This window comes from Helicoverpa zea, chromosome 21, assembly GCF_022581195.2.
Source record: "Helicoverpa zea isolate HzStark_Cry1AcR chromosome 21, ilHelZeax1.1, whole genome shotgun sequence".
NCBI lineage: Eukaryota > Metazoa > Arthropoda > Insecta > Lepidoptera > Noctuidae > Helicoverpa > Helicoverpa zea.
In genome coordinates this window covers 423164-952300 of record NC_061472.1, presented here as the reverse complement: position 1 = coordinate 952300, position 529137 = coordinate 423164, and the positions used below count along the sequence as shown (strand labels likewise).

The 529137-nt window shown below is 37.2% G+C and overlaps 16 protein-coding genes and 1 long non-coding RNA gene across 23 annotated transcripts; 9 read left to right on the top strand and 8 right to left on the bottom strand.

Annotated features, from left to right (window-relative positions):
- Positions 1–7193: 7193 nt before the first annotated feature.
- LOC124640939 (transient receptor potential channel pyrexia-like) lies at positions 7194–11022 on the bottom strand. The gene has a single exon (XM_047178906.1). It carries the CDS (start codon positions 10850–10852, stop codon positions 7808–7810), a length of 3045 nt encoding a protein of 1014 aa, XP_047034862.1. The 5' UTR covers positions 10853–11022; the 3' UTR covers positions 7194–7807.
- A 26495-nt stretch (positions 11023–37517) lies between these two features.
- On the bottom strand, positions 37518–38837 carry LOC124640940. Its single transcript, XM_047178907.1, has one exon. The coding sequence runs from the start codon at positions 38828–38830 to the stop codon at positions 37541–37543; it is 1290 nt and encodes a 429-aa protein (XP_047034863.1). The 5' UTR covers positions 38831–38837; the 3' UTR covers positions 37518–37540.
- Positions 38838–54837: 16000 nt separating this feature from the next.
- On the top strand, positions 54838–247897 carry LOC124640938 (LIM domain only protein 7). 4 transcript variants are annotated; one of them, XM_047178902.1, is made up of 16 exons: positions 54838–55086; positions 85369–85411; positions 140796–141025; positions 191164–191364; positions 200130–200281; positions 231435–231567; positions 231664–233268; positions 235793–236077; positions 236568–236900; positions 238037–238189; positions 241451–241902; positions 242742–242850; positions 244069–244182; positions 244531–244739; positions 245162–245268; positions 245917–247897. In XM_047178902.1, exons 3-16 carry the CDS (start codon positions 140921–140923, stop codon positions 246102–246104), a joined length of 4146 nt encoding a protein of 1381 aa, XP_047034858.1. In that variant the 5' UTR covers positions 54838–55086; positions 85369–85411; positions 140796–140920; the 3' UTR covers positions 246105–247897. The 4 variants fall into 4 exon arrangements, with proteins under 4 accessions (XP_047034858.1, XP_047034859.1, XP_047034860.1 ...); XM_047178903.1 differs by lacking the exons at positions 54838–55086; positions 85369–85411 and adding an exon at positions 140465–140616 and having other exon boundaries at positions 200130–200269; XM_047178904.1 differs by lacking the exons at positions 54838–55086; positions 85369–85411 and adding an exon at positions 140465–140616 and having other exon boundaries at positions 231664–233109.
- Positions 247898–254761: 6864 nt separating this feature from the next.
- On the top strand, positions 254762–258265 carry LOC124640971 (transient receptor potential channel pyrexia). The gene has a single exon (XM_047178960.1). It carries the CDS (start codon positions 254791–254793, stop codon positions 257707–257709), a length of 2919 nt encoding a protein of 972 aa, XP_047034916.1. The 5' UTR covers positions 254762–254790; the 3' UTR covers positions 257710–258265.
- Positions 258266–259100: 835 nt separating this feature from the next.
- On the top strand, positions 259101–322457 carry LOC124641015 (protein unc-79 homolog). The gene is made up of 56 exons (XM_047179023.1): positions 259101–259461; positions 263873–263992; positions 264328–264489; positions 264862–265032; positions 265425–265517; positions 266747–266932; positions 267274–267433; positions 267916–267988; positions 268061–268143; positions 268444–268575; positions 268848–268973; positions 269156–269277; positions 269616–269805; positions 271215–271314; positions 271762–271917; positions 272528–272633; positions 272986–273113; positions 274177–274282; positions 274912–275021; positions 275524–275691; positions 276499–276579; positions 277655–277792; positions 278061–278213; positions 278832–278968; positions 280108–280290; positions 281113–281269; positions 283520–283721; positions 284282–284444; positions 285451–285602; positions 286172–286274; positions 286575–286706; positions 287017–287122; positions 287553–287669; positions 293346–293484; positions 293761–293938; positions 308960–309065; positions 309857–309946; positions 310517–310593; positions 311055–311161; positions 311395–311502; positions 311941–312070; positions 312325–312419; positions 312620–312734; positions 312947–313011; positions 313705–313821; positions 314777–314915; positions 315300–315454; positions 315794–315921; positions 316339–316551; positions 316730–316958; positions 317338–317501; positions 317886–318076; positions 318637–318799; positions 319447–319671; positions 320221–320343; positions 322287–322457. Exons 1-56 carry the CDS (start codon positions 259407–259409, stop codon positions 322455–322457), a joined length of 7599 nt encoding a protein of 2532 aa, XP_047034979.1. The 5' UTR covers positions 259101–259406.
- A 17368-nt stretch (positions 322458–339825) lies between these two features.
- Positions 339826–340539, top strand: LOC124641014. The gene has a single exon (XM_047179022.1). It carries the CDS (start codon positions 339826–339828, stop codon positions 340537–340539), a length of 714 nt encoding a protein of 237 aa, XP_047034978.1.
- Positions 340540–340555: 16 nt separating this feature from the next.
- Positions 340556–343165, top strand: LOC124641013. Its single transcript, XM_047179021.1, has 3 exons — positions 340556–341222; positions 341427–342118; positions 343151–343165. The coding sequence occupies exons 1-3, from the start codon at positions 340556–340558 to the stop codon at positions 343163–343165; spliced, it is 1374 nt and encodes a 457-aa protein (XP_047034977.1).
- An 80682-nt stretch (positions 343166–423847) lies between these two features.
- LOC124641001 (mucin-3A) lies at positions 423848–441897 on the top strand. The gene is made up of 5 exons (XM_047179007.1): positions 423848–423919; positions 436251–436291; positions 436658–436817; positions 437078–437193; positions 437289–441897. The coding sequence occupies exons 1-5, from the start codon at positions 423850–423852 to the stop codon at positions 440841–440843; spliced, it is 3942 nt and encodes a 1313-aa protein (XP_047034963.1). The 5' UTR covers positions 423848–423849; the 3' UTR covers positions 440844–441897.
- An 86-nt stretch (positions 441898–441983) lies between these two features.
- Positions 441984–446026, bottom strand: LOC124640933 (ribosome biogenesis protein NOP53). The gene is made up of 8 exons (XM_047178897.1): positions 445817–446026; positions 445317–445482; positions 444770–444983; positions 444230–444411; positions 443743–443862; positions 443189–443409; positions 442626–442822; positions 441984–442245 (listed from the first exon to the last, which is right to left on the bottom strand). Exons 1-8 carry the CDS (start codon positions 445936–445938, stop codon positions 442076–442078), a joined length of 1392 nt encoding a protein of 463 aa, XP_047034853.1. The 5' UTR covers positions 445939–446026; the 3' UTR covers positions 441984–442075.
- A 2241-nt stretch (positions 446027–448267) lies between these two features.
- LOC124640844 (tol-Pal system protein TolA-like) lies at positions 448268–458208 on the bottom strand. Its single transcript, XM_047178780.1, has 5 exons — positions 458146–458208; positions 457888–457937; positions 455702–456204; positions 450084–450287; positions 448268–449373 (listed from the first exon to the last, which is right to left on the bottom strand). Exons 2-5 carry the CDS (start codon positions 457919–457921, stop codon positions 449185–449187), a joined length of 930 nt encoding a protein of 309 aa, XP_047034736.1. The 5' UTR covers positions 457922–457937; positions 458146–458208; the 3' UTR covers positions 448268–449184.
- A 17727-nt stretch (positions 458209–475935) lies between these two features.
- Positions 475936–482735, bottom strand: LOC124640853 (gamma-taxilin). The gene is made up of 8 exons (XM_047178787.1): positions 482555–482735; positions 481396–481731; positions 480342–480539; positions 479782–479959; positions 479266–479372; positions 478633–478806; positions 478237–478371; positions 475936–477942 (listed from the first exon to the last, which is right to left on the bottom strand). Exons 1-8 carry the CDS (start codon positions 482621–482623, stop codon positions 477220–477222), a joined length of 1920 nt encoding a protein of 639 aa, XP_047034743.1. The 5' UTR covers positions 482624–482735; the 3' UTR covers positions 475936–477219.
- Positions 482736–483703: 968 nt separating this feature from the next.
- On the top strand, positions 483704–497434 carry LOC124640701 (jupiter microtubule associated homolog 1-like). Of its 2 annotated transcripts, none has more exons than XM_047178592.1 (4): positions 483704–483804; positions 489399–489501; positions 495553–495725; positions 496076–497434. In XM_047178592.1, the coding sequence occupies exons 1-4, from the start codon at positions 483750–483752 to the stop codon at positions 496273–496275; spliced, it is 531 nt and encodes a 176-aa protein (XP_047034548.1). In that variant the 5' UTR covers positions 483704–483749; the 3' UTR covers positions 496276–497434. The 2 variants fall into 2 exon arrangements, with proteins under 2 accessions (XP_047034548.1, XP_047034549.1); XM_047178593.1 differs by having other exon boundaries at positions 483793–483917.
- On the bottom strand, positions 495530–496081 carry LOC124640702. The gene is made up of 2 exons (XR_006985584.1): positions 495969–496081; positions 495530–495782 (listed from the first exon to the last, which is right to left on the bottom strand). It is a non-coding gene; the product is annotated as an uncharacterized LOC124640702 (long non-coding RNA).
- Positions 497435–499586: 2152 nt separating the features above from the next.
- Positions 499587–503805, top strand: LOC124640892. The gene is made up of 8 exons (XM_047178852.1): positions 499587–499821; positions 500123–500371; positions 500597–500716; positions 501143–501306; positions 501710–501828; positions 502550–502667; positions 503019–503161; positions 503641–503805. The coding sequence occupies exons 1-8, from the start codon at positions 499712–499714 to the stop codon at positions 503773–503775; spliced, it is 1158 nt and encodes a 385-aa protein (XP_047034808.1). The 5' UTR covers positions 499587–499711; the 3' UTR covers positions 503776–503805.
- A 985-nt stretch (positions 503806–504790) lies between these two features.
- Positions 504791–508829, bottom strand: LOC124640887 (outer membrane protein H.8-like). Of its 2 annotated transcripts, none has more exons than XM_047178842.1 (3): positions 508576–508829; positions 505724–505840; positions 504791–505008 (listed from the first exon to the last, which is right to left on the bottom strand). In XM_047178842.1, exons 1-3 carry the CDS (start codon positions 508588–508590, stop codon positions 504889–504891), a joined length of 252 nt encoding a protein of 83 aa, XP_047034798.1. In that variant the 5' UTR covers positions 508591–508829; the 3' UTR covers positions 504791–504888. The 2 variants fall into 2 exon arrangements, with proteins under 2 accessions (XP_047034798.1, XP_047034797.1); XM_047178841.1 differs by lacking the exon at positions 508576–508829 and adding an exon at positions 507117–507262.
- A 1426-nt stretch (positions 508830–510255) lies between these two features.
- LOC124640858 (protein jagunal) lies at positions 510256–515993 on the top strand. Of its 2 annotated transcripts, XM_047178794.1 has the most exons (5): positions 510256–510493; positions 511581–511722; positions 512141–512374; positions 513027–514551; positions 515518–515993. In XM_047178794.1, the coding sequence occupies exons 1-4, from the start codon at positions 510405–510407 to the stop codon at positions 513156–513158; spliced, it is 597 nt and encodes a 198-aa protein (XP_047034750.1). In that variant the 5' UTR covers positions 510256–510404; the 3' UTR covers positions 513159–514551; positions 515518–515993. The 2 variants fall into 2 exon arrangements, with proteins under 2 accessions (XP_047034750.1, XP_047034749.1); XM_047178793.1 differs by lacking the exon at positions 515518–515993 and having other exon boundaries at positions 512141–512380; positions 513027–514316.
- A 3809-nt stretch (positions 515994–519802) lies between these two features.
- LOC124640985 (homeobox protein DBX1-A-like) lies at positions 519803–526156 on the bottom strand. Its single transcript, XM_047178984.1, has 3 exons — positions 525602–526156; positions 520365–520540; positions 519803–519971 (listed from the first exon to the last, which is right to left on the bottom strand). Exons 1-3 carry the CDS (start codon positions 526101–526103, stop codon positions 519843–519845), a joined length of 807 nt encoding a protein of 268 aa, XP_047034940.1. The 5' UTR covers positions 526104–526156; the 3' UTR covers positions 519803–519842.
- Positions 526157–529137: the final 2981 nt, after the last annotated feature.

The following is a 529137-nucleotide window of genomic DNA, read 5'->3' as shown; positions in this document are numbered from 1 at the left end:
ATGTGAAGTCTTTTAAATCTACGAGACAAAATGAACGTCCTTTTTTTTCTTAAAACAATTGTTTACTTTGAAACTTGTACGTACAAATTCAAAATAATTAGTTGTTTTATGAAAATGTTTATGTAATCGTTGAAAATGGACCTTAAAGCATTAAAGCTGACACCTATTCTATCAAGCATGGGAATCAATGGGCTGATGTCAGCTGCACAATTCTGTGATGTCTCGGCGCTTTACATTCTTATACTGCTTAACTTTTTAGAATTAAGCAAAATATTGTAAAAATTATGTACAAAGTGAAGTAATAAACAATTTATTTATTATTTAACTGCGTAACGTCTATCGGCCGCGTGCGATACTCGTGTGTTTCGGAATTGCAGCTTTATAGTTTCGTAATTGATTGATAAAGTAATTCAGATTAATATAGAAGAACTATACGTGTGAATTTTTGGGTGAAACCCAGTTAAATGTTGTAAACATCCGTTGACAAAAATATGAAATGTCATTCAATGAAGCTACTATGTGGATGTTAGACGAAAATACGCAATACATAATTAATTTATTCTTTTATATAACTTATTTATTTTTGAAGCATCCCAAAATAATGTCACTTTTACTTGTCGTTTTGGTGGGAAAAATAAATTAGGTAAGTAGATAATCTATAAGCAAATTTTGTGCTTATGCAGCTTCTTGCGAACAATTAGTGATGATAGATTAGAGATAGAATGTGATAGAAAGTAACCGTTTTTGACAGTTCAATGCAAGTATACTAAATTTGACGATTTGACAACTACCGTATTGGTCGATAGAGGCCAATATGGTTCCGAGACAAGGCCTGTCGGGGCTGCGAGATTGTTCGAAAGAGTAACCGCGGCTCTGGTACATAAAGTGCTTAAGAAGGAACATGGTGGATTACAGTCAGTAAGATTCTGACACTCCCTCAACCCTGCTAACCCACAGCGGGAAAGGTCATTTGATGATTTCCCATAAAAAGGGTGTTACGTACACTTTAGGCTAAACGTTGATGAATCAGTCAAACAGTACTAGGTACTTCGAAATTACGAAATACCTATAGATTAAATGTAATTCCTTACGATAATCGTAATTACCGTAATTCGTGTCATTAAATGTCACCTCAAATCAAACAGATATGGAGTGGAATTCCCTACTTGAGCCTGTTTCCCAGTTTCTTAAACCAGGGTGTTTTCAAGTCAAAAGTGAATAGGTTACTGCTAGGCAACATCTTCGACCCCATCGCTTACCATGAGGTAAAATCGTGTTTCAACACTATGTCAATAATAAAAAAAAAACTTCACATAACTTTGATTGAAACTAAGGAAAGAAAAAATGATTTTCGTTCGATAATGATTTTAGAGTTACTCCAAAATGGGAATTCTTCTAAAATCTGTATATCCGTCTTCATCCTTCATGAAAATTATTTCGTTTTTTCATTGTCCAATTTGGAAAACGTGATTAACCAGATAGACAGACTCATCTTTTCATTTATACTATAAAGTATGTTCTGTTAATCCCTTTTTAGTGAACTTAATAATACTTGTGTCTGGGGTGAAATCACGTCAACAGTTAACGTTAATGGGTATGGATTAAATTCACGCCCTCTTGGTCGCCAGCCCAACTCCTAACCCATTGAACTACCAGAACCTCAATTGTTTTTATTTCTAGATCTGACATTCCGCACCATATTTAACCAAGTGCATTCGATTTATAAACGTATCGTAACGAGTTAGGGACACTAAAATTGGCGCGTGAGTCTGATGCGTACTCGCATCTATTTGTGCTCACTGATTCAGTGTACGCCCCGCTTTATAATTAGACACAACGAGTATGTACCGGCCGATTTATGATCACAACAAATTGCGAAGCACTTTATTAGATCATTTTAATTAATTTTGTGGTTAGGTACATTGTTTTTCCTTGCAAATGTCGTGGCTCATGGTACATTGCGATGGAACATTTAATTAAATACAGCCGATCTATCATATGTCTCGTCCTTTCCCAAGCCTATTTCATGAATTATCTCCTAAAATACTGGTTTAAAATTTACAGCTTTTCTTCTGTTCATCATCATCTTCCTGCCCTATTCCCAAGTTCCTGCCCTGTTCAAAATCTTTTTCTTCCATTCCTCTCTGTCAGACGTCATACTTACATCCACTCCCTTCTGCTTCATGTCCTCTTTCAGGCAATCAATCCATCTTTTCCAATACAGCTTTTCTTCTATTATTGCAGCTAAAATGACTAGTACCATATAACCTGTGAGGAATGCAAGAAATGTCTCATAATATCTTCAAAAACATTCCGTGATGATGCATAGGTATTAGCACGAGCTATGTGTTACCTGTCCCATTAGTTAGCTCAGGAATAGCCCAGGAATGTCTTATTGACGGTCAGACAGAAATATGGCAGTAATTACTTATGAGCTTCTGGTATTTTTGAGGGGAATTGCTAGGAGGAAGCTTTTTGAAGTATGGTTAATTTTTTTTATATAATTGTGACTAAATGAAGTAAAAATATAATAATCTTAAGGTAAAAGAGTTGATTAGATAACAAATGTACATTTTATTATAACAAGGTTTTACCCGCGGTGTCATCCACGTCCCTATGGGACCTTTTCAAGTAGGTATATGGAAACAATAGCCTGTACGTTATTTCGATATTACATATTTAAGCTGCCAAGATTAATTAAAATCCATCGAGTACTTTTAGCGTGAAAGAGTGTCAATCAAACAGTGGCTCTATACACTCTCTTGTGTACTTCCTCAAGTACTCCCTTATATGTATACTCTCTAATGTACTCATGTACTGCTCCAATGACCTAACTTATGTACTCTGCTAGGGTCAGAATCGGTTCAGTTCGTCATTTGTAGTGGTATTCGTAGTTTCATTAAATCGCGCTTAGTACATCTATGATAAAAAAAAAACGATTGTTGGCTGAAAATCAGATCAAATGGACGTACCCACAGCCTATTTTAAAGGCTGGATCCGTCCATGCAATCATATATAGATTCATCTTTACAAACTTCAGTATTTATAAATTAGTATTGTCGAAGAAAAATCCTGTCGGGAAAACCGTCTTTCTGATAAACTGATAATATTTGATAACTCTAATTAGTCGTAATCCCTTTATCACTTGCAGACTTCCGAAGATAGGTATTATTAATATAAATAACTGAATTTATTTTTATCTCGTTTTTCTTTTTTCAGTTAGTCAAAGACAAACACCTGTTTTGGGCGTGATAACAGTCGCATGAATCGATTGATCAAAGGTTAGTAGCTCTGCGCGCTGCAAACTTTTTGTCGGCCGATAGTTTGATCGGGCTCAATCAGTATGGAGATGAAAGATTGTACAGCGCACGGTACAACGATCAGGTACTAAACTTACTGGCTTCCTATTACCCATAATGACTAGCAAAGATGTTTAATTGGCAACCGGGACTCTTCATGTCAAGATGATCACATTTCCATGGACCGATCTCACCACGCGTTACTTAACCAAATATGATCGATCGACCTGTGTGATTGCTACTCAGCCACTATTGCTTGGTTAACAAACCCACAAGTACTCAACTAAAAGGCACAGATTAGAATGTCAATTTTACAAAACTAAAACTAAACAACAAACTAATTAACTAAAATAAACCAGCAGTAATTGAAAGTTCCCATACCGTTCCAGGTCAGTATATACTTTGGAGTCAACGCGGTGATTAAATTGAGCATTCATTTGATTAACACACATGCCACCGCGGCTTCAAATAGATTGGCGCCGACTTAAATACCAGGCATAGTAGGCCGGTAATAATATATCATATTTATCATAGATTTCTGTGGCTCGTGGCTAAGTAACAGCAGTCAGTCTGTAGGTGGGTGACCAAGCATCTAAAAGAGACAGCACGTGAATGTTGGTCTTGCGCCTGATCTCTCTCCGGTCATGTCGGATTGCCGTCCCATCGGGCTATGAGAGTGAAGGAATGGTGAGTGCACCTGTGTCTGCGCAAATGCTTGTGCACTATAATATGTCCTGCGCAGTTGGCTAATCTCCTTACATGACAACAGCCGCTGCAGCTGAAAATCGGCTAGGAGGACATCATCACTCAGGTACAGCAGAATGGAAGCCAATATAGTTTTAGACTTTAACCATTACATATTATTTCAAAATATCACTAAAATACACTTACCTCCTCCTTCTCACAAGTCGGTCAAAATGCGCTAAACCCGACCTTAACCGCTTTTCCAGATCGCTTAGTTAATTACTGACCAGTAGTTTAGCTCAAACAGTTATTATTTAGTTCAAACCGGCAGTGGTACTGGTAGGCATAGGTTATGCGGCGGCGCTTTTGATGTGGTTAATAAAAACATTTAGAATGGAAGCCGACCGTGTTTGTACGAACGATGGTAAACGGTACAGTCGGGGGCTCGAGTGTTCGCTAATCTGTTTTATTAGAATAGATGTAGGTAAGTAAGTAATGCCCATTTTCACCAACAAATACCTAAATTAAGGGATCCCCTAAGAGCATTTACGGAACACTTAATAAGAATTTCGTTTTCACCAAAGTTTAGGTATCCCTTATCCATAGTTATTTATGTCAAAATTGGGAGAGCCCTCATTCTAAGTGGCACTTAGATTAAGAGATTGTTGGTGAAAATGGGCATTAGTATACTAACATTGTTATATGTCTTAGCTTATCATGTTGTACTTCAAACTTTTGATATGTATAGTTTGGTTTAATTTGAGTTATTTTTAATTTGAGCGTTGTGCGCACCTGTAATTAACATATTTACGCAGGACTTATTACAATTGTAAACTTAAATATGCGAAATTATTTGTAAATAAGTTGTTGGTGTGCCTTGTAAATAAATAAATAAATACTTATCGTAGGCTCCATATCCCACAGAAAATACCTATTTAGCATCTTCATAAATATGTTACTGTTACAGCCTCTCAGATTTCAGACTATAGTTCCCGGTTTCCGCAAGATGTTTTCCTTCACCTTTTTATCAGCCATTGGTGTCCAAGATATACTTAGAAAGTAAGTACATACAAACTTAGAAAAGTTGCATTGGTACTTGCCTGACCTGGAATCGAACCCACAACCACATACTCGAGAGAGCAGACTGCTGGTTCTTTACCCACTGGGCCACCACGACTTTTCATAAAATTACTCGCACTGAAATATAACTGAGAATATTGATATAATACAATACATATTTTATGTAAGGCTATGTATTTGTTATTACAGTTTTCGTTTATTTGAACTATGACAACTAATTAAAGCATTGGCACTAACATAAATACCAATACTTACTTATTTTTGACATATCAAATATTGTCTGTAAGATATGAGAATCTGTATTACATATCAGCAATCACTTGCGTGCGCGACAGTACTGCGTACGCGCAAGGTCGGACGGCGCGCCTGCGACTGCATTGCGTTTTAATTGTTATCGACTTAGGCTTAGCACACACGGGCGACTTTTCGTAAGAATGGGAATTGTAGGCAAAAGTGCCTTTACTTGCAATTTTAATGAAGTTTGCAAACATTTTTAATGTTTTTTCTTGTCTTATTCTATTTTGTCATTTACACAAATACACAATCGCTTACAAAATTAAAATTGAATTGATCAATGCCTCAATTAAGTATAAACATTTACAGAAACATAAGTCAAAATAGATTACATACCTCTTTCTTTTTCTGATGTCGGTTAGAGAAGAAAAGCAGTTTTGGAACCCGGGAGGTTTTGGAGAGGCGGTAATGTCAATGTAACACTATAAATCGCACATGTGTACCCAGCCTTAGTAAGGCCCGGTTTACTTATCAAGTTCTCGATATTGCTGAGATTCTTTTGATACTATGTATAACGCTGTATTTAAGTAATAATTAAAACCATCGTAAGTTAGTTCTACATTATTTTCTTACTAACTTATCCTCGCGGTAAAAAGTAATCTAATACTATGGTCCTTTCTTAGACTCTAAACTTAAACTATTCCCGTCTTACCACAAAAACTTTTAAACGTCAGTTTATGCCTTGTCTAAAAAAATGACAAATTATGACGTTGACATATGGTTCATTTTGCAGCCAAAATTTTATTAGACAAGTGTAAAACAGGGTTTAAAGTTTTTGTAGTAAGGCCCTTCGTGTCGCAAATATGTTTCAAATCGATTAGTTTCAGGGTGAAAGCGCGACAGACGAAAAAATCATGCATTTTTCCAAAATAAAATAATATAAATTTAAAAAATATATATTATAATAGTAGGACGCGGAACAAACTTACTTAATTGAAATTAATGAGAATTTCATTCGACATACCTTTTTAATTATATTTATTTATTCGTCATACTACTTATTTAAGTGTAAGGATATTCGAAAGTTAGTTATAAATATTAATTAATTGCTTGCTATGCACTTCAATCAACAGGCATTATTGTCACAAAGCACTCGCGCATAAAAATAGCATTTTAATGCGAGCAATGTTTTAGTACCGGTTTTTTATTTTAATTTGGAGTAGGAAATAGCTATTCCCCGCGTTCTGATATAAATACTTACTTCCAGCACTCGGATAAGAAGTTATTTATGGCCTTTCTTAGGCTATAGCTAGATTTCCAAATAATGCAGTTTCTTTCAGATTTATAATATTAGTAAGGATCGTTTTTACTACCGTCACATCACTGACCTTGTAATTGTTTATTTTCATAGATTTTTTAATAACAGATTACCAAAACTATATTCTTGAGGGTCTCCTACTTTTTGAGAAGTTTGTTAAAAATAGCAGACTTTGGGATCCTGTTTACAAGATAAAGAGAATAGAGTCATAATAGTAGAGCTTATGCCACAATTTCTAAATACCTGTGTGTTTATAACCGTGATAAATCGAGCCCTTTCGATTAACGTCAGCAGAGAAACAAGGTCAAGTATAGGAACGCGGATAAAGTGGTGCTAATTGATCTTTAAAACAATTATTGTGCTAGCCTAGGTAACTGTTCAAATAAGTGCCAATTTTGATCTTCAATCATAGGTACTTCGTCTATAAACTTTCTTCATAAATATTTTAGTCTAGTTTAGTAGTATTTTATTCAAAAATTCATTAACAGAAAATACCGAAGAGAGATAATTACCTAACTACAAAGTACTATGAATATGACACCTTTCTAATTTATAAGGAAAAACAGTTAAACAAAAGGTATAAAAAAATAATTTTTAATGACATACCAACATGACAGCGGTCCTTAGTTTTATCACGAATTGTATGTAAAGTACATAAGGCACTATTTACTTCTTTATCTTAACATTATCATCTCATCAAAATTAACCAAACAAGTTACTTAATTTTAAGAATGTGACAACTGTCGTTTCCGTGATAAGATATAACAGGCACGTTTCGAGAAAATAGAAAAAAATATTTATAAAAGTATATAAGATATTATTTTTGATATAACCAACGGGCTTGGCTACTAATGAATAACAAATATTATTTAAAAAGTACCTAAAGTTTCACATGCTGGCAGTCAATTAAAAATAAATTACATCTACGCTTAATTATGTGAGATTACAGTCTAAAACAATATTAAATCTATCACAAAAAAAATACCCTGGCTTTAAATGACAATTTCTCTTCTTTCAAAAACATTAAAAAAATACAATTTTGATCTACACTTTCTTTCACAACTTACAATGATCAGGATAACTTTTTTAAGCTTTTTCAAAGCATGCACAGATCTGAAATATTTTCTTCCATCCCATCAGACCTGCAAAAAGCTTCCTGCTTCAATGTTCCCTTAGGAAAATACCAACAAACTCATTTTTCATACTTCATATTATCAGAATACTGGCTCTGACTTGTATTACTGGAGAAGAATATCGGCGACTCTGGAGAATAAGCTGGAGTAGACACATGAGGAGCCCGATAAGGTATGATATCAGTGTTCTTGAAGAAATTATGGAGAAGAGTCTGTTGGTCCATCAACAGAGTATTCAAGTGCCTTATTTCCTGGTCTATCTTCTTCATATTAAAAGTAGCCTGGTCTATCTTCTCCTGCATCCCTCTTATCTCCAAACTGAAGTTATGATCCTGAGCAAACTGACCCTCATTCTTCAATTTCGATGTGTACTTATTTTTGTACAAAATCTCCTTTATAGATCTGCCTGACTTCACTTTGTTTAACTGCGCTAGCTCGTAAGCAGCCATCATAATGTCAGTAGGCAGTCGCTTTTCACGAGGATTGAGTGGTTTCACACTCAGAATAACTTTCCCAGCTTCGGGAGATACAAGAGCGGTCCTGTATACATACTTGTGAAGACATTTCGGAAGCCAAGCGCTGAACATGCCCATTTCAACGAATAGAATCAGCTTTGTCTGACGAACTAACTTGGAGAGACCAGCAGTTTTGCGAAGGCCTTGAATGTCGTGGACAGCAATACCAACAAGCAAGTTCATAAGAATAATAGTGACGAACATAAGGAAGAGGATGAATATGATTTGCGACGACAGCTCGAATATCAAAGGCGGGTCATCTTTCGTTGGGTCGTTGATCAGAATATTCAGGTTCAATTCACCGACCATCATGGATAATGTACTAATGAATCCCATCAGAGGATTTGAGAACATCTCCTCGTTAGGAAACACGACGCAGAAGCAAATTGTAAATCCTAAGAGAAGGCAAATATATGCCAGTAGTAGCTTCAAGAATTCTGTCAGTACTTTTTGGTACATGGCCACGTAATCACCGAACATGGGTAGTTGGCCCATCATTAGCATCAAATTGGTCCAGGCTCCTAAGACTGCATACCCCCCAACATGGTTCTGCCAACTGTAGTCATTATGTATTTTGTACAGAGAAAACACAGACAGCAAGACAAACCATTCCATCAAATTCTCGAAAGTTGTGAAGTACTGATAGAAACTCGAATATCCCGTTATGCCAGTTAATTTTCGAAGGATCTCAAATGCTGTGATGGCCATTAAAACCCACCTTTCAAATTCTATGGGATTGTTAGTGAGTATGAGACCTAATAGCGACTGTTTCTGACAAAGCTCATTAAGAACACCATATTTTTCTGCATACTTTCCCTTGCACGTCTTGACGACAGCAGTCAACACATAAATAGACAAAAATGACACAAAAAGAAAACAAAATATGAGTCTCGCCAAATAAAATTTCCTTATCTTCCTCCATTTCATAAACAAAAATGCGGAGCAAAGCGGATGCAGTAATATATCTTTTTGACCTTCATCTATCAAACTGTTCAAATATGTGATCTCACGAGGATATGAAAATTTCAACATTCTACCGAAGTCAAACTCAATTTGCACTTCTTCGTTGGCTTCACTTGGTTGGTTAAGGGATATTCCACAATCTAAATTATGTCTTAGTATCGCTAGGGATTTTGGCGTTTTCCTTGCAATAACACTTAAGGCTGTGTGACCTTTTTTAGATTTTGATGTCACGTCAGCACCAAGAAATATAAGAGTCTCGACACATTGCGTTAAATTATCCATGGCTGCTAGATGTAACGGTGAGTATCCGTATTCATCTTTTTTATTTACCTGTGCTCCCCAACTTACAAGCATGTCGATGATGTCACAGGCTCGCTCGGCACGACCGATGGCTGCATGCAATGGTGTTCTTTTATCGTAATCCTCAACGTTGGGATCAGCATTTCCATCTCTGAGAAGAACTTCAACACATTCAATACTTGAACACCGGGCTGCAAGGTGCAACGCTGTGAATCCTCTGTAATTCTTTGTGTTTGCTTTTGCACCTTCTGCTAACAGAAGCTCTAAACACTCGGCGTAGCCTCTAGCCGCCGCTAAATGAATTGCCGTGCACTCCTTATCTCTTTGTTTAGTTACACCGTTCACACTTATTTTTGTTTCTTTCAGCAAAAATGATAGACATCTTTGAGCACCCAGTTCAGCGGCAAGATGTAAAGCATTTAATCCTCCTGATGTAACATACGCAGGGTCTACACCTCTCTCTATGAAGAGTTCCATACATTCGACAGCATCAGCTCGTACTGCACAATGCACTAGATTATCTTCACAGCCAGCTCTTTGCACGACAGCGTGTAGTGAAGCACCGTTAGCTATCAGTAATTCAGCCACTTCCAGTGAATTACCAAATGCAGCACAATGGAGGGGTGCGAAGTATTTTGGAGCAAAATCAACGTCAGCACCGCGGGTTAGTAAGAAAACTGCGGCTCTTCCTGCACCACTAAACGCTGCTAGATGTAACGCTGTCAATCCAGCGGGTTCCGAATAATGGATATCAGCTCCAGCTTCCAAAATAGCTGGTAATAACTCATCTCGAGCTAATAACGCGGCCCACAACAATGTCAAATTCACTACCACTTCAGGCGCAGAACTTATATGCTCCTCAATATTATCCGTTGTAATCAATCCACATTCGACATCATCAAAAAATCTGGCAGCTCCCAGTGTCAACGCTTTTTCACACAAACTTCTTCGTGCTGCGTCTTCTGTCAGCCTGGCTTCAGGATCTGGCGCGAGGACATCAAAACTGTGGTACATGTTAGGCGCATCTTCAGCTGGTGGTGATGGACCAACAAAGAGATATTCCTTTGCTTTCCCAGGCTCTCGTGCTGACTCCAACAAATCGATGTTGCGGACATGTTTGTAGTTAGTATTTAGTGGGAACTCCTCAGGTTCTCTGGGTGCTCTGGACCTGATGCTGCTGGCTCGGTAGCGGGACCTCGTGGGCGTGGTCGGCGAGGTCGGGGAGGGCGTCTGGAGGGGAGAAGGCCACCCCATCTCGCGGTATCCGAAGTTGTCCATCGCCTGAGCGTGACTGACGACCGACGCGCGCGTTATCTTATCTGCCATGTTTGAGAGCTCAGACACAGTGAGATGTGCCTGACATCATGATTTATGAAGCTATTTTTATTGCGACGCGCAATTATATTAAGATTAGTTTCTTTGCATGTTTTTGTGGCAGCCTATGTTGTATTATTTAACTGTACTGCATGAGCCATATAAGCTCGTATTCAAATGAAGCAAAGTATTTTTCTGTTTGAAGTGATCATGCGACATTTTATTTATAGTGAGTTCTGCCTCCTCTATTGTTATCGGAAGTGTTAGTTTACTTCGCGGTATCTCAACAATAATTAGAACTTAGAAATATCAGAATCTCGATTTGAATGTAACGGCTAGACAAATGTTTATCAAACATTTGTGTCGTAACATTTGGGTCGTGTCTTACTTTGCGATATACATGAGGGTCATGGTAAGCCTCTGTCTTATCAAAACACGATCGTTTAGTGATATCCAAAAAGAAGAACAGAAGCAAGACAATCTATACTTGTATTTAATTTTTTTTTTTTAAATACAAGTATAAATTAGAAACTTTAATTAAACTGTTGATCCAAATACAGAAAAATATCTTACTGCAGCAATAAGCACCAATCGCATTGTGTTTCAAAAGGCTAGTACAGTCTAGCCTTTTGAAATTCCTACAGGACGGTCTGGACCAAATTATAAAAGATGTAACCCAAACTTAACAAGACACAAGCAAACTAAGAAAAAAAAAACTTGTATATAAAAATACTCTAATAATAAGAAAGCAATCTCTGTATAATTATTTTTAAGGATGTTATCTACTGACTACATGTTTTAACAAAGACACGTGAATTTCATCAAGTTATCTTATTTTTTTAGGCTTTTGGGCTTAAAAACATTTGTTCTGCTGGTGTAGATTGCGGATTCGCGTCATTAACTTTATATAATTTAGCTGTAACAGTGAACATGGAAATAATAGTGAAACACATCACGTTTCTTATTCAAAGTATACTTAATGAGTTTGTATTTAGGTTCTTTTACTGTTGGAATATTATGGCGGAATATTTTCGTAGAATTTCCAATAATACACAGGAGTGTGCTTAAGTGTTTTTCTAAAAACTTGGCTGAATTTAAGTAAATACTTTTCTAATGACACTAGAAAGGTAAGTCATGTAATAAAAAAAACAAATGCCCTCGAGTATCCCAAAACAGTTCAACCTTCCAACAACGGATTCACTCACTTACCGACGGAACTCCTTCCCGTACCTGAAGAAAAAGGTGTCTATCATTATAATAATAATAATGACTGTCCACTAGCATCCCATCACAATAGCCCAAATAGTTTTCATCCATAGTTAGCAATAGTTTAGCACAGAACCGGGGATTGTCCTTGGGTACATTTCTATAGTGTATACAGGGATAATCGTCGGTTTTGTGTCACCATTTCATTAAAGTTGTCTCAAAAGGGCTTCAGCGTATTGGCTTCGGCCCCACGTTCGCCTCCCAAAAATCCGGGACTCTATAGTCCCGAGGTCTGGTAGAGACATACAAGATAATAATGACTGTAAAGTTCCGTTAAAAATCTATATAAGTATGACATCGTTCCAAAAAAATATTTTGATACTCGCATCCATACCACGTTTCCTCATTTTTCTTCGAATGAAGGAAAATCACACATTATATTCATAACAATGAATGACAATAGTTCTCATTTGCTACAATACCGAGAACCGTGACGGTTGTCAGTACATCAACCTCGTGTTGCGATACTGCGCGCGCGCAAATATTTGTTACCATGTTACCTTTGTGTTATCTTGCTAGTTAGGGATGTTTTACATTTGTCCAAATGTTTTTACCATTCTGATAGCCTATATTTAAGCCTAGTTAGTTAAGAAGAAGATTTGAGATTGAAATAGGCCAAAACTCTAAAGAAAAAAAGGGACAATCATTACTCCATTGACTTTAGAATGGTCATCCCTTCTTTCGACAGACTGCTTCAATCATCAGCTTCGAGCGGGTCCTGCAATATTACATTTCTAATAGAAACGACCCGGTACCGATTGGTAAGACTGATTGTCTCAGACTTCCTGGCTTCTAACTAACTGCATCAACTGCCGAAGATGTTCAGAAGACAGCCTGGCCGGAGACCCATCAATTTATGGTGCCTTCCGAAACACGCAGGAACTAGTCATGACATGGTCACCAATCCATGGACATACCGCGCTTAGAATTACTTAAACTCGATCGACTCGTGCGGCTGTCACTTACCTTCAAGCTCCACGACTAATTACAATAGTATAGTTTCAAAATAATTAAAAATCTGCGTCAATTAACTAATTAGTCGTGCGTTAACCGACATCGCATACGAGAGTATGCATTGTCTCTTAGTCCACGCGACGGAGGCGTGGCCGTGTGTCAATTATATCACGACTTTGCACTTGTTTGATTAATATCACTTTCTATGCTTATTTACATATATATACTAAACATAATTGCACCACATTAAGTGCAGTAGCAGTTTGTGAATTGCAGAAACAAATATGTAGGGAGTAGCCCCACATCAGGAGTTAGGAACTAGAAATGTGTTACAGTTTCGTCATAGAATCATCATGGTAGGCGTGAGTATATCGGGCGAGGAGAATAAAATTCACTGTTACAATACAATCAGCGCTTTAATCACACTTCGAAGCTTAACATCCAATAATTCTCAATAATCATGTAAAATAGGAAATACAGAACTCCATCGACACGCCACAGATCACGTGACCACCATTCGCAAAGCCCGAACCAATCTAACTGTCATAAGAAACAAAAGGAACGGCTGTCATTACTTTTCTAGGCTGCCAGTGCTCAGTGTTGTGTCAAGAGCAAGAGGTACAATGAACCTACAATAAACCTCCTTGGACTATTCCCATTGCACCTAACACTCTTTGGAGAACCACCACGATTTATCGAAGCGCCGTCAAATATGTAACACAAAGAATACGTCATCAATTCTATCAAACGTCAAAATATTTTTTTACATCGCACTATATAATATTGTAAACGTAAAGCTTCGATACTACTTCATCATATTTAGATTAAACTATTCAGTAATATGTTTACAGAAGGTACTCTTTATCCATGTGTGGGAAGAAATTCCCTTGGGGCACAGTTTCAAGTTAAGTATTCAAAAACCATCCTCCGAGCCTTTTTCCCGACTATGTTGGGGTCGGCTTCCAGTCTAACCGGATGGACCCAGTATTTAAAAAATACCTACTTAAGACAAACAGTTCCCAAAACGTCTACTAGTTTTCTTGAAAACAAGAGCCTACATTATTTTGACAGGACCTGATTAGGAGCACCCACTTTTCTTCACTTAGTGCTCCATAAATGGGCATAATAAGCAGCTTTAAGCTAAACTGACAAGGACTTAGAAAGCTAGAACGTTATACACCATATTCGATTTTAAGTACCTACATAATCGATTCCATCGATATAGCTCGATACGTCTGATTAGGAATCGTCCACTACTTACTTTCGTAAGGCTTATAAAAGGGATTATTTAGGGAACATGTATGTGTTGTTTTTGGTAAAATTATACTTCCCCTCCTCCAGGTTAAACCCACAGAGGGAAGAAGAAGGAAGTCTTTATAGGAAAGAAAGGCACGCAAAAGAAGGAAAAGGTTTAAAAAAATACGAAATCTTACATACTATAGTTCGGCCATTCAGAGAATGCGTTCCTGACACGTCGCGATTGAACTGACGACGTAATAACATTCATTGATTATTGATATAATAATGTTGTTTTAATGCTCCTCAATTGTTAAAACGGTAAACAACCAGCAAAAATATTTTTATCGTAACTGCAACGCCATTGCAAAGTTACGTCGTCAGTTCAATCGCGACGTGTCAGGAACGCATTCTCTGAATGGCCGAACTATAGGTGTTTATATTACAACTGTTTCTTCATACCACATAAATAACAATATGTCGAGAATAATTTTACATATTGTCAGTTATGTAAAAAAATCGGCCAAATGCGAGTCGGACTCACGCACGAAGGGTTACGTACCATTATTTATAAAATGAGCAAAAAAATCACGTTTGTTGGATGGAAGCCCCCCAGAATATTTATTTCATTCTAGTTTTCAGTATTTGTTGTAATAGCGGCAACAGAAATACATCATCTGTGAAAATTTCAACTCTCTAACTATCACTGTTCATGAGATACAGCCTGGTGACAGACGGACGGACGGACTGAGGAGCGAAAACAATCCCGTCCACACTTTAGGTCCCGTTTTACACTTTGGGTACGGAACCCTAAAAAATATCTCAACTGTTATGATAGTAGATAGATACTTATAAATTTACTGTTGTTAAGAACGTCATGTTAAATGGACAACCCCTAACCAAATAGAAGATTTACCGTAAAAGTATTTACAGCATCATTACGTGCACTTAATCGTATTTATTTCACTTTATTAAACCACGTCAATAGTCGTAGACTGTTGCGAACAGACCAGTGAATTTAAACTAGTTTTAGAAGTTATTTAGTACAGGCGATTTGTCGTGATCGTGTCGTTGTCGAATAGATTTTAAAGAAAATTATTTCTTCTCTCAACAAATATAACTTCTTAGAAACTCTTCAAGAAAACTTTTAGCTATTAAAAAATAAATAAGCAATTTTAATTGAACCTATTCATTAAAACCATGTCGTACTTTAGTTTTGTTAACTGCTTTCATATATGAAATAAAAAAATATATTAAATCTCATAATAAACGCGGCTTGAAAATCATATCAATTATTGGCAGAAGTTTCGTTACAACGCATAAGACATCTTAAGATTTATATTATATGTACTTACATATTTTATTTCTATTAATGAAATAGTCGTCGCTTCTAAAAATACCAATGAACTTTCTACATTTCGTAGCTAGCAAAATAATATAGATTAAAATAATGTAGATGGCCAACACAGACAATGGTTATTGCTGTACATTAAATGTTATGTTTTGGTCATACTGTTTAGTGTACTTTGATTAGACTGTGACATTATTCGAAAGCTGGTATTTGTGACTTCTCAATTTGGTTTGTATAATCTCTGATACTTGCTTTGTTTGGATACATTTTGGAAATAAGACCACAGATTACTAAATACTACTTACTATTGTTATGTTTGCAGCTTTGGGATAATAATAGTAAAGTTTGATTTGTCTTGGCATTCTTATTGTTTGAATTTAGGGATTTTCAAAGTTGTAACACTGGTATAGGTGTGGTCCTCGCCTGCAGTTGTTTTTTTTACCTATATTGGGAAAGAAGATAATTCATCAAAGCTTTCGAGCTTTGTATTATCGAATTCTTACCTGTACGTCAAATCTTTTGCCGGAAACAGGACTAGACTAATAGAAATGTAATTTTGTACGGAGATATCATGAACCTTTCAAATTATTCGAGTATGTGTATTTTATGGAATGGTAGTGGAAAATTAGATTTATTTTTCTGCTGAAATTAAGGAGACTTTTTACTTGCCTCTAAGAGGACCACTTCTACCAACAACTTACTCTATGACCTTTCACAAAAATCAAGTTCACAGTACACGCAGTATTTATCAGGTGATCAGCGACAATTAGTCAGACGGCTCACTCGACCGGGAATCGAACCGACGGCCCCGAGGTGACGGCTCCGTTAGTGCCGCTATTTTCTGAGGATATTTGATATTGCTTGCTTTGGTTATTAGACTGTGATAAGAGATTAGTGTATGAGGATAATATTTGTGTCTGAGTTTGAGGAAAATAGTTTTGCGAAGCTTCGTAACTGTTTGTCAGTCTTCAAATAAACTATAGATAGATAACACTTTTATTCAACGTACAGGAGGCACAAGAATATTTGTTAAAAATATTGTCGATGACATAAAAAACACAACAATTTTTTTTTGAATGACTGAGGTAGAAAGTGAACAAAAAGAATTATTAATGTAATGCAATGAATGTCCTATAAAAATAAAAGTATATCGTAAATATTTGAAATTCCAATCAAATATCACCTTTATTTAATACCTATTAAGTTCAAATAAAGCGATTCTAAAACTTAATTCGTACTCATTCTTTTTCATTTATTTATAAATCTATTGCCCTGGCGCCAATGTAAATATTCCCCTACATAGATAAGAAAGAAGTTGACCACATTTAAAATGCTCATTTTATATGTTCTACGCGTAATATTTTACTGATAATCTACTAGCGAAGATTTTGCATACTTTGAAATTGAAATTACTTCAGTATATTTCCATAAACCTAATAGGTATGTACCTATAAACTAACAAACTGCTTGTGTATAATAATAGAAACCGTTCTCCGCAATTTCATCTACGAGAGAAATTCTTTACGCAACTGACTAAAAAGTAGCTTACAACCTTTTTCAGGCTCTTTTTAGGGTTCCGTACCCAAAGGGTAAAACGGGACCCTTTTGTTTTCGCTCCTCTGTCCGTCCGTCCGTCCGTCCGTCCGTCCGTTCGTCTGTCACCAGGCTGTATCTCATAGTTAGAGAGCTGAAATTTTCACAGATGATATATTTTTGTTGCCGCTATAACAACAAATATTGAAACTAGAATTAAATAAATATTTTGGGGGGCTCCCATACAACAAACGTGATTTTTCTGTCCGTTTTATAAATAATGGTACGAAACCCTACCCTTCGTGCGCGAGTTCGACTCGCACTTGGCCGGTTTTTCAGGCTCTATTTTAGACTACCTATGTCCGAGTAACAATTAAATCGTTTTGGCGTGAAAGTGCCACAGACAGACAGCTTTACTCTTACAATTACAGTCAGCATCATCATCATCTCAGCCATAGGACGTCCACTGCTGAACATAGGCCTCCCCCTTTGATCTCCACAGATACCTGTTGGAGGCGACCTGCATCCAGCGTCTTCCGGCGACCTTTATTAGGTCGTCTGTCCACCTTGTTGGTGGACGTTCTACGCTGCGCTTGCTAGTCCGTGGTCTCCATTCCAGCACTTTACTGTACAAGTACCTATTAGTAAGGATATTAATAGCTCGTATAAAAACTTCTTCCAATACACACTCTCTTTAATCAGTATGCTCTATCAGCAAGCCTACCAAACATTTTAACGATGCCTATAACATACAAAATGGCGTCGATAGCATCCATTTTATCTTGTAATGCACATTAGTATTTGCACAAATTTATTTCTGATAACACATTTGCATACTAGCTTACTAGAACGGTGAAGTCTATAGATATTACTATTTTATGAGATAATAAAATGGTTTTAAATTATTTATTGCTTTTTGATTTGTGAAACAAAATACCTGGGACCTTTTATAAATGTGAAAGGTTGTTTGTGTGTAAGAATATTAATGGCACAACAAATTTGGATGAAACGGAACTATTTCCTGCATGCGGATAAAAGTAATGTACTTACCATACCATGTCCTTTTTCAGGCTCTCAGACTATCTGTGAAACTTTTATTTCAATCAGTTTAGTACTTTTGACAATTATTTTTGTCATTTTTAATATTTGTAAGATTGCATCCTGCGCGAGCGAATCAATGAGAACGCGATGCGAAGCGAATCAAAGCGAATTCAAATATGTAGTCTGCGTTACTCCGACAGAAATATTATGTAGATTGTATGTCTAATTGATTATTTTTGCGTCGCGCAGCGCCGCTTCTTATTCGCATCAAGATCGCGCACATAGGACCACCATAAAAGATCAGTTTAAATAAACGAACTGACCTTTATAAGTACAAAATAACACACAAATTAAAAACAAAGATTAACCTTGTTAACCGCCCTCGATACCAAAATTATTAGCTGTCAGAAATTGACAGTACGCACAATGCTCAGTTGTTTTATGTCATTACAACTCTTGCGCATGTTTGCTTATGCTGAATTCAGTGGTTAATGAAATTATTGTTTTGGTTGTAAATCCGTTTGTAAAGAAATGTTTTTTGGTCAGATTTATTAACTGAGTTTTGTTGCTCGAGGGTTTTTCCCAGTTTTGAGGGAGCTTCTTCATGTATCGGGATTAATATTAAGCCTACCTCAAGACTGGAACCAAAATAGATTAGGTACTTAGGCAAGTTATGTGAGACTCTATAAAAGTAAATAATAAGGTATATGAAAGAGAATACTAGTTATCCCTCGCGGTTTCAATTAGTTTGAACACCCGAATAAAAATTTGACTACAGCATTCCTAGATAAAATATACATAACTACTACTATTATTGATAACATGCTTTTTCAGAAGAAAAAAAAAATAACAGTAACTAGTTACTTACTGCTGCTACCGTCGTCAAACAAACTAGTTACTGAGATTGCCATCATCAATCAAACAAACAAACTCTTCAGCTTTATAATACCAATTAACTTAGAGATAAATCTGTGTGCCATGCAGTCAAAGTCATTTATTATTTGAAATATAAATAAATGTTTCATCTAAATCAATAATCCATTACTTAAAATATCAATAGCAAAAATGTCAATGTGTCAGTCACAACAATTAATTAATGCATTGCATTTTATATAAGCTGCGATTGAATTGAATATTAATTAAGGTATTCGATAAACTTGCACTTTGTAGGTACAGATATGCGTAATTTTTTTATATAGAAATTTTATAGTAGGTATTTATTTTTACATTATAAATAATTTATATAGTATAATATTAAAAACTATATTCCAAGAGCGCTTGGGCAAGGCATCACATTACTGAGGGGTTGTTTTTTGAAAAGAACTATGCATTTCACTAATACTCTGGCTATTTTGACTTTCTGGTTAGTTTAAACCAACTTCTATGATATACAAGGAATCTTCTCCCAATCCTGACAAATTAACTCTGTTCTGAAAACCACGTCATGATCGGTTTTGCCAAACGTGAGATAATCATAAACACAGGTCAAACTAAGAACCCACTTTTTTATAAGTCGATTAAAAAATGTACTTATAGATCCCACCAAAAACATTAAATGTAAAAAAAGCCAATCCTCTACGCAATTCCTCCACCGTAAAAAGTTTTGAGATCGCATAGAAGCCAAGTCCTGTTCAACTTTATTTGTAATAATAAATCAATATTTTGTGACTATATCAATAGTTTCGTTCACTTTACAATAATATTGACTTGGCCATGAGCACAATAAACTACAAATATAATACAGCATATCTTGGAGAGGTGAAAGTCAAACATGAAGTTTAATATCACAGAATTAAATACTTTTAGTTTATTCAATTGTTACTAAATTACCGACAGTCAGTATCATCCAACATCAATGAACTGCACATGTACTATGGCGCATGTTTAGTGCATGGTGATCTCAAATTCCAACAAGTCCATAATCAGTCCAATCGTAAAATCATGTCCATATAGAATTTATCAATTCAATGGTATTTACACATTCTTACAAGGAGCGACTTTTAACTTGTGCTCATGGCCAAGACAGTATTATTGTAATGTGAACAAAACTATTGATATAGTCACAAAATATTGATTTATTATTACAAATAAAGTTGAACAGGACTTGGCTTCTATGCGATCTCAAAACTTTTTACGGTGGAGGAATTGCGTAGAGGATTGGCTTTTTTATACATTTAATGTTTTTGGTGGGATCTAATTTATTTTTTGTAGGTCTCTTTCTTCTCTAAGTATAGGTATAACAAATTAAATTAACTGACATGCAACTAACTCAATATATAACAAACTAAATATGTACACCTAAAGTAGCACGTAAACAATATTTTTTTTTACCTAAAAAATTCGAAATTGTCGTATTTTTTAATCGAATATCTTTTAGAATAAAAGAGATTTATTTCAGAGGTAGATGACGCTATCACATGAAATTATTTCGTCTCGGGTTGTCGCTGCGCCCCCGCAAGGGGGCGCGGCTGGCGGGCCGCGGGGCTACGCCCCTTTCCCGCGGGGTCCAATCGCTGCCCGTTACTACGGGCAGGTCTTTGGATTGCCGATGTAGGCGCGGCAGTTTAGGACAGCGTTTGTGCGACGCTGCCCTATGTGTTAATATGTCGTGTGTTTGTTTGCAGGTGCGCTGGCGGCAGCACATTGCCGCTTCTTCACGGCGTCTCGGCGGTCAGTCCTCGCCAGGTGAGACCCCCGGTTACCCGGGGGAGGCCCGGCGGGTGACGACCAGCGACAGAGACGCCGGCTCTGCGCCCCTGCACAACGGGTATGCTAGACCCGCGACTGTAACGCTTCCAGAGCTAGCCGGTCACGCTCCAGCCGACGGGCCGATTATGTATGTATGAGCGGCTTGTATGTGTGTGTACCGCCGCTCAGTGTGTGCGCCACCGTGTGCGCGCTTGCGCGACACGGTATTGCGTGAGTACAATGTTGTGGAGTCGTGATTGTGTGGCGGGTTGCGTCGTGCCTATATTAACCTAGCACACGACGCTCGCCGAGTGTATATCGTGTGTGTGGAGTGTCTGTTGTGTGAGCTGGCTGCGTGTAGATGGGTGCAGCCAGCTCGGGTGTCGTCAGTCCGGTGGTGGCGGCACGTCCGGCAGGAGGTCGCGCGGTAAGGCCTTAGCGTCAGGCGGGCGCGCGTGCAAGGGCGCCAGGTGCTTGACGTGAAGCCAAGCAGATGCGTCTGCACGCGCGAACATGCCCTCGCTGAGCCGGCGCACGAACTCGTCCAGGCTCTCCATCTTAAGGTCCCGCTGGAGGACGTCGTTCCTCACATAGCGAGGAGCTTGCGCGATGAGCCGCAGGCATGCGCTCTGCTGTGAGCGCAGCGTCTTGCGGCTGCTCTCGCTAGTGAGGGCGAACCACGCTGGGGCGGCGTACGTCAGTACCGGCCGGATGTACGTCTTGTACACCGCCAGTTTGGTACGCAGCGGGAGGCGAGATGAGAGCACTGGTTTGAGCAAGGCGCGGGCTACCCTGCCCTTACCGGCGACCTGCCGGACGTGTGCAGCCATGGTGAGGCGCCGGTCGATGGTGACGCCCAGGTACTTGACCCGGGGCGACCACTCGATCTCGGCGCCTTGTAGTGCCAGTTTGGGTGGTCGTGCGGGGCCGCCCCCGATGATGATCGCCTGCGTCTTACCCACGTTCACCGACAGCCGCCATTTGGACAGCCACTCGGGGAGGAGGTCGAGGACACGCTGCATTTTGACGATCGCGTGCTTCGCGCTCATCGACGTTGTGATGTACGCGGCGTCGTCAGCATACAGCGCAAGTGTCGAGTCCTCCGCCGAGGGGATGTCGTCGGTGTACCGTGAGTAGCAGACGGGCGAGAGGCAGCTTCCCTGCGGCACTCCCGCTCTCACCGGGCGCGCGCTTGATAGCGCGCCGTCGACCACCACACGTATTGTGCGTCCTGAAAGAAAACTGGAGATCACCTGTGTTATGCGGCGGGGCGTATCCGACGTGGAGATCTTGTATATGAGACCGGGGTGCCAGACCCGGTCAAAAGCCTTCTCCATGTCGAGGAATACTGCAACCGCGTGTTCACGCCTGTTCACCGTGTTGGCGAAGTGGTGCAGTACCCTCGTCAGCTGGAGCGTCGTGCTGTGTTCCGCCCGAAACCCGTACTGTTCTGGGCGTGGCGTCAGGTGCGGGGTGAGGTGTCGCAGCAGGAGCAGCTCGAACACCTTGGAGATGGTGGGCAGGAGAGTGATGGGCCGATAGCTCTCTGGCTTCAGCACGTTCTTCTGCGCCTTGGGCAGCATGATAACGCGCCCCTCCTTCCATATGCGGGGGAAGGTCCCCGTGCGCAGTATCCCCGTGTACAGGCGCGCCAGGGCCGCAACCATACGGTACGGCAGGTGGCGCAGCGCTGTGTTGGTGATACCGTCAGCACCGGGGGCCTTCTTCAGCTTGGTCCGGAGGATGGCGCGTCTGACTGCGCCAGGCGCGAAGAAAATAGGGTCTTCCTCAGAGGCTATCGGCGATGCGAAGTAGTCCCCAAGGTGTTTCTCGACTGCTGCGACGTGTTCTGCGTCTTGAGTGTCGTTCGGGCGGAATTGACGCTCCAGGTGCTCGGCAAAGATCTCCGCGCGGTCTGGTGCGGTGTATCTAAGTGCCCCGCCGCTGTCCAGCAGCGGCCGCACTGGAGCTGGGGTGTTCGACAGCTGTCGGCACAGTCTGTGTATAGACGGCCAGTCGCCGTCGACAGCGTCGATGCGGGCCTCCCAGCTCTCGCTGCGGTGTGCGTTGAGCTCGGCCTTAATTCTCTCCGCGAGACGGTTTACGACGGCCTTCTCCGTCGGGCATCTGGTAACTTGCCACCGTTTGCGTAGGCGCCTCTTCTGGGCGACCAGTTGCTGCAGGTGGCGCGGCAGGGGGGGGTAGGCGGTTGCCCCCTGCGGAGACACAGTTGTCGCCTCATCTAAGGCGCTCTGGATGCAAACGGTGACCTCTTCAGCCAGACCGTCCACGTCCGCGGGGGAGACGATAGGCCGAGTCGGCGTGGTGATCTCCAGTTTCTTGGTGAAGGCGTCCCAATCGATTTTCCGACGTGGCGCTCCTAGGCGCTGTCTGGTCGGCATTCCTGAAAGGACGACGAGTACAGGATGGTGGTCGGACTGCATCTCGTCGTCCAAGACTTGCTGCGTGATCTGGCACGTGAGCCCACTATGGACCACAATGTCCAGCACGTCCGGGGTGTGTAGGGCATTGTCCGGGTAATGGGTGGGCACTTCTGGGCCGGACACCGTGTACCCGTGGGCTTCTGCGTCCGCGAAGAGCCGTCGTCCCTCTGGGTTCGTCTGAACGCTATTCCACGCTGGGTGTTTGCAGTTCAGGTCGCCGGCAATGAGCGCCGGCCTTGGTGCGTGCGGCGGCAAGAGGGCCCGCAGCTCCGCGTGTTCTAGGCGGGTCGCGGGCGGCTTGTAGCACGCGTAGAGGTCGACGTCCTCGCCGGCCACGTGCACTTGGACTCCCAGCGTGTAGAGGGAAGCAAGCTGTAATGGGGCTATCTGCTGATGGACGACTCTTCTCTTTACCAGTACTGCCAGACCACGGTACCGATGCAGGAATGCCGATTCTTCATCCTGGCGGTAGACGATGTAACCCGGGAACCGCGTCCGATCCGCTGGTCCCAGGTGTGTCTCGCTGATGAGCGCCACGTCGATATCTTGTTGTTGCAGGAGATGGCGAAGTGGTGCGGCCTTGTTCCGGAGGCCGCGGGCGTTCCAATGTAAGATCCTCAACGGCCTAGCCATTGTAAAGGGCGAGCACTGCCGTCAGGCCGTCGAGGACCGCTTCTTCCGGGCTGGCTCCTTCCCGGAGTGCCCTGATCACGCCGAGAAGGATGTGTATGGCCCGGGCCGTCCGGCTTGGGCCGCTGGAGTCGCTGGTGTCGGCCGGCGGTGGCGGCGGCCGCCGGCGGGGGCGCGCGGCGTCGCGCTGCTGCAGCGGTTGTGGGCATGTGGGCGCGAGCGGCGCCGGGGGCAGCTCCTGTGCCTCCACTGCCTCAGCGCGCCGCGTCGCCCGGCGTCCGCGTGGTGCCATCTCCTGCTCTGGGACGGCTTCTGGTGGCTGCGTCGTCTGTGTCCGGGATTGGGGCGCGGCGGTTCCTTGAGGCTTCTTTCCTCTCCTGCCGCCGCGCCTCCTGCGTCGCGGCCCAGTTCGGTTGTTCGCCGCCGCCATCAAGGTGGTGGTGGCGTCCGTCTCTAGCGGCCGCTCCGCGTCTATGTGTCGCGGTGCGTCCGGCCGGCGTAGAGGGGCGGTGATGGCGACGGTACCCGCCCGCCTCACCTTGGTTTCCTCTCTGTAGACGGGGCATCTGATGCTGCACGCTGGGTGCTCCCCGCCACAGTTTGCGCACGTTGCGGGCTCCTCCCTGGGCCGCGGGCAGTCGCGTGCGTGGTGGCCCTCGCCGCAACGTACGCAGGCGAGCGGGCGGTGGCAATTGTGGGAGCTGTGCCGGAATTGCTGGCATCGGTGGCACTGGGCCGGTCCGCGTTTTCCGCGCCACGCCTCTATCTTGACACCGCGCATGTTGAGCAACACGGCGGTGTCATAGATAGCCCTGATGTTCTGCGTCTTTTTAAGTATCGCGTGGAATACGCAGCCGGGTCTTCCGCGTCGCGCCTTGATGTGGCGGACGTACTCCGGCTGGTATCCCAGCTCGCGCAGCTCCTCTTGAATGTCGGCGGGGTCCGTATCGGCAGGCAGCCCCCTTATGGCTACCTTCAGGCTGCGCTCCGCTGGCAGCGAGTAGGCGAACCAGGATAGGCCGCACTCTCCTTCTAGGGTGGTCAGGTACCGCTGGACCACCCTGTACTCCTCTTCCGATTTCGGGCTGAAGCGCACCCCGGCTTGGTAGGGGCGCGCGTGGGGAGGGAAACCCAGCCTGTCCCTGAGCACCCGGAAATGGGCGGCCCAGTCAGGCATCCTCTCAACTACCAGCGGCGGGTAGCGAGGCTTTTTCTTTGGGGGGGCTGCTGCCGTGGCAGTGGTGTCGTTGGCCGTGGCGGTGGCGGCGGCGGTGTCCCTAGGGGGCGTGGTGCGGCGTGCCATCTCCGCGAAGGATGGTTGCGGAACCTCTATGCAATATCGTTTAGGGTACTCACCCTCCGCGGCGGCATCATCGTCGTTGTCCGGGCTGCGCTGGCGGCGCTGTGCTCTCTCAGGCTGGGTCCCCGGCTCGGCGCTCTCTTCCTCCTCCTGGTCCGAGGCGTCCTCCAGGTAGGGCGGCGACTGATCTCTTAGAGGGGAGTACTCCCCCGATGCCACCGACATCTCCGACCCGCTGCGCGAGAAACTTCCCGGCATGGCCGCCGGTGAGTCCTGCGCAGAGGTCCGCGGCGGCGGGGGGGAGAAACTCGATGCAAACCACAGCCGCTGCGGCGTCACCGTCCGCTTGTAACACAGCGTCGGGTGCGCCGGGGTGGCGGCGGCAGGTACAGAGGGGCCCGGCGCAGGCCGGGCAGGTGGTTCGGCAGGGCGCGCGACAGCACGAGCGGGCGGCGCGTCGGAGCGCGGCGGCACTGCGTTCGAAGGCGCGGGGGGCGCGGCGGGGCGCGCGGCGGGCGCGGTCGTGCGCGAGGTGGGCGCGGCAGATCGCGCGGGTGGTACGGCGGAGCGCGCGGGGGGTGCTGCTGAGCACACAGCTTGCCCACCGGCTCGCGCACCAGTGTCACTCGCGGCGGGGCGCGTGGCGGAGCGCGCGGGCGGCGCGTCGGAGCGCGGCGGCACTGCGTCCGAGGGCGCGGGTTGCGCGGCGGGGCGCGCGGGGGGTGCTGCTGAGCACACAGCTTGCCCACCGGCTCGCGCACTAATGTCACTCGCGGCGGGGCGCGTGGCGGAACGCGCGAGCGGCGCGTCGGAACGCGGCGGCACTGCGTCCGAGGGCGCGGGTTGCGCGGCGGGGCGCGCGATGAAATTATTTGATTTTTTTAAGTACTACTTATACTAAGCTATGTAACGAAACCATAGCGCGATTTAGACCAGGACAACGCCATCTATCGAGCGAGCATGCAATGTTTATCGCACTGCATTAATATGAAAGATTTTATCATTATTCATTTCATTTAAACCTAGCTTTTTTATTCATATGTTGTATATTTAATACATAATAACAATATACCACTACGTAACAATAAAACAAATAGTAACATTTTGTACATAAATAAATAACAAAGTTATCAATGCAGTCAAAATTCATACACAATGTTCTTGAAAAACCGCAAATATAAATTTGTTTCCTATTTTTTTATTAAGTTTTAAGGTTTTTATAATTTTCCCTTTATATGTAGCTAATAACCTATCTTGGTGCCAAATTTGAAGGTTCTAAGTTTGCTAGAAGTACCTTAGACTTTTGATGATCGGTCAGTGAGTCAGTGACAAAATGGTGTAACTTTGATCGCTCATAACTCGTAAACTATTTATTCAAATGTCTTGTAATCTTGAGACTGAGCTTGTTCTAATACTTACTCTTGGTCATCGAAAACCTAAACTCCTAGCTTTGTTCACATGGAAGATACAGGGGGCTGAAATAGCCGCGAAACGCTTCGAGAAAAGATGGTACGGCCGTGCCCGCTTTGCTCGAGTCTTGGCTGGGGCACTGCCGTGCCCTCAGATTTTTTTGCCTCACTGTACCTATACAGATTAACACTGACATTTGCAAACCAGTTGTTAGGTCACAATTGAAACACGTCTAAATTCTAGATCCAGATTATAGCATAATGTGGAATTTTAATAGAAATGTCGTTTGGCCTTGCCCGACACTGTAGAGAGGTATTATGACATTTATATACCACGCCCACTGCTGTGCTTATTTTATTAATAGTATTCTTATTGTATTCATGTATACAGTGGATCAAGATTAGTATTTAAAGGCAGAATATATTTAGTTTCTAAATGACCCGAAAACAAATCATCATCATTTGCTTAGCCTTTCCTAAACTATGTAGGGATGCAGCTGAGTACCAGTGTGATAGATGGAGCTACTTTCTGTCTATTTGACCTCCTCAACCCGGGCCAGACGATAACCCTTTGTAAGACTTGTTGTCAGACTTTTTGGCTTCTGACTGCCAATGACATTCAAAGGACTTTTGATACCCACCATGCCTTCCAACGCGTAGAATCCTAAATTCGTACCAACGAATGGACTTGTTCTAACTCTTACTTTTTTTTGTTTTTGTCCAAACGGACCTATACCGATAATACGGCACTGTTCAGTAATGTTTATAAGGTCACAAGCTTATTTGCCAAATAAATCACGTAAAAAACAGTTTACCACCTTCCTTCAGCAAATCTGAAAAACAAAAATACGATCGTAATTCCTGAATTACAGATCCCTGGAACCTTTGTATTTACAAAAGCATAAATTACGTGAATTCCTCAATGGAGCAAACATAACTTCGTTTTGCGCAGTCGGTTCAGTTCAATGCTCTTTGTAAGGTTAAACGGCTGATCGCTCTCGGTCCAAAATAAACATTGTTTGGGTTTAACCGGGATGTATATAGACATAAATAACTTTATATATAGGTACGTTCGTATTTATAGCAAGACGCATATGTATTAATTAGATTGTTCTGCGTAGTGCCGAGGGAACTACTTGCTTCACCCGGATAAAAGATAGCTTTTTTGCTAGACTGTCTACACGTCCAAAAACCTATCTAGATATGTTATTTTTTATAAGGGAGTTTATGGAGTTTCTTGTCGGTTCTTATGCACACTGTAATCTGGTTATTGACGTTTCCAAGTAGGCTGAAAAACAACAATTTTCGAACTTTAGAATTACTTGGGACAGTCCCAAAAACAACCCACCCCTCACCACTGCCCATGTGTTTATTTCTTGTAAGAAGAAGCGTCGAAACAAACGTCCCTCTGTAAGAAATAAAAACCTTGACTTTGACAAATATTTCAGTCAGTTTTGTTTTGCAACCGCGATAGATAGACAGAGGCACCTTCGCATTTTTAATATCACTAAAGATTTACTAGGTTACAAACACCTGTATCTATTAATTTCCCATACAATGTAACGTATATAGTTGTAGAGTACAGCATCAATCTATCTCGATGATGAATAGCCTGTGGACCATCTGCCGTAGATTTTAATTAAACCAGATCGATAAACGTCTGGTTATAGGACTCGATAATACTGGTGGTACACTGAAAGCTAGTAAAAACATTATAACATCTGCCAACATCATACTATTATAATTATAAACATTATAATTATAATAGTATGATCTATGTTGCATATACAGGGTTACTTGTAAGTAGACCGCATCCGCATGGGATACACTGGGCAAAAGTTAACCCGTTTCAAGATAATCGAATTTCAAGATCAGTCGTCTAGGTACACGTATAAATTTTTATTATTAGTCAAAAGTCTCGTTTTTCTGGATTTTTGTATGTTTTTGGATAGAAGATGAATCACTTCATAATAACAAACCATAAAACTGTACAAATCACAGAGGAAGTTATAGCGAACAGCGAGTACTTTTTTAGTAGCCATTTCCTCAAAAATATTACTCTTCATTTTCTTGTTCAGAATACTTAAAAAACAGCTACATTTATTTAGCTATCCAAAAAGGCACAAAACACACACAAATCCGCAAGAACGAGACTTTTAACTAATCATAATTTATACGTGTACCTAGACGACTTGTTAAGAAAAGTTCTTGAAATTCGATTATCTTGAAACGGGTTAACTTTTGGCCAGTGTATCCCATGGTTAAATTTGTCCGTATTGACCTATACTATCACCTCATGAAAGGATGCGGTCTACTTACCAGTAACCCTGTATATAATGTTGCATATGTTGCCATATTGCTCGCAGTGCAGATGGCCGATGGGGCCGAAAAGTGCTGGAGTGGAGACCACGGCACGTAGCAAGCGCAGCGTAGGACGTCCACCAACAAGGTGGACAGACGACCCTATAAAGGTCGCCGGAAGACGCTGGATGCAGGTCGCCTCCAACAGGTATCTGTGGAGATCTAAGGGGGAGGCCTATGTTCAGCAGTGGACGTCCTACGGCTGAGATGATGATGATGATGATGATGACTATGTTGCAACTATCTCCCAACTATGTTGGGGTCGGCTTCCAGTATAACCAGAAGCAGCTGAGTACCAGTGTTTTCCAATCAGCAGTCGCCTATCTGACTGCCTCAACCCAGTAAACCTATCCGAATCGTATCCGATAAGTATAGCGGGCGTACCTATACTAAGCCCAGGGATAGTAAGCTACCCAACTGTGAAATAATTTCTCTATTGGTTCAGTAGTTTCAAAGCTTTTAAGGTATTTTTATTTCTATCCCAGTCGAAACAAATTAATGTGCTACACAAGAGGTATGTAAAGTGTAACGTTTTAAACATTTATGGCCTTACTACAAAAACTTTAACCACTGTTTTACACTTGTCTAAAAAAAATGTGGCTCCAAAATCAACCATATGTCAACGTCATAATTTGTCATTTTTTTAGACAAGTCTTAAACTGACGTTAAAAAGTTTTTGTGGTAAGACGGTTACAACTTTCTTCGCATAACGCCTGAGTTAACACAGATAAGGAAATATTGTTATTAAAATAACTGCAGGCGCTTTGTTTTCTGTAATTACGTTCTTCAGTCTATATGTAACATACTGGTTAATACCTACGTTTTCATCCGCGTCATATTAGCTTGGCTAATCCATTCAGCTAATTATAGCATAGCGTAGCTTTCAGTGGAGCGGCTTAAATTCACACGGGATGTAGTTTTTGCATTTATTACGAACCTAGCATTAAGATGTATGGTATCGTAATTTAAATCTGAATGAATACTATTAATAATATATTTGCTGGTTAGGGACGATTCATACTGAAAGTGGAGTAGCCGACTCTGAGCGCGCTCAGTTTGAGTTATACTGCTTAACTTTATATATACTACTTATTCTAATAGCGTAAGTGTTAATTAATTCTATTACAGACATCATTCAAACAGACAATGTCATCCGCGTCCCTAGGTAACTAATCCCATCACTCGGATAAAAATAGCCTTATTAAGTACGTCTATTGATACCTATGCCTAACCCATCTCAATCGGTTCAGCCGTTTAGAGTGATTGTGACAGTGACACGAAGACCGAGTTACTTTCTCATTTTTTATAAAATTAAGTTTGGATAATTTTACTATAAGTAGTTAGGTACATTTATCATATGAAAATATACCTATCCGGAAAGTCATTACTATAATAGGTAATTGATCGCTCAAAGTCAGTCTTTCTGTAACTTACGTTTGAAGTGCCCTTACCTCGACAGTTAGCGTGGCTGGCAATCTTCAAATGATGTAGGTAACTTACGTTTGAAGTGCCCTTACCTCGACAGTTAGCGTGGCTGGCAATCTTCAAATGAGGTAGGTAACTTCGTCTATCGACTTTTGATCTACTTACATTTTTATCTTTATACTACAAATAGTGTACTAAAAATGTTTCTGGAATTTTCTATAAGGCATGTAGATATTATTAGATTTCTATTGAGTTTTCTAATAGACATTCTTGTTCGTAAATTTTATTCAGACAAGGGGGATGCGTATCGGATCAGATCCAGACGGGCAAGTCAATGTTGAGGGTCATTGGCGTGCTGTTTTAATTTAAAAAATAAAATATAGTGTTTTATTTACTAAAGTTGGTAAGTATGTATTTGATTACTGTCATTCAACATATTTGAAACAACCTAGGTGCTTAAACCTACTACTGCAAATAAATGTTTCTTTCTTACTTACTTGTGGATTAGGGACCTACTTCATAGAACCATCTGTCATATTCACAATGATCTAGCAACCATCTCAAATATATTCACGGTCACGTAAAATCGATTCCAAATCAAAACTCGCTCTAAATCCGAGCCCAAAACAAGCTTATTTATACTTCTAAATAACGACTTAATCAAAAGGTAGAGAGTAAAAACATGAGTTCGAATACTAGCCGACCGAATCGAAGTCGAAAAATAAACAATTGACTGTAAAACCGACTAGCAATCAAAACCTTACATTCCTACGGTTTGCTCGAAATAAAGTTTGTACCTAGTACAGGTATAATGGTAGTGTCGACTCTGTTACGTTTTCGAACTTAATCTTTGCTCTTTTTAGACAATAAAGTATGCCGACTTCGATGTTTGACATCATTCATTTTGTCTATGAGTTTGGAATAATCGGAAAATGGCTTTCGTGGTTTAACAGGGCCAGAAAATGTTTAATTTGTTCAAAAGAAAGATCTTCAGAAAAATTGCTGCAATCGTTCCTACGAATCAATATTAGTCTTTTTGTTAAAACTAACGGGTTAAAACTCTTACATAAAACAAAAAAAAAACTTGGAACATTAAATAGCAAAGATGTATACAATGTAGCAGAGATAACAATGTATGGATCTGACATACAAACATAAAACGTCATTATCAGATTATCCTATTATTTCGTCCTCAACTTCCTGAATGAACCTTCTACCCTAAACCCTACACCTCGCTATTAACCATTTAGTTATTTACGTATAAAGTGCAAGATTGCCGGTCGTAAAGCATTGTTAGTCGCACGTGCCCACAAATACCAGCCGTCTTGTTTACTGCCGGCCTCAACTTACATGCTCACTTCAACACCCTTTGCTTCTACTGGTTAAACTCAATGAAAAAATAAAAAATATTTGACCACGTTTGACAGGAACTACAAAATACCAGCAAGAAAACTGTTGTGTTTTATAGCAATTCTAAAATTCCTTTCGTTGCTTTTTTTTTAATTTCTGCCATGTTTACTGGATGCCAGTAAAAGTTCAAACTCAAAAACGTTGATTCAAATTAGGCTGCTACATCACCTCTTGGCCAACGATATAGCAAGAGACAACCCCCAAATCGCACACGCTTCATCATTTCCTATGTATGTATTTTTGCTGTTTTTTTAATATACTACGTACCTACTTATATATTGTAAAACTCGATGAAATGGCAATATTAAGTAAGTTCTGATTCAAACATGAGATGTGCATGATTCATCAGAGGTCACTGCAGACAAATGTGGGCGTTAGTATCCATAATACCTAAACAGTTTTGTTGTTTGAGTTATATTATTGCAGAGAAAGACATATTTAGTTAAGTTAATAATTTGTTTTAACTTTGTATTATACTTATTTTAAAATAGGTTCGTTTTAAAGTAAAAGCACGTAAAAGTGTTGCAGCATTTTGTCAGCTAGGTTGATATTGCTATCAACCAGAAACAAGTCCTGAATGACAAGTTGGTAACATACTTTCAATGATGCTTTTCTGACTGGAGAATTAAATCTAACCAGGTCCAACGCATATAGGTCAACAATTTTGGTTTCATCAATGAAATTTTCCGATTTTTAACAGAAGCTCGTGGGTAAGTAACAACCGCTGGTATCGAAAGGCACAGTAGTAGTTACGAATAGTCAGAAGCCGAAGTCTGACAATCAGTATTACCAAGACGTATTACGTTGGCGGCTAACTGAGTTGAGGAGGACAAATGTTCAGTCACTCCATGTAAAATATTGGTACTCATCTGCATCCAATTAAGACAGGAAGCTGACCTCTATAAATGGAATTTGGGAAAAAGGCTAGGCAGATCAATGGAAATTTCCGATTTCCCTTTCGAATAAAGTTTTGCATGTACACTTTTGCAAAAAAGTCGTTTGCATTCATTCAAGGTTGGAATGCAAAAAGTATTAAAAATCCAAGTATATGTATGAGTCACGTGCAAAACTTGCCACATGACATTTTGTCTCAACCAGCAACATTCTAAATGTCGCTCTTAATATAAATATAATGATATAATTGTCGTAAATCCGCGAATCGGACTTGATGACACTTTTTTGTGGAAACAAAAGAAGTGCTATAATCACGGTGATAAAATGTATCATGGTTATTATGCCAACCAGTTGACGATCAAATAAGCTTGTTTTTATTATGTTAAAAATCATTATCACTACAATTTTGCTAACTAGATTGAACTAGATTCGTGGTATAGTAACAGCTATCGATAAGATCAGTATTTAGACAATCCATGCTTAGTCCATTGGCACAATAGCATCTTATTTTTAAAAAATGTCTAAAAAAATTCTGACTCGTGAAAGATTTGAACCTCCGCCCTCCGATGGTCAAGAGAATGTGTATATCGGTGCTCTCACCTACTGAGCTAAAGTCTTGCTGCACTGCAGCTCAAATCTAGAATTACTATCACGAATATGACGAGCATCCTGGCTGATTCCCAACAATTACGTAAATGCTAGAGGATTTTTTTAAATTTAATTTGATTGTCATACTGGAAAAACCCCAGAAAAATTGCGTCATTTTTAACCGACTTCCCAAAAAGGAGGAGGTTCTCAATTCGGCCGGTATATATATATATTTTTTTCTATGTATGTACATAGATTACTCCGAGGTTTATAGACCGATTTACGTGATTCTTTTTTTGTTCGACTCGGAATAGCTGCCAGTTGGTCCCATAGTCATCAGGTCAGGATCTGATGATGGAAACCCTGAGAAATCGAGGGCAACCTTCGAAAGTTGTAGGCATACATAGGGTAAAAACTTGACACTCAGGTGTATGCTTGAAAGCACTATTGAACAGTGAAGGTTTGGAGCTGACCTGATGATGGAGACCAGAGAGGGCCGAGGGAACTCGACAACTGAATATGTAAACTACCTCGTGTTTGGGCTTATATTCTTTGTATTGATGAGATCTTTCGACTTATATGGATAGTGACAACTATGCGGATCACTGAAAAGCTGTAAATAAAAAACTTTTTCCGTTGCCGTTTCTTTTCAGTTGCCGAATAGCGCTGCTACGCCGCGCCAGCACCGCCGCGCGCCTCGGCCGCAATACACTCGAGAAACAAACTTCAATGAGGACAGATGTGACACGTGACACCTCGCGATGTTCGACACCGAAAAGTTTATTGCAGAAGTACATTCTAGAGAATGTATTTGGAATGTGAATTTAGTGATAGAAACTTACGAAGATGCGCTTGGGAAGACATAGCATCTGTTATGTATAAAGATTGGGGGGTTCAAATACTGAGCTCTTTTATGTGTAGAATAGTCAGCCGCTCAGCGTACGCATCTAGTGTGAGCCTACTCACTAGTCAGACTTTTTGGACATAGGCTCTGATTATTACTGGTCTTTATTTTTTTCAAAGGTCTCCTGAACCTGATTTCATGTAAAGTGTTTTTTTTTTTTCAAAAGTACTACTACTAAGTTTACAACTATCTCAAAAATTGGTAACAAAAAGAGGGGCCGAACACGGAACTTTCAAAGGACACCCAGGGCTCTAGATATATAAGGAGAATAACAAAAGTCTGACTCGTGAAGGATTTGAACCTCCGCCCTCCGATGGTCAAGAGAATTTGTATATCGGTGCTCTCACCTACTGAGCTAACGAGTCTTGTTACGTTGCACCAAAATTTTGATGCGTTTCCGAAAAATGACGCAATTTTTGGCGATTGTCCAGCAGTACATACTATGGGAATTGATATAAACCTAAAGTTTTTCTAACATCTACGTAATTGCTGGAAAGCGACCAACAATCACGTCATATTCAGGATAGTAATTCTAGATTTGAGCTGCAGTGCAACAAGACTCGTTAGCTCAGTAGGTGAGAGCACCGATATACAAATTCTCTTGACCATCGGGGGGCGGAGGTTCAAATCCTTCACGAGTCAGACTTTTTGGTGATATTTGATGACAAGCAACGGTTGTTACTACACTAAATAAACAGCTCCCTCCACAATAAAGCGAACGTTAATTGAACCTTCTTCCACAAACTGCTCCATCTAAGTTATTATGTTGATAATGATTATCGGTACAAGTCCACGACATCATCATTGATCTCTAACCGTTGATTGCAAAAGATGGGTTCAGAAAAAGTGATTTTATATGTGAGATATTCAAATGTATTTTCCATATGACTTAGACAAAAAATGGGTTTATTTACTTATATGGAATGATAAAATCAACCATAGTAACTAACATTCAAGATTAATGCAACTCTTGTTGGGTCGAGAAAAAAATGAATGTACTAACGGCAATAATGCAGGTTGTTTTTAGACAGGCATAGAATCAAAAAGTCTGACTCATGAAGGATTTGAACCTCCGCCCTCCGATGGTCAAGAGAATTTGTATATCGGTGCTCTCACCTACTGAGCTAACGAGTCTTGTTACGTTGCACCAAAATGTTGATGCGTTTCTGAAAAATGACGCAATTTTCTGGAGTTTTTCCAGTATATCAAACAAACTTAATCGAAAAAAAATATCTGCTGTCTTTGTAATTGCTGGAAAGAAGCCAGGAGGCACGTCATATTCGTGATAGTCAATCTAGATTTGAGCTGCAGTGCAACAAGACTCGTTAGCTCAGTAGGTGAGAGCACCGATATACAAATTCTCTTGACCATCGGAGGGCGGAGGTTCAAATCCTTCACGAGTCAGACTTTTTGATACTGTCCTTATCTGACTACAACCTGCATTAATGCTGTAAGGATAATCTTTTTTCAAACTTCGCTTGAATGTTAGTTATTAAGATCAATTTTATTATTCCGATTTAGAATCTTTAAAAGTCGTGGTGGCCTAGTGGGCAAAGAACCAACCTTCAAGTATGAGGGTGCGGGTTCGATTCCACGTTAAACGGTAGGCCACGGCTGTCATTGAACATCCTTGCGAAGCAAGTACATATATGGAATAATAAAATCAACCAGTAGTAACTAACATTCAAGATCAATGCAACTCTTGTTGAAGGTCGAGAAAAAAAATGATTGTACTAACGGCAATAATGCAGGTTGTTTTTAGATAGGGATAGAATCAAAAAGTCTGACTCGTGAAGGATTTGAACCTCCGCCCTCCGATGGTCAAGAGAATTTGTATATCGGTGCTCTCACCTACTGAGCTAACGAGTCTTGTTGCACTGCACCTCAAATCTAGAATTACTACCATTAATATGACGTGATGTTGGTAACTTTCCAGCAATTACGTAGATGTTAGAAAAACTTTAGGTTTATATCATTTCCCAGAGTATGTACTGATGGACAATCGCCAAAAATTGCGTAATTTTTCGGAAACGCATCAAAATTTTGGTGCAATGCAACAAGACTCGTTAGCTCAGTAGGTGAGAGCACCGATATACAAATTCTCTTGACCATCGGAGGGCGGAGGTTCAAATCCTTCACGAGTCAAACTTTTGTTACTCTCCCTATATACCCAGAGCCTTGATTGTTCCTTATAGATTTAACCTTTCTGGGCCGTCTTAATAATCTGCCAAATGCCTTTTCATATTATTTGAACGCATATCATAATGGTATTGATTAGAGTGTCATTTTTCTTGGTTTTGTTGCTATTTTTGAGATCACACCGATACTTGTGCAGCACATCTGTCGCGCTATACTAAAAAATAAAGTATAGCAATGCTAATAACTGAAGTATCAATAGTCATGCTGATTGTAGAGAGCTCATTATTGTCTAGAAGATAAACCCTCGTCACTTGTATGTGTTAATTGTTGTAAAAGCGAAATTGTTACGTAAGCCCCTGGAGAAACTGATCGGCCTGGGAAAATGACAACTAAAACAATAGTTACTGAATACCAGCTTTTTTGTAGATGATACGATATGTTACATTTACTCCTTCTGTATTATATCTGTGGATTTGTTTACTAGAGATAGATTATTGAAATGAGCCTCATCCTTTTTTTCAACTATGTTGGGGTCGGCTTCCAGTCCAACGGGATGTAGCTAGCACCAGTGCTTTACAAGGAGCGACTGCCCTATCTGACCCACTCAACCCAGTTACCCGGGCAACCCGATACTCCTTGGTTAGACTTACTGGCTTTTGATTACCCGTAACGACTGCCGAGGATGTTCAATGACAGCCGGGACCTACAGTTTAACGTGCCATCTGAAACACAGTCATTGGTGAGATTATAATGTATAAATATTCAATAAAAACATACAAACCAACTCTTCAAATAAAGGAGAAAATAAGGGAGTAAATAGGGGTTTTATATAAGGGAGTTACATGTGAGTGAAGGACTGTACATGGGAAGTATGCAAAAGGGCATACATACAGGTACAGTAGGTGAAATTTATTCATAATAAGTATATAAGGCAGTACATAGGGTTGAATGTAAGGGAGTATGTAAAAGAGTATACAAAAAGCATGGTGTAAGTAAACCTACGTAAGAAAGCCTACTGGGGCTACGGGTTTGCCTCAAAGAAAATTATCTAAGCTTGTTCCACAATTACGTAGAAATAAATAATAGCTTGTGTAGATACTTTATTACGACGAGTTACATCGAAAATGTTATGCATCTAAATTATCTATGAAAGGATGAAAATCTTCACCTTTAACATACTTTGACCCATTCACAAACAAATTCTGAACAAATTTATCGTCTTCATCAATTTTCCCCATGATAGCTTGAATTAATATTTTCATTTCTTTCCGTGCGTTTTTAGTCAAGTTAAATTGCATGATTCTGAAGAGATTTTTCGCGAAGTCTTCGTAAATACCATGTATGTTTTCTCGCACGCCGTCTTCCCAACTTCTTAATGCTGATACAGAATTATCAAAGTCAATTGCTAACAGATCTTCATCACCACTCAGAGCTTTATCCACTATGTCCAGAAGTATTCGCGTAGCTATAGTTCTTGATTTTAAGCTTTTTTCGCTGCTTGAAACGGCTTTAAATCTTTGCGTTATGACTCCTCTGAGTACGGCGAAAAATTCCTTCATTTGAAACAAGTCTGTAGAAAGAGATTCAAGTTTCTTTATTATTAAATATTTTTCTTCCTTTTCCATGACTTTTTCAAAGAAACCTTTATTCTCCATTATAATTATTCTTAATATTTCAATCATTGCAGTAAACTTCTTATCAGTTAGCTTTAATATTTCGGTTATAAGATCTGCGCAGTAATCGGTGAACGCAGGATAATGCCTACAAACCTTATATTTCTCGCAAATGTATTTAACTTTATTCTTTTTCTCTTGAACGCTATGCTTATAAATCTTTTCGTTCATAGCCTCAACGCTGTTATCAAATAAGCCATCAGTTTGATTTGCAATAATATCATTTAGCAGTTTTCTCTCTATGCTGTAAAGCAGTGCGTTTGATGTTTCAACTACGTCTAAATATACAAACTCTCTATCTAATGTTGATTTAATATTTTCTTTACTGACGACATCGTTATAGTTTTGCATCGAAGTATAATAGTCACCAGATGCAGTTTTAAGCATTAAGCCGATGTCCATATTTATAGCAAGATCAGTTATAATTTTCTTGCCGATTGCGTAAAGACTCTCGTTTCCTATTTTCTTAAAGTGGTCTATGCATTCTTCAATTTGAATGTCTGGTGGAGTGTTGCTATCAGTCCTAAATTTTTCCTCATTTTGGTTTGCTGTGATAGCTCTCATAACCGCCGAACCTAAGGCCTTCTTTGGTAATTTACCCTTGGACCTGAAGTTAAAAGGTAAATTCATCTTTTTCACAAAGGCTGATCCATCGTCTAAGGCTTTCAGAAAGTCTTTTCCTACTTTCACAACCCCTTCGAGCTCTACATCATAGCAGTAAATCTTTGATGCCGCTGAAAACATACTTTATAATTAGAAAATAAAAAGTGAAAAAAGCTTATGAATATAATATTTTTTCTTTTCTGATATTGTGTTAATACTTATGTTTCCATGAGTTTATTTTAGTCACTGAAAGATGTCATGATGCTTATGGCTTTTCCCTAATGTTGCGGCGTCGGCTTCCAGTCAGCCGTCCCCACTGCCTACCTGAACTCTTCAACCTAGCTACCCGGGAAACCCGGTACTCCCTTTTAAACTGACAGACTTTCTGTTTTTTTACTTTTGATAAAGACTGCCAAAGATGTTCAAATGATAACCGTGACTTTCAGTAGGCATGGTTGTTTAATTTAACCTATATGTTTCAAGTGACTCACCTTGCAAAATCAAAAAATAGTTAATTAACATTTTTTTATTTGATTCACAGTTTCACCCATGAAACCTTTGCTGGTTTAAACATAAAACATTAAAAATGAATTTAATGGATTCACATCATAAAGAAATTCGATTAGTGGTATTTTAATTTGCACTTTAATTTAATTGTAGCTATAAAAAATAGTGTGAATTTAATGCCTTTCGGAGAATACACATATTAATATAAAAAAATAATTATCTGTCGGCGATTCAGCAAAACCAGCCAAATACGCACACATTTATGAGCTATTAGCTTTCCTGCTTGCTGAAGGAACAACTTCCTGCACCTGAGAAAAAAGAAGCTTATAATATTTATATGTTATTCTGGTGCATAAATTATATTACTGCTTGGTTTCATCACAATCTGCCCGGCCGTTAAGAAGAAGAAATAACAAACACACTATTCAACAAAAGAATTTCATCATCACCACGACAACTGCTGAACAAACTGAGGACGTCCACTACTGAACAAAGGGTTCAACCCATCACCAACACATATGAATATTTAAAAACTATTACTGCACCATTTATAAACGCACTAGCCGCCACCGCTTTCATCAGTATCATAGTCTGGAATTCGGTGATTGATTCACCCGTGCACGTTAATGCGCCTGGGGCCCGATTCTCCTAATTTTACTTAAGCAACATACGATTCACGTTCGACTGCGATCCAATCCCGACTCGATTACGATTGAAACGTATGTGGCATTCCGCTATTTTTTCCTTGAAATAAACGTTTTTATCCTTTTCTGTCATCCAATAATGAATCATTTTGTCTGCAAATGATTAACTATTGCAATATGATTGTAGAGCAAACTACCGTATAAACGAAAATCACCAAAATAGCAGACCAATCGCAAACCAATCAAATGTCATTGGAATACGATTGGTCTTATATTAGTAGCAGAATGCCCAATATGGTTAAAACTGCTATTGCGATCATATTGCGATTCGATTTCTATACGATTTTGACATTATTAACTTAGGAGAATCGGGCCCCTGATCTCTCTCCGGTCGTGTTGGATTTACGCAAATGCTTGTGCACTATCGGCCTTGGAAGTACATATATTATAGCTAGGAAGAAGAAGTGCGCAACAATCTCCCTAGCAGCAACTACTATAAGATATCCGAATTTTAGGATGATATCCAAGCTGTCATTGAACATCCTTGGCAGTCGTTACGGGTAGTCAGAAGCCAGTAAGTCTGACACCAGTCTAACCAAGGGGTATCAGGTTGCCCGGGTCACTGGGTTGAGGAGGTCAGATAGGCAGTCGCTTCTTGTAAAGCACTGGTACTCAGCTGAATCCGGTTAGACTGGAAGCCGACCCCAACATAGTTTGGGAAAAGGCTCGGAGGATGAGGATGATATCCAAGCCAGCACTAGAAGAATTAACGCGTGACTGACCTGAATATTAATAAGAATCAAATAAAAAGTAAACTGTATTAATGTTGCTTTATTCCTATTCGATAAACGTGATTTCTCTCTTGACCAGGTAAATTGTGTCCCACATAATCGGATCCATACTGAAACAAATATGGCAACAGCTTATCGCTTGTCTCAAATCCCCTTAAAAGTGCTCTTATTAATACTTTCATTTCCTTTAAAGCACTTTCTGTTGTATTTAATGTCAACATTTTTACCCAGGTACTTGCAAATTCCTGACAAATATCATCTATTCTAGGCCTTAAGCCAACTGCCCAACCCTGCATTTCTAATATAGTTCGGTAAAAATGAACAGCAACGAATCTAGGATCAGATGTTAATGCTTTATCTATAATATCCATAAGAATCTTTTGTAGTTTCGACTTCATGATAGCGTCATCATTTCCATTAAAAATAATCTTAAATTTTTTACTCAGTGTTAACATCAAAGAATTAAGCTTTTCTCTCATGGTTTTTACGCAAACCGACGCGTTTTGTAGTATTGTCAATATCAACTCACTATCTTCTTCCCCTGTAAGCCTAAGTAAGAATGTATAATATCTTTGTGAAACTTTTGTAACTATTTCTACGAGCTTCTTCAGTTTTGAGTCAGACAGTTTTAATATTACAGCAAGAAGGTCTGCAACGTAATCGGTAAACGCTGGATATGGTCTGCAGATTTTATGCTCTTTACAGAGATACTTCATTTCTTTTCCTTTTTCATTAGCTAGGGCCTTTGTAATGTTATTGTGTACGTCCACAACATTCTCATTATTATTGTACAGATTTGTATTTATAGCGATTTTCTTCAACAGCCACGTCAACTCCGTGGCAAGCAGATGATGGGAGGCGTCAATTAGATCTACATAAGCATAGTGCTCGTCTAAGAGTGAGTCACTTCCAACGTTACTGGCAAACTCATAATAACTTTGTAACATGTTTTGATAATCTTTGACTGCGCTTATAAGCAAGCGAGTAATATGTACGTCAGAATGAAGATCACCTTTTATTTGCTTTCCGATTTTCTTGATATTTTCTTCACCTTTTATTTTAAGTCGGTAAATATGACACGTGATTGTAGTTTTGCACACAATTTTACTAGTTTTTGCTATGTTGGAAAGTGGCCTAGTATAATGGCAGTACGTTCCACAGAAAGCTGGAAAAGAATACATTTAATAAAGGCATCGAATCATGTACCTAATCAATGAAGTCTAAATTATAAGTAACAAACAAAATAAATACCATCCAATATAAAATTAAGCAAATCTTTGTTTATCACATTAGGTGTTTCTTTTAAAAAATATATCATATTATGGGGTCCAAGTGGCAGTTTAATTTCAATACATACATTACAATCATTAAGATATAGCTACAATTGTTAATATATATACCTTGAAAAACAAGCAAATAGAATAATAACATAATGTTCACCTGCCTACGGTTACTTCAACATAAAACAAGGAACTAAAATTGCTAATTGATTGATAAGATTGCTAAGCGAGAAAACAATAAAATTACTATTGAAATGTGTTTTAAAATCACATTAATTTTTGTATCTTAAATTTGCCGTTTTTCAATAATAAAAATAATTATGGAATCGGGCGTTACTTGGAGGAAATCCATGACATTAAATGTTAGGAAAAATAGATATGTAGCGTTAATTCTGCCAGACGAAAAAAAATCGAAGAGATGACCCAAGACTACTTTCATGCATATGCATATGGACATGCAGCAAGGGTATGGTGCACAAAGGATACAGTTAAGCAACCGAACCTAAAGTCGGTACGTGTTTCATTTATCTACATCTAATATCTTCAGGGGATGTTGTTCGAGTGTCAGACAACCATTAACCGTTTATAAAAAAAATACTTTGTCTTGTTTTACGAGTATATTTGGTTTACACAAAAACGCCCATGTCTAGAGGCAACTGTTCGTCTTCTACGTACCTAGATCCTCTCATAAGTACATCTATAACCAAATTATCATCATCAGCAACTTCCCTCGCGATGGCCTTGATTAAAACACTCATTTCCGTCCGAGCGGTTCTACTCAAATTATGATTTAATATTTTTATAATCTTTTTCAAAAAAACTTCCCAAATACGGCTAATTACTTTGTCTTCTTTATCATTCATATCTTTTAGAGCAGATAGTGAAAGTTCGAAATCGATAGTAAGAAGATCTTCTTCACTACTTAAAGCTTTGTTTATTATTTCTAGAAGTATCCGAATAGCTTTAGCCTTAATGTTTAGTTTTTCTTCTTCAGCTTTTAAATCACCATTAAATTTTTGCTCCATAACATCTCTGGCAGAAACGAAATAAACTCTTAGTGCGACTGAATCCGTCAATAATGGTTGAAGTTCATTAATTATGAATTCTCTGTCTTCTTTTTCTATGACACTAGCAAAAAAATCTTCATGATTTTTTAATATACTGACTAATATGTCAACAAATTTGCGAAATTTATCATCGGAAAGTTTAATGATTTCACTCATAAGATTTGCTGCATAATCTGTAAACATAGGACACTCTTTACAAATGTTATATACCTCGCAAACATGTTTCATTCCCTCTTTTTTTCCTTCAACACTCATTTTGAAAATCTTTTCGTTCAATAGTTCGATGCTTTTGTTTTGGCTGGTTAGATTCTGATCCGATATTATTTCTTCTACCATCGCTCTACCTTCACTGTAAAGCAATCGTCCCGATGTGTCAACTAAATCTACGTATATAGAATATTTGTCGTCAATCGAGTTAATTCGGTCTGAGTTTATGACGTCATAATATTTTTGCATCATCATTGCAAAGTCGTCCGTAACAACTTCAAGTATTGACGTTATGTTCTTCTTTATGTTGAGATCAGTTAATATCTGTGTTCCCATGTTTTGCAGTATACGGTTTGCTTTTCTAATAAGGTCTTTAATGACCTGTTGTTCTGAATTTGATGGGTTTTGCCTTGCTAGCTGTGCTTCTTTTAGTACTTGTAACACCTCTGGATCTTCAAGCGCTTTCATCTTTGAATCCTTTTCTTGTGATATAAAGTTAATTGATAAAAGCTTTCTTGAGGGCTGAAATCCTTTCTCGTATGAATTTAATCCGACTTTCATAGCGCCGTCCAAATCTGGATTATAGCAGTCCAGACTTGATAAAGCTGAAATTATAATAAACCTTATTAAGACAGGAATACGTCTCTTTTTTACATGAAACGAATTATGGAGGGCTGAGCTTACAAAACCTTATTGAAGTAATTTTAGCTTTACTTACCTTGCAGTAAAAATAAACTCAATATTAACATGACGGGTTCTCTCTCAATCCTCAAATAATAGTTATGAAACAAATGTTTTAATTACAGCAATATCAATTAAAGCCTTAATTTAAATTCAAATGAGCGTGATGTTGTTAATTTTACTCTGTGTTTAGTAGATACAGAAACATACTTAGAAACATGATATAAATCTTGTGTGCAAGACATGGCTGGAAAGATTTTAACTTATATGAGATGACACTAGTCACTAGATAGAGGGAGATAAGGGCAGCAGAATGACGATGAAGGAAGAAGAAATCCTGACAGTACTGCTTATTTTACTGCAAAAGTTAAACAACACAGAATTACCAAAAAAAATAAAATGCTACTATTATTATAAATGCCACAGTTTGTATGTTCGTATGGATGTTTGTTCCCCTTTCAAACCACTTGATGGATTTTGATGACACTTGGCTAAGGGTAGGTATACATCAGAATAGCATACCTATGGGCTTTTTATCCACGTGCGGAAAGTAGTTCCACCGGAAAGCGGGTACAGAAGCATTATAACACTCCGTTTTCACGGAAACACAGATTTAGACATTATTCAAGTAACTAACTAGCTACAAACATTAGATAGCTGCTAGCAGTCATTAATTCTAGCTAGATATTAGCCTAAGGGGATGTACACACTGTAAATCATTCACAGTTACGTCTAGACAGCTTTGCGGATAGTTAGCTGAGCCTTTAGGCTGTGAAGACAAATGAAATATAGGCTTATAATTTTTATTAGTGTCAAATTGTAAGCTGTTTATTCTTTGAAATATATCTGAACTCAATTATTGCAGACACTGAGCAATTCTCTACTATCATTTGGGACTAGTGACAATCTTTTTTTCAAAGGTCTAAAAAACATTATTTGAACTTCTGAATTTACAAACAAAACTTTTACAAACTTTTAAAATCTACCACAAATTGGTTTAAACGCTTCTTCCTTGATTTAAGAGCCCAGCACTTGTCGGTGCAGCTCCTTCCATTTACGCCTATCGAGTGCCAATTCCTGAACTTCCTTAAACGTCACAACCTTAACTGTCTCTTAAAATGCACCTTTAGATAAACATGGAAACACCTATAAACTTGTTGTCAAAATCAAAACGATATCACAGCTTTACTATCACAAATAAACTAATATTATAAACCTAGCTCTTGCCAGCGGTTTCACCCGCATACCGTGGCAAGTTCTGCGCGAACCCGGAAAAAAGTCCGTAGCCTTCCTCAATAAATGGGCTATCAAACACTGAAAACATGTTTCAAATCGGACCAGTGGTTCCTTATATTAGCGCGTTCCAGCAAAAACAAAAAAACAAACAAACTCTTCAGCTTTATAATATTACTAGCCGTTTTCCCGCGGTTTCACCCGCGTCCCGTGGGAGCTACTGCCCGCACCGGCATAAAATATAGCCTATGTTACTCGCAGATAATATAGCTTTCTAATAGTGAAAGAATATATAAAATCGGTCCAGCAGTTTTTGAGTTTATCCATTACAACCAAACAAACAAAGTTTTCCTCTTTATAATATTAGTATAGAAGTACCGATCTAAACTTGTCAAAACTATACCAAACGCTAATCTCTAACATGAGAGCTTAAGATTCATTTAAAAGATTTACACTATCTTGCAGCAAAACCGACCACAAATCAAATGTTACAACTAGCGCCATCTACCGTTGTCAGATACACATGCTGGCCTTATCAGGTATCAGCTGTGATGGTCTGATCCTGTTCCTGTGCATCTATCTGACGTTCCTGATTTATCTGCAACTTCTTGACATCTGTGCAGGCTTGGATTAGAGGTATATCCTGTGTGGTTCAAAGTGAAGGGGATTGCGGATCGTATTTGTAAAGCTAAAATTGGTAGCATGGTTAGTAAAAAGAGTAATGGTTTTACAAATAATAAGTTGAGATAACAATAATACTTGAAAAAACTAAACAACAACACAAAAATCCACATTACATGCATATTAGACTTCATAGGAAATTACATGGGGGTAGTACATAATAGAGTACTTAAGGGTAGGGTATGCATGGGAGAAATTAAGAAAGTACATAGTTGCACAACATATAGGGGTAAAAAGTCAAAAGAAAAATGCTTTATCAATCGCTCGCTCTTACACTTTGGGCCATATTTATTTTTCTACATAAAATAAATCAGAAGTATACTCTATAAAATTATTTTAATACGACGTGCAGTCAGTCATGCTCATCCGCTAGAAATAATCAGCTGTAACTACATTACGATTATATGGCGCTACGTTTTAATACCTGCTTACATGCATATAATATTTCTATTTTATAGAAAACTTCAGATACAAAATCAAACTATTACCACAGATTACTATAATACTACCTAAAAGATGGTGATCACAAAGGTGAACTGAAAAAAATATTTAGAAACTAATTGAAGCTATTATTGGCTTATTGTTTAGACCAGTGGTTCTTAACCGGTGGTCCGCGGACCACTGGTGGTCCCTGGAGGCATTCCAAGTGGTCCGCGAAGCTTTGCTTCGCGACGTTGCTATCCATCTTACTTGACCAACAGAAAAAAAATTAGGTTTGAAATGTAGCCCTTTTACGTAATTTTGGTTCTGAGTCTTAAAAAAATATTAAAATTTCCTGCTCGCTTCGCTCGCGTATTCAAAAACGATATGCCCTCGTTTTTACATTTGTCAACAAACAAAAAGTTAAAGTACGTTTGGGCTACATTGTACGTAATTTTGGTTCTGAGTCTTAAAAAATAATTAAAATTTCCCGCTCGCTTCGCTCGCGTATTCAGCAACTGTATGCCCTCGTTTTTACATTTGTCAACAAACAAAAAGTTAAGTACGTTTGTGATACATTTCACGTCCGTATCCGTACGAGTCCGAAAAAAATTTCGCGCTCGCTTCGCTCGCGCATTTGTAAGTAGGGCTGAACGAAGAATTCAGAAGTTAATAAAGAGAATGCAGTCACAAAAATCTCATTAAAATAAAATCTGTAGCTTTTAGTTTTTTGCTAAATAATAAAGAAATGAGTGCTAATTATAAAGTGTGCTTGTATTCTTTATCAAAGAACCCTCAATTTAGACAAATCAATGGGGTGGTCCCCGGCAAGCCAAACTTTTGGTAAAGTGGTCCCTCATGACAAAAAGGTTAAGAACCACTGGTTTAGACAAAATTAATGAAAATAACATTGTCATTACATCTTTCATTTTAATATATTCTAATTTGAAAGAAATAAACGTATTTTAGTGTCTGTCGTAAAGTAAAGCTACCCTTTTAATTTGTCAACCAAGTGTAAAAATTAAATCATATTAAAGAAAATCATCGGTCATTGAAATAAGTAGGTCTTTAGGTTCACCTAGATCTAGACTCAGGCAATTTGTCGCCCTAGACTGAACTAATGACTACCAGTAATCAAACTGCAATAAATTACTATATTCCGTTAAAAATAAATTATCTTAATAATGATCTTGAAGCGTAGTAATTCAATTTAAAATTAAAGTATGTAATTTAAGAGATTTTTCAATAAATAAATAATTAGGTGTCGCCTTCTTCAGTCTTCTTATTGTCCCATTAAAATTCTGATACTGGCCGAATATCTGATTATTGTTATGTGTACTACACTACTGTTCTTCTCCATACTGATTTATGAGCCCAATCAAATTATCAGCCGACTAAAAGTTTGCAGAGTACGCGTTCACTTAATACCAACCACTTTTATTCAAGGAACTTATAATACAAAGCTTGATTAATCCCATTTAACTGCGAATTAACTAAACCAGTAATCCACAATAGTCCCCTAACTTGCTAAGCACTAAATAACACAGTAGGCAAACCTAATCACACTATTTCCTATTCCTTGACAGTCCAAAATAGGCTTAATTATACTAATTCCAACATAATGCCCTATAATAATTACAATGTCAATGCGAATATTAAACTAACAACAGCTATATAATACAGTGACATGCTAATCGTTTCTAAGTATTTCGCAATTATACAGCCTGTGGCGAATATCGTTTTAATATCGGCAGTACGGATAATCCTTGGACCATATAGCCAACTAGACATGCCATGGGAAGAAATCTGCCAAATTACCTGTACCTGTCTGTATACGGTTCTTCAAACCATACTTCCGGCAGAATCGTGTTGCTGGGGAGTTCATTCCACCACTTCTTCCCAACAAAAACAAATATGAAGTGGTGAAGGGCGGGCGTTTTGGGGGCTTTTGTTGACCTTCAAAAAGTGGTGAGCCTACTTTGAATACTTAAATGACTTTTGATTATGATTTTACGTAACGCAACGAATAGTCGTCGCTCATTCACGCAATTTCTATCACATCGTTACGCATACACACTACAAAATTGGCAAACACGAGCATAAACTTAACACACTAATTTATTGACAGATGAATGAGTGGAACTTTTCCACTTTTGGCACTTTGAATGGCACGGCAACGGCGTATCCAGTTGGTTAGATGATCTTAGGGCTAACCACTTTTAATATTAGTCAAACTATTGACTCCAATAAGACCGCAAGAGGGCAATTCAATTAGCGAACGTCCAGTAATTGAAAAGCTTATGAGTTGAATTAAGGCGAATCGAATGGAATTATTGCTGGGACGATAAGTACTAGTCTTCCGTATCCTGTGTTCAGCATGTTAGTTTGTAGGTTTGTAATCTGACAAGTTCTTTTCGTGGCTTTACAAAGTTGAAACTATGTATTTGTAGAAAATTGTATGAGTGGTCTATCGTAAAGGCTATCTCGTAGAAAAAAGCATCCTAACCCAATCAAAGTTGAGAATAAGAAGTGTTAAAAAAAAACTTTATGCAAGGTAACATTATGATAAGTAGGTATAATTTACAAAGTTAAGCTGAAAGTCCCAAAATTCAAAAGTCGTTTTAACAGTATTAGAAATTAGTAGGTAGTAAGCTACATAGTCCACAGTTTGAATTTCGAAGCAACATATTTTAGGCAATAATTAATTTTATTATATCAAGTTTAATCGATTTACCCGATTTCCCCTAAAAAGGGCGACAACACCCATTTTTATTTCCTTCATAACTATTCTTCTGCCTACCCCATATCCAGTACAGCATGAAAACCAAGCAATTATCGCCCACACCACCAGTGACGTGAAGGTCATTACCGCTCGTTCACTTTGGTCGTGCGTCTGCGCATACAGGTGCTGCGATCTGTCACTTGTTTGTACCTATTGGTGGCCTTCCTAGTTAGTCTTGTGAGAAAATCTATTGTGTGTTGTGGTCGGTTATGTTATAGACTGTTGAAGTAGAAGACGTAACATTATGCATAAAATTGGGATAAGGGCAGGAGAATGATTTTTAGGTGCCCAGAACTGTAGTAACTAAGCCATACACAGTATACATACATAATAAGTTTACATACTTACAGTATGTATGATAGTGAGAAGGTTCTTGTATCCTACGAATATAAATGTGAAAGTTTGTCGGTATGTTTGTTCGCCTTTCACGCAAAAAGTATTGGATGAGTTTTGCTAAAACTTATCAGCAATTTAGCTCATATATCGAAATGGCATATAGGCTACATTTTATCTATGTGCAGGAAGTAATTCCCTCGAAACGCGAATGAAGCCGTTGGTAGAAGCTTGTTTGAAACTTGTACACAAAAAATCTCTCTAAATTATTTCCCATAACGTAACATCCATAACTTCTTCTCATAGCGTTCCATGACTTGTAGACAACCAGCAATCATCAAAACCAACAAATTAATTAACAGTATTAAAACACATTATCAGATTAACGATCAACAAAATTCCAGTGGCAGCCATCTTTAAATTGCCACAGTATAAAGATAATACCGTGAGAATACTTTGTTCTAACTAATGTAATAAGTGAGCAATGTGCATAAACTGTGATTCTGTAGTAATGCGTTTAATTAGTGCTATGGGATCATTCGATGGCCTTGGTTACTTCATTCTATGTTGATAGAACTGTGCCGTTTTCATCATGTTTTGTACAGTATTCTATTCTTTGTTTGTGATCATCTGCTAAAACTTGGTTTGTTTGTTAATGGTTTGTACATAAATGTAAAACCACAAATTCTCGTTCTCACTCATCGCATTTAGAATTGTTTTTTATTACTTACAGCAGCACATCAACCTACCTCAACCTGTCAAATGTCTTCAATCGATTTTCAACCTTATTACAATAATGGAAGGTTAATTTTTGATTGGCAAAAGACAGACAGCTATATTGCACAGTTGTTTGAACTCATAAATATGAGCTATTTTATCCCATCACTCATGCATCTAAGACTGAATGAGGAAAAATTTACACAATTTGTTTGCAAAAGAGGCTGATTAATACCTACACAACCTTAATATCTACAGGGGCCCTATTCTCCTAAGTTAATAATGTCAAAATTGAATAGAAATCGAATCGCAATAGCAGTTTTAACCATATCGGGCATTCTGCTACTAAAATAAGACCAATCGTATTCCAACGACATTCGATTTGTTTGCGATTGGTCTGCCATTTTAGTGATTTTGGTCTATACCGTAGTTTGCTCTACAAACATATTGCAATCGTAAATCATTCGCAGAAAAAATGATTCATTATTGAATGACAGAAAAGGATTTTTTTTTTAATTAGCCTATGCTGTCCCACTGCTGGGCAAAGGCCTCCCCCAAAGCCTTCCACTTTTCTCTATCCCTCGCTGCTTGAGGCCAGTCCGAGAGGAAGCTGTCCAAGTCTTCCCTCCAGCGTTTCCTTGGTCTCCCTCTCGGTCGCCTTCCATCCTCCGGGATCCACTTTGTGGTGATATTGGCCCACCCCGGACAAGTGGGCTAATATCATCACAAAATGGACAGAAAAGGATAAAAACGTATATTTCAAAGAAAAAATAGCGGAATGCCACATACGCTTCAATCGTAATTGAGTCGTGATTGGATCTCAGTCGAATGTGAATCGTATGTCGCTTAAGTATAATTAGGAGAATCGGGCAACAGGCCTAACATAGTTGTTCAGCTACCGAGCTACTTCATTAACCATTCAAGCGACGATACAGTCGGCAATACAAATTAACTTGTCCAACATTGTGACTGCATAGTTTGAGCAAAATATCCCGTTATCGACCATCGGATGTTATGGTATTACTGACCATTAATATCTATACTCCTGGGTGGCGCCGGCCTATCAGATGGAGACGTGAAAATTCTTGTCGTTTTCCAATGGTAGCGGGTTTGGAATTTCTATGTGATATTTATATGGGGATAGTAACAGCCGGATCGATCGATCATAAGACTGAGCAACCGTGTATCGATGGGTGACCGTCTTGTCATGATGAGTACCATGTTGAGCACTAGTACTCAACTACGTCTGCTTAGACTGGAAGCTGATCGACCCCAGCAATGTTCTGAAAAGGTTAGGCAGATGATGACTTAGTGTGTCATGTAATGTCCTAGTTCGGTGACTGAAGACACTCGCATTGGTAAGAGGTATCTCATACTGAACTAATTTTGCAGTGATGAACTTAGTAAGGTTTTAGTACAAAACTTTGTTAAGACGTCGAAGTACATCAACATCAATGTCGTTTTATTCCAAACAGAATAACGACATTGATGACGATGAACGACAATAAAATTTATCCTGTAGGTACTGCAAAATGCGAACTTACACAAATGTCGTACAAAACGGAAAACACTTTTACAATCCAATCACAGCAATCTGTATCTAGTAACGAATAAAGGAAACGGCGTGTCCACTGGATTACCGCCATATTTAACTCGTCTAGTGTCCTGCTAAGAGAAGCAAACTTCAAACTTTTAGTCGGCCGATAGTTTCGCCACGGAATAAGGAAAGAGCGGAGATGCCATAATGCAGGTAGGTCAAGCGCCTTTTCCTATCAAATACGTAGGTACTGTGGGCGTCACTATAATGATCACTCCGAGTGAACTAACGAGGCCTCAGGGTTCTTTGAAACATCTTTCAACGATTTTTGGTATGCGTAGCGTTCCTCATTGCCACCACATACGCATGTTGGCTCGCCACTTTCTTAGAAGATTTTCTGTTATGGCACCTTTTTTTTTAACGACGTCAAAAATCATCAAATGACCCCTCCCGCTGTGGGTTAGCAGCGGTGAGGGAGTGTCAGACTCTTACTGACTAAAAACCGTCGTGTTCCGTCATAGGCCTTTTATGTACCAGGGCCGCGGTATCTCTTTCGAACAACCCGCAGCCCCGGCAGGCCTTAGCTGGGCCCCGCTGGGGTTGCTGACATCTCTTTGAGGAGCGCGTGGAACAACGCGCGCCGTCGACACGGGTCTGTCGTCTTAGCAGACAGAGGGACGATGAGCCACCCGAACTAATCGCCCACAGACCCACGCCTACGGTGGCCGGGAGTCATCTCGCGACACCCGGCGCCCATGGTGTCTACCTGGTCCAGAGCGGCGGCCGGAATGAGAGGTGCGAACTCTCCTGTTATAGCACCTCCGCTAGTCATTTTGTTCTCCATAGTTTGGGCTCATATATCTGTATGAAGATGAATGGTAACACGCCCATTACAAAGATCAGGTATTTAGCCGGTACAGATCCACTAAAAACTTTGAACAGAATCATTTCCTGAGAAAAAAAAATTGCCAAGCATCGAGACTGTCGGCAAACTATAGGCCTTAGTGTGTGGTTTCTCTAACTGTAATACACGTGGATTTAACTGTACATGTAGTTGCTTATCAGAAGGGTAATATAAGCGGCCCTTTGATCGCTGACTGAGCTTTGACGTTTAATTTTTAATCTGTGAAACTAGATTGGAAGTTTGATGGTTGGGTAAAATTAATCTCACTAGACTGTTTTTTTTAGGCAAGCTGATTCTCAATATGTCCTGCGCAGCTGGCTGATCTCTTTAAATGAGAACAGCCGCCGTGGCCGAAATCGGCCATGGACGCCATTTTTTTTCTTTCACCCATTAGAGTATAGTTGAAGATCTAAGCTTAACAAAACCCATAAAAAAAATCGATTTGAAGATTATCTTTCATTTGGTAGTTCCTTTTCAAAAGCGAGTTAAACCGCGTGTTACAGCTAGCTTCATATAAAATAGACATAATTTCCAGTTACAATAGTTTCGCATGCGGGCGCCGGTGTAAACAGGAGCATAAATCATATTAATGTAGTTTTAATACCGCCTCGTAAATTTTATATCGGAATTTATATTCGTAGCTTCCTTTTGGACGTGGGACGAAGCTATTTTTGAAAAAACGTGTGCTTGAAAGACATTTTTCCTAGCTACTTGCCTGCAGCTGCCGGTCTTAAGTTGCCGAGGTACCTATCGGAAAGCTCAAAATATTGGACCATTACACATTTTCGTTCACGGAGACATGAAGTGTTGACTGTCGCAGAACTCCAGATCTCAATTTCACTCATAAGATTTGTTTTATTTAGTTAGCTGTTAACCAAATAACAATGAATTATCTGTAAAAGACTGAATACCTAACAAAAATAAGTTAAGTAGCAGTAGGTACAGATTGATTTACTTGACCTAAAACTTCATTCAAGTAATCAAGACGCAAATCAAGCGCACCTAAGTTATCAATGCAAATATACCTCAAACTGGCAGACCTTTAAAAGTTAATAACCTTCAAGCCTAAATAATAAAGGGGTAGGCGCTTACAAAACTAAGAAACCATTTAAACTTACTTAACTAAGTAATGTAAGCACCAATTGCATAACTTAATACAATGCACTTCGAATATCTGAATATATTTAAGTATTTATAAAGCGTAGGCATTATATTCCGCTCCCTCCGCAAGGCAATCCAGGCTATTAACATAGTCGATATTATTTAATTTATAATCATGTACGTTACGTGGAAGACCACAGTCGAAGACAGACCGTCTAAACCACAAAAACTTTTTAACGTCAGTTTAAGACTTGTCTAAAAAAATGTCAAATTATGACGTTGACATATATGGTTCATTTTGGAGCCACATTTTTTTAGACAAGTGTAAAACAGTGTTTAAAGTTTTTGTAGTAAGGCCATTAATGTTTTGTAGTTCGCGTTTCTGCCGCTAGAGGCGCTGATGGATAATGCAGGTTGTATATTTTAATTTCCCATATAAAACAATCGGAACATAAATACGACAGGCTTGTTTTAATGAATGATCTAACGAAGTTTCGTCATCTCTTGTTTGTGTCATGTTTCCGATTCCGTTCCTCTCTGGCTCTTGTCATACTAATATTCACTCCCTTCTTATTCAATCGTCTCTCAGACAATCCATCCATTTTTTCATCAGTCTTCCTCTCCCTCTCTATGCAACCACGTTCATGTTCAGCACATTCTTCATTATCGAATTATCTTTATTGATTGGATTATCAACGTAAAAAATAATTTTACTACTTAACTAGTACCTATCCTAGGATTTGCATGAGTTATATAATTTAGTGGCCACCTAGCCACACTCCCAGTTTGTTTTAAGTAGGTCTTTCGTCTTAATTGACCCAGACGTCGACCTACACTATGTACCAACATAACAAGAAAAAGGGGGTACCTACCTACTCAGAAATGTTTCGTCTCGAAAAGAAAAGGACCCTCTAAATATTAGAAAGGTATTTAAACTGACATTTATCACAAAACAAGGGTTAAATCTTATTTGAAAGTCTACCTACAAAAATATATACTTATTAAAATAGGCTGGAAATCCGGAATAAGAACCTTCGCCATCCCTGAAATAGGTAGGTATCTGTTTTGTTTCAACACACAAGTAAACAGCGCATTTTAGTTTTCATGTGAATGGAAGGTATTGAATATTCTCAAAACGCTTTTTCCTGATAAACAAGACTTTTAAACAAAAATATTTTGAAAATAACACAAACCATCTGAGCGTTCGGGCGCTCAGGAGAGTGGGAGATCGCGCGCACAGATGACGTTTGCCTGTGGGCCCGTCAGTTCGCCGCGCCGCGCCGCGTCGTCATCACGCACGTTGGGCGACTGTCGCTCCTCGCCGACCCAAACCGTCAACCGCATATAGAACTAAGCTGTGAATAAACACAAATAACACGTTAAAAAAACAAATGAAAACTTTTAGTGCACCAAAACAGTGAACTGGACAATCTGTGTGTCATCAACCAGTGTCTACAAACGTTTGAAAAAACGTAATATTTCTAAGCAACGCCGCGTGCTGTCCGGAGACTCGTGAGTATTTTAGTTATTTTAACTGTACTTTCCATGCTTTGCTGAGGCACGCTTAGATACAGCCATTCGCGGAAAAAAATATCTCGTGTTGTATCACCGGCTGCTATTGTATAATCTGTATCTAGAACTCGAAGTAGGTCGTATGCCGATCTATTACCTGGCTGAATTTAGACGACGGCTGGTCTAAACATTGGTTCTTAAAAAAAACATTGCGTTCCAAACCGGTTGGCTGTGGAATTTGCATTTTGTGGTCAAAGGCGTGAGTTTTTTCGCTAATTATAGAGTTTTGGGAGGTTTTTGTCCCCTGTTTCTGACTGTTTTGTGAGACTTTGCTGGTAAGCGTCAACGATCTTTGCTACTGTGAGGTAGGCAGGTAAAAAAGTTGCCGGCTACCCTATTACTAGCGAGTTAAAAAAGTAATTTTTTTTATGTTTAATGATAGTGCCTCTGCCGTCAGATATTATTATTTGACGGTAGAATACGCTACATTATCTGTGGTAACAATAGTGTTGTCACGCATACTGGGGTCTGCATCCCTATAATATGCATCCTGAATCGAACAATACTCGACATTCCGAAATCCTCTATTGTGATACACAGACTACGTATAGATACGTCTGTATGTTTGTGTGCGGAATATAATCTCAATTCGCAGTTGAATAACTCTCAGATATGCCGATGTATAGAGGTTCGAGGTGGGGATAATCTCATCTGTTATGTTGCTGGGATTACTTAGATAGACTATGTTACTGTGTCAAACAGCAAAAACGGACAAAAAAAAAACAGTAAAAATGCCTTTACGTCAATAGGTTTTGAAATTACCAAGATGACCTACAATCGTAAAGCAAAGGTTTACCAAAGCAATCTCTTACTTGTTTCAAAAAACTTAAAATTATACCCTGCCTATTCGTGTCTGCATTAATAGGCAATGTAGGCCTACATTGGTTAGTCGATAGCCATTCTAAATTCCAAAACAGAGGCTTAAAGACATCACAATCATGAATGGAAAACTATCACAAAACCAATCCAATAAGCATAATCGCCCATTAAAACATTGTCAACATACCTACCTACTAAAAACTTCTAAAACAAAAACCAGATCATTAGCCAGACTGTTTTATAGCGGTAGCCAGGTTTTTAGGTAAAACTACTAACATGGAATCTGAGATGAGGTTGTTGAACCCTAATCTTACGACTACCACTGACTACCCATTCATTTATAGCTGCTTAAAAACCGCATTAATATTGTAACTTAATAGTGTGTCAATGGCTATTCTTTTCGATATAATAATGGCTTAGTCACATTTCAGCATTACTAGTCTAAACACAGTTATCTCATCTATATTATATCTGATAATCAATAAATATCTTAATACCTTGCTCAGGATTTATATTAAACCATCATTCTAATATTATTTAAAGTAAGGACTGGTGATGATGAATCACTGTAACTGACATGCCTACATACGGCAAGTGCTGGGATACTGACTTTGGGTTGGGGAAATCATCAAATAAGCCCTTCGGCTGTGGGTGCAGCGGGAGCTTCAACTTTTACGGATTAAAACCCATCATTGTTCCTTCTGAAAACCTTTCCGTACCAGGGCCGATGTTACCTTCTTGAAACTATCTCAGATCGCAGTATTCGTAACATTAATTGAGCAACGCAATCAAGGGACTTATCAGTTTGCTCAGCGCTGTTCTTATTAGGAACTACTGCCCCTCTTCCATGTCTTACTCACATAATAGGAACTTCCCACAAACAAGCCTTAATAAATCCTAGTTCCGTTCATCCTTTTCCCCTTCCCTATTAAAACAGCAACAAGACCATAAAAGGAAATCTCAAAAACTATAGTCGTCCAATAAATTAGCAACTGTCAATTAAAGAATGAATTTATTTTTTAAATGCCAGTTTATACCTCGTAATTCCGTTAGAAGAATAGAAAGAAACAACACAGTTTTGTAGCAAATAGAATGTTTTTGCCGACGACATTTACGAAATTCTTGCAATGTGCAAAAAACTATTCTAAAATCGCCTTGACATGGCGCTAACTATCCCGCCTAAATTGGTGGTAGCCATTTTGCAATCGTTTGCAACTTTAATTTGTGCTACCGTTATTTGAATGGACTGTAAATAATTTTATTTCGTCTTTGTGAAATAATCTGTGATGTAAGTGTCATCTGCTATGATTTATCTCTGATCATTAACCATTATAGTAAGTACCTGATTGAGAAGATTCAATTCTTCTCCTATTGCTGTGTATACTCACATTCTTCCATAGTTTATTTTGATCTAAAGTTTGTCTGAAAGAAATTATGTTTTAACGATAAGCCTACTGTTCCTCATTGTGCACAATAAAGAATATTATATTCTTTGCATAGTTTTTTATCTATCTGTAAAGAAAAAATAATATTAAAAATATTATGAATATGTCAAGATTTGCATTCTCAAGAGTTCTACTTACTTAATGCATGCCGTCAATCAGCTATTTGTTTACAAATCTCCGTCTCACTGATGATGATGTTGACGATAACCACGAATACAATCGTCAATGATTTCCTTTCTTTGTTGAAAACAGAGCAACACGCATTCCGAGTAAACGCCTTTCCAAAGGTAAATACATGTGTTGGATGCATCTCCTAAAATAGCCAGGAGTAAACACCAGTGTCAGAGTAGCAGTGAGTACGGAAATAAACGGTGCCACATGGTCGGGGGAACTGGCAGTTTTCATATAGAATAGTCATTATGTTGGTTAGTAGCCATTAGTAAGCCTTATGTGGCATTCGATTCTTCTTTGCTAACACTTTTCGCATTTTTGTATCATCCTTTGACATTTAAATTACCATCTTTATCGCCTTAATATCTTCACGAACAACAAACTAATGTTCAGCTGTCAGAAATACATCGATTTCATGTGATTTAATAACTGCAGCTATATTCAAGGCTTCCTTTCTCTTAAACTTATTTATATTAATATTGTAATATCAAGGACAAGAATGCAGTGCCAGGATTGTGTTTTATTTATTAGTGAAACAAAACTGGTTAAGTATTGCATATGTGACGTGATGTATGGTCGAAGTCTTCCTTATTACAAAATTAAGTTTTAATTTTATTGGACCTGCCACGAGTCTAAATGGCAACGTGTTTGTATGCCTTCTGGCAATCACGAGTCTAGTTCCTTGTATCATGTAAAGGTGAATCTTAAGAAGCCGATCGTACATAAATTCCTTAACATTTCAATAAACGTTGATTTTTCATGTACCAGAGTCACTTTAAATTATACCAAATTGTGAATCCATTTTGAGAATTACCACTCCTCCATTCGGTATGCTTAGTCAGTTTCTAAGATTCCAAGTTGCATAAATGCATTGCGTGTTACGAAATGAGCATAATAATATGCTAAACACGTGGCAAGTTGGCACTATACAGTAATTAAACTTTAATCGAGGGTAAATCGTGACAAACCTAATTGTATGTAACTAAACGAGTCCTTGAGCCAATTGTTTTCGCGTCACTTACTTCAAGCTTAATTATTGAAAACTTTAGGTTCTGTTAGATGAAAAAATGTAATCAATAATGAGCTTCAGACACTGCCCATTATAGATAAAAATGTCTATAAAGCAAAAACGTTTAATGACGTCAACCAAATCAGTGGAGCAGAAATAGGTAATTTGCTATTGCAACGTTAAGTATGACCAAAGCCTAAGATGAGAATATTAAAATACCTGCAGATTTTATAATACAAATTGTTGGTAAAGGTAGCAATATACACCACATTTAAGATGAAACTAAATACAAAGATGTGATGCCTTTAAAAACACACTTACAACGTCAAAGCAATTTATTAGTAGGTACAAGAAACTTGAAAGTGATCAGTGACACTATCATAAAACAATGTCTAGGCAAACGATTTAAATGATTTATTCAAGGTGAATAAGGTAATTTGTATTGTGGCTACTGATATAATTATTAGTGTAAGAGTCAAAGCAGCCGGGAGCAATATGGCTGTTAATATTGATAGCGTAGTTAAATAAGAAACTGATAATACCACGTGCTAGCAAAGTAATGATAAATCCTATAAAGAAATAGGGATTAAAGGAGCCTTGACTGCAGAACAGTTGAGTGCAGGGGTTGATCAAACAAATATTAATACTAACGATTGATCTTTTAATGGATTCCATTATAGCTCTAATGTTAAAGGAACTCCTGCAAGGTTTTTGAAGTTCTAATCAAGAACAAAGTAAGGTTAACAAGAAAAAATTGTTTAATTATTTGTTTAAACTGATTGAATTAAACCAAAGAATGTGATTCTTTCGACTTCGAGGTTTGTGCTAAATATTTTATACGCCCGTTTCGCCAGGTTAAGGTCGATATTTTACTTTTTAAACAACTTGGATGTTGTTTTATTGGAAAAGATATTAAATTGACAATCACTTATTTTATGGCTCGTCCTCCAATCACAGTTTATGATCTCGTTATTTTCGTCTTCTTATCTTTTCTGACCATTAATTTTAGCGTTACAATGCTTTTAGTGCTAGCAATTTTTGTGTCGTTCTCATTTTATATCATGATATGATCATCCGTAAATTCACGAGTAGCAATTTAATTTAAACAATTTTCTAAACCATTTCTTACGCTAAATGTCGTCCAACTTTTTCTCACATTCAGACTTAAATTTGAAAAATAATTCACGTAGCAACATTACATATTCAACGTCGTACATTGTAATATTACCATGTAACCCAATCTCTCAATCTTGTTCAACCTTAGTTTTTGTGCCATATTTTATCCTACTGTTTTGCTTACGACCTTGCTCGTTCTTGACTTTCATTGTAACAGCACTCATCAAACTCGTGTTTGCCTTTGAGATAATCTGAGTAATGTCGTAGATACATAATACCTGTTTTTGACTGTTTTTCTACAAAATTCTGCTTTGCTCTGTTCATATTTTTCTTTATTTAATAAAAGGTTACTTTAATATTATCGTCCGACATGAAATTCATTGCCGAGTCATTCAAGCCCATTACCAAGATTTGCTTGCTTTATTCTAACTTACGAGTATTATGTTTTTATCTCAATAAATCAGCAATTTCTATTAATGCTATGTCCTGCTTGTTTAGCTCTTATATTGCCTCTTAAAGGAAGTAGCGCTTATTCTTATCTTTAGGTCATACGGTATTCTAGATTAATGCGGTAATACAAACCTACTTTTTGTTAATCATAAAATCTGCTACAACTGGACTTGCTTCCTTCATAAGTTTTCTACGCTATGTTTAGCTTGGCATTTCCTTTCATTTTAAATTGATATCGGATATTATTATGATTCCATAATGTTTATGGAATTTGCTACAACACCGTTCAGTGCTGGTGTTGAAAGTGGGCATGAGACAATAATAGCATGAACCTAGCTACAAGTATTTTAATCGATTCTATTATCTAGGTTACATTTCCATTCATTAGGTGTATTGGCTGAGTGATATTTATCGTTTAACATTTTTGTATCAAGACATGAAACAATGCGTGTACCAAAATGAATCGCTCATACTTTTTATGTATCACCATCCATATGAAACGTTTCCTATGAAATTACAATGCTTTCACCAACAAATGCCACGACAACGATTAAATGCAAATGTAAGTCGATGTTTCTTTCCGTAACGACTAGTTGCCCACACCCAGTGTTTAAGGCAAAAATATTGCCCATGCAGGGTGGGGCAATTTTTCCAATGTCAATGGCAAATAAACTTGTCGTTTGTCTTTGTTTTCACTTAATTGTTAGTTGCGTTGATTGCTTAATTGTTTCGCTGTTGGAATTTTGTAGCTGGGTCGTCTGTATTGTGACTGTCGAATACGGTTTCATATTATTTTTATTGGAGACTTGTACCTATAAAGAACATCGAGTAGCATTTGTTATTACGCTAATCCATCTCTAATCGTCAGCGTTAATAATGCTACAAAAAAGTTGCTCTTATTATCCCAATTTTCTAAATTGGCAACAGTGCAAGATCTACAGGCGACTTTAATTCGTCTCGATGCCCACTGAATTTCAATTATCCGCAGATTACAAGCTCACGTGTAGCTGTTACTAAACCTGTCCAAGCATTTGGGTCAATCTTTTCAAATGGACTTACTTTTTCTTTGATGCAATTCCAAGAGAAAGGGGTTGACGGCTCTGATAAGTGCAGAGCACTGGAATGCACGCAAAAATAGACCGTAACACCAAGTGACATTGTTTATAGTAGTATGAACGCATGCAGTATCCATACACGACCATAAGCTATTTAATATACACTAAATTAATCTTTAATCTCCAGTCCTACATATCGTCAACTATTTTTGCATACAATATCTTTCGGCTTTCACTGGCACATAAATCATAAGCTATATTATTTTTAACACTTTCTTTATAAACGGATGCCAGTTCTAGATTAATTATCTTATGGAGCCAGAATGCCTACGGTAGCACGATAAATCACTTATGGATCTGTGCCGATTTCATGCTCCATGGCTTGCAAACGAAAGTATTGCCTATTGTCTTGATCTTGAAGTTTATTCTTTTCTAACGCATCTCCTGCGTTCTGAGAAATTTGAATTAGCAGCCATCGTGCCGTTGCGTCGTGAATTTTCAAAACAACAAAATATCTATCACTATCTATATCTTCGGCCGCTATCGCTGGTGTTTGAACATTTCTAAGTAATTGCTATTCTGTCATCAGTGAGTGCTTTTTATTGACGTCCGTAAAAGGACGGTGTAAGAATATTAATTGTTCATATTGGAAACAATACAAACTACGTGTTTGGATACCGCTTGTATTGAAATTAACATTTACGTTTGTGGAATTTTATGCGCTTTTAATGATAACATGACTTTTTGGAAATTATTGTATTCAAATTCGCTCATGTTGCCATTCAGTATTTCTTTAACAACCATTAGTTCTTCCAACCCATACAAATAGATTAAAAACTGCTGATACATTTAATGTAGTTACCAAAACCCGAGTACAATCATCAGATACATGCTCAATGAGCCCGATACCATTTCGAGCACAACTGTTCTATATGATCAGAAATAAATTTGGTGCGTACCTCCTTTCGTTGACCTCTTTCCAGCTTAACCCGTGTCAAGACAACGCCTACGGATCCCAATCGGTGTAAAATATCGACTTGGACCAATTTCGCGGCATATTGTCTTATACGGTACTCTTAGTCATGATTACAGTGTGATGCATCGAAGGCGAGGCTTTGGAAGTATCTGGACAAGGACTAATGTAAGGTTTGGACTTACTCGTTTATCTTTATCGGGTGTAATTTTTCTTTAACTTCAAAATTGGTAGCGTCATAATCATGTGATTTTGGAGAATCTAGTCGTGCATGCTTGCTTTTATGATTTCCAATTGCTTTTTCTTGAATTACCTTTTTAATGTGTAGCAAATTGTCTTGTTCTCCAACATGGTGTAACAAGACGATTTCCTGGTACAATTACCAATCCGAATATTATGACCATACGAGTACAGATCAGCCAGTGAGAAAGGCAATATTTTACCCATAACTTCAGTTTCTGTGTTAACGATGTTTCCATTAAAAAATAAGGTTTTATTTTAACAAGATTGTATTTATGCTGTCTTGTTTTATAAATAACGGTGTGTCTTCAATTCTTCATTTTATTTCAAGGAAATAACTGCTCAGATTGATATACACATACCCGCAAATTATTTCGTTATGTTTTTGGATAACCAGTTGTTTGGTTACTGATTTCTTTGAATGTTCACTGTCAGAGCCGTTCACAACAGATGTAATAGAATTCCTATCTTCTTAGAACTTTACGTCATAAAACCTTTGCAAGTTAAGCAATTTATCTACAGCCAAACTTGGAGTTATATCGAAACAATCATTATTTGCTGTACCACCATTATCTATCGTATCTTCTTTATTTACAATTGCACTCTCAGTTCCATTAATTCCCGAGCCAGTATCTTCACAGTACATTAGTGTTACTTTATAACCTCAACTGAACAATGACGTAAGTACAGAAGCATTGTTCGTATGTATGTTTGTTACGTTGTGGGAACTTGTCGGTTTCGCCATAGCGAGCCATAATTGTAGGGCATTATGTTAGTTTTGTAAGTCTCGGACTGTGTGGATTGAGCAAATATGTACAGTTTGATTTTTATGGAGCTAATCTAGCACTTGGAACTTGGCTCATGTTAATGACACACACGTTATGTTTTATTTGATAATAATGTTAGTTCACTACAGCTTTACACCACCTTAAAACAAAATATTGCCAAGTCACTAGAATATAATTGTGTAGACCAATTTTATGATATTCCTGTGGCTAAATTCTCCCATAAGTTGAGAATTTCCATTAACTAGTGTTAGGTTCAGTTAAGATGGGGGTCCTTTATAACTATTTTACCGTGTACAGTAAATACAGGTACTAAAATGAAGCAATAGTTACTGCTTAAAACACCATAAAAGTTAACTTTAACTAAATTATTGGAACATTTGATGTCAGAAATTAATATAATTCTTTATTAGTTCAACGTTTACGATCGCTTCATGTCCGGATTAATTTTTAAGGCGATACCATAAAAGTTATGTTCCTTATACTTTATAGCTACCTGTATTTTATCACTTGAGACATTTTTTATTAATTCCTTCATAATTTTGTAATGATAAAATATGCAATTCTTGCGTCGCTTAGTTTTGGATCCTAAAAATAAAACCGGTGGTCTAGAAAATCATATTTTTCTGACGAAATTGGTTTAACAAATTATACCTATGTATAACATAGGTATAATTTGTTTTAGAGTATATTTTTTTCTAGATTATTGCAAAACCCCAGGGGGCTTCCTTTTTGAGTTCTCCATCCCATGTTTTGGGGAAGTTAATAGATATTTTTGAACTATTCCTATATTTCAAACAACAGTAAGTAACTCTCTGTTAGTCAATGATGGTGGTCCTACCAGGATAATGACCCCACAAAATCCAAAGATTCAGTGTCAAAGGACCAATAAATATTAATTTTATGTTTCACTTTAGTACATATTTGCGGTTAATTTGTCACAAACTGAGAGTTATCATACATTTGATAATAAATGGCATCCAAGGGTTTAATGTGGACCAATAAAATCTTTGGTGAAACCGTTGCTTTATTTTAGAGTCTATAAAATAATTTACGTCTGGTCATTATTAGGAAATTATATGAAATATTCTAGGCTTGCTTTTAAGTACCTCTTCAAACGGTGATCAGATCAGTATTTAATTTAACTAAACTCGGATTTAGTTTAACTTTGACAAACAAATCAGTTTTAAAACAAAATCCATCAGTATTAACATCTACATCATCGACTGCTAACAATAATATAATAGCTTGAAAGAATAGAGACAATAGATCATAAATCTTTTCACGACCATTAATTACCTTAAATAATACTAAAATCACATGGTGACATCTATTTTATCGACCGACCATCAAGCAATAACGCGCGGTTGCTATGCGTACGCGCATACGTGAAGCCGGAAGGGGTGGGCGCTTTGTTTGTCCGTCTGTTTGTTTGTTCCTCGCAAACCTTGTAACGTGGGTTAAGCTCTAATTTGTTTGTGTCAGTGATCAGTTCTTTTGAGACAATTTTGAATTGTAGCTCGATATTTATCGTTGCTTAACCCCTTTAAATAATGCCTAGCCATAGACAGATTTGGTTAAAACTTTGAAATAAGAACTCCCTATTAGATTAAATAGCCATTCAAACAAGATGACGTTGTCCAGTAAATGGGCTAACTGTTGAACGGATATTTCTATCAGTTGGCTAAGGATACATACAGAGCTTCGTTAACGTCATTAGTTAACCTTAGAATCCAACGTTAACTACAAGCATGAAGTTATTCTAATGACATACAACAATACCCATATCAATAACTGAACTAGATGGAGTAAAAACCTTTGTATCAATAAATGGAAACTATATTTACGTTCAATAAGTGCGACTTGTTTTGTGCAAACATGATACCTCCGTCCCGGACGTAATGAATATTTGTACAGGGGATCTGGATACCTTGTGAGTATGTTAAATTGGAAGTCAAGGGCTTTGTGAGTCAGCCAGGATGTGAATATCACTGTTTTATTGATTAAGAGGAAATTATGGCCTCTTTGGAAGGTGTCACAAGTAATGATGATATTCGTGTGAAACATGTTTTACCAGAAGGAGACATAAAGAAAGAAAAAATAAACACATGTTGACTCACCACAAGACAAACACAAATGGGAAATAATAAGCCATAAAACAATAGATGATCGTACCAAATAGGTCCAGTTCAGCATTATGATAGACAGTTAGTGTCTGACGCCGGATCAACTGGATCTAAGTTCATGCTGGTCATGTTTTGTATTTCGATAAGAAGCTCAAAGCTGCTAAAACAAAGACATCCCCTTTTATTTTCCTAATAGGACCTGTTTGCTAAGTTCTATTTTTACCAAAACAATTTTGCGTTTAAACACTTAAACCGGATACAAGCCTAATTTACTACTGAACAAGAATCCATCATTCACCAAAATATTTCGACCATTCACCGCCATGTTTACACCCAAACCAGGTGTTGCCAGATTTAGATCGTGCGCGCGCGCATAAACAGAGCTACACTGAACATCCTGCGTGCAAGTTTAGATTTTATTATTTATAGTTAATAGTTAGTTAGTTAGTTTATAGTTTGTGTTTACTTTGGATCGTGTGACGGCCTTTTTATTTTCGGTGTTGAGTTTTAAAATGGTTGATTACGAGGTGTCTTCTTCTTGTCTTTTGTAAAGTTGATTTAATAGAACTCATTGTTCTTAGGCTGTATTTGAGGCTTCTGTTACATCATTTATTATCATTTTTCCTAGTTGTATTATTTGTTCTTCACAGCGAGTCTTCTTTCATACCTTCCTAACTGACATTACAGCCATATCGTCCTTCACACAATCTGTTCACGTTTCTTTGTTCCATCGTAACATTGTCATACATAGAACATTCAATCAAATTCAAGACTTGGTCCATAGATACGTAGAGGTACCTTTATTTATTCACCTTTCAAATATTTATGATGATTATGTTCTTGAGACCTTTCGAATTGGTTCATCAAAGATTGTGGATCGTAAACAAATATCCTTCATACCCCAATCAGTGCTGAACTAGAATGTTAATGTAGTACATGCAGATATAATTTTATGCCTGCAATCAGTTGTTACGAGTATTACACTTGTAAACGACAACCGCATTGCAATAATGAGAACCGTTTTCAAGTGATACCGTTTTTGAGGTACTAAGACCAATAAATTGCTGTATAATGTTTTGATGGCTTCAATCAAGGAATGGTGTACTGTGCAACCTCATTTTGGTCGATGCGAAACTCTGATTACTTTATAGCGAATATTGAGAGAAGTGTTTTTTGAAGCGTGGATACTTAAAATATGTTGTGGCATTAAGAAACTTTTAGCTTAATCATCTGATGCAAGTATATCAACTATCTAAAAAGCTGCTGTGAACTAAATACTGGTTTGCGTATGTCACATTGTGTTCTAATAAGCAGCCAGGCTTTCTCCTAGATACTAGGTATTAGGTATCTTTGGGCGTAGAAAGTGCATATGTAGCCCTGTCATTTGCGAAGTAATGGTGCTCGTATATATGTCTCCAGATCAACCTTCGATAATTATAACTGTGGTATCAGACACTCCCTACTGTGCCATGTTTAGTAGGCCCTTATTTGTGAATAGGTAGACTGTGAAATATTTATTTGTTTGTGCCATAATAACCAAGTAATCTTGTGGTGCTGTAGGTTTCACAGGCGTGGCAAATTTTGGGATAGACGAATAAACTATAGAGAAGGACTGGGTAAAATAAAAGATTGAAGATGTTCCCCAAAATTCTTCTAATTGCCATTTTGAGATTCTTCAAGCAAATGGAAAATATCAACACTTAAATAACTCGATAAGCATAATTACAGCTTACATTAAGAGTTCCTCACTATAATTTGTAGGGCGTTGTCCGAGGGTACTCAAGTAACATTTAGACCTGCAATTTCACGAGTACCTACATTTATATTAACAGTCTGAAGTATTTATCACATACCATACCCATTTAAATGGTATTGGAGTGAGAGGTGACCAGACCACAAGGCCGCCTTGCTACCTCAAGTGTAAAGCTATGAATACATGATTATTAAACTTGTTTCAATTCAAAGGTTCCGGTTTATTTTCGTCATAGCGGATTATCGTTTAATTTAATTCTGTTGGAAGTTCAAGATCATTAGGTTCAGGTGTTTTTGAGATTGGTGGTGATAGATAGGTTGTAGATAGTTTTGGTGTTTGATCGATAGATGGCGTTGTAAAGAACTTTACTGTTTGTTTTTCGATGCTATGAGGGATATTGAATTGGTTGAGTATTCCTTTAAGGTCGTAAGGTAACCTATTGTGAGAACTTACTTTATACATATTTATCCATCTTTTTCTTATCACAAAGGCAATAATTACTCTCATAAACATACCCTATACCAACAAACTAATTATCTTATTCTCGCTATTAAAGTCGCAGACACAATCTTCACTGCAAAATTGACACCTCAATAAATTGCCATAAAGATTTTATCAGGCGTGTAACATTACTTTAGGAGTTAACTTAACGCCTAGATCTGAGCCAGTGGAACTAGTCCTAAGTATATTTAAGTTATTAGGTAAGTTGGTTGCGTCATCGCTAAGTTATCCAACCTGTCGCGCCCCGTACCACAATAGTAATGTGAGCAATTATTTGTAATTGCCTTAATGTGTTATTTGATAGCTTGAAGCAATTGCTTGGTGTGTGAACATTTGTCTTGATATTATTTTGGTATAAGTACCTACGTGACGTGTGTGAACCGTAGAACCTAAAAATTAAAGCAAATTGTGGGCATGGTGCTTAAATCATTGATGTAATATTCAAAAGACCTGAATGACAAAATGGTCCTTCTGAAAAGGGCCAGATTCATCCTGTAGCTAACGAAAATGTTGAAGGTTTGTTTTCCGGTGATAATACTTCAAAATATTGTAGGTAAGCGTAATACATAGTCGAGTTTCAATTGATTTAGGTTTTTTTTGTTCCATTAGAAAGTGTAAATAGATATTTGACACTCTTACTTTCTATGTTCTAAATATTTTCATATTTCCCTTTTTAATGGTTCATCAACAAGTTTTTATCAAAATTCAATTATAGATGCAGAAAAACCTTTTTAAAAGTAAAGTGTAAGGTCGTAAGCAGAAAGGAATTTCATTGAATTTGAATTAATTCTTGATATCAATACCTTCAATTATTTACTACAATGGCAGTTATTTCATTTATTGACAGGCATTCAACATTTTATCGGTAACAGTAAATATTTTTTATGAGCTTTTATTGTAAAATTCCAATTCCGTATTTATGTAAAAAGTGGACACTTATTGTAACCATTGATTTGGTCCTTCTAACACATAGGAATGTATATTATTCACTAAGTATCTACCAGATATAGCACTATATAATGATTGATGCAGTCTATCCAAGAGTCTCGGAGCCAGCTTTCTAAGAAATTTAATTGCAATCATCTCACCTCGATAAAACCATGGAAACAAACAAATATTTTCCATTACAAATTACACCATATCCTATTTATAGTGTTCCCACAGGTTAAAAAGTAATCACGCACGAGAAATGGTCGACTCGCGTGGTATCCATGACCAGAACTTCTAGACCTTCTCCTTCCCCCTTTGATTGAACATCAGGACTTCTCTAAGGGGTATATTGTGAGGTGCCAGGGGTCTTCTTAAGCTGGTTAAGTAAAAACGCTGGTCATTAGACCGATGAGCCGTGCCTTCCTGATTTTACTCGTATTGTCTAAGAGTTCTCACATTAACGATACGAGATTAACCCCCTGATAACTTGTTGCATGTTAACTTGCGTAAGAATGTCGTGTTTCATTTATTTGTGTATGCGTGAAAGCAGCATCTGCTTTATATTCCGAAGTAATCTATCGATCATAATTCAATTCACTACCGTCATATTCATCTCGTTTAAATGGTACATATACTATCCTCATTAGTTGTAATCTGTGCATCACCAGACTTTCCAAGAATCCATCTCTAGGCATATTTGAACCCAGAATACTCTCTTATCTCAACCCTATCGCAGACATCTTTACACCTTCACCCCCATTATCATTACACAGAAACTAACACCGCAATTGTTTTTTTCCCTTGTTTAGAGTACTCCAACTCATCTCATTGTTCACAAAGCCCACAAAAGGTCCTTTGTCCGTCCTTGGCGTCGACGAAAAATTGTAAAACAAAGGGCCTAGTCACACAAAACAGCTGTTAGGCACGTATCACCTCTCATTGAGATAACACGTTCAATTTTCAACCCTTTCTGTACAGCAATACGACTCACTTTACATGGAACTCAGCTGATGAATCAAGCCAATGAATTTTGAACTGTATTGTTAGCAGTCAAGGTTGATATTACTCTGAAACCAGCGTCCGAGGCACCCTTCCGGAAAGGATAGGTGTCTGGTTTTTGCATTAAAGTGACAATTGTGGAGCAGACAGACGGGTTTGTCACTCGGATGATGGTTATTACAAGTACTTTTGACGGCGAAAATAGCACGACAGACAGGCCTAATTGTGAGGGTAAATGTTTACAATATCAAGTCATGAGACTTGAATGGTGATATGAAGGTAAGACTGGATGTGCAAGCGTACCTTTTACACTACCCAACAAGAGGTCACTAGAAGTTACTTTTCTCCGTGACAAAGTCGAGCGATAAATCACAGCTCACATTTGCGTCTATTATATTATCTTGCGGATCAAAACATTCAACCCAGTCCTAACGGCCTCACAATCAAGACAAGAAAGCTTAGACTTTCCAGAACATTTACCAACGACAATCAGTGTTAAATCACTCAGAATTGTCAACTATGTATATGAATACAAGTGCTAAACATTCTGTGATAAAATTACCCCGTTATTATTTTCACCTTGTCATGCAGAACCATGAGAGTCGAGAAAGATTCCGCAAACTTAGAAGGACCAAATGCATCTCTAAATTGGTCCTTATGCTCTCTGACGTAGGTCCTTCGTTACGGTAATTTTAAGTTTGTGTACGCAAGGACATTTTCAAAGCATGCAACGTGAGGAATGCATAATGATGGATCTGCGTGCTGCATCGGTAATGTGGTGCTGAATGCGTCTTATTATATACCTTTTGTGTTTGCCACAGATGACGTTATGAATATTGAACGGCCTGTCTGTGGGTTTTATTTTGTGTTGCGATCTTGCGAAATGGTCGCCTGTCAGCGTGGGACATGGGAATTCAATTGGTTAGGTTTAACACTTAATTTTCTATTTGACTGTTCGCTATTGTCTTCTACTTTTAGTTGTAGTTGTCGCATATGCAATTTTCTTACATATCCTGCTTCTATAATAGTTTTCTGTAAGGTTCCATTCTGTTTAGCTGATATTTTTAGTACAGTAGTTGGGTTTGGAATCCCAAGTATTATCTCTTGAAATGAATAATTTCCACTCATATTTTTAATATCTCAACGATGGCATGTAGAGAATAGCACTCATTTACTACCTACTTAGATTTTTATTGAACAAGACATCGATATTGAAAAGTATTTCAACATAAAAGCCAGGTGCAGGTTCCTTATTATATTCAAAGTATGTACAAGTACATCCCTTTAGAATGAACAACCGGACGGATCCACTTGTCTAGATAATAGCAAGGCTGTGTTGTCCTACTTGTGAAACTACATATTACAAAATTAAATTCCAACATTTTAATCTTTATTTTTATCACGTTGGACCTTTATCGCTTGTATGTAACCGTTTTTTTTATGTTATTTCTGGATAAGGAGCTAAAACTCTTCTAAGGATTGTTTGCATTATGCAAGGTAGTTGCATCTAGTCTTATGAGACGAGTAACCCCATCTGATATTTTATATCTTCGGTTATCGCTTGATCTCAGTAGTTCAACTGCTGTATCGTAAAGTTTTATTCGTCAAATCTAAGTTTATTATTCAGAAGCCATATTGTTTTCACTTAGCTCCTTTGCACAGTAATCTGATACAGATCAAGTATGTAGATGATCATTTTTATTATCTACTGCCGCTGTTTTACATTCGATAGCGTTAATTTATGTTGTGGTATATTTTCCTACATCGTCGTCGTTAATTAGTCTACTCAAGCGTACATGTGCTGCTTATATTAGTGTAACATTAGCATTGAATACTTCATTGACTTTATATTTAGACGTGAATTTTATTTCTCTTTCACCATTTTCTAGCGTATTTGTAACACCTGTTTTTGTTTCGTTTAATTGAGTTTCGATTGCTTTGATATAATCTTTCAGATATGTATGAAGGGGTTTTTGTAAATAAGAAGTGAAAGTTTTCGTAAGATTAATTATGCTGGAGACATTATCTTTGCGTTTATAATCTGTCTTCGCATGTACGTTTTCTAAAGGGAGTACATTCATATTCATTCCTTTAGTCTGCGATAGTTGTTCAGTGACATGCATTCGCTGGGTTTTATGCCACTCCATTACTGCAATGATTATTAACACTTTATTTACTTTTTAATTTTATTCTATTCATGACCCTTCATTACTTCTACTGAACTTACGAACAATTGTCACACGCCTCTTCTAAGGATATGAAACACAACATTACCTTAATTGGCAATGGATTAGAAAGATATTTTAAAAGGCTGAGTTCATCTTTTATTCATCATTTATTTTGGCACATCTCGTAACAAAAAACACAGTTTTTTCACAAATATAGATAAAAGAAAACATAAAGATGCAAATAATCCCACGCAATCTTACATTTGCCAATAAATACATTTAACAAAAAAACCTCGATGAAGTCACACGTTTTATTTGGAACACACGTAAACGCTTTCATTCATCAATCTGGCGAATGTGTTGCAAAACCCGAGCAAGGTCGTCTGTTAAAAACGGTGTTTTCACACAAAATATATCGAACGATTACTTAATAGTTCCCACAACCTTCAACTGTCGTTTTTCGGTCGCACGCACGGCTATTGGCAGATTTTCAAATAAAACCCGTTCCACAATGTACCTCCAACTAACTGCGTTAATTCCTTCAATGTACTGAGAATTCGAATGCCCTGGAATGTTCCAATGCCGGGTTTTCAGCAAGATGTTTCTAAGCTTGCGAAGAAATGGCGCAATGGTTGGGAGATAGTGTTCGAACTGTTTTCGGTATTTGTGGGACGCTGATTCACAGAGATACCTATTGAATGCCAATTGGTTGAAATATGCGAATAGTTCCCTGAAGTCCTATTGCAAGAATACTCTAAGGTCGTTTGTAAGAGATTGCTGTCACCTCAAGGCTTTGCGTTAAGTGTTTATGGAAAGGAGCCATGTCTTCGGCGAAAAGAGCATGTGACAGGATTATTATGTCACTCTGATGTATATCGCGGACACTTAACACACCTAGATTTTCACCATAGGATTGGAATGCATATGGGAAATTGTGACTCAACTGGAGACTATCCAGATGACTCAATAGCAATTCTGACGCCATACTCGCACGTACGTGGTCCTTTTACACAAATTCGTGCAAAGTACAAAAGGACCACAATTTAAATACGCAAACAAGGCGACGCATTCCTGCGTATAGTCGACCCTTTGAGGTAAATGCTAATAGGTGTTTGAGCCAAAAAGATTACGTAAGCCACGAAGCTTCATTCTTAGAAGTGACATTAATATTTCCACAGCACATTACACCTCATTTTGCAGCTGAACGAATTCCTTTATTGAATTAAATGGTTTCGTAAGTGTCCGGCACAGTTGCAAACAATGGGCATTGCCGATTGGGCACGACATGTCAATTGTAACCGAATCGCCGGTCAATAGGTACGATGACCTGTTAATCTCTTAAATGTTTTTCCGGACCAGTTTTTTTTGCAATACTTTTGTAGGGTCCGCTGCCTTTAAGAATTGAGAACATTTGAATTGATTGAATAGGTAAGTAGGGTTCCCAATGGAAATGGTATAGAAAGTTTAACAAATTACATACATAATTCAACCTTTTATATCATGAAGCATGTATGGAAATAAATGCATGTTTGCAACTAGTTTTTGCAATTAATTATGTCTTAAAAATTAACATAGGACATTAAGAATTGCACACAGGAAGCTATAAAGATATCAACAAATTTTATGACACGTAAATTATCATATATGTTTCCGTAGAGATATGGGAATGGGGAAAAAAGTTTTTTAATGTATAGAAAGTTGTAAAATATCCATTATAGCAATAATTAACGATAAAGCTTATTTATGCATTTTTACAACTTAAGAAAGTATCCTTTTAAATATCTTAAAGTAAAGAATCATCGGCAAGTTTCTAACCCCTTCTACGTATAACTAGACACTATGTCGCTAAGTTGCAACAAACTCACAGTTACACAAGTTTTTCAAAGAACTAAATAGTCCAGTTAAGTCGAGTTAACCGTACTGAACATACTATGACCAGTAATACCGGCTTACAATTCGATACGTTTACACAATTCCACTCCATACTCAAGCAATGTCTGGATTGTAGGTAATGTGTGGCTTTTCATTGAAATAAAACTTGTTTTTGAGAAACTGGATAGTATAAAATGTACTAGAAAATCCTTAGCATGGAACTGGCTTTGCGGATACAAGGACCAATTTTAAATTTGGTCTTTGTACACCTACAGTATAAAATTAAACATGACACTGTTTTCAATTAAGAAAACATGAATCCATCTACCGAAAGTAAACACATAAATTGAACCAGTAATCTTCATTAACAACCAAGTAATTGATACAAAATTTATTACCAATACAATCACCATTCTGAACATTGTTTTACTCGACCAAAGATCCGTCCATTACAAGCGAAGCTACTAAGACTCAGTATAAAATGTGTGAGCAGGTAATCAGGTTCAATGCCGACTCAAGGCCGCTGTTTTGGCATGCGCATGCGACGTTAATGCGGGACATTGACATGTTAACATGTTTTTATTTTTGTTTCTCCGGAATGGGAAGCTGAAGGAATTTATCGGAAGTTTTTGCGGAGAAATAATTTTCATTGACAAGTTTTTTCCTTTAAAGCTAGAGCTAGTCAAGGTTTTTTTTTATATACGAATGTTTCTTTTAGTTTGAATTTCGAATTCATATATTTACCACGGAGGAGAAAAAAGACTCTATAGGTTCGATCACATTCCGAACATTTTATGGAAAGAAATACCCAAAACATAAAAATCTTCGCTTAATTAATACCCCAGCCATAATTCACGAACTTAATATGGCATTTTATTATTCATTGCCCACGCAGCATTAAAAATAACCCATGCATGGGCGTGATTTGACAGTTGCTAACAAACGAATTCAAAATGGCGGCCGTCCGTCACGCTCCGTCCAGCACATTGAGATGGTTATCAATGGAGGACACAAAGGGACAGGCTCTGACCGAGTCACATTCAGGTTCTAGTTTGTAAAACTAATTATAAATGGAGTACATATTGGATGGATTAAGTCATAAAGAATTAGTGCGGATTGTTGCAGCGACCTTGCTATGTAGAATGAGTAAGCGATTCAAAGGACCAATAAGTATGATTTGCATAGTAAATGATGGATACTGGTGTTCAGTTGCATCTGGTTAGACTGGAAGCTACGACTGGACGCGAATCTAGCTGGGAGAAGGCTAGGCAGATAATAATAATGTCGGGATACCTTTTTCACACACGGTCGGTTAGCCCCATGGTAAGTTATTAATTAACTTGTGTTATGGGTGCTAACTCAACTGATAAACTACATATAGCTACATATATACATATTTATAAATACATATTGTAACACCCAGACCACGGCTAACAAGCATGCTCATCACACAAATGTTGACCAAGCCGGGAATCGAACCCCGGACCTCAGGTTCAGCAGTCCGGCGTGGTGACCATTGCACCATTGAGGTCGTCACAGATGATGTAAAACAGATTCAAATTAAATATAAAATCCATATCTAGACACACGGCAGTGTGTCCGCCAAGTTCGAGCAAAAAAGCGACACACCGGCCGTGGGTTATATTACACGAACCATTTCGGGCCAAATTCGACCCCCCTATAACTCAAAATCTATTTTATTTACACATTTCAAATTTCTAGTATCTGTTGAGACCCCCTCACTTATCTAAAATACAAAATTTCATTAATATACCTATTGTAGGTCTTGAGATATTGACGTCAGAAAATCGCTATTTTTACTATACACTCACTGACTGACTCACTGATTCACTGACTCACTCATCAAAAACCTAGACCACTTCCAATGGTCGTATTGACTTGAAATTTGGCATGGAGGTAGGTCTCTATGTCAAGGTAAAGGGAAAAACCTGAAAATGGCCAAGTGTGAGTCGGTTTCAAAATAATGAAGGTGTAAAATACCCAGTGTAAAATACCCCTAAGGAACTAAAACGAACTAAATTTATCTATATTTATATAATATACCTTCGAATGGTCGTACCGATCTGAAATTCGTTACAAAGGTTTGTATTTAGTCAAAGTAAAAATCTGAAAACGGCCAAGTGTGAGTCACTTTCGAAAATAACGAATGTGTAACTTTGATCCACGAACATAATATATGATAACATGTCATGTCAGTTAGTTGGTAAATCTAGTCCATTTAGTTAATCTAGTTCATTTCTTTGTACGAAGCATAGTGCATATTCAAAAATCTGAAAGATAGTATAAATGAGACATTTCCTTAACTAACTTAATCATAAGAAAAAAATAAAATAAACAACCTTACAAAAATAAATGAAATCCCACCCAAAACAAAAATGTGAAAGGCTGCCAAGTTCGATAATATGGAAATCCTTCGCCTATAAAAGAAGTGAGATCTGAATAAGTACCAAGTTCCATACACATACCTCAGTTAAAAATTGTTACTTTTTAATAATGTTACTTGGCAAGTTTTAATAGAAAATTAAATACTTGATTCATTGCGTTTAGTAGGTTTATAAGAAGGTGTGTGAAAACTTGCCAAGTAACATCATTAAAAAGTAACTATTTTTAACTGAGGTATGTGTATGGAACTTGGTACTTATTCAGATCTCACTTCTTTTATAGGCGAAGGATTTCCATATTATCGAACTTGGCAGCCTTTCACATTTTTGTTTTGGGTGGGATACCTATTTACTATAGTTCGGCCATTCAGAGAATGCGTTCCTGACACGTCGCGATTGAACTGACGACGTAACTTTGCAATGGCGTTGCAGTTACGATAAAAATATTTTTGCTGGTTGTTTACCGTTTTAACAATTGAGGAGCATTAAAACAACATTATTATATCAATAATCAATGAATGTAGTTACGTCGTCAGTTCAATCGCGACGTGTCAGGAACGCATTCTCTGAATGGCCGAACTATAAAGTACTTAAAGTAATACCTAAGAATTTTAATTGAAAGATTATCCTTACCGTAATCATTATTGCCTCAACGTTAACACTTAACTACTGATTTAACCAACACCTAATTAGCGTCATCCGTACAAATTGCAATAAAATCTAAAATATGCAAAATATCAACATTCATATTGAGACATATTTAAACACCACAGGACACTGTGAAGTATCCAATTTCTAGTTGCTACACAAGATCGTAAAAATTGATCTCCTAACGGTACAGATTTGGAATGGAATTCACGATAATTAACACGCATCCTAGTGTCATTAATTAATAAATTAATTGTATTGTGAACACGTCAAACAGTCCTCATTTCTCGAAATAACATTTAATGGCAAAAACTGATCATATTCTTAATTCTAGTAAAGGTACTAAAATTGACAATGTCGTCAATTGGTCTGATCCTGAAAAAAAAATCGGGCTGCTTCTAACCACTTCTTCTCCATTCTGTTCTAAATATAAAAAAAAAAACATTTGGAAGAAAATAGAACATCTCAAAAAAATTATCCTGATTGACAATGTTAATTGCCAATCACAAGATATTTAACCACAAGATTTTTAGACGATCTGTCCTTAAGAAATATGATCTGTCTTCACGATCCGGGGTGTCCAAAAGTGGTCTGATGTTTTGACTCGATAAGATCTTCAAACGATATCGGTCTTAATAGCATGTCAAAACAATTGGGTTAGCAAAATTTATAGCTAATTTAATTTAATTCGTCTTAGGTGACATCGTTAATTTATTAGTGTAAACAGATTGTGTCGAAAGTCGTTGACATGTGGAACTCTGATCTCAATGTCGCGAAATGTTGAATCGGTTAATTAATATTGTTTGTGGTCTTTAATTAAACTTAACATTGAAAATACATAAATAACTTAAGTAGAATAAAAATACATACAAGACACTTTTTTTACTAAGAAAAATTTTCTTTATTTAACCATTTTTAGTCCGTGAATTTGGGGTGTATTATTATGTAATTTAGGGTGATTAAGGCGACGAATTGGTCAACAATAATTCCATAACCGGCACGCGCATCTAAGGCGCCAAAAGGGGTCGGAGCGTCTGAGCGGGGCGAGGATAACAATACGCGCGCTAGCTTATAACTAAAAGTCGTAAGCGACAAAATGGTTCTGTAATTTTATTATTTAGAAATGATAATTTGATAAAAAATCCTTCTACAATTTTAAAAAAGTTAAGAGGCTTAAATCGGTCCCGTTTGCCCATAATATGTGAATCTCTTTTTAAAAAGAGGTATGTTTGATATATTTTTCTCTGTTATAAAAGTTACCTAATCATGGTTCTACGTCTAACAAAATAAGGTTTATATCATGAACTTTCAGGTAACCAAGTTGTATTTTGATCCGTTTTGTATTTACTGAGAAAAATTGAGATCCTTGGCGCCAAAAATTCCAATTCGTCCTCTTAACGGTCTATCCTTCCCCGTGTGAGAGGAGGCCTGTGCCCAGCAGTAGGACGATAAAAAAGGCTGTAACGAATTAAGGGTATTTATACCTATTTAAGACTAAGACAAGGACCAAATTCGAACACATAATATCCAATGAAGTGTGCCACATTTACATTAAACTTTTTGGTCCTCCAGTCCGGATCACTAAACGTTTCTCACATTGTTAATTCTATTAATTCCATATCACATTACAAACCTCGCGAACTTAGCACACATTTCTCCAGATCTTAATCTCTCGTACGTAATGTCACTTTAATTAGGTCTAAACTTTCTCTGTGGCAAACTGGTTGATCTTCATGCATTAATAATGTGGATACCAATCCGTCAATGTGTCTGTGTGTTTGATATTGGCTGTCAGCGGTTATTGAGAAGTTTGCTAACATTTGGACATGTCTGTCGCGAGATTGAGGATTGAAGGACCAATTATGATGACTGATTTTTGTGTGAGTGATTTTGGACTATAATTTGGAAGTATTATGAGAAGTTATGGAATGGAAAAGGCTGTTTTGTTTGCAATTTTACTATGTATGTAGGAATTTTATTTTATTTATTAGTAACAGATACAGATAACAGGTTAACAATATACAGAAAATATATACTGAAATAGTGACGATTGAAAATTGATATTTTTGTAACTTTAAAATGTCCAGTTCACGTTTTAAATCTATAAAAAAGCTTAACAAAACTACTAAATTAGCAAGAAGTCAAGCCGAGGTTGATCAAACATAATTTTTGGTCTTGTTACCACACTACTTATAAATGGTGTCACATCCTGTAACAAGTAAATAAATTCGTTCACACAATCGATACCCCGTTAGAACTTCAACAGAGCATTATTAATTACTAATTCGGTAGACTAAACAAAAAACATCCAACAAATTAACATAAAATAAATACAATAAAAGTTTCCTATAGTTGGAACTCGTTTCCCATTAATATCTATGGCTAGACTGGACTCAATATGTCTAGATCTTATCTGAATGGGATTAGTTTCGAACTGACGGCTAATATTAGTCAGCGGACATGAATATTAGTTAGAGGACAGAGGAATTAAGGTGAACTTACTGATTGAATGTTATCTTAGTTCGGGTTGTTTACTGTTAGTCTGATTTATTACGTACGTTTTAGTAGTACTTGCTACATTCTTTTTGCGAAGTGTAAGTTATTGAAACAAGGTGGATGGCTTTAGAACCAGAGGGCAGCCAGCAGAACACACTTCTGTTTACATACCTATCCCAAGCCTTACCTGCGGACATGGGAAAAGGAGACACTGTGAGGAGACCTACGATAGCTAAATAGATAATGTTTTGACAATTATCTTACTGAAACTTTCAATCAAACAATAAAATCGTCAAAATGAAGATTGGCGGTAAGATGGCGATCCACATTGTCTGATGTCGCTTATCCTAATTCGGTCAATGGACCAAATTGAAATACCTGAGGATGGATTTCAATAACCCATCTGAATCATCATCTGTAGATTTGCTTATAATGGATACTTGTATGCGGCTACTGTCAAAATCCATCCGCAAAATGTTGCATATCTTTACCAAACAACCCTTCTGTAAGTGTCCCTTCTTGGTCATTTAGTAATTTATTCAATCTTTCCCACATAAGTCTACACATGAGAAGTGAAACTGTGACACATATCACGATTATTCTCGCTCTGATTACACGTGCCCCAGTTAGCACAGATTAACATTATTTAACACGTTAGTTCTAATCTCGCAGTCTGTCGATGGATAGATCCTCCCACGGTCAGGTATTGAGTTTGTCAGATTTGCATGTTGTACTGTGAATGTCGTTTTGTTTTTGAATTAGGAGTGTTTAATTATGTGATGTTTTGGGTTCTTGATGTGTTATTGTGAGCTTCTCTGGTTTTAATGGTGTTAGCCAAAATTAGTGAGCTGCACGGTCTTTGTGTTAGTTTTAGCTATAAGTATGCCTAAATTCGTCTAAAATAGAAAAGTCGTCAGTTTTCCATACGTCGTTAAAAAGTTTGGTAGGTACCTGGTACAGACAGTTTTTTCTTCTTGAATATTTTTTTAATTAAGTAATATGAAACCAATATACATGTATTTTATATTCCTGCAGTAATGGATTAACACTTTTTTTACTTAAATCTTGCCCCATATCTCAAACGGAACTTCAACACCACAAGAAAACTTAACTTGAGCAACAACCATCAAAGTTCGTGATCATCCGTGATACGAAAATGTCAAACGCATTACCTTACTTTCCGCAGTCGGTAAAGACTAACGAGTCACGCGCTGATGTCACGAGAAGCAAAAAACTGTGCTCTTATTAATTAAGAATCGTGACTGGCTCTGATAAGGTGAAGTGGTGTGATGTATAGGATTAGTTTTTGTAGTGTTTTGGTAGGATACTTTCTTCTTGTTTGATTGCTGGTCAAAGGATCTTCGTAATAAATGGGTTAAACTTATTGGTTTTAATAAGTAATATCTCCAAAAAACATTGTCTGTCGGGGGATCATGATGTATATTGAAGCCGAGACGTGATTTAGAGGTTAGATTATACCACTTTTTAAAAACTTCTGTTTAGTAGGCATTTCAATGTTTTAATCTCCATATTTTGAGATTAAGTCTTACAATCTTCGTAAGGCTTACTATCTTTTACTTCCTACTACCACAGATTATATAATAGTAACTACTACTACCATAAGATTGGTATCCATAAGTTATTTTTACGTATGATTGGTTTTGTTTTATTCACCTTACTAGATTATGGGGCAGTAATCTTTCATAACCATATGATAAGCTAACTACGTTAACTAAGCTATCACCAAACGGCTTCCGAAGCCATATATTGCAATTAACTGGAAGATAACCTGCAATTGCATTCATTTCTAAAGATATCTGGCGCATATTAATTATATTTGCTACAGCTTTGACTGGGTGGGAAACCCATCTTTGCTTTATGTGGCTTTCTCTTTCAATATATAGTCAGCAAAATATAAATTGATACTATGGTGCTATGGGTTCTCTAGCTAGGCTACTGAAGGAAAAACAGTTTCATTTTTTAAGGTATTTGAGAACTTTCCATGGCTTAGAAGTGTAAAGTTCTAGGTTTTATATCCAGGTATGAAACGCGACCATTTTATGAAATTCTCGAGCTTTTCAAGAAGTGCGCAAATCTACGATATGGCTACGACATACATACCGATACCTATACCTACTATGTATGTGACACTATCTTTGAACTACACCTTTGGGACCTTTGAAATTCCTTGGTCTCAAGCTCATATGAACACTGAATGCATATGTAAATGAAAATTTGAATTTCAAGAAAAAAACCAAATTCAAGAAAAACACTTTAAATAATTTACTTTACTTCGTCGGAAACCATAGTAAACATGGTCCAAACATTGTTATTACAAGTCTCAATCACAAAACAGTTAGACTACAATCTAATAGTACAGTTTTTGTTGTCGTGACAGACGGACGTAAGGCAGCAATATATATAACTGTTATGCATCAGTCATACGCAGTTATGTCTAATGGAATTTGAATGATTTCTGCGTTGTGGTACAAAGTTTGATGGTCAAGCGGGTACTAAGTGAAAATAGGGAATGAAAATTGCAAAAAAACCTTACAAGAAGACTTTTTATTTTGAGAAATGATAAAAAAATAGTGGCATTATAAGTATAACATGTTTTTGAAAACACATCAAACTATCACACTACTCGTTGTCTGACAATACGGGCTTGTCAAAATTCTATGGTCACATAAGAACCACAGCTGCGAAACACCACAGTTTTGCGAAAGAACATTACAAAAGGTCCTATTTCAATTCATGTTTGACAATATTTAGTCACATATTGGACACTGCAAACTCGAAGAGGAAGATGTCCTGAATAGAGCGAAGTGGAAGCAGAAGATACGTAAAGCGGGCTCCGCCACAAGACGGGATAAACGCTAAGAAGAAAATATTAGTCAATATTTTGTCTTACTCGCTTCTCTCCGTTTTCGTGACCAAACCCCATAGAATTCGGTAACCGGGCCTGTGGGCCGCTCGTGTCACTACATTCGTCACGCGGCTTGACCCACTGCGACGCGTGCGCAGAAACACTTTACTTTTTATATTTATTGTTATATCGAACAATATTCCGCCTCCTTGAGATTTTTTATTGATCTTGTTAAATGGATGATCGAATTGTATTGTATTTTTTTAGGTAAAGTACTAGAAAATATTCGTGTTGTGGTAGTTTGTTGGTCTGTTGCAATAGCGTATTGAATTAAGTGGAATTGTATGGCACATCATATTGGTGCGTTGCTCGAATTATCATCTTGAACTCAATACAAAATTCCCCGCTCCACTGAAATAAGGCTAGTTATTTAAAATATTTTTTCAAACAAACAACGAGTACTCACCAAGATTAACAAGTTCAATCAAACTACCAATCTCTTCAGTTTTATAAATTAGTATATAAACAAACATACCTACACACAAACACACAACTTTACCATACACACATACTCAACACCATACATTTCCAGTCCACACATTGACCCCATGGGGACACCATTAACGCCATTACCGGGAACCCATCACCGCGTCACTCTCACCTTCAGCCCCGTGGCTCATATTGTGCGCCGGCGCACTTTTTGTCGCAATTGTCGCGTAATTGGTTTAATAGTCGCGTCGTATGGAGGTTGGCTCCCGGATCTTGGTTTGTTAAGGTTTTTAAGTTTAAGGGCGGTATAATTTGGTGTTTAAAGATTACATAGACTTTCAGACACTGAAGTGATTGATCAGCATTACTTTATAATAAAAGATAGAAAATGAAAAGAAGGAATTTTAATGAGGTAACTCCTTAAGCTGACTTCATTTTAGAAATGAAACAGAAGAGTATTTCTCCAAGAATGCCTTAGAAGACCATAGATCAGCCACGACCACTTCAAGAGTGTACGATTATGAAAAAGAGATTTATAAATAGCAACATCAGTTAATATATTGCTATCTACCTCTAGATATGAAACAAGTTCCAAAACAATTAAGACAATCATTGCTCTTAACTATGAGTCAATTAGAGTTAGTTTAAATTCAGCAAATTGCATAATACATATCATCAAGCAGTTTCGCTTTTTGTGGCACTAAATTATAGTTCGGCCATTCAGAGAATGCGTTCCTGACACGTCGCGATTGAACTGACGACGTAATAACATTCATTGATTATTGATATAATAATGTTGTTTTAATGCTCCTCAATTGTTAAAACGGTAAACAACCAGCAAAAATATTTTTATCGTAACTGCAACGCCATTGCAAAGTTACGTCGTCAGTTCAATCGCGACGTGTCAGGAACGCATTCTCTGAATGGCCGAACTATAAATGTCATCACTTAGTAGACGACCTCGACGGCGCAATGGTCATCATGCCGGACTGCCGAACCTAAGGTCCCGGGTTCGATTCCCGGTTCGGTCGACATTTGTGTGATGAGCATGCTTGTTGGCCGTGGTCTGGGTGTTATAATTTGTATTTATAAATAAGTATATATGTAGCTATATGTAGTTTATCAGTTGTGTTAGCACCCATAACACAAGTTAATTAATAACTTACCATGGGGCTAGCCGACCGTGTGTGAAAAAAAAAAATGGAAAAAAAAGACAAGAAAAAAAAAAAGTAGAACGGGTAGTCATTTAATATGGCAATGAATTATTAAAGATGGTCGTAAAAGTATTAAAATTAAATACAGTGCTGGCAAATTAGATTGTTTTGTCGGAGTCTTATGTTATGACTTCTAGAGTTCCTTATTTAGAAGTCTTTATTTGAAGATCAGTCATTGACTTAGTCTGACGTCAGAAGTTTAAAAACAAATGCATAAGCATTAATATACTCTTCCTAATACGTATGTATATGACAGAAATTAAGGTGAAGTGTCTTCGGAAGTAATTGAACGTATAACAAGTATCAAAGGAGCCGATAGACCCGTCACTATCAATAATATGCCTTCTGAAATAAACATGCATTCAAACAATAACGATGACAGCAGAACTCAGTTTAACATGACGACACGATTGAGACAGATTTTAATTATGATTGAAAGAGCACGATGCTTTGGTAAACTAACATAAATGACATTAGGACAATTACTAGAGCAACGCCCCTGTTACACAATTGTTTAGATTCTATTGTGTCATAACCAAAGCATTGGCAGAAATTCTTCAACGCTAAAATCATCACTAAACTCAGTTTTTATGTCTCCTAAATTGTATTGTTTATGATTCTTATCGATTCAGTCTGACTCGATTAGTTGAGAGTCTGCTTCTCTATTAGCTTTTGTTAATTTTATGTGTCTATAAACATGTCCATTTACAACTTTAATTTTATTATGATTAATGTTTGGATTTAATGATTCTTTTCAAGCTAGACATACTCGTATCTTGTCAGCTAGATCTTTTTGTAATTATTACCCAGCTTCGAGAAGTTGATTAGAAGGTACAACACAACTCTTACTTTCTACACTATCATCGTAAATCAATGTTTTGCTTGCATCTTTAGCCATCGTTTGAAATTCTTTACCAACATCTTTAAATTCAACTTGAACTTTCTGTTTTCTGAAATTACCGTATAATTATGTGGCTACTATTATTTTCCCATTATTTTCATATTTGCCATGACCCTTGGCTATATTTTCTACGGTAGTGACATGGATAGAGGAATCCGGCTTTTTGTTTATTCGTCAATTTGCATTTTTGTTTGTCTCATCGTTAAGTAATTGGCCTGACGTTTTTTCGAGAAGAACAGTTTGTGACTGACCTCTGACTCTGCGCTTTTGTGTGGATGAGTTAGAATGGTGAATTTGTTATCTTCTATACAGTAAAAAGCCCCTAAACCAACATTGTTAAGACTTAGTGCTTGTTGCATTCTGTTGTAGTGCTACTGTTTTTATGGAATAGGTAATTTCCTCCATAATACTCAATACTCGTTATCCTAATGATCAATCATAATTTTCTTTACTTTCTTCATTATAAAATAAAATCTAACCCTAAATAGAAACTGTCCTAAACCTAACCATCTGAAGTTTAAGATTAAGCTTTCTAATTGGATTTTCTTCAATAAAGCCTGTAGATTATGGATTCATAAATCGTGACTGCCCATAGCCAGAGGTATTTATTAAACGTTCCTCGATTAACAACGTATTTCCGCGAACATTTCTCAAACGGCCTTGCTCTATTTGTATTTTCAATGGCTGTACTATAATTTCTGCTTCTAGAGCTATGATCTAATCTGTTTCCTTTGATGTGTGTTTGTTTGTATTTGTTTTATGAGTTTCTAATGGTCTGTTTGTATCTTTTTCAGATGTGTCAGCCCCTTCATTGAGATTTGAAACCAGATTTTAGCGGTAAGTGTTAAAATATGTTATTATATTGAAGTAGCTTAAAACATTGTATCATTAAAATGTTTGTTTTCGTTTACATATATACACGCGTGGTTATTATAAGCTACTTCAATATTATAACCAAAGCCTCCTGCGTTTTATTTCCTTCAATTAAAAATACCAACTTCAAATAATTCTACATAATTATAAGACATAACGCAAAGACCTTTCTTATAAACAGCCCAGCCAAACGCCCCACCTATATCAAACTAGGTTGTTAGGGGACCCCCACCGTCACTGGCTTTAATAAAAACAGCTATGTTCCGCTAAATTAGTCATAACCCACTTGTTTACTCATTATCTAATGAAGTACATGCTTTATGTAACTGCTTATGTGTGGCCGTGAAATTAAATGGAGTAATTAAAACAATTGACATTGAATTTTATGAGCCAGCCGTGCGAATACAGTAACTTTGCGGGAGAGATTTGAACCCACGTTCATGATAAACTTGATATGCGTGTAATAGTTTAAGTGGGGCCTGTTTAAAGATGTAAATTGCAACTGTTATTGGTTCTGCTACTATTTTTGCCACCAGTGCTGTTTATGTTAATACTCTTGTAATGTTACTCTTTACGTCTGTAGTTAGAATTATCATTACAGTGGGCTAGTAGCCTTTGGTTTGTTTTAGATACTAAGAGGTTTTTGTACTGACCAAAGTCCCAAGTAGCCTGTGGATGCAAACCATTGCCAACTGGTCCTTTTGAAAATCTATTGGGGAGACCTATATTCAGCAGTGAATGTCCTACGGCGACATGATGATGGTAATATTTGTAGCTTATAGGTACTTAACTGACAAATAAAAAGGCTCAGTTACAGAGGTAACTGACAAAAGAACCCTATAATATTACCCTTGACACCTTCTGGGTGGGTCATAAAATTCCTTTCAGATTTTTTTTAAGAAAATTGCAGGCGTCTTCAATGAGTCAGCAGCCAAGGTACATTGACTGGCTGCCCAGCATACCCCACGGCTGGGCAAGTCGTAAAATCGGTAACATTCCGTCACAAACGCTGACATGTCACGTACATAACACATAACATCCTAGATTACTGTTTCTGCGAGTGTGGTGCGTGACATAAGGTTATAGCGGTTTTTTTTTTTTTAATAGTCGCAAAGTACTCGGGTTTTCAAAAGTGGGTGCAAAAATATTGGAAAATTTTGACTAATTAATATTAATTACACAGGCCACTAGAGAAAGTTTAAAAAACTTAGATTAAAGTGAAATTGGTTGTGGATATTGATTCAAACAACTAACTGAATGTTTTCTGTAATCCTGAACACGTAAAATCAGCGTATTTTGACAATGCATTACTTCTTGTTCTTGAGGCTGGCTATTATTACTTATAGTAGAATTCATGGCTCTAATTAAACCACTAAAGGACTTTATATAATCCAGTGAAATTATTCAAAAGTTTTTTTTTTTTCCTTCAATACCAGCTCAAACCCGCTACCTCTCATACCGCAACCCTCAGCCAGCGTGGCATACTGTAGCGGGCGCGTGCGCCGACCTAAATACTCGCCTCTAACGGTGCGTGCGGCCACTGCGCGTCGACCTTTATAGCGCGGATCTACAGCCACTAAGCGAATAGCTGACGTAAGCGTCACGGGCACGATGGTGCCCGAAAAAGGCCGAAGGCATCCGAAACTGAAGGCTGGAAGCATCCGAAGATGGTTAGGATCTCAGCCAAACAGCTAAATGCTAGTGCCCATTTTCACCAACAAATACCTAAATTTAAGGATCCCCTAAGAGCATTTAGGGAACACTTAATACGAATTTCGTTTTCACCAAACTTTAAGTGTTCCTTATAACCTTTATTATTGGGGGAGCCCTTATTCTAAATGACACTTAGTTAGGAAAACGTTAAGAGATTGTTGGTGAAAACGGGCATAGACGTCTAGGGAGGCCCTTAGTCAGCCACTAAGCGAATATCTGACGTAAGCGTCACGTGCACGATGGTACCCGATCTGGTGGCGATTTGAAAAAGTCGTAGGCACCCGAAGTCGGTTGCTACATAAGCCAGCCACAGTTGGAAACGACCCCAAGTAGAATAAGCCAGACGAGTCGCTGTGCTTGACGAAACAGTGAGCAGTATGTGACATAATCATCATGGTCACGTTCTCACACGAAAAACCCACCTCTTCACAGCCAGGGTAAAGACCAGCTACAGTTAAGCTAGCAAAAATTCAACTGTAAAAGAAAATGCTTTTGACTAACCCTCTATGTTTCTATACTAACAAGCACATCTCGTTGTTTTGTAAATCTGCCCCCCATTGGTGGCGACAATGCAAAACATAGCCATCTCGGTCCTACTTTGTCGATTTGACTGAGGCAAATTATAACCAGGGTTCAAAATACCCCCCTTTCGGACAAGTCCTAATATCCAAATTAACGTTCAATAGGGTTTCCTATGCAGAAACTACAAGCCACTGAAACATAGCCCCTAGTTAACAAGCAAACATTGATGAATGGCAACCGTGTCGGATTGTCCATAGTTAATCAAATTAGCCTCAAACATATCACGTGGATTTCAGCCTGACTATCACGCCACTGGCTAGGTATTCACGTGACTTTCATTTGCGACGTTAAAATAGTTCTCATTTGTTTTGAGAAAGTTCTAGAAACAAATGATTTTCGTCTTAAAAGGAGTCTCTTATGGGAGTGTATACTGGGTGTTAGAGATCCCCCGAAGGGTCTTGAACAGATTCAAATTCAGGAATAAAACTTATAGTAGGCCTTTTCATTGTTAAAATAATTATAGTTCGGCCATTCAGAGAATGCGTTCCTGACACGTCGCGATTGAACTGACGACGTAACTTTGCAATGGCGTTGCAGTTACGATAAAAATATTTTTGCTGGTTGTTTACCGTTTTAACAATTGAGGAGCATTAAAACAACATTATTATATCAATAATCAATGAATGTAGTTACGTCGTCAGTTCAATCGCGACGTGTCAGGAACGCATTCTCTGAATGGCCGAACTATAGCAAATATGCATCACTACCTATTGTTTCTACTTTGACTATTACTCGTTCCTAGCTTCCTTGTACGGGGGCATGTTTCGAAATAAAATGTACCAAACTATTTGTCTATTCCAAAACCAAATACCTATGGAGAAAGGAACATTCTAGACCATAAACAAAGTGTATAGACAATACTAAAGCGTGACTAAGGTCGCAGCGATTACCTCGGTGCAAATAATTTAATTGTATGTAAATTATTGGAAAACAACTGAAATGTCTAGAAATAGTATTGTCCTAATGTTAATGTTTTAGACTAGTTTTAAGGTAAGGTAATTTGGTTTAAGGTAATTCAGAAATCAACGACCGTCTCTTTGTGAGAAGACCTATTTATCGTGCAACGCATTTTTAATGATGATAAATGAATTCTTAAACAGGACATAAACATCATACTTCTACAGCGCTATTGTCTGATATCGTCAGAATAAAATCACAACCAATTTATATAGAAACTCAATAAAATCATCCTCAATTACAAAGAGACGATAACACAGAACCTGAAACACTGACATCTTATAATATTTTTACTTATCATGTTGACAATCATAAATAAGTTGTAGTAGCTAATACACCAATAACAAGAGCTACTACAAACAAATAAGTCACTAGTTCAATATCCAATGTAAGAACCACCCAAGCATACATAATTGTTCTAAACTGTGACAATGAACTACCGTCCATAACGGTCAGCATTCGACCAAGTGTAAGCTTGAAACACACAGCAAACTTTTAGTCGGCCGATAGTTTGTTCGAACTCATAAATCAGTATGAAGATGAATGGTTGTGCGCACATTACAATGATCAAGTATCCGGCTAGTAGCAGTAGTAGTAGATTAAAAAGGTTTGTATCAAAAAAGTCAAATCCAATCTACAACAGCAGATGGATCGGTTATTGAAATCCGAAGTTTGATTGGATTCATCTTCCAAATACACAGCTGGGTGCTCACTTAGAAGTGTAGCACGTAACGTATCAGATACGGTAACAACCTGCAAGTGGGTACGGCTCGTCCACGGTCCTCACGAACACACTGCGAGCCGCCTTTGTGTTCGCAGTGAAACCGCCACTCGGCGGGTCACTGCGAGCTTACAGCGCTCCACGCGCGAGCGGCTCGCAGCGAGCTCGTGCCTACGTACTCACTTGATACCGATAAGTTACGTGCTACACTGCTAAGTGAGTACCCAGCTCACCATGGAAATAATCTGTCAACCAACCATCGGGCTACAGTTAAGTCTGCTATGTACGGGGTCTATTACTAATAGTAATAAATTCAATAGTAAATTAGAGCTACTCGATAATTTTGTGAAATTAACTCTATGGTGCTGGTTTTGGCCTGGTTATGGCCTGATATCTGAAGGAATTGGGTTATTGGAAGAAATACAATACCACTAGGATAAGGTACTTGTACATACTGGTAGATAATGGCTTGTGTTCACTAAGGTAGAAAGTCACAATGTATTATTAACTAAGAAACTCAGAATGCAGTTGTCAGTAATTCCGTCAATAACCAAAATTAATATGGACGGGTAGTCAGAAGCCAGTTAGTCTGACACCAGTCTAACCAAGGGGTATTGGGTTGCCCGGGTAACTGGGTTGAGGAGGTCAGATAGGCAGTCGCTTCTTGTAAAGCACTGGTACTCAGCTGAATCCGGTTAGACTGGAAGCCGACCCCAACATAGTTGGGAAAAGGCTCGGAGACCAAAATTAATATGGAAATGTTATAGCAGTTGTTAATCTTAATATGTATTTGATTGATGGCAATATTCTGTCGTAACCAATGAACTCATTTTGCGAAGACGTTTAGACAATAACGAAGATCAAGAATGTTAGAAATGAGATCCTAACAGCACAGTCGAGTCGTTTGAAAAACACAGTGAAAGATGAAATAACAAAACTAGGCATAACAGAACCAGAATAGAAACCTTTGAAGCATTCCTAGAAGCCGTATACAGTGACAACGTTTGCCGTGTAATGTTAAGTAGTTCGCACTCAGTAGTAAGATTTCTCTGTCCACCGAATCATTTACATGATAGAACTCCTCGTAATCCAATTATTATTATTGCCAAAACGTTCAAACTGGATTCGGGTAATCAAATAAGATTTGAGAGTGTTGACACAGTTCATTGGTCTATAGTGTTAGAAATATAAGTACTTACCCTTAGACAATTTATTTTATTGTTCCAAGGGCAATTAAAAGGGTCATACTCATCATCTCAGCCAAAAATCATCCCTTGTCGGCTGCCAAGTCTTAATGGCCTATGTTATCCAATTGATTTCCATAAGAGCCCATTGGAAGCGGCCTACGTAAAATCGTTTGACCATCTCGCTGGTGGCCATCCTACACTATTAAAAGGAAAATATCTATCATATAAAAAACAAGCCTTTATCCATACTAATATTATAAAGCTGAAGAGTTTGTATGTTTGTTTGAACGCTCTAATCTCAGGAACTACTTTTCCGATTTGAAAAATTCTTTCAGTGTTAGATAGCCCATTTATCGAGGAAGGCTATAGGCTATTTATCCGGGTTCGTGCAGAGATTTCCACGGGATGCGGGTGAAACCGCTGGCAGAAGCTAGTCCTAAATATACCTATGCCAAGGTTATCAGAAGCAAATCTAATGAAACTCGTTTATAACGTTGAAAAGTCATAAAAGCGAGATGCCAACCGTATGTAGAGCATTGATTGGTCAAGCATTCACTATATAGTCACAAATACACTAAACGTATTTGCGATTCATTATTCTTTGCTATTTTTCACGGTTATAATGTAGTGGAACAGTTGGCCTAAGTCATTAGCGCAAGCGGAATGTTAATATTCTTCTTTGGTATTAACATTATTTGGTGAGACAAAGCAGCCTGTTCATATTTTTTAACAGTGCATAATCTTCATCTTGAAATGTTAACTCAATTAATGTTGGATATTTCATAATTGAGCATTGTAGTCTAAGATATACATACATAGAGGTATAATGCCCAGGTATTTTGGTCAATTTACGAAATATAAGTCGAATAATATATGTCCCTTAGCAATACCACATACCTAAATAAAAGAAGAAAATAAATAAACTCATTCAACATAAATATACATATGAAGGCATTAAGATATTCAGCATATTAAATGGAAATTTATCAACAAAAAACGCCATTCCTCACAACTTAAACCAAAGCAAAAAGTAAGGAACGCGTGACGGACGCACGGTGCGACCTTGCCGGTGAAATATAACACATATATGTGCAACTTATGTGCACCGTTATACTTAGCCATGGCAGGTCACCGCGATGGCATTCCTAGGCCTCAGGAATTGTAAGTGCATCATTACTTTACAAAATGTGACGACTGCTGGTAATAGACCTTGGAATATGCGAAAGGATTTTCCTTTAGAGAAGAAATTCATCACGTTTCTTATTTTCAGCCGTACTTGAACGGTTCATTATATTAATGAACTATGTGGAACGTCTGATACAATATTTAACTTATGTATAGTTAGAACTTAACTAGACTGTGTAAGGGTATTCCAAGGTCATGCTAATCTTATCGTCATTGCATTTTTCATTTCACATTCATTCAGTTGATTTTCAATCTTTTTCTCCTACTTACTTTAGGTTAAGGTCATTCAAATCAAAATTGCAGATGATTCAGCTACTGACATTTCTAATCCATTCTCGAAATCAAAGTTCATGTCTTATCTGAGCTTGATGTATCAATTTATAGAAGCTACATCTTCAAACAATGTCCCAGATGCGTGACTGTGTCCAGTAGAAGCATTTCCTCAATAACTGTCGCCAGTGGCCCTAATTGAGCCCTGAGTTATAGCCTTATAGCCCAAGGGAATTAATATCTCGTTGGGGATATATTGAAAAACACTTTTGTTGCTACTTCTTCTAATACTGTATTATGAGGACACGTCTTGATTGGAGTTCCTACTTCTGTCTTATTGTCACCTCGTCACTTTTGTGGGCTGACCTAGTAAAGAAATGATTATGTTGGTTTAAGTTGAAATGATCTATTTGTTTTTATTAATGTGAAAAAGCTGTTATCTATCATTCGGGCTATCTATCGTTTCATTTTATTTATCGTCTGCTATGTCTACATTTCTTGTAATCTTACTACTGTGTGTCATATGTATATTTTCCCAATCCCCAATAAGTTTCCTAACCGAATGAGTGCGAGTATGTTACAAGACATTCCAATAGCAGAATGTTTCCACATTATTTACTCTGTAGGTGTTAACCACAGCTGTAACATTTGTATTTCTATGGAAATCTTTACTGCGCAGATTTGCATACACATTGCTCTGATATCATTCGGCGTCTTATCTATATCTTAACGGCTTCGGCTGAAGGTTTACTTGTATCTTGATATCTTTTACATTCATCCTAGTTAGTTATGCTGATATTGATGAACTTAAGCACACGATTTGTGTTATACGATTTATTTCATTTTTATTTTTATCTTCAATATTCCTTTCTGCTATTATTTGTGTACTAACTACGTAACAATACATAGGATATAAACTATCTACTATTGTGACATGTATAGTTGACATGACATCATTATGGTTACTTCTTCAAAGAACTGTTTTCTCTCCGTTAATGATTGTTCTTACACCTGTCATATCTTTATCAGTCCTTTTTATGTCTGTATTCCCTTTGTTAGTCATTCACAGCTATGAAACAAGAGCAGGTACCTTTTTATCAATCCGTCAGTTTTATCTCTGAGACAAAATCGCTTAATAGAAATCTGTTCCATCTACATCTTGTTTGATGTGAATTAAGTTCTCCAAGTTCCGTAAGGCCCATAAAGTTGGCTACTTCCAGAAGTAATCAAATAACGTAGAGCTTAGCACGCGACGTCTATACGTCTTAGGCCTTCGCCCCCCGGCTATCTAATGGCCGTCTCGAAACTGTCCCGTCGGTTTTGTTGCTCATTCATCTGCATAGATCCAATGATTTGTGTAATGCAACCGCGGTTACGCTTGTGGCGATAGAAACAGCGTTGAGAGGAACAGAATGAACAGTTTTTTATTGTTGTACTGAATTCGTGGTTAAGTGTATGCAGATACTGGGTCTTTTTGGGTTGTTTTGATTGATCTTGATACCTCTTCTTTCATTTTGTGTGGTTCAAAAAATATTGGTATTATCTCAGAGAAACAGACCTAGTAAAGAACTGATCCACATTTTAACACAGACCCTATGACAATGCAATGTTATCATTAAAATCTGGAGCATTAGAAATCGTACTCACCCTGATACAATGACCGAGAACAAACACTTAGTAGCTGCCACCAATAAATTGTGTTTGCTTTAACACAATTATTCCTCTCGTTTCTTGGCTCAACGTCATTGATAAACGAGCTAGTACAAGATTACAGTTTCCACAATCTGGGTTAAACTAGTCCTGATTAATGAAGATTTATTGGGCAGTTTTATCATTAGGCCTACGGCATTGATTGTGAATGTTCAAGTTCATTATGCGACGTGATAATACTCTGGGTGTATTCAATTTATTGGATGATTCATTCAATAGTGGTTAGGCGAATTTCAAAAGTGCATTAAGAAATCTCTCTACTTTGAAAGAGTTAATATCCTTCACAGTATAAACATCAAGTAAAATGACTGTGTAGGTATTCCCCTTTAAGAGTCTGGCTATTATGGGTTCAGCACCTATTACTTTTGTATAATTATCGAGTTTCATCATTTTGGTATTAAACGCTTTTATATCATTACCTACCTCATGAACTCATGAGCCACTTTCAAACAAAACCTTCAGAGAATCATCTACAACCTTTTCCTCCCCTCGAGTTACATAGTATTTAACTTCTCTCGGTTTTCCAGAACCATTTTCACATTCTCTAATTACAATCCATCTTTCAAACTCAGTTGTTTATATGATTGATTCAGCAAAAAGACAACCCCTAGTCTTAGCCTTTAGAATAAATACTTTAGTAACATTACCGACTCAATCAATGGTAGTGATTGATTGCACAAATGTTGCGAAAGATTGATTGAGGGACTTACAGTAACTAACAGAATTTAGATTTGAAATTAGTTTGTTTCGTTTAACTATGAGTTCTATTATATCTGTGTGACGATGAGTAATGAAGACGAGAGTTGACAGTTTTAGAGCAAGTTATGTATTTGGGGTTTTTAATTGTTGTAATAGTTTTTTTTAATTCGTATTATTTCCTGTAGTTAATGAATTGGTGAATGAGTCAAGGAATAACCACAATGTAGCTTTATATTGTCTTTTTTGCATGAATTTAATTAGCACACTCTTCTCGTTTTACATCAACAGTTGAGCCAACGTAATCAAATGGTGAACCTACAATTTGAAATACCTTCTCATTAAGATTAAAAGTCGGTCTAACGATCAATACTCTTGTTGCCTCAGTTTCAAGAACATCATTTATAGCATCTCTATTTAATTTATGATTAATATCGAAGTCCATATGTTATTATTAGCTACGATGATTTAGTAATGTTACCACGCTACTTGGAGTCAATTGCAAGAGTTGCTCTTTGTCGGCGCTATGCAATTAATATGCCATTACGTCTGTGTATTGCAATTGTTCAATTAAGCTAATAAAATGTTGCTTTAGTTTAGACAGATATGTTGTTATTTATTTCAAATGGTTGAATTATTTTTTCTCTCTCTTTTTTCTCTTTATAAGCTAATCTCGTTTCGATTACACTTATTATGAAATTGCTAGAAGCTTTTACCCTACTGCCAAAACTGGTTATGTTTTTCTTTCAGTAGAAGATGTTTGTTTGTCATTTAGTTTCTTTTACATGAAAAATATTACCGTTACTTACACATACTGGTAGTAATTTTACTTGAGTATCAAAGTGATTCCTTTCACTTTCCAAAACTGATCGATACAGGACATGTTTAAGTGGTTTCATTACAAAATTCCGAGTATTCATTTCCAGGTAGGAAGGTATATTAAAATGATGTCCTCTTACAATGTAGAGGATATCACGATCATACGTATTAATTTCGAGACATTAAAGGCAAATGGCTATAGCTTTGTGCGTCGCAGATAAGCGCACCCCGATGGAAAGTATATAGGCTTCCTCGATAAATAGGCTATATTGTTAGATAGACTGAAACAAACCAACTTTCGAGCTTTATAGTACAGTATAATTTTAACGAAAACAAAGTTAAAACGTTTCTCACCATCAAAGTTAAGGATCCTCTATCAGAACTCAAGGCGCAAAATCAAGGTTTTGTTACCATTAAATACTAGGCCAAAATGAGTCAATATCGGTACTTTAGCAACTTTACACAAACAGTATTTAGCGCATAAAAAAACCTCTGTGCTCGAAGTGGGCGGTGTTAATGTTTAGCGCTAAAGTTTATTGACCTGTAGGTCTGTTGGTACCATGGAGAACAAAATGACTAGCGGAGGTGCCATAACGGAAAATCTCCTAAGAAAGCAGCGCCAAAATGCGGGAGACGAGGAACGTTACTGTCTTCGCCCTTGTACACCTTCTTTGGACCAGATCATTTTTAGTAATACTAAAAATCTCTGACAGATGTCCAAAGAACTCGAACGCCTTATTTCGGTCGTGCCTACTGTAGGTACGTATTTATGCAAGCAGTAGGCGCCTGACCTACCTGCACTATGGCATCTTCGCTCATCTTTCATTACTCCGTGGCTGGTACACTTTTTGGTTAAAATAAGGTGAATTGGGCAGTTTGTGTTTCCGTAGAATTGGTGGAATGAAGTGATAGTGAATTCATAGCGGTTTTGTTGGTTCAGGTGCTGAACGTTATTGAAATAGTTTTCAGGTTCGTAGGCAATTTATTCTTCATTTGTTTAAATTTATTTCTTCATCTTAATCAACTGATAAAAGGTTGAGAGTTACATAGTTTTAAAATCAGCATGGCAAATAATTTACTGCAATTTTGCAAAGACACGATAGAAAGGCTAATGATGGTATCCAAACAACGTTAGCTGGTGGATCAAAAGCACAATTATCTTGGACTACATTAAAAATGCCCGAATTAAAATTACCGATACCTACTTTTATTTGATAGCAGATAAATCACAAACTACAAGCATCAAAGCAAGAGTATGGGAAATCATTAAAAAACCCCCAGATTAGCACACGCGATGTACTTCTATAAATAGCAATATTTTACTATTATGCGCCCGCGCAGCTGCGTTTAGTTTCTCTGTCATTAACTGATGTACATGACTACCTGTTGTTGATTTATTTGAAGAGTTTATTACGAAAGGTAAATTACCTTCTAATTGCTTTTAAATTAAATTTCTTCACAAAACCCTACCAAAAATCTGTTTGTTCACAGAAAGATGATATGTATAGGGGCGTAAAGTAGCGAGCGTAGGGGTTCAAATAAGCATTCCTTTGGATAAAACACCAAAAGAAACACCACCACAAAACCGTCATACTTCATTTCATCATCTAAACTCTGCCCTTATCCCAATTTGAATTTATTTTTCTTCCTTTCCTTCCAATTTGTAGAGTTCCTTCATACTTCGCTATACGTACAACTATTTATAGTCAAACAACTCTTCTACTCCCACAACAACTATTTATACTCCCACTTTAGAAAATTCGCCAAACAACAGGTAACACAACCACAGTACATATTTCCGTTCTCATATTTCTATAAACGGACCAGCTTCTGTTATGACCAACCAACAACCATTGGTTGTTAAGTGTTCCCCCACACTGGAGACTAAACAGTCGGCCGACATTTTTTAAGAAAATCTTCAATCCAATCAACGTTTTCAGTCGGTCTGATACAGCTGATACATGAACTTTGTAATGTGCGTACTACTATCCATCATCGTCTCCCGAGCCTTTTCCCAACTATGGCGGGGTCGCTGATGATCGGACTGGATGCAGCTGAGTATAATAAGTGTTTTACAAGGAGCGACTGCCTATCTGACCTCCTCAATTCAGTTACCCGAGCAACCCAGTACCCCTTAAGAGTGGTTGTCAAACTTACAGGCTATCTTACGGGTAGCCTGCCAAAGAAGTTTAATGCAAGCCCACCATTCGCTACTCATCATACTGATTTTTGAGCCTTAAAAAGTATCGGCCGACTAAAAGTTTGCAGTCTGCGGGTAGTCTAATTAAATATAGCGGCGGTGCGTTGCCCTTGACTAATTTTGTCTGCTAAATGTAAAGTACCTACTACAGTTCGGTGTACGATAAACTTGATACTTTAACAGCTTTGTTTTGGTCAAGATATTTGTGGAGAACGAATATAGATTAACGGTTCTGGAAATATGGTGGAAGGGCGATAGGTTAATGCAGAAGTTAAAAGTTTATTTGCCTAGTTCCATGTGGAATGGAATAAAGTATATTTAACTAAACAGAAATTGAGTAGGATGATCATGAATTTAGGAACATGAAGAATGAATGAAAGGCAAGAGATGTTATTAAGAGCAAAGAGAATTTACAGCCTTTGGTTTGAGAGTATGGAGTATGGAGGAACTTCAATGAAATTATGCTGTTATTGGGATTACCAATTTTGAAGCAATATTTGAATTTGAGAATTTTGAAACATAGTGTGACGAGTAGAGAGAGTAGAGCGACAAATTTCTTTAAGCTTTTAACCGTCGAAATTAAACACGATGTTTTTAATTCTGCAAACAACCTTAATGTAGCGTAAAATCGAAATTTTACAAAAATCATAAGAAGTGCACCGAATCTGATTGCAATTATGATCACTTTCTCGCAAAAATAAAATTACTTTTTATTGAACTTTCACAAATTAAATGTTGTTAATAAGGAAACTGTTATCAACTTCATCTTTGTAATTAACAGGAGGATGTTTTGTACGTGCTCGTATGTGTGACAGATTTTACAGTTAAAAACATGGTATATTGTAGAATCCATATTTTTACAAAACTGAAAGGTTTGTTGAATCTGCACGAAATTAAAAGCTAAAATGTATGTCACCACATAAGTATCCTATATACCTTTATAGATTTTATTTCAAGAAATTCTGCTGCCTGCGGAAGGTTCAGTAAGAGGTTAAGAGAACAGCACACTTTGATCGTATAATCTAATACAGTGAAAAGGTTTTACCTAACCAAGGAGTTCTGCTGCCATTACATCCATAGGAGTCAAATTCTTTATATTTCAAATAGACCACACCATCTTCAGCTCTTTCGAAACCTCAAGCTGCTTACATTAGTTGAGTTAACCAAATTATCCCTTCTTCATCTGTTCACATAACCCAAGACACAACGTTTACCAGTCTACCTCAATCTAACAGACACTAAGCCACCTTATCCCCGTAAGGAAATGCCATAAGATTCCTACCAAACCACATAATGTGGTTTTCCGCTCCAACCATGGTGTTGATGATTTCCAAACAGTCCTAACAGCCATTGCTACATATTAGTGCACCAACTCGTCCCAGTTTCCACAAGCGTTAATAAGCATTACTTAAGCGGATTTGGCTTACGTAAAAGCATTATATTACGGCCTTGGTTTGTCTGGCTTCTGGCTTCCCTGGTGTAGGGTTGACAGCTACGAGTATTAAAATGACGGTCAGAGCAGGACATGACTAATATCATTCTAACTCTGATGTTACACTTTCAAAATAAAATAGCTGAACCGAATAAACTAGGTGTTGAAGCAGTTACAGGCTACTCTTCAGCTACTTTAATAAATCCTGTCCAAATTGTACCTATGTAAGTCCTAATTTCCTAAATGATGACAAGTCAAACTTTAAGTACACCAAAAAGCCAGCCAGCCAACCCATGTAAGATCCATTATAGCAGGAGGGCCTAATATTTGGTGGTCATAGTCAGGCTTATGAGAAATTGCTGACCACAAACAAATGCACATCGAAACGTTGCCGCGTTGTTCCAAAGAGGTACCATACCCATTTCAATATTGTGCCAACACAACAGTTCTCTCAAACAAGTTTTAATGCGTTTGACACTTCCTTTCTTGTAAATTTGACAGGTAGCTAATTTGCTAGAGGAAATGGCGTATGTTAAGTGGGCTTGCATCCTGTGCATTCTATGTCTAATTCATCTTAAATGTGTATGTCTGTTTGTCTGTTATGGTGCTTTGTGTATTGTTTGCAGCAGTTATGGAAGTAGCTGTCGATGAGTTCAGGTAAACTATGACAGAGATGCATGGAGGTATATAATTATGAGTTTGAAGACTTGTTTAGCTGACGATAAATTCGGGTTAACTGTTAAAGAGGAATAAGGGGGAAAATATTTATGAGTTGGAAGGCTTGTTTATGATACTGTACAGTACTGTATGAATTGCTTTGAAGCTGTTAAGTATAACGGTATTGTATATTATTTTATTTAGGAAGACTTAGTCATGATATTTTCTTATAGATTTAGCTTTGACAGTAGTACTTAGAAATTTTGAAAATGCTCTTACTTTAAAAGGAGTAATAATGTCAAACCCAAGCCGTTAAGTATAACGTACTTAACAGCTATTCAAAAATATTTTTTAAGTAAAGATTGTGGGCCATTGACGCTAAATCTTCAAGAATAAGAATATTAAACGGAGCCTACCCCAACACACTTCAGCTTAGGGGAATGTTATCTCCCATTTAGAGGATTTCAGAGGGAAAGCAACCCTGAATGATTGTAATAAAAAATGTACGGAGGGTAGGCACAGCCACTATCGATCTGAACCACCCCTTGTCTGTCGTCTGTCTGGCTCATTCTACCCCTGTTATGTGTAGGGGTGGTAAATGTACTGAAATCGTTTTTTATGAAGCATGACTTCTGTTGTTCAAGCGTAGCTTGGTCGACGGTACTGCAGTATTGTTTGTTTATGACAAGAGCCTTAGGTATATCTCAGGGCTTTAGTGCCTACTACTAATAAACTTAGGCATGACGAGAAAAAGCTCGGGAGATGATGAGACTATCTATTCGAAGAGTAAGTTGAAACTGTATCTGATATTTGCCTGTTAAGATCATGTTATTAGAACTCCTTATTGAGAACACTTTTGTCATCATTCGCTAACAAATCCCATTGTAGCGGTATCATTGATATAAAAGTATTTAGTTAACACAGCCTGAGACAAGGCTTTACAAACGTTATACATAAAGTCATTGGTAATATTAATATGGATGAATTACCTATCCTCGGTTTACCGCGAATCCGTCTAGCCACTACATAATACTGAGTGAAATTAAAACATTTTCCCTCGCATCATATTTCATGGACAACCCTACCAGCTGGAAAGTTCTAGATAGAAAGTTGACATACGATATCAGATACGATAGAATGATATCTTTAGCGATTATATTGAGCGATATGACCACGTTTGTGTGCATTTTACTTTTCTTCACCTTTTTATGTAGTGACAAATAAATGAAATTCTTTGGTAACACTTGCATAAGTGTGATAATTGTCATGTAAAGTGTGAGCAAAGAAATGTAATGGAGTTCTGGAGTTTCTTGCCGGCTCTTCTCCATGAGACCAACTTTTTGGAACTGCGCAACTAATGTGACGTTTCATAGGTGCCTGCAATGGACTATGTGAAATAAAAAGATTTTGATTTGATTTGAATGTAATAATATTCAGTTAGGTTATCATTTCTTCTTTACATATGTTAGAAAGAGTGTATTTAATTAATGTGGGAACGTGGGAATTTCGGACTAGAATAGTTATTTGACGAGTAATTGCAGATTTCTGTTTACTCAGAAAATCAGTTATGTAGATAAACTTCTAATTTCAAATCCGTTATGGCTCTTAGTAACAACTGTTCAGCCATTAAAAGTCAACCATTACGCTTACTGTTAGATTAAGTGGTAATACCATAACTCGCCTTTTATAACGTCGGTTAACAGTACAGTTGTCGTAATTATGTTATTTATTACGAAGTGCTATTCACACGCTATTTTACCTACTTATTTGTTTAGTGTCTTTGCATATTTTTTTAATTATTTACAAATTATCATAAATCTTAACTGATTTTATCGTATTACATGCAATTGGAATATCATATTTATATAGGGTGGTATGATACCTATATACTTACTTCAGTGATAGACTATTTTCTTTTGCTGCAAATTCAAAATTGTAAAAATAACCTTATTAAGCCATATTAAAATTAGGATTAATTCCACATGATAAAAGAGTAATAAGTAACGTGTTTTTAAACAAATTGTTTACTCAACACAGATTCCGCGTTCCTGTTTGAATATTCCCACGTTTGTATATTGACAGACAGACAAACAAACAAATGCTGATAATACTATTGTTCTTATTATGTTGTTAATAAACACAAGTGTTGACTGTTTATTTGTCTGACTAGCTTGTGTCTGTTAGTTAGCTAAAGGTTGCATAATGATGATGATGAAAGATGAATCAAGAACTTGAATCTGTAGATACATATTCCTTAAGGTCAAGATTCTTTGGGTTTGTTTGCATTGCTGGTTGAATTCGATAATCTCAAGAACTCAAATTCAAAATCTCTCTCTGTCTCTGAATTGTGTGGTCTGATTTAAAAAATGTTTACATTGTTAAATAGCCCATTTCTCAAGGAAAGTTATGGGTTTTTTATCCGGATGTCCAAAGTAGTTTTCACTTGACACGAAAAAGTGAAGTGCAGTGTGCTTGTATGGATATTTTATATAAGTATGAAAAGTTGTACTATACGATACTTACTTATCAGTTAGTTCAGCATCCTAAAACCATCCATACCTTGCTATGAACTTTACATAATAATCTCAAATGTATATTTTCCTTTTGTTGGAGGTACGTTGACCCCGGCAATTGGGTTAAAGATAACACAGTTTAACTAACTCTGTTTGTAGTGCGGTTAAGTTAACTCTGAGTCAGCCTGTCATGATAGTTATTATGAAAGAAAGACCGCCGTGATAAGTGGTGAGAAAATTACCTTATGATGTTTTATTTATAGCAAACTTTAAAAAATTGGATAGTAGATTTTATGTAATTACACAAATATCGTTCAGGAACTACTAAACTGATTCGAAAAGTTTTTTATTGGCAAATATTAAGGAAGGCTACTGCAGAATATTCTTGCTTGAAAGTAAAAAAAAACGTTTAATTAAAAAATGTCTCCATAATGAAAATCAATATGTAGGTATTTACATAAATGATACATCAACTCAGTAGGTCAGTGCTAATAGACTTATACATAGATGCATATCTAAGTAAACCTTAATTTATCCTTGTTCACCGATTAATTATTAAGGAAAACATTGCAAAAAGAAAACTAAAAATGAATGGCTGATAATTACCTATTCATTTTCTAATTAGAAATTTTTCAACATGTTCTGCATATCATAAATATTTATAACAGTGTCTTAGCGCCAAAACCTTATTAATTAAATCTATCAAAATTCCTCCCACCTGTTTCCTAACACTTGTAATAAATATCAAAACAATTATAATGTGATATCTAACAGATTACCGAGTTACATTCGAACTCACGATTTCATTAATTGCGAGACATACATACATACTTAGAGCATTGATCCAACCAGAAGACACACACAAATCTCTATGCGAAAAATACTGTCAATTTTCGCGCTAGGGATGAGGCAACGCAACCAATAGTAATAGCTAACTAAGGGTTTGTTTTACCATGTAACCATAACCAGCCATCAAATGGTTGATTTGACCAATGGCCGCAATTTCACGACTACTTATAGTTTGGTGATCGTTTTAATTAAATGGTGCAATCCAGATAGAAAATTCATGAAGTTTCTATCTCATTATTACTTACACGCACGACAAAATTGCAAACAGACACACATGACATGAACTTACCAATACGACCGCTGGCGGTCTTACACCTTTCGCCGACGAGAAGGCTCAGCAACAGCGTCTCCAGTTAGTTAAATGCTCTAAGCTCACATAAAATTAAACTTAATTTATAGACAACTACGCCCATATACCTGCTTAGATCAGTCGGAATGTTCGCAAGGACGTTTGTTGGAATGTGCATTGGTAATGTCAAATGTTGCTGCGTTGTGTTAAGTTTTATCTTCACGCTTCTATTAATTGAAGGGCTAGGCAGTTATGTAGGTATTAATGAAACATGATATTGTTTAGTTAGTTTATACAAGCTGTTGATTTGCATCCGTGCCATATTCAAGGAGGTAATTATGCTAATGATTCTCGACCCAAATCAATAAAAAAATTGGTACGTAATTTTTTTTCTTTAATTTTTTTTCGTAATTCCGTAAATGTCATCTAGCCGTATTTAAACTTGGCGCGTATGTTACTGGCCTTAAAACCGTGCTGCACCCTCACACAAATGCAAACACAAAGCATACGCAACGATCACTCATAAATTTCATTCATAAAATTGGATTACATCTGAAATACCACGACATTACAATGACAAAAAAAGCAGTGCATATTAGTTATTTCCCATCTACTGTAATTCCAATCGATTATTTACGTATTGTATGTCCTCCTCCTGAACTATGGCACAAATGCAAATCAACACCTTGTATTTTATGAGTATTTGTTACAAATTGATGTCATCCTCCGAGCCTTTTTCCCAATCATGTTGGGGTCGGCTTCCAGTCTAACCGGATTCAGCTGAGTACCAGTGCTTTACAAGAAGCGACTGCCTATCTGACCTCCTCAACCCAGTTACCCGGGCAACCCGATACCCCTTGGTTAGACTGGTGTCAGACTTACTGGCTTCTGACTACCCGTAACGACTGCCAAGGATGTTCAATGACAGCCGGGACCTACAGTTTAACGTGCCATCCGAAACACAGCCAATGGTGTCTAAGATATACTTAGAAAGTACATACAGACTTAGAAAAGTTGCATTGGTACTTGCCTGACCTGGGATCGAACCCGCGCCCTCATACTTGAGAGATTGGTCCTTTACCCACTAGGCCACCACGACTTTTGTTACAAATTGATGTAAGCTGCAGTAAATTGATGTAGAATGACATGGATCTATACTATTGTGGGTGACAGGTCAACTTAATAGTGCCGACATCTTGATATATCATTGAAATTAGAACAACTGATAATACAAGTTGATTCGACTTTGCCTATACATTCAGTATACCTACGATTAAAGACCTTTTGGCAAAAGCCTTCTAATGCCGCATTACTTATCATATTTTTGGATAAAAAACTGACACTAGCCTTGTGCATCCTTGCTGCGGCATATTTGTATCAACAGACTTTTATGGATACCACCAAAGCTAAGAGCCATTAAGAACAGTCTAGAAAGTTTAGTCTACAGATTTTCACTTCGTGGAAAATTATCAATTTACTTAAAATATGATTGTTAGTACAGTCAACTTCAGGTCAGTGGTAACAGTTTTATAAGGAAATCGTACTTATTACTATTGAGTTAAGGTGCATGACAGTTACCACTGATGTGCGGTCTACCGTACTAGAACATATTTTCCGCAATAAATAAAACATTCAAAGCAGTTTATCTTGAACTGAAGATTACACCAATTACAGCGATTAACATAATTAATATTACTCGCATTCATTCTAATGTGCTCTCTACAAACAGACTATTTAACTAGATTTTAATTATACTGATAATTACTAGGGAAATAACTGCAAACCCTTCACTTCTACAGTTATAGGAAATTACTAGTAAATCCTAAGAATGTATGGTAATCGTCACGTGTTAAAAACTAAAAGAATCCAGTGTAACACGGATGCTGATGAATGCCAGTATTTTGCATGGAGCAACTGTCTATCTGACCTCCTCAACCCAGTTACCCGAGCAAGGTAATGCCCCTTGGTAAGACTGTCAGGCTTTCTGGCTTCTGACTATCCGTAACGACTGCCAAAGACGTTCAGATGACACCGAAACACTTTTGATTTTGACAACATAACTTCGTTGAAATGGAAATCGTGCCCTAAGCATTACATAAACTATGTCTATAGACTCAGCAGAAATTCCTAGAAATTCGCACAATTTATGGGGTCGCCCAGATACATCGAATAGCTATTAATTAACACCTTATCTATAACAGTTATCTATAACAGGTTATGTTTCATCACAGCTTATCTACAATAGGCATATGTTTTACATCAGTTTTTGCTTGCAAATTCAATAAAATTTACTAGTAGGTAAATAAATCTACGGTGGTGTTACATCCAGTTTTCCAATATTTTTTGCATAAGATTTTGTCTTGTTCAGTAGTTTCTGGGATAATAAAAAAAATGATTTTATTTTATGAATAAATACGTGTCTTATGTAGGTATCTGTGAATACAATTCACAATTTACACATCCTTTCATAAAAATATACAGTTGAGAAATGTTAGTAAAATTAGCATTTTGCGACACTAATCCTATATGCCAAGGCTTTATATTATTAGTAAGGCTTCCGGTAATATAATAATGTCTGTCACACGATCCCAATAGTTTTTGGTTACGAATCGCATATTATTATTGAAATATTTCCACTACAAATGTTAATTATGTAGACTTAACTTCGTTAAATATGCAAATTGGAACAGAAACTATTAATACGAAGCTGTAAAGATCGTTAATGAGAAGAAATGTATATGTCTAAAGAATACTAATTTGATTAAAGTTTTGCATAATTTATTTTAATATTGAATTAGTTTGTTAGTTAAAGTTAAATTCAACATCATCATCTGCCTAGAATTTTCTCTGCTATGTTGGGGTTTGCTTCTACTCTAACCGGGTGCAACTGAGTACCTACCAGTGTTTTACAAGGAGCGACTGCCTATCTGACCTCCTCAACCCGGGCAACCCAATAACACTAAGTAAGAGTGGTTGTTAGACTTACTTTCTTCTGACTACTCGCAAAGACTGCTTAAGATGTTCAAGTGACAGCCAAACTTTAAATTAAATTCAACATTTATTTCTATAAAACAACTGTTGATGGCACCTGGTTTTGTGACGTCACGCTATCCTCTGATTGGTTGTTACGCGGGCGGTATAGGGAAAGTACAAACGGTCAGAGGTGCCCAACAATTGTCAACTGTCACGGTTGGTGCGTTGCCTAGCAACTGTGACGTGAATTTGATATGCTATTGTTAGAGGGTCCGAGGTCACCATTTTGTCTCGTTTTGTTATAGTGACAAATATTTACTATATTGCATAGTTTGTTTAACTTTTTGTTTTTTTTTTTTAGATGTTTTTTTTGTAAAAGTAATCTTTTGCACTTGCTTATTCACCCGACTGCTGATATTTTTTTACTCCTGAGCAAATAAACCCATTTAAATCTCAGTTATATTTTCATGGTATTTAAGACATTTATTCAGGTAATGTTTATAACACTATTAACCGCGTATTCATCAAGTTTTATGTGTAGGAATTAACCTGTATTACCGAGGGTACTTGAGTTAGTCAATTTGACGTTAATTATTATAACTGTAACTACTTCAGGCATGTTAGTTGTATGTTAATTAACTGTGCCCTCTAGTTTGCTAACAACTTAACAACGCATCTTCTATGATCTCTACAACCACTTAACAAGGTATTTCTCGGTTTTATCTGCATTGCATCCATCCTCATCCTCCGAGCCTTTGTCCCAACTATGTTTTGGTCGGCTTCCAGTCTAACCGGATGTATCTGAGTACCAGTGCTTTACAAGGAGCGACTGCCCTATCTAACCCCCTCAACCCAGTTACGCGGCAACCCAATACCCCTTGATTAGACTGGTGTCAGACTTACTGGCTTCTGACTACCCGTAACGACTGCCTAGGATGTTCAATGACAGCCTACAGTTTAACTTGCCATCCGAAACACAGTCATTGGTGTCTAAGATATACTAAGAAAGTATAGATATACAATCTGATGATACGACGATAAAATGCAAAATATGCAATCATCAAAACCTGATATTTTGACATTACAAACCGACATTTAATGCGAATTAATTATATTACCTCTAGATGTCAGAAACTTTACGATCACGTTGCTTATTCATTAGAATTAGATTGCTATAAACGCCACTAAGACTAAGATTTCTCATTGAGAATGCAGTAATTATGTGTAATAGGCACAATAACAGTTTTAAAGAAAGGAATTTTACGATCAGAAAGTGAAGTGCGGATACAAAGAGCACTACAATTCAATTAATCCACTAGTTCAGTACTAATAGTACTTAATAGATCACTCACCGTAAATGTCAATTAGTTTCTGAATTGAAATATAACAAGGCTTTAATTTACACGGTTGCTTTAGAGTTACTGCCTAACCTTTGACATTTACAGAGTGTCCCTGTGAAGTATGGATCAAATAGAACAGGGGCATGAGGCATCATTTACCAACTTTTTGGTCCTCATCCTGAAGTCAGAAAGCTGGTAAATAACCCTGTCAATAAACTTATTATATTTGATCCATACTTGGAGGGATACCTGTATACCTTGTACTATGAAATCCTAACATTGAATGTTTAGTCAAAAAGTAAATTTATATGTACTTGTAAATAAATAAGTTGGTAAATTATCAATATCCCTGTTCCATTTGATCTATACTTCGAAGGACAATGTAGAATCCGGAACGAAAATACGTAGTTAATTTCTCTCCAAATATGAAACCTACAAAATATCTAAACAGTATAAATCATTTGTAAAGCTTATTACAAATAGTAATACTGCAATCGCTAACATTTCCACGCCCCTCGGTTTTGTCTGTGTTACAAGCAAACGTGGCCTTTGATACCTTCCTTGTAAGGTAGTTAAGGTATCCAGTTGTAGTTAGTATTTAGATTTATATTGATGTTGTTGGGGATTTATATCTGAATGTAAATATAAGAGAAAGAAATGAAATTGTCAAATAACACCTACCTCGTTTTTTGACACGGGAAAGTCCAATGGTATGAAAGACCAATACCGAATAACATCATGATCATAGTACGGTGCAAAGGACCAAGATGTAAAATTTTGTAGCTTGGTACACTAATGTTTTAAAGCTAAAAAGTGTTTGAATGTTCATGCCTCATGTTAGGAACTAGTCTGATTTGTAAAATTGATTCAGATTACAGTTAGATAGAGTATATATCCACGGAGACTATAGACGCGAGTGAAGCTGTCGGAAGCTATTTTATAAATAAACGTTCATTAGTTGTTAATTCTCAGCTCGTTCAAACAATGTTGCACAATTAATTTGTTGTTGACAAAACATATGAACTGGTTAACTATTCATACAGTTGTCAAAACTATATGCTTGAATGTCGATCAGTGGAATCAATTGACTAATTCTACTTACTATTGTAGACGCTTCCTTTTTAACACAAAACTACTACTTATATGAATTTCGATGAGACTTGGCAATCAATATAGCTTATATCAGAACAACATTATAAGCTACCTATTTCTTGTTCTACTGCGGTAAGTAGTTCTCTCAAGAACCGGGTGACACAGCTGCCAAAATCTACCTATCCAATCACAATGGTGATAGATTTACAGAGAATCACTGAAGCCAGCTTCCAAGCCACATTTGCATTTCGCCCATTTTGTATTTTGCATTTTGTCCCAAAATATCAGAAAGACACGCCTTCCAGAACTTTTGGTTCACCATTTTCGTAAAACCATGACTGTAAACTCCCGCATTGGCTAATTTGATTGCCCAAGAAGCTATGTAAACTACTTTCAAGTTAATTGTAGGTAACAGCTGCTGACCGCCCCGGGCTTACAAACGCTAAACATTGCTATCATTAAACTAGTGCTAATATTATAAGGGCCTTACTACAAAAACTTTAAACCCTGTTTTACACTTGTCTAATAAAATTTTGGCTGCAAAATGAACCATATGTCAACGTCATAATTTGACATTTTTTTAGACAAGGCATAAACTGACGTTTAAAAGTTTTTGTGGTAAGACGGTCAATGTGCATAGAACCGTCTATCTGTTTGTCACGCTTTCGCGGGAAAACTGAACTGGATTACGTGGAGTTTTGTCATGAAACGACTTACAAGCTAGTAGATATCACACTAATAAGTTTGTGTGTATGTTTTTTACTTTTCCACGTGCAAACAGCTCAACGGATTTTGAAGAAACTTGGTAATAATATAGCTCAGAATAATCGGCGTCACAATAACATATAGGCTACTTTTTAAACTGGTGCAAGTTGTAGTTGTAACTCCTTTAGAATATGTGAAAAAACGCAGTAACTAATTGCCTATTACGCATATCTAAATAGAGCCATATTTCAAATAATGACATAAGAACAAAGACTTTGTACCTACTAATGAGGTTTCAACCAAAGCATACCAACAATAAGTGTTGAGTACCATAGACTATAGACATCAGTCAAGTTGCGCCACGGTAGCCGGTAACATTTTGGCGGGAATGTCGTAGGTCAGCGGCGCCATCTTGCACAACCATAGAAGTAATGGCCGGCCATTTTTATTTTTTACTTTGTTTTTTGGACTTTTTCCTTGTTTTTCGCGAATTTGTTTGTTGAGATGCCTTTATGTAATTTTCGAATAAGTACAAAAGTGTGTTTGGATAATCTTTGCCGTCAATTGAGATTGCGTTATTTCTTTCTTCTGCTTTAATGGATGAATGACTGAGCGTCACCAATATATTTTTTTATTTTATTTGGCTCACAAACTACTGTTAAATCTATGAGTTTACAGGAAGACTTATGAACTTAATCTAGACTTAAGAATTAAGAATAAGTACTTAATCTAGTGTCACAATTACTTACTAGGGTAAGCACCACATAAGGCTATTAGTAATTTATGACTACTGGGTCTCCTCACCTAAGTAAGTAGTTGATAGGCAACCTTTTTTAAGTTAAAACTATTGTAGCTAAGTACATGATGTACAATGTTTTGGTCCTCATCACAACTTAAAGGACCGATTTCCATTTCAAACCATCTCTAAGGTAATGTCACAATACATTATTTTGACACTACACCCAGTTCAAAACACAAACAAGACAAATGTCTTAGCTAATTACACGGCATTGAATAATTGCGTCATAATTCATTATGTGGGCTCGTGAACTCATATTTAGTACAACAGTACTAATTTATGACGTGAGTATTAATTAGGTATGTATTTAATTAGCAGTATTGTTCTACAACGATTAAGAGGGGATTACATTATGTAAGGGAAGAAAGTTTGACTCAGTCAAGGTTTTAAGTTCAATTTCTGAGTATTATACGTAGTACGTAGTAACTATTATAGTAATCTGTGGTATTATGCCTCTTGTACAAGGCACGCTGTTGCCGTGAAAATCTACGGTAAATTCGCCGTATGTAGGTCAGTTTTGTGTGGGTCCTACGTTCAAAAAAACGTGCCGTGTACATACATAGAAATAGTTATTTTAAACAAGAAATAAAATAATCACGCGAAAAGGTACATGATGACAACGATGTAAGATATTAGTTGTGATATAGTCATCGTTTTTCTGATAAAAAATCTGAGGAGCCAAGTAAATAGAATTGCAGACTAAACATTATGTTTACAGAATCTAGACATTAAACAAAGGAAAATTATCGCAAAAGCTAATTAGGCACATCTCAGGATCTAGATTAACGATATTTAATTAGACCTGTGTTTATTTTGTCTCATTCTAGATAAGATAGTAACACAACTATGTAGGTACATATAATATGTATGTATGAATATACGTTTGTCACGATGTAGGCCGGTCATTAACTTCTAGTTACAAACGTCATGCTGCCAATTTGAATGAAAAGATTGCTTCATAATATTTAATGTTAAAGTCATTAATAACAATTTTTAAATCGTGTTAATTGGTGGTTCGGGACAAAACACTAGAATATTGTAAGAAATAGGTCTATATTTTGTGCGATTCTAGAACATAATTAGCGAGAGGTTATTTTTAGAGATGATTAGTCACGAAACGAGCACCTCTACTAAGTTCGGGCTCCCATTAAAAAAATCCAGATTATTAACCAAATGAGGCTGATTCATCTTGAAACCAAACCTGGGACCTTAGCCTGACTAAATAACCCTTCTAGGTTTACTTAGGAACTTTTGGTCCCCTGTCTATCTTAACAATAAAGACTTATTAAATTGCCTCTTTAGATATTCTGTATAAAAAGATCAAAATCTAGTTGGACGAATATGCAATATTTAATAGATTGGCATCGTCTCTTTCAAAATCAAAATACCAACACTTAGTTACTATTTAGCGACTTATTCAGGTTACGATATGGTCAATTGAGAGAAATAGGTCACATTCACATTGTGAACACTATGTAATGGTAAAATACGCACTCTGTCAGTTCTAATCAACAGCTGTGATATACAAATATTTGGAGAGTACTTGTTAGAATTGTTCATTTAGTTGTTACCATTTTAAATGAAGTTGTCACTATTGAATTGGAAGTTATACACGGTAATTCTTCTGATAATTAATAGAACTTATTAACTCAATCCGTCATACTACAAACCTTTTAAACGTCATCAGGACATTTTCTAGTGCACAAACATTTTGCGCAGCCACAGGAGAAAATTCTCGAGAAATTTTAAACAAATGACAATCATTTGACAGCTGATGTAACGTCACAAAAAACCGATATGATTGTCACAAAGATACCATCATTGTAAGTACCTATAACAAACCGAAATATTTTCATGATCAACAAAATATCAAGTGCCCTACATAATGTTTTGTAATCGAATACGAGTACAGTCTTAATAATGTCAGAAATGCAATCGATGATAAGATTCAGATCGAAAGTAATGCGATTGGCAGCAGTACTTGCTAATTACGTATTAACAGGTTTTAATGAGTTTACCTAATTACACAATGTATAGGCACTAATATGTAATTTTTTTTTGCGAAGGTACATACATATTTAGAAACTTCTGCCAGCGGTTTCATCCGTGTCCCATGAGAATTAGGACGTACCCGGAAAAACGGTAACCTTTACAGCTATGAATGGGCTATCTAATACTGAAACAATTATACAAATCGGGTCATATAGTTCGAGTTATTCCCAATTTGTCATTAGTACCGATTGGTCACCAACTATTTTTTCCATACACCAAATCCCGATTGGTCATTCGAGCAAAATAAATAATTTAATATTTAAATTTTGAGTTCCGATTCGTCACCCGCATAAAATTTCACGTATCAGAGTACCGTCAGAAATAAAAGTGTTAGAAGAAATTTTAAATGATAAACTTCAATGTAGGTAAAGGTTTTAATAGTTATCATATACATATAATAAAGTTTACATTAAAACACGGTGAAGACAACATGGGCATTTTATAAACCCGAAAATGTGACTCGATACTTTTTGTACCGGTAACAAAAGTACCAGGGGCCCATAACTAGCAAAGAGATTGTATACATAAAAGTATTCATAAATATAAAATTTAATTAACAAAAATAATTTGAATGTAGTCAGCAGTTGTGTTGTACATACTGCAGTTTTTCTTTTAAATTGGTCCTTGTTCGGTTAAACAGAACGTTTCAGTTCAATTATCTTCTTAAACTTCTTGTTCTTACTATCCATACACTTCTTCCTCCGAGCCTTTTTCCCAAAATGTGTTGGGGTCGGCTTCCAGTCTAACCGGATGTAGCTGAGTACCAGTGCTTTACTATCCATACACAATTGAGAAAATATATTTATTTTATTTATGTATACCTATGTGCTTAAGTTTTGGTCACAAGTCACATACACTTCCAGGGCACTCAATAACCAACTAATAATGCATTTACACCACATGTTTTTTTGCTAATACCGATAATAGTAAATACTTACTTACACAAAACAATAGAAACCGGACCATACTTTGCCCCTTCTATATATTGTCTCTTTCTAGAAAATAAAAGGCTTCTGTTTTATTACCTGATTTTATATATAAATGAGTTATACCGGGATTTTCAAAAAATTGGTTCACATACATAAAATACAATTCATCGACATGGTGTAAATTGGTATGTTTATCTACAATTAGGAAAAAAACGTAAAATCCTGACACTCTTGACTGCTATACTCCTGTAAGTTATGCGGTCCTAGTACATGGTGGGCAGTTCCATGGACACTCGTTGATTGGTATATTACTCATCTGATTTATGCGATCCTGGTATTTTGGTTTTGGCCATGCGTTGTGTGACGCCGTTGAAATCGCGATTTTATTAATAGCGTCTTGCCATAATCGGAAAAAACATAACCAACATAAATAAAAAAAAAACGTAATACAATATTGTACAACTTATCTTGTTGACAGTACTTTTTACAAAATAAAGTACGGATGACCAATTGGGACTAAGCAAAATAAAATATTTTATTGAATGACAAACTGGGACACGTTTTTTATGGATGCCAAATCACTAAAATGACGAATCGGGCATAACTCTTAGTTCTTGAGAACGCGAACAAACTGATAAATTTTATAGCATTGGTTTCAATCGGTATTGACATGTAACAATTAAACCATTACAGAATCGATTATACAACAATTGACATTTTCAGATCTTCTAAACCGATATCTCAATTGTATCTGTAGCCTTTCATCACGTATTGACACTCACACATTGACATAATTTGTGTACACATAACAATTTTATTGTGTTTTACATGTGTGTGGCATAGGTACATGTACAAAAGTTAACAAGTTTCGGTCTTATAATATAAGCAATGCAATTTGTTTGTGGTACAAGTTATAAAATATTGCGAGGGATTTATCTCTTTACTTTTTGCCTAGAAATAAATTCTTATGAAATTACTGATACATGAAAATAAATGGAAAATATAAAATGGTTCCTAATAATTCTAAAATAAATATAAAAACGCATTTTACATTTTCCGTTATTTAATAACTTTTGAAAATAAAAATCAACATTAGTCAATGCTATAATTTCTCTTTCTAAAATAAATTAGCCACGAACAACTAAAGAAAACTATCCCACGCTTTTCAAAAAAACAAAGCAAGCTTATTACAAAGTTCTCGGAATCCTTCCACATCACTTAATTAATTATCTTCATTTGACTTCACACGTTTGTTTTCAGTGTAACGTATAGACTACAAGACAGATACATATATTATACTGTCATGTAGATAACTTCAAATAATTTGTTAAATACAATTATGCGTTTAATTAATTTTATAGTGTCTAATAAGAGTGTTTACACATTGTTTTCTAGTAGATCATTATTTTTTGCTAAGTCAGATGTAATAAAATATTTTTCAATGTGCTGCAACAAATTTCCTGGGCTACCTTCACCACAATAAGTTTTCATTTACATATTTATGTAGGTAATTTTTTTCATAAACAATAGTTTACATGGCTTATACAGGTGTACAGGCTAGCATAAGCAAAAAAATATGTAAGTATACCACATCAAGGTAAGTATACCATAATCATCCCGTGTGTGAATAATTTTAATTTCTTTGCAACATTTTATTTTACACACGGTACAAGACATCCCGCTACTAACTTACAATACAATCCGAGCATCGAACCCGCATTATGTCACTCGCAATCAGCTGTTACACCGCACGATCCTTACGTCAGACTGTCGAAACTCTTGTATTATACTAAATGAACGAATGAGATGTGAATGTGAGTGCGAATGAGTATTTGTTGATTACTATTGTTTGGTAAAAGGTTGGTCCTTTTCAGTGCAGTCATAGAACATAGAAAGTGTATTTTACTATCTTGCATGTTATTAACTTAGAAGTAGTATCCTGTACAATTGGAAAATGTTCACTGGATTAAGGAGGTCAGATAGGCCGCCGCTCCAAGTAAAAAGTACATCCAGTGAGACTAGAAGCTGGCCCAAACATAGTTGGGAAAACGCTCGGAAGATCATCATCCTCCGAGTCTTTTTCCCAACTACATATGTTGGGGTCGGCTTCCAGTCTAACCGGATGCAGCTGAGTACCAGCGCTTTATAAGAAGCGACTGCCCTGCCTGACCTCCTCAACCCAGTTGTACCCGGGCAACCCAATACCCCTTGGTTAGACTGGTGTCAGACTTACTGAAACGCTCGAAAACGCTCGGAAGATGATGATCCAAAACCTTGCAGAGTTGACTTTATACTGTCCTTATTATTCTTCTCACACAGAGAAGCCATCATATAAAATTATAATACTTATTGTTTGTAATAACATTCTCTATCACATGTAAACATGCGTAACTAAAGTATATACATATTTGTGCGTCGCGAATAGAGGCGATAAAAGGATATTTATAAACGTGTCCCTTTCGATAAAAGTAAAGCTTGGTAAAGTGTTTGTTCGGGAAAGTACTACTATAAATACATTGATATAAAAGAGCAAATACGAGTGGTTATATCCTATATTTCAAGGACTGTTTACCTCTGCTAAGATATAAATATATGATAATTAATAAACATAAAGAGAATTGCAGTGTGGCTACGACTTTAATTGCTTGAACTTCAATATGGCTTAATCAACATTCGCCCGAAAGACCAAGGTAACGATTTTCCTCAAACATTCTAGTTAACCACTCCCATACATGCTCAAATATATTACTTACATAACATCCAAACAAATCATCATAAAAAACATAACTCAAAAACACATAACACATTACATTACAAGCATTAAGTAAATTCGTAACATGTTACAAAAACATAGTAGATATACCATAAACACAAATCAAAGCAAACAAAATCGGAATTATTCACGCGGATATGAACACCCGAACATTGAAAATTAGCAAGGGAAGCCATTAAATGTACATTTACTTGTCATACTGCGAATTGATAATAATACAAAATGTCGGGTTACGACACTACGTCTGATGAGCGTCGTGTGGAGTGTTTGCTTCGAAAGTCAGTAGAACAATTGAAATGTACCCTACTGTTCTTGTCAAGTAAATTTTAGCACTGTGAAGTTGGCTACTGTGCATGCGCAAGGCGTCAAATGGCTGACTTAATAGCGGTAAAGTTACAAGGATAGTTAAAATATAGTGGATGTTTTTGAAAAACATCTGGTTAATTTTCAATCATTGTTAGTAATTACTTCGATGATGAGATAAATCGTGAGATAGCAACCAAAATTCCTTAATTTTCTCTTGAAATCTCCTTCTCTATCGGGTATGCAGATACATAGATTACATAATTATCATGGCATGGCATAGACAGTGTCCTTATTATACCTTCTTTACTACGTGACTTACAAGGAACCTCTAACGCAATAGTAAATACATATTTTTTTGCAACAATTCGAAAAATCTAGAACCTACTTCTCAAATCTTATCTCGGAGCATACCATTTCGAAACCCAGTCTCACTTCATATCTGTACTCTCCATTCGTAAGGAGGAAAAGATAAAAATACACATTGCAGGTCACTGACCTCTTGCGTAAATAAGGACTCGGAAAAAGTAAATTGCAGTACATTAATTTAACACGTATTTTACATGACAACTTGGATGTATGTCCAAGCAACTGTCGGGGAAGCAAAATGTTTTAATTTATTATAAGAAAGCGATTAGAATGCATAAAAATGTCTTTGATATTCTAATATTATAATGCATTTCGTGTCATAAATTGTGTTCGTATTTAATTTTAACAAAAAATAAACACACTGCAGCCTACCCATTTTTTTTAAAGAAAATCTTGATTCCAATCAAAGTTTTCCGTCGGTCTGATACCGGCTAACTACCTGATCTTTGTAATATGGGTACTAACATTCATCTTCACACTGCTTTATGAGCCCAAACAAACTATCAGCCGTGTAAAAGTTTGTATTGAAAAGTAGCAGGGTCTATCAGATACATAGATTTAAAACTGTGTCTTTCTAATCTAATCAAAAGCCTATGATGATGTCATCTTGAACTAGATCGTTGTGAATATCATAAATTAGCCTATCATCGTCATCATAAGCTGGTCATAGAGGTGACAAACAAGTTTTAGCACTGAATAAATATACAGTTAATTTAGTTTCGATTGATTGATTGTATAACCCTATTTGGAAAACATAATCAGGATAGGTTTACACAATACATAGGGCTTAATAACGAAATCCTATGTATCTAGTCCAACAGGGCAATTTCTTTCCCCATCATCAATAAATTACAAAAGCCTAAAGCAATCAAAAATATCTCATTAGCTAAAGTTTTACCAAACAAAGGATATTGCGTTTAAAATGTATGAATAAAGATTATTAATCGCGTAACTATGTCGCAATTCGCAAATTTTTGACGACATTTATGCAATTTTAAATCCGAAGGCTTGAAGATGAAGTTTTGTGAAATTGATTGTGTAAGGATTATAATATTAAACATATTATGTTATTAAGATATTACGTCCTTTTTTATGAGAAATCATCAAATGACCCCTCCCGCTGTGGATGCAACGGGAGTGTCAGACTCTTACTGACTAAAATCCACCATGTTCTTTCTTAAGCCCTTTATGTACCAGGGCCGCGGTAACTCCTTCGAACAATCCCGCAAAATATATTACTTACATACTTAAATTCGCATATTACATTTAAACTTCGTAACTCAGCTGACCTAAACTCTTAAAAGGTACTCTGCCCCTAAATTCCTTGAACGTATTTCTTAGGATTAAATTAAATAAACTCATTCATTAGGATTTAATAACAAATTCCTAAAACCAATTCCAAATAAAATATTCAGAAGTCAATTTCTCGGAATTCATCTGATTCCGTTTAAGCTGTTAATGAACATATAATTATAATAAGAATTCGCTAAAACAAGACATGAGGGCCTAGAAAAATCTCGTAATTTAAGCAAATGTATTCAACCTTTAATCCTGAGCAGAATTTGATAATGTCATAAATGTGTATAGGTTTGTCAATCGCATAATCGTATCATATCATCGTAAGTGCAAAATCTAGCTTTTCGCGAGCTCGGATTTAATGCTGATGCTGTTGATGCTGATGAAACTTTAATTAGAAAAACATTCTTGAGATAATTATGAATAATGAAGTTCACTAATGATCACTAAATGATTTCACGTTTTTATATTAGCCATTGTTGTCATCATTATAGCATCGATATGAAATCCATTGCATTTGACGAAATCACTTTTATTTCTGATCGTAGAAAGGTAGGAATTCTTTTTTTTTTTTTTCGCAATCCACAAGTTTTATTCATTTTATACAATGTACACACTATACATATACAAACTTAATCTACTTATCTTTATACAAAACTAAAAATAAAATACTATATACAAAATATATATAAACATAAAACATAATAAAAGGGCATCGATCAGGCGTCAAACCGCGAACTCGGGCCCCACGGTCCGAGCGTTTCGACCCCAAACGGCTCAAAACTATAATTTCCAATAAGGTTATTGTATTTGCGCCGCTTGGTGGTCTCTGCAGAAGCTGCAGCCGCCCCAGCACAGCCTGCCGTGCTAGGAAGATGTGATGGCGCCAGGAATTCTTATTTGTTGAATTCCTATTATCTATTAGTATGCCGTCCCATCGCATTATGAGAGTGACGGAATAGGGAGTGCACCTGTGTCTGCGCAAATGCTCGTGCACTATAATATGTCCTGTGCAGCTGGCTGATCTCCTTAAATGAGAACAGCCGCCGTGGCCGAAATCGGCCGTACACGCCATTAGTATGTACCTATAACCAAGCCCTTGCCTCATGTCCTTGACTGGACATAGGCATAATAAAAACCATCGCGGGATTTTTTCCCATGACATTTCCATCTTCATTCCATACTTCCTAACAGTGTTTGAATACCATACATTGTAAAACTTTAATTAATGAATCACCGGGAACTACGCCACATTCTTACAACAAAGATATTGTCTTGTTATTTATTATAAGGTCAATTTCAGATTTATTGTACATTGTTATCTGTTTTGTAATAAACACAATTATTGTTGGCCTAATCTTGATTGTTACAAATCTGGCGTATCGGTTATGATAAAATGTTGTCTGATTTCCGACCGTGTTTCTTATGCTGATCTAGAAACATAATAAATCCAAATATAAATCAAGGCCTTGGAACTTTTGTACATTTTGAAGTAGCTATGATTGATCCACATTGAAATTCAACACCAGTCTTATGCAGACAATTAAGAAAGGTTAAGAGATGGCTAGCATCTTTAAATACTTACTCAATTGTTACTTGTGTCTCACTACCGTTCGCTTCATCTAATTCTTCATTAAATGTTTAACTATTGTCAAATACATAAAATTCATGTCATGTGACACATTATCCTGATTTACGCTCAGAATCATGAAAATCTTCATCATCATTAGTTTCTTAAAATCTACAAGCTTATTCAATAATATTGACATTGTCACACAAAGATAAGGATATTTAATCTATTAGAATGTTTATTCTTACGAGGTGAAGGCATATGAACCTGTTTATCCACTGACCTCGTTACGCGCTGTTATTGTTTTACTTAATAGCGGTTTTGCATTAATACTCAATGCTTATATAAATGCGTTTATTGAATTCGCTTTAAGTGTACCGTTTATTTTTGGATTCTTGGTATTGGTGCTGTTATATGTGAGTTAGCAGGATACATTTTAAATTATATACTTGTTTGGTAATTTTCTATCAGCTTTTAAATGATGGCCTGGCCAATACTCTATTTCATATTTCGGTAGCTTCGCATCCCTTGAAATGGAGATAAATTCCAAATCTTGCTTGCCTATATCCCTAAATTGCCTATCCAAAGAAACTTAATTCTAAAACATACACAAGAAATTTCCGTATACTTTTAGCAAACATAAAGGGTTTTACAATTATTTATGTCACACTTATCTCCATATTAGACAAGTTTATCTTCCTACGCCATCGCTTTATCTTTATTTTTGTATCGAAGTAACTGTCCTACAGTTTTGAGACAGTGTGACTCAGTCCAAGATAAAACTAGCATTTTATAGGTTTCTTACTGTATATTATAGGAAAGCTACTTAGATTCCGAATCTGATTACCAGACATTGATTGGAATTTGATATCCAATATTAATGTTATGTAGTTATTTATTGTCATTTGATAGAATCCGTGTGATAGTTCTATCTTCTGCAGCAACTCGCTATGTCATAGATTAATCAGTTTCACCTGCAGGAATTACATGTTTAAGTCATGATATTCATCCGTCTATCCCTTCAGCTTCTCTCAATTTCAAATGTTCTTTATCCGACTGCATTACATCCCTATACCATGGCAAATGATTTCCATCCGACGCCTCGGTCACTGGCGCCACTTCCAGACTTCCTCTTACATACTCATTTCTAATTTTATCCATTCGCGTAACACCGCAGATCCCTCTTAACATTCCCATTTTAGCCACGCGCTATTGCGTTTCATTCATCCCTTTTATACTGGCAATAATTTTATCATCAATACCAAATTATACGATATTAGTCATAAATGAAAATAGTCCTACTAATTAAAATCCCCTAATTACTTAAACATCAAAACGAGCCGAACAAAAACACTTAGTTGCATTGACCTATGGAACACCTCGAGTAATATTTCATGCGAACCCGTGGGTGTTTGTATTAGCTTCGCGTTCGTACAGATAAGCAAATGCAACGCCCACTGCCTTTCATAATCCATCCTCGGTAATAAGCCTTAGTGCATGGCGAGTAATGGAACGCACTTATGATTTCGTTGCCGATTAATTATGACGCGAGTGGTTCTCAATGTGTTTGCCAGATTATATCTTTGTAGCCTTAAGATGTTGGTTTTGATTTGTATCTGTTTGCGCCATAAGGATGATTATGGGTACGCGTTTCGAATGTTTTAATTGTTGTTGCAAAATTTTAATGTTGGTAAAAGGGTTTCGATATCTTTTAGTGGCTTTTAAGACTATCTTTTGAACTGCTAAAAGAGACTTGCAATTCTGGAACTGGAATTGCATTGTTAACTTAGGTACGAGTTACCAACCAATTTTGAATGACAAACTTTCCAAACTTATCTGGTTTATCAGTTGGTAATCATTCTAATCATACTCAACTACTTCAATTGCTGAAAATTTAGGCTGTTTCATAAATTCTTGTTCTCTCTCTTTTTATCCTTCATTGCATGTTGGGAACCAGCGTTCGCTTCCTTTACAATATGTCATACAGCCTTTACTTCATCATACATGCAAGATTATAATATATGAAGCCATTACAGACTGTACGAACGACCTTTGAATTTTGTAGTCTTTGCATGTAAATGATATGTCTGCTTAGCATTTCCAAATAAATACATAACATATTAAATGGAAATCTATTTGCACATATACATTTGAATGCGTAAATCAACGATTTTGGAATTGAATTTCAAAGCTTGCATCATTTTGTCAAATAAATTTATAATATTTATTTGTGTAATAATATTTCAGAGTATTTTAATGGAATTCCAAGCGCATCTCACAATGTTGCTTGCTAGATTGGAAGTTGTGTGGCGATCTTCAATCTATTACGAATATGGTTGCATTTCTACATAATTGCAGTATCTAAGATCTCTACCTGATAGTATGCAAATTGAGGACTAGAAAGGATATGCACAAGCATGTGTTGCGTGACTCAGAGCAAAAAATACCATGAAAGCAAGTTCTTGCAGTATTCTTACTAAATGTATGCTAATTAGAGGCCTTGCTTTAACCGTCGATTCCGATAGCTAAATAACAAAAACTATCATTAAAGTTCCTTTGAGGCATGAAATAGAATTCAATAAGTATATCCAAACAGAAAAGCTACTGGAGGCAATTGAAGTCAAGATTAAAAGCTTGGTCATGGAATGTACTGACCGTGCCATGAACATTTCTATTAATGCTGATATACGGACAAAAGAACCGATAAAGCATTTTCTACTTCACATCTCTATTGGTAAGCTCAAATTAATATTCATGGAAATAACATAGTAATGGCATGAAATATAAGTGGACCGCAGCGCAATGACGTCTTAAATTTGATTTATAACTGCCAGTACCGACGGTGACCTAGTGAAATCATTTGATATGGTAATTGGTAATGCCTCTAATTCCATATAACTTACAGAGGTAAATGAGTCTGTTATTATGGAACTAGCAAATAGATCGAACCCTATACGCTCGATTATCTTGATCTATAAATTTAACAAGATCACATTTACAAGCAATAAGACAAGTATGAGTAATACCATCGGATCTCAAACCCTTAAAATAAATCTGAGTAGGATCGTGGGTTGGTTTCAGAATTAGAAATAGACTGAAGATATCTCGTCTTCAGAATCTATTAACTGTTTGGTTAGTGTGCCTAATCTCGTGATCGTGTTCTTAATCGATGCTAAATATAGCGTGCGGTCATGTTAACGCAATTATTATTGGCACAGCATCCCGCGTCGGAAAGGACAACGAACGAGATTCAGATGAAAACACATTGATCTTAGAAGATTAACCTGACAGTCCCGCATTCCCTGATGAAGACTGTAGTAAATATCAATATGTTGCAGCTTTAGAACATGTTAGTGATATTACTGAAATGAATAACTTTACAATTTCTATTTATGTTGGTTTCAGACAATCAGCCATCAATTTCTTAGACATTATTAGTATTCAAATAGACAAAGCAGTATTTATATGGGTATAGGAAAACGTACTAGTAAAATATAATTATAAGCTACCATTTGCTGAATAGGTCCATTAACTTTCCTAATACTATCAATTCTTTATCGAAGTCTCTGATTGTTCTCATTGTTCCTATTGAAAATATTTAATCATTGTCAGATGTTATTGGTATCGCCAGGTGTGAAGTGTACTTCAATGCCTTTGTTGAGTCATCAACGAAAATACCTACTGAAAGTCCTTCTCTTAAAATGCCATCATCATCTTTGCGTTATAAAGAATTGAAGTATTTTCTTCCAAAAATATGTCATGACTGTTGAGATATACATGTTTGATCCTTCAGAGATTATTTTCTGTCTATTTAAATTGCATAATAGCCGCAAGCATTCTCCAAGATTTCATCTGAGGACCGGTTCTTATCACTCGCTACAGTTACAATTCCAGAGAAATTGCTTTGACATTATCGACCCAGGTTATCTGGAGGTCAAATGTCAGAAATTCTAGTCCAAAATCACCTTGATCGTTCCAATTTAATCTTTGAAACCACTGTTAATTAATATTGATTCAGATTGTTTTACTTTCATAAATTGTTAAATAAATGCCCAAACGAACAGGAAATTAAATCAAAGAACTTTTTAATTGAGAGATAAAATCAACATAATTATTCTATTTCATCAGGAGAATTTTTATTGACGGAGAGATTGAGCTGATTAAGTCTTAACACCTCGATATAATTATATGTATCTGTTTTACAAATTCTCTTGGATACAATATTTCTCAATACTAATATTGATTTTGCTATATCTGGTTGTCGATCAATCAGATCGAATGATTGCAGTTCCCGATACGATCTTATTTCAAAACGTGTTATTTCTTACGAGGTTCTTGTAAATAATGTAAAAAAACTACACGATGTGGTTACCACTCTCGTTTGTTGCTTTACTACAAATATATATTTCATCATAATGTGTGGCTTGAAACGGTTTGTAAGTAACAATGATTACAACTTTATCTTAATCATTTGCAAACTTCAAAATTGTGAGAACTATATTATTGCTAGCCTTGTCCTATCGTGTCTGCGTTTAGTAAACTATGTCAAATCTGCTAGCGTTTTGTTTAAGACTACTAATATAAAATTCGAATTAAATAGCACCTCATTCGTAATGTCTAACTCTTCACATAATATAGACTGGTAGCAAATTGCATAAGGTAAAATTATACAATGTAGATATGAAGACGAATATGTCTGAATAATTTACAGTACCAAAAACAAAATCACTGAATGCAAAATAAAAAGTCGGTGATGCGTCACAAAACTCACTAACAGGCAAATAGGCTTTTGTAATTTATGGTCATGCTCTGTTAACCGACAACACTACTCCGTAGTCTATGGTCAAATATGGCGGACGAAGGGCAACGAACTCAGACAACCGTACACGGCGAAAATTAACATTCACTATAGTTATTTTAACGTCATTAGCGTAGATCAAATATGAGTTTCAAATAACCAAGCTTTTCTTCTTTGGTGCTTTATTGAAATTTACTTTTGAACTTTGAAGCCGCAGTTGTCTGAATATCATTGAGTCAAAGATCGCCTATTATATTCTTTATCTCAGCCACGCTTCTATCTGCAGCCGCATTCATTTGTCTGCCGCGATCACTGATAGATTCGTATTGTCAAATATTCGGTCCATTGAATTAATTTTATTTGATGTATTGTCCAACGATTGCATTTACGTAAGCCAGTTGCATTCTAATACATTATATCATTTGATACGAATGAATTATGACGGCTGTAACTTTTCATCAGCTCCCGTGCAACATTAAGTTGTATTTGGTGGAACCAGTTCTCGGTATCTAGTGTAATTTAGTGGCTGACACGCCATAATCACGATGCATTGTACGTACAATTCAAATCTGACAAAAAACTGGCGGACCGTTACAAAATGCTACCGTAATGGTAGAATTGTGCCAGTTGCTATACCATGGCTGGGTCGACGGTATGATTATTTCACACCATCGCCGATCGTTCCCTTTCGCTGTCCAGCCTTCATCTGTTATTTCAAATTTGTTATTTCATAGCTAATTAACTATTGCAATCTTGTATGATTCTCTTTCTACGATTGCGTTTATTATTGTTGGACGTGAATCTGATTCGAAATATTTATATTAAAATTGTGTCAGTAGATTGAAGATAAAAAAACACTAATTTCACACTGACCGATACACCTAATTTGTATTTTATTGCTCCGATAACCTCATGGTTATCACGGTTTCAATTATGTGGGATTGGTAATTATTCAATCATTTTTGATTGGTGTATTAGCGCAGATAGAGGCAATATTTGTTTTTGCGAATGTAGTTTAATTGCCACTAGAATTTAAACATTAAGTGTATCATAATAATTAGCTATAGTTACAATTATATCGATATGATGTTGCGTACCAATTATTTTGGCTCGAATTATCTCAGCTGTTGCGTAAGCCTCGCATCACTTACAAAAGCTCTGTATGAAATATTCAACAATAGCGGAGGCTTCACTTAGTATTCAGGCTACGTTTGTGTATCAACTGACGCAACACGAGATACCAGGGGACAGGCACTTACAAAATTGTTTCAAACCCTTTGTACAACGATTTTATCTAAGTCATGAAATAGAAACTTGATTTTTTTGAAATGGTCATGTTTTGTCTATTTAAATTGTAACGAGACATGCTTTTGAGGAGTTTGTGTGTCAACTGCAGTCAATTACTTGGCATTCTGTACATGTTTGTGGATTGAAGGAATTGGATTATTCAGATGTCTGTCAGCGATAACCTGGCATGTTATCGTCTTTAGCTTTTGCAATCTTTGGTTTCAACAACACATAAAACATCGATCTTTGGTTTCAACAACACATAAAACATCGATGCGTCGATGTTTTATGTGTTGTTGTGTTTCCTTGTTTTTCGTTGTTACGTTGTTGTTACGTTTCCGATTTGAGAGCAGATTAAATATTTATCTGTTGTGAAGCAGAAAAGAGAACTTCTAGTAACATTCTACCATCAGTGTTTTCTACATTAGCTATGTATTTGTCATTATAAGTTTTATAGGAATGTTGAATAATATTTTGGTGCTCATCGCTTTCAATTTCCTGCTTTAATGTAATTTGCATAAACGCGTGTTTTGCCTTTAATGGTTTATCTTGCTCTAAATGGTCGTGGTGGTATTAATTGACACCCACGTCCAATCATTTTTAAGGAATTTGTTTTTTCAAATTAGTTTCGTGCGTGTATATTGTGGGTTTCTGTGACAAATAACTAGAAAGTTAAAAACCAATTGTGATACACCAGTATTAATTCTAAATACCGATGATTTGTTTTTTAATTTCTCCTGTATTAGCCCCATCCTTTTCCTACAAAGAATTCATCATAAACTACCGTTTAATAAATCTTTTTCGTACCCTCAACAACGTTTTCAGGCTGGACCACTTTCTTAAACGATTTATAGGAACCATAAGGTTTCAGTCAAAGCATCAATACAGCTAATGTGGCATGTTTAAGACATTTCACTTCATTAGAGTGCATTGTTTATTGGTATCTACTGCCTTTATTGTGTGAGATATTGCCACCAGCTGAGGCTAAATTGAAACCTCGGCCATTGAAGATTGAATATCAGAAAATCCAGTATCAATGACGATTGGCTATTTCTCAACTGTCTTATTACCTTCAGCGTAATTTTGATTGCTTTGAAAGCATTATTGTCCTTGATATTGTTTTTTTTTTCTATGATCATGTAATATATAATTTGCATGCATCTCTGCCAGCTTAGGAGATTTTTGAGAAACAATATAGTTTTCTGCCACATTTGTCATCTGTAAGACTTCTGAATTCTCTTCTATGTTAGTCAATAGTGTTAAAGGTCTTTCTTATCATGTCTATCGTTCCTGCGTTTGCAGTAAAAATGATTGTGTGCTGTATCGCGTAGGTTTCTTGGGTTTCTATTAATATTTCAAAAGGGCAACTATCAGGTGTTAGTAGTTTCCAGTCAGGATTGACTTTCTGATTCGGAGTGAGATTGACAACTTTAAGGCTTGTTATACGTTTTGTTTGGTAACTGGTTTGTTTGTTTGTGTTTAGGACGTGTTTGCTTTCTTTTCAGATTTATCATGCTAAGTTTGTCATAGAACTTGTGTGATAATAAATATGGTCTTTCAAAGCTGATCGTTGAGAAATCTAAAGAATTTGATCTTCAATGTCGACAGAAATATTTCGAGTGGACGCAGAATGGGGACACATGGGAACACTTGTAATTTCTGTAACACCGGGGCCAACTTCATAAGGTGTTGAAATTTTGTATTTACTACGAGACAAATGTGAATTATTTTTATGTATCTAAAATTCTAACATAATATAACACTGAGAATACGATGGATAGACTAGGAAATTAATGATAAAACAACTAAAGGAATCATTGATCTACATACTAAAATTGTTGAGTTTCAGTGCAAGATATTATAAAACGAATGCTAATATTATACACTACGAAGTCACTAACCTCGACTAGCTTATCATACGTAGCTGTAATAAGTTTTCCTTCTTCAAAGGTAATGATTATCAAAATTATAATTTAGTTACATGCATACACCGGTAACGTTTACGCTCTAGTTGTGTAATTATACAATTTGGTGAACGTGGCGATTCACGCCTGATGGCTATGGTACTGACCTGACAAGATATAGCTGTACTCTATGGAGGTAGTGATTTTGATCAGACTGAACACGGAATATTTATTAGTGAAGCTAGAAATGATGACGAAATAGATGAAATTCTGGTTGAAATGATATGATTATGATTGAATCTAATAAATATGTAATTGGCGCAGAATATATCTGAATACGATCACAATATCAGCTAAACCTTCGAACTGTTAATAATAAAAATGCACGACGCATCTCATTCGTGGTGAACTTGACACTTGATGCATCTGTTAATCTATTTAATGCACTTTACAGAGTAACCTTTACTGGAACTGATTTATCAAGGTTAACAGCTCAAATTGAATATATTTGTTTCTACCTTTTGTTATGTTTTAAATACAGTCGATAATAGAAATTATCTTACGGATGTTGAATTTTGTGATGACATTATAGATATCGTAAATCGTCTTTCACCACTGGGTGCGTCATCTCAAGGCCGCCCTTTTAATTAATTCAAAGGGCCATATTTACAACCAACACATAATAAAAACTAACTATTAACATTAGATGCTAATCAAAATACAGCCACAAATTTCACCGCCTACCTTCCCAGAACTTTCTATAATCGCATTTGCATCGAAACCAAAGAAAAAAAGAACAAGTAAAAGTGAATAATTGCATAGATGCGCCGAACTGGACAGACAAGGTACAGGGCAGAGAGATAAGTATGCCAACTCCGATACTTGTGAAAATGAAAGTTTTTGCCTAAAAATGTATAATCAAATTAATTTATTCGATAACGTTACGACTTTTGAAGCTAATAAATTTCGCTCCGAAGTTGCTACAAAACTGGTAGTTAAAGCATCCATATGTCTCTGCCTTGAGAAGGTCTTAATAATGTATTCATGTTTAAATGAACTGATATGTTGTGATGGTCACTGAACTATCACTTATAGAGAAGTCAAAAATAATCGAGACAGCTTATTATAAAGTAATCAATGTTTAAGCAGCAGATATTTCAGGCTCATAAGACATAATTTGAATGAAAGTAGATGCATGTAGCTTAATGCTTCATCCGTAAGGGGGTAAGTAGACCTCAAAACGGTACCACCATGAGTAGTACTAACGTAAATTGTACAACGGTTTGAATATAACCGTAAGTTAAATCGAGCTTCGAAGCAATATGAATATGGTTTTACAATTACTTGAGCAATTCATTAAAGTACAGTTGTTTGGATTTTTGGAAGAAGTATAGAAAGTTGATAAGATAATTGAAGACAGATTATTAAGGTTAGGATAGACACTGGAGAACTTCTGAGATAAGGGTAAAAAGCGCAGTAAATAAAGATAATAAAATATAAAAACTTGACAAAAAATGCAAAAAAAAACACAACATTCGCTAAAGACAAGCCCATATCCCTAACACAAACTGAATACCACTTCAAACCGAGTACCCCAAAAACCCATCGATCAAACTCGACCCAAAAGTGGTTCTACAAAAACGCAACCGGCTCCGAACCCGGCGGAGCAACAGCCGATATGCGGCCTACAGTAATCCAAGGTCGTTGGGGTACCGCTTCACAATTATCTTCCTCTTTTTGTACTACCTTTCTTCCCTACTAAACCAAAACATCATAAAACAAATCATCTCCCATTGCAACATCAACTTCAACTTCATTAACTTAAAGTGCATTTTCGTTTGTATCCATCCCTTTAATGGAATTTCAAAGGTCGTCCAGGCCATGTGTTGTGTTCGTTTTTGCAAAAGTTTTTAACCGACTTCAAAAAAGGAGGTTCTCAATTCGACCGTATTTTTTTTTTTTTTTTTTTTGTATGTTTGTTACGCGATTACTCCGCCAGTTATTAATCGATTTTGATGATTCTTTTTTTGTTTGATAGGATATACTCCCGAGGTGGTCCCATAGACATCAGGTCAGGATCTGATGATGGGAACCCTGAGAAATCGAGGGCAACTTTCGAAAGTTGTAGGCATAATAGGGTAAAAACTTGACACTCAGGTGTACGCCTAAAAGCACTATTCAACTGTGAAGATTTGGAGCTGATCTGATGATGGAAACCAGAGAGGGTCGAGGGAACTCGACAACTGAATATATAAACTACCTCGTGTTTGGGCTTAAATTATTTGTATTGACAAGACCTTTGCAACAGTGAAGGTTTGGAGCTGACCTGATGATGGAGACCAGAGAAAGTAAGTCGAGGGAACTCGACAACTGAATATGTAAAATACCTCGTATTTGGACTTATATTCTTTGTATTGATGAGAACTTCTCACTTGTATGGATAGTGACAACTATTCGTATCACTGAAAAGCTTTAAATAAAAAACTTTTTTACAAAAAAATTAAACCGACTTCCCAAAACACTAAAAAGCAAAAAAAAAAACTATTTTTAGGTGCATCGGCCTAGAAGTCGGTGGCAAAATTAACTTAGTAACATCCATTAGACACCGACTTCTAGGCCGATGCACCTAAAAATAGTTTTTTTTTTTGCTTTTTAGTGTTTTGGGAAGTCGGTTTAATTTTTTTGTAAAAAAGTTTTTTTTCGTTTGGACTTCTAAATGATAGGTTGTGATGTCTGTACCAAACAGCTTGGCTGTATTTGAATTTGTTTCGATCGCTATCTCTCTGATTGTATCTGTATTAGTTTTTAATACAGCGAGCTGTTCTTTTAAGTCTTGACTGGTTGTAATGCTTTCATAATGATTAGAAATGTCTTTGTTAAGTCTGCAAACTTTGGCTTTTATGTCCGTTAGTTTCATTATTGAGACGAATCGTGTAATTTCTTCCGTTCAATCATTCTCAATTTCTAGACTGGAACGAGAAATGCTTTAGAAGAATACATGCAAATTACAGAATTTTAAAAGGGATCGATTTCTTTAACAGATTGGTGAAATGATTGCTCAGGAAATATCGTTACAACTTTCCTATTGTTTGAAGTTTCCCTATGTGGTGGTTAAAGCTCATTCTTAGCGGTCTACCTAAATCATAAAATTGAATACATTTCCGTAATCTTCGATTTGTTTGCTTTTGCGATTGATTATTGCACATTCATCTACATAGATCGGAAATAATTTCGCTTGGAGAAGTTATTATCTTACGCCTACAGCATATGCATACCGACATACTTCAGTTATTATTGTTCGGGAATCCCACCCTGGAAGTAAACAAGCAACTATCACAAAGGAAACCCAACACTGAAGAGTCACAATCTTTCCTCATTCCTCCACGCTTGGCTAGTTCGCATAAAGTTACAGTTTTACAATCTCACTGGCTTGTTATACAACCGGCCATCTGTCGAGGCTCTAGTTTCGACAGACATGTGTCTTATGGCGATTACAGATTTGCTCCATTTTGTAAACAATGTGTAAGACGAAGTTATTAAAGGTAATGACGGAAAATCCCAAGACTCCTTTCTTAAAGTTCAGGATTCTAGAACTGATTACTTAATGGAAATGACATTGAAAAACCTAACTCAATAGATATAGGTAAACAAAGCTAACAATATACCTGCATTGTTGAAGATAGATTCAGGAATAACTCTTTTAAGTTGAATCTTCTAAACGAAAATGATAAAACCCAAATGGAGCTTATGTTAGAACACAGTAAAATCTACGGCAATCCAATACTGCAAACTTGTCAAGAACGTGATAAATTACAATCCCTTTAACTGAAGACACAGGTGCAACTACACAAATAAACAAACATCCTCAGACTAATAATCAGCAATAATCAAGCGACAATATCCAAAATAGTTGGACTAAATCGAGCAGTTCTGCAAGCCCCGCTAGCCGGACGGTAAGACATGTGCTAACACCATTTAAGGCACATAAATGCAACTTGTTTGTTTTGCAAGTCCCCCGGAATGTGGGCACGGCTGGTGTTTTTAGATGCGATGGTAATGGGATGGATGCTTGCATGTTGCTGGCTTTCTGTGTAATTAAAGCTGGTTAATTTTACTGATGTTTTGAAGGTGAACAATTTACTGTCAACTGCTATGATTCAGCTTTGGCACCCTTACAAACCCTGATTTTGAAATTATAAGCTTAGAGTCATCGATTAAATTGATACGGCCATTAACCTATTGTATGCCGGTGCGCAGATATATGCGAGACACAATTGATTTTCTATTGTTCTTTAATTAGCGGGATACAAGCGGTTAATGAAGATTATACATAAGCCTACTTTACTTACCTTTAAACAAATGGTATTTTAAATTCAAAATACCATTCATTCGACATTGCGTTTTCTGTTTAGTTGAGATCCAAAAGACCAAATTATGTTTAGATTGAATCTCGTAGACCGTTTTTGCGTCAGCGGATTTCTTAATTGCTTGCATTTTGCTTTTATTTCAAAAACGAGATTCAATTTTACTTGAAATGTTACTTGTTGAACTAGTGTGTTTTTTTTTATTTCAAAAACTTTAAGAAATACCAGTTGACCATCTGAGGCATGCTACCAAAAGATTTCAAAAGATGTGCTTTAGTTTCTTTCTAGGCGATCTGTCTTCATATTATGGTGAGGTAACAAGTCATCAGCAACCCGTATTGTAAGAGTGTGTTCAAATAAAAACTTGCTATGTATAACCGTGACCAATTTTGGTCAAGTAACATTGGACAGTTTTTTCAGTGAACTGATTTCAGTTACTGCATCTTTATTGTTAGTTGATGGCTTGGCTTCTATTGCAGTTAGTTCAACTGTTACTTCTGTAACTGCGTAATATGTAGTTTGTTCTATAAATAGTGCGTTCAAAGTTATATGTTCGTCATCTTTTTGACAAGCATGTCTATTAGTATGCCTAACTATATTGAGATCTTGTGACATAGAGACGGTCAATCATTTGGTGACAGATATTTGACATCTAACTACTGTCTTAACATTACAATAACTAACAATTTGTTAAGGCTAGATTTCACAATCGACGTATATCACATGGTAACAAGGATTCTCAACATAAAGTCTGGTCCATCTTCATCTTCTTTCTTCCATCTTTATTCACAAAGTAGACATCAGTGCGATCATGGCTACTCTACCCACAACTTCCACCTAGTACAAATCAATACATGAACGCTATTTAATCGTCTAACGCAAGATAAATTCTTTAGGAAATGACTTTCAATATTGCTCAGCAATGTATAAGCAATTTTATATTATGACACGTTTACGTGATTGCTGTTTATTTGTGGTATGTCAGTTTATTGACATTCTTTTGTTTGTAAGCATTTACTTTAATAAAATTGTTCTTGTTAACGATGCTTCCAAGTTTTATGGTACCGGTTGGCAGGAATGTACTCATTAATGTCTTCTTCCGTGTCCACTACTGCTATTTCTTCATTTCAGTAGAAAGACGTCGACTGTTAGACAAAGGCCTGCCCAAGGTTGCCATCCTTCGCGGTTCTTAGCAACCCACAGCCGACTGCTTCCCGGCGATGTTGGCCAGATCATCCATCCATTTAGTGGGGGGTCTGCCCACGCTGCGTCTTCCGCATTCATTGTGCGTCTTACTGTCGTTGCGTAAAATTGCAAAATAGTGTACTTATAATTAAATCAACAGTAAAAACAAAGGTTCAAAAACTGTAAAATAAACGTAAAAGACTAAAGTTACACAACAAGGTAGCGAATTTACCATGCGTATCACTCTCACCATTATTTAACAATTAATTCGTAAAATTACCCACTTACCCACATGTTACGTGCACGAATTTGCAAATTAACTTGCATACCCAGAATAAGTAAGTCGTAACTGAAATATGTACTAACTTAACTATACCAGTTATATTTTCATTCTTACTCACAGCTTTCAATCCACCTTGATTTTTCTCTCTATCAAGATCAATGAACATCATTCAGTTACAAAGTCCTAGATCTCTTGTAGGTGATAAGTCGTGACGGTCTTATGATAGAAGCACCTGCCTCTCAGATGCGAATATATGCGGGTTCAATTCCAGGTCAGAAAAATGTACAACTTTTCAAAGTTATACAAATGTACTTCCTAAATATATTTTCGACACCAATGATTAAAGGTGAAGGTTAAAAACATATTTATGAATCCGCCACTAAACACTAGTCTATCTTCTATTATTACTAAACAATGATGGTTTTACAAAACAAGCTGTAAAACTGCACCCAGATATAACACGGACTGGAATTTAATATCTCAAGCAAACTTTAAATTGTATTTTACGACCAACATGACCTATGTATATGCTAAATAACTTGTAAGTCTTAAATTATCCTTGCACAATATAACGTCTTCTGCATGTTAAACGGGAAAGTGTAAGCCACGCATTTTAATATCGCCCTGAAAACCTTTGGGATATTATCATAATGTGGTATGTACGTGTAAATTGGGATGCGTTTCCGTGTATTATTTATACTGTAGTATGCAGTTTTGTAAACATCCTAGTATATTTTATAGCCTGTATGTTTGGTGTAGACCTGACATATTTTAGATCGCTACTCGTTAATATTCATGCCCAGCTTTGTCACTTTGAGATAAGTTATTTTTTTGTTCTTATTTCTGATAAGGTCGAGTATATAGGTAGGTACCTCATGACAAAGGTGTAGCTCAAAGATAGGCAAAGAAATCGGCCTCTTGGCATAAGATAGGCTACGGTGACACAGTAACCGGTGATTGTAACTGATTAATGAACCTTAACATAAGTAATTAACAAAGACTATTATTATTTAACGCGAAACGTCCCCTTGCTTCATAGGTACTAATATTATGGAGCTAAACAGTTTATTTACGTACATTATACATCTTTGGTAAATCATGGAACTTTTTTCTTCCACAAAGTTGATTTGGCTACTTCACCAATCGAATAAAGTCGTTCGATCGCCGAACATTATGTAAAGTTAGAGTGAGACAGCATAGCTGCTCGTGTAATGGCAAAAACGTCGGTAACGGTGCGCTTGCGCATCCGACCGGCTGATTGTAAATGTTCTCTGTGGTCAGTGTCACTATGTAGGCCTTCGGGTATTTTGTTGCCAGTCGTTGGAATATCAAAACTTTCCGTGAAGGAAAGGTATTTAATTTTTAATGATATCGATTCAAAAGAATCGCAGAAATTGTGTTTTTAACCAAAATAAAGCTTGGAATTCAGATTTTCTGAGAATTTTGGCCTTTACAATAAAAAAATACCTACATTTCGAAACACATTCCACAAACGAAACAGATGGAAGGATGAGTGCAATTTTGGTGTTTGTTACTCATTCACACCAAAATACTGAATTCGATTCTTTACACAATTACATTTCTCAAGTTCCTACATAAAAATAGCACATAGGCTGTACTTGTATTTGCCCAAAGTCAGTTACTACGTGAGTAAAACCGCAGCTGGTAAATAATAATCTTTCAATACCCTAATTGGTGGGAACAATCAAAGGATCACCAGTTTCAGTTACTTACCATATCAATCAAAAACAATATCTTATACAATTTATATCCTTCACGTAACTTTACCAACAAACAAATAAATATATCGCTCACCTAGCAGTATAATGACACATCTACTTTTTTCTTATTTTACAGAAATGAGGGTCAAAGATTTTGCAAACGTTTGAAACGAGGTTATGATTTCATTTTATATTTTATCTTAGATTTTATAGTTTTAACAACTAATGCCGTACCGTTTTACCACTTTATAAATTATACACTTTTAAACACTTAGGCCGTAAAAACCCAGTTTCGCTTTTTTTGTAAATGTGCCATTATACTGCTAGGTGAGCGATATCAACAATTACTTTCACAATCCTTCACTTAGGGAAACGAGCCTCCCTTTTAGGGGACAAGAATTAAATTTCCGTATCCTTGTACGAAGGGATAGTTCGTTTATATGTCACTGGTCGACCTTCAGTCTTCAGTCTTCCTGTTCAGCTGAGATTCTTTTAAATGCCAGCTGTTATTAATTGATCTGATATGCTGTATAATAAGTGTTCAAAGGGCTAGAGGTTCTCAATTTGAGAGTTTGTATTGTTTTTGTCGATATTTTGCATTACCTGTTATGCACTAACTACCTGTTATACTTTACAGGTATATTATGTATTTTATTTTCTTATTATACTACTAGATTACTACTACTAGGCTGCCTCGTTGGTCTAGTGGTTGCAAGCGCGGCTACTGTGCTCGAGGTCTCGGGTTCGATTCCCGGGTCGGGCCGAAATCGCTTTGTGGGTTTTCTTAAGCTTTCACAAAGCAGCCCGTAGTCTAGAAGTTGGTGATTGATTCACTCGTGCATCGGAGAGCACGTAAATGTCGGTCCTGCGCCTGATCTCTTTCCGGTCGTGTCGGATTGCCGTCCCATCGGGCTATGAGAGTGAAGGAATAATGAGTGCACCTGTGTCTACGCAAATGCTCGTGCACTATAATATGTCCCGCGCAGCTGGCTGATCTCCTTAAATGAGAACAGCCGCCGTGGCCGAAATCGGCCGTGGACGCCATTATACTACTAGATTCCGCCAGCAATTTTATCCGTGTCCTATAAAAGAAGTCGATGATCCTTTCTCTATAAATGTGCTATCAAATGCCAAAATAATTTTGGATTAGCGCAATCCAAATATACTCTAGCTTTGTAATATTAGTATATGTATATGTACAATTCTTCATTACCACCATCGATCGGCGTAGAAATAGTCATAGGGAAAAGTTCAGATTATTGAACAAAACTTTTGCAATACTACATGATATTTAACTGGCCACCTTAACACAAACAATAAAACACAATAAACAGATGTTCTGCCGTGTTAATGTCTTATTGTATAATTAAATGAGTGTTTCATTAATTAATGATTCCACTAGAATTATGGCACTGTTGAGATATTTATATGCAACTAGCTTTTGCCCGCGGCTTCGCTCCCGTCAACTGACTTCTCTACTTTACCCTATTTTTTTTTTCATAATAGCCGTGTCCTGACAATAACAAACACAACAAAAAAAAGAATTAGCCAAATTGGTCCAGGCGTTGTTGAGTTATGCGCTTACCAACACATTTTGCGATTCATTTTTATATTATAGATACAAGATACTGCATGTTAACGTGATGTTAAATCGTTTAATATGAGACAGTTTGACTTATGGACAGTTATGGAATTGATAAAGTATTCTTTGAAAACTGTATATTAATCCTTACTACATAATATTATGAATACAAAAGTAATTGTGAAATCTGTCGCGCTTTCCTTTAAAAAACTGCTGAACCGATTTCGTAGACAGAAGTACACAGATAGTCTACTAGAGAAATGACCACTGTATTTCACAAAATGCTGTAATAAACATTATCTTCGATATCAATGAAGTGTTCACAGAATAAAATAACAAAGACTAAGTATCAGCTACTTATCGTCTTTTATTATTATCAGCCGAGATTAGATCATATTCTGTCATCTCGCTTATTGATAAGACAACGATAACACATCTTTAGTACCTATGCAACTGAAAAAGCTATAAATTCATTAAAAGGCATAATTATGTGTATAAGAAGAATATGAAAATTCATCTCTATGCAAGAGAAATAATAACTTAACAGTCGTTTCCATCACCATTTTGTTTAGGTACCGCTAATTTTACAACATAAGTATTGCTTTTTGTTTCAATACGTTGCACATAATATAACACATAAACAGTACATATCATTATAATCATTTTAGAATGTTGTCTATCTATGTCCTGAAATTGTCTCATCGCATTCAAGATAAAAACCTCCCTTCAGGAAAGGACAGTAAAACCAAACAACTCATCATGTAATTTATAAGGTATAGCTTTTGCCCGCAACTTCGTTCGCGTGGAATAGTGACTACCAGCAGATTTTTGATTTGACCAATAGATGGCGCTATATGTCCGGAATAATTTTATTTTTATTTTTTTTTTTGTAATAAAAACTATCCTATGTCCTTTCTCAAGTTTCAAACTATGTCTGTACCAAATTTCACACAAATCGGTTCAGTAGTTTAGGCGTGAAGAAAAGACAGACAGACAGACAGACAGACAGAGTTACTTTCGCATTTATAATATTAGTTTGGATATACTCGCAAATAATCAAGTATTAACGACAGCCAAAATATAGCCATAGACCTCCAGGAAGGGACCTTAAAACAGGCTGACCAAGAAACTGCAACAAAATATTTCATAAGACAACAGAACCCCATAAGTCCTGCTAATATACGCTATTACATAAATCTATGAATAAGGCCAGGCCAGGCGATTTCTCTTGTTAGCCCTTTGTCTGTACTTACAATGACCCAAAGTGCCCTTTACTTGCGAACTGGAACCTTATGGTCCAAGGAATAAGACTGTGTCCGTACATTGTGTTCTGCGAGACAATTTCGCCGTTATCTTAGCACGGTGTGTAAGCGAGAAAGTGTCCCATTGTAGGGTGACCATGAGTTATGCATGTTTTAGGAATAAGAAATAAAGAAAATACTAGAAATTGTATTATCAAAGTATTGGTCAAAGTATCTCTAATAGGTGACGTTTGTGAAAATAATTGATAAAAGTTTCTCTGTAATGTCTTTCATTTCTTGTGTTTCATTTAATTTGATTTCCAATTAAATGACAATCAGTATACAATTAACTCTCTAAACAAATACACTAGCGGAAACATTGTCATAACTTTTACTGCTTTTCACCACTAATATTATTAATGAAAGGCTTGCAATAAACAATTGCGAAATTCGCAGAAAAGCGATTTCATTGCACTTGACACTATTTTAGTGAAAAGTTACTTTCTTTTAAACAATACAGTTTTTCCTAAGTACTAAAAACGTTCGTACATTAGCAACACATAGCGCAAATATTTATAGCTCCGTCAGAATATAACTCCAGCGCCATCTCGAAAGTTCAAGGTCAAAACTATCCATCTAATACCTACAATGAATCACTCCACCAGAAATGCCACTAAAATGACGCAATTAGCAGGATCGTCCCTCTTGACACATCATGACCGGTTCGCCGGGTAACACCATTTTAGGTGCCTGGTGATAATTTGCTTAATCAAAGTTTGGTGTAGACAAAAAAAAATGTGTTTTGGTGAAAATATTTGCATATTCGGCATAAAAGTGTCTTGTTTTGTTATTTAGGAGTTCTGTTTGTTATTTTGACTCGAAGAATTAATAAGAAATTCTTAGTTTTAACTATGTCTTACGATGATATAAAAAAGAGGTTTTTTTCTCGTATAAACAACTACAAAGCTATTTAAAATGACCTCTGGCCGTAACGGTATTTTAATGATGGCTCGCATTTTTTGTGTGTTCTTTTTAATCTGGTGATTATATAATAAATAAAAACTACCATAAGAAACATTACCTACAATAAATTCCTAACTTTATGACTAACTGAATATTAACAATAATGCAGTTCTCAGAAGAAATATTAATAAAAAATGTAAGACACGACAATAATGCAAGGAACAATTAAATTAACCCATTACGTATAATTATCATTATTTACCAGCGTTAAATAATTAACCAGAGACCTTAACCATTATTCATAATTATATAAAAATGCATACATTTAGGTATTTGAGCATTGTTCAATAATTCAATTTATTTCATGATTCTTTAAATTAAATAAGTACTAGTTTTTGTAGACAAGAGGAAGCATACTAAATACCAATTCACTTATCTGTAAGTTTATAAAAAAAACAATAGCGTCTGGAGTAGCATAACCTCGTAAACTCCTGAACCAATTTTGTTGCGGTTTTCCCCATTCGATAATATAATTAACGGCGATAGAGGCCTCTGATTTAGCACGCCTGTGTATTATTAAATGCATCGTTTAGTTTTTTTTTCGTTTTTAAATCGATAAACTTATTTTTTTGGGAAGATGAAGTTTTTGCATTAAATGCCTTGGCCTTTGAACACTAAAATATATCCTTAACATTTAAAAATGTCGATTGATAAATATGTAACTTGCAACACAAAAATGCTCGTCTGAATTATTTTCATTTGGCGTATCATCACTATTAATTATTCAAATGCCATTAAATCTGCATCGTATTAAAATATTTCCACACTAAGGATAAATTCTAGAAGTCTAGTAGAACTAGATAAAGACATTTTGACATTATTAATATTTAAAGACAGTTTTGCATAGATATGCAGCATTCAACCATGACATACTGTGAGCTTCATTGAATAAACATTACATAATCAACAATATATCATGAGCGTTCATTAAAATGTAAATTATGATTTCCAGATCACAGCCAATAAAAAACACGATTTTATTCTTAATTTTTTACACTTTTTTTAGCAGGAATGTCTCTCTAATCCCCGTAAGATGGTACCCCTACAAGTACAATGCCTCCCATTTCGCTGCGCCCGCGCCGATCCGATAGATCGTCATGTGTGCACCGTGTCATTTGAATGGGTAATTGATCGCATGTCAACAAATGCGAACCGATCAGATATATGAAGTATTCAGGCCATATTGTACGCCATATTTAAATGTAGTTCAAGTTTCATCGGTATTTCGTGTCGAGTTTTTTTACGAAGAAAGTATCGTGTGACGGCCGTTTGTAAATTGCTCGAAACGGCATTGTTAACATCGTCATTCATAGCTACAGAAATTCTATTAAGAACTTTGAAATAAGACGTGGGTTTTAGCGTGCATTGAAATAAAAATGTTCATAAAAGTTCTTAGCGTAGCATCAAAACCTGAATTTGGCAATACAAATATTGGTCATTGCATTTGCGATTTAGTAATACAAGCATTGTTATATAAAGAATACAATGTAATAACATTAATAGCACGTTTCTTTAATTGCCCTTAATGCATTCACGCATCAGAACTAATAATCCAACAAAAACATTAAATAACGTTGTGCAAAATAAAATAGTTTTATTACAATAACTGGTTATAGGTTAAGAAATAATATAATTTATCTGTGTTGTCGCGCAAGCGCGCTCGCGTCGCCAGTGCTCCGCCGCGCGCGCGACCGAACGGACGTCAGTTTCCAATAACGGTTATTTCCGAAATAACCGAGCGATTGTAAACTTACTACTGTTAACGTTATACGAACATTCGTGTATACTTCCAGTTATTGTGTAAGTTTTTCTTATGCCGAGATATTCGTGATTATTTTCAAGTGCTTTATCTCCGGGGATCTAACACATGTTTTTGTTATCGCCCGTCCGATTTTATGTTTTATCTAGTATATTCTACAACAGATAGTGAATAGACATTGTATCTTAAAAAATCTAAAAGAATATTTTTTCTTCCGCAGGTAAACGGGACAAGTAAAATGGACCGCGGAACACCGATAGTGATGTGCTAGTGTTGTGAATAACGGTTAATAACGAGTTAATAGTGGTTGATAGCTATGATGTGAGACAGTTTGTGCTTGTCAAGATGCCGTCAGACAGTGGATCGGCGTGGTCGCCGCCAGCGTCCAACAGTGAGAGAAGGTTGAGCAACTCGTCAGATGGGAGCGCCGGGAGCGGATATTCTAAAGCTGTAAGTTTATGTTTATTTTATACAACACTACTACAGAACTCAGCCTCACGTGCTCTGAGCTTTCAAAAGCGTTGTTTGTGCAATACTGTATTACATGCGAGATTTTAATAGTCTGTGCTCGTGCTTGTAATCTCGTGTTATAAAACGCGAGGTCAATGTGCGTCTGGTCAAATGGTAATGCATGACCACACTTACATATGAGAAAATATGCTTGCTTTCTTTTTTAGAAATAATGATTTCCCTACACTATTATTGTTTAAGTTTTTATGAACTAAGAAAACAATAGGTAGGTTGGAAACATGCTCATAAGATATACCCAATCATGAAACTTCTTTCATTCGCCTTCAGTGAGACATAAAGTACCTATGTCAGACTAATCATAATTGTATGTATTTAGAGCTACCTATGTTACTCAAAACTTGCTTTGTCTGATAACACTGCAAGCTAACTGATTAAAGTCGTAAACACCAAAATAATGAAACATCGATCAACATACTGAATACCAACCTATATTTTGTGCTACTATGTAGATATAATGTAGGTACATGTAACGTTTTTCTTTGCTCACGTAAGTCGCATTACGCAGATTCACTAGTTTTTCCTTCATAGGTAAGTAGGTACTTATTGTGTAAAATTATGATCTTAGTAAAATCCTTTGTAAAACCCACTTAGTAAACTCCTTTGACACAATCTTTCAAATAGTTAAAATCTGGCCTAGTGTCCTCAGGTCTGCCTGGGTAGGTACAAGGTAAAAGGTACAAGGTAATTAAAAAGAAAGTGCTATGTTTATTTAAGCAGTAAAATCATAAATCACTATCAACAACCAATGAGCACTATTGCCTAAGAAACCAGTTTCACTCAATTAATTTATTCCGCAAACTATTTGCACACACTTTATTATAAACGTGTAAAAAATTGTGACAAAAAAAAACGTAATTTTTCACATTTAATATCACATTCGCGCCTTACGCCAGAGTTTTTTTGTCAGCTGTCAATTGATTAGTAATGGCGGACTAAGCTAATATTTAATTTTAAAAAATAACTTTTAGCTAAAGTAAATAGCGAGCGGTGATGCGTTACGATAACTTTCACTGTCGTTATTCGCCGTGAATAACTTGTTATTTTTTACGTTTTTTATTTATTTTTATTATTTATAAAATAATCCGTTATCCGCTCTCTTGTTACGCACTATTCGGTGGAATAATACAATAGCAGTTTGCTTTGATTTGTGTTTTATTTTAATCTTTTTGTAAGCTAAATAACAGTTATGACAGTTATCAATTACACTGTAAAACTACACGCTTTGTTCGAGATTAATTTAGACAGTTAGTAAGCGAATACCCTTCACAAAATTTAGAATAAAACAGTGACAGGTTAGGTCCATTGAAAAATACCTAAAATCCGAAATGACACATGTAGAAACAGCCTTGAAAATGAATGAGCAAGTGAAATTCCGATTACGAAACCGAACAGGCGTCATGTTTCAAACAAATGTTTTGCAATAATTTCTGCAAAATACAAGAAAAAAATACATCATTTATTATGAGAAAAGTTGCCATTTTTATTAGGTGTGGTTTTCGCATGGATTTGTTTAAAAAATCTATCTGTAACTACCTATGCAATAATTTTGCATGAAGTTCTATTAATGGAGTGTCATGTCAATTCGACACCTTTTTGGCAGACTTGACTAAATATTGTCTGACCACTATTTCATGTTTACAAACATTTTCAATACAAAACACGGAAATATAGAAAGAATGTACGAATGCTACTTTAGTTAATAATAATGAAATAACGTTATTTATGTGTGTGTAAATCTATTGTTTTCATAATATTGCTGTTACTGCTTGTGTAGCAAATAGTTTAGATTACGTGTTTATTTCGTTCTAAACCTGATGGGTAGATTGTTCTGGTAATTTGCTGTGTGGAACTTTCTAGAATTGCCAGACATGAGTTTAAAGTTAGGTGGTATACTGTAGAATTAATTATTTACATATAGGTACGTTAAACATATTATATACTTAGTCGCTTTTTTAAGATTCCCAAGATACTAGGTACTCCAGACTTCAGTCCATATGAATGTTATTCTGATGTATAAACTATCTATGTAGCTAACCGCCAAGACTCATGAAAATCCTTTCAGTAGTTGCGCGAGAAAGAATAACAGTACCTAACAATCAAACAAACATGCAAGTTTATAACATCACTTAATGTACCTCTTATAATTAATAAAAAACGGTTTGTAATAGAAGTATTGCTAATTAGGGGCATTATTAACAACCAGATTTTACGCAAATGTTATAAGGTTTCTAATGATACTGACTCGAACAAGTGCTTATCAAGTTTAACACTCGTTTGTTGTCTAATTGCATGCTTAAGCCAGCGGTTCCCGAATTCTTTTGGCTTCGGAACCCTTTTCGTTTCACCATTTTTCGGCGGAACCTTAGCTTAAGTAAGAAGTAAACTAAAGACGTAAATACACTTAGGTACGGCTCGTGGCGTGTGGTAGCGCACCAAATGGTTATATGGTTAGAGACATATTCATTATACTCAGACGTAGCATGGCTATCTGCCACACGGGCCAGAAAACAATTTAGCTGCCCTTGACTTTGTGTGTATTATGTGAATAGTTTTCAGTTTGAAGACTGACAAAGTAAACGCAAAAAGAAATAGATTGGGTTTGTACAGGTGCGAGGCGAACGAGCGCGATTTTTTTTAACTATAAGAAGAAGTTCTCAGCACCCGCTAGCATTGAAAGACATTCAGTGGTAGCCGGTATCGCGAGCGAAGCGAGCGCGATTTTTTTTTTAGTTTAAGTACCTACATACACAAAATAAACAAAACCACTGTAAATTAATAAGGTCTCAAAAAGTATAATATCCACACAAAAAAGCAAATTATGCAAATGAATAAGAAGCAGCTAGAGTAGAAAGCGCTATTGCTTTTTCTGAACCAGAGGAATAAAAAATAAACATCAAAGGAAACCTCGACGGAAGAGCGTGAATTTTTTTCGGTGTTGGATACTTGAGCAATTAAACGAACATAAAAGCATCACACGCAACATGGAGTCGCGAGCGAAGCGAGCGCGAAATTTTCGGATTCGCGGAGGTGCAAAAATTGGAAATAATTTCACACTTTGATTCATGGTAAAAATAGCCACTGGCAATACTGTATGCCGTGTCAATTCACGTCCTGTCAAATGTAGGAAAACGTATAATCCTGGCGATGAAATAAGCCCAAAAAATGCGGTGATTTTTGGCCGACTCGCTACTTACTTTTGCCGATTGCCGAAGATCTGGAGGTATTAAGTTAATCTACAAATTGTAAAAAACGGAATTAAATTATCTGCTGCCGTGGCCTTCCCCCGCCACTTGTCGCGAAAGTATGAGAGTTACACTCCCGAGTACAGTACCCACCTACAGGCTACATGGTGCCTAAATGGAATTTTGGAATGCAATATTTAAAACAATTTAATTGAAAATGAATAATAATTTAATATTGTCAACAGTGAAACGATTTACCATATAGAAATCTTGAATTTTCCGCGGAACACCTGAGGGCCTGTCACGGAACCGCAGGGTTCCGCGGAACCCCATTTGGGAACCGCTGCTTAAGCAATGTGTTATGTGGACTTGTAGGCATTCTTTAATTTTAATGAAGCACAGACTACTTACGGGTCTTCTTAAATTAGTTACGTCTGAAAAGATTCTCAGTTGTATTTATATACGTACCTGCATTCATCTCTTTCAAGGTCTTAGTAGAAGGTTAACTTTCATATCCTTTAAACAAAAACCCATTTTTTATTGAGCCGGATAAAGCTTCCAATTCAGTATCATATGAATACAGTTTCCTTCGACACACCTTCATAGAACCACCGTTGTTTTGCTATAACAAGATATTCAACTAAATAGCATCAATTATGCATAGACTGGCCACTGGTTTCCCCATAGCATTATGCACGAGACAGACCCGGCTTATCGCGCCACTGTGTCGCCCTCTGCAAAAATAACCCGCCGGTTCTCGATACGAGAATCGAGAGACATCGATAATCGTTCATAATCGTAGTATCATCGCATCGAATTATATCGAGAATCGAGGATGTTCGCGATCAATCACAATTAGACCACCACTCTCCCTTGCATTTCCCACGGTTTGTGAAGTTGAGTGATAATTACTCTTAACACTTTATAAATTAGGTTGGTTTTTCAGTGGCAGTGTCTTATGAAGAAGTAGTGAGTAACTTATTTACTTATATGTGAATTATAGGATAAAGAATAATTTATTTTCAATAACTAATAATGTATTGTCGTCTGTCATCGATTTACCTATAATGATGTTCAAGTAATTGTATTCAAATTAGTTACTTATAAAGTTATAATAACGAAAAGGAAATGAGCTTCTGATTATGCGAAAACTATTAATACGTCGACATAAAAATAATTTATGAGTAGAGTGATTTTATGAATTGATTGATGAGTTACACAAAAACTATTAAACGTAGACGTTAACGACAAAATCATTAGAAATAATTATTGTCGATTAAATATTGGAAATACTAAAAACAGTCCATCAAGCATAGCCTTGTTAATCCCTAAAAAATACGGAACAACATATAGAACTAGTTCTTAAAAACCAAGTCATATACCAAAAACTAAATTAAAAACGTGACCTAAGAATAATCTGACATACAAACAAACATCGCCTATTTAGGACAAGATCTTTAGAAGAGGTCATCGAGTTTGAATGCGCGGGCGCAGGTCCTTTCTACACGCAAGGGCAAAATACCGGTCCTATTATCACTGATTACTGATACTGAATCAAGGTTGTGTGTTATATAAACAAGTGTGTGTGTAAGTGCATTAGTATCACATGCCTTTGGTAGTGAAAAAATATTAGTCTTTTGTTTTAGAGCTCATAGATTTGAAATACGGATCTGAGAACAGAATCTATCTTCTGTATTTTATTACTATCGCACAGTATGAAAGTAGCCCATATGTTATTCTGATGTAGCTTTATTGCTACCAAGTTTCATCAAATCGGTTGAGGCTTTTGCGCGTGAAGAACACCCATAACTTTCGCTTTTATAATAGGGTATCTGAAAGTGGAATTCTGAAATTACGCGCGGTTCTCGGCATACTGTCATGGCTACCCATTATCTTGTTAGACCTTTCAAAGAAATCAATTTTGAAACTCATGACCAAGAAAACAGACCGCTTATAAACTAAGTTACTATAAACGAAATGTATTTGGTGACATCTAGTAATAGGAGATTTAGTTAATAACCATCGCGCCCAGTCGTAAAGTCGTGACAGATTTCTATTCGGTCTACGACTGAACAACATTTAAGCCACACCTGTTCATACCAGCTTCGTGGGAAAATAATAGTCCAATCTGCATTCAAAACTAAAATTCGATTATAATTCTAGATCTGGTCGTAAGTTCTAGGTCTGAAGCTAAGTTCCGCGTTGCTGGTGAAAAATTGGTTCCTTTTATCGTAAACGTTAAGACGGTGATACATTTTTATTTTTAGAATTGATTGCTTCGATAAAAAGGTCAGGATTTTAATTGAGACAATATTTAACGAACTTACGCCTAGAATGTTTTAAACTAAATTCCGCCAGCAGTTACACCCAGGTCCTATGGGAAACGCTTCGTGTCCCCATTTAAAAAGTAACCTACCTCCATAAATGTGTTTTTCTAACACCGAAATAAATTTTCAAATCGCTTTCAAGCAAATTGACTCTTCAGTCAACTGTAATATATACGATTTGCTATATTATCAATATATGTAGATTTAATCTCTTTTACCCAGAATCTGCTTACCAATCCAAGACACTATTTTACATCAAAGAACCAAAAATATCCTTACTGCAAAACCGAAGCAAACAGGTTGCATTTTTCCTTATACCAAACCAAACCCATTCATGGAGCAATCAGGTACATCTCTGGACATAGTAAGCAAGCTCCACGGCCAATCTCGGCCCGTAGCAATGTCCGGGCATCTGTTATTTTTGTGCACCTGTCGCCCGGACTGGGGTAGGGCTGTCAGAGAAATTTTGGAAAAAAAGTTGTACTTTTTTGGGTGTTGTTGGAGACTGTTTTTGGAAATTGCTCGGTAATATGTTTTATAATGTTTATGGCTTTAGATTTATGTCGGTAATATGTTTTAGCTTGTTAAATTCCTGAAATGATTTAAACTATTATAACAGCAATAGAATAACCCTCTCTCCTAACGAGCTCAATATTGACAGACATCGAAAGTATGAATACCAGTATGATTATTTTCTTTATCAAAGTAAACTTTGTATCATTCTGCAAGTGCTATAAATATTTACTCAGCTGCTATTTAAGTAATTAAATTGGCATTTCCATGCAATGACGCGATAGATTTATGCAAATTAATTGAAATAATCTCTGACCTGAGAGAGAATATCCATGATAAGGATATAAAGGTGCTTAACTAGTCGTAAAGTCGCACTTAATTGGTAATTAAATTATAATAATCGGATGCAATGGAAAGTTATGATACGCTTTTTCCATAATTAAACTGCAGGTGTCAGATATTTATTTTTATATGCGCATCACCGATATTTTTTAAAGGATTAGGATAAAATTTTTGCATTCAACCAGGATTTATCTTTCGGATCCAAATGAAAAAACACTTACTCGCTATTCAAAAGCTATTAAATAACAATCGTAGTCCCAATCTTCATAACTCCACGTTTCACGATGGGTCAGCCCTATCGCATCTGACATTTTGCTGCGCCCGCGCCGGTCGGCCTTCGAACGTATAGTTCGATTCGATTCGTTCCGAAATGCTAAGGGTCATGACTTGGGAACCATCTGGTGTACCTTCAGGCCACATTCGAAGACTGATATGCCTTCAATACTAAGTACTACGATAATATCACGATTTTGATCTTATGGGATAGGCAGATTACAAACGGCCTTCCGTCCTACATTCTTTCGTAGATAAGTTAAGAATTAATTTATGGAATTATATTTTAATCTGTTTTAAGATCTCAAGACATTGTATTTTTAAACTGAATGGCATGGTATTATTTCTTTATTCTTCTGAGAAAAATGACTGATACAATCAGAGGTCGGACACAAATTATAAAGTTCATACAGTATTGTGGTACTAGCATTTAATAATAATAATAATAAGCCCCGCAGGGCATCTGAGGCGGATGACGGGGAGTAGCGACCCCGCGGGGCTATATATCCGAGTGCTCCAGGGAGAGTATACTGTCCCCCATCTCCGGCTTGCCGGAGTGAAGCATGACGGGGGATAGGTCTCCCGCCTCTTGGCTTGCCTTCACCGGCCGGTCAGAGTGGAGTCGCTAGAGCAATGCTCGGAGGGTAGGTGCCTCGTGGTAAGTGGCGAGTGGGCCGGTGATGCTGGACCCACAGGGAGCGCGTGATCTGCGTTTAAAGTCCGCCGAGGTATCCTCACCCTTCTCAGCCGCTCATGTACCTGTTGCCCTCTTGTTGCTTTTCAGTGACTGATTCCCGGGGGCCCAGTAAGTGAGTTGGCGAGTCTCCACCTGCCATTTTTACGTGTATTTATTACATTGTTATCGGCAGGTGCCATAGTTCCCGTAGTTTCCCCATTCCTAGTCCATTAGCATCCCATCACAATAGCCCAAGTAGTTTTCATCCATAGTTAGCAATAGTTTAGCACAGAACCGGGGATTGTCCTTGGGTACATTTCTATAGTGTATACAGGGATAATCGTCGGTTTTGTGTCACCATTTCATTAAAGTTGTCTCAAAAGGGCTTCAGCGTGTTGGCTTCGGCCCCACGTTCGCCTCCCAAAAATCCGGGACTCTATAGTCCCGAGGTCTGGTAGAGACATACAAGAGATAATAATAATAAGCCCCGCAGGGCATCTGAGGCGGATGACGGGTAGTAGCGACCCCGCGGGGCTATATATCCGAGTGCTCCAGGGAGAGTATACTGTCCCCCACCTCCGGCTTGCCGGAGTGAAGCATGACGGGGGATAGGTCTCCCGCCTCTTGGCTTGCCTTCATCGGCCGGTCAGACTGGAGTCGCTAGAGCAAGGTTAGTCCTGCTCGGAGGGTAGGTGCCTCGTGGTAAGTGGCGAGTGGGCCGGTGATGCTGGACCCACAGGGAGCGCGTGATCTGCGTTTAAAGTCCGCCGAGGTATCCTCACCCTTCTCAGCCGCTCATGTCCCTGTTGCCCTCTTGTTGCTTTTCAGTGACTGATTCCCGGGGGCCCAGTAAGTGAGTTGGCGAGTCTCCACCTGCCATTTTAACATGTATTTAATACATTGTTATCGGGAGGTGCCATAGTTCCCGTAGTTTCCCCATTCCTAGTCCACTAGCATCCCATCACAATAGCCCAAGTAGTTTTCATCCATAGTTAGCAATAGTTTAGCACAGAACCGGGGATTGTCCTTGGGTACATTTCTATAGTGTATACAGGGATAATCGTCGGTTTTGTGTCACCATTTCATTAAAGTTGTCTCAAAAGGGCTTCAGCGTGTTGGCTTCGGCCCCACGTTCGCCTCCCAAAAATCCGGGTCTCTATAGTCCCGAGGTCTGGTAGAGACATACAAGATAATAATAATAATATAATCTTTATTTCAGACCAATGTCCATACATAAAAACATAAAGAAACCAGTTTACAAAATTTGAGCACGTATAAATGCTTTCAGGACGTTTGAGTCTTGCTTTTCCGCAATAACCTGTAGGATGCTGTTGGTGCTGCTCCTGACTCTGTTCAGCAATGATGCGAGCCGCTTGCGTATTATAGCATGGAAGCCGTCTACCCTGGCTTCCGCAAACATACCGGAGGCACTGCAGAAACGGGGCAACCCCAACAACATCCTAAATCCGTTATTATATTGGACACGTAGGGCATTGAGCGTTCTCTGTGTATATCTGAACCACAGGCTGCACGTGTAGAAAGTCTGGCAGTAGGCTTTAAAAAGTGTGACTTTAACTTGTTCACTACAACGCACAAACCTGCGGGCCAGCATGTTACTTCGAACTGCCAATGCCCTACGTTCCCTTTCCATGTCAACTTTGTCCTCAAGGTCCTCAGTAACGTAATGTCCGAGATATTTGAACTTGTCAACCCGCTTTAGTTCAATGCCATTTAGCTTTATTGCGGGCACATTTAGTGTACATTTACCGGGGGCCTTGAAGACCATGTACTCGCTCTTCTTAGCATTGTACATCAAACCATGTTGAATGCTATATGCTTCACATATTGCGAGCAACTGCCTCATTGCACTTACAGTTGGGGTCAGCAGCACCATGTCATCCGCGTAACTAAAGTTGTTCATACAAATGTTGTCAATCCAGCATCCCACTCGATTGCTGCTGAGCCCAACTATAAGCTCATTAACGTACAGGTTGAAGAGCTTAGGAGAACTTAAACCACCTTGCCTCACCCCACACTCCAACCTGTACGTGTCTGAGAAGGTGTTTGCCCATCTTACAAAATTATTCTGGTTTTGGTACCAGAAGTGAAAAATTCTTTGCACCTGTGTAGGCACGCCAGTTTTCTTGAGTTTCTCCCACAACACGTCATACGACACAAGGTCGAATGCCTTGGAGAGGTCAAGAAAGCATGCATACACAGGTGTACTTCTTTCCGTATAGTATTGAACAGTGTGCTTCAGACTCAGAATTGCGCTTTCAGTGGAAAGTCCCGCGCGAAAACCAAACTGAGCGTCATGGATATTGAGATGTTTATCAAGTTCTGAGTCGAGCACACTGTCCAACACCTTGGCTAAGATTGTAGCCAATGAAATCGGTCGGTAATTGTTCTTATCAGACAAATCTCCAGTTTTATTCTTTACAATTGGTACCACGATGGTTTTCATAAGATCCATAGGCAAGTACGAGTGATTTAGACACAAAGTATAAAACATTGCGAGCACACGTGGTAAATGCACACCAGCATGTTTTAAATGCTCGATACTGAGTCCATCGTGACCCGGTGACTTGCCCCTAGACATGCTACTCACAATTTGTCGTACTTGTTTAGCAGAAACCCTATACAAATCACCAGTCACGGTGGACCCAGGATCTGCAGACGAGGGACCCAGTGGAGACTTAGTGGTAAAATGTTCTCTAAACAGTTCCGCTATGTCTCTGCTATCACTCGCACCTCCCACGCTCACTGGAAGGCCAGTCTTATGGTTTAAACTGTTGGTTGCTTTCCAAAAGTCACTAAAGTTTTTAGAGGCACGACATTCTGAAATAATGTCCATTTTTAGCCGTTCTTTATTATTGTAACACCATTTTAATCTATTTTTAAATAATTTGCGACTTTCACACATTTCTTCGTATTTCTTTAATATGATCGTGTAATTTATTCAATGAAATAAAAGTTGTTTGTCCGTATTTTTATATGTGTAGGAAATACTAACGGAATTCCTATTTAATATCGGAAATATCGAGCCGAATTCGCGTGATGTGATTCCGCCGCAGTAAGCAAGAGTGAACAGTAATAATCAGTCCTATTAATTTATGACATTTTAATCGATCGTAAAAAGAACACAGTCTTCCGTGACGGTAAAATGTATAGTTTTAATTATACTAATTGTTTCTAATTAGATATAAGTATGTTCAGCTAAGTATCACAAACACGACAACTTTCGCTAAATCATTGTATTAAAAACTAATTCCTATATAATCTAGGAACATAATTGGTAAAATAAACAATAATGGTTCTACAAACTTACAAAAATGCATATTTCCTTAACTTACTCTTTCGATTGTAGTATTTACACTCTTTCATTGTCTTCTCTAATCTTCTCTTCTATTCTATTCTTATCTTCTATTCTTTCTTTCTCTTTTATTCAACTCCCAGGATAAAGATTAACATAATATTTCAAAATGCTCCCACATATTGCCAATATTTTCCTCATTTGATTGAGTTACTTCCATATTACCGTGGGAGCATAAAGTGTGACTAATGTGTCAGAATTTAATCAAGTAACAAGTTGTCAATATTAAAGTTAAGATGAGATCATACTTCAAGGACGTGTAGACCTTAATACATTTTGCCCAAGATATTGTTTGGCTCTAATCATAAGCCCTTCTCTTATATTAACTGTGACCGTATTTAATAACAGCAAAACTTTACCGTAACGAGAACCAAATTCAAATTCCGAAAACAGAATGAATATCGTCAAATGGTCCTTCGATATGCGAATCCTCTTCTTTGGAAAATACGAAATGCTCACAAAATTATACCAATTTATTTCAATAGTAAAAGAAACATGATATATTATGCATGAATACTTATTATAACCGTGGTATAACTAGTTTGTCTTGAAAGAAAGTTGCGTGTCATCTCGCGAGGCATGTGTGAATGAACTTTTTTGTTAATAACTTTTAGATATTTGCAATGCTAATCCTAATGGAGAGTGAATAAAATCGCTTGGTTATCGAGTTATTATTTTATGCCTATTTAGTAGTATTTTATCGCATACGTGAGAATTTGTGTTTGGTAGGCGTAATAATTGATTAAGGAATTTCAGAACGAATAAAAACGTGAATACATAACCAGATGAAATAAGTACTAGAAAAATAAATATTTGTCATTTTTTGTCTCACATACTTATTAATTCTTAGGACCAAATAAATCATTCTTCTTAGATTTGTCAATCTGAAATTTTTAGTAGCTCAGTAGCCTTTAAGCTACCTAAGTTTCTTTTATGAGTAGTGCAAAATTCTTCTAAAAAAAACTAAGCTAACCTTTTTTATAACAATATCAGATCAAATTATAAGCATTGACCTCGTCCATTACAACCTTTAGAAGTTATTACCTGTCAGGCTAGGCGTAACCAATCATTGCACATTAGGCTCTAGTAAATCATAATTTATAGCTAATACTTCACAATTTAATACCTATTGCGAAATATAGAAGCGTGAAGATACAGTATGGACTTCATTGTAAAATCATCTTTAAAAATTAAGGGCCTTACTACAAAAACTTTAAACCCTGTTTTACACTTGTCTAATAAAATTTTGGCTGCAAAATGAACCATATGTCAACGTCATAATTTGTCATTTTTTTAGACAAGGCATAAACTGACGTTTAAAAGTTTTTGTGGTAAGACGGTAAATGTTTATTGATTATTATTTGTGGTTATTTAATCTTTTTTGGCATGTTTATGTGTGTATGTATAGGCATCATCCATCTATCAAACGTCGGTAATGGACATAGGCATTTAGAAATCATGGTCATAACTTTTGACCTGCCTCTACGCCTACACTCTCACTACAGTTTTGAAATAGGTAGAAAAAGTATATATGCAAAAATATCATATGATCATTTGGAGACGTTTTTAACATAATTATATAAGATACTAGGCAATTTCCCACGGTTTTACCCGGTTCCCGTGACTACTGACCGAAAAAATCTTTCAGTGTCAGATAGCCCGATTATCGTTGCAGGCAATAGGCTGGTTTTAAACTGAGGCTTATTAAAAATATAGTAAGTAACCTTTAACATTCCTTACACTACAAAATACCATACCATTCAAGCCCAAATTACAACATTCAAGCGCTAAACTAGAACCGCCATTTTAATTGCACATTGTGAAAGCCTCGGAATAGATAAGAGTACAATCATTTCCGTGCCACTCTCAAGATACCGAAACCGGGTGACCGATACCGATACTCAATCGATCAGGAAGTAACAATGAAATGTCGCACTTGACCTTAAAAGCAACCGGTATCGATACCAGACTTGTACCAAAACGCTCCTTAGACCAACACTATTATTATACAACAATATATTTGCATTCATAAAGTCTTTATTGTTATGCACTGTTATGTGAGATTGAACTCTAAATTGGTTTGTATAAGGTTGAAAGTGATATTGGTTATTTTTTTTTTAATTGATTCATGTTATTGGTGATTGAATTTTTCTTTTGTATCCGTTTGTTTTAAGTGTGCTGATTTAAATTGATGATTAAAAGTTAATCTGTTGGTTAAGGAACCATTTAAATAATTCTTGCTAATATTAAAATTGGAACTGAAGAATTGAATCTGTCAAGTTGACGGTAACATAACAATTTGATGGTTTTGGATTATTAAAAAAAATATACAATATATGTTATATCCATAACCATAAAGGAAGTAAATATTTAGTACCAAATAAACTGTACAGTAAAACGGTTTATAAGCAAACACAAGTTGCAAATAAAACGGGCCAGTTCCTACAAAAAGTATTATCGTCGTGTCATTTCAATTTAGTGTTTCCTTTCACGCCACGTTACTTGCGCCTTCCACTTTCATTCTTTTTCTTCAGTTATTGAAAAAGTCAATATCGCCCTTACCTTTCTAATACTTTCTTTTATCAGTTCCGAATAAAATATCAGCTGTTGACGAAATAGTTTAGTTATACCATCACTTTTTATCTAGACTAGACAAAACATCAATTTCGAAGTTTTTTTGAAAATAACTACTATTTAAATAATTAAAACTGACATTTCTATTACTTAATCAAATGCCATGATTACTTATTCACCATATTGTGACCCAATATTGAATAGAAACGATCATCGACTGATTTATCGATAAGTATCGATTCATTGTGTTAACAGCGTGTAGTCAACTCTATAATGCAATATGTACTAGGAACTGTCGATCAATTAGTTTCAATATGCGGAAGTGTTTCAAGTCGCGTTCTTGAATTGAACGTAATAAAATAACGTAGTTTAGTTCATTATCTGATAACAGTTAGTACGACATCCTCAGGTCTAGCACTATTTCCTTAAGCGCTGTTTTAATATACGAAAGCGGATGACCCATACTCGTTACCCATACACGCTCATGCATACTGTCTTTGTATGACTCGGCGACTTGACCACTACTGTGTACTTCCGAGCTTCAGACAATATACATGCACCATATAGTTACGTACACACACAAGTATAGAACACTCGCTTTCGTGAAATAAAACATCTTTTCCCTAACCATTGCATCTACCCTAATCATTGCATCTCGCACTTACTAAGAGCATCTTTCAGCAAACTTGGATCGCCTCAAAACGAAAATAAACATGAACTAGATTTTTTTTTAACTGACCTCTTCCTCCTTTGACAAGTCGTCTAAGTACTTACTCCTAGTGACGTCACAAAATGGTTTTCTAACACCGTCCGAGACTCGGGGCGTGCCCTACTTACGCCGTGCTAAATACCAGCCTGTGTGTACTAAGGCTTCTGTTTGCCCAACGAGTGGTGCCTGGTTATATACTTGTATGTCTAGTTTAGAACAGTCATAGCTTAGAATGTTGAGGTGGTCGGTTTTTGTGGCTTTAAGTTTAGTTGAAGGAAGATGGATTTGTATTAAATTGTTTGGTGAATGAGTAATGCTTGTCATGATGCTAGATTCCGCCAGCGGTTTCATCCTCGCCCCTTGGGTACTGCTTACTCCGCGCACCTGGATAAAAAGCCTTTCTCGATAAATAGGCTACCTAACACTGAAGGTTTTCGAAACGGTGCAGAAGTGTGATTAGCGTGTTGAAACAAACTCTTCAGCTTTATAATGTTAAAATAGCTTAGGGGTAAACATCGCAACATTCAATGGCTTATTCGACAGCATTGTGAGTAGGAATGGGTTTAGATTAGAATCGTATAAATATGTATGGCTAATTATTTCGATATGGTTCACTTGTCTCTTAGTTCTTAATCTTATTGCATTCCAAACATCTTAAATCATACTAAATACTGTATTCTTAAAACTCACATTACCGTCCATATAATTAATAATGCATTGAAACATTTGCTTGTCATCCGTTTTTACAAATGCATTTATTCATTGAACGAGGTCAAAGAGCTACCTTAGCAATACGAATGTTCAATCTTTTTGCATTCAAAAACTGCTTGTAATGTTCCCAAATTGTAGAGCATTATCAGATTTTCTCTAAGAGCATTTAACCTGCCGGATACGTTATAAACACAAATCTCTATGTAATCTCACTCATGTATTTGATCATGTGCCTGATTGGTAAAATTTGACAAATTCGGGTAGGTTGACCTGCTGGCGTCTATATCTTGCACGATGAAATTGACAAACACGGGCATAAACTTGACGAAAACATATGAGTATGAACCACTTCTAGTACCGATAGCATGGGGAAGGCACGGTAATGGCTTCTCCAGCCATTTAAATTATCTATGAGTTTTCTCTAACGAATATTGAACTTAAAATTTCTCTTGAAAATGAACTCGCAGAATACCTTGGCGATATCGATGATAAACCGCAAAATGAAATTGAAATCGATACTCCAAGAATCAGAGTCACGTTTTCGACTTTTTTCTTTACGTGACCTTGTCGAAGATTATCGAAATTATCTCCAAGTTGTATTGTGGTCCAATTCCAACAGTTTTTTTGTTGTTTTAGGCTTTGTGGTTTGGGTAGAAAAGGATATAGGTAAGGAATATTATTTCTGTTTTTATAAAGTTTATTTTGGGTGAACTATTGCGTCGTTTCGTAGAACGTGGAATTTATCAAGATACTTTAGGTCATAAATTATTAGAATTTCCATAAATTTTAGCTGTACCTATACAAAATTGTAAATGTCTTCCAGCTTCGAGGAATTAAATGTTACCTTCTCCCAAGTTCACAGGTTTATTTAAAAACCGTTACCAATTAACTAGAACCATAGTAAGCAGTAATTTATTCCACTATTAGTTCTGAAGGCGTTTCCTTCACAACTAGTGTGAAATTATAACAAGAAAATTATAATTTTCTTGCATTTCCACTTTGTGATGGAAAATGAAATATCGTAGCTGAATACAGTGGTAGTTAAAAAATGATTTTTACTTTTTTAACTGACTTCAAAAAAACGAACTTTTCAGTTTAAAATGTAGATATATGATTGTGATTATCTAAAGTTTACTTGACCCGATTGTATGAGGGGTTCAGCATATTATTTTTCAGAATTAGAAGAAGGTTTGATTTGTATGGTTATTATTGTATTGATGTCACACTTATTAATATCTGTTATATAAGTAGCAATCTTATTAACACTTGAGTTAGCAATAGAAATAACAACATGCCTATTGTTCAGTATTAAGTATGTCCTTTTATCATAATGTTATCTCACAAATCACAATGCCACGTGTTTTTGTAACAATATCAACTATCTAGGTTATGAAGCAAAACAATAATAACATTTTCTAATAAGCATAAATACTACATGATTTCACAAAGAGCAGACAATCATTCTTTAAGAAAAAATACTAAGATACTACATTACCTACTAATTTCTACAATTCCAGCCTTGCCAATATATTGCATACCGTTTTAATTTCTACATACATATATTATTGCAGTTTACTTACAAGCACCATGCGCTATATTTAATGAGTTAAACGTATACAGCAGAGTATCGATCTCCATAATTACTTAATTAATTATAATCAATTCAACTAAGCACTGTTCGTAACTACACACATTATAAACGCCGTATGTTGTCAACTTGTAATAAAATTTAATTACACACACTATATCTCGATAAACATAAGTTATTGTGTTCAGCTAATTATGTTGCGTCTCAGATGCTTCATTAACTGTGCCATACCCAACAACATTGAACTGTTTTTGTATTGTCAAAATAATATCAAAGACCTCTCTTTCACCATCATCTGATCTCAGATCTTAATATAGCTTACATAATTTCTACGCTATTTACTTACATTGGTATAATAAAGCCTGATGATAGTCTTTCCTAGAGCAAAGTAAATCGTGTTGAGGAGATCAGACAGGCAGCCGCTGCCTTACCCCATGTTACTCAGCTGAGTCAGGATACATAGGAAGCCGATCCCAATATAATAACGCTAGGCAGATGATGTTTGTTAACTAACCTCTAATATCTCTATTTCAAAATTTTCGTCTCCATTCACCCGAAGTTTTTCGGAGTAACTTAAAAAAATCTGCCTAATCTTAAAACTTCAGAAATAGTAAAACGCAAGCGACACCGTGGGAGACAACTAACGTTGCATCCTGCAATGATTCACTGTTTGCAGTACGTCGTGATGACTGATAGGTTCACCTTGAGAGAACACCTGAGACTAGAATGTGCAGGTTTATGACTAAACCTATGAAGGTGTTATAGATGGTCAAAAACGTGGGCTGAATTGTCTGGTGGGTTAGACTGAAACGGCAGCCTGCAATATTGCTCTTGAGGTCTTTTTGTGGCTTTGACATTACAAAATTAAAGATTTCAAAAATTAATATGAAGAAACTGAAGTGATGAGGACGTAACTTAGTGGTGCCTTTACTGGCATGCAAACGTATTGGTATATATGGTATTGCAAACGACTGGTTTGTCATTTGGTGAATGTAGAATTAATAGCTATGAACCTTATACAAAATGTTCCATTGAATGATTATCATCGCCTCAAGCTAGGCCATCTGTATATTAGGATACATATGTAGTATATTTTTGTAAGGATTAATATTATCACCATTTTTCCTTATTCCAGAATAAAGCACACATGACATATAAAACCACATTTTCCCTTACCTACAAGCAACGTGATCGTGTGAGATAATTGACACGAGACAAAGAACTGGCGTTATATTGTGCAATCGTGAGATCACTGCGGTTTACTCATTACGGCATACCGATTGATTTATTTAACTGCCGTTCAATAAAATGCGACACACATTTGCTGGCTGTTGAGGAAATAAAAACTGTTTAATGTTCTTATCCTAAATCTTGCTTTAATAATTATTTAATTTTAGTAAAAGTATTTCTTATATCGACTGCAAGCAAGCAATACCTCCTATCTGACATTTTTGTTTCAAAAAACCAAAAAACTTGTATCTACCATAAACTACCTTTAGATTCAAAATAAAAACAAAAAACTTTATTAATCAATACTATGCTTAGAAAAAGAAAACTTGGATTTTCAGTATCTCATTATACCTTCCTCGGAATAAGGATTTTATTAAGTTTTATTGTTCCCCTTTAAAATCCACCCGGAGTCAGATAGGAGGTATTGCTTGCTTGCAGTCGATATTGTATTCCTCTTAGGATTTCACAAGCACTCATGGATGTCAAAAATGAAATACTATCTAAATTGATGAAATCAATTGTGGATACGTATCGACTTGCAGAGTAAAAATCTCAACGTCTCGTCACGTCGACTTAAAATCTAACCAAAGATGCACCACAACACAACTTTTGCACAAAAAAACAAAAGTGAATCATAAAATGAAACTAATTCCCAACAAGACTTGCGTAAGTGAGACAAATGAAGCCAATTATGAGACAAAGCCAGTTCTGCTTAAATTAGCTGACTTTATAACTGGCCATGGAAATGTTTATGCAATAAACTGGGACATCAATATTATTGATAGCTGATTTGTGTTATGTCAGTTTATCTGAAGTAAGGTTCTTAACTGTGGGATGGAGAATAATAATGCTGAAGAACTAAAGGTTGACAATAACACGGATAACTCCAACGTATCTGAGAATACTTAATTACGAATTAAGAACCAGTATTAAGTAATAGCGCAATAATCACTTAGTGTATTTGGACACTACAGAGATGAAACTATCAATAAGATTTTGTCATACGCTATAAAATACCTATTCTGAAACGCTGGAATCCTCAGAGTAACTTAAGATTGGTTCTTGAATTCTACAAAGATAATGATGCTTCTTAAAATTGCTAGCTACTTGATTTAATATCTTAATCTTTAATTTCAAGGCTGTCGAAGTATAACAAGGATAAAACTGAAATGAAGATGTAATCATAGCTTCGAACACGCAAGGGAAATGCCTCGCTCAAACATCGATTTTCCTCCGTTAATAAACAATGCAGAAGAATTCTAAACTGTTCTAATCCATACACGTCATAGTTATAGGTATTCGACAAGAAACAAGAGACTGAGAAATGATAATACTTGATTAAACCTTACAACAGCACGACTAAGATAGCTACGTTTGTTATTCGTGTCATAAGACAAGAATGATGACAGCTCAAAGCTAAACTTCTAAACCTTATCCAAAAAAATTAGAATTATCAATAACAAAACCCACGGTCACGTCAAATCTATCTAACACCTAAACAAAGTGCCCAATTGCTTGAACCTCTTGACTCTTAACGTCCACTCCTTCTATAATTTGTTATAACAATCTATTAGCTAATGTTGCAGCCTTGTGCACGTCATCCTCATCTTCTTGACTACGTGACAAATCTGCAGCTTTTGTACGTGACCCGTCAATGTCGCAACTTGTCTTTCTATCATGTCTTCATTATTCGTCTAATATTTTGTTTTAGTATTTTATTCTGCGTTGTCTTCGTTTATCATTGGCTTGTTATTTACTTTATTATCTTCTTTTGTAGTTAATTCCTTTGTGTAGGGTTTTTCTATTCATTCAGTGGGTTTTCAAGCATGGGTACCTTTTATTCAGTCTGGAAATATTCCTCTGTTATACGCAGTTTCTTTAACCTTATCCACTCCTGTAAGATTTTCTATGAACCATAGGAGTCCCTGGAGCACCATAATATTTCTTAATTTTAACCATTCTGACAAATGTCCTCAGCCAGGAATAACTATCAATCTTCATGTACATCATCTGAAACATATAGGTAGAATCTTTAAACTAAGTTTTGTATTAGAAAGACTTATTTGCAATTAAATGTTCTAAGATTTATCCTTAACCATTCTACCAGCCTGCTGTACTTGGAATCTACGTTCACACAAGGCCTAGTTGCTAGTAATGCTTCGATGACCACTGAACCCGACGGTCAAGCGTGATCGTAATTACGCTAATTACTATCTTATTTGGTTACAATAGAAACAGGTTTGTAAGCAAATCGCGTGTTTGCCTACAATTAGTGTCCAGTTAGTTTTTAGACTAACCATTCGTTATGCAGCGCTTGTTTCTGTGTTAGGAAGTTCCTTGTATGGGGGAATACTCATTAAGTTAAAGTTAATTATGATAGGAGCACTAAGTGAAAGTTCTGTATTTGCATTTGGTGTTTACTTGGAACGGAACTGATCATTAATTTCTTGGTTTCTGTTGAATTATTTACGACTGTAATGGAGGCTTGTAATTACAGATTTTAGTTAGTTGTTGCTCTTAAAGGTGAATGATAAATATTTAGGCACACTATGGCATTCGTAGTAAAACTTATTCATTATAAACTAATCATAGTAACAAACAGTATATAGGCGTGGCTCTCAGAAATACACAAACAGAAATATCTGAATGCCAAACAATTGCCATTACAGTACAAGTTATTACAAAGCTTAAATACCAAGGCTATGGCTATCAAATCACTTGCTATTGCTATTGATAAACGTAATTAAGACGTCGTTCCAACCTTATTGTCTGTCCTAATAAATCAATCAAAAACGCTAATTGGTAGCTTTTGTAAGTTTTGAAGCGACTTTTTTAATGTTTGCAAGAGGTATGCGCAAGAGCCGCCGTAGGGTGGAGTGCGCACACGATTTGTCGTGAGTCGCGTATCGTCATAAATATACTTATCATTACGAATTTATGATTTTCGTAATCGTTTGACGACTTGTATTGTTTGCTTTAAGCTTCTTTGTATTGGCGAGTGAGATATCAAAGACTGGTATTGTTTTATGAATTGGAATAAATCTGTAATGACTGGAATGATAAACTTCAGGACTCATGCTTGCCATTTTCGTAAGCATTAGGTATTTACAGAATGCGTTCTTGTTATCCTATGCAAGAACATGTTCAGTCATATTCATTTCACTTATGTAAAATACATAACTATGAAGAAAGCTAGATGGTACACTATAAACTTTAAAAAAAGCAACGACGTAACTGTAACTTGGCTCATCATCTTCCCAAAAAAGTGCGTCCATCACCAAACCGTAGACTAGAAAGTTTGCTTTGAAAGGCCCTTCAAAACTTCAAAGAAACTAAGATAAAGAAAGATAGCCATATTTCTAAACACACATGTAAGTATGATGTATATTTTAGATGTAGATAGCGATACAGCGAAGGAAGTACCACTTGCTGTATTGTGTAACTGCCGGTGTTACATGCAGACTCTTTAGGTATAGACTGAAACTGATAGATATGAATGGCATCCTGAATCCTTACATTACAATGTAGTAAGTGAGTACGTAAAAGACGTGGGTTCCATTCGAAGAGATTCCGTATGAAACTTATCACAAAGGTTTGATAGTTCAATTAAGAGTACCCAATGCAAACTTTTATTAGGCTGACAGTTTTTTTGGGCTCATAAATCAGTATGAAGATGATTGGTGGTACGCACATAACGACGATCAGCTATTTGATCGGTCTCAGGCCGACTGCAAACTTTGACTGGAATCAAGACTTTCTTAGAAAACAAAATTCTAACCAAGTCAACTGTCGGCTGACTTTTAATAGTAATATTAGTAAACCTTAGAAAAGAAGTAAATAAGTTCTACTATGTTCAATGTATGTTTCTATCCCAATTCAACTATATATTCTGAATATATTATAAAGTTCTGAATGCGCTATATTTTCTTTAAAAGACAGTTGAATAATAGTATTTCCAGACTAATGACTTAACGGGTTTGCGACAAATTGTCTCATAAAACCGCCATATTTAATGTGACCATAGACACACTTGTTCAAAGTGTCTTTTACGCAATCGCAGTTGTCTATGTTTTTAAGTTATTGTAAATTGCTTTTGTAGAATGTGTTAGACGTTTAATTACATATTTGTATTTTATTTAATGTTCAGTTGCTATGTTTTTGTCTTTCTGTGTTTAACAAATGCCAATGGCCTGTCAAGATTCCTATATTTTTGTCTGTTCTGTTCTCACCTTTATGTCATGTGTCTTTGTGTATGGTTTTTTCAGACTTGTCAATGCGTCATTTATTTATATGTTTTTGTTTGTCATTTTATGCGTACCTTTGAATAGTTTTTCTTTGGCGTGAATATCATTTGAAGGTTGAAGGAATTTGATATGTAATTAAAAATATGACAGCAAAAAATTGTAAATGATATTTTTAATGGACGTGGAAACTTTGATACTTGAATGGTTACAATAATGAAAAGAAATAAACATATTTTTATGTAAATGATACTATCTCGAGACCCTCATTATACATCTCGCATCTATTATGCTTATTTTTACAAAATAAAAACAAATTACAGACTATACATACTCTTACAAATACATCTGATTGTTTAAACAACAACTATTATTATAACTTTACACATAGAAAACCTTGGCACACCTATTCAATGATTAACCACACTATAAACAGTGAAACCGATCTAAATACATTATATTTGACCTTGAATATACTATTGTATAGAGCTACAAATCTCAAGAAAAACCAACGAATGTCTATAGCCGTACCTACAACTTTTAATAGCCAATCAATGTAATCTACACTATTTATATCTACACTTTTTTTTTTTTTTTTCCGACGTCAAAAATCATCAAATGACCCCTCCCGCTGTGGGTTAGCAGCGGTGAGGGAGTGTCAGACTCTTACTGACTAAAAACCGTCGTGTTCCGTCATAGGCCTTTTATGTACCAGGGCCGCGGTATCTCTTTCGAACAACCCGCAGCATTTATATCTACACTTAGATAATAATAATCAAATATTTTTTTGTTTGTTTGTGTGTACCTTTAGGCTCCGAGCTACAGAAACGATTTGAAAAATTATTTCACTGTTGGAAAGTTACACTCTTCACGAGTAACATAGGCTATATTTTATCGGAGTCGGGGTGAAATCGGAAAAACAGCTAATGCATTATTTTTAACCTTGAATATACTATTATAAAGCTATGAATCTTAAGAAAAACAAATGAATGTCTATGGCCGTACAATTTTTAATTGCCAATGAACGTAATTTATTTATAAATCATTGAGTAAAGGTTTAACTAAGTATTGTTTAAGATAAATCGTGAGATATGTATCATGGTGAATGAATGAATGAAGAAGGTCGTTCGTGGACATTCAACAAAAAATTGAGTATAATATTGCGGACTCGTTTTGTACCTAAAGCTGTTTTATATTCGGAATAAGGTCCATTGTTTGTTTGGGACAGTTTTTGTGAAGTTATATAGAGGTAGTTGTAATGAAGGTTACTATACAAATTGTGTTTTAATATGCAGGTTTTTAAATATGACCGTAAGTAACGTCAGTAATTATTGAACACACGCAAGAAAAACATTTTGGAATAATCCCTCTTGATCTATATTAAAAGTTAGAAACAAAAGAGACCTATCATTACGGCTGCATCTTCTTCCTCCTGTCCTGTTCCCAATTTTATTTGGGGTCGGCGCAATATGTCATCCTCTTCCATTTTCCCCTGTCACTCCTTTCTTAGGTCTACCTCTTCCTCTCCATCAAGGGTGTCTATATCCACATTTGTTTCTTAAGGTATTCATTTATTAATATGTAGCTATAGCTTATTATTTAATAGGTATCCAGGCACAAATTGTAGTTATGTAGAAACATGCTTGCTTACAAACCAGCTCACAGACTAACAATAAGTCGTTAATGTCAATTAGTAACTAATATTCACTAATTAATGGAACTTAATTGTTGATCGATTTATAATTGAAAGTCGAACCTAATTTCCTCGATAGTAATTTCGATTGCACAATAGTGTGTAATTAATTAAGTGAAGATTAATAAGACTGTTTGGTATATTTAGAGTTATGTTGCAAGATAAGGTACGATTTCAATACTAATTAAACAGTCTTCAATGAATCATTTCAGAACTAGACATCGTTCCTTAATTTAATGTGTCGACTGTAACTTATTAACCGACTTGAAAAAAAGGAGATTCTCATTTCATACACGTCATCCTAGCATCCTTCAGACGACAGTCGCTATCTTGTTCCCTCTAAAAAACAATTGCTACAAAAAGAAATACCACGCGGTTACACCCGAAATAGTCAAAACAAAATCCTAAAACAATAGAACCTGCAAGCCATTTAGTCTCCCTCACTACCATAGTCTGATGGGGATGTAATAAAAACTCCATAGTTAAGTATAAAGCGACAACAGATTGGGCACGGCAGCGGCATTAGCAAACAATGCAATCGTGACGTGTACTGAGGTCGTCTGTAATGGCCTTTTTGTTGCACCGTGCACTTTTTGTACGCGTTTGCGTAGAAACGTAGATTTTGTTAAAGTGTGATGTTTCTGCCTAAGATGGATTTTAATTGAAATAAAGTGGTTTTTACATGGTTAGTGGTACATTGCCTAAACAGTCGGCTGATAGTTGACTTATGGTTGTAATTTTTTTTTAATCATATTTTGTTTCCAATAAAAATCACTACTATACCGGCGATAAATACCTGATCGTTGTAATTTACGCATCATTTAGTTCCATCCATCTTCATGCTGATTTGTGGGCCCTAACAGACTAAAAGTTTGTAGAGTATCCCTCTGAAGTATTTCCTTGGACGTTTTAATTAATGATGAACTCAAAAATCAATCTCATTCATCCCAACTTGGTGATATTTGCAAAAACTCTTAACCAAAACTTACGCAACCCGATCCCATAACATCCTTCCTCCGATATTATCCTGTTATTGTTTCAATAACATCTGCCCCCGGTCACGGAAGCTCTCAATTCATCCAATTGACATCGGCCATCTTCAAACGTGCGCAGGAGTCAATTGACTTTCTTTTTGTGCTTATTAAGAGCGCTTGTTTGCAAAGGTCATTGCGGGAATTGATCTGGTTTTTTTTTTTTTTGTGTTGGAGGATATTTTTCTCACAGGCTCTTTAGCTAGGGATAAGGTATTATTTGGACACAAGGTTTCCTAATTCAACCAGAGAGGAATACTGCAGGGTGTAACTATTATTTATATCTTTCAAAAAATATAAATTTCAGTACACATTAAACTTAAGTTAGTTACCCATTGCTACAAAGATAATTTAATTTCTAGAAACGATGACCACTCGATGAACTTGATAGAATTTTGAATCCCGATAATGACCTAAGAAAGAAATAAATAACTGCATCCAACAACACCCAAGACGACACCTTAAAAACAAACCAATCACTCAACAACACATATGAATGGTCCCCAAAAACGCATCCAATTAGCAGTAACCAAACTTTCATACTACACAATTTCGCACAAAAAACTGCCAGTTAAAAGCAACAGTTACTGAGAGTGAAATGAACCGGATCCCGTCGGTGCGCCCGCGCCGGCCCAATTGCGGGCCTTATCGAGACCTAGGGCACTGGGACTGGTCACATACCACTTTTACCAGCACTCATTGAGATTATTTTAGGGCCTTTAGTTCCCACTATTAAAGCTATCCGTTGTTTTGCTTACTGGAGATAGGAATTAGAAATTACTTGTTAAGGGCTAGTGTCAAACTTCTATCCCTTGTAAGCAAATGAACAGATAGAATATTGGATGTGGTCGTGGATCGATACAGTTTATAAAAAAACAAAAGAACATCGACTGTCATTGTAAAGGACGTTCGAATTTTGAAACGGCACATTGGTGGTCGCTAAAACGTGGTAGCCAATATATAATTTTTGGTGCAGGCATTTCTGAACTCTAAAAATCGATATCTTCTTTGTTACTTATCTATATTTTTATCTTCCCTACTAATTAATGGACTATAACATAATAAAACATGCATTAACTTTACAACAGTATTGCATTTATGGCCTCCTTTAACGATTTACATAAAACGCTTGTACAATTAATATCCAGAGCACTCATAACATATCCTCAAAGAACCGGTTGTAATACAAAATTATAAATTGGGTCGCTCGTTTTGTTGCTACCGGCTCGAAGCTTTTAATATTGATTTTTAATTGAATCGACGGTTTTTTACGGTAGGAGATACATTTAAGTAGTCTGTTGTGAATTTGCACAATCATACTTACTTACTGATGTTAGTTGTGTCTGTTGAGTGTGTCGGAATGATTTGAGATTATTCCAGTTAATCTGTTGTATTTCGTTCCACAAATAATATTGTAATTTTTCGATTTCTACATGTTTTATTTTCACTAAACACTATTTTCAGGATTGCACATGTAAAACATACTGTGGTTGCTTATCAAATCTCAAAATTTCGACAATCATTGACCGATTAAATTAATACGACAATCACAATATTCAGGGTCAATCAAACCCAATATAATTTAAGATTCTAGGTACGCGTATAAAAACAACATCCTGCATAACGGAATAAAAAAAAAATTGCTGTGACTTTAAAAACCAAATGAACTAGGTACTCGGTATAATCGTGTCGCGAGCATTGCTATAAAATTAATCATTTAATTGCAATCATCGGAATTCTTAAGCGATCGAGTCCGAAGGCCATCGATTAGGTAATCGATACAAAACGATTAACTGCGAATAACTTGAAGAATAGACCATTTTCTGTTAAGGCCGACTCGATCACGGAGTTACTGACCTGCTTAAGATTAGGTGTATGAATGAGATTTCTAATATGAGTTCACGAATTCCAAGGTATAGAATACTTATGATTTAGATAAAATACTAAAGTTCACGTCAAATATCTCTGAACACAGGCTGTCCTGAGAAAACCGCTTTCCGCAACCGAGCAAAAAAGGTTATGTCATTTTTCAGGGTGTCTGAAACCAAACGTTTTTTTAAAGCCAGGTAGACGAGCTACTTTCGCATTTACAACATCAAAGTAAGGATGAAAAGCAAATGTTACTTGACTCACTAAACAAATATTGACTACCAGCACATTGACCTACAGCCTACATTCAAATACTTTGCCAAAATATTTAGACTAACCGATAAGAAAGATGAAGATAATGCTTTAATAACGTCTGTAGTGAGTGAAGCCAGCTGTTTAAATATGTCTGAAGAAATTGGTTCATCGGGTCAAGGGACTTACTGATGTTTGATTAGATGTTTCTGTAATTTAATCAACGTCTATACTTACTGTTGTAGGTATTATAAAGGGGTCTTCATTGAGAGGTTCGCTTTTGAATCTATGGGGCTCATTAGCGGTAATCTTTTTATCAATGCCTAAGTAGATAGACACTCCTATGGCTTTTGAAGTATTTTATTATTGACTTCCTATAAACTATCTCCGGTTTTATCTAACGTTATATGCAATTAAATATGCTGAAGAACGTCTGTTACCTGACAGAATTCAGTGACTTTATATTTCCCCTGCTCCAACGATTTAAGAATTACCAAACATTTTCTAAATGAGAGAAAACCTCTGAAAATTCAATCCCCAATACCTGAGATAGATAGGGAAACCTCATTGTCCATGTCTCATTGTCTCACACTAATCTACGTGACTTAACATTAATTCCAGCCATATCATCTTTCACCTATTTTACCTACAGCATCTATGTTAAAAAAAATCCCATAGATTCCCCTCAGCATATGACACAAACGCCATATTTATTTTGACTGTCGACTTTCTCCCGCCAAGGTCGGTCGTGTGTCACCATTGTTCATTGTGCATTGTTGCCTATGGGAATCTGTGGGAACTGTTGGTTATCAACTGTTCATGGTGTAGAAGGTTATCAAGTAATGAAGATGAGGGAAGGGAAGTGGTTTATGGGGCTGTGATGGTGATGTTCTGTTTTGTATAAGCGCTTTTCCTAGTGGCTTCTCTAAAATTTCTTGTCTCTATGTTTTGTTAGCCTTAAATATACCAAATTAATCCACAATAATTACATCGTGTTGGGTTGAGTATGTCAATTACTATTCAAGTTTTTAGTTCGATTTTTCTCAGCGAAGATTTTTTTGACAAATAGAGCACAAGTTGACAAATATCGATTGATAAGTTGCCTTCGAAGTATCAACTTTCAAGGACCACAATCACCGTATTCCATTACTACTAATCCTAACTTTCCTCAAGTTCTGAGTAAAAGGCTTCACTACACTATATCCTTAAACTATTTTAATCTCTTTACGAAGTAGAAAGTTGGCTCATGACTATTAACTCGATGCTAGTTATAAATCGTCCAGGGATTAGACCCGAGGTCTCAATTCCCTCTAAATCCCTGAGCGAAAGTCGAGTGATACACGAGTGAAGAGCTGACAGTTGCCACAGAGTATGGAAAGTATAGAAGGTGCAGTTTTTCTGCAAATTGAAAATATCCTTAAATTAAAGTAAAGGAAAATAGGACGTTGTGTGTAATTATAACGATTCTGGTGTAGATTTTAATGTAGGAATTACGATTGTAAAGTAAAGTATGCATTAACAAAAAATACATAATTGTGATAATGGAGCCTTGTATTTGATGATAAACATAAAAATTACATTCATAATTGAAACCGATTGCTCCAAAAACGTCACGTTATTCAACAACAATGTACACTTGACGCGTCAAAACGAACCTTCTGCCCAAGTGTCAGCTGTCACTTGTCAGTAAAAGTTAGCAAGTAGGGCACATGCGTGTGCGCCGAAACTGTTACACAAATACCATACAATGTACTTAATAGTTGTCATTTTGTCAGCGTTTAGTGAATTGTGAAATTGTGTGCTATCATTTTTTATGTCATGTTTTTGAGTTTTCCTTTTTGATGGTGAGCGAAAGTTGTGTTGAATGGGCTTTATTCGTGATGTAGATACGCCCTTTTGGTGCGTGATGGTAGGTATAATAACGTTTAGTAATCTGTGGTAACTTGGCGGTAGTTGTGGGTGTTTGTTTTGCGTTTATAGGTCTGTGTAGCTTAATATGTATTTCAATAGATAACCTTAATTAAGTTAGGTACTGTATGTTCGCACGAATACGTCTGATTTCGAAAGAATGAGCCGGTAATTACGGCAAAATTATCATGATATAATATTGAAGTTTACTTTATGCATTGATATGTAGCTGAAAATCTCGATGGTCTCAATACAAAACTCATATTCATAACATAATACCTCCCACAGATGCGTCTTTGATTCCTCATTAAATCTGGTTCAGGCGGTGACTGTATGTAGTCATTCATAACTGCATGATAAGATGTGATTAGTTAAACAGATGTTAGTTAGCGTCGGCTTGTTAGAACTTAAGGTTAAGGGTTTAGGAATGCGGAGGTAAACATGTGGATGTGATAACGTGAGGTACTTGTTAGAGGGAGTTTGTTATACATAGGCATTTTTGTAAGGAAAGTAAAGCTATTTTGTTTGATGTAGTATTATGATCGCTGTTTTCAAAAGCCCTTATGATATGCAGTCTTTTATATCATCAACTAGCTTCTGCCAGCGGTTTAACCCGCATCCCGTGGGAACTACTTCCCGTACTGGGATAAAAAGCCTATAGCCTTCCTCGATAAATGGACTATCTAACACTGAAAGAAATTTTCAAATCGGACCAGTAGTTCCTGAGATTAGCGCGTTCAAACAAACAAACAAACAAACTCTTCAGCTTTTTAATATTAGTATAGATATAAATGACAGTAAATTGGCAATTTACTGTCATTTCGATTCCCAAAAGAGTCCAAAATCACAGGAGTAGGTAGTTAAAATTTTAGCAACAAGTAAAGATAGCTTACATCCTTTCTCGATGAATTGGCTATCTAAAGCTAAAAATCATCGAATCCCACTATTAGTTAATGAGATTATCACATTTAATCAAACAAACAAACTCTTCAGCTTTATAATACTACACACTAACTTCCTTTGTAAATAAACATCATTACCCGTCCACTATACACTGTCACGCGACATTGTCTACCACACAAGTCATTTACCACAAACAGTCAAGTCATTGTCTTTCACATACATATCTAATACCGTGACTGCTAATCACTGTGTTTCCCACACTCAATTGTGAGTACTTGCGTTTCTTTGCACTTCTGGGAAATAGAGATATTATAAAAACTGCGTGTCAATTGCATGTCATTTTGTTTAGATTTTTATCTGAAATCTGAATGTTAGTGGTGATGAGTTTTAGTTGTGTATGGTGTTTCTTTTGGATCCTGAAGAACTACTTGAGAAATCCAAAATATGTTGATCCTTTCGTGGTTTCCAATGGCCTTCGAAGGTTTGTTTCGGAATTGAGTCAAGAAGGATCGGTGACCATTTCATCAAGTGATTTTCTTCAGTGAATCGATCAATCATTCTTCATTCATCATCTTTCTGCTCTTCCTTATGTAATTTAATGTACCTATGTGCATCGTCTTCTTCTTTTTACCACTTCTATCTGACGTTATTTCACAAATAACATTCTATCCAGCCAACTCTTTCTATCTATCCATCGTTTTACTCATTTCCTTTCACCCAATCCATCTATCCTTTCTTTAGTCGTCCCCGTCCTTTATCTATGAATTTCTAGACTGACCGCTAAATATGTCAAGTCTAGCTAGTACCCTAGCTGGCTGCACAATCTCAGGAGCTGGTTATCGCGACAATCATGCTGCACAGCAAATATTGTCTGACCGATAGCGAGGTCGGTGACCCCGCACCCACTCTCGTTGTGTCGTGTAGGGGAGTGATGCAGTAGTGTAAGTTGAGTTGGTCTTTGAAATAGTGTAATCGGAAGTAATAAAAGCATTCATAGTCGTGGTGGCCTAGTGGGTAAAGGACCAACCTCTCAAGTATGAGGGCGCGGGTTCGATCCCAGGTCAGGCAAGTACCAATGCAACTTTTCTAAGTTTGTATGTACTTTCTAAGTATATCTTAGACACCATTGACTGTGTTTCGGATGGCACGTTAAACTGTAGGTCCCGGCTGTCATTGAACATCCTTGGCAGTCGTTACGGGTAGTCAGAAGCCAGTAAGTCTGACACAGTCTAACCAAGGGGTATCGGGTTGCCCGGGTAACTGGGTTGAGGAGGTCAGATAGGCAGTCGCTTCTTGTAAAGCACTGGTACTCAGCTGAATCCGGATAGACTGGAAGCCGACCCCAACATGATTGGGAAAAAGGCTCGGAGGATGATGATGGAAGTAATAAAAGCATTCAGTATTTGTCAAAGAAGTTAATGTCCAGTACTTACACACCTTTAAACTTTTTTTGACGTTTTATAGAAATTAAGTACCTAGTGTAGCGAGTAGCCTGCGCGTAATTGATATGACACTCAATTGTAAATAACAATTTTTTTGATTCACAAAATAAGACCATACCGTTAATCACCTGACCAGAAAAAGCATTGATTGATTTCTAAAATTACCACGACAATAAATGGCACGTCTATCTTTGAAATAAAAAAATCTAAACATTATCTTCCATTACCGCACTAGAATATAAACAAAGTAAATCCCAAGAATAGAATTGATTGATAGAATCGCCGTGTAATCAATAACATGAACTTGTTATCAAACAGAGAAATGCTGGAGGTCAATGACCCGCCACTGTCTTGCGCGTGAGTTGAATAACTTCGTCCTAGTGTAGGTAGAGTAAGTAGGTGAAGTTAGCGGTGTCATTCGATCATGTGGTCGGTTATCGATGATCGGAATAATCGATTAATATGTGGTATGAAAAAGTTCAGGCAGAGAGGCTTCAATTAAAGGATAAAAATAATGCATTAAGTTTTTATTATGAAAAAAGTTCATGTTCTTTTTTTACCTGACTGCCTACTGCAAAATTGTAATTGAAAATGTTTTTTACGCGACTGCACAGATCTATGTATTTTTTTTATTACAAATTAGATCGATCCCTCTGAATAAACCAAAGAAACATTTATTATTTTCAAATTTTACTATAACAGTTCAAAATTTATTTCTGGTTCAAGTTTTTTCAAATGTTTATACTTGATTTACTGCATAACACACTACGTAGAAAACTGTTATTGTAATAACGTGGTGAATAGCAAAATGTGACCGCTTGATCGCTGCTACCTCGCGGCAACAAAAGGTCATAAGTTGCTCTATGTGTTCTTGTAAAATATTACCTTCTTGTATTGGTTGTATCTTAGGCACTTATGGACTTTTGGTTTGGCAATTTGAGGGATTTGATTTTATAAGATTAATATAGTTCTTTATTTAGTTTTTCAAACTAGTATTTTACAATTATATTTACATTTACATATTTACGAAAATAAAAAAGAGGGGAACATTAAAACTAAGTATCAAAATATACATCCGCATCGCTATCAGCGGGGATCGTGCCTTAAAGGCTGGCTGCATATAGTTTAGGATTGTATTGATAAAATAAAATAGTGCGCAAACTGATATTAGAAATCGGAAAGTTTGTTTCTGTTTCTAGCATAATTAAACTACCGAATAGATTTTTATGAAAATTAACAGCCATAATATAAAATATGGACTGCTTTTTATCTGGGTGCGTTTAAGAGGAATTGGAAGTTTTGGCGCCAAGGATCTCGATTTTTCTCAGTAAATACAAAACGGATCAAAATACAAGTTGGTTACCTGAAAGTTCATGATATAAACCTTATTTTGTTAGATTTCAAAACATGATTAGGTAACTTTTATAACAGAGAAAAATATATCAAACATACCTCTTCTTAAAAAGAGATTCACATATTATGGGCAAACGGGACCGATTTAAGCCTCTTAACTTTTTTAGTAGTTGAGTATATACATACTCTTTAAAATTGTGGAAGGATATTTTATCAAATTATCATTTCTAAATAATAAAATTACAAAACCATTTTGTCGCTTACGACTTTTAGTTATAAGCTAGCGCGCGTATTGTAATCCTCGCCCCGCTCAGACGCTCCGTCCCCTTTTGGCGCCTTAGATGCGCGTGCCGGTTATGAAATTATTGTTTATCAATTCGTCGCCTTAATAGTTTTCATGCAGCGTGGAAACCGCTGGCGGAAGCTAGTATGAAATATTAATTTAACTAGTTATGCATGCTTTTGTTATAATAATAAACAATATTCTATGCCTATGAAAATATTCAAACATTATCGAGGTAATGAATACCATATTTCCTTGCTCAGGAAATTTAAGTTCATAGGTTCACAAACTTCCTGTATCCTTAAACATATCCATAATATCTGAATATTACATCAAAATTATCGTAAAGTATCAAATTCTGTTGCAAGTAGATATTTGATATCTGCAGTTTCCAATAGCCTGCACTTTCTCAGCTGGCGAACTTTGACCCCCAAAGTGATGTGGGGTCATGATTCATATGTGATGTACTATCGTAGATTTATTTATGTAGATATATCCTTTTGTATAATATGTTTATATGGTGTATTGATTGTATGATAAATATTACATAAGTAATGTTTTAACATCTCGATGGAAATGACACGTTAAGGAAAAGTCTTGATTGTCATGAATGATTTTCATAGATCATAGATACATTATGTGGTGCATTGATCAAAATCAACCGTCAGATCACCAAAATATGCGGAAAAAGAGCCATTTCCAAATGTCAAATTGATATCATTCCCAAAACACTCGTCTTTCACCACTATCTACATAAAATTTGATTTTACTGGGAAGAAGTGGCGCAACAAACTACCCCATTAGAACAATTGCCTATTACCCATTTGACCACTCACTAGTTCGTTAAATAATAACACAAATTATGATCTTATAATTAATTTTCCTTTCATCCGTCCAAATATATCTCCTCTTAAAATAGCCAGCCCATATCGCAGCTATCTCCGTGCATCGGCTCATTAATACCGGCCGCTATGCGCGTGCGCCCACGCGGTGACATCGCTTGCGTAACGCACGGGTCAGGAGTCGAAGTTACTGACCCTGACACGTTAGATAGATAGATAGATTTTATTGTACACCAAGAAAATTAGCACAGGAACTCATAAGACACAAAGAAAGTGTGAAATCAAAATACCTATTTTTGGTCTGGCAATATAAAAACAATATTTTTGATGTAATGTAAGTAAAGAAAGGTTGCTGACTGCCTGATTTTTAGTCAGTACTAAAATAAACTACCCCGCACATGAATAAAAAGCCTAATATGGTTACTCTGATGCATAAGCTAAATTACTTCCAAGTTTCATAAAAAATAATCCAGTAGATTTAGCATACAAAGTAGAAAACATACAAACGTACGTACTTGTACAACACTACAATTCAGATTTTTTAATTTTCTTTTTGAGCATGGCAACTTTTTTATTTCAACACACAATGTTCTCAAACTGCGCCTCTAACTACAACAATCATAACCATTTCGTGTGTCTGTATGTATAATTTCTCTTACTCACAAGATTTCTCAAAATATTTTCATAATAATGTTTAATCAGCCAATAAGTAATAAACATGGTTTATCTTCGGTTCTCGAGTTAATCAATGTAATCAATATGTTTGTTATTACAAAAATTACGCGGTGAGAGTTGTCGCATGGCCCATGGGTGCGTATGCGCACGTAGATTTTATTGTGTGTTTGATGAGTTTTTAGTTCGTTAGTTGTGTTTTTTATTATTTTTAATAAACTTTTGAATATTTTAATTGAATATTTAGTGAAGTAACTCATTGGTAGTGGTAATATTTTACCTTTATTGAGCTTTAACATAAAAAAAAACTATACTTAACTATAGTGTTCTGAATGTTAATAAATATTACTATTTTAAACGTCATTAATCTTCATTTCTCACCCAATAAATCTAGCACAACTTTACTACCTACTTAAAATTTAATTCCCATATTATGCGCTAACGCCACTTCAAATTCAGTTCGACCAATAAGTCGATACATAACAGTCGTTTGTAAGTAAAGCCACGTTCACAATACACGGTATGAAAATGCCGTGTACATGTACATTACGTGCGGCCTTTAACAAAACACTCACGATTTTGGAGAAAGTGCACGCAGTGGGTAGCGGTAATACCACCAGTACGAGTGTGCACTAGGCTTAGGACAGACCTTTTTCGAATTAAAGGATTTGAACGTTTGAATTTGGAACACTATTTTTTAATTTCGAAGGATTTGAGCGATTGCATTTAGAAGACAATTGTTTTAAATTTCGAAGGATTTGAATATTTGAATTTAGAGTCGATATTTGAAGATTTGCTAGTGTTGTGTCGCTGTTGTCTATTGGTAAGAGATTTTTATTTATTTGAATAGTAATGGTTCGGGCCACGTAATTTTCCATACTTTATAGCCGCTGACGCAATCATTTACATAAAAATATTACAGCCAAATAGTCACAATAAGACACGGTTACGCTAGATTTTACAGGGTTTTCCGTCACAAATATTCATAAGTAGTAAACAATGTTACCAACTTTACTATAACATAAAATATGAGTAGACAAACTAACAAGGCAGCTATATATAAATCTGTCAATATGTCGTCTATAACAATGCCGACTGGTCTAACAAGATATAAAGTATCATAAGAACTAGTCTACGGACTTAAACAATGAGGTTTTCTGTCGCGTAGGAATTCAATTATTTTGTACAAGTAATTATAAACTTGTTGGTAAATTGTTTGTTTTGTGCTGAAAGAGAGCTGGCTGGTTAGAATGCTGTTTAATATATTAGAAGAAAAATTTTGATAATTCGTTTTCTAATCACATAGAATTTCCAAAGGTTAGGTAGTAGTTTGGGTTAGTTCATTTATTTATTTCTCAACATATTTTGTACATTTTAAAATATTTAATTTAGAAAAAAAAAACATTTAAAAATATAAAAGTAGTAAGTAGTTTTATTATTTGAGTTTCAGTGGTTACAAAAGTCATATTTTTTTTCATCATGAAGGAGCAAATTATTTCACTATAAAATAATTTCTGAAAAAGTATATCTAGCTTAATCTTTTAATTAAGTATCATTTTATGGCAATTAAAAACAGAATGCGGAAGAAAAACTAGGGAGAGGCCTATGACCAGTAGAATGCGAAAACCTGATTAAGATAAACTGATTGAAGTCAGAAGTCGATTTAATTGAATAATTGCATTCATTAAGATAGTCAAGGCGCTGCGTTGATTGACAACAGAAAACTCAACAAGTACGCACGCAATCTCTAATTATTACATGATTAGAAAACAATATAGTTAACAGCATCAATATTTCTCATAAATACACCAATAATTCGAACTAATTTCATTCATAAAACAATTTGAACGTTATCATAAACCATCAACGTAAAGCCACTCAGTCAAAATGAACAAAACGTTACAAATTATGATGAGAAAACACGCAAGGTTAGCCACGTATCAATTAAAGTGCGCTTGTTTCCACAGCTAAAATAATGCATTAATTATCACAACACGTTACTTTCCCCTCTCTCGGTGTTGAAGTTTATTTGTAAACGCAAACTATTATGTCATTCGAGTTTGACATTTCTGTAAAAACGTCACTCTATGGAATTGTTTCTGCCCTTCTGTGTTCTGCCGGCATCATGACAATACTGTATTTACTTTAATTGTATTAAATCCCTGGTCATCCTAAAATATCGTTTGTTTTCTGCCCATAACCCATCAGGTTATGGGCCCAGGGATATTGTTGATAAATTATATCAATATATTTTCACGTACTTCGCGAGATTTCTGAGACCGGTTCATGGATATTTTCTAAATGTCCACTAAAGAAAAAAACATGGCTGCCTCGTCGGGTTCTGGATCCTCAAATTTTGTTTCTATTGAGAAACTTAAAGGCATCGAGAACTATAGCTCGTGGAAATTCATGATGCGAATGATTTTGGTACACGAAGAGTTATGGGACTGCGTTGAATCGGACGATGGCAAAGATAACAAGAAATCACATAAAGCGCTGGCTAAAATTGCATTGAATGTACAGCCAACAGCGATACCACACATTAGAAACGCGAAGACTGCACACGAAGCGTGGACAAATTTGCAGAAAGCATACGAGGATAAGGGTTTATGCCGGAGACTTGGTCTACTACGAACGCTGTTCGCGACCAAACTGTCTGATAGTGAGAACATGGAAGCATATTTAAACAGAATCACGGAAATGGCACAACAGCTGAGCGAGATAGGGTCGCCTTTGGAAGACGACTTCGTAGCAGTCATCATGTTGAGCGGACTTACTGCGGACTATGACCCACTGATTATGGCAATGGAAAATTCAAATGTAAAATTGTTAAGCGAGATAGTCAAAGGGAAACTGTTGCAGGAAAACATCCGAAGAGATGATAAGACTGAGAGGACTGAGAGTGCTCTAGCTGTAGTTGCACGCAAACGGCCTCCTGTTTGTTTCAAGTGCAGAAAGACGGGACATTTTATCAAGGATTGCCCGAAGAATGTAAACAAGAAGAATCCTAAAACAAATACAGATAATTCGAAGGCATTACTTACCGCACTTTCAGCAAACATCAATAGTACATCATGGTACATCGATAGTGGTGCAACAGGCCATATGTGTCATGACAGATCAGTCTTGAGTGATTTTGTGAATGATAAAACATTGGAAGTGAAAGTAGCCAATGGTGACAAGTTATTAACTGCTGGACAAGGGACAGTTCATGTACAAATGAGAAATGGTAATGTAAAGACAATTTCTAATGTTTATTTTGTACCAAACTTAACAGCAAACTTGTTATCAGTTAGTGAAATGGTTAGAAAAGGTTTTAAAGTGGTGTTTAGTACTAGCACTTGTCAAATATATGATGGTGAGGTAGTTGTGGCCTCTGCTACACTTTGTGATGGTGTATATCAGCTAGATGTTGTTGAATCCACTCCCATACGATGCAGCTTAGTAGAAAAGTCTACTGAAACAGAGTCAGGTGTTACTTCAAGTAGTGATGTTACTAATACTACTGAAAAGGCTTTAGTTACACAGCAATGTAGCACGGCTTCACAGGAAGTCTGGCATCGTCGTCTGGGGCACCTTAACCATAGAAGCATGCAGCTTTTGAATAAAGGTATGGCTACTGATATTACTTATTCTAATGATAGTAATTTCGAGAAATGTGTTGCATGTGTGATGGGAAAACAAACTAGGTTACCTTTCCCTAAGAAAAGTTTCAACAGAGCCACTGATATATTAGAATTAGTTCACACAGACTTATGTGGACCAATGCCTTGTTCATCTTTTAGTGGATCTAGATATATTTTAACATTTATAGATGACTATAGTAGGAAAACTTTTGTTTATTTTTTGAGAAGAAAAGAAGAGGTCTTTGGTAAATTCAAAGAATGGAAATGTTTGGTAGAAAACCAAACAGATAAAAACCTAAAAGCAATACGTAGTGACAATGGAGGTGAATATATTAATTTGATTTTTCAGAATTATTTGAAGGCAAATGGTATCCGTCATCAAACAACCATACCCTTCTCCCCACAGCAGAATGGCATTGCAGAGCGGGCGAACAGGAGCATACTCGAGAAAGCTCGCTGCATGTTACAAGATGCTGGCCTTGGAAAGAGATATTGGGCTGAAGCTGTAAACACGGCAGTCTATCTGAAAAATCGTTCACCAACCATAGCAGTCAAGGGATGTATACCAGAGGAGAAGTGGACTAATAAAAAGGTATCACTCTCAAATTTACGTATATTTGGCTGTATTGCATATTCTCAAAAACATAATCGTACAAAGTTGGATCCAAAGGCAGAGAAATTAATATTTGTGGGCTACTGTGAAGAGAGCAAGGGTTACAGATTGATAAACCCTGATAATCCAACAGCGTGTATAAAAGCAAGAGATGTAACATTCTTTGAAAACAAGTTTATGAATGTGTCAAATGATGATAAATTGCAGAATGAATCCATCATTGAACTATCGCCACTAACAGAATCATTGAATACTGATGAATGTTTGGATAGTAATTCTGATGACACAGATACTAACCAGGATGGACAGAGAATTAGTATGATTACAATAAATGATTCTGAGAGTGATGATGAGAGCTTTACATCAAATGCTGCTGCGGATGAATCTTACGTTCCAGATGAGGAAGAAGAAAGCACATCTTCTAGTACACAGACAGACGAAGATAATGATTCCATGCTGTCTGCTCTTCATATCGCTGGTATGAACGGAGTCGCAAGCGAGCCGCTGACTGTGAAAGAAGCCCTATCTGGTCCGGAAGCTGAGAATTGGAGAGAAGCAATGGAAAATGAGTATAAATCTTTTATTTCCAATAATTGCTGGACTCTTACTGACCGTATAGAAGGACGGCGGCCCATAAAATGTAAATGGGTATTCAAGAAGAAATATGGACTTAATGGTGAGCTCTTAAGATACAAAGCAAGATTAGTAGCAAAAGGGTACACACAGCAACATGGTATTGACTATGAGGAGACATTCTCACCTGTTGTGAGGTACTCCAGTCTGCGCATATTGCTAGCCATTGCAGCTCAATACAATATGGACATTGATCATCTCGATGTGAAGACAGCTTTTCTGAATGGTGATCTCAAGGAAGTTGTTTACATGGAACAGCCTGAGGGTTTTGTTTCCAGTGGAAAAGAGAATAAAATATTCAGACTTAATAAGGCAATTTACGGTCTAAAACAAGCATCTAAGTCTTGGAACGAAAAGATCAATAAAGTCCTATGTGAAACTTGTAAGTTTATGAAATCTGCTTCAGAGCCATGTGTTTATTATAAACGAATACAGAGTGAATTTATAATAATAGCTCTTTATGTTGATGATATTTTACTTTTCTCTACTCCAAAATCGCGAGAGCGAACTGTATTTAAAGAAAAGCTTAAAAAGGAATTTGAAATTACAGACTTGGGACCAGCCAGTCATATTTTGGGAATGAGACTGACTAAAACTCAATCCAATATAACTCTTGATCAAATAAATTATATAGAAAGAGTTCTTGAGAAATATAAGATGGAAGATTGTAAACCTTCATCCACTCCCATGGAAACAGGAGTTAAGTTAACGAAGTCTGAGAAACTTACTGATAACAGTAAATACGACTATCGAGGTTTAATAGGATCCCTGATGTATATTGCAGTTGGTACAAGACCTGACATATCACACGCCGTAAGTTATTTGAGTCAATATAACAACTGTTTTACGGAAGTTCACTGGAAATCGGCTAAAAGAATTCTTCGTTACCTAAAAGGTACAAAGGACCTGCGATTATCTTTTGTTAAAGGTGACTTAACTATCACTGCTTATGCTGATGCTGATTGGGCACGTGGCGAAGATAGACGCTCCTACACAGGATATGTGTTCAAATTAGGAAATTCTACAGTGTCGTGGGAGAGTAGGAAACAACGCACTGTAGCTCTATCGAGTACAGAAGCTGAATACATGTGTCTCTCTGACAGCTGTAAAGAGGCTCTATTTATATGTAACTTTTTAGAAGGATTGTTCCAAAAACCTTTTAAAGTCACAATCTTTAATGACAATCAGTCAGCACAGAAATTGTGTAGTAATTCAATGTTTCATGCTAGAACTAAACACATTGATATTAGACACCACTTTATTAGGGAACATGTTTCTAAGGGTTCTATTGATGTTAAATATTTGTGTACAAAAGAAATGTTAGCAGACATACTGACAAAACCTTTGTCTAGTGGATTACATGTTAAGTTTGTAACAGAGTTGAATTTACTGTGAAGTTGAAATTGTTTTAAGTTTGTTTTATGTACTGTTACATTGTTTTGTCATGAGATATTGTTAAAGATATGGTTTGCAAGAAGTTGTAACTTTGTTTTCTGTGTGCATATAATGAATGTTTTCTTTAGTGTTCTATTTAGTGAATCTTTAGTTTAGAATCTTTAGTGTTTCATTGTTAGACATTATAGTATTGGTTTAAGGGCCAGTGTTGAAGTTTATTTGTAAACGCAAACTATTATGTCATTCGAGTTTGACATTTCTGTAAAAACGTCACTCTATGGAATTGTTTCTGCCCTTCTGTGTTCTGCCGGCATCATGACAATACTGTATTTACTTTAATTGTATTAAATCCCTGGTCATCCTAAAATATCGTTTGTTTTCTGCCCATAACCCATCACTCGGTAGCTTGGAAAACCGCGAAAGTCACTTCTCAACTCAGTTTACGCTCAACCATCGCACCCGATACATGAAACAAAACGATCTACTGAAAATCGATTTAATAATTCGATTGATTATTTAAAAATAGAACGAGCGAGTGACAAACGACAGTGTCGAACAGTGAACTAAGTCTGGTTCTAAATTTAAACACGCATACCGAACGGAAATATAGAACGCCCAACGGATTGCATGTTCTAAATTTAAAATCCCCAATGCAGCTGCCAGTGTGAACTTTGTCACGGGATTCCGCTTTCTTTTTAAAAGTAAGTTAAAAGTTCCGCGTATGATTTAAATCGATATTATCGAACGTGATCTAGGGGCGTGATCGAAGCGATATCTATTGTTTCGTAATTGCCATTGATAGTGAAAGTGTCGTGTTTGACGGCCGTCGTCAGATTGTTGGTAAATATTTTCTAACATTTTATGGACTTTCACTGTTCTTAGTACCGCGGTATCCAAACAGTTGTTTCAAAGAAATTGTTTTGTTACGCAATAGTAGCGTGCACTGCCGGCGTTTGTCTGTGGCCTAAGACCGCAAATGACATGATGAGCTGTGACTTAAACAATCGATCTAATATCGATAATATTCCACCAAAAACATAACCCTTCTTTACCATCGGTTAAAAAAATTAATCAAAAATTACTTATTCTAAAGACAGGCAAATGATTAGATACCTAGGTTGATATATAGGCTTAAATCACGCATCAATCTGCAAGTTAAATGGCCCGTGGAAGACATCACATGTTTTATGAGACGCGCCAACCATATCACTGCCTTTTGTGGATGCATTTGTTTATGAAATCATTAGACTTAATATTGCTGTATGCAGTCTCGACACTTCTAACTGTAGGATACGTAGTAACGTCATCGATAAATTAGTAATCCACGGTAAAGTAAAGACAATGTATTAAAGTTGATGGTCACTTGTATTATTGTATTCTATAGTTATTAATATACTGGTAGATTGAGTAACACTGAAGCATATATCAATCAATATGCGAGTCCTTAAGAAAGTGAATTGGTATAAGGTTGTAAAATATACTTAATGTTTCAACGCAGTACGTTATCTAAGAGAAAAAATAAGTGTGTAACTCCCACACAATAATCAATTACAACAGAGGTCAACAAGTAAACAATTAATCACCAAACTAACAGTAATAAATATTTATTAACAACGTAAAATAAATAAATAAGAACATCGTAAAGTTTTATCGAGTCGACCTCCTTACTACTCGCGTGATAAGAATGTTTAGTTACTTTACGTATTTGTTTTACAGTTTTATGTAATACAAGTAAAGGACGATTTACACAATGTGCATAGCTTTGGCTGCCAATTTTGAGCTGACTCATTTAGGGTCGAGTCATGGTAGACTATTTTGGAACAGTTTGAACTTGAAAATACTGCTTACTCGTTTACAGAGACTAAACGTGAGCTTTTTCTAATTACCTAGCTATAGCGGATTGCTAACTTCTCCACGCTGTAGTTTAAATTATTAGAAGATTAACAGGCTTTTATAAATGGGCCAACTGATACAGATATTTTTTCTAATCAGTCCAATAGTATCTGAGATTAGCGCGTTCATACAATCAAATTCATCAGCTCTTTAACATTAGCAGCCTTACTTATAAACGTGAATTAAATAATAAGTAATACTGAAGGGCTGTTTAAGAAAATTCTTACTTATAAACGTTGCTTAAGCATGTCTTAACTAACATTTAATCACTACGTAAGACTTTAAGTAGTGATTACCTAGTTAAAATGTTGCTAAGAAGGTGATTAGAGATTTTTATAAGTAAGGGGGTAAATCTTTAACATAAGACACATTGCAATTTTTTCTAACTCCTCCACAGTATGTACTGCACCTAAGCCTATTATTACGCTATCCTCAACTCGGGGTAGGCAGTTACATCACTTCACTTAAAATGAAATAACTTGTATTCATCCGCTGCACAGTGTGTTATTCAGCCTTAAAAGTTGGCCAATAATGGAATTTTATGTTTTCCGCTAACTACCTAGAATTGTATCTGGCCAAAAAGCTTATTAGTCACTGCAACCAATAGTAAAACACTTAAAGCGGTAGCTTAATACAGCGCCTCGTGCGGCCAGTCGGAAGTTACAGCTCGCTTACGCCAGACGTGTGATTTTGCGATACGTTGTTATTTCGGTGTTTTCCATACTCTTGTTTTTGTTTGGTGGAGTGGTTTTGTGTCAGTTTTTGTGATGGATGGGTCTACTCCAGGTATGTACTTTCTGATTTACATAATTTTATAAAAAAATATATTGTAGATTTTTGTATTTATAGCCGTAAACACAGGTCTAATTAACTGTTGTAAAAATAATTTATGGTGCATTTCAAAAAGGGTTTTGTTGTATTTCTGAACATTTCTAAACATTAAAATTTGTGTTATAATATGAGGTTGTTATTTCATTATCCACTCATAAGAAAAGTAGCCGCACGAAACCGCTCCTTTTTGTGTTATTTTTTTTTTCTAGCGGCCTATATTATTTGGTACAAAGAAGACGGATCACAATCCATACAAAATTGCCCCACGTCCTATAACAATGTGACGTATCTCAAAAAAAAGATAAAAATGTTTAAAAAAATATGGCATACTCGCTAATTTATTTTTTTTACACCTTCATACGAAAAAAATGCTTTAAAAATGGTTCAGGCGCTGTTATGAAAACATCGTTCATAGGACTATTTATGAACCATTTTATTAAATATTTTTTTTGTTTGATAGGGTATACCACACAGGTGGTCCCATAATCATCAGGTCAGGATCTGATGATGGAAACCCTGAGAAATCTAGGGCAACTTTTAAAAGTTGTAGGCATGCGCAGGATAAAAACTTGACTATGAGGTATTCAGTTGTCGAGTTCCCTCGACCTTCTTTCGTCTCCATCATCAGGTCAGCTCCAAACCTTCACTGTTGCAAAGGTCTATTCAATACAAATAATATAAGACCAAATACGAGGTAGTTTAAAAATTCAGTTGTCGAGTTCCCTCAACCTTCTTTCGTCTCCATCATCAGGTCAGCTCCAAACCTTCACTGTTGCATAGTTTTACCAGACATACACCTCATAGTAAAGTATTTATCCTGCGCATGCCTACAACTTTTAAAAGTTGCCCTGGATTTCTCAGGGTTTCCATAATCTGATCCTGACCTGATGATTATGGGACCAACTGTGTGGTATACCCTATCAAACAAAAAAAATATTTGATAAAATGGTCCATATGAACGATGTTTTCATAACAGCGCCTGAACCATTTTTAAAGCATTTTTTTCGTATGAAGGTGTGAAAAAAATAAATTAGAGAGTATGCCATATTTTTTTTAACATTTTTATCTTTTTTTGAGATACGTCACATTGTTATAGGACGTGGGGCAATTTTGATCCATCTTCTTTATTTTGTTAACATTATACGTTTTAATTGTTATAGGACCTTCTGGCATGAAGATGATTACTCGGAAATACTTATATGACATTGCCCAAAACTCAATTGGGTCATCATTTGACGAAAAACTTAAGCTTATGGAAATCGAAGTGCTAAAAGGCTATTTTCAAGACGATCCAAAAATAGCAGACGCTAAACACAAATTGTCCATTGTTAAGCACCAATTTAAACAAAAATGGTTGGCAGCTCAAAAAAACAAAAAGAGATTCGAAGAAAAAAATGCCACGTGGCTAAGAGACACAATAACTTTACCGAGCGCAGGTAGGTGAAGCACAATACATTGCAAACTCGCTATTGTTTACATTATGACTAATGTAACTTTTTTTATAACATATTTCTATTTGTTTGTTTTAGGAGTTAGCCCCGGGCGTCCTCAAAAATCATTTGAAGAATCAAGTGAAAGAAGTAAAAGACGGAAAACCGAAGACCTGAGGTCAAAAGATTTAGCAGAATTAACGTATGCAACACAAATGCAAATGCGACAGGCCGGCAAAGTTGAAGCTTCGAAAGTTGTTAAAGACCTTACGAAAAGTCCTCGAAGAGCTAAAAAATACATCAAAGCCTTTAAAGAAAGTGTTGAAAAGCAAGATCAGCCTCGTCAATTATCACCGTTACAAGCATTGTCAATGTTTACAGAAGCAGAATTAACTAAAACTCAATATCAAAGAGTCCGTGAGACAAACCCAAATTTTTTCCCGTGTTATTCTATTGTTCAAAAAGCAAAAAAAGATAGCTATCCGGAAATTCATCGTGTGACCGAGACATGTGCTGAAGTTCTAGTTCAGAAGTTGATGGATCACACAGGATCAAGACTGATACAGTTTTTGGGAAAAGCTGTAGAAAATTTAAGTGAAGAAGAGAAATCCTCATTAATATTAATAAGTAAGTGGGGTTGTGACGGCTCGCAACAAATACAATATAAAATGAAATTTGAGTTTGAAGATGACTCTGATGCCAATATATTTCAAAGTTCAACAGTTCCACTCCAATTACTTTACGGCTCTGAAAAAAAAATTCTGTGGCAAAACCCAACACCATCGTCACCTCGCTACTGTCGCCCTATAAGAATACGTTTTGTGAAAGAAACAACTGACGTAACTAATGAAGAAATAAATTATATCCAATCACAGATATCAGCACTCACTAGTACAAATATAAATGGCATTTCTATAAAGCATAAGATGCTATTTACGATGGTGGATGGCAAGGTATGCAATGCAGCAACACATACCAAATCAACTATGAGGTGCTACATTTGTGAAGCTACTATTTCAGAATTTAATGATTTATCAATGGAAAGGCCATGCAAAAAAGAGAATTTCAGCTTTGGGCTGTCATTATTGCATGCTAGAATAAGATTTTTTGAAACGATGCTGCATGTGGCATATAGGCTACCCATTAAAAAGTGGAATGTTCGCCTTTCTGCCGAAGAGAAACAAGTGGTGGAAGATAGAAAAAAAGAAATCCAAAGCCAGTTCAAAGAAAAACTTGGACTTTTAGTAGACACGCCTAAAGCAAATTTTGGTAACACAAATGACGGTAACACAAGCAGAAGATTTTTCGAGGAATATGAAATTTCAGCAGAAATTACAGGAGTCGATAAAAATTTAATTTATCGTTTAAAAGTAATTCTAGATGCATTATGTTCCGGTATGAAAATAAATGTGGAACAATTTGAAAAATATTGCAAAGAAACTGCCGAACTTTATGTGTCGTTATATAATTTTTACCCTATGTCCCCTACATTACACAAAGTTCTTGTTCATGGAGCAGCTGTCATCAAGGAAGCAATACTACCAATTGGGCAACTGTCAGAGGAAGCAGCAGAAGCTCGCAACAAGAATATTAGGACATTCAGACTAAACTTCACAAGAAAGTTCTCGCGAGTAGAGTGCAACATGGACATACTAAACCGACTTTTATTGACTTCTGATCCTTTATTAACTGGTATGAGATGTAACTCAAATAGAAAAAAGAAGAAATTATTGCCAGATGTTGTAAATCTTTTATGCGAAAGTGACATAACAAATATTAATATTGTTGACAACAGTAGTGATGACGAATAAATAGTTATATATGCAAATAATTGGTTGTTTTATTGTGTTTTCATGTTAAATCGAATAAAAAGTATATATATAAGGCCCTAAAACCAAAAAATATTTTTGGCCAACTTTTAAGGCTAAATAACACACTGTGCGCTGTAGGAAGTTGTGGTTGTAGCATAAACATGGCGGAGATTTGGACTACCTATTGTTGCCTGTTTGATATTCTCCTCGTTATCTATTGGTGACTTTAACAACGTGGTAACATGTTGTAATTCGTGGTGGTGTTATGCCACTTTATTGTAAATTGTGGTCTTAAAAAGTACCTAGTTGCTTTAGTACCAAGTTTAGACCGTTAACTTTGTTTGGGACGATGCTATGGTTAAAGCTTCTTAAGGTGGAAAGAGTTTAAAAATGGGCTATTGAAGTATGCAATTTTATGCAACTAATAAACATAGATATACACCGTGACGTTTTAGTCGTCTTACAACGGCAGCCCACTTCATGTATCCAATGACTAGTAAACGTTCATATAAAAATATATATATATTTATGAGATTTGAATAATTTAATCGTTCAATACCTACCGTTTGATACGTAAACATTTTTTTTTTCAGTATTTTTCTTTGCACCTATTATCTTAATTAAGTAAGGCTATAAAATTAATAATCGTGTCTAGTGGTATTTTATGTCGGATAGATTGAGTGGACCACCTTTGTAAGACGACTAAAAAGTCACGGTGTATGTAAAAACTTTTTATTGCAAACAATATATTTTTTTTAAGTATGTCTATGGAGTTTCTTGCCAGTTCTTTCCGATGTGACCCACTCCTTGGATCCGTGCAACTAGCTCGATTTTTCGAAAGATTTTTTATAAGCCTATTTGAAATTAAAAAAAAAAAGCTAGTTTGAAAGATCTATTAATAGACGTAATAAAATACTCAATAACACGTTCGATACTTTAAGAGACACAATATCGCGTATCAAAAATATTATTGACAGTTTGTCAGCACAGATATTTCTAAGACTTTCCCATTTGTTAAATAAAGGTTGCTTCGTGATGACTCTTAAATGCATGTACCATGTTTTGCCACTCAACAGAAAGTTAAAGAAATATAAAAACATGTATTTTTTATGCTTTGACAAATGGAAGTCAGTTTTCTAGGTGCTGTGATACAATACAGACACTTTTCATTGGATCTTTGACCTAACACGTTAAATTGGACGTGATTTAAAAACCGTGCAATTTGTATGACATCATTTTTGAGAAATCACTCGGTGTAGGTAGGTATTAAATTGTCTGATTGGAATACTAGTGTTACATCAGTCGTTACTTTACTTTCTTTCTATGTGACTTTAGACTTAGCAAATATAGATCCCGATGATGAAACCTTACGTATTATACTTATACATACAGGTGACTTTAAAAATTGCTCTGCAGGTCTGACAAGCCGACTTAGGAACGCAGTAGAAACTTCATTAAAAAAATCTCGAGATTCTTAAAGAAATTCTTCCTCATACGGAAAATAATAATATAGATTACAGCTCATAAAAACTAGGCCAGTTCCTGTCATTAGTTTACGTAAGTACACATAGAAAGTAATGTGCAATAATTGAGGGAAGCTCGTGTCATTTATAACGCCGCCATGACAGTTTCGCGTTCTTACGCGACATGTAAGAAAATACTGTAATCGATATTATTATATCGATATTGATTGACAGCTTGCGATGTTAATAGTTATATAAAGGTGTTAAATGAAGATTTTATAACTGAACATCTTTAACTCGATCCACCTGAAATAAATAATCAGAAATTGCAAACTTGTCGACTTTACGATACCCTTCACTAATGCAATCGATTCATGCAAATTACGATTAAAATTAAAAACAAGTAATTACTTTCACAAAATACCAATTTAACGCTATTTATCATTATTTTTGTTTTACCGTTATCAAATTCAGAATATTACTAATTAACTACGGTCCAGACGTTACGAATCGAGATAAAAAATTACAAGAAAACCCGTTGTCATGATCTTATGATAACATCGAAATAATTATGTCCGAATTTCGTGTCTACATGCTTGTTAACTCTGTGGCGTACCGTAAAATTGTTGAGTAATAATTACGAAGTTTTACATAATTGTTCCGAGTGCAACTATGTAGATATATAAGAAGACTAGAGATGGTCCAGTTATGAATTTCAGCCAGTGGTGATATCATCATAATGCTTTTTCCTAAGTTTAGTTAGGATCGTTTAACAGTCGAATTGTACGGTTCTGAATACCACTATTTTACGTAGTATGATTGCCTATTTAACCCTCCACACAGTTAATTACCTGGACCTAGATGATTAACTCTTATATAACAATTAGCTATCAGAATGTCTAGCAAATAAAAGTTGACATACAAAAACTATTAGCATATTAAATATGGACAAACAAACAACCTAAAATACATTTTGCAGCAGTAAACTGCCAATTCACTGCACCTATTGCAAAATCTTCACAAGTAAAGGTTTGCCTCTATATGTGCCCATTCAGAGACTAAGTTCAGTAATACCAAACTACCAAAAATAGAATTTCTAAGCAAATATCATGAGCAATCATTAAGAAATAGCTTTGCAAAACTATTAACATTCTTCAAAGTAACCTTTAGTTGAAATATAATCATCTAGTCATGATGCTAGACTCCATTAAAATACCTTCGTTTCCTCATGATTCAGATCCGCCTGTTTTATCCTTCTATCGGAAATGTCTGACATATTTTTCTAACTCCTAATATTATTCGTCAGACTTGCGTGATTATTTTTATCTGGACGCGTGGTAATGATGCATTGTAATTACTGATAGCGGTTTATCGATTAAATCTTCGTTTGACCACACCTCTATTAGACTGATTGTCGACCATTTAAAATGTGTTGTTTAACGTTCATACTAAAACATGTTTGTTTTTATCTGTCTTACTAAGAGGTAAAGTTTGTGACGCTAGAGGGCCATGCCATTAAAAATTAAAAAAAAAAAAAAAAGTTTGTGACGTTAAGGGCAGAGAGTAACGTACGAATTCACTTAACCAATTTTGAAAATACCCCGTTGTATATTGTGTTATAGGCACCAAGAAGTATTTTCCCGGAACGCGTGTAAAACCGCGAGCAACATGTGGTTATCAATACATTTGCCATCTCTGTCCATAAACGCATGAGCAGCTATTTTCAAAAATATTTCCTTACTTTCTTCACCATTACTTGTCTTCCTACATTCATACACACGTATGTAGGTATAATTTTGAATAATATAAAGTACTTTAGAAGTGAGATGAGTGAATTACGTAAAACACGGTACTTTCGATTTCTTTCCGTACGAGTAGAATCTCAACGTTAAAATGTTAGTATTAGCATCAGGTGTTCTTATGCCGGCCATTTCTCTTAGTTGTCATGTACAACTTGTGTCGCAGCATCTTCTGACTGAGCACACATTTCTCTTATTTAAATTGTTTGTAATAATCTGCGCAGTATTGCCTAGTAAAATGTTACATCTATTTACCGTATGATATTTTGTGGTAATCGCTGTTAGGCAACTGCTATTCAAATTGAAAGATCAACTAGATAATCTAAGCTTAGGTTACATAATATTAGTGACCGTTTTCTTCATACGAATCTGTTTAAACCGAATTAATTCCCATATAATCCCGTCTAAACCTTGACCAAATTAAACACTCAACATCCCTTCCCACTTCAAAGTTCACATTGTTATGTAGAAGATCCAAGCTTTGTCTTCGCATTTAATTTTGTAGTATGAGCATTATTTGCTCAAACACTCAATTTTATTTATGTAAAATGTACAATACTAAACTGCTATTTCCAGACAACAGACAGCGCCGACTTCCTGGCGACAAGGCCGCACACAGCAGCCGTCATCCCGGGCAAGCCAGCTGGTAACCCGCTGCAGTTCGTGCGCGTGGGGCCGGCTGACCTGGGCAGCAGGGCTCGGGAGCAGTTGAGGAGAGCAGAGCTCGCGAAGCGGACTGACCCTGCCCGCATTGAGAGGCAGGAGGATTGGCAGTCGGTGAGTAGATCTTATCTTAACAGTAAGCAGTTTCCGGAGCGAAATTTTCCAGTAATGTCCCAAAGTAGGACAAAGGCCAGCCATTCTCCAGTTTTCCAAGGTGTATTGTGTTGCCCAGGTAACCAGCTAAGGGGTCAGCTAGGCAGTCGCTCCATGTTAAACACTGGTATTCAGCTGTAGGTATCAAGTGAGCCGACCTCAATATATTTAAGAAAAAGCCATGCTGACGATGAGTCGGACAAAAGCATTAAATTGATCTACATTTTCGTTCTTATGACATTCCATTACGTAAGGAACCAATTTATATCATTAACTCCCACCGGACCTATTTTGGCAATGTTCGATTATATCTTTATAAATGAATGAGCCTAAGTAGACATGCAACAAGTGACCTTGATGCCTAAAAATATTAGATCCGTATCTACGGAATGCATGACTACAAGTTTGAAAAACATTGCAGATATGCACGCTCAGGATGACTTTGAGTTCGTTTCAAAATATTACTTTTGGATTACGTGATTGAAACTCAGAAGCCAGTTAGTCTGATGCCAGTCTAAACAAGGGGTATCAGTTAGCCTGGGTAACTGGTTTGAGGAGGTCAGATAGGCAGTCGCTCCTTGTAAAGCGCTGGTACTCAGCTGAATCCGGTTAGACTGGAAGCCGACCACAACATAGTTCGTAGAAAAGGTTCGGGAGATGATGATTACGTGATTGAAACTTCTTCGTCATAGGAAATAAAGATCCTAGGAAACCTATACTATGGTCTACCTTTGCCCTTTAGGAAATTCCACATCTCTAATATCCAATACTAGCTGCACCATTTACCTACAAAGGAAAATCACCATGACTAAGATGATGACAAATCCATTATATTCAAAGCATGGGAACGTATTGGGTATGCAACATGCATGCATGCCAGCATATCTCAGTAACATCGAATCACCATAAAAATTCTCCACAGTTTTATTTCTGCCGACAGTTTTAGTGAATCAATAAGGAAGCGAGATTTTCGTGCCAATCTTAGGGCTGTCCGACTGTGTTGGAATCAATTTTTGTAAGAAATAAAAATTGAATTTGGCACTTACGGTGACCTTTCAGGACCAAACTACCCTTACTGATTAACATGGTGTTTTGAAATTTAAAAAAAAATCCCGACGAATTGAGAACCTCCTCCTTTTTGGGAAGTCGGTTAAAAAATGGCAACCCTCTGTCGCGCTCAACAATAGTTATTTGTTATACAAGAGTGCAAAGTTGCTTTTTAACCGCGAGCTCAATTTTGATGACCGAGCAAGCGAAGGATTCTAAAATTGAAACACGAGCGTAGCGAGTGTTTCAATAATTAGAATCCTGAGCGATAGCGAGGGAATCAAAAGAGCTCAAGGTGAAAAATCTTTGCACTCGAGTGCAACACGTAACTTTTCATCCCACCTCATCGAGGAAATTACTAAATGCAAAAAACAAAATGGCGCGCACATATGAGTATCAAATTAAAAAGCAGTACCTATTAAAGTTCATTTATTTGAAAACTCAGTTTAAAAATGAAACGACGTTAAAAATCTTTGTAAAAACAATAATAAAAATTACTTAATTAATTGAATAATTATTTTAAGCAGTATTTTATTTGTTTAATATGTATTTGTTTGAAAAGTCTTATCAAGATTGTCACAAATGGAGTATTGCACACGATGTTCTAAATTCAAATCACTTTGCCGCTCTAGAGGATAAAAACGGCTTTTGCGCTCAGATATCAAAGGATAAAACTACTCTTTCCGAGATGGTGGGATGAAAAATATATCCAACAACACTCTCAAATAAAACACAGATATTAGGCCACTTCATCTTCTCCACAAACGTTTTAGGAAGTAGGGCAAGACCATTGGTAATCCTCATTTGCATAAGTGCTGATTCATGGTCCAAATTATTCCAAACATCAACTTCATTCAATACATTGCAATCGTAATATAAGATACTAGTTTAATTCTCTTATCTCGGTCTACATACATTAGCCTCTCAGCTCAGCATTTTCCTAGCACAAATACTTAGAAAACTCATCGGTCAACCGTTTTGCTTACCAGTCCTACGTAATTATAACTAAGTACTGGGTTAAGTATCACTTGCTTATAGCCTGGCTGTGCTTGAGTCGTCGCGGTCATTTGCTCCAAGTTTACTTACTGTTTGTGTTTGTGACTATGGTTATTGATTTACGTAATTTACTTATTTTGTGTGTAGGTAGGTTAATGGTAAATAAACACGTGATCTTGATGTTCCATCTTTGACCCTTTGTCCCACAAAGTAGTATAAAATAGCCAAAAGCCTTCCTCCTGTTCAGATAGCTAACAGCTAATTTAACGAGGAAAGATTTTTTCAAATCCTGAAATTATCGTCTTCAACTTTTAAAAACTCAACTTTAGAACATTGTAAAGGAATAAAATCCTTTTTAGACAGCCCTACGGATGCATGGATGCAGTTAAAATAATTCAGTGTTCTCTTTGAGTGAAGTTTTTCACTTTTTTCCTAATGGCGGTTAATTGGTCGGCTTCCGATGAAGTTGGAAAGCGCCCAATCCAGGTTAATCGCCATACTTACAGTTTTTACTTCAACTCCAAGTTTTCTGCAAATATTATTCCCTTGTAGGTAGTTTGTTGAGCGTGTCTCCTTGTTGACTGAGCTAGGAAAATAAGGTTCTGCATTAGACCTACGATAGGTATCATTATTAATATGTTCATTGCTCAATCTATGTAGGAAAGCTATCCTGTCCAAATATTATGAGGTTAAACAGTTTGCGCGAACGCACTATTCTCAGGAACTGACTGGTCCAATTGGAAATATTCTTTCAGATCAGACATTATCAAACAGATAAGATAACCTATTCAACTCCATCCCACTCCTTCGGTAAAACCGTGCCTCATAAAAATGTCATTTGTATCAGTAGAAATAGCTGGATTTAGCTATTGACATTTAAAAATCTGAATAGCAACCTTTTTCCGCCATATTGTCAGACCCAGAATCAAGCGCCCGCGCATTGTCAAAAACCTATTTAGTTCCACATGTAGCGATTTCAAAATCCTTAGTTAATAGCTCTGTGGGTATTGATTTATGTCTCGTAAATCTTCTAAAGTACCGTGTTTTTGTTTGTTGTGTATTTTGACATTAATGTTTCAAATATTTTACACGTTTTCCGTTAGTTTAAAAGTTACTACAGTATTGGGGGACAAAGTTCTGTTTTGATTGAATGTACGGTATCCAAGTTTTTGGCTGCATCTATGTAGAATTAAAATTAAAACCGGCCAAGTGCGAGTCGGACTCGTGCACGAAGGGTTCCGTAAATTACAGTTAAATCAACCTATCTCAAAAACTATAAGAGATACTTTGATCAAACCAAAAATCGTTGAAAGAGTTAATTAGCATGCATCACCTCTATTTTTTTTAGAATTTTATACCCCGTAGTTATAAAAATAGAGGGGGGGGGACATACTTTTTACGACTTTGAGAGCTGATATCTCAAAAACCGTTCACTTTAAGAAAAATGTTTTTTAGAAAACTTTATATCATTTTAAAAGACCTTTCCATTGATACCCCACACGGGTATGTACATCGAAAAAAAAAATTTCATCCCTCAGTTACATGTATGGGGGGCCCCACCCCCAATTCTTTTTTTTACTATTTAGTGTCATATTTTTGTAGCGGTTCATACAACACATATTCCCATCAAATTTCATCACTGTAGTACTTATAGTTTCCGAGTAAATCGGCTGTGACAGACGGACAGACGGACAGACGGACAGACGGACATGACGAAACTATAAGGGTTCCGTTTTTGCCATTTTGGCTACGGAACCCTAAAAAGGCATATTTTCATTAGAAAGAACAACATCACCTTCCCGTTATTTTATAAGGTTTCGTTCACTTCCTGAGGGGCTACTATTTAATATTTTATCCGGTTGCATTTAGTAATATCCTGCCTTATATTTCAATGTATCTCGATACCAAAACATACCATTCAAATTAGTAACTCAGAGCTACAATGATTCTTTAATAATCATACTTTGGTTAATCCCCTAACCATTATGACGCCACAACGCCTGGGGATTTCTGTAATAATTATTTCCTTTTTTTGTCTAAATGTTTTTTATTTTTATATTTAATATTTAAAAATGTAAATTATATGCTGGAAAATAAATAAATACCAAAATTAAAAATTTCCTTTTTAATAACGAGACAGCCGAATGCTGAAACACCACTCTTTATGGACTGTTCGAACATCATGCTATTTCTGTCACACCTTAAAATAATTCATCATCATCTGCAAAATAATTGTAGTCAAATATTACTAAAGTTTCTCATATTAAACCACCCTTACTTGCTTTAAAATCCACCTGTACTTACTTTATATTTAGGTACATTTATTTTTGTCCCACGTATCTCGAAAATTGCTCGGCCGTATTTTGGTACATTTTATGACTCGCAGATATGGCTAGGCTGTAACGTGTTCTGATGCATTCGCTGGTGGGAGTACTTAAAGGTACATTATGTAGGTTCGTACATTAATTAAATACACCCATGCTTCTTGTAATAATTACTGTCCTACTACTTAACGCCCTCTTACATTACGACGATAATTATATCTAACATACAATGTGCAATGTCTGAGGTAAGATTCTTTTCAATCAAGAACCAAGTATTTTGGCTTAAAGTCAATCAGTAGGTACCTAACTACTTTATATCAGACTCGTTGTGAGAACAGACAACACACATACATCACTTTTTCTCCACTGCGTTGAGCGGACTCAATATTTCATTCATAAGTACAGAATCTCTTTTTCCAAATCAGTGCGCAAACAAACAACTCTTGTTACAAAAAACATCCATCTCACCTGGCCGACATAGTTAATTTTTTCCTCCATTACCATTCTGTAGGCAATTATTAAGTTGACAGATTGTTCGGACATGTGAGGCATGTCATAATTGGCGGGAATGTCGCCGCCATCTTGCCGACAGCTATGGAGGGTGGAGGTTATTCGATATGTGGAGGGTGAAGGTAGGGAGCTAGGAAGAGTCGTGAAGGGTAATTAAAAAATATGCAGCTCTTGGCAAAGGAGATGTAAAAAAATTATGCAAAAAAACAGAATTGAGAGCTCCCTCCTTTTTCGGATAAAAATAGAAGTTGTTTATTGAGAAGGAATACGAAGAACAGCAGATGACTTTTCTTAAGAACTTTTATAAACTAAAAGGTACACCTGAACTATTTTACAAATAAGTTTTTTCAAATCTAGACTTACCCCTTTTGCTACAGTAGCGCCAACAATTAACCACTCTCCAAATGACACTTTTCTACATATGTATAAAGTCACCTTCCCCTTATCTCTTCCCTCAATCGTCGCAACAAAACAATAACAGGGCTCGCTGGCTCCGGTGGGAGGAAGTTGTGCGCATACGCATGCAAGGCGACGACTTCCGCCGGACTAACGAGCCGCCCTTTGTCGGATATGCGCGGGATTCTTATTTTAAACCTTTTTGTTTGTTTGTTGGTAATTGATGCTGTTTTTTTTTTTTTGTGAAATCAGATCTTGGATAAAGTGATAAAACAAACATACAAAATCAACAAACCTTCAACATTTTAATTGACCATCAGATATTTTCCAAACCATCCTTAACAGCGAGATAAAAATAAACCACCGCTTATAGTTCGGCCATTCAGAGAATGCGTTCCTGACACGTCGCGATTGAACTGACGACGTAACTACATTCATTGATTATTGATATAATAATGTTGTTTTAATGCTCCTCAATTGTTAAAACGGTAAACAACCAGCAAAAATATTTTTATCGTAACTGCAACGCCATTGCAAAGTTACGTCGTCAGTTCAATCGCGACGTGTCAGGAACGCATTCTCTGAATGGCCGAACTATAACATACCAAATACCAATAGAACTCATCTTCTGAACATTCCGTAGAATACCAAACTACAACTTAACATTTTCTTACATTCTATCTTTTTTCACTTTGACCATTATTTGCGGTCATTACATAGATTAGCCGACATTAGCCGTCGTTAGCTAAGACGACTGTTGCGCAACTGGTGAGCGATTTAAAAATATCTGTATTTCCTAGCGGCTACTCAATAATAGGTCTATTAAGTTCTGCGAGGCTAGTTGATTGGTTTAAGTTATAAACTGAAAGAGTCGCTACATTAATGTCATACGTTATTATTTGCTAATGTTAAAATTAGGCAGTACAGTATATCACATATAAATATAATACACGTACCTACCCAATAGTAGACGTGGTTTATTTTACCAGGGGACTGTATCGCGCACACGTATCAAAGATATAGCTTAGTCTTTCTCCATAAATGGTCTATCTAATATGCATCTAAAATATTTCTTCAAATTGGAAGGAGAAACCATGCTACGCGGATCTTAAATAAAATTGGGATACTTAATGTCAAGAGGGCGATGAATATAGGTACCATGTTCAAATAATTATCGTCATTACAATCCCCGCTTTCGTTCATGACTCAAGACACACAAAACAGCAGCGTTTAACTTGTAGCAAGCGAAATTGTATAAAAAAAACCTATTCTACCGTCGCACGCGATGTTTGACATGCCAGCCAGAACGATACACTCTCTCGATGTATCGAGAACTGTAACGATTATCGATAACTCGACTGTTAAAATAAATAGTCGAGTATGCTATGAAGTTTGATGAGGTCAGACGGAAAGTCTACTTCCTTATGTTAACACTAAAACCGACTTTCGTTTTGGTGTTTGTTTACATAAGCTTATTTTTTATCTGGAATTAGATCTAGTGCTGTAGATCTATTTTAGATTTCAGCAGTGTTATTACAAAGAAGACACCATGCATGTCTGTTTTTTTAACTGGATATTACTGCCTTAAACATTTGTTAATGATGAATGGCGTGATTGACTTTGATTTGATGCAGATTGTACTACAATACTTTTTGATAGTAAAAGGAATAGAGTGATATAAAAACAATTACTGCTGACCTATCTTGCAACATTTCAGTTCCTACAGGAGTAGTGTATTTTAGTATATTTATCTTCTGTTAAGTAATAAGCAATGCTACATCGTCAACACCTGATCACTCCACATAAGACAAATCGAGAAGGTACAATCTCGATTGTAATTAAGAACATACTATCGAAGTTTTCTCCCGCGCCCATAAATGAAGAAAGCGTGACCGCCACACGTAATATGTATAGTAAATGCAGAGAAAATTATTTCTATATAGATTTACGGGTATACAATATATTGTTTATGTAGGAATTTATGTTTCATTGCGATCAAATATGAAGAGAATGTACTCAAACTCGTCTTGATGCGAGCCTGTGTGCGATGCCATAAAATATAATAATTTTCGATATTCCGTCGATATTAACACTGTAAAATAAACAACTAAAATATCCAAGTAAATAAAAAAACAAGCCTTAAAAGAAAAGAGCATGAGGAGTTGCCAAAAAAAGAGAGAGAAGAGAAACCAGTCATATTTCAGAAAACTGTGACACTAGGGCTTATTAGGCGATTAAAAACTGCAGTTTTTAAATAGCCACAAGAGTATGCAATTCTAAATTCAGTGTAAACAGTGGAAACCTTTCTCTTCGTCTACAGAATTAATAAGGAAACACATGATTCATAATCCAATCAATCGATCAATAACTGGAATATTTATCCCAAGGTCTAAACCTACATCCGCGAACTTACATACCAATTAATCTAGAATATCTAGATCCATCATTAATTCTAGACTAGCATCCCTACTATTATAATATTATAAATGCGAAAGTAACTCTGTCTGTCTGTCACGTCATGTCACGTCAAAACACTGAACTGATTTTAATAAAATTTGGTACAGAGATAGAGTTGACCATGAGAAAGAACATAGGATAGTTTTTATCCCAGACTTTTGAAGAATTCTTTTGGAAACGCGATATAACCGAACTCTACGCGGGCGAAGCCACGGGCGGAAGGTAGTTCATTTATATAAATAAGTAGTCGTCATTCGTCTCCGTCCCTAACCTGGGTTCACCTCTAGTTCAGGGGTGAGATACATCAGTAAACAAGATGATGTGCTCAGTTGAATCATAACTAGTGGAGTAATAAGTTAACTGTTGATTTATTTGTTCCGATTCTGGATTCTGAGATTCAAAATGGAGGAAAGGATCCAAAAGTTAAGGGACAGGCTTTTGATTGTGAGTTTTAAGTTGATGACGATAACATTTATCAGAGGGGTTCCATAAAGTTAGATGAAGTGAGTGACTATAGTTCGGCCATTCAGAGAATGCGTTCCTGACACGTCGCGATTGAACTGACGACGTAACTTTGCAATGGCGTTGCAGTTACGATAAAAATATTTTTGCTGGTTGTTTACCGTTTTAACAATTGAGGAGCATTAAAACAACATTATTATATCAATAATCAATGAATGTAGTTACGTCGTCAGTTCAATCGCGACGTGTCAGGAACGCATTCTCTGAATGGCCGAACTATAGCTGCCGTGAATTCTGGTCTGAAAAGGAAAGTCTGAAAGTAATGTACTTTAGCCTGACCATGCAACTACGTAGATTGACCTATACTTACATCCAATGGCTATACTGCTTATCATATTCACTTGTTACCTTCCAAATTCTAAGGAGGAGTCTTGCTTGGACACTTTTGTAACCATCTATGACATAGTCTACTTCAGAGACTGTTCAATTTAATACAATAGTATTCCATACTTAACCTACAATGTCTTGTTCTAGAACCTGGACAACTGGAAGTCGTCCCGACGGAAGAGGGTGGAACACATCATCGAGCGCTGCGTGGAGGTGCGCCGCATGGAGCACGAGCCGAGCCAGCCCCGAGCCAAGTCCAAGACCTTCAACGAGATGCTGGAGGAACGGTCAGTACATAGGTACTAACATACACTTTTACTGTTTACACTTTAAATTATACTAATTAAGACACTGTAAATCCTCGTATAGGTTTTATTCAGTAAGATGCTTACATTTCCTCACGGTGCATCCCACAACAGGAGTGGTCATTTGACGATTTCCAGAAAAAAAGACACTTAATTGTAAGGGCTTCTGCACACCAATGTTTAAAATGCGCCGTGGCTTTGGCGTAGCGATACATACGCGGGAATATAATCGGATGAAACCCTTGAGCCAGCATCGTTACAAAAAAACAGGTTGGCTTACCGGACTCCGAGTAATTTGTGAACAAACTTAGTAAATCGATTATGAAGGTCATGAAAATATCATAGCTCCTAACCTAATCCCTCGTATTTAGAGTAAGCTGCCATTATAAGACATTATCTACTAAATGAGATAACAAAACCCTATTGGAAGGTAGGGACATTTATTCATTGTCCTTTCTCCATACTTAACACTGCAGTTAACTTATTTATAGTCCTCTTCTCGTAGTAAACAAAGGCGTAGTACCCATTAGCATTACTTGACACACTCGGGTTCAACTACCAGTTAAATATGTATATATGTTCGTATGTATATGTATGTACGTCTGTGTGTCTTAGCGCGAAACGAAAGAGAAACATAATGTATGGATAGATTCTTGTCTCGTGTTGGCTGTGACTGGGGGATTGATTTAGTGTTGTTAAAATAGATAATTAGGTACAAAAACCTACTCTTTCAACTAGATTTATTTACCATGGTAACATATAAAACCACCATAAAGCAAGACCAACATAAATAGTTTCTTTTTACCCTAATTGACACATCATGTACCTATTAATGTTTTTTTTTTAATATGTTGCAACATACCCGTGTTTCAATCAGCCTCATTTGCTCTTTATTCTTTCATTAACCTTTACATCCATGATTTATTTGATCGTTTTAATGTCTTAGCGATCATCCTTCAAGCTAATAGTTCCCACAGATGATCCTATAATCTCATTACGCCATAGATAAATAAAATTACGGACATTAATAATCCAATTATTAGCCAATATATTGCTTTACTATTACTAATGCCCTTGAATAATTTTAAAATTATGTTATTAACGAACTCTCTATTACTTTTTATGCAATAGTGAGACAAACGTGATTATTCAGCAATTAGTTATACATTGTTATTATTATAAAATTTTACTTAATTCCTTATTTTTTTTTAAGAAATGGTTCGCCTTTTTACTTGAGAATTTACTTTTACTTACTGACTGGTAAGGTCTGTCATCGGTTTGATATCGAAATACGTTTCACAAAATAAAACTGTCATTTCAAGGAAAATCAATCATTTTTTGTATGAAACATGACAATTTAAAGCACGTATTGTCGTTGAAATACTAGTCAATAACTAGATCTACAAAAAACGTCATATTTGGTAATACTACATCCATTACATAATGTATATCTTACGACAACGTAATAAGTTTGAAATTACAGTAACACAATATTTGACATTCGATTTTCTTTTATTTTCAATTGAATTTCAACTTTATTGCACGAAATTTAAGGTTGGTTTTCTAAACTTTGGTTGTACATATGTGGAGGTTTCCTACATACTAGTGTTGCGGTGGAATAGTAAGGTTATCGATTCGCAATGCTTGTAATGTAATATCGATGTCATTGACTCGATATACAGTGTCGTATTGCTCGGGTTTATTTTAAATCGAGTAGTTACTGACTTTGATTTCGATATAGTAACCGAGTAGGTTGTTAGTGTTTTACTTCATATGGACTTAAACAGAAGTGCCAAAATATTCAGATCATTTTTAAATGTTTTATAGGTCTGTATTCTGTATTTCATACTTGAGTTTAATTTTATTAGAAGGTAATCACAATAAACTTGTTATCTGAAGCTAAACGTGAAAACATTTGTTTAGTTTGTTTTTAAGTATGTACCTACCTTAATAATCAAAAGAGAAAGTAACCAATCATTTTGCCACAATTAAACTGTTAATTGATAGAATTAACTTACGTTAAAACTCTCAGATGTCTAAGCTCAAATTACAGAGAATTTACTAAATAAACTGAAAAATAAGTACATAAAAATAGATATTTGTATCTATATTATTTTATTATAAAGTTAAGCCATATTGATATTTGATGATGATCATTACACAAATAGAGGTCAGTTCAAATCGATTGTTTCGCCAGTTAGTATATAAAATCGATTGCGAGCGGTCACGGGTTACAAGAATCGAGTTAACTTAACTATGAGAATATGTGCTTTAATGTCTTTTACTGTTTTGTGAAGTAACATGGGAACTAGTTTCGTAATAAATCGATTAAAAAATAAGAAGTTCAGTCCATAATCTGATAAATATATTCTATATCAAGGAGTAAGATTTACTCCATCAGTAATTTGAAACTAATGAACAAATCAAATCTTAATTTCCCCCAAAGGAAATCGACTTTCGTGTGACGAAGGCGGGTGTGTATTACACGTCCGTTTCGGTTGGCGGGCAGGGCGCGACTGATCATGTTTCGAGTGCACGCGAGTACATGCGCGCGCGCAGCAAGGCGTGGCGCTATGCGTTTACATTTTAAGCTAGGTTTTGTTATTACGTAAGTAGCATGGAAGCGAATAAATGGTAAATTAAATAGATAAAAACTATTACAAGAAATTGCATCAAACGTTTCTTTTATTGGACAAGAACTTAAATTGGTTGCTATTTGCTGCATTCCTCCTGTAGTCAGATTATGTTATTTTACTGGAAGTTCTAATGATAACAATATTGTAGGTAGTGTATAAATATCATTTAGTTAACAACCACTTAGTAATTATGAAGACATTACAACAGCAATTTTGAAGCAACACAAATATTCTGTCTTGTCATTTATCGGTCAACGGAGCATAAATATCTTTTAATCAAACTCATCGATATGACGGTCGAGTTGTAATTACAGTTCAAACAAACCAATTAATTAATATTACATAATGCTTGTAATAGTAAAATCGATTATTGTTCGATGATCGACTTTCGTTGTAATTACGACGCTTTGGATGAACCTTATTTCCGCTACGCTTGAGGCTTGGTTGCAATTTAGTGGAAGCAGAGGCTGTTGTTGCATGGTGTGGGTTCAATTTGGTAATGAAAACGTGACAAATATTTAGCTTTAAAACTGTTTACCCTACTCACTGTCAATAATCTACATACATCTATTCCTTTTCTCATTTGTAGATAACATTAATTAGCCAGAAAATCTGACAACCTGTGTTACTTAGGGGCGATGGGTTTCCCGGGTAACTAGGTTGAGGAGGGTAGATAAGCATTCGCTCTTTGTAAATCAATGATACTCAGCTACATCCGATTTGACTGGAAACCGACCCCCGATATATTAAACAAAGACAAGGGAAATAATGACTTGTAGAAACTTGAAACTACGGTTTTACACTACCAATATTTTTATATTTACTAAAAACTTCACATAACGTAGCTTCGTGTTTGAATGACGTTAATTACATACGTAGGTATTCGTTAAACTTACGTAAGTGAAATAATATCCAAAAATAATAGCCCACATTGTTTGTTATCGCTTTAGTCAATACAATGCGTTTAGTTGTTAGTTAAACAGGCACAAGTAACGCTTTGTTGAGTATTTATTGAACAACTTCTATATAAATAGAGGTTGTTCCCCGAAATTGTGGGTACAGTTGCTATAGTAATTCTTTCTTTGTTATATTGCGTATTTTTTTAATTTTGGTTTCATTTTTCACGTTGCAGATACAATTTAATCTTCACCTAAACAATTCTGATAGACTAAATCTCAAACTGCGATTATTTTTTTATTGAAAGCATATACATACATCACTTGTAAGTAGGTATATAAATTCCGTAGGCAGACTTCTTAGTAACCAAACTCCAAAAAAGAGTTATTTTAGTGGCCCAGTATACACAGTAAAAGATATAAATGTGCAATGTACATAATATATTCCCGATATTTATGCATGCACGTACATACTAAACACGAGTGTATTGTTAGCACGGAGCACATAATTGGCGATATTTTTGAAAAGCAGAGGATGTTTGCTCATTATTCAGAGAACGGCTACATTGTGATGCATTTAGTTTGGCACTATTGAGAAATAACTGCATGCTTGTGCTGAATTAAACCATTGAGTAAATAAACCTACCTAGTAAGTAGTTAAGATTTGATGGAAGGAATTTTCTTAACTTAAAATTACCCTGAAAGTTAGTGTAAGCTGACAGGTCTCGTGAAATATTCTCTGTCACTCTGTTTCTGTCATCAGATCTTGACCTTATAAGCTAGGGTATGATCTCCTAGGCTTAATCAGAAATAAAACGTCAATTCGTATCACAATAACTTCTTGTATTCACTTTTAAAACACAATTTAATATCAATCGTAAGAAAATATAGTTTATCAGTCCACGAAGGAAGCGCATGGGCAGCGCGCGCTCTAACTGTCAAAATCTCTTTTTAGTGTTGTCCTCACAGTAGAGGTAGTGTTGTCCGTATAAAACTAAAATGATTTAGTATACTTCGGTAAATATAGTATAGTTCCTTAATGTATGAAAAGAGAATATAACATACAGAACAACACAGGATAATATTAGTCTAACATTCGGCCATTCTGACCACTAAGTTTGTCCTCAAACTTCTCAAAGTCAAATCATTTATTTCATTTAGGCCTTTACAAGCACTTATGGACGTCAAAATTATAACTAAGTTTGATTCTAGTTGCCCATTCCAAAAGTAGCTTCCTATGGAGAAGAACGGGCAAGAAACTCCATGGTTACTCTTTTTAAAAATAATATAGTATTACAATTTGTATGTATTGATACATACAGTAAAAGCATGCGAAGATCATGTAGAATCGCAAAGACAAATGAGAGTAAAGTGACAATTAAAATGCTACATGGTGTTCACATTTACAAATTGGTTTATATTTTGGTACAAAGTTAAAGGTCAAAGTCAAGAGGTTATTCGCCAGCAAGAAGTCATGACTGTGCCACCTTTACAGAGCTGCGTTCCTAGGACTGCCTCGAGGCCTTCACTCTTACTGGAGCCATCCACGCCTTCCAGCCAATCTAAACTCACGACATCTGCATTTGACCCCTCACCGCAAAGCCAAGAGGATGTCCACCAACAAAGCTTCACGATCGTGCCAACCTTCCAGAGTCGTATCTTTAACTAGGACGGACTGCATCGTGGCCTTCACTCCAACTGGAGCCATCCACGCCTTCCAGCCAATCTCAACTCACGACATCTGCATTTGACCCCTCACCGCAAAGCCAAGAGGATGTCCACCAACAAGACTTCACGATCGTGCCAACCTTCCAGAGTCGTATCTTTAACTAGGACGGACTGCATCGTGGCCTTCACTCCAACTGGAGCCATCCACGCCTTCCAGCCAATCTCAACTCACGACATCTGCATTTGACCCCTCACCGCAAAGCCAAGAGGATGTCCACCAACAAGGCTTCACGATCGTGCCAACCTTCCAGAGTCGTATCTTTAACTAGGACGGACTGCATCGTGGCCTTCACTCCAACTGGAGCCATCCACGCCTTCCAGCCAATCTCAACTCACGACATCTGCATTTGACCCCTCACCGCAAAGCCAAGAGGATGTCCACCAACAAGGCTTCACGATCGTGCCAACCTTCCAGAGTCGTATCTTTAACTAGGACGGACTGCATCGTGGCCTTCACTCCAACTGGAGCCATCCACGCCTTCCAGCCAATCTCAACTCACGACATCTGCATTTGACCCCTCACCGCAAAGCCAAGAGGATGTCCACCAACAAGGCTTCACGATCGTGCCAACCTTCCAGAGTCGTATCTTTAACTAGGACGGACTGCATCGTGGCCTTCACTCCAACTGGAGCCATCCACGCCTTCCAGCCAATCTCAACTCACGACATCTGCATTTGACCCCTCACCGCAAAGCCAAGAGGATGTCCACCAACAAGGCTTCACGATCGTGCCAACCTTCCAGAGTCGTATCTTTAACTAGGACGGACTGCATCGTGGCCTTCACTCCAACTGGAGCCATCCACGCCTTCCAGCCAATCTCAACTCACGACATCTGCATTTGACCCCTCACCGCAAAGCCAAGAGGATGTCCACCAACAAGGCTTCACGATCGTGCCAACCTTCCAGAGTCGTATCTTTAACTAGGACGGACTGCATCGTGGCCTTCACTCCAACTGGAGCCATCCACGCCTTCCAGCCAATCTCAACTCACGACATCTGCATTTGACCCCTCACCGCAAAGCCAAGAGGATGTCCACCAACAAGGCTTCACGATCGTGCCAACCTTCCAGAGTCGTATCTTTAACTAGGACGGACTGCATCGTGGCCTTCACTCCAACTGGAGCCATCCACGCCTTCCAGCCATCTCTAACTATGACTGCATCGTGGCCTTCACTCCAACTGGAGCCATCCACGCCTTCCAGCCATGCTAACAAATCGTCAACAATATAATTGCATAAACTCTCACTACGATAAACAATTTCTGCGAATATTTTCATTTCATTTCATTTTGAATCCAAACTGTGACTTGTGTACATTGCCATTTTAACAAATTGGCAACCATATACTTGTACAAATTCTTACTACGGTAAACAACTTCACGTCTAGTATTTGGACTTGTATACTTTATCAAAACATTCAAGTTTAACAGAGTAAGTTAATCTTACTATCACTGTGACTGCAACGAGGAATTCATTCCTATTTGGAGCTATCTACGCCTTCTAGTCATGTTAACAAATTGACATCAAGATCCTTCTATCAAGTCTCTCGACTTATGTACCTTATCAATACATTCAAATTTAACCATGACAAGTCAACATCAACATATTGACATCTATATACTTATATATTTTCCTATTTAAATAATCGACTTGTTTTATATCCAGTCTCTGGATTTATATTCTTTATAAATACATTCCAATTCAACCATTTCAAGCCAACATCAACATATTGATATCTATATACTTATATAATTTCCTTTTTCAATAATCGACTTGTTTTATATCCAGTCTTTGGATTTATTTCTTTATAAATACATTCAAATTCAACCATTACAAGTAAACATCAACATATTGGCATCTATATACTTATATCATATCCTATTTCAATAATCAACTTTATTTATATCCAGTCTCTGGATCTATATTCTTTATAAATACATTCAAATTCAACCATTTCAAGTCAACATCAACATATTGGCATCTATATACTTATGTCATTTCCTATTTCAATAATCGACATGTTTTATATCCAGTCTCTGGATTTATTTCTTTATAAATACATTCAAATTCAACGATTACAAGTCAACATCAACATTTTGACATCAATATACTTTTATCATTCCCCATTAAATAAACAATTCTCTATATCCAGTCTCCGGACTTGTGTAGGTACCTTACCAATACATTCAAATTCAAGCAATACAAGTCAAAATCAACATATTGACATGAATTCATTTATATAGTTCCCCATCAAATAAACAATTCCTTATATCCAGTCTCGGTTCTTATCTTACACATACTTTATCAATACATTCAAATTTCAATATTACAAGTCAATATGAACATATCGACGACAACATACTTATATCATCAATCATTAAATAAAGAATCCTATGTATCCAGTCTCTGGATTTGTGTACCTCATTCAAATTCAAGCAGTACAAGTCAACATCACCATATTGGCATCAAAATACTTATATCATTTCTCATTTCAATAGAAAACTTCTATTATACAAAGTCTCTGAACTTATGTTCCTTATTAACACATTAAAATTTATCACTATCATAATTCAAAGTGCAAATCAGTATTTACACATTGCTTCTGCTTATATAATTCTCATTACAGTAAACAACTTCTTTCTATCCAGTACCTGGACTACTGTACATTAACAATACAATATACAATTTCTTAATATCCAGCCTTAGATTCATAAACTGCGTCACTACACTTGTATTGATCTTCAATACAATATACAATTGCTTAATATCCTGTCTTATTTTATATACTTCACAATTACACTTTATTGGCACAATATATACAATTTATTTTTTAAGGACTTAGTTTCGAAGAATTGAGAGCTATGATAAATATACACAGCTTTTTAAGTAGGTATGTGTCAATGAAGATCTCTATAAATATTGATTAATAATATTATCACAAGCGGCTCCTTACACAAAACCGTCCTTACACAATTCCTTCGTGTATTAAATTCAGAATCATAAATGACTCGTAATTGTCAATATCCTCAAACTGGACAATATACAAATCTCTCAATTTATTACATCTTCTATCTCTGACTACAATATATATGTATACATATTTTATCTCGTTTAGTATCCATTAATCATCAATATGATCAAAGTAGCTAATACAAATTCTTTAGTCAGTTTCTCTGCCCATCTCTTATTTATATTCGTTATCTCACAACTAGTACAATATATCTTGTCTATTCAATACTCAATTCTTTATTAGCATTCCAGTCGCTAGTTTTTAATAATTAACAACATAATGAAATGAGAAATGTACAAGTAATTACATTTTTCTCTGTCCATCTCTTATTTGTATTAGAGCAATGCCTATGGTTGAACTAAATCAATACATGTCTTCTATTATTATTATTTAACAACACAATCAAACTCAATCAGACCATACAATTGTTACAACATTACAATTGTTTCTGTTAATCCCTTATTGTAGTGGTTAAAATATATAAATACATAATATCCATTTTCTTCCTCGAGTCGTTTTTTTTAAGCAACAAACAAAATAACCAGCTAAAACAGTACATAGTGCATACCTTCCAACCTATGAACTTATAAAAAGTTTATTTATGTAGTCTTATTTCAATAATTCAACAATACAACCAAACTGAATTAGTATGAATCTTTCAATTCATTTCACATCTCAATACAGAGGCTCGTAAGAATTAATAACAGATAATCAAGGTAAAAATTGTACAAATCTTTAATTTATTCATTCAATTTTCTTCGTCTGGTATTGTTTTATTAATTAACAATTCATTAAAATCACTACACTTCTCAATTTAAGCTTTTCTTTTTAGTTAATACCATTTAATCAAATTATAACTCTACAAGTTGTAAAGCGTGAGTGGAAAAGCTTTCTGCTCCTTCGGAACTATATCCCTGATGAGGGATACGAAAGCAGAATTGAAGGTGGTGCCGTAGAAACAATTTTAATACAAACAAAGTGACAACAAAGTACCCCTGAGCCTAGTTTAACTCATGGTTCTTTATTTATGGTGCCTTAAAGTATTGCCTTCTTTAGCTGTGCCCTAACAGGGCCTATAATGGTACCTACTTAGTTTTAAGCCTCTTCAACATCTATTGTAACATTATGGAATGCAAATAAATATATATGAATATAAACATAACCAGATGTCATCATCTTTAAATATAAGTTCCGATCACCATATAAATTGTTCTTTATCAGTCAGTTTTTTTTTTAATTAATGGTTCAAAACTAATAGATACTAAGCAATGCTCTTTCTTAGTTGTTGACTGTAAAACACTTGTGGTTGTACTTACTGACTTGTTAAAGATGTTGTTGACACCCCACTGAATTCACTCCTCTGATCCTCCACAATCTTGGTTCCTATTTTATAAGTGGTCAGAATAGACTCACAACATCAATCAAGAAAATCATCATAAACTGTACATGTAATTTTCTGTGAGAGAAGGTCTAACATACAATATGTGCTGAAATTTAGTCTCAGAATAAAATGTCTTACCTCCCAGGAAATTACAAGATTTCCTGTCATAAAGAGATTATAGAGAGAAATGTTAACTCGTATCGTTACCATCCATAAAAGTTCAGGTTCAGTTTATTTATAATAATCTATATGTTTTACTGAGTGCCCTGGTATGCATTCAACTTTTTAATGGGCTAGGACAAATTACTTATTAATTGCCTAGTCTTTTATTCTTTAACTGTCTCACATACTTCTTTTTCAGTATGGTATAATGTATTCTGATGGTATAGCTCCTGTGTAGTATCAGACAATTTTATGTATAACTAATGTTGTTTTGTTCCAACTCAAACCTATCTCTTATTGACCCAATTGCCATATTCATTTATTAAGTTAATAATATATAGACTGCTTTCGATTCAGATTTCAAAGCCGAAATTTCTTTATTTTGTATTTATTTGATTCTAGTATACATATCTTTAAGCACTTCGGGTTATTTTTAATGGTTGAGAAAACTGGTCTCAGCATCAAGTGGTGGATTCCAAATTAAAATGAAATCTTTCAAAAAGAACATATCTGATCTGGCTACTCAGATTACTGACACTACTGAGTTATATTTTCTTCTGATTAATTGACACTACTGATTTATATTTATTTATTATGCTTCAGTCTGTAAAATCCTTTAAGTAAATAATATTTACTACAATTGCTGCATCTTTACTGTGATTAAACTATCCTTAATGTGTTACAGTCCTATAATGTACCTGTTAGCTGTAATATCATCCAACATTCAGATAGAATAAGCAGTTTAACTTTTTCTAGGTGAGGCAATTTACAGTTAATAATATGGAAAAGATCATTTAAAAAGATTACCATTTTTATAATTTTCACTTTAGATACTCTTTAAAATAATAACAAGCAATGATATTTGCTTGGAATGAAGTTTTACTTAACAATGATGTATGCTATTGGCAGTACCAAGATATTGGTAAAACATACTTACTGTCTGAAACATACTGGCTTGAAGCATTTAGTTTCATAGTTACTTTATTAATAAAAACCAGTTTAGTGTTTATAGTACTTTAAAGTATTTGATTATCCATTATTAATACCTGTTATCACCGCTTTGGATGTACATAGAATAGTCAAGAGCTGTGTCGCACGGTTTTTGTTGGTTGTCAATTAACCACTTTATTTTCTACCTCTATTTGTAAGTGATTATGATTATTTCAATTTTAATTATTGTAATATTGGCTTTATATCATGAATATCCTATTGTTATATCCTATTTACTTATTTTTATAGGTACTTCCTTTGTCTATTTCAGTAATGTATGTAAATAATGCATTAACACCAAATCGTTTGGCCATCATCCCCATGAACTATGCAATTAGCTTTACTTGCTTTATTTACTCTTTTCTCATGAATATTTTATGTATTCAATGTGTAGCAAAAATAACACCATACATAATTACTCAGGATATAAATGTTTACCTCAGAGTATCTGCCATGTTCCCAGCTGGTTTATGGATGTCTAATGAAATATATTGTTGTACATTTACTCACCTTAAAAATGTATGCATCAAATGGATCAATAGCAAACTCTGTTTACATCCATGTAAAACTGCACTTATGTGCTAAATTATATTTTGAATGGCACCCATTGTGTACAACAAAATATCTATAACCTAGAGGAAACTCAGTACCGAAGCTCTGAAATGTCAGCTCAAATAGTTTTTAGTATATAGAGCTAAATGTTTCTGGTTTTATATTTGTATGCCATGACAAGTGGCAAACATGTTTTAAGCACATACCTTTAATAATTGTATTATCCTACATGCATGCACCTGCGTGTGTATGCATGTATACACATGTTTGGGCAATTAAATGATTGTTTTCTATTCCATGGATTAATTGGAATGAGAAAAAAAAAATATTAATGCTTATACCTGATTGTCCAATGTCTCGGGTACCTGTTGCATCGCGGCGGAGAAGGTGTCTAATCGCCATCAGGCGTAGTGTGTGTCAAGCAGTAATCTACACACAAGAATCTTGTCTGGTCGTCGTCATTATAGGCTCCACAAGTTGTTGACCATGTCGCTTTGTTTTCCTTGAGTAGATAAGTCCTTGATACATTATTGCGGTTGAGCAATCAGTGCTGTGGTCATCTCGTCTTCGTTTAAGTGTTTCGCATAGTGTGGCGTGATCATTAATTTTATTGTATTCGGAGCATTCGCGCCCCATTGGTAATTAGGCGTTTTCTGTTCTTCCCGCTTCTGATATAAGCTAGGGTATGATCTCCTAGGCTTAATCAGAAATAAAACGTCAATTCGTATCACAATAACTTCTTGTATTCACTTTTAAAACACAATTTAATATCAATCGTAAGAAAATATAGTTTATCAGTCCACGAAGGAAGCGCATGGGCAGCGCGCGCTCTAACTGTCAAAATCTCTTTTTAGTGTTGTCCTCACAGTAGAGGTAGTGTTGTCCGTATAAAACTAAAATGATTTAGTATACTTCGGTAAATATAGTATAGTTCCTTAATGTATGAAAAGAGAATATAACATACAGAACAACACAGGATAATATTAGTCTAACAACCTGATGGCAAAATGTAGGTATATGGGACCATCTTGACAACATATACCCTTAGATATACAAAAAAGCAACGAAATAAGTTAATAAACGATAAACTTATCCGCGGTAAAATTGAGAAAGTCCTCCTTTTTCAAAGGCCAAGTTCTATGACTAAAACTATCAAACTTAAGGATAGCACAATAAAAATAAATATATTCAATTAATTAGAAGGTAATTTTCAGTGTTCGTGGCCTACTTATCATGAGGTTACAACAACCATTCGGAGAAGCCATTTGTAATTATACGTAACTGTAGTGTTTGTACGTAGTGTGACCAATCGGTGATTGTGTCGAAAGGACAATACCGATACTTATGTGTTTTGTAATGGAGAGCTATAGATATGAACTACTCACCAGAAATAAATAAGAAATATAGTACGTTAGCTTCCGACAGCCGATTCACTCGCTTTCCGTGGGAACTTCTTCGCGTATCTGGAAAAAACATGCCAATGTTACTTTTTCAAATCGGCTCAGCAGTTTTAGAGCCTTTAGGGTACAAACAACCAAAAAATTGTTTCCTCTATGAGTTTAAGTTTTTAGTGTAAGTAAGTAAATGTGAATGCTCGCAAATCGTGGTAATCTTGAAGACCTTTACTTACCTCTTATATTTATGCAAGAAGTATGCACTATACTGTAGCTAGATTTCAGCCTCACATTTGTAGAATTCGATCGATCAATTACATATGTCGGAGGCAGTGGCGGATTAACCCTATAAGCACAACAAGCACGTGCTTGGGGCCCCTGTTCTCCAGGGGCCTCCATCCTCTGCTGGCGTTTCATTTTATACCTACATTTTATCGAGATTCATCCACAATATATCCGAAATCACAAGGCGCGAGCAGTTCGGGAGTGACCCTTCATACACCCCCGCCTCTAAACTTGATTGGTCGCAGTGCTGTAGATTGTTGTACGATCGCAGTGATTTTTTTTTCAATTGTGCAGTTGTTATACAATTTTTTTTCGGCTTCTACTCATCGTTGGGCAAAGAATTAATAGGCAACGATAGCGTTCCGAAGTCGCTATCGTACAGTCGTTGGGAAGCTCACGCTGTAACTACGAGTGCAATATAACAAACATATCCGAAAATTTTGGATGCTTTAGATCAGTGGTCCTGGTGGTGGTGGGCTGGTGGTGCCTGGAGGCATTCCAAGTGGTCCGCGGACCACCGGTTAAGTCCGCGGACGTTGTTATCGATCTTACGTTATCCATCTTACTTGTCCAACAGAAAGAAATGAAGGTTTGAAATGTAGCCCTTTTACGAAATTTTAGTTCTGAGTCTTAAAACATAATCAAGATTTCCCGCTCGCTTCGCTCGCGTTTTCAAAAACTATATGTTCTCGTTTTTACATTTGTCAACAAATTAAAAGTTAAGTACGTTTGGGCTACATTGTACGTAATTTTGGTTCTGAGTTTATAATAAAAATAATTAAAATTTCGCGCTCGCTTCGCTCGCGTATTCAGAAACTATGTGCCTTCGTTTTTGCATTTGTCAACAAACAAAAAATTAAGTACGTTTGGGATAAATTTTACCTCCGTACGAGTCCGAAAAAAATTTCATCACTCTCGCTTTGCTCGGTCAATTTCTTCAACCTTCTATTTCCATTTAAGTAATAGGGGGTCTACACAGGCTCTGTGCTTAGGGCCTCGGATACTCTTAATCCGCCACTGGTCGGAGGCGTCATCAGGGTGGCACTATCGTCCGATATCAGTTAGGGTAATCAAGCAAAGAGATAATTCAAAGAAACTCAAAACTTTTATTCAAATTAGTCAGAACAAAAGACAGCTCCCAAAACGCCCGCCCTTCGCCACTTCCTATGTGTTTGGCTGGGGAGAAGAAGTGGCGGAACAAACTCCCCAACAACACACGTCTGTCTGTTAGGTTAGAAGAACCTTACCATACGATAGACGTTACAATAATCTTTGCACTTTACAATATGGATCTACAACGGTACTACAACACTAGGTAATAACACTAGGTACACTAGACGTGACGTAGGGCAGTTTCGAGATGTGTGCAACACGACGGCTCAACGAAGACTGAGCTCCGCCGACGCCACGCTGACCACCACGACTCTGCCAAGTGCGCCAAAATGTTGTTTCACCGGAAGCGCCACCAGATGGCGCGCTTGCGTGACGTTTAGTGTCCGTACTAATGACAGTCTCCGACACATAAATGTAGGCTCATTATGATCTACATAATTATATCAAACTTAATCAATTCTTCGTAAAAGATAAAAGATGACCTAACCGCAGTAAACATTAACGTTAGATTAAACAAGCCGATGACATCATAACTTAACTCTGATGTTATCAAAGATGAACAGGCAAATACCAATTTAACTGAATTGTCTTGATTTTTATTACGTCATCCAGACATTCTTGGTATTCTTGGTAAAAGTAAGTATGTCTGTATGTTACGCTCATCATCCTCCGAGCCTTTTTCCCAAACTATGTTGGGGTCGGCTTCCAGTCTAACCGGATGTAGCTGAGTACTAGTGCTTTACAAGGAGCGACTGCCCTGCCTGACCTCCTCAACCCAGTTACCCGGGCAACCCAATACCCCTTGGTTAGACTGGTGTCAGACTTACTGGCTTCTGACTACCGTAACGACTGCCAAGGATGTTCTATGACAGCCGGGACCTACAGTTTAACGTGCCATCCGAAACATGTTACGCTATTACTTTGAAACATCTGAACTGATTGAGATAAAATTAGACGCAGAGATAGGTGATACCCGGGAGCCAGGCATAGGATACTTTTCCGGGTGGTGAGAGCAGTTTCCCCTTGATGTTGTCGAATCCACAGTCGAAAGATAGTATCATTGTTTTTTTATTATTTCGTTTCTTATAAGCAATGATTTATATCTATGTACAATATCAAATTCTATCGTAGTGGTAAATTAAATATTTTTGAACACCACCGCGCTTCTTCCATTTCACTGTTTCTTACTTTAATCGTTCTGAAGTATTTCCAAAATAAAACGAATGTTAAACTTCGTGTCGTCAGTTAAAATGACGTGTGTTAGTTTAAACCTCGGTTCAAACACGTAATGACAAAGAGACCGCAACTGTACACGTAACACGATCTTAACTGGGTCTTTTTATTGTCACCTTAACCGCATCCTTTCCGCTTTTAGAGATTTATCTTTAATGTGGGATAATTCGGTGTTATTTTTGTTATAAAATAATGAAAAAAGATTATACCTCGATACGACCTCGATGGCGTAATGGTCATCATGCCGGACCGCCGAACCTGAGGTCCCGGGTTCGATTCCTGGTTCGGTCGACATTTGTGTGATGAGCATGCTTGTTGGCTGTGGTCTGGGTGTTATGATATCTATTTATAAATATGTATATATGTAGCTATATGTAGTTTATCAGTTGTGTTAGCACCCATAACACAAGTTAATAAATAACTTACCATGGGGCTAACCAACCGTGTGTGAAAAAGGTGTCCCGACATTATTGTCCCGACATTATTGTCCCGACCTATCGTAATACCTAATTTAAAAATCGCAATAAAAAAAATCCGAATTGAGAACCTCCTTTTTTGGGGAGTCAGTTAAAAAGAATAATAATAATAAATTCAAAGACCACATGGTATAATAGACTTTTTGGTTGCTATAAGGACAATCCGTCTCAGTCGGCTGGTCACCCTAATTGTAACCGCAATCGGGTCGTAGAACCCAGTGAGTATCAGTTACATGTATTTATGTCATATTATAATGTGATCAAGAGGTGAGAAAGTTATTTATTTACGTTTAACGAGTTGTTATTGAAAAGTTTTATTAGTAACCGCCTTTTAGTAATTGAAGTTATGTCTTTATTTTTATCAAAAGTTCCATTTAACCAAGAATGTCTTCTTTAATAGTTACTTCGGTCTTCTTAAGTACCGAAGTACTTCAGTGATAATATCAAGTACTACATTGAACGGTACCTATATAAATAAGTGCCTACCTAAATTCAAAATTCAAATTCAAATATTTATTTGCTAGAATATGGTACATAAGATGTTACAATAAATTTGTTTCAGCATATCCTGCCATAACATGGCGTGCAAATGTCAAAATAAGCGTTATAAATGTCTTAATCTAGGTCTTGTCAAAAGAATCTATTGTCTTGTCATCTAAATAGTCCTTAATGGCGTAATAACATTTTTGTATTAATAAATTGAAAAGTTTTTTTTTAAATCTTGTGAGCGGTAACTCTTGCCAGCTATTTGGTAAATGATTATAAATAATAATTGACATGCAGTAAACATTTTTCTTAAATAATTCTAATTTTATCGGTGGCAGCTGAAGTCTATTTTTATGGCGTGATCGGCTATTTGGCCTTTCCATGTTCTCTTTAAATAAGTTGTAGTTCCTTTTTACAAAAATACATATTTCGAAGATATATAAACATGGTAAAGGTAGAATTTTATACTTTTGGAATAGTGGCCTACAGCTATCTAGAAAATGAGCTCCACAAATTGCTCGAATACATTTTTTTTGAGCCTTAAAGACTCTGTCAAAGTTGACTGAATTGCCCCATATCACAATGCCATATCTCAGTATAGATGATACATAGCCATGGTAAGCCAGCATCGCAGTATGGCAGTTTGCTGTTTGTCTGATTCTTTTCAAGACATATATAAACCTATCTATTTTAGTCAGGATTTTATCAATGTGTGTTTTCCAATTACAATTTTTATCAACCGTTATACCTAAAAATACACAATTATCGACTGTGGTCAGTTTAGATTCTCTATAATCAATGTCAAGTTTATTTATGTTAGCCCTGTATGTCTGAAATTGTATTATATTTGTTTTTGTCATATTTATTTTAAGGTTATTTTTTTGTAGCCAATCGATTGCGTTATCCAGAGCTTGGATGATTTCATTTTTTAAATTTATGTCATTGTCGCTCTTAATTATTATTGTAGTGTCATCAGCAAATAGGATGCAATCTTTGCCTATTGCATCTGGAATGTCGTTGATGTAGACTAGGAAAAGAAGTGGGGATATGATGCCTCCCTGTGGCGTGCCATAATTATTTTGCTTATATTCCGATCTATATGTTTTTATTTCGTTTTGACATTTTTTTGTAATTTCTACGCATTGTACTCTCTCAGTAAGATAACTTTGGATCCATTCGTTGGCCTTACCTCGTATTCCGAGATGTTCAAGCTTTGACAGTAGTTTTTTATGACATACAAAATCAAAGGCCTTCGTCATGTCTAGGAATATACAACCTATCTTAGATTTCTGATTTAAACTTTCAGTTATGTGTTTTACTAGCGCGAAGCATGCTAAAGTAGTGGAGCTGCCTTTTATAAAGCCGAACTGTTCTTTTTTAAGGACATTACAAGCATTTAAAAAGTTTTCTATTTTAATGCACATAACTTTCTCAAAGATTTTAGATAGGATTGGTATTAAAGTTATTGGCCGATAATTACTCATGTCAGTTTTTATGCCTTTCTTATATAGCGGTTTAACAATTGATTTCTTCAAACGTGTTGGGAATACTCCTTCTATTAGAGACAGATTAATAATGTACGTTAAGGGAGACACTAAACTCATTGAACATATTTTCAATACTTTAGTGCTCAGGTCGTCATATCCCGTTGAGTTTGTGTTTTTTAAACTGCGAATTATTTTATAAACGTCTGATTCATCGACTGGTGTAAGAAAAATACTTTTGGGATTTTGCTTCTAAATGCTTATAATGTAAAATCTCATTATTACCGCCAACTTTTCCTCTCAAAGACGACATTACTTCAAGTATTGCGCTAAAATCGAGAATATTCCATCATTATCTATCTAGATCTACCTATCGGTAATATCTAAGTTTTTCACAAACACGACACTTCAAGTAAAAATTGTGAAATGCAACTGTCGTGCGCCTGATGACACGGTTCGCGCTATCAAATTCCTTCCATCACTTGCTGTCCAACATAATCAGATCTATGCCCCAATACTTCTTACACAACGCGAGAGATCATGACAAACTGGCTATTATAAGCTAGATTGACAGGTACGACAAACGATTACCATCTCTAAACTGTTGCAATAGAGTCACTTTTGAAATGATCATCAAAATAATTGGTTTAACGAAATTAGCATTGCAACAGTTTGCGATATTTCTCCAAAGATTATGTGTTATTCGTAATGAACGTTTATTTAACTGCCTGTCTGAGTTTACGTCAATTTTCATGCTTGTCTTACTATGAAATGTTATTATTGATCTACATTCAAAACGTTCGCTTAAATAATAATGAGGGAAGGTAATTACTTGCCAATCTAATTTTAATGTTTTCACTTTGAATTCTACTATTAAATCAAGCTCATTATTTACTGCAAGACAGGCTGTCTGTTTATGTAAAATTATTTTATTTATGTAAAATCGATTTATTTTCTAAATTATACGACACATTAAAACCGTCGAGGACATTGTATTTTAACGTTCTTACCTATATAATAATGACTACTTCAAAATTGTAATATGTAGTAAACCTTTGTCGACAGTACAATTGATAGTTCACGGAACCCCACATTTTCCCAATTTATCTGAAAATACATTAAAATAAACCATTTCATTCCCATAATTACAGCTTTACACAATCCCACGGAAACGCTGAACTCTTAACAAATAGGGAACAAGTATACAGCTAATTGTTTAGTAGAAAGTTGTACGATGCACGACCACGATGGACGGCCTAAGCACTGCCTGACTGACGGCCACTGGGGCTTTTCATTTAAATGGACCTCTATTAGGTTGGGATTGATCGAGAAACCTTTTTTATTGTGTAGGCTATCGATGGGTATTGTCAATAAAAAATTTCGCTGCTCTGCAAAGACTAAAATTTTTATTTTGGACCTTTGACTCACGGTACTCCTTATAGTAGAACCATAAGTATTTTCGCAATGATTACTAAAGAGTTGTAGAGAGTAAGGAGAGTGTCAAAAATCTTATTCACACATGACACATCACATTCACTATTCCATTCATCTAATTAGCCAATCAAAACAAGTACATCGAATTTCACTTAACATTCTTGCAAAAAAAACATTTTGTAACCGATATCTTACCCTCTGAAATGACTTTCTAAACAAACACTATCATTACGGTTTGCTCGGGGGTAAGCACTGTAATTGTGATGCCTGATAGCCGTACCTGCCACTTTCTCGACCAATATCCGACTGTTGCCATGGTTACGGGGACTCTAGTTGAGGTAGGTCATTGTTTACCTCGCCAGAATTTATGGGTAGCCTGCAGGTGTGTTTAGGGCGGGATAATTTAGTGACCTTAGATTTTTTTGCTATATAATATTTACGATGATAAGAGATGCTAAGAAAATCTTTATAATTATCTAGATGTTTCAGATCGTGAAGCTATTTAAAAAGAAGGTATGTTAACTAAAAATAGACGATATCACATCTCAACTATAAACCACAAATTCCTAAAGTAAACAAACATGTAACAAAACAAACCATGCGATGTTACCATAAGTTATCCATTTCTCCGACATCCCACGTTCCGAGGCAAAACACGGGAATGTTCAGGACATTACACAGCCAGTTCTTACGTGCTATCCCCCCATAAACCATGGCATTGCACTCCGTGGCCAGCATGGTGTTATGATAGTACGCCTTATACGAACTAGAGAACACCCTATTTGGTACAACTTTAATGGTACAAGTCAAGAGAAGACGCGAGTTTTCAATAGCTCTGGAGATGACGCACAAGAACAAAATACAGATATCTAAAATCATGAAACAAGAATACAAGCAATAAAAGATACTAAAGTCACTATTAAATCAATTAAGATTGAAACATCTCGTAAAACGGTACTTAAAATCTTACAAATAGACGCCCACTTCACCCTTGCGAAAATGTCAAGCTATAAAGTAGCTTATTGTATAAGTTCTGTAAATAAAGGCAATAACTTAAATAATGTTTCCTCTTGACAGTAAACCATAAACTTTATTAAATGAGCTATCACTGGCATACTCAGTAACAGCCACGTTTGAACCAATCTTTGGTCCTTGGATACGCAATAGGGTCTTACGATTCTGCAAACCGCTGTAGTCTATACTTTGAGCAGCTGTAATTAATTCCATATTTGTCTTACACAACAGTCTATGTTCCTAGATCGTGTACACCATACGCCATGGGGAATGAGTTTACGTCATTTTTGTTACAGCCGACTTGATATTTTTGTCTCACGCAATCGTAAATGCTTGTATCCATTTCAGGGAGATTGTTGTAATAGTTCGGATTCGATGGAGATAGTTGCAGACGGACTGAGATGTAATTTAAGAAATTGTGTTAGTTTGTTTTATTTACCATTTGATTTGGATTAGTTACTGTTTCTGTAAAATTGTAGAATTGAGTTCAGTTATTTTTTCGTCGTGCTATGTCTGTTAGAACTTCTATCAAAATGCCACTGATTTACCTACTTTCAATGATACTTATGCTTAACCTACATGTAAAAGTGTGATCGAAGTGAGAGTTAGTTCTAAGATATTTTCTAGCTCATAACCGATCGGTAGCCACTAGTTCATTACACGTACGTTTTAACTGCACGCAAATACGAGTATATTTTCCAAGAATGTAAGTGCCTACGTGTCTTGTAATTGTGCCTTCTAACACTACGTACCTATTACTTACGTCTGTCGGGAAATTAGAAGTAGCTAAGTATCCATCGGTGACTTTGTACTGAAGGTGGGCAGGCCATTAAGAACATACCAAGAAATGTTTAGGTGGAAATAATTTGAGTAATTGTGAGGTCGTCTTTAAGCAGCCAGGATTTTTATCTTGATGCTAAATTGCGTAGTAAGACGTACTTAAATAACACATTTAGTTACATCTTCTTGTTCAGGTTTTCCCATTTATATTTTTATAAAGACTAAGTGGCGTATTGTCATCATTAAAATTCTTTGAATATGACGAAATCAACATTACAAAAGACAATAAATCTGTAGTGCTAGTTTCAAAACATGCACTAAAACACCTAACCTTCGCCTGCTAAAGTGAGCATAAAACCAAAATATTTAGGCGTAGGCGCATGTTTGCAGTTGATTGATTAGCGGACGATAGCGTCACATGTTTTGAAACCTAAACACTGGTCTGTTTGTTGTTTGATTAATACTCCGATTGTTTGGTTCGTGTTGTTCTCAATGCTTTGGTCTTTGTAGTCTCAAATTTTGGTCCTTTTGCGTTTCCCGAATTTAAATACAAACTTCGTCTAACTGTGTTGTTTAGCCTATACCTCTTTGAAATGGTCACTATACTTTATTTTCTTTAAGCTTTTTCTTTTTACTTGTTAATCTATTCCCAGGGTTATAGCTTTGAACAAACTTCCACACTTCTCATGATAACAGCTGCTTGCTTGACAAACATCGCTTGCGTGGGTATTGATGAATGACTATCGAAGTCCCTCCTTCAAGCTCAGTACCTACTTTGTTAAGTTAAGTAATTAAGTTACGACACGAGTTCAGTTCATTCAAGGCAATTTAATTCTTGACTATCATTAGGTACTTCATTATTATGAATCATGTTACTTTTGCTTGTGTCTTTAATTAATGTCATGTCGAAATAAACATCATGTGGAGATTTTCCTCGGTAGTTTTAGCACACTTTCGATACATGCTTAGTAAGTAATTTTGTGTTTTACTTTGTCAAATTTAAACCCTTTCCGCGATTATCTGTTACTCTAAAAGCATTATTAGTATCTACGCCCAACAAATTAATTTACAATGCCCCATATCACTTCGACTACAATTCTAACGATTTAATTCCTGTTTGAAACAGTTTATTGTTTTGTACTCGTACTATCTAATCCGAGAACATTAACAGTAGTGGCTTTAGAGTTGGTTCCGATAGAACCGTCACTTTCTCAGCCGTATCTTGTACCTTCGAGATTAGGACGTATTGTATTTCAATCCTTGAGATAAACGCGTTCCTTTTGCTGTAATCGTGGAAGAAAGCTTTGTAAATAGTAAAGTAGATTGTTCTTGGAGTACTTGACATACTTAGATATATTGAAAGACCAGATGTTTGAGTAGAATTTGGAAAAAAAAGTCTGCTTCTGCCTACTAATTTAGATACAGACGATAATGTTGTAATTAGGTAAGATTTTTTTTTGACACGAAAATCATATTTGAGGATAAAAATAGGTATTGGTTTTGATTTATGAAACCAACCAACGTGAATAAAAATGTAACATATTCTTTGTCATACCACAGTGTCCTGGTAATTCCCCAGCTTACAAAACTTGCATATAAACTTTGCAAATCATATCAACACATTAATCCTCTTACATGCCCAAACTAGGCCTCACGAGTGGGCGTGGCCTTAGTATTGAGCTTTGCGTAGGCGCATGCTCTTATGCATTTGTTTTTACAATTATTAAGTCACATTGTACACGTTTTGTTGTTGTTCTTTTGTTTTTTTGCCAACGCACTTTTGGAAGATGTATGTCTTTTAATCTTTAGAAGTTCGCTTGGAAAGTTTCGAGTTCGCCGAGAACAAAAACTCCCGTTCTTTCTAAAACGACTGTTAATTTTGAAACTTGAACGTGAAAATTCATAGTAGTCAGTTGTTTTAAGAAAATTGACGTTTATGTTGTCGGTGAACGTGGGCCTGAAAGCGGTATTTTTAATGTGGAGTTCCCTTAGTCTTGATTAAGACGACAAGTACCAACTAGGTAGTCCTGTAACTTGATTAAAGATCTCGTTAACCGATACGGTGAAATAAAACGGTATTACATTAAGTGTCCATAGATTAGCATTCCAAATTGATCCTGAAGTGTTGCCATGTTGGTAATTAAATGAATGATTTTATTTAAATTACTTGATTGGCTGTTTACTTCCTAGAACATCGGTTACATTTTCTCTTTAGTTGACACTTGCAAGTCTTTCACTAGATGTTTAAATTAAAAAGGAGAGAACGATAGTGAATAATAAGACATTACGACTTTTACATAACGTATAAAAGGTCCAAGTTTTTTCATGATGTACTCTAGTGTTGCCCAAATTCAGTCTTGTGTACTCACTATTTTGACATTTAAAAGACCAAAAGGACCAAAAACCCCATGTACCAAGTGTTAAACCTCAGTCCCCAGGTAGTTCTAATTACACCACTATAATTACTAAGTACTGAATTACACCAACATATCGTATTCCGACCTGTCTCCTGAATGCTCACAACTGTTACCTGTCCATACGATATGTTGGTTAAGGCCGAAATACTTGACAACCTAATTTGTACCTTACACCTTTGAAACAAGGAAGAAAATCGCGTCCACATGTCAGGTTTTCACAGTAGTTCATTTGTTTGACAGACGAATTTGTACTTTATGACCTTAATTATAGAGTTGGGTTTAGAATAAGCGTGCTGTGGTAAAGATGGTAGTGTCGTTTTACGTGGAAAATAGGTTTTAGTGCGAATTTATTGTTTATCTGTTAGGTAAAACAGATGTTAACTCCATGTAGGTCACCCGGTAATGGTACGATAAGTGTTAACTAACATAAACATCTAGGTATTCATTCTATAGAATAACGAAGAATAGAATATACAATAAGTAACGTATCGTAATATTGAGATGTTTGGGTAACGAAATCATAGCGTGAAATATTCACATTCGTATTTAAATCAATAAAATTGTCGCATACCTCGATAGATGGCGTTGTCGTCGAATTAGATCGCGCTATGGTTTCGTTACAAGCAAATACGTATGTAAGTTAGAATATTATTTTTTTGTGAGATCAAAACGCGAGCATTGAAATAGGCAATATACTTGTAAATTAATAATAACAGTATTTAATTGCCATCCCCTCCCAAGTCGACCCTCGGTCTCGTACAGAGAACTAAAATTGTCCTCTTTCAACAAAAGCCCCTAAAATAAATGATTTAAAAATATATGGATCTCTTTATTAATCTTCTGTGCTAGCAGTTTGAATTTTTTTTCTCCTATATGCTTGCTTACATAAATACCTCTGCAGATATCTACTGGGTTAAGCCAGTGAGATGTTATAAAGTTATGCCTTACCGTCATAAAGTAGGTAAATTTCAACAAACACAACTATAACACCATCTAAAACTGCACACTTTCATCAGCTTTCTTAACCCTTCAAATCCTATTCACAGATCACTTACATAAATTAACATTAGTAATATTTCTATCTGGCAATTCATTTGCTATTCAAATATAAGTTAACTGGCAGTTAAGTTATCGACGTTTGTCTACCACTTTAAGTCCTGTTTTTATCACCTAGATAAACGGATGATAACAATGTAAGAACTGGAGCACCGAATGAAATGTACTAGAAGTTTATAGGTGCATTCCATGCAAATGTGTCGGTTGTAAACACTGGAAAGTTTATAGCTTTGTGTGCTGTTCTCTTAAGTACTACAAGTGTATTGAGTGGTATACTTGAGAGTAATAAATTCGGGTCACGTTGCGACTTTTTACGGTAAACTATTCTTTCTCAAAAACTGAAATTTCATATCTACCTAAAAGTAATTTATGACAATTCGTATCCAAGGACCAATATTTTAGCAGTCCAATCCATGAACGTTGTAGAGCATATAAAAAGTTTTAATAGATCAACCAAATAGCTTTTAAATGTCCACCTTTTATTAGCACCTACAAAAAATCCATTCATAATTCAAACCGTCATAAAGCATATTTCTCTCAGTCATTTCATAGAGAAAGATCTTGTACGCATTTGTAGGGGAGACTAAAAAAGTTATGAATAATGAAACTGCCGTTAACGCGAAGTATAGACAAAACGACTGGTAACATTTGCGTTAAGGACTGCTCATATTAGACGGGGTAGCGTCGCGGTGACTGGTCGCCACGATGGACGCTGGCATGCGGTCTAGGGCTGACAGTAATCTGGAAAAAATAGAATCTTGCTATTTGTCAGATTTCAGTGGATAATCAAAATGACGGGGCAGGTTCTGAAAAGCCTTTTGATATTACTAGCTTCAGTAATCTTGAGTATCAACGGCGTGTATGATGATGACTGTACACTGTACAGTGACAGGTTTTGTGACTCAAAAGAAAGACATGTCGTAAAAAAATCAAAAACATAACTTTATTGGCAGTCACTTAAAAAACAAACAAATAATTATAAAAATATAATCGTAATCTTTGCAAACTCCTTTCATCAAGAAGGATTAAAACAGATATAAATAGCACTTAAATTCTTAAGCCTTATTCAAATGCGTAGATGACTCGTCATAATCCTGAAAGTATTCGCGTCAATACGGCTTATCGGTAAACTGAGGCATATCTCGATATCGATAAAAAGATGCAACTTTACAGACGTCAGCACATTCTTGTGAATCGATTGATCGAATAACAATGTTCAGTGAAATGTATGTACAAAGCAATATATGTATAAGATCATTGAAAGAACTGAGTTGTCGTGATCAAGCATTTTATTTTATTTGTTTTTCTAGATCTTGTAATTGCATCTTTGTATGTTGAGACAATATCACGTTCGTCATTTAAATTCTATGACTTAAAAATATTAATTTAGTAACCAGCAATTGGATAAAATGAATTAGTAATGAGCTCAAAATTGATGCACCTGTATCTCCTGCTCACACTAAAGATTTTATTATAAACGTTGAAATTCATTCTTAGCAGACTCCACATCAGCTACTGTAGACACTTTGATAGATTAGTCAATCCCAATTGTTCCCTTAGGTACTTACATGAAGCTATATTTCGTGCCAACCCTACAGTAGCAAGTCCTAGCCCTCAGCGACGCATGTGTCTTACTGGAATAGTGACGGCAAAAAACCCCATCGTCTTCCCATAGCGAGCCACACCGGTTCCTTGCCAATTAAAGAGTGGGGTGCGGCTCGAAAGCCAATGTCTCCTCTGATAAGGCACGTATGTGTATACTCTATGGTGGTGATGCTACTCAAAAGTAGGCCTCGGGTCTATGGGTAAAAAATTGCGTAGTTATCATATTAAGTATGAATGGGCCCACCTTGAAAGTTGGCTGGATGGTTAAGGCTTTAATAGTATGTTTAATTGATTGCTTTTGACATATAAGTCAGTTTGGATATAAATACTGTATAAGGTATTCTTCAAAACACGTTTGAAAATATAGCCAAAAAGCGGCGTACCAGGCCTTTTGGTGATAAAGTTAAGTCTCTTTAACACAAAATGCAAAAACTCTTGACATCATTCAACGCTAAAACACGTAAAAAGTCTCACGATCAGAATGTAAAAAATGTACGAACAGAAACACGTACAAACAGACATGTACAATGTACATGAAGTTGTAAGTTGTGACATGCGCACACGTCGCCTCTTGCGACATAATCGCTGAATACCGACAATACTCGACAATGTTCATGTTTCGAGACATTCCCACTCGGTTTGGACATGTTGCCGCTGACAAGTGGCTTAATATTGTTTAAACTTGAGATTATTCAGTTAAACGAGTATTTTGGATATCACAATTTCAGTAAAGTGAATGCAGCGTTCAGTAAACTTGTAAGAATTGTCGCGGTCTTCGTATCCAAAGTGAAGATAATTGAAGGGCCAAGAATGGCGGTAGGCAAGTCAGATGCTGATGTAGGGACTCCCCAACGACTTCCGAGGGAAAGTATCATCAAAAAATTATACCCATTGGAAAGAGCAATACTAAATAGATGGTTTAATTTGCAGCCAATTTTTGTAAATGAGTTTTATGTATGATAAAATCTTAAAATCACATAGGTCCCCAAACAAAGCTTTTAGCATGGCACCCGTGACTCTAATTTACAACTTAACAGTAAAGTACCTAACCACCAATATTTCCTGTGCCTCATATTAACACTTGTCGTAACCAAGCCCCAAAACCAACCGGAATGCGCACAAATGGCATATCGTGCAAAAATCCACGAATAACTGAGGATCGTGCGCCGGCGCACCGTCACGTGATCGTACGTGCGTCGTTACGTTTTATGAACGACTTGGACATAGCTAATTGACTGTTGTTTGCATATTTGAGGCTTAAACAGAAGTTTGAGGTAATAGAGGCCTTTTGTGAGCATTGCCGAAACTGGTTTTTGTATAAATAGAAGCGGATTTATGTGGTAAATAAAGTGAGTCATTTGTTTGATGAAAACATCTTTAGTTTCTTAATTCTGTGGAACTAAAAGTTAACTTAGCTATATTTTCTAAATTGAGTGTTGATAGAAATCTATAGAAAGTAGTACCTTTATAAGTTCTAAAGGAGTATATAAACTAGGATCGAGCATAGCCGCGTGATACCAGAACAAAACCACTTCAAATCCCATAAATCGATAAAAAGATTTAAACACGCGGAAGTTGAACGTTATCGATTGAAACCTTACAATATGGCGGCACCAATACCACAATATCGGGTTAACTTCACTAATGTTACATAACTCTACCTCATATAAGCTTTATTAAGAACATAAGAACTCGCATTACACGTTCTTGCCATGGAATAAGGAACAACACGATTTTTTCAAATACATTTGAAGTAAATCGATTCGTGATTTCGGCTCACGCGCATCGTGAGCCGCAGGACTCGATCCTGTGAAAATTATCCCCTCTCATGTGGGAACTGTTGGGGAAATCAGAGAGGAATAAAAAGAGGATTATTGTAAAATTATCCTGTGTCCAGTTTATTTGCTAAAAATCCAAATAAATATCGCCAAGTCATATCTAGCGATAACTGCAAAACTGCTATAAATGCACTATACTTAAGCAATGAAAACCTATTTTGGTAAATTACATAGCCTAGACGACAACTCGCCATGCGTACAACCTACATGCGTATTTTGTAGATAGTATGAAAACCAAGAACTTTTTTTCTATACATATTTCCTTCCCGTGAGATATAAAGAATGTTGTGTATTTTAGTAATAATACTTTCACGTTTCCTCTTCAATTTCTAGTAATAATCCGCTGATAGGAGTTTTATTACTTCGGAAGCTACACCGGGATTCCATTAAGAATTTACGCTTTGTTCTCCCTACAAGTAGCAAGACTGAAATGAGGAATTCAATTTCTATCGTAAATAAGATTCTCAAATACAAATATGTGTTTATGAGCAAAAAGTCGTCTATTCTATGCAATTTATGTAAGTATGTCTATTTTGTACAAAGTCAATTACAGCGTAGATAGCGAATGTATTTTGTTGTTTATTTTTTCATAAATTATATTGATTTCCACTAGTAATTTTATTAACATTTCAAATCAATGATTTTTAGAAGGCCTACTATAACTTACTACTGTCTTAAATGTGAAAATTAAACATTACCCTATGAAAACCAAAACAGCGCAAGAAAACGCTATACGAATATGACATAAGTAATAATAACATCACATCAAGTTTACCAAGAAATAATAACAGTAATAGAAATGAATGTCCAAGAGCAGGGTTATCAAATTAAACCATTATTTCGCCAAAGTAATTTACTCTGATGTAATGCCGACATTACTGTCATATGTGAGTTCACACCTCGGGGTCAGTTGACACAAGATGGCCGACGACCTCTGGGTAATTTGAAACACGGAATTATTTCTCCGCCGTCAAAATATTTTTGAAATTTTCTAATTAGTAGCAATGTTTCTTTACTGCTCATGGGAAAAGGCTAGGCAGATAATGAGGTTGACTTTACTTTTGTGAAAGTCTTTAAAATATACTCGTATTTTGGGATAACTTTGTCGATAGTATTTTACGGATGTTGAAAAGTGATTTATTGGTACAAGAAGAAATTGGCCGTTTGATTTATGGCTGACGTAGAATACCAGTTTAAAGTTTAGGAAAATAAATCTTTGAATGCTAAATACGCTTTCGCGTCATTTAACCTTTGGTAATAACCTTACTATTTTTAGAAAAAAAGAAGCAAAGAAAGCTGCGAAACTGCTTAAATGTTACGACACGTAAGACGATCAATATACCCTTGTTTTAACCATTGGATAATTAAGTCCCAAATAAGAATTTAACAAACAGCGAAATACTCTTTACAGTAAATAACAATAGGCGCTTTTCATTAAGGAATAACTACTTGAAAGTTAACAAACACGGCCCCATAAGCTATCGCCTACGACTACAATACGCTCGGTTTTCCTACGATCTCGCCTAGTAGGCAACGGCAGCTGGTAGGCGTAATTACAGCAATTAAGATGAAATCTAGATATAAAGTCAACTTTTGCTGTGATTAAGAACGCAGTAAAGTGCTTTAAAGAAAAACTGTCGCCGGTCATTAGGCTTGATTGCGTCTTTTTTTTATCTCTTGTGTTTTTTTAGAGTATAACTAGAATTCAGGAATGGCAATGGTATTTAATGTTTCAATTGGTTTTGCAACTGTGTCAAAATCCCTAGAAAAAGGTTGCACGAAATATGAAGGACCTATGAATAAATATATTATAATCTTGTCTACATCAGATACTGAAGATAAAACAAAATTTGAACATGCAACACTGGCAGTATCTTCTAAACAATTTAATCATCAATCAAATCGTCGATCACGGCATCACCCGATCAGATTCCCATGATCCTCAATGTCAATGTCCGCTAACACGACACGTCAAACGGATTCATTAACAAATGAGAAAACAAACTATATCTCACGCGAATCTGTCGTAAATCATAACACTATCAGTGGCGGCCATTTTAACTGCTTTCTATTCAAATGTGCATAAGTGTTACGAAGAAAGTTAACTCCGTCATGTTTTCACTTTTCATACGTTATATCATGAGTTGTAATGATGTGATCAGTACGGTTGCGTCATGCTCACCTTGAATTTGAACGGGTTTGAAAAATAATATTTGTGTGTAATTTTTTTTTCTTGAATTTAATTTTCTTAACGCTGGTTGCCGGTTCTTAGCTTTTGGCAAACTGTGATTTCGTTTGTATAAGTAAATGGATTTTAGTCATAACAAAATGTTTGCTTATTTTCCTGTATTTACATAAATCAAACACATACCTACTCATCTTAGAAATAAAAGTAAATATTAACTAACAAATAATTCTACGTTAAGCATATTCAATGCTGCATCTTCAACGACGCCATTGACCCATGACATGACCTTTTAACGAAGCGTAACACTTATAGGACCCACGATCTCACGCTACATTTGCCTACCACATTATCCGCTAATTTAAATATTATCTTAACACCAGACTATCAATAAACAAACGGACGTGTTCTAAAATAATAAGCTGAAATCATAACACAAACATGTCCCACCTCTATTCTGGGAACTCGTGTTTTAGTCACAACACTATCTAGGAGCTCAATGACTAACAGATCTGACTAATAGCCGCGAATAGGCGAGAAGTGCCGACGGACGGGATCGTAGGACCCATTATAAATACACGTGCACTGAAATATACTGGATGTATATTGAGAAAGAGGGTACAGTTCTCGTAAAACCTGACTGTGGTTTGCAACTAAATTCCGAATAAATACTTTTACTACATAACCCATAACCTTCTACCACCCCCACCACGTTAACTTTGTTAAGTTTCTACGCCGCGACTTGCACCATGTCCGTGACGAGAACTATAAGAATAAAAATGACAAAATATTTTTTCCTGTCTATTGTAATACGTACTACCTACTTCATCATAAATGCCTCAAATGTGGTAGTCTTGTTAACAATGTATATTCCTACAAAAACATCATGTGTTTTATGAAATACTTGCAGAAACAGACGACATCTGTCACTAAGCACTTGTATGTTATATACTTGGGATCTTAACTAAACTCTTCTTTACCTTCTGTTACAGCGCGGGCCGCAGAAGGCGGAACCCCCTGGCACTATACACAGAAGACGACGGTCACGACCTGAGCGACCTTGGTATCGGCACCTCCAGCACCAAGAGTAGTCTCAGCGAAGACTGCGATACACACAGCCTCGCTGTAAGTATACAATCACTTTAACAAATCCTTAAGTTGATATAATAATGATCAATAAAAAATTGACAATAATACTCATGTTTTCTTCTGACTTTCCAGAGTGACGGTATCGACCTGGATAAGAACCATTCAGATGTCGACAACCTGTCTAACTGCGAGACAAACCGCAAGCTTGGCTCCAGCGCCAACGAATACGACACGTGCACGACCACCACCATCAGCTCCCCTGAGCCCGAGGAGTACACATACGAGGGAGCCATCGAGGGCTACAAGTCCAGGATCATCTCACAGACAAACAGCACTATCGTCAAAACTGTCGTCAACAACAATTTCAAAGAGAAGTCACCAGAGAAAAATGGTGACCTCAACAGAATCAGGACGAACGTCAGCAACAAAATTGAGGAGAAACTCTCCTCCTTCCAAGAGAGAGCCAACGACGCGAAGAACAACAACCAACAGAAAGACCTGCCCAAGGTTGACATCCACAAGAGGAGAGAACAGTTTGAGAGGGAAAACTCTCAAGAACCACAGACGAATAAACCGAAACTGCCCGAAATTGCGAACAAAAAATCTATTAAGGAAAGACTGTCTAGTTTAGAAAAGTTTACAGAAGAGACGCACGTTCAAAAGTCTACAAGCGACCTGACCAAGTTACCCACTGAAGTGAAACCGCTAAAAGAGCGTCTGTCTTCACTCGAAAAAGTAAAATCTACAGAACCTGAGAAGATAAAAAGGCTATCTAACGGAGACCTGACCAACACACGGTCTCTGAAGGAACGCCTCTCCAGTCTAAAATCACAAACTTCAGAAGAAGAAACAAAAGCGACTAAAACAGAAGTCAAAGAAGTTTCCATGAGCCTCAAAGAGCGCTTGTCTTGTCTTGACGCGGCCAAGAACAAAGATATACCAAAAATATCAGTTGAAGAAGAGATGGCACATAACAAAAATGTTGAAATCAAGATCGAGGAGACTAAAGAATCAATGATGGACAACTCATTAAAGTCAAGTTTGTCCGGAATTGAAAGCCAAATGCAGAGTTTCTGCCGCTCTTTAGACAGTCTGGACATCAATGGACAATCGTCCCCCAATTCATTTGACAGAGTGCAAAGCTTAGAAGACTTTGATTGCGCTGAAATGCAGAACAACACAGTTCCAAGTGATATTGAGACGGAAGACAGCGGTATCCACACAGCTAGAGATTCTTGCGTACCTGCTGACGACATAGCTGATCTGACCCAAGTGGCGTCACCTGTCGGAGAGCCAATGGTAGAAATTTCCGAATATGAGTCATCAAATGAAGACGGAACAGGTATGGACGCGAAGATTGAAGAGATTGACAAGATGCCCGAACCTGTTCAACTGATACAAGACATCATAGTCGAAGAAACTGAAGAACAAGACATAAAAACTGATGACGACAGCGCAAGCAATTACCTTCAAGCCGTCTCTCAGCCCGAAGAACTGAGTGTCACGGAAGTTACCGAGATACAACTCGACAAAGACGACGAAGACACTCTTAAAAGTTTGGAAAACCAGGACACCAGTGTAAGTTTGAATGAGCCTGTCTCCACCGGGTCGGAAAGCGACACAGTGGTGTTCGAGGGGAAAATGACCATACATCTTAATCTGAACGAAATTTGCAACAATATGAACGCCGGTGCCGGGACTACTAACAATGTTAACACAACTAACAGCATGCCAATGGTAACTGTCTCTAATATCACAACTATTACTAACATTTCACCTAAAAACTCAGTTAAATCGCTAAAGAATAACGAAATTCCCGACTTATCTTGTACATCAGAGTGCTCACTTGCAAAATTAGATCCATCTAATCATAATATATGTAAAGATATACATGAACCTCGTGATATTACAGCTAACAGTGGCGAAGTAGCGGTAAGTAGCTCGCAGGACGAGAACCCGTTTTGGGAGAAGCGGACTAAGCGTAGGATAGAGCCGAATAGACGGAAAACTATACTGTTCATTAACAATAAGATAACAACAACGAAAACTATGACTAATTCCGTTGTCAACGAAGAGGTTTAGCTTTAATGTTGCACCATCATCTCCCTACTGAGTGCATGGGTAGTTAATTACTGCTACACATCGGAATATTTAAAGTCATAATCATCTTTGATCTAACGTCAATTTGAAATTGCGTAGATTGCATAAGAACTAGATCGATCTTTTATTTGATTTAACTTGATGAGTAGGATTGATAAAGTTAGTAATGACGGGACGTGACGAATCTATAACATAAATAAAGCTGCGTTCACAACACGACTTTGCAAAATGCGACTTGTCACAAGACAGTCGACAAAAAGTCGTAATGTGAAAACAATAAGGCCTAAGTTAGGTACATATTCATGTCAAAAATCATATCCATATCATTCTCATAGATTGCTTAGCAAGTTTAGATGAGAATCACCATGGATGTCTGTGTCTTGTATATTTATGATCTATTGATCTCACCCAGTCAGTCATCACTAATACCACCTGTGTTAAGTAGAACCATCGATTAAAACATTAAACTATCTCCGCTGTGCTAAAACCAAAGAATTCCGCCGTATTTAGGATTCCTGCAAACGTAAGTCATGAGTCATTAGCGTTATGTCGATGTTGATCAATTACCTCTCGTCGCACATTGCAGACCGAATTAAATAAATGTCTAATTATAAAACTTTATAGTCGGATATATTTTTAGCAATTATTATAACGCATGTCACAAGTCTTCAATGTGCGATTTATTTTAACGGTACTAAGGGCTGCGACAAATAGTCGTCGCACAATTAGTAGCTCGTGTAGACGAGCCCTTAGATATACAGGGTTATGTACTTTGTCACACATTTCTGTATAGTTACCATATTCATATACTTAAACGTAGAACCCCAGTATTTATTCATTTTAATTAACGTGATATGTAAATGTCATTATATCAAAATACATGTTACATAGTTATTTGTATGAGTTTTATTTATTTACGTAGTTTTAGTAATCATTTATTGTCCTTATGAAATAAGCATTTACTCTTTAAATTAAACTATGTTCCAATATTATAAGAAAAAAAACAAGCCTGTATTAAGAGTTAGTATACATCTTTATCAATATTCCTTTTGTATGTCTGCCAAACAGACACACACAAGTCCTAAACTATTCACCAATCTTTTTATCCAAACATATATTTGTATTTGTGTATCCAAACCCATATTATAACTATCTGTTACATTATATATGTAATATATACCCACTTATCATAATTCCCTCGCAATCATTAATGAAAATGATATTAAATTTAAATAGTTATAAAATCAGTACAATGTTATCTCTTTGCTCGTATCTTAAACAAACAATTTTATCTTACATGATGACAGTTTGATAAAATCCTTCTCAGAGAGTAGGCGAGCTAAAAGATATTAATATTTGAAAATGGTGATGGGCTAATAAGGTAAGAACTGATTTCAAGTGGTGGGTGTCGCTTCATTTCCATTTGCATCTAACCAATTACGCTTTTGCATGTATCTTTTTGCACGATCCTGTGATAAATATTTGGCCTTCTTTTTCGTCTCGTTTTTTTTTAATGTAATAGATTTTTAGAGTGAAAATAATTATGTTTTATAGTTCGGCCATTCAGAGAATGCGTTCCTGACACGTCGCGATTGAACTGACGACGTAATAACATTCATTGATTATTGATATAATAATGTTGTTTTAATGCTCCTCAATTGTTAAAACGGTAAACAACCAGCAAAAATATTTTTATCGTAACTGCAACGCCATTGCAAAGTTACGTCGTCAGTTCAATCGCGACGTGCCAGGAACGCATTCTCTGAATGGCCGAACTATAGTTAAACAACCAAATTACAACGAAGTTTTGTTTATTTTTTGACAATATTTAATTTTGAGTTTAGTTTCGACCTAAAAAATTATTAATTTTAAATTAATTTCTTTTTCGTGTTGTCGTTTGTTTTTGATTGGAATTAGCTTCCTATAAATTAAAGCCTTTTTATAATGTGTTAATTTTCTTTACATGCACTGTAGAAGCACTTCAAATCAATTTAAAAATACGCAGTTTATTATACACTGCTTTATAACCTCGCAATAAAGACATTAAGCTTCCACAAAAATAAAATCACTTGCAGCATGCTTCTACAATGCAACAAATTAAATAATATCACTGTTATATCTCACTCCAAAACTGGCGTTAAAATTATAACTGAATCTCCAGGTGTTGGACGCTCTAGAACTGGCATTTAAGGAGCTGGATTCAGAAGACAGTGCAGCCATGGATGACACTGACGAAGTGCAGAAGAAAGATGAGGAATTCTTAAACAAGAAGGTAGACGTGACTCCTCTGTATGAGAACATGGATCTGTTCTATCAGAACCCTGCGGACTTCCCAGCTGAGAGTGCCTTCCCTCTGGATATGCCGTCGAATGTTCTGGAACCTCCTAAGGAGAAGCCACCACCACCACCTACTGATGACAGTCCTGAGGATGAGCTTCTTGGCAATGTGAGTACAAAATATTATTATTTACATTATAAGTTTTAGGCCCAGGCAAAATTGTGTATTTCTATGTGTTTGTCACGATGATATGGTAGCTTTTATCTCGATATTTATGATGAAATTCCGTGTTTATATTACCTTCGTCCTTATTGTTATGTGTTGGTTCTCACGTAAAAAGTTCACCGTCTATCATTCTGATATACTAGTTTTAAAGTTGCATCAAAATCTTTTTAGTAGGTACATTTTGGGTAAAAGTGTTCATCCAAACTCTCACGTTTGTTATATTAATAACTTCCCTGTCTCATGAGTCATATGTGATACACACCGATTGACTTACTATTGTGTCTGCTTCGTGGACAGTGAAGTGTTTAAGTACTATCATTATTCTTTATAATACCTACTGGCCTTCACACCACATCCAAAATAAACAGAAGAGGAAAGAAACAGTACAATTGTAGTAGCCCTAAAACTAAAACCCACTATCCCCAATCTCCAGGGCAACTTCAAACACACGAGCTCAGCGCGACGCATCAAGAAAGAAATCCGGAACAAACGCACCAGCTTCCTCGGCATCGAAGGTCAAGACGACAGCTACCTCGACGTGGACCTCACCCTGGCTCCCAGACCTGACATCACCTCCTTCCTACAAGAGGAGACGAAGATTGAGAAGCTGCTTTACAAGAAGACCCTGTCACATGATATGGATGCTAAGCTGAGAGAGAGTAGGGATTCGGGAGTGGATGTGGACAGGGGACCGTCGGCTGAGGCGTGGTACAAGGGACATTCGTCTCCCGATACCCCTAATCAGCATAGCAGACAGAATAGTGAGGTATGTTTACTTTTTATGTTTAGAATGTATGTAAAAAATGATTGCCATTACAGCCATGTTTTGTTTTGGGATCTTAAAAGCAGCTGCTTAACATGTGGCCATTGGGTGAGATACCCAGGTAAGGTCTTAGAATCTTCTGAATGTATTGCCTTACAGGACACAAATCGCGATACCGTTCAGCTATTACAGTGTAGGAATAAAACCACTTGCTTAATTCGAGTTTGTACCTAAAATTAGTCAGGAGATTATAATTTTGAGGGCACAGTTAGGTCATTGACCAAACAATATGGTCGTTATCTCATTGTAAACACTAAGATACCTAGATAGAGCCTCACAGCCTTGTACACAAGTACTAAACGTGGTCAAGGCGCATCTCGTGGAGATAAAATATAAGCGAAAATATTGGATTACTCATAATTATTAACAGTTTAGTATTGTTAGACCAAATAAAAGAAGTCTAGGTATTCTAAGAGGCTGGTTTTAAGACACAGTCGTTGTTCAAATAATGAGAAATCTTAGGAATTCTATCGTGACTAACATTTTTTAGTTATTAAATACGTAAGTGTGTTAATCATCTAAGTATGTAGATAAGTATTTCCTTAAAACCTTGCCTTTTATAACTCATCGTAAACTTCCATAGACAAGCCTACCGTGTATAGATAAACGTGTTTATCTAACTAGATAAAGGCTGAAAATAGTACTGTAAATCAATTTTACTATTACCTATGTTTAATTCTATACACGGATAGATAAACGTGTTTATCTAACTAGATAAAGGCTGAAAACAGTACTGTAAATCAATTTTACTATTACCTATGTTTAATGCTGTAAACATCTATTAGACCAGTGCCGTAGACGGTCATAAAAGAATATGGTTTAATGACTTTACAATCAGCCTTGACATACAAACATGTAGTAGTTTAGTTAGTGTAACATAAGATACTGTTCTGAAATGTAATTCAATGAAGAAAGAAAGACCAATACTTAAAATGGTTTTGGAAACACCAGATTAAAGGCAAAATCTTAGACCTTCTTCAAACTCGTGATATTTTCTAGTACCTAAGCAATATATGAAACAAGAAAAATTATGTATCTCATATAAACAAAATACTTATTTCCTAACTTCTCAATTCCAGCCCTACACACACGTGACAGTGACGTCAGACGAGGAAGAATCAGTGAAGAAGCAAGAAGCCTTCTCCAATAACCTGAGCTCCAAGTTGAGCGAGCTGACCGAGGCTCCGGCTGACAAGATCGACAACCTTGACAAGACTATACAGCAGCAACAGGTATTATAAACTGTTATTGTAGAAAAGCGAGGGAAAGTACAACTAGAAGAAGGTTTTTTTGAAAAGTACAAAATTTAATGTCCAAATGTTTTGGTAAAAAAATTGTATGCATAAAAAACACAGCCTGTATAATCGAAATTAAAAATAACTAATCTATGATTCATAAAATCATAGACAAGATTGTTAAAATCTTAAAGATTAGGTTTAGTGTTGCAAAGATAATTTGTGACACATATTTTCCTTACACATTACAAGATAAATAATAACAAAACTATATTCTAATTCTAGTAGTGATAATATTTTAATCAGACATTCTTAATTTTGTACTTTTCAAAAACCTTTTGGAAGAACATTTTTGATTTGGCACTACATCTCATGGCAATCGCACATATATACGTCAAATATACCATAAGTCGACATAAAACATCTGTGGTGGTGGTAATAAGGTTTTGGAATGTTAAAAACTTCATTTTACCTAACCAAATCAGTTTCACAGAGATTTCTAGTGTCAAAACAAAATTATAATCTTAAATAGTCTTCTTCATTTCATCCTTATGAAATGCTATCTAGAAGAGTATATTTATTAGTCAATTATTTATTTAATTAAGCACTGTTTCCTATTTCCATTTTGTAGCGTGACTGAATACATGCTGAAAACATTGATTTTTTAAAACCTACCTTAAGACTTGAGAAATAAGGTTGAGTTTCAACATGTATAATAATGTCGCACTGTACAAATTGTAGATCTCTTTAATATATTCTTTATAAGTTATATTATTATGTTAAGTATATGGGAAAATATTTGGTTGTTTCTCGAATTCTCCGCTTCAGTTATTGCGGACAATTTACTTTAGCTGCTTTTGCTTTATCTTGTAATTGGTTGATTGAAATTATAATGGTTTACCTACTTACCGACGATACTTATGGGTAAATATGATTTGTATTGGTAACCAATGTTTATATAAATATTGCATTAATAAGTAAAAGCAGTTATGATTCTTGCACTTATATAGAGCTAAGTTCACGCCTGTGGCAGTAGGGGGCTAGCACAGATTATGCTTTGCAAGCACTTTAGTTCTAAGGTTGATTATATGTGATTAATTTACGTCGTTTTAAATACCACTAGAAGCATAATAAGTCATCAAAAAGATGGTAGGTATAAGCTATAAGGATTATTTATTAAAAGTAATTAAACTAAGCATTGTCTAAGTTATAGTTGATTTAAAAGTACATGATTTATAATTAAGGGTTGAATCATATTTTTTTTTGGCTTGATAAAAATTTTGTTTTGAAATTGGTAATAATATTTTTTGTAAAACAATGTGGTATTCAAAACTTAAAAGGCTGCTATTAACACTTTTGCTTTTTTAACGCTTTTGCCGGTCCGAATTATAAAAAGTTAAACTATCAATATATGCAGAAATACCTAAATTAGTCACAAAAGTAGTTATTGATTATGTATGTACCTTATTCCTTTAATAAATACTATTTATTTAAAATTATTTTCTTGCCTTTTATTTTCTACACTGCAATATTTTAGTTAGAATTTAGAATGCACTGGCATGATGCACTTTTATCTATCTTATCCCAGTACTGGGCAAACCTCTTTAGTACCTTTACATTGAAAGGGGATAATGCATGTTTCTAATTGCAAACTTGAATATGTTGGTTTTTATTACAAAAAGATTTTTTTAAACATACATTTTTTTTTTAATAATTTTGTGTTAAACATTTTTATGCCTACATTTGTGAAATAACTGATGTTATCAAACGCTCAGGAAATTAACTCCATCTAACATTGGAACCATGATATTTGAATCAAGGAAATATAACAAGAAAATAAATTTTCTCTTACATTTAGTGAAGATGACTAAAGATATTTTACAGCTGAACATTTTTAAAAAGAACTCAAATACAATCAAAATATCAAATTGCTCAATTATTATCTAGCTAATGCTTATTTTCAGTTATAAATAATGACTTACACAGTTTGAAAGTCAACCCATAAACATACAGCATCTCTTTCGTTATGGCAAAAATAAATCTAACAAAACAAACAAAACATATTTTGGAGTTGTTTTAAATAGTTTCTGGTCACATGGCTGTCAAATAAGTGGTTAAATATAAAGTAAAAGCAAAATATGATGGTTCCAAGCCTATGTTTTGTAAATAACAAGCGCGGCGTGGCGTGACTTTTCAGGCGCGAACCACTAACGAGGACTGGCCTGACGGCGCGTCTGATGACGCTCATACCAAGGTGAATGACATTTTACACTTAATATCTACCTACCTTGTGAGAGAAAATCTCGGTTTACAGCAACTTTTAATAAGTAATAGTAAAAAATAATATTTATTTTTTATGAAAAACATTAAACAGTATGGCAATACTCAATAAAAAATGATAAAGAAGAAATAGCAAAATTGTATGAGTTTTTGTGAAACCAAACTTTTCTCTCATTGTGTCAAAACTTTTTCCCAATTTGTGTTATAATGTTGTTAATCCACGCTAGCTTAAAGCCTTTGCACTCCATGCTATTGTCACTAAAATTAAATGTTTAAGAAACTAATTTAATTTCTTAAGTTATCATTTAAAAGTTAAAACCCTAAGTTGTAAGGTCCTATATTGCTCCTAAGACTTCATTACTAACCTTGGGATCATAACTAAGTTACGCGGTGTCCTGCGTGAGCGACGAACGCGACGCGACGCGACGCTGCGAACGCGACGAACGCGATCAACTCAAAGGAATTCCCTACATGCGGCCTATGTGACAGTCTGCGGCGAGACGCGACGTAACGCGTACTTGTTTTGAGGGCGACCAGACGCGACACCGCGAACTATTCAGAAGCGTTGATTGTTGTGGGACAAAAAAAACATAAATATTAAAGAAATCGTTTATTAGTACAAACAAGTTGGAAGATTGTTGCTGTCTGTACTTTAAATATGAACTTTCAAGCAAAATTGTAACACAACTTCTCCATGATTTGAGAAGTAATGACCAAAATCACGTAGGACATCTGTCGCGTATAGCATCGCGTCGCATTACGTCGCGTCGTGTTGCGTCGCGTCGCGTCGCGTTCGTCGCTCACGCAGGACACCGCGTTATGCATAAGTTAACCATAACAACTTAAGTTACAATAAAAATAAATCTAAGCTCTATAACTTTGTACATTTACCTAACTTATATAGGACTTTACACCACACCCTGAACTTCCCAATTTCTAAAAAACCTATAAACTAACATCTTCTTAACCAAAAAATAGGAAGTACTCCGCTTCGAAAGAGAACTGCTCCAACTAGAACAAGAGGAACTCCGAAGACAGAGAGAAAACCTCCTTCGAGACCAGACCAGGATCATCCAGAAATCCGTACAGGACATTTCAACCATACCTTCATCGCCTGAGAAACCTCCACTGACAAGACCCAAGGTCAACCCTCATTATAGGCATTCAATGCCGAATTTGCTGCTAAATGAGAATTTCCCATCTATTCCTCCTGCGGTTCCTGAGAGGCAGGTGGAAGAGAGAGTGGTGGATGAGAAACGCAAGCCGTTCGTGTCGGAAGAACATATGCAGAGGCATTTTGGAGTGGAGGAAAGCCGCAGGGTGTTGTATGAGAGGAAGGAGATCAGAGCTCAGCCGATGAGGGTCCCACAGCCTGTGCTGCCTCCGAAACCTAAGACTCGGGAGTCTATTGAGAGGGAAATTACTATGAGGTAAGTTCAAATTGAGTTTTCGTAAGAAATAAATTACACGCGGTTAAAAAAGATCCTATAACATTTTTATACTAGTTCAAACCGGTATTTTAAATTTGATTTAACATAAGACAATTATGCATTGAACTATACATAAATAGTTTATAAAATAGATAAACTAGTTAACGTATGTAGTATCTAATAGGCAACTATTTACAAGAAATTAGATTAAAAACCAAATCAATAACAATTAAGTAGAATATTGCGTTGTTACGTGACATAATGAAGATTTTTCTTATCACAACGCCATGTTAATAACGCAATATTGAAATTAATAAAAAGGGAATGTTTCTTATCTACAAAATCAGTTGAATCGTGCGTTAGTTAACGTCTATTCTTATTGTGATGAATACAAAAGTAGTGAGCTGTCAACCTGACTGTCTATTGTTTACGAGCAAACCAGTGAAAAGATATTTCATGGAGAAATCTCGCCATGGCTGGCTGTCTAGTTTTCATCCCAGTCCTACAGTAACCCCAAGGTAATGGATAAAAATATTGAAATTCTCTGAATTTATCATTGCTGTGCTCCGCGGCCCGCTGTTGTACTAACGTCTTAGGAGAACTAATTTATAAATTCCGTTTAAAAAAGAAACGCAAACAAGTCGATTTTTCGTCACCCTCTTTCTCTAAACCATTCCAAGTAAATGCAAAAAATCAAAATCAAGCTGAAACATTAAAAATTAAACAGCCCCCAAAACCCCCTTCACAACACTCACAATAAAATTAAGTCTCACACTTACCTCAAACTTGTTATAATATTTCCTTTTTAAATAATTAACAATTACCACTGATATTTCCAGGAGCAGTCGCGTGCCGTCAGCCGTGGAGTACGCGAACGTGCAGCTGCGACAGAAGCCCGTGACAAATGGCAACGCCAATTACCATCCCATGACAAGGCATACGCTGCAGGTGGGTACTTATGTATATCTTTCATTAAGTAAGACTTAGGTCTTCAGGACCACGAGTAGGTTTTTCAGTAGTCAAAAAACAAACCTTAAGAGCCCTGTAGAATTTATGCGAATAGAGAACAGAAAAGTTAAAATAAAACAAACACGGGACGGAAAAGTGAAAATGCGTATCCATGCGTAAATATGTTTTATTTGAAAAGGAATTTGTGGTAGATAAATTATTTAGCCTTTGAAGAATAGATGGTATAGTTCGGCCATTCAGAGAATGCGTTCCTGACACGTCGCGATTGAACTGACGACGTAACTTTGCAATGGCGTTGCAGTTACGATAAAAATATTTTTGCTGGTTGTTTACCGTTTTAACAATTGAGGAGCATTAAAACAACATTATTATATCAATAATCAATGAATGTTATTACGTCGTCAGTTCAATCGCGACGTGTCAGGAACGCATTCTCTGAATGGCCGAACTATAGTGGTAGTAAGGGTCTACACGGTGCATGTAGCTGGAGCAAGTTATAGTTCGGCCATTCAGAGAATGCGTTCCTGACACGTCGCGATTGAACTGACGACGTAACTTTGCAATGGCGTTGCAGTTACGATAAAAATATTTTTGCTGGTTGTTTACCGTTTTAACAATTGAGGAGCATTAAAACAACATTATTATATCAATAATCAATGAATGTAGTTACGTCGTCAGTTCAATCGCGACGTGTCAGGAACGCATTCTCTGAATGGCCGAACTATAACATGCGCAACTCGCAAGTGACATTTGACAAGTGACAAGAGCACGCGGGTGGGTGTTTTGCTCTGGTACATGCGCGAGTCGCAGGATTCGCACGTTTTTTAAATGCATGTTACCTGCGCACCCTAAGTTCGTATGTATTACTAGCTTCCGCCAGCGGCTTCGCCCGCGTGGTGTGTTGATAAAAAGTAGCCTATGTGTTAATCCAGGGCATTACCTATCTACATACCAAATTTCAACAATCAAATCGGTCCAGCCGTTTTTGTGTGATTGAATAACAAACATACATCCATACATTCTCACAAACTTTCACATTTATAACATGAGTAGGATAAGAAATGGCGGAAAAAACAGATATGGACAGAAAATTAAGAATATTCAACTCCTGCAAGGTCGGGTTCTTGATACATAAAGCTAGTTATCTACATATAAACAATATCTTAAATAACATCGTCTTTGATAAACTAATTTCAGGCTTTGAGCGCTGCACCGACGCCGAAGCTGATCTCCAACACAGACTGGATGCAGGCGCGGAATATGTCTAGAAAACCTGCTAACTACAATTATAATCAACATTGGCTTATACAGGTAATAAACAATCTTTGATATCAAATAAATCTGTTCAGTAATTTCTGAAGCGAACAGTTTGATTAGAAATTTCAATACTAATAGAAAAGTATCTTCAAAAGTGTTTCGTTTGGCCAATTCAATGGGGATTGACTTAAGTATATAATGTTGTAGACATCTCGTACTAACTATTTCAATCCATAACATTTCACAAGATATTTTGACTTGATTGCAAAATGAAGATTTTTTTGACATTAATCGTCTTTCAGACCAGTTAAGTTACGGTACTTGTAATGTTGGTACTAAAAACAAATAAATGTACCTATCTTTATTTAATAAGTACTTACCAACTCCATTATAACATTCTAGGAAGCAGAGCAGCGCCGCGTAGAAGAGCAGCGCAGCAAAGCACGAGCGGCGCAGCGACACTCCTACCACGACGCGCCCCACCCCGCGCCCCACCCCGCGCCACACCCCGCGCCACACCCCGCGCCCCACCCGCCCCACGCGCCCCACCTGCCGCCCGCCCCGCTCGCCCCGCCGCACACGCTGCATGCTATGCACGCGCTTAGTACCAGGTGAGAAACATATGACCATAGTACAATCAAAAAGTATATCAAGCCTAAGTACCTAATAAATGGTAAAAACCGGCCAAGTGCGAGTTCGCATTTATGCATCAAAGTTTTCGCCATAAAAAATCACGTCTGTTGTGTGTGGGCCCCGAAATTAGTTCAAGTATTTGTTGTCATAGTAGCAAAATAAATACAATGTACATGAACTGTATAACCATTATGGTTTATGACATGTAACTTAATGGCAGATAGAGAAATAAACGGACAGCAAAATCTTAGCAATGGGATACCGTTACACCCTTTGAGTAAGGAACCCCTATAAATGACGCCAAATTAGTTCATATACCTAAAATAACATTTATCAAATGATACCAAAATTCCCATTTTTAAATATTATATACTAACTTTATATTCCCTGTATGTTCCAGCCAACAGCAGCTATCGGAAGTGAAGCGCGGCGTCCGCACGGAGCGCGAGGACAAGCTGCTGAGCGTGTCCGGCCGACGCAAGTGCTCGCACTGCGGGGACGAACTAGGTGCGAATGAACATTAATAAAGAAATGAGTTTACTGTCACAGAAAACCTCACAATTTCAATTCACGTAACAATAAATAATTACAATATGAAATGAAATAGGAAAAAAGCTGCATAAACATAAGCTTGCCCTCGAGTGCAAAGATTTTTCACCTTATGCTCTTTTGATTCCCTCGCTATCGCTCAGGATTCAATTTTAGAATCCTATGTTTGCTCGTTCATCAAAATTGAGCCCGCGGTTAAAAGGCAACTTTACATTCTTGTATAACAAATAACTATTGCCCTTTCGAAGAATACACACATAGTAACCGCTCACCAATATGGGAATTTGAGATAAAGCGCGCGCGTCGTCTGCTGTATATACTACTAGGTACTACTGACTGTAAGAGGAAGTGTTTCAATATAAAAACCTAATGCTATTCTTTTTACATAGAACACATTTAAATAGTTATCCAGCCAGGTACCAAATAATAAATAAGACCTATGGACTAAGAAGTTTCTAATTGCTTTATAGTACCTACTGCCTACCTCACTACTACTCACCCTACAGTTCATAAACTGAATTACGTTATCCCTTATGTATATGGTTAATTTTCTTCCCCATTCTGATATAATACATAACCAATATAATATTCTCTTACCGTCCCCAGGTCGCGGCGCCGCCATGATCATCGAGTCGCTGGGGCTGTGCTTCCACGTGTGGTGCTTCACGTGCGCCGTGTGCGGCGCGGCGCTGGGCGACGGCCGCGCCGGCGCCGACGTGCGCGTGCGGGCCCGCCGCCTGCACTGCCAGCACTGCTACTCCTCCGACGACGGCCGGAAGTACTCCGCCGTCTAGGACAACCTCTATGTTAGAACAGGGGGAGAACAACAACCTTCATACCCTGAAAGGGGAATAACAACAACCTGTATCTTATAAAGAAGGTTACGATTGGAATGGAAAAGTCTGTCTAAGAAACCACAACCTGTATATTATGAAGAGGAGAGGGGAATAACAGCAACCTGTATTATAGAAAGAGGAATAACAACAACCTGTATGTTAAAAGGAGCCCTTATAACATACAGGTTGTTGTTACCTCTTTAAAGGAAGTTACAGTTGGGATGGAAAGTACATAAGCAAGAATATCCTTGAATTGAATGTACCTCTAGAATGGTCTATGAGAAAAGGAATGGTGAATAATAATTAAAATATTCGTAAAGTGAAATAAATCTTTGAGAGAGAACTACATAAAAGTTACAAAGATTATTTGTTGGAGTACTAGCTTGTGCTATGTAATGAAATTTATCTCTCTATATAGTAAGCTGGAAATTCGATGACATTGGACAGACTTTTGAAAAAGACTTTAGTAAAGTGTTGTCAAAAATTACAATGCAATCTTAAATCTTGTAAATTAAGATAGCAGTGGTGGGACAAAAAGTGAAAGAAAACTGTTTTAAGTTTCATTTTCGGTTTCGTGTAAAATAAAGTACATAACTGGGGCTGGTCCAAAGACTATGAAAAAAGAGTGAGTCGACAAGTAATTCTTAACAATTTGATATTTGTTAACGATCCACAAGTAATTTTATACTGTTATTCAAATATATTTGTTTTCCCATAAAGTTATGTAATGTACAACTATTGTTAAACCTCTCATCTTAATATATCTCATATAAATATACTTTAACTATGGTGGGTTAATTTCTATATGACGAGTGTGCCTGAGTGATTCATTTTAACATAACTTAAGAATAAAATGGCCAAATAATTATACTTTAGTATCGAGTGGTTGGCTGTAGACAACTAGACAGTCTCCAGACTCGTCGTGGTGAAGGCAATTGATATAACCTACATAAGTGCGAGCTCCTATTGGCATAGGCGTGATAGTCACCTACCACGCTGTCTGTCAGTATGTGTATGCGCAACCTCCAAAACGTCTAAGCGGCTCAGCTGAGTTCTGAGTCGGCTACTGCACGCTTTTGTTTAACTCCCACATGTTTGAACATTTCGACATTGTCACAGTATTATACGTTTGTCACATAATTTCGGACTATTTTGTGCCATGTCATATTTTTGTCTTGTGTTCCCAACAAGTACATTAACAGAAACAATATATTTAAGAATACCATTGATTTAATATTTTTTTACTAATAAACAAAATAATGTTTTGTGTAATGAAAATAAACATTTGTAATATTTTGTAAATAGTTTTTAATTTATACTTTAGTACGTTTTAATGGTTAGCTTTAATAGTTATTATTTTAGTTAAAATGAAGAACATAATCCATCCAAAAATGTGTATGATTAATAAAAATATTATTATCCTTTGATTCAATGTGAAATGGCTTAAGTAGCGTAAAACTGTGAAATCTCAAATTTTATACTAACAGATCTCTTACGATTCTCACTATAAAATCATGGCAGCTTCGAAACTGGCCTGAGGTCTTTATCCTAATATTATTTAAGCCATTTCATGTAGTGATGTTATGTAAATCTAAATATATTTGCGTCACTATGTAACAGCCGTAACTTCGTGTTGAATATAACTTGGATTGCACCTACTTGTAATTATGTTAACTATATTGATACAAATGTACATTCTCTATGTGTATAAGCTGCAAATTGTATAACATTAAATATTTGAATTATACAAACCGTTTTGTTTTTATTTTACACTTACTATCATTAGACAAGAAAAGAATTTGTGCCTATCCTTAACAGACTGGGTTTAAAGGGTCAAATTCGGCTTCAAGAATGAACAAACGAAAACGAAATTATTACAAGCTTTCTTATACATATCCTCCATTCAGATGATTGAATGGAATCTGCATTCATTCATACTAAACCACTCTGCAATATGAGGGATTTCAATACAACAGTACAATAATCATATCCATATCAATACAATTCTGAAAAGGCCCATACAATTGCATTGAATACAAGAGCAAAAAACCTTTCGCCAAAATTGTTGAAGACCATGACAGAGTTATCTCTGAGCTGGTATTAGGCTCAACACACACCAAAAGAGCGGCGAAGGGCAGCGAAGCGAAGCGCGGTTTGAGTGTCATTTGAATTTTTACTTTATTCCCATTACTATAATGTATATTTTCCGTATTATATACTCCGTTCATGGAATTCGCGGGAAGTCCCGCGGCGCCGCGGGCATCCGCGCGACTCGTTCGAGTTTCTCATGCGAAAATATACATTATAGTAATGGGAATAAAGTAAAAATTCAAATGACACTCAAACCGCGCTTCGCTTCGCTGCCCTTCGCCGGACTTTTGGTGTGTGTTGAGCCTTACCAGTCTATTAGAATGTTTATAAATGACTACCCTAATATGGTTTACATCTGCCATGGGCTTTTATTAAGAGATGTAATTTCTGGAGACAATTTTAGGGAATAAATGTTTCACAGATTTCATGCTACTGAGATAAAACTTTAAGTATCTAATATTAAATATTTTAAGCTACTAGGTACGTACCTACGTACGTAGTAAGTACTTATTAAGTGTGTGGAGTTATAAACGCAGGGAAATATGTAGGTATATACTTAGGATTATTTAATGGTCACGATTTTAATTATCTTTCGGTTACCTACGTGCCGTATAACAAATCGTTAAAATATTTAAGTGACGCACTGAAATTAGGTGTACTTCTATCGACAGATCATCTGTATCTATAACACTGCACGACTATACATAATATGTCTAGGGGTCAACGGATATACATATTTATCTGATTAACCCTACTCATTATCCTACAGCTTATTGAAGGTATCCTAACTAAAGGTATACTAGTCCTTGTTACGTACATGAGGTCATCATAAGAGGTATTATCATGAGATGTTCTCGAATGCCTCTTCCCTATCTAACCAAATTACGACTACTTATAGCGACAGTTTAACAGTTGGGATTTGCATCCCAATTTATTTAATCGCAACCTCGAAGTCGACGAAGCTGCTTTTATGCAACCGTCTGGCAAGTTACGAGAATACATCCCCTTAAGTAAGCAGTGTGGGGTTGGAGACGCTCGTCGTCTGAATGGAGTGGTGCAGACGTTGCAGTGGCGTAGCGTGGGGGGGGGGCAGAGGGGGCAAATTCCCCGGGCGGCAGCTTTTAGGGGGCGGCAAAATTTACCCAATTAAAAAAAAATTGTTCGCAACTAGTATCTGCGCCGCTACATAAAACTGTCTAACAATAACAAAACATTAAACAAGAAAGTTGAAACGTTTTAAAATTAAAATTAATTATTGTTAAAATTTGGTACTTAAAACACACGTGACACTACATTTTACGTAATTTTGGTTTTGAGTCTTAAATAAAAAATAATTAAAATTTCGCGCTCGCTTCGCTCGTGTATTCAGAAACTGTATGCGCTTAATTTTGCATTTGTCAACAAACAAAACGTTAAATACGTTTGGACTAAATTTTACGTAATTTTTGTTTTAAGTCCGATAAAAATTTCGCGCTCGCTCCGCTCGCGTATTCAAAATCGATATGCTCTTATTTTTGCATCTGTCAACAAACAAAAAGTTAAGTACTTTTGGGCAAAATTTTACGTAATATTTGGTTTAAGTCCGATAAAAATTTCGCGCTCGCTTCGCTCGCGCATTTGGAAACTACATAGGAAAGTTTTTCTTTATTTGCATTTGCTTACCTACACAACTGCCGACATGCGTTTAGCAGATTGCTAATTTAGGTAAACCGATGAGGTGGTCCCCGGCAAGACAAACTTTAGTTAAAGTGGTCCCTCATGACTAAAAGGTTAAGAACCACTGGTTTAGATAAACTTGAATGCTATAAGCAATACTTACGTAGATACAAACCAAATTTCACGCTAAGGTATAGTTCCATGGGAACTAGTTTAAGTGTTAGTCCCGTAAATTAAATTAATTTGTTAAACAGTTTAAAGTAGCCCCGCTTTTTAAATTATTTCAATTTCATATATACTTATAGATACCTACTTCGCTAGCCTGCGTACCTAAAAAAATTTTTAAACCTTCAAGAAATCAAGTAACAAAGATATAAAAGAAAAGTCTACTTGAGAACCTCATTCTGCCGAGGCTGCGGGTTGTTCGAAAGAGTTACCGCGGCTCTGGAACATAAAAGGCCTTCGACAGAACACGACGGTTTTTAGTCAGTAAGAGTCTGACACTCCCTCACCGCTGCTAACCCACAGCGGGAAGGGTCATTTGATGATTTTTAGCGTCGACACAAAAAACAAAACCCTTTTTTTGAAGTCGGTTAAAAATGACAAACGGCCAGTAACACTTGTTAAAAAAAAATACACGGGAAGGGGCGGCAAAATCGACAACTGCCCCGGGCGGCAGATACCCACGCTACGCCACTGAGACGTTGTATGGGATGGAATGTTGATGATACTTATTGTAATTCTATTGACATTTCTAATGAATAGTTAACAGAGGCCCGATTCTTCTATTTTTACTAAGCGACATACGATTCGATTCGACTGAGATCCAATCACGACTCGATTACGATTGAAGCGTATGTGGCATTCCGCAATTTTTTCTTGGAAATAAACGTCTTTATCCTTTTCTGTCATTTAATAATGAATCATTTTCTCTGCAATATGATTGTAGAGCAAACTACCGTATAGACCAGTGGTTCTTAACCGGTGGTCCGCGGACCACTGGTGGTCCCTGGAGGCATTCCAAGTGGTCCGCGAAGCATTGCTTCGCGACGTTGCTAATTTAACTTTATTTTTAACGACTTATCTATGCGAACAGGGGTTTTCGCATGGACGTATAAAAGATCCATCTTACTTGCCTAACAGAAAAAAAATATGTTTGGGCTACATTTTACGTAATTTTGGCTTTGAGTCTTAAAAAATAATGAAAATTTCGCGCTCGCTTCGCTCGCGCATTAAAAAGTGTGTGCCTTTGTTTTTGGATTTGTCAACAAACAAAAAGTAAACTACATTTGGGCCACATTTTACGTAATGTTTGGTTTGAATCCGAAAAAAAATTTCGCGCTCGCTTCGCTCGCGCATTTGGAAACTGAATGCATAAGTATGACAGTAAGTACTTACGTTTTGTAAACGCAATGTTTAGTTTGTAAATTAAGAATTTAGTTAAAGCTATTTAAATACGTACGTGGGTTTTCGAAGCTTCTGATTTTTAAAAACAAGCATAGAAATCTGTTGGATGCCACTGCCGACATGCGTTTAGTTTTGAGTAGTATTGAACCAAGAATTCAGAAGTTAGTTAAGAGAATGCAGCAACAAAAATTTCATTAAAATCTGTAAATTTTAGTTTTTTGCTAAATAATAAAGAAATGAGTGCTAATTATAAAGTGTGCTCGTATTTTTTATCAAAGAACCCTCAATTTAGGTAAACCATTGCGGTGGTCCCTGGGAAGACAAACTTTTGGTAAAGTGGTCCCTCATGCCAAAAAGGTTAAGAACCACTGGTATAGACAATCGCAAACCAATCTAATTACGTTGGAATACGATTGGTCTTATATTAGTAGCAAAATGCCCGATATGGTTAAAAGTGCTATTGCGATTCGATTTCGATTCGATTTCTATTCAATTTTGACATTATTAACTTAGGAGAATCGGGCCCCAGACTGACGATGAGACGAGACGGTTAAATGTTTGACAACTTATAAAATACGGACACTGATCATCGCGATCAAAATAGGTACCTATCTAAATTGTATTACCGTCCCTGTACACTAGCTAAATGTTTACGTAAATTATACAGTCGATAAGTAATAGTATTAAATCTTTTATGAAGGAAGATTACTACTTTAGTATTAAATCTTTTACGAAGTGTGTCTTTTTGTTTAACAAACAATAGTCATAATATTTAGCTACTGTTATGTAAGGTGGCGTAATTTCAATCAAAGATGATCTAACAAGAATCGTAAATTGTACCCGATGCCTAATTTTGCTTTTATTTACAAGAGTTGATCTACAAAACAATGCACCATTGCGTGAGACAAACCTCTTCTTGTACGAATACTACAGACTTGTCGCTAAACCTTGGCGGCGTAAATCTTGCACTCATCTCTTGGGTGTTACCTTATTGTTAATTATCCTCCACATCAAATCAAAGAAACCTAAATATCAAAGAAACTTTGTAAATAATAAGAATTCATATCATATCATTTATTGCATTCCATAATGTACTTTTGGTGGGAAAATATAAAATAATAGAGGTACCTGGTCACAATTATGGACCCTGATGGGCACAGCAAAATAGTTAGTTAATTAAGACGGTTAATGAAATCAGCTGGGTAGATACTATATGACATAGTTCAGGTAGGTACAGGTAATTCAGGTAAGTAATCTTCATTATGCTAACATCCTCGTGTCCGCTTGTACTTTGACCTCTATTGTGGTCACCATGAGAAGTCCAGTTCTTCACAGCCATCAGTCGCAATGGCATGGTGCTTTGTGCGAAGCCGGTCTACTGGAAATCCGGCCGGTAATCAATTGGAACGGCTAATCGAATTCGCTGAAAGAATTCGTTCCATGCAATTTTGTGAATGGGCTGTACTAATAGTTCGCTGTGGCTTTCGATGCTTTACTGGTATAATATTATGCTTCTATCAACCAAAAAAATATCCATACTTCGATCTGCAGACTGAGGGACTCCTACTAAGTGCCTACAACTTCTCCGACTCGAGAACTGAAAGCCTTCTAGGTCCGATAGTCAGCAGCCACACTGTCATTTTTGAAGTCGATAAGACAGTGTCAAAGAGTACATGGTAAGCAAGCAATTAATGCTGCTACTCTAGCACAAAAAACCAATAAGCCACAAAAATGCTGTTTGCAAAACATAGGCCGGTTAGGTAACCAAAGGGTTTTGCCATTTTGCTCCATTGTCTTCTCGACCTAGGTATAACATTTAAATGTTGTTACATAGCATTTTAACTATTCACATTGCATATAATATGCATAATTATCTCCGTTCTTAGTCCCATTGTTTATAAAGAACTTTGATTGTTTCCGTTCTCACGCGCTGAGTGGTGCGAATTTTTACTGGATTGTTAATTAGTCTAGGTACTAGTTAGAGGATATTTGACGTCATAATCTAAACATACACTGTCATAGCTGAAGGTATTGTTCTCATTGAGAAAGGGTTTCCTGTTTGGGCTACATCTGTGCTCCTTATGTAAAAACTAAGAGCTATTCAGACTTGGTTAAAGGTCGCCGGAAGACGCTGGATGCAGGTCGCTTCCAACAGGTATCTGTGGAGATCAAAGGGGGAGGCCTATGTTCAGCAGTGGACGTCCTATGGCTGAGATGATGATGATGATGATGATTCAGACTTGCGCACCAATTGTTCCGCACCACTATCTAGCAAAAACTCGATATCGAGCAAAAATCATGTTTGTTGTATGGGAACCCCCTAAAATCCTTTTTTTCCTAGTCTTCAAGAAATACACAATCTATGACAAATGCAACTGCCTAGCAGCCTGGTGACAGACGGCTGGACGGAGCGATAGCGACGTCTTTGTAGTAAGGGTACCGTTCTACATTTTGGGTACCTCCGAAACTCTAAAAATTTAATCTGAACAATTTGGTCTGTGGGGAAAACCTAAAATAATATTGCCTGTTCTATGATCCTGTTGGATTATCGCCGATATAGAATTCTAACGTTCGTGAATTGACTACATTTGTTTGAATTGGACTCTAACTGAGCACTATTTTTGTACATGGTAAGATAATCAGTATTGAGATAGGCCACTCTTGAAACCAATCACATGTCAGTAGTCTACTCCCGCCACGTGCCGAATAGGGCTAATAATGGACAACAAAGAGATCCTCAAGCCTCAAGTGACTCAGTTGATTCCTGTTGATCCAAAGTGACCTGACTCACGCAACTCCAAATACTGATCATAATCTCCAATGGCGTCTAACTGGTTGAGCAAAAACGTGCCATTTGGAGTAAGTAGCGATAATGACCGCGATCTTGCGAGATGCCAGATATCAAGTCTTGGCCACAATGATATCACCGCGGGAAATGTTAGTAAATACACACATTTGTCAGTGGCATTGTTGATGCCTCCCGAAGGCTGGCTACGCGACGGACAACTGTTGGTCACTAAGTAGTACTACTTAGATGTCCAATCTATCGTTGTCTTTGACACATGTCAAATACAAATGTAAATTGAAGAGTCTCGGTGCAGATTGGGCGATTTCCCTCTCTAGCTGATAAAGTCTGCTAGATTCGAGTTTAAAATGTATCCATGCGCGGGCGCATCATAAAATACTATTCATGAAAAATTTATGTATCATGGTATTTTTTCATCACGACATTTTTATTATGTAATGATGATCTGAAATAAAATAAGCAACCTTTTCAATAATACCAAAGGTTTCCTGACTTCAGATCGCACATAAGCAATGTAAAAATCGTATCGGCGATGAAATATACTATCATCGTGCGTTGGCGCAGTTGAGTGATAGTTGCTAGTCTGCAACCAGCCTAACATCGAAAAGGTGCGCGCGATTCATGTGCGGTCACAATTGGCGCATAATAGCGGCGTTCGGTGCTCAGTGCCGCGTCGCCGCCCGCATGCCCGCCACGCGCCGCCTGCTGACCGCGCGCTGGTTCGCGCGCCGCCGACAGCCCGACGAAGATGACGCCCGCCCTAGGACCCTCCCGCGCTCCGACATGGACCGCAGACCTCGCGTCTCCCGCGTCCTCTCCTCCCCCGCCAGAACGCAGCACCAGACGCATCCCCCGCTCGACGAAGAGTCCCTCGAACGAGCCTACCCCTCCATGGGACACCTCGAGTACGTCAACGCCGGCTCCTCGCCCCCCGCCGAGAGCGCCCCTAACATGTACGACAGCTTCGAAGAGCCACCCCTCGACCTAACTGCGCACATCTGCGAGGACTCGTTACGTCAGAGCGCGCACGAGCAGATGCGCGCCTTCGGCGGACGTCTGCGATTACTGGACGAACTAGAGACCGGGGTCATTACCGCAGAATCCGCCGCCACCACTTTCTCGACGGCATCGGAGGCTGAGAAGAACATATGCCTGTTCTGGGCAGCATTCCTGAAACTCACCAACTACCTGCAGCCTCTGATAGAGGTCGGAGCCGACCCACTATACTTTGATGCCTTGGGCCTGTCCCCTCTTCACGTAGCAGCTTTCAGCGGCTCCACGGAATGCGCCAATTATCTGCTGTCATGCGGCTCAGACCCTAATTACATGCCGAGATGCTTCGCCCCGCTCCATTGTGCCGCATTCGGGAACTCAGTGCAAGTGGCTAATTTGCTAATCAGTCGCGGTGCATCCGTACATTGCGCAGTGAAATATGTCAACTGTGAAGGTGGCCTGCTCCATTGTGCAGTGCGAGCTAACTCCGTGGAATGCCTTAAATTGTTTATATCCCACGGTGTCGACGTGAATCAAATTGAACCGGGCGGTACCAATGCTATACATCTCGCTGCCGATTTAGGAATGTTCCAGTGTCTAAGTATACTGCTCGAGACGCCCGGCGCGGACCCTAACGTGCGGACGCGCGTCGGCGACAGGGAGTCCACTGCCTTGCATCTGGCGGCTGACGGAGGATTCGTTGAATGTGTAGATTTATTGCTATCAAAGGGGGCCGAGGCCAGTCTAAAGAATCACAGAGGTTTCACTGCATTGCATCTGGCGGCGCGCTCATCGAGCTTGGAGTGTGTGGAATCATTGCTAAGAAAAGGAAACGCTGAACCGAACGCTAACGACTTCGACATGAGGACCCCATTACACGCCGCTATCGGCAAGTCCGACAGCGCTTGCGATATAATAGAAACTTTGATAAGCTGGGGAGCGAATGTGAACCAAAAAGATGAGTACGGCTTCACGCCGCTGCACCTTGCCGCCCTCGACGGCCTGTCTGCGTGCGTAGAGACATTAATCTACCACGGTGCTGACGTCACGACAAGGTCTAAAAAAGGAAACTCGGCGCTTAATGTAATAGCTAGAAAAACGCCGGCGTCTCTGGCGATGGTAACTCGAAAATTGGACTGTGCGATCACACTGCGACACTCACAGACGAGCAACAGGGAGGTTGAATTGGAGTTAGACTTTCGTAGCATACTGCATCATTGTTATCCGCGTGAGATTAGTTATTTGAATACGTTTGTCGACGAAGGGCAAAAAGAGGTTCTCCTACATCCACTCTGTTCAGCATTTCTATACATAAAGTGGGAAAAAATACGTAAATATTACGTAGCTCGTTTGTTTCTAAGCTTCATTTTTGTATTGTGCCTAACATTGTACGTGTTAACTGCCCTGGCACATAATTGTTACAACGGCAGTAAAGATATGGAAGAAACAATACAAGAGCAAGAACTTTGTCAGAAACAGTCCATTCTTGGCGATTTGTTACGGAAAAATCCATTTGTAATCGAAATGCAATGGTGGGTGCTAGCCGGAATCACGATATTTGAGATATTCAGAAAAGTTTACGGAATAGCCGGCTACTCCACTGTGAAACAATATTTGATGCAATCGGAGAATATTATCGAATGGTTCGTGATTGTGAGCGTGTTTCTCATATCGTATATCTACACCAACATCACGTACACCTGGCAGAATCACGTAGGCGCGTTCGCGGTGCTCGCCGGCTGGACTAACTTAATGATGATGATTGGACAGCTACCAGTTTTCGGGACTTATGTGGCAATGTACCAAAAAGTTCAAAAGGAATTTGCCAAATTACTGATGGCCTACTCCTGTATCTTAATCGGTTTTACTATAAGTTTCTGTGTAATATTTCCTGACTCATCTTCTTTCGCAAACCCTTTCATGGGCTTTATAACGGTCTTGACCATGATGATTGGCGAACTGAACCTCGATTTGCTGCTTAACGAGCCGGATGGGAACGACCCCCCTGTCCTGTTAGAGTTCTCAGCGCAGATCACTTACGTGCTGTTCCTAATGTTCGTGACAGTAGTACTTATGAACCTGTTAGTAGGTATAGCTGTCCATGACATACAGGGTTTGAGGAAAACCGCGGGGCTTTCAAAACTTGTCAGGCAAACAAAGTTAATATCTTACATGGAACTAGCCCTATTCAATGGCTATCTACCCAAATGTTTGTTAAAAATCCTTCATTCCTCAGCGTTAGTATCGCCGCAAGCTTACAGAGTCGTTTTGAGCGTCAAACCATTAAACCCGAGCGAGAAGCGACTGCCGCGAGACATAATGATGGCTGCTTACGACATCGCAAAAATGAGGAAGCAATACGGTCACACGATATCCTCGAGCGGCTCGACGACGGGCGCGTATTCCTGCTTCAAGAAATACGAGAACAACAATGACTCAGGGTACAGAGAGTACGGCTACTCCTCAGGGCTGGGCAGTCTGCAGGCGAGGCTGGACGAGACGTCAGAAAACGTGCGCCAGTTGACTCAGGAAGTAAGAGAATTAAAGAAACTGATAAACGCACAGCAGCTTGTGTTACAGCAGGCGTTGTCCGGCGCGATGGAGCGTTGATGATATAATGGCTGCCGTTTACTTTCAATGCCACTGTACACAAGTCAATAAACTACAGTGTGTTTTGTACCACATAGCTCGGTGTACTGGCTGACTTAAATTATTATTGAGTGGTGATATATTTTATTTCGTTTGTTTTACCTAGATAATCCACTGTTACACCGTCATACATTTTAATTAGGGTAGATGATAGTTGTAATAATATTGAGAGTTTTAGTTGTTATTTTCGGTGTAATTACGGTAGAGTAGGGAGTCGAGGGCTTCGTTCAAGAACAGTAGTGTTGTTTCGCAAAAAAAAAAACTAAATTTAAGGGCTGGTCCCAAATTATTAACTAAGTTTTGAATACCTTATTATTTTCAGATTATTAACTTGAGTTTAGGCCTACCTTATAAGCGGTATTAGGTATTGTAAAGTAATATTTAAACTGTAAATGAATGGAGTCTTAAAAAGACATATTTAAATTGTTTGCTGCAAAACGCACTGGACACTGTGATTGTAGGTATTATAGATTTTATTGTGATATTAATCGTGTCAATAAAAATATTTTTCCATTTCCAACGCTGTTTTCCTCATAACGTTTACCAACTCTTGCAGCATATAAAATTAACATAATCTATCGTAATGCCAGATAAAATCTCACCACACAATAAAACAACCAAGTTATATAGTTAGGTACCTATCTATTTCTGCAATAAACAATACAATAAGAATTTCTCACTCTTGGCTCAGCACGTACCTACCTAATTGCAGAAGAATGAGAATCTCACATTTAACTTAAAGAAAAACAAAAACAATGAGCTCATGCCTTTGCCATAAATAAACAAATCAATTGTATGTGTCATATTTAGATACAAGATGATTACCAATTTCGCGCACTTTTAAACTACATGGAAACACTAAGTCGGCATTCTTATAGACATTTATCAAAACAAAGGTGTTAGTAAGTCTTTCATAAGATAGTCGTAAGCATACAAACATAAAACAAAAGATACTCCGCAGTGTCCATTTCAATATGCGCAATTTTTAAATTACGCGCCATTCATCAGACACCCTTTACCCCTTGCTACTTCCCACCCCTATGTTTCGCGCGCAGCCTCAATGACAGCTGAGAACGAATCAAATAAGATTCTTATTTGCCAAAAAAATACGCCTTAGCTTGGAAATTGAGCTTTCTAGGACGAAAAAACATCTCAATCAGTGTAATATGCAAATTGGTGGTTTTAATTAACATAAACATCAACCTACCCCTTACTTGTTTCAGTGATTTTATTGTTTTCTGCTTGTTGTTATCAAAAAAAGATAAATATAACCTGCAAGTTTTGGAATTTTATTAATTTTGATGGTTTTGTTTTACATATTTATTTAAATAATTAGATAATGTTATAAAACACAAAAGAAAAAGTACTAAATCGATTCCGGATGCACTAGACTTGCATTAATTTAGACCGGACATCATCAATTTGACGTACCGTGTACTTAACAATAACAATGTTGACGTGAATTACCCATGCGCGGACCGCCATAAACCGGTCGATAATCAATTGCCTGAAGAGCACAGGATATCTAGATTCAGGTCTTGTCTCTGTCGAACTACCCCTTCCTAGTGCCCCTACCCTTGGGCGTGCATCTCGCGGCCCGGCCGGCTCTATTGATTTGAGTGCAGTTTGGCGAGCGGGTCATTCTACCCGGCACTCCAATGCAGGGCAGTTTCAAGATCCAGCTCATCAACATGGGAACTCGGGCGGCGGCATGTGAGTATTAGCCCTGATTAGCGCTTTACATTCAATTCAGTGAACGCCTTGCATGGAAATTAACGCGTTTGTTTTTCAGAGCTGTATGAGGGGCGTCGTTGAGTAGTGCTTTATATGTGTCCAAATGCAGGGACCACAGGATACCATGCAGTATTCGGTTTCGGACTCTGAGCTGAGCTTGAAAGGTGAGCTCGTACAAGCGAGCTATTCATTTTGTGGCACTTTTTGTTCCGGCACGTTAGCTTGCCTTGCCCCCTCAACTGTTAGGGTTGCCATCTGTGTCTCTTAGCCTCTGTCATATAATCATTATCTATAATTTTTAGTGACTTTCCAAACCTGCAATTTACTTAAACTCGCTTTCTCTGAAGCTACTCGGAGAAGCTGTGCGCTAGTGAACTATTTTTTATTGCCAATGCAGTTGTAGGTTTTTATATGTTTTTGACAGTTGTGTTAGTAATAGTATTTCTAATTACCATTATTTAAATCTACACATATTATATAATTCAATTAAATTCTTTTAGAGCTTCCTTTATAATTAAATTCTAATTATTAAAAAAAATATATTTAATTGTTAATGGGTGGGGCTTGCGAATAATTAGAGTAAGTAATTAAATAAGTACAAACTATTATTACAGCTTCCTGATAAAAACATAAAATCGTTCACTTAACAGTTCTGGAAAAATTGCTAGCAGCAGAACTTAATATTTTTTATTGCTCATCCAGTTGCAATTTTTTAATATTTTTAATACAAATATTGGGTACTATATTGCGTTTCTGTTGATGATATAAAATGCAAATTGCAATTAAATTGTTTAAACTTTGCATCAGATAATAAGTCTTTAATTGAGCGACCATTTGGAATGGATCGCTTTCTTGCACTATGTTGAATAATGACAAAATTAATTGGGTCATAGTTTTAAATATTTCCTCTCAATATGCATGCAATTAGATATAAAATTTAATATTTCTAGTAATTTTACTTTTAGGTGCTAGGGTAATTTCTATATAGCAAGACATAATACTTCAAGATGGTAACCCTGCCCCTTCTAGGTTTCATGTGTGCATTTCCTAGGTATTTGGTGTTGGTATCTCCGCTCTGCCCCGTTGTATCCTAGAATGTTCTCTATACAATGCGTGTTTAGTTCTACAGAGACAAGTATCCTGCTGTTGTTTCAATGTTATATGTATTCCTGATTCTGTTAATTTCTGGTCAAACTGTATTCTATTGGGTTAGAGTAGTGGGATAATATCTTTGAAATTGGGCCCTAGATATATGGCTTACAAAATGGCGGGCGGGTGGAAACAAAATGGCGGATGGTTACGCAACGTGGCACATCTGGCTTTGTTCCGGAAAATTCGGGCCACGCCCATGACGCAGTCGAGATGTACGCATGCGCGCAGGTAAGCAGTCCGCCATTTTGTGATACCCCTGGATCGCCTCAGACTCCGCTCAGCCTTTGTGTAAGCAAGACGTGTTACCGGCCGTGGGACATCATGAACTGAAGACCAGTCAGCATCCATTGCAGCCGTAGCTGGGATTCTGCCTAGGTACTTATTAACTTCGTTGAGCTTCAACTCTTCTTGTTCAATTATGATATTTTTTTATATTTAACTAAAATTAATTAAATGCAGTTTGACCTTTTAATTAATTTAGCAGAATCAGGTTCCCTGTTTGTGTGGCTCACCTTTCTGAAATGTTGGCTTAACCAGTATGTCTGTCCGTACCATCCCGCTGCTTATCCTAATGTGGCGGCTTTGTCTATCATACCTTTCATATTAATAAATATACTCTATTTATCTGATCTTACCCTTCTGTGTATGTCTATGTATGTAAATGTCCTAACTGTGTGTATTTGTTCTCTATATACTGTGCCTATAAAAATATTTTCTCTAAACTTATTTTTAATTTTTCTGACTTGGAAATTAACGGTAACTTTCTAAAATTGTATTAAATTAATCCTATCCTTTGATAATTATTACCTTGTATTATTTTTTATTTATTATGTAACAATAAAAATCGGGTTTAATATAATGTAACTTTTTCAAATTAAATTAAAATATTATTTTTTGTACTTTGTAAAATAATTTTTCAAGTTAAGATTTTCCTACTTATAATTTATTAAAATGCTTACAAAGACTAAATTGTCTTCAATCCATTTGCTGACCTTCTCAAATTATTTTTTTGCCTAAAATATATAACAATACAATGTGTAACATGATAAGCTCAAATTCCTTTGTTACTTTGGTGGGAATACTGGAATTTTTCCGAATTTTCTCCCATTCAGTAGAGTTACAAAAATTGAGCCTTATGCTCAAGAGAATAAGGTTCATTTTCTAACAAAGTAATATTAAACCAGTCTCATTCCCTTATTAGGAGTTATCTATTGTTACACATTGTATACTTGATTGTGTGTCTGTCGTAGAATTTGTTTCTAAACTGTTAGACTAGTTTGATGTTTGTTTTAGTTATATGTACTAGCATTTTTTTTTGGAAATGTAGTCAATGTACTTTATGGTAGATTGTATGGATATTTGCATGATGTATCTTTGTTTAGTCAATGAATATATTAATAAACAATATGTATTCAATGCTTTTTTATTTATGATTACCTGTATTATGAAATTGTATTATTTGCCTATTTTATGGCAAGCTCTATTTTTGCAATATATGATGATTGCCCCTCTAAAACTATTTAAAAATTATAATAAAAACTATGTCATTATTGTTTAACAAAACTTTGAACATTATTCAAGCATTAATAAACCTTTAATCGAACAAAGGACAAAATGGAAAATTCTTTTTTGAACATTCCAAAAATCTAAATCGGTATTGGCAAAAAATCTAAAAACCAAAATCTAAATCAAATCCGGAAAATGTAGAAAATCGATAAAAAAATCTATTTAAGGAGCAAAAATGGAAGGTTCTGGCACATTGGCACAACGCGCGGGACGCATGCGTGGCCTCCCCTCTCCCCTTACAGCATCCCCCTTGGTACTTGGGTCGCCGATCGATTGACCCGGCTGCTGCACATGCGTCCCGCGCCGTTAAAATCCGTGCCAAGCCAAGATGGCGGCCCGGCCGGAGCCTGTGGCCACGCCCAGGACGCGACACGGGTCACGCATGCGCCCCGCGCACCTACTTAAATGTGCCATACTCTGATTATTATTACAACTTCATTGGAAATTGGAAACCATTTTTGATATCAGGCAGTTTAATGAATAGCTTCTAGTTTATTTGATTAACATAAATCAATGACTTTCCTATTGAAGACAATCCGGTATTTGGTTTCATTTCGAACTCAACGCTTTTTCGTTTGACGTGACATTTCAGTAAGAAACGCGCATGCGTCTTATCTTCGCGCGATATTTAAGAAGATCTCTTTAACGTTTTCCTTTGTACTGACTTAAGGTTTATTTAATACACAATCACTTAATAACATTTTGATCAAGCACAATATTCTTTGAAATGGAAAAAACCTTTCGTAATAACTAAACTTTCTCACTAGTCACTACTTTCCGATGGTGCTGCATTTAGAACCTGACAAAGAATAAAGAACAACCTACTTTAGAATTTTTGTTTCCGTCCGTTGTTCTACACACCTATACACAATTCGACGGTTTCTTAGTACTTCAATATTTTGAGGGTAGTCCGATATTTGTAGCGTCGCTAAGTAGCGGATTATCGTAATTTTTTAATACCAGAGTTTGAAATAAACGTTCAATCATTTTAATCTGGTATCATTATCGTGGAGATTATTGATGATGATGATTAAACAGCATTTTGAGCTACCTACGCGATGAAAAAAATAGATGAACACGTAGACATCTGAGGTGGTCGAATATTTAACAGAAGCAACACTGGGGTTGCTATTTGCAATTGCCCCTCTTCATAAGGGTGGCTTTATATACGAATTCTCAAAACATTATTTTATGTACTAGACATTAAATAAGATCGGACATAAGGGGACTTAATTCGTTGGATACTTTGAGGGTTGCATTTTAGAATTAAAAAGTTGATGGGTGTCACGTAGTCTCATATACTTTTAGTTATTTTGACTGGTCTCTTGTTTCAGACTGAATTATTTGATTTTTAACTCACGATAAAATGGTTCTTGAGGAGTTTTCTGTTTAATAGTCTATCCGTGTCAAGCTTAACTGCTTAACGGAATAACTCATGAACGTGACTGCTAAGCCGATTTAATATAGTCCAGATTTGGAGTCTCAACGTAAGCTTTTAAATAAGGATGACGTGTTCAGCAGTTAGGAGCAATAGGAACCTACATATTAACTTATGTTTTAGACGTAAACAGTAATGACATAGCAACTTTCCTATCTGAAAATGTAAAGGCATCTTCTCTAGCCACTACCGATACAATATAACAGGATACATATAACGAGCCGTGTCATACAGTTACAGCAAAAATCCGCAGCCTTTACGACGCCCAGCTGCGGCTGCAACACAACATTCAGCCCTTACCACTCGGCACTGACATTGCCAACACCGTCAAGTACTTCTCACAGACCCTTCTCAGTAAGTACATCCATATTTTGGAATACTAGGTCTTTAGGGAGATTACCATTTAGGGATACAGCATGCAGTCTTTCCATGATATAGAATTGGTCTCCTACGAGGCCTATTATTTCCGGTCACAAATAATGCTTTTGTTACAAAACGAATGTTGAATAAGCCTGAGTAATCAGTACCCTAACTGTTCTGCCATCATCAGATGAAAGAAGTCAAATCTTTGACTTAGCAGTTCCATGTTATTTAGCCTTCCACCAATTCTTCTAGAAAACCCCAGTGGTCACGCCTATTAGCTATCGATTTTTGGAAAACATATTCTGATGTGTCCAAAACTTGTGTAGGCGTCCTCAAAGATGTCCCACGGTCACCACTTGAGATGTTGCGGGATGCTGACAATGATAGCGAGAGAATGGGTCTGTACCCTAACCTGGACTATAAGAGCCTGTTCAATGCGCTCTCGGGGCTCGTTGACTCCACACCACATCTGCAGTATGGGACATTACGTAAGTACCTAATACCTACAAAACTACAGGGGTGCAAAAATAATAATGTAAGAAACTACTAGGTGGATTTGAGTAAACTTTGACATCGATTTTTCGGTTAGTAAACTCATCTGCCGAGCCTTTTCATTCCCTCTTAGTATACTAGCCTCAGGATTAAAAGTTCCTTAAATATTATTAGAAGCGGTTTCATAGTCTCACAATTTTCAGTAAACATTTTAGTGTAGTTTGCCAAATCAAAAGAATAGTTCCAAAACGTTTTACCAATCAATACCTACGAAAAAATAAAAATAGAAAAAGTTATGTCGTCGCCAATTACGAGTATATTCGGTAGACCTGATACAATTCAAATTACGACTCCAACTTCGTCCCCAGCATTCGGGCAAGCCATCCTCCAATGCCTGGGCTGCCTGCTCCCGTTCTTGGAGTACGACATGATCGACAACCTGCCCTTCCTGGTGGCGTATTGCGTCGCCATGTTCCCGGTGGCGTTGCATCAGGAGATACTCCATCTGCTGTCATATTACATCTTGCCGTTTACCATCAGTGAGTATTCTTTTTGCTTTGATAACGAAGAGCCAAAAAAAGATGTGTAAAATAGCATTTCTTGGTAAAATATATAGTTTTTATCTGATTATCTGTCAGTTGCAAAAAGATGCATTAAAGTAAAAGCTTCTCTAAATCTACTGCTGACTCTTTCTTTGTCAACAAGATAAAAATTATTAGCAATAGATTTAACGAAGCTTTATTTTTAATGAATCTTCTGCAACTTTCGGTGTATGTAGTAGTAACAACACTATGGGTCAAGCCCATCAAGATCTTTTAAGTTCTTTTACGCTCACCAACAACCCATTTTTTCATGTAGCAGATCGAAATACAAAAGCAGTGTCATTTAAAATGTACAAAGTACAAGACAGTAATGTTCTGTGTTTCTTCAGCACGCAAATACGCGGGTATGGAAGAAGAGAGCCAGGCGTCGCAGTCAGTTGCCGCTATCATCATGATGGTGTTCCAGCACTCAAGCAATCCAGGTAGGTGCCCTTCATGAAACGTGGGTCGTGCCAAACATAATGGCGGAAGCGATACATGGCACTATTCGCTGAAGAGGAACCTGTTTTAGTTATCAACGGGAAGCCGAGTACAAGGCACGAGCCGGCATGTATGTGTGAATGTGCCATTAAGTTTGGCGTGAACTATGTCAAAACTCCCTACATTATTATTCCTTCAGTGTAGCTAGACGTGAAAAGCACTTTCTCATCATCATCATCACAGCACCAACGCAACAGTATTCTCTCGAGTTAGCAGACTTCGAGCTCGGTTTTGTAAGCGTGTGTACGCTCGTATACGCGTGACATTTACATTTGTCGTGCGTATACGCGGGTACAAGCGCTATCCTATGCGACGAATCAGCCTGTCACGCATCGAAACGACAAGAAATTCCTGAAACAAAAAGCAAATGGCGTCCGTACAAGTTAACGCAAGACTATCGTTAGATGGCGCTACTAGTTTAGTCGCATTGAAACAGCTTTCTGCGCTCAAGAAGTGACGTAATACTACCGAATTGCGCAATTTGACCAGTAACGCCACCTAGCTGACGGAAGAAAACTACGCAATTCTGTAATGTCTCCCTAAATCTACCGCCAGATGGCGCGGCATAAAGCGCCACCTAGTGTTACAAAGAGTATTTTTTTTGTGTCTAGAATAAGAGTGGCGATAATGTTCAATAGATGGCAGCACTTTAGAGGCACTGTCGCATTGCGGCAGTGTTTCTCTAGTGGCGCCGTCTGGCGGTGACAAGCGCGGTCGTAAAAATGATTTATGAGTTTGTTCACCCTCCAGGAACTTAGCCGTTTCGGCCAATTGTGGTGTACCTACCTTTGTTGAGAACATAATTTCACTTGTTGGCTTAGTTGAGTGACTATGGTAAATTATTCAATTCATGTTTATAGGGTTTATTATGAATTCATAATTTGAATTTGAACAGTTTTCCTTGTTTAATTTTGGAATTTGTCTTTCATTCTTTGATTTGTTGTGTTCCTTCATAAGTGTTAAGTATACTTCAGTATTTTAATGTTTTATTTAACTGATATACCTAGCTTAAACTTGAATTCAATTAATTATGTTTTCATGCATGTCAATTTCAACCAGCCATGTAAATAAGCATGACTTCATACCTTAACTTTAAGCTTTCAACTGCTTAGTTAACTTCAAGTCTCAACACTGCCGTCACTACAATATATGCAATCTGGTTACCTCCCAGCACACCACTGCCAGCTCCTAGAATGCCTGATGTCAATGAAGCAGTCAGTAGTGAAGGACATACTATGTGTCATCGCGTATGGCACGTGGGGGGCACGGCTGTCGGCTGCCAAGTTGCTGTTCTACTACTGGCCGCCTTTTGATGCCAAGCTCTTTGATCGGAAGGGACTGCTGTGCAAGTTTTCTAGTGAGTATCATTTTGTGAAAGAAAGACGTTAGGATAGATAGATAGCATAGCATTGTGCCTTAATTAAATCGATCAATGTTGAGTGATTTGCCTTTAACTTTAATTTGAATCGGGAACAACTCACTCTCACTAAGAGTAAGCAAAATAATACGGAGTTCAGCGCCTTTTTACATCGAATGAAGTTAGAAGCATTAAAGATTTGAATCTTTGGGCCGTTAAAAAATATTGCTTGTCAACTAAACCTTGCAAATTAATCAATTTCGATTGCCGGTAATAGAAGAGCTCTTCTTTTATCTTTGTAACACTCCTGAAGCAGGATCTTATAAATCTGCACATTGCAGATGACCTGGTCCCATTCCTCTGCCAGCGTGATATGTGCCCCAACGCTGGCAGCGCTGAGGCAGCCAAGGTGTGCTACGACCACTGCATCAGCGTGACCTTCGCGTCTGACAGTCCACCACCACTCTACCTCTGCATTGAGTGCGCTAATGAGATACACAGGTGTGTATTTGTCAAGTTTCTCAAACTTATCATCCACTTGTCTTAACATAACTTTTTGGCACTTTTACCACATTGATGAACGTTCTTCACCCCAGTTTTCCCTCTCTGTGCTGTCGAAAATTCATTAACACACATATATCATTGAATTTTCATACGCATATCTTTGTTTACACATTTATTTCGTTAGTTTATATATTTATGTCATTACATTACACACTAATGTCTTTACCATACATTTAAGTCATAACATTACAGACCTATGTCATTACTTTATACATTTATATCCTTACATAACACGTATATGCCGATATTAATGGCCTTACTACAAAAACTTAAACGTCTGTTTTACACCTGTCTAAAAAAATGTAGCTGCAAAATGAACCATATGTCAACGTCATAATTTGTCATTTTTTTAGACAAGTCTTAAACTGGCGTTTAAAAGTTTTTGTGGTAACACGGTAAAAGTTTAATTCAAATTCCAGAGAGCACCCGAATCAGCGCTTCTTCGATATCCTACACCCACAACAACAGGTGTCCATGGTTTGTGAGAACAAGGTAATGAGAAAACTTGTTCTAAAAATGTATTCTTTTCATTAAGGTATTTTTAAGTAAGTTATTTTATTTCAGAACTGTCGGTCTACAGATAAGGCAGCATATTCGATCTGCTTTTCCAACGAATGCGCTAGTTACAATGGGAACCATCCTATCAGGTAGGTCTTACATTAAAAGAATTGTACTAACATATAGTTGGTTTTCTCGTATGTATAGTTTTATAACCAGATATCTTCTTTGCGTGTAAAGATTACCTCATCATCTTATTTACTCAGCCTTTTCCCAACTTTGTAAAGAGTTCATGTTGGGTTTTGGGGGGCTTTTGACGGTCAATGCAATTTTTTTTTGTAACCAAGTTTGAATAAATGATTTTGAGTTTAGGTTTCTTTTGAATTGGTGTTGGTTTCCACTCTTATTGGATGTATATTGGAGGTTAAATAATGATGAACTGGCACCAGGTACTGCCAGCAGTGTCACGGCAACCGGCACAACAGCCGACGCGGCGGCGACCACGTGGTTCACACTCGCCTGCCGCTCGCCTGGCAGATGGACAGCGACATGCAGACCAACCTCGTCGAGGCCATCATTAGGTACTGTCACACTGATGCTGCACCGGCACCAGCTACTGCCAGCAGTGCTACTCCAACCGGCTCAATCTACGTACAGTCAAAGGAATCCAGGTCCCCCTAGTATAATTGGACGACGAACGGCAAAGGCCTATTTGGAACGTGCGTATCACGTTGAACCAATGTGAAGTAAGGCATAAGGTCATATACCACATAAAGCATTTCAGAATGTAATGGTTTCACTTCCTTATGTTAAAATCTATCTAAAAATCTGTCAAAAACACTTTTCTCCGCAGCCTCCTAAAAGAAGCCAAGCCCATCAATATGGAAGACCCTGACAGTTCCACCGAGCAACTGAAGCCTCCACTCAGCGTGGACTTGCCAGATCCCATCTCTGTTGAAGATCGACAGCTTTTGGGCAGGTCAGTTATCGGATTTCCTTAAGGAAAAGGCAGAATTGATCGTTATAGTGTCAATTGCAGGTTTTTATTAACCTGAAAATCAAAGTATCGCATTTTGCCCCTGGAGTGGTTGTCTAGTATTTATCTCGAATTGCCAATTGTTATTGAAAATGATGGTCAATCGAATTGTGTTTTGGTTCAAGATATGGTGTGTGGCTGATGGTTGGGCTGTGCACTCCCAACCCTGACACTCCAGACGAGATCCTGGGGCGTTTGCTGTCCGTGCTGTTCCACTGGTTCCATGTCACATCCTTCTCATATACAGGTAAGAATGAAGTTTGGCAATTCTATCATGTCTCCTTTTTTAAGTTTTGTTAACCTTTTCCTGTTCGCCATTCTAACTTAAAGTATTTGAAGTATTTTTACAACTGCCTGGTCCTTCTTACCTCAAGCCGGGTCATCCACACAATCTGTCTGGACACAATACCGGAGGACACCGGATCAACTGCATTATTGCTTGTCGCTATGCCGCACGGTATCTGAGCGCGAAGGATCGTCCAGTGTACACCCGGTAGTCGACTGTACTCCTAAATACAGCTGTCCAAGGAGACTTGAACGTATCCGTTATGTGGATATATCTATCCATGTGTCTATTGTTTTCAGGCGAAACGGCAAATACAGTGGAAAAACTAAAATGGTCTCACGTATGTGGATGGGTGCGGGGTATAGCGGAGACACATCGCTCGGTACTAGTGGCCTGCCTGCTGCCGCACCCGCCGCACTACACGCGCCAGGCCGGACACTGGGACAACCTCGCTTCCAAGACGCATCATCTCAAGGACGGACTGAACAGGTACAGTAGTGTATACACCGCTCGGTACTAGTGGCCTGCCTGCTGCCGCACCCGCCGCACTACACGCGCCAGGCCGGACACTGGGACAACCTCGCTTCCAAGACGCATCATCTCAAGGACGGACTGAACAGGTACAGTAGTGTATACACCGCTCGGTACTAGTGGCCTGCCTGCTGCCGCACCCGCCGCACTACACGCGCCAGGCCGGACACTGGGACAACCTCGCTTCCAAGACGCATCATCTCAAGGACGGACTGAACAGGTACAGTAGTGTATACACCGCTCGGTACTAGTGGCCTGCCTGCTGCCGCACCCGCCGCACTACACGCGCCAGGCCGGACACTGGGACAACCTCGCTTCCAAGACGCATCATCTCAAGGACGGACTGAACAGGTACAGTAGTGTATACACCGCTCGGTACTAGTGGCCTGCCTGCTGCCGCACCCGCCGCACTACACGCGCCAGGCCGGACACTGGGACAACCTCGCTTCCAAGACGCATCATCTCAAGGACGGACTGAACAGGTACAGTAGTGTATACACCGCTCGGTACTAGTGGCCTGCCTGCTGCCGCACCCGCCGCACTACACGCGCCAGGCCGGACACTGGGACAACCTCGCTTCCAAGACGCATCATCTCAAGGACGGACTGAACAGGTACAGTAGTGTATACACCGCTCGGTACTAGTGGCCTGCCTGCTGCCGCACCCGCCGCACTACACGCGCCAGGCCGGACACTGGGACAACCTCGCTTCCAAGACGCATCATCTCAAGGACGGACTGAACAGGTACAGTAGTGTATACACCGCTCGGTACTAGTGGCCTGCCTGCTGCCGCACCCGCCGCACTACACGCGCCAGGCCGGACACTGGGACAACCTCGCTTCCAAGACGCATCATCTCAAGGACGGACTGAACAGGTACAGTAGTGTATACACCGCTCGGTACTAGTGGCCTGCCTGCTGCCGCACCCGCCGCACTACACGCGCCAGGCCGGACACTGGGACAACCTCGCTTCCAAGACGCATCATCTCAAGGACGGACTGAACAGGTACATTACACATTAAACAGGGAACATCAGTTCAGCAATTATCCGAACTCGTAAAGAAAAATATACAAGAAATTACAAAAATACCCATAAGGCCCAAGTTAGTTAGTAGACTCGGGCCTAGAGCTAAACGCCCACGTCAGACTTTTTACAGAAGATATAATCGGATCAATTCCTCTTAGATCAGTGTGTTTTATTTTTCTCCTACAAAAAATCGGGCAGCCTTAAGCGAGTTAAAAGCCCCCTAAAAAAGAGTCATTAGCTATACATCAAATCGCATCACTACATGATGGGATACTCTAAACTATATTTTTAACTTCAAAACAGCGCCATAAATAAATGATGTTAACTTTTTTATCCTCAGATTATATTGCTTGATTCCGTACGGCATCATCACCCAGTCAATCTGGGACTACATCATGCCGGCCTGGATGGAAGCCATATGCACTGATGTGCCGGAGAAGGTATGATACCATCACACTAATATATGAACACTATGTATTTGTGTGTGTCTTTAATATTTCTTCCCGAATTTGATCGGGATTGCTAGAATATAGGGATAAAAAATTGAGTGTGCAAACTGCCGCAGTGAATTAATACACATAGGGGAACTTTTTATCTGAGTACAGGAAGTAATTCCGGACACGGGAAACTGCGGCACAAGCTAGTAATCTAATTTGTCACTTTCCTTTCCCAAAACTCACTTTCTGCAGTTGCAAGTATAGGATTACCGAATGTAGGTTAGAAGGCTTAGCAAATGCAGGTTAGGTTACTTACCAAATGTTTTATGCAGTTGACAGCTGTAAGTTTTCAAGGGAAAATGCCGTCATTTGTACTGATTGATAGCAACTGTCAACTGCATTAAAAAACGTCCAGACTAATATATCTTACCTTTTGATTTCTTATTTCAGGAGTTGATGGAGCTGAAAGTACCTCTAGGCAAGATCCTGGAGCCGGAAGGTGCGATGGTAGGCGTGGATGAGAAGAACTTGTACAAGTTCGCTGTACTGAAAGTTACTAACACACCTACACCTGATACTGTGTTACCTGTGCTTGAGTGGTTCCAGGTATGTACAAACCAAATCTGTACTACCCGTGCCGATAAAGAATGGGATTAGAAATCGCGACAGCTGTATTTACCTCTCGCTCATACACTTGTAGCACATGAGCGAGAGTTGAATACAGCTGTCGCGATTTCTAATCCCATTCTTTATCGGCACGGGTAGTACAGTTTTTTTTTTTTAATTGTTTGATGTGATGACACAAGTTACTTATGAGTCGGCCAGTTTAAACATGGACAATTATGTTTTAATTGACACCAATTAATAGAAAAAAAGTTTATTATTTTTTCTTAGTTTTTGCTGCATAATTAATAACATTGGCGTTCTGCAACAGAGTTGATCTTATTGTTGATCTATTCTGCATTTCGAAAAGGTGGTGTGCCAGCACATCAAACTACTAAAATCTGATTTTATTACCCAAGAAAAAAGATCCAGAGGAATTGAGAACCTTCTCGTTTTTGGAAAGTTATATAGTTGAAAATGCCTATAAGGTTCAAAGTTTTTAGGGTCAATTTTACAAATTGGAGTAACTTGATGTGTTTCATCTATACTTACCTGTGTGTACCTTACTATCAACAACACAAGTCAGTATATAACATAGTACACTTTCCGTCAGACGATATCGATGCTAGAGGTACGCATCCCGCTGTCGCAGCTGTTCGACCTGTTCAGCCACTGCGTCGTCAACCTGCCCGAGAAGATATTCAAACCGCCTACGCTAGGTAAGCTTATATGTACACAGTTATTTAGTCATTGTTAGGATGGTACGTAATATAAATATTTAAATAAATATCACTATTCAATTCCACTTCTGACATCTAAAGACATTGCTTTAAACTTAACGTACAACAGCCGGACGTGAAACTGCAACGTCACGTAAATTATTTTTGGATTCGTAAAACTTTAAATTGGCTGCTGATAAATCGGCTTTCAACCAAATAACACCGCATTCCGATGCGTTAAACGTTTTAAGAGCTACTCTTTTTTTTTTAATATTTTATTCGATTTAACACTTCCTTTTACAATTAAAATCTTCAATCTAAATAATAATATATTTTCAACTATATCTCCCAGATGGCTCCAAACCCAAGGACTCGAAGGATTCTCCGAACAACGACAAGGAGAAGAAGGACAAGGATGACCAGGTCAAGCCGCAGAATCTTACCTGCTGCATACTGATGCTCGACATACTCCTCAAACAGGTCCGTTACACTGCTGTTTATATCTATGCTAATTATATGGAGATATGTAAGTCTGTATGTAAGGGTAATCTTTGGAACCACTGGTCGGATTAAAAAAAATCATTCAGTGTTAGATAGTAATAGAGAAAGGGTATACTTTTAATCCGGGTTCGTGCAGAGGTTCCCACGGGTTACGAGTGAAACCGCAGGCAGAAGCTAGTTTATAATATGATCCCTTTTTTATTTCAGGCCTTCATGCTATTTTGTTTGACGATCTGTTATTTTTTGTACGGACAGCTTATTTGCTATCCTAATCTGTCAAATTTCTTCAATAGGTAGTTAACCTTATCACGATAGTTTCCACTACTCAACGGCAAATCTATCACCTGTGAAATTTTATAGATTAGCGTCGGTTGATCTTCTGTAACTAGCAGGTCAAGCGATGCTATTCTGTCGAATTCGACCAAACGCCGATGACAGCTGTAATAAAATAAATTAACAATTTAAAACGTAATAGGTATGTAATTAGGTTGTATATTCATTTACATATTGAGAACGGTAACTTACGAAACTCGCAATAGGCCCTCAGAATTCAAGCACAAGCGTCTTTATATGAAGCGGTTTCAAACTAGAAGATCATCCACAAAGCTTTGTAAGAGCGTGTACGCGCGTATACGCGCGACATCTGCCACCGCGCGGCTTGTACGCGTGTTGTCGCGCGTATACGCGCGTACAAGCGCTGACTATATAACTGATAGCTGCAGATGCAAGTGAACAAGCTAATTTACGGTAAAACTTTTTTATGAAATTTTAACTTTATGAACGCAAATCTGAGCCAAGCTCTTCATTGTGTCCGGGGCTGCGGGATTGTTCGAAAGTTACCGCGGCGCTGGTACATAAAAGACCTACGAAGGAACACGATGGGTTTTAGTCAGTAAGAGTCTGACACTCCCTCACCGCTGCTAACCCACAGCGGGAGGGGTCTTTGATGATTTCCCATCGGAAAAAAGCTCTTCTTTGAGCATAAACTTTCTAAAAATGAATAAATGTGTGTTGTTTCCTCACCATAATATGATTGTACTAGATGGAGCTGCAACAGCGACGCATCAACAGTCAGAACGTGAGCAGCGAGGCCACCAAGCTGCTGCGGCTGATGCTCAAGTCCAACCAGACCAACACTATTGAGCATGGTAAGATCTAAGTTCTTAACCGTGCATCTACAGGATGCAAGTTACAAGTTGAAGCACATGCGCAGGTTACATGCACTTCAACAACGTGCGGTCCAGTGACTCACGCATGTACCAAAGGAAGCTATCGATCCGCGTGCTCTTGCACGTTAACTTGCTCCAGCTGCATGCACCGTGAAGACGCACCAAGTTCCTTATCATGAGATGCAGTTTGAAATAACTTTTTTTTCTGATGTATTCGAAAATAGGAAAAGGTCTGCTCTTTTAAGTTCTTGTCTATTCTGAGAGGTTCAAATTGCTAGCTGTAGCTTTTCCCAGAGAGTCTTGTGTTTCCTTGCTATTTACAGTATCGTTTAATTGTCGATAGTTTCTAAATATGTGCACAAGTCGCGGAAGTTTAAAAACTTTTGTTGCAGTAGACGTTTTCGAATATTTTGTGCACTTTAGTTTCATTTACATTTGTAAAAATTTAGTTTTCGAATATAATATTTTAGATTTATTTGGCTTTATTTGGTCGCTTCTTGTAAAGCACTGGTACTCAGCTGAATCCGGTTAGACTGGAAGCCGACCCCAACATAGTTGGGAAAAGGCTCGGAGGATGATGATTTGGCTTTAATTATATATAATTTCAGCGGTGTGCCTAGCAGAGGGTGCATGCTCGTACTGCGAGGCGGCGGCGCTGTGGCACCAGCTGGCCGTGCTGCTGGTGCGGGCGCTGGTTCCTGATAAACCCGCCCCTGAGGTTAGATCAATACTGTTCTTATTTATAGGGGAAAAGGTGCTATTTAAATTTACTATTAAATTAACAACTGAATAACTTGTGAGAGATATCGGGGAGAGCAAAACAGGAGAGACGGTGTTAAGGAATGGTTAAATTAAGAAATACTTAAAATGTAACTGAAATACGAGGCGTTTTGGAGATATAGTACACTGTGTTGTAGAAGGTAAAAGTCTGATATTCTTTCTTTACCACCCTCGAGAGGAGTTGCTTCATAGCTTCCCATCCCAAAAAAACTTTCAGTTAGCGATGCACTCCGGCTTCGCATGGGATAACAGTATTTCCCCAAAATTTAATGTGTTATTATACATGTAAACCTTCTTCTTTAATCACGCTATCTATTAAAACACCGTATGAAAATTGGTGGCGTAACTTTTGAAGATTTAAGCGTACAAAGTGATACGGGGACAAAGGGACAGAAAAGGCTACTTTGTTTTATACTATGTGGTGTTCGTATATTTCACAGCCATCACTAGAAGACATGTGGTCCGAACCCTCTTGCCACAAGAAAGCCGCGGAAGAAGAGCGCAGCAAGGGCGTGCCTGCCCCCGGCGGCGTGGAGGCGCTGATGTCCATCGCGCAGCCCGCGCTGCCCGACCGCACCGTGGGCGGCGTGCTCGTGCACATGCCGCATGTACGTAGCCTGGGTACTAGTCGCCTTCACGCCGCCTGTTAGCGTCGGTCGTTATCTGCCATAGTTTTGGGATGATAAGTTTGATGGATTGGCAATACGTGACGGGAAACTATAATATGGGGAATAATGAACAAGGCCCCTGTAGTGGCCGTGTATTTATCAAACGCAGGTGTTTAAAGTAAAATCTGTGTTTACTGATATGTTGAAAACTTTTTATGGTTAAATTCACTCAAAAACACCATAAAGACCAATATTGAAATTAAAGGAAGCAGCGAATATTTGCCCACATGAAGAAGACACTCAAATGCTGTATCTAAGTTTTGTTTTGTCTACACTAAAATCACTAGTTTGCCAATCTATCGACTATTCTATATCTATGGTTATTAACAAAACCTAAAACATAAACTAAACTAAAATTGTTGTAGTAGTATATCGATGTTATTACTGTGAATCAATTTGGTGTTACAGAGTAGGGTTTTAAAAGTAATTTAAACATAAAACTTCGCTTTTATTTTTTCCTTTTTTAATTAAAATTTCTGCATGGGCTAAATTAGTTTGATGGGTATTTATTGTGTGTGTTTTCATTGAACAGTCTTGATAATTTTTACTACATCAATGGCTTTTTAACATCTATAAGAGATGATTTAAGCTGCATCCGTGTCAAGTTGCTTGGTTTTGGCACTTAGCACAAGGATTTATAAGTTTTCCACAATAAGTTACCATCGTTTTAAGTTCTGAAGTTACCGACGATTGACGGGCGGCGTGTGAGTCCGTGTCTAGCGACTATATCGTAACGTAGTCGTATAGTTTGTTCATTTCATGCAACTCTCTCTCATAAGCGACGTCGGCTCGGATGCCACGATCACTAAATCTTCGGGCGACACACAAGTATGTCACTGGATATTATTTTAGCTTTCTGAAGAGGTTTTTGACATTGATTACCACAAGATTATCATCACTTTCAAAAGAACACTGAAATTTAAACTACACAAAAGTGGATAAAAGTTACACTTGGCTATTTAAAATACGAAGGTTCAGTTATTGCACAAAAAAAAAACAAATAAATCTCATTCAGCTCAGCTTGTGCAAAAATCTTCTGACCTTACTAAAGTATTTTGTTTAATATGGCGTTGCTAGCTGTTACGAAAAAAATTGTGGGTGTCGCTATCATGAATTTTTGGTTGAATATGAAGTTCAGTGTCAGAAATCTCGGAAGCAAAGCGTCTGTCTTACCTAACTCTTGTGCTTTTTCATATGTGGACGTGTTTTGTTTTATTGGTGTTAGATATGGGCCGATGGTATACTGTTTCTAAATTAAAAAATAATATTTTAACTGTTATGTAGGGTGTGAAAAAATTGTATTTCTAGATATTTTTTTTACATAACATAAGATAACATTCTACAGTATAAAATCGGCCTCTTGTAGGACTTCACTGTGTTTACACAAAATAGCTGAAGTAGTTATAGACAATAATTAATATTTTAGCTTGCAATGTTGTACTACACAGTGTAGTCTGTAGTTTGGTGTTGTGCTGTAGTTTTATGACCTTGATTATGGTAACATTGTTCAAGGTCAAAACTTGATTACAAATACATATAATTATCACAAAATTGATTAGAAAACACTGAGTTTTTGTCGAGATATCACTGTTACTACTACTATAATAATATTACGTTATGTATTTTCAATCAAGTTGTACTCAATTAGCCATCCCATAAAATATATAAACTCTTTACTAAGGTAGTATTATATAACCCTGTACTAAAGGCAATATAACAGCCTGCCTGCTAAACCCCTGCAAATCTTAGAGCTACCTCAAAATAAAACCCGAAAAAAAGTATAACCAACAACAAAAAATAATAGCATTTAGCAGTAGCATTCACGCAGTATAACTAGTACTAGTTGTAGAGCACACTAACGTTTAGCAATGGTGATGAGTGTGTGATGACGTGGTGATGACAGATAATGACGGCGACTGTGGAGACGATCACGGAGCAACTGGACATGGCTGTGTCTCTGCCGCCACCTGACGCGCCCACGATGGCGACCGCGCATACTGTCACGCTGACTGACACTGATGTGGCTACTGCTACTGCTGATGTGAGTATTGATAACAAGTTTTCGATAAAAAAATATCGATATTAGCTTTTGATGACTAGTTGAGGAAATGTTTCTAATGTCTCTAAATAATCAAAGTTAATGAGAAAATTTTGCAATATTAAAAAAAAAAAATTGATGCGACCCTAACGTATTCCTTAATTCTTCTTAGAAAAATGCCTCTCGAATTTTCCGTCTAATCTGTCATCTTAATGCTATGGGTACAGAGTTATTGTATTAACTTATTTTAATATAGAATGACTCGGTCCAGGTATCAACCCCAAACCTGCTGGGAGACCACGAGAACATGGCGGAGTCAGTAGAGGATGATATGACCAACTTCTGGCCGACGTCTGCGGGGAAGTTCCATTTCTGCATCGATGAGTTGCCTCAGGAGTTGCAGTACATACATCAGCTGCTACAGGTATGTTGCTACGAGCGCTACGGCGTAGCACTTTGCTACGGTTCTTGAACTTAGTATGCATCTACACGGTGCATGTAACTGGAGCAAGTGACGATTGACGAATGTCAAGAGCACGCGAGTGGGTCTTTTGCTTTGGTAAATGCTTGAGTCGCTGGACCCGCACGTTTTTTAAATGCATGTAACCTGCCTCAATATGCTCAAGCTACATGCTCCGTGTAAATGTACCCATATTGCCTTTTCTTTGATACTAGCTTCTGCCAGCGGTTTCACCCACATCCCATGGGAACTACTTCCCGTACCGGAATAAAAAGTAGCCTATAGCCTTCCTCGATAAATGGGCTATCTAACACTGAAAGAATTTTCAAATTGGACCAGTAGTTCCTGAGATTAGCGCGTTCAAACAAACAAACAAACTCTTCAGCTTTATAATATTAGTATAGATGTGTGCAAATCGTTACGTGAGGTATTTTTCAGGATCTCCAGAAAACATCTCCAAATTAGTCGTAATTGGACGTAAAATGAATGGTTTCCAATATTTTTATTATTCCCAACACGAGTTTTTTCTAAATTCGATTTTATTCTTGAGTCTGCTATATATCGGCACTCTTGTACTTGTAGGAACTGAAGAGCACGTCTCGTCCCGACGTGCTGTACCACTTACTGCAGTGCCTGCAAGTGCTAGTACTGAGCACGGACGCGCTGGCCGACCACCGCGGCTTCCTCATCTGGTGCCAGGAGAACCTCCTCATTGACAAGTCAGTATACCCACAGGAACTATCCCATCTCCCCCTTTGTTGAGAACTAGCGACCCGTCCCAGCTTCGCAAGGGATAAAATCATTTCCTCACTATTTAATGGATGTTATTATACACATAAACCTTCCTCTTGAAACATTCTATCTGTTTAAAAAAACCGCATGAAAATCAATTGCGTAGTTTTGAAGATCTAAGCGTACAAAAAGACATAGGAACAGAAAAAGCGACTTTGAATATGGGCAAGATTTTCGGCAGTACAGCAATTGATTGAGTGATGCTGCGACAGAGATAGAAAAGAGAGCCCTAAGCCGATGCCTCGCTCAGGGCTCTCTTTTCAATTGCTGTGGCCGGATCCTTCCTCGCTACAGTTGGAAGCAGTAATATAAACCCTTATCACAATGTATGAAGCGAAACACCTTTACCAGTAACAGTGGCAGCGATCAGTGTTGCAGCGGTATATGAACGTCGCAGTATAAATAGAACACCACCAGAAATAATGTCGCTAACTGCTCAAACCCTTAAAGATGCTGTCCAGATTCCTGAAAGTTATTTTAGTACTGTCAAACAATCACAATGTAGGCATGACCCAATTTGTGGAAAACCCTTGTTTTGTTTTTCAAAACAATAAACTTAGCATTAGTGTCCGTTGAATTTAGCCAAGGATGGTCATATATATCATTGGTTGTGTTTCAGTAGCGCTGTTTCATGTTTTTAAGGTTCCGTACCCAAAGGGTAAAACGGGACCCTATTGTTTTCGCACCTCTGTCCGTCCGTCCGTCCGTCCGTCGGTCACCAGGCTGTATCTCATGAACCGTGATAGTTAGAGAGTTGAAATTTTCACAGATGATGTATTTCTGTTGTTGCTATACCAACAAATACTGAAAACTAGAATAAAATAAATATTTTGGGGGGCGCCCATACAACTAACGTGATTTTTTTGCTCTGGTACGGAACCCTATCTTGCGCGAGTCCGACTCGCACTTGGCCGGTTTTTTATTTTTCAAACAATAATCTTTACCGCATTAGTGTCCGTTGAATTTCGCCAAGGATGGTTAGGTCATACATATCATTGGTTGTGTTTCACTAGCGGCGTTTCATGTTTTTAAAATATTTTTTTATTAACCAACCTTCTTTTTCCAGCCTATGGAACGTGTGCAACGCCTGTCACTCGCACATCTGCTCAGTAGCAGTACCAGTGCTCCTCCACTGCGTGACCCTGGCCGGAGGAGCAGATGTGTTCTGCAACCTCATCCGCGACCAGTTCCATCATCACGACTATCATGTGCGCTTCACTGCTGTTGAGAGAGTCACTATTATCATCAGGTATGCAAGAAAAAACGGTTTCATTGTGTCACAACAAGTCCTTTTAGACTAGTTTTGTCATGTTATGTGTGGCGGCGCCGGAGCCCACCACTTCTGGTCACACCACCAGCCAGGACTAACCTCATGGCCAAGTCGCCTATTACCGGAGCGATAGTCAACATAAACGTGCTCCATATAAGGATAGACGTATTGACGTGTAACTTTAGTGAATTCGCAAGAGAACTATTGCATCTTTTGTGTTATAATAATTAATATTGTGTTGTTTTTATTGTTACTGCTATTTGTTTGTTTTTTTTTTTTTTATGTTTAATAAAGCCTTTATAAATTTTATTTGTATGTTCTATTTTCCTGTTTAATTTTTATGATTTGCTTTGGCGTTATCTATATGTTTTCAGTTATTATTTTGTAGTATTGTGTCCCGTCTATCGCATTATGTTAAGATAAGAACCTGTAATGGTAGATAGTGGTGTAAATAAATAATAAAAAAAAATGTATGGTTATATGCCCTTTTCATATGTCATCATTATGTCTGTCGCTTTTATTTTTAAAACTACTTAAAAAATCATGACTTGTTTATATCAAAAATTTCAAAATATTCATTGTTTCTTTTTCCTTTACCTTTATATCATTTGGCCAATATCTAGCGCATATTTTTTTGGTCTTCAACCACATCCATGGACACGCCCATAAGACTAAATTATATTGTCAGTAACTACTTTCCGATCCTTTAAATTCTTGACGCCTTCATCACAGTTTACATAAATTATGGTGGCTTCATGTTTACCCTCAACCTTTCTCAATATCCCTTATCTCCCCTCCCAGGTTCATGGACGGTTCTCCCGTGAAAACCAGCCTGCCGCTACAAACAGCCCTAGCTACGGCGTTCTGCTACCTGATCTCTAGCATGGATGACATCAATGTGTACGTGGCACAGCGAGCCACTTTGTACATCGGCACTGTGCATGACAATGCTATTGATGTAAGTGTACTTTAACTGCCGTTCCCACTCCTACTTATAATATTATTAACACGCTTATATTAGCTTCACTTGTAACTAGGTCATCATCCTCCAAGCCTTTTTCCCAACTATGTTGAGGTATAACCGGAGGCAGCTGGGTACCAGTGCTTTACAAGGAGCGACTGCCTATCTGACCCGCACAACCCGGGCAACCCAATACCACTTGGTTCGACTGGTGTCAGACTTAGTGGCTTCTGACTACCCGTAACGACGCAAATACTTTTTACCTGCAGAATTTCTATATAGGTATATGATTTGATAAATGTAATAGTGTAAATACCAAATTTATAATAAACTCTTTTGCAAAAAAACGGGCACCTATGCGAAACCTTGGGTTTAACGATTTTATGTATGTTTCAAAAGGTTTTAATGACTGGAGTAAATTACTAGCACCAAAAGAGTTAGAAAAACATGCGTAAGAGTGTATTCTAAGTTTAAATTTTGGAGAATTGCTAAGAAACTGATTAAAGCTTTTTCCTGTCCCATTCTTGGTAGAAAGCTCGTTGGCAGTTTGAAAAGTTTTCGATGTGATTTTCATAAAACTGACTGTGCGGTTTACGAAAGTTTAAGAAAGGGATATTTTAAACCGCCGAACTTTCTACCAGGAATTGGGCAATAAAAAGCTTTAATAAGTTTCTTAGCAATTCTCCAAAATTCAAATTTAGAATACACTCTCTGACGCATGTTTGGCTAGCCCTTTTGGTGCTTGTAACATATGTCAGTCATCAGAACCCGTTGAAGTAAACATAAAGCCGTTCAACCCAGGAAATCACATAGGTGCCCGTTTCTTTGCAAAAGAGTGTATTATTGAAGCGACTCGAAGCTGCACGTCGGGATTTTTCAAGCATTTACGTTGTATATATGTCACCGTAAGATTACAAACATCGTTAGATTATAATCTATCTCGAGAGATTGTAAACTGTCGAATTATTGTGAACCGTAACATCTGATTGCAATTTAACGCATTATTTTTCGCTATATTATAATCTATCGATGAGAAATTGTCAAATTGTCAACTGTCCGAAAGCTCTCCCTGATTGGTCAGTCTTTTTGTAAAATCGACCAATCACGACCAGCCGTTCTGTTCACATGTTGGTTTATCGTTCAAACTGCTTTACTTTGGTTAATCACAGATAAATTTTAGATCCTCAACACTTTTATATAACTAATTCTGAAGATATAAGTTATTTTCAACAGAAAATCAATTTATAATCACGAAAACACAGTTGTTTACACAATCGACAACAAATGAAATAAACAAACAAAATGGCGAAAGCCGGAGCGGCGGGGGCACATTACGTTCTACCAATCAGCGCGCAAGATGCATTCCGTTCTGCGCCAGTTGACAATTTGACCGCTTTACATTGATAGATTATAATATAGCGAAAAATAATGCGTTAAATTGCAATCAGATGTTACGGTTCACAATAATTCGACAGTTTACAATCTCTCGAGATAGATTGTAATCTAACGATGTTTGTAATCTTACGGTGACATATATAGCCTGAACTAGTAAAAAATTACAAAGAAGAATTGAAGAAGGATCTAGAAGAACTGGAAGTGCCCTGGTACTCCCTGTACTATGTTATCAGTATTCAAAAAGGTGACACTGTCGCCTCCATGGATATTGATAACGTGGTACAGTGGGTAACCGCTTACCGCAATCAGAAGACAGAAGACTTCTATCAACAATCATGCCGCTCAGGTTTGATATATAAATGTTTTGTATGATTTTCTGCCATTTAAAATGTCTTGATTATAAAATATTCGTCCCACTTAGATTCCAATCATTAAAAAAATATGCAGTATTGCATTTTATTCAGTGCGCAAACTTTGACAACTTATAGTTAAATAACTTTTATAGGTACGTATATCTTTATTTTGTTGTGTTTTAGTACAATTTTTTTTTATATAAAGAACCACAGATGTTTATTTTGTAAGCTTTGTATGGTCCATATTTTGCTGATTTTAGGGCGGATAAAAATATATAAAAAACAAATTACTGATGATGCAGATATGTTCTGTTATTGATTCGGAACCACTAGCTTTTTTTCTGCGCACTGCTTTAAATGCAATCCTGGATAGTGTCTCTTATATTTTTCACTATCATTGGCTTTAAAATTGTCTCCTTCTGCCTTCAGTTTTTCACCACTGCCAATCGAAGATCCCTTCTTCAATATGCCGCGGACTAAACAATCTACTTACTTGCAGCTACTCCTCTACTGCTTGGAGACGCAGTTCGACCTGGTGATAGTAGACCGGCCGATGATCTTGCAGTCCATCTACCAACTGCACAACACCCTCAGTGACCGCAAGATCCTCACGTGGGAGTTCTTCCTCAATAGGTTCGAAGCTCTCTTCTTGGAGGCGCAGATCAATTCTAATAAGACTATCGACTTCTCTAACTTGAGAGGTGAGTTTTTTTCGTTTTTTGTCTTGCTTGGTTATAAATCTTTCGTTCTATTTTCGAAGACAACTGTCTGAGTACTGAGTAACTTCGTTGATGATGTAGGTAAAATATATTACGTATTCTGAATATAAATTGTACACAAGAAGTAGGTAACTCCTGCGCTGCGCATGCGTGGAGTATGCTCGAGGGGGGTCTGTGAGCGCGTGGCAGCAGGTTCGCGGATAGTCCATGTTGTTGCCGGTGTGGGCGTCGCGCTGACGTCACGACCACTTGAGGTGACGTCACGCGCGCTTTGCGACGAGTAGGTAGGCCGGGCTATGTCCACGCGGTTTTGGCAACAGGTTGACAACCTATTTCTTTATAAGTGAGTCAATAGGATTGTATTGAAATATTATACCTGCACTGATCGGTACCTACCCGTACAGGTTTGTCTGTACCGGCAACCTGTTTCTTTATGTAAGCACCCTAAGTCGCTCTTTCAAACACTCCTTGTTTCGCAGAGACCTCCCATTTGTTACTCGATAAGATAGGAGGTGTAGCTGTTTTTTTCTTTACTTCCACAGAGCTAGTAAGCAGCGAAACAAGTTCAGAGTGGTTCCTATACAAGGTGCGTCGTGCCCACGAGGCGTTAAGCGTATCAGCTCGCTCACACAACGTGAACACGCTGAGCGCGTCGTTCGGCACCAAGTGGCCCTACAAGCGGACCATCTCCGCGCCCGCCACCATGCCGCCGCACCCCGACACTAGACATGGTAACTACAAAAACAGTACATATGTCGCCCTACGTCATCTCCCGAGCCATTTTCCCAACTATGTTGAGGTCGGCTTCCAGTCTTACCGGATTCAACTGGGTACCAGAGCTTTACAAAGAGCGACTGCCTATCTAACCTCTTCAACTCGAGTAACCCATACCCCTTGGTAAGACTGGCGTCAGACTTACTTTATTCTGACTACCCGTAACAACTGCTAAGAATGTGCAATGACAGCCGGGACCTACAGTTTAACGTGCCATCCGAAACACAGTCATTGGTGTCTAAGATATACTTGGAAAGTACATATAAACTTAGAACAGTGCATTGGTACTTACCTGACCTGGAATCGGACCCGCACCCTCATATTTGAGACGTTGGTTCTTTACCCACTGGGCCACCATGACTATATCAGGTGTGTCGTACCTAATCACATTAAATCCTATTACATATACATGGCGAATTGTAAAAAATAACCTAATCCATTCAGTGGTTTGGCCACAGGAGTCATTTTTCGATTTCATAATTTACAACATCGTGTGTATAGCGAAGATAAAGTTAGGAGTAAGTATCTAATGTGTTGACCAGACAGCTGTCACTTTTCAAGGGAGAATTTCCGTTGTTTGTAATTGGTGTTCTAATTCTCTCACATTTTTATTATATTTACTTTATTTGAAATTTATATATTTTTATTTTTGCGTATTTTTTTTTGTACTTATCGACACATATTTATTAGTATGTTAACGTATTTAATTTAATGTGATTAGGTATGACACCTTTAGATATTCACCAAGTTCCAGCATACCAAACACTTATAAACGTGAATTGAATAATAAGTAATACTTAAGGGCTGTTTAAGAAAATTCTTACTTATAAACGTTGCTTAAGCATGTCTTAACTAACATCTAATCAATACTTAAGGCTTTAAGTAGTAATTAGTTAAAATTATGCTTAGAAGATGATGAGAGATTTTTATAAGTAAGGCTGTATATTTCCTCCTCAGAGCGCGAGAAGGTGTACTCCCGTCAGTACTCGGCGCCGCTGCTGAAGCGCAAGACGTCCCGCTTCGGGCTGGGGCAACTGCTGGCCGCGCCGCAGCCGCTCGCCAGCGCGCAGAGGTCTAACAACTCGCATGGTGAGTTCATTCATGTACTGGGAACTTGTGATTGTATTGTGTGGACTGTTACATGTTGTGTTGTAAAATATAGGTTAAATGGGAAGGGTTGAAGGGCGGGCGTTTTTGGAGGCTGTCTTTTGTGAACTTGATAATGCTAATTTTCAGTTTATTTTGAATAAATGACTTATTATCTACACATAAACTACATGTATTAAGAAAATAATTCCTCACTGGTTCATAACGTTTTCAGTTAGTTGTTACATATTATGTAATTTTAACCGTGGATGACCATACATGTAAAATCAAAATAGCACTTTTTGACCCTCGGAAATTTGCAAAAGACAGCTCCAAAAGCGCTCACCCTTCATCACTTTCTATGTGTTTTTGCTGGGTAGAAAAAGTGGCGCAACAAACTCCCCAGTAAAGATGAATTAGTAATAAATATATTTCCAAAGTCACTTCTTACCCAAAGAAATCTCTGCAGCACGCTGCAATCTCGTTTTATAATAACTTGAATATTAGTGTTAAATGTACAAGTTTTCTTGATTTTTTGGTAGATGGATTCCATTCCCTATCGGGTCGTTCAGAAGACACCCTGACCACTATACTACCGAAGGCAGTTGATCTCGAGGAGGCAGACAGAGAGACCACGAACCTGCTGGTCTTTCTGCTCATGCAGTTCTTGTCCAGGTAACTTATTATTTTACTTTAATTTATAAATGTTTTTTTTGTGATTTTGTTTTGTTTTTTACATTAATTCCATAGATGTTTTCAACATAAATTATTTACTAAAGGACATAAATACCATTAACTATGTAATAATAATACTTTTCAACTTATCCGACATGCTTACAACTTTAAAATCAGTTCGACATGTCGTTAAATTTCGAACCTTGTCCTATAAGCCATTGAAATATCAATCATGTACTCAAAATATTTAATGATCTTAAAATGGACTGGGACATTTTAAGAACATATGTTTCTTCCTAGGTCTGATCAAGCGCACCCATTGGAAGATAAGCAGTCGTCCAAAACGCAAGAGTTGGTGTTAAAACATCTATTCCTCTTGTTAGGATACAACTGTGTAGAGAAGTACTTCCATATATCGCCATTCACGTTACGGTACGTTTTAAGAATTTTATCCTTTTGAATGGCATTATTTTATGCCATAACTATTCTGGTTAGACGCAATTATTCACTCTATTGTAAAAATCTCTTCTAATTAAATAAGTTGTTGGTACATACACCACTTATTATTTGAGTCTTTAAGAGTAAATTGCGCAAAATATTCGCTACTTTCAATATAAAAAAAATTACGTTTTACTATTGACGTTTTTCTGTCTCCTTAAATATCTATCGGGCAGACTGTAAAGTAACTGAACATTAACCAACTGAAAGTTAATGAAGTTACTTTCCTCTCATATCCGTGAAGGCAATCGTCGATCTTCAACGCGTTCATGGCGAACCTGCCGCAAGTGCTGGATCAGAACCATGTCATGGGAGCCAGTATTGCTGAACCTACGCTGCTACTTTTGCAGGTACGTATTCATTTATAAAGGTATTTGATTTATTATGTGAGTTTCCGTAAATATTGGGACATGGTTTAGTGATATTAGAATCAAGATCAACTGAAGTGTTTGGGTAATTAGTATGTGAGTGTTCTAATTGCGGTTTCAATTTTTTAGCAAAATTCTTAGTCTGATGTCGGAAAGCCGTTCGACTTTCAAACTTGTCCGCCATGCCGTTACACTTTCAAAGTTTTCTGACATGCTGATAAAATCAAATTCATTTCAAAAAATTTCAAATTTCCAAGCCTATGGCACCAAACATTCTCGAGCTTCATTGGGCGGGTTATTTATCGGATTGGTCACGCTAACCATCTTTTACTTGACCTACAAGTACTCACTTGACCTACCTCCCTTATGGCATCTCCGGTGTACTTATAATAATTCCTCCGTGGTTGTGCAGTACTGTTGCGGCGCGGGCAGTAGCGCCTGCAGCCCCGCCAGCACGCACTCATTGGCGGCCCTGGAGCCCCACGTTAGGCGCCACTGGCTTATGGCGCTACTCGTCGTGTTGTATAAGGTAATACTTATGATATGTTCTATAGAACCCGCTTCTTATTTTAAAATAAGATCGTCAACCAATTAAGATATTTGATTGGGTTTGATTTGAAAAGGAAAACGAATGCCTCGATAGTTCTTGGTAACTGATATTTTTGATCACGCCTGCCTTACGTTACCTCGACCTACACGAAGGCGCTTGACCTACCATCTTTATGCCGTCTCCCCTATCGTTCCTCAATTCATAGGTCGTCTATTGTGGTCTTGTGGTATCCCCAGCGGCGGCCCTAGCCATTGCGAGGCTACGTGCGGCAGGTCTATGCGAGGCCCTTTGTCCTACGTGAAAAGTATGTGTTGCGAGAGTAAGCTGGTGTTTTGATTTAGCTAAACGTCATGTTTGAGGAGAAATGGTCAAGTTAAACAAATTAATAAAATTTTATTTTTACTACAGTTTATATTTAAAGAATCACAAAATTAACAAATATTAAAAAACTTTTTTACAAAAAAATTAAACCGACTTCCAAAAACACTACAAAGCAAAAAAAAAACTAATTTTAGGTGCATCGGCCTAGAAGTCGATGTCTAATGGATGTTACTAAGTTAATTTTGCCACCGACTTCTAGGCCGATGCACATAAAATTAGTTCTTTTTTTGCTTTGTAGTGTTTTTGGAAGGCGGTTTAATTTTTTTGTAAAAAAGTTTTTTATTTACAGCTTTTCAGTGATACGAATAGTTGTCACTATCCATAAGTCGAAAGTTCTTATCAATACAAAGAATATAAGCCCAAATACGAGGTGTTTTACATATATAGTTGTCGAGTTCCTTCGACCTTCTTTGGTCTCCATCATCAGGTCAGCTCAAAACCTTCACTGTTGCAAAGGTCTCGTCAATACAAATAATATAAGCCCAAACACGAGGTAGTTCACATATTCAGTTGTCGAGTTCCCTCGACCCTCTCTGTTCTCCAACATCAGGTCAGCTCCAAACCTTCACTGTTGAATAGTGCTTTCAGGCATACACCTGAGTGTAAAGTTTTTACCCCATGTTTGCCTACAACTTTAGAAGGTTGCCCTCGATTTCTCAGGGTTTCCATCATCAGATCCTTGACCTGATGACTATGGGACCAACTGGCAGTTATTCCGCGTCGAACAAAAAAAGAATCACGTAAATCGGTCTATAAACCTCGGAGTAATCGATGTATATGTTACAGCCATAGTGATTATATATATACTATACATAATCACTGGTTATTATGTACAATACCCAAATTGACCTGACAATGTGATAAATTAATCACTTTATCTGGATACTATTCATTATAGCTGGTCAAAGTTGGCCAAAGTAATAAATATGGTATAACCAGCTTACTGCTGACTAATTCTTAAAAACGGTTAAAGTTATTGTAGACTTTTTTATGATAAATCATCAAATGATTCCTCCCGCTGTGGGTTAGCAGCGTGATGGAGTGTCAGTCTGTTGGTGACTTAAACCCACTGGGGTTTGCTGAATCTCTTCGAGGAGCGCGTGGAGCAACGCGCTGTCGAGACGGGCCCGTGTTTTGAGACGGAAGGACGATGAGCCAACCGAAACTCACCGCCCACAGACCCACGCCTACGATGGCCGTGAGACGTCACCCTACACCCAGCGCCCGTGGTGTCTTCCACGTCCATGCCAGCAGCTGGGATGAGAGGTGTTAACTTTTCTAGCGTCTGCATGAGACGAAGGCATCCCATTACCTCTCACCCCGGACCTTGGCTTGAACCAGGATCGAGCACGCACGAGAGGTCGCCGCTGCGTATTGCCTCGACGAGGACACGGCGGTGCCCTTCCCAGGCACACCTGGACTGTGTGGTTCACCGTGTCCTCCGGGACGTCCGTATAGTGGTCCGAGTCACACCTCAAAGAGGGGACTTTTCGCTACTATTATGGCGTGCCCTGCACTGGGCTAACTGGCCTTTTTTGATTTATATTAAGGTCAGCTACCAGACACGTAGTTAACATGAAATAATAATGTTTACCTAGGTACTTGTTTTATTACATTATCTAAGTCTATGGAGATATTATATAAAATTGCTAGTTAATGTGATTAATTCTGTGTCAATTATCACTTTATCCAAATTGAGTAGATATTACAAATAATAGCTATAGTTCGGCCATTCAGAGAATGCGTTCCTGACACGTCGCGATTGAACTGACGACGTAACTACATTCATTGATTATTGATATAATAATGTTGTTTTAATGCTCCTCAATTGTTAAAACGGTAAACAACCAGCAAAAATATTTTTATCGTAACTGCAACGCCATTGCAAAGTTACGTCGTCAGTTCAATCGCGACGTGTCAGGAACGCATTCTCTGAATGGCCGAACTATAGATAATATGTATAATATTCAGACTTATTACTTTGGCTGTAACATATATACATAGAAAAAAAAAAACATACCGGCCGAATTGAGAACCTCCTCCTTTTTGGGAAGTCGGTTAAAAATGATCTGATGCTTGCGACTTTTCTTAAGACTAAAATTTTTAATTAAAGCAGAATAATCGAATGAATGAGCAACGTCATTTTCGATCGAAAGAATAGCAAGGGCTGAAAGTCGATCTTGTGTCATCGAATGCCAACATGTTTTAATAATTTTAAGCCTCGAAAAACTGCTTTTTCGATATTATTATTTTATTATTCGAATTCTCAAGACTATTTCGGTAGTGGGACAAATTTCAGTTAAATTCTTTTCTAATATATATTTCAGCACCGAGATAATATTCAGCTCTTCGTATAACTGATTCAGGGCCGTCTCTAGCTCATGTAGCGCCCGGGTGCAATCATGACCGTGCAATCACTTTCATATGAAAACTATGAGTTATTTTCTTGTAAATAAAAGGACTTAAAGCGACGCTACCTTCTAGGTTCGGCTAAAAAAGGATGAAAAAAAGAAAACAAGTGGAAAGTAAAGCACCCGCGAGCGTAGCGAGCGCAAAAAAATTTAAGGTTTGGGTCACCAAAGCACCTAAATTTGTATAACAAACAACAGTGCAAGGTGAAGTCACGAGCGTAGCGAGCGCGAAAATTTTTGAGTTTTGGGACATAAAAGTACTCTAATCAATTTTTATTTTATTTTAACATTTTCGGAAAACTTACAGCTAAGGGTTTGTTCCCACTAGTTCTACTGCTTAGTTCTACCGTAGAACTAATGGGAACTTTTTTTCCCACTAGTTCTACTTTTTGAGGTGTAACAAAATAGTAGAACTAGTGGGAATTATGGTTTTTATTGGTATTCCCACTAGTTCCACTGAACATTGGCAGTAGAACTAATGGGACATTTTGTTCTACTAGACAGAATAAGTACAGTCGACGGCCTGGGTGGTTATCTGTAGTTGTGATTTTTTTCAGAGCTCAAAATCGATAACAGTCAGAATAACTTAGATTTTTTTCATGAATTTCAACAAAAATTAAATGTTTTTCATTATAAAAGTACTAGGACAGCAGACATGAAGAGGAGCTAGGTGGTGTTTAAAATCAGACATTGATATTCATCTACAACACTACTAATTAAAAGACATTGTTTATAATAATACACATTGAATAGAAATGTAAGTAAACAATAACGCAAAAATTACTTTGAAGAGACTGACTATTTGAACTGCAGCCCTATGATTTAGGCAAAAAAATAACAAATAAATAAAAATAATCGTTTAAAAAAACACAATAATTCGGACATTTACCGTCGTACCACAAAAAAATTTAAACGTCTGTTGAACACTTGTATAAATGACAAACGACGTTGAAATAAGGTCCCTTTTGTAGCCACACTTTTTTAGACAAGTGTTTAACAGATGTTAACTTTTGTATTACTACTGTTAGTTTCAAACACAACACTCACATCAAACTAACAAAATCAAAATCAAAAAATCTAAAATCATTTATTCAAACTTGGCTGCAAGACAGTATTTTTTGAACGCTAGGAATTTACAATAGACAGCCCCCAAAACGCCCGCCCTTCACCACTTCCTATGTGTTTTTGCTGGAAAGAAGAAGTGGCGCAACAAACTCCCCAGCAACACATGTCTGTCTGTAGGTTACAAGAACCTTTTAACTAAACTTTAGTGTGTGTTTTTTTAATCAATGTGTCAAATACCACCATAGAGGTGTTATACAATTTTATAACACCTCCACCTGTTTAAAAATCAGAAGAACAAAAAGATTAACTAGCTCCTCTTCATTTCTGCTATCCTAGTACTTTTATAAAGAAAAACATTAGATTTTTGTTGAAAGTAATGAAAAAAATCTAAGTTATTCTGCCTGCTATCGATTTTCATGCTCCAAAAAAAATCACATCTATCGGCCGTCGACTGTATTTCTTCTGCCTAGTAGAACAAAATTATGTCCCATTAGTTCTACTGCCAATGTTCAGTGGAACTAGTGGGAATACCAATAAAAACCATAATTCCCACTAGTTCTACTATTTTGTTACACCTCAAATAGTAGAACTAGTGGGAAAAAAAGTTCCCATTAGTTCTACGGTAGAACTAAGCAGTAGAACTAGTGGGAACAAACCGAGGAAACAATATGAGAGAAATAATATGACACTTGAAGGCCATTTACAAGTTTTCACAATTAGATTTACATACTAATAAAAAATTAAATTTCGATTGGTTTCTGGAAAAATAGTAACAACTCGTATTGCCTGTGATTATAAAAAAAAAGTTAAATAAAAAAATTACTAACTAGACAACGCTTAAGAAGAGCAACACTGGTATTGAACAAATCTAAGTCAACAACATCACGCGAGATTACATTGAAAGATTTGGTTGCTCTTAACATAAATGAATTTTGCCTGTATGTTGTATTAACCCGTGGGACATGAAGGAGGCGGGGGTTCCTTAACAGTGCAGTGTGTGTTACCAGTCCTAATTTACTGAGAAGCTCCGGACAATCCATCTCACCATTAGCTATTTTAAAGAGAGTAGTTATATCAGCTATACGCCTACGCTCGTGTAAAGGTAACATATGAAACCTTTTACACCTGACAATATAATTGGAAGAGTATTTACGTGTCTTAAATTGTAAAAATCGAAGGAAACGTTTCTGTACACGCTCAATCCTATCAATGTATATGCTATAGTTTGGGTTCCATATTTGTGAAGCGTACTCCAAGTGGCTGCGGACAAACGTACAATAAAGTATTTTAAATGTTTTTATATTTCTAAAATCAGCTGAAAGTCTCAAAATAAAGCCAAGGGCTTTAGTAGCTTTTTTTATGATATTGTCAATATGCGCGTCGAAAAGCAATTTCGAGTCAAATGTTACACCTAAATCTCTCATAGCTTGAATTCTTTTTAGTTCCATATTGTTTAATTTATATTGGTAGCTTAGAAAGTTGGGTTTACGAGTAAAAGATATTACAAAACATTTTAGCAGGAAAGAAAGGTTATTTAAAGGGTATTTAGAAGGAAAGGTACTGTCAAGTGAACAGCCGCGAGCGTAGCGAGCGCGAATTTTTTTAAATTGTTTATTTAAGGACTCTCAAATTAAACTCGGAATTAAGCAAAAATAAAAAAAATCCGTGACTGGATCGAGAGCCAGTTGTGGGTTGTAGCGCGAGGCCCCCCCAAGCGCGAGGCCCTGTGCGAGGGCACAGTTCGCACACCCCTAGGGCCGCCACTGGGTATCCCAGTGACATATCGGCCATGTTGCAGTACCACTACGGCGCAGGCAGCGTATGTGCGATGGTGCAGTCACTGGTGCGCGTGGTGCTGAACACGGTGGAGGCGCAGTACCACCAGTGCAAGCGCATCCCGCCCATGATCGTCATGCCGCACTCCGCTAGAGCTAGAGGTAGGTATATACTCATCATCATCTCATCCCCCGAGCCTTTTCCCAACTGTATTGGGGTCGGCTTCCAGTCTAACCGGATTCAGCTGAGTACCAGTGTTTTACAATGAGCGACTGCCTATTTGATCTCAACCCAGTTACCCAGGCAGCCTATAGCCCTTAGTTAGACTGGCGTCAGAATTACTGGCTTCTAACTACCCATAACGACTGCCAAGGATGCCATTTTTTGACAGCCATTTTTTTTATAGTATGGACCTAATATACCCTCCTTCTCCCCAGACCTGAGCCAGCCGTCTCTAAAGACGGAGCACGAGCCGGGCCCGGCGCCGGGCAGCGCGGGCAGCGGCGGCGAGCGCGGCAGCAGCCCGCTGCCGCTGGACCGCGCCAAGCCCAAGCTGCACCACAAGTCGCCCGCGCACATGCACACGCACTGGGAGGAGCCCGCCAAGACTAACAAGTTAGTACTACTGACATCATCATCATCATCTCAGCCATAGGACGTCCACTGCTGAACATAGGCCTCCCCCTTGAATTTCCACAGATACCTGTTGGATACGACCTGAGTCTGACATATATGGATAAATTACATTTGATAAAAATATTCTTTGAGCTATTTGATACGTGAAATATTAAATCTTAATTATTTTGCGGCTTCATTTAACTAATGACCAATTGCGTGTTTATTAAAAATACGTTTTTTGACTCTGTCTTAATGTGAAGATACCAAGTTCTCAATGTATGACAATGATCATTTATGTCATCAAAAGTGGGATCAAAATATTATCCTTTACTCATTTACTATAGGTATTTTTTATTTTATTTAAAGTATCTTAATACTTTGTCACTTCTCGTTATATGTAACTACATACATTCCAAGTTACAATCCATGGGATATTGATGACTATACCTACCAAGCTTTTTATCATTTGAAGCATACGCTTTAAGTGTACCCATGTCTATATGACTAACCATCCTGTACTAAACACGATTTATAGTGGTAGAGCCACGCTGTGCTAAGCACTGTCTTTCACAAGTTTTTGTCTATGTCTTTTCTTGATATTCTCGTATTGTGTTTTGTTTTGTCTATGGTTTGTTTTGTATTCATTGTTACTATTAACTTTTACTACTTTTCTGTTATTTTACTAATTATATATATATATATATATATTTATTAATTTACTGGATTCGTGCCGAAACGGCGTCTTGATTGTATAGTCCCGAGGCAAGTCATGTGGTGGGTCAGCGCTGAAAACCAGCGCTGTTGTCTCGTGCCTGCGTGTGCGAGACACAGCATTATGCTGAGCGTTGCCCCTTTTCACGCATAAGTGACGCAGCTGCAGCGCTTTTCTTTTTTGTTTCACTGTTTGTTTTGTCCATTGTTATATTTGTTTGTATTTGTGTGTTTTGTTTTCTGCGTCTTTTGTGTGTTAAATAAAATGGTTTTTCTTTCTTTCTTTCTTTCTTTCACTGGTACTTGTCACAGCACACTCGGGGCAGGCTCGACCGGGGAAGTACCACGCTCTCACGCGCAGCGCCCGATGCCGACGCTCTGTCGCTGCCAACCGCTGCCGTGACGAGTTCCGAGTGCCCAACCTGCCCGGAATATCCAACATGTTCCGGGGAGGGTTATTAGCCAATCTGTCCTTGGGTCTACGGATTGGTCACTTATGACGTGATTTTGTTACTTGTCACCATTTTTCACAAACCACATAAGCAGACGACATAAGCCTAAGTTTTGTATTATAATATCCAAACAAGATGATGACCAGGGTCTTCTAGTTTAACGACTGCGACATAGTCCTTTGTTTAGGGGTTCTATTTTCGAGTGATTCAATTCGTGCCAGAATTTGCTATGCCACTTACCCTATGTCTATGTGAAATTCCTCTTTTTATTCTTGCCCTATTCCCAAGTTATTTGTGGTCGGCGCAGTTTATTCTTCGCTAATATTTATCTGTCAACCGCAATACTAACATCCACTCTCTTCTTATTCGTGTCCTCTTTTAGTTAATCCTTCTTTTTCTCGGTCTAGCTCTACCTTTTCTTCCTTCCACATTCATAATTACGACAGTCTTTGTAGTATAAGTCTATATGACATTTTACCTATTAAAGTGGGAGAGCCACGCTGTGCTAAGCACTGGTACTTGTCACAGCACACTCGGGGCAGGCTCGACCGGGGAAGTACCACGCTCTCACGCGCAGCGCCCGATGCCGACGCTCTGTCGCTGCCAACCGCTGCCGTGACGAGTTCCGAGTGCCCAACCTGCCCGGAATATCATACATGTTCCGGGGAGGGTTACAGGTGATAAGCCATCAGCCACTCATGAGTGGCTGATCTGATTGGTCACTTATCACGTTTGTCACCTGTTTATTTTGTCCACGGAAGCAAATGGCAAGCTCGGATTTTCTGTTGTAAGTCAGTAACGATAATTAGGCGCTTCTGGTCTTACGACAATAACATATTGGTGTAGGGGTCCAATCTTTGAGTTGTTTCTATACGTGCCAAGATTTTATATACAGGATATTTTTTACACAGTGCGCAAAAAAATGTGTGGTTCAGAATCAGAAACAGAACATATCTGCATTATTCGTTTTTTTTCCGCTCTAAAATCTTTCGAGCGAGATCCATGTAGTCGCTGCACGGGAGGTCGGCAATTGGTAGTCGCCACCTTCCTTCCAAAAGGTACCTTAAATAATTACGAAGTATGACGTAATCGCGCTGACCGGTCGCTTCGCCGTAATGACCATATAATCAATTCAAATAAACATTTTTTTACTATAGATAACTTTTTTTTTAATGTACTTAAACATAAAAGTAAAAGTAAACGTATCTTTAAATCTTGTTTAACTACAATATGACAAAATTTGCGCACTTTAAAAAAAATATTCCAGTATATAAATTAAATCGTGTTATTTACACTACTTATATCTCACGAATGACAGAATTGTTTAAGCTGGAAATGAGAGGGGAGGGAAGGAAGTAGGATGGTTCTTGATACTATCCGGCTACGGGAAGCAGTTATCCCGGTACGCGGGCGAAATCACGGGCTGAAGTTAGTTTGTTATACAACGTACCCTATGTCTTAATGACATTCTTCTTCTCCGGCCCTGTTTCCAAACCAGGTATTGCTCTCTGTCAGCCAACATACCATCCAGTCTCTTCTTATTCGTTTCTTGTATGAAGCAGTCAATTTATCTTTTTGTGTCTATATGACATAAAACTTATTATAGTGGGAGAGCCACGCTGTGCTAAGCACTGGTACTTGTCACAGCACACTCGGGGCAGGCTCGACCGGGGAAGTACCACGCTCTCACGCGCAGCGCCCGATGCCGACGCTCTGTCGCTGCTAACCGCTGCCGTGACGAGTTCCGAGTGCCCAACCTGCCCGGAATATCCAACATGTTCCGGGGAGGGTTACAGGTGACAAGCCATCAGCCACTCGATGATTGGGTGATAGAACCTGTTACTTATATACTTGTTTGTCATCTTTATCTTGTACACGCATATGTTTTGACGTTATCCAAATCAAGTTTTATCTTCGATTGGTTTCAATCCAGTCCAGGATTTGCTATATGTCTTACCTTACGTCTATGTATATGACATTCTTCCTTTTCCTGCCCTGTTCCCAAGTATTTGGGGTCGGTGCCATATGTTTTTCGCTTCCATTTCTCTCTGTCAACCGCCAAACCATCCAGCCTCTTCTTATTCGGGTTTTGTTTGAAGCAGTCAATCTATCTTTTTCTGTCTACATGACATTACACCTATTAAAGTGGGAGAGCCACGCTGTGCTAAGCACTGGTACTTGTCACAGCACACTCGGGGCAGGCTCGACCGGGGAAGTACCACGCTCTCACGCGCAGCGCCCGATGCCGACGCTCTGTCGCTGCCAACCGCTGCCGTGACGAGTTCCGAGTGCCCAACCTGCCCGGAATATCATACATGTTCCGGGGAGGGTTTCAGGTGACAAGCCATCAGCCACTCATGAGTGGCTGATCTGATTGGTCACTTATCACGTTTGTCACCTGTTTATTTTGTCCACGGAAGCAATTGGCAAGCTTGGGTTTTCTTTTGTAGATTCAAAGTCAGTTATGATAATTAGGGATCTGATCGGTCATGCTCAACATGCTTGTTTGTCGTCTTTACCTTGTCCACATAAGCGGACGACATAAGCATAGGTTTTGGCGTAGATCCAGACAAGTTTTATCTTCGATTGGTTTCAATCCGGTCCAGGATTTGCTACAGCCTTGTCTTATCTTAAGTCTATGTATATCGGATGTGTCGTTCACAACCATTGTTTAAACCAAATGCGTTAATATACTGGTTAATATATGCCGATTAACACAAAGAAAAAAGAAAAATACGCAAAAATAAAAAAATGTTTTTTTTTCGAACAAAGTAAATAGAATAAAAATGCGCAAAAAATATAAATAATAAATAAATTCTTTATTGACATAATATGAGGTTACAAAAAACATATGAAGCCTCTGAAACCCAAACTAGGAAATAACCTGTATGTCAGGAATCAGCACCTTCTCCCATTAAAAATGCGCAAAAATTAGAACACCATATAAGAGTCAGTCATTATAACTGAAATTCTCTCTTGAAACTGACAGCTGTCAACTATGCAAAACATTCGATACTCCTACCTTTATCTCTGCTTTATACATGATGTTGTAAATTTTAAAAACGAAAAATGACTCCTGTGGCTAAACCACTGAATGGATTAGGTTTTTTTTTTACAATTTGCGGTAGAATTTCATAAAGTATATGTGATAAGATTTAATGTGATTAGGAACGACACACCCTGTATGACATTCTTCCTTTTCCTGCCTTGTTCCCAGGCTAGGTATTTAGGGTCCTCGCAGTATGTTTTTCGCTTGCACTTCTCTCTGTCAGCCGTCATACCATCTCTCAGACTCTCTGTCGCTGCCAACCGCTGCCGTGACGAGTTCCGAGTGCCCAACCTGCCCGGAATATCCAATATGTTCCGGGGAGGGTTACAGGTGACAAGCCACCAGATACTCAATAAGTGGGTGATAGAACTTGTTACTTATAAGCTTGTTTGTCATCTTTACTTGTCCACACAAGTGGACGACATAAGCATCGGTTTTGACGTAGATCGAAATCAAGTTTTATCTTTGAATGGTTTAAATGAGGGCTACCGCGTATGGAATCGCCGCTAGAGGCGCTTGTGTAGCGCGAGGTCTTCGAAATGTCAAATGTCACTATTTTTTACGCGGGCGGGTTTATATTTCTAATTAAATTAATATTGCGAATATTTAACAATACTTTAATTATGGCAAATACAGATTACGGATCTATAAATGTCACTGCTTTGACACACTTTTATCTTTCGGAAACTTATGTCTGCCTTTCTTTTTCGAGCAAAACGGCACAGCGCAACACTGTGGCATCGCCAATACGTTCACACTATAGTTCTATTGTATTAAATATGATTTAATATAATCATCTGATGTAGATAAGTTTTGGCGCTCATAATACGAACTTTGATTGCCGTAGTTTAAGACCTCACGCTACAGTTGTGCCATCTGGTGATACAAAAAACGGTAGCCCCTATTCGGTCTAGTATTTGCTGTCTTATCCTACGTCTATGTATATGACATTCTTGTTCTTCCTGCCCTGTTCCCAAGTTAGGTATTTGGGGTTCTCGCAGTAAGTTTTTTGCTCCTATTTCTCTATGTCAGACGTCATACCAGAATCGTCGACATTGACATCGACACGGATTGCCATAAATAAAAACAGAACAATATAGACGCATACTCTACGGCGACGCCGACATACGTATACCACTATAGTGGGAGAGCCACGCTGTGCTAAGCACTGGTACTTGTCACAGCACACTCGGGGCAGGCTCGACCGGGGAAGTACCACGCTCTCACGCGCAGCGCCCGATGCCGACGCTCTGTCGCTGCCAACCGCTGCCGTGACGAGTTCCGATGCCCAACCTGCCCGGAATATCCAACATGTTCCGGGGAGGGTTACAGGTGACAAGCCATCAGCCACTCGATGATTGGGTGATAGAACCTGTTACTTATATACTTGTTTGTCATCTTTATCTTATACACGCATATGTTTTGACGTTATCCAAATCAAGTTTTATCTTCGATTGGTTTCAATCCAGTCCAGGATTTGCTATATGTCTTACCTTACGTCTATGTATATGACATTCTTCCTTTTCCTGCCCTGTTCCCAAGTATTTGGGGTAGGTGCCATATGTTTTTCGCTTCCATTTCTCTCTGTCAACCGCCAAACCATCCAGCTTCTTCTTATTCGGGTTTTGTTTGAAGCAGTCAATCTATCTTTTTCTGTCTAGATGACATTACACCTATTAAAGTGGGAGAGCCACGCTGTGCTAAGCACTGGTACTTGTCACAGCACACTCGGGGCAGGCTCGACCGGGGAAGTACCACGCTCTCACGCGCAGCGCCCGATGCCGACGCTCTGTCGCTGCCAACCGCTGCCGTGACGAGTTCCGATGCCCAACCTGCCCGGAATATCATACATGTTCCGGGGAGGGTTACAGGTGATAAGCCATCAGCCACTCATGAGTGGCTGATCTGATTGGTCACTTATCACGTTTGTCACCTGTTTATTTTGTCCACGGAAGCAAATGGCATGCTTGGGTTTTCTGTTGTAGATTCAAAGTCAGTTATGATAATTAGGGATCTGATTGGTCATCCTCAAACATGTTGGTTTGTCGTCTTTACCTTGTCCACATATGCGGACAACATAAGCATAGGTTTTGACGTAGATCCAAAACAAGTTTCATCTTCGAGTGGTTTCAATTCGGTCCAGGCTTTACTGTACGTCTTATCCTACGTCTACGTATATGCCTTTTTTGCCCTGTTCCCAATTAGGTGTTTGGGGTCCTCGTAGTACGATTTTCGCTTCCATTTCTCTCTGTCAGCCGTCATACCATCCAGCCTCTTCTTATTCGTGTCCTTTTTGAGGCAGTGAATTTATCTTTGTGTATCTATATGGCATTATACCTATTTTAGTGGTAGAGCCACGCTGTGTTAAGCACTGGTACTTGTCACAGCACATTCGGGGCAGGCTCGACCGGGGAAGTACCACGCTCTCACGCGCAGCGCCCGATGCCGACGCTCTGTCGCTGCCAACCGCTGCCGTGACGAGTTCCGAGTGCCCAACCTGCCCGGAATGTCAAACATGTTCCGGGGAGGGTTTACAGTGACATAGGACTGGACACGGCAACTGTATTTGGTGGTCATTAACCCATTAATTCCTTCGTATCGTTTATTTGAATGAATGAATTAATGAATTAAAGACTAACAAGATCATCTGTGGTTCACATGGGAAGTGTCCATTTTTTTTTATTATCTATTTGTTTTATTTGGAAGCAGGTTCAAGGTGAAGTTTCTATGTTCAATTCTTTTTTTAGACTCATCTTTTACTAATATTTGACAAACGATTGTCCTCACTGTGATCATTGGAATGAACCTAGTCTTTAATCCCATCACATACTCCTTTCTTTTTCCAAAGGTAGGAAGTAGATGTATTGTCAGGATGAACAATAAAGAAGATTCTTTTACAGCGCATCAGGTCTTCTTCCGTCCAGGTGCCAGGTGTATGAGGGAATATCGGGAAGAAAAGTCTGATTTAGATCTGCTATTAATGCCTCTTTCGTCATAGCTTCTCGAGTCGCTTAACCGCGGATTTTGTCATTTTTGCTCTTCTCACTCATTAGTGCTCGATTAGTACACAAAATGTTAGCTTATTTTTTATTGTTAGCTTATTTTCTGTCTACAATCGTCAACTTACTTTTCACACTTATTCTGCTAAATAGTTCGGCTAGTTAATTTCCGACTCTCCTAATGTTATGGTGTCATTTGCAAGGTGTAAGCTGTTCATTATATAAACTCAAGCGGATAAATCTTCAATTCTCCAAGATCCTTTATCAGTGTTTAACTCCAAATGCCTCTTTACTCGCTGAAGAGGACATTAAAAAGGCAAAGTTTGACTCTTTCTCTTCTCTTCATAGCTGTTTGACCAACAGGTTAATATTATTAGCATACTTACATGAATTCTACATTGACATACTAATTATATACGTATACAAGATATAAATATGTATATATTCCTGCATGAGACAATTCAATTCTGGCATACTTTCTCATCTCTTCCATTCCTAAAATATTTAATTGCATGGAAATGGTTGGTTAGCGCAATTTTTTATTAATTTCATTCTTCCTATCAGTGCCTATTGCAACATCTACGATCATTCGGCATTATTTATTCATAAGTAGGTATATCGGGTGTGTCAAACCTAATCATATTAAATCCTATATCTGTTTATTATACTTCATGGTAAAATCTAATACATGCAGTGATTTATCCACAGGAATCGTGTGTAGTTTTCATAATTTACAACATTAAATGTAAAGCAGAAGTAAAGTATAAAGGTACCCACCGAGTATTATATACCAACGAGTATTATGAGCCGCTGACAGCTGTTAGTTTTCAATTGGAAATACCTTTATTGTATTGTATAGTCAATACAAACAAGGATTTTCGACTCATTAATGGTGTTCTACGGTTATGGCATGGTAACGGTCGATAGCAAGAATCCAAAACGTACCTTTATTCTATTTGCTTTGTTAAAAAAATGATTTTTATTTAATACTTTTTTTCGTTAATTGGTGCCTTTAGTGTAGGCTAGTATAATACAGTATTTATTTTAGTGTGATTAGGTTTGACACACTTTGTATAACTATGTATATTTCCGTAAAACACATACACCACAAATATACACAATAAAGTATTCTCTCACTGCGTGTAAAATAAATAGGTATATGCAATACCTACCTGCCACATGTCAAGTTCCCTCACTTTTTTCTAAATTATGGCATCATCATTGAACCTATAGTTTCAACTGTGGCAAAGTCTGCCGATTTTGAAAGCTTAAATAAACTTAATAGGTACCTATGTATAATCTGTAAAAACATGGCGCTTTTAAGTAAAATCCAATGGCTTTTTTCTTATTATTGGTTCAAAACAACCATATTTTGAAGTACCAGTAAAAGACCTTTATAGATCTAGCAATCAAATGGTTTTTCCATCAGACTTCCTGCGCTGTATTGGAGACATAGTTTATTGTCACTCTCACTGACACTATCAACACCTATTCACATATACATTTCATTCACAATCTTCTCATTTTATTCACTTCATCTTCCTATTTGTAAAATTGTTAACATACTGTTTATGTATCTTTATAACAATATCACTACACGCTACACACAAATGTATGAATATCGATGAAACAAAAGAGTAGGTTGTTTGCATTTTCTTCAGAGCTTTCGTCGTGATAATGTCTCTAAAGGAATGTCTTGTAAAACACTGATACTCAGCTGCATCCGGTTACACTGGAAGCCGACCCCAACATAGTTAGGAAAAGGCTCGGAAGATGAGTGTCTCTTAAGGAACAAGATTTGTATTAGGAATGTTAGGATGCAGGAATACCTACATTTTAGTTCTACAGTCACGATAAATCGAAAGACGAGATTTTTCCACTGCGCTAAAGTTCATGTTTTGTTTTAAAGGATGTGTGCTGTTGCTTGTGATAGGTGTAATAGGGTCTATTGTCTCATTGTATTTCTACGACGTGGTACATCATTTTCTTTTCAGGTTTCAAGTCGTTTTTTTTTTAGGACCGCTAATTTAAGTTTATAAAATAATAAGAAGTATACTAGGTGAGTTATTTATTTCAACGTTCATTCAATTATGCTTCATCAATTTATTAGCTAAATAAGCACATTTCAGAGTAAATACTGGAAAATAGAAGACTAGGGATTTTAGAAGAGATCAATTCAAGATATTTTTATTTATTTATTTGACAAACAATATTTTAAAAATTTGTATATTTTAAATTAATCTTGTAAAATGTTTTTATTCAATTCAAATTATTTATTGAAGTCTTCAAATCTACATATGTACTTATTCCCGTCATCCTGTGTCACTGATGTGGGTAGGTACAGTCACGTGCACTAGTACAAGTTTCTTCATCCATTCGTAACAAATGTTAATTTGAAATCCGGATTGCTCAACCTGAACAGCATCGAAATATTTATGACAATATCAATATAATGACAGTATATGTAAACTTGCGTTACTTTTACTGGATTTCTCTCTACAGTGTATAGAAATGTTTTTTAAATAATGTTTACAAGAATCGTTGAAATATAAGTATACAATTTTGTGTTTCACTATTGCACAACAATTTAAATATTTTGTTCCGTTACTCTAACTTATTTTAAAATGTACACAAGCTTTATGACAACGTTTATACGTTTGTGAATTTGGGTTAAATATAAAACAAAGTTAACTTAAAATTGTTTTAAACAGAACTGTTTTTGTTTAAAATTATCTTAAGTTTTGCATTGTTTTATATTTTTACAAATACATTTTCTTTAAACGTGTGTTGTAAGTTTGTTAAATTTTTGGATAATTTAGAAAAAAAAAACGATGCAGATTGTGGTAATACAGACAGTAGATTATATTTCACAGGACACTCCTTTTCACTCAAAATGTTAGGGACATATGTTAATTTTAGTTAATTATATGTTTTATTGTTCAATTAAGTTCTTCTAAAGAAAAAGATAATGTATTAATTATTGTATTTATTAAACTGTGTGTACAATATAGAAAGAATATCCTGATCCCCAAAGATATTGAAGTTATGTAGTATTAGTTCTTTGAGTTGAATGCATGCAATTTTTTTTTACTATTTTTATAAATCAATTCAGTCCGATCCTTCAGATCTCAGAGAAATATTGAATAATAAGAATAAAGTAGTATGGGTTTCTTTCCACATTGTATTTATGACTGAGTATGTCACTCACATGTTTTAAGGAAAGGGAAGGAAGATTGAAAACACTCTACATGTCTGTACTTGTCTACACATGGCCGTTCCTATATTCTATCTTTGCTTCGCTTACTTTTAAATTTGATATTTCTTGTATGGGGTAATGTCAAAATCTAAATCTGGTAAGCAAATCAATGTATAGACAGGATATTCGGAGCGGCTATCAACAAATATTGAATTTGCTGCGCAATAAAAGAAACGTAATTGAATACATATTTCCGAAGCTATGAAATATGTATGTTACAGTGAAAGCCTGGATGGCTTTTTTCAAGTAAGAGCGCGCGCACACTACAAATATTTAGTCGGGCGATAGTCGATTCTTGCTTGTAGATCAGTTTGAAGATGATTGGGAGTACACACGTAACAACTATTAGGTATTTGTTCGGTATCAGACCGACTAAAAACTTTGATTGACTTCACGATCTGCAAAAAAAAAACCCTTTTTCCTACCAAAAGCCGACTAAATAGTTTGCACTGTGCGCGCGCTCTAAGAGTCAAAGAATAAAATTACAAAAGTAAAGTAAATATGAAAATTAAATTCTGTCCCTTTGACATGACAATATTTTAATGCATGCCTGATTTTACATATTGGTCATGATTAATTTCAACTATCCCCCAAGCCTTGAGACAAATTCTAAGACTTACTAGCCAGAGTAATGGGATAAGTTCGAGATAAAAGATACTCATCGATTAGCTCGGACTTCTACCATTAAGAATTGGTAAATCTTAGGATTTATCTAACTTCGGGTTTTTATTGTAGCTTATAGCATTTGTTGGCGGAAGACATAATTTTACCAACATTTACTGTCGCTGGGTCCAATTGAGAGAAATCGTATAAGTCGCATTGTTTACATTTTACTGTTATTCGCTATCAAATTATTTAATTATTTTAGTAATTGACATTAATATATTATGTAACGTGTACCAGTAATCATTAATCAAATGTACAAATACCTATTTACATGAGCCTAAAAATAATCTTAAATATATTTATCTACACAGCTTAAAACTAAAAAAGAGCATTAAAAATATTGGTCTTGTTGCTGTCGATCCGTAATGTTCCCTAAAGGCTGGCAGCTGAGTGCGAGTCGGACTCGCACACGAAGGGTTCCGTACCATTATTTATAAAACCGCATTTACCTGTTGCCCTTATCGATATCGAACAAAAATGAGCAAATGAGAGCTCCCAAAAATATTTATTTTATTGTTAGTTTTCAGTATTTGTTGTTATAGCGGCAACAGAATACATCATCTGTGAAAATTTCAACTCTCTAACTATCACGGTTTATAAGATACAGACGGACGGACGGACAGAGGAGCGAAAACAATAGGATCCCGTTTTACCCTTTTTGTACGGAACCCTAATAAAAACCAGCCCTTCACTATAAAATTTTGTAGATATTGTCATGAATATTTTGTTTGTTCATTAAGCTATTCTCTGTTTCTAACTCGTTAAGGCCCAAATTCACCGACACCTTAAACGTCCGTTTTCTTAGAGCAACCATTTACTATGAATATATTTTCACGTAACGTTTTCAAAGTGACATTTTCTTTTTATCATGCTAATATTAGCTTCACTTGTAATAATTTGACACACTTCCCGGTTTTCGATTAAGATCAAAATTTTGCACACGCTCTAAGTTCTGATGACAATACAATATGACGAGAGCGTGTTTTTTAGTTTTAAAACTATAAATCTTTAAATAAACGACCGTTCACGTCGGTGAAATTGGGTCTTATAAGTGTAAAATAAGGCGCATTCTACATACGAAGAGTATACAAAATAGAATGATGTTATACGAAAAGCCATATTGTACAAATGTACTATTTGTATAATATCGGTTTTAAATGACTCTTCTATTTTGATATTACTTTTTTCGTATATTTAATGTCCCCTTACTGTTTACACCGTAGAGCTATGAAGGAGAATAGTTTAATGGGTTCAGGGTACTTATATTTACGATTAGGTAATTAACTAACCTTCTTTCTGTTTTATGGTAAAAATATATACGGATATAAATGACTTAAAATCTCTTCTCATTAAATATTTTTTGTCCGTCATTTGTTTACATGAATTAAAAAAAAATTAAAACATGTAAAAATGATCGTGACTGTACACCGCATCTCTCTACTTTGGTACTTGAAAGAATTTTGGTGGGATTTAAACTAGCTTACATAGGTGAGTATATCAAGCTAATAACATTATAACATCAAAATACTTTTATAGGATACTAACTGAGATGACTTTTTGAGCATTTGCAATAAATAATTTGAATAACGATATATATAGTACATATACAAATAAAATAATACGCATTTTATTTACAGCTTTCTCCTCACTTTCACTTACCCAATTCTCTCCTTCCAAATATTTAAATTTTGCCCTATTTGACTTTAAAAAAATTATGTGATTCAGGTTTCGACAGAAAATATTTAAAACGCCATTCTTTTCCAATAGATTTACTTGTTGAAGACTTTTTAGTGATCAAAATAATCAGTGAAAATTAAATCCGTCAATATAAAATGTCGGTTAAACAAAATCCAATCTTTGAGAAGCAAACAGAGCAAACAATAGTTTCTGGAGCCTGCGATATCAAAAGGGAATTTAACCGACTCCACAAAAAGGAAGTTTTCAATCCGCGTGTATATATCTTAGTGAATATCAACGACCAGACACTTAAAACACACTATTTTTTTCATCATCTGTGGTTTTTTGTAACACACATTACATACATTTAACATTTTTCGGAAATAGGAAATGTGTATGACTTGACAATATCATGTTTGACAATACTATGTTTGACTGATTTTTATTCTAGGTAGGTACCTTTCTTCCCTCGGCCCCGTCCCATAGCCTTGTAAAACTGTCTCACTAGTCATCAGTGCTACTTAGGCGAAAAGTTTTGCAGTGCTTCAGATAGAAACAAGTCCTCCATATTATTTTTATTAGCTAGGCATTTTAATTATTATGACTAAAGTACCGACTTTCAATTTTAGTTCATGTGACTATAGTACTGACTTACAATTTTAGTTAATATGACTAAAGTACTGACTTACAATTTTAGTTATCATGACTAAAGTACCGACTTACAATTTTAGTTCATAAGACCTAAAGTACCGACTTACAGTTTCAGTTATTATGACTAAAGTACCGAGTTTCAATTTTCGCGCGTTTTTCTGTTGTTTAATCGAATGTTTTTAATTCGTGACGGTAAAGAAAACCAACATCCCGACTGGTATTGTATACGTGTACCTTAAATGTACTAGCATAATGAGTATTACTGTTCCATAGAACATCCCCCAACTCTGATTCCTGAAATTGTTTCTTTATTTTTAAATCGTCTATCAAGAAGTTATTATTTCTATCCATAGAACTTAAGGTCTTTTAGATAAGTAAAGTAACCGTTAAGTACGGAATAAAAAGAAATCGATTTTGGTTCTTTAGTATAAGGTGTTAACGGAATTATAGTTCGGCCATTCAGAGAATGCGTTCCTGACACGTCGCGATTGAACTGACGACGTAACTACATTCATTGATTATTGATATAATAATGTTGTTTTAATGCTCCTCAATTGTTAAAACGGTAAACAACCAGCAAAAATATTTTTATCGTAACTGCAACGCCATTGCAAAGTTACGTCGTCAGTTCAATCGCGACGTGTCAGGAACGCATTCTCTGAATGGCCGAACTATAATTATATAATTATTAATTACTTACCTGAATATTTACACTTATCTATGATATGTTTGATTGATTATCCTGTTAATTTTATACCGAATTCACGGAAATCACGGATCAACAGTTTTACTTTAAATGGGTTTACAGCGGACTTTTGAGTATTTTTACGGATTTTATTTCGGTTATATTAATATTCCCGACGTTTCGGATCCTTTACAGCATCCATGGTCACGGGCAGACCTTAGATATTGGGTATTTTCGACGGTTTGTTGATTTTAGTGACAGAACGTTTTACGGTTGGAACTTTTGATTTTTAAAATAATATTGAAACGGGTTTGTTTTCATAATCGTTGTTAAAAAAAAACTACCATTTTAAATATTACTTCAAAAGTAATATGTTTACTCTTCGCATTATACCCTGATATGCTCGGCCAGCATGTTAGTTTATAATGCGACCAAACTCGATTCGATGTATCGATGATTTAAATCGAATCGAGTTCTTATTGACATCAATTCAAATTCGATCTTCACCACTTAGCTATAGGTAAGGTAAGTATGCTTGGTACTTACCTTTTGTATCAACTAAGATATTTCAAAAGGTAGGTATCAAGGTATTTACAATGTTTCATCTCCAACGGTGGTTTTCTATAACCTGTCTATCAATTGTTTTCCGATTAGCGAGATTTAATTTTGACATGACCTCAACCTCCTATCGCAAACCAACGGATAGATATTAGTATGTAAATGTTCATGCATATTGTCTTTGTGTGACGTAACCCTAGCTTACACATACAAAGACAACGTGCACGAACACTTACACACACAGGTATGGTTGATCCGCTGTAGCGAGATAAGACATGCGTACAGGTAAAGGTAAACAAAGGTTATGCTATCAGGTACCAGCAGTGGAGTTTGGAGCAGGAGTCTTCGGAAAGCGAGCTGATCGCCATCCCGGAGACCAGCGACAAGTCCGACACTACCGTCCACGGGAGCACGGCACCGGTGAGTGGCATTCCAAAACTGAAAAAATACCAGCGACTGTTCTAGAAACAATATCTGCAAGAAAGCTTTAACATAAGTAGGTTCCCATTGGAGTACTAATGACTACATACTAGTAAACTAAAGTCAGTTTTTTGAATATTTTTGAAAGTGGTTTAAAAGGTACAGGCTTAGTGCTGGGTTTAAACCGTCATCTTCCATTCAAAGAGAGTAAATGGACTAGAGCTAACACTAAAACCCATACACTTTAAAACCACGTTTTATAATATGAGATGGATGTAGCTTTTTCTAAATAAACCATTTTTTTTCATCAAATCCTTACCGGGCATAAAACCATCAAAATGTATCCTATATCGTTGGACAGCCTCTTCAATAAATAAATAAAATGTTTATTCTCTCATCACAAATTATATATTGACAAAAAAATCTAATAATCAGAGTACAAAATTTTTTTGTGAGACTGGTGCCCGAAATAGGTATGCAATATGTGGAAACGTCGTTGACTGTACGTTAACCTAATTTTATTGTAAACCTAGATATAAGAAACAATGTACAGTTGTTTGTTTTTCCCTAACATAATAAAATAAAATACCTGTGTTACGGGTCACCAGGCCCCTGGGATTGTTAGTTCCACTTGTCATTAGATCAAGTACCTAAGTAACTATTTAATTTTAGTGTGATGATTTTTTATTAAATTATAACTTATACCTAATATCAAAATAACAAAACTAATGGGTATATAAGTGTGTCAATGAACTATGTATAAGAATAAATAACCTACATGATAATTCCAGGGTTCATTCGACGAGCCGTCACATTACGAGGACCCCCCAAAGGTAGAGACGCCCGCCACTACTAGCGCTTACCCGCAGCTCAGTAAAATCGTAAGCCTTAGAATATTTGTTTTGCATGAAACTTATTATTTCTTACTAGACTTAACAATTAGAATAGACGCTGACAGCTTCGCCTAGAGGTTTCGTGATAGAAATTAGAGTAAATCCCGAGTTCATCAACAACATAAACGTCCCTTTTCTCAAAACAACTGTGTACTTTGAAAGTGACAGATTCATAGTAAACAGTTATTTTAATTAAACTGATGTTTTTTGTTGTCGTTGAACATGGGTCTAAAGATGTTAGAAGTAGCTCATCGACCACATATGATACTAATTTTGTTATTATTCGAGCCCCATTTGTATAGTCCATAGAAATCAACTTGCTTGTTCAGGATCGTACCAATTTTGTCCAAATAATGTAAAAATCTCCTGGATAGAAGGGCTGATGGCGACCAACTGATTCCCGCGATTCCATACGTGATTTTTTTAAATATAGCCTATCTGACCCAGGGATAGTGAAACATTTTTAATCGGTCTTTAAGTGTTTTTCAACAAACCTCTTTATTATATTTGTATAGACTATTCTACCAAGAATTTTAAAAGAGAATATTGTTTACCTAGCCTACCCTGGGATCCCGTTCAGCACACCAGCTGTCCACCAGCTCATCGGTATCTATAGGCAGTGACTCCTCTAACCTGTAAGTGATTTTGAACCTTAACATGTGGATTAGAAGGTATAGTCTCACTTGTTTGTTTGTCCTTGAGTGTGTCGTGTCGTGTGTAGATCAATGTCCTATCATTTTGTGATTCATTCAGTTTTAACATCAACATATTTTTTTTTAATTTGACTCCCCTAGCAGTAAAAATCAGTATATTTAAAAAACACCCATTTGTTTTACCCATTTCATTATCATCATATTTTTGTGTGTTTTTGTTTTTCACAGACCATGTTACCATCCACAAATGCATTCCGAAAAAGGTATGCCTCATGATTTTCATTTTTGCTTTAATTGTTTACTTTCTACGAAATAGGATCTATGCAGCTTTTTGCTTATTCTTCCATTTGCTTGGCAGAATTCTTTCCTTCATCAATCCTCATGCTCATATGATTCTATTTGTTTTATATTTAAAATTAGTCTTAATTAAGTTTTACTTTTAGCAAATCGACGCCAATGAGCGGCCAGTCAGTAGAGATCTGGCCAGATCAGATTCACCAGCAAACGTCTCCACGCGCCAAGATTCTGGGCAAACAGAAGAGAATCATTGGTAAGGAATTAACCAAATCACTGTTACACCCTCTGTCGATCTAATTTGGAAATGTTATATACAGGTTGATATATGCAATTACTGAAAAAATGCAATCTAAATAACTGAAAAAAATACATCATAACATACTGGTTGAACTATCCTTAACTTTAGCAATTTTAACTATATTTTCCCTTAACAACAATTAAAGATTGTGTATAATAATAATAATAACGTTTATTATGGTATGTCAGTGGGCAGCAGTACTTCTCCCGACACGGCTCCATCATCAAACGGTGACGGTCAGTTCGGGCAGTGGCCCAATGCGCGCTCACCCCCACAACACCATATCAAGAGTCCAGGTTAGTTTCGTGGCAACTAGTGATGCCATCAATATTAATACATAGTCCTTTGTTTTTACTTGAAAAAAAAAAAAGCTTTAAATGACCCCCGCCCCCCCTCCCGCTTTGGATGCAGCCTGGGTGCCAGACTCATACTGACTAAAACCCATCATGTTCCTTCTTAAACCCTTTATGTACCAGGGCCGCGGTAACTTTCGAACAATCCCGCCGTCCCAAAATTAATGGTCTTAATTTGAAGAACTTACATAGGTAATTAAGTTTTAATTTACCTCTTGAATCTGATAAAATCATGACTTCTAGAATAGAAACTGAATTATTTATTCGGAGTTGTTAGAATTTTAGTATTCCATAAGTTCCCTTATACACTAACACACTCTTTTACCACAATAGACAATTTGACCCCTCCATTACTGAACGCAGGCGTAACCTCGTTCCCAGCCAAGACCGTGGGGTATGCGTACGCGTCGCCGGAGTCGCCGCTGTCCAAGATGGAGGTCGCGTGGAACAACCCGCCGCCGGCCATGCAGCAGCACTCGCATCAGCCCTTCAATATACCGCCGCCTGAGAGGTAAGATTTGTATACCTTTACTTTCCTTTGTAGTTCTTTTACACAGTCTGTCTACATCTGTATATTCTAACTCTCCTACTACGGGTCTGCTGGAAGAGATTTCGTTAGAAATAAGCAAATAAGCAGTACCTTTGTGCTATCTATCTTTCTTCACTCAGCGGGCGAGACTTATATTAGCTACGATGATCCAGAGGTTGACAAAAGAAACTGACAGATCAAGAAGTGTGTAAGCTAAAAAAATAAAATATGTTCAGGTTATTGCCCATCGGTCCGAAACCCAACAAGGAGCAGTATCCAGTGTTCAACGCTCTGGTGGACCGAGTGAGAGAGGCATTGAGTCTACCACCAGGTAAGCCCTTCTCACATTGGCTTTATTTATTAATACTATATATTTTTTTTAAATATAACCCACAAAACTCTTTACACGGTATATCTGCGGAATTTTTGAGACGTGAATAACAACCGCATCCCTTATAACTAGCTTTATTTCCGCCTCGCTTACGCCATCAATTAGAAAAAGTCGAGTAAGACATTTTGTTTTATACATAGACGACTCAACGGACAATACACCTTCGTCCCGGTCGGAGGGTGACGTCACACCCACTCCTACCCCCTCCAGTAGGCCTCATGACTTGAATAAGAAGCCTTCTACTGAGACTAACAGGTATGTTTATCATAATTTATAACTAGCTTAATTGAGCCTGTGGGTTTTATCTCGCATTCCGTGGGAATTATTGCGTGCACTTAATAAAAAACTTTTAGCTTTCTAACACTGAAAGCATTTATCAAACAAAATCTTCCGCTTTATCAAACATATGAGAATAGATTTTTTATATGGAGATAGGCCTAGCTATAAAATAATACATTTATTTACAGGTCACCACGGCGTTTAGCGCGGCAAGTAGCACAGACTGGCTCCCCTCCGCATCAACACAATACAGGTAAGTTTACACTTTTATACGTCGCCTACACGTCGTATCTACAATGTGTCTTCTTATTTTGTATGCCAGCGGTTTCACCCGCATTCCGTGGGAACCTCTGCACGAACCCGGATAAAAAGTAGCCTATAGCCTTCCTCGATAAATGGGCTATCTAACACCGAAAGAATTGTTTAAATCGGACCAGTAGTTCCTGAGATTAGCGCGTTTAAACAAACAAACAAACTCTTCAGCTTTATAATATTAGTATAGACTAGCTTCTGCCAGCGGTTTCACCCGCATCCCGTAGGAACCTCTGCACGAACCCGGATAAAAAGTAGCCTATATCCTTCCTCGATAAATGGGCTATCTAACACTGAAAGAATTTTTCAAATCGGACCAGTAGTTCCTGAGATTAGCGCTTTCAAACAAATAAACACAGCTTTATAATATTAGTATAGATGACAGGCATGGAAAACAAAATAACTCATATTTCCTTATTCCGTGGCTTCATAATAACTACATATGTTTCCTATGTTACTGTCAGTAGCACAAAGCTCCATTAAAGTTAAAGCTTCTTTAAATCTATTGCTGACTCTTTCTTGGTCAAAGAGATAAAAAGTGTCAGCAATAGATTTAATGAAGCTTTAACTTTAGTGAAGCTTTGTGCAACTGACGGATAGTCTGAATGTAGTGCTGTATAAGACACTGTTACAGAGTGCGTGGGGTGCGGCGGCTGCGGCGGCTGGTGGGAGGGCGAGTCGCGCGCCGGCCAGCGAGCCGCGCACGCGCACTCCGCGCCGCACAGGCCCGACGCTGAGCTCTGCTACCGCTGTGAGTGAACACTGTAACACCTAGCGCGGCGGCTGGTGGGAGGGCGAGTCGCGCGCCGGCCAGCGAGCCGCGCACGCGCACTCCGCGCCGCACAGGCCCGACGCTGAGCTCTGCTACCGCTGTGAGTGAACACTGTAACACCTAGCGCGGCGGCTGGTGGGAGGGCGAGTCGCGCGCCGGCCAGCGAGCCGCGCACGCGCACTCCGCGCCGCACAGGCCCGACGCTGAGCTCTGCTACCGCTGTGAGTGAACACTGTAACACCTAGCGCGGCGGCTGGTGGGAGGGCGAGTCGCGCGCCGGCCAGCGAGCCGCGCACGCGCACTCCGCGCCGCACAGGCCCGACGCTGAGCTCTGCTACCGCTGTGAGTGAACACTGTAACACCTAGCGCGGCGGCTGGTGGGAGGGCGAGTCGCGCGCCGGCCAGCGAGCCGCGCACGCGCACTCCGCGCCGCACAGGCCCGACGCTGAGCTCTGCTACCGCTGTGAGTGAACACTGTAACACCTAGCGCGGCGGCTGGTGGGAGGGCGAGTCGCGCGCCGGCCAGCGAGCCGCGCACGCGCACTCCGCGCCGCACAGGCCCGACGCTGAGCTCTGCTACCGCTGTGAGTGAACACTGTAACACCTAGCTTATAATACTGTATATACTGTAGTGTGCCTGTCTTATATGGGGGTAACCTCTTACATTTATTGATAACTAGCTATTTTTCACCCACTTCCTGGAAGAACCTCTTCCCGCAATTGGGTAAAAAATAGTCTTTGTACTTTGTCAGGCTCTAAAATATGTTCTCCGTATTATTTAAATCCGGTTTGACGTTTTGACAATCGCGACAGGTACCTACAGACATAGGAACTTTCGCATATGCAATATACAAAAAGATATGGTAACATAGAAACAAACAAATATATAATAATATATATTTGTTATATAACAATAACAATCCTCATAAACCAGGTGCAGAATGTGGCACAGCAGTGGAGCAATACAGTGACGAGGAGTTGGGGCTGTGCATCATAGTGCTGGCCACGTTCGTGCACCGGGAGCCGGCGGCCGCGGCAGGCATGCTGCCAGCACTGCTGCATAATGTTAGCAGGTCAGTGCTGATGATGATTCTTTGCAGCCACATAGTCCATCCGTCGTTTCGTCAGTTGTTTTCTTCCCAATATCCTTTAATATGGATATATTCGTGCACAACACCTCCTCTACACAAAACACCCATACCACGACAATCGGTATCCCCTTAGCTTTTCTGTTACTGGTGCCATTTTCAAACTTCCTTTCCTCATAACGCCACCCATTTCTCTTATTCTCCCCATCAACCATTGATTGTGGTAAATTGATCATGTCGTGGAAACTTGGAACTGTGGTACTCCTACTGTTCTCCTTTATCCTAGTGTATCCTTTTTTTGTTTTTCGCTGGGAGATTTCCTAGTGTCATACCATAATCAGGATTTGAAACACCTGTTTATTTTGGCAGGGTGGTACAACTAGGCAACTACTCGTGGCAGGCGGAGACGAACACCCGGCTGCCCGGCAGCGCCGTGTTCGTGGCGCATCAGTTCCTGCGCTGTGTGCTGCATCAGCTCGCGCCCAACAACGTCTTCCTGCAGATATTCCTGCAGAGAACTCCAGGTCAGTCAGCTGTTCCCGACGCTGTCACGTGTACAACTACTCGTGACCACCAACCACGAACACCAACTCCAGGTTCGTCAGATATCCTCTGCGGGAACCCCGACCGAATCCTGCCGGGACAGCAGGGTTATTGGACAGAGCTACCGCGACCCTGTTACACAATAGGCTCCAGAAGGATCTTCTAATTTACCATCTCCTGTATGAAAGATTAGGGAGCTGTTCCCAATGTTGTCATTGTTAACATAAGAGACATTATTTTGGCGAGAGCTCCTCGATGATCTAAAAACATGATCATTTTATTGACTGCGTGCAGTTCTGAAACTTCGTATTGTTGAACAGAAAAACAGCGTCAGATGTTCTTCAAGAGCATCGCACAGGCGTTCGTGGACTTCAACGAGCTGTACCCGTGCGGACCGCTGCAGCTAGTGGTTGAACATCTCAACTCTAAGAAAACTTTGCCGGTTGATGTAAGTACTACGTCCCATATGTACTCCGTTGTACTGTACGGCCCTTATGTACACCGTTATATACTCCCTTATGCACTGCTATTATCTAATCTACTCCCCTTATGTTTCCCTCTAGTATACACTTCCACATAAACTCCCCTTATGTTCTACCTAACATACTCCGCTTATGTACTCCCTATCATCCTTCCTTATAAAGTCCCCTTATGTACTACCCACGGAGGACAAAAAACTAGTTATTTTGTCCTCCGAGGTACTACCCTTGTGTACTCCCTTATGTACTCATCCTATGTACTTTTACTTTTTACTATTTGATTTAGTTTTGTTGCCCTAATCTCTCACATACTGAAAAGGATCGAAAAAAAAAAACAATAATTCGCCGTTTGAAACGGGATATCTAAAGGCTTATACTTGTTACAGCAAATAACAGTGATAGCGGGCAACATCGCAATGTACCTCGAGTGCTTAGCTCCCGAAGCGCTGGGTCCTCTCTCCGCGTGTGCAGCACTAGTGCAGCAGTTAGAAGCACTACTGCGTTCAGCTGCACTGCTGCTGCCGCAGATAGACGATGTGCTGCCGCTGCTACGTGCTGCCACTGCCGCGCTCAAGATACCTGCTGCCGCACAACATAAGGTTAGCTTAGCTCCCGAAGCGCTGGGTCCATTCTGAGTTGGCGTCGAGGGACAGAGGCCTGCTTGTATCCCTTGTATAGTTAACTTTAGAGACGCTGGAAGAGTCAACTTATTATGTCGTTTGCTTTTTCTTCCACCGGGATTTGTTTTAATGTTCAAAATACCGTTATTTTCTCCAGAGCATCCTGGAACCAATCACGAAGATCATCAGCTACGGCGTCCAGAACTTCGTGCTGAAGCTGTCGGTGATCTCCGAGCTGAGCGCAGCCTGCACGCGCGTGTTCGGCCGCGACCGCGACAAGCTGCTCGTGTGCCGCGTGCTCGTGTTCGAGCTCGTGCAGGCGCTGCGGACCAAGACCACCATCCCTGATGATAACCTCTTCATACTGATACAGTTCGTGCTGCAAGGTCAGTTGTATTGATATATAGATCCCGAGCACATGAGCAGCCTAGCATATAATTAAATTTGCGCGACTTCTGAGCTATATGTACTTTACTATGTATTTATTACTTTTCTTTTCTTTACATAAATGGTTATTTCTACGTTTTGAAAGATTCTAATTCGCGTAAAACGGGTTACCAACGTGCGTGTGAACCACGTTCTCATACTTTTGATGGTCTACCAAGGGGCAGAGGAGGGGTAGAGTGTCAGCACATTTACACACAGTAACCACACGTTTCCCGATCCTTCCTCGTGTTGAAGTTACATGGTTGCGTTCAAATCTCGTTCGAACCGTATATACATGCGTCTTTTACCCGTTTAAAACCAACATTGGCACTCTCTCAGGTCACGGCTGCCGCCTAGTGCTACCGGGAGCCCTATGCGGCGGCGAGCTGTCCGCCAGCGGGGATGCGCGGGACGTGGCGGCCGGCGCCGTGGACTGCATGCGCCCGCACCTGCCCGACATGATCGACCTGCTGCATGACCCGCATCTGCTTAATAAGATTAAGGTATACTGCTCATCTTCTGGCTAGGCTTTTCCCAACTATGTTGGGGCCAGATTCCTGTCCGGGTGCCGCGAAGCATGAAACGACTACCCATCTGATCATTTCCAATTTGCAAGACTGGGTGTCAAACTATCTGGCTTTCAGTCACAACAACTGCCAAAGATGTTTATATGACTACTGAGACAGACCCACTAATGCAACTTGAGAACTTATCATAACAGAGAAATTCGTTTGTTATGAAATCAATTTCTCACAAAATTATCGTCTGGGGTCAGGAAACACCACCTTACAATCCTTTTTTACCGTTAATACTTTAGAGTGCAATTTGACCACTTTCTAGAATTATTCCTTTACTAAATAACACTCAGAACCTCCACTTGTCCCCAGGGTTCAGTCTCCAAGTCAATCGTGAACCGCAACCTGATCTGCTTGAACGAGGACACACTCGGCGCCATCGTGAAGGGCGGCATAGCTCAGTACGTGGCTATGGAGCTGGCGCTGGAACATGCTCGAGCTCGCCAGGACAGGCCGCAGCCGCCACGGCATATGACTCCGTGGCTTAGTGCTTCATTACCTGGGTACGTATACTACTGTCAGGGTTTTTAGTGGCTTTTTCTATCTATACCTCCGTTTTATTTGCTAAGTCCTATCTTGTTTTTCCCCTTTCGCCCTTCCCTCCTTTTTAAGCGTTCATTTTATTCCTTGGCTCCATTTTCTGTTGAATTAAGGTCACTATTCATTGTGCCAGTTGAAGTACAGTACCGACGGCATGGCCGCTAGATTTACTCTCTGAACTGCCGGTAGTTTTTCCTGGTGGTGGAGTGTAAATTTCCTTCTTGTACATCACGGCAGAACAGCCGCTCGACATAAATCTAGTGGTATGCCGTCGGCCCTGTGTGTAGAAGAATTAACATAGCCCAACCCCAGGATACTGGTTGCAAGAAACAATAAGACCTGCTTTATTTTGTTGTAATTAAAAATTTTCTGCCTATATTACCCCAGTTTCTCCCTCCGAATTTTTATCCAATTCCTACCTCTATCTATACATTTCACGTTTTTATATGTGCGATTATATGATACCTACAATAAATGACAGCCCTTTAAAAGTCGTAATTAACATACTCTATTTCCTACTCAGTTCCCGCGAAGTATGCGAGTGTGTAACCCGCGTCCGGCTCATCTCGTGGCTGGTGATGGGCGCCCTGTGCAACAGCCGCACGCATCAGCTGCAGCCGCATGCACCGCACATGCACCAGCCTGTACCTCAGGATGCCACTTGCCACATCACTGACTATATACAGGTAAATGTTTACCTCTTCAATCATTTTCTGGTAGGTCAGGGAATTAGTAAGATACTTTCCGCTACTGAATAATAAAACTTACTTATTAATAAAAAAAAATACGTGTGGCACTCGGGGACTGCCGCGGTAAAGCTATTGCATAGCATTCTCTATCAACTGTCACTGACAAAAGTCGTACAATACGTCTAATCGCACGACACACAGCGCCGTGTCGAAGACTGCCGAACTGACACGACGTTAGACGATGCACGGCCTTCAAGCCACACCTCCGTGCCCGTCGGAGTGGGGAGCGTGAGGTTTTTTCATTACGGAATTTCTGGATTTGGTCCCCGCGCTCAAGGCTTGCGATAGAAGCTATGCAATAGCTTAAAAAATATCGCCGCTGCAAATTGCTTCGACGAGGACTCGGCTGCGCCTTTCCTACGCAGGGCACACCTGGACTGTGTGGTCCAGACTCTGGAATCACCTCTTAGCACCTCTATAATCTACCATTTACACACTAACAACTTTACCCTTTTAAAGTCATTTTATGACCCACACATGCACATTATTGTATTCGTACATTTGACTTTAACACCCAACTAGCACCCAACTTCGAAAGCGCAAACTTATTTGACACTTTTCACCATTCAACTATATTCTTTCAGACCATAATGTCATCATACGTGGAACAATCAAAGCCAGCAGCTCTGCGCATGTCTGCCCTCCTACACGCCTTCGTGCTGTGTCAGCTGTGGACCTTATACCTGGAGCAGCTGGCAGCAGCCGCCCCCCCCTGCAGCGAGCCGCACAACACCACCACCTGCATCCTGCTGGACTTCTGGTGTAAACTCGTGCCTAGTATACTGCAGGTCACCGTGCAGTCTAAAGTGGTGAGTTCTATCAAAGCCAGTAGTTCTCCTACACGCCTTCGTACTGTGTCAGCTGTGGACCTTATACCTGGAGCAGCTGGCAGCAGCCGCCCCCCCCCTGCAGCGAGCTCCACAACACCACCACCTGCATCCTGCTGGACTTCTAGTGCAAGCTCGTGCCTAGCATACTGCAGGTCACCGTGCAGTCTAAAGTGGTGAGTACTAAATTATTAGCTCTTAGACGAGTATGTTGGGACTCGGCTTCAAGTGTAACTGGATGCAGCTAAATACCAGTGTGCCATATGGAGCAGCAGCCTTGAATATACCCCCCCAGTTGAAAACTATCCTGTTCCTGATTGCTAAATTTAGAAATGACAGCCTGTACACACAGTTTATACATGTATGTACTCGTTATTATATACTAGATGTTCCAAAGACAGACTTTAGTATATCTTAACTTTTCAGCTCATGCATTTGTTTACCCACAAGCTCTTCCTTTTATAATGCTCAGTTAAGATAGAAAGTTTATGCTTTGTGACTAAACGAAGTCAATTTGTCTTGTTTGTTTAGTTGGCGGAGACAGTGAACTTACACTTTCTGAGCCTGTTGGAGTCGCTGCTGGAGTGCAACTCTACGGTACTCAACAAGCTGCTGCCGCTTTGGACTCCTATACTGCACTCGCCGTTATTCAATGTAAGTAATACTTCATTATAGACGACACCTAGTTTTTTTTCAATTGTGTTGGGTTTGGTCTTAATGGATGCAGCTGACTACCAGTGTTTTACAAGGAGTGACTGCCTATCTGATCTCCTCAATCCAGTTACCCTGGCAACCCAACACCTCTTTTTAAGACTTGTTGTCAGGTTTTCTGGTCACTGATTACCCATAATTTATTTATTTGGGATGCTAACAGTTATTACATTAAGTAAAGGAAAAATTGATACATGCAAAAAAGTTACAAGCTAAACCTATTATCTAGACACACGGCAGTGTGTCCGCCAAGTTCGAGCAAAAAAAAGCGACACACCGGCCGTGGGTTATATTACACGAACCATTTCGGGCCAAATTCGACCCCCCTATAACTCAAAATCTATTTTATTTACACATTTCAAATTTCTAGTATCTGTTGAGACCCCCTCACTTATCTAAAATAAAAAATTTCATTAATATACCTATTGTAGGTCTTGAGATATTGACGTCAGAAAATCGCTATTTTTACTATACACTCACTGACTCACTCATCAAAAACCTAGACCACTTCCAATGGTCGTATTGACTTGAAATTTGGCATGGAGGTAGGTCTTTATGTCAAGGTAAAGGGAAAAATCTGAAAATGGCCAAGTGTGAGTCGGTTTCAAAATAATGAAGGTGTAAAATACCCAGTGTAAATTTATACCCCTAAGGAACTAAAACGAACTAAATTTATCTATATTTATATATCTTCGAATGGTGGTACCGATCTGAAATTCGTTACAAAGGTTTGTATTTAGTCAAAGTAAAAATCTGAAAACGGCCAAGTGTGAGTCACTTTCGAAAATAACGAATGTGTAACTTTGATCCACGAACATAATATATGATAACATGTCATGTCAGTCAGTTGGTAAATCTAGTCCATTTAGTTAATCTAGTTCATTTCTTTGTAAGAAGCATAGTGCATATTCAAAAATCTGAAAGATAGTATAAATGAGACATTTCCTTAACTAACTTAATCATAAGAAAAAAATAAAATAAACAACCTTACAAAAATAAATGAAATCCCACCCAAAACAAAAATGTGAAAGGCTGCCAAGTTCGATAATATGGAAATCCTTCGCCTATAAAAGAAGTGAGATCTGAATTAGCACCAAGTTCCATACACATACCTCAGTTAAAAATAGTTACTTTTTAATAATGTTACTTGGCAAGTTTTCATAGAAAATTAAATACTTGATTCATTGCGTTTAGTAGGTTTATAAGAAGGTGTGTGAAAACTTGCCAAGTAACATCATTAAAAAGTAACTATTTTTAACTGAGGTATGTGTATGGAACTTGGTACTTATTCAGATCTCACTTCTTTTATAGGCGAAGGATTTCCATATTATCGAACTTGGCAGCCTTTCACATTTTTGTTTTGGGTGGGATATTATAATAACCTATTACAGGCAAACACCACATGACTGCCGTAATGACTAAGATGTTCGAATGACTGGGTATAGGAATGACAAAATGAATTATGTAAGCGCGTACGCGCTCAGTACGCGGACGATGACGCAGTAACTATGCCGCACTCTGAACCAGCGATCACCCCCGCGACTGCAGTTTCACCCGTGGTCGCCCAAGAAAATAACTTTTATATTCATATTCATATTCATATCATTTATTGCGTTCCACAAGTTTCACATGGTGTTACAAAAGCTTACAGCTACGTACATTTGTGGACCCTGTTAGGGCACAGCAACATTTGGCATTTAATGCCAGTACATTTAAAATACTTAAAACTAATTCTAAATTATTATGGCGGTAGTTTTAAACATTAGGTATAATAGGAATAGTTAATTTACAATTAAAATTATATATTATATTTCTTTATATTTGTATAAATATATATATTTTACCTCAATTGTTTCCCCAATTACAAGTCAACCTTTCCCCTGTAGATGCCGCGTCACGTGTGGCAGCGCCTGGCCGCGTGCCGCGCGCGGGCGCCGGCGTGGGGGCGCGGCGACGCGCACGGCGCGGCGGGCGCTGCCGCTCAGCGCCGCCTGCACCGACTGCTGGCTAAGATGGCACAGTTGGAGCTACAACCGCACTCTTTCTACTTCATATAAACTGTTAAAGTAAGTATCGTACTATTAGCTATTTTCATTATCATATTTTCCCGCGTCTCGAAGACACTCCTTGTCCTGTTGTCGTGACACTTTAAAAACGTCCACAGTTAAACGTCAAAATCATGTATTGAAACTAGACTAATTAGATTAGCAACTTTTCACCTGAAAATTACGAATGGAAAGGACTCCCGAATGTTACGGTTGGATAGAAGATACAGTAATGAACAATCTTTCCATTAACACAAATATCTTAATTTCGAAGCTTTTAGAGTACAAACAAACAAAAGCTCCTTATATTGGATGTTGATCTATTAGTGCCAATAAAAATTAAAGCTCATTTCCACTAATAACAATGTATTTTTGCAGGTAAAACAACAATTGCCTACAACATTCAGAGCAACGCTAACACAACTCTACATCACATCTACTGGTTGCTGTATACGTACGTCCTAAATATTAATTTAATATAACAACTATTAACGTCTAACAGTTATCTTATATTTTTGAATAATATGATTCATTAGGTAATGCTGACGAACTAAATTCGATGATAATTAAACAAAATATAACACAACTATTTATATTTAAAACTGACACTTCGATAAAACAAACATTGTAATAAATACATATTTATGTAGGTATTTAGGATAGGAATAACAACATATACTTATATGGTATACCTAATTTTAATCAGTATCGTTAATGTGTACATAATAAGGTACGTCAATAATATTGACTACTGAAACAGTTCCGAAAGTGGCACGATATGTAGATGTATTAAGTTAATAGTATTTAAGATGTAATAAATAATAATAATAATAACCGCGTGTGCGCTGAGTTTAATAATTAGTAACAATGTAGTGTGTATATACATAGGAATTCTAGGAATTAATTAGAAATAAGGTTTACCTTATTTTCTCAAATCTTTGCAGCTATTCTATGTGCCAATATTTTGCGCAAAAAATCTTCCAATATCATCTTCAGAATATTTGCAAAACGTGATCTATTTTGTTTAAATTTTGCATTTTCTGTTCTAACTTTATGAGTAAGTAATACTCCGAACGCCCACAGGTAAAATCGTAGTAAGCGTATTTATAAGCTAAATATTAATTAATTGTGTAGGTAGTTATTTACTAGGTAGATACTATTTAAGAACTAAAATAATTAGGCTAATGGTTCGATATTTCTTTCTTTTTCGGTTTTATAACTTTAGGAGCAACGTACACTAATGTGTACGTTAATAAATCCGACTGCTGACAGGAAAAATCGTAGTGTTAGGGTTAAGCGTAGGTATTTCTAAGGAAAAAAATAGGTACATAAATAGTTTATGCTTACTAGGTAAAGACAAAGTACACGATTTTCTAGTGTCTTTATTTTACCAATATCCTAAACCTTTTTGTGTTGTTGGGAGAAGGCTCGGGAGATGACGATGATGTTCGATATTTCTAGCTTTTTAGATGATACAATTGTGCTAATTACCGTAATGCTTCTAAGCAAAGGCTCAGTTTTCACGTGGTAGAGCCAAGCTATATATAACAACAGCTAGCTATATAGCTATTACTATGTCGGGCCGGCTCGACCGGGGAAGTACCACGCTCTCACAAGCCGGCATGTAACTATTGTAGTTACTGTCGTTTGGTACGTGATGGGGACCGGAGGCCCGGGCAGTCTGATCAAAGTGCCGTGCTTTTATGCGCAAATTTTACATTAAAAAGAAAACAGCTTCAGCAACATAATCATCTGCCAATGGCCCTAATTAAGCACCTGATTTTTGCTAGTTGAAAGAACCTTTTATTGCATGGTTAAGTTTATCAATTAAAAAATTCTAAAAGACAGCATTTTGAATCTAATTAAATTATGAAAAGTGTACTTCTCCTAAATTGCTGGGCTTACAGAAGCCGAAATATTTTTTTAAACTTTCTCGATTTAAATAAGTAGCTTAGTTAGTTAGACATGTAATTTATTAAGTTTTGAAGCACCTAAAACAAAAAGGTGTTGCAGGTTTAAAACAGCCTATGGCACTTTGATTAGGCTGCCATATTCTTAAACACCCTAAAACTTCTTTACTTTGATACCTGTGTTTATTTTACAATATATTTTTTTTACTAGCTACTTTCCTACTAGGTAAAGGCCTCCCCGAAAATATGCTTTATTAATTTTAGTCTTCATACGCACACGGCGCGCTGAATTAGGAATAAGTATAAACATAAAATATATCTTTATAAGCCTTATAATATAAGGTATCGACAGATCTCGTAAAGCGCTATATTGTTATAGATAGGTGTTCTACATAAATTACTTTACATAGCTACTAGTGAAAAACGGTAAATAGCATTAAGATCTAAAATAACATACATGCATTTACTAAATTAGAATTAGTCTATTAATTTGAAAATTATTTACGTGGTGAGACATATAAAACATATTTAAGCCAAATTAATGTTTGGGTAAAGTTAAATATACTTAGGACTACATAATGATCTTTACCTATTAGGTTTATAACAATATAAATGGAGTTAAAATCCGAGAAAAAAAAAAACGTAATCAATAAATACAAATTAAAGCATACCATACGATGACATATAGATAAATTATTAAGAAAACATATTACGTGTAATATATAAGCATATATAACCTCCTAGCTACTCAGAAGTACCCATACTGTAGATATCGGTGAAAACCGAGTTAGTTTCATAGTTTAATTATCAATAGGTATGTATTAAGTTACGTATCTTTCACAATACAATATTCTTGAACCGGAAAAGCATTTTAAACCATAGGTTAAAACCCTTAATTTACTTTTTCATAGCCATAAAAATGTTCTAAACGTGTGAAGTTACAAAGCTTCGCAGATAAAGTATTCGGTCCTGCACCTATGCATCTCTGCTTAGTCCCATCAGACTAAGCGAGTGAGGGAATATACGTACACTTGCGTCTGCGCAAACACTTGTGCAGCATAACATCTTGTGCAGATGTCATGATCTGTTCTGTTACAGCCTTTTTATCGTCCCACTGATGGGCACAGGCCTCCTCTCACACGGAGAAGGATTGAACGTTATGGTTTTGAGATGGCATGATCTACCGAACCTTAAAGATCATTATGTTATTATCTCGTGCTTCGAAAATATTCAGTTTATTTCAACGGCAAATTCAAGCCATTTAGAAAGATCAGAGAGGTTTTCAAAACATAAAAACCCTGAAAATCGTTTCAAAGAAAAGGCTAACTCACATACACCTAACCACTTCCATTTATCTATAAAATTAATTTGATAGGCAATAAGTAAGTAAAACACTGTACATATATGAGAAAAAAAAACGCATGTCGTACGCCAGTACTTTAACTTAGAAATAATAATTTAATGTGCTCTAAAGCAGCCACTAAGCTAACGTGAAAAACACTGCCATTAGGTAAACAATAATAATCAGAGGCACACTTTTAATTAGGCGCAATAACTTAACGGGGTAAAGTAAAACGTAAATTTTTACGTTTTACTGTTAGAAGTAGGTAAGTTAGAATAACATCTGTGTGGTTCTCGTCAAACTTTTTGCCGTCTTGCGCGAGTCGCTGCGCAGAGAACAAGATTAGGTATCTATCAGCGGGTGACGGAAGTGCGGGAGGGAAATGGGCCACTTTCGCGTTCTTGTAATCTGAATATACAAGATGTTGATTTGTATTCCTGCAAAATCCAAGGATGTAATTATGCTAATGATTCTCGATCCAAATCAACAATAAAATTGGTACGTAATATTTTTTTTAATGGAAATCCGTCAATGTAACCCAGCCGTATTTAAACTCGGCGCGTGTGTTACTAGCCTTCTTTTTGCACAGTCATGAATGCACAAACCGAACTGCGCAGGCAAGACTGAGCGTGTAGCCGGACCATTACAACCGCGCTGCGCTCTCACACAGACGTAAACACAAAGCATATGCTACGGTAATTCATAAAATTGGGTTAATTCTGAAATACTGTTAAGTTACAAGAACAAAAAAAGCAGCACTAATCAGCTAATTCCCGTATACCGTACTTTCAATTGATTTATTTACGTATTTTATGTCAACCTACTGAAATTTTGTAGTTAAGAACCGCCATTAACTTGGGCGAGAACTGTATGTAGAAAGTGATTTGTCTCATCTATCTGTGGAGTCTGTGATTTGAGTACAGTTAAATTGCTGCGACCAATCAAAAGTGTGACTATGATTATAAAATACTGCTTTTGATTAGTTGGCATGACAATTCAGCACAATCAATATTATTGTAGCCCAAAAATGACCTAAACATACATATATAAATATAAAATATCACATACTCCTCAGTCTCTGATAAATGATATTTATTTTGAACATTGGAAGAAATACAATACTTTTACATGAAACATGTTTTTAAAACAACAAAAGACAAAACGCCAAATCAGTGACTAACTAAACGACTAACTAACTAACTAAGAATAACAAACAACATACAAATTCATCTAAAATAATGTTTGCATCGAAAAAGGGATGTCTTAATTTTTTATACAACAAATACATGCCAACTAATTACAAGCAATCTAGTTTTAACACTTTAGAACATAGTTTAGTTTAGTACATATAATTAACGGCCAGTTTCTTCATCAAAAGTTAAAGTTAAAGTAATGTCTAAAGTAAAAGTAACGGTCAGATACGTTTTTTCAAGGCTAAAGTGACAGCAAAACTAATAGAAAAATTGAATTTGACCGTTACTTTTACTTTAGACATTACTTTGACTTTTACTTTGGCTTTAACTTTTGATGAAGAAACTGGCTGTAAGACACAAAAACTAGCATAATATGTTAAATAAATAGTTAAGCCATAGTATTAGCAATTAAGTTGCAGACTAATTAATATACTTAGAGTAAATAAAGTCTATTCTATATGCTTAGCGATAATGTACTTTATATCTAGCTACATAAGATTCAATGGAGCCTGTACTTACGGATGCGTAGATTATTAGGTTATAAACGTCGATACCGCGTCGGTACTAATGCGACAATAGAATGTAATTATTAGGCTAGGAAATTAATATAAAAAATCTGCATTATCTGCACTATGCGTTAGAAGAAACGAGCCGGTTATATTACCGAGACATTTTTGCATGAACAAGCTTTTGAACTTAATTTTAGTGTACAACGTACGTAATATACAATTTAAAAAGTAATTCCTGATTGAAGAAAGTACAAATGGTACAAAAAATTCAATGTGTTAAGAAAATAAAAATATATATTTGCAAATATGAAAATCAATCAATAAAAATCTTTAATCACGTATTGCCAAAAAACTTAATCTCTGCCTTCATACAAACTAAAGAAAAGACGTTTTCCAAAGTAAAATTTTGAAAATCGAAATATGCGAATCAATATCAAGAAGAACCAAACTAAAATAATGTTTATTTATCTCACACATAAAATAATAAATGGATAAATGAATAACAATTTTGAGTCTATTAGCTTGTCGCTGCAATTATGTTTAGAATACTTAATTAACATTAGAAATATAGGACTTCAAAGTGTACATGAAATAGCAACTAATACAATATTAACAGCCAGTTTCTTCATCAAAAGTAAAAGCCAAAGTAATGTCAAAAGTAAAAGTAACGGTCAAATTCGTTTTTTCAAGGCTAAAGTAACAGCAAAATTAATAGATAAAATCGTGAAAAACGAATTTGACCGTTACTTTTACTTTATGACATTACTTTGGCTTTTACTTTTGATGAAGAAATTGGCTGTTAGAGACTAGTATAGGTACCTAATTTAAAAGAAATTATTATAAGAGTTAACACTATATACTTACTTTAAAAAATCTCCGTGGTAATTAATATTAATTGCAAAATTGCAATCCTTTCAAACTGAGCGCACAACATCAAGTAGTGTTTTAAAGAGAAGCTAAATTGTATATTGGAGATGGTCTATAGATCTGTATCGAAACAAATGCTTTATCTCAGATAAACTCTTTTACATAGGAACAAAATAACGAAAGGAAGAAACCTGCCTAATACTCAACACGTTCGGTTATGCACGTTTTTATTTTAGTTAGTCTATCTTAAGTTTTATAAGAGAACAAAAGGAACGCCGAAATATGCACAATATTAAACAATCTTTTGAAACGATAAACGTTGGGTAAAAGAAACTGTAACATAGAAACGCAATTATATGCTAAACGAATAACATTGAAGTAATATTTGTAGATTGCCAAAAGCAAAAAAATCTTTAACCACAATTATCAACCAAACAACTAGAACATCAAAGAGAAAATATAGCCACACATCCTAATCACATCCAAAACAATCATAATTCTGGTCATTAACTTTGAGAAACTTTTCAGTTAGCACACAAAACTCGTCATTAATTAACGTAACAATTGTACATATATTGTGGCTTTAAAGTCACTTCAAAGTGGAAAATGCACATAACAAGTAGTTTAGAATAAGCGAAGGTCCTTAGAGACCTCTAGTGGTAAATATTACATGGGTTTAAATAAATTGCAATTTCATTATGGTCAAATAGTTTACGGGTTGAGTACTAACACATAATACATAGCTGTAAAAAGATGCAGACATAAATTCATTATACTAGCCTCAGAAATTGACTTTGTCGAAATCAACCGGTCCAACTGGTCATGAATTGTGTTTTTTGTATATCGAAGTTGTATCAATTACTTTGCCTGATTACCTAACTAATCAGCAGACATAGTTATCGGCACGAATCTTGAGCTCTGACCTACATCTGCGCGGAAGTGATATATTAGCAAAGAACCAATCCCGAGTGACGGCTATGACGCGATGCACTGCGGGCCAATCACCGCTTTAGCCCGCCCCCGCGCCTCATTTCATACCACAAAAGGGACCGAATAAATTACTTCTGCGCATTTGAAGGTCAGAGCTCAAGATTCGTGCCGATAACTATACTAAGTTTAGTATTATAATCGTCAAAAGTTGATTGGGTCCCCTCGATGTACATACATATATCGCATATCGAGTCGAGTCGAAACGTCATTTTATCATTTAACTTTTTCCTGCAGTTTTTGTCTGCAGATTTTTTTCCTGCGAGTTTGGGTATAATTATACTACTACTCTAAAATTCACGGTGATGGTTGTCTAGTGAGATACTATGAACCCTAGTTTTTTTCTCGCCATGATATTTTCACTTTTCTAAAAGACGTTTCAATATGAAAATCGTTAAGGGTTTTTATGTTTGCACTGACATAGTCAGTTTTTTGCAAATTTTCCACGTTTACTAATAAATGCAATGAAACAGTGCTGTTGTCACAATTTTCATGTGTTAATATGATAATATCTTAATTCGCCGACTGACGTACTATTTTTCATTCATCACGGTCACGTGATGGTTTTCACAAGCAACATAATTATAATGTTGTATTGTAATGGAGGAGTGATTTGTTGTGAAGGGTAAAATATCTGTTTATGCATTAGCAACTTGTTCCTCCGTAAATATGAAAGGTATTTCTTCTACAATGTTGTCTTGTAATAAAGGAGTGATTTGTTGTGAAGGGTGAAAAGAAGTAGGTAAGTAGTATTTGTATCGATGTTGCTACTTGGCTGGCAGCGATGCTGATTTCATTTTTTAGTTAAATTGACAGTTGTATTCGTACGTCATTTACGCAGTACGAAGATTTTGACGTCAGCTATTGTCATATTTGTCATTTTCCTGTATGTCCGTTGGCATGCAATAGTGCGTTTACTATTGACAATTTTCACGTGCTTAATATATTTTCATTCATCACGGTCACGTGATGGTTTTTCACAAGCAACATAATTATCATGTTGTATTATAAAGGTATGATTCCGAACGACGCTGCACGCAGCAGTGTTGCCGCAGCAGTGTTGCCGCAGCAGTGCTGCCCAGCAGTGCTGCCTGCTGCGCTGATTCCGAGCAATGCGGCAGTATCGCTCTGTTCGTGGTGATGCGTTGTTGTGTATGTGTTAGTTTACTTAGAGTTGACAAGATGTCGATTGATGACCAACTTTTATTTATACTGTCGGAAGAGGAAGAAGTCTGAGTCAGAGAAATTCATCCTTTTGTTGTCAATTTACGTGTCAACATTCAAGTAGGTACTCTTGCTGCGGCGGCAGACGCCTCACTACTGGTCTGTCGCGGCGGTAGGGCGACACTGACGCGCAGCAGTGCTGCGGCTACATTGCTGCCGCGACATTGCTGCCTAGCTCGGAATGTAATCTCATATAAGCCAATAGAAATTGTACGGGGACCAGTAGTGTCGCGGCAGCACTGCTGCGGCAGCACTGCTGCGGCAGCACTGCTGCGTGCAGCGTCGTTCGGAATCATGCCTTAATGGAGGAGTGATTTGTTGTGAAGGGTAAAATATCTGTGCCATTTTATAAACGGTAGGTATAGGCATAGGAGTGCGCGAGGGCTGTTATATTGGTCCGTCATTAATGCAATACGGAGATTTTAACGCCAGCTATTGTTACATTTGTAATTTTCAGTATTTCAATCCCGTTTGTCTGTCGGTATGCAATAGTGCGTTTGTCACAATTTTCCTGTGTTGAATATCTTAGTACACGGACTGACGTACGGTGTTTTCATTCATCACGGTCACGTGATAATTTTCACAAGCAACATAATTATAATGTTGTATTGTAATGAAGGAGTGATTTGTTGTGAAGGGTAAAATATCTGTTTATGCATTAGCAACTTGCTCCTCCGTAAACACGTATGGTTCTTCTTCTACAATGTTGTCTTGTAATAAAGGAGTGATTTGTTGTGAAGGGGAAAAGAAGTAAGCAGTATTTGTATCGATGTTGCTACTTGGCTGGAAGCGATGCTGATTTCATTTTTTAGTTAAATTGACAGTTGTATTCGTACGTCATTTACGCAGAACGAAGATTTTAACGTCAGCTATTGTTATATTTGTCATTTTCCTGTATGTCCGTTGGCATGCAATAGTGCGTTTACTATTGACAATTTTCACGTGCTTAATATATTTTCATTCACCACGGTCACGTGATAGTTTTCACAGGTAACATAATTATAATGTTGTATTATAATGGAGGAGTGATTTGTTGTGAAGGGTAGAATACCTGTGCCATTTTATAAACGTAGGCATAGGCATGAGGGCGCGAAGGCTGTTATATTGGTCCGTCATTAATGCAATACGGAGATTTTAACGCCGGCTATTGTTACATTTGTAATTTCCAGTATTTCGATCCAGTTTGTCTGTCGGTATGCAATAGTGCGTTTGTCACAATTTTCCTTTGTTGAATATCTTAGTTCGCGGACTGACGTACGGTTTTTTCATTCATCACGGTTACGTGATGGTTTTTCACAAGCAACATGTTTAAAATGTTGTCTTGTCATGAAGGAGTGATTTGTTGTAAAGGGTGAAAAGAATTAAGCATTTGTATCGATGTGGCTACCGTTTACGTTGTTGTCAAAATCTGCCTTTATTGACTGTGACTGTGTCTAAGTTGGATTGACAGTTATATCCGTACGACAATAGTGAAAGTTGAGGGTTGAAGTATGAACATTGTTACATATAATGTTGTCTTGTAATGGAGGAATGATTTGTTGTAAAATGTGAATTATTCGTGTAGGTATCTCTGTTTCTACACTGGCTACCTGTTCTTTCTAGATGAAGTGTCCAAGCTGGATTCACGGTTATATTTGTAATTCAATTACCTGTTTACAATACGGAGATTTTAAAATCTGCTATTGTTACATTTGTAATTTTCAGTATTTCGATCCCGTTTGTCTGTCGGTATGCAATAGTGCGTTTGTCACAATGTTCCTGAGTTGAATATCTTAGTTCGCGGACTGACGTACGGTGTTTTCATTCATCACGGTCACGTGATAATTTTCACAAGCAACATAATTATAATGTTGTATTGTAATGGAGGAGTGATTTGTTGTGAAGGGTAAAATATCTGTTTATGCATCAGCAACTTGCTCCTCTGTAAACACGTATGGTTCTTCTTCTACAATGTTGTCTTGTAATAAAGGAGTGATTTGTTGTGAAGGGGAAAAGAAGTAAGCTGTATTTGTATCGATGTTGCTACTTGGCTGGCAGCGATGCTGATTTCATTTTTTAGTTAAATTGACAGTTGTATTCGTACGTCATTTACGCAGAACGAAGATTTTAACGTCAGCTATTGTTATATTTGTCATTTTCCTGTATGTCCGTTGGCATGCAATAGTGCGTTTACTATTGACAATTTTCACGTGCTTAATATATTTTCATTCACCACGGTCACGTGATAGTTTTCACAGGTAACATAATTATAATGTTGTATTATAATGGAGGAGTGATTTGTTGTGAAGGGTAGAATACCTGTGCCATTTTATAAACGTAGGCATAGGCATGAGGGCGCGAAGGCTGTTATATTGGTCCGTCATTAATGCAATACGGAGATTTTAACGCCGGCTATTGTTACATTTGTAATTTTCAGTATTTCGATCCCGTTTGTCTGTCGGTATGCAATAGTGCGTTTGTCACAATGTTCCTGAGTTGAATATCTTAGTTCGCGGACTGACGTACGGTGTTTTCATTCATCACGGTCACGTGATAATTTTCACAAGCAACATAATTATAATGTTGTATTGTAATGGAGGAGTGATTTGTTGTGAAGGGTAAAATATCTGTTTATGCATTAGCAACTTGCTCCTCCGTAAACACATATGGTTCTTCTTCTACAATGTTGTCTTGTAATAAAGGAGTGATTTGTTGTGAAGGGTGAAAAGAAGTAAGCAGTATTTGTATCGATGTTGCTACTTGGCTGGCAGCGATGCTGATTTCGTTTTTTACCGCTGACTGTGACTATGTCCGAGTTAGATTGAAAGTGCGTTTACCATTGACAATTTTCACGTGCTTAATATATTTTCATTCACCACGGTCACGTGATGGTTTTCACAGGTAACATAATTGTAATGTTGTATTGTAATGGAGGAGTGATTTGTTGTGAAGGGTAGAATACCTGTGCCATTTTATAAACGTAGGCATAGGCATGAGGGCGCGAAGGCTGTTATATTGGTCCGTCATTAATGCAATACGGAGATTTTAACGCCGGCTATTGTTACATTTGTAATTTCCAGTATTTCGATCCAGTTTGTCTGTCGGTATGCAATAGTGCGTTTGTCACAATTTTCCTTTGTTGAATATCTTAGTTCGCGGACTGACGTACGGTGTTTTCATTCATCACGGTCACGTGATAATTTTCACAAGCAACATAATTATAATGTTGTATTGTAATGGAGGAGTGATTTGTTGTGAAGGGTAAAATATCTGTTTATGCATTAGCAACTTGCTCCTCCGTAAACACGTATGGTTCTTCTTCTACAATGTTGTCTTGTAATAAAGGAGTGATTTGTTGTGAAGGGTGAAAAGAAGTAAGCAGTATTTGTACCGATGTTGCTACTTGGCTGGCAGCGATGCTGATTTCGTTTTTTACCAGTAACTGTGATTATGTCCGAGTTAGATTGACAGTTGTATTCGTACGTCATTTACGCAGTACGAAGATTTTGACGTCAGCTATTGTCATATTTGTCATTTTCCTGTATGTCCGTTAGCATGCAATAGTGCGTTTACCATTAACAATTTTCACGTGCTTAATATCTTTTCATTCATCGCGGTCACGTGATGGTTTTTCACAAGCAACATAATTAAAATGTTGTCTTGTCATGAAGGAGTGATTTGTTGTAAAGGGTGAAATATCTAAGCTGGTACCTCGGTCCAGGTGCATGGGCATTTGCTGCTCTTCCGTGTTTCAATGTCATTGGATTATATCCAGCGTTTCACTTGAGGAACATAGATTACTGTTTACTTTTTCCTTTATGTAAATGCAATGCGACAGTGCATTTGTCAAAATTTTCACTTAGTACGCGGACTGACGTAAGTACTGTTTCTCATTTCGTGTCCATCCTGTTGATAGTTTTCGCAAGCAATATAAATATAATGTTCTATTGTAATAGAGGAGTTATTTTTTGCAAAGTGTGAAATACGTCGTGTGGGAGATAGCTTATCTCCTTACATGAGACAACCGACTCCACTATTGATGATGATGATTTCACGATTTTCCATTTACGCGGAGCTCGAGGTAGCTCGCTTTGTTCATATCGCTGTCGTGTCATATACCTACATATGCACAGTAGACATAAGTGTTGGCAGTAGGTATGATGAACACAGCGGTATCGAGGCTGGTGCTGTGTCCCGCCGGGTCAGCGGAGGCAGTGCTCTCCTGTTTCGTCACGTCATTAGTTCAGTGTTATGTCACACATACATGTATCTACGTGAAGTACATAACGCTGAATGCCATAGTTTGTCCTTATGTAGATAAGTAACTGCATAGCCATAAAATATGTGCTAATTAGACAAAAGTTGAAGTATCGGTCTTAGTGCGGATGCGACGGCGCAGCCCCCCGCCGCCGCAACCGCTGCCACCACCTCCTCTTGCGTGACCGAGTCGTCGAGGTCGGTCACCTCTATAGTCACACACTTGACGTGCCTCACAACCTTGGCCGTGTCCCCGACAGCCTCTCGGAGCTTCGTCGCGAAGAGGTTCGCCTTGGTGCCGCGTTGAGCCCCCGAGAACTCGAAGATACGAGCCCCCGTTTGAGTCTTCCGGCACGTGACTCTGCCAGCCCCAAGTTCCGCAGGGTCGACGTTTGTACGAGCCCGCCGCAGTACGGACTCATACGTCTCCCCTCGTTCCGCTGCCTCTGGGGTCAACGTGACTACCATGGCTTTGGTTCTTGGAGGAGGAGCGAGCTTCCTCCTCTTGTCCTCCTCTAGAACTGCAGGCTTGGCTGCAGGAGGCTCAGGAGCCGACTTTTCCCCTTCCGCTTCCTCGGTACCACCTTAATCCAAGGCTGGTTTTAAGGGTTGGTTAGTGCCCTCGCATTGAATTACTTAACAGTAATATTAATTCTACTTAATGCATTTGAAGTTATCAAAGTGAAATATCCGTGCAGGTTTCTCTGTCCTTACACTGGCTACCTATTCTTGCTAGATGAAATGTCCAAGTTTGATTGACTGTTATATTTGCCATTTCCAGACTTTCAATCCACAATGTCTGTAGGCATGTAATAGCGCGTTTATCACAGTTTACACGTGTAATATCTTAGCACCGACTAAGCACTTTTCGAACGTCAGAAATTTACAAAAGACAGTCCACAAAACGCCCAACCTTCACCACTTCCAATGTGTTTTTACTGGGAAGAAGAAGTGGCGCAACAAACTCTCCAGCTACACAGATTTGTTGTAAAGGGTGAAATATCAATGCTATTACACCTACCTCTGTCCAGGTGCATGGGCATTTGCTGCTCTTCCGTGTTTCAATGTCATTGGATTATATCCAGCGCTTCACTTGAGAAACATCGATTACTGTTTACTTTTTTTCCTATATGTAAATGCAATGCGACAGTGCATTTGTCAAAATTTTCACTTAGTACGCAGAAGAGGTCCGCTTTGGTGCCGCGTTGGGCCCCGAGAACTCGAAGATACGAGTTATTTTTTGTAAAGTGTGAAATACGTCGTGCGGGGAGATAGCTTATCCCCTTACATGAGACAACCGACTCCACTATTGATGATGATGATTTCACGATTTTCCATTCACGCGGAGCTCGAGGTAGCTCGCTTTGTTCATATCGCTGTCGTGTCATATACCTACATATGCACAGTAGACATAAGTGTTGGCAGTAGGTATGATGAACACAGCGGTATCGAGGCTGGTGCTGTGTCCCGCCGGGTCAGCGGAAGCAGTGCTTTCCTGTTTCGTCACGTCATTAGTTCAGTGTTATGTCACACATACATGTATCTACGTGAAGTACATAACGCTGAATGCCATAGTTTGTCCTTATGTAGATAAGTAACTGCATAGCCATAAAATATGTGCTAATTAGACAAAAGTTGAAGTATCGGTCTTAGTGCGGATGCGACGGCGCAGCCCCCCGTCGCCGCAACCGCTGCCACCACCTCCTCTTGCGTGACCGAGTCGTCGAGGTCGGTCACCTCTAGAGTCACACACTTGACGGGCCTCACAACCTTGGCCGTGTCCGCGACAGCTTCTCGGAGCTTCGTCGCGAAGAGGTTCGCCTTGGTGCCGCGTTGAGCCCCCGAGAACTCGAAGATACGAGCCCCCGTTTGGGTCTTCCGGCACGTGACTCTGCCAGGCCCAAGTTCCGCAGGGTCGACGTTTGTACGAGCCCGCCGCAGTACGGACTCATACGTCTCCCCTCGTTCCGCTGCCTCTGGGGTCAACGTGACTACCATGGCTTTGGTTCTTGGAGGAGGAGCGAGCTTCCTCCTCTTGTCCTCCTCTAAAACTGCAGGCTTGGCTGCAGGAGGCTCAGGAGCCGACTTTTTCCCCTTCCGCTTCCTCGGTACCACCTTAATCCAAGGCTGGTTTTAAGGGTTGGTTAGTGCCCTCGCATTGAATTACTTAACAGTAATATTAATTCTACTTAATGCATTTGAAGTTATCAAAGTGAAATATCCGTGCAGGTTTCTCTGTCCTTACACTGGCTACCTATTCTTGCTAGATGAAATGTCCAAGTTTGATTGACTGTTATATTTGCCATTTCCAGACTTTCAATCCAGTATGTCTGAGGGCATGTAATAGCGCGTTTGTCACAGTTTACACGTGTAATATCTTAGCACCGACTAAGCACTTTTCGAACGTCAGAAATTTACAAAAGACAGTCCACAAAACGCCCAACCTTCACCACTTCCTATGTGTTTTTACTGAGAAGAAGAAGTGGCGCAACAAACTCCCCAGCTACACAGATTTGTTGTAAAGGGTGAAATATCAATGCTATTACACCTACCTCTGTCCAGGTGCATGGGCATTTGCTGCTCTTCCGTGTTTCAATGTCATTGGATTATATCCAGCGTTTCACTTGAGAAACATCGATTATTGTTTACTTTTTTTCCTATATGTAAATGCAATGCGACAGTGCATTTGTCAAAATTTTCACTTAGTACGCAGAAGAGGTCCGCTTTGGTGCCGCGTTGGGCCCGGAGAACTCGAAGATACGAGTTATTTTTTGTAAAGTGTGAAATACGTCGTGTGGGAGATAGCTTATCTCCTTACATGAGACAACCGACTCCACTATTGATGATGATGATTTCACGATTTTCCATTTACGCGGAGCTCGAGGTAGCTCGCTTTGTTCATATCGCTGTCGTGTCATATACCTACATATGCACAGTAGACATAAGTGTTGGCAGTAGGTATGATGAACACAGCGGTATCGAGGCTGGTGCTGTGTCCCGCCGGGTCAGCGGAGGCAGTGCTCTCCTGTTTCATCGCGACATTAGTTCAGTGTTATGTCACACATACATGTGTCTACGTGAACAGCATAGCACTGAATGTCATAGTTTGTTCTTATGTAGATAAGTAACTGCATAGCGATAAAATATGTGCTAATTAGACAAAAGTTGGAATATCGGTCTCAGTGCACCTGCATTGAATTCCTTTACAGTAATATCAATGCTTCTTAATGGATTTGAAGTTATCTATTGAAAGTTGAAGGTTGAAGTACCTATTGACATTGTTACATATAATGTTGTCTTTTAATAAAGGAGTGGAAATGTCCAAGCTTGGTTGACTGTTATATTTGTTCTTCCTTTACGCAATACGGAGATTTTAACGTCGGATATTTTTATATTTGTAATTTTCAGTCTTTCTATCTCTATGTCTGTCGGCATGCAATAGTGCGTTTGTCACAATTTTGTCCTGTCCTGTGTTAAAGTATAATGTGTGTGAATTTAAAAGGAGCTCAAGCGCTTTGGATGACACGTATTAAATACATGAAGTATATTGTCCTGCTATTTCATATCCCATTGTGCATTTTCCTGAACATGGACGTGATGGATTTCCGTGTGCAGAGTGAAGTATCTGTAGAGATGCCTCTGTTTTCATTCATCGTCGTCATTTGATGGTTTTCCCAAGCAACATACCTACTTATAATGTTGTCTACTTATGATACAGTGGTATGTGTAAAGGGTGACGTACCTGTGCGGTTTCTCCGTCCTTGTTTGACATAAACGCTTGCATATTTGACAAACTATCTTTACAATTTTTTTTCACTAATACTAGTACTAAAACTAGTAATTTCTTGGGAGTGTTTTGTTTAAAGGGGGAAGTATCTGTACTTGGCGGTGTCTCTGTCCTAGTATTGTATAGTAATAAATAGAAGGGATGAGATGGAACCTTTTTTTTTTCCCTCTATATTTATAATGTTTCTTCGGAGTGATTTGTGGTAAAGGGTGCGTAGTTTCTCAAGAAGGATGGGTAAGAAACTCTTTGAACAGTTTCTTACAATAGGCACACGTCACGACTAAGAGTTCGAGCAAAGAATTAAACCAATTTTTAATTAATGTTGTTAAGCCCAGTTGGTGTAAACAAGGGCAGTAGGTACCAACGTGTTGTGTTTGTACATGTTTTTAATAAAGACCAGTTTATTTCAGCCTTACGGTTCATACGTACCTATAGTTGCCGTATCATAGAATATTGGTGATGTTAGGACTTGATTGAGACTTTCGACACAATTTTCGCTTGCGCTTAATTATTTTGTTAGACTTTGTAAGCCGTGTTTGACATATATCTTTTGATATATCTATTGAATATTATTTAAAAACTTACTGGTATTTAATAAAAAATAACAATTACTTTTATGTAAATGTGTAACATTACATCTCGTTCTGCATCTTTTTACAACAGTGGTTAACCTGGTTAATAGGTTTCAAAAGAGTTTTTATTTAATTTAGATTATCAAAATTTTTAGATTCCGGATTCATTAATATATTGTTTCGTATGATATTTGTAAACGCTAAGCGTTATAAGATGTATAATACGAACACAAATGCGGCTGATTCTCATACTCGTAGTGTGTACAGTAATTATTTAGGAAACAGTAACTTTAGGTAATAAAATACTTATAAAAATATATTTTTGTGACAGATTTATTTTTCTAAAAAATAAATAATTTGTTTCATTCTTTTATTTCTCTCAATTTGTAGTTTTTTAGGTTTTAACATTAATTCGCTTTCTGTTTTGAGTTCTCGGATTTGCTACGTAAGTAATAATTGTGTTACTTATCATAGATTCATTTTTTTATTCAATAGTCTCATATTTTTTTTTTCAATAGTATTAAATACTCAAAACAGACATACTTAAAACATAAAAAAAAAACACAAAGAAAGCAAAAAAAAAATAGGATAGGTATATAATAATTATTTAAGAATAGGTAAGGTTTCATAAATACTTAAGCTTAAATATAGTGACCACGGCGTCACTAAATATTAAAATCCATATATGAAAAATTATTAAAATAACAAATACTTAGCCCTAAATAAATAATATAGTTTATTCAGGCGTTTCATATGACCTGCGTGCGGCGGCAGGGGGGCTCCATCGTGGACCTCGCCTTTGCATCCCCTTCTTTGGCGGCCTGTGTAGTGGACTGGCGGGTGGAGCTGGTGGAGACGCTGTCCGACCACCGATATGTGCGGTTTGATGTTTCCACCCCGGGCTCCCAGGGGACCCAGGAGGGTCGGTCGCACTTCCCAAGGTGGGCGCTCTCCCGCCTAGATCGGGAGGCCGCCGTAGAGGCGGCGTTCGTCCAGGACTGGCTGTCCTCTTCTGTCGGAGTCCGTAATGTGAACGCCACAGCGGGCCAGTTAAGGGTATCCCTGACCGAGGTGTGCAACTCTAGCATGCCTCGGTCTCATCGTCCGCCACCTAGACGTGCCGTTTATTGGTGGTCGGAGGAATTGGGTGATCTACGGGCCGCCTGTGTGGCAGCCAGGCGGGCCTACACAAGAAGCCGGCGGCGGCGCCTTCGCGACCTTGACAACGAGGACCGCCTCTATGCAGCCTACATAGAGGCTAAGTCGACACTGACGGCGCGAATGGGCACAGCCCAGGATTGTGCGAGGGCGGAAATGTTTGAAGGTTTGGACATTGACCCCTTTGGGAGGCCGTACAAGGCCGCATGCAACATGCGCATTGCGCCCGTACGGTCCCCCCGTTGCCGAAACCCTCGAACCGTCTTTGCTGGATGGGGTGGTCCAGTCCCTGTTTCCGCGCAGGGATAACTTCACCCCACCAGTGATGAGCGCCCCGCGGGTTGCTGCTCCGTCGGCCGAGGAGGTCCCGCTGGTTACGGAGAACGAGGTAGAAAGGGCAGCTTTCTGCCTCAGGGGGAAAAAGACGGCCCCAGGTCCGGACGGCGTCCCCGCAAAGTTGATGGCCATCGCCACCTCCCAGATGGGAGAAAGGTTTCGGGACCTCTTCAGTACATGTCTCACGTCTGAGAGGTTCCCGAAGCCATGGAAGGAGGGCCAATTGTGCCTTCTTCGTAAGGAAGGGCGGCCGGTGGACTCCCCATCGGCATACCGACCCATCGTTTTACTGGATGAAGTCGGTAAAATGTTCGAGAGGGTCCTTGCCGCCCGAATCAACAGGCATCTTAGTACAATCGGTCCAGATATAGCGGACGCCCAGTTCGGTTTTCGAGCTGAGCGTTCGACAGTTGATGCACTATCCCGACTCAAGGATCTGGTGAAGGAGGCGATGGATGCGGGGGATGGACTGTTGGGTGTGTCATTCGACATAGCCAACGCCTTCAACTCTATTCCCCACTCTACCATACTGGAGGCCCTCCGCTTCCATGGGGTGCCTTCGTATTTGCGGGGACTTTTGGCGGACTACCTGAGGGACCGCACTGTCCTCCTTGTGGACAAGACGGGCCAGCTCCGACGTTACGGCGTCGAGTCCGGTGTCCCACAGGGCTCTGTTCTAGGGCCGCTCCTGTGGAACATCGGATTCGACTGGCTCTTGCGGGAAAACCTCCCCCGTGGCACGTCTGTCATCTGCTATGCAGACGATACCCTTCTGACTGCCCGGGGGAGAAATTTTGCAGAGGCGGCCAGCTTGGCCTCGGCGGGCGGTTCACTAGTGGTGGACAGAATCTCCCGCCTAGGGCTGACGGTGGCGCTGCAAAAGACCGAAGCTGTGTTCTTCCACGGGCCTCGGCAGCATCAACCGCCCGACGCTTATATCCATGTGGAGGGTGTCCGCATTGGGGTGCAGCCCCAGATGAAATATCTGGGCATAGTCCTCGACAGCAAGTGGCACTTCAGCGCCCACTTCAGCGGGTTGTCGACGCGCTTAATGAAGACCGCGGGCGCCCTCTCATGGCTCCTCCCGAACATCGGAAGGCCCGGCGACCAATGCCGTCGTCTATACGCCGGCATACTCAAGAGTATGGCCCTGTATGGGGCCCCAATCTGGGCAGTCTCACTGTGCAGACGGAGAAATGCCGCTGCCATCCGAAGGCCACAGAGGGTCATTGCGCAGCGGGTGGCGAGGGCGTACCGTACAGTGAGCTTTGCGGCGGCGTGCGTTCTGGCGGGAACCCCTCCTTGGGAGCTCGAGGCTTGGGTGCTCGCCAGAGTGTACGACTGGAAGGCGGCGCAGAGGGCACTAGACCGGCACCCGGACCCAATAGAACGGGAAGAAGTTCGGGAGGAAGCGAGGGAGATAACAACTGGGCACTGGGCCGAGGACCTTGCCTCGGCAACGTTCGGTCGCCGGACGTTGGATGCCATCGGGCCTGTCCTGAACGGCTGGCTCGATCGGCGGCACGGGTGCCTCTCGATGCGTCTGGTGCAGGTGCTGTCCGGGCATGGCTGCTTCGGATCGTACCTGCACCGGATTGGGAGGGAGGAGACTCCACAGTGCCACCACTGTGAAGCCGCACTGGATACGGCAGAGCACACACTCGAGGTGTGCCCATCGTGGACTGAACCCCGCCGCACCCTGGTGGCAGTAGTCGGGGACGACCTCTCGCTCCCCAGCGTGATTGCTGCCATGCTGCGAAGTGAGGAGGCATGGGAAGCGGTGGCCTCCTTCTGTGAGGACGTCATGTCACAGAAGGAGTCGGCAGAGCGCGTGCGGGAGAGCGACCCTCTCGCGGCGCCGCACCGCAGACGAAGAAGGGGTGGAAGACGGCGAACACAACATCCGTCCCCATCCGCCCTGGGGGGTGATCAGCGGGTGACAGGCGCGGGGGCCCCTCCGCCTGCATCACAAGGATCACCCCCTGTGCTCCGGCCGGTATAAGGACCCCTCCCCACTGGAGGGAGGCATGAGGGGCCTGCCGTGAGGCGGGCAATCGCCGGTGGGGGACTGGACGCCATAGATTCCCAGACCCCCTCCACTCAGGCGAGGTCGGAGTGCCGCTGGACCTTTTTAGTGGGTATACCGGGAACGTCTTTACCGGGGAGTCCCACATACCCCTCTCCCGTCCCCCGACGGGAAGGGGATGCGTAATAGCATTTTTAGCCCAGCGACAACAAAAAAAAAAAGGCGTTTCATATGAATGTCTTTAAAAGTGAGTTACAGCAATGAGAGTATATAGTTAAGGACATACACCACGGTGATTGTACATACATACATCCGTGTCAGGTTTAGTCTGTACTTACAGTTGAGGGCAAAAAAATTGGGCCAGATAAAAACACTCTAAAATATACAGCATTTGTTTTGCGCACTTGAATTACTTTTAAGCAATTAGTCTATCGTTTAACATAAGCGACACTCTCATTGGATATTTTTGACAATAGTTGAGCGTGAATTCATATTCGTGTTATTCAGAACATTCCGCTATTAAAAAAAGTTTAAAAAACCTATTTACATGGTCATCAGCATCGGATCTCATGATACCTTTTGCGTTGTAGTCGCAGCAGAAAACGCATGCGGCAACTAAAAATAACCGAAATTTCAAAAGTATTTCATTTCTAACCGACCCAAGTGATTGCTCCCTAGTGTACACTGATGTAAAAATCTTGCACCATTCTTGTGAATAATACAAGGGATCACTATCAATCAGCGCCCAATTTCACACACTTGTGATTATGTACCTACTCAATTTTCAAAAACACATCCAAATAATTTCTTGTTAGTAGATTCATACAAAATAATGTTTTTGAATTTATCGAAAAGAATATGCGCCAATAGCACACAAAAAAGTGGTGCAAGATTTCCCTAATCAGTCGTAGTTAAATATAGGTAACATTAATATATCGTATGTAGTCTAGTCTTAAACATGTTATATTGCCGGCAATCTGTTTGTATTTTAAAATAAAAAATACTTTATTTATTCCAGTAATATACAAAACTAAAAGCCTTTTTCATTAAAACATCAATCACATACGTTATTTAAACTTATTAGACACAGTTAAATGTGCAACAGTGGTATTATCGTCTGCGATAAAACACACCTTTTACTTACAGATAATTTATTTATGCTATTTTATTTTACAATACTATTTAGCTTACGTTGTGATAATAAAAAAACAGAGCATTTTGTTATAGGTTTTTCAAAAATATCACACACTCGTACATATTGCCGGTAGCATACACCTTAATAAATAAATATTTAATAAGTTCTCCATTTTAAACGAAAGACAAGACTAGTTAAGAGTCAGACATGGCCCCTGTACATATTAGGTCATGCTAGGTTAAGGAAAATAAATCCCGACGCTAAACTGGGTATTAAGTAAATCAATAGGTATATAATAAGTTCAACATTTTAAGCGAAATACACAAGAATAGTTAAGAGTCAGACATGGCCCCTGTACATATCTGGCTATGTTAGGTTAAGGAAAATACATCCCGATGGTACACTGGGTATTCAGTAAATAAATAGATAATAAGTTGTACACATGTCAAACGAAAAAAATCACATAAATAGTTAAGGAGTGAGACATGGCCCCTGTACATATCTGGTCATGTTAGGTTTAGGAAAATATATCCCGATGGTACACTGGGTATTAAGTAAATAAATAATAATGTGTACATTTTAAAAGAAACAAGTCTCATAAATAGTTAAGAGTCAGACATGGCCCCTGTACATATCAGGCCATGTTAGGTTAATAAATAAGGGGGAGTTCATAAAATACGTGAGATATTTAAGGGGGGGAGAGCGTCGAGTTAAATCTCATCTAATCTTACGTTAGAGATAGGGTCTCGACAAATATCATGCATTTTTTTTGTACACAGTACACACATAAAAAAGAAGTAGACGTAACATAAAATAGTACAAAGGTACTGCTTGTGTCTAATGAAATCTCTTCCAGCAGACTCGTAAAAGGAGAGTTTTTTTTCTGAATGAAACAAAAAAAAAGTTATACCACTTTGGTCCATTTAATCCAGATTGAGATGATTGCTTAGGATTTAATGTTAAGCGTAATCGTAATACAATTAAGATCATCCCCTTATTCGTTCGAAAGAAAACGATTTCATTCATACTTCGACGTTATAGAGGTACATCTACTGAAGTATTTTTTTTTCTTTTTACAATAATAATCTAACGCGTTTACGTAAAAAACCGACATTTTGAAAAGTCTCACGTGAGGTTGGGGGAAGGGGGAGGGAATTGAATAAAATCTCACGACATTTCACCAAGGGAGGAAGCAAGGCCAGAACATAAAAAAAACACCTCACGTAATTTATAAACGCCCCTTAATAATAAGTTGGACATTTCAATGAAAACAAGCGACATGAATAGTTAAGAGTCAGACATGACCCCTGTACATATTAGGTCATGTTAGGTTAAGGAAAATATATCCCGACGCTAAACTGGGTATTAACTAGTATTTAGATTTAAAAGATATTTTATTTATAGGTAGATAATATATTAAGGAGTATAAGTTGATTGCATTATTAAAAATGGATTGCATTATCTGAATAAAAAATGATTATAAGTACTTTAGATTAGTACCGACTACTAAGATAAGCAAATAATTTTAAAATTAACTTAATTTTAGTGGAAACTAGCAAGTTTTATGTGGCAAGTTGTGATGCATGTGTTTGCTCGATACGAATAATATCACTTCATAATATTGAAAGTCTAAACACCATTTTTCAATTAATGGTCATCAATTTGTTTTCTCTAAAGAAAAAATATACTTGCAGACAGCACAGCCAACTGGTATCATAAAACTTGCTATACAATAATAATATACTTAGAGATAAATTCAGAAGTATTATTTAGCAGCGAAGTGTGATCCGCTCGACAATGAACAACTACACGAATGACATAGAAATATATGATAAGAAAACACGTAACTTGTAACATACAACCTTACGTGTTAGCTGTTATTTAGAATACCACACACACACACACACACACTCGCTCACTCAGTCACACACACGCACACACACACACGCCATATATAACTCGAAATAATAATTCGTGCTTCGGAGGGCACGTTAAGCCGTCGGTCCCGGCAGGCACGCGAGCACCTGTGCAGCCGTAACTCGGCTCCAAGGATCGGGGACCTTCGGGTACCGTCCTAGAGCCTCGAGTTCTAAACCTAATCCGGACCCCGTTGCTCCCGATAATGGGTATCGGACTGACGACTGTGATTAGTCTGTGTAATGAAGGCGATGGGGTCTCTTGATGCCTAAAGGTCCGTGTATGTGGTTCTAATGTTAAAAGGGGATAAAAGTCTTTATTTTTTACAGTTTTTGGTAATTTAAACACGTTGATTTGTTAAGCGATCTTGTATTTTTAATTTCAGGCAAAAAAACGGAGTTTTTTTTTATTTGAGTGTATACACTTATGTTCAACAATGTTTTTATTGAAATTTACGAGCTTACCTATTCTTTTGTGGTTTCTCGATTTGTTAATTATTAATTACTTAAGATCGCTTAAAACATTCTATTCAAATTATCCCTAAAATTACATTGTGTACTCCATATCCGGATTTAAGGATATAATTTACATTAGCCTATATTTACAATGTTATTTATTAAGTTTAATATTAGAATAGCTTTATGTAAATCAGATGTTGGCGTAAAAAAGGAAATAATGTAGCAACTACGCGGACTAGACAGTCCAGCGTTAGGTAAAACTAGGTAAGATAGATAGTTCGTTTAATTTCTTCATTTTAAAGTATATTAATTTTAATATGAGTTTAACAGTCCAAATACCGAGCTCAAAGCGACTAATGTAACTTTTACAATATGGTTTAGTTTGGTTTTACAATTTATGTATACTCATTTGAAATCAAGGTCCGTAGCCCTATTGCGGAGGCAGAGTGGCAAAGAGTGGCAAACTATGTATGTGCTGGCAGTAGTAACATCTGAGGGGTACTGCCGTGCAAATGGTGTGTGTACTGATTGTAAGAACTTGTGTTGTCGTCGTGTGTCATTGCTATCTTCGCACGAATAGGCTCTATGATAGATGCCACTCTATACTCACTACATTAAAATCAATAACCATTTCTAAAAGCATTGTAACAATAGTAATCAGATTGAGTTCTGAATCTTGGCCGAAAGGGATAATATTTAAAGAAATGGATCCACGCATTTTGTCTGGCTATGTTACCAATACAAACCTAATTCATTGGCTAGACATCGAATTGTTCGATTATCGAAATTACAAAACAACCAAAGAAACTTAAGCTGTTTATTTATTAAAGGTTTATTTATTATATTTTAGTTAGGTAAGAAGGTAAAATGTACATATAGACAACACGGGAGTCTATCCGATAGAAAACGATCGATGTATAATAATTACAATAGAAGTCACGTGCTAAGTTCTGTATATATAGCGCGCAATAAATAAGTTAGCTTATATGTAGATAAGACTATACTAGAAAGAGATCCTCATGTTCCTTATTAAACCGGATAGTACTTCTACCATACTTTTTTAACCGTGAAGCTTTGCAAACTGTTCGGAAAGTAGGGTAGCCGGTGAAATAACCAGTACACGAGACATTTCAGCTTTGTCTCAAAAAGGCAATGCCTTCAAACGGTGGTTTGACCATCTGATCCACCTTCGAGGCCTTATTTCCTAAGGTCTTTTAGTGTCGTCGAGAGATCTTCGTGCTTCGGAGGGCACGTAAAGCCGTCGGTCCCGGCTGTTTTCTGAACATCTGACAGCTGGCTCCAATAGTTTCCCCGATATAGAAACTTGGTACTGATTATAATAGTCACACAGGAGTCAGGAAAATGTCCTCAAGATATCCTGACGAGTGTGTTGAATAATTGAAATACACGCTATTAAAGTTATTAATTTCATGCTCATCAAGTGCGAATTAATCATTAATATGTCGTGTATTGTCAGCCGTTGAAAAGCTTGTAAGCCACGTATAAACTGCATGTTAAACTTAGAATAGTGTAAAAGTAAATTAGTCTTCCAAAAATATAATATTTTGTTGCTCATCCTTTCGAAAAAATATATATCAAATATTCGACGGCACTATTCAATATTCATCTTTATATTTTTTTAACGTTCTAATTGATTTCGAAAATAAGCCACGGAGTTTAACAAAATGATTCGTCGTGCTTCGGAGGGCACGTTAAGCCGTCGGTCCCGACTGGCATACGAGCACCTTTGTCAGTCGTCAATAGGTTCTGAGGTCACAAGACTTCAGACACTCGAAACACTAGTCTGACTCAGATACCGGTACTCTTACTAGCTGGGTTACGAAGACCTGGTGTCGGTATCAATACTGGACTCTGAGAACAGGCCAACCAGACATCACATAACAGTCAGGGAAATGCTTTCAAAGGCATACTGATTGTATGTAGGTCGCCTAAATGTAAACACGGTATTTAGGTAATTAAGGTTAACAACAGGATAGCATTCCCAAAATGGGTCTCAGGGGTAACTAAACAGGTCTTTAAATGGCGTTCTTAAAGCTTAAAAGAACTAAGGATAGCAATATAAATCAGTACATTTTCATTACCAAATATTCGTGTTTATGACAATCCTGCGTGTGTATGCATTTGCTTCGTATAAGTATAGGTAGTATTAGGAACAATTAGGTATTAGTCAGTCAGGTCGGCAAATTAGTCTTAGGTTTATTATAAAGGTGGATCCAGAAATTGCCAGGCAAGCGCCACAAATGGAATACATTGGTTTTGAAAAGTTTTACCAACATAAGCTCAGGTCAATGTTTGGGTCCACCTTTACGTGCTTCGGAGGGCACGGTAAGCCGTCGGTCCCGGCTGTCACACTAACACCAGACTGTCGTTACAGGTAGGCGCGTACTACCCACAACTAGGTTGACTGGGACAACGGTACTCCCACTAAATGGGGATTTCTGTCCTCACTGGAGGGTTACGGAGGGCAGACGACGGCTCGCGCCAGTCGCTTCGTGTAAAACACTGGAGTTCCAAGTTACCTAGTTATTAGTCACATGCGAATCAGGGAAATGTTGAACATACTGACTCGCATGCAGGCTACACTTTATACACAATATTAATGCGATTAATGAACACGTTGACATTCATTTGTTAATAGTAATTAATTCATTAGTACTTGTGTATAGAGATTGAGAACGTAAAGCCGTAAGAAAGCTAGTTTTGCAAGTTTCCATGTTAATGACTGCATTAGTTTAGTAGGTAAGTTTTTAGTTTGTTTATTAACATTACAAAATTGAAGGTTTTAAGAGGTTTTTGGGCGTACTTTACCTTTGGTATTTAAAAATCTTTTTTGTTAATAATTTCTGTGATTTTTTTTTACTCATTCATTGCAAAAACAGCTTCTTTATCTTTAAATTACGTTTATTTCGACGAAACACAATCACATAAAAAAGGTTGCTGTCGCTGAATTGGACTAACATCCTAGCGACAGCAACGTTAGATACATGTAGTCTTAGGCATCATCATCACGTTTGTTTACAATGAGTTGAGTGGAACGATGTTTCAACGTCTTAGTACATCAACAAACACGTAATCAATGTATTTTGATGCTTTCGAATACAATTTGCGTCGTGCTTCGGAGGGCACGTTAAGCCGTCGGTCCCGGCTGTCGCATTAATATCTGACAGCCGTATTGGGTAGTTTGGTGGTAAAACTACCCACCTCTAGTCTCACTCGGAAGCTGGTAGTCCTACACAACAGGTTGCGGAGCTGAGAAGCCACACTCCAAAAGCTTCGCGTAAAATACTAAGTTCCGAGCACAGGCTAGGCGACGTGACATATGAGTCAGTGAAATGTCCTCTCGACATACTGATGATTATGAAGTCCAACATATTTATACACGATATTAATGCGATTAATACCTATAGACGAATAGTGATCGGAAAGTGAGTACAGTTTGTTGCTACTTCTGTGGTAAACAAATACAAATACGACAACACCACCTCGTCCACAAATTCGTGTTAATTCGTTACATGTGACGATATTAATTCATTAATATAATAACGTGTGTAAATTAACCGAATGGTACGTTGACCTACAGAAAGTACAGGTGTATAGGTTACTCGATAGTCGTAAAATCAATCAAATAATTGGTTCAAATGAATAACAGATCTATGTGTGTTTGGCTTACAATACTATTGTCATTAATTCATTAGTGTACGTGTATAGATTTAATTATTGCTATAATTAGTCGTGACGTCGTGCTTCGGAGGGCACGTAAAGCCGTCGGTCCCGGCCGTCACGGACACCTGACAGCCGTCACGGGTAGTTCCGAGTTAACAAGTAACTACCCCCAACTAGGCTCACTCGTCCGATGCACCGATAAGTCGGGTCTCGGAAGTCGTTCATCTTTATGATTAACGTTATTTACTGGAATCGCGAGTGAAGCCTAGTAACATTCACATACGAGTCAGGGAAATGTCTCGATATACTGACGAGTGTGTTGGAACCCGACCGGGGTAGCTTACCCAGATGGAGATACTTCATTGTATAGAATAAGGCTGTTAATGTGGGACTAGACTTTCTTGTGTAGCTCGTCTAGTCCCATCCTAATAGTTAAAACATAGATATAACATTAGCTATAAGCAAAAATGAAACATGCGAAAGAGCCTTCTCTTACATAGCATAATGGAGCATTTGATTAAATAAACATTCCGTGCTTAGTGACTTGTATATATTGCACGTGATCAATACTCGTATTATGTAGGTACGTATTCATAGGGATAAATAGATATATGACAGGTTTATGAACAGGAGTACACATTTTTCTAGCAGTCAGGAGGCGAAATGAGGTTCCAAAATACGCGATACTAGTCTGACTTGAACACCGGTGCACCCACTGGGTTGCGGAGATCAGACGGTAGGCACCAGTCTCTTCACGTAAAATACCGGAGTCTGAGAACAGGCTAACATGCAAGTCAGCTAAACATCTGACAAATAGGTTATAGTATCTACATTAACGTTAGTAGTTAGGTTAACTGATAACGATTCATTTTAATCAACGTTTCTCCGTATAATTTATGTTTAGAGTAGAGATTTGAGATACACTCATTTTAGTGTTAAGGATCTTATTTAATATATGATCAAATTCAATGGTAATATAGAAATAATGGCACTTTAACATCAAATGGCTTGGGCACTATAACAACATTCAGATAAACAGTCTACCAATCTCAGTAATTTACGTATTTATGCAATTAATATATAAACTAACCTAGTTTTAATTATCTGATGATATTGGAAGTACTGTAGTAAGAAATAAGTAATCCATGATGATTGCATTAATGATTGAGTAAATGATAATCGTGTGACCTACGTAATGGTCTAGAGTAAACCATATGGACTGTAAGAAGTAGAATAGAATATAAGTTAGCAGTAAGAGTCAATACCACAGCAACCCTGTGATTTTGAATGATGAGTAAGTGATGAGTGGTGTCTGTAATCAATACGTCATAGTTGTGTCCACTGCATGCTGAATTTCATACAATAGTAAATATAAAATACTTGGTAGTTTCAGAAACATAATAACTGTAGTAACTATGCTTAAAGATACATTTTGAATGTGAGATCAAAATCTAATTAGTTAAGATATTTCAATGGTACTCTTGTATATATCCAATACCATTGTTAGGTAATAAAAGTAGATATATGTTTCAATTTTAATCTGCATTAAAAATGATTGTAGTTTGCACGTGTATGTAGAGAAATACACACACTATTTCCTATATTTACCAGTATTTATTGGAAATAGTGTATTTAGATATTAAGATCTAGGTATACCAATTCTATTCATTAAAAAAACCTTTAAATATTAGGAGCTTACTTGATTGAAATAGTTTACATATGTGGTGTTCATAAGGAATATTCGTCAGCATAATATGTTCTTCTTAAACGTAGGGTTAACTTTAACGATGATTGATGTAATAGTTAGTAAGAATTGTAGTTAATTCTCAATTAAATAAACTTGGTGTTGTGAACAGATTGTTGTTTTATTTCATTACCCTTTCTTCGTTTCCAAATGGTTCCTACCGAAAGTATCTATCATAGTCGTTCTGTGATAAGATTAAATAAGATTAAAAAAATATTAAGTTAAAACACCTATCCTTAAGTGTTGGAGCTCTGTATTACTGCTCCCAGGGGTTCGAATCGCTAGAAGAAATCATTGTTATCTACTGATACCAATACCACACTACGAATTGCATCGCACTATTAATTGTCTTTACATTTCAAGTCGAGCATGAAATATTTTCTAAAAATATCAGTTTCCGATTTACATAACATCTTCAACTAACAACTACCATCAATTATTTAGAAAATATTAACAAAGCAATTAGTCGTGGGCTATCGATTACCGCATATACGTAATTGAAGTGGGCACGCTAGCGACGCGGGCGCACTCAATACGCTACCTCTGACCCCACGCTTTGTTTCTTTCTGATGGAAAGTGCGATTGCTTTGATAAGTTTCGACATAACTGTAGGTACTGGCTGTTTGAGATCATCAGGTTTTGTATAGGAGTAAATAACTGTAGAAGTAATAGATAGACCTCGTTGAAGAGGCACTTCGTTTGGGACTACGATATCGTGTCTGCGAAAAAAAAATGCTATCAAGTTTTCCTCACAGCCTATTTGGGTTGTGGTTATCTTATCTCCGTATTGCTACTTTTCAAGTCATCTTGAGCAAAAATGGAATTATGCTGGGGGTTTACGATTGAAACTTCACTAAGTAAGTACCAACACGTAGGTAAGTATGTAGAAAACTCTTTACTACATCTGCAGCTCAATAAAAAATAATTGAGCCCTTAACAATTTTGTCACACTAGAACTATTCTTGCCAAAGTTCATATGTAATTACTGATAGAAAGGGCTTCCATTGCACAATACAACCCGGACATCAGTCATAGGGCATAGGGCTTTAAAACTGTTGACAGATCACGCCACCGTAATTACCATAGGTTGGGATAATGAAATCGCCAATACGCCTTGAGCTAGTGTGGCCATCGACACTCCTCGAACGGTCGGACTATGTTTTGTATGAAATTATGTAGGTAAAGGAATGTTCTACATGAACCCTAAATCAGAGTAATCTAAATAGGTGCATACTTTCATAAATTCTGCTTGCCCATATACAAGCTACAGTTCTTAATTACGATAGAAGGTTTTTCATCCCCAATTGTATTCAAATATTTCATCATCACTATCTATTGCTTGTATTCGGAATTGGCTATTTAAAAACCATTTAGAAATAAAAAGATTTCTGCAAATTCTCACGTTAACTGAGGTTTGCAATATACGTTAATTGTAAATAAGGCCTACCAATTATAAAGTTTTAAGGTTAGTTTGAATATCTATTGCCTATCACGTGAAACTGATGAGCAGCTAGCGATTGCAGTGTTGAAGGGTTCTACTGTAAAGTACAGTTTGTGTCCAGGACAAGAAATTATATACCTTGAGAGAACCGGAGTTTCAGTAAATAGCTTCCTTGCAGGTCCAAGAATTTCTAGAAGGTACTTCCCGGAATCTTATTTGCCATTGGGAATCTGACGACCAAATATCAGAATTGTCTCAGCGGCTAGACAACAAAAGGTGAGTGTGACAGATTGACTGACAGGTACTGATACTATCAGCAGGTAAGGATGGGCAGGCAACATTTTCAAAGCTTCATTGTCTAAGCCTAGACTAGACTCAGTCCAAATCAATCAAATCACAAAGCAGGACGGTAGTAACAAAATGCAAGATGGCCGTGGGAACCAAAGTTTCTCATCACTCCAAAACACCAATCGAAAGTTAAGCAAAATATCCATAATTTATCTACAAACAAGACCTTTTTCTACCAGCACGAAAAATTGTTCACTACCTTAACCTTAAGGTGAGGGAATAAGATCTATTTTTGCATGAACAGATTTTTATTTAGCATTTGAAAGTGTAGATCAAGTTGGTTGGTATAACAATCGGCAATTTCATGATGTAAGCTATCGGACATTACTGGGTTCAGTTTATAAAGAACTAGTGTTACGATAGTCGGAATTAATTAGAGGAGTATGAATGAGCGCCCGCTGTGAACATGAGGCTTGCAGTGTCAATGGGCGAAATTATAATGTGTTCGATTAAGTAATAGTAATGTATGTGGATGATATCATTTCTTTTGTGGAGGTTGCCCCTCGAAATTTTAATTGATTAAATTGCTAGGTTTCGTCATCAAATAAGTATCTAATTAGATAACTTACACGAGTGGGTATCGTCTTTTTTTACGAAGCGAAGAAAATGCCGATGTTTACCGCTGACAACTCTAGAGAAAATGAGGGGGATTTATGATAATAGAGGCATGCATAATAAATTCTTATTTTAATCATTTCATGGGTGCCACCAAACCAAATACATGAATGTTAAATAAAAATAAAAAATACAATTAGAAAAGCGCTTACATTTCAGCTCTCACCGAAAAGTCACTGAAAATTAATGTAAATTAATTTTCCGATTACTTCATTCTAAAGGCAGCCATGCCCTGATTCGATGGGTTACATAGGTGATCGCCATGTATTACATATACTTAAAACTATAATTAAAAAGAAAACAATAAACAATAATAACACATCACCCACATAAACTTAAATGGGTGAAATTGGGCGTGGCCCAAACACTGCAGTAACTTAGACTCATTGTGCGAGTTACCCAATAGCTGGCGTTGTGAATTATATCAAGTGTGGCTATTGTTGGCGCCAAAGGCTGGAAGTTTTGGCATGCCATGTGTAGATTGCAATATTTTATGGGTCGGTGTGTGTGTGTTAATCAAGAGTATCGTCATACACTCTTTAATGTGACGCAGCTGCAGAAAATAGTAAATGAATAGTAACACCCAGAGCGATTTAACTTATCGAAAAGTTTGTTTTACTCATTTTGAAGACACTAACTGAAGGAGTTAGGAATAGAGAAAAATACCGAACCTGCATTCGAGTAGGTATTTATATGACACGGTGCCAAATCGACCAGCACCCTGCAAACTTTTAGTCGGCCGATAGTTCGTTTGCAAGAGGTATAGGTACCTTCCCACAAATACATCTACTCATCAATCTAGCAACACAATAGCAATTAATATATGATGACATAATGGATGTGTATCGATGGCTAACTAATAATAACCATGTAATAGTTAATTACGAGCAGTCAGTCACACACACTGAGCGCTGACGTCTGACACACATCTATCATCTCACGGTTGCATATGCACATGGTTTAGGGTTCTTGTATTTATGTACTTACCATGAAATCAGTACATATGAAAATTTATTACACGAAAATGAAATAATTTATACTGTTCTAAGATTTCTTCAATAAATACCTAGTCTTAAGAAATTGAGAGCAGTAATTCATGCCTACCAATCCTACTGTATCCACGTGACTAGAGTCACTACATGCTTGCTGTGATAATTTATTTTTAAGATTCAGGTATAGATATACCTACCTTAAAAATAAATTACCTACCTACAGTGTCTGGTGTAAAAATTATGTTTGAATAACTCAAGTGCTTTCTTAACCAGATGCAGCGGTAATATCCGATTGGAAATTATAATTGTCGCGACAAATCAATTACAATTCACAATTCGTCACGCAGATTTACAATAAATTGTTTATCTTCGTGACGAACTTCATTATTGAGTTCAGCACATTCAACTATTTTTACAACAATTGGAGAGATGTTGATCAAGATGAAATAGGAGAAAGGTACACCTATTATATGTAAGTATACAGGGTTACTGGTAAGTAGACCGCATCCTTTCAGGAGGTGATAGTATCGGTCAATACGGACAAATTTGACCATGGCATACACTGGACAAAAGTTAACTCGTTTCAAGATAATCGAATTTCAAGATCAGGTCGTCTAGGTACACGTATAAATTTTCATTATTAGTCAAAAGTCTCGTTTTTGTGGATTTTTGTGTGTTCTTGGATAGAAGATGAATCACTTCATAATAACAAACCATAAAACTGTACAAATCACAGAGGAAATTATAGCCAACAGCAGTTACTTTTTTAGTAGCTATTTTCTCAAAAATATTACTCATCATTTTTCTGTGCAGAATACTTAAAAAACATCTACATTTATCTAGCTATCCAAAAAGGCACAAAATACACAAAAATCCGCAAAAACGAGACTTAACTAATAATAAAAATTTATACGTGTACCTAGTCGACTTGTATGGAAAAGATCTTGAAATTCGATTATCTTCAAACGGGTTAACTTTTGGCCAGAGTATCCCATGGTCAAATTTGTCCGTATTGACCTATACTATCACCTCCTGAAAGGATGCGGTCTACTTACCAGTAACCCTGTATAGTACTAAATTAAACAATTAAAATAATGCGACTGCTGGGCAAATTGTGTATGGGTTTACTTGTAAGTCAGATCAAGAGCTTTGTGGGGCTTTTCCGGGGTCAAGCTTAGTATCCGTCTAAAGCTTAAAGGTGCACTTCCGACTACATAGCACTTATCCATTAGTTAAACCTGTCACACACCTGCTTACGTACCTTATGTTATCCAGTTATGTAAACGAGCATATAACCCGGCAATTATCTACGCAAATTAAGACAAAACCCCCGCACTCTCACGCCAAAACAGCATACTTATGTGGAGACAAAAATATAATGAATTTAATCAGATTATCGTTCAGCAAAAAGCGTTAACCCGTCTTCCCGCAAGATGGCGCTGTTGCGTCACGATGTCATAATGACGATCATACGAGATCCGTGTCAACGCAGAGAGGTTTTCGTGTGTAGGGATGTGGCTGATGTATCGATGTCTCTATTGTATTGGCATGTGTCATGTTAAGTCATGTTGACCGACACCGCTGAGATACTTTGCTTGGTTGGTTCTTGTAGGACAAAATGGATGGTGGCTTAGGAACTGTTGTCGATTCAATTGTCGTATAACTGTCGTTTTCGTAGCTGAATAAAATGATGACCCGTTACGCTGCACCCACATCGTTTGCTCATTTCCCACATCATTTGATGCTCTCTGGCTCTAGAAGTCTAGGCCATCTGTGTACCTTTATTTAATCGGTTCAGTAGTTTTAGCTCGACAGGGTGACTGACAGCTTGACAGAGTTACTTTTTCATTTATAACATGAAAAGGTTGTAGTATCGACAACTAAACCATCGACTTCTCCCATCATTACCACGACGTTCCCACATCTGTGCGCGCACAAAAATAACAACGAACACTTTTTTGCGCATAAGAAACCAGAACGTATTCTTTAGTTATCATTTACATAGATCTCAGCACGCGAACACTCGCATTTCTATAATAATATACTTATTAACATAATTATATTATATGATATAAGTATATTCCATTCAGTCGGAAGTTCAGGAAAGTAAGTTCAAGGAAGTAGGTACATACTCACGTGAGAAAATTTTGAAGTCTAGTCTATTACTTAATAGCTTTTATGATGATGTGTTAATTGGTATTTTCATGTGAATTTTCGTAGTAGGTAGTCCCAGATGAATTTCTTATTAATTGTCTGGTTAATAGCGCTAATTGCCTAAACTAAATAAGAGAATCTGATTACTGTCTCGCCCATCGAACGAATCATAATGGCATGATTTTATAGGTACCTACATAGTAGACAGTTTAATGCATTAAACGTTGCAACAATAAAATCCTCAAATAACTGTAAAACATAATCAATTCAAATGAAAAGGACGCGAAAGAAAATAAGAAAGAAATTTCGAAACTTGATATTTCAGTCATTTTATTTAATTCCATTTTAAGTCCACATAGTAAACAATAATAAACATCCTTTATGTCATCATGAGTTGACTTTGCAAGCAAGCTTTATACGAACACAAATACCTTTGACGAGTTCCGCTGTCACTATCCACTCGCCAGTATCTTCGACCCTGTCCATATAATACCTGATTCAATAAACATTTCCACCTCATCTTCCTGTATGAATGACAATGAAGATAAATGGTGGCTCGTGGCTACTTCCTAGCCGTGGCTGCATGATTGAATATCAACAAGGGAGCTAGTTAGGGCGGTCAGAGGGCACGTCAGTTGGTAGGTGGCGCGAGAAAGGCTCAACTTTACTGGCTATTAAAAAGATTGATAGGTTGGAAAGTTAGACAATGGGCGAATGTGTTTTGTTTTTGAAAGGGTTTTATCGAGCAATAGGGACACTCTAATAAGCTTCCATAATTGGGCTGAAATGTGTATTATTATGTTTTAGTTCAAATAAGTACTAAGTAAACAATGAACTTTCACTAGTAAAGTATCAGTAGTACCAGTAGTAAGTAATATAGGACTATGAACTAAATCTTGGTATGTCTCTTATAAGTTCTAGGAATGAGTTGCAAAGAAAAAATACCTCTTCTTGGCAGTCAGGTAAAACCAGTACATAATTCTATGACACCAATACTTACCTTGTACTTAACAATTAATCGTAATTAAAACATACTTAAATATGTATTGTTCTTGTGATCTTCGTTTCAAAACGGGCGAAACAAGAGAGAAAATTATTTTTTTGTCTTAATAGATATCTGATTGAGCCTGACATTCATTATACATCGGCACATATTTGAAGTCCAATCGAGAACCTTTTGTTATCAATCACACAAATTACATAATCCTTTGTTTAGGCGTTACGTTACACGCATCGGCCTACTTTTTACGTGTCGTTATTAAAAGTCTATCAATTTGTATCAATCTGTCAATTGGTTAGAGATCATTAATATTTATATGTGGGGTATGGGAGCATGTTCATTATGGACAGTGTGTAATCATTTAATGAAAAGTCACTTATGTACTTATGCATATTTCCTAATTATTTTCACCTATCAGTGCAAAAGACACAAAAGACACTTCGTGCGTCATTCACTTATATCAAGTAAATGTTGTTATTAGTATTTATTGTATTTGTTCTGTTTTTGTAATTCTATGTACCTGTCTTATTGTCTTTGTATTTGTGATCGTATGTATATGTTTTTTATATTGTGTATAATTGTAATTTTGTTATTTTTTATGGACCCTGGTCTGCAATAAAGTTATTATTATTATATTATCTTCAGATCACGCGCTTCCTGTGGGTCCAGCATCACCGGCCCACTCACCAGTTACCACGAGGCACCTAACCTCCGCGCGGGCTGTTAACCCTGCTCTAGCGACTCCACTCTGACCGGCCGATGAAGGCAAGCCAAGAGGCGGGAGATCTATCCCCCGTCATGCTTCACTCCGGCAGGCCGGAGATGGGGGACAGTATACTCTCCCTGGAGCACTCAGATATATAGCCCCGCGGAGTCGCTACTCCCCGTAATCCGCCTCAGATGCCCTGCGGGGCTTATATTATTATCATTAGGTATAAAATCTCTTTCCCTGTTCGAGAAGAGTCTATTGAACCCTACAGGGGGACACCTAAATGTTTATATGATGATGATCAGTCGGGAATAATAACTATAGGTTCAAGGTTTTATGGCATATGTCGAGATTTCCTGAGCTTTTCCCTGTCTTTATTACAGAATTGTGTTGTTTAAAACCCTTACCATAGATATCCATACGTACAGAATTTCCATACCTATTAGAATTTCCAGTTCTATAAAGCAATTCCACCCACCACGAATGTAAATACGACATAAAGCAGTAGTGGGTAAAACTTTCAGAATTCGCAATCACATAACCACACAATATCATATACATAGGTGTATCACCATTTAAAGAACCTACCACCAAAACTTTCTCCGAACCAAAATCTGTTTATCTTCCGAATTTTCCAAGATGGCGCCGATAGGTAATGGATCATGGAGAACAAAATGACTAGCGGAGGTGACATAACGGAAAATCTCCAAAGAAAGTAGCGCGTCAAAATGCGGGTGTGCGGGGGCTGAGGAACGTTACTGTCTTCGCCTTTACATGCTTTCTTTGGACCCGATAATATTCTGTGTTACCTAACACCGTTGATAGGTTCTCAAAGAACCCGAACGCCTCGTTAGTTCGCTCGTAATTCGTTTTGGTCATTCACCCAGTAGATATATGACCTAGAAGTACCTGACCTACCTGTAATATGGCACCTCTGTTAATTTTTCCTTACTCCGTGTAACGGATGCGTTGCGCAGAGACATTGTTGGAGGATCTCACGTCGCATCGATGTCGCAACTCCTGCGCAGCCTACCGGACGATGCGAGATGTGATAGTCGCAAATTAATTAACCTAAGGACGATTTTATGGTAAGAGAAATGCAGATATATGAAAAGTTGGGTGATTGGATGGTATAGGTAACCACTTTATTTTTAAGGAAGTGCCTAAATGTGGATTATAATTGAATGCAAAGAAAAAACAATATCATAACACTAGCTTCTGCCAGCGGTTTCACCCGCATCCCGTGGGAACCTCTGCACTAACCGGATAAAAAGTAGCCTATAGCCTTCCTCGATAAATGGGCTATCTAACAACGAAATAATTGTTCAAATCGGACCTGTAGTTTTTGAGATTAGCGCGTTCAAACAAACAAACAAACTCTTCAGCTTTATAATATTAGTATAGATAATCCTAGTTTTAAAATAAAGGTATAAACTTGGGTGGAACATTTGGATTCTATTTATAATCTAATCTCCTTTTTTTAAAATAATCAAACTAAACTTAACACACAATTATACACACTCTTATCTGACAAGACAGAATATTAGGTGGCAATGATACATATCATACTTATACTAAGAAGTTGCTCATTTCCCTATATTATAAGGTAACATACTATATTTTATAGACTACATAAAGTATGTACTTAGGTGCTTTCATTCATGCGTGTCTCCACGGCAACACAATTCAAGGTAAGTATTTCCTTTTCCCATTACTGTCGACGCGTTAGACCTATTATTAAAATTCCACAGTTTTTCTGCGTCGACCGCAGCTTGCGTACTATATTTATTTTCATCTTTCCACTAATTTGCGACATCGCTGCGTAATCGCTACGATTTGTCAACTACAATTAAATATAAACGCTTTTTCAGGTTTTAGAAATTACCAGGTAAATATTAAGTTGACCTTAAATAAATGAGTAGACCGACTAGTGCTTAAAATATTTCTTAATAACCTTTCAGTAAAAGTAGATATCTGAATACCCATGTCGGACCTATATCTATTACGAGTAAGTAGGATAACGTTCATTTATCGAATGTGGTTAATGGCTGTAAATAGTACATTTATAAAAAGGTGTAAAATGATAAATAATAATATGATTAAAATTTTGAAAACAGCTTTTCGAAATAAATAAGAATTTCCAAACCATTTCAGGAAAAGCGTCTACAAAAGTCACGCTATCCACCAAGGCCGGCGATGTTTTAATACAATTCGCATAATAACAGTAATTTATGTACGTTTCGCGAGCATCTAACGCGGTGACATTGACGGGCGGTTACCGCAAATTAAAGCGATTTAATTAAATTTTAGTTAAAGTTGCGTTAAACTGCGTTTAGTTTAATTTCTGCTGGAATTTTAATTCAGTTTGCTATTTGCTGGGTAGGTAGAGCCTAGTGGAGTGACTGAAATAAATGTAAAGCAAAGAAGAGGAATCACAAAAGATATGAAATTAACTATGTCCCGTTTCGTTATAATTCATATTTATTAATTTGTTATAAAAAACAATTAAGTAATTTATTGGCGGTATCGCTTAATTTTTCTGTTTTTAAATTGACGGTAGGATACCACTAGCTGTTATATTAAAAATTGCACATAGAGAAACCTAACTATTTGTACACCAGCTTACCCAAACTACTAACGAAAATAATAATAGCTACTACGTCACAACAAACATTAATCTCTATGGAGAAATGCAACCAATTACTCCAACTCACACATGTGTAGTTACAAACAATCCTTGACATTCTCATCAACACATACTCACAAATTGAAACCACACATTACGATGATTAGCCTAGGCGTTTCCTAACGGCGCCCACGACACGGCGTGTCCAATCGGCGACAGATGGACACGTGTCACGATAGCCCTGAACTATGGGCTCATTAGACGTTAGGAATATCCGAACACTAGAAACTTTTAGTCTTATTTTATTTGTTGAACTTAGTTTATTTGTGGTCGTTGAACAGTATGAAGATGAATGGAAGTACGTGCGTAATAACAGTCAGGGTTTAATTCTGCTAAGTTAATAATGTGACAATTGGATAACGATTGAATTTCATTAGCAGTTTTAACTTTAGCGGGCATTCTGCTACGAATGTAAGACCGATCGTATACCAATGACGTTCCATTGGTTTGCCATTGGTCTATCATTTAAATTGGTCTATAGGGTAGCCTGCTCTACAATCATATTGCAATCGTAAATCATTTGCCGACAATAGGATTCATTATTATTGAACCACAGAATAGGATAAATACGTTTATTAAAAGAAAAAATACACACGCTTCAATCGTACATGAGTCGTGATTGAATCTCAGTTGGATATCAATCGTATGTCACTTAAGTAAAATTAGCAGAATTAATCCCTGGGTATTTTCCGGTATCAGACCGGAAGAATTCACAATTTTCTAAAAAAGGTTTTTTCCAACCACCGGGTCCGCCAACAGTCGGCCGACTGTTTAGTCTTCAGTGTGCTTGAGCTAAGGGTTTCTCAATGAGTAGAGGAGTTGATTGGTGCATCTGCATGAGTCACGGTTCAAGGTTGTGTGCGGCTAATTAGATTTACATTGTATTACATATTATGTAGTTAACAATAGATGCAATTGCTTTTCTTTCTTTCAGCATGTTTTATGCAGGAGTTTTTTATACCTCAATTTTTGTGGAAAATACATAATTTACGGTAGGTATATAAAATATATGAACAAGAACAAATCAATGTTTTCGTGTTAAATACCACTGAGCCGTTAGTGAACTATATGCACAACCGCTGTGATTTTTCAAAACCTTTCGGGAAAAACACAGATCTTACCTTACCTTAGATCGCTAATTTTACTTTGCTCACGTTTGGCATATAGGTGTGATAGTCCTGAAAACAGTTATTATACTTATGTTAATATTTATTCGAATTTTACCTAGTAGATCATACCTAAAAAACATATACCCACACATAGCAAAGGAAATAAGAAAAAGTTTTCCATCTAACACACGATAGCCACACAAGGGCCACACTAAGTTACGTACCACAGACAGACAAACGTCGACAGCCACTCTTTATAGCGAAACTCAAACAATGGCTTACTTTATGGAGGTCTATAGTCTATATACACCGTGCAATCTATGGCTCGTTACGTGCGGAGTTTGCACGACCCGGGAACTGAAGCTGAGACCTCATAAATCAGGTGCAGTTAGTGAAGTGGCGTGATAACTGGGGTGTTATCTAACTATTGGCAGGAGGGTGCCTATTGTTAAATTGCTGGGTTAAAAAAGTCGTGGTGGTCTAATGGTTAAAACATCGGCCTGTCAAGTACCTTTTGCGGGTTTCATTCCAGGTCTTACAAGTATGTAACTTTTCTAAGTTGTACCTATGTACTTTCTAATTGTATGTGAGATACCATTGACTGTGCTAAGTGAAGGAAAACATCTTGAGGAAACCTGGACTTTACGTCTAAAGACTGAAATCGAAAATACGTCGTTAGCAAGCGTGGTGATTTAGAAGCTCAATCTTTCTCTATATGAGAAGTTTGTGCCCTTGTCTTAATATTTTTTCATGTCATTTAATAAAACGCCCTGATTATCACTATTGTCTACCTCTAGTATAAATATTTAACCAAATTGACTATTTACATTGACTACTTCCATTTCAGCATCAAGTTTTCACACAAGTGACAGCACTGAACTTACTCCTTATTTATGATATTCCCCAACAATACATCGTCCATACATTATGACTCACGTTTTAACTGTACCATAGTACACTTATTATATACTATATCTGTAAAGAAACGATTGATATTTCCGTCAGCTGTCGAGTGCACACAATTGCCACTCATTGGCTGGGAGAGTGAGGGATTTTACTGTGCACAACATTATTTATTGATTTATTTATTTACATTTGTGTGTGAAGATAATTAGACGGGTGTGCAGTAATTATGTCGGTTGTTTATCAATAGGATTGCACGATTTTCTAATCTACATTACTGGAAATTATAAAATTAAGTTAATTAGTGATATAATAATTTACTCTGATGATATCACGTACAGAATACTAAAATACTTTCATTTCAGGTTTCACCTACCTACAAATTATCAAAATAATCACACAAGTCAAGCCTTGCAAAACGGCTACTGCACTATTGCTAAAATACTTACCTACTCTAATCTGTAAGTGACCCTTTAATCTTTCAGCCGACATATCCCCCACGTAGATTCATCATTGTTTACCGAGTCAGGACTTGAACCCGCGACCTCAAGATCGCCACTCGACCCTTCGCCCGCCGGACCATTGTTCTTTATTCAGAGTAGCCGCATACTGCAAACTTTAAGGCGGCCGACAGTTTGTTCGGGCTTATAAAAGAGTATGGAAATGAATGGTATTAGGTACGCACAGAACCACGATCAGGCAATTGGCCGGCCATCATCTCCCGAGCCTTTTTCCCAACTGTGTTGGGGTCTGCTTCCAGTCTAATCGGATGTAGCTGAGTACCAGTGCTTTACAAGGAGCGACTGCCCTATGTGACCTCCTCGACCCAGTTACCCCGGGCAACCCAAAACCCCTTGCTAAGACTGGTGTCAGACTTACTGGCTTTTAACTACGCGTAATGACTGCCAAGGATGTTCAATGTCAGTAGTACGTACAGAACTACGATCAGGTATTTGGCAAGTATACTATTAACTTTGATTCAATTCACAATTTTATTAAAAAATATTTATCTCCAAAACATCGGGCCAACGGTCAGCCCACTATTTAGTCTCCCGTGTGCGTTTAATCTTTTCAGATTTGCAAAGAAACTTATTGTGTGCCTTCTGTGGGAACCGAAAGCAATTAGAGCCTGAAAAATGTGCTTCCAATACAAAAATCTTGCTAATTGTTGCCTAATGAATAAGTGGGATTTTGTATTAATTGGCGTTTTATTTGCATGTTAGATTTATTTTGTTATGTCGAAGAATGGGCTCGCAAATTAGCTGACCATTTGTTGATCACGGGAATCGAATAAGCTGTACAATGTTTTAAGATAATAATACGGAGTATATGTCGAGGTAGTATGTATAGTGACGTTTTTTTGTTTCCATCTGTCTATCTGTACAGGCGGACAGGCCCAGGCCGTCTGTGTCTCATCATCTGTCAAGCCTTTTCCTTGGCTAATTTACCTAGGCTGTATCTCATGAACGATTATAGTAAGAAAATTGAAATGTTTACAGAATTTGTCCGCTATACATAACAGATACAAATTAGCTGAAAATAAAAACTAGTAGTCCGGAACCTTTCGTGCGCTAGTCCGACTCGCACTTGGCTAGTTTTTTTTTTCTATGCAAGCATTATATAAATTACAAAGTGTGACATATCTTAATAAATCGATACCTAATAGTAATTTAGTGCATTTAATCGTTGAAGTTTCGACGTCTTATCTTAGTTAATACAACGAAGTAGAACCACAGATATCGAGAATTAATAGATTGTGCTTACTCTCACCTCTTGAATGTTAGTATTCTATATAAAGCAAGCTCCATAGATTTTATTCAGAATTGGAATAAAATTAGCATTAGTTTATTTTAAATTTCATTGGATGCTATGGTGAAACTAATGGATAGGTATAGCTACACTGTACTCTGTAGTTTAGTTTTTTTTTCAACTACCGATATTTATGTATCATAAACGATACAATATACATGCATGTTCTATGTTATGTTCATACATATTATGGGAGAAGCTTATCCGTCTTCAAACCAAAGTTGGACCTCTTATACTTCGGCCGTTCAGAGAATGCGTTCCTGACACCTATCAGTTAGTCACGACTAGTGATGGGCACAACATAACACTGAGTTCGTTACCGTTCCTTCAAAATGAACCGCCGCATTATTTTAAGATTATTTTCGTTTTAAATTGGCGGAATCATTTGTTTTATATTTTAGTTATTTAAGTGGAAACCAAAAAAAGGTAATATTCATATAATAAAATTGTTTTATTTATTCTTTGTTACAAGTACATTGAATTGAATGTGCGAACAGAATATTAATCAGACTCCGATTTGCTTGAGGAGGTGGTGTCTTCATCATCATCTTCGCCTACATGTATAATTATATTATTATCAATAACAGAATCAATCCTGATATCTCGGTCTAACAAAAGCCGGGTAATCAAATAAAAACAGATCGAAAACACTTGAAAAACGTGGTCTATGCGCACGAAACGACAACGGACGACTGTTTTAGCGTCACAAAATGGCGGCCCATAACGCCATTTGGGGTTACCATTTTTAATCTAAGTATAAAAATGCGGTTTGGTCATAGTTTTATTTTTATATTTCATAAACGTTATAATTAAGTCTTATAGTCCATTATTTTCCAATTCTTAAAAAGAAAATCAAAACGTATTATTTTATATTATAACTGTATAAGAACAGATTACGATACTTGCCTGTTATTTTTAGCACAGCACTACAAAATATAAACCGCTGACATAACCTTGTAATAGCGCAGTATAGATTTAGAAAAATATTGTTTACCAAGTTATTTGACACTCAGTTTGGCACAAAATTATAACATTCATTGATTATTGATATAATAATGTTGTTTTAATGCTCCTCAATTGTTAAAACGGTAAACAACCAGCAAAAATATTTTTATCGTAACTGCAACGCCATTGCAAAGTTACGTCGTCAGTTCAATCGCGACGTGTCAGGAACGCATTCTTTGAATGGCCGAACTATAACACGAAAGTTCGCATCACAGGCGAACCCGCGCGTCATGACAAGCTAAAAAGCCTAAAATTTTGCAACATCAGCGTTCTCGAGCGTTAGTACATCTGTGTATAAAGTTTGAGTAATAAGGAGAACAATCGCGGATGGTCGGGCCGCCTCCGACGCCCCTCCGAGCTAGCTGCGCGCGCGCACACTCGCAGTCTTCGTCGACGGCCGACCGTCGCGAGCGCATCCTTACGCGTCGCTAAAGCTACCACATATTCGGTATTTTTTAATTTTATATTTATTTTTTATTCTCATATTTTAGTTTGCGTATTTTTTTTTCGTTGGCGTTTCGACTGCTTTTAATTTGTTTTTTTTTTGTTATTTAAATTTTATTGTAGGGTTGTTTTTTGTTTTTAAATATTTAGGGGTGTTGTTTTAATAGTGCTGTTAAATTGTTTGTTTTTCGGATTTTATGTTGAGTTTATGAGGTTTAAACCAACATTCAAATTCGTGATAAGATCTCATAAAACATGAGCGAAAGTAAAACTTTTCGAAACAATAAAATTATACTAATTGCCGGTTAGATTACAGTTTACAGTATTTTTTATCTACTTCTATAGTTAGCAATTTGACGTAACTTTCTCGAAAATGTGCATTGTATAAAATATTTGAATCATATAGGTACAACAGCGAGGTTATGAGTTCAGACGAAAACTCACAAGAAACACAGCGGCATTGCATTGTATACAGAATATCATTTTCAAAGATCTTGTGTATACTTTGACCGAGTTTTTACATAACCTTTATAATAATCTTCTCACCTCTCGCTTGACAATAGGTCAATGTTTAATTTTTTCACAAAGACTAGTAACATTGCTTTGACGAATATGTTAGACAATGTCCAAATGTTTTGATGTAAAAAAACGAACCTAATTACGTGTTTGCGTAAGCGTAGGACTCGCAGCGCCGTGGGAAGCATTGTGCGCAGACGGCACTTCTTGCCAACACACGTTATGCCTCCGTTATACAATCTAGGAACTGTGCTATAATATCTATTAGGTGTTACCAATTAACATATCGTTAGAAGAAATGCCGATTCAACCTCTCGATTTAATTTGAGAACCAATTTTTCTTCGGCGTACTTTTGCGTATTATTTTCTCACAGCGTACGTTTGTCTGAAATGCGTATTTTTCTTGTCTTGTATTTAGTTTTTCCCGCAAATTGAGAGCAGTCTGAAAGCTGAAGTGCTTGCATGTGACAGTGACATAACTTGTGATAATATTTGTAACGTGTGAAGATCTCGATTCTGGTAAGTGTTTGTTTAATTAGCACTCATTATATTAATTAGCTTACTTCTAAATAAAGATAGGAAGTTGTCAATTGATTTCGTTGGGGATTTTTTCTCACGACTGTTTAACTATTGCACAATTAATTTTCATGCTCTTGTTAATAACCATGTTTTCATATTTATGTTTATTTATGTATCTTCAAGTAAATAAAACAATGTATAATGTATATCTTGACGCTATTTGTTTAGCGGAGAAAGCAGCGGTACTTAGCTAGTGTATCGAACTCAGTTGGGGTTTTCCGTTTAGATGCACTTGCAATCTTGCGTCTATTTTATAATATTACATTATATCTAAGATTTTTAATGACAAGTTACACAAAATTAATATTAGTATGTTTCTGAGTCGTTTTCTATCATTTACTAGAACATCAGTCTGTTCCAATATAAATAATTATCTAATTACGTTTCAAGATGTTTTTACTCCAGTTTTTTGGTACTTTGTTTGGATTATAAAATGGATCCATTAAGAAATGACAATACCAACGCATAGCCTACAGTTTTCACTGCCAGCGTAATGTAGTAATAATGTAATAATACGCTCGTGTGCGCATGCGCAGAGCCAATTAATCTAGGCCGCTAGGTGACACTCCCCGCTTGATGCAACCTAGGCGAGGTACCATTGGTACTGGCACCGAAATATAAAATTTTTCTTAAAGTTTTTTATGTCATATGTATGACATTGAATACCAATTATTTAATTAAGGAATTATAATTTCAAAGACGATAAGAATTTATTCTTAATATTAGGTCGGGATTTATAAAAAGACAAAGTGTTACGGGCTACATGTAGGGTATGATCTTTTGATCTTTCGAACAAATTTTGAAAGTTATTTAAGACCTAGGCTATGTTTTATTCAGGAAGGCTTACGGTGAAATCTTTCCTCTGGACGCAGGTCCACCAGGCAGGCAAACCTCAAGAATCAGTTAATTAGGTAGGTACTTACGTTTTCGTGCGAAATATACATACCTATAGCATGCAGATTAAAATGGGAAAATTAAAGAGATGAATAAATTCATGGCTAGAAGTTTCGTATGATCTAATGAACTACGATGTTGTCTCGGAAAGTGACAGGACAGAAAAACAATTATAGTATGTCATTTTTAATGTAAACATTAATATTACACAAAAACAAAACAGATTGTTAATAACATTGTTGATAAACATAAAAAAATACCTTTTTAATTGTACCGACATCAGTTCCTAGTGGCATTATGTGTTATCCTTGACGACGCGCCTGCGTACGCGCATTCGATCGACGCTCACTGCGCGTGTCCTTTGTATAGGCTTAAAGGCTTATTGGAGTACTTGTTTTGCTAAGGAGAATGTTTCCTGTTATTCTAGAGTATGTTTTAAATATAACCAAATGTAATGAGCCTGCTAAAAATCAGGATTGCTTTGGCTTAAGGCGACGAATTGGTGAACAATAATTCCATAACCGGCACGCGCATCTAAGGCGCCAAAAGGGGTCGGAGCGTCTGAGCGGGGCGAGGATAACAATACGCGCGCTAGCTTATAACTAAAAGTCGTAAGCGACAAAATGGTTTTGTAATTTTATTATTTAGAAATGATAATTTGATAAAAATTCTTTCTACAATTTTAAAGAGTATGTATATACTCAACTACTAAAAAAGTTAAGAGGCTTAAATCGGTCCCGTTTGCCCATAATATGTGAATCTCTTTTTAAAAAGAGGTATGTTTGATATATTTTTCTCTGTTATAAAAGTTACCTAATCATGTTTCTACGTCTAACAAAATAAGGTTTATATCATGAACTTTCAGGTAACCAAGTTGTATTTTGATCCCTTTTGTATTTACTGAGAAAAACTGAGATCCTTGGCGCCAAAAATTCCAATTCGTCCTCTTAAAATCCCAAATATGCTAAAACCTTGCAGTTATCGAGAAATATTTGTACGACAAAAACAATTTAAATAAAAAACAGTAATTTTTGGAAGTAGGTACAGGAAGTTAATGTAAAAAAAAAACATATCGGAAAAATATAAAACATTGAAATTGATTCAATCAATAATGAAATGTACGAGCGCGTTGATGTCTTTTGTATGACAGGAACTTGATGTAATAAGTTGTTACATTTTGCGTGGCAGACAGTGTAAACAAGTACTTATGAATGTTATTTATACTGTAAGTACTCATGCTACTTTATTTGGATGTGGTGACTGGTAGCTTAAAATACATTATTATAAGGATTGTGTCGTTGGTCCAGTGGTCGCAGGTACGCTACGTAGTAAGAATGAAGGGTAAATCAATGTTGCCTTAACGGCTGAACGGATAATGATTAAACTTGACAGTATATAGTATAAGTAACTTTTTATCCAGATGCAGGAAGTAGTTTCCTCGATATGGGGCCCTAGGCTTGGTTAGACGTTTAATATAAACAAACCCCATAACATTTATTTGTCCTAGAATTTGACTAACGACCACAACGACTCAATCACAAAAAGTAATAACTCAACATGTTAACTACAAAATCGCACATCTTTACAGCTAAAACCAACTTGAACTTTGTACAAAATACTCAGTTTTATTGTCTAACACTTACTTCACGTGTAACAAAGTTCAGCCGAGAACTGAACCTGCGACCTTTGAGCTCGCATGTCCACACCTACCGTGGTGAATAGATGCACACTTTATATTATATGTTCGTGTCTATATGCTAATGTTCTTGGTAAACATGTGTTTTATGTTCATGTTGCATGTTTTTCATTGTTTAATAGATTGTACTTTAAATACTTAAATTATTCATTAGTTTATAACTTATGTGGTAAGTTAAGTAGGTTCTTGAAGTGCTTTATTTTTTTATTAATAATCTTTCAGAAACAACTTAGACAGTGTATTTGTAGCAGATTTACAAACCAAGCAGCTTAAATAACTGAGATCAATATTACTGTCAAATTCAGCATTAAAAATTGTATTACACCATACAAATAGATACTCCCATTACGGTAGGAGAAATACTTATGTGGTTCAACAAACACCCTAATACTACATTACACAAAACCCAGCAATTTACATCAAAACGACATCACTTTCAAACGCGAACTAAATACAACATAATTACTCACAAAATCATTAACCGACAATACAGAGCGAGGGCTATCAAAGTACCCTCATCAAAACCATCGCCAACACTCACCATACACCATTGACAAGATCATCAATAACTTGCAAGACTCATACAAGACTAATGCAAGACTCATGCAAGACTAATACAAGACTTACAAGACTCAAAGGCTGGTAATGATGGCTGCCATTCAAGGCGTACAAAGCGATGGCAATTTCCCTAAAGGTCGCTTCTGTGCGCTAAATAAACATAATTATTGCAAAACATCATGAGATTTGAATGTTACAAGGTATGAGAGGTGAGCGGGAATTAGAATTTTATTTTTGTTTTTAGAAAAACCTAGAATAAAAACTTAGATATTAGCCTTAATTAATTGTTGAATTAAATGTAGTTTGTGAAGTCAAAAATGAGAGAATTTATGGCTTTAGTAGCATTCAGTGGCTGACATTTTTCTTGGTATAAAAGCTATAGCCTATACTAGCCTTTGGAACACAGCATTACTATCTAAAGTCGTAAATCTATCAGCTCAGTGAATTAACACCCAGTTAACATAGATTCAAAGGAACTTCTTAAATAAAAACTGTCTTGCTTCTGAAAGTCACTGTCTTTTTAAAATACAAAACTTTTAATTTAAAATTACTAAACGATAGATTTTGAAAGAGGCTCGCGCTTGTGCCATGGATAATTTTATTGATTGAGATATCATACGCATACATATTGCCCGCTACCGCTTACACCTTAACCCTTTACAATACTATACGCACATCGGAACATATCGCAACGCGTCTCAGTTCCCACAGCGCATTACGTTCCACACATTATCCCGCCGCTTACGGGTTCCAGTGGAGATTTACATACTATTTTATGCTTCGCAGAGGACTCCCAGTTCACTTCACCAGTTGTGTTTAAAAGTACCTGCACACTGCAAACTAGACTGTCGGCCTACCTATTAAAAGTTTGCAGTGTGCGGAAGCTCTTAGTTTTCAAGCGACACCTAATTATATTTGCTCATGAATAAGTAAAAAATTGAGTTTTCGAGATTCTTATCGTATGATACATGAATTACAATTCTAGACTGAAACCGTTTTTATAATCGAACTTCAGTGCTATATATACTAGCATTGTTTTGTGGGCTTATGAAAAACGGATTTCTATACAAAAAGCTTACGCAAAGCCTATTAAACTTTATTTCTTTCAAAATTGCACTTTCGAGCATCTCTTAAAAAGGCATAACTATAAATAAATTCAGACATAATAATAGACTCTTGCTAACGACTTCAGAACTCCGGAACTGACTGAAATGAGATATTTATTCATTACATGCAAAAACGTGTGTTTATTACGCAATGAATACCTAACTGCAGGTTATGAGCTTATTTTATTACTAGCGGGTTTTGTAAAACATTGGTAAATTCGAAGTAGGTACATTAAATAATCGTCGGCGCGTTTTTTTCCACATGCGCTTCACAGAGGCGTTCACAAAGGGCTTCATTCATGTATAACGTTGCTTTATATGATTATCCGCAGTAAGTCAGTCAATGTCTAACAATAACGCTGTCATCTGATGGTTTTCCACCTCAAAAAAGTATAATTTTATAACAGTCCATTTCCATGAAAATATAGCCTTGGCCAATGCGTAGGTAAACAGTGATAAATATGAGGAAATGTATTTTGGACTCAATACATATAAGTATTTTATATTTTCTAGAACATTAATAATAACAATTAACTTTTAAAAAACTATCAGACAGAGACAACTATTTTTAGAGGTATCTGATATAACGATACCGTGGCTTTGCATAAACAAGAAATACTTACTTATGTAAATTACAATTACATAAAACACGTTGATATAGCTAATATCTTTCACAACAATACCACGTGATACCCATAGATAGTCTATTATTATTGGACCTCCTAAACTTTATTAATCATTATATAAAAGCTTGTCGTAAAACTTAAGAATTAATAATTTAATATTTTATCTCCACATAAAGTTTATACTCTCAATAGTAACAATATACATATTACTGCATCGTAACGTATATTATCTCTATTGGTATTATAAAAAAGTATAAAGTTTATAACTATATTGGACCGATTTATTTATCTTTTTAATATTTGGCTATCTTCTCATTGAAGATAATAATCAAACATGATATTCTTTTGAAAAATAAAACGATAAAAATGAAGATGTGGTGTAAAAAATATGAAATATTGTTATTTAATAATTAATTTTTAACAGAAACAATAATGAAGATCTGTTATAACATAATTTTGTAACTATTTACGTGAGAGAAAGCCAAAACTGTTCTGTTCTGTTACAGTCTTTTTATCATCCCACTGCTGGCCACAGGCCTCTTCTCACACAGAGAAGGATTGAGCAAGCCAAAGCTATACTTACATATCAAATAAAAGCTAAATGTAATGTTAAATAATAAATTAATGTTTATGAGCTTCCAATACGAGCGAAGTCGTGTACAAAAACAATCTTTTCAAAATAAGTATCGCAACGATAAATCTAAAATTAAGAAGATAATGACAATATAGTAACAAGCAGCTCTCAACAACTTCAACTAGACTATAAATAAATCTAATTTAAAACTAATCGATTTTAAATAACTGCTAACTACCGGTGGCGCCACAGTTGCGCAACGTTGCCGCCACAGTGAACTACGACCCGCGCATGCGTGCTAATAATTGCTAACTTAGATGAAGCTTTTTCGTAATGTTGGTGAAATTCCGTTGAGCAATTTTTTACCTTTCAACCAAATATAGATACCATAATGCTGTATCCTGATTTGAAATATCATAAAAAAACCAGGATCTGTAAAATCACGATAATTATGTTGTAAAATAACAATACAATACAAGGGTCATAACCCTTCTTATGGCGCCATTGGGTAAATAAAGTGCTTTAAAAAATGCACAACCAAAAGCAACCTTTTTATAGACAGTTAAAAATAGACAAATAGTTAAACTAAGACATTTCTAATGACATAAACTGCATCAAAATACACATCTTCAGATTTTGCAAATTAACAACTTTCAAACAACACAAATTACAAGCAAGACATGTGATTACACGTCGATTACCGAAATAATTTAATGTGTAATGCATTCGAGTGTGCTAGCGAACATCAGCGTTATGTTACATAATGCTAGATGCATCTTTATGCGGATTAGTGAGACAGACGTGAATGTGAAAGCATTCCGTAATTAATTTTATTTCTTACCTTTCTCGTGTATTTACTAACTAACTTAAATACCTAAAGAAAGGGCTAGGCAGGTAATGTTGACTCCTATAGCAAAGTTATGTCAGTGTAGGTAAAATATTTCTGAAAAATCTAAGACCATATTCAGTAAATCTATTTTAGATAAAAAGCTATTTGCTACATAGACATTTTATCTTCATTTCAAGCATGAAAAAAAAATTTGCTATTAAATTATTAAGAACTAGTTTTCGCCTGCGGTTTCACCCGGGCCCCGTAGCCGGATGGTGACAAAAACTTTCGTTCCTAAAACCTTCTCCCGGGTCTAAGTTACCTCTAATTTTCAGCCAAATCTGTCAAGCCGTTTTCATGTTATGTCGTGACAACGGAAAGCGGGTTTCATTTTTATATATATAAAGATATGTACATGTATTTATAAAAGCAGTAAGTAATTAAAAATGTTAATAACTATAACTTCGGCCGTTCAGAGAATGCGTTCCTGACACCTATCAGTTAGTCACGACTAGTGATGGGCACAACATAACACTGAGTTCGTTACCGTTCCTTCAAAATGAACCGCCGCATTATTTTAAGATTATTTTCGTTTTAAATTGGCGGAATCATTTGTTTTATATTTTAGTTATTTAAGTGGAAACCAAAAAAAGGTAATATTCATATAATAAAATTGTTTTATTTATTCTTTGTTACAAGTACATTGAATTGAATGTGCGAACAGAATATTAATCAGACTCCGATTTGCTTGAGGAGGTGGTGTCTTCATCATCATCTTCGCCTACATGTATAATTATATTATTATCAATAACAGAATCAATCCTGATATCTCGGTCTAACAAAAGCCGGGTAATCAAATAAAAACAGATCGAAAACACTTGAAAAACGTGGTCTATGCGCACGAAACGACAACGGACGACTGTTTTAGCGTCACAAAATGGCGGCCCATAACGCCATTTGGGGTTACCATTTTTAATCTAAGTATAAAAATGCGGTTTGGTCATAGTTTTATTTTTATATTTCATAAACGTTATAATTAAGTCTTATAGTCCATTATTTTCCAATTCTTAAAAAGAAAATCAAAACGTATTATTTTATATTATAACTGTATAAGAACAGATTACGATACTTGCCTGTTATTTTTAGCACAGCACTACAAAATATAAACCGCTGACATAACCTTGTAATAGCGCAGTATAGATTTAGAAAAATATTGTTTACCAAGTTATTTGACACTCAGTTTGGCACAAAATTATAACATTCATTGATTATTGATATAATAATGTTGTTTTAATGCTCCTCAATTGTTAAAACGGTAAACAACCAGCAAAAATATTTTTATCGTAACTGCAACGCCATTGCAAAGTTACGTCGTCAGTTCAATCGCGACGTGTCAGGAACGCATTCTCTGAATGGCCGAACTATACAGTGTAGTACTTATTGGGCTGCAACGAAGCTTTGAGTCAAAAGCTATATATATTTCGTGGACTTTAAGCAACATTCTAAAATTGTCAATGACTGGCTCTCGGTACGATTATGTAAATTATTTGTTCGTCTCTAACCGACCACGGGACTACAGAGTCCCGGATTTTTGGAAGGCGAACGTGGGGCCGAAGCCAACACGCTGAAGCCCTTTTGAGACAACTTTAATGAAATGGTAACACAAAACCGACGATTATCCCTGTATACACTATAGAAATGTACCCAAGGACAATCCCCGGTTCTGTGCTAAACTATTGCTAACTATGGATAAAAACTACTTAGGCTATTGTGATGGGATGCTAATGGACTAGGAATGGGGAAACTACGGGAACTATGGCACCTGCCGATGACAATGTTTTAAATACATGTTAAAATGGCAGGTGGAGACTCGCCAACTCACTTACTGGGCCCCCGGGAATCAGTCACTGAAAAGCAACAAGAGGGCAACAGGGACATGAGCGGCTGAGAAGGGTGAGGATACCTCGGCGGACTTTAAACGCAGATCACGCGCTCCCTGTGGGTCCAGCATCACCGGCCCACTCGCCACTTACCACGAGGCACCTACCCTCCGAGCAGGACTAACCTTGCTCTAGCGACTCCACTCTGACCGGCCGATGAAGGCAAGCCAAGAGGCGGGAGACCTATCCCCCGTCATGCTTCACTCCGGCAAGCCGGAGGTGGGGGACAGTATGTAAATTATATTATTGTCTGTTTGTCAGTGAATGTTTATTCATTCAGTGCTTTGCATAGGTTCTCGAAACGACAGATATTTATGCAGTACGTCGAAATATTGGCGCAATAATTCGAATTTATTCAAATACTAAATACACGGTTTTACTTGGTTAAGTATCACTTCAAAAGCCTTTGTATATTTTTATGTTACCTACTGATACCTACTTTACTACTACATATATATAATGATAATGTGACCAACATACTTAGCATTTAGTCTAATTTCTTAAAAAAATTAACTTGCCTACACATTCAACAAACAAAAAACAACCCTACTGCACTACTCTAAGGTTTCTTTATCATATATTTTTGTAAAGTAATCTTTTTTGACCTTTAACAATTGCCAATACGTCTTGTGAATCAGTTTCTTTCATAAATAGCTTTTGTCAGCAACATCGTACAAATAACTAAATAACTAGGTATTTGCCAATTTGACTGTAATTGTACAATGCTTGCTACACGCGAGTTTTAGTAACTTTGAAGAATGTCAAATGAATTGACGATGGTATGTGTGTGGCAAGCTTTTGATGAAACTGTAATTTTTGGCTTTTAATAAAAGCTCATAATAAAGTTTTGAATTGTGACGCCTATTGTGATGTTTTGAATAATAAAATTGTGTTTTTTTTTTTTTTATTGTTACTGTTTTTCTCACGTTTCGAGGAAAATTTTCAAGGCTTCGGAAAATAAACTAGCCTATATTTATCCTCAAGTTCTCGACTATAAACCAAACATTGACGTTGGTTTATTGCTTTTGACGGAAAAGCGCAACAACGACTTACTTTGTCATTTAAAACATTAAGTAAAGATTTATTTCATTATAGTGAGAGACATTTTAATTTTTAATTCGATAAAAAAGGAATATAATACAAAAATACCCATAATACTGCAGCCTACCACAATAACTTTCGCGTTAAGTAAGGTCAGGGTACAAGTATCTACATATACATTCATACCTACTTTCATACATAATATACCTACTTGTTCCAACCATTACGACCGTTACTGATCACAAGGCTGTTGGATTGAGTCGGTGCGTAAACAAACTGACACTCAATTTGTTGTTGTCAATGCAACTATTGTGAATGCATTTATTAGAGCTGGTCTTATTTGGACAACCTCTTTGGTTTGTCAAAATATCATACCTGTGAATAGGTCTTTATATAGCTAGGGCTTGGCTTACTATGTGGTTGTTAAACATTTCTGGTCTTACTACAAACACTTAAACATGTGTCAAACACTTGTCTACAAAAAGTGTGGCTGCAAAATGGACCTTATTTCAACGTCATAATCTGATATTTTTTTAGACAAGTGTTAAACTGACGTTTAAAAGTTTTTGTGGTGAGATGGTTCTTCTCTAAGCGAAGAGATGTGAGAAAATTAGATAATCCTCGACTAGCTTGATAGAAGTAGTCTAGCCTTATTTGTAATTATCTTCCCGTCGTGGTTTCGCGTGCGTTCGTCAGGAACTACATCCCACACCTGGATTAAAAATGTAGTATAATCTACTGAACATTGTTTTTTTTTTTAATCGGACCATTGGTTCCCTCGTCACCTTAAAACACACTCGTCACCTTAAAAGTGTCCATACGAAACGAATTGATTTATAAAGTACAGTTAAGTAACTACTACACATAGAGCTATTGGGGTCATCTTCAAACTATAACTATAACGTCGCATGCGCAGGGTGATGGGGTACTCGGGCATCTCGCAAGGTTACTCTAGAATGTGCGGGTTACGTAAACCGTGGTGAATTGAGAGCGCCCCGTGTAACCCGCAGAGAGATTCACTTATATTTGTGAGAATTCTAATGATGCTTTATATATGTTTTTTATATTGTACTTAAATAGTTCAATTATTCTTATCTCTCTTTTGCGACATGAAATAGGTTAATTCAATTTTTATGATACGTGTTGTACGTAGAATAGGGCATTTGTTTTATATCATTTTGTTCATTGTTTTGCTTCACCTGCGTCCCTGGGGAATCTCTTCCGAATCTAGATAAAATATAGCCTATGAGAACCGAGGGCGGTGTAGCTTTCTAATAGCGAAATATTTTTTTCATATGGTTTAAAGAAGTTTTGTAGCTTTTTAAAAATTAACAATAAAATATATACGTTTTTTACATAACTCAGCCCTGTCTGCTTCATTGAAATAACAAACAAATACATTTATTTCTCGAACATTTGCAGTCAGATTTATCGCTACTTAATCTCCTTCACGCACACAAGAATAATAGTTATTAATCTGCTGCACATGATAGCACGCATGTACTCACAACATATGACGCGTCACGCCTCGCTGCGCCCGCGCCGATCGGTAAAAGTCACGGTCAGAACGCACGTGGAAAGGGGATCGATTTAGCGATGGGATTGCGTGATGATCTACTTTAAACAGAATAAAAAGTTTACTGATAAATGGAGTTTTAAAATCCGAAATTCAGTTAGCCTGAAAATTCAATATTTTTCCGTTCCAGAAGTTCGTTTATAATAAAAAAAAACTCTAAATTTTTCCTTGTCATTTCAGTTTTAATCGTTCATTTGTTCGAATTAGGTAAAGACACAAACAAACTGTTTTGAACCTGCCTCAATTGTTCTTATTGAAAAATCAAACCTAATCGTAGAAATACACCTACAAACAAGTCTGAAAATAAAAAAAACAAACAAGTCTAAAAACCGCCATCAAAACATGAATCATAACATCCTACAACTAAAGCCCACTAGAAACAATTACCACATCACACAAAAACAAAGTTAGCACTAACCATCTAGTTACACCTAACTCAAGTTAATCACTGTAATACCCATAGCGATGTCCACGAATGTCCCATACTTAGTGCATTATGTCCCATTACAACAATTGCTGTTGTCCAACAATTACACACGTGTTCGGCAAACTTCTGTTGGTGTTCAACAGTGGCAAACTTGTATCTGACCACGGAGGAAGGAAGGATAGCAGAGATATCATAATGTAGGTAGGTCAAGCGCCTTCTTGTAGGCCAAAGTAACTAGAACTAACGAGGCGTTCAGATTCCTTGTCAAATCAAAAGGAAGCTTTCAAATCTATCAATGATTGGTCTTGTTTAATTCGTAATTTTATTTTGAAAATAATGGGCAGCTTGTATAGAAGTCGTATAAGGGCGGAGCTAGTAACGTTCCTCGTGTCCTGAACACCCGCATTTTGGCGCGCTAGTTTCTTAGGAGATTTTGCATTGTGACATCTCTGCTAGTGATTTTATTCTCCATGTGTCCGACGAACACAATCTTGTGTAAGACCTCGTTGGGTCCTAAGTTAAAGTTTGTTTAGAACTTAAGAACTTAATGCATCTAAAGTTGTGTTATGAAAATTGCGTTCTTGAGTGTTGCATATGTTATGAAATGTTGCAGGTATTTGTGACAAGATTCTCTTGGTGTTTATAAAGAGCTTGTGAATATAATAGTAAATAAATTCCCATGTAAACATGTTTACAATTCTAATTACCCATAAAACCTTTAAGGTTCCTCAAGTCGTAATTTTTAGTTTCTTATTTGCAAACTTAAGTATTTTATTTAAATTAATATGCTTTTTTTTCGACTTTAAATGTTGAAAATTGTTATCAAACGTTCACGATAAATTGAAAATTACACTGCTCTATTTTCAAAAAAGTTAGAGAACCACTGTTATACAGTTGCAGATACATCTTAATCTACAACAATAACGTGTAAATTATTCAAAATTAACATCCATAAAACTGTTAACATGAATTTACAGTCATAAACAACATATTACCTTACATAAACGTTACGGGTCATAATTTTTCAAAATTACTTTACCACCCATCCGTCAATGGGTTTAATGAATATTTTTTGAGTATTTCTTGCACAACTATTGTCTAATAGCTGGCTATCAAGTTAAAATGCGGCGAAAGCATCGCATGCGCAGTCGAGGTGGTATGCGCAGACGCAGATGAAAGTATGGATTACTACAATTCATTGTGACGGTTTGTTGTTTTGAAATTGTAGTTTTATAGTGTTTAATTTGCTGAAATTAGTGTTAGCAAAAGGATTAAGTAATTTATTGTTTAAATCACTCCATCATTCAAAAATATATTAAAATCCCTTGCGCAGTTTTAAAAATCTAAGTACTTCTACGTTTTTGCCAGGGCTGATGAACCATTTTTTTCTAACTTCAATAAAAAAGACATTCCCCAAAACCCTTTTGCTATGGCCATGTACTGTTTATATACCATTTCCTATGGCTTTGCTGGGAAGAAGAAGTAGCGCAACAAACTCCCCAGCAACAACTCAGCAGCAACATGTCTGTCTATTAGGTTTGAAGAACCACATGTACCTAAAGAAACAACGGGAACACTGCATGTAGTAATTTTGTATAGGTACGTAGCTTCAACTGCAGGTCAAAATCCGCACACAATTTAACATTGAAAGCCTCAAACGCGTCAACATTCAGGGCACGAAACTCACGCGCATTTCTTCAGACAAACAACTATTTACTCAAATCGATGTGGTTTGTGCGAAATATCGATAAACTTGTATTTACGGCCCTTTGTCACTCTATGGGACATTGTTATGGTGGCGACAGACTGTCGTTTGTTTTATGGGGTTTTTAACTTACTTGAAGTCCACTTTGTACTGGTGATTGATGGCACAGCTTTTAAGAATTGGAACATATAATCTTAGTACTGGGTTGTGTATACTATTTGTTCTTAATATACTATTTAAGGTACTTAGATAAAAGGCAGCTGTCTACAGGGGCCCCTACAAGTGTACCTTGTCGTTTACCGGTTTTGACTAACATTATATTAATGATTTTTTCTTTCTAGTTTAAATACCCTCTTGGGAATAGTCAAGCAATGAAAATACCCTTAATAAATTAAATAAAAGAGGAGAGGTTTGGAGAGGCTTATGTCCAGCAGTGGACTGCGATAGGCTGATGATGATGATGAAATTAAATAATAATTCAAATATCATCCTCGTCATCTCCCGAGCCTTTTCCCAGCTATGTTGGGGTCGGCTTCCAGTCTAACCGGATGCTGCTGAATACAACTGCAAACATGATAACTACAATTTCCTAAATATTATCAAAACACATCTATGAAGTCAGACTTCAGTAGTTCTGACAAAAAAGGTGTCAAGTCAGAGTTGCGTGCTGACAAGTAAGATACGTGTTGAAATAATAAAAGACTAAGACTTTTAAACTGTGGAACACTATTTATTGGGACTTAATTAATATTACAGAGATTACAGAGCACGTTATTATAACAACATTACAACCATAGACCATACTATGTCTTGGACCATAGACTATCACTATACACTAGTATAGTTGTTACTAAACATACTTAATGCGCATGTCTGCGTTTCTCCCAACATTCTCTCCTGAACGCAGACCCATCGCTCTGCTGAAAGCTTCATGTTTTGGTCTATGCAGCCCTTTGGTCAAAATGTCCGCAGTCATGTCTTGACTTCTTTGATATTTTACTAGGACTTGTTTGGCAGCAATCCTCTCTCGAATAAAATGATAGCGAACATCTATGTGTTTGCTGCGTTGGTGATAGCTTTCATTACCTGAAATGCGAATGGCACTTTGATTATCACAATAAACAACAATAGGAATAGCTGATGATTCAGGCCAAAAGTCTTCATCTAATTGTTTCAGCCAAATAGCTTCTTGCACAGCTGTGGCCAGAGACATGTACTCAGCCTCCGTGCTTGACAGGGCTATAGTTAATTGTTTTTTAGAACACCAACTTATTGCAGCACCCTGAAGAATAAAGATGTATCCAGTACAGGATCTACGATCTTCAGAATGACTGGCCCAATCAGCATCACAATAGCCTGTAACATTGCCTTCCGAGTTTCCATCATATGTTAATTTATAATCAATGGTGGCTTTTAAATATCTTAAGACTCTCTTCAGTGTAGTCCAATGTTCTGCAGTGGGTTGTCCATTGTACCGACTTAATGAGTTTATAATATATGTTATGTCAGGTCTTGTCCCTTGTGACAAATATAATAAACACCCAATAGCTTCTTGATACGGTATGTTTCTCAATATTTCTTCCTCACTTTTGGCTCTCTTTAATTGAGTGTTTGGATCACATGGAGTCCAGACTGGCTTACAATCATCCATACCAAAACGATTGAGTATCTTTTTAATATAAATTGATTGATCCAGTGATATTTTATTTTGATCTTCATGTGTTATTCTGAATCCAATACATTGTTTTGCTTTTCCCATGTCTTTCATACTAAAGTTATCTTTGAGTTTTTTCTTTATTTCTTCACCAGTTTCAGAACAATTAAAAAACAAAAGTAGATCGTCGACATATACTGAGATAAATAAAATATCATTTTTGTTCAATATACGAAAATAAATGCAAGGATCAAGTTTTGATCGTTTCATGCCAATTTCTAACAAAACGGAGTTTAGCTTTTTATTCCACTGTCTACTGGCTTGCTTGAGGCCATATATAGCTTTATTTAAATGGCATACTTTCTCTCCTCGATCAAAAGTGGGTGGTTGAGACATGTAAATATCTTCATCAACATCTCCTTGCAAAAATGCTGTAATGGCATCCATTTGATGAATTTCAAGATTGTATTTTGCAGCTATACCTATGAGATATCTAATAGACGTGTATCGTACAACAGGTGCGTATATCTCATTGTAATCTATTCCCTTTTTCTGCTTGTAACCCTTAATTACAAGTCTAGCCTTGTAACGACTGATTTCTCCAGTATGATCAAATTTTCGTTTGAAAACCCATTTGCATGGAATAGCTTTCTTTCCATCAGGTAAATCTACTAAAGACCAAGTATTATTGTGAATAAGAGACTCATATTCTTCTTTCATTGCCTGTTTCCATTCTTCAGATTCATTACTTTCAAGAGCTTCTTCTAAGCTTTGCGGATCATTGTTAAGAAGGCTTGATGTAGACTCACCATTCATGCAAATGTATAAAGATGAACTTCCATTATTTGTTTCCAATTTTCTTTTTTGCTGACGGGTTTTTATAATTGTTTCATTTGCAGGTGATATGTCAACACTCTGACTTGGTAAGTATGTGTCATCTAATGGATCTTCATATTCTGCATTACTTGAGGTATCTGTAATATTATTACTCAGATTATCTGAAAAAGACTGCTCTTCCTCATCTGTGTTTTCATCATCTTGTGTAATTAATTCAGATTTTTCTTCATTCAATGGTAAGTATATATGTGTTAATTTTTCTTCTTTCTTATTATTCTTTTCATTATTATTTTTATCTTTTAATGGTTGTTTTTCTTCTTCTTGATTAATATTATTTATTTTTGTTTCAGGTGCTGAAAAAGAAATTGATTCTACTATTTTACTCTTAATGTTTTCTTCCAGAAAATGTACATCACGGCTGATAACTGCTTTATTAGATTTTGGTTCTATAAAACGGTAGCCTTTTGTGCACTCACTGTACCCAACAAAGATTAGCTGACGAGATTTCACATCTAATTTTTGGCGCTTTTCTTTGGGTATGTGCACCATAGCAGGACAACCAAATATTCTAATATTACTCAAGTCTGGCTTTTGTCCGGTCCATGCTTCATGAGGTGTTATGTCTGATAAAGCATGTGTGGGTGAGCGGTTTATTAGATATGCAGCAGTTGTTACAGCTTCAGCCCAATAGTTCTTCGGTAAATCAGCATTAAGCATCATGCATTTTGCCCGTTCAACCAATGTTCGGTTCATTCTCTCGCTCAGACCATTCTGTTGTGGCGTGTATGGATTGGAAGTCTGATGTAATATTCCATTTTTCCTTAAATAATTAGCAAAATTGTTATTAGTATACTCCAATCCATTATCGCTGCGTAAAATTTTAATTTTTTTATTCAACTCATTTTCTACTCTGTTTTTGTATTCAATAAATTTTTCAAACACTTCTGATTTACTTTTAATTATGTAAACATAGACTTTTCTTGAGAAATCATCAATAAAAGTTGTAAAATACCTGGCACCGCCAATCGAAGCAACTTGTATCGGGCCACATACATCTGTGTGGACTAGCTCTAGCAACCCATTTGCCCTGGAGCCATTGCTTGGAAATGATTGCCTCGTTTGCTTACCCTCTAGGCAGCTAATACATACATACTTTTCTTTCTGTGATGATAGTTGTACACCAGTCGTGCACTTAGGTAACTTGTGAACATCATTATAATTTAGATGGCCCAAACGTTGATGCCATAGATGTGTAATAGACTCTGCTTTTGCTGACATGGCGAATATTTTACTGTAATTTATGTTCAGTCTATATGTATCATTTATTAGATTTGCTGTGGCCACTTTTTGATTATTTGAATTATATACTGAGCAGCCAGTTTTATCAAATTCCACTGTACAACCAGACTTTATTATTTTACTAACTGATAATAAGTTTGTAGACAGCTTTGGCACATATAAAACATTCTTCACTAATATTTCACTGCTGGTGCCATCTTTATTAGGTATGTGCAGTATCACATCACCGCAGCTTTCAACATGTAAAGTTTTATTGTCTGCAATTTTGATTGTGGATATTGGTGGTATTGTTTCATTCTGCAGTAAATGTTTATGCATTGTCATATGCATCGAAGCACCTGAGTCAACATACCAGTTAATACAATCATTCAGTTGCATGGCTGAGAAAGCTGCGACAAAACCTTTATTATTTTCTTTACTCTGTGATTTATTTTTCTGAAACCAACAATTTTTACCAAGGTGTCCATATTTGTTACAATTATAACATCTTGGACCTTTTGACTTTGACTGATGCTGAGTGTTTTTGAACTTAGCTTGAGTATTTTTATTACTTGTGTACAGAGCTGAATTACTTGGTGTAGCTTTTATTTCTTGCAAAAGTTTAGTTTTAATCATATCTGCACTTATTTTTACTCCTGAGCTTTCTATACCCATAATCATAGGTTTGTATTCTTCGGGTAAACCTGCCAGCATCAAAGTCCCGAGCCATTCATCGTCAACTCTGAATCCAATATTTCTGAGCTTGTGAGCTGAGCTCATGATTTTGTTGACATAATCTTCTACACTGGTGCTTGTTTCTAAATTACTGTTAATTAAGTCTCGCAATAAACCAACTCTTCTCAGTAAACCAGAGTCTTCAAACGCTTTTGATAAATTTTCCCAAATCTGTTTCGATGTAGTCGCATCCTGGATATGTATAAAATTTATTGGATCGATTAGTAATATTATTTTTGATTTAGCCTTTTTTTCTTTCTTTGGATCAGTATTTGTTCCTTGGACACAATCCCATAAATCATCGAGTTCCAGGTATGCTTGCACTGCGGAACTCCAGCTTGTCCAATTATCTCGGCCAGTAAGTTTTTCAATTTGTACCAATGACCCATTGTTTGATGTCATTTTATCAAGAGATTATAGCTGAAATATAAAAACTTCGGCGACCGCGTGCTCAACTTTTAGGTTATACGTTTTACTGAACAAGATTAGCTAATTTACTTTGTATTTTCACTGTACTACACTTTACAGATAGGGAGAAGCCCATAACCTGTTGAAATAATAAAAGACTAAGACTTTTAAACTGTGGAACACTATTTATTGGGACTTAATTAATATTACAGAGATTACAGAGCACGTTATTACAATTTGTCAAAAATCGTAGAAGAGAGGTGCCTACAACCATAGACCATACTATGTCTTGGACCATAGACTATCACTATACACTAGTATAGTTGTTACTAAACATACTAAATGCGCATGTCTGCGTTTCTCCCAACAATACGAGTGTGCATTTCAATGGACAATGGCGGCTCGCAGATAATATTTATAACCATGTAGATGAGAGATAAAAAGAAAAACATCCACTACGCTGTACTCTGTTGCAATTTGAAAGAAATCCTACATTTGTTAAAGACTTTGTAACTACCGAATCAGGTAAGGGTTAAGTTATAACTGTCGTTCTATAAATTGATGTCAAAGTTAAGCCATTAGTCCCAGTCCCAATTTTAGGTCTTTCAGTCACTGAAGATATTTTAGAAGCATGATGATTTTATAATAGATCTAAACTTCCCTAATCTTCCCCATAAATTTTAAAGGCATTTTTAACTAAGTTTTTTACTGCATAGTTAAATAGGTTTCATCTAATTATACTGATGATAACAATAGTGTCCGCCACGTTTTCACGTTTTCTGAAACATAAACGAACTGGTACGTACAAAGAGCCAAGAAATGTATATCACTTTTAGCTAAGTAAACCATATTTTGGAACAACTCTACTGCATACCCTTCTCAGACATACAAGCGTGATATAACCGCCTCTATTAACCGACAATACAACAGTATTTAAGTATCACTTTCAGGCAGTTATCGACATAATGTCATAATGGCGAACAATTCAATATGGCGACGTAACAGCGTCGCAGGCGCAAGTGATCGTTTGTTACTTCATCTCGTACGCATCTCGGTTTCTATGGCAACCGAGCGTGAAGGAAAATGCTGAGGGAATGCGCTGAGTAAATGCTGTGACTTTACGATCAACGAATTAAGTTTATTTCCTTTAATTGTGTTTTTAATTGGCACTAAAACTTAGGCGGTATGTGTTTTTTTTCTATTTGCAAAGCTTTGTTTAGACTAAGTATTTGCGTAAATGATAATTTAGCTTAAAAAATATTTTGTACCTACTTGCAATTCTTTCAGCAACAAGAATTGGTTGAAACTGGTCGAATTGAGAACCTTCTTTTTGGGAAGTTGGTTATGAATATCTATTCTATTCTATTTTTGTATATGGCAATCCGTGTCGATGTCAATTTCGACGATTCTGCCAATGACAAGTGGGATGAGAAGCAAGAAGTGCTTTTAATTAAAATAAATTTAAAAATATATATATATTGATTTAAGATGGTGCTGTGGCCGATCTTGTGTAACTTAATGTGTTAGTAGGACGGCACTGAAACAAACAGAAATATATTTACATATATAAAAACAACAACAAAATGTTAGTAACACATAACATATAATATATACCACAACCATACAAACTGTGGCCTAAATATAGGCCACAATTTATAATTTAATATTGTTTTGATTAATGAACATCAACAGCATCTGGAGCAGTTCTGGACAGGAGTGGGATAGGAGGGAACGGAAGTTAGTCGGGAGAGGAATTTTAAGTTTTTGGAGACGACCATATAAATCAAAGGATGAGTTGATAGGACAGTCAAAAAATATATGGTCCAGGGTACCTTCATCCAGTCCACACTCGCAGAGGGATGAATCCTGCACCCGAATTTTGCGCAGAAAGACCGGTGTACAGCAGTGACCTAACCGAATTCTGCACATGACTGAAATTACCCGTTTAGGGTATCTTTTGAAATTTGAAAACCACGGTTTTGGTTTTACAACCGGTTGAATGGCGAAATAAGAGCTACCCTTCCTTTTGCCTGAGATGTTCCACCATTCCTGCCACGAGGTCTCAAGACTCAATTTAGGGAGGTTTAGCAGGTCATGCCCTTGAAGGGAGAAGTGTGCAAGATCAGCGGACTCAGATGAACACGCATCTTTGGCCAATGCATCGGCACATTCATTGCCCGCTATACCGCAGTGGCTAGGGATCCAGACTAAGTGTACTTCTTTCTCTTGCCTAGTGCAGGAGAAAAGGGACTTTTTAATATCCAGGACAATAGGACAATGGAGTTTAGTTCTAAAGGGATTCTGGGATATGGCTTGGAGACAGCTAAGGGAGTCAGTAAAGATAACTCCACAGCTAATCTCATGGGACTCTATAAAACGACAAGCTTCCAATAGTGCCACACACTCGCCTGTAAATACTGAAGACTCCTTCGGACATCTGAATTTCAAAATTATTTTAGAGTTCTGATAGTAAACCGCGGCTCCAGTACAGCCACCATTTGATTTGGAAGCATCCGTGAAGAACTTTTGAAACCCAATCCATCGTTCACCCAAAACCGCATTAAAGGCCGAATTTGCAGATGGGGAGTTTTTGGATATGCCAATGTTATAGAATATTTTAGGGGTGAAGCAAAGTACTTCATAAGGGTAATTAAATAAAGGAAGTCTGGGATGTGGAGCAATGGGGGATTCTAAATTTTGAAAAAACCGATATGCTTTTAGGAATAGGGGGATTTCTTTGTGTTCCCAATATTTGGAGCTGTGACAAAGAGTGTCAAGCTCTCTGAGTTTTGGGATGAGGGGGTGAGATGACTTGGGAATAACCCTGGATAGGAAACGGGAAGCGAGGTACTGACGTCTCAGGGCTAAAGGAGGTTCAGCGCATTCGACCTGCAAGGCGTTAATAGGCGACGACTTCATGCAACCTGAGATGATTCGAAGGCATTGAGACTGAATCCTATCTAAACCGGCCAAGGCACCTTTGTTGCTTGGCATCACCAAGTGTGACCCATAGTCCAGGATACTGCGGACTAAGGCATTGTAGACCAGTTTCATAGTGAAGGGATGGGCCCCCCACCAGACACCAGCGAGAGCTTTTAGGATGGAGATTGCTCTTTCGCATCTTTTGATCAAATAATTAAAGTGGTGAATCCCGGATAATTTTGAGTCTAAGAAAACGCCTAAAAATTTTGATTTGTTACCTATGGGAATATCTTGTCCTTGAATGTTAACTGAGACCTGAGGGATCAGTCGTTTTCGGGAAAAAATCACTACCGAGCTTTTTGGGGCGGATAACGAGAGACCATGGTCCAAAAGCCATGTGTGCAGAGAGTCCAGGGAGAGACAGAGAGATGAGGCAGCGTCCGTAATAGATGGATTAACTACATACAACACTAGATCGTCAGCGTATTGTAAAAGGTGGCAGTCAGCATTAAGGCAGGAGCCAATGTCTGCTGTATACAGGTTGTATAGTAGGGGGCTTAGAACTGAGCCTTGGGGAAGGCCCTTCCACGTCTGTCTCACCTCAAATACCTCCCCCTGCACTCTGAGCATCAAAGAGCGAGACATGAGGAGTGCGCATATACATTGTACCATCTTACCCGGAATCCTCAGCTGTTGCAATTTTTGCCTGAGAACTGGAAGAAGGACGCTGTCGTATGCGGAAGAGATGTCAAGGAAAGTGGCTACAGCGGATTCATTTTTGGAAAAGGCTGTACGGATATCAGTAACCAAAATTGCCACACTGTCCATGGTGCTAAGCCCCTTTCTAAAGCCAAACTGACTACTCGGCAGTAGATCCCTAGACTCCACCAACCACTCAAGTCTATTTTTAATTAAATGTTCCAATATCTTGGCCAACACTGAGGACAAAGCAATTGGTCTAAGGCCATTCGGATCATCAGCAGTCTTGCCGGGCTTCAAAAGGGGAATTACTATCTGAGCTTTCCACTGTTCAGGAACCCAACCAAATTGATAGCAATAATTTATTATTCCTAAAAAATATTTTTTTGCTTCAAAACCAAAATGAACTGCAAATGAGTACGGTATGCCGTCTATGCCTGGGGCGGAATCCCTAACATGACGTAATACCGTATCAAGTTCCTCTAACGAAAATGGTTCATTCATAGGATCATCCACAATATTTACAGGCGGGAGCAGAAGTTCTGAGGAAGAAGGAACATAGGCTGGAGCTATTTTGTCAAAAAAGGATTCAGCAGTTTCTCTCGAGATAGGGGAAGAGATAGATGGGGAGCAGCCTCGCCTGAAACGATTAATGCTCTTCCAAACTGCTGAAATGGGAGTGGAAGGGGATAGAGAAGTGCAAAACTTAACCCAACCGCGGCGTTTCTTCTTGCGAAGAAGCCGCCGAGATTGAGCTAACACTCGTCTGTACCGTATAAGATTGTCGCTATTCATCGCATCATTGTACTGTTTTTCGGCCTCTTTTCTTTCTTTAATAACCGATGTGCATTCTTGATCCCACCACGGGGGTGACGGGATTTTATTTCTGGCACAGTTGCGCAACGGAAAGGTAGAGTCTGCGCTTGAGGTAATGGCCGAGATAAAGCCATCGTAGCAGCTCTTAGCATGGCAGTGACCAGAAGAATCTTGAAAACTTGAAGTTAAATTTGGAAGCATACTAATTTTCTCCTCCAGTAAAGATGCAAACCTCGACCAATCAGGTTTGGACAAGTTGTACTTCAATAGTGGAGGAGACGTTTTCTCTAAAAAGGTTTTATTAATTAAAGTTACAACAATGGGGTAATGGTCGCTACCATGCGTCAGAGTAGTACATTCCCAATGAATTGATGCCGCCAACTCTACTGAACAGAATGTGAGGTCTACACAACTCTTTTGCTGTCCTGGAAGGGATCTACGAGTAGGGCTACCATCATTTAAGATGCAAAGGTCAAAATCATCCAAGATTTCTACTAAACCTTCCCCAAACGAATCACAACGATTGGAACCCCATCTAAAGTGGTGACAGTTGAAGTCACCCATGACGAGCACAGGTCCCACTATGTTATTCAAAATGTCCCTAATGGTGGTTAAAAACCTACGCTGAGGATGGGAAATATACACGGATAAAACAGTGATACCCTCAATTCTACACGCAACTATATTCATATCACCATCCAGAACCGGAAGAGTCAAGGTGGAGAGGGGGACACGATTATTAACAAGGAGAGCCGACCCTCCATAGCCATCAGATCTGTCACATCTGAGAATATTAAATAGTGGTATATTAAAACTGAGACTCGGGGTGAGCCAAGTCTCAGCTACAGAGCAAGCCAGAGGCTTGAATTTATTGAGGAGGAATATGAGGTCGTGCTTTTTATGCCACACGCTCCTCACATTCCATTGAAGGAATACTTGGCGAGGCGCCATTTCTAATATTTGATAAAAGGTTAGTTAGTTGGTAGGCAACGTTGGACGGTAATTGGGTATTATTGGTGGATAGAATTGTAGAAAGAAGTTTAATAAGTATATCTATTATTGAGGAAACATTACTATCAATGAATGGGTTATTCAGAGCGCAGCCATCAGGCTGTGAAGGTGCAGGGGAGTTAATAATCTGCTGATGGGCAGCTTTATCATAAGAGGGAGATAGAGGGGCATGGGTCTTTGGCTTAAGGAAAACAGTTTTGCGGTATGACTGAGTGGGGACGGGAATAGCTTTTGCAGCATTAGCATAATTGCGAGAAGTAAGTGGGACAGATTTGCTAGCTTCAGCATATGAAAGGGACTTCTCAGCCATAACCGTCTTAATGGCCTTCTGTCTACCCAACTCGGGGCATGATTTGCTATTTGCAAAATGATTCCCCGAGCAGAGCACACAGAATGCCTCCGCCTCAGAAGTGCTGCAACCATCACCAGGGTGATCATGGCCGCACTTACTGCAGCGAGGCTTGGACCGACACACTAGTTCCACATGACCAAACCTGCAGCACTTACGGCACTGGATGGTGGGATAAACATATTGCTGAACCGGAAGGGAGGTGTAACAACAAAATACTCTTTGAGGTAATACTTGGCCATCAAAGGTAAGTACACATGTCTCTGTTGCCTTGAATACAGTCACTCCATCAATAACTACTTTCCTGCTTATGCGACGAACTTTCAGGATTTCACCACAACCTGAAGGGACCTGCAAGTATTTTTGGGCTTCCTCTTCATTTAAATCTGTGGGAACACCAGTCACAACACCCATCCTAGTTATATTAAAAGTGGGGATAGAGGCAACATAGCAGTTCTTATGTAAAATGCTGTTGATAATAAATGAGTTTGCATCCTGAGGGGATTTAAACTCTACAGACACACGGTTCCTACCAACTTTTTTAACACCATCACGGACAACATTGGTAATGTTATGTTTTTGTAGGAATATTCCGAAAGTAACAGGGTGTAGAGAGGTACCGGCGTTAGGCTGGGGCTCCAATCGAGAGACATGAACGATAAAAGGTGCCTTATCAGTAGCAGAGTACCTGCTGCGGCCAACGAGGTTTCTTTGTTGTTTTGATGGCGGGGTTGACACGCCAATGTTGGCATCATCTCCGGAGCGTTTCCTGGTATTCGAGGTTGATAGGGTCTGGGAGTCCGCGATGCTGCAAGCAACATCAGCGAGTTGGGAAAGCGGATAGTTGGGGGAAAGTGGAGCATATGCAGAGATGTCGGGAGGATCGGGATCGGGGGGTTTATTTTGATCCATTATGCTTGTAAAAAACTGGTTAGTTACCGAAATAACAACACACCACTGGTAACAAACAAAAAGACAACACACAAACACAAAACTAAGTCACAAAAGTTCACCAAAACACTTAAAACAGCTGAAAATTCTAGGCACACGTGCTAACCAAAGACACTCTGTGGCGAGAATCCCGGTTATGAATATCATGAAGAGCAGTATCAATGTAAAGTATAGCAATAAATTATTTGTCACACTCACATCAAAGCTTTATGTTATTATGACTTTTAAAACTGAAAATGAAATTGAGCAACAAAAAACGTGCTCACGAAGATGCTCCTCATGGAATGTATCGCTTGACAATCATCGACATTTGACTTGTTGCATGTCAAAACAATAAATGTTAAAGAAATCATCTGTCTGTATTCTCGAAGCACTTCATAGCATTGAACTGAAAAAGGACACAGTATGTATTTCAAAAAGTATATAACATTAATTTTATACCTTGTGTAGCTTGCTACATTTATTTGCCAGGAGTGTCTCAGATATCTTTTTAGTGGAATACCTGATAAAAATCTCATCCAGAAAGTAACTAGTACCAAGCAAGCGCATTACGTAGTTAACTTTTAAAGTTGGTGTAATTTTTTTTTCTGATTTATATTACCTAACAGAAACTATATTTTGTTGCAGAAACTGATTCCAGATCAACAGAACGAAAATTAAATAAAACTGGTAAGTTTTATTACTTCATTCATATTTTAAACTTTAATAAGGTATTAATATTTCTTACGTCATATTTACGTGTACAATGTTCTAAAAATTACTATGACCTTATGAGATAAAATAATTATAATTAAGGGTCAAATAGTTCTACAGTGCAGGACATTTTAATTGCAAGCTGTAATTTTGTTAATAGTTATAATCATTATAATTAAACTGTTAACAGCCAATCTTCTCCTTGTTTACTACATTTCAACACGGGTCAAAATAATTGTTTGCTATATGGTGAAATCATGCTAAAATTGTAGTTAATATTCTTAAATATTAATGAATTATGGTTACCTACCCTTTTGACTTAAAGCAACAAGTTGCTTTGTCATAAAAAAGAGAGTGGAGCTAGGTAAGTTAATTTGATTATCGTTAAAGCAATATAATTTCACAGCCATATGTAAATGAATACTGTAACTAAAAACAATTGCCACTAGTCTGTCCCTTTCACTTCGTCTCCCTTCATCAATCTTATCATTAAAATTAATTCCCAACTCAACGTTATTATACAAGATAATTATAATTACTAAATAATTTAGTAACCGCGTCATTTAACGTATTTAGTAACAAATTCTTCCCTAGTAATTGCCGCAAATTTATATATTTATGAAATCCGCACGCAGTGACTTTGTATGAACGCAACGCCCAATTAAAATTTTATAATAAAATCCTAAGTTTTTCGCGTGGCGTTCCCATACTATTGTGTGAGAGGCTTATGTAAATAATGACGATTAATGATGGTTCTGTTAAGCCACATTGTGTTACATGTAACATAGCTCGAATTCGCGAAAGAACGCTTAAGTAGGTAGGAATAGCTGTGTTCGTTTTTATGGGATCCAGGAAACAGAGTTGATAAGTAGTTTTAAGCAGCTCAGTGGATATTAAAGTATTGACGACAAAAAAATACTAATGTATATGTTTAATTTTTGCAATTAATTGAAGTTTATGTAAATCTAGCATGATCATTACCATAAAGAATGTATTGAATGAACTTGATTTGAACAAAACCAGATAAAATCATCTAGGTCAAATTACATGTCGGTCATGAGAATATCATAAACACATATCAATAAATCATAAACACATAAAAAAAACTCATAGATATTAAAACAACTTTTTGTTTTTACAACACACAAATTCTCAATGACAAAAATAAAAATTACAAAACATGTCTTAACATGTAGCTAAAATTGAAATTGAAAATATTTATTTCAGACTAAGCACACACAACAGTACACAGTCCATATTATGTTAGTAAAATGAGAAACTTAAAATTCTATGTTAGTAAAATTTAAAGTGATTATTGTTATGAACATGCATCGACGACCAGTGCCTGAGCATCTGGCCGTCAACTCTGTCCGACAACACACTCAGAAGCGTGTTGCTGCTCCCCTTTACCCGAAACCACAGGGAGGCCATTCTCTTACGAAGTACCGCCTGGAAGCCGTCCGTGCTATGCTCCGCAAACATACCGGAGGCACTGCACCTCCAAGGGAGCCCCAACATACCCCTGAACGCGTTATTATATTGGACGCGCAGAGCATTGTAGGCTTTTTTAGTGTAACTGCTCCACAGGCTGCACGTGTATAACGTTTGGCAGTAGCTTTTAAATAATGTGACTTTAACGTCACGCGAGCATCGTGCAAACCTGCGAGAAAGCATGTTACCCCTTACCGACAATGCCCTGCGCTCCCTTTCCATGTCCATATCATCGGCTAGGTTTTCATTGATCCAATGACCCAAGTACTTAAAATTGGACACTTGCTTGAGGACAGTTCCATTAAGTGTGATCGGAGGAACGGAGTAGGTTTTAGCTCCAGCCTTAAAAACTAGCAACTCACTCTTCTGGACATTATACTTGAGCCCATGGGCCAATGCATACCGCTCACATATGGTCAAGAGTGACCTCACGGAACTGACTGAGGGGCCCAGCAGTACCATATCATCAGCATAGCTAATATTATTTATAAATACACCATCCACTGAACATCCGACATTAGCACTGCTGAGCTCCTCAATGAGTTCATTCACATATAAATTAAATAGAGTAGGAGAGGTCAATCCCCCCTGCCTTACTCCACATTCCATCCTATACTCATCCGAGCATTCTCCCATCCATCTCACATAATTGCTTTGGTTGTCGTACCAATATCTAAACAAACTTATAACCTCCATAGGTAGCTTGGTGTTAAGCCTCATTTTTCTCCACAGCACATTGTATGGCACCATGTCAAATGCTTTTGACAGGTCCAGGAAGCAGGCGTACACAGGCGTTCTCCTGTCGGTATAGTACCGGACAGTATGCTTAAGAGTCAGTATTGCAGCTTCTGTAGACAGCCCAGGTCGAAATCCAAATTGAGCGTCGTGCAGGGAGATATGCTGACTTAACTGTCTGTTAAGCACACCATCCAGCACCTTACCCAGGGTCGTAGCCAGAGATATAGGTCTATAATTTCCCTTATCCGATGCGTCACCGGTCTTATTTTTAATAATGGGTACTACTATGGTCTTCATGAGATCGTCTGGTAAGTAGTTGTGACGAAGACAAAAAGTAAACAACATAAAAGCTTCTAGTTAATGGTCTAGGATTACCAAACGTCTAGACATTACATTAAGCACTAATAAATGCCTAGGTACATGAATACCATTTTAAATTAAGACATTGACATTCAGGTCTAAAGAGGTTGATTAATAAAAATGAATAAATAAAAAATGTCAGCACGTCGTTACAAGATCATGTCGTGATGTTTGATGATCTGTTATTGATATTGGTTTAATAACTGTAATGTTCTGAATGGTTATTTAAATAGGTTGTTTTTTACGGACTCGTATGTCTGATTTAGAATTTTATGAGTTCTTAGGTTCATGGGGTGAAAAATCCTAAGCAATGGCAAAAATGCGAAAGTAACTCAGTGTACTACGTGTTTTTCCGGTTTTCACTCTAAAACTAATACACGAATTTCAATGAAATTTTGCTTACAGATAGTCAAAAGGGCAAGGGACCACTTTTTAGTTTATTTGGGATCCAGGTGGGACCGCGGGCATCAACCTTGTGTTGTATGTATGTTAATAATTGAAAACCATAAAACTAAAAAATAACTTCCATTTTATAGAAACGGTCCATAAAGACAGTAAAAGCGATTACTTTGTAACTGTAGGAGTACAGTTATAAATCCGCTAACACCGATACCATCTTGAAATATAGACAATCACACACGTTACGCCTATTGTGGAATGCTGTGAAATTGTGTGTGTGCATGTGTGTTTGTGTGCGTGGTCGTTAACATGTCATGGTGTGTTATGGGCGTTTTCCTCACCATTGGTGCTGTGGTTTATGTGATGTCTTATAACGACATAAATAATGTATTAAAATACGGAATGTTCTTCACAAGATTTGGGGCTTGGAAAATTCTTGGAAAAACAAGTTTCCTGTGTTTTTTTTTTCAAATTGAGAATTATTATACTTAGTTACTTAATATATTGCTAAACTGCCTCGTTGGTCTAGCTGTCGCAAGTGCGGCTGCTAAGCACGAGGTCTCGGGTTCGATTCCCGAGTCGGGCCGAAATCGCCTTGTGGGTTTTAGAAGACTTTCACAAAGCAGCCCGGAGCCTGGAAGCTGGTGATTGATACACCCGTGCATCGGAGAGCACGTAAATGTCGGTCCTGCGCCTGATCTCTCTCCGGTCGTGTCGGATTACCGTCCCATCGGGCTATGAGAGTTAAGGAATAGTGAGTGCACCTGTGTCTGCGCAAATGCTCGTGCACTATAATATGTCCTGCGTAGTTGGCTAATCTCCTTACATGAGAACAGCCGCCGTAGCCGATAATCGGCTAGGAGGACATCATCATCATATTGCTAATTGATTAATTTATTGAAAGTGTTTGCGTTGAACTACAGGAGTGCGAAAAGTCACTTGACACCTACTTGGTTTGCATGTCACATGCATAATATTCTATAACCAATGAACCGACACTAAGAAACTTTCATGCATTAAAAAATATAACATTCCGGCGAATTAAAATCCTACTCGTTTCTGGAAAGTCGGTTAAAAAACTACACCATTGACATACGTAACATCTGTCAAAAGTGTACTTAAAGATGAACCGAAAATCCTTCTGAGTGTGCGTGCAATCGTGACAACTGCATGCATGTGTGTGTGTAAGGCTCGGTGCACACGAGCGTTGCTTCACGCGAAAGTTCAAGGACAAAACAGTTTGGTACATTAAGTACGGTCTGCAGAACAATCGACTGTAATTGTCGTATTTAGTTTTATTTCTTTTGTTTTAACATTTTAACAAGTGTTCCTTTGAAATGATGTGTGATGTGAGATTTTGTAATTGTGTGTTTGCGATGTGATTGAGAAAATGTTTAGTAATAGCTTTTTTTTAAATTGTTGTTGCTTGTGTGTGGTCAAAGGTTGATATTTTATTGAAGTTTTAGTATGAACAAAGAAATTAAATTCGAACTGAATAGCGCTTTTTGAGTACCTACTTAGGTTTTTAATACGTTGAAACGATAACTTTAGATTTTTTCATTATTGTTATACCCGAGCCCACGTTGAGCGCAGATAGTGTATCTTCCTAACAGTGAAAGAACTATTCAAATAGTAGTAAGTACAAGTAGTTCCGGAGCATATTCGACAAAAATACATATTGGTATAATAAATACATAGAACAGGTAAAATCAGCATTGTAACTCATAATTTATACAAACGCTTCAATAATTAAGCAAAAAAATTTTATAAATGAACTGCTACACTTTGGTTGCGGACGCTACTGCCCCGGGTCTGTACGCATGCTATAACGATCGCGTAAAGGCCACCTTCCCATCGACTCGAGTATTAGTGAGTAGGTACAGCACTATCTCAAACTCGTGTCCTACTCTATGAAAGTTGTACCCAACTAGGTGGACTGTGCTCATTATATCGATCTAGGTTTGACGTAGGAAGAACATAGATATAGGACTTTGATTGAATTAATCAGATAAGTTGTATGCCTACCTATGTATCGGTTGATCATAAATCAAGGTGTTTCAAATGCCGCCTGGGCGGTTAAGTTTGAATAGGTACCTACTTAAAAGAGTAGAATCACGACATAGCTTTCCAACAATGGGGGACTGAAGATTTTTAGGTCTTATGATGTTTGTCACGGTGTTGGCTTAATTAAATCACGGTAATTACATTGACAAGCCATATAAAATAGTGAAGGTCAGCTATGGCAAGAGAAAGTCTAGGAATAGACCGATATTCTCTCATGATAGTAGATCCAACACAAGAATCTCCTAATGACATTTAAATTTAAACCTTTGCATAATCCTAGGTTACTCATATAAGTACCCTTTAAAACTTTTACTCTTTCACAAAAGTCCTTGGCTATTGAAACCCAATGACTCAGTGACCTTGATCTTACGAAGACATTCCTGCAAGGCTTCCGGTATTACCGGCTGTCGGTAATCGTTACCAAATGCGTTACCGCTTTATTATTTGTTTGTTTTTGTTATAAGCGGGTTATTCCGAACACGAACTTTCGCGAATGTAGGTAAATGTGAGGACTTGGGTTTCTGAATTGATTGGAGAGATATCGAGTGTAAATATAGCGATCTAACTAACTTTAGTTAACTTAACTTAAGTTGGGGACTGGACTTCATATATTCCCAGACCCCCTCCACTCAGGCGAGGTCCGACGGGAAGGGGATGCGTAATAGCATTTTTAGCCCAGCGACAACAAAAAAAAAGTTTAGTTAACTTTAATAATAATTTTAGGTCTCATATAGGGTGGTCTTTTATTACCATGACACCCTTCAAACGAAATTGTGATAGACATTGGTTCAGTCGGGTTGTTGCTAAATTCTAAGATATAAATGAATACCAAGACGAGTAAAGTTGCTACTAAATGTGTCTTTAACAGTTTAGTAAAAGATGTTTCAATAAAAAAATTAAGAGATGCGGTGCATCTGAATAGAAAGTTAAGCCGTCTTCAGAAAGCTCAATGAGGAATTCTCATTAAGCACCCACATAAAGTAATAATTCCCTATTTAAAGTATAACAAGTAGTGTGTCAATAACTTAATCACCACGACACACGGTTCTCACGGCAAATGCATAATTGTAACACTTATATAACTGATCGCGTGACGCTGCGCCCGCGCATACAATCCGAAACAGTTCTTATGCGATGCGAGATAAGAGCCATTTTGGGACGTGGGAAAATTAATCTAATTTGTGATTTGGGACGTTTCAAAATTGGGTGTTTTGTTTTGTAATTTGGGTGATTGTTGAAAATTGTTGTGTTTTGTGGAAAATATTAAGTGGCTATATACAGAGTCCAAAGTATCATGACAAGAAATACGCTGGTTAACTGTTCAGTGCATTTAGTACTAGAACCTTCTAGAGCTGTAGGTGCTAAGATCTAAAATTAAAACTAAATTGAAACTACACATTCAGAAAATTAACTTTAGACTTATAAAAATACTACATTTAGGAGATGTTCTTTATAAATTATTGATATATAAAACCAAAATAAAGGAATAAACGCTAATTTGAAGCATATAAAAATTCTAAATCAAAATTCTGAAAGATATATGATGACCAGTGAACACCTCCAAACTGCACTAGAATGGACCAATATAATACCAACGTAAAGTCTACTTTACCACACAAGCTCAGTTTTTCATTAATGTCGAAACCAAAATGACGAAGCTAAGTGAATCGCGAATGATGCAAAAATCTTCTACAAATAACGTTTACACTGTAATGCAGATATTACTAAACTATTCCACTTATAGTTAATTGACAGCGGGCAGATGATTAACGATGTACAGATTGTGGACGCAAAGCCGATTGGTTAACTATTGGGATTGTACAGTCAACTTCAGGTGCGTGGTAACAGTTTTATAGGAAAATCGTACTTATTACTATTAAGTTAAGGTGCATGACAGTAACCACTGATGTGCAGTCTACCGTACCTACTTTGGAGTTCGGTATGTTGACCAATTAAGTTCAGAAGAGAGTCCATAAGAGGAGTATATGAGAGGAGAACATAAGAGGAGTACATAATAGAGTACATAAGAGAATTACATAAGATAGTACATAAGAGGAGTATCTGAGAGAGTATATAAGATAGTACATAAGAGGAGTATATAAGAGAGTATATAAGATGATTATATAAGATGAGTACATAAGAGGAGTACATAAGAAGAGTATATAAGATGAGTACATAAGAGAAGTACATAAGAGAGTACATAAGAAGAGTACATAAGATAATACATAAGAGAGTACATAAGAAGAGTATATAAGAGGTGTACATAAGGGGAGTATATAAAAGAGTACATAAGATGAGTACATAAGAGGAGTACATAAGAGGTGTACATAAGGGGAGTATATAAAAGAGTACATAAGAAGAGTATATAAGAGGTGTACATAAGGGGAGTATATAAAAGAGTACATAAGATGAGTACATAAGAGGAGTACATACGAGTAGTACATAAGAGGAGTACATAAGAGAGTTCATAAGAGGGGTACATAAGAGAGTACATAAGAGGAGTACATAAGAGAGTACGTAAAAGAAGTACATAAGAAGAGTACATAAGAGGAGCACATAAGAGAGTACATAAGAAGAGTACATAAAAGAAGTAAAGAGAGATGATCCTCCTCCTTTTTGGGAAGTCGGTTACAACGGGTTCGGTTATCGTTATGGGTAAATCGTGCAACTCAAAGTAAAGTATACCATGGACATCATCGGCCTATATCTTAGTCTGCTTGTGTCATGACGTTTTTTTTTCATAATTTAAACAATTGCTAAGTATAATTTAACTGGTATTCTTTTTCAAAGTATCCGTGTCTAGTCAATGCAATTACCTTTGGGGCAAAATATTTTATAAACAAATCAAATAATCAATACGGAACCAACACAACTATGACACGCCAAACCACAATAGCAAATGCTGATCTTAATCTCAGAACATCCTACGACCCATAACTTTATATAACTTTGGCAATCTTTAATGACATCTAAGCTACTAACATAAAGTAACAACATCAAACAATGAATATTACTTTCACGCCAAATAAGGCTCGGTACAGACGATCAATATTATTGATCTGATTTTTCATACAATGTGTTGAAATAGCCATATTTTTATCTGATGTGGAAGAACCATTACTTTGTGTATCAATATTTAATGTCAAGAGGTCAGGTATGCCTCTGTGTGTGCTTTTATGTAATGGTTTTTGTGTACGGGGTTTTTAAACGTTCAATATATCATGTTATGGATACGTTATCTAGATGTTATATAGTCATTTGTTATATTATCTGCTTCTAGTGTCAGCGAAATATGTACACTGGCCTATTGCTTATCTGATTTCCACAACTATGTAGTAGTCTGGGTGTCAAAACTTTTTACATTCTGACTACTCTTATAAAAGTAGAAGAAGTCAGTGCAGAATAGTCAAAAAAGGGCCACATACTTTAAAATTCTATTTATGTCTTGTATCATGATATAATTGTGAAAATAGACACTTATCAATGTTTGATTGATTGAACTGATATCAGTCAATACCCAGTGAGTATTTACCTAGTTAGTTTAGCTATTGGCCCTATTACTAGACCCCGGTACAGTACCCTAGAGGTACATTTACATAGTCTGAACAAAAATGACTTCAAATGCATTTCAGTTTGACGAATACAAAGATCTACGAAGCTATAACTTACGCACATAAACGTATAAATCACACTTCATAGTGCACACACAATTTATGCAGTGTCTACTGAATAATTGAAATCATGAAGTCGACGCGGCGCCGGCGCAGGGGTTAATGGCCTGCAGCCGTAAATTAATTAATTTTCACTCATTTTGCTCGCACGGAATGTCTGTCAGCTGTTTTTCTTTCTGTTTACTCTGTATTTATCATGCGCTTTCTCTGTGTTTTAGTCAAAAATGTCTATTATTTGAATGCATGTTTTTCAATATTTTGGGGTCGTATCTTATCATTGTCAATTGGGATAAACATTTAATTCTGGAAATAAGAAAGAAATTAAACACAAATCTTAATACGAACACTATGCTCGACCCAGGCATCGAACATGTCATATTTATGAGTAGCCACAATTTCCAAAAACTTGACCAGTAAGATAGTCAACATTGTCAATAAACTAAGTCCAAAACATTGACTCTTAATTATTTTATATCCAATCATAACCGTTACAAAAAAGAAACAAGCAGTACGTATGTAGGTATCTATTTCTTAAAACAATTAAACCAGAAAATTCTTCCATCAAACAAAACTTAACGAGGATCCTTGACATAATCGTCATACATTAGAAACAGTACACATTTGCCAACGGGTCTCACACTCTGACCTCCACGGTAGTTATAACTGCTAATTAGTCTTTATCATATGAAAACTATTTTAATTCACGTCATTATGCGGTCAAGAACGTGTTGTGGATGATTAGTTTGTGAAAACATACCGTTATGGTGGGATCGGGCTGTTCTTGTAATTCGACGTTTTAAAGATTTTGGCAGTAGATTTGATACTGAAAAGTTTTAATGAGTTAAAATTGGAAGCTTCAAGTAATATTAAGCATATTTGAAAAAAAAACTCTGACTAGTCTAGATTTTTAGTAAGTAAATTCTAACGCACACCAAAATAGGTTATTTTATTCCGAGAAATAGGCATGTAACTTTCTTCAGGATCAAACTATTTGCTAAAAATCTTCAAAATTCCGTTCACAGTGCAACAAAAGGACTTACAGTAACATTTCAATCATTCGTCTAATCTAAAGAAACGAGTCAAAGCAAACAAATAAAAACATTTATCCAAACCATCCATTACATTGTTCAAGATCCATTAACTCTCGCATCCTTGGCATCGACACAAATCGACTCGAATAGACAATCGATCGACATTTACTTAAATCGATACATCCTTTTTATGAAGGCTTCGGTGCAAAGGTTGTGTACGGCACGAAGGGTCATGGTACTTATAGAATATTTAAGGTTTTACATATAGGAAAGAATATAAGTAAGAATACTATAGAATTTTAGACAGTTTAGGAATCTAGTGGGAAATGCAACAAATTCGTTTTATATCTCATGAAAAAACATAGCGAGAAAAAAAGGAGATCAAAATAAGTTAGAATTTGAAAATATTCACATAAAAAAGTAAGTAAGTGAATCCATTCTCCGAGCCTTTTCCCAACTATGTTGGGGTCGGCTTCCAAAAGTAGGTAAGTGCTTTTACCATAAGTGGGAACTACAGCCTAAATAAGTTCAAAATTAACTTTAACATCAGACATGCAATACTTAACTATACTAACGAGATAAAATTACACAAATGTACTTAACCACTCATCAATTGGTCTGTTACAATTTATTTCATCACTTCCCTTATTTCGTTCGGCTCGCTATGATAATGACGATAATTTCAAACAGATAGACAACGAACACGAATCTTTTGATCTATAAGATAAAACTTCAAGGCCATTGGCATTCAAAAACTAATTGAAAAATAAAAACTCTAATTTGTATCGTTTCAAAAAGGCTTTTTAATGATCCAGATCAAAGTTTCGCAAAGAGTAAATTTCTATCAACACCAAACATTCGAATTAACAGTAGCAAAACCAACATAATTAAGAGTGACTTTCGCGTTCGCAACAATATTCTAGCATTTACCAAAGACACATTAAACTCCAGTTATTCATAAATCTAAGTAAATACCGATACAGACAGACAACATAACTTATAAATGCATTAGTAAATAAATAGAAACATCACTGTCATACTTAACTACGTACAAATGGACAAATGGACAAAGTCATTATTATATTTTATTACTCGATGGACAAAAAGTTAATCTCATTCACGCGAAATAGACACGAAAGACAGTATTGTTTTCTTTATCTATAGATATGTATAGTGGGGATGATTTAAAGTGTTATGTAAAGATGCTTTCAATAGAAAGGACAAATTTATATTACTGACTCAGCTGATGGCTGTTCAAGGCATAAGCGATTAGCGATTTGAAGAAATAGGACGATAAAGTTTTGCTTTACCTAATGGCAAAGGGCAAAGTCGTCATCATCGCCCTCTTCGTACCTTTTCGCATACAGAGAAGAATTGAGCGTTAATCACCACGCTTGCTCAAGACGAATTGGCGATTTCAGACATTGAAATTCATCTTTAATCATGATGTTCACGATATAGTTAGAAAGTCGTGGCAGCCTTGTGGTTCAAGCCCTTGCCCGAGTGTGGGGGTTCGATTCCAGGATAAGCAAGTACCAACCAATGTATGTTTTAAAGTGTATCTTTCGTCGTCCCCTCGCTGTAAACCCACCAGGGTCTCATTAAATTAGTCATCAAAATGTGTTACGGTCAATTTAAACTACGAAGCCATAGGTATCCTCGTCAATATTAATAGTACTAGTTCAAACCACCTTTAAAAGGCCGTCACTTGCACCCCGCTAAGCGCTGCATACCGCTGCAAGTGAGCGCATTATCGCAGGCAGACGAGACATGTACTATCGCGCACTTTCTATCAGACGATCATCAGCGTTTATTACAATTCATTTCGTCTACAACGTTATAGAACTGTACCGCTCAGATGTCTGAAGAAACTGGTTATTTTCTAGTATGTTACAGTTTCAAATCATCGGTATTGAAAAGGTATGAACAACTGCGCATTTCGTGGCTTCAAATGGTTCGGACAAGCAAAATTTTTTGATGGGAACTGTACTCTTTATGTAATTTTTATAATTAAAAATTTGTTCCTAAAATGGCTTTGTCTTCAAATATGTCAAAGAAATTATCGTTTTATTCGTCGACGAGATAAATCAATCCACACCTCAGCCCATCAGTCTTGACAGTTATAATTAGAACTATGTACTTTCTGTCGTGTAAAAAATATAGAATTTGCATTCACAAAAATGAATCTCACAAAACCCAAAAAAGCATTATCAAAAACAACAAAAACATAGTGTTTCCGCCTGGGAACCGAACCGGCGACCTTCCCATCCGAGCCGATCACAGATACATAACATTTCGCAACGTAAGGTTAGCGGGACCAACGCGGTCGAAAGCAAGGCCGCACTATTGATTACTTTGATGCTGTGCTCGGCTTCGGAAATAATCTTCTTTGACTTGTATTTCCACTACATAGGTACTCGTATTTGAAGACATTATATCTAAACTAGGTAATATTATAATGCTGAGTTTGTGTGTTTGAACGCGCTGATCTTAGGAACTACTGGACCGATCTGAAAAATCCTCTCAGTATTACATACATAGATAGCCCATTTATCGAGGAAGGCTTTTTTATCGGGGTATGTGGGGAGTTGTCCCCATGGGAGCAACCGTTATAATGTTTAGGAAAAGTTTCATTCATAGATGTTTATACCCTTTCTAAAATAAGTTGTTAATAAATATATGTTCTGCTACCAAAATTCGAACCTCCAAAGTCAAAGTTCGTTAAAACCGTAACTAACAATTAAACGCATTAACAATTAAAACAAACACACCACGCGGCCTTTGTTTTTTTAATTACCAAATACACAGGAGAGCAAATAAAACGTCACAGTCTATTTAGTTGAGTTGTAAACAATATCGCTAGGAGGATGTTGTCGATCGTATCTTTCAAACGAGCGTGAAACAAGATAGAAAACTTCGGCCTTTCATTGTGTGGATACAATTATTTGCAATGCAGTGTACGCTAATGCTGCCTCTTCCGCCCACTGTACTGTAATGTGATATAGTTAATTTGTCTGTTCGTCTGTGTACACTTTCATCATCATAATGGCTTGTAAATGAGGAGGAATGGGAACTGACTTATTATTACTCTGCGCACATTTTAAGAGCTTTATCTATTACCGAATATGATTGTAGATAATAACATAATCTCGTACGTGTTATTGCTTTATGATGTTTGTACTTATGTCATGGGTTTGTTCTTAATGTTTATCGAATAACATCATTATTGTATGTGTTCGTCCCTCTCGAATAGTTTGGCATAACACGAACAAAAATTATTATTTGTATGTCTCTTTCTGACCTCGGGACTACAGAGTCCCGGATTTTTTGAAGGCGAACGTGGGGCCGAAGCCAACACGCTGAAGCCCTTTTGAGACAACTTTAATGAAATGGTAACACAAAACCGACGATTATCCCTGTATACACTATAGAAATGTACCCAAGGACAATCCCCGGTTCTGTGCTAAACTATTGCTAACTATGGATGAAAACTACTTAGGCTATTGTGATGGGATGCTAATGGACTAGGAATGGGGAAACTACGGGAACTATAGCACCTGCCGATGACAATGTATTAAATACATGTTAAAATGGCAGGTGGAGACTCGCCAACTCACTTACTGGGCCCCCGGGAATCAGTCACTGAAAAGCAACAAGAGGGCAACAGGGACATGAGCGGCTGAGAAGGGTGAGGATACCTCGGCGGACTTTAAACGAAATTATTATTATTATTAGAAAATTATTTTCGAACATAATTTATACCGTTAAAGCACAGTCATATTGCTGATTGAGTTATAGAATAATTACATTAAACTATTTAAAAAAATCCTACTACATATAAAGGTGAAACTTATTAAGGATGTGTGTTAGATAGGTACTCTTTTACGAAAAAGCTACTGATAGGATTTTGATGAAACATCGCTCTAAGACAGCTTATACAATAAAATAACATATGAGATAGGCCAAGCACTTTTCCCATACAATATTTTTTACCTTTACTTTGAACATTTAAATAAAAAAATCTATTACTAGGTTTTAAATCTCGGCCTTCTAACAGTCAGTTTGAAATCCATCAAAGAAAGGACACAGCTATTAACCTAAAGAGGTAAGCAGGGACACAATGTGCGTCCATTCTTCTACAAACTAGTTTAACATAAAGTGTAATAGCTTGAAAGTGTAAATAATTGTATTGTGTGACCACGTAGGCTTTGTCGTTGCGACATATTGTTGGAGTAAGATCGGCCTATGAAGGTTTTGAACACTAAACTGAAACAGGTTTAAATAAAATTAGAACTTTATAAAAGAGGTTTTTTTCATAGTCATTATAGTCATCTTTACGAGTCAAACTGATATGCCAGATAGATAATTAACCTATTATCATACTCCAATTATATTTGGGATCGGCGTAACCTCTCTCTTAACCCCATACTTTATTCAGTCCATGTCATCTTATAATCCATGAATTTTTTAAAATATACTCGTAAATATTTCTCTAAAATAAATCGTCTAAATGTATACCCAAGATTACCTACTAAAATGGACTAACTTGAGATGTTTACTATAGAGAAAGGAAATACATAATTGTCTAAAGAAAGTCCTATACTTACCTACCTATAAGAAATGTCGCGCGTCAGATATAAATATCAGCGTGGGAATATCGTAGGTAGGTATGCTTGTTTACTTATATGATCTTTCCGACAAACATCTTCCTTCGCGATTTGCAATGACTTTTCACTAATGTATTTGCCTTCGTGGCTGAGAAAGAAGTAATGTTTTAAAAAATCCTCATTTACTCTTAATACGTCTGCGTTAATCTTTTAGGATTAGGTTACAATATAAAAAAAAAAAAAAAATTAAAATTCATACATTTATTTTTCGCTCTATCAGTGATGTTTAAACACATTTTTTTTCCTTTTATCTCCTACATACATATATTAATAGGTATATTAATAGGTACATACATTATCCTTAAAGATTCATCAAGAAAAATATTACACTGTTTTTAACACATTTCATATGTAGAAGAATCTCTATCTATAGTGGAGCAAATATTCTATGTCCAAAGTAATTCTCCTACCCATTTGCCTACGTCTATAGGTACCTAGTTCATAGGTTAACCAGATCGCATGACAGATGTAAAACGTGGGAAGATGACAATCTGCCGATATCACTCACGCTTATACCCGACTGCGACAAAACATATGATAGTTATGATTTTGATATAGGTAGCGGTATCTTACATGTGTTAGATAAAGCTTGCCGGCACAATTATACCTATTTGTTTTGAAGGCAGGAAATTAATGATAAGAGCACATACGAATAAATATGAAATATGGTCCCATGTTACATACTTCAGTATTTTTTTAAAAGAAAAATATACTGCACAAAATATTGTCTTTAGTAGGCTAATTAGTTTATGTAGAGCTTACTAACGATTTGTAAGTTTGGTAGATAGATATGATATAAATTTCAGAATAAGAGTACATATATTTTGATTAAATATTTCAACCTGGTGCTTGCATTACTTATAAAATATGCAAAGAGAATTCATACACTAAGTAGGCGCAGTTTAATTGAGAATAAATAAAAGTGTAATTAACATAAAAAGTGGAGCTGAACTAAACGTTACTATAACGTATAAATAAACGTATGTTAATTAGTTGATCAGTCGGACGGATAGCAACGAGGCTGGTTTGTTGTCATTATTTAGAATACAATGCGCACTAATTTAAATAAGTTTAAATGCTCATTAGAGAATACATTATTTATTTGATTAATATCTTTATTATAAAGAAACTTCATCATAAATCATTAATTCTTAGGCATAGTGCTTTAATTTTATAATGGCATTTAATTTATATGGCAGAATTATATAAAAAAATACATAATTTTGTTTGATTATTCCTAGACTAAGATAGATTCTAGATAAGTTTCTCCCAAAGATAAAAACAACCTAGTCAATGATATGTTAATTAATATGCGCATATGGGTAGAGTTTGAAAATTTAATTGCAAATGGCACACGATAAAACATGTTTTAAGGGAAGTACTTAATCAACAACTCCATGATACAGATAAACGTTGTCATAATTTAACCACGTCTAAGTTTACAAACAAGTTGGTAACTTAAACCACTGTTAACTTAGTCTCACGCCACGTAAACTAGTGCAAACAAGTTTTTATTTAACTGTTGTATGTATACCGCGGCTTCCCCCGTGGTGTGCAAGATTTAGCAATTTATACTTATAGTTACCTAACGCAAAAAAAAATCACCAAAAGATACAAGTTCTAGATTAAGGAAAATACAGATTTTTGTGGTATATATCACTATTCGGAAAAATACTAAGTAATTATGCGGAAACAATCAGACTTTTTAATACAATTTTCAAAATCAATCATCAAAACTGCTTTATTTAAGCAAATCAAACCGTAAAATATCACGAGTTCATAATAACATGTAACTAATTTTATCTGTCTACCCAATTTTTCTAATATACATATTACTAACTTACCTTATCAGACTGGTTATAATATTTCCTCTCCACATACATGGAGACACACTCACCCACACATGTTTATTAACATTCACGTCACTTCCCGTGTTCACGACACCTATGCACTAATGCACCTATGTACACCACGGAGTAAGGAAAGATGAGCGGAGATCCCATAATGCAGGTAGGTCATTCGCCTTTTTCTAGCTCGAATTCGTATGGTGGGCACAACCAAACCTATTATTTACGAGTGAACTAACGAGGCGTTCGGGTTCTTTGAGACATCTGTCAACGATTTTTGGTATTTTAAAATATGGTCGGGTAATAAGAAGGCGTCTGAGTGCGAAAACAGTAACGTTCCTCGTCAACCGCACACCCGCATTTTGGTGCGCTACTTAGGCGGTTTTCGGATATGGCACCTCCACTAGTAATTTTGTTCTCCATGGTGCACACGCATACATTGACTTTTTGTAACGACATGAGCTGATTATCTCGTTTTACTAGTACATATTCATAAAAGTGTCAGTTCCTACTGAGGGTCTGTAAAAACTAGGGGTAGTAGACCGGCAACTTTTCCACAACTAAAAGCCACAATGGCATGAAGTGTTAATAAGTCAAAGGCAGTCTTCCACTTGTTGCTGCAAATGGTTAGCATCCAAGTCCACCAAGAAGAAAAATCTGTCATAAAAGGAATAGCTTTGGTGCTAGAACGAATGGTGCTAAAAGTAGAATGGTTGAAAGTTTATTTTAAATAAATCAATATGACTGAAACTGATGGGCAGATTATCATAATCATACTTCCCATATTTGTAAGTTGGTTTATAAGTAGATAGATTTGTGCCTTTGCGCTTTCTAGCACAGAATAACACAAAAACGAAAATGAATTTTTAATTTGAAATACATTTAATTATGGCATTTGCATAATCCCATCATAAAGCTTGTGGCACATTATAGCAGCACCGCAACAGCACGGCTCCACACCAGCATTTAAGTTGTCATTCAATTTAGAGCATTAAATCGTGTATATTAGATATAATATATTTCGTAATGTCAATATGAAAAAGCCAAGGGCGAGCAGTCAGCGTGCTTGCGTGGTTGGCGCGCTGTCCGCTCGCCGTAGTCTTAATTCGAGGCAACGCCGTGATGCAGCCGTGCTGTTGCGGTGCTGCTATAATGTGCCACAAGCTTAATTGTTGGTATATTATAAAATACATGGCACACGTAGGACAGCCAAATAAATTGTGTAACGCGTTTACGAATCTATAGTACTTTCTAGAACCATTAGGACAGACTTTTACTATACTTACCTAAACTTAACTGTGACTCATATCAACTGAAGTGCTAACTTGGCTTTTTGTTGCAAACGGGCATCAGATACACCACTATTTGTTGCCTAGACACACAGAGCAAAAATAAAACTTTACATAAACTTTGTTTTCTTATTGACACAGATTACTAAATAGTTCCTACGAAGAGGACCTTTACGCAAGAAGGACCCTTATAAAGCATATAGATACGATATGACTAAGAACGTGAAGTAACCCCAAAATTCCAAAGTATTGTTAGTGACCAAAATCTCCCAACACACAGTAATTACCTAAAAGACACAGTTAATCATCGGCGACGTGTAAATGTGGAGAACGTTCGCCGATACCATCTGCGTTACGTCGGCGTCGACCCGAAGTTATGGGAACATACCTTTATTGTGCCAGATACATTGTTGTTGCGGCTTCCGGGGTGAGCACAGAGCTGGCTTTATTAACTAATGTGTGTTTGTAATTAAGGTTAAATTGGGCTAAAGTCGATGCCAGAAACGGAAAATATTTAAAGGACAGCTGCCCAAAATTGCTCGGTTAAAGACTATTTGGCAAAGATCTAAAGAAGGGTAAGTGGACTTGTGAAAACGTTTAACAAAGTAGGTAAGTATAGCCTGTTAACTTGGTATCTCAAAAAGCAAAAACAGACGCACTCGCGTAAAATTAATTAGTAGTGTTGCCTTAACCCTACTTTCCGATATGAATGTAATTATTAGAATGTTTTCCTACTTATAAAATAATGTGATGGTGGTTCCTAATTCTATATACTTACCTACGTAACTTTCTGCAAGTGATATGTAAAAAATCCATCTAGTTCGAGACACCACGCAAATTAATACTTTTTATCGTTTAATTAGAATGCACCAACGTGTAAGAAACTCAGTATAAATAACTCAATCTTCCTGTCACAGTTAATTTACTGCCAGTTAACGATGCATTCCTTTTTAGATGGTCTGTGTATGTCAACGTCAGTGAGTTTCCTTAAAAGTATGCATTCATTGCTCTCAAATGCGTAACTTGTTACGTAATTGGAAGAATTGAAAAGATATTCCTAAGTTTCTTATCTTTTTGTAGCCAGATTTTTTAAAAACATTTTTTCAAAAAGATGTTTTGGCATTATATTTTATACAAAACAAACCTACAAAAATGTGTGCGCTTTTCACAACATCACCAAAGTAACCCCTCACACACTATATGAAATAACCGATCACTCAATCACTACAAATCAATCCATCAAAAAGGTTTCATGAGAGAAAACTCCATTCAATAATAAACAAAAGATCTAACCTCTGACCTCATCCCTAAAAGTTTATAGTTAGTAACTATAAAACAAAACACATTCCGAAAGCTAGACTCAAGAACCTCCCATTAACCGATAGGCACTCTTGGTCACAACTCGAAAGTGTGACCCTAAGGTCAGGGAACAGCTTTTACTAAGACTTTATAGGGTCATATTTCGTCCCAGTAACAATTCACACGATATTTTGCCAACTTTCAGATGGGACTGAGATATTACATGCCATTTCTAAAGCTTTTAGTACGTGGGCGTGGAGTCACGATGTTTCAGATACAATTGATGTCAATTTATTTCAACTTTAAACGTGATATATAAGATATATTCAACTATTACCTTTTGCTAGATCAATAACGATTATCATGTTTTTAACGATTATTAAGTAAAAGCTACTCAGTAGAAGTCGTTGTTACAATTCCACGTCAGAAGCCGTCAGGCGGATTTGAGAAAAACTCTGACGCCAGGGCTTGCTTGGTGATTAAACCTGAAGATCAGTCGATAATAAGTGGATGAACAAAAAAAACATCTAGACCTGCAATTGTTTAAACAACTGCATTCATTTCTAAAACAAAATCAAAGAGATGAATCGAAAAAACAATGCTCAAATCGATACATTATGAATCGTAACAGCGACATAACTCGATTACGATCTATATCGATGATGTTGATATTACGGCACGAGAGCAAAGCAATTAAATGATTTCTGAATCGATTACTCGGTCGGCAACTCCTGCGCATCCCGACTTAGCGGTGAAAGTGAATTACTGGTGCAAGTTGTGAGCGAATAGCAAACCAAATGAAAATAGATATCAGTGAAAAATAAATATAGCGACCTTATCATTGTAATTATAGGAAGATTATAAGATTATTTTATTAATTATTTTTAATGAGAAAAAAGACCTGGCTATCAAATAGACCCGCTTCAGATGGAACAGAAAATAGAATATAAGGAAGCTTATATTTTGTAAGTTTTATATTTTGCATGCTTAACTTACTTTATTGCCTCTTATCTATTTAACACTTTTACATATGCAGTGCTCTGTAATGAAAATAGGCTATAAGTTATAGCCTATAAGGCTATCTTGCTTTTTTAACCGACTTCCCAAAATGTGGGAACTAGCTTCTCAATTCGGATGTTTAGATGTATTTTTTTTCTTTAAAAACTCGGTAAACTATCTCTCAAGACTTGTTCCACACAAACCGCAGGGTAACCGCCCGCCGCGGCATGCATACGTCACAGCCGAACAATTATCGACAGATCATCTCTTGCGCAACTAGAGATGTACTACTATCGACTATCGACATTAATTAGCGATCTCTTTGCTGTTATTTACCTTCTTACTTCTTGGCTAGAGATGTACTACTATCGATTAAATCCTCCGAGCTTTTTTCCCAACGATGTTGGGGTCGGCTTCCAGTCTAACCGGATGTAACTGAGTACCAGTGCTTTACAAGGAGCGACTGCCCTATCTGACCTCTTCAAACCAGTTACCCGGGCTACCCAATACCCCCTTGGTAAGACTGGTTGTCAGACTTACTGGCGACTACCCGTAACGACTACCAAGGATGTTCAATGACAGCCGGGACCTACTTCGAAGCTGAGAGATGTACTTCTATCGACTATCGACATTAATTACTGATCTCTTTGCAATTATTTACCTTCTTACTTCTTTGGTTGTTCTGTTATTGTCAAGCCGTTTCTGGTTTTGCATTTCCCACGATACTCATTATTATGCACGGGCTAATGTCTTTATTAAGTGTCGTGTTAGTGTGCGTGTTGCATTGGTAAATGCATATTTGTACTTACATATATGTACATATTTACAATCCAATGCATATACGCGATTTGTTCGTTGCTGTAGATAAGTCATTTTAAGAACTACCAAAACTCTAACTTTTTCCAAACTGTGCATGGCTCTGCTTCCAGTCTTAACTGGATGCAGCTAAGTACGTGCTTGTGTTTTATATGGAGCAACTAACCCGTCCCCGCCCCTTGGTAAGACTGGCTGTCAGATTTTCTGCCTTTTGTTCAAATCACTATCCTATTTATCGTGCCTTTCGGAGCAGACTTGATGTTTTCTGGGAATATACATATGTTCCAAAATATCCTTCACCTAGTTCATCTGCATACCAAATCTTCTTCACACAGCGAAAATGAGATGAACCATCATTAATCATTGCTCAGAATACAAACGAAAACAACGCAATAATGTTTCTATCAGAAGGACGTTAATTCAGATTGAATCATGGTCGACTCAATGCCAGAGTGAAACAATGAAATGAGACGGTTTATCTAAAATAATAGACGAGCTTGTACATCCGCAGTCTGTAATGTTCCGATGTTCCGTTTTGTTTCGGAAATAAAGTTGAGGAAATTGAAGGTTGGATTTTACTGTCCAATTCTCTTAAAGCCCCACGTAACAATGAAGGATTTTTAATAGTTGGTCATTTTGAAAAAATGTGTGCATATCCCTCTAGAGTTACCTTTATTTAAGTGTGGGCATGATCAGTCTCAAGCTTACTATTGCCCTAGTTGTAAGAGAATATATTTGTTTGCTAGAGCACTACTATCTTAGGAACTACTGGTTCGATTTTTTTGTTAAATCTTTCAGTTTAAGATGTCTCATTTATCGAGGAATACTTTAAGCTTTATTTTATCAGGGTGGTTCTTAGCTAGAATTTTCGTGAAATTCATTTTCACATTGACTTAAAGATCTATTGAAACTTATCCATTCCACGTGTAATTGATTCGGTCTGTTCAATACAGTATGATTATTAATGGCCGCCCTCAGAAGCACAATGGTGGCTACATTATAATGTTCACACAAATTACTCTAATCCAAGCATTATTCATTGTTCAAGTATTTATGCGCCTTTGTTAATTTGTGCTGATGCCTGTTAATGATACTGCAGATCTAATATTATGAAAAAAAAACTTAAAAGATAATGTAATTATCGTATTAAGCAAGGCTGGGTTTTGTTTGCAAAATTGCCTTTAAGTGTGAAGACTTTCCGTCTTACCACAAAAACTTTCAAACGTCAGTTTAAGGCTTGTCTAAAAAAATGTCAAATTATGACAATGACATATGGTTCATTTTGCAGCCACAATGTTTTTAGACAAGTGTAATTCAGACGTTTAAGTTTTTGTAGTAAGGCCATTTCTGTCTAATCTTCTAACTAGTCTGTGTTTAAGTTGACTTCTTAAAAAGAAAGCCCAGTCTATCTGTCTGTTCTGTAATAAACTTAAAAACTTCAGCACAAACCATGCGGTTTTATCTTCTAGAAAGTTATTCATGGAAGGTCTATGTTAAAGACCTAATATACCCACCTACAGCGTAACCGCGGAGATGTCTGTGTAATAATTAGATCTATGTTTTATTGTTCTCAAATCTTAATGTTTTCTGTCTAGCCTCTAAAATGAAATAATAAGTATGAAGATAAATCAACAGATAACATAATTCCATAACGAAACACTTTCACGGCTTATTTCACGGCTAACTATCCGTAACTCGAGGATTCTGTTTTATATTAGCGTTGATAACATTATCAGATAGAATACGGCTTATTATTTTGTTGGCTAAACATAATAAGTTTGCAATTAGCATGTGATTCAAGGATAGGATGAAGGACAATCTTTGTATATGTATTTAACTGCCATCCCTATAAAAAAAAAAACATCCCTGATTCGGTAGCAGTAAAGAATAGTAATATTTTAATAATGAACTAAATTAAACGGAATTTTATGTGGGGCCTTATTATTGCAATAAACAACTGTATCAAACTGAATGAACTAAGTAAACCAAGCCAGAAATTCTTCCATTTTGTAATATTAAAGTGTACATAAGTTTTAATCCGTAGTGAAGAGGTGTATTTTCTTTTTTTTAGATTTCAAGTGGTCGAAATAACTAGTACACTTTTTACAGTTCAATTTCATTGCGAGCTGAAACAGCCAGGTAAAGTATAGAATCAAAAAGCTCGATAAATACGAAGGCAGCGGTAGCAATCTGTTATCGCAAATAAGCGGGTACACGTTACGGCCGGCATTATTCATTGTTCTGACTGTCTGTCTGTTTGTTACTTAGTTTAGGTATCGAGTCCTGTGGTAGATATGCTGAAAATATGTAACAATCAAGCTAATTTTTTTAAATTAATGTAAATATTTTGTAAATATGTTTCTACTAAATCAAGCTAATTAATATAGACAGTAAATGTAAGAAAATCTAGGAGAACTTTCAGCGAAGTTAGTATTCTAAAGAATCTACATTTTGATACGTCGCTCGTCTCTACAATTTTAGTTACTTTAACAGAGAAAAAAGAAAACATATTTATCTACAAAAAAATTACAGGGGCTTAATTTATGTCTTACAGTGCAGAAATACACTGGTACCTACTACTGGCTAACCGCAACATAGTTAGGAAAGGATCGGGAGATGATGATGAGTGAAAAAAAATACCGAGAAAAGTATGATTATGAGTGTGAGATGATGAGTATGAGAAAGGTATGCTTCAGAATATACGTATATGTATTGTTTCTTAAAATTATTTCAGCGATATTTTCACCTAGTACTTCAGTATATCATCTCTTTCAGTGCACACTGCACCCGCCATATTGCGAAGGCGTGTACAATTTCACGCTCCTCTACACTCACTAGTGTTATACGCAGACAACTTGATCGCCGCCTTGCGTGTGCGCAGCACCGCAAATATTTTGAAACTGAATCGCGGGGCAATACGCTGAAATAAATCATGTTTCATTTCAGTTTTATGAGCGTCGTTACTAAGTATTTTTTTTTGGTGGATAGATGTGACTGATAGTTAGATAAGTTAACAAACTGGCTATTAAAATAATTAATGAGTAAAAATGGTTACAAATACCAATAAAAAACTGTACATACGGCTGTACTGTTTTTCATTATATATCATAAGGAAATGTGTAACGCTGATACCTATCTGGATGAATTAATAGACTTGGAACTAAAACTATTTTGTAGTTAAAAATACTACAGATACAGTTGGTCTTCCAATCAAATAACTTTTAGCCCGAATTAAGAGGCGAACTTAAAACACAAAACTCAGAACTTGAGCTCTTTAATTTTTATACCCTAAACACCTAAATGGAATAGAAAAGTATTGACTGCCGTCACGTGGGAAATACCGCCCGTACCGGGATAAAATATAGGTATCCTATGTTGCTCAGAAAGAGTAAAGCTCTCAAAAGTATTTTATTTATTCTGAGCCTTTTGGGTACAAACAAAGTAACTTTTCCTCTTCATTATATTAGTAAAGAAGACAAACAAACAGTAATAAGGCCATCTTCCATGGTATACTTACAGCAACGTATAATAAGTGTTGCGATATCTGACTGCGAGAGCGCGGGACATCAGCCGGATGGCATGTTTTTACTTGCAGACCTCATTTCTAATTATGTAGTGCAAAGTTGAAAATGTCGACCAGTTGTACAGCGATGAAATTAGCATATTTTGTATAGATGTAGTGAGAACTAAGCTCATTTTTAAATAATTTGAATTAAATTGTGTTTCTGACTACCATGTTGTTTTTATGAGGGATATTTTTTTCTGCGGATTTTTTCTTTCCACATTAATGTACTCTGTAGTTCAAGTGTCCTTAAACCTTATGTTTTGAAGTAATTGACAAAAGTTGAAAAGATTTTCCAACTATCATTCTAATTGTCGCTTAATTGACTCCCCCACTGGCAGACCTATTTTTCAAAGTTCAGAGAAACGTAACTCGACTAAAAATTCCAATTAATATCAAAGCTTAAGAGCAACATTTTGATTAGATTCTATAATAACGAATGTTTAGCCAGTTCATGTCGAAACACTGGCGTGCAATTAACTCGGAGACATTTATGTAGGAGTTTGCAACGTCCCATTTATTTTGCTCGCCAGTGTAATTGTCCAAAATGTCGTAAACGTATTTTAGTTAGTTATTTAACGGAGTAATGAGTGCTCAGATTATAATGTGCCTAGCCATTTAGAATACCATGTTAAAGTGAAGTAATTCCATGGAAATGAAATTGCTCTACACTATCTCATCATCATCACCCATCGTAAAAATGTAACCTTGTACTAAATTTCATCAAAATTGGTGCAGTAATTTAGCCGGTAAAACTAACATATGGTCAGTGCAACTATCACGTATTTAATTTTCAGTATGTTTGATTATATCAAGGTTTCTTTGATTGATAGATTGATGCTAATTACAATTAGTTCAACAATGCCGTTAATATGTTTGTTACGCTTTCGTAGTTAAACCACTGAACTGATTTACATGAAACTTGTTAAACTGGCTGAAAATATAAAATCTATTGTACCTATAATCTGACATAGTTCAATCAAAACACTGAAACAATTGAAAAGTGATTGACCTTCTTACTTTCAGAAAGAGTGAATATCTTTTTAACCGACTCCCCAAAAAGGGTTATGCCATTCATTAACCACATCCTGCATTTCATCAATTCGGATGTCTTTATAGGTATTTTTATCTCGTTTGCCTCCGTATTACACAAGAAATAATTCATAGCATAATATTTACATTCAATATTTTTATACCTACAAGTCTGCATTACTAAGCAAAATTTACTAGATCAAAATCTAGCCATAGAAATCAGTTCTATCTGTGTGATTAGCAGCAAATTGTAGCGACCGCAGGAATGCACTGATATGCATCTGATTTGTCAATCGCGGGGTCATCGCTGTGGAAATGTAATTATATAGACAACGAAAGAGGAAATAACTTGGCATTTTGAATGTAAGTTAGACCAATATTATGTCGTTGTAGAATGTTTGTGAGTTGGTTTGATGACCAGCAGAATCCTTTCTTCCTTACTGGTATTTAATGTGAGGTCGTTCATTAAGTTTAGACGCTGAACCGGCAGAACCAGTTGAGATAAATTTTGATTTAATGATAGTGACTCTGAAGATGGAGACGGTTTTTTTGGGTGAGAAACGAAGGTTCCCAAGGGGCATGTCAATTAAGTGTTAGATAAATGTTAATTTAGAGTCTCACTAATCCATATATCCATTACGTTGTATCTGATGGGCTAATGAGCATTTACCGAATAAGGTACGACTTTCAAAACAAAATGATAAGCAATACTTGCCATACTTTTGCAAGAAGCAAAATCTCCCATTCATAGACAGACACTATCATCTAACATTGCAAATTTGAAAACCGACACAATTCCAAAAATTGTGATCGTCCGTCATATCGATAACAATTGACGAGTTTGCAAAACAATCAGTTATTCATAAAAACTAGCTTCAATATAATAAAAAGGAAATCGTTAATGATTAGGTACCCATACATTTGACCTTTGAAATGACCTTTCAGTCAATTTGACTGAGTAGTCATATCCTCTTATCTTGAGCCTTATATGGTTAATTAAGTAGCCCAACAATGGGATTGGTTGATGGGAAAATATACGCTCCACTGTCGGTAATAATAGTGCAGTTATCATCAAACATGTAGGAGAATAAGTATCAAGTTAAGTGTGATATCGTTTTATTAGTTTAAAGGTGTTTATAAAGTATGTTAAGTTATGTATGAAGTGAGAGATGTATTGTTTTAAACAACTTCATACATAACTAACTCACCATTGGTTTTCCATTGGATAAAATATTTGCCTATGTGACTCACAAAATAACCTAGCTTTCTGTTGAAATGCAAAGACAGCATTTTCAAAATCAATTCAGAAGACCCAGAGAATACACCCTATAATGTCACAAACTCGCAAACACACATCCCCTTATAATAATTACATAGATTAGTATCTCTGTTAAAAAATGTAGAAGTTCTACCAAGCCAAACCACAAAAAACAAAAGCACCCACGACCTTACACAACACAACAGCTTACGGAACCATCTTCCTATTTATTTAACCCTTCCGACCTCAATTACTACTCATAACGAACCTTAACCCCCCTCCCACTATCTTCGGGCACGATCGGCCGTAATCGGGCGCAATCGGCTCGTGACGTACGCCGCAACTAATGCATGGGAAAAGCAGACGAAAACGCGGTATTTCGCAAGAGATCCCGCGATATGAAATAGGAAGTCACCCGTGCAAGCGATAAGATGTAGCGATAAGTTATTGAAAGTGTGTTGTGACCTTTTTAGGTAGTTTAGAAATTGTGTTTTACAAACTTCAGTGAATGATTCATAAAACTTATGTCGTATTTCGGAAAGCACGTTTAATTGGTGGGTCGAGGCTGTGATTTGTATCTTCACGTCTCTTTTTCATCTTTGACAGTCGTCATGTGTCGGAAGCCAGATGGTCTAACAAACAGTTTTACCATAGAAATCTATCTATGAGTCTTATCAAGGGGTCTCGTTCTCTATGTAAGTGGAGGAAGTCGGATAGGCAGTACATGTAATACACATGTACAAGCTGGACTAATTGCTGCTACTATGCATAGTCAGGGTTTTAAAAATAAAATGTAAGTAGGTAGGTATATCTGTCCTGGTTCACGAAATAAATAATATGACTCATATGACTTTTATGTACAAAAGCTCGCCAAAAACTGCCTCGTTGGTCTAGTTGTCGCAAGTGTGGCTGCTGAGCACGAGGTCTCGGGTTCGATTCCCGAGTCGGGCCGAAATCGCTTTGTGGGTTTTAGAAGACTTTCACAAAGCAGCCCGAAGCCTGGAAGTTGGTGATTGATTCACCCGTGCATCGGAGAGCACGTAAATGTCGGTCCTGCGCCTGATCTCTTTCCGGTCGTGTCGGATTGCCGTCCCATCGGGTTATGAGAGTGAAGGAATAGGGAGTGCACCTGTGTCTGCGCAAATGCTTGTGCACTATAATATGTCCTGCGCAGTTGGCTAATCTCCTTACATGAGAACAGCCGCCGTAGCCGATAATCGGCTAGGAGGACATCATCATCATCATCATGTACAAATAAATAATTTATATGTTGTTTACATTGCAATGCTACATTATAATTATGTAAACAGACTACACGCGAGTCGTGTGAAAGTATTTCAACTAACAAGGTAAAAGTCACTTCGTTTAGACGTTTATCTAGATCGGGAGCGCACGACTTATTAGATCAAACATATTTTAATACTGTTCTGTTTCTACGTTTCAGTTTTAAAATCTAACTTTGCAACAAAATACTTTTAGTTTTTTCATCACAAGATTTTACAGTATTTTTTGCACTCTGACAAAAAAGTTTTAGTTCGGGTAACTTTTTCATAAAAGAATCGAAAAGCAATTTATGGCAACATTTTCCTAATAAACACAAGTTCTTATTCAAATTGTAATCGGCATCGGATTAGTATAGACAGATGATTTATATTTTTTTTATAATATCTCTTCATCTTCTTTTGGTTTCTCTCCAGTACTGGAGGTTAGCCATCAGCTCTGTTAATTTTAATCTTGTGTGTACCAAGCTATCAACATCACTGAACAATTTTACGTAACATCAATATTTCCGACAACTCTATAAGCTCATACCTTGGACCACCGGCCGCGGTCCGATGTACACAATTATTCAGTAGTCATCATAGTTTTTACGAGCTCGGGTCAGCTGCTCTCCCTTACTTTACTATCGAGAGTAGAAGTCGGTTACATTTTGTTTGAAGTTAGGGCTACTTATGTTACAAGCTATGTAATGAGTTAAGAGATAGGTATCGTGATAAATCTTATAATATATAGGGGTACCTACCATAGTTAGAAGCTAGGGAGAAAATTAGACAATTACGCAACAAGAATGTTTTTTGCTTCATTTCGTCCCTACCTTACTTTTGTCAAAAATAGCTGACTATAACAAAATATTACGCTACCAAAAGGCACAAAATGGTTTTCCGAGCAGCTCAAGTGAAGAAAACTTTTTTGACATCTTCTTCTTTGTTAGTGAGCAAGACCAATAATATCTTTGAACCCTAAAGTTTCAGTGTACACTGAGCCCGTCACGCAAAAAAGTTGGTTAAAGTTGTATCTTGGTAATCAAGGTGTACCTAATCTCTGTCTAAACTTTAAATTCTAATTAGCAATTCAAACCAGAAACGCAATATTCACATAACCTGCATGTTCAAACACAAAACTTTTACTATCCAAGTTTATAGTCGGCATTACAAACAAGATGGTTACTTATTTACATACTTTCCGCATCTTCCAGGAAGTGATGTAGGTACATAAGTCGTTTGAAAGTGACCTGAGCTATAAATTGGCAACTGCGGTGGCCGGAAGGGCAGCCATCTTGTGTCACGACGGCGCGTGCGCATTGGTAGGGTTCATTTTTCTGCACGTGTTTTGTTTTGTTTTATACCTAGTATGATTTTGAAGTGACTTTTTTGTTGTAAATAAATGAAATAACTACTAAACATTTTATGTAAGTACTGTCGTTTCGTTTAATCGTTTTTGTCAAGTTTGTAATTAGTCTTAGGGTTTAGGAGACTTGTAAGCAAAAATATTAATATTAATAGTTTTGGTGATATGTTCATATGTATTTAGATAATTATTTGACTTTGAGTACTTTGTTTTCAACATATTTTATGTACCTACTATACTACTTACTATCAACAGATTTATCTCCCATCTCTACTGTTCAAGTACAAGTAATTTCAATATGATATAAGTTATGCAAGTGTCATCAGCAGTGAGATAACTTGCAATTAACTGTCGGTAAACGTATTGGAATGTGACTTGTGGAAATGTTAGATAACGACATATACTACCTTGTAAGTAATGGGTAGCTCTTCTTCAGTTCGTGAAAGTTGTTTTCATTTCAGCGCACAAGGCTTTGATAGGGTTTAAATTGCAAAAATAGTAATTGATCAACCTATGAGTCAAGCATACTGCAGGCTGAACTGTCGACTGACGTTTTATATATTAAATCAGTATGGAGATGAAAATACAACGATCAGATATCCAGTCGATATCAGACTGACTGAAAGTTTGGTTTGATTACTAAATAAGTCAGCACACCATCGGACTAACTTTCGGCCTATATGCTCAATACTCAAGTCAAGTCTTTATTAGCATTACGTATATTATAGAGGTCACGTATGTTATACATTTTACATATATGTTATAAACAATAGAAAAGACCCTATAGGGCACAGCTTAAAGAAGTTGGATAATATTTTAATCCATAGTGTACGGAGGTTCTAAAAGTCAACATCCGTGTTCATATCAGCACTCCACCAGTGATCTATTAAATCACAGATGTGACTCAACATCGTGACTCCATGACAGCGCGCGCGCAGGTTTTAGCTCAAAGCTTACACGTTGTGCTGTAGTTCCTGCTTGAGTCGTGGAAATGTGATGCTGATTGTCTTGTTGATGTTGGAGGTGATAAGAGATAGTGTGGGTGGAGTGTGTGAATCATAGGTTGACATAACGTTAGGGGCTATGCAGAGATGTAGGTAGGTAGGACATCAGACATACAACATAGTACATAGTCAAAACATATAGGTAAATAAAACACTACTCTACATACGTGAGGCGTCAAGGGATTAAGTTCAAAATTGCAGTTATTTGTAGCGAACGGTATGTTTAATTCTTATAAGTCCGAATCAAAATCAGCAGTCGAAATTGCTACCAATGTCTATAATCCTTACTTGTAATAATAGGTAAGTGATCGGGCTCGTTACGCTTGAAAGCGAAAACAACTGAACCGATTGCGATGAAAATCAGAACGGAGACAGGTCTTCTTATCCACGTGCGGGGCGTAGTACTTTCAAGACGCGGATAAAATTATAAAAACACCAGTTAAAAGCGCACCACAAACTTAGTTTATTTATTCAGTTGCGTAAAATACGAAGTTTTAAAGAATGTTTGTCTTTTTGTTTCAGAACTGTGATGCGGTGGGGACGGAGTAGTTTAGGAGTCGACATGATGAAGACGATATTATTTACCCTGCTTATGATATGTGAGTAAATATGGTATAATATGTTAAAATGTTAGAATTTTTCATTTGTGAGGAAACTATAAATTAAAGTAATCTGTGCTATAACTGACAAAAATGTAACTGGGTTGAGGATATCCAACAAGTAGTCGCTACGTGTAAAACACTGTGATCAGCCGTATATATGTCGCAGGGATATGATAAAAACGGGGATTTGATCAATTCCCTAAGGGATTTGATCAAATCACGGAAGATGTTAAAATAACAACACGATTTTATCTCTTCACTAAACAAATCTAGTGAATTGAACAAATCCCTAAATTGGTTCAGTGAAATGACAAAAAACATGTCAGTTCTTGTCTCGCGCCTGTAAGAAATTCCTTTATGTAATTCACGTTGTCACAAATCAGCTACATGTTTTAATAAGTGCTTATTACAAATAGGCATATCATACGCAACTAAAATATTTTTTATTTTTTAAAGACATTTTTGTTTACTCTTAAAAAAAAAATTGTTCCGAGTACCTAATTTTGATTTTTTATATCAATATTTCCTTGTATTACACACACACCTGATTTTCATAATTATGTAGGTATATCTTACCAAATAAACCTTTAATATCTATGCAATCATAATATCTTAATAATTAATATCAAAGCAAAATTATTTTTGTCATTTCACTGAACCAATTTAGGGATTTGTTCAATTCACTAGATTTGTTTAGTGAAGAGATAAAATCGTGTTGTTATTTTAACATCTTCCGTGATTTGATCAAATCCCTTAGGGAATTGATCAAATCCCTGGTTTTATCATATCCCTGCGACATATATACCTGGACTGGAAGCCAACACCAATATAGTTAAGAAATGGCTAGACAGATGATGAGGTGTGAGCGGAAATATTTAAAATTGCAGGAGGAACAAACACCTGTTATTTAGACCAAAAAAATTATGACATTACTAAATTGTACTTAATCGTGGTAATTAAAAGCTTATAAAAATGTCAATGAATTGGTCAATGTAGTTCCATTGTACGTACAACACGGCGCTGCCTCGACCAATATATTGGGCTAACAATGAAAATATGCAAAAAGTACCGATTAAATTCCCAGCCTTATCTCAATAAATATCTTTAAATTTTATTGCCTTACAAACTCACGCAATCCTTCCCTAAGTACCTACTTATATTATTATCAAGTTTATATTTTGAAATTCAAAAATTAATTTCTAGTCTCCATTTTACCGATAACAATCGCAAAACTTTATCTAAAGCGAAAATAACGGTTATCGTCGAAAATATCGATCGCTAAAGATCGATAATGCCGTTTTCGAAGCTCGATCGATGCGTTTGCGCATAATTACTATGATCTAGACTTGTTTCATAAGATCCGTTGGAGCAACATCTTTGAGACTTGACTGTTAGTTATAGTTGTGTCGACATTTTGTACAATAATTATGTTATTTATTAACCTTCGATTTGTTTTAAGATAAGTACCATTTACAATTTGGAGTGGTGATTTTAGCTACCGAATTGTTTGAAAGCTAGATAAATGTTTAAGGTGCTTATTGTAACTTTAATCAAAGGTTTTTGTGCTCTAAAATAGATTTGTGAAATTGTGTAGGTTTACTTTACGACCTTAAATGACCTACCAGTAATCATACATCGTGACTTAGGTGTTCGTCCTAACTCTTCAAAGACTTCGTAACGAGAACCGAACCTTGAGTTATCTGTTTTAATTAACATTGCTCCAGATGTTTAAAAATTCGATTAATCAACACCTTTACCTATGAAATTTATAACATTTAACTGACAAAATGAAAAATATCACAACATCTTACACAACTAGATCAGATTTCTCCTCTTATAATAATAAACAATGATACAAATCCATATGATTCATATATCCCACATGATATTTAACCTTATTTCGAAGTGACAGCTGTAAATTAAAGTTCTGGGCGGCCATTTAAAATGTCGAGCGTTGTTTGATGCGCACGCGACGGTAGGGGTCGAGGCTATCTTCTTGTGTAGACTGTAGACTGTCGAAGTGTAGACTGTCGACAAGTAATTGTGAATAAACATTATTTTAATTCATGTGTTAAGAGATTGTTTTATTATTTTATTGTTCTGTTGATCCGCGTGTATGTTTGGAGGTTAACTTAAATTGTTGTTGAAGATGATTAGGTTATTGAGTGCTTATTACCTACTTAATGGGATGCTCTTGAAATGCATGTGCCGTGCCTAATTATTGGTTTGTGATTCAAATTAAGTTTGGACTGTAAAAAGATAATTGTTAGAGCCTGTTGGTGTTTCAGAAGCATAATGTCCAGGTTTTCCCTCGAAGCTCGAATCGATGTCCAGGTTTTCCTTTAATGAGAATAGTTATATGCTGTTGATTAAATTAATTTTCACTTACGACCATTCCCTGGATTATTGTTTTCAGTGGATCCCTTTGGTACTCTAGTAATAACTGTCTCAAACACAACTTTATATTTCCTCGCATTTATGTATACTTCGAATAAATAAATCAACCGTATAAAACCATCTAAACACAACACACAAGTCAGTAATTTTATACAAACCCAACAAAGACGACCCGGAACCATACCACTCATTATCGAAAACACCTATTGATTTCAGGCCATTCCTACGCAAGCCTGGTCTAGATTTAAGCCTAATGTCGTAAAAGATTACAGGTTGCTGCCTATGTTCTATTGTAACAATCAATATGGCTGCTTTTAGCATTATGCTCGTTTAATGCACAGACAGATATTATTTTGTTATACAACTCTGCTAATACACTCTCTTCGTAATAGTTTAGGGTTGTTGCATCTAAATTAATCTAAGTATTTGGGACACGGTTGTTTTCCGAAAATGAAGGAAAAGGTCTGTTTTTATATTGATACAACTGATGTGATAATGCTTTAATTAAAAGTGTATTTTTCTCATTATTTACAGAGCACCTTAAATTATTTAAATCCCAATTTTACACATAAATATTTCATTGCTCAATCCTTATTTTTAACCGACTTACCAAAAAGGAGGAGGTTCTTAATTCGTCGGGATCCTTTTTTTTTATTTTTTATGTATGTTCACCGATTACTCGCAAATTTTTTTTTATGTTTGATAGGGTATACCTTCCAGGTGGTCCCATAATCACCAGGTCAGGATCTGATGATGGAAACCCTGAGAAATCGAGGGAAACTTTCGAAAATTGTAGGCGTGCATAGGTTAAAAACTTGACAATGAGGTGTACGTCTGATAACTCTATGCAACAGTGAAGGTTTGGAGCTGACTAAATGATGGAGACCGGAGAAGGTCGAGGGAACTCGACAACTGAATATGTAAACTACCTCGTGTTTGGGCTTATATTGTTCGTATGGATGAGAACTTTCCACAAATGCAGTGACAACTATGCTTGTCACTGAAAAGCCAAAAATAAAAAACTTTTTACAAAAAAATAAAACCGACTCCCAAAAACCCTGAAAAGCAAAAAAAAACTATTCTTAGGTGCATCGGCCTAGAAGTCGGTGGCGTATAAACGCAGGAACATCCATTAGACACTGACTTCTAGGCCGATGCACCTAAGAATAGTTTTTTTGTGCTTTTCAGGGTTTTTGGGAGTCGATTTTTTTTTTATACAGCTTTTGAGCTCCTGAATTAAAAAGCTCTGTAACATTAAGCATACGCTCTGAGTAGATACCTAAAATGTTGATAAGTATGTCTCACTTCTTAAAGCCAAGTATTTGAATCATAAGGGTGGGAAAAAACTATAAAGATATTTTTTTTCAGTAGGTAACAACCCTGTAAAAAGTACTATCTCCATGTAATATAGGAACTGTGACATTTATGCGCATGCGGTCTGCGGTATTGTCAAGTTATGGCCGATCGCGATGTAACCGCGTCTGTCTGTCTGTCTGTTGCCTCTAGGAAGTAACATCGCTAACTCTGAAACCTATCTGTGTGCTTTATGTCAGGTTGACTGGAACTATGACCTTTGTAGGATGTGTATGTATATATGGTGGTTGAAGTGTAAACAGCGGTTAGGGTTGCACAGTTGTGAATTTTTGAAACGTATATTTATTTTGTATAGAGTTGTTAAAGGTTGACGCTTTTCTTTATAATACATCGGCCAAGTTAGTCATCGATTTAGATTTTAAAAGAGGGGGATTGAATTGTACCTAATTCATAGTTATATTAGTTTCGTTTCAAAAGAAATTGGACTTCTTGTCTAACTTCCTGAATATTGCTTTACATATCTATTTAACGCTGGCAGATTTATAAATCAATACCTTTCAGTTCGTGCGTGACGTCAATGACGTGTCTTTTGTTGCACTGAACCTTTTTTTCGTAACAATCTTTTAGTGGCCGAAGTTTAGTGGCCGAAGTAAATACCTACTAATAACAATAAATAAATAACATTCATATGCAATTATAAGTCGATAAAAACAACAAATAAGTAGGTCCTTTAATTTGCGAACATAGCCCAATTTGAGGTTGTGAACTCAAATATTAACCGTCTCATCGTGGTCATATGATCATCATCATTATTATAATGATAACACAACACAAAACATTACCTCTATACATACTCATAAAATTGCACATAATAGACTTCAAAAATTTACATACATACATACTTTAAATCACCTTCAAATATGACCCAGATTATTCAAACTCAAAATCATCTTAAGATTCCCATGCATCGAACAAAGATTGACAATTAGGTACGTTCTTGATATACATAACATTAATACTGATACACATTTATTTCAAATGTTAACCCGTTCACACCGCTACGTGTTAAAGAATCATCCGATAGTCATTAACAAAACCTCAGCTGAACATAATCATTAAACTTGAGTTCAAGGTGGAAACTACAACATTGGACTATGTAACTGTAATAATACATAGATATATTATAGACTATATTGTTTCCCGTGGTCTTGTCCACGTCCCTTGAAATCTACGTACTTCTCGTGTGCCCCAATAAAATATAGCCTAGGTACCACTGGGTATCACTGGGTGATACTTAGTGTGAATTAATCAAAATCAAAAGTCATTTATTCAAAGTAGGCTGAAAATCAGCACTTTTCGAACGTCAATACAAAAGACAGCCCCCAAAACGCCCGCCCTTCACCACTTCCTATGTGTTTTTGCTGGGAAGAAGAAGTGGTGGAACAAACTCCCCAGCAACACAATTCTGTCTGTATGGTTTGAAGAACCGTATATAAATATTTAAATATCACTATACAACATTGTGTACATAAATTTGTATATAAAATCAATTCAAATAGTTAATCATGTTGGCTAGTACACACCTTACCCATACCTATTACTCAAGCAGTTACAAAATAAATCTATTAAAAAAAGAGTGAAAAATATAAAAAAATATAAAGCCTCCATTCAGTGAAGATAGATATAGTTTAGGGTGCACCCACCGACATGTCAAAGAGTTTTTATGAAAAAATAAAATAACAACATAAACAATGAAAACGGTGAACTAGGACTACCGTTCAAACCATAATGAAAGGTTTATCAAATCGGTTTGTATAAAAACAAATATTTTTATAAGTATAAATATAGAAGTTGTAGAGGTCGAAGAGGTGCACGATAACATATAAAACAATCGATGAACAGCTTAAGGGTCTAATTGTATTTGGCGATCAGATCGGCGCTTCTTCTCACGATCGAGTATAAGGCTTGGTTCAGACTTATCAACGAAGTAAATAACGGGACAATAGGACATTCAGAAAATAATCATATTTCTTTCAGTAATTCAGTCGATAAGGGTATTCAGAAACTGGCCATAAATCGGTTTAATTTAATGCTACGAGATCGCTGTAGCGTTTTTGATTTAAAATTCACAAGTCTTCAACCCGCAATGTATGTATTCTTTGTTCGATCAAATGGCTAACGATAACTAATCAATACATTACAATTCTCGTTTGAAAAACCAAAGAACAGTCGTAAAGACAAAATTCTACAATTTCCATAAATTCTATTTAGAAAATTAAATCCACTAATGTGCACACATCCCACGGTGACCTAGCGAAAGCGTGCGCTTGCGCAAGTGGTCATAAATCGTGCAGTTATCTGTATCGGATGCTGTCGGCACATCGTTATAGTTACTGCGGAGGTTGAACATCATGATTCATTGCCGATTTAATTGCCAGCAATTGAAGTAGATAACGTATGAAATAGTTGTAATAGTACCTACCGTTACCGTCAGGTCCGCCGTCACAATTCTCCGATCCTCTCGAAATACATATAGAGAGTTGCTACCTAATTGCTACCAGCTACCATTAGTTGCTACCAATTGCTACCCTCGTGGTTTTGAAGATATTCAGCATCCAAAGGTGACAGCCATTCTGATATCAGGATGGCTGTCACTTTTCCCAGTGTGAAGAAACGGCGCAAAAGTATTGAGTTTTTTTTTCACCCAGAGTTGCTACCTAATTGCTACCCTCCAGAATTAAATTTTGGGTCACAACGATTCCCTGGATAAAAAGATATTTAAAAAATGAGTTTTTACGCCCTGCCAAATTAAATTAGCAAGCTGTTAGTTAATACAATTGAGTACTTTTGACGTAGGCGCTATGTATTATAATCCGACACGTGATAAAAATGCGGCCGAAAAGTGAACTAAAGCAAGCCGCCATCTTTGAACATCATTTTTGATTAGGTGTATTTATAAATGTTACCTGTTAAATGAAATTTCCCGAAATGCATGAAAAAAGTATTTACTATAATTACCTCAGCCTTCGATTGTTAACACGAAATAATTAAAAATTTATTAAATCATGTCAGGGTATGATATATTTTAAGTCACTGACAGAAATAAAAATATCTTTTAATAAAATCAATATTGTTTTACTGTGACCAAATCAGTTCACGTTTTACGTAGAGTGGGGTATGATTTTTACACGACTGGCCTTACTGGATGTTTTCTAGAAAGTATTTTGGTAGGAAAATGGGCGTTCTTGGACAATCGGCGAGTTGATCAATTTTACTACTGTAAATAATGAAAAATAAGTACGGACTAGATAATTTGTTTACGTTTAGACCGGTAATGGCGGCAGCGGGGAGGCCGCGAGCGGTATAAAAGCATCGCAAATCGCCTTTGTCGGATGATTTAACGGCAAAATGCCGTAAATTAATCAACTTACTAAAATACATACCTTTGTTAAATAGTACATTTTATTATATTTATATTTTTTTCGTCTATTATTTTCCGAGAAATGATCAACTACCTAGAAAATTGATCAACTTACGAGTCTTGTTATTTTCCGGTGACATATAGAAATATAATCTGCACTTTAGTTTACACTACCCTAATATTATACAGAGGAAGAGGAAGGATTTCGAGATACGTTACTTTTTGTAACGAATAGCTTTACACGGATTTCTATGAAATTAAATGTTTTCATTAGACTGAGATTTCATCATTTTTAGAAAAAATACCAAACATTGAAGGATCAATAAATTAAAATATAAACCAAATTATAGGATTCTATTGTAACTGGAACTTTATTTTCAGAGTTGATGGTTTTATGGGCTAGAACGTGGCGATATTTGATGGCAGACTGGTGTGTGTGAGGTTTCACATTATCTCGTTTGACTGGATATATGCGATGATGAATGCATAAGCATTGTCGCAGGCACAGTTTACGAACTCACATTTCCTTCATTTTGCTTTTATTTTGGATAATTCGTAATTTGTTCGTTTTATTAATTTTATTGAAACCTTAAACCGTTGCATAACCTTATGATCGATCGAATATACACTCTTTTTCAAAAAACTTTTCAAAACACCGACGAACTTTCTGCCAGCAATTAGTCCAAAACAAGGTTTAACCAATTTCTTAGCAATTGTACAAAATTCAAATTTAGAATACACTCTCACGCATGCTTGGCTAACCCTATTGATGCTAGTAACATGCTATAGTCATAAAAATCCTTTGAAATACACGTAAAGTACTTCAAACTAAGATTTCGCATAGGTGATTTTTTTGCAAAAGAGTTTATATGATGGTTTTGATATTTACGATCCCATTCGTAAATATCGAAACCATCATATAAACCGACTTTGACCATCACTATACAAATTTGCCCTATGTCCTTAAACTCCTGTCTTTAAAGAAAGAAAATGTAATTATTTTTCTTCAAGATTCTGTCATTGATTCTGTAATTCAATATTGTGAATTTTTATTTAATATTGTATGAGTTGTCGTTATTGCAATAATGCCGGGTGGACGTAAGTTTTTTAATACTCTGGACCAACAAAAAGAAGCCTTTTTAAAATATCGTCGATTTTTTCCGAGTGAAGAGGAACTTCCTCCTTCAACTGCGCCAATATATAATGTTATTCAAAAGTCACTCAAGTGCCCTGTTTCGGAAAAAGCCCTTTATCTTTCAGTTAAGAAAAATTATAAATATTTTTTTGATGTGGATGTTGATAAAACTGATGCTCCCAAAATACCAAAATCTCCCAAAGATTTAAGTGGTCAATCTATTAATTTTGAATTCATGATAGATTTGTACCAGTGGGAAGAAATGCAGCCCCTGACAAAACATTTAAAAGTCACACAAAACTCAAGGTCAGTTATAAAAAAGAAATATCGCTTGCCGAAGCATATGTGGGCCCCTTTACTACGAGAGGGAATTTGGAAAACCATCAAGGTTTTTTTCTTCATAATGTTAATGTTTCATAATTTTAAGTAAGTCTCTATTTTTTTTTGTGAAAAATGTTATATCTTTTAAGTTCTCTAAGTTTTAATTTCCCTTTTTAGTTATAATGGCATTAAAATATTTTTTATATAGATTATAGAAATACTGAAACCTTGAAGTTTTATTATAAATAACACTGCTATTGCGTTACTCAATGATACTTCTGTAATTTGGGAAATTTCATTTAACAGGTAACATTTATAAATACACCTAATCAAAAATGATGTTCAAAGATGGCGGCTTGCTTTAGTTCACTTTTCGGTCGCATTTTTATCACGTGTCGGATTATAATACATAGCGCCTACGTCAAAAGTACTCAATTGTATTAACTGACAGCTTGCTAATTTAATTTGGCAGGGCGTAAAAACTCATTTTTTAAATATCTTTTTATCCAGGGAATCGTTGTGACCCAAAATTTAATTCTGGAGGGTAGCAATTAGGTAGCAACTCTGGGTGAAAAAAAAACTCAATACTTTTGCGCCGTTTCTTCACACTGGGAAAAGTGACAGCCATCCTGATATCAGAATGGCTGTCACCTTTGGATGCTGAATATCTTCAAAACCACGAGGGTAGCAATTGGTAGCAACTAATGGTAGCTGGTAGCAATTAGGTAGCAACTCTCTATATGTATTTCGAGAGGATCGGAGAATTGTGACGGCGGACCTGACGGTAACTACCTACCTACTACCTTAAATATGATAGTGAGTGTAGAAACACATTTTTACACATACATAGGCACGAGTATTTTGGTCTAGCTACGAGAAATGTAGCTGCAGCTGTATTCAGGTATCTGAAAGATAAGTAAGATTATTGATAGGGCTTTCTCTAGCTTTCTCTCTATATTCACCATTCTGTCCGATAACAGCCTTAAACCAAAATACAGTTGATATCGTAAAGGTGTAGATAATGCACATAATAGAGACATTGATAGACTGACATCGGTCTACACCACACAGAATTAGGTACCATAAATATGTCCATTGTTGACCTCGTTGAGGTCAACAAACAGGTTGTTGAGGTCGTGGTACACCTATCATGACTATAAGCAGGCTATCATAATACACTTTAATAATAGGCTGTTTGTCCTATTGAGAAGCCAGTTCCGTTTCTTAAATGAGTGGGAAATAATCGATTCTGAAGAAAGTTGGTATTTTTTTCTACTGACTACAATCCCTCTGGTCACAAAACCTCAAGGTTATATTTAAATAAGTAGATATCTTTCTTTTGAATCGATCATATTCAATATTATTTCAATCGAATATTTATCATAAGTCAGTCGTATAGTCTTAAGGCGTCTACTTCTCAACCGACTATAAGCATGTCACTTATGTATTTCTTTACATACGACTTAACATACTAAACTGGCTTACCTCTGTAAGGAAACAGATTACGACTGGTGCAGTTAAATCCAGCTATTATAAGAAGACCAAAGTAGTTTCGAAAACTTAAGAACTAACTGAAACTAAACGACTTAGTGTCTGTTATGAAAGGACAATGGGCACTTTGTATGGGATTTGGTACCCGCTCCAACAGTAACGTATGATATATCATTAGAAAGGTATTTACATGAAGAATAATAAAAACTATGGGGCTTGCCTCAATTAGCTGTCCGATCCGAGTAACGATGAAAATTGAATCGACATAGAAACAATTATGTCATCCATATATGCAAATTCATTAAGAGGCATATGTCGTCAGTGTAATAATTTTAAACTCAGTTATTAGACATCTTACATTGTTTGAGATACACTCTATTATAATCTAAAAGTTGTGATAGTCTATGGAGTCATACTACGGGAACACAATCGTCATCTGATTTGACAAAAGTTCAAAACATTTCTATTCATCTTTTTTTAAGAAGAAATTCATCATTATCTCAGCACCTCTTGAGGAGCAAGATTAAGTGGTAATATGTACTATGTTAACATCGTCCCCTGACTTTGCAACCTTAATTGATTGTAAATACTGAAAGACTTTCATCAAATGCATAATCTAGTTCTGCGTGAACTGCAAAGGTTTGCACAGTCTTTTTTTAAAGCAGTGGGCAGGCAAACATTTTAAGAAGGCCAAATTCCTGTTTTTTTGTTGCTTTACCAGTTTTTATTCAATACAGCTGGATTTAAGAACTACATCTACGTTGACGATTTATGAACATTACACATTCTGCTAGTCGATGTCACGTGAAATGGACAAGGATTTGGAACTAGTCCTCATAGTAAATTTTTTTTGCCTTGCCAAGACCTACGCAACGGTACTAGAATCAGCACTGTTGGACAGGGTACCAAAACGCCCATCGTCCTTTACCTGCATTCCATGAAGGATTAGGCACACCTGTGCGTCAAAACATAGAAACATATTAAGTAAAAATGAAAAATTTCAATGAAAAATTCCCGTAGTACCCACTTATACTTAGCCCTTCGAAGTTCGCTTATAATTTTACTGGTTTACTAAACACACAAGTGATCACTCGTTTAACCATTTCTCCTATAGCTATTATTCAGCACTGGCGTTCACAATTTCTTTATGCATATACTTCTTGCTCCATATTTAAACCCTTCTTTTATTAAACATATTGACAAGTTAAAACCCCTTTGTATCTAAAACAAACGGACGCCCACAATAACGTGACGGCATTGTGTGTATCGATAACTGGTACATCTCTATTCACGTATTCTGCGAATCATCGATCACATCGATACTTTCACTCTCTATTTCGTGGGCTATGCGAGTTGGGGAGCGGTTATAGTGAGGTTAGAATAGCGGGTTTAGAAGCGGTAGCGGGTGAAAAATACATTTTGGAGTACCTTATACAAAAATATGGTTAAATCTGGTGTGGTGATTTTACCAATTAATCTTCTCTAGACTCTTTGGTGTATACATAATTGTGTCTCTATAATTTCAGACTGGTATTTCGTGAAATCACTGGTAAATGAACTGATGAAATTCTTGTCAATTGATATGTTTACGTAGGTTCTACAACCACTAATCTCTTTGGTATTCAGAAAGTATAATACAAGAAGATTTTTTATCAGAAAGTTGCAGTCATTCTCAATCAGACTACAACAGCAGTAGCACTGGAGAGACTAGACATAGTCTCTAGACATAGTCATAGTTTTCACTAAGGTATATTAATCGCCTTCCCACCATCACCATACCCACTACATATAATGTTACCGTGAATCGTGAATCACCGCGGGATCCCGGCGACCGCCATGCCATTAGAAAGCAGGTCCTATTGTGTTACCCTCATTATTCATACTCGCACTTGCTCTGAACTCCTTCTAAACGATCGAAGCGATTAAACGTCATTGTATTACTGTGTAGGTGGGGGATTTGCATCGATTTGGGAATAAAATGTTACTTTAACATAGTATTATATATGTATCATCATCTGCCTAGCTTTTTCCAACTATATTGGGATCGGCTTTCAGTCCAACCGGATGTCCTAAACCCAATCTTCTGGACTAAACGACTTGGTCAGACTAGTTGTCAGAATTTCTGGCTTCTGACTATCCTCATATACTGCCAAAGATGTTATGTATTAAGTATCCTAACTGCGATCTTATAAAACGAGCATTGATACTCGAAAAGTGACGATTTATTGATGACAATAATATTGTTTCAGGCGCCTGTGATGGAGCTCGCCGCACAGCGCAACGGCGACAGGTAAATAACATAACATAACATTGCCATTCAACTTTGCTATTCCGACTCCTAGCTAATTCGACGTCATATTCAGCATAAAATTATTTTTAGATTTCGACAAATTCGTTAGTCCGACTTCAACCACAAGAGGTCAAAACTAACTGTATGCTCGTCGTCATAAAAAAGAACTTGTAACCTGTACCTTTTCAACATTGAACATATAAAAAGTGTTAGCATGCACTCCTAGTATAATGTCATGTGGTGCTTATGTGTAATAAATTGTAATTCTAGATTGAGATATGTATGCATAAGATTTTCCTGTAATTGTATAAGTGTTAACAATTGTTGATAAGCCCATAAAATAAAATCATAATACGGTATTTCCAGGATACGGAGCTGTACGCGCCAGCACCAAGCGTGGAGAGCCTGCAGGAGATCGCCCAGGCCATGGGAGCCGCCGGCTTCGAGGCCTACACCGAGGGCAAGGCGCTGGTGAAGAGGCTCATCCCTCCAGACAACCAGCCTGAGGACATCGTCGAGTATCAAGGTAATATAATATAGCATTCGTAAAAACGCCTACTAAAAGGGACCTCAAAGTCACAGAAAACTCTTACGTTTTTTTTAAGAGAGTTCGCTATGGAAAGTTACGGTGTTTGAATAAGGGCTACCCCAGCACGCACTTATGGGAGCATATCCCATGGAACAAGTTTCTTATTATGATCTTAAAGAAACCTGATTATTTATAAGGCACGAAACAAACAAGAAGCTATTAAATTCTACTAAGCACTCTAACAACTTTGTTTTCAGGTGTAATTGGCAGGTCTGGCGTGGACTTCCCGGCGTACCCCAACATCCCGCACACGGGCTTCAACTGCAAGAACGTGCCAACTGGATACTACGCCGACTTGGAGACCGATTGCCAGGTATTCTTCATTACTTCAGCACAAGAAAATAATCCCCTCAATATAAATACGAATTTTCATAAATATTAATCACATGTCATCGATTTTGATTCCAGGTATTCCACATTTGCGACACATCCCGCAAGATCTCGTTCCTTTGTCCCAACGGCACCATCTTCAGCCAGTCGCACCTCATATGTGACTGGTGGTTCAAGGTGGACTGTGCCTCCGCCCCCGCCCTCTACGAGTCCAGCGCCGAGTACTACTCCAACGAACAGAAGAAAACACAGAAGATCACCCAAAGCCTTAGCAAGAACCCTGACCTTCAGCAAATCGGCGCGGATAGCAACATCAGGGCGGAGACCAGACGTACGCCAGTCAACGTGCCCAGCACGACTGAACGACTGCTCCGAAGCAGACAGAGACAGACTGAGATCCCCAAAGCTACCGTCAAGACCTACCAAGCCTTGTTTACTGACAACTTCAACCCCACCCAGAGGACTGCAGCCACAACCGCCTTTGAGCAGAGAAGGAAGAGTTTAGTGCAACTGATCTCCACAAACTTCGGTAACATTCCTGCGAGGACCACGCAAGCTACTTATACGGAGTCACCGGTTTACAGGAGTACTCCTGACTACAGTTTAAGAGAGATGCAGGTTGCTGCTGAAACTGCTGCATTCGCCAACAATAATAACAGGCAGTATCTCCAAGATTTCCATAACAAGAACTACAGGCCATACCCGGTGTACACACCAAACCTCCCTAAACCTAAAGCAAAGAGCAATCCCAATTTGACGACTCTTTACGATATTCGTGACAAGAACTCGCCCTCATCGACCCCTGAGCCTACAACCAAACGGCCAACATTGGTGCCATACACTAAGAGTTATTCCACAATCATTGAAAAACAGGAACCTTATACAAGACCAGGAGTATCTCTACTGAAAAACTTCCTTCAAAAGGAGAAGAATAAGACAATAACTACAACTACTACGACGACGACGACAACCACTGAGAAAATTCCACAAGTAACTGCAAGGAGCGATAATATTGAAAAACAAAATAAAGTGACTATCGACACTAAAGACAGTTTCGAATCAGCAACCAAGATTCCTCATACGACCAGAGCTGATGCTTACACACAAACCGCATCCTATGATAGATACGACATCTACTCCACTACTAATCAAGCTACCCAAACAACTACTGAACCCTCGTACCAAGAACGTCGCGAAAGACTCATGAGAAAGCTGAACTTAGACAGGTTCGGACCCTCTGGACCCACTGAACCCACTGTGCAAACGACCATGACTGACAGATATTTCGGAGATCAGCCTAACAGGCCAGGATTGGTTGTACCACCATCGCTCACGCCGAAGACACTGCATAGCTTGGCCATTTACTACGCTACTGCTTTAGACAATTTATCGACAACTCCGAACCCAGAAGAAACTGAAACAGTGACGCCGCCGTTCGATGAATACGAAGCTATGGAGGAAGTACTTCCAGCCCTGTTCAGTAGACAGACGATAAACAAATACACTAACCTCTTCGGACACCAAATGACCAACGCGGAATTATTAGAAGAAATAAGGGAAGATCCCAATGGTACTTACAATGAATTAGCTGAAGATTTGAGTGTTCAGCAAAGTCAAAATCCGATCGCAACTTCTCCGCAAATTAGAGAGCTTGCCCAAGTGTTCACACATGCATTGTCAGCCTATTTACAAGATCCGGTACAATTCAGAAAAGTTTTGTCTGATATCAGGCCTACACATCCATCATTTGGAGATTTACTGACTACGACTGAAGAATCCATTAACACTGAACCAACAACTACTGTCAACGAAGAAGATGACGAAATATTAGGCTTTTCGGATGATCATAAAGCAGTACCACAATTATCGAATGCACGAGAACCGAAAGCTTTGGGTATACCGACAGTTTACCCTGTAACGGAAGCACCAACAACGACACCAAGACCAGTCACTGAATACGTGCCATCCTCTTCATATAGTTCACTTTCAACTACGGCCAGAAATCCGTTCAGGTGTTGCGGGAGGATATCAGCTTCGTACACATCACCTTCGACCACGCCTGCGCCTACAACCCCTACATACACAAACACAGTGGCAGTGAATGTTAATACACTCAGGAACAGAAATGCTGAACCCACAACTACAACCGAAAGTGATTACTCAGTCCACATATACGGAGGATTCCAGAACAATGCGTTAACTCTGAACGATTCACCTTACGGAAAGAACGTTGTTTCTACTGAAGGGAAACCTCTAAGCGAGTACATTGAAGCTACGAACTTGCCAACTGCTTGGGGCATCGACCCATCTGTATCAACGACCAGCGACTTCGAAAGCAAGAAGATTAGAACAACCACAGCAATACCATCTACCACATCAGTTTACTTCACAGAGACAGAAAGTGTTGAATTAGAAAACGAAGAAGAATTGCAAAGAGCACACAGTCAATCGTTTGCAGCGCCTCAAGGTAACAGCATTCGTCATGGTAAACAGTTGAACTATGAAGCAGAACCGATTAAGAAACCTGCTGAAGATCTTGAAGCTCCCACCATTCCTGACGAAGACTTAACGACTGTACAAACTACAACGCAACCTACCACAACCGCCAGAGTAACCGAGACTGAAACTCTAACGCCCACACCGACCGTACCTGACAATTTATTTACATCTCCTGAGGACAAGACGACAAATCAATTCGCCTGGTCGAGCACGTACGGAAACTGGCAGAGCACAGTCATAGATCCTATCACACTGAACGATGGCTTGAGTCCCACAGCACCTGACGAGAATCAGGGATTATCAGACAACACTTACATTCCTAATACAGCCACTACTCCCACCGAGTACACTCCTACAGAACAGACAGCTTCAACAACAACAGTCAGTTATGAAATAACTACACATGAACCTAAAGATTCCGATAGACAAGGAAGGCTGCTAAGAGATTCTTCAACAGAATCAATTCAAGATCTAACGACGATAACCGATACCGTTGTAGAAAAAGCTAAAGAAATCATGAACGCAACGACCACTGAGAAACTTATGAACGTCATGATGAAAACGAAATCAAAAACTGTGAAGAGATTGATATTGTTGTTGATACAGACATGTGATGATGATCATAACACGACTGCTGAGGCATCGAAGAAGGCGTTACTTGAGGCTTTAATGGCTGTATCTCAAAAGGATATGGAAGATATCGCTAAGGAAGGAATTACTGAAACACCAACCGCAGAGGCTGATAGAAATAATGCAAACAGAAGGACAGACAGAATAGAAAGGCCAAGAGGTGATAGAAGAGGAAAGAGCTTAAACTTCGATCCGAGCGCCATAAACTCGCTATCAAACGCTATACAAACGAGTACAACAGAGAATATAAAAACGACTGAAGATTTAGAAACAGCAGCTACAACTTTCAGTCCACTTAGAACTAATACGGCTAGTCGAAGAGGGGTCAAGAAATTCCACGTTAGAACGACTCCAGTCGAACCTAAGACGACAACGAAGGCGCCTTTTGTCGATACGCCGATAGCTGAGGCTAGAGTGGCGCCCCCTAGCGACAAAGCGACGTCCGACACCAGAGCCTTAGAGTTATTAAGGTCTCTGTACTCTATTGCAGCACGGTGGGGTTGACACCACTCTAGTTGAATAAGGAATCTGTTTTTATATTTAGGGTTGAGTCCAGTGCGACATTTTTTATTTTTTTCTAGATCAAATTCGATATTTTTTTAGGTAATCGTACGACGTTCCGACTTGTAACTTTCTTTGTTATTTTGAATGAATAATTTTGAAATGTTATGAATAAAAAAATACATATAACAATCTGAAGAAAGTTAGCTTAAACAAAACAAAAAAGGAATATTACGCGTTATGAACACATACAACACGAACAATAGACGCAGAAATGTAAATAAAATTTATCTTTGAAAATGCTTATTAAGTCAGATATTTTTCTAAATAAAGAGAGTTACAAACGGAACGATGCAACTATAAATAATTTCAGACCCTAAATATAAACGTGTAAATGTGATTATGTAGATAGAATTTATTCGTTTTCAGCCGACATTGTCCATCAGTATTTTCAATAAATGAAAATTATGATGAATACAGGGCTGCTCGTTCAATATGCACATAATTTTGTGTTGCCAGAAAATATTAAAGGAAAGAAATAACAGTGATTTAACTCTAATCCAAACTTATTGAGATATTTACTGAAATATTTCTACAATTGGCACGTACCTACAAGTATATGGAAAGAGGCGTAATTTTACTAAGTACCTCAAATATAAATTAATATGTAAATATCCGATACTCATGAATTGCGCATGCAATTTCAAACCATGACATACAATGATTAACTACAACATTATTATGTGCATATTGCTCAAAACAGCCTCTCTAGTTGATAACCTAGTTAACTTATTACTTTTTGTTATTGAAAAAATTCGACTACATAGACTTAAGCATAGTATTCTATTTATAAGAAACTGTAATGTTTAAGTTTCCTAATTTTAGGAACGATCCTAGGCTAGATACTGAGTTACCTACATAGCTATTTTACTTTAGGTATAATAATCGTCGTTACACTGCCACGAAATCACTGTAATATATTCTATACTGTTAATGGACTATTTTTAGTTGTATTATATGTTAGATATTTTTTAGTAAATTTTTTGTACGAAAATAATTTTTGTTGTTTTCTTTTTACAACCCCAAATTAATCTCGTATGAAATTAATGCTAATCTACATATCAAAAAAATAAAAAAACCAACTTAAATCTTTAAATTACTCTTTATTAACGTACTAACGCACATTACACTTTATCATACAATACAAACTGTACCTTACACCATACACTTTAAGATCACTTTTTGCCCGCACTCCTGGTGACATATTTCTCTATGTCCTTGTCAGTGACCTTATGTCCTGGTTTGAAGTAACTCTTGAGCTTGCGTTTCTTCTTCATCATGACCTTGGAGGCTGCGAGGGCGCCGCGACGCTGGAGTGACTCGAAACGGTCGCGGAGGAGGTTCGCTGGAAAATGAGTGTTATTGTTAGAGTGATAGGGGTTACATTCGTATGTTATATGTAGGAGAGATATTTGGTTTTATATTTGCACCCACAATGCGAAATAGTAATTTAATTTATCTTCAACATCAATATACATAACTACAATATCAGTTTATTACCAGTTCATCTGATATCCCTCTGATTAATGCAAAATAACAGGTATACCTCTTACTTGCACTTACATGACTTATATACCATTCTATATTGCGAGAGAGGTTAATGAAGGTAAATTCTAAATTAAACTGTCATCTAAAAAATCTAACTGGTTGAGTAGTTTGACGAGGAAAATATAAGAAAACTGACATTTGTACATAGGTATACTTAATTATAAAGTAAGTACTTACTATTAGACTTAATATTCCTAAGATCCCCACTCAACTCCTTAGGGTCTACGAAGTCAGGTTCCTTCACCGGCGTCTTGTGTGCACTGAGCGTGGGCAGCGCGGTGGCGGCGGCGACGGCTCGCTTCTCCGCACGCTTCGCTCGCTCCTCTACTTGCTGCTGTTCACGGCTCTTGATTGAAGACTGGAGTTTGCGGAGCCTGGTAGGGGATTTTTATTAGTGACCATGCTACAATTACATGGTATATACGAAAAAGTTAATAAAAACAATTTTGCTCCCTCTAGTGTTTGTCTACGAAATTGATAAGGATGATTGATTGAAACAGGGATTTTTGATATGAATTTCTCAGAATTTCCCCCTTATGAATCTAATGCACATAATAAATAACACATCCAAGAGCCCAGTATTTTGTCGACGGCAACACAGACTAAAAATGTTCACGAACAAAAGTCTTTCCCAAGCTGGGGGAAATATCGGTATCTAGTTATTCTGAAGAAGACTTAAAACATAACACAAAAGTATCCTTCTGATACACCACAAAAAACCTTGGCCTAGTAAAACTCACTTATAAAGATCAGTAATCTTCTTCTTATCAATCTTCTCTCGTTTCAAGCGCTCCTTCTCCTCTAATCTTTCTTTCTGCTTCCTCCTCGCCTTGTGGTCTTTCTTCTTGTTCTTCACGGGCGGGTTGATGGCTTTGTACTCGTTGTCTGATGGTGGGTCAGAGTCCTCGGCAGGGTTGTGAGGCTGGGGTAAACCAGAGCTCATCTCTTCTAGCCATTGGTTCTGTATAACAGAGGGAAGAGAAGATATTACAAATTGTCTGATGAAATGATAGTAGGGTGTTTGCAGACGAGAAACAAAAAGTATGCAACAACTCGCGACACTCGTCATCAACGTTATGTGATTATCGTGCATGGTTGCAAGCTATTGCCAACCGTACTGTTTTTTCTCAAGGTAGGTATTGCAGAACAGAGTCGCTTGTATGTAAAAAACACCCTTGTAAGTTTAATCTTGTCTAACAGAGTCCTATGCATAAAAACGTATATGTACCAAGCAAGTGCTGAATGACTATTTAATTATTAAGACTTATTTAATCTTGAAAGTACACAAACATACCTCCTTCTGCTGCTGCGTGACCTTCCGGAACATGCCGGTGGTGACTCTGTTGAGGTGAGCCTCGCGCTTCATCATCTTCTGTTCATGCTGGCCCACTTGTTGCAAGAGGTCTTGATGCTCCTGGAAAATTGAAAGATAATTGATTAATAATTAATTGAAGATAGTTGATAAATGTGGAAATTCGGGGATTTAGTAGTCACTATTGTTGCCAAAACATTAAATTCAAAATAAAAAATAAATATAAGTGAGTGCTTCATAATGAGACAAATGAACAGTCACATGAGTTGTGAATAGCCAGTTTAACCTTACCAAAGTAGACGATGCATATGGATGTAAGAATTTAAGCTTGTGACATATTTCCAACAGGATTGATTAAGACCCAAGGCAACCCTTGGTATAAAAATGAATCAAAAGTTACAGTAAAATCAAAATATTTTCAGAACTAACACTCTTTAGAGAACATTACTGCAACAAACAAGGTACCAACCTGATACGATGGGTTATAACTGACTCCCGGATGTGGAGTCTCCACAGCAGCCCTGGTGACCACCGTCTTGGCTAGCGGAGGCTTGGGCCTGAGCCTCTGTGTGGGAAGCACATTGTGTAACTGTGCTTCTGGCGAGATGAACTCGTCTACTAGTGATTCTGGAATGCCTTTGGCTTCTGGTACTAAAAAAGAACACAAGAATTGTGAATGCTTAATCATTTTCACATAAATACAACATTGTTGTATTTCTATCTCATTCTATTATTTCTATCATTTCTATCTTGAAGATAGAAATCAGATTAAGGAAATCAAAAGATCCAATACTTGTAGGAAACTTTATATTCTGAATTTATGTACCTCAAATGATTAGGTCATAGTCTGTCTAAGGCAACAAGGTATTACGAAAATTCCACTTGCATAGAAAAAGTCACTTTAACCAATTGATTATGGTAATGACTGTCACGCTGTCATGTTAAGAAAAAAGTGATGAAATACAGCCTGATTTAAAAAAAAACATATTGATATTTACTATATACTTACAATCCTTTCCCCACAAATCCAAGTTGAAGTTCTGTCTAACTTGCTTAGCTTTCCTCTTCTTGTCTATAGCTAACTTCCTATTTTTCTTAGCTTCAGCTAGTTTCTTCTCAAACACTCCCTTCTTGGCTAGGCGTTTTTCTCTCAGCTTGCTCAATGCTGATGGCTTGGAGCCTATTGGGTTCACATGGTTACGTTTTGCATTTGGATCTTGAACCTGAAATGTTTTGTAATTAAACATTGTATTGAAACATGCTAAGTATGTACATCTAACATGAATTGTTAAAATAGAAAGATCTTTGAAAAACATATACGTATTTAGGGATATAAATGAATGTAAAATGTGTTTATGTTTGATACTATACATTATTATATTGCGAAATGATGCAGATTGCAGAGTAATGCTTTGATTCGAGAACATCCTTGTGTTTCACATTTAAGCATTATGGTTTTGAGAAAAAGGGTCACCCAAACAGAGACTGTACAAAGTTTACACAGTTTCACTTTATACTAACAGGAGTTTGAGTATAATAAGATTAAAGTAACAGACCTTAGAAGTAGGCAGCAGAACTTCGAAGCATTTGGGCACTTCTTTAAGCTTAGCTCTCTTCTGTAGTTTGTGGGATATTGGTGGCTTCTTGTCGTCAGCCTCATCTTTATTGTCCCCGGCTGTATCGACCACGAACAATTCACTGTCAGGCTTGGTCTCAAACTTACTGAAAATTAAATTTTGTGGTTAATATTATGAAATATTAAATGATGTTGTTTAATAAAGAAGAATTGATGGATATATGGAAAGTACAATATACGTTTAAGGTACTGCGTGGGTTTTTTTGGAAATAAAACAACGTTTTACCAATAATTTTCAATGGTAAATGTTTATACGATTTTTGTAATAAGTACAACGGATTTAATGATCTTTATCATATATTAATGAAGCCATTTAGCTTTCCTTGGTATAAACAACTGATTTTAATGTAGTTTTAGTAAAACAGAGTGAAAATAAATACAAAATAGTTGCGCACATGATGTCAACATAACCTAACTTACCCCAAACGTTCTTCTAATCTCTGGTCTTCAAGAAACTCCTCTACATCGCGAATATCACAGTATTTTCCCCACGCTTTCTTATTTTTCTTAGAAACACGCTTCTTCTTCTTAACAACCGACATTTTGTGTATTTATTTTAATATTTTTCTATAAACATGTGTAGCACGTCAATGTCGAGTTTTCAAAGGAACGTTCCATTTTGCTGTTTCTCTTTGCTTCACAAACTTTGACGTTTCTAGTTAATATTATTAAACTTCTGGGATCAAACAATTACAAAACCAATTTTTTTACATTCAACTTAAAACATGCTGTATAAACATATGTAAAATAATATTCGTGTATGAATATATTTTGTTTCTGAACTGTTTAATTTAGTGCCCTGACTCGTAAATACTGCTTATTAAGGAACGTAGCTAAGTTTGACAGTATATAATTCGTTCGGAAACGTACTTTTTCTTTCCGTTCAGAAACATTTTTCATAAAATTTACCGAATATATCATTATCTAGGTTTCATGCTAATATATCATGAAGAAGGAATTGTGTCTCTTAGCATCGGTATTCTGGATTTTAATGGTTTTCACTGTAATAGGCTCATAAATTCATCGAAGAGTCATTAAGAAACATCATAAAGACAATTAAATAAAACACGAGTAAAAAATTACTATCTCCACTTTTATTTCCAACACGCCCAAAAAAACATTGACATCCATATCTCTTCAATAAATTAGGTTCCGTTCAATGTAAAATAAATACCTAAAAATGATTTTTATTATTTTATTACTACAACGTCCTTAAAACTAAGTAACAAAATTAAAAACTAACTAGGTATGTAGACATCGAACTAATAAATGGCATTTAACTGTTTGGTTTTTCTATTTCTTCTTTTTCTCTTCTTCGCAATCCTCTTCTTCTTCTTCTTCTTCTTCCTCGGCCTCCTCTTCTTCTTCGGGCTCAGCCGCCTTCTGCTCTTCTTTCGCTGGTGCTACAGAAACAAGTTACGGCTTAATATTCTTTATAAAATTTTGTACAGATGTTAGTGTGTTTGTTTGTTACTTACAGTAAAATATTAAAAAGTTCTATACAATAATCAGGGTTTCTTATATTTAAATGTGCTGCTGTTAAATAAATATTTTTAAATTATTGTAGTTACTTTGGGCTTTTCAGTAATAAATAATTTATTTTCATGGGTCTTTTGTGTATGTGGTGTAATGGGAAAAAGCGATGAGCTACTTACAAGGTGAACCTACCTCTTATAACTTTCTTCTACTACCATCCATAAAATCCAAATTGCTTCGCATAAGTCTGACTGTTGGCCTTGTTAAAACTATCTAAATTAACGTAAGCATCTTGGAATATATTTCCTTTCGATTTCGTAAGAACTACCTTAGTTGGCTTATTTACTAACTGGGTAGGCTTACTTACTAACTGGGTAGGCTTACTCACTACCTGGGTAGGTTTAGCAACTACTTTAGTAGGCTTAGCAATGGCGGGCTTAACGGCTAATTTTACATTATTAGCTGCATAATTATTAACTTGTTTAGCGACTAACTTTGCAGGCTTAGTGGAAATAGGTTTGAAACTAAACTGGCTGAAAGCGGATTGGAATGGCTGGTACTGGAATTCGACGGATTTATCTAGTTCGATCTGGTTTTGATTTGTATGCGGTGATTGGTTGAGTGAGGGCGGTTTTGGTGTGAATGCGTTGATGGTTTCAATGGTTTCAATGATAGCGTGAGATGGTTCGGGTTCTGGGATGAACTGTTCGGGTTCTTCATGGATGTGCAAGGGTTGTTCGCTGGTCACTTGAATAGGATCCTGGTCGGAGCTGGCCCACTCTGAAATATAGGAAACACCTCGCTTAACGAATCTTCTGGATTCGTTGACGAGCCATGAAACAAAGCCATAGGTTTAGGCGGTTAAGCGAATGTAGTCTTCTCCTTCAGCTACAATATCTATCATCAATTACCTGCCTCAGAAGTATATTTGAAAATAAAAGAAGCATCAAGTTTTAGGAAAAAAAAGCATAAGGTAAACGAGCGGAGAAGATTTTTGTGTTCAAATGAAGTTATAGTATAAGTGCCAAGCTAAGGTAGGTGATAGTTACTTACCAGTTAGTGATTATTTCATAAAGTGCTCCTAACTAATTTAGAATGAACAATGTTCGGGTGCAAACAAAATGATCTCTTTACTTGGTTAAAGGAATCTGCTTTTTTAATAAACCTATATTTGTTATTTAAAATTATCTCCATATCTTCTTGTATTAAGGAGAATCAATTGGTATTTTAGTGGATCTATGGATCTTTGTTATTCTAGAATGTGTATGTTATATTGTGAAACCAGTTCGATAACTAATACTGCTTATAAGTGAAGAATTTCATGCATTGGTACAATTACATGAGAGAAGCAGGGTGGGTCAAGTGTTAATCAAGTCAATTATATTAAGTGAGATGTCAAGTAAAGTAGTCAGAAGTCACAGTCAGATAGTCATCAGTCAAGATTATTGAAAGAACAGAAATAACAAAAACAATATTTTATTTTCCACATTTTCTGTCGACACTCTATGGCTTTGAGACATCGCACTTAATTTTGTATGTTAGTATCAAAGGAAACTGTAGCGTAACATGCAACGTAACAAGCAACATGATACGCAGCATGTTGCAGTAACTGTAGAGAGAGAATAAGATAGTATTGTTGCTCTGTTGCGTTGCACTGTTACAAGGTTCGTTCGCCATCCGGCATTATTACCTCTAACATTTTTTGTAGTGTAACCATCATATTACACATATACAAAACCGAGAACACTTGGGACCTCTTGTATAAAAGTAAAAAATAGTAAGAAAACATAACAGATATCACATAAAACTCGATCTTGAAGCACTCCTAACTATAAAAAACATATTTATTTACATCTTAGTAGAAGTAAATCTACTTGGTGTTAATATTAGAATAGGATATGCAAAGTGGTGAAATAAATATTTTAATGCTAAAGTATCCTATGCTAATAATAACGTATTAACTTTAGTTCTGGGATCCTCAAACATTTTCGTTTTGTTGATTTTATGTGGCAATAGGTAATTTATCTAGATAGATTGACGAAGGAGAAGGAATTGAAATGGAATGAAGCGATATATAGACAATAGGGAAGGAAGGGAAATTCGAAATTGATTTCAATGATAATGAAGGTATGGATTTTGAAATGGAACATTACGAACATGAACTTTTAAATGCAACTAATGAAGAAGAACAGAAAGAAAATCAAATGGAATAAGCAAAAGAAAAGGATCATAGGTGTACCTACCAACAAAAATCAACAAACCAACGATGTTAAACGAACCCCAGAACTTAGACACCTAAAACCTTAATGTTACTAGTGGTGGTAGTCCGACTGTAGCTGATAGTACTGCTCCTGACTGCCCTGTTCCTGGCTTTGAGGAGCCGCCTGGTACTGCTCGGGCGCCGTACCTTCGTGAGACGAGTCCTTCTGTCCCCCGAGGCCGGCGGCTGCTGCCTTTGCTGCTGCAGCAGCTGCGTTAGCCTGGGCTTGCTGCGCTGCCGCCTGGAAGAAGTGAGAAAGGATTTGATACAGTTAGTTGGTAAGCATTTTTCAGGCCATGATTTGATCCTCATTAGGTTAAATGGGAATGCTTCAGTGTGAGATTCTGAAAAATGACAGCTGATTCTCCAGGCTTCTAAAATAAATTATGTAGATCCATCTAAAGGCGAACACGTTACTCCCAATAAGATACCAATGCATACAAGCCTCAGCACCTTGGTGAAATATTGACGACCAAAAAAAAGCTGTCAGGACAATAAGGCTGTTATAGGACATCTATTCAAAAGAAAGAAAGAGAGGACTGAGATCAACAACATTTATTATAAGAACAACAATGAACAGGGAATAAATTAATGCCATTTTTTTCTTCTCATCATCTCAGTAGAACATGGAAATGGTAATGTCCTCAATAATGTACGCCTTTGAGTTCCTCTGCGCTTCCTGTTCAGGAAAACGACAGTCGTTATTATTTCAAACTACTGAGAACCTTTCAAATCTATCTTTCTAAAACTCCGGTAAATTCAGGTCTCTAAGCTTCTCCAAAAAAACTTCAAGATTGTAAACAAGCGAAGTGTTCTCATACTAAACACCATCACTTCCATCGAAAACTTTCAGTCTATCCCACTTCCAAACTTTTTTATCCTAGAACTGTTTTCCAGAATGTACAAAATCATGGTAGGATAGCTATTCAAGACTTTATTTTCCAAACATACCTGAGCCTTTCTCGCCGCCGCCTGAGTAGCCTCGAAGTCGATCCTGACTCCATGGAGCTGCTCCTGGAGAGCGTGCAGCCTCTGTCTGGCGGCTCCCACCATGGCGGTCTGCGCTCCAAGCTCACCTGCAGCCTGGGAGGCGGCCTCGTTGGCGTTCTCTGATGTCGCTTGCGCAGCATTCAAGGCGGCTTGGATTACGTTCACCTGGAAGAATTGAGGGGTAAGTTAGAAGCTGTGGTTTTTAGAAGTGGTGTTGATAGTTTTAAAGTTTTTCCAAATCTTAAGGCAAGAGGTCAAATATAAGATAAGTGTGGTAATTGGCCGAAAAAAGGGAAGATTTCATGTTTTTTTAAAATTCCAATTATAATAATAATAATAAGCCCCGCAGGGCATCTGAGGCGGATGACGGGGAGTAGCGACCCCGCGGGGCTATATATCCGAGTGCTCCAGGGAGAGTATACTGTCCCTCACCTCCGACTTGCCGGAGTGAAGCATGACGGGGGATAGGTCTCCCGCCTCTTGGCTTGCCTTCATCGGCCGGTCAGAGTGGAGTCGCTAGAGCAGGGTTAGCAGCCCACTCGGAGGGTAGGTGCCTCGTGGTAAGTGGCGAGTGGGCCGGTGATGCTGGACCCACAGGGAGCGCGTGATCTGCGTTTAAAGTCCGCCGAGGTATCCTCACCCTTCAGCCGCTCATGTACCTGTTGCTCTCTTGTTGCTATTCAGTGACTGATTCCCGGGGGCCCAGTAAGTGAGTTGGCGAGTCTCCACCTGCCATTTTTACATGTATTTAATACATTGTCATCGGCAGGTGACATAGTTCCCGTAGTTTCCCATTCCTAGTCCATTAGCATCCCATCACAATAGCCCAAGTAGTTTTCATCCATAGTTAGCAATAGTTTAGCACAGAACCGGGGATTGTCCTTGGGTACATTTCTATAGTGTATACAGGGATAATCGTCGGTTTTGTGTCACCATTTCATTAAAGTTGTCTCAAAAGGGCTTCAGCGTGTTGGCTTCGGCCCCACGTTCGCCTCCCAAAAATCCGGGACTCTGTAGTCCCGAGGTCTGGAAGAGACATACATTTATAATAATAATAATCATTTATTTCGGACAACTAAAAGATCCATAAATTGTTAGTAAAACAAGTTTTCACTTAAACACTATTGTTAGTAACTTAACTAAAGATGAATTTATAAATTAACTTAATTAAAGAGGCCCACCCATCACCCATAAACCTATAAACAATGAAGTAGGTAGGTATTAGGGTATAAGTCTCCTCACGAGATGCCTAAATATCGAAGACGATAAATCGGCCGCTATGGTTTTCAAAATGCTATTGCGACTGCCCCTTATTCTGCTCAAGAGCGAAGCCGTTTTCTTGCGAATGATAGCATGAAACCCGTCAGTGTGGGTTACCGCGAACATTTCGGAGGCACTACAACAACGAGGCAATCGCAACAGCATCCTAAAAACATTATTGTATTGGACGCGCAGGACGTCCAGCGATCTTTTCGAGTAGTTGACCCAAAGATTACCGGTGTAAAAGCTCTGACAATAAGCTTTAAAAAGCGTAATCTTTACTTGATCAGTACACCGAGCAAATCTTCGTGCCAACATGTTACCTCTGACCGCCAGAGCCCTACGCTCCCTTTCAATGTCCTCATGGTCGCTAAGGTCGTCGGTAAGAAAATGACCAAGATACTTGAATTTATTCACTCTGCGTATAGGCGTGCCGTTAATAGCGATTTCGAGAGTACTTTCCCGGCACTTACCTGCGACCCCAAAAACCATGTATTCACACTTTTTGGCATTATATATCAGTCCATGTGTAGCAGCAAAGGTCTCACATACCTTTAACATCTCGATTATAGATCCCGGAGATGGGCCCAGCAGCACCATGTCATCTGCATAACTGATATTGTTGCAACAAACACCATTAATACTGCATCCGACACGCATGCTGCTGAGCTCAGCAATGAGATCATTAATATATAGATTGAAGAGCCGGGGCGACGACAAACCACCCTGCCGCACCCCGCACTCCAACCCATACGATTCCGAGAACGCATTACACCATTTGACACGGTTTGTCTGGCCACCATACCAGTACTGTAAAATACTGAGCAGTTCCTTCGGCACACCCCTATCCCTCAACTTTCCCCAAAGCACGTCGTAAGAAACAAGATCGAATGCTTTGGAGAGGTCAAGGAAGCAGGCATGCACCGGGGTCCTACGGTCAGTGTAGTATTTGACAGTATGTTTGACAGCCAGGATAGCACTTTCCGTTGAAAGTCCAGGACAAAACCCAAACTGTGCATCGTGCAACGTGATGAACTTTGACAACGAGGAGTCAAGCATACTGTCAAACACTTTGGCCATTACAGTTGCGAGGGAAATCGGGCGGTAGTTGCCCAGGTCCGAGACGTCACCGGTTCTGTTCTTCACGATGGGTACCACAATGCACTTAATTAAGTCTGCCGGCAGATACGAGTGGCTTATACACATCGTATAGAACAAAGATAGGACCCTCGGCATATGAACGCCCGCATATTTTAAATGTTCTATACTAAGCCCATCATGCCCAGGGGATTTGCCCCTACTCATACTACTTATTACCAATTTAACTTGTTTTGCGGAGAAGCGTAGTAGCGGCTCATGTCCACGGTCATGGGACACACAGTTGATACTGGTCATGGTAATTATAAACATTGGTCAGAATTTTCACGGCAGAATTTACTGTTGTTATGAATAACAACGGAGTATTCGTAGTCGTAAAAAATAAGGCAGAAGTTCTAAAAAGCATTTATCATCAGTTCGGCAAAAACTATGTAGATCAGGTAGCCCACACAATAATACAGTCATGTCGTACTGAGAGCGAAAGTTTCAAGTTCAATAAACAATTTTACTCTCTAACCATGAATTAGTAGGAAGGTGAGTATTGGTTACAATGTTAAGATCAAGTTGCAAAACGTGGGGCGTTTGGTTTCATTCAATACTAGTTTTCTATATTATGAAATAATAATACACACTGGGCTAACAAAACAACATTGTATGACTCATTCATTCAATAACTGGCATACAAGATCCGTTAACATTTATAATAAACAGTCGCTTATAGAGTCACTAGAGAAATAACAATGCCATCAACATTAGAGAAGAAACTGGATGAAAATTAAAATGCTGAACATAACATTTAAAAGAAAGTCATTTACATTAATTCCTCTAAACAACATTATGATAACCATACTGTATCCAATGACAGACCTTGTGCTGTAAACGGCAATTTAAATAATATCTAAGATACAATAAAGTCACAAAATGGACCGGAACGTGTTTATAATTAAAATGTGTCGCAAACTGAACTTCGATCAACGCTTGCAAAATGTTTCGCTCGGTACCATTACATTACGACGATTGCCTGACTGGCTTTTTTAAATTTTGTTGAATCTTATTTTTGATCATTTTTTGTGGCTATTGTTGCACTGTAATTGCAATTGTCGACCAAATTTATAGCTACGCTTATAAAAAAGAATTCACGTCTTTTAAAAACTTTTTCACTCTTCGGGAAATTGATAGTTTGTATGATTCTAAATTATGATCAGCTATTAGTAAAGTACTGACACTCTTACAAGAGATGACTATATACAAGATTTTTTTTCGAAACTACTTTGATGATTTGATTGCTCTTGATCAGGAAATGCGTTTATATGTGATTATACACCATGGAACTGTGACACGATCATTTTAAAATCAGGGTCATGAAGATCGATTATCTAAGAGTTGATCATCAATGGACTAATGAAAGAAATCATAACAGATGGTAATAGAATTATGAATAAAATATGCAATAGGAAACCTTTGACCAATTATTACAAATGAAGTTGCAATTGTAATGCAACAGTTAAGTTATATAATGATTAGACTGTAGTAATCGGTCACTGTGACTGACTAGACCTAATTCATCCAAAAGTAGGCTTTACTGAAGCATCTATGACTGACAAAGAAATCATACTTCTAATAGGGTTTATGAATGGCACTGTTTATTACGAGATGGTGATGGTGATGTTTCGATGATCCAAATAATCAAAACGTTAGCAAACAAGTCAATCTAAATCCGGATCAAGAGATCCTATTCGTGCCATTTGGCTGCAAAATTGAACAAAATTATTTTGAAACTCTAACCTACTTTGAGAAACCTTTTTTCATCCAGTGCTTCTATTTTCAACCAGTCAATTATCTGCAGTGCCCGCCCCAAGTGCTACCTAATACTCGGTCAATATTACAACAACTTTAGCTACGGCTGACAAAAGATCTCTTTCTCAAGATCAATCAGTTGCGACAAAAGTTTTTCGTACTTTACTTAGTTACTAAACACCATAACATAAAGCAAATCAATTACATGCGATTGCAATTTATTTCAAATTAATATGTTTTTGTTCGTTTATCACGTAATATTTGGAAATTGGAATTGCATTTTCGCGATGGAGTCCAGTTGCGTTTGTGTTGCAAATTGGAATAGTGCGAAATTAGTCTTGGGTAAAGCCGTAAAAGAGTACAGTATAAAATTAGGTAAGGTATGAATGGTTTTTGGGAATAGTATTCTCGCCAAGAAAGTTACATAATGGAAAAAGTGGTCATCCAAACTGATACACAAATTATAGGAAAAATAAAGGGTCTTGACAGACAGACAGACAGACAGACGGACAACAAAGTGATCCTATAAGGGTTCCGTTTTTTCCATTCGAGGTACGGAACCCTAATAATGAAAACTACCAACTAAGCTAAGATCGTTAAGATGAACGTGTCATCCAGATAAATTAATCAGGGGCAATTAAACTACGTTGTACTGCCAAAAATAAAATGCACATTTTGTTGCATTTCTTTTTCAAAATCTTTTGCTCCAAATTACTTAACAGCAATTTAACGTTCCAGTTTTTCTGCTTACGTAACATATAGATCGATTGTTATAATATCTACAATGTTAACAATAAAGTTACTAGCATTAGACATTTCTATATTATGTCATATAGCATTTGTATTACCACTTACTTACACTGCTATAACAAATGGAGTAAAAAGATCTATAAACTAGTAAACGATCGATTCATTTCCCAAAGCTAGTGGACCGCAATGTTGCGTAACTGAGTAATTTTAATTGACTTTCCGATATCTTTCTTTCTTCAATGTTTTATTATCTTGTTCGTAAAACTCATTTGCACCGATTTGCACAACGAGTTTTTTGTATGTTTCGCTATTCGTCGTGTTGTTTTTATAGTTATCTTTAAAAGTAACTTTAAGTCTTAACGTTGCGTTATCTTCGCTGTAAAAAGCTGACAGCGGGTCTCCAGTTTTTTTAATTAGTTCATTGCCAAAATTATTGTGAATTGAAACTGGACGAGTTTGTGCAATTGTTTGGAATTTAATTTTTTTGAGTAACTCTGTACGGCCGTGGACATAAAGTGCGTTTCACTTGTTCATGACAGTTTTATTGCATGCGAAATATTTGATTGTAAAGATAAAAAAAGAACTCGACACGAGATAAGATAAATTTTTTTCCTAGCTTTTTTCTCTGTCCAATAGCTTATAATTTTAATGAGTTAAGTAATATTGTCACATACCTGGTGCATAGCTTGCTGGGCAGCGTTCGCGGCAGCCTGAGCCGCTCTCTTAGCCTGCTGCAGCTGCATCTCTTCACCCTGAAGTCCGACTTTCGCATCTCTGACCTGCTGCTCCAAGCCCGACAGGATCACCTGTTTACCGGCTAAAGCTGCCTGAGCAGTCGCACTGGCTTGGGCAGCAGATTGGGCTAGGGTGTTCTTAGCGACGTACGCAGCTTGGTAACCAGCGGCGGCCTGGTTTCCTAGGGCAGTTTTAGCTTGGTTGGCTGATCCCTGAGCGATGGTTCTAAGGCCACTGCCCTGACTGAAGCCCTTCTTGCCGCCGTTGCCGCCGCTGGCTGCTGCTTTAACGTCCTGTATGTATGCGTCGTAGTGGCTGGCTGACTCTTGAGGTTCCTGGGCTGGTTGCTGCTGTTGCTGCGCTGAGTGATCGTAGTCGTATTCATATTCGATTTGGGAGCTGTCGCGGGCGACGGGCGCTGCCGCGGCGAGGGAGAGTGTGCCTGCAAGGGATACCGTTGTTAGTCTTCCAGTTCTTCTAGCTACGTAACGAATATCTTAAGAAAATTTTTATATAAGAAAACTTTTCTGTTTCTCAACAATCTTAATTGATCATTTTCTTAGAGCTAGTGATAACAGTCACTTTCACTACATAATATGAAATACTCGTATTTATCACAAAAACAAGTTTACGCAAAATTTTGGGACAAGGATAACAAATAAGTAATTGATAAACAGTAAGTTATTGAAACATTGAGTGTAAACCAGATTTTCGAAATATAAAATATTTTTTATTATCCAGTACCTAAACTGATTTTACCCATAATTAACCAATTCCCAGTTTTACTCGACAGTCAGAGCTTATGTTTACTATAGATTTTAATGATTTTTGAGAATCAGTTTTTCTCCTCAGTATTTATCTGCCCACAACGTAAAGACATGAAAGCTCATGAAAAAATATAACGTGATATCCCACAAAATCATGTTTTTCGCTCAGCGAAATAGCGTTAATAATTTACAGAAAAATTTGTGGGACCATAGACTGTTTGGCCATGCTTATGATAAAAAAAAATCATAGCTAGAAATCTGGTTTCTCTTTCCCAGATAACAGTGGGTGGGTGTTTTTCCTCCATCGTAACAGACTACTTAAATAGTGGTAAAGTTAACTAATAGAGTATTTAACGTGGTCATGCGTTACGGAAACAAAGCGAATCTTGCGTGAGGAACCAACTTCCTATCCCGAATTATTTACATTCCGCCGTTATATAAACCCGATAACGTGATATAATTCCATGTAATTATTTACTTTTTGTTTAATAGTTTAGTTGAGGAATTGAAATTGGCTGAAAATGAACTTCTAAAGTTCATTAGTTATAAGTTTAAAGTTAAGTAAAATAACCTTCTGTAGACTCTTAGAAATCTGACTGGATTCTTAGAAAAAATTGTGTTGTAGTAGGTACTTTTGATATAATTTTGGTATTTGGCATACCGAATCCTCTTTCATTGTGTATAATGTTATTAAATACGAAAAAAACAAAACAATCAATGACCTTCTTATGAATTATGTATTTAAAAAAAATAGATGCGACAAAGACCATATATGTAAAGTTCTCAGTTAATATACTCATGCGCATACGAAATGATCGCATCGCTCGCACTGTAAATAATTTTCATTAAGTAGTGGGAAAAGCTGAACGGAAACGGATGTGATTGTAGTTTTTATTGTGTTACGTATTGTTTGTAGGGCGAGTGAATTCTAAGCACATGCACTGCACTCTTTAATTATATGCTTTTCTTTAGTTCCTGATTGGTTAAGAAAATATTTAATGTGCGAATGAAGATAACGTGAATGAAAATATTTAATTGGTGAATGATTTGTGAATGAAGGTAACGTCTATATAATAATGTTTTAATTAATTTTAATGTCAAATAAATCAAAGTTTGCGAGTTCAAATCAATTTATATTGTTACTTAATTTAAATTGTAAGTAAGAAGCTGTTGGTAAAACTTTTTTTAATAAATAAATAATTAAAATGAAATTGTATGTAACTTAAGAGATATCAAGATTGATGAATGCCTCCTTGAAGGTACTGGATAATTTATTGAATTATATTATTGGTATCAAATTAATTTAATTTTATAAAAATATATTTTTTGATATAAGTAAATTATTTGAATTAACTTACCCATACATAATAATACAGCTGAAAAGGTCTTCATTTTGGCTACAGTCGAACTGAAATTACACCGTTATTACTATTAACACTTATTCGCAAAGAAAAATAAAAATAAGCAATTTATTTTAAGCGCCAAATTAAGAAAAATTGAAAGTTTTTTTTAAGATAAAAAAATTACACAAAAATTAAGAAAAAAAATTTTTTTTTTGTTAAAAAATATCACAAAAACTTTTTTAAAATGTTGAATTAAGCACTAAAATTCACTACCTTCCAATACTTTCACAAATGTTTGATATATTTTGGTTTAGGCGAGGGGTAGGTAGGCCCCGCTTAGCGGTCTGTGAGGCAATGTAAACTCAGACTAAAATCACTTGTATTTATAGTGATTACTCTACGGAGCGAAAGACCAACGGCTAGTGCGGATTTGTATAGAGCTGTTAGTAACAATTGAAGAAAGGAGTTCTTTTGTGTTGGTGAATAGCTCTTTATTTGTTGGGATAAAGGAAATTTTGGTTTTATTGTTGTTTGGATATAGATCCGGGAGTGCTCTGAAATTAAAGCTCAAGCATCTTTGGTAATTGTATTGACACGTGAAGCGTTGGTTTAGCGCTAGCTGAAAACTTAGCGACTTATTCCTTAATTTAGAATATGGATTGGCTGTAGAGCTTTTTAATGAAAAAAATCCTTTGAAATGTTTTTATATTAATTGTGTTTGGGAAAACGACGTACCAAAACTTTAAAGTGATCAGGAGGAACGTGTCTGCAAATCCTTTTTTTTAAAGCAATCTCAATTTCAGTCGTAGTTTTATTAAAAAATTGCCAAATATGGTAGACTTACAAATATCACGAAAATAGAGATTCTTGGATCATGACGTGTGGTACTGAACCTTTGTAATGAATTCACTTATACATAATAACATTCATTACAAATCATGATATCATCATCAATTCATTCGTCTTTGAGTTGTGGCAAAAATATTCAAAATCACCTTTCACTTTAGAGTCAAAACCCTTTTAGCAAAAAAATAATCAAAAAATTTTCAAAACATAAAGTAATGTGTATTATCAGCTCTATACATATCTGTAACAGTCACCCAGGCTGTTAGGGTGCAAAGTGGAGAAAAATAAAATTATATCATTGTGCACCAGCGCCCGTCACCATGTCATAACGTTTAGTCAATCACATGCTGGCCTGCGCCGCCTGCATTCTGTCAGGAGTTCTAATGCAATGCTACTGAGTTGGGGAGGCTGTGGCTGCTGTAATTGTAAGGGTTTGTCTAATTTAATCATGCCTTTTGTGTTTGTTTGTACATTTGTAATTTGATAGGTACAAGCAGTAGAGGTATGATGCATGCAATGAGGGTTTTCTAAAATGGCGTCCACCAGGTGGCAGCACCGAGTCGTCAGGTCCAGGTAACTGTCATAGTGCTTATCTTTACTATGAATAGTGAACGATTTTAGTGTTTTTTTTTTATTTTATAATTAAAGCACTGCATTATTGTTTTACTATTGAGGTTGAGTAAATAAAAAAAACTAAATCATATTGTGTTAACAAATTTTTCAACAAGCTTTTCCTTAGTACCAGTGACTTTTGCACCCTCTCTCTTAGCTCAATTTTTAGTTCGGAAACCTTATTCTGACCGTAGTCCATAATAAAATCAATAACACTTCCAATATAACAGAATTTCAATAAACAATAAGTTCGGCACCTACAATTCCATACTATTTGACAGCTGTTTGGACCTGACGCATACGAAGCGCCGCCTGGCGGCAGAAAAAGTATCGAAAACCCTCATTGTGAATGCTAATTCTAGATCGCTGGGTCTGTAGATGATGGATGGAATTAAACAGAACTAGGATAGAGATACATGCGTACAAATTACCACATACAAATAGTAGGTAATGTCTTCTTCTGTTTCTTCTATGTATATCCCATATTCTTATCTGTTTTTGACATTCTCTTCCGCTTTGCCCTATCCACGACGTCTGTATCTGTATCTGACACTGGAATCGTCTTTTGTCACACATCTTTACATCATACATGACTGTAAAGCTATTTTACTTATATACCTATAATACAAGAAGTCCTAGAGGTTTCCGTCAAGTGCCACATTAACACACACATATTAGTATCTGATAGCGACTTGAATGAATAAGTTCATCATTTACGAACAGCTGCAATTAGGTGGTAAAAATATAGTACTAATTGTTTTTTTAAACACGGTATCAAAAGACGAGTATGAAGTGAAATAAATATTGGTACCAACATTCAAATATAGATAGAACACCACTAATTTTCCGGCAAGCACCTAAGATCTCGACGATCGTCCACGCATAAAACATCATCCGCTGTTTATTTTCAGGAAAACTGCACATTAGGTACTTACAAAACGCATTAAGTTCTGTAGTAACACTCGTAAACGTATCCAATATATTAAACTTACCTATACACCTACTGTTTAGTTTGCGGCGTCGAACTGCACAAGTGCACATGTGCATTTATATTTGCATAACGAGTTGCAGTTTTTCATTGCGTTGTTGCGTGCAGCTAGGCGATCAGTAACATCCAGTAGTTTTTGTAAAACACTAAAAACACGATGTAGTTAGCTATTACTAATTCTCTTAATCGATGTATGTTAGGCACACACAGGGACAGGACATACACAGGGTAACCTAAATAAGTTTTATGTTTTATCTAGAGTATTCTAGAGCACACTACAGACCAAACAGTCGGCCGACCGCAGATTTTTTTTTTTCAAGAAAATCTTGATTCCAATCAAACTTTTCAGGCGGTCTCCAATACCATTCATCTTCACACTGATTCATAAACCTGAAAAAACTATGGCGCGACTAAAAATTTGCAGTGTGCTGGCTTGAATTTGATCTTCATTGTTTCCGAAATATTTTCTAACTAAGATTGTCATCAATCAGTTATTGTATTGATTTTATTGTAACCTTAGATACCACAAAATGTGACCTTATAGATAACAAAACACCATAGAAGGTCCCACTCCCTTCATCTACACTTTCAGATTTTTAACCAAGATAAGGTATACTTATTACTTAATTATAACTTACTAACTACTTTTAATTAGGCAGATTTTATTTATAAAATATATATTTGTTTTAAAAGTTTTAAAGTATTTGAGTAGGTGTCATTAATAATTTAAATAAAAGTAAATTAATAACATTAATTTCGTGATTTTATTTTACCTACTTATCTAATAAAAAGATAAAAGCTACTAAATAAAACGAGACGTAGTAGGTACCCTGCAATTAAACAGACATCACATAACTACTAGGTCCGATGAGACGTTAGCCATTCCTAAATAATTCGTTTCGATGCGTCTGCCCCGCAATTACAACTGAAAGCATGAAGAAACAAATACAAGTAAATAGTTTAATTTTATATAACTGTATTACAGGCTTATTTTCAGCAATACGCCCAGTCTTCACAATTTGAAAGAGGAAAAGAGGCACAAAAGAAAATACATTCGGTACGACAGTTATTTCTATTATTTTTTTGGATTTTAATTGTAGAACTCGACGACCGTTGACTACGTTAGCAATAATTAGTGTAGCCAAATGTATTTAATTGCCGATCTGCGCTAGGGAGCAGTATATGTTTCAACCCAAGTTAAGATCTACCAAAATCTCGCCAAGGGCGGGCACTCTGCGTTGACTTAGTTTTTGACGTTGAATAGGTTTTTTGAAACTATTCAGAAAATTCGTAAATCTTAAAATCTTCGTATAGGAGCAATCATATCCAAGAATTAAAAAAATATATATCTGAAATGGACGTCGACATCATAAGTTTCTTGAATCCCACGGGATGTATCTAAAAGCGTAAAAATAAAATAGGATGAACAATAATGAATGACTGTTGTATATCCTATTTATTTAAAGACGAGGCTTTGTTTGGTATAGTTGCGTATCAATTACCGCATCGAAAAATGACCGCTGTAGTAATTATTGCATGAATAATGCTAATTATCCCTGTCATAGTGATAAATTATTATAGTGTAACATCAGAAAATTATACTTATGTATTTCATAATATAAGATAAGTAGCTGACTATTGAATAATTTTCTTATGTAAACCCTTATTTCTTTGGCTCATAACATATTTGTAAGAACGTATTTAACGGATTTGTATCTGCATACTTGCATGGTGTATGTTATTACTTATCCTGTATCTATTTCAACATCATCATCACCTGCCTTTACCTACTCCAATTAATTATTTCAATTTGGTAAGATAAGCCTTCTTCTTCTTACATTCTCTGTCTGCCGTCATCTCACAAGTAAGTTACGCTCTTTTCAGTTTTCATAAGATACATAATCTTTGCCATCCCCGAGTATGGAAGGCTACCTAGAGACAGACCAAGGAAGTGCTAGTTAGAAACCACTTGCCAAATAATATCCAAGATTTACCATTGTTATTATTTAAAAGAGTGCTATTTAGACTGTTATTAGACTGTTATTAGAAAAAAATTACTACAGTATCAAAGAATACTTGGAGGATGAATCGCTACTGACATAAAAAATAAATATATTTGACTGTACATACTATATAATATTCAAAAATGACATAATTACAATAATAATATAATTACCCTGTTGCCCTCTTGTTGCTTTTCAGTGACTGATTCCCGGGGGCCCAGTAAGTGAGTTGGCGAGTCTCCACCTGCCATTTTAACATGTATTTAATACATTGTCATCGGCAGGTGCCATAGTTCCCGTAGTTTCCCCATTCCTAGTCCATTAGCATCCCATCACAATAGCCTAAGTAGTTTTCATCCATAGTTAGCAATAGTTTAGCACAGAACCGGGGATTGTCCTTGGGTACATTTCTATAGTGTATACAGGGATAATCGTCGGTTTTGTGTCACCATTTCATTAAAGTTGTCTCAAAAGGGCTTCAGCGTGTTGGCTTCGGCCCCACGTTCGCCTCCCAAAAATCCGGGACTCTATAGTCCCGAGGTCTGGAAGAGACATACATTATATAATTACAATAATAATATAATGTAATTTCAATTTCATTATAAATATTTTGTACGCCATAGTATGGCAGGATATGTTGGAACCAGAAATTTGTACCATCTATTGTACCATATTCTGACAAATAAATATTTTTGATTTGATTTGATTTGAAAGATCTGGACACTTTCTTCGAAGATTGGCCCCATTACATTTCTGTCAGAAAAGGAGGGAACCTTACTTAGCTTTTTATCTAGGTACATAATATAATTAAGAGGAAGTAACAGATCACTGAAAAGCGGTAGGAAACTTTTCTTATTGTCCGTTTTCTTCAGTATAATCTGCCATCCGTGTAAATCGTCGAATAATATAATAATCAGTCCGTGAATAATCATGATTGTTCACAAACTGCCGCCGTGACTGCGCAGGAGTGGCAGATTCGAAAGGCTCTCTTTGTGTCATCGTATCGTCGTGCTAACTAGACATCATGATAATTGTTCAGATCGTGAATAAAATCGTCTTAATAATAGAAATAGAAATTGCTTCTAATAATATCCTGGTGTGATGTAAAGCTTTTATTTGTAGCTATTTTAAAAACATTGGATTAAGAAGATTTTTTGTTGAATAGCATAGAATTCAGAGATATATATTAAAGTAGCGCTCTACACAGATTTTTCACAAGAACAGTTCTGATAGTTCATAATCTGCCTAACAATCAAGCAAAAATCTATGTTGAGGTCAGATTCTAGTCAAACAGCATGGTGAGTAGGTAAGCAGCGCATGGAGTGACTGCCAATCTGACATCTTCGACTCCTTTACCCGGGCTAAACGATGCCCCTTAGTATGAATCGAATGATTATATATTGTTAGCAAACAAAATAGTACCTAATAGATAAGTAGGTCAATAGGTTTCAAATAAATGGGAGAGGATAGGGAAATAAGGCCATATTTTATAATAATAATAATAATAACCCCCCCAAGGGGCCACCTTGACGTGGTGGGGGGGCTTGTGGGAAGGCATGAACAGTGAAATTGTCACTACGATCATGACAACCCTGTGCCATCAGGTAATCAGGAGGTACTAAATTAAATTGTCTTAAGACCTTGACAACACCCTTTCCAACTAACGGTCCCAACTTCCTAACCTATCCCTTCCTTTATCTTTAGCTACACTCTCTAACTCCCAAGAAACTGAAGTCTTAAACCTTCAGATTTCAGTATGGTTTGGATACCTAAAACCCTATTCTCATAATCTCCCTCTTATAATATATCCTGTCTCTTTGAATATCTTCTTATGGGTTCTAAACCTATTAGTTTAACTTCCTATGCAATGCGACTACGTAATAGAGTATTACCCCAGGCGGGTACCGGAGCTAACCGCAATGGAGAATCCCGCCCCACGGCTTCCAGCCTGGGCTGCCCTTCGTATTCTGGGGGGGGGCACCGTATCGCAGCCAGCTGCCCAGTCTCAGACTGCTGCAGCGCCGAATGACGATGAGTCATCATGTTCTTCAATTTTTTCATCAATCCCATCATCATCACAATCATTTTGCATCTCACCATCACCATCATTATCATCAGCTAGTATACAGTCGGTGGATGTTGTACAGGAGACAAACTTTGTCAATGAGCCTGTACCCAACACCAGCACTGCGCCAATACGTAGAAAATGGAGTATCGAAATGAATGAATTCATCCTACGTACCTATCTTCAGCTCACCAATATGGAAGCTGATACGAAAGCATACCTCCAACCGTTACACACACAATTCTTAGCAAAATATCCACACATGCAAGTAAGCCGGCAAAGAATAGGAGACCAACGTAGAGCCATAGTATTAAAGAAGTTACTACCTCAAAACACAATAAATCAAATCTATAATGAAGTCCGAGATCAACTACAAATTACGCCCACACAAACACAGCTACACTCTACACAAAATAATTTAAATAACGCGCCACTCCCTACAAAACCCGGGCAACGAATGAAATGGAGCAACGAGTTAAACGAGTCAATCATTAGAATATACTACACAGTTACAGAATTGGAAACAAATAAAACATCGTATAGAAAATATTTACACGAAGAGTTCATAAATCAGTACCCACAACTTTCACACATTTCAGAACAAAGATTATCTGACCAGCAAAGAGTAATTATCAATAATAGGTATATAAACAGCGAAAGATTAGCAGAAATTAAGAGACAAGTATCTGAACAACTGCAACATAGCAATACACAAATTGATTACACATTCAACACACAAATACAAATCAACACAGAAAACCACAATGAAAGCTCCTACACACATAACACTGATCACACAAGTACACAGAACACTAACATACCAGAAGACACGCATCCGACCGCTAGACAATCCCGTATTACTTTTGATATAGGGCAGGATGATATCTTTAACAATATAGATGTTGGGTCAACAGTTCCATCCCAAAATAATCTTCTTTCTACTTCAGAATCCAATCCCGAAATAGAAGAAACATTCACACAAGCAAAACAACACTTTATGCACACAAATCCTACCAGCAGACCGTACATTCCCAAACAGAAGACATCTAAAAAATTTTCAACCATAGTAAATTACATAGACACTAAAATTTTACCAAATAATGTTAACATAGACACTGAATTCAACACCCTGCAGTCCATTATTTACTGTGCAGCTTGGACGGCAGCAAAGTGCAACGGAGCTAAAATATCACAACACGTACAGCATCAAAGTCGACGTAATAAACAAAGAAAGCCAAACTGGCAAACTAGATTAGAAAAGAAAATCGATAACCTAAGGGCAAATATTGCTAGGCTAACACAATTTACTAGAGGCAATAGAAGCCGAAAAATACTAGCAGCAGTAGAAGCAATAAAATCCACTTATCATTCACACGCACAACACGAAGACCCAAACACGCAAATGGAACACTCTTTAGATACGCTGAAGCAAAAACTAAACGCGTCTGCCAGTAGACTCAGAAGATACATCACATGTACAAACCGTAAAACACAGAACACAAAATTCTACAACAATGAGAGACTCTTTTACAGAAATCTTACATCGAACAACAACACAAATGAACAAAATCTGGACACACCTTCCCCGGAAATTCTGAGAGAATTCTGGGCAAACATTTGGGAAAACCCAGTAGAGCATGACAAACAAGCTGAATGGATAAACCAAGTTTCATCTGAAATCAGTGACATGAACTTTGAATTTATACCAATAGACACATTCATCGATGTACTCAAACGCACACACAGCTGGAAAGCACCAGGTACAGACAACATTCACAACTATTGGTATAAAAAGTTCACTAGAATACATCCACTCATACATAACCACATAAACACATTCATCAAATCACCTCATTTACTTCCTGCCTACATCACACACGGGGTCACTTATATGATACCAAAGGATATGAACGACACCGTCAATCCAGCCAAATACAGACCGATTACCTGCCTCCAAACACTGTACAAAATACTGACCGCCTGTGTAAGTGAGGTAATATACACGCACTTAGTTAAACACAACATACTAGCTGAACAACAGAAGGGATGTCGCAAGAACAGCCAAGGGTGCAAAGAGCAACTTACAATCGACGCGATCACCACAAATAGCGCAGTCAAAGGTAAAAAGGAGATTCACGCAATGTTCATAGACTATCAAAAGGCCTTTGATTCCGTCCCTCACAGCTGGTTGTCACATGTCCTAAATATTTATAAAATCCACCCGACTCTAAAACGGTTCCTACAAACAACCATGCAAAATTGGCAAACCACACTTAGAATCAACCAAGGCACATCATCTGTATCAACTGAGCCAATCTCTATAAAACGTGGAATCTTCCAGGGAGACGCTCTAAGTCCACTGTGGTTTTGTATGGCACTAAACCCACTCTCTCACCTGCTCGACAAATCTGAAATAGGATACACACTCACAGACAACAACACATCATACACCTTGTCACACCTCCTGTATATGGACGATATTAAGTTATATGCAGCTAACACAAACGACTTATTCAAATTAGCCGACATCACCCAACAATTTTCTAACGACATTTGCATGCAATTTGGGGTAGACAAGTGCAAAATCTTATCAATTGTTAAAGGTAAAATACATAATAACTCATACACACTTGAATCAGGAGAATCAATACAACCAGTAGATCAGCACAGCACTTATAAATACTTAGGTTTTAAGCAATCCAGACAAATACAGCAAAAGACCACAAAACAAGAACTACACAAAAAATTCACACACCGCATCAATCTTATCTTAAAAACCAATCTTAACTCTAGAAACACAATCAAAGCTATTAACACATTTGCTATACCCATCCTCACATACTCTTTTGGAATCATACAGTGGTCTAATACTGACATCCAAAAATTACAACGCACTATTAACACTTCATTCACTAAACACAGAAAACACCACCCCAAATCATGCACACAACGTCTCACACTGCCAAGACAAGAAGGAGGAAGAGGATTGATAGACATACACAACCTACACAACAAACAAATATCCACACTCAGAACATATTTCCACAACAAATCTGAACATTCACCACTACACAGACACATCACGAACACCGACATACAACTAACACCACTCAACCTACACGACCGAAACACACAAACTAACGAAACAATAACAAACACACAGCAAAAAATAGCAGCATGGTCCACCAAAGCCTTACACGGAAGACACCGAGCCTTCCTGTGCCAGCCACACGTCGATAAACTTAAGTCGAACGAATGGCTCAGGAGAGGCGAGTTGTTTCCGGAGACCGAAGGGTTCATGCTCGCTATACAAGACCAGATTATAGTTACTAGGAACTATAGAAAATATATTATAAAAGACCAAACTCAGCCGACTGACCTATGTACACACTGCAACACTGCGTCTGAAACGATACAACACATTACAGGGGCATGTAAATCCCTTGCACAGACCGACTATAAACACCGGCACGACCAGGTTGCAGCAATCATACACCAACACCTAGCTTACAGATACAAACTCACAGATAAGATGGTACCGTATTATAAATATAAACCCGAAACAATTTTAGAAAATCTTAATCATAAAATCTACTGGGACCGCACAATATTAACTGATAAAACGATACACTATAACAGACCTGATATTACAGTACACGATAAGTCTACCAAAACCGTCTACTTAATAGACATTGCAATACCAAACTCGCACAATATCCAAACAACCATATCAGAAAAACTAAGTAAATATCAGGATCTTGCAATAGAACTAAAAACCCAGTGGAAAGCACAAACCGTCCACATAGTCCCCATTGTACTGTCATCCACCGGTATTATACCCAAATCTCTCTCACAAAGTCTAAACACATTACACATGCCTACCCACACACTACACATGCTTCAAAAAGCAACTATACTCAACACTTGCCGCATTACACGTAAATTCCTAACATCATCCACACTATCATCTACTTTTTCGATATAATCATCCCCTTACACGCTTGGCTCCGGCCCGCATGTAAGGTTTTACACTCTCTTCATAGAGAAGAAAACTAAATAACATACAAAATAAATAATAATAAGCCCCGCAGGGCATCTGAGGCGGATGACGGGGAGTAGCGACCCCGCGGGGCTATATATCCGAGTGCTCCAGGGAGAGTATACTGTCCCCCACCTCCGGCTTGCCGGAGTGAAGCATGACGGGGGATAGGTCTCCCGCCTCTTGGCTTGCCTTCATCGGCCGGTCAGAGTGGAGTCGCTAGAGCAAGGTTAGTCCTGCTCGGAGGGTAGGTGCCTCGTGGTAAGTGGCGAGTGGGCCGGTGATGCTGGACCCACAGGGAGCGCGTGATCTGCGTTTAAAGTCCGCCGAGGTATCCTCACCCTTCTCAGCCGCTCATGTCCCTGTTGCCCTCTTGTTGCTTTTCAGTGACTGATTCCCGGGGGCCCAGTAAGTGAGTTGGCGAGTCTCCACCTGCCATTTTAACATGTATTTAATACATTGTCATCGGCAGGTGCCATAGTTCCCGTAGTTTCCCCATTCCTAGTCCATTAGCATCCCATCACAATAGCCTAAGTAGTTTTCATCCATAGTTATAGTTCGGCCATTCAGAGAATGCGTTCCTGACACGTCGCGATTGAACTGACGACGTAACTACATTCATTGATTATTGATATAATAATGTTGTTTTAATGCTCCTCAATTGTTAAAACGGTAAACAACCAGCAAAAATATTTTTATCGTAACTGCAACGCCATTGCAAAGTTACGTCGTCAGTTCAATCGCGACGTGTCAGGAACGCATTCTCTGAATGGCCGAACTATAGCAATAGTTTAGCACAGAACCGGGGATTGTCCTTGGGTACATTTCTATAGTGTATACAGGGATAATCGTCGGTTTTGTGTCACCATTTCATTAAAGTTGTCTCAAAAGGGCTTCAGCGTGTTGGCTTCGGCCCCACGTTCGCCTCCCAAAAATCCGGGACTCTATAGTCCCGAGGTCTGGAAGAGACATACATTATAATAATAATAATAAGCCCCGCAAGGCATCTGAGGCGGATGACGGGGAGTAGCGACCCCGCGGGGCTATATATCCGAGTGCTCCAGGGAGAGTATACTGTCCCCCATCTCCGGCCTGCCGGAGTGAAGCATGACGGGGGATAGGTCTCCCGCCTCTTGGCTTGCCTTCACCGGCCGGTCAGAGTGGAGTCGCTAGAGCAGGGCTAACAGCCCACTCGGAGGGTAGGTGCCTCGTGGTAAGTGGGCCGGTGATGCTGGACCCACAGGGAGCGCGTGATCTGCGTTTAAAGTCCGCCGAGGTATCCTCACCCTTCAGCCGCTCATGTACCTGTTGCCCCCTTGTTGCGATTTAGCGACTGATTCCCGGGGGCCCAGTAAGTGAGTTGGCGAGTCTCCACCTGCCATTTTTACGTGTATTTATTACATTGTTATCGGCAGGTGCCATAGTTCCCGTAGTTTCCCCATTCCTAGTCCACTAGCATCCCATCACAATAGCCCAAGTAGTTTTCATCCATAGTTAGCAATAGTTTAGCACAGAACCGGGGATTGTCCTTGGGTACATTTCTATAGTGTATACAGGGATAATCGTTGGTTTTGTGTCACCATTTCATTAAAGTTGTCTCAAAAGGGCTTCAGCGTGTTGGCTTCGGCCCCACGTTCGCCTCCCAAAAATCCGGGACTCTATAGTCCCGAGGTCTGGTAGAGGAATAATAATAATAAATTTCTTTATTCGAGTAACCAAGACTCAATAACGTTAGTATTACTTAGAACTATGTTAGTAACATTACAAAAATTACCTAATTATGTTTAACATTATTTTTACTCGGACCACTCACACGGATCACCCTTGCTTCATACCATGCGAGACGGCACAACAATGATTGACGTATGAGCAGTCCAGACGCCCAGCAATCATATTTAGGACACTGTTGGAGCTGGCCCGCACCCTGCGCACCAGGGAAGCACATCTCTTTCGCATGGTCGCATAAAAGCAATCTACGTGTGCGTCAGCAAACATCCCTGATGCGCTACAGAAACGAGGCAGCCCCACCAGTATCCTAAACGCGTTATTGTATTGAACGCGTAGAGCGTTGTACGATTTTTGAGTATATCTGGCCCAAAGGCTGCACGTGTAGAAAGATGTACAATAGGCTCGGAAAAGTGTGATCTTAACCTGCAAGGAACAACGTGCAAACCTACGGGCCAGCATGTTCGCTCGAATCGACAATCGCTCCCGTTCAATGTCTTCATCGTCGTGAAGGCCGGGGGTCAAGACATGGCCTAGATATTTAAACTTATGAACTCTTTTTAGTGGAATCCCGTCGAGTGCAACAGGTGGTATAGCACTAGTATCTTTACCCCCAGCCTCAAAAACCATGATTTCCGACTTTTTACAATTATACGCCAGGCCATGCTGTTCTGCGTATCTTTCACAATGAGCCACAAGTTTTCTCAACCCACAGACCGACGCACTTAACAGCACCATATCGTCTGCGTAACTAATATTATTGACGCAGACGCCATCTACATGGCAGCCAACTCTGATGCTGCTCAGCTCCTCAATCAATTCATTAACATAAAGGTTGAAGAGCGTAGGTGAACTTAACCCCCCCTGCCTCACCCCGCACTCCAACCTATATGATTCAGACAGCTCTCCATTCCATCGTACATTGTTGATCTGGTTTCCATACCAATATTTAAAGATGTTAAGGATTTCTTTTGGCAGGTTAGTGTTTTCCAATTTTTGCCACAACTTATTGTAGGAAACCAGATCAAATGCCTTAGAAAGGTCCAAAAAGCAGGCGTAAACTGGCGGGGAACGCCAGTTTACGCCTGCTTTCTGTGTGTAATACGTGACAGTATGCTTAAGACCCAGCACTGCAGTCTCCGTCGACAGTCCAGAACGGAAACCGAACTGGTTGTCGTGAAGGCTGATGACATAGTCCAACTGGGTGTTAAGCACACTGTCAAACACCTTAGATATTATTATTTATGAACAGCTCTTAATATTATTTAATTGCACTCAATAATTTTTAGCAGCCAAGCAATTACGATCTGATTGAAAGCACATTGTTTGTTACCTTGGTGCACTTTAATTATTTAGGAACTTGTACAAAAGACAAGTTGTTTTGGAAACCTGATTGTATTTTGAAAGCTTTGCGAGTTTTTGCAAAATTATTGGCCCGAAGAGAGTTTTGGTCAATGTCATGTGAGTAGTTAATTAAAATAAAGTAAAAGGATTTTGCGGGGTTTCTGGCTATTAACTATGAGGTACCGAATTGCCAAGAAACTAAGCTGAGGAGGTCAGATAGGCAACACTGGTGCTCAACCTCATCCGGTTACCATTGGCAACCGACCACAACATAGCTTGGGAAAAGGCAAGACAGATGATGATGATGATGACAGTCATGAAAGACGAAAAGAAATAATGGCTAGGCTCTAAATTCCATTGAAATAATTTCCTTTATTGAAAAAAATCCTTAGGAAAACTGAAAAATTGCTTTTAGAACCTAGAGTCTCAATTGCATTACCTATTTTTTGCCGGGAAAACTTCCACTTAAGTAAAGCTTTTCAAGATCAACGCACGCAATTTCCGTAACCTTGTTCGTACATCTGTCAATCTATTAATATCGTATCTGCATAAAAACCGCCAAAATACAGCAAAGCGTGACAATGCGTCGTACAGTTTTTACCGCCAAAAGGAAAGTACGCACGCCTAGACCTTGACACAGCGTCACTGCGCTATGTGACCGTTACGTGGACTTAATGTAGATCAATATGATTTGACGGTTTATTTGGCGTTTCAATGTTTTTAGTTACTGATATTTGCGATACGATATTGTTTGATTAAATTAGATTTTGGAAATATTATAAGTAAATACCTATTAATAAAAAATATATAAAAAATGGCTACGTGTTGCTATTAAATACCTAAGTATAGTATGACAATATTAATTTTGATAAAAAAATTATTAACATTTTGGTGTTTTTTTTAACCAAGTGACATTTTTTACTTGGCAAAACGTTTTTATTATCTTTGTACGTTCAGATCTAATAATTTTCACCAGCAATGGAAAATTGGTAGGTAGATAATGTTTTGGATGGCAAGTAAATCCATCTGCAAACGCTATCAACATTATCTACTATAAGTTGTCGAGCCGATATGAAAAGACATTTTTATATACCGTGTCTACCATGATCTCAATATTTTATTCGGCAAACTAAAACTTATGACAAATAACTTTTTTTAATGCCCGCCTCGCTTTCTGAACCGAGGTGAAACTTGAAAAAACTGAATCTAACTACTAAAACTGTGAATAAAACTAAATACTAGATAATTTATGAGCTTCTGAATGTAGGCTTGACTGTTATCTAACATGATCAATAATCATAAAAAGCCGAAGAGTTTCTTAACTTTGTTGAACGCTCTATATCTTACAGAAGCTATTGGTTGGATTTGAAAAATCGAGAGACATTTTTCTGGGCACATTTTATTGGTTGCAAACTTAGGTACTTTTACCAAATTTTTTAACTAAAGTTTTTACAGATGAACTTTATAAGTTGTTTTTTCAAAAACAAAACTGAAAATGAATCGAAAAACTAGGAATTGAATGCGACAGTTTCACAACTTTAAAAGTCTGATATAATTAATTTTGACAAAACAGTTAAATATTTTACGGTCACGTTTCATCTGAAAATTACCACAGAGTAGGTGCCTAGTAGGTCACTAGTACTTAAGTACTGACAAAATATTGCTATTTCTTTAAGTAATAGGTATCTAGTCTTGAAGTAAAGGAGAAAACATCTTTATCACACACTACAGATTTTCCGAGCAAATGCAAAAGCGCTAAAACGCTTGAAGAACTTTCAGTTGTTTTCCTAATAGTGTAATATTGCACGACGGAGTCGAAGAAATGAAACCATAAACAAATCAATAAAATTGTTGAAGGTATTTAATATGAAAGTTCATCAAAATTAATTCTATTTGCTGATCGGATTTTCAGCAGTAATAGAGGACAATCGCCTTTGTCTATACATTTGAGTAGAATTATGTAGGAATACATACATACATATATCGTAGGTAATCTAAAAAAAGGCTACCAGGGCTATTTTCTGCTTTTCATTATACAATCTATCGTTCACTACGGAAACTTGACTAGGGGTCACCCATGCCGATTCTCTGGTCTACTGACCTATCCGAAAGTTGAACAAATAGACCAGACCTTACTTCATCCCACTGCCAAGGGATCACGCGCGCAACATGAAACATCAGTTTCATAAACAAATTGACTAACAAATCGTCACGTGATTGACAAACGCCGTCTCTAAACATTGCTAAAGAATTATCTGTTTATCTGCGGCTTATAACCACCTTATTACGATGTAATAGAGGCGATTTCTTAACGGCTATTCGATTGGTAAGTTTGTAAAGTCAACAAACGTGCTCGCAAAAGTATTGTTTAGTTATTTCGCACGTTTGGGAAAGGCGTTAGGATTTTCCTCCTGCCTGGGGCATGATTGAAAGTTACGCAAATTTATTTTTAAGTATTTAAAGTACCTACAGTTTTTTGTTCAATTGCTTGAGCGGGTGTGTTATCTAAGGCATATTCGCATTCAGGGCAGTCAGGTACGCCTAGTCCCAATTCCCTCCTATCCACCGCTGGGAACTAATGCAGCATTTCTAAAAATAATTAATTATTGTAGCAGTGTCAGGTTGAGAGATCATTATTATGTCATTATTATAAGCACAGATTATAAGTCACGCTAGAAGACATCTTCAAAAAAATATTCTTTGGCAATTTGAATTATAATGTCTTTATTTTTTCTCGACCTTTTTCTGTCGGCGTCTGTAAGTAGATAATTAAATAACAATAACACTTTTAACACCAGTTTTTTCTCGAAAGTAATATAATTTTATTTTGAATTCAAAAAGTTTTTAAGCGATAAAAAAAAAAAAAATTATTAAAGACGTTCTAAAAAAGTTGTTCCGTGCTTCTTGGTCAATTTCTTAGTTTTCTTTTAGGCTTTGAAAGAAAAGCGATTGGAAAGAAAATAAATAGATTTTTACAATTGTAATGGAAGATCGATAACTTAATAATGCAATGTGCAATGGATGAACGCATCTGTGTGGGGCCATTAAATCTTGCTACCGATTTTTAAAAAGTATTGTCTGTTTTACCTTTGTTTATGCTTTTGAAATCACTATCCAAAAATCTCCTTTCCTCTGGGGTCAAAACTCGGATGCTATATGTTGAATACAGTTAAGTAACGTACGCAGGTATAGTAAGTACCTATACAGGTTCTTCAAACCTAACGGACATATAATAAATAGTTTACTATAGAATTTGTTGAGCCACTCGTTCTTCCCAGTTTCCAGTTAAACATAAAGGAAGTGGTGAAGGGTGGACGCTCTCTTTAATTTGTGATATCTAGGTACACAAATAGTGCCTATATTTTTTTAACATTAAATGATTTGTTTGTTATTACGAAAAATACTTAGTTCCCTAAACAGAACACTTTTATTTTGATTACCTCCCAATCATGTATAAAATGTGACCTAAGTCCATAATTCTAAGTCTTTATTACATCTATAACCAAGACCCACTGAACTTCAATAATGGAAACACCTTGAACCGAGCATGACCTGCTTTTAATACTTGTATGAAAAAAAAACTGTTGTATCGCAAACTCGTAGGCTTAGGAGCACAACTATGCTAGTAGGTAGTTACCAGTATAAAATCATTGTCTGCATCCACGGACGAGTAAAAAAGTATCTGGATTCTGGATCTAGTGGTCTGTTCTCAACAATGCTGGTGCAGTCCAGTCTCAATGGAATACGAATCATGAGGTATACGCAAGCGCGGGAGCACTCAAAAGTGGTGGAGTCGTCAAGTCACAGGTATGTACAAGAAAATGTGTATTTACACACAAGAGAATGGCTCATCCGCTTTCATGAAATAAAAAATCTGTGCCTTCCGAAAAAGGTTCCCCTGGGTAAGAAAATAAGATTACTTGACAGACAGTAACTTCTGATCATCCGTACCTATCGACTGGCTGTCAAAGGTCTAAATTGTAACCAGTTACTCCATTACAATGCGTATGCGCAACCGATCGCTGATCTAATGGCCTCTGCACCTGCAACCGGTAAATGCTATAACTAAAATAAGAAGTACACGCTAACTGCAATATTTTGTGCAATAAGTAACAAAGTCTAGATAATATTTTTTTAATTCTGCGTGTTTTGGTCAACCTTCCTTTCTCTTCCGCTTGACGTAAGAGGGTGAAAAAGTCATTTTTGGATTATACAAGACTATCTTTACTAGTTTATCTCTTTTGATTACAGGTTTTTCTGAATTTATCGCTTTTATTGATTCTTTTGACTTTAATTAATTTTATTGCGTGTTTTAAGATTGATCTGATTGATTGGGCGATATTCGATAATGATTTCAATTATTGTGATTATAAAATATTTTAGATGAATAGGTACTCCCTCTACTGTATAAGGAGAGGGGTGTCGAAAGAAAATGCAAAAATTTGATAGTTACAAAATCTAACTTTATTTAGAAAAACAGAAATTCTTGGTCTAACACAACACATTACAGTATAAAAATTAAACAAAACGTCAACACGTTCAGAATCAAAACATCTTCTTAACAATATGTTCATCTGCGTTCATAGGGTTATATAACAGTTATTATAATACTTACCACATTTTGTACATTGACATACACATTTACTTTAACAAGTTCATTTCGAAATCAGAAAGAAAAATAACTTCCATAAGAAAAAATATTAAGAAAAAAACACGTTTTATAAATGGCATAATGCGTGAAATACTTCGGTTTCCTATAACTTAGTAAAAAAACATAGATTTTTTAAATCATAAGCGAAAATATTGTGGTGTTCAAAATAGAATCAAAAATGATTCACTTGGCTTCCATACTCGGTCATTCAATACACATACACTATTATTATAAGTTTGTGCGTTATCTAAAGAAAAATTGTATTTCAACAGCATATTATACAAGGTAAAACAAAGTTTACGATGTTAATATTACATTAAAATGCACAATAATGAAAAAAAAAACAGAAAATCAGGATTAATCAAATTTTTGTAAACAAAACCGTGTAAGTAGCTATAAAATTCGTCAATTCTTAAGTTCAAAATGTAGACCGTAACCTGACTAGATTTTTAGGCACTTTTTGACTGTTACTCAAGAAATATATCGTTTAACTGGCATTTTTTTATTGAAATTAAGATCATAACCTGCATTAGTATACAAAAAATTCAAACTTACATTAATTTTTAAATTCGTATTGTATCTTTGTCACGTATAAACTTAGGGAAGAGAAAGCTTTACTTTTTAAAAAATAATAATAAAGATCATAAGTTGTTTATTACAAAAATATTGAATCACACACATTTAGTAGGTATGTTATGAAGTTTTCGTACAGACAGACAAATAAGTATATTTAAACTCGTTGGCTGCATTTCTTGATCATTGGCAATAAAGAATTCTCCAAATATTAAAGAATTTTTATTTTAAAGAAATTTTGCGTATTTTTGTAAAGACTAGCAAATAATAAGCAGCATAATTTATGTATTATTTTATTGAAACAATAAATATAATGTAGACATACACTGCAGTTTTGATATCCTATTTAGTAATACTGGCAATTTAATACAAATAGTAACAGACGTATAGGCCAACCAAATGTGTATGATACAACATCAAAATATGTTCCAAAACGTATTAATTGTCTAAAACAACGTAGAAAAGTCCAAAACACTAAAATTTATGTACACAATTGACTGTTTACGCGTCGCTTACGATCGGTTTCACTTCGTTTAAGTGCGAAACTTCTTCGTTCGACGATTCCACAACTGATACATTCGCGTCCTCACACCCATTCACATTTGATACTTCCGTAACTTCATTTAAAAACTTAGAAATAACTTCGTTGACATCATTGAGGTTAGTGTCTATGATTTCATTAACTTTTGTGACTTCATCTTTGTTTACAGTTTCATCTACAGGGGATGCGGAGAGACTTTCGTTTGATGTCGATTCTTTGACTTCGACAGTTTCAGGTTTAACTTCATTAATTTCTACTTTCTCAGAGTTTTCTTGTGACGTTTCCTCTGAAACTTCGTCATTAACTACTTCTAAATCGCAGAGGTTGATATTGGCGTTGTTGATAGCTTGTAATAGGTTTTCTATTGTTTTTTCATCAACCTTCTCGGCTTCACTTGAATCTTGAACTGTTTCTTCACTGGCACTGGGTGGGATTTCTTCTACTAAATCTTTTGCGTTTGACTCATCACTTTCCGGTTCCTTAACTGCGGCTGCTTTTTCAGCCTCTGCTTTAGCTTTCTCAGCTTTACTCTTCTTAGATTTGGATTTTTTCTTCTCAGTTTTTTCAGGCTTTTCAGGCGCGGGTGATTCTTCCTTCTGTTTGTTTGTGAGAGTGTTCAATTGACTTTGTAAGTGTGCAAGACTTTGGCGAAGTTGTGCGCAATTTGCCGCCATGGCGTCCACCTGGAAGACATTACGTATTATTAGATTTAAACTTAGTACATAGTAGTAATTTATTGTTATACAATTATATTTTCCATTAAATATGTGCTGGGAAAATATCACATGAAATCTTATCATTTAACATTCAACATGAATCCTATGTGTATCGGTAAACTGAATATTATTTACAGTACCGCTGACATCCGACGATCACCGATGACGATTATCATATAATTTACAATTTTTTGTCAAGACAGTTTGAACACAGACCACAGGCAATAGAAACAATATATAGAAACAGATGGAAGTACAAACCTTAGCATTAGAAGCAGGCTGGTGAGCGACGGACGGCGGCGCGGGCGGGGCGGGCGGCGCGGGCGGCGCGGGCGGGAGGGGGGGCCGCTCGATGTTGTTGTCCTTCAGCGTCGCCAGCAGCGACGTGCGCTCCGCCTAAAGCATAAGTCTGTATAAGTTCTCCATACAAAATAGGGGTGGGCCTAGTATAGGGCTTTGAGGAACCCCTAGATTTTCTTACAATTTACCGTGAATAAAGTCGAAATTAATCAATAAGGTTCATTTTTATGACTTGTGTCAAATTGGAATGCATAAGGAACAGAGGCAAATGTACTAAGGTAGTAAGGCAAATTGTCACAATGAGTACTAGCGATGATTGATCGTGTGGAAAGGTTTGTTGAAGTCTTTGGTATGTACCTGCAGCGTGCGGCAGAGCCCCTGCATGTGCGCGAGCTGGCGGGCGGCGGCGGCGCAGCGCTCCTCGCTGGCCTGCCGCTCGCCGCACATGTCCAGCAGCGCCGTCTGCGACGTCTCCCACCGCGTCTTCCACGACAGGGACTCTTTCTCCAGCTTCTTTATCTTCTTTGACATCTGAAAATAACATATTTAGTTTGGTTTAATTTAGTTTTTGGGCATTTTGAAGTTTCAGTTCAGACACAGACGCTTATCGCTCATGACCAGCGCCCAGCTGCTCTCAATAGCCACTACGCATGACCGTCATTTGTCTATAGTCACCGAATGGAAATGAATGGGCTAACTTCTATCGTCAACCGAGTTCGTCTTTCTCATGTCTCTTAATCGTCACCATTCATTCTTACACTTTGACCATTTAAGCGCCGACTGAGCCGACATCTGCCTATGTCCGAAGGGAAGCTTAACAAATTGGAATAAAATACGGAAGTCCTTATTCTCTTAACAGGATTAAAGTGGACTGACTACAGCAGAGAAATAGCCAAAAGAGAGCCAAGATTTAAACAAAAGAAAACAACATCATAGATATAATTGATCAGTCACTAAACATGATTTTAAGAACAGAAAAACTAAACTGACCTTCTCCATTTGTTCCTTGAAACCACCGAACATCTGATTGCTCTTGACCAACGCGTTTTGGAACTCATCATATTTGTCCGTGTACACTGCGAGCTGACCGCGCAGACCTGGAAAGGAACAAAACATAATCATTTTCAATACCTTAATACCTTACTCTCAAAGAAGCGCTTGTGGATGAAAAGTTGAAAAAGTATATCATCTGACCTACACACGAAGTAAAAATAAGAAGAAACAACATAATCCTTTTTGTAATTCAGTTAATTAGTTAAAAATGTACATGAGTTAGGCTTCAATGCCACCATCTGTCCTAGACATAATGAAAGAAAAAAAGAAAGAAAGAAAGAAAGGAAGAAAAACCATTTATTATCACAAACGACGCTAATGGAAGAACTATTGCCAGCTGGACAATTGGTACCATTTGTTATACATATAATACAATCAACAAAATGATACATAGCTAAATTGAACCCTTTTACTCAAAAGATGTACCAGCCATCTGAGAGTCTCTCTACTCACTTGTCTCCGTGCCCTGCAGTTCCATGATCTTGGCCCTGTACTGCGCTAGAGTGACTTTTAGTTGTTCCATCTCAGCCAGCAAGCGTTCCTTGTCAGCCTGATGCTCTAGACTCGCCTTCTGCATCTTCGCGTCTGACAGCTGAGATTCTAACGCCATCTGTTTCGCCATTTTGTCAACCTGGGGAGTGGTATTGATGGTTTTAGATGAATGTCGATGGTGAAGAGAAAATTAACAATAGATACAAAAAGATAACTTTAGAGGAGGCGAGGAAAACACTCCATTTGAGGATTTTTTATAAACCTTTTCATTATACTATTTTACGTGAATACAGTTTTACTATGTAGGTACAGTTATGCAAAATAAGTAAAATCGACAAAATTACAATTATTATGTAATTATTGTCTGCTTCTGATAAAAATGATCTGAATCTATCTGACAAAAATGGCTGTCTAACACATTTTCTAATCAAAAGCTGTTGAAACGTCGTATATTCTCTTCAGATGGATGTTATTTGGAGATTGAAAAATCGTATTTTAGTTTCATTATTTAGTCCACAAACCTGCTGCTCCCTCAACTGGTACTGCTGCACAACAGACTTGAACTTCTCGCTCATGCTGATATTATCATCCCTCAGCTTAGCATTCTTTTCATTATTCTGCTGCAGCATAGCGGTGATCTCTGACAGGGTGTTCTGGAACTTGGCTTGAGTCTCCTTACGGCGTTCTTCTTCCTCGCGGATTTTTAGCAGAGATTCTTCCTGTGATGAAATTATTTATTGGTCAACAGTTTGCTGTTTTAATTAATAGTAAGAATACAGTTCAAAGTTGTATATTACCTGTTTTAGACAGTTACTTTTTCGACAAAACGGTATAGTTACATAAATAACGTAAAGGTATGAATTAGGGTAAGAGAAATAACAGTCTTATTTAGTTTAGAAGTTGTTGCTAAAACTCAAATCATATGCTTTCAAGTTTTAGCATACTTAATAATACCACGGCATTTGCCTGTCGTCTTTGATAACTTGCATTATATTTTCCTAGCTATTCTATCATATTTAACAGTAGATATAGCATTCATATTATGTACAGGAAAGTGCTATGTATTCCGAAAATGTGTATTTCAATTTCGGCATCAGAGCTTTCTATAAATAGGTAATTTGGATGCTTTTATAAAGTCTCTGTTGAGCTATTACAATGAGAAAGACTCTTTATCATAAAGTATGTAATTGTTATGAAAACATTTTAATAAATAGTCTTCTCCTGACTTTATGCATAATAGCATGGAGAATTGTATAAATCTATTACATAACTGAGAGATTTATGCAACACAGTGTTTATTAAAGAAAAGTAAATAATTTCATAATGCTGCTCTGTTATTAAATTTTGGTATAACAAAATAATATATTGTTCATTACAAAGTAATTTCTTCTTTATGGTTACAACATTCAACAACTTATATCTTTCATACAACCACTTTCTGTGTTATACTCTGACTTAGCACTTGTAACATGAGTGCCAAGATCAAAACTGTAAATTCTTATAAGTTTGAAGGGTCTATGTGTGGCATCAGCTTCTGAATGAATGAACCAATTTAGATGTTCTATTTTTACATACCTTAATAGCCTTATTTTGTTTCTGGAGCTCCCTGCAGAGATTCTCTAACTTAGATTTAACAAGGATAGTCTTATTAAATTCTAGCTGTAATTGCTCTTTTTCTTTCAACAACATGGCGTGACGTTTGTCAGACTGTTTAATGTAAAATTGCATCTTCTTGTTATCATCAGCTGTCTGTACATATTTCTTACAAACTAGAGACAACTTCTCTTCCAACGTTGGTACAGAGTTGAGGGATTTCATGAACTGTTCTACGTTTTTGTCATCTCTCTTGGTTCGGTCGTCCCGTTTTCCTTTTTTGACTTCTAACGGTGGTGTTGGTTCTGGAGTTTTTTCCTGGAATTCAGAGAGAATATTAGTAAAAGAAGGGTAAAATTTAAAACAACAATAAGGTAAGAGTTGTCTGACTGAGTGTATTCAGTTCTGAATGTTTTTGCTCTCTTAAGAATTTGTTACTTAAGTAGGAACAGAGATTGATTTCATATACCAGTCATACCAACAGCTCACTCACATTGTGTGTGCATAATTTTAGTACTACAGAAATGTTGTCCTGTCAAGAACTTAAAAATACAGGTAGCAGTGACCTATAAATAGAAACCCCCACCTAAGTAATAATTTGACCTAAATCAGTATGAGACCCACTCCTTCCCTATATACATGTAACAGCTTAATTATTTCTCAAATGAATCATAATAATACGAAATTTGACTCTGACAGGTGAAAAGTCCAAGCGTACATTTATGGTAAATAACATTTCAAAGAGTTGTTGAAGTGCTCCTTGTAACTTTGAAACTTAATAAAAGGTATCCCAGGAATCACGGGAGCTAACTTATAGTTCCGCTGCTCATTCCCTTCGACCATAAAAGCAGAAAGCATGTGAAACGTGCTTCCGAACAAAAATATCAAAAACATTAGGGGAATTGGCAAAATGCCAACAAACTTTAAGGTTAACTATTTCTCCCATTTTCGACTTAATTTAAACATTTTACAAGCATCACTTAGCCTAAATCTTATTAAAATATTTGTTCATTACTTGAATACAAGTAGAAATCTTGCTAAATACTAGTAATTTGCATGAAAAAGGGAGAAAATCGTTTACCGACATCCGATAGCATTCTATTTATAAACCGCTTGGAATTATAAAAAAAATAACACTTACGGTAGCGGTTTTATTCGATTGCACATTTTCTGTACTTTCTTTTTGGGTTTCTTCCGTAGCTGCTTCCATTTTAAAACAATTTAGCTCTTCTGAAAATTTTCTAAACAAAACGGAACAAGACGTTTCTCGTAGGGTTGTCGGCAGTTTTCAAATAGAGAAAGAATCGAATTATTCGAATACTCCTAACAATAGCACCGCAGAATCGATTTACTCACCGAGTAAAATGAAAAGAAGTGAATGGCATAATACTATTATTTTTGTTTTTTACTCTGTATTTTTAGAATACTCTTTTTTTTGAAATCCTCAAATTTAAAAATGACAAGATCCTGAGATTTTGAATAATTTTCCCGGTAACATTGATCATAACCATGCACAACTACGATTTAATATACTTTTGTGACGGCTAATTACAATGAGTAGGTAATGAAAGTTTAAAAAGGTAAATCACAGTGCTCGATTTATTTAGTACCAATGCTAAGATCACACGGTAATCGATTTAATATTAGTGATGTGATTAGTATCATAGCAACACTGTGACTAAACGTTTAGAAATACCAAAACATAATGTTTAAGCTCATAAAATGAGTTTATTTCTTACCCGGAGCTATAATATTACATTTAATTATATGTTTGCTAATTAAATAATAAAAAACTGATTAAATGAAAATAAATAAGTTTTTGAACGTTCAATCCGGTTAAAACTGGATATTTTCAGTACACACAATAAAGTTGCCAAATTCGAATAATTCTTCTGTTTTAGAAAATTCTCAACTATTTATATCGTATATATTGATTTCCTGCAATTTTGTTGATTGTACTGAAAACCTCACATTATTCAAAATTACGTAATTAATATACCTAAATTACTATTTGGTAAGATAAGTAATAAACAATTCAGTACCTATTAAGAGATGTTATTGGGGTTCAGCTCGTGAACTTATATAGTCACATTACCCATAGCAAAAAACAATCCTTCAGGTTGCTATTCTTGCCCCTTAGTAGTAGATATTATCAAAATTAGTTACCGTCAGTCACCAATACAAAATTTCATTTAGTTTTTTCCAATACCTATATTATGTAAAAATATATTCAATTTCTGAATTTATTAATCGTTAAAGGTTTTCATAAAATAATTGATATAGCCGGTGCGGTGGAACGCATAGTAGATTCGCATGTCATTCAACTACAACACTAGATGATTCTGTCTCACTCACACGCATTCCGTCAAAAAGAAGAGAAGCGACCAGTCGGTGAGTAATCTTTTCTCTGATAAAAATTATTTAAAAACGCTTTTAGACCTTATTCATTTCCGTTATAGTTCTGAAACATTTGTTGTGAAATATTTGAGTGTGTTATTACCTTGGTGAGTACGTTTATTTTACAAGCAAAAAATTGACACCGGCCGCCAGACGTTGGACGCGAGCCGTTATTTTTCAAGATTTTTGTAAAGGTCAATGCGCCTTAATGCCGCAGGACGAGATATCCAAGTCTCTAGGCACGGGCGTGTGGATTACACTCCGTATTTGCATACGGAATCGCGTTAAAAATCGGATTTTACCGGATTTAATCACACGCTATCGCTCGGAACGTTGGAACAAAAGAATCAACCGTTATATTTTGTTTGCCGCATGAATGGAGTGACCGCACTACATGTACGATAGATTCATTATCTTTACAGTTAGAGATCTAAAATAACTCATAATTGGCGTGTTTCATGTGCTCTCATGGTTTTTTGCCGTGTGGATGTGGGTGCACTTCATTTTGTGCCGTTATGAACGTAATGTGCTTTGGTTTTGTACATTTTTCCTTGTCTGGAATGTGGCTAGCATTTGTATTCTAAAAATAAAACATATTTCGTTGTTACCTGCAAAGGTTTTTTAATCTTTTTGGTCAAGGCATAAAGATGGCTAGGTCCATGAACTTTGTGTTGAGTGATTTTACACTGCGTTTAGTCAAGATGTATGAAGTTGAAACAATATACCACTGTGTTATCACAAAGTTGCTACCTAATTATTAATGTTTATAAAACAAGCAGTAATATTCGTAACATTTTCTCACAACATTTAGAATTAGCTGCAACTCTTAGGTTAGCAGACTATAACAAAAGTACTAAAATAATAAAAAAACTATTTTACATTATTTAAAATTACAATAAAACTGCCAGGGTAGACAGGTAGAGATGGTCTTGAGATTCACTGCAGGTAAACCTAAATAATTTGCTTTAGATACAATATAATTTAATATTTCCCTATGTAACAGTCCTATCAGTCAATGACCTTAATTATCACTTCTCATAGTTTATCGTTATTTACATCATGCTATAGTTCGGCCATTCAGAGAATGCGTTCCTGACACGTCGCGATTGAACTGACGACGTAACTTTGCAATGGCGTTGCAGTTACGATAAAAATATTTTTGCTGGTTGTTTACCGTTTTAACAATTGAGGAGCATTAAAACAACATTATTATATCAATAATCAATGAATGTAGTTACGTCGTCAGTTCAATCGCGACGTGTCAGGAACGCATTCTCTGAATGGCCGAACTATAATGACCTCTAGTGATTGTCGCTGAAAACGGTGCAATTTCAAATAAACCGTTATAATACTTTTGTTTATTATGACTCATCATTATCAGATATTGTTGTTAAATGTAACTCTTTATGTGAGTCTGTCTTCCATTATTTTAATTACTTAATTGTTTCCTGAGGTATCGCCCACAATCCCACATACTGATATAAGGGCATTATTTGATTTACTGCAATTTGATTTTTCTGATTTCTTTCTCTAAATTAGTGTCTCTGTGATCTGGTAATGGACGCACTTCTCATAGTACTCACTTAATTTGGTCAGATATAACAAGTCATCCCTTAATTTTATTTTTTAAAGCAGCAATAATTTTATAAATGCAACTCATTGAGTCTTATCAATATCATAATGTTCAGCTCAAACAATTGGTTCTATTTCTGCCATGTAGTCTCTGATGTTTTATGGACTTTCTATGGTAGATAAATTTATTATGAAGATTATAATTAATAGACATTATGAAGTAAACAGTAAAATTGTGTCTTTGTCATAAAACTTCCTTGGAATTATAATCATTAAAATATTAAAATGTTTTAAGTTAAGGAAGAAAATTTTTCAAACATATTTGTTTGTAACATCCCAAATATATCCTGTTATTAACATTTATTTGCACTGAATAATTTCCCTGAAATTATTTATCCTGTTATTTTGAAGTTGTTAGGTGGACACATTGATAGAGTAGCTATAGGTATTATGTTTCTCAGTTTATCATTAGTATTTATTTACCAAATATATTCAAACCTCTAATATCTTGACTCTATCTTGACTATAATAAATACTACACAGCCTAAAATGGGTCTCCGTGCCACCTTTTTGGATGGTGTACTGTTCAATTGATTTCGTACTAGTAATTCAATTACCATTTTAGGGGAACCAACCTACTTTTCAAGTAATTCGATAGAGCATAATTTTGACCACAAACATTCCTTCATCCTAACTCTATAACCAGCCTCAGAAGTATCAAATCTCATATTTAATCAGTATAATATTTCCAATTGCACAGAGGCCTTATATCTTGTCCACTACAAAGGACGGCCGCACCATTCCTGGAGTTTCGTACTCCGTCACTGCTCCATATTTGCATGTATATCCATGTATTCCATATTGGCACCTACTTCCTCGGTGCGTGCATCAACATTCCGATCTAATGAACCTTCGTTTACGAGTTTTTGTTCTTTCGTGATTATCGATTGGTAATTAGATTTGCCCTCATTCGTAACAGGTAACTGTATTGAACAAAGACGCTGAACAGCTATTTCGGCAATCATGAATAAGTTAGGACTAATTAGATAAACTACTTAATCTTATGTTTGGTGGCGTTTTGCCAAGACACGTTTTGCTTGAAGGCATTGCTTGAGATTTTGTTGGCAAGTAGATAATCCTGCCTGAATCCCTGAAGCGTAATTTCGGCTAAGGTTTCTTTGGAAATTGAAATATCCGTACCTATATGAGGACGAATCAAATAATGCTTTTCTCTGGCACAGTCAAGAATGCCAAAGAAAGACAAGGCTTTCTTGTTGGCTAGTCAAACAGCTAATTATTATTCTCGTTATCACTTATATTCCCTTGTGATGAGAAACCAGAGATACAACGTTGATTGTCAATTAGAAATAGTGAAAGGTTGGCTTATCGCGTACATATGGATTCTAAGTTTCTCTTAGATTTCTAAGCGCTAGATGATTAGTATTTTATCTCGTGTTTTCTTTAGTTTTATCTGAAGTCTTACCTCTGAAGCTGCCAATTCCTGTTTTCTACTCGGCGAAAAATGTTTTGGCACAAACAAGACCTTTATTTTGTACAGGAAAATATCTCTTAGCTCAATATTTCTTATTAAGATAAAGGATAAAGTTACTTTTTTCATTAGGAAGTTATGTAAAAATCTCATTACAGTCTAGGCTAAGGCTTCGTTGGGCAACAGTAATCTATTGTCTTACAGCTCATATTTTTTGATTACCTTTTGGACTTGGTATTTGATTTACAGGACTTTTAGTTAGTAAGTTTGGGTGCTGGTCTTTCTGCTTCTTCCATTTCTTCTTCTCTCTCTCTATCATTCTATTCCTGTTGCTTTGGTGGTTTTAGTAGTTAGAAGGTTTGAAAGCAACATTTATCAATGGTACATTCACTGGTCAAGTATCATCATCATTTTATAAGCCCATCATCCTCCTGCCAAATCTGGATTCATCGGTGGTCGGCGTTTTAATACCATTTTGTCAAAGATCGTTATTGCCGGAACAAAAATAGTATCAAAGTTTCAAGTATTCGCTTCCAAAGCATTCCGAAAACAGACATTCACTTTAGATAATGAACTAGATCTGAAATATCGCTCGGTCGTTGTTAGTTATGCACAAATCTGTAGAATTTGTAAACGTGATGAAATGTAGTTTCACTTGACTAGGAACAAGTAGACAGCAATGCTTCCGAGGTTCGTTAGGTAACCGGGCTACCCTCGCTTGATTACAAGCTGCCTCGATAACCAACAGATACTCTTGTACTCACGGCTGGTTATTTATTAATCCATAATTAGTTATAGAGTAGACTATTCAAGAATAGAAATGCGGTACACTAGAACCATTCGAAGGCCGGAATAAGTACTAGTGCTTTCCAAGAATTTTATGTGAAGGTGAAGATTCGGTTCGAATTCCGGGAATCCCTATTTTTGTAATGCTGATAATACACAAACCTTCTACCAAGATATAATTGGCGGACGTAGGTTAATCCGATTAGCGGTTACGGTCACGTTTATAGTTCATGTTGTTTGTGATAGATTAATGGCAAACAGTATTCCTTGTATGGACTGGATACATGATTATAGGCTGCCATAACGAGAACGTTTGAGGCTGCGCGGAGAGATAGAGATAGCACAGGAAACTTGGCGCCAGTCAGGATAGTATTGATTTTAGCTTGACCTCAGGTAGAATTGGTTTGACACCAAAAAGCCGGTATAGCTAGAGCCCTTAATTCAACTGGGCGAACGTGGGCGGCTAAAGCCGACGAAACATGTCCAAGGAGCAATAAAACCCAAATTATGAGGCACTCGAAGTTTATCGGCGAACCGTTTCGCTTATTGGTCACTACAACGCCCTAATTTTGACCAGCCGACCTTCCCTATAAGGTCTAAATTCATTTATTTAAATTCGTCGCGTTTGTCTGCGTCTGCGCCATCAAAGGAGTATTTAATGCGATCTGCGCAGTTATCTCGTACGCCCTCTACGCTCTTAGCTTGTTTAATGTACAAGTTTATAAGTGGTTTACATACGGACTTGTTGCCATGCTGCTCAATATGGATGTCTGACGCTTGTTGTATAGCCTGTAGAACTTTTAGACAGGATATAATGACAGTATCCAAACGCCATGTCAAATCATGATCGCAATTCGCAACAGACATTGATAGGAAATGCAGATTTTTTAAATCGAACCTCTGCGGCATAAATGGACCATTGTTACATAAGTCTGCGGATTTTCTAGCTTGATTAGGATTCTCATCGCGTTTCGTTTCACCCAATAATAACAAACTCACGCTCCTGTGCCGTGACTCAAACATTTATATTATCGATCGTAATGTAGCCATACCTTCCGGCTGGCTTCCTAGATCGAATGACCGGTTGTAGTTCTTACTAAGTACCCAGCAGGCGTAGCTTAGGTAATGAATAGTTTTATGACTTAGGGTGCGAACTAAGACGAGGATTCATAACTAGAACTGCGCTTACAGTTCTTGGAGAACTTCTGTGGCCATCTTAAGTTACTGTCTTTACGCTTACATCATCTGTTATCAAAAGCAAATTCATAATCGGTAAAACTCGGACAATTAAAGACATATTGCGACTCTAGAACATACGTAATACAAATATGAAATTAATATGCACCACGTGTGCTTGCTCGCTCGCTCGACGCGCCCTAGCCAATATGTCCGAACCCTAAAACGGCTGGGTATTGAGTGAATCATCGGGTAAACCTACGTTCGTATTGTCTTTGCGTTTAGGTTGAAGCCCCCGGCCCCTAGACAGGTAATGTAATGACGGTACATTGGGTTTCAACACCGCCTGATGGATTTATTGCTCTTTGAATGGATATTCCAAATTGATTTTACTTGACAGCCATAGACGCGAAGTAAATAATCTCGAATTAGTACTACTATTTGTAAATGCTTTTTAATGTTTTAAATTTTTATGTTCTGTGTGAATTATCTTTGACTAAACATGAACTAACCAGCATGTATAACATTTTTCTATTTCCATGAATGCATCGCTTTTTCGTTACAGTGTTAAAAGAACTCACACATTACGTAAAGACATCTCAATATCTCGTCCACTCTGCTAGACTGACTGGTAGGATGGCTGCCAATCGAGAGGCTTTAGAGAATTGGTAAGTTTAATATTATCCCTTAGCTGAATAAATTGTTTTGTTGCCGTGTTATTGCAATGAGGTAAGGGCGGAAGCACATTGACAACACGCGATGTCACGCGATTGCGTCGGTCGCGTGATGGCCGCCGCGAGTTGGCGCCAATCCACGAGGCGACAGATGTGTGCAGCATGGCGGTTTGTCACATGTGAATCTACCTTAAAAGTTTTGATTTGGTAGTGCTCTTTTCCTATGTTAGTTAGCTATAATAAGTTCAGAGCAATATCAAGTCGAAATGGTAATTTGCAGCCTATTTGTTTTAGTCCTGGTTCAGATGACAAATGCTAGGCGCACGGTTGGCAAACATGGTGTTTTAATTGAGAGATTTTATACTCACGTTTGCAAATCGCGTGTTTGTTGCATTTGTTATGTGACGGTCGTTTTCAGTAACCATTGTTTGATTTTCTAAAAAGATTAGAAAGTATTTTGCTTTGTATCAATCTGTAGATGATTTCTTGTAGAAAAGCAAAAAATGGTCATTGGAAACTGCGGTAAACTAGACTTGCATAAGTCTGCAGATTGGGTGCGGTATTGTGACGTTTGTAGATTTAGGTTTCTTTTTAAACCGAATGTAACTAGTTACTGATTACCACAAAAACTTCAGTATTTAGTGCCTTAATCATGTTTTATTTTTACATCATTTATTTGAAATGACAGAGATTTATTTATATTTCTGACAAGTAAACTAAAGTCATTCATTTTTATGGTGAGTAATTATCATAAACACCGATGAAATTGCATGGGGTTGAATATCGGTTTTTAATCACGGGGTGGTAAATGAAATAGTTTGGTACTAGGAAAGCATGACGGATAATAATAGGTGCGTCGCACGCTCACACATTATTCACTATTTTATAGAGTTTTTGGTTATCATGTCAACACGCTAGGTAAGCGCACGACATTCTGTTTTGTCTACATTTCTACAGGTACTCGTTCTGGAAATTGTTTTTTGCATGGTTTGGGTAGTGTGTTGTCTTTGTCTTGCTTTTTGCCTGATTTCGTTATTGTGTGTAGTTTGTCCATTCTTGTACAATTGCGTATTGAAGAGCTCTTGTTTTCAGATTCAAATTATTGGTCGTTTAGATTTTTTGGACTACTGTATGTCTTTCACAATTTCTCTAAAAACTAAAATGTCCATTTTAAGGATAGGTAGAAATTGCACGTGAATTTCATATGTATTTTTTTCAAATTATATCGTTCTACATAAGCGTGACGCATAGTTTCTAAAGTTAATTAAACCTCTACATTACTTACAACAGTCATACTTTAACTTCTGCTATCTCAAACTAGCTCCGAACTCTGTTAATATTTAATTTGGCAGCCATGTTTGTGCAAAAATAATTGTTTTTGCGAAAAACAACTGTCGACTCGGCGCCATCTGCCAGCCATATCGTTTTAACCTTATGCTCAATGCTGTATGAGATAGCATGCGGTTTTGCTTGGAACTTGTATTCATATTGTGTATAAATATTATAAGTTAGTTGTTGTTAATCCACCTGTGAGTGAGTACCGATAGTAACCTCGTGAATGTATAAAACGTGAAACTATAAAATCAGTTTAGAATATAGATATACCTAAGAAAGTTATAGTAAATATTGTATTTTGTAATGCAATTTTAAAAACATCCATATTTATTATTTCTCCCATAAAATGTCGCAGGAAAATTGCAAATGTACCTAGTTATTTCCGACAGCTTATTTTGCAGCAAACATCTTCGTAGATAGCATAAAAACATTAATCACTGCACAAGTAACAGTATTATTTTGATAACATTACCGAGAAACTGTAAGTTAGTCACAGTACGGCTGTTATTCGTCAGTCGTGAATCAAAATTAACAACTGTAACGAATTTAGTGACGCATTTGCTGAAAATCTTATAAGTATAGCTTACTCATTGATAATCAACTTATCTAGTCGCTCTAGTCAGTCAATTTATTTACCTCAAATTATATTTGAACTGCAATGGTTTATACAAGATCTTTGTAGCGAAAATTTACCGCGATGGTTCTCAAATCTCATCCACTTTGAAGTGTATTTCGCTGATGGAAACACTCAAAAGGCTTCATAATTGAGAGAATCTTGCGTTCGCGCAGCAACCAATATTGTTGTTTGCAAATGAGATGGGCAGGCACATCTACAATCAACATTATCGTTCGCTAAGCCGTGTAGCCGGTCTAGCCGGATCTCAATTGACAACAACATTCCTAACTAATCTCAGCCTTTCTTAAAATAAATGCCATACCTGCAGGTGTAGTGTTTGTTGAGAAATACTTAGCCTTTCAAACATTCCCTTTAGACAGACTTATTCTGATAAGGACTTCTTTGTACCTTATGGGACTTCTCAACTAAAGTCCGTATGGCCCCTTTTTGCCCCTTGACCCCTCTATGATCCACTATACTATGTCTCGGAGTGTTCAGAAAAAACAGTAAAAATTTCCCATCAACTCTGCGGAACAAGATCAAATAAATCGACAGCTTTGATTTTTTTTAGGCTGATTCATATCTACTGAAATAAATACTAGTTTAATGGACTCACTGATTATTCATAGTTTATCTTGATTTCGATAAAGCAGTTCAACGGACAGTAGTTTTAATACTTTATTGTATTTTCGTATTCATTCGAGTGAGGAGGTGTCAGTTTTTTCAGTCCTACGTGAGATAGTCGGTAATTTCAACACAAATTCGAATTGAAGTTTTTATTCAGTCGAGCGAAACCACAATTAGGTAAGTGGTTAATCATTTGCTATTTTTGCAAACTCTATCTTGCTTATAAAACATTCAATGAACATATTGGAATTCCCCTTTGGAGTTTTAGTAGACATTTAAGATTGCTAACTTCCAGTTTTCAGTTTGGCCGAATTGGCACCTTTCCAACAGAGAAGGTAGCTTTGTGGATTCTGAAAAGACATCTAATAAAGTAACTTCAGTATAACATTTTTCGACATTTCTACATTATCCGGTTTTGATCTAGCTAGAATACTGCTAACATTAATCAATGGTCATTTTACTGTTAAAAGTGACTGTCAGCGTTTACAGTGTCAGGTCACTAAACCCGGATTATCAGTCTGAACACTGTACTGTACACGTCTCCATATTTTAGTACAATGCTTCTTTGTTTACGCCCTTTGACTGACAAGTATATTTCCTCTTTGTGTACTTTAGTTACAATGTTTAACGTGTGTTCTGAAGCTCCGTTGATGTTGGTGTACTAATGTTGTAAAATACAATAGTGTGATTCTTGCCTTTCATGAAACTGATTAAAATTTCCATGAAAAAAGTTAACGTTCCATAACAATGTAACTAATAAACACAGATAGGGCGTTCTCCCTTCCCCTATCATAGAATTTAGATAAGATAATGAGATATCAGTTGCAGTTTAAACAATATATTGACGACCCTTTATTGAAGGGGTCGGAAAGTGAGCGGAATAGATGTTTAGTCGATAATGTAGTTCGCTACCAGTTAACCAAAGCTTTTAAATGAAAAAAAGTTTTGATGTTTTTTGGTAAAGCTGTCTGCCAGAGAGGCGTTACTTAATATTTCTACGAACAAATGCCAAAGCAGTCATAAGCCTTCCTAGAATTGCAAAGTTATTTCTAAACGAACTGTAGTAAGATAAGATATCCTTCAAGTTAAGATATAAGCATGGGTACAGTTTGTGTAGGTACTTGGTAAACATGCAGAAGAAACAAGTGATGAATATGCTGATATGTTCAGCGGTTTTAATGCACATTTACATGTCATTTGCCGCGCCGCTGATTTACATCCATTTCAGACTTGTTTCAATGTCACATTCAAATTGGAATGTTCGTAGGGTTGTTCAGCTCTTCTGAATAAATAATGTGGATATTTTTTTTTGTAATGGACCTCCTCTTTTATAAATGATCGATTAACTGAGTTTAGCTACCCAAAATAGGTGAACTACAGGTCCTTTTCCAATAGTTCCATTCATCACAGGGCACAAAGCATTAATTTCCATTTATCACAAAATACAATATTCAGTATTCAGGCAGTTCAATTACCGACTAAATATCTAGCTCGACCTCAAAGCATTAACCCCATAATTTACCAAGGGATGTTTGTCCAAAACAGCTAACCAGGTCACAACAATTTAAGAGTCATTTAGAGCATGTGACCCTAATTCCTAGGTCACATTCACATGAAAATGTTATAAAAATTACCTTTGGAAGTATGTCTGTGCCATTAGACAGGTAATTTATGACAAAGTATTGTTTTTCTAGACAATGATAGAGGTCGTTAAATTAAAATGCTCCAGTGACTGGCTTGAGATGATGCAGTAATTAATTGTGCCTTGATTTGTTACGGAAACAATTGATTGGTTGCTATTTATTGCTGAGTTTTATTAGTATCTTCTGAAGAATTGAAATTACACTAGAGAATCTTGCAAATATCTCTTAGTTTGCCTGTTCAGTCCGTCTACCGTCAGAATCCCGAGCGGAGTTAGAAATCATGCAATATTTTTCGACTATAAAATACATATAGTGAAATTAAAACAACATTCTACGTTTATAAAGTTATCATCAATTCAATATTATAAAAACGATTGACGCACATTTCAAACTGCGCCATTGCATTGTTTAACCCATAAGGATGTACCATATGAATTAATTGAATTGGTATATTAATGAGCTTTCTATCTGAATTTTAATTGATTACTCACAGTCGATATGATTAAACTACGTAAACAATGACTGTTTATAATTCATATCGCGTTGTACTGAAATATCCTTATGCCACGATATTATTGAATGAGACAAGTCGTCTATAGATAGAAGATTATTAAATCGACAGGAAATAAACGACACAGCATTTACGATGTATTATCGTACCGATATACGAGATACCGTAAAAATAGTTTTTTCCTTTACAAACTAGATCATAAGCGCATCATAAATATTTATCTGAACCATAATTAAACGGTTTTCCGAAATCAAGATTTTTGAAAGTATCTAAAACTAATTTATTATGATTAACCTAATGTTTTAACAGAATTAATGATTTGTAAATGGTACATAACTGTCACCTACGCGCTCCTAAAACGGAAACCAAACAGTTATTCACAAAATAGTTTTTGAACAAACACGTGCCTATCAATCAATCAACTGTTACCAAAACGGTCTTTTTGTTTGACATTTTCATGTAATAAAAGCTGTATTTCCAAGAAATAGCTGTACTTAATTAATTGCTCCAAAAATATGTTGTGATGTATACTCGTCTAGAATCAATAGTTAGTAAAGGAATCTTTCAACATTGGGTCAAGGACGGTTAAAGGATCTTAGTTATTCCGGGTGCGGAAGAATGCTTAGGCGATACCCGTGCCCTCGACACAAGGTAATTGGTGGCAACACTGGGTGGGTTTTTAGCCGGTAAGAGTCCGGCACACCCCCTCCACCGACCCCAGGTGGAGGGTAGTCCATGAGGATTTTCCCCCTGATAAAAAAAAAAAAAAAAATCTTAGTTATTCCGGAACGTTCTAAATGCGTACGACACATACTAAGTAGGTAGTATGCTAAATATTTATAAGAGCGGTGCCAAAATATTTTTATATTGCGTACGATATTTAATTTCTTCGGCCCAAAGAGAAAGCCCATTGTTATCCAAAGCCTTGTTAAAATAAATTAACCCTAAATACGGCGTCTCATAAAAACAGCCTAAAGTGGCCTGAGAAAATAATCGACGCGAATTATTGTCTTCCCACGCGAAATGCGAGCTATGTCAGTGGGTGAAAAATGAAAGTGAAATTATAATATGTATTTTGCATCTCTTGGAGTTGGGGCACGGGTACAAAGTCCTTTTTGTGTGTATTTACTTGCGACCAACCGCAATGAATCATGTTTCCTCGCTTTGTTCTACAAACAGTGCACGACTTATTTTTTTTACCACAAATGTGCCTAATTTCAGTTATCCTTGAAGATTTGCTAACCAGAAACGGGTAAAGTTACAATGATCCACATGTTTGTCACGAACTGACCATGTCTTTTCCTATTTTCCAGTGCAAGGATGACGTCCACATCATTCAATGTTGGTCTGAACGACAACACGCGGCTGTCCAGCCGGGTGCTTCGCCCCCCTGGTGGCGGACACACTGACATCTTCGGAGGGGAGCCCGAGCCGCAGCAGATCACCCGCCGTGGTCCACCGGCCTCAACTATCGGATCCACTATTGGTGAGTACAGATTTGTTAGAAGGGTCTGGAAAAACTATGTGGTTGTCACTTCTTTACCTGTGTAAATAAAAAAAAATATTATGTAAAATGAGCATGCTTTGTCATGTTTATAACACTCTTCTGTCAGTGCGTGTAATAAATTATTGTGTATCAATGAAAGATGTATGATACATAATAAATAATCATTAAGTTTAATTATTGCGGTCGTATTTAATTAATAATTAAGATAATTGGATGAGTCACCGCTATGTGATATTTGTTCAGTAACAGCGTTATAAGCTATCTCTTGCCGTGAGAAGCGGCAATATTCTCCAATAGAGTTATTTTAAAATAGCAATTTGACATTTCAGGCCAAGAAGAGCCAAGGCCAGCTAACGGCACAGAGGCTCCCAGCCAGAACGGGCAGAAGAGCCCCTCGGAGGCGACGCCCGCGCCCGCGCCTGCGCCGGTGGCGGCGGCCGCGCCGGCGGCGGCGCCCGAGCCCAAGGCGGCGGAGCCCCCGAAGCGCGTGCGCGTGCCGCCCGGCGGCTTCTCGTCAGGCCTGTGGTAAGGCCACACTCGCAAGCTTAGTTTCGTCGCGCTGAAGATTCCCGGTGGGACCAGTTCCGTTCGTTTACATTGGACGCTCATCTGCACATTTTAATTATCGGATTTTAGGGATTGACATTAGTGGTGTTCGAACTTCAGCATTTTAATCGGAAAGTCCTACTCTAGAATATAAATTTTGATATATGTCACCGTAAGATTGTAAATACCGTTAGTTATGGTAAGTAAACGATCGAAATATTGTAAACCGCAACATTGTTTATAATTTTACGTATAGTAATTCCATAAATTGTAAAAAATGTGGTGCGGGTCACAATATTTCGACAGTTAAAAATCTCGCGAGATAGATTATAATGTAACGGTGTTTATAATCGGCGACATATGCAAGTCTCAAGCCAAATTGTAACCAAATTGGGCTCATCCATGCAGAAAGACATAATAGTCCGGTGTAAACGCTTCGTTAGGTTTATTTAGGGTATGCTGTGCCTTTGTTTTTTTTCTAAAGTTGCGTTGGTATAGATCGTTTCGTTAAACATGTGATCGCTGCCTGGTCCCCTGTCGGGCGTCTGAATGTTTGCTTGATAATAATATAACGATGGTTCTTTTACAATCCTCGCAGAAAGGAAATCTTTAATATTTACTGAACAGGAACACTTTTCAATACTAGTATTATTTACCTATATAGTTAGGAAATTATTTTTCGTATATTTTAGTGTTACAATACATATACCCAGCTTCCGTGTCAAAACTAAGCGATTGCTCGCCAAACTCTCCATTAGGAATCGAAAGGTCACAATTTGGTTAAGATTTCCTTCAAGGCCAAAGTAATTTAACACTTTGAACTATTTAAATTTTTTATTCAAACTTCGACTCGATGTCTAGCTGTTTAGAGATTATTATCGTGTAAGGCTTGAAATTGATATGTATCGATTGTACGTTAGCGTTTCGATGATTTTGATACTTTTTATAACAGACTGATCTGTGCCTATTTCGTGTTGATGTTGTACTTAAAATTTGTCTCAATTTAGCATTTCATGTTTTGCAATTATTGTGGTTTTTATTACAAAATAACTACGGTATGCCTTCGCTGGCAAATGCGATTATGTATAATATTGATAATGATAATTGTATTTTTATATGAATTACAAAATGTGAAAAACACATTCAGATGTTTTATTTTTGCTAAAACCCGATATTTACCTAACACACAAACTGAAAACTATATTAATATTATAAAGCTGACGAGTTTGTTTGTTTGAACGCGCTAATCTCAGGAACTGCTGGTCCGATTTGAAAATTTCTTTGAGTGTTAGATAGCCCATTTATCGAGGAAGGCTATAGGCTACTTTTATCCCGGTACGGAAAGCAGTTCCCACGGGATGCGGGTGAAACCGCTGGCAGAAGCTAGTTAATTATATGTAGAAATATCCATTTCATATTTGATACACGTCAGTTTTAAAGGAGATGGCCAAAAAAAAAAACCCAGAGTCGACAGAAACTTTACATGTATCATTGGATTCAGTATAATGTGTGGATTTAAAAAAGTATTTCATATCATCCGAAAACCATGGGGTTCTCTTTTTATAACGGTTTTTCGATCAAGAATTTAGGTTATGAAAAAGTTTGCCTTTACTATTTGCTGTTCTTTAGACGTTTGGGATTTGCAAAATTATTTTTTTGTTAGATAGGGTATACTTTCCAGATGTTCCCATAGTCGTCAGGTCAGGATCTGATGATGGAAACCCTGAGAAATCGAGGACAACTTACGAAGTTGTAGGCGTGCATGGGGTAAAAACTTGACACTCAGCTGTATGTCTATAAGCACTATACAAGAGTGGAGGTTTTAAGTTGACTTGATGATGGAGAGAAGAGAAGATCGAGGGAACTCAATGACTGAATATGCTAAACTACTTTTTATAAAAACACTGACTTCTGGGCCGATGCACCTAATAATAGTTTTTTTTATTTTTATTATTTACCTTTGCCAGTTTATGAAGGTTGCACATAGCTGGGAAACCTCTCCAAGTAGATAAGGCATTAGATAAGGTCGGTGTTTAATCTTTTCTGGAGTGGTTCATGTCAATAGTGCAATGGGTAGGGGTCAAAATCAAGATCTTTTAATCTCCAGGCAAAGTCTGTAACTATGGAGATATTAATATTGGCTTGTATAATGTTAGTATACCTTGTTTTTTATGTGCCTTGATGTAAATGATCTTAAAAATCAACATAAATTCAACATAACCTATTTTGTGAAAATATGATATAGCTCCTATACCCCATGGATTTCAGACTGGATTTTTTGGTACCATCAAAGGTCTATCATAATGAACCCATTGGTACCCCTTTCGTTGCTGTCGATTCTGGGTTTTTTTACTATGAAAATTTGGCCATCTCCTTTCTAGATATTATGATCTGGTAATAGGTACTGACGATCTGCATAGTTAAAATTCAACGCTCCTTTACTGAGTATGGATTCTCCATATAAGTATTCTCTCTGTATGATATTATCATCATAAACCAACTATATGTTAGCCAAACGCTCTGTATGATACACATAGAAGTAGAATGATCTATGATAAGTATTTTAATTCGGATGATCACTCCAGTGAGTTAGTTGAATGCTTAGTATTCCCAAGAGACTACAATAAGCTTGACCTATCCATAGGCCACTCGCAACAGGGCTACGGAATAGGTCGTGGGTACCCCAATGGTGGCATAAACTCATAATGAAACATCAATTTAAGGTGTCAGATGAAGGAGAATATAAGAGAGACACGGTCGGAGACCCACCCCCAATAAAATTGGGAAAAAGGCACGAATGATGTTGATTAAGTATCAAAACCTATTTCGTATTTATATATCTATGGTTGAATCATCCTTTGTCTTACGATTTAAAAATAAAATAACAATGGGCGCTTCGCCGTCAGACAACATGCACCAGTCAAAATGTTAACATTTTATAAATAAAATATGAAATAATATTTCGAAACATGGCATATTCTGTAACCAATAACATACATTTAAAACTTCTATATTTTCAAACTGCATAACGATCCAATATGTAAGTAATTTTAAGAAAAAAAACTTGTAGTTATAACTAGGGGGTTTGAAGTACCTGCTTACTGAAAAAGCTTACGGATTTCTTTCCTCTGCCTAAAATAATTACGAAGATAAGATGGTGTATGTACTGCCTGCCTGTATCTATGATATAGACATGCATGCACACAGTACCAAATTACTTGCGTTAATATTTTTGGATGTTTCTCTACTCTGGGTCTGTCGTCTGGCTCGAAACTTGTTGAGCAATAAGTCATTTTATTCGCGCCTATATGCAAATACGAATGGACACTAAGAAAGTACCTAAAATAGGTAACAGTGAGATCTTATTGTATACGTGTGAGTTGTAGTGGCAGTGTAACACTCGGGCCCGAAGGCGCGGCATGGAGGGCGGGGGGCGACAATCGCGGCTGCTCAGCAGATTGCTCGGGAAACTGCGAGGTGACCACCACAAGTATACTCTGGACAAACGATACTCACTCACTTCTACCGTGTAAGTACTGCCTCCTTCACATAATCTTGGTAAAAAATCAGTGAAATGTGCTTGAGTTCATTAGGAATTCTTGCAGAAGACTATGGCAGCTGCCTTCCCACTTACTAGCCCGAGGCTCTAGCAAATATCTGCTCAAAACAATGGTGCCTACCACTTAATTTTTAACTTGTCACTGCTTTATCAAAACGAGGCTTTAGTACCTACAATTCTACATAGGTAGTAGGTACTGCATAGTTACTTAAAATAATGATAAGACATCTCTTCGTCTATCCAAATGTTAACGTTAAGCGCACATTCGCAGCAACGACTCCAAAGAGGTTCAACACTACGCTTCGTCGGCACGCGGCGGATCCAACAGCGTTTTTTACTTTAATATAAAGCCGTCGACTAACGAAGCCCTTCACGTGTCCAGCATGAGCGAGAGTACAGGCTGCAGCACCACCAATGAGGACGAAGACCTGGCCGAGGAGCCGCAGGTCTGCTGCCAACCCTCACAGAACGCCTCATCAGCTATCGATGATGACCAGTTCGGTGCTAACATTGATTTGAGGTAGGACCTGTCAACTTTTCGTTATGGGGCTCTTTGGGATTTCAGTCAGTGATAAATACCTAAAGATAGGTTGAAAAGAATTGGCGAAAACCACTAGAATTCGAATTTGCGTCGTGAGACCAACGATGATTAACGGATTTTCCGTCAGATCCAGTCTTAAGAGCAAGAAAGAGATAGTTAACCTTTTAGAAAACTTGACTTTCCTGCCGGCATTTTCCGTTACAGATATGGCGGACAATATTTAACACCAGAACAGCTGCCTGAGTTCTGTGATCAACTGCATCACTTGGTTGAAGTGATAAGAAATATACAGTCATACGCAAAAGTCACTGGAGAATACCCAAGGTGAATAAACTGACATGCCACATAGTCGTCTACTCTTTGGAGGGGAAAAGAGATATCTTGAAAATGAACTAGTACCTAGTGCTGTTACATAGCTCTAATTACGCAATACGCAGTGTTAGCGTAAGTACTTGAAGTTGTTACTTTCAAAAAGATGTAGACAGTACCTATGTTAGGTCAAACGCTATGTCTTCACCGTCTAGTGAGACTGCTCATTAGAGGTCCTGAGTCCTGTACCTTGATTGATAGTGATAAGTATATCATCGGTGTCAACCTACTTACTCTTAGGCCCAAGTTCATCCAAAACATTAACGTCAGTTGTGTTGTATTTTTTTAAAGTTAACAGCTGTCTTTAGAAAAACGGACATTTTTGTTGTCAGTGAATTTGGGTCTTAGTAGACTGATCCCACCTTGTCCTTCAAATCCCAGTGAACTAGAACGGCGGCTAGAACAAGAAGCGCGTGAGGTAGCCGCGCTGGCAGCAGAAGCACGCAACGCGCGCGAGGTGGTGGCGCGCGCGCGGGCGCAGCGCCGTGCTGTGCGCGCGCACAAGAAGCATCTCGTGTCGCATCTCGCTAGTCTGAGGGAATCTGGTTAGTTTACACATGTGGATAAGCTTAGGTATAGTAGGTACACCAATTTTAGTGCATCTGTTCCGATTTGAGGTTGAGGTAATCAAAACATCACCTTGATAACATTTAATTGTCTTAAAACGTTTTTGCTTTGTTTGTCATTTAGGTATAAGGTACAATTATTTGACCACAGCACCAAATGGGATAGTAAATTATTGTAGTGAGCTACAACTATCCAATTATATTATACTGGTTTCCAACCAACACGCCAGCACAGCGCGGTGACTGGGCACATCCTACCAAGTTGGGGAGGACTTCCATTCGAACCCATCGCCATCATTGATTGTGTTCCGATAACTTGGCCTTGCCCATAACAGTCCATAATTCACTATCCTTCCAAAGTTAAGTGAGCTACATATCGCAGAGGTGCGGGAGCTAGAGAGCACGGTGCGCCTGTCCGACAGGAAACTCTTCAAGAGCTGGGAGGCGCTCAAGGACTCCACCGACCCGGCAGCCTTCGAGCCTCTGCTTGATGAAATAAAGGTTAGTTTTATAGGACCTTATGTTCCTTCCCAAAAACTATGAATTGTCAAGTATTGTCCTGCTACTTCCAAGGACTGTCAGGCTTTGGAAATTGAGGCTTGAATGACAAATATTTTAATAGAATTTGGCATGTTTATGGCAACAAAGCAAACACCAATTGAAGAATTGTTAAAAACAAGACATAGCGAATTTTAGAATTCTCCGTAACCCAAGTTACAAACAGGGGCCCGATTCTCCTAAGTTAATAATGTCAAAATAGAATAGAAATCGAATCGCAATATGATCGCAATAGCAGTTTTAACCATATCGGGCATTCTGCTACTAATAAAAGACCAATCGTATTCGAATGACATTCGATTCGTTTGCGATTGGTCTGATATTTTGGTGATTTTGGTCTATACGGTAGTTTGCTGTACAATCATTTTGCAATCGTAAATCATTTGCAGACAAAATGATTCAATATTGAATGTCAGAAAAGGATAAAAACGTTTATTTCAAAGAAAAAATAGCGGAATGCCACATACGCTTCAATCGTAATCGAGTCGGGATTGGATCTCAGTCGATCCGAGTCGAACGTGAATCGTAGACCTAGCTCAGAGTTGAGTAGGTAGATTTCTTTACGAGAGTGGAGAGAGAAAATACCTTTCTGCGTCATCTTGCTAAGCCTATTGCATAAGTATTTTAGATGTTGAGCATGCTGAAAATGACCTCTATTGCGTAGAACAAACAAGCAGCGTTAGAGTGCCTGGTCCGTCTGGTGGATAGCAAACAGGCAGCACTGTCCCGCGCCGCGCCTCTGCCAACTCCACTCCCTCCGCCCGAGACACATGACAATGATGGTTTGTATATTGCTAGTTGGTGATTTCTGGTCTTAATTTTTTTTTTATTTCAACTTGGCTGCAAAACAGCAGTTTTCGAACGTCAGAAATTTTACAAAAGATGGGCCGCATAACGCCCACCCTTCACCACTTTCTATGTGTTTTTGATGGGAAGAAAAAGTGGCGCAACAAACTCCCCAGCAACCATTGGCAACATCCTATCCTTCGAAAGAGAGTGTTCAATCTTCAGCCAAAAACTTCTACTTTTGGCCATCATGAATTTCCCATCCCGGCCTGCAACGACCTTCAGTCTAGCACATTAGGGTAGCATTTACCGTAAAGGGGAAGTATAGCCAATCTAGTGGGGTGCAGAGTCCGGAACAACTGGTGCTTCGGGCGGTTCGGGCGCGCGTAAGAGGCACGAGGGACCGCGCCGGCCCTCCAAGCGCCGCCGCCGGGAGCCGCGCTCCGTGCCGCTGTCTGGCGAGCCCAGCCGACACGCACCGCCGCCACAGGTAACCTCATCGTAGCTAGTCAAGCTTTCGTGGTTATAAGCATCTTGTTCCCACGGGATGTGGGTGAAACCGATGGCAGAAGCTAGTTCTATATGTATAAGGAAGACAATCCTTGTTTAAGTTAGGAGAGCAAATAGTTAAAAGATTGCAAATGAGCACCTTCGTCTACCTGCCTTCTGACTACTTCTCATATATGGATTTTAGTTTCATACCATTGCCATGTACTTACTCAATTAATAGGTAGTAGGTACTGCAAGATATTTTCATTGAATCGCCTTGAGAACACTGTAGATATAGCGGTTATTACCTAGTTTCTGGTAAATTCGGACATCACAATTTGCCAATATAGTTGCACTAAACTTGCTACTTTGGCCACCTGATTTTAAATATCTTTAATATCAAACCTTAGATGTTGACATGTACAGCTAGAACCAGTTATAGCTGGAATTGTTTGATCTAACAGCTTTTTCTCCAATCAGGTTACCCTATATATCCAAGGAACAGAGAGCACATCACGCTACAGAGTCGGCAGCGCCGGCGCAGTCGCGCTCACGCCTCTGGAACTCCCCTCCGGAGGCAGCGTCAGAGATATACTGTTCTTCACCACTAACTGACTGTCTGACAATAAATATTTATGTATCGGATGGTTGCTGCTTTCATTTACAGTATTTGTTGGTGTTTTCCATCATTTTGACCTGGGTCCCTCTAAGAAAATGTTGTTACGAAGAATACATAGGGGTAGAACTTGGGGGAAGATAGGGGGAGTAGAAAAAGGGAGTATTTAGGAGAGAAGCTAAATAAGGGAGTTCATAAAAGAGTGTAGAGGAGTACATAAGAGAGTATAGATAGGGGCAGTACATAAGGGAGCATATCAACGACGGTATATACCTGTCGATCACTCAATAGTTCGTGAAATAATAGTGACGTCGCAAGTAAATTTTTGTTCCTAAGGAGAAATTCAGAAAAAATGCATGTTGCAGTTAATTGAGAATTCCAACAATTAATTGAAATCCTTATCTTTAGATAGGCTTGTAAATTACCAATTGAATTACGGAGATTGTACAGTCGTACAGCGAATTAAGTGATTTTCTGGTGTAGAAATTAACTGAGCATGAAATGTGAATTTATGTTCTTTGATTAACCTTGCGACAAGCATGACACATGTTGCTTTAATTAGTGTTATGTAGTATTAGTCCTTTGTTCCGACCCATTGTTATTGCTAGGTGAAGGAAGGTATTGCTTACAAACTTGCCTCTGCCCTAGATTAAATAAGATTAATTACTTATAAGACATCCTGGCAACCGAGTGTAAGCTGGTTGTCATGGTACGGAGGATTATGTTGTAAAAAGGGTAAATATACCTAGTATAAAGAAATAGGACCAGCGAATGTTACTTGTAAGATGAATTTGAGAATGGTCTTCCACACTGACACTTCTTTTTAAATGGTGTATCCTTCTTAAAGAACTTCAAAACCCTCTTAAAGGGATATTTTCAAGAGGGTGATGCATTCTATACATCAGTGACTGGTAGCCAAGAATCTTGCTAGTTTTAAAAGTTTAGAAGATGAAGATAATATCTGGTCTTTCGATTCAGACACATAAAAGTAAGAAAATCTCAATCACAAACACATTTACTTCCAAGTGTTTATTTTACAAAGATCACAATACGTTACGGACGTACGGTTTGTTACATTCGCACCCTGTCCTCGGTGTTACGCTAATACAAAACTAGGCCTTCTTTTCCTCTGCGGGCGCCGGGGTTTCGGCGGCCGGAGCTGCTGGGGCGGCGGCGGCGGCCACGGCTGCGGGGGCAGCTGGTGCGTCCGAACTCGGCGCTTCAGACTTAACCTGGAAGGGGAAATACTTTTTACCATAATTTTACTTAATTGTTTGTGTGGTGCTTGTACTGTGTCTGAGGTGAGATGAGGTGATAAGGTATGGTAATTGGGGGTAATCATGTGTCTTATGGATGATCGTATTTATTGTAGGTACCCTTTTGGGGAGTATCTTATGCATTTGTTAAGTGGCTATAGTGTGGAGTTCATTCGAAAGTTCAGACCTTTTTGTGATACAGGTTCGTCTCTGCTCATCACTTGCCTGAACAGCATTAGCTCATCCCTAGACTAATAAATAAAGGGCTTCCGCAATATTTGATGTTTGCGTAACTGCTTGTGTGATGAGTATGATGTGTCATAGTGATGATGATGATGATGACCTCCTAGCCGATTAATTGCTACGGTGTCTGTTCTCACATATGGAGATAAGCCAACTGCGCAGGACATATTATAATACACAAGCAATTGCGCAGACACAGGTGCACTCACTATTCCTTCACTTTCATAGTCCAATGGGACGGTAATCCGACACGACACGATCCGATGTATCAATCACCAACTTCCAAGCTCCGGGCTGCTTTGTGTAAGTTTCTTAACCCACAAAGCGGCCCGACCCGGGATTTGAAGGCGAGACCTCGTGCACAGCAGCCGTAACGTGCTTGCGACAGCTAGACCAACGTATCTATTGGGCAGTAGTTTAAATGTTTTTAAATTGTGTTGAAACTAACCTCAGCGGCTGCAGCGGCCGCTTCAGAGGTGGCTTCGGCGGGGGCTGCTGCAGGGGAGGACACGGCTGCAGGATCTTCCTTCTTCTCCTCCTCCGGCGCGGGCGCACCGTGGCTCATCTGTAATAATACATGATGTTATTGCGGGTGTTCTTGCGTGTACACGCCTAGTAGGTTCCTTGAAGCCCCGCAGACGTCTGGTTTCGAATATCAGAATCTCGAGGAGTGACGTTAAAAACACACTTTGATACTAACAAACAAGAATAGGTTCTCCTTGAGATGTGTCGGTAGTATTAGGTACCTATGTAATTTTTTGTAAAATCTACTAAGAGAGTAGAGGGATCAAGTTTCGCGGATAAAATATGAGGAAAGGACAGTTCGGTTTAAAATTGTTGAGAATCAACCCAATGGGATCAAAATTCACCAAAAGTCACCAGCTAGGTTCTCTAGAATTGAAGTGAGATTTGACACTCGACAGAAAATGAGATGACCCAACCCAAGATGGCAGGCTGAGGACTCGTTTAGAGGGTTTCAGCCTGAAGTACAACCAGGAATAGTTCCTTTGGTACTCACTTCTGTAGCCCCTAGCTTGCCCCCCGAAAGTACTTCAGCTAAAGCCTCGTTATTGTAACCAGTTTCGAGTTCATTTAGACCCTGGGTCTGTTGAATTGGTCCGCAAACAGAAAGGGGCAATTTAGATTCAAATATACTTAGATACCTACATTTCTTAGTTTTTTTGGGGTTGATTTATTTTTAATTGGGTGGAAATTTTTGAAGCGGTCTCATGAATATTGGTAAGAATGGCAAGAACGAAATTATTGTTTTGCCTGTGCATTGCGGCAGCAGAAATATTCGCTTAAACCTTAACTAAACTAATGAAATTTATATATAAATTACACTTGATTCTACTGATTATAAATATACGATCCTTGAGGGCCAATCTTCGGCGGATGCTGCATTTGCAGGGAAACTGCAGCTTTCCTACACAAGAAGACCATCAAATACTTATTAATTAAAACGGTTAAATACGAATTCTATTCTTTACTTTATAGATTAATTTAATTTCGAGAATGTGGTCCAAGTTACGGAAAAAACTAAGGTGACAATACTTTAAATAAATTTCGAATTAGATACGATCAACGCCTAAATTAGTTTAATGGGATGGATAGGTACAATACAACTGCCTATTCCTATGGAAATAAAGGTGATTAGATTATACTAGTGGGATCCTAAATCTACGAACGGAACACATTATTTCCCCCTGATCTGCAAATTCACTAAGATTCGATGCACTTGATGTTTTTTGGAGAACGCAACGAGGTAAAATTTTCAAAAACCTGATGATTTCTGTCCGAACACAAACTATTAAAACAATTAAGGACTGAATAAATCCTACCTGTACTGCCACGAAGGCGAACAAAGCGACAGCCACTAGAACCTTCATATTCACAAGCGTCCAACTTTATGTCAATAAAACTTGAAAAGTGTACGGCTTTAATTTATAACAGTGGCCGCGTAATCGCCGGGAAGATTGTAACCAAAATAACTATTATGATTCGTTCAATAATGAGCTCTGTTTATAAAACAAAGCTTGGCGGAACAATTAAAATCGCTATCGTTTTATGTGCTTGTTTCTAATTTGCCGCGCGTTCATGTTCAATATTGCTTTAGCCATGACGTGGCAGTGAAAGGCCTCCATGATTCCTTAGTTTCGGAGACTTTTAGGGATATTTTTTTGGCACTCTTGGACGTTGCTTGCTCTTCCAATCTTGTAATTAGAGTTAACTGGTTAATCACAAGCATCCTTTCCTATCGTATTTAATGATAAATGGAGTGTCCTAACTAAGAATATGTTCCCATTGCATATTGTTACACACTTCTGACGACTTTTGGATTCCAGGACCACAGTTGCTCTGGAACAAACTCACAGCTCTGGTCTAATTGATCCGATTCATGATGCGATGCGAGCTTTGGTTTGGCACTATAGTAGGATGAATTGCATTTGCATCTAGGGGTATTAAGTACCTATAAGTTATATCCTATATATGTTGCCTTTCTCCCAACTTAACTATTATGCACCTGCCAGATTTTCTGGCTTCAAACAAATGGTAAGTTGTTATTATTATTAGCCCGGACTTGATGACCGGGACTCACGCAGGACTTCATCATGTCATAGATGATCATTATGGTATGCAATAAAGTTATTGAGTATTGAGTATTGATCATTCATTACTTTATTGTTAGAGACTTAGCCAAGGTCTTCTTTACTAATGTAATAGAATTTTTTTTTTTGCTTCTTGTTTGTTGGTTTGTACCCTCAAGGCTCGGAAACAATTGAACCAATATGGAAAATTCTTTTACTGTTGAGGAGCTACGCTCTTAGCAAGTAACTTAGGCAATATTTTATATCGGTATAGGCTGCAGTATCAATGCTCAATCCTTCTCTGTGTGAGAGGAGGCCTATGCCCAGCAGTGGGACGATAAAAAGGCTGTAACAGAACAGGCAGTAGTTCCCCCGTGATGCGGGTGAAACAGCGGGAAAGTAGCTAGTTTGACACACTTCGAGTTTTCTACCGGACTAAGTACATAAAAATTGCTGGTCGCTTTAGTATAATATAAACCTATTTATATTAGACATTCCATTATGCAAGTCATTATATTTTAAACAATAACATGAAAGGTAACGTGTAGTAGGTACCTATCTTCCGAGGAGACACGTTAGAAGAATGCAGGTTTAATTTATCCATATTTTAAAATAATAATAGCCATCCTACAAATCAATGAAAACTTAAGATTTTTCCATGCACACCATAGTGATTAGATGTACGACAATCTTACACGTGTTTTAATTTTACCTTTATCAATTTCATGGCTACCTGACTTGTAATTTCTTGGTTAATTCATTAATGGAACTAGCTCCAAGATCATCGGCGTCTTCTTAGGTTAGGCGTGCTCTTGAAAGATAATGTTGCAGTTTCTACTAATTAAATGATGTCTTACTATTGTTTATTTTATTTGTTAATTTTGTTCTAATATTGCTTTTTTACAGGAAGTTATCTCTGTTTTTAGGCATGGTAGTATAAATAACATAGACCCCATGGATGCAGTAACGGACTATAAGCGCGTATGGCGTAAGCGCAATAAGTGTTAGTTTAATGTAATTCAATAAGTGTTCAAAACAGTTTCAATAAATTATATTGAATTAGCTAAATAATATTTAATTTAATTTATAAGGCTATTGAATGTTTTACAATTGTGTTGTTGATGTTGATGTTAATTTTTAAAATTTTCATGTATACTTTTAGTAGATTTACTTAAAAAACTGAAATAATTAAGCAAATATAAAAAGTAGAAACAATTTGTCGCTGCGTATGGTGCGTGTATCCGAATGTACATACTGTCAGTCTACGTTCCGTTCACATCATAGCATACGAGTTACGAAAATTTAGCTTTTCAATATCCCAATATATTATTCATTTTGTATATGAAAGGGGAAATTGTTATAATTTAGATATGCTGACTAAAAAAAACCTGCACTATTATTAGTGCATGAAGCTTCGTTATTGAAGAGTGACTATTGTGACATTCGGAACGTAGATGAAAACCTTGAGACGTTGGCATTTCTGGCATTTCTAGGGACACGGTATCGAAGCAAAAGTATCGATACCGTACTCATGAGTAGAATCGATAACAAAGTATCGTACTCATTAAAGTATCGAAATAAAAGTATCGATACTTCAAGGTATCGAGTACTTTTTAGATCAAAATTTGCTAGGTCAATATCAGTTAGTAAATAATGTCAGTTTTACTTCAGTTCAGCAGGACATAAAAACAAATGGTATTTGTACCTACACAAATTTAATAGAATAATAGAAAAATGGAAAATAGAATGAATGAAACAAATCGAAAATGTAGCAAAAGGAAACAATATTAAGGTGAGGTATACTAAAAACTAGCAGTGTCCCACGGTTTCACCCGCGTAGTAGATTAAAGTTCCCATTCCTCCTCCGTAGAGTCACTTAAAAATAGAAGTTTGTTGAGCCTTTTTGGAGATAAGAGATAAGAGATGAATCGTTCTGAAGGTACTGACGTCGCAGTGATTGATATATATTCATTCTCGTGCCAATTAATATAATTTTGGGAAAACTACTTTCATATCTTCCCATTGTTTTAAGGGATCTACTGAAAGTGGCGAAACCTGTGCTGATAAGTAGTAGCTTAATTCATCCTTCATTTCAGGCTGTGATGAAGAACTTGCTTTATTATTCTGTTTTTTAGTGTGTGCCAACTTCTTATGGTGGCTCCAGAAATCAAATGTCGTTTCTTTTTTTAAGACAGAGTGTCTTAAAAAATTTCAACGAGTGAGCTAGAAAGCGCTGTTAAATTAAATTCTTCATTCGATACGATACCTGGGAAAAAGTACTTATTGAGTAAAAGTATCGACTGCAAAGTATCGAGTACAAAAGTATCGGTATCGAACTGGAATGTACTCGATACCACAAAGCATCGATACTTTTTTCGTGTCCCTAGGCATTTCGTTGGCTCTCGTTTGGCAGATGGGAAAAATGAATTGATCGAAAAGAAAAATCTTTGCCAGGATTATTCTGAATGATGTCATTTGAGTGATCTGCGATCGATAAAAAGTATTAGTTTTGTTTGTTTGTAATATATTTTAGTTAGAAAAATGGCTTCGCGTGGTGGTGTTATGGTGACTGGTACGAACGGTGCCGATTTCGAACACAGAGAGAAAATAGCAGCACAATATCAGATTAGGTACGTAATTTGGCTTATTTACAAGTATTTAAGGCCGTACGGAAGAATTTAATTGTGTGTCGAATGTAAGCTTGATCTGCAGTTGATATATTTTTTCGACCAAGTTCCGTCAAATTATTTTTAGACAAAAGCAGTCGATAGCGAATTATGTTTCGCGCCAATTATTTGAAAAGGCTCGCACATTAGTCAATTACATATAAATAACTCGTATGTTTATCTTGCCATGTGGAATAATAACAAAAATTGGAGATAATTCAACTCTTCATGTTCCCTCAGTCAAATCAAAACATTGCAAGTTTCTTAGTTTTAAACACTGCTTATGTTATATCTATCCTATATCTGATAACGATAAGCTTATTGTACTCAATTTTCTCTATCAAGAATTACCATATGGAACCATCTGATGTGTCAATTAGCATTCTGTATGTAAGTAGAGAAAGTAGGTAGGTAGTTACCCTTCAAAACATACAGAAGGTTGTGCAACTATGCAGCTGCCTCATTAAATTTTACAGCTTCCATTTCCTAATAACATTAGCCAAAAACTAAGGAGAAATTTTACAGTGGCCATAAAGTAAGATTAATGTTTCAATCAGTGTAACTTATGGTTATTGGGTATTTTCTGACAGTCATAACTTTAAAATGTAAATCTGAGTTAATTAAAGAGAAGAAGATATATTAATTTTTTTATTAACCATCTAAACTCCATAACTATTTTTCAGGAAAATATGAGCATTTATCAAACTTTGTGGTTTTACATCTACATTTAACTGAACAGCCAAAATCAATGGTTAAAAAACCATTTCCCATACAGACAAATCTTCAAATCAACCTATATGGTGACCAAATACATAAACCATTATTAATATAAAGGACTAGCTTTTACTAATAGCTTCATACCATTAACCAAGATGTCCAGATAAAATATGACTTAGTTATTGGTGAAGCACCACACTATCTCTGAACCATACTACAGCTCAACAGTTAAAACAACAATTAAAATTACCTTGAAAGCATAAAAAGCCAGAAATATTTTGAGACTGCAATATAATTAAGGATAAAACTAAAAGGCAATTGTAATATTTTCCAGTGCTCTAAACAAGTCTCGTCTGAAGTATTGCGTGTTCTTCCACCACATCATGTTCCTGGTGATGCTGGCCAAGCTCTCCGCAGACATACTGGACAAACTCGACATATTCATACTGGAGATTGAAGAACTGCAGATTCCACAGGTAACCATTAACTATTACTATTTACCTTATAAGTGTAGTTGATGTGATGTTAAAACATCCACACGGAGCTCAATTATTGAGTGATTATTTATTACATAAACATTTAAATATGACCACCAAAGAGATTAACCAAACAATATGATAAAGATCATGAGTAGGCACTGGGTGCAGGCTGCTTCCTTGGTTGGAAGCAGCCTGCACCCAGTGGTTCTTTGGAAATCAATGAGTGATAATGGTGAACAAATAAATTCATATTTTTTTAGCGAAACAAGATTGGCTATGTCAGGAGATTCATTTCCATTCAGTAATTAAAATCCTTTTTGGCAAGAACAACTTTCAATCTGCATCTTCAATATTATACTTACCTACTGTACATTTGTGCATACTAAAAACTTATAATTCTTTCCCTAAATTCCAGCCCCTCTGGTGGGAATACATATGGTGCCTATCCCTGCTTCTCTCGTTCCTGGGTCTATCAGCGATCAAACGTAACAACATCCGTCAGCTCAGACGGTACATATACGGCATCACAGCGCTAGGCTTCGGTCCGTTACTGTACTGTGTGTTATACTACTGTGGGGATGTGTGGAGGTATCTGACGATGGACGAGGATGAGGATGACAGCAGTGAGGTGGACATTGAGCTCTGGCAGGTAGGTGTAAGTTGGATTTTTTAGTTAGTGATTGGTTTTTTATGTGTGGCTTATTATGTTGCTTAATGGAGTTTGCACCTTTAAAAATGTGCAAAATTATTTTTTATTGAGAATTGAGATTCCAGTTAAATGCTAAAACTGATATTGTCAATGTGTTTGCTTTTTAACATGGATGCTAAAGTTTTTATAAATTGATGATGATTGATGTCCTCCTAGCCGATTATCGGTTAAGGCGGCTATTCATATGTAGTGAGATAAGCCAACTGCGCAGGACAGATTATAGTGCACAAGTATTTACTTGGACACAAGCGCACTCACTATTTCTTTACTCTGCGCTCGATGGGATGGCAATCTGCTTAAAATATCTGCTTAATTATAATTCCTATATATGATGAAAATATTTTTGGCCCATTTACTTATTATAAGAATGACAAACCTCCCCACTCACAGATATTTAATGATTACTTAAGTAACTCCTTAGTGACGGAATGTCATACAAATCCTTCACTAAGGGATGGCTTAAGTAACCATTAAATGTCTCTGGGTGGGGAGGAAAGACTTTTATTTACTATTAAAACTGTCAAAGAAGTTAGCTACACATACAAACACAATAAATTGTTATCAAAGTTTATTTTATGTTTCTACTTTCCAGGGCTACCCCTACGGTCTCCTGTGGTACGCGTTCGTGCTGCTGGCATCGCAGATCCACTTCTTCCAGCTGTACTTCTCCTACAACCTGCTGAAGGCGTGGCGTGCCAGGGGGGCGCTGAGGAAAGCCGACTAGACTCCACAGACAGGTCCGCTTTCCTCTGACCACTGCCCAAGTGAATGTCAGCGTCTATGGAAATAGTTGTGAGGTGAAACCGAAATAGTTATATTGTTAAGAACTGAATTTTAGAAGGATTTGTTACATGACAAACTGGGGTTAAACTTGTTGTAGATCATTTGACGTTTTTATAGCACAAAAATATTATGTTGATGTTCTTGTTGGTTAATATTGCTTATTTGAAGTTGGCCATTTGACGCCTCGAGCATGTGCTTTAGTGCATTTTGACTATCATGAAGTCAATAATAGCTAACTTCAGACAAGTAATAAAGTGCTGGACAAGACCTGTTATTATTATTATCACGTAATACCTAGTGGTTGTTATTGTGATTCCTGGAGAGAATCTAATATTATGGACCCATGTAGCTAAAACATTCAACTAAATTGCCGTAAAATTAAAAATGTCGTAATCTACTCGACATTTGAATGATTTTTGGCCGTCCATTTATAATACTCTAAATAATTTAAGCCTTTGACTATATTTTACTTCGACAAGTTATTTTTTGTAGTATTTATTCTGTTCACCTGTATTTAGATAATATATTCGATAAAACTACACTACACATTTGTGTTCCGATATGGAAATGTACTTAAATACTTTTAAATTGGTTATCATTAAAAGACAATAGCCTATTGTTTAGATAGATTGACGTTTGAACGCGCTCGTGTTTTCAATAAATAAATAATTTATTTCATTAACATAACATTATATAAATACACGACATAATATGGGCTTATTATGTCATCCAAGTAGATAATTTTGTGAAATATACGTTGAAAAAGTTACTTTGTGATAAATTGATCAAAATCCAACAAAGTGATGCATTTTTCAACGCAGCATTTCATTTAACGCAATAACAATTGTGCAATGTATTAAGTATTTAAGGAAAGAAAATGTAATTCAATGTCTATTTTAGATATTTGGTAGTTTTTTTATAGTCATAGATTTGAAGCGCAAATGACATTTTGATGACGACTGGGTTTTACTCAATTTTTGTATGGTTGTGTTTTAACGCCCCAATAATAATAGTAGAATATAAATGCAACAGAAAATTAAGTGTAATCCAGTCGAAAATATATTTTTCAATCCATATTTAACATACTCAGCACTGTAAATAAATACTTACATTGATGTTCTAGATTCTAGAACGTAATTTGAAATTAAACGAACCGTTTGGTGTATTCAAAATGGCGGCTTTTATCAAGATGGCGGGTAAAAAGCTAAATAAAAGTAGTGCAAAAATTTGACTGAATACATAGTTGAATTTTACATAGTTTTAAACAAAGTTACTTATGCTAAGAGTAAGTGTGAAGCGACGTTATTTATTAGTTACAATATTATTTTATAACTATAGTTCGGCCATTCAGAGAATGCGTTCCTGACACGTCGCGATTGAACTGACGACGTAACTTTGCAATGGCGTTGCAGTTACGATAAAAATATTTTTGCTGGTTGTTTACCGTTTTAACAATTGAGGAGCATTAAAACAACATTATTATATCAATAATCAATGAATGTTATAATTTTGTGCCAAACTGAGTGTCAAATAACTTGGTAAACAATATTTTTCTAAATCTATACTGCGCTATTACAAGGTTATGTCAGCGGTTTATATTTTGTAGTGCTGTGCTAAAAATAACAGGCAAGTATCGTAATCTGTTCTTATACAGTTATAATATAAAATAATACGTTTTGATTTTCTTTTTAAGAATTGGAAAATAATGGACTATAAGACTTAATTATAACGTTTATGAAATATAAAAATAAAACTATGACCAAACCGCATTTTTATACTTAGATTAAAAATGGTAACCCCAAATGGCGTTATGGGCCGCCATTTTGTGACGCTAAAACAGTCGTCCGTTGTCGTTTCGTGCGCATAGACCACGTTTTTCAAGTGTTTTCGATCTGTTTTTATTTGATTACCCGGCTTTTGTTAGACCGAGATATCAGGATTGATTCTGTTATTGATAATAATATAATTATACATGTAGGCGAAGATGATGATGAAGACACCACCTCCTCAAGCAAATCGGAGTCTGATTAATATTCTGTTCGCACATTCAATTCAATGTACTTGTAACAAAGAATAAATAAAACAATTTTATTATATGAATATTACCTTTTTTTGGTTTCCACTTAAATAACTAAAATATAAAACAAATGATTCCGCCAATTTAAAACGAAAATAATCTTAAAATAATGCGGCGGTTCATTTTGAAGGAACGGTAACGAACTCAGTGTTATGTTGTGCCCATCACTAGTCGTGACTAACTGATAGGTGTCAGGAACGCATTCTCTGAACGGCCGAAGTATAAGATGGTAGACAATTGAGGTGCCACGATAGAATGAGTTTTTTTTTTTAAATAAAATATTTAAACGAATGTTACCATATAATATGCATATTCTAAATTATTAATAGTCTTGAACTTTGCGTTTAAAATGCATTACGTCTTGTCAGATAAAATTAATGGGAGATTATCTTCTGTTATCAACGGCACCAATAATTATGGCACGACAATTAATCAAAATATAACATTCTTTTATACGTAAATTATTGATTACGATTTTTTCTCGAAAAGAGATTTTTGTGGCCCTTACATTACTAAAGATTAATTTTAAACGCAAAGTATCGACAATCGGCCTACCAGACACAATGTATAAAAGTGTAAGGATGTAAATAAACAATATTATTACGTTTCAGTTCAATTTATAATAGATTTAAGTGTTTGTTTGTTTTCAAAGTTTTCCCTTGGTCTATTTGTTTTTTAATAATAAAACATTTTGTAAAATTATTGTGTATCTTTTCACGGTAAGGCATCATTACAGCCCTTCTATCTTCATCCTAATTTTATTTGGGTCGGCGCAGCATGTTTATTTCTTTCACACTTCTATCTGCCGTCATCCCACAAGTAAAACTTTTTCACGCTAATTTGATGTAGTATTTTTGACATAGCATGCCATTTAGATATTACTATTTATTATACATCATCAATCACTATCAATAATGCTTCGATTCAAAATGTAATCATCTTGTTTTTAACATTTCATGCTCAACACTAGGCTGTCGAATGTTGTAATTGATTATAGTTCGGCCATTCAGAGAATGCGTTCCTGACACGTCGCGATTGAACTGACGACGTAACTTTGCAATGGCGTTGCAGTTACGATAAAAATATTTTTGCTGGTTGTTTACCGTTTTAACAATTGAGGAGCATTAAAACAACATTATTATATCAATAATCAATGAATGTAGTTACGTCGTCAGTTCAATCGCGACGTGTCAGGAACGCATTCTCTGAATGGCCGAACTTTTATAAACATAATTGCACCTACACAAATAATATGGTATTTAGACCTCAATATAACCGATAAAATAAGCTCGATATCGCTTCAGTAATCTGTCATTTCATTCACACAATTATTTAAGTATAATAAATAACATAATTATGTGATTAGAACTAGGGATTATGTACATTAATTGGAAATAGTTTAGATCTTATCAGTTTATCTCAAATGTCTGGTGGAATATTACTTTTTCACCTCAGTAGCTCAAAGATGCAGTTTTTTCTGATTTAAAACAGAAAAATGACCTTGTTAGTTCACAAGTTCATGTCAAAAACTGTCTGTTGTTACGAGAGGGTTATACAAACAAAGACTTATTAGGTATATAAATAAAATACCATGATAAGAGTTATTCGGCAAAGGTTTTAAAAAAATATAAATATCCATGGTTCCAGAAAGCCAACCAACCCAAACATATAATTATTCCCGCAATCCTCAAGATGTTGAGTCATAAAATATCCGAAGGAAAGACTAGACAAGAGATGATTTTCAGGCTACCATATACCTACTAGCCCATCTGCCCATCTTATGCCATCGGACACATCTCTTCATAACCAGCGCAGGTCTCTGTTGGCAGTTATTCAGGTAGGTATAATTCTGAACTCTGCTGTATTAAAAAAATATGAACACAATAGAGAGAAACTCTCTGCCGCTCACAGCTCAATATAAGACCAATCGTATCCCAATGACATTCGATTGGTTTGCGATTGGTCTGCCATTTGGCGTATACGGTTATTTGCTCTACAATCATCTTAATTAAAATTAGTAGAATCGATTCTACTAATTAATTAACAGGAGGTTAGAGATTAACGATATTCGATTGCTTCCTCAAATATATGCTCTAATCTTTTCTCAACTTTTCGGTCGTGCCACACTCAGCATGCGTGCTCATGTTCAGCTGCAATCATAATAGATGTTACCTACAATTAGCACTTAGGTAGGTACTGATACTTACCGATACCTTCACAGCCACTTGGATTATATTCACCGATGCGTGAAGCTCACTCGATCGTAATCCCCTTAATCAGATGTCTCGTAAGCTTTTATTCAATTTAATCAAAATTCCTACTTAGTGACGTCACAACACTAGAATTAACTTGTTTTTCTTGTAGAATGAAACAGCATGATTAAACTTATCAATCAAGTTAAAACATAATTATTTTGGAGAATTTGAAGATGTTTTGTTTCCTATAAGCAATTATCTGCTAGATTATGGATCAATCAATCAAGAATGATCGTTGATAATGCTGCTAATCAGTGTCACATGACTTTGGCATGAAAGCGATGGATGGGTGTGGAACAATAAATATTAATCTTCAAATAAAAGTACGTAGATAGGCTGCTATAATCCGATCAACTCATTACCGGTGGGGTCTTTGATAAGGATCCCCGATTGATAAAATGAGCCTACCCCAATTGGCCAAACTTTTTAAATATTCTTCTTACGACACAAACAATCGTCCTTATTGGAATTGTATAATTAAGTAGGTATAGGTACTTAATTATGTTTGACTTTGGGGTGCCTACTATGGCATCGTGGAGGCGTGAGGGACAAAGCGACCTGAGAGCTGACTGGTGGATGGTTTTGAAGTTTCAGCTTAATACAGAAGGGCATTGGATTAGGTGTATGCATAAAGTAAATATATGTGGTTTTATAGTCTTTGGGTGTATGTCACCTACAGAATCAGCATGAGTTTTGTAGCAGAACGAGGCATTACTTGCAATAATAAGGCTTTAAACAAGGAGTCTGTATCAAAACAAGCACCTAGTTACCTACTTGCTTAATATATGAAATCGTTGGTACCTACCTAACACATAGTAGGTACACGATTTCGTTTCGTTAGTTACCTAACTGTAGAATCAATTTTGAAGAAGTGATCACTTAATGATCAATTCATTAGATATAATTAGATATCTGTAGGTAGGGCTGCCATCTCGAATTTCACCAAACCCGGACAAACATTAAAAAAACCCGGACATTTGGCGTAAATCGCATTTTTTCCCCGAAGGAGTACGATTTTTTTAAACAAAATAATACCTAATTTGTAATCCATTTACTATTAACACATACTTAAATCCAATGAGGTGCTTCCTTACATGAAAAGTGTCCGGGTTTTCCCCGGACACTTCTTGAAACCCCGCCCGGACGGCCCCCGGACGGCCTCCAAACGAGGACAAATCCGGGGAAACCCGGACGGATGGCAGCCCTATCTGTAGGTATCTTAATCCGCACTGCAGTCTTATAATGATCCTAGTCTATCCTAAGACGGATGTCACCTAAATAAACAAAGTCGTAGGTATTTTACTATTCTACTATCAGACTGACTGGCTAATCGATCAACGCCTAGCTGGCTGATACTGCTGAGTAGGTATAGAAGATAGAAGCATTGTTCTTCCGGTGAAGTAAGACCGAAGTAGTAAAACGGCTCCATACATCTAATATAGAATTGGAAAGCGTTTCATAAAGCGTTTAAGGAAATTTTAAAAAGAACTCTTCGTTGTATTTACACTTCGACGTACATATAACTTACTAACGAGAGCTGATACAAGAGCCTAAAAGCGGTAGTAAGTGGTGGACACTGTGAGTAATTAAAAAACCGGCCAGGTGCGAGTCGGACACGCGCACGAAGGGTTCCGTACCATTATTTATAAAATTTATGAGCAAAAATGTCACGTTTGTTGTATGGGGAAGCCCCCCAAAATATTTATTTTATTCTAGTTTTCAGTATTTGTTGTTACCTATAGCGATAACAGAAATACATCATCTGTGAAAATTTCAACTCTCTAACTATCACGGTTCATGAGATACAGCCTGGTGACAGACGGACGGACGGATGGGCGGATAGACAGAGGACCGAAAACAATAGGGTCCCGTTTTACCCTTTGGGTAAGGAACCCTAAAAATTAAAGCCCTTTCTCTTAGAATATATGTAAGATCTGTAGAAAGACCTACTCTGATCGCTATAAGTAGGCTATTTCATGGTATGTTATGATAGATAAGAGTTACTGGGCAGCTAAAGTGATTTACCCACGTCAGCGTGCTGCGCCGAGGTTGGCGGTCCCGCGGATCTCTTGTTGTTTAACTTCTAAGAAACGGTTTGAACCTCCTTAAATTTAGATTTTCCTCCTTAGATTTTAAAGAAAAATTGAATAATCAATTAGGACATAATTCGATCATTGCAGCAGATTGAGAATAAAATAGGTGGTTGAATGTAACTGAAGTTATTTCTAAAAGGCAGAAATCAAACAACAAAACTAGCGGGCAGTCTCAACATTTAATCATCGCTATGCCGTCGTCATTCTTCGTCAGCTATATGCACTTCATCATCAGACCCCTCGTCGGCAGTGGGCGGGCTGCCGGCGTCTGCGGAGTCAGGAGTTGTGCGCCTCCACTTCGCGCGACGGTTCTGGAACCATGTTTTTACCTGATGAAGGAAAGTTTTCGATTTAGTAATGAAAATAAGTTAAACGAGAACATTAATAGAGAGAAAACTTTGGATGGAGCATGCAATCGATTTGTGACAGATTGCTATGAAAGTTAGTCAGGTCAAGACTGCAAATAGTCTGTTGCAACCTTTACTCTGGTTGCTTAAAGTTCATAACGCTCCAGGATCAAAATGTATTCAAATAAGTCTTTTCGTATGAATTTTAGATGCAATTGCCAAAACGGTGGACGAACTGAGTTTCTTTACAGACAACAACATTACCTCCTGGTTTTAGCCACTGAAGAATCGAAAAGAAAACCTTATACTAAACAATCACAAACGTCAACTAAAGCCTATGGTACATAGACATTAAGAAAAACTAAGCCACTTTACCTGTCTATCGCTAAGCCTCAGCGTGCTGGCCAGCGCTCGTCTCTCATCAGGACTGAGGTACTTGCTGGCGCTGAACCTTCGCTCCAGCGCTCCGGTCTGCGCCACCGTGAACCGCACCTGCCCCCCCTTCCGTCTGCCCCCCAATCCCCACCAGGGATTGCAGCAGCCGGGCGGTACTGAGAAAGAAACAAGAACAATTAATGTCAAAGTTTGTGACGCACAAAATAGATTAGCAAATATACATAAAAAGACAGCAAACATTGTAATAAAAAGATAAAGAATAGATTTAATTTGATTATTGTATTGAAAAGTTTGTCATAGCCCTAAAAATACTTTTTGCGAAGTTAAGGTGATCAGTGTAATTTTGTCTCTTGCCAATAGATGGCGTTACTATGAACTAAATATACGAAAGTGAAATGCTTCATGTAACTATGAGTATATGTATAGGAGGCTATATGGTAGCCATGGTAGGAATGTATAAGAATTACATATTATTTAGCAATGTAGTTTTTCTATTAGGCAGGTTTTCATTGATCTCTTCGGTTTTTAACGGGGCTATACGTACCTACTCCTTTGTAAATTACAGTTGAAAGGACATCGGAAGTTAAAACCGTTACCTAATGATGATATCTATGGTCGGTAAAATTAATTGATAAATATTAATTAGGCAACCATAGTTACCTTTCTGGTTTTGGTAGCTATATTCAGTTATTAAATACTTCTAATATATTTTTGTTTTTCTTCAAAAATACGGAAACTTTAATCCGTAAACAAGTAGTTGTTAATCTATAATCCAGTAAATTAGAGCAATACGATGATAACAACGCCTAATTCTGTCTTGTTTCCATAAAAAACAATTTCCAATAGTTAGTATTAACAGATAAAAATATTCGATAAGCAGATAATCGGTTGGAACTGTTTTTTTCAACTAATAATAACCAATATTGTAATCGATCGATTAGATACGTAATCGATATACGATGTGTATTTTTTTAATTGGAACAGATATTTAGTGTTGATATAACAGATAGATATTAATAATTTGATAGCGTTGATAATTTAATCTTAGTGTTAAGGAACTTGTGTGCACACCCATTAGGGCTAATGCACACAATGCAGTTGGTTGCGAAGGTTAGGAACGCCGTATTGACCCGGTATCCCATATTTATTACGACAAACTGACGGCTAACGACTGAACAAATTGGCCCTTAGTATTAATCGCACCTTTTTATCTGAAGGATTAGGTAAAGCCAAATCCAATCATTCGGAAGGTGTATCAATATTTTTTTATACACCACATCAAAAAAAGCTAATTAGATATATGATTTAGCAAACTGTTCGATTTAAATTAAAACTCTGAGATGATTTTTGCCTCATGCAAGGCATTTTATTATCTTTCAGAACTTTTAAATATACCTGAAATATGAGTCTTTGGTTCGAATCAGTTGTGTGCATAACCCCTTATAGTTATCAATTTATTTCATCAATTATTAGCAGTAATAAATGCATATTGGTATGATATGATAATTTTGTAAAGGTAGTTGCATGACAATATACCTACTTTATGAGTAAGAAAGTTACAATTCCAAGCTTTATGATTTCACACTGTAAAAATGTTTATCGTACCTAGTTTATTCAATGACTAATAATAACAATTTTGATAATCTTTCGATTACTAGTAATCTTTACATGTAGGTAAATAAAGTCAAAATGTAGAAATCCGATTCACGTGATGTGTTAGGGTTTTCCGAATTTTCAGTATCAAAATATCTTTGAAGAATTAGTGACAGAACAATTGATCAAACCATATTGAAGGTTAGTTTTTATGGCTGACGATAACGGCAGAATTATTTGATATTTTTGCAGATTTCGTTTAGAAATAATTAATCAACTAAGGCAATCGGCAAACAGGCAATGTCTAAGTACCTATATCTACGAGTATCTATGGCATGGCTATTACTTCGGACAAAGGATCAGCATGGCCATCCAACGAGGTAATGCTGCCAGCCTCCCAGGTCCCAGTCGACAGCGATGGGGATGAATTTTTTGACGCGTTTTAGGTGTAGTTAATTTTTTTTTGTTTTATTTAGGCACTTAAATGAAAGAAGAGATACAGTACACAGTAGTAGAGAAACACCGAAAGTTAACCTAACATTTAAAAAGTCGATATCGTGATTAAAGTCCAAGCATCCACTGTTACTTAGAAAAGATTTTGCTGATTCAGGTAAACTACCTTGTTGGATCAATGATTACTGATTTATCAAATCTTATAATTACTTAGCTCAAAAATAATCTCAGCAGATATAATATTAGATCGATCATGTGACTACAATCTCTTACGTACAAGCATCATTATTACGCTTTTAACTACTTTCTTATCTTTGTTTAATACAGGAAGAATCCATTCATAAATAACTGGTTTTTATTTACTTATCGGACATAACGAAATAACAGGAAAAATTAATCAGAAATATATATTTTTTTACCTGAAGTTGTAGAAAGATAGAGTTATCCTATCTATGCGAAATTATTGAGGTAAATCATATAATAATTATTTATCATATTTTCTGATCGACATAGTGCAAAAGATAAAAAACGTCATCTGTGTAACAATCCTCCAACATTCACATTTTTGCTTCTTAGCGACCTATTGTTAGGCTATTTTGTGTGGTTTCATAAATGTGGCAGTTGATATCATTGCTTTACTAATTATCCATTTGTTACATATTTACTTTCTGATAAATTTTAGCTACAACTAACACTAGAAGAACTAACAACGATTTGTACTCAGGCATCGGTGAAAACATGAATATTGCACATGGAGTGTAGAGTGCCGCTGGAGAAGTTTTCATTTCAAAGATACAAATATCCGAATGAAAACCTAGTCCTTTTTGGAGAATCGGTTAAAACCATCCTGCTCAAACTGAAAATAATTTTGGTATAGGGGCAAGAGGAAGATAGAAGTGGAACCATGGGGAACAAAATGACTAGCGGCGATGTCATAATGCAAAAGCTCGAAAGAAAGTAGCCCGCCACCATGCGGGTGTTCGGGGGATGTGGAACGCTACTTGAACCTGCCTATGTTTTAAAACCAGTCTTTAACAGATGTATCAAGGAACGCCTCGTTACTTTAATAGTAACTGATTGTGCTAATTGTATGGAATTTCCCGACAACACTCAGGCGTCTTATTCTAGTTTTCACTAATTGTTGTTATGGCGGCAGCAGAAATACATCATGTGTGAACATTTCTACTAGCTAGCTATCATTGTTCACGAGATAAAGCTTGCTGGCAAACGGATGTCATTTTTGGTAGAAACACAAAGAATGTTTTTTGGCTGATTGCTACCGAAGCCGCAATTATTGGAAGAAAAATAATTAGGTAGGTAATTGAAGTGTCAAGTTTTTAAATATTTAGCAAATAAAACTGATAATGGTATTGATACACGTACTAGATTACATTAATTATGGCGGATTTAAGGTGAAAGCACCGACTTTACGACCGGATTATTGTTGTTTGTTACAGATTTTGATAATTTTAATTACATTATGATTTTTATTACACTGCAGTATTTGATAAAAGAATTAATTTAAACGAGAGGTGCTGTATGCACCAATCGATAATCAATAAAATCGTACTTGTAATTTCGTATCTCAGATAGCAGGTAGGGTAGGTATGTACACTGACAGTTTTATGTATTAACTATCCTCGGTTCATTTCAATTATAAAAGCTATAAGTATACATTATATGAGAGAACATAGATTGCGCGAGTGTCTGCGTAAGCGCCTGTCGTATTTTCCGATGGTTTGTCTCAGTTGATTGTCTACCTATATGCTAATTCAATATTTTTTTGTTTATGTAAATATTATTTTTTTGTTAGAGGCCTGTTTATTTAGAGTAAGATGGAATAGAATATTGACACCCTGCGAACAAATGACTTTACAAAATCAATTGATTGACATAAGCTTATTGACCAATCAATTTTGGAGATCACACATATTATAATCAATGAAATGTCATATCAGAATCATTAGATTAGGGACTTTTACACCCATTTTAAATGAGATAACATTTTTTTGGTTTCTAGTTAACAATTGGTACCCTAAAAGTAACCATCAGGGCTGGACCCGGTTGCTAACGGTAACTGCATAGACTTTTCCCAACAAAGTTAAGGCCGGCTTCAAATCTAACCACCAGAGGCATCTGAGTACCAGTGTTTTACAGAGTTACCTGGTCAAACTGACACTAAATCTGGTTGTCAGACTTTGTGGCTTCTGACTACCCGTAATGACTGCCAAAGAAATTCGAAAGACAGCTGGGACCAAACAATTTAACGTGGCTCGAGTTACCCCGGTAACTAAATTGAAAAGGTCAAATAGACAGTTGTTAAATGTGGCACCACAGCCAACTGCATTCGTATAGACATAGTAGTCCACCCGAATATAGTTTGTAAAAGGCTCGGCAAATGATGATGAAATATTTGGGTATCCCAGAGATAATCCTTTATAGCAGCGCCTCAGGTTTGTGACTGTGCAGTTTCCAGAAGCCCATCGGTTATTAGTATTATTTCTTGTAGGGTCTTTTAACAGCTGATGTCATAGTCTAAATTGTAATGATATTGGTTCTGTTTGTCATGTAGAAAGGCACGACGAATGTGTTGCTACTGACGTGGCGATACGAGGCGACGTTACAAAAATAATTGATGAACACAATATTGCTGTAATTAATTCCGATGAAAAAGATAAATCTACTGATATCTAGTAAATAAATTCTTTTAAGCAGCTTCAAGTAACATAAATACCGATTGAGATATTACGATGATGATTATGTCAAGATAAACTAATCCCGCGTTACGATGAATAGCTTAATTTGCTAATCAATCAAGAAAATCAATCTTGTCTTTACTAAAGAAATTAAGATAACAATTGCTTTTGTTTTATCCAGAGTAAGTGGAAGGAAACAAATGGACAATAATAACAGACAATACAATATATTATTATATAGTCGTTAAAGATTAACACGAGATTAGGATAAGATAACAAATGACGCGAGTAAGGTGATTCAATATGAATAATTCACGTCTTAATGTCCGTCGTTATCGATGATAATCGATATTATAATCGATTTTTATTTGTTTTCCTTTATGTACACAATCGATAAGTCGTTTGTTGCTTGACTATCTGAGTAAAAAGTCACATGACTTACTGTAAGTACCTTTTGAATTGGCGTGAACTTACCTCTGTCAAATCCATAGGCTTGTCGTATAGTGAATGGGTGTGGAACAAATCTGTTGGCAGCTAGTTGAGTCCTTAGGATCTGACTACTATTTAGCATCGGTTCACTGTAGTAACTGAAGGGCGGCCTCTCTAGGAACCCTGGGCCCTCCTTCCCTCTGTACTGCGGCCAGTTTACTGTGGAGGACAAGGGAGGGATGTTGGCTTTGATCGGCGTCGGGTACAAGGGGTAGGTGTTCCGTCTGTTTTCCAAATTAACTTTAATCGAATCGATTTCCTTAGGCACGTCATAGGTTACATCAACTTTAGCATCTATCGCAGGTTTTTCTATCGCCGGTTCTTCGATTTTAGTTACCTCCTGTACCTTGGAGACCTCTACTGGCTTGACGCCATTACACTTGAGTGGCAGGGTGGGCTCGTGGCTCAGGTTCTTGTAAGGTTTCTGCTTAACATCCTTCAGTATATCCTCGATGAGGAACGATCTCTTCTGCTTGCACGCGCACATGATGGCGGCTTGATTAGCACTGCCGAATTTTATCAGTTGTGTAGTTATCAATACAAGCACGGTAATTGATAGCTACTTATTTAATGGACACGTATAATCTGTGTGTCGATTAAAATGTTCGCGTATCGTTGAAGGCACTTTGGAATATTTTTTCTAGGGTGTCATGTGAGGATTAGCTCAGATAGCGTCGATAATGTATGTTCGCGTAATCTGTGACTTGTTGAAAGCATTGTAATTAGCCTGCGAGTGGATGAGCTGTCAAGCTTTAATGGGCGTCGGGGAAACGGTTATTGTTTTATTTTCTGTATGAATATTTTTTATTCAATGAACATTGCCATGGTAAGTTAAATTATAAAATGCTGCTCAACTGTCAGGAGCGAGCTGAAAATCAGTGAAAATGATGTGTAGTAGGAGACTCATCTCCTGCCTTGTCATTCTGTTTGTTGTCCTTTAAATGTGACGTGTCTGTGTAGCAATATTCTCGTACAAACATTTTGTTATAGAAATATCTGTATTCAACAAAGATTATGCTAAGCTCAAGTACGCAATAAGATGTCGTATATTGTTTGGACATCAGTACACATGCCATCTGTTCTTATCAGGACCAAAGTTTACTCGCTTTATATTTTGTTCAAATCATTTAATCCCGATTAAGATCCACAATAAAGTTGTTATGCTATCGACAATTATAGATAAATAAGATTAGCGAATACCACTCGCGATGAAACATAACATTAAGAATTATAAATCAGTCACAATCATTCCTGTAATTTTTATTAAATGTTTGAATATTATCTTGATTTAAAGTTTTGTGTTCCTAAAAAGACGTATTGAAAACTGAAGTGTTGGGTTTGATTAAATAAAACTACTTTTACGGATTTTATCGCGTTATATTAATATTATTTATCCGTAAAAGTAGTTTTATTTAAATGTCTAATATTCGCGTAAGTGTGAGAAATCAATATGTTGGGTTCGATAAAAGCTTGTGACGGCAGCATAATCAGAAACTTCCTGCCGTGGCTGCAAACCTTTGCGACACGACATAATTAAATCCACAACATAAATGAGTTGGTTTGGGCATCCCCGCATCTTCCGCACCGCGTCTGTCTCACAAATGGATTCCTCTTGAAAAACAAAAGGGGTAGAGCTAGTACCTTCCTGTTTCGCCTTTCGCCCTCTTTGCTTCGTAATTAATGAGAAGAGTTTTTCTACCTTTTGTTGCTGCAGGAAGGGTGGCTAATTGTCTCTAATTAATTGGGCCTAGGCGTATTTTTAAACCCCTTTTATTCCCTTTGTCTGTTGTAGGTTTCGTTCAAATAGAGCGGTCGACAATCGGTGAGTTTACCCTGATTTTGAGTTTGAGAGTTAATTGGTCGCTCATTGTTTTTGTTTGCGAGTGTTTTTGTACGCGATGATCGCGTTTAAGATTATTTTTGGGATTAATTTTCGGTTGTCATGTTTTTTTGGAATTTGCCTGCTTCAATTCAGAAGATTACTTGAAGGATCAACAAATCGAAGTTCAATTACTGTATGTTGTAGAATTCTACTTAAATAATTGCAACGTTTTATGCAAGATCAAAATTATTTTTCATAGAGTCATGTTAGGCGCTTATCATCTAGAATCGCTCTAAAAACTCTAGTAACAGTGCTTTCAAAGTTGTCGCTCAATTTACAAACAATTGACATACCGGTTTTAGCGATATGACACTTCAATGACATGAATGGGTCGCACGCAGATTAAAAATCCGAGCGTATTCGCGCGACAAAATTTGCTAGCGCTCGAATTTAGATTGTACGTCACATTTTTTTAAAAGTACGTTTTTGAGGAAAAGAGTTTTATTGTTTTCATTGTCGTATAACATTAAACAATCTGATAAATTATTAATGGATATTAATGTCGCAGTTATTACCGAAGTACATATATACTATTATTGTCTTTGGGTTTTTTTTAACATCTACCTATCACCTAGCAAAGATAAACAAATAGAATAGATATTAAACTAACTTAATCCCGATTTATCCTATCTGCTATCGATAGTTTATGTAATTTAATCGATAATACAGCTGTGCTTACAAATAATTATAAAACTAATTCGATTAGATTAAAATGTAGCTGTTTGTGGAAAATTAATAAGACAGATTATATATAATTTTTGATATGGGATTATTGTTGATATGTACTAAAAAAAATTACAATACAGTGAACTGTTAATCAAGATATTATGTCTTATTCACAACTAGGGTTTCCCAACTGATTTACCTGCATAACGAATGTGATAATTATGATAAAAAGCGTAATTTTAGGTTATTATGCGACATTATATATTTGTGTGGCATATGTACTCATTGTACACCAAGTTCAGAGATTTACACATTTACGATAACACGCTCATCGTTGTCATAAAATGCACACATGTTGGTTACCAATAACACAATCAAAATAGAACATCAAAGAACCGTTCAGTTATTAATATTATTCTCTGATCCATAAAATTCCGTTCCGTGAATAACTTATAAAATATCATTCAACCCTTTAAGAGGATTTAAAAATAAATAGGAGGGCGAATTAAAAGGCTGAATCAATTATTGGCGATCGCTTCATTAGCTCGCCTCAACGTTTAAACGATGTTAAAATCAGTGTTAATACCTCACCAGAATATCGGTACAAGAACAATTCTTACTACTAAAACGATATACATTACCATTTTACTTCAGTCACGTCTAAAATACTCAGTACAAAAGCCAGCAATGTATGCTATACAGTGAGAAAAGGCCGCCAAGTTAGGGTCACAACGCCTCAGTGGAATCGAGAATTGGTGGACAGTGGCGGCCTGAATCGATATAGATAATGGCCGATTACTTAGAGTGAGTTGACAACCCTACGGGATTGTAGGGATGGGACACAGTGTGCTAAGTTTTACATATCGATATTATAATATTTGTAGGTGAGTCATATTTTGCTTTTGTCTTGTATAGAGGATGTAACTTGGATTTATTTCTTTGTGTATTCAACTTCATTTGCATCGGCAATAGT

Coding starts and splice junctions, on each gene's coding strand:
- LOC124640853 (XM_047178787.1), bottom strand. CDS start 482,623: ATGGAAGCAGCTACGGAAGAAACCCAAAAAGAAAGTACAGAAAATGTG. Junction 481,732..482,554: donor AATCGAATAAAACCGCTACC/GTAAGTGTTATT, acceptor TCTGAATTCCAG/GAAAAAACTCCAGAACCAAC. Junction 477,943..478,236: donor AGCCTGCTTCTAATGCTAAG/GTTTGTACTTCC, acceptor AATGTCTTCCAG/GTGGACGCCATGGCGGCAAA.
- LOC124640858 (XM_047178793.1), top strand. CDS start 510,405: ATGGCTTCGCGTGGTGGTGTTATGGTGACTGGTACGAACGGTGCCGAT. Junction 511,723..512,140: donor AAGAACTGCAGATTCCACAG/GTAACCATTAAC, acceptor CCTAAATTCCAG/CCCCTCTGGTGGGAATACAT. Junction 512,381..513,026: donor TTGAGCTCTGGCAGGTAGGT/GTAAGTTGGATT, acceptor TCTACTTTCCAG/GGCTACCCCTACGGTCTCCT.
- LOC124640844 (XM_047178780.1), bottom strand. CDS start 457,921: ATGAAGACCTTTTCAGCTGTATTATTATGTATGG. Junction 450,288..455,701: donor CCCAGCAAGCTATGCACCAG/GTATGTGACAAT, acceptor CAATTCTTCCAG/GTGAACGTAATCCAAGCCGC. Junction 449,374..450,083: donor CGGCGGCGAGAAAGGCTCAG/GTATGTTTGGAA, acceptor CACTTCTTCCAG/GCGGCAGCGCAGCAAGCCCA.
- LOC124640701 (XM_047178592.1), top strand. CDS start 483,750: ATGATTCTGTCTCACTCACACGCATTCCGTCAAAAAGAAGAGAAGCGA. Junction 489,502..495,552: donor CGAGAGGCTTTAGAGAATTG/GTAAGTTTAATA, acceptor CCTATTTTCCAG/TGCAAGGATGACGTCCACAT. Junction 495,726..496,075: donor AACTATCGGATCCACTATTG/GTGAGTACAGAT, acceptor TTGACATTTCAG/GCCAAGAAGAGCCAAGGCCA.
- LOC124640940 (XM_047178907.1), bottom strand. CDS start 38,830: ATGTTTTCAGCGGCATCAAAGATTTACTGCTATGATGTAGAGCTCGAA.
- LOC124640892 (XM_047178852.1), top strand. CDS start 499,712: ATGGAGGGCGGGGGGCGACAATCGCGGCTGCTCAGCAGATTGCTCGGG. Junction 500,372..500,596: donor GGTGCTAACATTGATTTGAG/GTAGGACCTGTC, acceptor TTTCCGTTACAG/ATATGGCGGACAATATTTAA. Junction 501,307..501,709: donor CGCTAGTCTGAGGGAATCTG/GTTAGTTTACAC, acceptor TACATATCGCAG/AGGTGCGGGAGCTAGAGAGC.
- LOC124640938 (XM_047178902.1), top strand. CDS start 140,921: ATGCCGTCAGACAGTGGATCGGCGTGGTCGCCGCCAGCGTCCAACAGT. Junction 231,568..231,663: donor GCGATACACACAGCCTCGCT/GTAAGTATACAA, acceptor CTGACTTTCCAG/AGTGACGGTATCGACCTGGA. Junction 242,851..244,068: donor TGACAAGGCATACGCTGCAG/GTGGGTACTTAT, acceptor AACTAATTTCAG/GCTTTGAGCGCTGCACCGAC.
- LOC124641001 (XM_047179007.1), top strand. CDS start 423,850: ATGCGGTGGGGACGGAGTAGTTTAGGAGTCGACATGATGAAGACGATA. Junction 423,920..436,250: donor ATTTACCCTGCTTATGATAT/GTGAGTAAATAT, acceptor ATATTGTTTCAG/GCGCCTGTGATGGAGCTCGC. Junction 436,292..436,657: donor GCACAGCGCAACGGCGACAG/GTAAATAACATA, acceptor CGGTATTTCCAG/GATACGGAGCTGTACGCGCC.
- LOC124641014 (XM_047179022.1), top strand. CDS start 339,826: ATGACCTGCGTGCGGCGGCAGGGGGGCTCCATCGTGGACCTCGCCTTT.
- LOC124640939 (XM_047178906.1), bottom strand. CDS start 10,852: ATGGCAGATAAGATAACGCGCGCGTCGGTCGTCAGTCACGCTCAGGCG.
- LOC124640887 (XM_047178841.1), bottom strand. CDS start 507,164: ATGAAGGTTCTAGTGGCTGTCGCTTTGTTCGCCTTCGTGGCAGTACAG. Junction 505,841..507,116: donor TCGCCTTCGTGGCAGTACAG/GTAGGATTTATT, acceptor GTATTATTACAG/ATGAGCCACGGTGCGCCCGC. Junction 505,009..505,723: donor CGGCCGCTGCAGCCGCTGAG/GTTAGTTTCAAC, acceptor TTCCCCTTCCAG/GTTAAGTCTGAAGCGCCGAG.
- LOC124641015 (XM_047179023.1), top strand. CDS start 259,407: ATGCAGGGCAGTTTCAAGATCCAGCTCATCAACATGGGAACTCGGGCG. Junction 268,576..268,847: donor CTCGTCGAGGCCATCATTAG/GTACTGTCACAC, acceptor TTTTCTCCGCAG/CCTCCTAAAAGAAGCCAAGC. Junction 271,315..271,761: donor GCACTGATGTGCCGGAGAAG/GTATGATACCAT, acceptor TTCTTATTTCAG/GAGTTGATGGAGCTGAAAGT.
- LOC124640933 (XM_047178897.1), bottom strand. CDS start 445,938: ATGTCGGTTGTTAAGAAGAAGAAGCGTGTTTCTAAGAAAAATAAGAAA. Junction 443,863..444,229: donor GTTATAACCCATCGTATCAG/GTTGGTACCTTG, acceptor TCAATTTTCCAG/GAGCATCAAGACCTCTTGCA. Junction 443,410..443,742: donor TCACGCAGCAGCAGAAGGAG/GTATGTTTGTGT, acceptor TCTGTTATACAG/AACCAATGGCTAGAAGAGAT.
- LOC124641013 (XM_047179021.1), top strand. CDS start 340,556: ATGAGCGCCCCGCGGGTTGCTGCTCCGTCGGCCGAGGAGGTCCCGCTG. Junction 341,223..341,426: donor ACGTTACGGCGTCGAGTCCG/GTGTCCCACAGG, acceptor TCTCCCGCCTAG/GGCTGACGGTGGCGCTGCAA.
- LOC124640985 (XM_047178984.1), bottom strand. CDS start 526,103: ATGTGCGCGTGCAAGCAGAAGAGATCGTTCCTCATCGAGGATATACTG. Junction 520,541..525,601: donor AGCCTATGGATTTGACAGAG/GTAAGTTCACGC, acceptor TTTCTTTCTCAG/TACCGCCCGGCTGCTGCAAT. Junction 519,972..520,364: donor TGAGGCTTAGCGATAGACAG/GTAAAGTGGCTT, acceptor TTCCTTCATCAG/GTAAAAACATGGTTCCAGAA.
- LOC124640971 (XM_047178960.1), top strand. CDS start 254,791: ATGCCCGCCACGCGCCGCCTGCTGACCGCGCGCTGGTTCGCGCGCCGC.